Source organism: Amblyraja radiata, chromosome 12 (genome assembly GCF_010909765.2).
Source record: "Amblyraja radiata isolate CabotCenter1 chromosome 12, sAmbRad1.1.pri, whole genome shotgun sequence".
Taxonomy (NCBI): domain Eukaryota; kingdom Metazoa; phylum Chordata; class Chondrichthyes; order Rajiformes; family Rajidae; genus Amblyraja; species Amblyraja radiata.
In genome coordinates, this window is record NC_045967.1 from 16,811,740 (window position 1) to 17,388,455 (window position 576,716).

Here is a 576,716-nt window from a genome sequence, read left to right on the forward strand (position 1 = left end):
TATGGATGCTGACGGCCTTCCTGAGGCACCGTGTGTGGTAGATGCCCTCCAAGGCTGGTAGCTGTGTCCCAATAATCCTCTGCGCTCTGTGCACGACGCGCTGAAGAGCTCTCCTCTCCGCCTCCGTAGCTCTCCTCTCCGCCTCCTTTAAGAGCTTTATCTAATTATCTTGAAAGCATCCAGAGAATTGGCCTCCACTGCCTTCTGAGGCAGAGAATTCCACAGATTCACAATTCTCGTTAAAAAAGTTTTTCCTCATCTCCGTTCTAAATAGCCTCCCCCTTATTCTTAAACCGTGGTCCTTGGTTCTGGACTCCCCCAACGTCGGGAACATGTTTCCTGCCTCCAGCGTGTCCAATCCCTAAATAATCTTATATGTTTCAATAAGATCTCCTTCATTCTTCTAAATTCCAGAGTATACAAGTCCAGTCGCTCCATTCTATGAATATATGACCGTCCTGCCAACCCAAGAATTAACCTCGTGAACCTACGCTGCACCCCCTCAATAGCAAGAATGTCCTTCATCAAATTTGGTTACCAAAACTGCACAAAATACTCCAGGTGCGGTCTCACTAGGGCTCTGTACAACTGCAGAAGGACCTCCTTGTGCCTCTACTCAATTCCTCTTGTTATGAAGGCCAACATGCCATTAGCTTTCTTCACTGCCTGCTGTACCTGCATGCTTATTTTCATTGACTGATGAACAAGGACCCCCAGATCCCGTTGTACTTCCCCTTTTCCCAACTTGAACCATTTATATAATAATCTGCCTTCCTGTTTTTTCTACCAAAATGGATAACCTCACACTTACCCACATTAAACTGCATCTGCCATGCATCTGAAATGCATCTGCCCACTTACCCAACCTGTCCAAGTCACCCTGCATCCTCATAGCATCATCCTCACAGTTCATACTGCCATCCAGTTTTGTGTCATCTGCAAATTTGCTGATGTTACTTTGAATCCCTTCATCTAAATCATTGATGTATATTGTAACTGTGGTCCCAGCACCGAGCTTTGCGGTACCTCACTAATCACTGCCTGCTATTCTGAAAGGGACCCAACTCTTTGTTTCCTGTCTGCCAACCAATCAGTACCCTACTCCCAATACCATATGCTCTAATTTTGCACACTAATATTCTATGTGGGGCCTTATCAAATGCTTTCTGAAAGTCCAGGTACACTACATCCACTGGCTCGCCCTTGTCCATTTTCCTAGTTACATCTTGAAAAATGTCCAGAAGATTAGTCAAGCATGATTTCCTCTTTGTAAATCCATACTGACTCAGACCGATCCTGTTACAGCTTTCCAAATGTGATGCTATTTCATCTTTTATAATTGACTCCAGCAACTTCCCCACCATCGATGTCAGGCTAACTGGTCAATAATTCCCTGTTTTCTCTCTCCCGCCTTTCTTAAAAAGTGGGATGACATTAGCTACCCTCCAATCCACAAGAACTGATCCTGAATCTATAGAACATTGGAAAATGATCACCATTGAGTCCTTGATTTCTAGAGCCACTTACTTAAGTAACCTGGGATGCAGACGATCAGGCCATGGGGATTTATCAGCCTTCAGTCCCATCAGTCTACCCAACATCATTTCCTAGCAAGTATGAATTTCCTTCAGTTCCTCCATCACCCCAGATCCTCTGGCCGCTAGTACATCAGGGAAATTGCTTGTGTCTTCATTAGTGAAGACCGATCCAAAGTACCTGTTCAACTCTTCTGCCATTTCCTTGCTCCCCATAATAAATTGTCCATGCTGACCAAGATGCCCATCTCCATTTGTCCCATATGCCCATGGGTGGCCCATGTCTCTCTAAACCTTCCCTATCCCTGATCTTGCCCAAGTTTATTTTAAATGTTATTATAATACCACCCTCAACTACCTCCTCTGAAAGATTGTTCCATAAACACACCATTTAAAGATTGTGAGAACATCTTTTTATGTCTCCCACAAGAGCACATTTATATCTCCTGGTTTGTTTGTGAATTGTATAAATGACTATCCAACACAAATTGTCTGCATTAAATCCATCTTAGTCACTTACTGCTGTTTCTGCTACAGATGTGGTTGTCATAGAAAAGACACAGTCAGTTTCATTCTAACCATCACTATTATCACTGCATTAAAAAGCCAATTGCAATACAGTCCTAAAGATCCTATGGAAGTTATAACAAACTCCCAGATCTGCTACCACCACCTCCAAGAGCTGGTGCAACTCAATGAGTCAGGCAGCATCTGTGGAGGGAAATAGACAGGTGATGTTTCAGGTCAACCTGAAATGTCATCTGTCTATTTCAGTCCACAGATGCTGCCTGACCTGTAGAGTTGTTCCAGGAGTTTGTCTTATGCTTAAGATTCCAGCATCTGCAGTCCCTTGTTGCTCCAACACTTCCAATCTGAAGTGTTTCATCTCGAACCACAACAGATGTCAATAGAGGATTTTGAATAGACTTTAAAAGGATCTCCATAGTTTGGAAAATGTCCCAATTTCGTAAGTGCAGCAATAGAGTCCTGATGGAAAATTGTGGAAAAATAGATGTGGCACATCGATAGAGTTGCAGCCTTACAGTGACAGAGACCTGGGTTTGATCCTGACTACGAGTGCTGCCGGTACAAAGTTTGGATGTTCTCCCTGTGACCATGTGGATTTTCACCGGGTACTCTGGTTTCCTCCCACATCCACAAGACGTTCAGATTTGTAGGTTCATTGGCTTAAAATTCGGTAAAAATATGACACACCGCTGAAAATTTTGGACAATATATCTTGCCTTACTGTTCCTTGCTCAGTATCAATTAAAAGTTTTCCAACTTTCTCAAAATCCTCTGATTTGGCATGCAGATGCCCCTGAGGTTTCTAAACTCACACAGAACCTGGCAGCTCAAACCTCTGACAAGCCAGCTCAAGTGATCAGAAGAGTATGTATCTGAGGAATCCATTGGAGAATTAACCAATTGTGCCGGTCTGAAGCTTATTAAAAGCAGCCAACACGCTGCTTGGTGTCACAGGTAGAACCTCATTATCGCCACAGTTCCAGATACTTGTCACATGTCAAAACCTAGAGGAACCGAGCAGAAGTGTAGAAAGCTATAAGGTGCTTAAAGGAAAACTAATTAACAGTAGTATAACTAACTGCTCTCAATGCATGGTGAAATTAGTCCAAGAAGCTCACTGGAGTGTGAACACAAACTGAAAGAGTGTGCTGTTCTTTTGAAGTTGAGGACAGGCCATGCCAGTTCCTTGTTACATATTCCGTTTTTCCTTGTTAGCAGTCATAGTCATACTGCATGAAAACAGGCCCAGCGGCCCAATTTACCGATGTAAACTAAGATGCCCTATTTACACATCCCAAATTTGCTGATGTTACAAAAGTGGGTGGTTTTGCAGATAATGAAGATGGTTGTGAAACATTGCAGCAGGATCTTGATCGATTGGCCAGTTGCTCTGAGGAATGGTTGATGGAATTTAATACAGAGAAATGTGAGGTGTTGCATTACGGAAGTCTAACATGGTCTATACAGCGAATGGTAGGATTCTGGGGAGTATTGTAGAGCAAAGGGATCTAGGAGTGCAGGTGCCTGGTTCCTTGAAGGTGGAGTCGCAGGTAGATAAGGTGGACAAAAAGGATTTTGGCCCATTAGCCTTCATCAGTATTGAGTATAGAAGTTGGAAGGTCATCCTGCAATTGTATAAGATTTTGGTGAGGCCGCATTTAGAGTATTGTATTTGAGTTCTGGGCACCAAGTTATATGAAAGGTGTTGTTAAGCTGGAAAGGGTACAGAGAAGATTTAGAAGAGGATGTTGCCAGGCCTGGTGGGTCTGAGCTACAGGGAGAGGTTAAGTAGGCCGGAACTCCTAGGAAGAGGTGCATAAAATCATGAAGAATAAATAAATTGGGTAGATGCACAGAGTCTCTTGCCCAGAGTAGGTGAATCGAGGACCAGAAGACATAGGTTTAAGGTGAAAGGGAAAAGATTTATTAGGAATCTGAGGGGCAACTTTTTCACACAAAGTATGGTGGGTGCATGGAACAAGCCGCCAGAGGAGGTAGTTGAGGCTGGGACTATCCCAATATATAAGAAACATTTAGACAGGTGCATGGATAGGATCGGTTTGGAGGGATGTGGACCAAACGCAGGCAGGTGGGACTAGTGTAGCTGGGATATGTTGGCCGATGTGGGAAAGTTGGGTAGAAGGGACTGTTTCCATGCTGGATCATTCTACGACTCTAATTGACTCTGTTTGGCCCATTTCCCTTTCCTTTCTGTCCACGTCGTCTACAAATGTTGCTCTGGCACCTTTCTACCTCCTCTGGCAGATCTTTCCAAGTACCCTGTGAGTAAAAATGTTGCCCCTCAGGTTCCCATTAAATCTTTCTACTCTCACCTTAAATCTATCTTCTCTAGTTCCTCTTTCCCTTACTCAGGGTAAATGTTATAATATTAGTACAAAAGAAAAACCCGTCCTTAGTGAAACCAAACATATTCCATTGTTCATAGTTCAGGCTAGTGCTGTGCAGTGCTCATGAGCCTGATGGTTGTTCGGGGAAAGCTGTTCTTGAACCTGGTGGTCATGATTTTCAGACTCCTGTACCTTCTTCTCGATGGCAGGAGTGAAATGAGAATATGGCCAGGGTGGTGTGCTCAATTGAGGCAGCACCTCCTGTAGATCCTTTTGATGTTGGGGAACTCAGTACCTGTGATGTACTGGGCAGTGATTGCCACCCATAGGGTTATAGAGTCACAAAGTCATACAGCACAGAAACATGTCTTTTAGGCCCAATTCTCCCCTGCTCTGTAGACAATGGACTTTGTTCATTGGAACTGATGTGCTACAATGCTGAGAACTATATTCTGCACTCTGTATCTTCCCCTTTGCTCTATCTATTGCACTTGAGTTTGACTTGATTGTATCTATGTATGGTATATCTGATTTTTCGGACAGCAAAGCCTGTCACTGTACCTCGGTATATGTGACAATAGTAAACCTAAACCTAAAACTAAACCTCCTTCCTGATGGTCGGAGTGAAATGAGATTATGGCCAGGAAGGTGTGGGTCTTTGATGATATTGGCTGCCTTTTTGAGGCAATATTTGAAGACGTAGAAATAAGAGAAGCTGGCACCAGCATTTATGGATAACGACATAGATTTGAACAGGGGGCTCTAAAACTAAAGAGCACAGGTTTAAGGTGAGTTGGGAGAAATTTACAGGTGATCTTAGGGGAAAGTGTTCAACACAGAGAGTGGTGACTTCAGACTCTAGACTTTAGAGTCTGCGCTCTAGTGATTCTGATTACATTGAATGAGTTAACAGAGGAGATAGCTGAGGCAGACACCATTAGATGGCAGATCTCATGAAGCTGGAGAGAGTGCAGAGAAGATTTATGAGCATGTTTCCAGGACTCGAGGGCCTAAGCTGAAGTTTCTGAAGACACTGTTTCAGTGAAAAGCTCCTGTCATGGGAAATTTCTTTTAATGTTTTTTGCAGAGATAATGAATAATGCTGTTGCTTTCACACAGTTCTACACGATCTCTTTACTTGCTGATGTGAAGTTTTGACCCTCTGTTTAACTCTGTAAAATAAACAATTTGAAAAAAATACATATACAAGAAAAACCATTTTAGATTTAAATTGTGAAAGTAGCCATAATTTGTATTTAATATTGTATTATTAGTGGCACAGTGACATAGCAGATAGCACTGCTGCCTCACAGGTCCAGAGACCCAGGTTCAATCCTGATCTCTACTTCTATCTGTGTGGAGTTTGCATTTTCTCCCTGTGCTCCCATTTCCTCCCACACCCCAAAGATCTGTGTGGGGGGAATTGGCCACTGTAAAATTGCCCTGAATATGTAGGAAGTGGATGAGAATGTGGGATTACATGGAACTACTGTGAACAGGTGATCAAAGATCAGTGAGACCTCGTGGGTCAAAAGGCCTGTTTCCATGCTGTATTCTTCAGTCATAGACTCTTTGAACCAAAACACCCTTGCCTCATCAAGGTGCCCCATCTAAGCTAATCCCATTTGCCTGCATTTGGCCTAAACCCTCTAAATATTTCCTATCCATGTACCTGTTCAAATTTGTTTAAAATGTTGTTATTGTAATTGCCTCAATTGCCTCTTCTGTTAGCCCGTTCCATACACCCATCCCCCTTTGTTTGAAAATGTTGACCCCTAGGGTGTTACATTTCTCCCCTCTCACCTTAAATATCTGCCCTCTAGTTGCACCACCTCGGGTAAAAGACTCTATGAATTCACCCTATCCCCTCAAGATTGTATACACCTTTTTGCGCTCCAAAGAATAAAGTCTAAGCCTGCCCAAACTCTCTCTATAGTGCAGGCCCTCGAGTCCTGGCAACATCCTCGTAAGTCATCTCTGCACTCTTTCCACCTTAATAGGAACTGCCATCTATGGTATCTGCTCAGACATCTCCTCTGGCTGCTCATTCCATATAATCACCACCCTCTGTGTTGAAGACCTGACCTTTCACATCTCCTTCACCTTTAAACATCTCCCCTCTCATCTGAACCTGTGTCTCTTAAGTTTACAGCCCATTTAGAGCCATCTGCCAATCAATCCCCCCTCCCCCCCATCCCCACTCATTCCCACTCATCTTCTGTCTGACCCACTAAGTTACAACAGCACTTTGTGCCCTTTTGTGTAAACCAGCATTTGCACTTCCTTGTTTCTCCGTCTAACACTTGATAGGCTTTGTGTGTCAGAAGGAACCGCAGCTGCTGGTTTATACTGAAGATAGGTACAAAATGCTGGAGTAACTCAGTGGGTCAGGCAGCATCTCTGGAGAAAAGGTGATCAAAGGTCAGTGTGGACACAATGGGCTGAAAGGCCTGTTTCCACTCTGTATCTCTAAACTAAAGTTCCTCGATCATGCTGCCTGGGGTGGTGATGGAGGATGATATGATAATGGTGTTTAAGAGACTTTTAGATAAACACTTAGATATGTAGGGAATGGAGGGCTTTTTATTGCTTGCAGAAAGAACTGTGCTAACATTAGGAACGTTTTGATTGAACATATAAAAATAAACAGTAGGAAAGACTCATTATTAAATTGATATTGGTAGGTGTAGCGAGACACAGAGAGAAAACAGTGTTGCGTGCTACCCAGGTAGGTTAGCCATACCTGATTAAAATCAAACCATTCATGACTACAAAGGTGGTGCAGAACGAGAAAGGAAATGGAGTGCAGAATATAACATCGAGGTAGATTAGGAACACATTCTTAACTCGTGAGACGTCCATTCAAGAATCTGCTATTAGAGGGGAAGAAGCTGTTCTTGAATCTGATGCTTCATGCTTTCAATTTTCAGTAATTGGTAAGAATAAACAGAAATGAAATGCAGAGAGTGTGTTTTTAACATGCAGATAACTCATGCTATGAACAGATGGTGGATGCAAGATCAATAGTAACTTTGCAACGGAAAGATTTACAGATTTTTGGGCAAAGAGCGAGATGTAAAATTAATTGGTCATTCTGTCAAAGAGCCAAAACAGTCAAGTAGACATCTTCTGAGTTTCATCACTCTATGAGCCTGTGCAAGACTAGTTGATTCAGTTCTGTTGTGTTGTGTTGCAGGATAATTAAATGGTCTGTCCCACCAGCATGCGACTGCATGCGGTGAGCGCGACCAAACGTGGTGGCTTGAGGCGTACAGCCTCGCGGGGCTGGTCCCACTTCCAACCGCGGAGCCGTCTGGAGCTGGTCCCGAAATCATACTCACCAATCAGCTGGGCAGGAGGCGGGCCAACTGAATTTGGACGTCGCACGGCATCGGGCGGTTACGCCATCACGCAACGGCAAGCCCGGCGGTGACATCATCACGCAACGCCATGCGCTAGGCGTACGCCGTCAAGATGCTGCGTACGGCGTCCAGACGCTGAGTACAGCATCAAGACTGCGTACGGCGTCGAGACGCTGCGTATGCCCGTCGAGGCACTGCGTACGGCTTCAATGCGTCTGCGGGCCGACAGGCCGTTGCCGAGCGGGATTTCTGGGCAGTGTCAGTTTTTCGGAGCCCCGCACGATGTCGGGACCAGCCCCGCACAACTCCATACGGCTCCGGCGATCGAAGTGGGACCGGCCGCGCGAAGCCGTACGGCTCAAGCGACCACATTAGGTCGTGCTCTCTGCATGCAGTCGCATGCAGGTGGGACAGGCCCTTATGTCTCCTGATCAAGCAATATTTTTCAGTAGAATTATGCTTTTATGGCTCTTAGTTTGAACCATAAACACCTTTGAAATTTACATAATGCGAATTCATTCAGCAAAGCTTCATCTAAGCCTTCTAGGAATTTTAAACTGTTATCTATAGCTCTTCCTATTGGGAATCTTTATCAAGCAGAAAGTGAGAATGCTTGTCTAATGTCTAATTGAACTACAAATCTTAAGGTTCCAACACGTATAAGTCAATAAACATCTGAAGCACATTGAATAATCAAAATGTTTTTCAGGTGATGTGATTATTGGTTTATTGGTTTAGCGTTGATTATATTTTTAGCTTTACTTTCATGGAAACGTTGGACTAAATTGAAATATAATTTGGCCAGACTTAACTGGTTTCACATGTATCTGTCTTTGTATTGCTCTCAATATCTCAATGGGAGCACAGAGTCTCAACCGGTAGAGCCACCGTCTCACAGTGTCAGAGACCCAGGTTTAATGCTGACATATCAGATGCTGTTTGTGTGGAGTCTGCATGTTCTCCCTGTGATTGCATGGTTTTCTTCCAGGTTATAGACAATAGACAATAGACCATAGACAATAGACAATAGACAATAGGTGCAGGAGTAGGCCATTCGACCTTTCGAGCCAGCACCGCCATTCAATGTGATCATGGCTGATCATCGCCAATTAGTACCCCGGTTCTCTGGTTTCCTCTCATATCCCAAAGATATGTGGGTTTGTAGGTTAATTGACCTCTATAAATTTCCCCTTGTACATATGTGAGTAGTAAAATCTGGGGGGAATTGATAATTGATGGCACCCAAGCGAGGTGACTCTCAGCGTGCTTGGTCCCAGATGTTGGTCTGCAATCATACATTACAATTGTTCCACTCTTTGAAACCTCTACTCCAGCAGTAGCATTTACTGGGATTTATCTTGCACTAAAAGTTATTTCCTTTATCATGTATCTGCACATTGTGGATGGCTCGATTGTAATCATGTATAGTCTTTCTGCTGACTAGATAGCATGCAACAAAAGCTTTTCACTATACCTCAGTGCATGTGACGATAAACTAAATTAAACATAACTAAAATAAACTAAAGTAAACTAAACTAAACTAATCAATAAGTAGAGAATAAAAAAAGGATAGTGCTGAAGTACAGTAGCTCAATGGATCAGGCAACATTTTTGGAGAACAAGGATAGATGGCGTTTTGGGTTGGGACCCTTCTCCGGATACAAGAAGGAGTAAAGTTGGATTGGATTAGTGTAGGATTAGTGTAAATAGGTGGTTGACAGTCAGTGTGGACTCGATGGGCCAAAGGGCCTGTTTCCATGTTGTATCGCTCTATCTTAATCTCTTTGACACAGGCTTTAGACATCCAGAGATAGACACAAAAAGCTGGTGAAAATCAGCGGGTCAGATAGCATCTCTGGAGAAAAGGAATATTTGACGTTTCAGGACAAACCCTTCTTCAGACTCTTGCTCACTCTGCAGCAATCCAGACATTATCATCCCCCTTACCTACTCTAACCCCACCCCCTCTGAATGTATAGCTCTCTGCTCATTCTGCAGCAACTCTGACATTATCATCTCCTCCTCTTTAAACATCCATCTTCCTTTCTCATCTGCACTCCCATCTTCCTCCTCAGAGATATGCATTAATTTTGCATTCATATATAGGCATTACATGCATGTGCACATACTCACATTTATCTGAATTCATATACATACACTTCCACACAAGTGCCATCCATGCACATACAAAGATTTACCTTAGAGATACAGCGCATACTCAGGTCCTTCAGCCCGCCGAGACTGCACCGACTTCCAACAACCTGTCCACTAACATTATCCTACACACTAGGGATTTACAATTTTACCAAAGCCAAACCTACATGTCTTTGGAGTGTGGGAGAAAACCGGAGCACTCGCAGAAAACCCATGTGGTCACAGGGAGAAAGTACAAACTCCATACAGACAGCTCCCGTAGCCAGGATCAAACCCAGATCTCCTGTGCTGTAAGATAGCAACTGTACTGCTGCACCACTGTGGCCAAAGAAATAAGTGGCTTGAGTAATGTTTTCGGGATCTGATCCCAAGACTGGGAAAACGTTAATGACCTCACATATGGGGCCAAGATCAGCAAAGACAGGCACATTACTCATGACCCCATAATAAATCTGACTGTAGTAGTCCACACAAGAATAGAATGCTGCTTCTCTACCTGGCCTACTTTGGACTGGCACATGACCTTCAGAAACACAAAGCCATAAATTAATCTTGGCTGAAGCATTAGGTACATATCAACAACAGACTGGGTCTTGTGCTGTTGGATGTAATATTACAGTTTGGTGGCATCATGTCATAAGAGTCCTCTCTCAGGGAAGCCAGAATTGTTCTGTTGACCTAAATACATCATAGTTTGCATGCAGTCGGGATGTCTTATTGGCTTGTTGGAAGCTGCCTCTAAATTCTGCTTTGGAGATTGATGGGCTTTTGTTAAGGATGTAGGTCGTTGGTCAGTGTGGACTCGGTGGGCCGAAAAGCTCGTTCCCATGCTGTATCTCTAACATAGGCTGGCACAGTGGCGCAGTGATGGAATTGCTGCCTCACATTGCGAGAAAGCCGGGTTCGATCCTGACTACAGGTACTGCATATATGGAGTTTGTCCGTTCTCCCTTGACTGTGTGGGTTTTCTCCAGGTGCTCCAGTTTTCTCCCACACTCCAAAGACGAGCACGTTCCTAGGTTAATTGACTTCTGTAAATTGTAAATTGTCCCTAGTGTGTAGGATGGTGTTAGTGTACGGGGTGATCGCTGGTCGGTGTGGTCTCATTGGGCCGAAGGGCCAGTTTCATCTCTATATCTCTAAAGTCCAAAGCTAAAGGTCAGATATAAGATAAGATAAGATCAAACATGGTAAACACTACATTCAATTTTAAGAAGTCAGAATAGTTGGCATAATGGTCAGCACTACATCGTGGGCCGAAGGGCCTGTTCCCGGCCTGCACTGCTCCACGTTCAGCTAATGGGACAATTTCCATCTGTGCACATAAAGAGCAAACAGTGTCACAGCACTTTGTACTTGTGAGTTCTCTTGTTATCTTTAACTTCATGTGAGCACTGCTTTCAAAACATGTGTTGAGCTACTACTATTCCAAAGTTGAAATCATAAAGTCATTAATCTTTCCCCTTTCATGTTAAACCTCCGTCCTCTGGTTCTTGATTCCCCTACCCTGGGTAAAAGACTGTGCATTCACCCAATCTATTTGTTCTAGTTTGGCCCCCCACCGAGTACATGCCGACCAGCGATCACCTCATACCACTAGTACTATCCGACAAACTAGGGACAAAATAAGATGCCAATTAACCCAAAAATCTGCATGTCTCTGGAGTGTTTGAAGAAACCAGAGCATCTGGAGAAAACCCACGTGGTCACAGTGAGAAAGTATAAACTCCATACAGACAGCACCTGTAATTGGGATCGAACCGGGGTCTCTGGCGCTCTGTGGAGAGCTAGAAACCCGCAGAGATATACAAATTCTTGATTAGAACGGGTGCCAAGGGTTATGGGGTGAAGGCAGGAAAATGCGATTTAGAGGCAGAGATCAGCTGTGATTGAATGGCAGTGTAGACTCGATGGGCCGAATGGCCTACTTCTACTCCCATAACTTGTGAACTGGTTTAACTTCACAACTCTATGTTAGCCATTTCTCAGCCCACTCGCCCAGCTGATGAAGATTCCGCTGGAACTTTTGATTACCACTGTCTACGATACCAGCAAACTTATTAATCATGCACTTATTATTATATCCAGGCACTTATTAATTATGCCTTGTACATTCTCAGCCAAATTGTTGAAGTAATAATTAACATCACCTGAAGCAGGGTCATGGCCCAAACCTTTAGCTATTCATCCCTCCCACCCATCTACAGATATTGCCTGAGCAATGATCCTTCAGCAATTTCTTATTTGTTCCAGATTCCACCATCTGCAATCCCTTGAATCTCTGTGCTCTAGTAATTGAAGACACTGTTTTTTATTAATTGATAGGGTGTGGGTGTTGCTTTATTACTCGTGTTACTCTATAATGTGTTATCTATGTTACTAAAAGTCTGATCTTGACCACTTCCTGTTGTTCTGTATATTGATATTAGAAAAAACGCTGCCACTTACGGATGTGATTTTTGCCCATCTTACTTGGAGTCCCCCTCCGCTGTGCAGGGCAAGAGGATATTTCCCATCGTGAAAAATAAAAGAGTTATTAGTATTTTAAAAATGTTGAGATTCTCTCTCCTGAGGGCCACGCCCCTTCCGGAGGGACTATAAAACCCAGAAGTGTTGAGTGCCTCAGTCAGTCGATCGGATCTAAGTGGTTTTGCAGGTCGTCGGCAGAGTCGGCGGTCATTCATTCAGCGCCGCCGCGGGGCTCCCGTGTGGAAGGGAGAGAGGGACTAGGAGTTGGCGGTTGACATAAACTGGTTTGTGACTGGATCAAATGGCAACTCAAGTAGGATTAGAGGATGACGAAGATCAAGATGATAGGGCTTTTGGTGACTGGACGTCAGTGTCTAGTCGGAGATTAGGGAGGAATCAAGGAGAAGGAGGAATCAGGCAAAACGAGCTCGGCCAAAACAGCAAAAGGAGTTTTGAAGGGAACAGTTCAGAAGAGGATAGGAGAATGGTTCGGAAAAAGGTTGAAAGGAAGGAGGTTAAAATAATACTGAAATTTAGAAAGGAAGATGAGCATGTCAATTTAAGTCCGATAGCTTTATCCAGGGAGCTAAAGAAGAAGGTAGGAGAGGTGGAAACAGCTAAGATTTTGAGAGACGGGAACTTGTTAATAATATGTAAAACGGAGGAGCAGAAAAATAAGGCTCTGAAGATTGAAAGTGTTTGCAAGAAGATGGTTAGTGAAAGAAAGACTCTGGGTGAGAGTAGAGTGACAAGGGGAGTAATAACAGGTATTCCGGTAGATGAAGACCTGGAGAAACTCAAACGGAGCATTTTTGGTGGCCAGGTGAGTGTAGCTAAGAGATTGTTAAGGACAGTGGAGGGTAAGAGGGTAGAGAGCTTGTCTGTGCTTCTGGAGTTTCAGCAGACTGAACTACCAGAAAAAGTGAGAATCGGATGCATGATCTTTCCAGTGAGGCCTTATATCCCTCCACCGCTCCGATGTTATAAATGCCAGAGGTATGGACATATAGCAGCGGTGTGTAAGGGGAATCAGAGGTGTCCCAAGTGTGGAGGAGAGCATAGATTTGAAGAGTGCAGAGAAAATATGCAGGATAAATGCTGCAATTGCGGAGGACCGCACAGGGTAACGTATGGGGGATGTGAAGTCAGGAAGAGGGCTGTGGAGATTCAGCAAGTGAAAACAGTAAGTAACATAAGCTACTCAGAGGCAGTGAAGAAGGTGCAAGGACAAAGGGGAAGAGTGGATATTAATGGGAGAGAGAATCATCCGTTTTTGAGATCAGAGGAAAGTCAAGCAGTCAAAACTCACACAGAACTGACAGCTGATAAGCTAATTGTTTTCATTGCATATGTAATCAACTGTACTGATCAGGTTAAACACAAAACAGAAAAAATAAAAATCATTGTTAAGGGAGCAGAGAAGTTTTTGGGTTTAAAAGAAGTATCATGGGAGAGTATCAATAAAAAGCTTGAAGGAGATGGAAGGGAGGAAGGTTCTGGTGATAGGTCAAATTGATTATATTACAATGGAACGCAAGGAGCAAAATAGCAAATGGACAAGAGTTTAAAGGATTCATTAAAGAGTTAAAGAAGAAACCAGAAGTCATATGTATTCAAGAAAGCTGGCTGTCATCAAAGGTTATGATAGTATCCGTAGAGATAGGGGGGAGGGAAGTGGAGGGGGGTGTGTAATATTTATAAAGCAAGGAATACAGAATAGATTGTTGGTGAAAGGAACAGAATTAGAATATTTAGTGGTGGAAATTTGGATAAGAGAAGGTAAGGTTAAAATTGTTAATTTTTATAATCCGTGTAAAAGGCTTTCATTGGAGTTGATGGATGAACTTGCTGGGTATTTAGGGGGGAAAGTTATATGTTGTGGTGATTTTAATGCTCATAGCACGTTGTGGGATGATTCTAATGATGAAAATGGGATGGTGATTGAGGATTTAATGGAGAAGAATAACCTTGTGTGTCTTAATGATGGAAGTGGGACACGAATCAACATCAGAACAGGGTCAGAATCAGCCATAGACCTCACACTAGTGTCAGACTCATTGGCGGGTGTTTGTTCATGGGAAGTAATTCGAAGAACAACGGTAGGAAGTGACCACTACCCGATAGAAATAGTAGTAGGAGTGAGTTTAGAGGAGTATAATACAGAGAGAATACAAAAGTGGTCTTTTAGTGGTGCTGATTGGGAGAAGTTTAAGACTATTAGTGATCAAGAAATGGAAAAAATTGATATTTATGAAGATGTGGATAATTTAAATATTTCTGTTTGCGAAGCCATTTTAGAGGCAGCAACAAAGTCCATTAAGAGGAAAGGAGGTAAGCACAACAAAAAGAGTGTACCATGGTGGACTAAGGAATGTGACAAAGCAATTAAGTGTCGAAATAAAGCTTTTAAAATTTTGAAAATAAATCATAATTTTCAGAATCTTATTGAATACAAAAGGTTGCAAGCAAGTGTAAGAAGAGTAATAAAAAATGCAAAGAGGGAATTTTGGAGGACATTTTGTAACTCAGTGGGAAGGGAGACAAAAGTAGGTCAAGTTTGGGGAATGATAAGGAGAATGAAAGGAATTAAAAGAGAATACAAATATCCAATCCTAACTGACGGTGAAATTACAGCAGTGAAAGACGAAGAGAAAGCAGAGATGTTGGCAAAATCTTTTGCTAAAATTCACAGTTCAGACAATGTTAGTGAAGAAGGAAGAAAAGGAAAAGAAAATACCATAGCAGAGAATAGACAGTTAATACGACATGAGGAAGACACTAACGATGTTCTAAACAAACCATTCACAAAGACAGAATTCAACCGAGCTCTTAGAAAAACCAAGATGTCAGCACCAGGTAAAGATCAGATTTGTTACACCATGTTAAACCATCTCAGTGAAACATCCAAGGATTTTTTGTTAGAATTTTATAATAAAGTGTGGGAGGGTGGGAAATTACCGCAAAGGTGGAAGGAGGCAGTAGTAATCCCAATAGGAAAGTCAGGTAAAGATCTGACAAACCCAGGGAATTATAGGCCTATTGCATTAACATCCAACATATGTAAAGTAATGGAAAAAATGGTAAATGAAAGGTTAACATATTATGTAGAAAATAAAGGATATTTATCCAATTACCAGAGTGGTTTTAGGAAGGGGAGAAACACCATGGATCCAGCTATATGTTTAGAACATGACATTAGGAGAGCACAAATTAACAGAGAAAGTGTAGTAGCTGTATTTTTTGATATTGAGAAAGCATATGATATGATGTGGGGAGAAGGGTTATTAGTGAAACTAGGTAAATTGGGGATTAAAGGTCGTATATTTAAATGGATTAAGGATTTTTTATTTGGGAGGTCAATACAAGTACGAGTTGGAAATCAATACTCAGGTACATTACATATTGAAAATGGAACACCTCAAGGGAGCATAGTAAGTCCTTTACTATTTTTAGTAATGATAAATGATGTGTATGATGAAATTGTAAATGAAATGGGAGTTTCACTGTTTGCGGATGATGGGGCAATCTGGAAAAGGGGGAGAAATGTGAAGTTTATTGTGCAGAAACTACAGAGGGCTATAATAAAGGTACAAGAGTGGTCTTATAAATGGGGATTCAAATTTTCTGTGGAAAAGACAAAGATAATGTTTTTTACTAGGAAGGAAATTGGTAGTGAGGTTAAACTAAAATTATATAACCAGGAATTGGAGAGAGTAAAATACTATAAATTTTTAGGTTTATGGTTTGATGAGAGGATTACATGGATGGTTCATATTCAGAAAGTAGTGGACAAATGTAAGAAGATACTTAATGTAATGAGATGTTTAGTTGGATGTGATTGGGGGGCAGATAGAACAGCTTTGAAGGCTATATACAATGGGTTAATTAGATCTGTGTTAGATTATGGTTGTGTGGTGTATGGGTCCGCATCAAGTACTTCTCTTAAGAAAATAGACAACATTCAATATCAGGCATTGAGAATATGTACAGGTGCAATAAAAACAACTCCAACAGCAGCATTACAGGTTGAAATGGGAGAGATGCCTCTAGAGATGAGAAGGATACAGCTTTCATTAAATTACTGGATTAACCTACAGGGCCACAGTCAAGAACACCCAGCACAAGTTACTGTCAAACCATGCTGGGAAAAGGAGAGAAGGGAAACAAAAAGTTTTGGATGGACAGTGACCCAGAGAGCAGTACAAATCGGCATAGCACAATTAAATGTGGTTCCAACAGTTCCATTACCTTCAATTCCACCTTGGATACTTCCAGATGCAACAGTAGACTTTACAACATTAGAACAGGAAAACAAGGATAAACAACATAGGTATAATTCAGTCATCATACAGGAATACATTGACAGATACTACAGTTTTGTCCAAATTTATACAGATGCATCAAAAGATTCAGTAGATAAAGTAGGAGTAGCATTTATTGTACCAGAATTTCACATCAAAGTAGGGAAGAGGATCAATAATGAGGTCTCAGTATACACAGGTGAAATGATTGCAATATTGTTAGCGGTACAGTGGGTCGAGGATACTAGGCCTTTAAGGACAGTTATTTGCTCAGATTCAGGTTTAGCAATAAAGAGTTTACAGCACAGCCATTCAGACAGTAGACCAGACATTTTGATTGAAATACAACAAACACTATTCAGAATTCAAATGATGGGGCTTACAGTCATATTTTTATGGGTACCAGCACACATTGGCATTAGAGGAAACGAAATGGCAGATAAGGTAGCAAAAGAGGTAGCAAAAAGAAGTAAAATTGATTTAAGTATTAACATAGGTAAAACTGAAATCAAAGACATTATTAAGCAAAGACTGAAGGAAAGATGGCAAAAGCAATGGGATGAAGAGCGGAAAGGACGGTGGTTCTACAGAGTCCAGAGGAAAGTGGGAGAAATGAGATGTGCAGGAAAAAACAGAAAAGAGGAGACAGTAATCTCAAGAATTAGATTTGGACACACTGGTCTGAACAGTACACTTTTTATAATAGGCAAGCATAATACAGGTAGATGTGAATACTGTGGGCAAGAAGAGACAATAGAGCATGTCATTATACATTGTGAGAGGTATGAGGAGGAGAGAGAACGGATGAGTGAGCAGTTCAGAAAAGAAAGAATACAATTTGATTTGGTAGATATTTTGCAAGGAAGTTCATATAAGTGCTATCAAATCCTGTTGCATTTTCTTAGGGTAACCAATTTGTTCGGAAGGATATAGGTTATTAGTATATGTAATGGTGTTGTTTGATCCACACTCCATGCTAGTTGGTGGCGGTAATGCACCAAAAAAGTTGTTTGCCAACCGCCAAAAAACACCACATAGAAGAAGAAGAAGAATCCTCAGTCAGTCTCTGCAAAATGGGGGGGAGAGAGAGGGGGATCACATCTCTCAGTCTGAGCAATGAATAACACTGAACATGTCTACTAAACTGTGAGTGGTTTTACTGACCTGTCAGTGCCCTTAATATGTGTTTGAAAATATAGTTTGGAAATGCTAAAGCTGTGTTGCCTTTGGTTTGGAAATGCTAAAGCTGTGTCACCTTTGGCTTGGAAATGCTAAAGCTGTCTTCCTTTGGTTTGGAAATGCTAAAGCTGTGTTGCCTTGGTTTGGAAATGCTAAGCTGTGTTGCCTTTGGTTTGGAAATGCTAAAGCTGTGTTGTTTTTGGTTTGGAAATGCTAAAGCTGTGTTGCCTTTGGTTTGGAAATGCTAAAGCTTTTTTGCCTAATTAAAGTTGCCTTGCCTAATTAAAGTTGCCGTGCCTTCAATATAATTAAAACTCTAATCTTGACCACTTCCTGTTTGTGCTTTATATTGATTTTATAAATCTGTACAAAAGGGACGGGTTGCACTTTAATTGGAGGGAGACCATCATTCTAGCAGGCAGGTTTGCGAATGCTACACATGTGAGTATAAACTAAACAGTGGGGGTCAACAATGTGGAATCATATGCGTGCAGTTAATGGGAAAGAGAGTATTGTAAAGGTCACATTTAAACTACCAGTGCAGGGGGATGGGAACCAATACAAGGAGACAGAGGGCCATAAAAGGAGGACAGAAGCAAAAGGTATAATGGAGAAAATAAAAACAAACCTGAAAGCTTTGCGCCTTAATGTGAGGAGCATTCGTAATAAGTTGGATGAATTGAATGTGCAGTTAGTAGTTAAGGGACATGATATAGTTGGAATTATGGAGACATGGCTGCAGGGTGACCAAGGCTGGGAGCTAAACATGCAGGGGTATTCAAATTTCAGAAAAGAAGAGGAGTTATGGTAGCATTGCTGGTTAAAGAGGTGATTAATGCAATAGTAAGGAGAGACATTAGCTCTGATGCTGTAGAGTCGTATGGGTAGAACTGCAAAATAGCCAAGGGTGGAATACGCTTGTTGTAGCAATGTTACAACATTTTGAGATTTAAAAATTCAAGTCTGCAATTTATCCCATCAGATAAAGCATAAAAAGTAGTTTAATTGGACACCTAATTCACTTTCATATCTTCAGTATTAAAAAAAGTTATGGCCATTTTCATACTCGGAAATTAGCTTCTTGTTCCCTATTGCTTTTCCATTGACTTAACACAAAAGCTGTGATCGAGGACAGTCAAAAGCCCATAACTTTCTTAAAAATTAAGAGAACTGAAATAAATTTTCAGTTATTATAGATTGAAGCATTCTGAAACAAATATGAAACAATCTTACTTGGATGACCTGAATTTAAAGCATCTAATTAGTTAGTTACCTAATTGTAGCTAATTACAAAATTCAATTACTAGATCTCAGCATCTATCCATTTCTTAAGAAAAGGTTAACATTTTTAAATAGCCTGTGTCCAAATAACATTAACACGAGAATTCACAATATAACATGATTTTTAAATCTCATTGTCATGAATTTATAGGCCAAATGGAAGGAATTTAGTGTTCAATTTCTGTAAATTGATGCCTAGTTAAATCATCTTGCGAGTGGGATTTTGTGGAATGCGATCGATTGGAACGTTGCGGTTGCGGTGAATTTAAACCGCATATTGGCAGGAAAAACACTGCCGGTTTGTATGGGGCCTAAATCACCTTTTCGCAATGTAAAATTTGGATTAAGGTAATTCTAAGAAGCACGTTTATATGTAAAATAAATGGCTTACATTTAGCTGTCCCGTACGGGAAATCCGTCCCGTTGTCGGCGTTGACGGCATTAGAAGCGGATTTTTATTTTACTCCAGCGCTGAAATTGTCCCGCGGTTTAAAAAAAATATTTCACAGAACGGCAGTCAGAACAATTCTTCAGCATTAGCTAGCAGCCCGAGAAAATAAAACTCCGGCAGGCAGGAGAAAACCGCATTTTAACCCACACCCCCCTCAAAGGCGCCATAGTCGCGCACACGACCAGTGGCAGACCTGCAGCGCCGCTGAAGGTAAGTTTTGTAACATACTTACTTGTTGGAGTGGTATACAGACCACCAAACAGCAGTGGGGAGGTTGGGGATAGCATCAGGCAGGAAATTAGGGATGGGTGTAGCAAAGGTACAGCAGTTATCATGGGTGACTTTAATCTACATTGAGCCAACCAAATGGGTAACAGCGCTGAGGAGGAGAATTTCCTGGAATGTATATGGGATGGTTTTTTAAGCCAATATGTAGAGGAACTGACTAGAGGGCAGGCCATCATAGACTGGGTATTGTGTAATGAGGAAGTATTAGTTAGCGATCTTGTTGTGCAAAGCCCCTTGTGCAACAGTGACCAGAATATGGTGGATTTCTGTATTAAGTTGGAGAGTGACATGGTTAATTCAGAGACCAGGTTCCTGAACTTAAAGAAAGGAGACTTTGAAAATATGAGACAAGAATTGGCTAGGATAGACTGGCAAATTATACTTAAAGGGTTGACTGTGGGGATGCAATAGCAAAGATTTAAAGATCGCATGGATGAACGCCAAAAATTGTTCATCCCTGTCTGGCGAAAAAATAAAACCGGGAAGGCAACTCAACCATGGCTAACAAGGGAGATCGAGGATAGTGTTAAATCCAAGGAAGAGCCAGAGGAAGCAGTAAACCAGAGGACTGGGTAAATTTAGAATTCACCAGAGGAGGACAAAGGGGTTAATTAAGAGGGGGAAAAAGAGCATGAAAAAAAGCTTGCAGAGAATATAAAAACTGACTGTAAAAGCTTCTTTAGATATGTAAAAAGGAAAAGATTAGTGAAGCCAAATGTAGCTCCCTTACAATCAGAGACAGGTGAATGTATAATGGAAAACAAGGAAATGGCAGAAAAGTTAAATGAGTACATTGGTTCTGTCTTCACTAAGGAAGACACAAACAATGTCCCAGAAATACTAGGGGACCGAAAATCTAGTGGGAGGGAGGAACTGAAGGGAATCCACATTAGTCAGGAAATGGTGTTAGGTAAACTGTTGGGACTGAATACAGATAAATTCCCAAACCTATTGGTCTGCATCCCAGAGTATTCAAGGATGTGGCCCTAGAAATCGTGGATGCATTGGTGATCATTTTCCAATGTTCTGTAGACTCTGGATTAGTTGCTATGGACTGGAGGTTAGTTAATGTAACACCACTTTTTAAGAAAGGAGGGAGAGAGAAAGCGGGGAATTATACACCAGTTAGCCTTACATCGGTAGTGGGGAAGACGCTTGAGTCAATTATTAAAGATGTAATCGCAGCGCATTTGGAAAGCAGTGACAGGATAGGTCAAAGTCAACATGGATTTATGAAGATGAAATCATGCTTGACTAATCTTCTGGAATTTTTTGAGGATGTAACAAGTAGAATGGATAAGGAAGAGCCAGTGGATGTGATGTATCTGGACTTTCAAAAGGCGTTTGACAAGGCCCCTGACAAGAGATTAGAGTGCAAAATTAGAGCACATGGTATTGGGGGTAAGGTATTGACATGGATAGAGAACTGGTTGGCAGACAGGAAGAATAGGAATTAATGGGACCTTTTTAGAATGGCAGACAGTATGCCTCAAGGCTCAGTGCTGGGAGCTCAGTTATTTACAATATATATTAACGATTTAGATGAGGCAATCAAATGTAACGTCTCCAAGTTTGCAGATGACACAAAGTTGGGTGGCAGTGTGAGCTGCGATGAGGATTGTGAGGCTGCAGGGTGACTTGGATAGGTTGGGTGAGTGGGCAGGTGAATGGCAGATGCAGTATAATGTGGATAAATGTGAGGTTATCAACTTTGGTGGCAAGAACAGGAAGGCAGATTATTATCTGAGTGGTGTCCGATTAGGAAAAGGGGAGGTGCAACAAGACCTGGATGTGCTTGTACATCAGTCACTGAGGGTAAGCATGCAGGTACAGCAGGCAGTGAAGAAAGCTAATGGCATGTTGGCTTCCATTGCGAGAGGATTTCAGTTTAGGAGCAAGGAGGACCCTGGTGAGATCACACCTGGAGTATTGTGTGCAATTTTGGTCTCCTAATTTGAGGAAGGACATTATTGCTATTGAGGGAGTGCAGCATAGATTCACCAGGTTAATTCCCGGGATGGCAGGACTGAGAAATGATGAAAGAATGGGTCGACTAAGCTTGTATTCACTGGAATTTAGAAGGATGAGAGGGGTTCTTATAGAAACATCTAACATTCTGAAAGGATTGGATGGGCTAGATGCAGGTAAATGTTTCCTGATGTTGGAGAAGTCCATAACCAGGGGTCACAGTTTAAGAAAAAGCAGTCGGACATTTAGGACTGAGACGATGAAAAGCTTTTTCACCCAGAGTTGTGAATCTGTGGCATTCTCTGCCAAAGAAGGCAGTGGAGGCCAATTCACTGGATGTTTTCAAGAGGGAGTTAGATTTAGCTCTTCGGGCTAAAGGAATCAAGGAATATGGGGAAAAAGAAGGAACGGGGTACTGATTTTAGATGATCAGCTATGATCATATTGAATGGTGGTGTTAGCTCGAAGGGCCAAATGATGTACTCCTGCACTTATTTTCTATGTTTCTAATTCCTGCAGTCCAGCTGGTGAGGGTGTTCACATTATTTACATCTGCCCCATCCAGCTTCTCCGTCTGAATAAGGGTACTAAACATTGCTTGTCCATGTCCTCCAAAGATGCTATCTCCTGCCTGCGTGTTAAGGGCCTGTCCCACTTGGACGACCTAGTTGATTAGACCCTAGACGAGTTGAAAAAAATGTCAAGGTCTTGTTGACTCGCCGAAGTAAAAGACCTCCTACGACCTCCTACAACTATGTCTACAACCTCCTACGACTATGTTTACGACCTCCTTCGACTATGTCTATGACCTCCTACGACCCCCCTTGACCTCAGTCTTCCACACCTAAGACCAACCACGACCAGCTACGAATGGAAATGATCACTTGATAAAATCCTGTCATGTTTGCATTTTTTTTTCCGGGCCAGTTACCGACCTACGACTACCCACGACTATCCACGACTATCTACGACCACGTACGGCTACCATCACGACCTACTACGACATACCTACGAGTAAAAAGTATCAATTTTTTCCATGCCAACCTTTTTTTTTACTCGTGCACATTTTTTATCAGGCTGGAAAAAACGCTGCGACCTACTTGAGGCCACGAGTACGTGGAGACCACTCACGAGCATGAGGAACAGTTACGAAGACCTCCTACGATCTCGTGGCGACCATGCTGTGAGTTTGAGTCAAGGGCAAACTCGGCAGAGGTCGCCAATTAGGTTGTGAGAGTGGTACAGGGGCTTAACTCCAGCACTTACTTTTCCAGAGCTCATTATAACTACTCCATGCCTCCAGAAACTCAACAAGTTTACAATCTGTGTGGCGTAATGTAGTGATACAGCATGGAAACAGGCCCTTCGGCTTACCGAGTCCACACAGACCATCAATAACCCATTCTCATTATGTTATTCCACTTTCTTTTCCACTCCCTACACTCTAGGGATAATCTACAGAAGACTAAACTCTGCGGAACACCACTAGATACCGGCAGCCAACCTGAAAGAGCCCCCTTTACTCCCACACTCTGCCTTCTGCCAGTCAGTCAATCTTCTGTCCATGTTACTACCTTGCCTCTATTGCTCTTGTTTTGCAGCCTCACATGCGGCACCTTGTCAAAATCCTTTTGAAAATCCTCTGACTCTCCTTTGTCTATCCTGCTATTTACTTCCTCAAAGAATTTCAAATGATTTGTCAAGCAAGATCTCGCCTTTAGAAAACCATGCTGACTTTGGCCTATTTTATGATATGCCTATTGTCCCTGTCAGTGTGAGGCAGCAGCTCTACCATCTGCACCACTGTGCCACCCATTGGGTAAACAGTTTCTGTGATTGTCAGCTTTAGCTAATCATCTCTTGAGAGAGAACTGGAAAACTGCAGTGTGGTCCCGACCTGAAACATCACCTATTCTTCCCCTCCATCGATGTGCCTGACCTACTGAGTTCCTCAACACTTTGTGTGCTGCTCATTCAATGTTTTACCCCCACAGCTGCAAACCACACTGGAAGCTGAATTCCCCTTGAATGAACAAAAATGATTATGTTAGTCGAAACGAGGATTATGCAGTGAAAAAGCCAACGAGTTAAGCTGATCACTATGGAATTCTGCTGCCTTGGGGAGTAAGTTCTACTTACAATTCAGTCCTTGGAGCAAAACTTGCAATATTTATTCAGGCAAAATAATCGTGCAAAAACAAATTTTAAGAGGTTTAGTAAGCAGTTTTTATTTGGAGCTACAACCCTTCCAAGTGATACTGTAAATCTAAATGATTTACAACAAGTGTTGATCAGCAGAGTGTACACGGATCCCTTTGCATTTCTTTCTGCATTAGCTTCAATAAATATTTCACTAGCAACTCAGAAGATGATCGCATGTGTAACAATCCATGGTAAAGAAGGCATATGGTATGCTTGCCGTCGAAGAGCGCGGAATGCAATTGAGGAGAGAGGTGAGCCATCGGAAGCTCCCGGTGAGCACAGCGGATCCGTCCAAGAGAGGATCTGGCTGTGGGCAACCAAGGAAAGGCTGGTGGTGAGTGCTGGAGGTTGGACAGCATATTTGGAGAGCATGGATAGGTGATGCATTAGGTTGGGACTAGATTGATTGTAGGGAGAGGGGAGGAGACCCAGGACAGAAAGCTCAGAATGGGAAAAGACGTGGTGGGTGCTGGAGGTCGGTCGAGGAGGAGTCACTGAGAACAAAGGGGGACATAATGCGGGGGGGGAACCACCGAGAACAAAAAGCGACCATTGAACACTTTGTAACTCTGTCGGTGCCCTATGCGTAGCGACTCTTTGCATACTTTGTGTATTGTATGCAAAACAAAGAATTTCACCATGACATGTCACATGTTATAACAAAGTATCAATCAATTGAAATAGGTTGGGACATTAACTATAAGTGTCAGGAAGTTATGATGCAGCTGTAGAAGACTTTGTTTAGGCTGCATTTGGACTATTCTGTTCAGTGCTGGTCGCCCCATTACTAGAAGGATGTTTTAGGCTCTGGAAAGGGTGCAAACGGGGTTTACCAGAATGATGGCTGGTGCCTAAGGGGCTAGTAGCTATGGGGAATGGTTGGACAGACGGTTTGTTTTTTTCGGAATGCTGGAGGTTGCAGGGAAACTTGATATAACATTTTGAGAGTCATATATAGCGTAAAGAGTCAGAATATCTTTCCCAGGATGGAAAAATCAAATACTAGAGGGCACACTTTTAAGGTGAGAGAGGTAAAGTTAAAAGGAGATATGTGGGGCAGGTTTTTAACACAGAGGTTGGCAAGTGGCCGGAAGGCACTGCCGGGGATGGTGATTGAAGCAGATACATTAGTGGCATTTGAAAGACGTTTGGATAGGTATCTGAGGATACAAGATGCTGGAGGAACTCAGCAGGTCAGGCAGAATCTCTGGAGAATATGGCTGGGTGACGTTTTGGATCGGGACCATTCTTCAGACTGATTGCAGGGTGAGGAGAGGAGGCCCAGGACAGAGAGGTCAGAATGGGAAGGGGAATTAAAATGGGAATTGACCTGGAGATGCAGTAGGCCGTGGTGGACCGAGTTACTGGATGGCTTGGATAGGCACTTGGACATGTAGGGAATGAGTGATACGGTAATGTGCAAATTGATAAGTGATGGTCTTGCCATCATGTTCAGCAGAGACATTGTGGGCCTAAGGGCTTGATCCTGTGCTGCACTTGTTTTATGTTGTATGTTGTATGATGATCTGACTTCCTTATATCAGGTTTGCGGTCAACAGCCACAGTCTTACTCTTCAGTGTTTAACACAAATGCAAGAGTCACTCTCATCTTTCTTGCGCAGCTCTCACCCTAACGATATCCACATTAAATTCTCCAACTTTATGCAGTCTCTTGCAACCTCTCCCCTCCACCTCCAGTACTCCCTTCTCTTTCTGCCCCACCTGCACTCCCACCTATAACACCTCCCCCCCCCCCCCCTCCTACATTCCTTCCTCTGGCTTCACAATTCGCACCTCTTCAATCCTGACTGACATCTTCGGCTTTTATGTCTGGTCTTTGTTCCAACCATCAGCCTATCAAAACCCCTCATGCCTGTATCCTCCTATCACCTGCCAAACTTTGTCCAGCCTCTCCTCTCTTCCAGTTTTCTTACCACCCCCAACAATCAGCCTGAAGAAAGGTTCTGACCCGAAACATCGCCTATCCATGTTCTCTGGTGATGCTGCCTGACCTGCTGAATTCCTCCAGCACTTTGGGTCCTTTGGTATAAACCAGCATCTGCCATTCATTGTTTCTATACTATAATCTTAAAGATCTGTCACTTTTATGGTTGGCTGAAAGGAAAAAAACAGACAAAAAATATATATGAGTACTGATATGATTATATATGAGTACTGAGTTTGGTTGCACACTCATCCATCTCTTGGTCGAGGCAATAAAACAGATGGACATTACTGAGGCACTAACCTGAACATGAATATTCATGTTTGGCCAACATTTCTTCTACATCTAAAAACATCAGCACATTACCGATCGTTAGATCTCTTTGTATTAATTTTGTCTGTCAGTTTCACTAATTTACATCAGTATTGATACTTCAAAGTTCTACATTAGCTGTGAGAAACTTTCAAATATCCTGGGATGAGGAAAGGTGCTACTGAGAGGCAATCCCTTCTTTCTTTGCTTGGTAGAGTAACAAGGGATCCACTGACGTGTCCCACGACTTAGGGGTGGCACAGTGGTGCAGCGGTAGAGTTGCTCCCTTACAACGCCACGATCCTGACTATGTATGCTGTCTGTGTGGAGTTTGTTTATTCTCCCTGTGTTCACGTTCCATCCCACATTCCAAAGATGTGCAAGTTTGTGGGTTAATTGGCAACTCTAACATTGTTCCTCGTGTGTCGGATAGAGCTAGTTTATGGATGACCCAAAGGGTCTGTTTCCATGCTGTATCTCTAACCTAAACTTAACTAAATTAAACCAAAGGAATCCTGTGGGAGTTGGCTGGAGTTTACACGCAATCATGTCATTGACAGTCAGCTCAGAGTTAACGTGCTTTACCGTCAATACAATGTACAACATACCTTTAGAAAGGAGATGAGGCGGAATTTATTTAGTGAGGAGGTGGTAACACTGTGGAATTCATTGCCACATTCGGCTGTGGGGGATATTTGTAAGTCGGAGATTGACAGATTCTTGACAAGTACAGGTGTTAGGGGTTATTGGGAGAAGGCAGGAGAATGGGGTTGAGAGGGAAATACAGATCAGCCATGATTGAATGGCAGAGTAGACTTGATGGGTCGAATGACTTAATACAATACAACACAATACAATACAATTCAATTTATTGTCATTTGGACCCCTTGAGGTCCAAACGAAATGTCGTTTCTGCAGCCATACATTACAAAACAAAAAGACCCGAGACACAACACAGTTTACACAAGCATCCATCACATCGTTGTGATGGAAGGCAAAAACAACTTATCTCTCCACTGCACTCTCCCCCCCATATCAGAGTCAGAGTCAAAGTCAAAGCCCCCGGCTGGCGATGGCGATTGTCCCGCGGCCATTAAAGCTACGCCGGGTGATGCAAGGTCGCGCACCGGGTCTTGGTGTTAGAGCCCCCGGCGTGCGCTTGCAAAGTCCCGCGGCCATTCCAAGCCGCGCGGGGCGATGGTGTAAGGCCCCGCTCAGGTAATCTTCAACCCCGCAACTCGGGCGGGAGAAGTCGCCGTTGCGGAAGCCCCGAAAAGCGGTCACCCAGCAGGGACCCGCGGGCTCCCGGTGCCGCCGTCCGCCAAACCCGCAGTTGCAGCCTCCGAATCTCTGGGGGTCGGGTGGCAGCAGCGTCCACCACAGCTCCACCCGCTCCGGACTCGGCCAGCCCCGTGACGGTGAGTAGTCGGCAGCTCCGCAGCTGGAACCCCAGGTCGTTCCTGTTGGAGGCCGCTCCACGTTGCAGCCCCAACGACAACGGAGACCCGACAAAGAAAAGGTCGGGTCTCCCGTGCAGGGGAAAGATTTTAAAGTTACCCCCTCCCCCCCCCCACATCACCCCCACCCCCCCACACACATACCCCAACAAAAAAAATAACAAAAACTACATAAAAACGAGACAAAAAATAATAAAACACAGACGGACTGCAGAGGCCGCTGCTGTTCCTATAACATAATGAACATGAATGAAGTGAGTAAAAACATTGTAACAGGCGTATTAGAGAGGTAAAAGAAAAATCTTGTGCATGGACGATTTTATTTACAAAGATAAAATGTCACGGATTGTGGAAATCTGAAAAAAGAAAGAAAATTGAGAAGCATCTCCAGATCTAGATCTCCCCTTATCTCTGAAGAAAGGACACAATCCGAAAAATGACCACTCCATGTTCTCCACAGATGCTGCCTGATTATCGGAGTTACTCCAGCAGTTTGTGTCCTTACTCGTAAACCGTCATCTCCACTTTGGGTGGATATCTTGCATGTCTGTCTTTTCCACCCTCCCACCCCATACACTTCCACCTATGCCCCTCCCTCTAGATTTACATTTCAACCCTCTTCTATCCTTATCTATTGTCTAATTTTCATCTCTTGGCTTTGTCATTTATTCCACCCATCTTCCAATGAACCCCCCAATACCTTTACCTGTATCCACCTATCATTTCCCAGGCTTTGCCCCACCTTCTTCTCTAATCACAGTGAATGCTTTAAATTCCTCCCTCGCATTTGGCCCTGAATCTTCCACTAGATATAGTGGTCAATTTCCATATGGTATGCTTGACTTCATTGGTCAGGGCATTGAGTATAAGAGTCAGGAAATCATGACACATCTTTATAAGGCTTTGATGAGGCTGCATTTGGAGTATTCCATACAGATCTGGTCACTACATTGCAGGAAGGATGTGAAGACTTTAGAGATGGTGCACAAGGTTTACCAGAATAGTGCCTGAATTGGATAGTATTAGCTAAAAGGAAATGTTGTAAACATGTACATTGCATTCTCAGGAGTGTCAGAGGCTGAGGAGAGACCTGATGCAAGTGTATACAATTATGAGGGGCACACCCGGAACACTTTTCCCAGGGTGGACATGTCAAAGACTAAAGGCATAGCTTTAAAATGAAAGGACAAAGTTTAAAAGAGATGTGCAGGGCAAATTATTTTTAACACAGAATATACTCTGGTGGTGGTGGAGGCAGATACAAAAGCGGTGTTTCCAAGACTTGTAGATAGGCACATGGACATGCAGGGAATGGAGGGATTTGGATCATCGGCAGGCAAATGAGATTAGTTTACCTTGGAATCATGTTTACCACAGATATTGTGGGCTGAAGGGCCTGTTCGTATGCTGTACTGTTCTGTGTACTGTTGGGATGTTTTAGGGGTTTCTACCATTTAAAAAAACAGATTACAAACAACCATACAATAAAATCTATTATGGCGGCACAGTGGCACAGCAGTAGAGTTGCTGCCTCACTGTGTCAGAGACTGGGGTTTGATCCTGACTACAGGTGCTGTCTGTACGGAGTTTGTATGATCTCCCTGCGGCCACGTGGATTTTCTCTCACTATCCATAGATGTACAGGTTTGGAGGTTAATTGGCTTCTGTAAATTGTAAATTGTCCCTAGTGTGGGATAGCTATGTGCTAGTACAGGGGTTGATCGCTAGCCAGAGCAGACTTGCTGAGCCAAAGGGCCACTTTCCGTAGTGTATCTCTAAAATCTAAAGTCTATTATCAGCCTTTCATGGACCCATGGGGTTAGACATGTATCCTTGCCTTTCCTGCATTTCCCGATCCCGGAGTGATTATTATAAATTAAATGAAGGCAGAAACGAGGCAGTTGGTCACAGCTCAGCCCTGCCGGAGAGCGCTGTGTGTGAGGTGCACATTGTACCTTATAAAGGCATTAGGAACACTGTGTCTGACAGGATGGTGCCAAGCTGAATTTCACAGGTGTTCTGCAGACTTTTGATCCAAACAGTCAATCTCAGTTCAAGCAGAAGAGAAAGATGGTAGATTCTCTTTAAAACTGCCAAATATGCAAATCTTTTGGCTGCTGTTCAAAGGATTGACACATGAAGGACAGATTTTATACAGCAGATAATTCATACACAAAAATGATCTGTCTTTTTTTCCAAAGCAACGTTATAGAGCAAATTTCCACTCAAACTTGGTTTCATATCCTCCATAAAACAAGCAATTGGCAGTATAGCAAAATGTGAAAGTTTATTAAAATGTGGTGTAACATTTTAAGAGGGTTGATAATATGTGCCTTTTTATTACAGCTAAAAATGGGATTATCACAAAAACCAATCACATTTAATAAGACTGTCGAGACACAGGAACTGCAGATGCTGGAAACTTGAGCCATGCACGAAGTGATGGAGGAACCCAATGGATCAGGCAGCATCTGTGGAGGGAATGGAAAGATGCTGTTTCGAATTGCGGTCCTTCTTAAGATTCTAATAGGAACCTGCGTTTATCTTGGGTTTAAATCACATCAAATAATCTATTTAGTGCCTTGTTTTGGTTTCAATGATTCACACTAGCCTGTATTCTGGTAGAAATCTACTCTGCAATATAGCTTCGTAACTATGAAAATATTTAACTTTCAATACTGAAGAGGGTAGTAAAATGGTGCAAGGGGGATATACAGAAACTGCTGGAGTAACTCAGCCGTCATCTCTAGAGAATAGGATTCCTCTACATCTCTGGAGAAAAGGAAAATTCCTCTTCCTTTTCCCCAGAGATGCTGCCTGACCTGCTGAGTTACTCCAGCATTTTGTGTATATCTTCTGTGCAAACCAGCATCTGCAGTTCCTTCCTAAACAAGGGGATATGGACAGATTAAGTAAATGGGATCTGGTAAATGCAATATAAATTTGAAAATTATCGAAATTGAATATTTTGGCAAGGAAAATAATCTATATATATTAAAAATAGAAGCATATTATCCACATGGTGAGAGATTGTTGAGTTTTGAGATATGAAGGTATCGAGGTGTTCTGGTTAACCATTCACTGAAGGTCAGAATGATTCATCGACATGTAAATGGAAACAATAACAGATTAAGCTTAGCTTCGGAATGCAACATGGAAACAGGCCCCTTGGCCCACTGAGTCCGCACCGACCATCGATCACCTGTTCACACTAGTTCTATATTATTCCACTATCTCATCCATTCCCTACAGAGGGCGCTTAATCTACAATCTGCATGTCTTTGGGATGTGGATGGAAACCAGAGCACCAGGAGGAAACCCATGCCATCGCGGGGAGAAAGTGTAAACTCCTCACAGACAGCACCCGAAGTCAGGATCGAACACGGGTCTCTGGCGCTGTGAGGCAGTAGCTCTACCCGCTGAGCCAGTCGACAGCCCAATTTGCAGGTGGCAAAATAGGGAACATAGTTTACAGATCAGATAATGTGCAATCCTATTGAACGGTGGAGCAAGCTAGAGCTGCTCAAGTCTGTTTTCAATTTGTATGTTCATAAGCATGGTTCTCAGATAAGCGTGGATCATACATGAGCCAATGCAAATCGGGATATACCTCGTTATGCATTTTGTTCAAGGCAGTTTGCAATCAGGGGGCGGTGGGTATATGGAACGGACTATCAGAGGAGGTTAAAAAAAGGACACTGCTGGAGTAAATCCGAGGAAGAGGCAGCATCTCTGGAGAACATGGATAGGTGACGTTTTGGGTCGCAACCAGTGATTAAAGTAGAAGGCGTGAGACAAAAGATTTGAAGAGCTGCGACTTGTAAAGCCAGAGGTAGGAATGAGGGTGGAGGGAGACGGGGCGGGGGGGAAGTAGGTGCTAGTCAAGATTGGGCACATGGGTGGTGGGGGAGGAAGAAAGGGGGGTATGGAGGAGAAAGGGGAGGGGGAGAGGGACTGTTAGAGGTCACCTAAAACTGGATAATTCAATGTCCAGAGGTGGTAGTTGAGGTAGGTACTAAAACAGCATTTAAAAGACATTTGGACAGGTACATGGATAAGAAAGGTTTTGGTTGATATGGGCCAAACGCAGGCAAAAGGGATTAGCTTAGATGGGGAATCTTGGTCAACATGGACGAGTTGTGCCAAAGGGCTTGTTTTTGCGCTATATGACTCGGCATGGTGGCATGGTGGTAGAGTTATTGCCTTACAGCGCCAGAGACCTGAGTTCAATCCTGACTATGGGTGCTGTCTGTATGGAGTTTGTACATTCTCTCCGTAATCACATGGGCTTACTCCAGGTGCTTCGGTTTCCTCCCACACTACAAAGACCTGCAGGTTGTTAGGTTAGTATACTTTGGTAAAAGATGTAAAATTGTCCCTAGTCCCTCGGAAAGTGCTAGTGTATGGGGTGATCGCTGGTTGATGCGGACTCGGTGGGCTGAAGAACCTGTTTCCGCGCTGTATCGCCAAATTCTAGTCTAAATCCTTTAGGAGCCAAAGAAAGTTGATTAATCCCACCTCAAACCAGTGAGTAAAATGTTAATGGCATTGATAGAAACTTGCTAAAGCATTTATTTCAATGCTTTTTAACTGTTTTAAAGATCATAGAAATTACATAGGTGCTCATTGCAAGGTACCTAGAATTCTCCAATCTTTTCTACAGAGTTGCCTGATCCCAACCCACAGAAGCCTTTGGATGATCAACCCCATCCAAATTGCATAATTGAACTGAACATTATTTTGAAGTTGGAGACATGAATTTTGTCAAGTGACGTTCAATGTTGCCACAGTAAGTGTTCAGATACAATAGGAGCTGTCAGAACCCAGCTTCAATTTTCTTGAAAATTTGAATAATATTTGCTGACTGATATATTACTTGTAAGAAAGGTTTCCATTTCCATCAGGTGACGTCGAGGTTGAAGCTTTAAGGATTACAATGGCCAAGTCAATGGATATAAGCGAGTTTGGTATTCCGACTGCGCATGCCCAGGTTAAAGGTCACTATGCATAAACAGCCCTGGAAAGCAGTGGACCTTCATTTCTTCTGGGTTTTTTTTTCCAGCTTTGATTCTTCTAGGTAAGAAAATATTGCTTTCAAATTATGAAATAGTTATTTATTATTCCTTTGTAAAAAGCTAAGATTTTTATTTTTTTATTGCTGTATTATGCTTTGGTGAGTGAGCGAGATCGTGCTGGTCCGTGGTCGGTGTCGGGTCCGGGGCTGTTGGGCCGTCTCCTTCCCGGTCCCCTCCCGGGAGTCTCGTCCCTGTCTGGGGGTGGCCGGAGGTGGTGGGCCGGGCTGGGAGAAGGCCGAGTTCCTGCAGTGCTTTGTGTGTATCCCCGTTGATGGCTGCTGCTCAGCTTTCTCCGGTTCAGGGGGGTTTGGCCGCTGGTAGTCCCCGGCCCATCGGGGAGCAGGGTTGGGCTGGAGTTGGCGCTTCTTCTCTGCACTGGCTGTGGGCCTGGGGCCGCTGGTGCTGTCGGTCTGGGCCTGTCGATTGGCCTGCGGGAGTTGAGCTGGGGTTGCCGCTTCTTCTCCGCATTGGCTGTGACCGATGACACCAGTGGCCCCAGGCCCACAGCCAGCGCTGAGAAGAAGCACCAACTCCAACCCAACCCCGCTCCCGACATTGTGGGCCGCAGGGCCTGTTCCTTTGCTGTGCTGTTCTATGTTCTGTATATGTTTTTTTCAAAAACAGAATAACCCAGAAACTCTGAATTCAATTTACAGTTTAAGTGATGAGGTTTAGCTCAATAATTCAGTGGTTTTCTGGTTGAAAAAATATGTTAGTGGCTTGGAGGGGGTTCAAAGGGCCTCGAATGGAATAAAGGAATGAAACTGGATTGTTCTCAGAGGGGACCATGTTTGGATGAGATTTGAAACAAGGTGGCTTAGAGATAACAAGAAAAAAATCACTTCCAATGACAGAAGAATTTGTAACTGGATGACATGGACAAAGCTGATTAGTACAAGGCCCAAAGGTGAAATAAGAAAGCAGGTTTCTAAACAAAAAGTTGTTCCCATGAAAGGACAGTGAAAGCAGAATCTGTAGTAACTTTCTAAAGAGAATATTTAAAAGGAGGTAAATAATGAGGCAGGGAAAAAAGGGAAGAGTAATGACTGAAGAATGGGCCCAAAACGTTGACTAACCATGTTCTCCTGAGATGCTGCCTGACCGGCTGAGATACTCCAGCACTCTGTGCCTTTGTTGGAAACCAACATGTGCAGTTCCTTGTTTCTATAGTTATAATTGGAAAGCTCTACTTTAGAGGAGGCATCGATATGATGGGCTGTTTGGCATCTTCCTGTGCTACATTATTCCATGACTTTGTATAGCAACAAACCAATTGATTTATCAATGTTCTTGAAGCTACAGGTAGTTTGACATGTACATCAAACAGTATTGCTGATTTGATCCGTGTCTGGGGACAATTTACAATTTTTACAGAAACCAAATTAGCATAGAAACCTGTACGTCTTGGAGTGTGGGAGGAAACAGGAGCACCCAGGGATAACCCACACGGTCACAGGGAGAATGTACAAACCCTGTACAGACAGCACCTCTAGTCAGGATCGAACCCTGCAGGTTTGTAGGTTAATTGGCTTTGGTAAAATTGCAAATTCTCCTGAGTGGGACAAATGTGTAGGATAGGGTGAGTGTATGGGGTGATCGCTGGTTGCTGCGAACGCAGTGGGCTGAAGGACCTGTTTCCACGCCTTATCTCTAAACCTAACCAAAAGAGACATGGTGCCAATGATGGCCCAATAAAAGCAAGATGTGTGTCTATTTTTAGAGGACTGAGCTACATAAAGGTGTTCAAATGAACTGAACAAATCACTGATGTAACAAATCAGCTCTCTCTTAATTCTTTATCTTTTCACAGGAAAACGGTTTAAAGGTTAAAACATTTATTGTGTCAGAATGTCAAATAGCTAAACCAATTATTTCTCATTGAAGTGGCTAATTAATTTGAGGCGAATTGTAATCACCTCAGAATAAGAAGAGATGCAGCAAACCTATATCCAAGGAGGTCAAGTGTTTAAGAAAGAACTGCAGATGCTGGAAAAATCGAAGGTAGACAAAAATACTGGAGAAATTCAGCGGTCGAGGCAATTTCAGATCTTGTCCCGAAACGTCGCCTATTCCTTCTCTCCATAGATGCTGCCTCACCCGCTGAGTTTCTCCAGTATTTTTGTCTACCTTCCAAGGAGGTCAGGGTTTATTTACGAAACCACACACCATGTACTGCACAAAACAGGCCCTTCGGCCCAACTCGCCCAAGCTGACCAAGATTCCCCATCAAAGCTAATCTCATTTGTCCACGTTTGTGGCCCGGATTCCACTAAACTTTTCCTATCCATGCTTCTGTCCAATACAGTGTCTCCTCCTCGATCTCAAAGCATATAGTGGTTTATTGAGGCTCCTGCTCATTTTCCGCATGTTGACACAGCTGGCAGAGCTGCTGTCTCACGGCGCCAGAAACATGTGCCTGATCCTGACCTCGGGTTCCGTCTGTGTGGAGTTTGCATGTTCTCCCTGTAACTGCCTAGGTTTCCTTTAGGTGCACCAGTTTCCTCCAACATCCCAAAGACATGCAGATTTGTAGATTAATTGGCCTCCGTAATCATCCCTTGTGTGTTGGGAGAGGATGTGAAAGTGGGATAACATAGAACTAGTGTAAACAGGCAATCGAGGTTTTGCATGGGCTCGATGGGCCAAACGTCCTGTTGCCATGTTGGATCTCTAAATAAAAGTAAATCACCAATCCTTGACTTAACCTGACTTAATAATGATCCACCGGCTCTAACTTCAAAACCTCAACTGATCTGCCAAAGTATTGGAATCAAAGTATTGGAAGCAACACCTCAATATTTCTATTAGATCCTGCAAGTGCTTACTGCTTTAACATTTGCCTCCTCTTTTAAGATTGTGCACTTTGTTTTTGTCTGCATTTCCTTGCCAGGGGAAAGAGTTGCCCTATAAAACTGCTACCTTACAAAGCAGTTCAATAATTTCAAACATATTACTTCCCAATCTCCTGAACTCCAGAGAACATAAGCCAAGTTTATACAACCTGTTCTCTTGATTTAACACCCATTTTGTACAGTTGCCCTCAGGGTAGTTGAGTGTTTGATAAGCCTAGTGAAAACTGAGAGACAAATTTGTCGGCTTTCTGAAGATTTACGCAATGATATTATCTGTCTAATTTTCAATCCATCCGTACTTTCTGAGGAGGCTCCGCTCTTTCAACGTCTGCAGTAAGATGCTGCAGATGTTATACCAATCAGTGGTGGCCAGTGCCATTTTCTCTGTCATGTGCTGCGGTTGCAGGGCGAAGGGCGTGGACGCCAACAGAATTAACAAGCTCATTACGAAGGTTGGCTCCATCCTGGCGGTGGAGATAAATACATTGGAGATGGTCTTGGAGGGCAGGATATTATTCAAACTGCACAGCATCTTGGACAATACAGCACACCCCCTCCATGACACACTGGTCAAACTGAGGCGCACCTTCAGCAACAGACTGGTTCCACCAAGATGCAGGACAGAACGTCACAGAACGGCACTTTTTCCCTGTGGCTATCAAACTGTACAACTCCTCCCCCTTTAATCGTGGGGTAGACTGATACCTCCCCCCCCCCCCCCACACACTCTTTGCGCATCCCATCTGAGGTTATTAAAGTATCACAATTTAAAATCATTTGATTATATCTCAGCTTTGTATCTGACTGAACAAGAACAAATTGTTACAGGGAAAAGTCCAGGGGGAATGGAAATGCTTTGAGAGCCAGCAAAGACTCAGTGGGCCAAATGGCCTCCTATGTGATACGGAAAGGTGGAAATAATATTCATTTGGTTTGATATGTTGCCATGGTTATTTCACAAGCTGTTTTACCAATTTTACTTTAGACATTGGAGATACAGCGTGGAAACAAAACAGGCTCTTCGGCCCACCGAGCCATCCTCGACGAGCAATCAGCCTGTACACTTGCACTATTCTACACACTAGGAACAATTTTACCAAAACCAAATAACCTACAAACCTGTACATCTTTGTGAGAGGAAACTGGATCACCAGAAGAAAACCAACGCAGTCACAAGGAGAATGTACAAATTCCGTACAGACAGCACCTATAGACAGGATTCAACTTGGGTTTCTGCTGCTGTAAGGTGGCAACTCTACCATTGCGCCACTGCGCTGGCCTTTCTAGAACCAACGTCGAAACCATTCTATCGGGCTGCATCACAACTAGACGTGGCAACTGCTCTGTTCAAGATCACAAGAAACTGCAGAATGTTGTGGATGCAGTCGAGTCCATCAGAAACTTGAATGGTTCTCTTATATGCTAGGAATGAATCTCCAATTTTTCAAACCGCCTTGTGTAGTGAGTATGCTGGTTTATATCGATAGACACAAATTGCTGGAGTAACTAAGCAGGTCAGGCAGCATCTCTGGAGAAAAGGAATCGGTGATGTTTCAGGTCGGAACCCTTCTTCAGACTGATCGTAGGGGTGGGGGGGGGGGGGGTGAAATAAAAGGAAAGGGTCTGAAGTAGGCTGCCGACCAGAAACATCACCTATTCCTTTTCTCCAGAAGTGCTGAGTTACTCCAGCATTTTGTGTCCCAATCTACCTTGTTGAGTCTCTGAGGCGGGATGTGCTGGCATTGGAGAGGATCCAAAGGTTTCAAAGATCTTAAAGGTCTTTTGTTGTCACATGTACCAATTAATGTACAGTAATATGCGAATCACCATACAGCCTTATGGAAAAAAAGAAGCAACAAGACACACAACTACATAAAAGTTAACATAAACATCCACCACAGTGGAATCCCCACATTCCTCACTGTGATGGAAGGCAGAAAAGTCCAATCTTCTTCCACTTTGTTCTTCCGCGGTCGGGGCAGTCGAACCATCCGTCAGGGCGATCAAAGCTCCTGCAGCCGGCAGTCGAAGCTGCCGCGTCGGGGAGATCGAAATTCCCACGTCGACGCAGTCGAAACTCCTGCAGCTTGGAGTTCCCGAAGTCGGTCTCTGACCAGAGACCGCGAGCTCCATGATGTTAAAGTCCGCAAGCATCCACGGTTGGAGCTCCGGGGTCGATCCCTGGCAAAGGGATTGCGGGCTCCGCGATACTAAAGTCTCTCGTAAGCACCCGCGGTGAGGCTCTCAAAATCGGCCTCCAGCAAAGGCCACCAACTCCTGTTAGGCCACAATGCGGACAGTGATACGATAGGGGAAAAAATTGCATCTCGGTCGAGGTAAGAGATTAGAAAACATTTCCCTCACCCCTCCCCTCCCCTCCAACCCCAACATAAAACAAGCTGAAGAACACTAAAAACATACATTTAACACATACTATGAAAACACAAAGGACAGATAGACTGTTGGCGTGAGCCATTGCTGGTGTTACCCAGAGGAGGTTTACAAAAATGATCCCGGGGTTGATTGAGTTCACGTATGGTAAGTGTTTGATGGCTCAGGCCCTGTACTTGTTAACGTTTAGAAGGATGAGGGGAACCCTCATTGAAACTTACTGAATAGTGAAAGGCCTGGATAGAGTAGATGTGAATGTTTCCACTTGTCGAAGTGTCTACAACCAGAGGGCACGTCCTCAGAATAAAAGGACGTACCTTTAGAAAGGAGATGAGGAGGAATTTCTTTAGTCGGGGAGTGGTGAATCTGTGAAATTCATAGCCACAGGTGGCTGTGCAGACCGTCATTGGGTATATTAAAAAGCGGAGATTGACAGATTCTTGATTAGCGAGGGTGTCAAAGGTTATGGGTAGAAGGCAGGAGAATGAGGTTAAGAGGGAAAGATAGATCAGCCATAATTGAATGGTGGAGTAGACATGATGGACTGAATGGCTTAATTCTGCCCCTTTGACATGAACATGAAGGAGATTTGCAGGATACGTTTTTTAAACAGAGATTGGTGGGGGGGAGGGGGGGGGGGGGTGGGTGGTGGTGGAGGCAGATACGATAGTAGTGCTTAAGCGGCTTTTAAATAAACAAGTGGATATGAAGGAATTGGAGGGATATGGATCATGTGCAGGCAGAATAGATTGGTTTATCTTGGTATCATGTTCAGCACAGATGTTGTGGGCTGAAGGGCCTGTTCCTGTGCTCCACTGTTCCATGTTCTATATTTGTGAGAGCAGGCATGCAGTAAATGTGCTGAGTACTTCCTGCATTTATTCATGTCTTGTTTTCTTCCATCCTCTCCATTTCTCGTTGAAACACACTGCTGACTGTACTGGCCTGACATTTTCAGTCTTACTTAATTACTGTAAATATTTCTGAGTTATTTTCCATTTAGGACTTTCACACCGACTGACACAAATTCTCCTCCTCCTAAGGACAACTTCTAAAAGAAGAAAAGGGAAAGTGGATATTGTTGTGAGCAGACGCGGCATTACCATGGCAACAATTACACAGTGTTCATTTGAGATGACGTGGGCGCCTGTTAACTCACTACCATGGAGAGAAAGAGGTCACATTTCTTCCACATGTGGGCTGCCATTTGCAAAGCACCTATTTTCCCACTTGCGTATCATTTAGTTAGGTAGTTTGTTTAGTTTATTCTCACGTTCTCACATGTACAGTGATAAGCTTTTGTTGATTACAATCAAGCCGTCCGTGTATAGATACATAATAAAGAGAATAACGTTGAGTGCAAGATAAAAGGCGGTAAAGTCCAATTAAAGATAGTCCGAGGGTCTTCACTGAGGTAGATGGTAGCTCAGGACCACTCTCTAGTTGATGACAGGATGGTTTAGTTGCCTGATTACAGCTGGGAATAAACTGTCCCTGAATCTGGAGGATTGCGTTTTCAGACTTTTGTATCTCTTGCCTGGTGGGAGAGGGGAGACGAGCAGTGACTGGGTTGAGACTCATCCTTGATTATGCTGGTGGCCTTGCTGAGGCAGCGTGAAGTGTAGATGAAAGGAGGTTGGTTTGTGTGATGGTCTGGGCTGCATTCAGAACTCTCTGTAATTTCTTGCGGTCTTGGATGGAGCTGTTCCCAAACCATGCTGTGATGCATCCCGATAAAATGCTTTTTACGGCACATCTGTAGAAGTTGGTGAGAGTGGTTAGGGACATACTGAAATTCCTAAGCCTTCTCAGGAAGTAGAGGTGTTGGTGTGCTTTCTTGGCCATTGCTTCGATATGGTCCAGGACAAGTTGCCCGTGACATTTACTCCTCGGAATAGGGAATGTAAGTAGAAGTTAGTTAAAATGAGAATTTGACATTCATACTGCTGGGTTGTAAGCTACCCAAATGACAGACCCTAAACTTTGATGCCTTTCACCCCATCAGCCGTTGCACACCACACATCATCCTCCAACATTTTCGCCACCTCCAACGGGATCCCATCTCCACACCTTCCCATCTCCACTCCTTTCTGCTTTCCGCAGAGGCCGTTGCTTCCACAATTTCCTGATTAACATCCCTTTCCACCAAAACCACCCTCCCCGGTAATTTCCTCTGCAACCGCAGAAGATGCAACACCTGTCCCTATACCTCCTCCCTGACAGTCCTTTCAGGTGAGGCAGAGGTTCACCTCCTCCAACCTCATCTACTGTATCTGCAGTTCCAGGTGTAGACTCCTATATGGTGGCAAGACCAAGCGTAGGCTTGGCGATCGTTTGTTGAACATCTGCACTCAGTCTGCCTATGCCTATGCGATCTCTCATTTGCCAAACTCCCCTTCCCATTCCCATACTGACTTTTCTGTCCTGGGCCTCCACTGTCAGAATGAAGCCCAACACAAATTGGAGGAATAGCACCTCATATTTCACTTGGGCAACTTACAACCTAGCATTATTAAATTGATTTCTCTAACTTTAAGTAACCCTTGCTTTCCCTCTTTCTCCTTCCCTCTCCAAACCTAGTTCACTGACCAGTTTCACTGTCCTCCTGATTAATTTTACCAATTGTATGCCTCATGTCACCTTCCCCTCAGCTAACAAAGTACCATTTTAAATTTCCTTAACATCATCTGCTTTGATTTGTTGTTTTCACACCAGACACTTCCACATATCTCTAGTCTCCCTCTCCCCTGACTCGCAGTCTGAAGAAGGGCCTCAACCCAAAATGTCACCCATTCCTTCTATACAGGGATGCTGCCTGTCCTTCTGAGTTACTCCAGCATTTTGTGTCTATCTTCAATCAGTCAGTCGGTCGGTCAGTCAGTCGCTCAGTCAGTCGATCAGTCAGTCAGTTAGTCAGTCATTCAATCAGTCAGTCACTCACTGTCTTTCTGTGGGTAGAGAATTCCATCTTCCAATGACACTCCAGGTAACAGTTTTACTCGAGTTTCTTCTTGGATTTAGTACTGAAACTCTTTTATTCCTGATCCTCGTTTTGATTTCCCAAACTTGTTTTTCTCTATCTTATGAAAACTATTGACAATTTTAAAGACCTTTTCTTGTTTCCTTTATTTGCCTTCTATTTTTTTCTCTAGATAACATTTTCTGATGCATATAATCCCTCTCCTGTGCCTCATTTATATCCTGTTCCTAGTACGGTAGACAAGAGTGTACACAGTGTCCCAAGTGTGGTTTATCCAACGTTTGATACAACTATTACACAGCGTCTCTCTTCTAATGTAAATATGGTTTGGTGTTTGTTTTTTTGTATCTCGCTCTGCAAAGGAATGGAGATTTTCACCAAAGCCACACTTAACGGCAGGCTACATAATTGCAACTACAAACTTACAATTTTCCACTGGGGAAATCAAACTAGATTTTGCACGTAAATGAGGCTCTCGATTTGATTTCTCACCGGTCTAAAGATTAGATTCTCATGTGGGTTTTCAGCTGAGGAAATGAACCAGGCTTTCAGGCATTAATGGATCAGATTCGGTTTTATAAATGTCAAAGCTGTGTGGATGGCTTCAGTTGGTCCGCACTATAACAACACAAGTAGCTGAGCTTAAAAAGTATTTCTAAATCAGTGCATCGCTATGTAGTGTAACATAGATAGTTGGTCATTCCATGTCTACCATCCTGGTGCTTTGAAAGAACAGTCTGCTTAGCTGCCCTCTCTCTCTCTACCTGAGATATATCCCCTGAATTTTGCCCTTTCTGGTATTAATCCAATCAATCAATCAATCAATCAATCAATCAATCAATCAACCATTATTGTCATCTTGCAAAGCAACAGTTGTACAGTGCAAAATGAGAAGACGTTTCCCAGGGAATACCGGAGCATCGCACATAAAACTTAAACATTTCACACATAATAACAGTAAAAACAATCCTGTCCCTGATGAAACAGTATAAATAGTTAAAAGCAGGTAAAAACAGCAACATTAAAATACAGTGAAAACAGTCATTAAAATGTCCAGGGCAGCTGATTTGAGTGGCCAGTGCCAGAGTTATTAAATTGTCAGTGCAAAGCAGCAGAATCAGGTGGAGTGACTGTTTAGCAGCCTCACAGCCTGTGGCAGGAAGCTGTTTAGCAGTCTGTTAGTCCGGGCATTCATGCTATGGTATCTCTTGCCTGGTGGCAGGAGATCCAGGTGTATGTGGAGGGGGTGCAGTTTGTCCTTAGCTATTCTCAGAGCTTTTTTCAGACAGCGGCTCTGGAACAGTTCTTGTACCAAGGGTAGGGAGATGCCAATGATCCTCTCTGCTCCCCTTACTACCATCTGCAGAGCCTTCCTGTCTGAACAGTTGCAGTTGGAGTATCACGTGTTTATGCAGTACGTGAGTACAGACTCCACCGTGCCCCTGTAGAAAGTTTTGAGGATGTTGGTGGGGAGTGAGGCCTGTTTGAGTTTCCTCAGGTAGTGCAGTCGCTGATGGGCCCGTTTGGCAATCCCAGTGTTGTTCCAGGACCAGGTGAGACTGTCTGTAATTTGCACTCTGAGGAACTTTATGCTCTCCACTCTCTCCACCGTGGTGCCACTGATGTTGAGGGGTGTGTGTTTTGGCTGCGACCTCCTGAAGTCGACAATCATCTCCTTTGTTTTGTCGATGTTTAATGCTAAATTGTTGTTGCCGCACCAGTCCACTAGTTGTTTCACTTCCTCCCTGTACATTGATTCATCATCTCCGCTGATGAGTCCCACCACTGTTGTGTCATCTGTGAATTTTATGATATTATTGTCCCTGGATCTGGCAGCACAGTCATGTGTGAGCAGTGTTAACAACAGCGGGCTGAGCACACAGCCTTGAGGGGAGCCGGTGCTCAGCGTGATCGAGCCCGAGGTGTTCTTGCCAACTGACTGCGATCTCTCCAATTCCTGTTCGAGTAGTATAATTGTAGCGGCACAGTGGTGTAGTGGTAAAGTTTCTACCTTACAGCGCCAAAGACTCAGGTTCGATCCTTAAGGGCCTGTCCAACTTTCCCGAGTCCTCTGCCGAGTTGAAAGGCCTGAGGACTACGAGTGCCCCGGTCTCCGGGGAGGAGGCAGCCGCTCCAGACTTTCCAAGCCGCTGAGGAATGTTTCACCCGATGCCGGAGTTCCATCTTCACGGCAAGAGGGGCCTGAAAATTATCGGACTGGCTGCAAGGCCACAAATGGGCCCCGACCTCGGGTGTTTCACAGAGGAAGAGGACTTAACTTTCTGGTGCCTTTCCCCATAGTGGAAATTTTTGATTCTGCTGTGGGGGGACGTTTGTGTTGAACTCTATAATGTGTTGTGTCCATTTAAAAAAAAATGTTTAACCTTTTTCTATGGTTTGTATGGAAACTTATTATTTATTTTATGTAAAGCACTTTGGTGTCAATGCGAGTTGACTTAAAACGTGCTATATAAATAAAACTTACTTACTTTAAAAAAATCAAGATTTTTGTGATCTACGAACTCCTCCTCCCGACTATCTTTTTACTCGTGGACTTTTTTGTCATGCTGGAAAAAACATCCCGACTTACCTGATGCCCCGAGTACCTACGGCTGGCATAACGAGCCGCTACGATATATCTACTGACTCCTACGGACTCGCTACGGCCATTCTCATAGATTGAATCAAGGGGAAAACTTGGGAGAATTTGTGAGTAACTCGGGAAGTGGGACAGGCCCTTAACTATGGGTGCAGTCTGTATGGAGTTTGTACGTTCTCCCTGTGACCGCGTGCTCCAGTTTCCTCCCACACTCAAAAGACCTGCAGATTTGTAGATTAATTGGCTTTATAAAAAAATTGTAAATTGCCCCAGTGTCAAGGATAGTGCTAATGTATGGGGATCGCTGGTCAGTGTGGAATCGGTGCGCCGAAGGGGAATTACATCCGCAGAATCCTTTTACTATTGTACCTGCATTGAATATCTTGCAAATGACACCACACAGGTCATTCTCCGCTTGTGGCACAGTGGTGCAGTGGTAGAGTTGCCGCCTTACTGCGCCGGAGACCCAGGTTTAATCCTGACTACAGGTGCTGTCTGTATGGACTTTGTACGTTCTCCCTGTGACCACGTGGCTTTTCTCTGGGTGCTCCGGTTCCCTCTCACACTCCAAAGACTTGCAGCTTTGTAGGTTAATTGACTTCTGTAAAATTGCCTCTAGTGTGTCGGATGCAAAATTGAGGTAACATAGAGCTAAATGTGATCGATGGTCGGCATGGGCTCAGTGAGTCAAACACCCTGTTTCCATGCTGTATCTCTAAACTGAACAGAACTAAATTACATCAGCTTCCACCCTAGTTAATTCAGTCAGTTCATTCCCGATCACAAGATTAGTGTAAATGGATTGTTGATTGCTATTACAGATTTTCAGTATAGTTTCTGTCCTGTACAAATCTATGGATGGTGGGTAGATGGAACGAGCTACCAGAGGAGGTAGTTGAGGTAGATACTATAACAGCATTTAAAAGGCACTTTGACAGGTACAAGGATAGGAATGTCTTAGAGGGAATGTAGAAATATGGAACTGCAGATGCTGGTTTACACATTGTTTCAGATCATATCTGATGCATGACATATTCCTGATTCTTGACAACTCAAAATGCTGGTGTAATTCAGTGGGTTATGAAGCATTTCTAGAGAACCTGGATAGGTAACGTTGGATCAAGATCCTTCTTCAGATTCAACATGAATAGCTGATTTTTGGGTCGGGATCCTTCTTCATAACTCAACTAGCCATGTTCTCTAGAGATGATGCCTGAACCATTGAGTTGCTCCAGCACTTTGTGTCCTTCTGGGAATTGGACCAAATGCGGGCAAATGGGACTAGCTTAGATCGGGCATCTTGGACGGCATGGACGAGTTGGGTTGAAGGGCCTGTTTCTGTGCTGTGTGAATCTATTAAGTGTGTAATCTCATTAAAATAATTCAATTAAAACATATTTGCAAAACATTGAGGCTGCCTACTTCCATATTCTCTGCTTTTACAACCAACAGAAGTATCAGCCATCTTCTCAGGTATATCTATATCACCAATCAGAGAGTGGTCCTGACCTCTCATCTACCTCATTGGAGACCCTCGGACTGCCGTTAATTTGACTTTACTGGACTTAATCTTGCACTAAACATTGTTCCCTTTATCCTGTATCTCTACACTGTGGACAGCTTGATAGTAATCATGTATAGTCCTCTCATGAACAGGATAGCATGCAACAAAAAGCTTTTCTCTGTCCTTCGGTACACATGCCAATAATAAACTACATGTGCAACAGTGAGGCGAGCTGATCTCTTGCATTGCATGCACTGAGCCAATGCAGAGGTGCCACATTTCAGAAGGGGAATCAAAGTTCCCGGGATAAGCCACACACTTTACGAGCTGCATCCACGATGAACAGTTTCACCAAAAATAAATCCTTGCTCATCAGTGCAATCCCTGATCAAATATTAAGACGTTAGTGTGAATCTGTGCCACGTTTTCGGCCCTGGTGCTGGGACAGGTACTCGTTTGAGGAAGTACATGAGGGAGAAGAGTTAAGGGATTGTGAAGATTGGATGAGGTAAGGTAGAGGAATGATCATAGGTTCACAGGCCTGCATTTAACATGTTCTGCTGTTGATAAATCAGGTCAGTCCACACTCAACGAAGTACAGATATCATCAGATAGCAATCAAAGGAAGTAGATTTCAGTTAAAGCTTCTCAAGCCAAAGACTTTCTGGAGAAAAATGGTGAAGAAGTATAAATTGCTACAGGGAAATGGTATTGTCATTTTCTGTTTTTATTTCGGTTTTCCAACATCTGCAGGGTTTCCGCATTTTAATTTACATCTGGTACTTGGATTGATGAAAGCAATTGTTCAAACATTTTTAAATCAATTTCAATTAATTTGAAAGCATAATTGTATTGGATATTTGTTGTTGTCCTGTTTGAGTTTTCTTGCATTTAAAATATGCATTGTTGCATGCTTAATGAATGTGTCTCTCAGATAGACTTACCTACATAATTGGCACATCTTTTCAAGCTGATAAACTCCAGAGGGAGGTGGGAATGTTGAAGGGAGACTCCTGATCTGTTTCCTTCAGACAGCTCCTTTTGACGTTAGTCCCTACACCTCTCTATCAGACCTCTACGTCCAAGGAAATCCAAATCAAGTGAATCTTTTAGTTTAGTTTAGTTTAATTTAGAGATGCAGCACGGAAACAGGCCCTTCGGCCCACCAAGTACATGCTGCCCAGTGATCCATACACACAAGAAATATCCTACACAATTGGGACATATAATTTTTACCAGCTAAATTTACCTACAAACCTGTACATCTTGAAGTGTAGCTTGACGTCGACTAGGTGGTAGGTTGTTGTAGCTTATCGTAGACATTCTCGTTGGGGAGGGGTCCAGTCGCTGCTTTTTCAGCAACATGCTACGACTGTAACAGTCGTCGGTAGTCGCCGAAAAAATCACCTAAGTGGGACAGGCCCTTAAGGATTCTTTGTATAAATTTCTTAAAACTACTTGTTCACGTTGTGGTTGTGAGGGACAGAGGGACCCTGGGGTCCAAGCCATAGCTCCCTGAATGTGGTAACCCAGTCGATGATAGACAATAGTGGCAGGAGTAGGCTATTCAGCCCTTCGAGCCAGCACCACCATTCACTGTGATCATGGCTGATCATCCACACTCAGTACCCCGTTGCAGTCAATAGAGTGGTAAAGAAACCATATCGTATGCTTGCTTTCATCAATTGGCATATTAAGAATCAAGGACTTTTGGTCGGGCCCCATTTGGAGTTTTGAGTGCAGCTCTGATCACCCCATTTCAGGAAGGAAGTGGAGGTTTTGGAGAAGGTGCAGAAGTGGTTTATCAGAATGCTGCCTGGGTTAGTGGGAATTAGCTACAAGGGGAGGTTAGACAAAACTTGGCTTGTTTTCCCTCGGATGCCAGAGGTTGAGGGAAGACCTGATAGAAGTATATAAAGTTATGCAAGGCAAGGATAGGATAGACAGTCAGAACCTTTTTTCTCAGGTGGAAATGTCAAAAACTGGAGGGCATATGTTTAAGGCGAGAGGGGCAATGTTTAAAAGAGACTTGCGGGACAAGTTTTTCACATAGAGAGTGGTAGGTGGCTTGAATTTGCTGGTGGTGGAGGCAGATATGATTGTGGGATTTAATTTCTTAGACAAATACATGGGTATGCAGGGAATGGGAGGTGGGGGGGGGGGGGCATGGATCAAGTACAAGCAGAGGGGATTAGTTAAATTTGGCATCATGTTTGGCACAGATATTGTAGGTCGAAGGGCCTGTTCCTGTGCAGTATTATTCCATATTCTACGTTATTTGAAGCTTCCAATCACTCAGAATGTTTTTCAGTTTGAGGGGTAGTTCGGAATGCAGGAGTCAATGGAATCTTGCAATGAACTTAAACTCTTTGTCCATTTTACAATGAAGTATTTTACTGTGCCAATGTTTCACCATATGAAAGCAGCTGCTGTCTTGAACATGGTTGGTAGATTTATCTGCTTGTGAGAAAGTGACTCTTTCTCTACTTGTTTATAAATAACTTGCATACATGAGCTCTTTCCTGAAGCCATTGCTTATCCTCTTCTTTTGCCAGCTGTCCGAAAATAACTATACCTGAAGTTAAATAAAAGGAGCAAAAGTTTTTTGTTTCTAAATTTGAGTTTGCAATTCAAAACTCATTACTGATAGTGACTGACAGTGCATAGCCAATGCTAGACATTTTACCATTAGGATGGACAGTTTCCAAAGCTCTTTAAATAATGTTCCACAGTCCCGTACTGACATTTCACCGCTACTGTCTGTGGAGATTAAGAGATTTACTGCTTTTGCTAGCTGGTAGATAAGGGTTGAATTTGGAGGTGTTCTGCAGCAAGACTGTTTTAAATTAAGACAGTGATGCAAGAAAATGCAGATGCTGGAATCTTGAGCAAAATACAAATTGCTGGAGGAAATCAAATTGTCAGGCAGCATCTGTGGAGGGAATGAATGAATGATATTTCGGGTCGGGACCCTTCGTCAGACTCAATGACATTTCTAGTCTGGATCCTTCTTCAGACCTTGCCAATTGGGGGAAGGGTCCTAACCCGAAACGTTGCCTGTCCATTCCCTCCACAGATGCTGTCTGACCCTTTGAGTTCCTCCACACTTTGTCATTTGCTGTTTGATATTAAATGCCAATTCTAGACAAGGTGTAACCTACCCTTTTGTATGGGAAAGAATAGTGAGGGCTAATAACTAGTAAATAGGGATGTGGATTGTGCTCATGTGATGACAGGGAGCCGCAGAAGAAACCTTAAAGTAGAACCTTAAACATGGAATGCAGCAGTGACAAAACCCAAGATTCAGGAACGTCATTGATTATGTTATGGTGTGCACCCATCAGTGTAACAGAAAATTGGATCTACTGCCAACTACGTTAAACTTGTGGATAATCATTTTATTCTGTTTGTTACCTAATTAAGTCTTTTTGAGCTCAATTCTGTAATCAAGTCCTAGCTTTATTGTTAATCAAGCTTCTATATGATCTTGTCAGCTGAGAATATAAAAGCTGTGGCAAAGTTGCACTCAGCAGATCAGCTTTGACAGGTCTTCTGGAGCGTACCAGTTTTAATATATCGCCCGTTACTTTGAACACCAACGCCGCACGACCTTACCATATTGCACCTACACACCCCCAGTCACTCTCTGATGTTCAAGTTCAAGTGAGTTTATTGTCATGTGTCCCTGATAGGACAATGACATTCTTCCTTTGCTTCAGCACACAGAACATAGTAGGCATTTACTACAAAACAGATCAATGTGGCCATATACTATAATATAAATATATACACACATGAATAAATAAAATGATAAAGTGCAAATAACAGATGATTGGTTATTAATAATCAAGGTTTTGTCCGAGCCAGGTTTTAATAGCCTGATGGCTGTGGGGTAGTAGCTATTCCTGAACCTGGTTGTTGCAGTCTTCAGGCTCCTGTACCTTTTACCTGAAGGTAGCAGGGAGATGAGTGTGTGGCCAGGATGGTGTGGGTCTTTGATAATACTTCCAGCCTTTTTGAGGCAGCGACTGTGATAAATCCCCTCGATGGAAGGGAGGTCAGAGCCGATGATGGACTGGGCAGTGTTTACTACTTTTTGTAGTCTTTTCCTCTCCAGGGTGCTCGAGTTGCTGTACCAAGCCATGCATGCTCTCTACTGTGCACCTGTAGAAGTTAGAGAGAGTACTCCTTGACAAACCGACTCACCATAGTCTTTTCAGGAAGTAGAAGCGCTGATGCGCTTTCTTGATGATTACATTAGTGTTCTCGGACCAGGAAAGATCTTCAGAGATATGCACGCCCAGGAATTTGAAGCTCTTGACCCTTTCAACCTTCGACCCGTTGATATAAACGGGGCTGTGGGTCCCCATCCTACTCCTACCAAAGTGCACAATCAGTTCCTTGGTTTTGCTGGTGTTGAGGGCCAGGTTATTGTGCTGGCACCATATGGACAGTCGCTCGATCTCTCTTCTATGCTCTGACTCATCCCCATCAGTGATATGCCCCACAACAGTGGTGTCATCAGCGAACTTGATGATGGAGTTCGCATTGTATGGGAACGCACACATGCAATGATGATACCAGAGTGCCCCAGAGCCTCTGCTGTGATCCATCTGATTCCACTCCCAAATTTTTTCTTCTGCAGTCCTCTCCATGAACCAAAACTTTGAAAAACATTCATCTTGGGCTCCAGGTTCAACTTTGGTCTGATAATTCAGATGAAGTCTGGGAGACTGGTTTTCTATTTTGAAGATGCTATACAAATGGAAATTAATCTTGCTTGCGTAAAAAAAAGAAGAATAGGTTTCAATGTTAGTAGATACCAGCATTAATGTAAGGCCCATTGTTCATTCATTAAATTTGGAATGGTAAGCAGTAAAATGCTAACCGAGTATCAGGGGAATTATATTCGCAGAATCCTTTTACTATTGTACCTGCATTAAATATTTTGCAAATGATACCACATAGGTTATTCTCAGCTGGTGGCATAGTGGTAGAGGTAGAGTTTCTGCCTTACAGCGCCAGTGTAGATGATATGTGCATGTACCTTTAACATAGTGACCTCACCACTACTAACCACTCCCCATATCACAAGTATAACTACAACCTCCCCACCCAATGATCTCTCTCTAGTTCCCGTGACAGACCACGTACAGCTAGTGCAGTAATGTATGTTACAGTATGAATAAAGTGAAGTAAAGACACAGTGTGTTGATGACACTTCTTTACATGGTGTCATAAATCTTACCCTTGCGCCTCCTGTTTATCGGTTGTTTATTTACTTTTGACCCAGTTCCCCGTCCCCTTTCTCTGTTTCCTCGTTATGGCCACTTCTTGCCGCAAGCCCGATGTGCTTGTCTTCGATTCAGACATTGCCCATCGGTGGGATGTCTTTAGACGTGACTTCGACCACTATGTCACAATCGCTCATCCTGCCGCCACCCCTGAGGTCAAAGCTTCCCTGCTTCTCAACCTGGCTGGTCCCGATGCCCTGGAACGGTCTGACTCATTCGTCTACGCTGCGGGTGAAACTGCTCGGGACTCGGTATGTTTAATAGCTAAGTTTACCGCGATGTGCGACATCCCCTCTAACTGCATCTTAGAGCGTTTTAAAATGTTCGGGCGGCGTCAGAACCAAGGTGAATCCATTGATAATTATGTCGCTGCGCTGCGACACCTGGCCAGGCGGTGCCGCCTTGACACGCTGACCCCCGATGAACTGACCAGGGACATTCTGGATAATGGTCTACGCGATGATAAGCTGAGGGCTGAACTTTTGCGCAAGCCCGACCTGTCCTTTAACGAGGCTATGCACGCCTGCCGTATGGCCGAAGCTGTCACCTCGGCGGTTTCACCGGCTGATCATGATATTAACTTTGCCAGTGTTGTTGGCCGTCGGCGAAACACGGGCCCGCCACGACAACGGGGGCCCACTGCTCCCAGGGGAAGCAACCCGCAGCGGTGCCCCAATTGTAACTTTGCCTCTCATCAATTCAATGTGTGCCCTGCCTTGGGTAAAACTTGTAACTTCTGCAGAAAATGGAACCATTTCTCTGCTGCCTGTCGTTCCCGTGGGAATCCTGTTGCTGCTCCACGGCGTATGTTAAACAATTTGGAGCAAGCTGATAGCGCACTTGGTTCCCAGTACCAGCCTGATGAACTCCCTATGTCTGACTCGAGTTCCTCCCAGGGGGAGACCAGCATATTTTCACTGTTGGATGCACCTGCTCTGATAACGGACCCTTCAGTTCGTGTAACTGTGAACAACTCGACCTTCTCCGCGAAAATCGACACAGGGGCGGTCGCAAATTTAATGTCAACAAGCCTTTTCAGGAAGATAAGAGCTAATGAGCAAGTCACGTCTGATCGCTCCCTTTTGCATGCCTATGGGGGAGGCGTGCTTGTTCATGTGGGGAAGGCAACTCTGCACTGCAAGATACTGGCGACCTCTCGGCCCCTCACTTTTTATCTGCTCGATTCAAACTGCATCACCCTGTTGGGCATCCGAGCTTGCCAAGACCTGGGCCTGGTCTCCTTCCACCGTGACATCCACCAGGTGCAGACCCTTATGAACCCCCTGATCGAATATCCGGACCGCTTTGACGACGAGCTGGGCAAGCTGCCCTGCAACTACAAGATTGTTGTCGACCGCAATGTCGAGCCAGTGATCCGTCAGCCACACCGCGTCTCCTTCGCCATGAAGGATAAAGTTGAGTCGACGCTGCACGACATGGTTACCATGGGCATCCTGAAAGAGGTGAGCGAGCCCACCCGGTGGGTCTCCACTATGGTTGTTGCCGCGAAAAAGGACAAAAGCGAAATACGCATTTGCATCAACCCCAAGGACCTGAACCTCGTCATCAAACGCCCGCACTACCCCATGCGAACAGCAGAGGACGTCGCTGCACAGGTTGGCCCGGCCACAATCTTTTCCGTTCTCGATGCCAAGAGTTCCTTCTGGCAGATACCGCTTGACGAGCAGTCCTCCTACCTGACAACTTTCAGCACCCCTTTCGGCAGGTTCCTCCGAATGCCATTCAGGATCAACTCTGCCAGCGAGGTGTTCCAGCGGACAATGGAGCAACTGTTTGCCGCTCTACCGTGTGCCATCATCGTTGACGACATCCTGGTCTATGGTAAGGATGTTGCTGAGCATGACTTCCACCTCCGCCAAGTCCTGGACCGGGCCCGGAAGATTAACCTCAAATTAAACCCCAAGATGTGCCGATTCCGCGTCCCAGAGGTCACTTATGTGGGCCATGTTTTTACAGCCTCGGGGCTAAAGCCCGACCCGCAGAAAATGTCTGCCATCTCCGGAATCTCTTCACCTACTGACGTGCCCAGCCTGCAGCGTTTCCTGGGCATGGTTAATTACCTGGGGAAGTTCATCCCCGACCTCAGCGAGCTGAGCGCGCCCCTGAGGGAGTTGATTAAGAAGGACACTGCCTGGGCCTGGTTCCCTCAACACCAGAGAGCTTTTGACGTCCTGAAGTCCAGGCTGGTCAGCACCCCCACGCTCAAATTTTTCGACCTACAGCGTCCCATCGTCATCACCTGCGACGCCTCCCAGTTCGGTCTTGGTGCCGCTTGTCTACAGCTCCACGATGGCCTGCAGCTGCCTGTTTCCTACGCGTCCCGCACCATGACCCCTGCCGAGCAGCGCTATGCTCTGATAGAGAAGGAGTTGCTGGCTGTGGTATTTGCCTGCGCCAATGATCCTGCCCTGCAACAGCTTGCAGCCGTCATCCAGCAGGGCTGGCCAGACCATCGCTCCGCTTTGCCGGCAGGTGCCGTGCCCTACTTCCTGGTCCGTGATGAGCTTGTGCTGCACGACGGCGTGGTTGTGAAGGGACACAAGGTTGTTGTGCCTGCTGCGCTGCACGACCACTATTTTCAGGCCGCCCACCGCGGTCATCCTGGGGCCGAGGCCACTTTGTCTCACGCTCAGAGCCAGTTCTACTGGCCCGGTATGGCTCAGTACATCCGGGAGAGGGTCTCCGCCTGCTCCACCTGTAACAGTCTCGCCCCCCACCAGCAACGACAGCCGCTTCTGCAGCAGCCTGCTCCCGAACTGCCCTGGATGGCGGTTGCCACTGACATTTTCGAGTGGCGTGGCAAGCACTTCCTGGTCCTTGTCGACTCTTACTCCAGCTGGTTCGAGGTTGACCAGCTGCGCTCCCTCACGTCTTCGGCCGTTATCGGGAAGCTGCGCCGCCAATTCTCTACCTTCGGCTCCCCGGCCAGCCTGCAGTCGGACAATGGCAGCCAGTTCACGAGCGCCGAGTCTGGAAAAAAAGGATAGGTGATGTTTTGGTTTGGTACACTTCTTCAGACTGATTGTAGTAGGGCGAGTGGGGGGAAAATTGGAACAAAGCTTTTGCTTCCAATTTTCCCCCCTTTCTTCCTAGTACAATCAGTCTGAAGAAGGGTCCCAACCCAAAACATCACCTATCCTTTTTTTCCAGAGATGCTGCCTGATCCGTTATGTTACTCTAGCCCTTTGTATCTATCTCCAATAATTCTGTTCTGCTTTGCGGGTAATGTCAACAAAGTGTTTGCGAGTCCCTTCTCTCAAGTGAGACTTAAATGCAGAACCATCCGACTCAATAGAGAGGACGGCCAGTGGAATCAGAGTTGACAGAAACCAGTGCTGTTTTCAAGCATGACAATGAAATCAGTTCTGTATCTCCATATCTGATAAATACCTTCAGAACTGCCACCTGGGGACCACGCAAAGTAACTGTCTGCTGAAATCATTAAAAAAAAAAGTTGCAATCAGATACTTACAACCCTGAGGGTATCGAAGAATGAAGAAGAAATAGCAACTGACTCGTATCTGCAAAGATAATACAGCAATCCTTAAACTTCCATCAGAGGTGGCAATAGCTAGCTTGATACAGGTCTGGGTTCAAACCTGTGTAACTCTTATCATTGTGGCTTAGTTTTAAATTTGATTTACCCAGTAAATTATTGGACAGGGAATCTTTCAGCTATTTCTTAAAGCCTTAAGATTATATATGGTTAAAACTATTATCATTCTTTTGGGATAATTAAGGATAAACAATGGAGTTGTATAAGAGTTAAATCTCTTAAGTCCTAGCACATGTGCGAATGTCGGTGACCATTTATTCTTATTCCACAATTGATAAAGTCATAGAGTTTGACAGCTTGTAACCAGACTCTTTGGCCCAACCCTTCTATGCCAGCCAGGTTACCTGCCTGAACGTCCCATTTTCCTCATTGGGCCCATACTGAATTTCTCTAAATGCTTCAAATCCATGTACCACTCAAAATGTCATTAAAAAAACCCATAACTAACCATTTCCTCTGGAAGTTCATTCTATATACCCACCGCATTCTGTGTGAAAAACCTGCCCCTCAGGCCCCCTCTCACCTCAAAATTATGCCCTCTTATTTTAGATTCCCCTACTTTAGTTTAGTTTGGAGATAGAATGCGGAAACAGATCCTTCCGCCCACCAAGTCCATGCCAACCAATTTTACCAAAGCCAATTAACCTACAAACCTGTACGTCGTGGGAGTGTGGGAGGAAACCAGAGCACCTGGAGAAAACCCACGCAAGCCATGGGAAGAACATACAAACTTCATACAAACATCACCCGTAGTTAGGATCGAAACCGGATCTCTGGCACCATAAAGCAGCAACTCTACTGCTGCCCCACCATGCCGACGTGAGAAAAAAGACGGTGACCATTCACCTTATCTATGTCCCTCATGAGTTTATATACCTCTATAAGGTCACTCCTCAGCCTCCTACACTCCAGTGAATAAATGCCTCAATCTGTCCAGCTTCTTCTTTTAATTCAGCCCTCCTGTCCCAATAACCTTCTTGTAATTAATTCCTGCTTCCTTTCCAGCTTAATGACATTCTTTCTACATCTTGGCAATAAGAACTGCACACAATACCCTGTCCAGTCTTACCAATGTCTTATACAGTTATAATCTGACATCCTAACTCTTGTACTCAATACCTTGACTGATGAAGGCAAGCATGCCAGACACTGTCTTCATCATCCAGTGTGACCACTTTCAAAGAACTATTTACCTGTGAACAGAAATGGAGAGGTAACTATATCATGGATGTTTTAAGCATCCAATCAAGCTCAAATTTCACCCATGTGACATCGGTCTTGACACCAGATCAGCAGCGAACACACTGGCACACACAGTAAGGTGAACTCTCCCCATTGGCAACACATTATTTCCAACAACAAACAAGAGCATCTGGAATCATACCAATAGCCTCCTCTCTCCTCTTTCCCCTCCCATCCCTCCACCCTTTCCCCTCCCCTCCCTCCCCCTCTCCCTCCCCCTCTCCCTCCCCCTCTCTCCCCTCCTCTCCCCCCTCCTCACCCCCCTCTTTCTCCCCCCCTTTCCTCTCCTCTCCTCTCCCCTCCTCTCCCCCTTTGGCTGGACTCCTGAGTTTATAAGGACAAAGAGAAGATTAATAGGATCAATAACTATTAATCAGATCCAGCAATGGCCCGCTTGCCTGTGGCTGGAAGCAGATTCGACATTAAAGGCGACATGTCGTCACACCCGCCTTAAGATAGTGCTTTGGAAATGTATGGTTAATATCATATTCTTTTCTTTGGATTTATCAAGAGAGAGTTTGCCAAGGAAATCATAACCAGTCGATAAAATAAATGGCACTGACATTCTCCCACTGGAATAGTGTACACTACTTCCAAAATGCAATCCTATTGAAGTTAATATATTGAATGATGGACCCAGGCCATTACTTGCTCTGTTATTGCAGAGAATTGTGTACACAGCCCAGACCATCACACAAACCAACCTCCCTTTTACTTCCACTTCGTACCTTTTCATACCTCTAGTTTCCCTCGCCCCTAGGGGACTCTTAGTCTGAAGAAGGGTCTCGACCTGAAACATCACCTACAGTATTCCTTTTTTCCAGAGATGCTGCTTGACCAGCTGAGTTACTCTAGTATTTTGTGTCTGTTTCCCTTCCATTGACTCCATTTACACTTCACGCTGCCTCAGCAAGGCCACCAACATAATCAGGGATCACTCACCCTGGTCATGCCGTCCTTTCACCTCTCCCATTAGGCAAGAGGCACAGAAGTGTAAAAACGTACATCTCCAGATTCAGGGACATTTCTTCCCAGCTGTAATCAAGCAACTGAACCATGCTATCAACAACTATAGAGTAGTCCTGAGCTACTATCTACCTCATTGGAGACCCTTGGACTATCTTTAATCAAACTTTACTGACATTAAGTATTATTCCCTGTGTCTTGTATCTGTACACGATGAATGGCTCAATTGTAATCCTGTATAATCTTTCCCCTGACTGGATAGCATGCAACAAAAAGCTTTTTACTCTACCTTGTTACATGTGACAATAAACAAAACTGAACGAAGCTACCATGGAGCAATGGGATTGAGCCTCTAGATAATTATCGTTCCATGATATTACCACAGAACGCTTGCAACTGAGCCAAACAAATATTTGTTTTCTTTCTTTCCCCTTCTCCTTTCTTGTCAACTTAATAAATGAAAAAGTTGATAATGTTTTGCAAAGCTGGAAACTGCTTGTAATTGTTAGTTCAGATAGGTTTATGGATACAGCATGGAAGCAGGCCCTTCAGCCCACCTCCTCACCTTCTGCCCTTCCCTCCTCCCTCCTCACCTTTTCCCCTTCCTCCTTCCACCGACTCCACGCCGACCACCGATCACCCGTTCACACTAGTTCTACATGATCCTACTTTCTCTTCCACTCCCTACACACCAGGGGCAATTTACAGAGGGGCAATTAACCTACAAACCTGCACGTCTTTGGAATGTGGAAGGAAACCGGAGCACTCGGAGGAGACCCACACAATCACAGGGAGAACGTGCAAACTTCACACAGACAGCACCCAAAGTCAGGATCGAAACTGGTTATGAGGCAGTGGCTCTATCAGGTGCACCATTGTGCTGCCAAGTGTGAAGACACAATTTTTTGATTTTTTGGGTCAGCTATTTTGACTGGAAGATAGAACGGATAAGGGGGGGGGGGGGGGGGGGGGGGAGATGATACGGGGACATTGCACTGATTTTGAAACCCAGAGGACTTGTTGACAACATGGGATCAGCCAATGGGTTCAAGAGTCAAGTGTCAAGTGAAGAGTGTTTTATTGCCATATGTCCCAAAACAGAACAATGAAATTCTTACTTGCAGCAGCAAACAGATATTTAAGTGTAATGATGCTCCTAAATCTTAACCCCCCCCCCCCTCCCCCTTAGTCTAGTTCAGTCAAACACTGAGTCAAGCACTGGACCACTAAACTTTATTTTTTGATCGAACAACGACTCCCCTATACAATACCTAACCACCGCGGGTTCGATCCTTGTCTCTGCTTGTCCAAGCCCATCAGCCTCGTGCAAAGCAGATACCTCCAAAAGGTCACGCAGTCCCAAGCGCCCTTCCAGAAGATCCACAACGATCCTCACGGGGGTTTACTTTTATAGGTCATCGAACCCTGTGGGGCAGAACTACATGGGGGTGGCACCCCTACAAGCCAATCACACATATCGATTACATTAAAGTATTATTCACAGTTCCCCAACCCAATTACAAAGTCCCATTACAATGTTTCTACAGAAGCTTCTGGAAAGTCAGCTATCTGAATAATGCAACACTTTCCCTGGCAGTATAAACAATTCAGCCAAGGCTTCACACATCAGCCAATCATCAAACAGCAGTACAAACATCCTGCACATTATTAACAGTATTTACAATCCCTTTACAGCTGGCCAATCCTGCTTATGCATCTACAGCACCTTTGAGCTCCTCTGCAAAGTCCTCATACATTTTAACAATAGAGAGGACATCTGAACCTCACCTTATCTGATATATCAATCTAGGACCTAGATTTCCTGGCACTGGCTCGCAGCCTGTGGTTTCACCCGGAAAATGCCAACAGGCCCTGCAGATGCATAGATCCTTTATTTTATACTAACTCTGATTTGTCCAATATTTACATAAGCATAGTACAGGTGGTGTGCAGGTGGAATGGAATGGTGTCTGTTTATAGCAAACAAAGCCCATTCATTCATAAAAGAGTCAATTCAACAAACCAAGGATTATGTCCAAAAGAAGAGCAACTTCTTCCAATGTAAGCAAGGTAATTGGTCACACAGCACGGAAACAAGGATTTATAAACTCACATTGATCAATATGCCCCATCTAAGCTAATCCCAATTGCATGCATTTGCCCCATATCCATAAATGTATTTTAAATGTTGTTATTATGCCTGGCTCAACTACCTACTACAGTCATAGTCATACAGTGTGGAAACTTCAGCCCAACTTCCATATGCCAACCAATATATCCCATCTGTAGTTCCACCTGCCTGCATTTGGCCATATCTCTCTAAACCTGTCCTATCAATGTACCTGCCTAAATATTTTTTAAATGTTGTTATAGCACCTGCCTCAACTACCTCCTCTGACAGCTCGTTATATACCAACCACTGTTTGTGTAAAAAAGTTGCCCCTCCAATTCTTATTAAATGTTTCTCTGTACGTACTCCAACCCAAGGACATTTGTGCTTTTCTCTGCTTGTGTTTTTATTTAATATATACCAATTGCTCCATCATTGGTACATGAACTTTTGGCTTCAAGGTCTAAAGTTGTAGAGAGAGACCATTACTAGGTCCCTCCACCTCCCCATCTCTCCACCTCTCCATGTCCCCCTACCTCCATCTCTCCATCTTTACATCCCTTTATCTCTTCACCTCTCTACATTTCCATTACATCACCTTTCCACCGCACCACTTCTCTATCTCCTCCCACCACTGTCTCCCCACTTCTCCATGCCCATCTTTCTCTGTCTCTCCACCTTTATATCTCTCCACACCGCTCCTCATTTCCATCCACCACCCCTTCACATCTCTATCATTCTAAATCTCTCCTTCACCACCTCCCAACATCTTCCCCTCCACCTCCCTATTGCTCTACCTCTCCATCATTCTAAATCTCTACATCTCCACCCATCACCTCCAAACCCCTCTATTTCTCCATCTCTGCAATTCCTCCATCACTCTAAATTTATATTTCCCCACCTCTCCACATCTCCATCTTCCACCTCTTCACATCTCCTTGCCTACATTTATTTCTCCATCACTAAATCTTTACCTCTCCACCCACCTGCTCTCCACCCCTCTATTCCTCCATCTCGCTGTTTCTCCAGCTTTGGAAATTTATACCCCTCCACTTTTTCATTCATCTACCTCGTTCTTTTTGTAAGAATATCCTTTACAGGTATATTTTAGGTCTCTTTGTGTGGACCAATGCCAACTCTTCTTTGTTAATGACCAAACAGTGTACCTTGGAGCAATTTGGTGTTTTATAGTCACCAAATGTTGATCATGTTGAGATTAATTTGACTGTTCTAGACTACAGGCCACTATTGACATTTAGATTCTGCACAAAAGCTTTGAACTGAACAAAGAAAAACAATTTCAGGCTGACTTCACCCATTGAACCTGTTGTCAAAGTCTAGTTACATTGTGAGTTATGTTAAAGCACACTGCATTGGGGGTTCAGTATTGATGTGGATAGAGAACTGACTGGCAAACAGGAAGCAAAGAGTAGGAGTAAACGGGTCCTTTTCACAATGGCAGGCAGTGACTAGTGGGGTACCGCAAGGCTCAGTGCTGGGACCCCAGCTATTTACAATATATATTAATTATCTGGATGAGGGAATTGAAGGCAATATCTCCAAGTTTGCGGATGACACTAAGCTGGGGCGCAGTGTTAGCTGTGAGGAGGATGCTAGGAGACTGCAAGGTGACTTGGATAGGCTGGGTGAGTGGGCAAATGTTTGGCAGATGCAGTATAATGTGGATAAATGTGAGGTTATCCATTTTGGTGGCAAAAACAGGAAAGCAGACTATTATCTAAATGGTGGCCGACTAGGAAAAGGGGAGATGCAGCGAGACCTGGGTGTCATGGTACACCAGTCATTGAAAGTGGGCATGCAGGTGCAGCAGGCAGTGAAGAAAGCGAATGGTATGTTAGCTTTCATAGCAAAAGGATTTGAGTATAGGAGCAGAGAGGTTCTACTGCAGTTGTACAGGGTCTTGGTGAGACCACACCTGGAGTATTGCGTACAGTTTTGGTCTCCAAATCTGAGGAAGGACATTATTGCCATAGAGGGAGTGCAGAGAAGGTTCACCAGACTGATTACTGGGATGTCAGGACTGTCTTATGAAGAAAGACTGGATAGACTTGGTTTATACTCTCTAGAATTTAGGAGATTGAGAGGGGATCTTATAGAAACTTACAAAATTCTTAAGGGGTTGGACAGGCTAGTTGCAGGAAGATTGCTCCCGATGTTGGGGAAGTCCAGGACAAGGGGTCACAGCTTAAGGATAAGGGGGAAATCCTTTAAAACCGAGATGAGAAGAACTTTTTTCACACAGAGAGTGGTGAATCTCTGGAACTCTCTGCCACAGAGGGTAGTCGAGGCCAGTTCATTGGCTATATTTAAGAGGGAGTTAGATGTGGCCCTTGTGGCTAAGGGGATCAGAGGGTATGGAGAGAAGGCAGGTACGGGATACTGAGTTGGATGATCAGCCATGATCATATTGAATGGCGGTGCAGGCTCGAAGGGCCGAATGGCCTACTCCTGCACCTAATTTCTATGTTTCTATGTTTCTATGTTCAACAATGTCACCGGAGAAATGGCTAGTGTTGCAGTAATGATCAACTGAAACTAATTTCATGATGGGATTTATTTAAGTGTTTTCCACTACTTTATATATATTGAATAGTTCCATCTCTAATCCTGGACTGCATTTCTGTATTGTTCTAGTCACCCCCATTACAGGAAAGATGTGGATGCTTTAGAAAGGGTGCGGAAGAGGTTTACTAGCATGCTGCCGGAGTTGAAGAGTATTAGCTATAATTGTACACATTACATAGAAACATAGAAAATAGATGCAGGAGGAGGCCATTCGGCCCTTCGAGCCAGCACCGCCATTCATTGTGATCATAGCTGAGCATCCCCAATCAATAACCCATGCCAAAGGGACACAAAGTGTCCAAAATCTCCAAAGACATATAGGTTTGTAGGTTAATTGGCTTGATATAATTATAAATTTCCCCCAGTGTGTGTGTAGAATAGCGTGAATGTGCGGGGATCACTGGTCGGCACAGACTTGGTTTCCATGCTGTATTTCTAAATTAAACTAAACTAAATGGGTCAGGCAGCATTTCTGGAGAACATGGATAGGTGATGTTTTGGGTCCAGCCACTTCTTCAGACTCTGATGGGATTGTTGTCCCAGAAGCTGAAGGTAGACCTAATGAAAGCTTATCAAATGTTGAGAGACATAGACAGTGTAGACAATCAAAATCTTGTTCTTGGGATAGAAATATCAAAGACTAAAGGGCGTAGCATTAGGGCGAGAGGGACAAAGTTTAAAGGAGATGTGTCACACAAGTTTTTTTGCACAGAGAGTGGTGGGTGCTGGGAGCATGGTGGTGACAAATAATGAGATCAGTTCAGTCATGAGAAATGATCTCAAGATACAAGAGAGTCGTGAATAGTCAAGATGCCAATGGAACAATGAAATTCTTACTTGCAGAGGCTTAACAGACCTGTAGATGTAATAACACACAGATAATAAGATCAAGGTCTGATGAATATAAGAAATAGTATGGGAAAGCCATTATTGCGAGAATAGTGTATAAGGTCCCAAACCATAGTCAAACTGTAAGTACGTTATAGATCAAGTAAGTCATAGGATCTTGTAAACTAAAGGTAAAGGAATAATCATGGGAAAGGTGCTAATCATTATCATTGCCTCAGAAAGACAGCCATCATAATCACAACCCAGTCATTCTTTATTTTCCCCTCTATAGTTGGGCAGAGGTTACGAAAGCTTGGAAGCACAAACCATCAGATTCAGGAACAGTTTCTTCCCCAATCTTGAACCAGAATCTTGAACAGATCTCTCATCAACTAAGTATGTTTTTTTCCAATATTCCAATCCATCTCGTTGTGGCCCTTGCAATAAAAAATAAAAAATCTGCACTTTCTTTGTAGCCAAACACTATATTCTATCTACATGTCTATCTACACTATATTCTACACTCTGTTTCCTTTATCTTTTTGCACAATCTCTTGTACCAATGTATGCTTTGATTGTACTCATGTACGTATCTCACTGTATCTCGGAACACGTTACAATAATAAACCTATACTAATGGATGAAATTAATCTTCACACACTTTGTATAAATCAAATTAACATTGATGACTTCATAGAATATATTTGAGACAGATTCTTAGGACAATATATAATGGAACAAATCAGGAAGATTATCATAGATCTGAATGAGATCAGATTTAATAATTATATCAATAAAGGAAAAGCATTATTTTCCTGGTCAGACTTCATAAATAGTTTGAAAGTCAGAAATGTATTTCTGAAGTTGAAGACTGACAGCCCCAACTCCTTTTTTAGTTCCTGCTCATTCTTCTATAATATCAAATGCAGCTTTTTAGAAAGCTCCAATAATAAAAACAATAATACTATATATTCAGCAGCACATATAAAAGGTGGAAACGTACATCACAGAAACAGGCCCTTTTAGCCCAAAATGACAAGGCCGAACATGATGCCTAGATAAACTAATCTTCTCTGTTTGTACATGATCCATACCCCACTATTCCCTGCACTTCCATGTGTCTATCTAAAAGCCTCTTAAACGCCACTATCAAAGCTGTCAACACAACCACCACCCCTGGCATACAGCACAGGTACAGGCCCTTCGGCCCACAATGACCATGCCGAACATAATGCTAAACTAATTAATCTCCTCTGCCTGCACGTGACCTATATACCACCATTCCCTGCATGTCCAGGTGTCTATCTAAAATCCTCCTAAATGCCACTATCATATCTGCCTCCACCACCAACTCTGACAGCACGTTCCAGGGATCCACCACCCTTTGTTTAAAAAAAACTTGCCCCACACATCTCCTTAAACTTTGCTCCTCTCACCTTAAACTATGCCCTCTAATCTTTGATATTTCCATGCTGGGGAAATGGTTCTGACTCTCTTCCCTTTCCATGCTTCTCGTTATATAATATAATTCTTACGGGTCTCACATCAAGCAGAGAATTCCAGCATTCCAGAGAAAACAATCCAAGTCTTTTCCAACCTCTCCTGATAGATAATACCCTCTAAACCAGGCATCAGAGTTGAACCAAACATTCTAAAGCTCACATTGACAATCTTCAGAATACCATTTAATTAAATGGTTTAGGCAAACATCCTAAACATCTTTACTATCTGTCTATTCCATCACTAAACTGGTTATGTTCTCGTGTTAAGTCTGTAATTTCCATTCTCTGTGATAATTGACTCTTTGCCCTATGTTTGTCGTGGTAACTGGATGAAAGGTTTTAAAGCCCTTCTCCCTTGTCCCAGACATTATCAACAGAGGTTGGGAAATAAGTAAGCAGCCCATTTTATCCAAAAACAAATCTTAGGAATAATGTAGAAACAAAGAATGCCAGCTGCTGGTTAATACCAAAGATAGATACAAAGTGCTGGAGTAACCCAAAGGGTCAGGCAGCAGCTCTGGAGTAAAAGAATGAGTGATGTTTTGGGTCAGGACCCTTCTTCAGTCTGAATTCAAATTGTGGAGTCACACTTTTGAAGGTTCAGTACTTCATGAGTTGCAAATGCTTGCCTTCAGTTCAATCTGTCCCCAGTTTGACTCTCTGAAGTCTCACTCCAATAACTCCATAAACTCTGAGAATGCAAAAAGTATGAAAACTTCAGACACTCAGCAGTTCAACCAACAGCAAGAGTAGGAAAGGTTTCGGCGGGGGGAGGGGCATGGACGTGTTTGGGGCCGAGAGGCCTGTTTCAGTGTTGTATGACTATGACTCTTTTACACCATCTTGGAGAAATAAATAAAGGTTGAGATACCATGCTAATGGAGGAGCCCTTTGCTTGTTTCCAGGTCTTTGTGTGGTAATGTTGAAGATAGTGATACATTTGAAATTAGATGACACCAATTCAGACCTGCCAGTCTGAGACCAACTGAGTCAAGAAATGGATCTGCACCATACTGACCTCTCAGGCAGGATGCACGTCACATCAGGCCCCTCCACTCTATATGATCTTACAAGTGGTGACACCTTGAATGGCTGATCAACATTCATAAAACATGGAGCATTGAACAGTACAGCACAGGAATTGGCCTTTTGGCCCACAATGTCTGTACCAAACATGATATCAGGTTAAGCTAATCAAGATTCAAGAGTGTTTAATTGTCATATGTACCGGCAATGGAACAATTAAATTCTTAATGCAGCAGCAAAACAGGCCTGTAAACACAATACTCATAGATAACGTATAATAAGTTTTTTAAAATAATAAATTAATAATCTCCTCTACATCCCTTCATGCATGTGATCCATGTGATCCACGTCTATTCCCTACATTTCATGTAATCAATGTCCCTCCATTCCCTACATATGCATGTGATCCATATTCCTGATTCACTACATATCCTTGTGAGCCACATCCCCCCATTCCCTACATATCCAAGTGCAAAAGATAAGTGATATTTGCCTTTTTTCCCCTTTATTTCACTTTGCATTTATGTTCTTAGTTTAAGATATCTGACTAATTTATTTATTCCCAATTATTCTATAAAATAAATATTTAGTTGTTTTTTTTATTATCAGAAGCATTTAAAGTAATTAAAAAAAACAGCCCTGGAGATGAACCTTGGGTCAAAATGTTCATCAGGACCAAATGTCAGTGAGGGTTCAGATGTGATGCTGCTCTTTGTGCATTGTTATCAACCCTCATATCTAATTCAAGTTCCTATAAACACTCCCTTCAGACAGACCCAGTTCTGAGCTTAAAATGACACAAAGTGCTGGAGTAACTCAACGGGTCAGGCAGCATCTCTGGAGAACATGGATAAGTGATGTTTCGGGTCGAGACCCTTCTTCAGACTCATTGTACGGGCGGAGAAGGAAACGAGAAGAGGGAAGAGGCAGGACTAAGAGAGAGGAACATAACAGGAAGGGAGGGAGGAATGGGGGGAAGAGGAGAAATAGGTGGGAGTCCAGGTGGGGCATGGGGAAGAAAGGTGGAGGGGGGAAGGAAACTTGGGTGTGGGAGTTAGTGAGAAAGGGAGGGGTGATATATTCCTCCCTCTAGCTTCGCAATCCTCAACTCTTCAACCCTGTTGCATACCTTCTGCTTTATCTTTGGCTTTTAAGTTAGACCTTAAACTTTAGAAATATAGCATCAAAACAGGCCCTTCAGCCGACCAGGTCCATGCCGACCAGCGATCATCTCGTACACTAGCACTATCCTACACATTAGGGACAATTTACAGTTAGCCGAAGCCAACTAACCTACAAACCTGCATGTCTTGGGAGTGTGGGAGAAAACCCACAGGGAGAATGCACAAACTCCATATAGACACCCCTTGAAGTCAGGATCGAAGCTGGAGCCCTGGCACTACAAGGCAGTAGCTCTACCGCTCTCCGGCACTTTGTGTATTAACCAGCATTCCTTCTCTCACCAGTTCTGAACTGCGTAGGTTTTCAATCCCTGGACCAACAACAAAAGATTACAATCATGCTTCCCAAACCACAACACTGTAAACAGCTGGGATTGATTATTAAACAACAATGTCATGTTTAATAAAGTGCTGACTGATCCAGAGGTTCTACCTATGCTGTTAATCTGTTTTATGCCTGCTGCTCAGCATCTGAATGAATAAATAAACAACACATCTACAGAGCTACAATCAGCCGTTGTCGCAGGGAATAACATTTGAATTTCAAGGAAGGTAGTAACAGGTTATTCTGCCTATAACCCACTGCTGGGATTTATCTCTCCATTATACAGCGTAGCAACTGATAGAGTTGCTGCCTTGCAATGCCTGAAACCCAGGTTCGATCCTGACCTTGGGGTGCTGTCTGCATGGAGTTTGCACGTTCTTCCTGTCACCGCATGGGATTCCTCCAGATGCTCTGATTTTCTCCCACATCCCAATGACGTGTGGAATTGTAGGTTAATTGGCCCACGGTAAATTGCTCCTAGTGTGTATGGAGTGGATGAGAAAGTGGGATAACATAGATTGGTGATCGATGGTCAGTGTGGACTCAGTGGGCTGAAGGGCCAATTTCCATGTTGTATCTTTCAATCAATTAATCAATCAATCAATCTTGCCTTCTCTGGCCATTCCTCCTTTCATTGTATGTTTGCCCAGCTAAAAACCTGCTTCAGTACAACTGTATAGGAAGGAACTACAGATGCTGGTTTTCAGTGAAGATAGACGCAAAGTGCTGGTGTAACTCAGTGGGCCAGGCAACATCTCTGGAAAAAAGGAATGTGACGTTTCAGGTCAAGTCCCTTCTTCAGACTGAGAGTCCATCTGTTGCGCCATCCAATCACTATATAGCAATGTTACAACATTTTGAGATTTTAAAATTCAAGTCTGGAATTTATCCCATCAGATAAAGCATAAAAATAAGTTTAATTTGTCACCTAATTAACTTTCATATCTTCAGTATTAAAAAAGTTATGGCCATTTTCATACTCGGAAATTAGCATCTTGTTCTCTATTGCTTTTCCATTGACTTAACACAAAAGCTGTGATCGAGGACAGTCAAATGGCTATAATTTTCTTAACGATTAAGAGAACTAAAAGACATTTTCAGTTATTATAGATTGAAGCATTCTGAAACAAATATGAAACAATCTTACTTAGATGACTTGAAATTAAAGCATATAATTAGTTAGTTGCCTAATTGTAGCTAATTACAAAATTCAATTACTAGATCTAAACATCTATCAATTTCTTAAGAATAGATGAACATTTTTAAATAGCCTAAGTGTCCAAATAACATTCACACAAGAATTCACAATATAACATAATTTTTAAATCTCATTGTCATGGATTTATAGGCCAAATGGAAGGAATTTAATGTTTAATACCTGTAAATTAATGGCCATTTAAATCAACTTGCCTGTGGGTTTTTCTGGAACGCGACCATTTGGAACGTTGCGGTTTGCAGTGATTTAGATCCCCATATCTGCATGGAAAACACTGCCGGTTGGTATGGGGACTAAATCACCGTTTCGCAACATAAAATGTGAACTAAAGGTATCTTAAGGACCAATTTATACATAATAATAAACCACTTTCTTTTACCTGTCACCTACATGAAATCCGTCCCTGTTGTCGGCGTTGACGGCTTTAGAAACTGATTTTAAAATGAATCTAGCACTGAACGAGTCGGGCGATTAAAAAAAAAAAAATAGACAGAACGCCCGTCGGAACGATTCTTGAACAAAAGCTTGCACTCCAACCAAATATAATCCAGGTCAAGGTAAGAAATAAAATGCGTTTTAACCCCGCCGCCCCCCCGCCCCCCCCTCAAACGCGCCAAAATCGCGCACACGGCCAGTGGCAGAATTGCAGCGCCGCTGAAGATAAGTATTGTAACATACCTACACTATGGGAGGGTGTTCCAGATCCTCCCGAGTCTTTGGGAAAATCAGTTCCCAAATAGAATCTTCAGTGATTGTGTTGCATACAATATTGTAGCTGCATTTAAGAGGCTTTTATATAGGCACATGGATATGCAGGGAATGGAGGGATGTGGATCACGTACAGGTAGATGAGATTATTTTAACGTGACATCATATTCAGCACATGCATTATGTGCTGAAGATTCTGTTTTATGTGCTGTAAGTTTGTTCTATGGTCTATTTTGGATCCTGCCGTTGGATCACTAACAAGTGAAAATATTTTCTCTCTGTTTATTTGTTATTGTCATTGATCTGGCTTCTGAGTGCACCACCAGACTCAGGAACAGCTTCTGCCCTTTTATATGTAGGGAGGTGTAGAAATAGCGTTTACTCTTTTATATTAGGTTTCTGAACAGTCCTTCCATAAGCTAGGGTATTGTCCTGTTCACCGCTACCCCATTGCGGACATTGGACTTTGTCTATGAAACAAGTGCGCTACAATGCTGAGAACTACATTCTGCACTCTGTGAGTTCCCCTTTGCTCTATCTATTATGCTTGAATTTGACTTGATTGTTCTAAGGCTATTCCAGGTGTCAACTTCTCTACATCTGCGAGACCAAGCGCAGGCTTGGTGATCGTTTCGCTGAACACCTCCGCTCAGTCTATCTTAACCTATCTAATCCCCCGGTGGTGCAGCACTTCAACTCCCCCTCCCATTCCCAATCTGACCTTTCTGTCCTGGGCATCCTCCACTATCAGAGTGAGGCCCAGCACAAATACCTCGTATTTCGCTTGAGTAGCTTACACCCCAGCGGTATGGACATTGACTTCTCTAACTTCAAATAGCCCTTGCTTTCTCTCTCCATCACCTTCCCCTTCCCAGTTCTCCCACTAGTCTTACTATCTCCGACTACATTCTATCTTTGTCCCGCCCCCTCTCCTGACAACAGACTGAAGAAGGGTCTCGACCCGAAACATCACCCATTCCTTCTCTCCAGAGATACTTCCTGTCCCGCTGAGATACTCCAGCATTTTGTGTCTACCTTCGATTTAAACCAGCATCTGCAGTTATATCTGATTTGTTTGGATAGCATGCAAAACAAAGGTTTCACTGTACCTCATTACATGTGACAATAATAAATCTAAACCTAAAACACCTAAACTTGGCCCAGATGGAGTAGCCAAGTTGTCAGTAGATGACAACTGATATTGTTAGAAATATGGCATGGGAAAAGGCCCTTAAGCCCACTAAGCACGCTGACCAGTGATCCCTGTACACTAGCCTTATCCTACAAGCTGGGAAAAATGTACAATTTTACCGAAGCCAATTGACCTATGGAAACCCTCTTTGGAAACTAGAGCACCGGGAGAAAACCCACCCAGTCACAGGGAGAATGTACAAACTGTACTGACAGCACCTGCAGTCAAGATCGAACCTGGGTCTCTGGTGCAGTAAAGCAGCAACTCTACCACTGCGCCAATGTGTCACGACAGATATGTTCCAAAAAATCCCAAAAGCCCATCAAGTTGTGCCTCCTTGCCCCGACTCTCTACAGTTCACACCGGTTAAACTACAGATACGTGAATTATTGATCCACAGGCATGAGCTCGGATTAAATAGTTCCCTGTGGGATTGTTGTCTATTACAGCTTACCTGAGATCTTCAATTCTGACTGCTCTACCTAGAATAAAAGAGGCATTCGTAAAAGTATTCAGCACTGTGAGAACTTTTGGGACATAAACCTCTTCTGTCTCTGAAGGATCCATTGTATAATCCTATAGCACAACAATCTTACCCAAAGTCATAGAGTTGTACAGCACAGAAACAAGCCCTTCCTTGATGCCTATGTATACTAATCCCATCTGCTCTCATTAGTCTGTATCCCTCTACGACTTTCCTATCTTAAGGATCTGTCCGAATGCCTTTTAAATGCTGTAACTGTACCTGCCTTGTCACATCCTCTGGCGTAGTTGCACATAACTACCACCCTCTGTGTGTAAAGCTTACCCCTTAAATCTTGAAATTTCTCCCCTCTCACCATCTAGACTGGAAAAAATACTGTATTTTTTAGTAAACCAGCATCACCAGTTAGTCATAGAGTCATGGAGTGATACAGTGTGGAAACAGGCCCTTTGGCCAAACTTGCCCACACTGGCCAACATGTCCCAGCTACACTATTCCCACCTGCCTGCGCCTGGTCCATATCCCTCCAAAATTGTCCTATCCATGTACCTGTCTAACTGTTTCTTAAATGTTGGGAAAGTCCCTGCCTCAACTACCTCATCTGGCAACTTGTTCCATACACACACCACCATTTGTGTGAAAAAGTTACCCTTCAGATTCCTATTAAATCTTTTCCCCTTCACCTTGAACTTATGTCATCTGGTCCTCGATTCCCCAAGTCTTAGCAAGTTACTGTACATCTACCCGATCTATTCCTCTCATGATTTTATACACTTCTATAAGATCACCCCTCATCCTCCTGCGCTCCAAGGAATAGAGACCTAGCCTACTTGACTTCTCCCTATAGCTAAGACCTTCTAGTCCTGGCAACATCCTCGTAACCAGTTTTTTGATTCTATCTGACTATCTATTCTATCCATGCTCCCCCCCCCAGTCATTTTATAGACCTCTATAAGGTCACCTCTCAGGATGTTGCCAGGACTCGAAGGCCTGAGCTACAGGGAGAGGTTGAGAAGGCTATGACTTTATTCTTGGAGTGCAGGGGGAATGAGAGGTGATCTTATAGAGGAGTACAACATCATGAGAGGAATAGATTGGGTAAACCACAGTCTTTTGCTCAGAGTAGGGGAATCGAAAACCAGAGGACATAGGTTTTAAGTGAGGAGGAAAATATATAACAGGAACCTGACGGGTAACTTTTTACACAAAGGGTGGTGGATGTATGGAATGAGTTGCAGTTCACAAGGTTTTTAGATAGGTACTTGGATAGGACAGGTTTAGAGGGATATGGGCCAAACACAGGCAGGTGGGACAAATGTAGATGGGACATGTTAGTTGGCGTAGGCAAGTTGGGCCGAAGGGCTTGTTTCCAGCTGTATGATTCGACGGCTCGAATAGTCACAGAGAGAAGGAGACAGCACCTGAGGCCAGGATCAAACCTAGGTCTCCGGCACTACGAGGATGTGGCTCAACCAACTGTGCCACGGTGCTGCCATGCAGAATGGGCAGCAAAAGCTGGCATTGCCAGGGATGCCAAGATGCCTTGAAACTGAATAAATAATCTGTAATCATTTAAAAATCTGATTTTTAACATATTTACATTGTGATTTTTGCTTCAGTCTTATCATTCAGCCAAGTCTTCTTGTTCATTTCTTCAGTCAAGATTAAATCAAGACCCCAATCTAGTCAATTGTTCCATTACCTCACTGTTGAAAATAGTTACTTTCAACGTAAAACGGCTCAACGACTATGTCCTCAAGGCAACTAATGCTTGGACTATAAATTTCATTCAGCCTGAATAAGGGCCCAGACCTGAAACATAGTCTGTCCATTCTTCATAGATGTAGCAATGTTACAAAATTTTGAGATTTTAAAAATCAAGTCTGCAATTTATCCCATCAGATAAAGCATAAAAAGAAGTTTAATTTGATACCTAATTCACTTTCATATCTTCAGTATTAAAAAAAGTTATGGCCATTTTCATACTCGGAAATTAGCATCTAGTTCCCTATTGCTTTTCCATTGACTTAACACAAAAGCTGTGCTCAAGGACAGTCAAAAGCCCATAACTTTCTTAAAAATTAAGAGAACTGAAAGAAATTTTCAATTATGGATTGAAGCATTCTGAAATAAATATGAAACAATCTTACTTGGATGACCTGAAATTAAAGCATATAATTAGTTAGTTATCCAATTGTAGCTAATTGCAAAATTCAATTACTAGATCTAAACATCTATCCATTTCTTAAGAAAAGATTAACATTTTTAAATAGCCTAAGTGTCCAAATAACATTCACACAAGAATTCACAATATAACATGATTTTTAAATCTCATTGTCATGGATTTATAGGCCAAATGGAAGGAATTTAGTGTTTAATTCCCATAAATTAATGGGCATTTAAATCATCTTGCGAGTGGGTTTTTGAGGAACGCGATCATTTGGAATGTTGCGGTTGCGGTGAATTTAAACCCCATATCGGCAGGAAAAATACTGCCGGTTCATTTGGGTCCTAAATCACCGTTTCGCAACGTAAATTGTGGATTAAAGGTATCCTCAGAAGAACAGATTACAGATTTTATATGTAAAATAAACGGCTTTCCTTTACCTGTCCCGTACGTGAAATCCGTCCCCATTGTCGGCATTGACAGCTTTAGAAGCTGATTTTAAAATTACTCCAGTGCTGAAATTGTCGGGCGATTAAAAAAAAATTTAACAGAACGGCTGTCGGAACAATTCTTCAGCAAAAGCTTGCACTCCGAGAAAATATATCCAGGACAGGTAGGAGAAGAAATGCATTTTAACCCCCCCCCCCTCCTCAAAGGCGCCAATGTCGCGCACACGGCCAGTGGCAGAACTGCAGCGCCGCTGAAGGTAAGTTTTGTAACATACCTAAATTAGATGCTTAGTTTTTTGCTCGAGATTCCAGTATATGCAGTTTATTGTGTCTGAATAAATATTTTGCTTACTGAGTTTGATTCATCTCCATATGTTATGTCTTATAACAATATAGTCTCACCCTGGTTGCTCCCTCTTCCCCCCTGTCCCATCAGGCAAGAAGTACAGAAGTGTTAAAATGCATAGAAAATTCAGGGACAGTTTCTTCCCAGCTACTATCAGGCAACTGAATCACTCTATCAACAACTATAGAATGGTTCTGAGTTACTATCTATCTATTGGAGATCCTTGGATTATCTTTAATCAAATTTTATTGGGCTTTATCTTGCACTAAATGTCATTCCTTTTACCATGTCTCTGTAGACTGTGGATGGCTCGATTGTAATCATGTAGAATTCTCTGCCACAGACGGCAGTGGAGGTCAATTTACTAGATGTTTTCAAGAGAGAGTTAGATATAGCTCTTAGTGCTAATGGAATCAAAGGATATGGGAAAGCAGGAACGGGGTAGTGATTTTGGATGATCAGCCATGATCATATTGAATGCATGAATGGCCTACGCCTGCACCTATTTTCTATGTTTCTATGTTTTCTATGTGTAATCTTTCCGCTGTCGAGTCAGCACGCAACAAAAGCTCTTTACTGTACCTCGGCATACGTGACAATAAACTAAACTAACTAACTAGACTGAGACCATTCAGCCCATCAGGTCAATACTCCTCTAAACTTCAGCAGATCTAAGCCTCGTTTGTCTAATGAGCCAACTTGATGACATCAGACTGGAAGATGGCTTTGTAAAACCTGCCGCTGTCCCTAAATCAAGTATGCAGATGCAAGGAACTGCAGATGCTGGTTTACATAAGAAAAAAGACAATGTGCCAGAGTAACTCAGTGGTTCATCTCAGGAGGACATGGATAGGTGATATTTCAGATTGAGACCTGGCTGAATCCTTCTGTCTCCTTGTTCCTCCTCATTTTGTTGAAGGTAGTCTTTCTTCTTAGATAACCTTCACAACACAAGAAAATATAATCCCATTATTGAGCAAGTAAGATCAAAGATGACTTTGGCTTGTTCGAGGAATCTGTGCATTTTATACTAGTAAATCAAGGTAGACATTTAATCAACATGGACACCATTTCCTATCAAATATTGAACCCTTTTAATAAATTAGCAATTCTCAAGGTCAAACTGAATTCCTGTGCTTCTGTTATTTATTTTTTAAAAGAAGTTTCATTCTTCATAAAACCACTGGGTTTTTTCCCCAAACTAAAATAGCTTTTCCATCAATGATTTTATAATGGATATTGCTTGCTTCCTCCTAATAATCAAAGGTGATTTATATCTGCAATGGTATAGCTGAAAAACACTTAATTTAAATGTAATGAATTTATTGCACAAAGGACATTTTTATAAATGAATCTATCAGAAAAAAATATATGATTAAAAAAGGTATATTTATATAGCATAACCTTCATACCTGTCTGAGAGAGTTGGAGTATTGTTTTATTGCACCATTTGCAGCAACCCAATATTGTTTGTGATCTATGTATAAATGACTTGGACATAAAATGTAGATGGATTGGTTCGGAAAGGGCCTGTCCCACTTGTGCCATTTTTTTTGGAAAAACTGCCGACACCCGTCATAGTTCAAGTTCAAGTGAGTTTATTGTCATGTGTCCCTGTATAGGACAATGAAATTCTTGCTTTGCTTAAGCACACAGAAAAATAGTAAGGCATTTACTACAGTACAGATAAATGTGTCCATATACCATGATATAAATATATACACACATGAATAAATAAATAAGTTGCAGCAGGTCACTGAAAAAATCGCTTAAGTGGGTCGGGCCCTTAAGTTTGCAGGTGACACCAAGATTGCTGGGATCGTGGATTGTGAGGAAGACTGTCAAAGTAGACAGAGGGATATTGAGGGAGAGGTTGGACAGACTTGGATTGTTTTCTCTGAAATGCTGGAGGTTGAAGGGAGACCTATAACATTACAGGAGGCATAGATAGGGTAGACAGTCAGATCCTTTTTCCGAAGATGGAAATGTCAAACACTGGGGGGCATAGCTTTGAGGTTTGAAGGGCAAAGTTTAAATGAGATGCGCAGGGCAAGTTTTTTTATACAGAGGATGGTGGGTGTTTGTGGTAATGGTGAAGACAGATACGATATAGGCATTAAAGAAATAGACATGGTGGATAGGCACATAGGCTTGGATGGGATAATGGTATTTAAAGCAGAGCTGTATAGTCTATGAATAGGTGGGAATAGGCTGGGATTGTTTTCTTAGGATCAGAGAACATTTAGGAAAGATTATACCAATATTTACCAAGTCAGGAATGAATAGAAAAGGACTGTCCAAACCTCCTTACAACGAAGTCAATAATGGTGGTGGTGAGACAGGGGTGGGGTTGAGGTTTGGTGCAAGCAATTGATAAAGGCATTAAAAGGGAGATGTGAAGAAATATTTCCTCCCAGAATGTGTTGGAGTCTGTATAACATTGCCAGAAGGGGTGGTTATAGCTAGAAGTATTCAAAGCATTTATAATCTAATTGGATATGGTCTTGGTGCAGTAACTTCCAAGCGTACAGGCCAAGTGTAGGGATTAAGTCTCTGCAAAGATATATTCCAGAGAGAATAAAAGGCCTAACATTAAAATATCATGACTAAAGAATTTAAGGATAGCATCAAATTGAAATGAAAACCAACATTGAGAATATTAGTGGATGCTGAGAGATGTTTTTTCTCCTATTTGGTTATCCAGAACTAGAGGGCATTATTACAGATGAAATACTAACATACTTATGAAATCAAATCTGGATCATTGAATGTGGTTGGACTGGTAGAGTAATGGTTTAGGAAGCCATTAGAGAAGAGTCACGATAATTTGTTATTCTCTACGATAGAGAGATGTGAAGGCAGTCATAGAATATATTCAAGAGTAGACTGTCAAATATTTGAACTACGAGAGTCCATGACTATCAGGGGAGAACAAGAACGTAATGTTGAGACCAAGATTGAATTTGCCATGATCTCAAGGAATGGCAGGGCAAGTTTGAGAGGATTACTGGTCTACTCGAGGATGTGTATGAGGATGTTGCAAGGACTCGAGGGCCTGAGCTACAGGGAGAGGTTGAGCAAGCTAGGACTATTCGTTGGAGCTTGAGGGGTGATCTTATGGAGATGTACAAATCATGAGAGCAATAGATCGGTTAGGCGCACAGATTCAGATCGGTTAGATGCCCAGTGTACGGGCATCAAGAACCAGAGGACACAGGCTTAAGGTGAAGGGGAAAAAAAGATTTAATAGGAACCTGAGGGGTAAATTTTTACACAAAGGGTGGTGGGTATACGGAACGAGCTGCAGGAGGAGATAGTTGAAGCAGGTACTGTTGCAATGTTTAAGAAACATTTAGACAGGTACATGGACAGAACAGGTTTAGAGGGATATTGACCAAATCAGGCAGGTGGGATTAGTGTAGTTGGGACATGTTGGTCGGTGTGTACAATTTGGGTTGAAGGGCCTATTTCCACGCTATAAGACTTTGTGACTCTGACTCTACTCCTGCTTTTATTTCTTATGTCCTAATAGGCTGCGTGACCATTTTCACCTGATGCGGACAAAACGTAGTCAAATGGGACTGCAAATCTCTCTGATTCTTTCTGTGCATGAAGAAATCATTAAACATTGCCAGTGAGGTACCAAAGTAACCTCACTGGCAAACCTCATTTTCATCAACAACCGATAACTAGATTCCTCAAAGAATCACTTGAATTTTGCTGATCACTCATCATGTGTCCAATTGCCGAGAACATATATGTTTTTCCATATTCGACCTATGTTGAACAATTTCTTTGAAAAATACCATGTACTTCAAAGTCCCTCACTGCTGAGAGGTTACATAGAATAGTACAGCACAGAAACAGGCCCTTCAGCCCACAATGACCCTGTTGTGCATGTTGTATGGTTCCTACATTGCCCACAAAACTGCAACAATTGTGACGGAAGTCATTCCTGATGCTGAGTGTATTTATCACGGATTGCTACTTTTGGAAACATTGCGAGGGGTAATTAGACATAACTGGGAGAGTGTTTGGGTGAAAACCCCACAGCACAATCAGAAGCCAAACACTTACAGAAGCCAGGCTTGGTCACCAAGGGAACAAAGTTGGTGATTTCATTATACGACTGTTATCCTTCTGTGCGTTTCATGCCTGAAACTATACTCGCATTTGTACAACACTCTTGAGCCCAAACTGTGAGGAATCATTTAATTAAGTTTAAAGAAAATTCCTTCCGTGCCCGTATCTTGAGAAATAATTTTGGAATAAATTGCTTTATCTTCAGCTGCCATATTTCATCAGCGTTTGTGGCTTACTGGTGGAGCAGCTGTGGGAAGCATAGTAACGGAGTAGGCAAACTATGGAGCAGGTTGAGTGGCCAAGGCTCACATATCTTTGCAGGTTCGAAACACAACAGTGTCTCAACATTAGAACACACAGTGCTGGAGTAACTCAGTTGCTCAGGCAGCATCTTTGCATGACTTGGACAAGTGATATATCAGGTCAGAACACTTCTTCAGGCTGTTCTATGTTTCATGTAACCTCTCGGGGTGGAACAGTGGCGCAGCGGTAGAGTTGCTGCTTCACAGTGCCAGAGACCCCGGTTCGATCCTGACTACGGGTGCTGTCTGTACGGAGTTTGTACGTTCTCCCTGTGAAGGGCCTGTCCCACTGTACGAGCTAATTCAAGAATTCTCACGAGTTTCCCCTGATTCGAACTCGGAGAATTACGGTAACAGTCGCTCGTTTGTACTCGGGGCTCTTGTGGACATTTTTCAACATGTTGAAAAATCTTCACGAGTCTTCACGAGCTTACCGCATTTCCCGAGTACCTGCCGTTAGCGTTACAAACCGCTAAGAGATGTCCCGAGCTCCGACGTACCCGCTACATACATTCTACTTGCTTACCACGAGTTTGATTTTTTTTTAAACTCGGGAGAGCTCTTGAATTACCTCGTTCAGTGGGACAGGCCCTTAACTGCGTGGGTTTTCTGTGGGTGCTCCAGTTTTCTCACACACTGCAAAGGTACAGGTTTGTAGGTTAATTGACTTCTGTAAAATAAATTATAAATTGTCTCTATTGAATGGATAGTGCTAATTTCGTTATAGGCCCGTCCACGGAGCTCGGATTCAGCCACGGGACTTGCTTACCATCACACGCCGGGGTCAAAACATCGGAGGCCTGGATCGCCTCAGCGCAGAGGGAGAGCAAGGAAGGAAGAGACAAGGACTTTGGGACTTTTGCCTTCCATCACAGTGAGGAGGTGCCTGGTGGACTCACTGTGGTGGATGTTAAAACTGTGTTGAGTGTGTGTTTTGTTATTTTATTCTATGTTATGACTGCAAGGTTAAACCATTTCATACTGTAAATGTGCAATGACAATAAAGTTGAATCTAATCTAATCTAATCTAATCTATGGGATGATCACTGGTCGGCACGGATTCAGTGAGCTGAAGGCCCCGTTTCCATGCTCTATATCTAAGGTCTAAAGTCTAAAATCTAAAAGTCTTAGCTGTAATCAGATACCATTGTCTTTTAAGGACGCAATTTGGAAGGAATTTATTGAAATTGGTAATGGTTTATTATTGTCATGTGTCCGAGGTACAGTGAGAAGAATTGTTTGTGTGCTATCCAAACAATTCATAGCACATGTGACTACAATCAAGCAAACACAAGTCAACAGATAGTGTAAAAGATAAAATATTGAATTCAAAATCCAGAGTTCACAATATAGCATAACAGATGCAGAGAAAGTGCAGTTTAAAAAAAATGAAAATGTACAAGATCCTCAATGTGGTTGGTTGGAAGATTGTGACTTCACCTATAACTTATGCAACGCCCTTTCAGTCATCTGATAACAGTGGGAAAGATGTTATTTCCGAATTTGATGGTACGTGCTTTTAAGCTTTTGTATCTTCTGCCTGACGGGAAAAGGGAGAAAAGGAATGACCAGGGTGAAAATGGTCCTTGTTGTTTTTGTCGAGGTATTTCAGATATGCCTCACCCATTTGGCTGAACATAGTTACGAAAGGTTCAGTTTTGTCTTCCACTCCCACATCTCCAGAGTGAGGTTTGTACCAACTTGCACCATGACTCAGGGAGTGGATGATCTTAGAATATTTGATATGCACTTGAGAAACTTGGATTTAACATTGCATCAGAAATTAATCACCTCTGACAGTGCCACGCTACATCAGGATGCCACAGAGAGTTAGCCTAACTTAGAGTGCTCAAATTTATGGATTGAGTCTGCACCCAAAACCTTACGAAGTTTACTCTGGTCCACATATCAATGGTAAAATGAACATGAAATAGGGTCATAGCATTTTACAACATGGAAACAGGCCCTTCGGCTCAATTTCCCCATGCCATCCAATATGCCCTATCTACACGTCCCAACTGCCTGTGTTTGGCCCATATCACTCTCAACCCATCCTATCCATTTATCTGTTCAAATGTCTTTTAAACATTGCGATAGTACCTGCCTCAACTACCTCCTCTGGCATCCTGCTCCAAATATCCACTACATTTTGTGTAAAAAGGTTTCCCCTCAGGTACCTATTAAAACCTTTGGCTGCTCACTTTAAATCTATGTTCTCTGGTTCTTGATTTCTCTACTCTGGGTAAAAGATTCTTTACATCTACCTTATCTATTTTCCTCATGATCTTATACACCTCTATAAGATCACCTCACATCATCTTGTGCTCCAAGGAATAAAGTCCTAGCCTACTCGATCTCTCCCTATGGTGCAGGAACAGGCCCTTTGGCCCACGAGTCCATGCCACCATACACTAACACTATCCTATACACTAGGGGTAATTTACAATTTTTACTGGTCAATTCCATATGGTTTTGGAGTGTGGGAAGAAAATGGAGCACCTGGAGAAATCCAAAGCGGTCACATGTGAACGCACAAACCTCATGCAGACAGCACCCATAGTCAGAATTGAACCCGGGTCTCTGGCACTCAAAGGCAGTAAACCTACCACTGTGCCTCGTTGCCACCCATATTATACAATATGTTCATTAGGGAGGTAGTTTTCACTGCTGACAATACCATCAGTGGAGGCTCACAACTACCTCAGATGATTCTCGTATTCTTTCTTCAACAAAGGCATTTTGTTGCCTAAACACAAATGCATTCACATCTCAACTTGCTCCCAATTTTCTCATATGCTTTAGCAGAGATATTTGTCACTTAGAAAGTTTAGAGCATTTAGAGGTACAGCATGTTATCCGGCCCTTCGGCTCATCGAGTCCATACCTGCCACTGATTTCCCATTCACACTAGTTCTATGTTATCCCTACACACTAGGGGGAATTTTAGAGAGGACAATTAACCTTAAAACCCGCACGTTTTGGGGCGACACAGCGGTGCAGTGGTAGAGTTGCTGCCTTACAGCACCAGAGGCCCATGTTTGATCCTGACTATGGGTGCTGTCTGTACGGAGTTGTAGATACTCCCTATGACCGCATGCATTTTCTCTGGGTGCTCTGGTTTCATCCCACATTCCCAAGACATGCAGGTTTGCAGGTTAATTGGCTTTAGTAAAAATCTTGAATAGTCCCTAGTGTGTACGATAGTGCCAGTGTACGGAGTGATTGGTGGTCAGGGCGGACTTGGTGGCCTGAAGTGCCAGTTTCCACACTGTATCTCTAAAGTCTAAAGTAAAGTCTGAAGTCTTTGGGATGTGGGAGGAAGCCAGAGTTCCCACAGGAACCCCACGAGGTCAAGATCACCCAAGGTCAGGTTGGAACCTGAGTGTCTGGTGCTGTGAGGCAATGGCTCTACCAACTGAGCTGCTGAGAAAGATGTCCCAGCATCTTCAGCTTTTATTTCCCTGCCTAAAGATCAGATTTCTTTTGTATTTTGCCTTGAGGACAACAGAAGATCCCAAGGTGCAGAACGTATGCCATTGTATTTGCAAACCCAGAGAGCAACTGCAAGTTCTGTTGTGATTCATCCAAGAACAGCACCAAGCCCTTTCCATCATTAGTCATTTGGATGTTTATAGATGGGTACAACACATTTACTAATGGATTTAATTGAAGGTCAAACTGTAATGTGGTGAAGAGGCTCTCCCTTAATATTACCATCTGACACCATTTAATCTGAGTGTCAGATTAATTCAGTGAAAGTACTTATGCACAAAAATAGAAGTGCGTTTCAGAAACAAAGGACAACGTACTGCCTGTGGGATGTTATTGACTGGGTGTGAATTTGTATATCGAATCTTGTATCTTTAATGTCTTTTAATTTTTAGTGTGTTTTTTATAGTCCTTCGTTTTACGGTTTTTAATGGTTTTTAATTGTTTGTAATAGCTTTTTGTTCATGAGTTCTCATGTACAGCACTTTGTGGCAACTGCAGTTGTTTAAAGTGCTTTATAAATAAAGTTATTATTAAAGTTATTATTGTATTACATTTGCACTGTTTGTGATAGTATGGTATGGTATGGTATACAGTGGGTAGTGGGGAACATCGTGGAGCTCGCGGTAGCTTGGTTAGGGACCGACTTTGGGAGCTCCAAGCCGCAGGTACTTCGACCACCCCGATCGCGGGAGCTTCAATCGCCCTGACGCGGGAGCTTCGATCGCTGACTGCGGGAGCTTTGATCGCCCCGACTGCGGATGGTTCAACTCCCCCGACCGCGAGAGAAAAAGGAGGAAAGAAGATAAGCATTTATTGCCTTCCATTGCAGTTAGGAATGTGGAGGAGGCGCTGTGGTGGAAGTTTTATGTCAAATTTTATGTAGTTGTGTGTCATGTTGCTTTTTGGTATGACTGTATGGCAAATCAAATTCCTCGTTTGTTGCAAAACATATTTGGCTAATAAGTTACGATTATGATTATGACTATTAGTGTTGCTGTCTCACAGTTCAATGCTGCCTGTGTGGAGTTTGCACGTTCAACCCTGTGAATGTGTGGGCATCCTACTGGGGCTCCTCTTCCTTCCCTTGTGCTGGTCGGTAGTTACATTGTAAATTATCTCAAGAGTAGGTAGGCAATAGGAAAATCAAGATGGGGTTGATGGGCGTGTGAGAGAGATAGAGCACCAGAAAATAGGTTGGAAACTGAGATTGATATTGATAGGAATTCTCCTATCCAAGAACCGTAGAGATTTGATAGGATGAATGGCCTCCTTTTCTGATGTAAGAAAATATGGAAACATTCTCATATTGTTTTAGAACATAGAACATTGAACATAGGAAATAGAAGATAGAACAGTCTGAAGATGGGTCCTCCTCTCCAGATATGCTGCCAGAACCGCTGGCTCCAGCATTGTGCGTCTATCGTTGGTGTAAACCAGCATCTGCAGTTCCTTCCTACCCATAGAATGGTACAACATAGGAACGGGTCTTTCGGCCACAATCCTTGGGCCAAACATTATGCCAAGTTCAACTGATCTCATCTGATCCATCCTGTACATGATCCATATTCTTCTATTCCCTGCCCTTCCATGTGCCTATCTAAAAGCCATTTAATCACCACTTTTGTGTCTTCATCAATTTCTGTATGAAAACTTTTCCCGCATATCTCCATTAAACTTTCCCCTTCGCACATTATAGCTATGCCCTCTAGTGTTGGATATTTGCACCCAAGGGAAAAAAAAGTTCTGACTATCTACCCTATCTATGCTCTTACAATTGTATATGCTTATATCAAGTCACCCTTCAACCTCTGACATTCCAGCAAGTTTTAGAATCAACAAAATATCTTGGACTTCTTATCATTATTGTAATGTAGAAAAATGGCCACAAACTGTAAAGAAATTATGATCAGATCATTTATTTTGACTATGATAGCTTAAGGTACAAAGGTTTCATGTCCAGTCATGGTGGAAGAAGTAATGTTTCTTTTCCTAAGGTAGTGACATGTGATCTTTTATAGTCACCAGAGAGGGCAGAGGGGGCTTCAACATAACCTCATCAGCAGCACCCCTTCAGTATCTGAAGCTTTTATCCAGATGATAGGTTTACATCTCCAGAGTGAGGTTTGTACCAACTTGCATCTGATCTCAGATAACAGAACTAGCATAAAGGTTTCAAAGGTTCAATGGTCTTTTATTGTCACATGTACCAATTAAGGTACAGTGATATTCATGTTACCATACAGCCATACTAAAAAAAAGAAACAAGACACACAGCTACATAAAAGTAGTTTCAAGAGAGAGCTAGATAGGGCTCTTAAAAATAGCGGAGTCAGGGGATATGGGGAGAAGGCAGGAATGGGGTACTGATTGGGGATGATCAGCCATGATCACATTGAATGGCAGTGCTGGCTCGGAGGGCCAAATGGCCTACTCCTGCACCTATTGTCTATTGTCTATAAACATCCACCACAGCTGATTCCCCGCATTCCTCTCTGTGATGCAGCCAATAAAGTCTAATCTTCTTCCCTCATTTTCTCCCGTGGTCGGGGCAGTCGAACCATCTGTCGGGGCAATCAAGGCTCCCGCAGCCGGCGGTCAAAGCTCCCGTGTCGGGGCAGTCGAAGCTCCCGTGTCGGGGTGATCGAAGCTCCTGCGGATTGGAGCTCCCGAAGTCAGTCTCTAACCAGTCACCCCGAGCTCCATGATGTTAAAGTCCGCAGGCTCCTGTGTTTGAAGCCCCAAAGTCGATCCCATGCAAAGGGATCGCAAGCTCAACGTTGATAAGTCCCGCAGGCTCCTGCGGTTGGTGCTCCAGAGGTCGGTCTGTGGCAAAGGCTGTCAAATCCTCGATGTTAGGCCGACGGAGATACGATACAGAAATAAATTGCATCTCTGTCGAGGAAAGAGATTTTAAAAAAGTTCTGTTAAGGCATCTTTTGAATGCTGTTATGGTACCTGCCTCAACTACCTCCTCTGGCAGCTAGTTCATCTTACCACCACCTTCTGAGTCATAGCAGAAATGGAAGTAGTGTCATCACTACACAGAAGAAGCCATTCAGCTCATTGGGATCATTGGGTTTGTGTAAACAGAATCATTGTGGGTTCAAAGTTTTCCATTGTTGGAGAGTGTACAGCTTAGTTTAGTTTAGTTTATAGATACGATGCAGAAACAGGCCCTTCAGCCTAACACTAAAGCGGCCTTTTCACGGGGCGACTTGACGCAAGAGTTAACCGGAGTTTAACATCGTGGGAACCTCGTGCGATAACAGTACGGCATTCGTGGACCACCGTGGACCACCGTAGCGCTAACGGCAGGTCATCGTGTAACTTGGTCACTCGGGAGAAAATTCAAGAAAGTTTGAATTTCTCCAAGAGTGACTTGTACACTTGTGGTTGAGTATAGCAACATTATATGAACGTAGTGGCCAGTGCGATATCCGTAATAACTCTTGCGGGTACCGTGGGAACTCCTGCGAACGGTGAACCCGGAAGCTGGACAGAGGGAACGGTGAGTAAAAATTATCTTATGTGGGATTGAATTTAAAAAATAAATAAAAATAAAGATTTGCATCCGCATATGGACATCAACTTATTCATGAGTTATGTTAATGAGATTCAAGAAAATAACTATAATCTTTAAAAGGGACTTTAAAAGGGACTTTACTGAAAGGTTACGCATTTTTATGGTCCGTGAGAAATTTTTCACATGTACTTCTTTGAGAGATACAGGTCGGAGTCCTCGGGTCCAGGGGTCCGGAACGCTACTAATCAATGTTGTACAGAGACCCGTGTAAGGAGTGAACTGCACATGCTGGTTTAAACCGAAGACAGACACAAAAAGCTGGAGTAACTCAGCGAGTCAAGCAGCATCTCTGGAGAAAAAAAGCTGATGTTTCGGGACGAGACACATCTTCAGACTCAATTCCGATTAGGCTGTCTGAAGAAGGGTTCCGGTGTTGGGGGAGTCCAGAACCAGGGTCCCAGTTTTACAGTCTACCGTGGGAACTCTTTAACTCAGTAAAGTAAAGTAGCCTTTATTGTCATATCAGCGCACAGGCAGCAGTTGACTGTTGCTCTATTCAGTTTCCCAGGGGGTCGGGACGGGACTGGAGTTGGGAGAGAAAGTTGGGGGAGTCGAGGGAGAGGAGGGGGAGACAGATGGGGGTGTCTTCATTTACTGACGGCGGGTGTCTGTCACTGAAACAGGCAGGTGAGATTTCACATCCACCTTGTGTGTGCCTCTCTCTCTCTCTCCCTCCCTCTTACACAGGCTGAGAGACTCTGCCTCTGTGAGTGTACGTCTCTTTCTCCCCCTCTCCCACACACAGTAAGACCGAGGTACTGTGCTCAGTCCATCTGTGTCTCCCACATACACAGTAAAATATGTCTCCAAATAAGCCAATTCAACCAAGGGAGGATATATATAGTGTGTGAAAAAAAAAGTTACATCATTTGTGTCACGTGTAATTCACGATGTTCATTCAAGATTTAACGGGAAAGCTCGGGAAACGGACAAGTTCACTCGCACAAATAGCAGAAATGCCGAGTACCGTGGGAACTCTTTATCTACTGCCGTTATATCGTGCGAGACTCGTGCTGGACCACGACCTCTTCACTCTGGTGACATCTTGCGTCAACTCGCCCCGTGAAAAGGCCGCTTAACACTATCCCATACACTAGCGACAGTTTACAATTCTAACGGAAGCCAATTAGCCTACAAACCCGCACGTCTTTGGGGTGTGGAAGGAAAGCGGAGCACCCGAAGAAAACCCAGGCGGGCACAGGGAGAATGATCAAACCCATAGAGACAGCACCTGCAGTCAGGATGAAACCCGGGTCTCTGCGCTGTAAGGCAGCAACTCTACCACTTTGCCACTGTGCTACACCGTGAACTGTTAATCTCATTGCAGGATTGCTGCATCATTGGGAGACTTCCCCTCCAGGATGAGTCTGCAAAATATATAATAGATCAAATAAAAGCAGGGGAATTCTCCAAGTATCTAAGACACCATTCTTAACTAACAGTGTAAAAGCCAAAGCAAAGCACATTTGTGGGAGATGGTTGCCACAGTAACTACACTCTAATTAGCTGAGGATAACCTTCAGAGGTACTATGACATTGACAGCTGCTATGCAGAATCATATCCCTTCATTGTTTTTATTTTAATGCACTGTGTCAGTCTTCCTTTTTGTATTTCTCTCGGCATAAACCTCACGGGGTCGCCTTTGATGGCTGCTGAGGAAAGAAAGAGACCCAGGAGTGAATCTGACTTTCAGGCATTACAGCACAGTTCTCTCTACTTGCTACTTTTGTTAAGAAACAGTTGCTGCAGCGTATCCGCAACTTTTCCTTCCCTATACCAACTTACTGCAAAGCACCATAGCGTGGAATATTAAAATTTCTAGGTTGTTATAATTCTTAAGGCCCTTTGTACAGGCAAACACTAGAGAGTGGTGCATGAATTCTGATTGCGGTGGCCGATTCGCTGCTGTGCCAATTAACAAAATGCAAGTTAAACATTTCTATTTACAGAGTGGAAATAATTCAGCATTCTTGCATTGTACAATGAGCTGTTTATTGCCTCTTCTCTTCTTTCATTCAACCCTCAATATACAAGAGCCTTCTTTCTGATCTGTTACCCTCGAATTTACACAAATCTACTTATGACAATGAATGTTAATATATTAATTACCACAAAACAATTCAGATGCTCAATGCTCCGTGAGGAAGTCTTGAACTATGATATTGTTTTCACATAGTTTAAGAATTGTTGTCACAGCAACCGAGAGGAACAATGTTTCTTTTTGAGTACCTTGAGATCTCAGACTGAATTTAATTTCCACATTGAGCTCTTTGCCTGCAGCCCATATAATGCGTGATATATTAATGAAATGTGTTCGACTTTCAGATGCAGTCTGACAGAGTTTGGTAGGACTGATGCCAAGCAATATCAAAGGGCTTGACACATGTTGGGTAATCTGGCTTTGATTTTTATTGTGAAAGAAGATGGAGAGAGATGTTAAATGTACGCTGGACTTATTACCCCCCATTTTACAAGGTTTCCCAAGGTCAAGATCTTTTTCTGTAATTTGACCATCTGCTAATCAACACAGTCAAACTGTGAGAAGGGATAGATGTATATTAGTGTTTTTATTATTGCCGGTCACAATGGCACATTGCACACTTATAAGACATAGGAGCAGAATCAGGCCATTCAGCCCATCAAGTCTACTCTGCAATTCAATCACAGCTGATCCAATTTACCTCTCAACCTCATTCTTCTGCTTTCTCCCCATAGCCTTTCTCCCCATAGCCTTCCTAATCTGGAAAGTATCAATCTACAATTTAAAAATAACCATCGCTTTACCCCTCACAACCATCTGTGGCAATAAATTCCATAGCTTCACCACTCACTGGATAAAGAAATCTCATCTCGATCTTTTAAAGTCTGTCCTTTTATTCTGAGGCTGTGCCCTCCTGTCTCAGACACTTCCACTACTGGAAATATTTTTTTCACATCCACTCACTCTTAGGTCAGTTTAATTTTAGTTCAGCGATACAGTGTAGTAACAGGCTCATCAGCCCACCAGGTCCACTTTGACCAGTGATCACCTGGGGTGGGAGATTGCAATCTTCACATGGTCCGCCCTGTTTCGACAAATGCAATCAACCTGGCATGCACAATCAAATAAGATCACATAGAACCAGTTGTCCTGCAACATGAGACTGTGCACGCCATACGCAAGAAGAAGAAGAAGCAATCACCTCATGCACTAACACTAACCTACACACGAGAAGCAATTTACAATTTTCCAGAAGGCAATTAACCTGCAAACCTGTACACATTTAGAGGGTGGAAATCAGAGCACCAGGAGAAAATCCATGCATTCACTGGAAGAACGTGTAAACTCTGCACATAGTACCCGTAGTCAGAATTGAACCTGGGACTCTGGCGCAGACACTCAACCACTGTGGCATTGTGCCCCCTCCCCCCTCTTGGCTGCCAGAGGCATCTGTGGCAAATAATTCCCCAGCTTCACCACCCTCTGGCTGAAGAAGTTCCTGTGCATCTCCATTTTGAAGGTATATCCTTTACTTCTGAGACTATGCCCTCTGGTCCTAGATTATCCCACTACTGGAAACATCCTCTCCACATCCACTCTACCTAGTCCTTTCATTATCCGGAAATGGGTATTAATGGGTAAAGCTGCAGAACTTTAATAGGGTGCCGTCAAACATTCTCCGAGAAGCATCGTTAGGAGCTGTGGCATGACTTAAGGCTTGACATTCTTAAATGTTTTAGAGACTGCTGTCCCTGCAGCTCTCCTGGCTACATCAAGGTGTGGATGAAGCACCTCAAACCAATAAAAAATCAAGTACCTAAGATGAGTTATATTAAAAAATCAGTATCTAAGATGAGTTATATAACTTAAAATCACAATCACAATAATATTTATTAGCCAAGTATGTTTTGCAACATACGAGGAATTTCATTTGCCAAGTCAGTCATACAAATAAAAAGCAACGGAACACACAAAATACATTTTTACATAAGCATCCACCACAATGACTCATCCACATTCCTCACTGTGATGGAAGGCGAAAAAAAGTTAACATCTGTTCCCTTCTTTGCTCTCCCTCAGTCGGGGGCCTCGAGCCTTCTGTTAACGGGTTGATCTTGACTCCTACAGCCGGTGGAGTTTGGGCCCTCTGCATTAGGGCGATCAGCTCCTGGATCGGGGAGATGTCAGCTCCCCGGCGCTGGCGATCAGACCCCGGGTTGGAGCTGGTCGAGCCTCTGTGTTGTTGGAGCTTCCCGACTCAGCCTCTCCTGAGACTGCAAGCTCTTGATGATAAATCCGCAGGCCGTGGTTGGAGCGATCCCAGGCAAGGGATCAGCTCCGATGTTAGGTCCACGCCCCATGGTGGGGCTCAAGTCAGACCGAGGAGGTTCCATCGATGGAAGGCTGCAGAGCGACCAGAGATGCGACCTGGAAAAAAAACAGAGGTTGCAGGTGGTTGCCGGAGGTTGCAGTTAGTGGAAGGTAAGACCTTCCACTACCTGCAACCTCCAGCAACCACCTTCAACTAGCATCACAACTGGCTTCGACTAAAAAATTACCGATTTTTAAAACGGCAACCTATTTTTAGTCGCGGCCGGTTTTGAATTTTTTTAAATAATCCCCGGAACATAGAAGAAGCGGAAACCACTTTCGACCATTAGGGAGACTGACGGAAACCTCTGGGAACTGCACGGAAACCTAGGGTGGGGCGCAAAGTCTCCAGATGTTTCCGTTCAGGTTTCTTAAGTGGGACAGGGGCATTACTCATAAAAGTCACAGGTGTCCACACTCAGGTACTGTTTAAATGTGATGAGTATCTCTGACTCCACCACCTAGAAAAGCCTCATTCCCACTTAAATCCTTCTGTGAATGCCTTTAACTCGGAACCCCCTGCTTTTTGAGAAATAAAAATCATTATTCCCACTCATATACTTCCAAGATTATTTTAAATGTGTACCCCTCATTTAAGATCCCTGAACTAGTGAAAATTAATAATGACGAAGGTGCCCAACCCAAAACATCACCGATCCATATTTTGCAGAGATGCTGCCTGACCCATTGAGTTACACCAGTACTCAGTGTTTATTTTAGTCTAGGTCAGCCCGTTACAAACAAGGGCTTGACCCGAATTGTCACCCATTCCTTCTCTCCAGAGATGCTGCCTGTCCCGCTGAGTTATTCCAGCTTTTTGTGTCTATCTTCGGTTTAAACCAGCATCTGCAGTTCCTTCCTGCACATAAAGTAACACAACTCAAGACTATTCAATCTCTCAACATAGAAATGGGGGGAAATCCCATCTGCACTATCTCAAACTCCAACAAATCTTGTGTATAATGTGGTGACCGGATGTGTATGTAGTACTTACACTGTAACCTAATGAGTGTTGTAAACAGTTCCAGCATAACCTCCCTGCTCGTACATTATATATCTTGGCTCATAAAATAGGTATGCATCGCCACCCCACTGACCTGTCTATTAGCTTTGTGTATCCATGGACATACTCAGAAGTATCTGTGTTAACGACTCTCCATACATTCCATTTTACTCTCTTGCCCTGTCGCAACTCTCCCTTACATTTCTTCAGATTGAATTCCATTTCCACTTTTCTGCACAGCTTTTTTTTGGCTACGTGAGCAGCTTGAATTGAATGCCCATCCCTACCTCCCATGAAATAGAAACATAGAAGACATAGAAAAATAGGTGACGGAGTAGGCCATTCCCTGCCATTCAATATGATCATGGCTGATCATCTAAAATAAGTTCCTTATTTCCTGCTTTTTCCCCATATCACTTGATTCTTTAGCTCGAAGAGCTAAATCTAACTCTCTCTTGAAAACATCCAGTGAATTGGCCTCCACTGCCTACTGTGGTAGAGAATTCCACTGATTCACAACTCTCCGGGTGAAGAAGTTTTTCCTCATCTCAGTCCTAAATGGCCGACCCCTTATTCTTAAACTGTGACCCCTGGTTCTGGACTTCCCCTACATCGGGACCATTTTCCCTGCATGAGCCTGTTCAATCCTTTAAGAATGTTATATGTTACTGTAAGAATGCTCTTATCCTTCTAAATTCCAGTGAATACAAGCACAGTCAACCCATTCTTTCATGATATATCAGTCCTGCCATCCTGGGAATTAACCTGGTGAACCTATGCTGCACCCCCTCAATAGCAATAATGTCCTTCCTCAAATTAGGAGACAAAAATTGCACACAATACTCCAGGTGTGGTCTCAGCAGGGCCCCGTACAACTGCAGTAGGACCTCCGTGCTCCAAAATTGAAATCCTCTTGCAATGTAGGTCAACATGCCATTGCTTTCTTCACTGCCTGCTGCACCTGCATGCTTACTTTCAGTGACTGATATACAAGCACACACAGGTCTTGTTGCACCATTTTCCTAATCTGACACTATTCAGATAATAATCTGGCTTCCACCGAAGCGGATAACTTCACATGTATTCACATTATACTGCATCTGCCATGCATCTGCCCACTCATCCAACCTATCCAAGTCACCCTGCAGCCTCATAGCATTCTCATCGCAGCTCACACTGCCATCCAGCTTTGTGTCATCCGCAAACTTGGAGATGTTACATTTAATTCCCTTGTCTAAATTGTTAATATATATTGTAAATAACTGGGGTCCCAGTACCGAGCCTTGTGGTACCCCACTAGTCACTGCCTGCCATTTTGAAAAGGACCTGTTAATTCCTACTCTTTGCTTCCTGTCTGCCAACCAGTTCTCTATCCATGTCAATACCCTACTCCCAATACCATGTGGTCTAATTTTGCCCACTAATCTCTTGTGTGGGACTTTGTCAAATGCTCTTTGAAAGTCAAGATACACCACATCCTCTGGCTTTCCCTTATCCATTCTACTTGTTATATCCTCAAAAAATTCCAGAAGATTAGTGAAGCATGATTTCCCATTCATAAATCCATGCTGACTTTGACCGATCCTGTCACTGCTTTCCAAATGCGCTACTATAACATCTTTAACAATCGACACAAGCATGTTCCCTGCTACCGATGTAAGGCTAACTGGTCCATTATTCCCCATTTTCTCTCTCCCTCCTTTCTTAAAAAGTGGGGTTATATTGGCTACCCTCCAGTCCACAGGAACTGATTCAGAGTCGAGAGAACATTGGATAATGATCACCAATGCATTCACAATTTCTAGGGCCACCGATTTGAGTACTCTGGGATGCAGATCATCAGGCCCTGGTGGTTTATCTGCCTTCAGTCCCAACAGCCATTTCCTGACTAATGCGGAATCCTTTCAGTTCCTCCCTCCCACTAGATCCTCAGTCCCCTAGTATTTCTGGGAGATTGTTTGTGTCTTCATTGGTGAAGGCAGAACCACTCGTTAACTGTTCTGCCATTTCCTTGTTTCCCATTATAAATTTGCCTGTCTTGGATTATAAGGGACCTACATTTGTCCACCAATCTTTATCTAAATAAACTTTTAGATTCAGTTTTTATATTCCCCGCAAGTTTGATTTAATGCTCTCTCCCCCCCCCCCCCCCCCTCCCTCTTAATTAACCCCTTTGTCCTTTGACTTTAAGTTTAATGAAGATGCGTGGGGTTACACAGAGTGGACAAAGAGGGGTGGTGGAGAAAACAGATACAATAGTGACGTTTAAGATGCTTTTAGATACATGAATATGCAAGGAATGGAATGGACTCAAAGGCAGAGGTTGAGCATGCTAGTTCTTTATTCCTTGGAGCGCAGGAGGAAGAGGGGTGATCTCAAAGAGGTGTACAAAATCATGCGAGGAGTACATCGGGTAGATTCTCTTGCCCAGAGTAGAGGAATCAAGAACCAGAGGACATAGGTTTAAGGCGAGATGGGGATGATTTCATAGGAACCCGAGTAGTAACTTTTTCACACAGAGGGTGTTGGGTGTAGCTGCCATAGGAGGTAGTTGAGGCAGGTACTTTCACAACTCCTATAACTTATGGTCTCTTTCTGTGAACAGCATTGCTGAACCAAATAATTTCTACTCTGTAAGATTGCTTACAGATTCATGGTTGCTTTTATTGCTGCCAACATTTTATTTCGTTTTCTGATTCCTGGAAACTGAACCGAACATTCTCTAAAAAGCCTTATTGCAATTGGAACTCAGATTCATATTCTCAGCCTGGCTCTGTAAAGGAACAATCCATTTAATTCCTCCTTTGATATATTTCAGCAGCATTTTTCCTCGTCAGATATTTATTCAATTCCCTTTACACAGCAACAATTGAATCAGTATCCGTTGACCTTTGGAGCAGCACTTCTATAATCGATCCTACAGTGAAATCAGTGAGTTGTTTCTGCATCGAAGGAGGCCATTTGGCCTGCTAATTTCATACTAGCTATTCACAAAACAATGGCATCATTGCCATTTCCTCATTTTGTTTAATGTTTAGTGATACAGCATGGAAACGGGCCCTTCGGCCCACTAAGTCCATGCTGGCCATCAATCACACTATTTCTTTGGTTAACTCACTTTCTCATCAACTCCCACGAGTATTTTACAGAGGGCCAATTAACCTACAAACCCACATGTCTTTGGGATGTGGACAGAAAGCAGAGAACCCAGAGGAGGTCCACGTGGTCACAAGGAGAATGTGCACGGCAGCACCCGAGATCAGGATCAAAACTGGGTCTCTGGCGCTAGGTTAAGCAGTAGATCTACCAGGTGTGCCATTGTGCAAATGTGGGATAACATTAGTGGGGAAAAAAAAAGAACATTCCAAGAGTAGAGCAACTGGAAAAAAAAAAAAAAAAAAAAAAAAAAACATTAGTGGGAATGGGTGTTTATTTTTTTTTAGTTTAGAGATGCAGCATAAACAAGCCTTTCGGCCACACCAACCAGCGATACCCGCACATTAACAATATCCTATATACACTAGGGACAATTTACACTTATAGCAAGCCAATTAACCCACGAACCTGGAGGACTTTGAGTGTGGGAGGAAACCAAAGATCGCAATGAAAACCCATGAAGGTCATGGCGAGAACATACAAACTGTACAGACAGCACCCGTAGTCGGGATCGAATCCGGGTCTTTAGGGCTGCAAGCGCAGTAAAGCAGCGACTCTACCACTGCGCCACCATGCTGCCCTGATCGATGGTCGGTGTGGACTTGGTGGGCTGAAGGCCTTGTTGCCATGCTGTATCTTTCCATCAATCATTGAAGCAAGTTATTCCAAACATGTGTGCAAGAATCAAGCATGTGGCCACTTTCCTTGATGTTATTTGCTTTGCACTTGAAACATTTCCATCAATGGTTATTTCACCGTAAGGAAAGGTTTTCATTGAATCAAAGATAACCAAACATCTATACAGTTCATAAATTTTTAGGATTCATTAAAAGATGCCCTATATTCTAACTGCTGGATGTAATGGTGATAGATTAAATTTTATAGGCAGGATGCTTGTATTATCATCATTTATTAAAATGCTAATATGCCAACAGAATTAATAACCCAGTTCATTTGCAAAATTTCAAGCTTCAATTAAAGAGTTAAGATCAATTAAATAGGGCAAATTGTGAATTCAAAAATCAGGCATTATTAGCCCTAAAATACAATGTGAATGCGTGTCCTTTTGAGTCCTATTCTCATTAGATTTTAGACTTTAGAGATAGAGTGGAGAAACAGGCCCTTCAGCTCACTGAGTCAATGCCGACCAGCGATCCCCACACACTAGCACCATCCTACACACGAGAGACAATTTACCATTTTACCTGAAGCCAATTAACCTACAAATCTGTATATCCTTGGAGTGTTGGGGGAAACCAGAGCATCCAGGGAAAACCCACATGGTCACAGGGAAAATGTACAAACTCCCTACAGACAGGACCCATAATCAGAATCGAACCATGGCATTCTCTTCTGTGTGTAGTATGTTAATATTTAGAATTGGAAAGATCACGGTGAAATTGTAAACTTTCCAGTATTCAAGTCCAGAGGTTTTATTTTACAAGGATTAGACTATTTTATATTGAATGCAACTATCTTAGATACCCCTGATGTACAAACTCAGTGGGTCAGGCAGCATCAGTGGTGGCAAAGGGGTACTCAATGTTTCAGGCTAAGACTGCTTCAGAGACTCATGCAAAGCCTGAAACATTGAATATACCTTTGTTTTTACTGGTGCTGCCTGACCCACTGAGTTCCTCCAGCACTTTGATTTGTTTTTCTTTGCTTTACAGCATCTGCAGCCTCTTGTGTCTCCAAGCCTCTTGATCTATTTATCTATATGAGGCAAATCAATTTGGAGGCTTGTGAACATCTAGATCGATATCAATGTTACCATTTTAATTACACATGTGCAGTGTTTTGGTATTGAAAATGTTTAATAAATATTCCTATTGCTTCACTGAAGCCAATTATGGCTGTGTCGGCTAGAGATGTTTATTGTTGTCTGTGAGGTTATGTGCACCTAAAGCATGAACTTCAATATTGTAAGTGCTTCAGAAATATCCTGCCTCCTCACAATATTTCCTAATATTTGAAACTGAACCACTTTACAGCCTTTGAAATTAGTGCAACACGAATCAGCTCAAAAATCCACGTATTAAGCCATCGAGGACTTTGAGTAGAGTAGTTGAGGCCTGAACTATATCTCTGCTAACTGCATTCCAAAGGCTTTATTCCTTAGAACATATGAGGCTGAGGGGTGATCTTATAAGGTTGTATGATATGATGAGGGCAATAGATAGGGTGAATGCACAGAGATTTTTACCCAGGACAGGGGAATTAAAAAAACAAGAGGACAACTTTTAAGTTGAGACGGGAAATATTTAATAGGAACCTGAGGGGCAACTGCCAGGGGAGGTAGTTGAGGCAGATACAATAACAGCATTGTAAGGACACTTGGACAGGTACATGGATAGGAATGGTTTAGAGGGATAGGGGCCAAATGTGGGTAAATGAGACTAGCTTAGATGGGGCATTGGGGTTGGCGTGGACGAATTGGGCAGAAGGGCCTGTGTCTGTGATGTATGACTATAACTAGTGGCAAAATAATTTATCTGATCATTATCTCCTCATTGTCATGGTGAGTTTGTCGCGGACAAATTGGCTTCACCATTTCCACATTACAGACACAGGGCACCGTAGACTACAGCGAAGCTGCCGAGACACAGGCCGTGGCCGACCGTAAGACCCGACGGTCTGTGGCCTGAAACACAGCCGGCCTGGAAGTGGTGCTCACCTAGCCACCACTGCTGGCCTCTCATAGACCAGAGACCAGGAGGATGGAGCCAGTGATGACGATGAACACGATGGGTGGGGAACAAGGCTGGTAGAAGAGAGGGAACTGGGGTCTGGCCTGCTGCACACTCATGATCGGCTGTGGGAGACGCCCCCAGGGAGCAAAGGTTGACGGGCGAGGAGAGGACGTTGGTTTGCTGATCGATCCACTCGTCCAAAGAAGGCAACGGCTGGAGGCCCGCAGCAGCCTGGGGCTTGCCTGGAATGGACACTGTTCGCGCGCTCAATGGACTATTTCAGTACAATTGCTAATCCGGGATGTGCTTAGGTATGACAGTACTTTATTGGACTGTTTGTAAGAAAATCATTTCACTGTGCAGTTGCTCTTTGCACATGTAACAATAAAGCACCATTGAATCATTGAACCAATGAACTAACAATGCTCTAAAAGTGCTTCTCTAACTTCAGTTCACCATAGGACATTTTAACGTTGCCTTATTACAGGATGGGTGTGGATGCTTTGGAAAGGATGCAGAGGAGGTTTACCAGAATGCTGTCCGGATTAGGAGGCATTAGCTATAAGGAGAGATTGGCCAATCTTGGATTGTTTCCTCTGGAATTCAAGAAGTTGTAGGGGGACAAAACAGAGTATATAAAATTATAAGGGGCATAGATAGAATAGACAGTCAGAACAGGCAGATACGAGGATCGAACCCGCGGTGGTTAGATACAGTGGTGGGAACTGTAACTGTAATTGTGTTTTGTCAAAATAAAGATTAGTTGATCAAGTGCAGGATTCAGTGGCTTTTGACTGAAACTAGACTGGGGGGAAGCTTAGAACAAGCAATTTACAATGCGATAGTGGCATTTAAGATGCTTTTAGATAGGCACATGGATATACAGGAAATGAAGGGATATTAATCATTTTTAAGCAGAGGAGGTTAATTTAACTTGGCATCAAGTTCAGCAGAGAAAATGTGGGCTGTTGGGCCTGTTCCAGTGTTGTATTGTTCAATGTTCTATTAGTTCAAGAGTCCAGAGTGTTTTATTGTCATAGGTCCCAAACAGAACTATGAAATTTGGATAGTACAGTTTGCATGCTTCTATATCTTTCTTCCCGATGGCAGGGGTAAAATGAGAGTGTGACCAGAGTGGAGTGGGTCTTTGATGATGCTAGTTGCCTTTTTAAATTTGCAACATAAATACGAGTATTCCATAATCATTTGGCATGTTGTGCTTTACTACTGCTTATGGGAACATCATGGATTCATCAACTGCTATCATAGAACAGTACAGCACAGGAATGTGTCTTTTTGCCCACAATATCCATTAAGCTGCCAAGTTAAATTAATCTCCACTGCTTATACTGTCACAGTCTGCCCTCTCCTCATTCTCATCCACTTCACCTCCCAGTACTTTTCCACCGGTCCCTCCTTCTCCTCACCTGCCTGCCTGCCACTCCCTTCTCATCAGCCCAACTCTCCTCACCTGTTGCACTCAGTTGCCTCTGATCACCTATTAACCCGGTATATAGACTCTTCTCACCGTTCACACAGTGCCAGATTGTTCTCAGCATTCATGCAAGACTCTCCAGCGATTTCCCGACTTCCTGCCTGGCTTCGACTCTCCTTTCGTCTGTCCCTCGCTGGTTTGTTTGCATCGTGTGTTGGATCTCCTGGTTACCGGACCTTCCGCTACCCCGACTACGTCTCCTGCCTGCCCCTCTTCGGAACCCTCGCTCAATCCTGAGGCTCTGTGTGAGTACGGTGTACCCATTCCTGTGTTACTACTCTGTGTTACAGTATCGTGATAAAGTTCGTTACCAACTATACCTGCCTGATTCTGTGCTGCTATTGGGTCCAAGCTATACCCGTTACAGTACAATCTGGCCAACAATGGACTCAGCGCACACAACGTCTCCGTCAAACCGCTTCGAGAGGATTGAGCACACGTTCCTGCAGCACGAAGCTATGCTCACTGCCTCCAACTCTGAGGTTCGCCAGGCTGTGTCAAACCAGGAGCAAGCATTGGTTGCACTAGCCACCCAGGTCCAACAGCTGACGACCACCCTCTCCCAGGCTACACCCCATGCTTCGCCTCCGGCTCCGACAGCACCAGCTCCCGGTCCGCCAGCACCATCACCTGAGCCCCGGGTGGGAACCCCGGAGCGCTACGCTGGAGACCCAGAGGGCTGCAACCTATTCATCATGAACTGTTCCATTCTCTTCGCCCTACAGCCCTACACCTTCGCCCAGGAAGCGGCGAGAGTGGCGTTTACCATTAATCACCTGACTGGCAGAGCTCGGCTGTGGGGAACGGCTGAATGGAAGTGACGCACGCCAGTTTGCTCCTCTTTCCAGGCCTTCGCCGCGGAGCTTCGCAAGGTGTTCGGTGAGGTTTCGATGGGTCCGGACGCTGCGGGAGGTCTGCTGGGGTTGAGCCAGGGGAACCAGAGCTTCGCTGACTTCGCCATCGACTTTCGCACCAGGGCCCGTCAGAGTGATTGGAATGCCCCGGCCCAGTGTGATGCTTTCTTAGATTAGATTAGATTAAACTTTATTAATCCCCTTATTCAGGGGAAATTCTGATGTCCTTGCAGCACACTAATAAAAATACAACATAGCATTCAAAAAGAAGTTCAACACAAAAACATCCCCCCACAGTGATTCCCACTATGGGGGAAGGCACAAAGTCCAGTCCCCATCCTCTTGTCCACCCAAAGTCGGGCCTAATTGAGGCCTCCACAGTCGCCACCACGGCGCCCCATGTTCTTGCCGGGTGATGGTGCTCCGGCGTCGGGAGAACCCCCAGCGGCTTGGGGTGCCCGGAACGGCCGCCTTCCCACCGGAGACCGCGGCTTCCAAGCCAACAGACCGCGCCGGACGGTGCTCCACACACTGGCGATCTCAGCAAGAGATCCCAGGCTCCGGGATGTAAAGTTCAGCGTCGCAGCTGGCCGCTCCACAGAACCGCGGCTCCACGATGTTCTCATCTGCGGTCCCAGCATACTGGAGTTCCAGCGCGGCGACCCAGGAAAGGCATCGCCCGCTCCGCAATAGCGCTCCAGCGCTGCGCCGCCGCCAAGCCGATGTTCTGCGCCGCCGCCAAAGCCGATGTTCTGGCCAGGTCCCCTCAGGGAAACGTCGCTCCAGGACCCGCTGGTAGGCCGCAAGGACAGGTCGAAGACGCTGCTCGGATGAATGCAACCCCTCCGACCAGGTAGGGACTCGAAAAGCAGTTTCCCCCTTCCCCCCCACCACCCCCCACACATAAAAAGATTAGGCCCCCTGACTACACACTCAACGTACTAAAAATAATAAAAAAGAAGGGAAAAAAAACGGACAGCTGCAGGACAGGCAGCCGTTCAGGACAGCGCCTCATCCGCCTTCTTGCTGGGCTTGAATGACTACATCAAGGATGAGTTGGTGTCCCACGACCTTCCTTCTTCTCTGGATGGGCTTATCGAGCTAACGACCCGTCTGGACCGACGCATCCTGGCGAGATGTCGGGGGAGGCGACAGGGACAGGCGGACCACCAGCTATCCACCCAAGCTCGTTTTCCTCCGGAGACTGGACTACCCTCGTCGGGGCAACCGTCGAGGCAATCCGAACCCATGCAGGTGGGTCGCACCAGTCTCACCCCCGAGGAACGGGAACATCGGCGTCGGGGGAACCTCTGTCTCTACTGTGGCCTGGCGGGTCATTACATCCCCAAGTGTCCAGCAAAAGGCCAGACTCACCAGTAGCGGAGGAATTACTGGTGAGTCGAACCTCTGAACTTTCCTCTGCCCGACGCCCTCTTTGTCATGCCCGTCTGCTGTTGTCTGATGGTTCTCACACCCTTGCCACCTTCATAGACTCTGGTTGTGAAATTAATCTTATGGACAAGGAACTAGCCCACCAGCTTGGCATCAGTTGTGTTCCCCTGCCTGAACCTGTTCCTGCCAACGCCCTCGACGGCCATCTCCTGGGGACTGTTTCTCACCAGACGGTCCCAGTGCGCATGCTCCTGTCTGGTAATCACCATGAGACCATCCAGTTCCACATCCTGCTGTCTCCCCGTCTTCCCCTCATCCTGGGTTACCCCTGGCTTCGGCGACACAACCCCAACATCGACTGGAGGACGGGGGTCATCTTGGGTTGGAGCCCTTTCTGCCACCAAGTGTGCCTGAAGCAAGCCTCAGCTCCTCAACCGGCCACATGCTCCAGTTCTGCTCCAGATCTGACGGGGGTCCCAGCCGAGTACCATGACTTTGGGGAGGTTTTTAGCAAGTCTAGGGCCACCTCCCTTCCTCCTCATCAGCCCTATGACTGCGCCATAGACCTCCTGCCTGGTTCCGCTCCTCCTAGGGGTCGCCTTTACTCCCTGTCCGCCCCTGAGAGAGGCGCCATGGAGAAATACATAAACGACTCCTTGGCTGCTGGTCTCATCCGTCCCTCCTCGTCTCCTGCTGGGGCTGGGTTCTTCTTCGTGGTAGAAGAAGGACAAATCTCTGCGTCCCTGCATAGATTACCGGGGGCTCAACGGCATCACGGTGAAGAATCGCTACCCTCTCCCACTCATCTCCTCTGCTTTCGAGCTCCTGGAGGGGGCCACCATCTTTTCGAAGTTGGATCTATGCAACGCCTACCACTTGGTCCGCATCAAAGAGGGAGATGAGTGGAAGACCGCCTTCAACACTCCCATGGGACATTATGAATACCTGGTGATGCCCTTTGGCCTCACCAACGCCCCGGCCGTCTTCCAGGCTTTGGTCAATGACGTTCTCAGAGACATGTTGAACAAGTACGTGTTCGTCTATATTGATGACATCCTCATCTTTTCACGGACCAAGGAGGAACACGTACACCACGTCCAGGCAGTTCCACATCGGCTCCTGGAGAACTCGCTCTTCGTTAAAGCTGAGAAGTGCGAGTTTCACTCCCCATCAGTCTCCTTCCTAGGATACATCGTTGGCCAAGGGAACATCAAGATGGACCCCGCCAAGGTCTCTGCTGTCACCACCTGGCCTGTTCCTGAATCCCGCAAGCAGCTCCAAAGGTTCCTGGGGTTTGCCAATTTTTACCGACGGTTCATCCGTGGCTACAGTACTGTAGCCGCACCCCTCACAGCACTCACCCCCTCCAAGGCTCCGTTCCGGTGGTCTGCAGCGGCCGACGAAGTTTTTCAGACACTCAAGACACGGTTTACATCGGCCCCCATCCTCCAAGTTCCGGACTCAGAGAGACAGTTCGTGGTGGAGGTGGACGCCTCCGATGTGGGGGTGGGAGCTGTTCTGTCCCAGCGGGCTGCCAGGGGACCAGAAGCTCCATCCATGCGCCTTCTCCCGACGCCTGACCCCTGCTGAGAGGAATTATGACATTGGCAACCGAGAACTGTTGGCGTTGGAGGAATGGCGTCACTGGCTGGAGGGAACCGAGCAGCCTTTCTTGGTTTGGACTGACCACAAGAACCTTGAATACCTCCAGTCAGCCAAGAGGCACAACTCTCATCAGGCCCGCTAGTCTCTCTTCCTCACCCGCTTCAACTTCTCCCTCTCCTACCGACCTGGGTCCCGCAACGTGAAGCCCGATGCCCTCTCTCGACAGTTCTTGGCGAAGGAGGAGCCTGCCTCTGGCCCCAACACCATCCTCCCGTCCTCGCACAGGGTTGCCTCCCTCACCTGGGAAGTGGAGGAGAGGGTCAAGGCGGCCTTGGAGAACCAGCCGGGACCCAGTGCATGCCCTCCTGATCGCCTGTTTGTGGTTTCTGCCCTGCGGTCCGACGTCCTTCAGTGGGCCCACAGCTCTCGACTCGCCTGTCATCCCGGCATTCAGCGGACCAAGGAGATGGTGCTACGGAGGTTCTGGTGGGCATCGCTGGAGGGGGATACTCGGGAGTTTGTCAACGCCTGTCCCGTTTGCAACCAGCACAAGGTCTCACACCAAGCTCCTGCGGGTCATCTGCTTCCACTGCCTGTACCCCATCGACCATGGTCCCACATCTCCCTGGACTTCGTTACCGGCCTGCCCCCATCCAGTGGTCACACCACCATCCTGACCGTGGTCGATAGATTTAGCAAGATGGCTCACTTCGTGCCCCTGCCCACGCTTCCGTCAGCCAAGGAGACTGCCGAGCTCATGTTACTCCACATCTTCAGGCTCCATGGTCTCCCCGTCGATGTGGTCTCCGACCGGGGACCCCAGTTTGCCTCTGTGTTCTGGAGGGAGTTCTGCACGCTTGTGGGGGCCACCGTGAGTCTGACGTCCGGATTTCATCCCCAGTCCAACGGCCAAACTGAAAGGAAGAATCAGGAGATGGAGATGGCGCTGCGGTGTATGGTGTCCAAGCATCCCTCCTCCTGGTCCCAGCAGTTGTTGTGGATGGAGTACGCCCACAACAACCTGACAAGCTCGGCCACTGGGCTCTCCCCTTTCCAGTGTGCCTACGGGTTCCAGCCTCTACTGTTCCCGGTGCTGGAGAAAGAGGTTTCCTGCCCGTCCATCCAGGCCTTCATTCGTCGCTGCCGCAGGACGTGGACCCAAGCCAGGGCGGCACTTCTCCGCTCCGTGGACCGTTACGCCACGGCTGCCAACCATCACCGCACCCAGGCCCCCACCTACCTCGTGGGCCAGAAGGTGTGGCTGTCGACCCGGGACCTTCCCTTGAGGGTGGAGTGCAAGAAGTTGGCACCCAAGTTCATCGGTCCCTTTGAGATCCAGAAGGTCATCAACCCAGCGGCTGTGAGGCTCAAGTTGCCTCGTTCCATGCGGGTCCATCCTACGTTCCACGTGTCCAGAGTAAAGCCAGTCCAGGAGAGCTCCCTGGTCCCCGCAGTCCCTCCTCCTCCACCTCCTCGTCTCATCGACGGAGGCCCTGCCTTTACGGTGCACCGCCTCCTGCGCTCCCGCCGTCGCGGGAGGGGTCTCCAATACCTGGTCGATTGGGAGGGTTACGGTCCAGAGGAGAGGTCTTGGGTTCCTGCTCGACACATCCTGGACGCCTCCCTCATCAGGGAGTTTCACCGGCGTCATCCCGACCAGCCGTCCAAGTCCGTCACTCCTAGAGGGGTCGCCGCCCCTGAGACCCTGTCCCCTCTTCCGTCTGAGGCGCCCAGTGACGACGAGATGGAGCTTTCCTCTGATGCTATGGAGGAGGATGCGGACATGGATGTCTTGGACGAATATTAGCCCTCCGGTCTCCCTCCTCCCACCCAACTCTGCGTGGGATTGGGTTTATTTTCTTTATTGTTTTTTTGTTTTGTTTTGGGACGTCAGGAGCCGTCCCTTGAGGGGGGGGTTCTGTCACAGTCTGCCCTCTCCTCATTCTCATCCACTTCACTTCCCAGTACTTTTCCACCGGTCCCTCCTTCTCCTCACCTGCCTGCCTGCCACTCCCCTCACATCAGCCCAACTCTCCTCACCTGTTGCACTCAGTTGCCTCTGATCACCTATTAACCCGGTATATAGACTCTCCTCACCGGTCACACAGTGCCAGATTGTTCTCAGCATTCATGCAAGACTCTCCAGCGATTTCCCGACTTCCTGCCTGGCTTTGACTCTCCTTTCGTCTGTCCCTCGCTGGTTTGTTTGCATCGTGTGTTGGATCTCCTGGTTACCGGACCTTCCGCTACCCCGACTACGTCTCCTGCCTGCCCCTCTTCGGAACCCTCGCTCAATCCTGAGCCTCTGTGTGAGTACGGTGTACCCATTCCTGTGTTACTACTCTGTGTTACAGTATCGTAATAAAGTTCGTTACCAACTATACCTGCCTGATTCTGTGCTGCTATTGGGTCCAAGCTATACCCGTTACATATACGTGATCTGTATCCATCCATTCCCTGCATATCCATGTGCCTTTCTAAAAGCCTCATAAATCCCACTTTCATATCTGCCTCCACCACCACCCCTGGATGCATGTTCCAGGCATTCACCACTCTCTGAGAAAAAAACTTGCCCCACACATTTCCTTTAAACTCTATCCCTCTAACCTTAAAGCTATATTCTCTAGCCTTTGAAATTGCAACCCTGGGAAAAAAGTTCTGATTATCATCCTTATGCATGCCTCTCATAATTTTTTTAATTCCTATTAAGTCTTCCTTCAATCTTATGAAGATACCTTGAGCAAAACACAGAACTCAGCGGGTCAGGCAGCATCTGTGGAGGGAATGTTTTCAGACTGATTGTAGGAGAGGGGAGAAAGCTGTAAAAGAGTGTTGATGATGGGACAAAGCCTGACAAATGGTAGATGGATACAGGTAAAGGAGGGGGGGGGGGGGTGGCAGATGAATGGAGTAAGTGACAAAGGCTATAGATGAAGATTGCCAGATATGGAGAGAAGAGGAGGGAAATTAATAAGAAAAAAATCCTATTGTTTGTAGTTTTGTCTGTTTGCAACTCAACATTTTTTTGTATTGGAATTCATCTTGCAGTTAAGAAAGAGTTTAATAAAGGAGGGGATTAATTTGCAGAGGTGAGGGGGTTAGAATTGGAACAAGACAAACACATCCGAATAGCCAGAAGTGCTGACAGAGAGAAAGAGGAGGAGATCTTGGTATTTTCCGATGATAATGGAAGTAATTTTACAGGGTTTTCTTAACAGGGAGTCGATTATTCCCTGTTAAGTTCCTTATTCCTTTTTGTTTTAAAGGCTGGCTTTTTGTGGACTGCTCCCTGTCAAGCTTATTATTAATTGCAGCATGGCAGTAGTTAATGATGTCAGCTATTGAGGAAGGAATCAAAAGGCTGGGGTGAGGATCAGTCTGTAGACTACCCTGCCAAGGATTCACTTCTATGTTCAGTGATAAAACTATATAATTAAGACAGTGCAGTGTTTTTGCTTCTATGCCTGCACAATTACATTCTGTGACAGAGGGGAGAAAAACAACAGCTTACTGTGACTGGGTTTTGGAGCTGAGAATACGCTGGAAGATAATATGCATGGGATTGCTTTAGGCAGAGCAATCTTATGTGCGGTCAAAAATATTTTGCAGTTCTTTTTAATTTGAACTAGTTTGACACTGTTGAGCTACTGCATCTAATTTTCATCATCTATTCTTTAGAAATTAGGGGAGAGATTGACCAGAACGGTTTGAGGGATGAGGGACTTCAGCTGTAGTGTCAGACCCAAGAAGCAAGGCTGAAAGGAGATTTGATGAAGGAGGTCAAGTCTCGGAGGACAGGCCTGGCTGGAGTCATAAGGTCATAAAGAATAGTAGAATTAGGCCATTCGGCCCATCGAGTTTACTCCATTCAATCATGGCTGATCTATCTCTCCATCCTAATCCCATTCTCCTGCCTTCTCCCCATAACCTCTGACACCTGTACTAATCAATAATCTATCTATCTCTGCCTTAAAAATATCCACTGACTTGGCTTCCACAGCCTTCTGTGGCAAAGAATTCCACAGATTCACCACCCTCTGACTAAATAAATTTATCTTCATCTCATTCCTAAAAGAACATCCTTTAATTCTGAGGCTGTGACCTCTAGTTCTAGACTCCCCCAGTGTGTGAATGTGGAGAGGATGTTTCCGGTAGTGGGAGAGTCTAGGACCAGAGTGCACAGCTTCAGAATAAAAGGATGTACCTTAGAAAGGAGATGAGGAGCAATTTTTTCAGTCCGTGGGTTGTGGATCTGTGGAATTCATTGCCACAGACGGCTGTTGAGGCCAAGTCAATGGATATTTTTAAGGCGGAGATTGACAGATTCTTGATTAGTAAGTGTGTCAGGGGTTATAGGGAGAAGGCAGGAGAATGGGGTTGAAAGAGAAAGATAGATCAGCCAAGAGCGAAGTAGACTTGATGGGCCAATTGGCTTAATTCTGTTCCTATTCTTATGAAATAATTAAGATTTGTACGAATGTTTTTTTGTTTTTATTGCAGTTTTATATTTCGCCTTGTAGAAATTATATGTGTTATGTTTTTCTGTGTATTGTTTGAATCTATGTGCCTGTGATGCTGCTGCAAGCAAGATTTTCATTGTACCTTTACCTCACGGTATTTGTACATTTGACAATAAACCTGACTTGATTTGGAATTCATGGCCAGAGGGTGCTACAAACCAAGTCAAGCAATGCATTCAAAAATAATTTATAGGGCTATGGGGAAAGAATCAGAAAGAATCAGAAATGTGACTGATGGGATTGTGTTTACGCGAACCAGGTGGAAGTTTTTGATAAAGAAGATATTCAGGGATATCTCTGTCAGATATATCCCCTTTGTCCCTTAGCCCTTTTGCCCATCTTCCCTGCAACTTTAAACTAATTTGTTTACCCTCCTTCAAAGTGTAACTTGAAATGATAACAGATTCCCTCTCCACAAATGCTGCCTGACCAGTTGAGTGTTTCCAGCATTTTTAGTATTTAGTTCAGATTTCCAGTATCTGCAACATTACAGCCTCCAAATTGTTATTTTTTTTTCTATTATCGAACCTTTTTATTATTGATAGAGGTGGATGTTTTAATGAGTCAACTCATTCACTTTCAGGTAGATGAGATATTTTCTGCAAGTGGACATTATTTCCTGCAATTGGACAATTTGTCCCATCCCTTTAGATACGATGTCTTAACATAGAACATAGAACAGTACAGCAAGGGAACTGGCTCTTCAGCCCACAATGTCTGTGCTTAACATGATGCCAAGTTAAACTCCACTCCCTGCATATGATCCATTGCATGCATTTCCATGTGCCTATCTACAAGCCTCTTAAATGCCACTGTTGGCTCTATCTTTACTGGAGTTTACCGCACTAAATATCATTCCCTTTATCCTCTATCTGGACACTATGATTTGATTGTAATCATGAGTAGTCTCTCTGCTGACTGGCTAGCACGAAACTGAAGCCTTTCGCTGGACCTCGGTACACGTGACAATAAACTAAACTAAACTAAATGATTTCCACCTCTATCCCTGGAAGTGAGTTCTTCAATCGTGACTTCATTCTTCACTCTTGACTCTTCACTCTTGAAATCTATCCCCCAAATGGCAGTACATTCAAGCTCAAGGAAGACATTTGCTAACTCAATGAAGATATGGAACTTGGACAGGTGAATGTACCTGGAGGTACCGATTAGCCACTAACCAGTTAAAAAGTCCTTGAGGGTTGTTTCCACAGGTGATGGGCGTGTGAAGTGAATTCTCAAAACTTTTAAAAACTTGGATCCCGGCCACTCCCTCTTCTCCCCTCTCCCATCATGCAAGAGGTACAGAAGTGAGAAAACGCATACCATCAGATTCAAGAACAGCTTCTTCCCAGCTGTTATCAGGCAACTGAACCATCCTCTTACCAACTAGAGAGCAGTCCTGATCTCCCATCTATCCAATTGGAGACCTTTGAACTATCTTTAATCAGACTTTACTGGACATTATCTTGCACTAAACATTATACCCTTTATCTTGTATCTGTGCACTGTGGACGGCTTTGCTTTTAATCATGTATAGTCTTTCCGCTGACTGGATAGCACACAATAAAAAAGCTTTTCACTGTACGTCAGTGCAAGTGGCAATAATAATAAAGAAAAATAAACTAAATTAACCTGGCAACATAGATAATTATTTCAGGATATCTATTGAGAGGTCTAGGATAGGAATCATGGAAAGATTTAGCCTGGGTTCATGAAATGGCAACAGATAAATGTTAGGATATTTACAACAATGCTCACAGTATCATCTCATTATAGCCTAATTGAAACGTCGGCAGTTCCAGAAAAGCCCATTTGATGAAATTGCAATGAACCACCATTTTGCACATTACCGACTATCAGTGGAACAAAACGATCCAATATGTTTGACATTGACAATTAGTATCAGCAAAACTAACAGAAAACAAAGCTAATAATGCACATAATGAATCATATCTGAAATGTTTAGGACAAAGACCCATTATTTATTTATTTGCCTCTGTACTCCACAATTTGAGATTTGTAATATAAAAAAACAAAAACATGTGGTTAAACTGCACATTGTCAGATTTCAATAAAGGCCATTTTTATACATTTTGGTTTCACCATGTAGAAATTACAGCAGTATTTATGCATAGTCCCCCCATTTCAGGCAACCATAATGTTTGGGACACAGCGATGTCATATAAAAGATAACTAGACTAAGTGGAACCCGTTGGATCCCATGTTCACACCAGAGGGCTGGTCCCCCAACTTAATAAACCACCTCTCCACCAATTCCAATGTTGGTGGCCAGTGGGGGGTGGGGGGTGTGGTGGGGGGGGGGGGGGTCTTTCTGGAGCGCTAGTACGGGTATTGTGGGCTGAATGGACTGGTTTCCAGAGGGCTAGTATGGACATTGTGGGCCAAATGGATTCTTGGGCTGGCAGTTCAGTCACTCAGGCCTGGTGGGCTGGCAGCTCAGTCACTCAGGCCTGGTGGGCTGGCGGCTCAGTCACTCAGGCCTGGTAGGCTTGCAGCTCAGTCACTCAGGCCTGGTGGGCTGGCAGCTCAGGCCTGGTGGGCTGGCGGCTCAGTCACTCAGGCCTGGTGGGCTTGCAGCTCAGTCACTCAGGCCTGGTGGGCTGGCAGCTCAATCACTCAGGCCTGCTAGGCTGGCAGCTCAGTCACTCAGGCCTGCTGGACTGGCAGCTCAGTCACTCAGGCCTGGTGGGCTGGCAACTCTGTCACTCAGGCCTGGTGGGCTGGCAGATCAGTCACTCAGGCCTGGTGGGCTGGCAGCTCAGAAACTGCCAGAAACTCTGCCTAAAACAGGTGAGAGACCCTGTGACAGAGTAGAGGGAGAGGGTGGAGAATCAACTTTAGACATTTTTCATCTATTTCTGCAGATCACGGCAATGAAGGAGGAAAGTCTATCCTGGCCTGGATCTCACAGGGTGCCAATGAAGGGAAAGAGAAAGAAATACTGGGGTGAGGTTTAATAATTGCAGGGAAATACTTACTGATGGGACGAAGGGACTCCTCCTGGGCTAGCACATACCTGATGGGCTGAAGGGACACATTTAAAAAAAAATAAGTGAAATCTCAGTGAAAGACATTTTTTTCTGGACTTTTCCTGGCCTGGCATGGGCCTTCTGGACCAAAATGCTCTTCCTGTGCTAATACGGGCATTTTGGGCAAAAGCGACTGCTTTCTCGGCTAATAGGGGTCATGAGGGCCGAAATGAGTGGTTTCAGGCAGGCCGAACAACTCATTTCATTTAATTTGCATTTCCATTTCAATTTCAAGCACAGGGCTAGCCAAACAACTCATCTAATTTTCATTTCATTTCATTTCCATTTCAATTCAGTTTCAAGCACATGGCAGGTCAAACAACTAATCTCATTTTCATTTCATTTCATTTCCATTGCCATTTCAGTTTCAAGCACAGGGCAGGCCAAACAACTCATCTCATTTTCATTAAGGGCTAACAAATCATTTATTGCAAGTGTCTACACAGTTCAGTAGACTCACAGTTCAGTTGACTCACAGCAGAATCACAGTTGTGGACTCTCCCTTGCGATCTTCCAGTGACTGACTCACGTCCAGTCATCCGATGTTTTATAGTCCTGCCCCCACCCCCACTGGAAGGGGCGTAACCTTCATCATGGTGATTGACAGTTGAGAGGACCAATCAGCTGATCTCAAGATTTATTAAACATTCATAACTTTTTTAATTTTCATAAATTGGAAAAATCCTTGGGACTGCCTCAGCGGAGGAGGATTGTGAGTAAGATGGCCAAAAATCATAGCGATAAAGGGTAGCGTTTTTTCTAAAATCAATATACAGCGCATTCAGGTAGTGGTCAAGATGAGACTTTTAGTTATATAGATAGTAGTCATGTTTAATATTTTGTTACATATCCTTTGCATGCAATGACTGCTTGAAGTTTGCGATTCATGGACATCACCAGTTGATGGGTGTCTTCTCTGGTGATGCTCTGCCAGGCCTGTATTGCAGCCATCTTAAGCTTATGTTTGTTTTGGGGGCTAGTCCCCTTTAGTTTTCTCTTCAGCATATAAAAGGCATGTTCAATTGGGTTCAGATCAGGTGATTGACTTGGCCAGTCAACAATTGACCATTTTTTAGCTTTGAAAAACTCCTTTGTTGCTTTAGCAGTATGATTGGGATCATTGTCTTGCTTTAGAATGAACCGCCGGCCAATGGGTTTTGAGGCATTTGTTTGAACGAGCAGATTGGATGTGTCTAAACACTTCAGAATTCATTATGCTACTACCATCAGCAGTTGTGTCATCAATGAAAATAAGTGAGCCAGTACCTTCAGCAGCCATACACTCCCAGGCCATAACACCCCCACCACCGTGTTTCACAGATGAGGTGGTATGCTTTTGATCTTGGGCAGTTCCTTCTCTCCTCCATACTTTGCTCTTGCCATCACTCTGATATAAGTTAATCTTCGTCTCATCTGTCCACAAGACCTTTTTTCCAGAACTGTAGTAGCTGTTTTAAGTACTTCTTGGCAAACTGTAACCTGGCCATCCTATTTTTGTGGCTAACCAGTGGTTTGCATCTTGCAGTGTATCCTCTGTATTTCTGTTCATGAAGTCTTCTGCGGACAGTGGTCATTGACAAATCCACACCTGTCTCCTGAAGTGCGTTTCTGATATGTCGGACAGGTGTTTGGGGATTTTTCTTTATTATAGTGAGAATTCTTCTGTCATCAGCTGTGGAGATCTTCCTTGGCCTGCCAGTCCCTTTGCGATTAGTAAGCTCACCAGTGCTCTCTTTCTTCTTAATGATGTTCCAAACAGTTGATTTTGGTAAGCCTAAGGTATGGATGATGTCTCTTAACAGTCGTATTCTTATTTCTCAGTCTCATAATGGCTGCTTTGACTTTCATTGGCACAAATTTGATCTTCATGTTGATAAACAGCAATGAAAATGTCCAAAGGGGATGGAAAGACTGGAGGAAAGACTGGGTGCTGAGATCTCCCTGACACCTGCATTAAGGAGGCAATTAAACACACCTGAGCAATTACAAACACCAACAGTATGAAGCCATGTCCCAAACATTATGGTGACCTGAAATGGGGGGACTATGTATAAACACAGCTGTAATTTCTTCATGGTGAAACCAAAATGTATAAAAATGGCCTTTAATAAAATCTGACAATGTGCACCTTAACCACATGTGATTTTTTCTATTACAAATCTCAAATTGTGCTGTACAGAGGCAAATAAATAAATGATGGGTCTTTGTCCCAAACATTATGGAGGGCACTGTACTTGATATAATCTTCTGTAAAATATTAATAACTGTAATTTTTCATTCACTTTCTTAATCGGACGTAGAAAGATATTATACACAAAGGCTATATCTATAATTTAAATGACCAATTTTAGTGATCTAATTATGGTGTGAATGAGGATGTGCTATTAAGCTTACATTGTACTCAATGATTAGTGCCATGGAGCTTTGGCAGCTCCTCGACAACTGTGAAATGTAGAGATTTATTTGCTTATGAACGCTGCGCTTTCAATCAAACTGATCACTTCACGTTTATCAGTGTTTTTTTAAGGATCCACTCTTTCTGCCCTCCTCTGATTTTCATGCCTTTATAAACTTGAGTGGCACAGTGGTGCCACTGGCAGAGATGCTGCCTCACAGCGCCAGAGACCCGGGTTCAATCCTGACTTCAGGTGCCGTCTGTGTGGAGTTTGCACATTCTCCCTGCGACCCTGTGGGTTTCCTCCGGGTGCTCCGGTTTCCACTCCACATTCCAAAGATATGCGGATTCATAGGTTAATTGGCCACTGTAAAATTGCCCCTAGTGTGTAGGGATGCGAAATTTGAGATAACATAGAACCAGTGTGATTGGCATTGACACAGTGGACTGAAGGGCCTGTTTCCATGCTGTATCTTCCAATCAGAAAAAACTTCTTCTTGCCCACTGCATCTCTTGAGCTAAAATAATTCTACAAATGATTTTACCCCCACCTTAACTTTATGGTAACTCTGATCCGGTAGTTGTTGAAAATTAATTGTCATTGATAATCTATATAATTAAAACTCTGATCTTGACCACTTCCTGTTTGCACTGCATATTTATTTTATAAAAAACACTACCACTTACGGCTGTGATTTTGGCCACCTTACTCAGAGTCCCCCTCCACTGCGCAGGACAAGAGGATTTTTCCCATCGATTAAAAATAAAACACATTAATGTTTAAGAATTGTTGAGATTCTCTCTCCTGTCAATCACGCCATGAAGGCCAAGCCCCTTCTGGAGGGAGGGGGAGGGGCTATAAAACCCGGAAGTGTGGATGTGCCTCAGTTTTCTGCAAGATGCGGGAGGGAGAGGTCACAGCACTCTGTCTGAGCTGTGAATAATACTGAACACATGTCTACTAAACTGTGAGTGGTTTTACTGACCTGTCAGTGCCCTTAATGTGGTTTGAAAATGTAGTTTGAAAATGCAAAAGTGTTTTTTGGTTTGAAAATGCAAAAGTGTTTTTTGGTTTGAAAATGCAAAAGTGTTTTTTGGTTTGAAAATGCAAAAGGTGTTTTTTGGTATGAAAACGCATAAGCTGTTTTTTGGTTTGAAAACAGAAAAGCTGTTTTTTGGTTTGAAAACGCAACAGCTGTTTTTTGGTTTGAAAACGCAAAAGCTGATTTTGGGTTTGAAAACGCAAAAGCTGTTTTGGGTTTGAAAATGCAACAGTGGTTTTTGCCTTATTGAAATTTTTTTTTTGCCCTATTGAAAAGTGGGTGTGACCTTATTAAAAAGTGGGTGGTGCCTTATTCAAAAGTGGGTGGTGCCTTATTGAAAAGTGGGTGTTGCCTTATTGAAAAGTGGGTGCTGCCTTATTGAAAAGTGGGTGTTGCCTTATTGAAAAGTGGGTGTTGCCTTATAGAAAAGTGGGTGTTGCCTTATTGAAAAGTGGGTGTTGCCTTATTGAAAAGTGGGTGCTGCCTTATTGAAAAGTGCACTTGAGTTTGGTGGCCTCGCACCCTGCCTGAAGTGGCATGAAACTGCACTTGAGTTTGGTGGCCTTGCACCCTGCTCGAAATGGAATTTCAAGGAATAGCCGTGAGTCAACTGCCAGCCCACCAGCCATGAGTATGTGAGCTGCCAGCGCACCAGACTTGAATGACTGAGCCGCCAGCCCAAGAATCCATTTGGCAAACAATGTCCATACTGGCCCTCTGGAAACCAGTCCCTTCAGCCCACAACACCCATACTAGCACTCCAGAAAGTTCCTCCCCACTGGCCACCAATATTGGAATTGGTGGAGAAGTACAGTATTGCATTGGCGGACCAGCCCTCCTGTGTGAAGCTGGGACCCAACGGGTCGCACTTAGTCTAGTATTTAGTATAAGATTGGACATGTGCATAGATGATATTACTAAAAGCCCATTGGATACTGATAAAATCACATTTGATATTGTTAAACTCACATTTGATATCGATATTGAAATCACATTTGATATTGATAAAATCATGTTTGATATTGATGAAATCATACTTCATATTGATAAAATCACATTTGATATTGATTAAAACATGTTTGATATTGATAATGATCAAATCACATGTTGATATAATCACATTTGATATATGTGTTGATATTGATAATATCACGTTTGCCAGCACATAAACATGTCAACAGCGGGATTGACTGCAGGGTTTCCATGCAGACTGACAGACAATGAAAATGTAGGTTGCAGAAACTGAATAATGTGACCACATCTCCAGCTCAATGTTCACTGTTGAGGCTACTCCAGACCCAGATCATGAGATTTGGTAGAAGCTGGGGCTTTTTCATTTGACTCCACACATACCCAAAGCAGGGGGGGATTCAATGGTTCAATTTTGTTTTATTGTCACATGTGCAAAGTGCAAACGCACAGTGAAATTATTTTCTTACAAACAGTTCGGTAGAGTATCATTGTATCACCCTGATTAACAATTGTACAGAAATAGTCTACTGAGCTCTCATGCAAGAGGTGCTGTGTCTGCCGCCATTTTCTAAGACCTGTTCCTGCTTCAGTTGTTATGAGAAATCATGCAAGCCCCAGGCTGCTGCATGCCTCCAGCCATTGCCTTCCCTTGGTCAACCAGCATCCAATATCCCTCTCCTCACCCGTCCACCTTTGTTCCTTGGGGGAGCTAGCATTCACAAAGCATTTTGCTAATTCACAGAGGATTTTGGCAATTCAGACTCACCACTATATTGATTTTTTTAAATTAAATCCCACAGCTTATCACTGTGCAGAATACAGCCTATATCTTGTACAAATGCAAGGCAGTAGACAGGTTGCTGAGATAGTTCAAGGAATTTGGAGAAGCCAGTTGGACAAAAATGTTTACAGATGTGTACAAAATCATGCGAGGAATAGATCCAGTAAATGTCTTTTTCCCAGAGTAGGGGAATCGAGAACCAGAGGACACAGGTTTAAGGTGAGGGGAGGGGGAAGATTTAATGGGAACCTGAGGGGTAGCTTTTTTTACACAAAGGGTTGTGGATATGTGGAACGAACTGCTGGAGGAGGTAGTTGAGGCAGGTATTATCGCAACATTTAAGAAACATTTAGACGTTGTACGTGGATAGGATAGGTTTAGAGGGATATGAATCAAATGCAGGCAGGTGGGACTAGAGTAGATGGGACATGTTGGTCGGCATGAGCAAATTGGGCCGAAGCGCCTGTTTCCTTGCTGTATGCCTCTATGACTGTATGGATTGAGGTTGAGGACAATGTTAACCTTCCTGTTCTGACAGATGATGCAATGTCCTTGAGACCCACTGTCGACTGACTGGCATTAATACACCATCAACTGACTGGCATGATATACCGTCAAAAAAATCATTAATACACCATCAACTGACTGGCATAATATACCATCAAATGAATCATTAATATACCATCAATTGATGAGTATAGTACCCCATCAACTGAGTGGCATGATACCACTGGCAGATTTGCCTCTAAAGGTAAGTTTACAAATTGATATAGCTGTCACTGGCAAGGCTGGCACTAATTATGAGCCATCCTTATAATCCTCTAACCTGATAATCCCCCTACTCAGATACCCAATTTATCCTTTTAAAATTGTGCAGGTTGGCATGTTTATTTATTTATCTGCAAATCTATAATATTTCAGAAATATTCCGCAAGGGAAGAATTTTGGTTGGAAAATCTTATTTAAAAGTTACTTTTAGAATCTGTTTTTATGCCCACATTGACATGAAGTACCAGGCATATGGTTGGAATATGGATCATTATTCCTCGTGGCATTTTTTTAATGCAAATACATGAAATCCAATTTAAGGTTTTAAATCTATGAATCATATATTTAAAAAAACTTTTTCAGAGTTCATTCTATGAACAAAATGCGATCAAGGTAATCTCAGTTTTGAGTCAGGAAGGTGAGATGTTTGTGGACACGGGTCTGCACATGGCACAGCGGTAGGGTGGGTGCCTTAGAGCACCTTACACCCCATACATTAGTTCTATTTCACACACTACAGACAAATTACAGAGGCCAATGCACCTACAAACCTTCACATCTTTGGAGTTGGGAGGAAACTTGAGCACTTGGAGAAAACCCATGCAGTCACAGGGAGAACATACAAATTCTGTACAGACAGCACCCATGGTCAGGATTGAAGGCAGCAACTCTACTGCTGTGCCACTGTGCCGGCCACTATAACTACAGCCCTCCATTCCAGGCAATCCTCCCCTCTCTCTCTCTCTCTCTCCCCATCTCTCTCACCCTCTCTCTCTCTCTCTTACTCTTTCTCCCTCTCCCTCTCTATAAGTGCTGGTGGAACTTAACGGGTCAGGCAGCACCAGTGGAGGGAATAGACGGACAACATTTTCAAATGTTCAATGGTTCAATGGTGCTTTATTGTCACATGTGCAACGTGCATAGTTAAATGCACAGTGAAATTTGTTTATTGCAAATATTCTGGTAATTGTCATACCCAGGTATATCCCCAACTAGCCAAATGCACAGAATTACCCTGATCCTGTATGCAAGAGGCACCCTGTTTTTGTACTATTTTCAGAGACCAGTCCATGCTCGTGGTATTATGAGCGGTGCCAGTTCCAGGCAAGTCGCAAGCCTCCAGCCTTCGCTTTCCCTTGATCATGTGAATCGACCAGTGAACTGATGTCCCTCTCCTCACCCATCCACCTTTGTTCCCCGGGGGGCCAGACCCCGGTTCTCTCTCTTCTCCTATTGGCCTCGCTCTTCACCCTTCGTGCCTGTTTTCATCACCGGCTCCCTCCTCTGTTCTTTGGGGAACAAGCAGCTGATGGCTTGGCAGTCTCCCCCTTCCAGACAGCGGCCCGCCGGGTCCAACGAGCAGGGGCCAGCTCGACAGCTCCCCCTGTAGGTCATGGCGCACTTGGAGCTTCTCCACTTTTGGGGCTGCTACGAGTTTTTGGGTCAAGTCCCTCCAGTATTCTACCTCACCTCAAATCCCTTGTGACTTACCCTTCTGGATTGGACTGCCATGTGGAGCCTTGGCAAAAGATGTATTCCGTTTTTAAATCAATTATTCCATGTAGTAACATTATTAATATTGATCAATTTTGAGAAGCAGAATGTAATGGGCAATTAAGTCAAGATAAAATGCTAAATGCAGGGTAAGCGTTTGAACTAGGCTCTCGTTACAGTCTCAGGGGTCAGATGCCAGGTGTAGTGTCAGCTGGAACTGTGTTAAATGTGAAACAGACGGATAATAGGGCAGAAATATCAATTAAATCTGTACAGATTGCATTAATGAAGTTTAATTTTCCAAACTGGATATTAATCATTCACTCAGGATGAGCTAATGAGGGATGATTGTCAAACAAGGTGGATTTGGGGATAGAATATTGATTCAGAGAAAGAAAATGTCACATTTGAGTAAAGGGAATCGCTGGTAACCTAGAGTATGATCTTTGGATTTTATTCCTTGGAGTGCAGGAGGCTGAGGGATGATTTATCTTGGTGTATAAAATCATGAGGGGAATAGATGAGGTAAAAGCATAGGAGTCTTTTATCCAGAGTAGGGGAATTAAAAACCTGAGAACATAGGTTCAAGGTGAGAGGGGAAAGATTTAATAAGAACCTAAGGGACACTTTTTCACTCGGAGAGATGTGGGTATGTGGAACAAGCAGACAGAGGAGGTAGTTGAGGCAGGTACTGTAACAGCATTTAAAATACATTTGTACAAGTACATGGATAGGAAAGGTTTGGTAGGCCAAATGTGGGCAGGTGCGACAAGTGTAGATGGGACATCTTGGTCGGCATGGGCAAGTTGAGCCGAAGGGCCTGTTTCCATGCTGTATGATTGTACACTCTATTACTGGTGATGTGAAAACTGTAAAGTAAACATATAACTGACTGTTGTAGAGAAGAGAATAGGGTTGAATTATCAAGGGTAAGTGACAATGGGTGACTATAGCACAGATGATATAGCATCTCTCTGCCTCCACAGGTGCTGCCTGACTTGTTGAGTTTTTTTAAATGCCATGGATAGACATAGAGCTAGATCGAGGGAAAAGAAGGAAAGTCATTGCCAGCCTTTACTAGACTGAAGAGAAAAAGAAATATACCTGGCCCAAGTACAAGAAGGGAGAACAGGAGAAATATTTTTTGTGCAACAGTTATTTCTATATTACCATTTGAGAGACTTTTGGATAGGCACATGGATATACAAGGAATGGATTCTATGTTGGCAGATGAGAGATGGTCTTGGCATTATGTTCAGCACAGACATTGTGGGCTGGTGGGCCTGTTCTTGTTCAATGTTCTATATTCTAATCCAGATCCCACTGCATGGAAGTGGGGACAGTTTTGATTGTGAACTGAATAAACACACGATGAGGAGAATTTTACACAGCGATAGTGAAGGAGCAAGAGAGAAGGACAATGAATGCTTTCACCAAGAGCCAGCAGCCATTGTAAGTGTGCTTTCTGTTCAATGCACTTCAGCATGCTAAACTGAGTGAGAACAAGGTTGACATTAGATTAACGAGAGTGAAAGGAAATGTATGTGTAGATATGTGTAATGAGAGAGACTAAAAGTGAGAGACAACGTGAGGGAGAGTGAGAAAGAGCAGAGAGAGACAGGAAATAGAGAGAGACAAAGAAGGAGAGAGACTGATAGAGAAAGAGAGAAACAAAACAGACAGAAAAAGAGAAAGAGTGAACAAAAGAAAGAAAGACAGCAATAAAAAGAGAGACCCAGACAAAGATTTTTTTTGCATCCAAAGCAACCAATCTTTGGTGTCAGCTGATTCTGTCTGGGTGTTGCCTCTGTTTCATTGACAAAAAAAGGCGCTGGGAATTGTTAATAGTTACAAGATGGAGATTTAGTTTGTTGGAATTTTAAAACATGAAAAGAAAGCACAAGGGAGGCAGTGGGACAAAGAGAAACAGACACTCAAATAAAGTGCCTTTTTCAAAATGATTCTATAAAGAAAATGTCAGTACAATGAAGTTTGAAAGCACACACAAGTTTTTTGAGGGAAAAGCTGACAGGTAGAGATTAATCGGAGGGCATTGAGGATATTGGATTTTGTCCATGGAGCAGCAGAGGGTTCGATTCTGACCTCGGGTGCTGTCTGCGTGGAGCTTGCATGTTTGCCCTGTGATCACATGGTTTTCCTCCGGGTGCTCAGGTTTCCTCCCACACACCCAAAGTCAGGCAGGTTAATTGGCTCCTGTAAGTTATCCCTAGTGAGTAGGGAATGGATGAGAAAATGGGAAAACATAAAACTAATGTGAATGGTGATTGATGGTCAGCATGGACTCGGTGGGCTGAAGGGGCTGTTTTCATGCTGCATCTCTAAACAAGATAGATGTGCAATAAAGCTGAGAACTCTATTCCACACTATGTATCTTTGCTTTTGCTCTATCGTTTGTATTTGTGATGAACAAGATAAACACAAAGTGCTGGAGTAACTTAGCAGATCAGGCTGCATCTCTGGAGAAAAGGAATAGGTGAAGTTATGGGTTAGAACCCTTCTTCAGACTGAAAGTAGGCCGGAGGAACTGGAGGTAGGAAAAAGCCAGAATAAATCAGATGACCAAAGAAGGGTGGAGCCTATAATGACCTATAAATTATCGATTGTAGTTATGTATGTTATATCTGATCTGTTTGGATAACATATAAACCAAAGGTTTTCACTGTACCTTTGTACACATGGCAATAATAAACCTAAACCGGGTATGAGAGAGTGAATAAACATTTCTAATCTGATTTTGCGCAACATTTGAGCGTTCTCGCCTTTGTGCGGTGATTGGGAATCTTATCACAAGATCACTGGGTGAAGAGACTAAGATCAAGGCAAAGGAAAGGAGCAGAAGAGAAGAAGAGTTAAGACAATTTTGTAGCGATAGGCTGTGGTGAAGTAAATAGAAGTTAGGGGAGCACAGTGGAACAGCGGTAGAGTTGCTGCCTTACAGTGCCAGAGACCAGGATTCGATCCTGAGTACAGGTGCTGTCTGTACGTAATTTAATAGGATACTTGACCAAGTGGGACCCGTTGAGTCCCATCCCCTCAATGCACGGTTGTGGGGGAGGGGGTGGCCTGCGGCGTCACACACAGATACACTAACCATCCCCCACAGGCACACTCTAATCCCCCCTTGATATTACATTAATATTACTCATTTGCTACTTTTCTTCCATTACCCCACCCTATCCACTCACACATAGCCCCCCAACTGCACAGGCGTGGTTAGAGATGGAAGGGGTAGAGAGGGAGGGGGAGGGGGTAGAGAGGGAGAGGGTGAGGGGTAGGGAAGGTAATGGGAGGGGGAGGTGGGTGGCGCGCGGCATTACAGGGGAGGGCTGGGCCCGAATGCAATACTCCACCACATAGGTCTCAATACTCACCAATCCCTAGAGAGAAAGGGGGGGTAGAGAGGGTAAGGGGGGCAGAGATGAAAGAGGGGAAGAGAGGGGGAGGGTGTAGAGAGGGAGGGGTAGGACAACTTGTTCTATTTGATCTTATTTGGTTGTGCACGCCAGGTTGATTGCATTCGTGGAAACACGTGAAGGTTGCAATCTCACACCCCTGTCCCATTGTGATGTCATTGTGATTCGACTGTGAGATGGCACTGTGACATCGTCAATGGAAGGTGCTGCAAGTGTCTCCCACTGAAAAGCAGTTAATTTAAAAAAATAAACATTTAAAACTTAAACAACTTCGGAAATATAGGTTGGAATGCGACTGGAAGATGTTTATCCCGTCAAAGGAAAAAATGTGAGTAGCATGTGTGAAAATGGGAAGGTTGTGGCCAAGCGATTTGGACGAAGATAAAAATTAAGGAGATTAAAAGAAAGCCAACATGACCCTGCATACACAGGGAAATTTAGAATGTTGAGAACAAAGGGAGGAGTGATACTGGACCAAGTGGGTCTGCTAACCCGACACACCCATTCCCTATCCGCAGCCCCTATGGGAGGCGTGGTCCTCCATCTCAAGCCATTCTGAAACGTAAGATTCCAGCACACCCCTTGCCCTCCTCAGCAATGACCTTTAAAAAAAATTCCAATTGCACTTGTTCTGCATTTTGCAATAGCAATTCACCCTCCCCCTGCTAGTCGAGCCATTGTGACATCATCAGTTGTAGCTGTTCGATTTGAAATTAAAGGTATATTGATTTAAAAAAAAACTTTAATCAGTAATGTCGAGAAATAAAGCATAAAATGTTCAGATAAGGTGTTCCCGGCCTTGAGAGGAAAAATCTCAATCGGAAAATGCAAAAATGAAATTGTTACCGCATATTGTTTTTGCGAAGATGTAAAGACAACCACATCAGGCACATGCCGTGAGTAATTACTCAAGGTAGGCAGTCAGTCGGCTTTTTAAAAAAAATCTTCCGTAAAAATAAAAAATAAAATTAAGTAACCTCAATTGGTCCCTTGAGCACGCTGTCGGAATTTAAGGATTTGCGGGAAGCGACTGACATGAGCGAGGCCGGCGAGCGGCAGGAGAGGTCTTCAGAGAGCACTGCCAGAGGTGTGCGGGGACTAACAGAAGGGGCTGTCCGGTCCCGGCGGCAACTTGCAGCCATCCGAGCTAATTCACTCCCCAGCCACAATGCGGTGGCTCTGTGCCCGGAGCGTGGCAAGTGGGTTACTGGCCCCGATCCCCTCCTTCACAATGCTCCTGCCCTCCCCGCAACTTTACCCCTGGCCAGACTCCCCAAACACTGTGAAAGGAGCTCTCCCCCCCACCCCCCACCCCCCACCCCGGGAAATACGGTGTTTAAAAACATAAAGCACCAAGAAATGTATTTACCACATTATCGGTACATGAACTCCATTCTTCTCTTTATTTTCCTAAGATACATTTAACATAATGACAATCCATATTTGAAAGACCCGCCAAGAACCTTGCGCTGCGCATGCGCAGTACTGCAAAGGCAGAATTTCTGCTGCCTTCAGCTCCCCTTGAGATTGACGGCTTCAAGCAACGCCACCGGCACGTCAGCTGCACAGACCTTTGCATGTTACATGTGCTCCGGTTGAAAGCCACGGAAAATTATGCCTACCTAAGAGATCAATCTCTTAGATAGGCATAATTCTCCCATGCTTTTACTATTTATATTTAATAATTACCATTTCATAATTTTTGTCAGGGTAGGCAGTGCGTACCTTGCCCACCCTGACAGCACGTGCCTGAACCACATATACACACACATATACGCACGTACAAGATCAGAGTTTTAATAAGTATATGATATGATAGATTTGTAAATTGCAATATTTCAGCCATGGTTTTGTTCATATTTGGTCTCAATAAAAGCACAATTTCTATGGAAATCCAATCATATGCTTATGAGGATTTCACTGTACAATTTGTTGCAACATAAGGGAACTTCAGTGAGATTCTGCTTTCTTCACTGAAGAGGAATTAGATTTGGACCAGACAGGCTTGGATCTTTATCAGGGATATCCCCAAGTAAGCACACCCCAACTGAAGTCAAGGCAGGGAAAGCACTAAAAAAATTGGAATGGGTAATTTTAGACCATATGGTATTCTCTTGAGAGAGTCATTACTAACTCCTCTCTCGGCATGAAAAATAAACCACTTCACACTTCACACTGATGGCTCGTAATAAGCTTCAACAGTAAATTATTATTTTTTAGAAATTTTGGTAGATATGTCACAGTTGAAAAATTGGTTTGGAATATTGGTTTGCTTTTGTATTGGAGCACTTGGGTCAATTTTACACTCCAACATCTCTTTAGACAAGATACAGCATGGAAACAGCTCCTTCAGTCCATCCCGTACACCCACACTATCCAACACACGAGGGACAATTTACAATTTTACTGAAGCCAATTAACATATAAACCTGAGGGGGATAACTGGAGCTCCTGGAGAAAACCCACACGGTCACTGGGAGAACGTACAAACTTCGTACAGACAGCACCCGTAGTCGGATCGAACCTGGGTCTCTGCCACTGTAATGCAGCATCTCTATTGCTGCCCCACCGTGCCGCCTCTTATACCTGAAGTTCCCAAAGTGTTTATAAGTCATAGAGTCAGGGGGAGATAGAAACATAGAAACATAGAAAATAGGTGCAGGAGGAGGCCATTCGGCCCTTCGAGCCAGCACCGCCATTCATTGTGATCATGGCTGATCGTCCCCTATCAATAACCCATCCCTGCCTTCTCCCCATATCCCTTGACTCCACTAGCCCCTAGAGCTCTATCTAACTCTCTCTTAAATCCATCCAGTGACTTGGCCTCCACTGCCCTCTGTGGCAGGGAATTTACAACTCGCTGGGTAAAAAAGTTTTTTCTCACCTCAGTCTTAAATTACCTCCCCTTTATTCTAAGACTGTAGCCCCTGGTTCTGCACAGAAGTTGGCCCTTTGGCCCAATAAGTCAATTCTGAACATCAACCATATGGTGCAGCACAGTGGCATGAAAAGTAAATCAAGGCCAACACATGAGTTTAGATAATGCTAAAATATCATAGACCAATAGAGAGATACAGATGGAAATATAGTAGGCCCCTATCGTCCACAGAATCCACAGAATGCACAGTGTGGCGCGTTGGCGCAGATGGTTGTGTTGCTGCCTCACAATGGCAGAGACCCGGGTTTGATCCTGACCACGGGTGTTGTGTGTGCAAAGTTTTATGTTCTCCGTGACCACATGAGTTTTCTCCGGGTGCTCCGGTTTCCTCCCACATTTCAAAGACGTGCAAGTATGAAGGTTAATAAGCTTCTGTAAATTGTCCTAAGTGGGTATGATGCAAAAGTGGGATAACATTGAACTAATGTATGGGTGATCGCTGGTCGGCATGGACTCAGTGGGCCAAAGGACTTGTTTCTAAGTTGTATTTCTAATCTAAACTAAACTAAACTAAACTAAACTGAACTAAACTAAACAAACACATTTTCTCCAACCCTACCCTCACCCATTTTATTGTACACAGTCCCATCAACTCCTCCCAGATTCCACCACTCATTTATACCAAGGGTAAGTTACAGTGGTTAATTAACCTACAAACCCCAACATCTTGGAGATGTGGGAGGAAACTGGAGCACCCGGAGGAAACTCGTATGGTCACAGGAAGAACGTGCAAGCTCCACACAGACAGCACCCAAGGTCAGGGTTAAACCCTGGTCTCTGCAGCTGTGAGGCAGCAACTCTAGCAGCTGCACCACTGTAATCTTGAACAAACTTTGAAAATAAAATGGAAATCACCTTTTAATGTATTACGTTTCCATTAGATATTTGAGGGAATTACAAGGCACACATATAAAGTCAGTTTTATTTCAGGTCAGGAATATCGCTAAGCGGCAATTATGGCTTAGTGCCCCATTAAACCCTCCTACCCAAAACACTTTAAATAACAAAGCATAACATTTCCAGTGATTTTTACATGCAGAATGGGTTGCAAACTTTATGCTCTTGTCAGCTCATTGATTTTTGGAGGTTATCATGGAACAGTCTGCAAAATAAGATGAGTTGAGATTCGCTCGTTGTATCTGTTGGATTTACTGCATGTTTGGTAGTCAAAAAACTGTGGGAATTCTTAAATTAAATCAGTAAACAAATTCCAGGATGTTACTTGTTAATTGAACATTAGTCTGAGTGAGTTTCAAACAGCTTTGATGGTACAGTGGCGCAGCTGGTAGAATTAGAGATTGATTGCCACATGGGTGGAGTAAGTGACAAAGGCCGGAGGTGAAAAGGAAACAAAAGGCTGTCAGATAAGGAGAGAAGAGGAGTGAAATGTAAAGAGGGAGGGATATAAGGGGAAGCGGACAGGTCGGGAGGGTGGAAAGAGAGACTCATGCAAGATATCCACCCAAAACGTCCACCGTCCCTTTATCTCAACAGATGCTGCCTGGTCTGCTGAGTTGCTTCAGTACCTTATGTTTTTCTCAAGATTCTAGTATCTGCTGTTCCTTGTGACATAAGTTCATAAGTTACAAGAGCTGAATTAGGCCATTCGGACCATCAAGTCTACTCTGCCATTCAGTCATGGCTGATGTTTCTTTCCCTCTCAACCCCATTCTCTTGCCTTTATTTTATGGATTTTGATAGATAAGTAAAAAGCTTTAATAGATCGGAGGGACAGAAATAATTGGGAATTACTGTAATGTCAATGGAAAATTAAATTAAATAATTTCCATTTATACAGCACATTTAAAGAAGCAATCACTTCTGGGGACAATTTGTGAAAATTATATCGAACAGATGCATTATCACTATGACACCATGGCCCATGAGGAGATATCAGGAGGATTTGCCAAATGCTCATTCAAATAGGTCAGTTTAAGGTAGTACCTGAAAGGAGATAGGTTTAGTTTAAGTTTAGTTATAGTTTTAGTTTATTATTATTGTCACATGTACCGAGGTACAGTGAAAAGGTTTTGTTCATGTGCTATCTATAAAGAAAAGACTATACATGATTACAATCAAGCCGTCCACAGCGTACAAATAAAGGATAAAGGGTGCAACATTTAGTGCAAGATCAAATCTGATAAAGTCTGATTTAAGGTGGTTCAAAGGTCTCCATTGAGGCAGATGGGAGGTCAGGACCGCACTCTAACAGGTGAGACAATGAGTCAGTTGCCTGATAACAGCTGGTAAGAAACTGACTGTGAATCTGGAGATATGCATTCTCAAAGTTCTGTACCTCTTGCCTGAGGGGAGAAGAGGGAAGTGACTGGGGTGAGACGGGTTCTTGATTATGCTGGTGGTTTTGCCAAGGCAGCATGAAATGGAGATGGAGTCAATGGAAGGGGGAATGGTTTGGGTGATGGTCTGGCCTGTGTCCACAACTCTCTGTAATTTCAGAAAGTGAGGTCCCAATCAGCTCAGAGTGCAGTCTCGAAAACAATGCAGCATTCAAAATCGAGGATGAGCAATTAAGTGAGATGAAGAGTTGTGACAGACTATAACATTTAGATAGATAGATAGATAGATAGATAGATAGATAGATATAATTTATTGCCACACAACCAGGGTTGGTGGAAATTTGGGTTGTCAGCAGCAGTACAATAATAAAGAACACACAATAAAACTGTAACACAAACATCCACCACAGCATTCATCACTGTGGTGGAAGGCACAAAAATTTGGCCAGAGGAGATTACAGGGTGAGGGGGGACCTCATTGAAACTTACCAAATAGTGAAAGGCCTGGATAGAGTAGATGTGGGGAGGATGTTTCAACTAGTGGGAAAGTCTAGGATCAGAGGCCATAGACTCAGAATAAAAGGATGGACCTTTAGAAAGGAGTAGATGAGGTATTCCTTTAGTCAGCGGGTGGTGAATCTATGAGATTCATTGGCCCAGAAGGGTGTGGAGGCCAAGTCAATGGATATTTTTAAGGTGGAGATTGATAGGTTCTAGATTAGTACGGGTGTCAAGGGTTATGGGGAGAAGGCAGGAGAATGGGATTGAGAGGGAAAGTTGGATCTGCGATGATTGAATGGAGACTTGATGGGTCAAATGGCTTAATTCTGCTCCTGTGACATGATCTTAGGAATTTATGAATTTATGAGATTACTCAGATAGGGGGAGATAAGGCCATGGATGGATTTAAGAACAAGGTTGAGAACATAAAAATCAATATGCTATTAATCCAGGGACACAAGGACAAAGATGATGGATAGGACATAGACAATGTTGACTGATTACTCATGTACACTGACCTCTGGCACCCCTACTATTGACCATTGAGGACTTTCTTGGTCTAGGCTAAGGTATGTACCAATAGCATTGACCCTTATTTTGTATCCAGGTCCCCTTCATCGAGTCTCTTCCATTAGTGAAAGCATCTCGACAATCACCCTATCATGTCCTTTCCACCGTCCACCTGTAGAACTTTGATAAGAGTATTTGTTGACATAATGAACAGATAATTTATCTTTAGACATCCGTCTTAACACAGACTCTGGCAAAGTTTCAATATTAATGCTATAAGATCTCAGTGCTGCATTCGACACTGTTGATCACTCAATACTTTTGGACAGGTTGGAAAAATGGGTGGGGCTCTCAGGCACAGTCTTAAGTTGGTTCAGGTCATATTTACAAGATAGGAACTATTTTGTTTCCATTGGCGACTTTGTATCAGAACCAACCAACGTGACGTGTGGAGCACCGCAAGGTTCGATCTTAGGGCCCTCTTTATTCAACATCTACATGCTCCCACTAGGGCAAATCATGCAATATAATAATATTGACCACCACTGCTATGCCGATGACACTCAAATCTATGTAGCGCTATCACCAAATGACTATCGCCCCATAGATCTGTTGTGCCAGTGCATTGAGCAAGTCAAAGACTGGATGTGCCAAAATTTTCTCCAACTAAATAAGGACAAAACGGAGATAATTGTTTTTGGTGCTAAAAAAGAAAGGCTTAAAGTAACCCAACACCTTCACTCTCTGTCCCTGAAAACTTCAAACAAAGCCAGAAATCTTGGGGTCATTATGGATTCAGATTTAAATTTCGACAGTCACATCAAATCAGTAACAAAATTGGCCTACTATCACCTCAAAAACATAGCAAGATTAAGAGGACTCATGTCAGCTCAAGATTTAGAAAAACTTGTACATGCCTTTATTAATAGTAGGCTAGATTATTGCAACGGTCTCCTTGCAGGTCTTCCAAAAAAAACTGTCAGGCAGCTACAGCTTGTTCAGAACGCTGTTGCTAGAGTTCTAACAAAGACCAAAAAATTTGAGCATATTACACTGATTCTTAAATCCTTACATTGGCTCCCTGTATGTCAGAGAATTGATTTTAAAATCCTGCTGCTCACCTATAAATCACTTCATGGTTTAGGGCCAAAGTATATCACTGACATGCTTCCACTATATAAGCCTTCTAGACCGCTAAGATCTTCTGAAACCAATCTGCTAGTGATTCCCAGAGTAAATACAAAACATGGGAAAGCAGGATTTAGTTACTATGCAACAAATAGCTGGAATAAACTTCCTGAAGATTTAAGACTTGCCTCAACTTTGACCACTTTTAAAATAAGACTGAAAACTTTTATGTTTACTTTAGCTTTCAGCTAAATCTTAACTACATTGCACTTTTAACTTTTGCACTTTTTATAATGCATTTTTAATTTTGCTTTTCTTTTCTTTTAGTTCTTCTATTTTATTTCATTTTATTATTTCATTTATTGTATGACATGTTTTTATGTGAAGCACTTTGAGTCTGCCTCGTGTATGAAATGTGCTATATAAATAAAGTTGCCTTGCCTTGCCTTGCCTTTAGGCCCACGAATAGCATGGACACATGTCACTTGCTGTATCTTCCTGCTTCTTCCAAAGGTCATTAGGTTTTCTCCCTCTACCACTGGAAAAGGGCCCCATTATTCTGCTGTTCCCAAGTCAGAAATATGGAAGCAGGAGATAGATATGAAATGCTGGAGTAACTCAGCGGGTCCAGCAGCATCTCTGAAAAAAAGAGGAATAGGTGACATTTTGGGTCGAGACCCTTCTTCAGACTGAGAGTCAGGGGAGAGGGAAACCAGAGATATGAAAAGGCACAAAGAACAAATGAATGATAGGTGTGAAAAGAACAAATCAAAGGCAGCAATGAAGTTCGAAGAAATGTAGATCCCAGAATTGGCCATTGTTGGCTGCGGAAAAGGCGATAATGAGTAGATATAAACAGTGAAATTCCTCATATGTTGCAAAACTTACTTGGCGAATAAAATCTGATTCTGATACTGATTCTGAAACTAAGGAGGACGACGAGGGTGGGGGAGGGGCAGAGAGAGAGGGAATGCAGGGGTTACTAGAAAGTAGATAAGTCAATATTCATATCACTGGTTTGCAAACTGCTCAAGCAAAATATGAGGTACTGTGCCTCCAATTTGTGTTTGGCCTCACTGTGATAGTGGTGGAGGCCCAGGATGGAAAGATCAGTGTGGGAATGGGAATGGGAGTTAAAGTGTGGGAGCAGACGTCCCAGGTGAAATAACAATTGTTTAAAGGCTTGAGATTCTATGGAAGACATGTTGATCTCTCACAAGAAGAAAATAAAATCAGGGGTGGGTCACCAAGCCCTTCAAACCTTCCCTGCCTTTCAATATTATGGTGCCTGATCTAGGCTAGCTTCTGTAGCCCCTCTGTACCAGTTCCCCTTAGCACTCAACTCCCTGATCTTACCAAAAGGTGATTCACTTAAATACATCTAACTTCCACAATTCCAAAGTCTCACCGCATGAAGAAATGTCTGCATAACTCCATTTTAAATGAATGCACTCTTATTCTGCACCCAGGTGTCCTCTTTCAAGATTTAAAATTTTGAGGAATGTTTGATGGCTGACTTACAGCACCAGAGAACCGGGTTTGATTCTGACTAAGGGTGCTGTCTGTATGAAGTTTGCACGTTCTCCCTGTGACAGTGTGGGTTTTCTCCGGGTGCTCTGGTTTCCTCCCACACTACAAAGACGTGCAAGTTTATAGGATAATTGACTTCTATTAATTGGCCCTGGTGTGTAGGATAGAACTAGCGAACATAGTGTTCGTTGGGCAGCGCGGACTCAGTGGCCAAAGGGTCTGTTTCCACACTTTAGCTCCAAACTAAAATCAACTCAACTCTTCCACCATTGAAAGCATCTCAATCCATTGCCAGTGTGAGGCCCAGCGCTCCTTCATTGCCAGCGTGAGGCCCAGCACAAATTGGAGGAATAGCACCTCATGTTTCGCTTGGGTAGTTTACACCCCAGTGGTATGAACATTGACTTTTCAAATTTCAGATAGTCCTTGCTTTCTCCCTCCTTCCCCTCCCCTTCCTAGCTCTCCCACAAGCCTACTGTCTCCTCCTCTTCCTTTCTTTTTCCTGCCCCCCCCCGACATCAGTCTGAAGAAGGGTCTCGACCCGAAACGTCGCCTATTCCTTCTCTCCATAGATGATGCTTCACCTGCTGAGTTTCTCCAGCATTTTTGTCTACCTTCGATTTTTCAAGCATTTGCAATTCTTTCTTAAACATCAATCTCTATCTTATCATGCACCACTCCACTGTATTACCTGAAGGAGCTCGATTAAGTTTTTATTGACATAACAAACAGATAATTTATCTTTGTCACTATTGGGAGAGAGGTAGTTATTGACATTCATGAATTATTTATCTTATTCAGCTGAAATGTCTTCAACCAGGAATTAAAGTTCCATAATTATTTCTTATCTTCTATTGCATGGACTGGCTGAGAGATTCTGATAGAGGGTTTGGAAATATTTGAATCCCAGCATTTTTCTCAGACAGAACTGTCCAACACAACTTTCCAAATTCTTAATTATTAAATTTAAATCATTGTAAATGATCATGCCACAGGAATAGGTAACTGAACCATCGTACCACCAACTAGAGAATGGTCCTGACCTCCCATACTTCAAGTAAACCTTGCTTCCCCTCTCTCTCCATCCCTATCTCCCATGCCCAGGTCTCCTACTAGTTTCACTGTCTTCCCAATTAAAGTTACTCTTTGTATACTTCATTGTCAACTTCCCCTCAGCCAACAGTTAAACATTGTATAATTCCTTGATCATCGTCTATTTTGATCTGTCCTTTTCACACCTTGTATGCTCTCTGTATCCTTACATATCTCCAGTTTCTCTCTCCCCTGACTCTCATTGCGAAGAAAGGTCTCGACCCAAAACTTCAACCATTCCTTCTCTTCAGAGATGCTGAGTTACTCTAGCATTTTGTCTCTTTCTTCGGTGTAAACCAGCATTTGCAGGTCCTTGCTCCACACTCTCTTCTACCTCATTGGAGACCCTCGTCCTATCTTTAATCGGGTTTACTGGACTTTAACTTGCGTTAAATGTTATTCCCTTTTTCTTGTATCTGTTCACTGTGGACGGCTTCATGTACATTCTTTTCACTGACTAGATAATGCCTAACAAAATGCTTTTCGCTGTACCTTGGTACACATGACAATAAATTACTACTACCAATAGTTAAAATGGCGATTCATATTTAGTGAAAGTTTACTACATTTATCATTATCAAGAAATGCAGTCCCAGATACAACTCATGGAGTTGTAGAGGCAGATTGAAAGAAAGTAAAAGGCTCTTTGGCCCATCAAGTTAATGCTAACCATTAACACCCATTTACACTGATCCCACCATAATCCATTAGAGTCATAGAGTGATACAGTGCGGAAACAGGGCCTTCGGCCCAACTCACCCACACTGGCCAACAATGTCCTAGTCCCATTTGCCTGTGTTTGGCCCATATCCCTCCAAACCTGTCCTAGCCATGTAACTGTCTAACTGTTTCTTAAACGATGGGATAGTCCCAGCCTCAAATAGCTCATCGGGCAGCTTGTTCTACACACCCACAACCCTTTGTGTGAAAAGGTTACCCCTTGGATTGCTGTTAAATCTTTTCCCCTTCACCTTGAAGCTATGTCCTCTTGTCCTCGATTCCCATACCCTGGGCAAAAGACTCTGTGCATTTACCTGATCGATTCCTCTCATGATTTTGTACACCTCTATAAGATCTCCCCTCATCCTCCTGCGCTCCATGGAATAGAGTCCCAGCCTACTCAACATCTCCCTATAGCTCACACCCTCTAGTCCTGGCAACATCCTCATAAATCTTTTCTGAACCCTTTCAAGCTTGACAATATTTTTCCTAAAACAAGGTGCCCAGAACTGAACACAATATTCTAAATGTGGTCTCACCAATGTCTTAAGGGCCTGTCCCACTTTTGCAACTTTTTTGGCGACTGCCGGCACCCCTCATAAGTCGCCGAAAGTTTTAAACATGTTGAAAATTCAGCGGAGACCAGAAAGACACTACGACTCTTTGGGTGACTAGGTGACCTCTCACGACCATAGAGGCGATCCCTTGGCGACGTCTCACAACCATACAGGCGATACCCTGGCGACATGCCCCCGGTGACACCCCATGATGTATATAGCTCGTTCTATGTTTCCCCCCAGTCTAGTTTCAGTCAAAAACCACTGAGACAAGCACTTGCGCATCTAAACTTTACTTTGGAAAAACACAATAACAGTTCCCACTACTATACCTAACCACCGCAGGTTCGATCCTCGTATCTGCCTGGCCAAGCCCTCCTAGCCTCTTTCAAGCAGAGACACTCCAGAAGGTCGCGCAGTCCTAAGCGCTCTCCCAGAAAATCGACACAGGACCTCATGGAAGCGGCGTTTTATAGCTCCCCGAACCTTGAGGGGTCGAACCACATGGCGGTGGTCTCTATACAGTCCAATAACTGATATCGATTAACACAGTACATGATAGACATTTCCCCAACCCAATAATACAGTGACTAATACAATGTATCTGACAAAGTTTCTCGATGCAGGTTAACAGAGATGAATAATGTAACATGTGCCTAGATATTCAAGAAACCCAGACAAGGCTCAACGCTTAACCCAATCAACATCTAACAAAGTAACCCCGCTGAGTTCCTCCAGCAATTTTGTGTACCTTCTAACAAAGTAAAGCTTTGCAACAATATTTACAATGTATATGTCTGGTTTGCTTTCACCCAATCCGTTTCATGCAATTTACACCTAATTGTCAGGATCTGCAGATGTTCCATTCTCTTCCTGCAACTCTTATCTAGGCTCTAGACAAGCTGGCACCATTCTGCAGCTTGTCCTATTCCTGCAGAGGGCACTTTTAAATTGACCAAATGGCCTAGCAGCCCAGAAGCCTTTACTCAATTTTAGTGTCCTCGCCTCTCCCATTTGGCCAGAATTAACATCATATGATAAACCATAATTTATGATAACCAAATGATCAGATAATCAGATAACCAGATATACATATGTGTGACTATTACATTCTCCATCTATTAACAAAAACAAGACGATGATGTTTCTTCCCAGAATCTTATCAAGCTTCCCGAGTTTTCATGGGTGTAGATTCACAATTTCTCTGATGAGTCTTCACCTCCCGGGTTTTCGTGGGCGCGAATTCCCTCCAGCCGTGTTGTTGCCGATTCTTTCTTCCCTTTCCATAGTCGAACCTATAACCTATAATTCCTGAAAAACTTGTGACAAAGCAAGTTACCATTCATGCACTAATGCTTTCCCATACATTCATTGTATTCCTATTCTGTCAATACTATCCCTTTTCCATTTCACTATAACTATCTCTACTATATTCTGCGCTATAATATACTCTTTACTATCCTTGGATCCACACTAATCAGCCCTCTCCGTATTCACACAATGTTCCTTAATGTATATCTGATGATGGTTTCTAATATAAATTTCAGCTGGGTTCACTCCAGATTTCCCTATAGGTGTGACATTTAAAGCAAACCATAAAGAATGTTTCAATTCAACCAAATTCAGTCTCAACCTTCAAGTTAATATTTTAAATTTCAGGGTCCATCTCACCCTTCTCATTCCACAGGTTTGTGTTCGATAACACAGTTCCATTCCAATTCCTGTGGAATTCCGAGCTGTTCAAATTTAATCACCCAATTTCCATATGTGGTCAATTTCATCATAAATCGAATTAAGAATGCCGAATCTAGGGACAATTTCTTTCCACCTTGATAATAGAGGCCGCCTTACTATCAAGGGTTAAACAATTTAGATCTATCGGTCAAATACTGGTCGGGTGGGCGGCGCGACTCACGTCGCAATGGCCTCTGCAGTCCGTCTGTCTTTTTTTATTTTTTGTCTCGTTTAAATGTAGTTATAGTGGGTTTTTTAAACTGAGTACGTGTGTGGGGGGCTGGGGCTGGGGGGTGGGGGGGGGGGGGGGGGGGGGGGGGGGGTGGTGGGGGAAACTTTTAAATCTTTTTCCTGTATGGTGGACCCGACCTTTTCTTTGTCGGGTCTCCGTTGTCGTTGGGGCCTAGCTCCGTGGAGCGGCCTCCAGCCGGAACGACCTGGGGCTCCAGTCGCGGAGCCTGCGGACAAACTTACCATCGCGGAGCTGGCCGAGTTCGGAGCGGGAGGAGCTGTGGTGGCGGCGCGGCTGCGGCCTGACCCCAGAGATTCGGAGGCTCCAACCGCAGGTCTGGTGGACAATGAATTCTTGAATGGCCTAGAGTATTTCCAGCCCATCTATACTCTAGCCATGGAGCCCAGTGCCTTTACGCGATTCTTCGTCCATCACTTCAGGGAGGGATTCAGATATCTTCACACAGGCACACCTGCTTGGCACGGGGTGCCAGCACCCAGCCTCTTCGCGCTGGCAGTCGATGCCGATTTTCGGAACGCACCTTTCCAATCTGCGCTCCCAGCAATGACAGGTCAAATGTTTAACCGCTTGTAAACCAAACTTGTATTTCAATACCCCAACAAATCTGGGACAGTAGGCCACCCCTCACCCTGGAAGCGCATTTGGCTCTCGTTAAGCAGCTGCAGTCTGCCAACTACAACCAAGATTTTTGGGCAACTCCTCACCCTGTTTTATGGGCCCCTACCCTAAAAGAGTGCTATTCACCCCTCCGTGCTTGCTGGACTCTGTTCTATGATCGATCTTTCCCAAGCCCGCGAACGTCGATCTGATCCGACTAGCGAAGTGCCAAAAATCAATGCGAAAACCGCACAGTGACGCCGATTTCTGCACTCGCGATTGAGACAACTCTACACCCTTAATCGCAAACCTGTGTGTGGGGGTCCTTTAAGATCCCGGATGAGCCCCCAATGTAAATAGCTCGTTCTAAGCTTCCCCCCAGTCTAGTTTCAGTCAAAAATCACTGACTATTTCTGCTTCCTTTTATATTATAAGCTTCACCTGCAAAGCAAGGCCTGATTTCAAGAACCAGAGGACATAGGGATGGCACAGTGGCACAGCATAGAGTAGCTGCCTTACAGTGCCAGTGATCCGGGCTTGATCCTGACAATTGGAGCTGTCTGTACGCAGTTTGTACAATCTCCCTGTGACCTTGTGGGCTTTCTACGAGCACTCTGGTTTCCTTTTACATTGCAAAGATATACAGGTTTGTAGGTTAATTGGCTTCATTAAAAATTGTAAAGTGTCCCTAGTGTGTAGTATAGTGCTGGTGCACAGAGTGATGGATGGTCTGTGTGGAGTCGGTGGACCAAAGGGCCTGTTTCCTTGCTGTATCTCTCAAGTCAACTCAAGTCTGTGTCTCCTCAGATCCTGGTGAACTTCTACCGCTGCACCATCGAGAGCATCCTTACCAACTGTATCACAGTATGGTATGGCAACTGCTCTGTCTCTGACCGGAAGGCATTGCAGAGGGTGGTGAAAATTGCCCAACGCATCACCGGTTCCTCGCTCCCCTCCATTGAGTCTGTCCAAAGCAAGCGTTGTCTGCGGAGGGCGCTCAGCATCGCCAAGGACTGCTCTCACCCCAACCATGGACTGTTTACCCTCCTACCATCCGGGAGGCGCTACAGGTCTCTCCGTTGCCGGACCAGCAGGTCCAGGAACAGCTTCTTCCCGGCGGCTGTCACTCTACTCAACAACGTACCTCGGTGACTGCTAATCACCCCCCCCCCCCCCCCCCCCGGACACTCCTCCCACAGGAAAAACACTATGTCTGTATATATGCTAATGTAAATATTTATTCAAATCATATGCTATGTCGCTCTTCCAGGGAGATGCTAAATGCATTTCGTTGTCTCTGTACTGTACACGGACAATGACAATTAAAGTTGAATCTGAATCTGAATCTGAAGTCCCAAGGTCTAAGCTGAGAGAGGAAAGGTTTAATAGTAAGATTAAACGAGAACTTACCAGTTTGAAGTTTGATCTTTATTTTATGAGGAGTAACGTTGAGGGATTACGTGAAGACCCCGTCCAGTACGCATGCATGTCAATCCTCAAAGCAGCGGTGTGAAATCACAGAAAACAGTTGTTGAACTGAACATAGTAAGATAAGAGAACCATAATACCAGTTGAACTTTATGATAGAGGGCTGGGAGCGGAGGGCACGTAATCCCTCAACGTTACTCCTCATAAAATAAAGATCAAACTTCAAACTGGTAAGTTCTCGTTTAATCTTACTATTTTACTTCGGAGTCACGTGAGTGACTACGTGAAGATTTTAAAGCTCTGTGATTTCATGCCGTGGAACCGAGTCCAGGCGTCATACACTGCATCAGTAGTCCAATGATGAGTGAACATTAAGAATGCATTCAGACATGACATAGATATAGACATGTTGATGCTATTAATGAATAATAGTGGCAATAGTAACCTCCCTCAACCTGGAGGAAGTATGAACCATACCTAACATAGAGTTGGCAAATACCCCTGATCTGGCAATAGGTTTATTCTGAATATTTGGACAGATCAATAGTTTGACCATCCTGCAACCGCTAGGATGTGGTCCATCCCTGCTGCTGAGGTATAGCGGTCCTGGTGGAGTGAGACTCAATGTCAATGTACACTCCTGTATATGCCAGACCCATATAATCATCTGGAGAAGGTTCGTAGTGATTCCTTCTAACAAGATTTTATGTAACTAATAATATTGCTGTCAGTCTATAAGGCTCTTAGGAACCTTGACATACTGGTGTAAATGCGTGATCACACGCAACCCAAGGTCCATGGGGTATGCAACTCTAGTTTGGTCTTGTGTCCCTGTCTAATCTGCTTGATTAATCATAAACAAAACATGTTATTATAGCCCGCAGATATGATCATCCTATCCAGTGTTGCAATGACTGGACCCATAGTGCTGTACTCAGTGCCATGGCGTAATCACTAGTACGTGAATATGACCAGGGGCAGGGATGTTGCTGGTGCCCATCGGTGAAGTGACGTAGTACAATGTTAACAACCCATATCTCTGCGTCCCTAAACCTGGGAGGTTTTAAGCTGACGATACCTTCATTCTCTGGATATCAGAGGGTGAGACCGGACAGAGTGGTTTATGTACTCATCAGCCAAATGATTAGGTGGTACTTAAGGCACAGTAATGGAATAGTAACTTAATGTTATAATCCCATAAAACTGAATTTTAATGTGTCAGTCATCCGTGCCGAGTTAAACGTAAGGAAGCATAAACAATGCTTCCCATCTCCTATGCAGATAGCTGCTATTTGGTGCTATCCCTGCAATCTGTAGTGAGCACTCTTAACGCTCATGGTTTGACAACCCAAGCCGCAGAAACGATCTCTCAGAGTCTGTAAGTCTATGATTGATTATATCATGCAGAGGATGGTTTCAACATCACAACTGAACCAGCATCTTTTTATCCGGAATTAATCATGTAAGGTTTTATGTTCATTCTTCGCCTCAGCAGGAGCCATAGGTGTATAACCCAGGCAGGCACTATGAAAACCCGGAAGCAGGAATCTTGCTGAATTTTGCAAAACCCGTCTATTGAGGCCAAATGGAGGAAGACATAAAAGAACATTCCTTCCTAGTGTAGTGAGAATGCACCCTTCGCCACTGTATGCCTCGTTCACTGTTGATTGAAACTGGATGCAAGCAACTCAATAGTTAGTGTTCTATCAATCCACATTGTCATTAAATACTTTGTGATCACACATTCATTCTGTGTTGTCATTGATTTTGCATAATAATACACCAGTGCTAAATGTGGTTTGGTAAAACTATCACCGGATACTTTGATTTGATTGTACCTTTGTGATTAACATATACCACCACCAAAGTGTATCACCTTGGACTTGTGCATGCCGTATATGCATATCCACACACTCTTTAATGCCCAGAATGCACCTGGTGTCCATTGGCAGTTGATACCATGACTGAACACTTGATAACTCATGCTAATCCCATCTGCCTCCGTAACTAGAGATGGTATTAGTAAATTACCCATCTTTGGGCAATAGCATCAGTTTGGAAATGACTGAAGATTTACGGATAAGAGGTTTTAGTGGAGCAAAGCTGTCCATCATTGTGACTTTGATTGTTTCAGCTAAAAATAACAGAGGTCTAATTTTTTGTCTCAGAGCTGATCCCAGACCAATAAATGGATGATTGTATCCCAACAATCAATAGCTTCAGTTGGTATCAACTTAATTTAAATTTAACTCGACGAGTGAGAACCAATTCCTCAAATATAGCTATGTAGCTGATAAGGCTAATTTAGTAAAATACAGTATGTTCAATATCATCCAGATTGGCCATACTACTTATTTGTTAGCTCTGTGCAGCCGAAGCACTGATAGTAGTGATTTGGTAAATAATCTGGAAACTGGAGTTAGCCCATTTTGTAATGCACTGAGTGTATCGTTGCCTCATCCAGTTAAATTTCAAATATCTTCAACCCTGTGAGTGGAAATGATCACATGGAAGTTATTCAGAAAAGTCTATACTGCACATGCGGGTTGAGGCTGTTGACAATGATCAGTCCACATCCCATTCTTGTGAGCCTTGTCTTGAAAGGCAACTCCAACCATACCTGTGTGCAGTATAAACTAATCTAGTGTTATCCCAAACCAGTGTAAATATTCAAACCAGTTTAATATTACCAACTTGTATCCGTGACTGGAGACATCATCGATGAGGTTCCATACCTTTCTCCGAATGGGAGGACTTATGCAACCCGACCAGGAGCTGCCTCAAACATGTGTGCATGATTTTACATCTGCTCCTGGAGGTAGAGGAGCTCGCGTATGAGGTTGGCGCATCTTCAAGGAAGGCCGTTCTGGGCTGTGGCCTAAAAAAGACCTTTGTCCTGGTTGTACGGCCTTCAAGCTTTCACCAGCTTCAGTTCATCGTGGTTTGCTGGTGGGTGCGTCGGGGTGCTGCCGTCGAAGATATGAGGTCTTGTGTGATGATGTAGCCTTCCTGAACCCGACGGCCACTCATCGAGCTCCTGCTGCTGGTAGTGTTGTTCCTGCACCCCCTGCACACTTGTGGTTTCTTCAGCCAAACCCCTGTCTTCAGAGTCAGCCCAGAAGTGACTCCTAATGCACCCCTTTGTCGAGGGAGTTGCATTATGCAGCCCTCAATAAGGTGCTGCTATGGGCGTCCCAGGACCCCCTGGTGACTAGGCTCCATATACCGGAGCATGTCACATTGGAGCTTCTGATCCATCAACCGCTCCATGCGGGATATGCGATCACAGTTGCTCCCGCCGGCGTCCATTCCTGTAACATATTCTCACAAAACAGCACAAAACGACCTTCGAGTAAGGAATTTACCTGCATGTCCTTTTAAAACCTTCTGCTGCGGGGCAACACTCCTCCCGAGCCTGGTCTCGTGGTCGTGGTTTGTTACAGCTGGGGTTCCTCTGTGGACAATGTAGAAACACTCCATTGCGGGTTATTTCTCCCCCCAGCTTTTTCTCCGCGGTCCCTTATAACAGGGTTTCTCCACGGTGTTCTCCAGCTGGGGCTTTCTTTCCCCCCCCCCCCCCATCTCGGTATCCCCGCAGTAACTGCAGCCGGGATATCCCCGCGGTCACTATCAAAGGGATAGCCACGATTTCAGGGGGGGGGGGGGGGGGTTATCCTGAATCAGGGGGGGGGGGGGGGGGTATATGAAGCCGCTGGTTTAACTGCCAGGGCACAGTACTTACTGCCGTCCGCTCCTCGCATCCCGCAGTCTACGGAGCGGGTTCTCAGGTCGCTCCCCGTATTCCACGGTCTCCGGAGCGGCTGTCCCGGTGTCCCCGGCACCAATATGAAGCCGCTGGCACCACTGCCAGCGGCTCGAAGGTGAATCCACCGCCGTCCGCTCCCCGTTTCCCGTGGTCTCCGGAGCGGCTGTCCAGGTGCCCCTGGCACCAATATGAAGCCGCTGGCACCACAGCCAGCGGCTCGAGGGCGAAACCGCCGCCGTCCGCTTCCCGCGGTCTCCCGAGCGGGTTCTCCACCAATATGAAGCCACTGGTTTTACTGCCAGCGGCTCAAAGGTGAATTTACCGCCGCTCGCTACCCGCATTCTGCGGTTCCAAGCGCCTAGGTCCGTGGGCGGGATTCCTCGTGACCGGGGTTCCCTGAAGTTCGAGACTGGGGTTTCCCCTCCGTCCCGACTTAGCCCTGGACTTTTAGCAGGACCTCTAAGTCGAGGTTCCTGCAAGAAGATTTTAAAACCTGAAAGTATTTTAAAAAACATACCTCAGGTCTGTTGCTGGCAAGAGATCACGTTCAACCTACCAGTCGTCACGCAATGCGATAGTCGATATATTTAACGCATGCGTACTGGACGAGGTCTTCACGTAGTCACTAACGTGACTCCGAAGTAAAATAGGAATCTGAAGGGCAACATTTTCACACAGTAGAAGAGATGTTATGTCATATACAAAGCATTTGGTGGGCTGCAATTGTAGTATTGTCTTCAGTTCTGGTCACCACATTGCAGGAATGATGTGATAAGACTGAGGAGATTGCTGAAAAGATTCAGCCGGATGTTGCATGGAATGGAGGGCCGTAGATATAAGACAAAGTTATAAGACAAGGTTTGATTTATTCCCACTGAACCCAGGAGCCTGACATAGATGGTGACATTCATACAGAGGGTAGTAGGTATATGTAACAAGCTGCCAGAGGAGGTAGTTAATGCAGTTACTCTAACAACATTCAAAAGGCACCTGTACAGATAGGAAAGTGTTGAGTGGGATATGGGCCAAACACGAGTTGTATGGACTAGCGTAGAGGGAGCATTTTCGTTGGCATGGCCAAGTTGAGCCAAAAAAACTATTTCCATGCTGTATGATCCTCTGATTCTATGGATTACAACTTTCAGGACCTGAAATTAATAATGAATTTCGAGTCTTCTCATGTTTAATCAAGGTAATTGTTCGATGGACAATCGCTCACGGCCCAGATTTACTTTTCTCCACGTCTCAGCAAATGTCAATTCCATTTCAAGCCTCCAAAAAATTTCAAAGAGCTGCTCTGTCCCGTCGAATAAGCCTCTGCTGTTAAAAAGATGTGTCCCAAGGGGAAAAGCTGATTGAAAATGGTCAATGTTAATTCTGGGGAAGAAGAAATTATTTCAAAGCAAGGTGTCAAGGCTGTTGTTCATGGACATCACCAGTTTCAAAGAAATTCACTATTCAATAAGCCTTGGGGATATGACAACCTTCACAGCTCTGTTCTGCTCAGGCAGATAACTCCAATTAGGCTGCTGAATCAACTTATCAAGATGTTAAGCAGTAGGTCCCTCCATATTAAATTACATGGAGTATGAGTTGTATCACCTTAACTAGAAGTATTTTAACTACTGCTAGCCTGTGGCCAGTGGCATTGCATGTAATTACTGCCATGTTAACATGTTAATTGGGAAGTATAGAAAGATGCAGCATGAAAACAGGCCCTTCAGCCCACTGACCACACTGACCACCATTCTCACAAGTTCCATGTTATCCCGCATTCTCATCAACTCTCCACAACAGGGGTCGGCAACCTTTTCTGCCAAGGGGCCAGGACATATGTCTGTGAGCGGATGGCGGGACAAATCTATAACATGTACACATGGATCCCGTCCCCATCCCGCCCCGGCATCAAATCACGTGTTCACATAGATCCCGCCCCTTTGAGGATGCCACCCAGAGCACAGAGCTCAAATACCATACTCACTAATCCCCGGCCTACTGATAACCTCGATCACGACAGTGAAGCCCAGACACAGAAGGTGCGCGGCCGTGCCGGCGGCTTTGCGCAGGATGCGGTACAGCCAAATCACCTTCCAGGTACCGGATATGACGGATGTCTGTGGGCCGGATGATTGAGGAAATAAAAACGCCTGCGGGCCGGATGATTTTGGGTTACGGGCCGTAGGTTGCCGACCCCTACCCTACACACTAGGGGCAATTTTTACAGAGGCCAATTAACCTAACCCTATCTAAGTCCCATATCTTATCAGGCAACTGAACCATCGTATTACAAGTAGAGGGCAGTTCTGACCTCTCATCTCCCTCATTGGAGATCCTTGACTATCCTCAATCAGTATTTACTGAATTTTATTTTACACTGAACATTATTCCCTTTATCCTGTATCTGTACATTGTGGACGACTTGATTGTGATCTTGTACAGTCTTTTCACTGAGCTGAGTCTCACGTTGCGAGTTGACACAAGAGGTACCCCGAGTGAAAGACTCGTGGTTGTGTATGAGATTGCAAGTGTATGATCAAGAGTTTAACCGAGTTCCCACGGGTATGACAAGTTTGCCGTTTACTTGTCATTTCTGCGATGTTCCAAGTTCGTCTCCCGAGTTACTCTTGAGCCAATCCTGATTGAAGGTTTGTTTTAATAAGCAACAGTGTTATGTTTTAATGAGCAACAGTGTTAAAGAAGACCTCTCCATCCTGTGGCTTTGTTTTGAAGATAGAATTCAGCGCGGCCGCATCTATTGATGTGACCTACAAAGGTCACGGGAGATTAAATCTTTGAATGTGGACGGATGTGCACATCAGATTGTTGTGAGACGGAGCTCAGGGTTCGCCTCCTGAGCTGCTTTGGTGCCCAGGCGTGAGTTGAGGTGGAGAGAGGTTGGGGGGGGGGGGGCATCATTAATCTGTCTGGGGTGACATGGCTCTTGGGTTAGGCTGGGATCATTCTCTGCGGGATGATCTTAGTGCGGGAGACAAGTGTAGGAGAGGTGTACTGGCTGTGTGGGCAGACACTTTGGAAGTGATTGCCCACCAGTCTCAAAAGCCGCTGTGTCTTCCTGTCCCTGGGATAGCAGGCGGCGATCAAACAGCACAATACCCCCCTCCCCCTCCACACCAACATGAAGGGCAACGATCCCAAGGCTTTAGCATCAGGAACAGCGGGCAGGCGACAATCACCTGCCATAACGCGAGAGAGATCATGCACTGTTGTAGGTCTCCTTTGCACGTCGGTGTTTCTGTCTTTCTCCACTCATTGTTGGCCCTATCTGTCACCACCCCCACCTACACCCCTCTGCTTCCCGGCCATGTGTGTGACTCCTTCCCACCCCACTCCAGCTCCCCGCCCATTGCACCGGCGCGGGGGCTTTGCACTGTCTTCACGTCGGCGATGCCAGCAGGTCAGTGCCAGTCGCTCCGGGGCAGTCGCTCCCTTCAGTTTCCCAGGGGGTCGGGACGGGACTGGAGGTGGAGCGGGGCTGGGCTGGAGTTGCTGTTGGCTGTGGGTCTTTGGATTCTCCGTGCTTGCAGTGGGCCTGGTGGGCAGTGTCCAGTTGGTCCTGACGTCTCCGGCCACCCCCCTGAACAGGAGCTGAGACTGGGAACTGTACCGCCCTTGCCCCCTCCCTCTGCAACTGCAAACAACCCCACTCTCCTGCTCACCTTATTTGTAAAAAAATTTGAAAACCATGTATCATTTTCCTTCCACTTCACAATTATGCACCACTTTGTGTTGGTCTATCACATAAAATCCCAATAAAATACATTTACATTTGTGGTTGTAACGTGACAAAATGTGGAATAGTTCAAGGGGTATGAAAACTTTTGCAAGCCACAGTATATTGACTCAAAATATCACACTCACAAAAGGGCTGCCATGTGGTACAGATGGTAGAGTTGCTGCCTATTGGCTGGGTCCTGGGTTCGATACTGACCTTGTGTGCTGCCTGTTTGGAGTTTGCAAGTTCACCCTGTGACCGCGTGGGTTTCCCTCAGGGAGCTCCGGTTTCCTCTTACATCCAAAAGATGTGCAGGTTTGTAGATTAAATGGCCCTCTGTAAATTGCACCTCGTTTGTAGGGAATGGGTGAGAAAGTGGGATAACAGAACTAGTGTGAATGGGTGATTGATGGTCAGTGTGGACTCGGTTGGCCAAATTGCCTGTTTCCATGCTGTATCTCAGAAGTCAATTACCCTGCAAACCTGCACATCTTTGTGATGTGGGTGGAAACCACAGCACCCGGAGAAAACTAATGCGGTTACAGGGAAAACATGCAAACACTGTAAAGACAGCACCAATAGTTAGGATCAAACCCAGGTCTCTTGCACTGTAAGGCAGCAACTCAACCACTGCGCCACTGTGCCGCCCTGGTGTGAATAGGTGATCGATGGTCGACATGGACTCGGAGGGCCGAAGGGCCTGTTTCCATGCTGTATCTTTTAATTAGATATCCATGCCAAACATCACAACAACTTTGGTTAAGCTCCCTAACCCGGAGGTATTTCTCCTTACACCATACTCTGTGGCTTTTCTCAGCTTTTTCATATCTGCTGTGTGTATGATTTCCAAATCAAGTTGTTTGGCTTAAGAAACTCCAGTGAATGTGAACATTTCCCACCATACAGTCACTATTCCAGTGCCTCATACACATCTTAATCAAACTGCTCCCATTCTGTCACAGCCAGCAGCAACAATGCATATGCATATTGTGGAGGTTGGAACATGCCTATTTAATCAGTGTATTAAAGAATTCCAATATTCAGCTCTCGTGAAAATAGAGCCCAACCTGCACATCCACCTTCACTGCGGGATCAATATTGGGTAAGAGTTTTATAGATTTGGAAATCTTTATTTTATTCAAATGGGGTGTGAAAGTGGTGCAGTGGTAGAGTTGCTGCCTTACCGTGCCAGAGACCCGGGCTTAATCCTGACAAGGGGTATTGTCTGTACGGACTTTGTACATCCTCCCTGTGACCACGTGGGTTTTCTCCGGGTGCTCCGGATTCCTCCCACATCCCAAAGACATACAGGTTTGTAGGTTAATTGGCTTTGGTAAAATTGTAAGTTGTCCCTTATGTGCAGGATAGTACTAGTGTATAGGGTGGGGGCCTGTTTCCACGTTGTATTTCTAAAGTCTAAAGTAAAAGGTAAACTGAAAATCAAAATGCAGGAAATACTCAGTAAATCAGGCAGCATCTGTGACAAGAGAAATGGCATTTGTAGACAGAGACAGAGACAGTCTGAAGATATTCTGAAGAAGTAACCTGAACCAAAATGTCACCTATCTATGTTCTTCAGAGATGCTGCCTGACTTGTTGAGTTACTTTTTGTGTACTTAGTAGAAGACTTGTTGGTCAAACCTTCTATCATGATCTGTCAGAATCTATTAAGTCGCAGAAATATAGATAGGGTAGACAGTCAGAATCTTTTACCCAGAGTGGAAAGTGGACATTTCAAGGACGGGATGGCACAGCTTTAAGGTGAGTGGGTCAAAGTTTGAGGAAATGTGCAGGTCAAGTTTCAATTCCTAATTTGAGGAAGGACATTATTTCTATTGAGGGAATCCAGTATCGGTTCACCAGGTTAATTCCCGGGATGGCGGCACTGACATATGATGAAAGAATGGGTCGACTTGGCTTGTATTCACCGGAATATAGAAGGATGAAAGGGGTTCTTATAGAAACATATAAAACTCTTGAAGGATTGGACAGTCTAGATGCAGGAAAAATGTTCCCGATGTTGGGGGCGTCCAGAACCAAGGGTCACAGTTTAAGAATAAGGGGTAGGCCATTTAGCACTGAGATGAGGAAAAATCTTTTCACCCAGAGATTTGTGAATCTGTGGAATTCTCTGCCACAGATGGGGATGGAGGCTAATTCCCTGTATGTTTTCACGAGAGAGTTAGATTTAGCTCTTCGGGCTAAAGGAATCAAGGGATATGGGGAAATGGCAGGAACGGGGTAATGATTTAAGATGATCAGCCATGAACATAATAAATGATATTGCTGGCTCCAAGGGCTGAATGGCCTCCTCCTGCACCTATTTTTATATGTTTCTATGTTTCTATGTTAACAACAGAGGGTGGGGAGTGTCTGGAATACATTGCCATCGGTGGTTGCGGAGGCAGATACAATAGTGACATTTTAGAGGCGTTTAAATAGGTGCAGGTAGTGGAAGGATATGGATCATGTACAACTGGAAGAGACTAGTTTTGCTTGGCATGTGTTCAGCCCTGACATTGTGGGCCGAAGGACCTGCACCTATATTCAAAATGTGCAATAATAAGGGGACAGAAAGGAAAGCAAAAGCTTCCTGGAGCCTTTTTGAACATTAGTAGCAAAGACTTATTGTGTTACCCAATCATATTAAAAAGTTGGAGAAATAAACAGAGGCAGGACTGAGATAGAAAGTAAATTAGAGCCAAAATGAGCACAGTGCCATTAACAAGGCTTTAGGAAATGAAGGAGTCCGTGACCAAATGCAGAAAGACCTGGACAACATTTAGACATAGAACAGTATGGCACAGGAACAGGTTTTTAGGGAAGATGCCTGGATAAATTAATCTCCTGTGCCTGCACATGATCCATATCCTTCCATCCCTGCATATCCATGTACCTATCTAAAAGCCCCGTAAACGCCACTGTCGCATCTGTCTCCAACAACACCCCTGGCAGCGCGTCACAGGCACCCCAACATATTCTGTGTGAAAAGCTCACCCTGCACATCTGTTTGAAACTTTGTTACAATGGTACATGTACTGAGCTACAGTGAAATGCAATTCATTTGTATACAGTTCAGTACAAGTATCGCTTTACGTAAGCACTTAGATACATCTTAGATAGGCATCTCAGATACAGTACAAGTGTATAATAATCATGAACTGAGTCAGTATACAGAGTCACCAGATTTGGCATCATTTTTATTTTCAACATAGCCCCTCTCATGTTAAAATTATGCCCTGAAGAAGGGTCAAGACCTAAAACGTCACGCATCCATGTTCTCCAGCGATACTGCCTGACCTGTCGGTTACTCTGGGACTTTGTGACTTTATCTGAATGAACAGGACAGGTCTAAGGAGCTGATTAGCCTGTTCCAGTTCCAGTTGTCCATGTTCACATTCTGAATGTAGAATCACAGCTTGAAACCATCTCGGAGTTTCAGGGAGAGATGGTGTTTCTATTCAGCTGAAAGGCTTGGATAGAGTGGATGTGGAGAGGATGTTTACGCTAGTGGGAGAGTCCAGGACTGGGGTCATAGCCTCAGAATTAAAGGCCATTCTTTTAGGAAGGAGATGAGGAGAAATTTCTTTAGTCAGAGGGTGTTGAATCTGTGAAATTTATACTGCAGACAGCTGTGGAGGCCAAGTCAGTGGATATTTTTAAGGCAGAGATAGATAGATTCTTGATTAGTACGTGTGTCAGAGGTTATGGGGAGAAGGCAGGAGAATGGGGTTAGGAGGGAGAGATAGATCAGCCATGATTGAATGGCGGACTAGACGTGATGAACCGAATGGCCTAATTATATTACTATTCCTTATGACCTTATGACCCAGTCCACCTTTTTGTTCTTCTTTGCAATTTGCAGGGTTCCTCCACTTCATTCAATGTGCTGACCAGTTTGAATGTTAACAACTTAGTATGTGTTCAGCTATCATTATTTTTTAAGCCATTATGTTTTCCGTGAGAGTACATTAATTATTGGAGGGTTGTCATATTTGATTTGCTAACTGTCCTTATAATTGTGGAAAATGTAATTATTTATTCATGTTATATTATCAACTTAAAAGGTTTTGCAGAGTAATGGTCATCTAAGAAGTTTTCTGATAAAGTTTTTTTTCTATTTTCACCCCGCTGAGAATTCTGGAGTATCTGCAGTAAGCCCTGCCTCAAGAAGACAATTAATGTCATCAATGTCCCACAGCAACCTGGTTATGGTCTCATCTCACAGCTACAATCGGGAAGGAGGTACAGGAACCTGAGAACCGTGACCTCCAGGTTCAAGAACAGCTTTTTTGCATCAACCACATTGCGCGTCCTTAACTATAATCCTTCTTCTGCTCCAAACCAATCAATACCCCGTTCCTGCCTTCTCACCATATCCCCTGACTCCACTGTTTTTCAGAGCCCTATCTAGCTCTCTTTTGAAAGCATCCAGAGAACCTGCCTCCACCGCCTTCTGAGGCAGAGAATTCAACAGACTCACCACTCTCTGTGAGTAAAAGTGTTTCCTCGTCTCCGTTCTAAATGGCTTACTCCTTATTCTTAAACTGTGGCCCTGGTTCTGTCCTCCCCCAACATCGGGAACATGTGTCCTACCTTTAGCGTGTCCAAGCCCTTAACAATCTTATATGTTTCAATGAGAGTCCCTCTCATCCTTCTAAACTCCAGAGTGTACAAGCCCAGCTGCTCCATTCTCTCAGCATATGACAGTCCCGCCATCCCGGGAATTAACCTTGTAAACCTACGCTGCATTCCCTCAATAGCAAGAATGTCCTTCTTCAAATTAGGGGACCAAAACTGCACACAATACTCCATTTGTGGTCTCACTAGGGTTCTGTACAACTGCAGAAGGACCTCTTTGCTCCTATATTTGATTCCTCTTGTTATAAAGGCCAACATGCCATTCGCTTTCTTCACTGCCTGCTGTACCTGCATGCTTACTTTCATAGACTGATGTACAAGGACCCCCAGATCCCGTTGTACTTCCTCTTTTCCCAACTTGACGCCATTGAGATAGTAATCTGCCTTCCTGCTTTTGCTACCAAAGTGGATAACCTTACATTTATCCGCATTAAACTTCATCTGCCATGCATCTGCCCACTCCCCCAACCTGTCCAAGTCACCAGGCATTCTCATAGCAATGGAATTTACAATAGAATTTACACTACAATATTTCACTTCTAGAAGTAGACCCTATCTGAAATGAGCAGCCAGAATAAACTGTAAAAGCGGTTACAATTATGGGTTTTAAAAGACAGTTTATTCTCAGCTGTTATCAGGCAACTGAACCATCCTATCAACAACTGGAGAGCAGTCCTGAGCTACTACCTACCTCATTGGAGCCCCTTAGACTACCTTTAATCAGAACTTACAGATCTTGCACTAAACATTATTCTCTTTATCCTGTATCTGTACGCTGTGAATGGCTTAATTGTAATTATGCACAATCTTTCTGCTGACTGGATAGCAAGCAACAAAAGTTTTGGACAGATATGGTGCAGTGGACTGTGAGCCAAATGCAGGCAAATGGGATTAACCCAATATGGCAACATGTTCAGCATGGTGGGCTGAAGGGCTCGTTTCTGTGCTGTTCAGCTCTATGACTCTATGACTGTAGTTGAGAAAATGTTTGACACACTTAAGATTATTGGTTAGGGCATTGAGTACAAGAGTTAGGACATCATGTTATAACTGTAGAAGACATGGGCGAAATAAAAGGAACTGTAGATGCTGGTTTACAAAAAAAGTCACAAAGTGCTGGAGTAACTCAGCGGGTCAGGTAGCGTCTCTGGAAAACATGGATAGGTGACGTTTTGAGTCGGGATCTTCCATCAGTCTTCTAAACCATACAACTTATCAAAGGACCTCTTTATTCCTCACATTACAGCATTCTCCCAGCACAGTACAGATTTTGGGGCTCGAATTTAATGGGTTAAGCTCACAATTTTCTGACTCAAGCAGAGTCTGACTCAAGCAGTTCACCACTAAACTGTGACTGTTGTGTGGGAGTTATGGTTCACTGCGATAAATGAGGTTTAACTGACCCACACTTGTTAATAAGGTTGCAGCTCTCTTTAGATGAGTATCCTTGCAGCCTGCTAAAAAGTGCAGATGAAAATTGTACCTATTAACTCAAAGTCACTTGGATGAGTAAGCAATGCGACTAATTATAATTGGTTTGGATAGAGTGAGAGGTGTCAAAATCATTGCTGATGTTATCATTTGACTTCCGATCACAACACCATGGAAGTGGCACAGTGGTGCAATGGTACAACTGCTGCCTCACAGCAGCAGAGGCCCAGGCTCGATCCTGGCAGGTGCTGTCTTTGTGTGGAGTTTGCACTTTCTCCCTGTGGTCACATGGATTTTGTTTGGGTGCTCCGGTTTCCTCCCACATCCTAAAGACGTGCGGGTTTGTAGGTTAATTGGCCCTCTATAAATTGCCCCCTGTGTTTAGGAAGAGGAAGAGAAAGTGGAATAACACAGATCTAGTGTGAATGGGTGATCAATGGTCGATGTGGACGTGGTGCGCTGAAGAGTCTGTTTCCGTGCTGTATCTTTAAATAAATATTTCAGCAGACCCGCACTTTAAGAGGGCTTTAGTCATATAACATATTACATCGACCTCATGTGGATGGGTGATCGATGGTCGGCGTGGATTCGGTGGGCCGATGGGTCTGATTCCATGCTGTAACTGTAAAAAAGCATTTCAACTTGTTGAACCGCCGACCTTGCAACTCAAGGAGTTGGGGCTGCTGATGATTTTCGGACTCACTTTTTTATCGTGACAACAAACTCAATCACAGTCATATTTCTCATATCTACATTATTAAAAAAATAACATGATCCAAAGGAACAACACAAACATAAATTTACTTTAAATCACGCCTTATTGCCCATCCACTGTTCAACTGACGTGGTGCTTAACAATACGATTCTCCGTTTGGACTTGAGTGTTTGAGTGTGATTAATGTCAGGATTAAAGGAAACCAATTTACATTTGTCAATCTCATGAGGAGTCCTGTGGTAATTCAGAATAGTTCACATAAAGACTGTTATCCTACATTCAATGGGTAATTGATCAGTTGGTTACTTCTTTTTAGGAGGCATTATTGGCACTAGTTGAGCTGCTGCCTCTCAATACCAGAGACCTAGTTCAATCCTGCCCTTGGGTCCTGTCTATATGCAGTTTGCACATTCTCTCTATGATCATGTGTGTTTCCTTTGGGTGCTCCGGTTCCCTCCTTTATCCCAAAGATGTATGGATCTGTTGGTTAATTAGCCTCTGTAAATTGTCCCTAGTGTGTGAGGTTTGGATGAGAAAGTGGGATAACATAGAACTAGTATGAAGGAGTGATAGACACAAAATGCTGGAGTAACTCAGTGGGACAGGCAGCATCTCTGGAGAGAAGAATGTTTCGGGTCGAGACACTTCTTCAGTCTGGCTGAGTTACTCCAGCATTTTGTGTCTATCTTCTATCTAAACCAGCATCTGCTGTTCTTTCCTACACATGAAGGAGTGATCGATGGTCGGCGAGGTCTGGTGAGCCAAAGGACAATTACCCATGCTGTACCTCTAAACTTACACTAGTTGAGTCATTAGGTGTTTTTTAAAGTGGAGATTGTCAGATTCTTGATAAGTAAGGGTGTCAAAGGTTATGGGAAGAAGGCAGGAGAATGGGGTTGAGAGCAAAAGATAGATCAGCCATGATAGAATGACGGAGTGGACTCGATGTGCTGAATGGTTTATGAACTTAAATTAATCCTGACATTGAGAATCGGCTCCACATTGTTTCTTGGGACAGTGTGGGGTCTGTTGAGGCCAATGCAAGATCCACAGGCTTCCTGATGGAAATGATCTCCCTGACCTTGGTTTGTCACAATCAAATAAGATCAAATAGAACAAGTTGTTCGACAACTTTAGGCTGTGCACGCCATACACAAGAAGAGAGGAAGACCTTGGTTTGTAAGGTGGTGCACTCCAAATCTTTATGAAAGGCTTCTTTGGTCTCCCAACGCAATGATGCTCAACACTATGAAAATGTGCCTTGTGCACTTTGAGTCAGAGGTGGGTTAGAGAGTTCCAGGAGTCAGAAGGAATGTCGCAATTTTGCATTCATGGAAGTTTTGAAAAAATTTAAGAGTGCTTTCTTAGAACATTGAACATAGACAAGTACAGCACAGTACAGTGTTTATTTCTATTCATCCGATAATCTCTTCCCTGGACAGACCTTGGAACAGAGTATTGGTCTGGGAGTTGCCACTAACATTGGCTCACTTATCCTTCCAGTGGATTAACAGTTTGAACCTATTAACGGATGAGGACAATTGGTCCTTAGTCTCTCCAGGTCAAGGCTATGAATGATCATTAGACACAGGTGAGCTCACTCGAGACTGATGGGTGGCTATGTTTGCGTCTCTATTTAAAACTGGCTGCAAGGAAAAGTCTGTGAACTTCCAGGGAAAGCTTGAGAGTCTGAAGAAGGGTACTGACCAATAAGGGTATTTCAGTATAGATGTAGGGATGTTATATTGCAGTTGTACAAGACATTGGTGAAGCTGTATTTGGAGTATTGTGTTCAATTTTGGTCACCTTGGTATAGGAAGGATGTTGTTATGCTGGAAAAAGTGCAAAGAAGATTTATGAACTTCTTCGCTGCTAACACTCACCAGAGCCAAGGAGGCTACGCAGAAGGCTCCCGGGATGCGCCAGGAAGGAAGACTTGACTGACCCACTGAGTTACTCCAACACTTGGTGTCTTTTTTTGTATACTAGCATCTGCATTTCCCTATTTCTTCTTTTTAAACTTAACGCACCCTTCACAGTGAGATCAAATGGAGACGGGGGGCAGTTTAGGAATCCCTCAAATTAATCGACTGCAGGATTATAGTTAAAGATTTGAAACAAAATGAGTACTGTGAGTTTAGTTTGAATAAATGTTATTTGATTGGACTGGTGAATCCTCACCATTTGGAGGTCATGTCACCGGATATAATTGGCTCTTTCTACACTTTCTAATTTCCTCGAACCAAGCTGCACAAAAGCAAACTCTTCAGCGTATTACAACAGTGCTGGTTCCGTCAAAGAGGAATTGATTTAGTTCCATCTTTCTATACGTTCCTGGAAAATTTAACTTTACAGTATCTTTAATTTTCTTTGACAATGTAACAATTTTCTTTCTCATTCTCTTTTCTCTATCCTGTCAACGGTTTCCATATCAGATTTAACAAAAAAACTCATCCTTTCTTTTAATGATCATTGAAAAATTCTTTTCTGTTTCCACCCTTCTGCCGGTGATAGTCATAAGGTCATAAGTGATAGGAGCAGAATTAGGCCATTCGGCCCATCAAGTCTACTCCACTATTTAATCTTGGCTGATCTATCTCTCCCTCCAAACTCCATTCTCCTGGCTTCTCCGCATAACCCCTGACATCCATACTAATCAAGAATCTATCTATCTGCCTTAAAAATATCCATTGACTAGTCCTCCACAGCCTTCTGTGGCAAAGAGTTCCACAGATTCACCAACTTCATGATAGTACATGGAGCTGGGTTACTTAGTCAACTTCTGGCCCAGCCACATCGACCCTGTATTCAAGAAAGCACACTAATTCATCTACTTCCTCAGAAGTCAACAAATACTCAATTGAACTTCTACAGTTGTATGGCAGAGTGCTTATTGACTGGATGCACCATGGCCTGGTTCGGCAGCTCAAATGCCCAGGAACGAAGGAGATTGGAAAAATTGGTGATCACTGCCCAGTCCAACACAGGTACTGTCCTCCCTACCTTCGTAGGGATCTACAAGTCACAGCCTCAAAAAGGCAGTCAGCATCATCAGAGACCCACACTATCCTGGCCACACTCTCAGTTCACTTCTGCCATTGGGAAGAAGGTCATGGAACCTGAAAACTGTAATGTCCAGGGTCAGGTGGCAACCGGACAGCAATGGTGGCCAGATCTCCCACAATTCAAAGCGAGGAAGGAAGTGCCCAACGCCGACCAGTTGCCATGACAGTGCGCATGCACAGGGCGGCCGATGATCTGCTGGCCATGATTGTGCGCATGTGCAGAGGGGAGGATGTGCCGGCCGTAGTGGTGCGCATGTGCAAGGCAGCCTGCCGTGCCGGCGGATGAGGAGTGAGCGGAAAGCCGCGGAGGCTTGGTGGCCCGGACACTGATACGGATGGCGGGCGGAGATGGAGAGTGACAGACATAGAGAGAGATTTAGAGAGGGGGGCCCGCCCAGAGTTGAACGGCGGGTGTCCTGCCTTGGCCGGAGGCCGCCTAGATTTCGAGGCCTTGGGCTTCAGCCAATGAAGCCTAGTAGTAAATCCGGCTCTGCAAGGCCCCCCTAGATCTAGAGGCCCTAAGCTTAAGCTTGTGAAGCTTATACGTAAATCCGACCCTGGCTGTGGGGATGTTTTTCAGTGGCAGGAACCGGGAGACTAATCAGGATCGATAGATCGATGAACGGAGCAAAGTACAGAGAGATCCTTGATGAAAACCTGCTCCACAGCATTCTACACCTCAGACTAAGGCGGAGGCTCACCTTCCAATAGGACAACAACCCTTAGTACACAGCCAAAGCAATGTAGGAGTGGCTTTGTGAATGTCCTTTGGTGGCCCAGCCAGAGCGCGGACTTCAACCCGATTGAATATCTATGAAGGGACCTGAAAATAGCTGTACATCGACGCTCCCCATCCAACCTGACAGAAGAGAGGATTTGCAGAGAAGAATTGGAGAAATTAGCCAAATTCAGGTGTGTCAAGCTTGTAGCGTCATACCCAAGAAGACTTGAGACTGTAATCGCTGCCAAAGCTGCCTCAAAGGGTCTGAATACTTATGTAAATATGATATTTCAGTTATTTCTTTTCTATTACTTTGCAAAAAATTCTAAACAGGTTTTTGCTTTTTTATTATGGGGTATTATGTGTAGATTGATGATAAAACAAATGAATTTAATCATGTGTGTGTGAACATACTGACATTTTATAAGTATATATAATATTTATCTAGAATAAATATATATACTGAGGTGTTTTTTTGGTGTTTATTAAGGTGTTTAGAGTATTATATTTATACATTCTGTTGTGCTACAGCAAGCAAGAATTCCATCGTTCTATTTCAGGAAATGTGACATGTTCTTGCCTCATACCTTTTGACTCTTGACTTGAAGATGAAAGAAATGTTGCATGTCTCCAACAAGCCTTCCAAATTTCTACAGATGCACCATAGAAAACAGCGTATCAGGACGCATCACAGCTTGGTATTGCAACAGTTCTGCACAAGATCGCAAATGAAGTGCAGAGAGTTGTAAATCAGCCCTGTCCATCACAGAAACCAGTCTCCAATCCCCTCTCCCACTCTTCCCCATCGACTCCATCTGCACTTCACTCTGCCTCAGGAAAGCAGCCAACATAATCAAGGACCATTCACACCTTGGTCATTCCCTCTTCTCCATTATGTAGATACAAAATCTGGGAAGTACGTATCAGTAGATCCAGATTCTTCTCCGTTGTTCTCAGACGCTTGAATGTACCGGCCAGCATATTCCTGACCTCCCAATCTACTTTGTTGCAACTTTTTATTTACACTTCCTCTGTAACATATTTGCACTCTGTTTATTTTCTCTTTTGCACTACCTGTTGGACTCATGTGGGGTAGGATTTGCCTTGAGACCATGCAAAACAACTTTTTTTCACTAGCTTGGATCATATGTTGATAATAAACCAATAACAATAGTTTACTTTAGAGATCCAGAATGGAAACAGGCCATTTGGCCCATTGGGTCCATGTCGATCATCGATCACACATACACTAGTACAATTTATAGAGTTCAATTAACCTACAAACCATCACCTTTGGGATGTGGGAGGAAACAGGAGCGCCAGGAGGAAACCCACGTAGTTACAGGAAGAACGTGCAAACTCCGCACAGACAGCACCCGAGATCAGGATTTAACCTGGATCTCTGGGGCTGTGAGGCCGCAGTCCTGGCAGTTGCACCACTGTGCTACCCTTGTTAATGCTACTTCTTTTGTGTGTGTGGAAATGATTGATGTACAATGTCTCATTGCATTAGTTTACTGCAAGCAATTAGAAAACCTTTTGTGCTTCACACTAACTCTTCCAGTATTAATAACTCAACAATTTAACCTAACACATCGGTAAACTACAGGAAATAGACTTCTTTTTGTTGCAAGATGAAAACAAGATATCACAAGGATTAATGTGCCTTATACTCGTCCTTAAAACATGCATGCTATTGTATTCATAAACACGATGACTGTAACGGTTTAAATAGAAAACATTTCTTATCTTCATTTTTCAGCCTTTCATCATTTTCTCCCCAGCTTATCTGCCTATTGCAGTGCCTTTCATTCAGTCCCATTTTACCACAAGACTCTCATATAAAAAGAGATGATTAGTTAGATACTGCCGTAGAGCAGTGCAATTGTTACCCCTATCTGTAACAGCAACACAATTCAACCTGCAGTCAAATAGTAAATCACACAGGATAAATTTGAGCAGCTAATCGTGGGAAGAATCTGCCCGGGTTAATGAGGTTTTCGTTTACAATTTATTTCAAGAGGGAAAGTGGTAATTTCAAATCATCTCTATTTAATACAGTTTCAACAAAAACCTACAGTGAGAAACAGTCTTCCACTGATTATATATCCTAGGCTGCAGATGATAAAGTACATACAGTTCTATTTTCCCTGCAATGTGTTTTTATTAATAGCAAACCTATTTGTCACTCACTGCAACCCTGTAGAAGACCTTCAGAAAGTGTGCTGTACATATCTTGTCTAGTTTGATTGAAAATGGGACTTCAAGTACTCATCTTAACCATTTTAGCACTGGGAGATGTTGGAAATACTGAGGCAGCATCTCTGAAAGAGAATCTGAGTATAGGGCAGCACAGTGGCACAGTTGGTGGAGCTGCTGCCTCACAGCACAAGAGACCCCGGTTCGATCCTGATATTGAGTGCTACTTGTGAGGAGTTTGCATATTATCCTTGTGATCACGTGGGTTTCCTCCGGGTGTTCCGGTTTCTTCACACATCCAAAAGACTTGGGGGTTTGTAGGTTAATAAGCCTTTGTGAATTGTCCCAAGTGTGTAGGGAGTAGATGAGAAAGTGAGGTAATATATAACTTATGTGAACGGGTATTTGATAGTCAGTGTGGTGGGCCGAAGGGCCTGTTTCTTCCAATGCAATTCATTTTAATTCAGTCCTGCAATTTAACAGTTGGACTCTGTATCTCTAAATTCTCTCCTTATTTCCACCTGTATTACATTTCTAATTCACCCTGTATTGTGATGCATTAATCAACACGTCTACCGTGGAATGGAGTCACGAGAAGCACCAGATGCTGGAATCTTGATCAAAGGTCTCAGCACCAACTAAACTACGAATTACAAACTGTCTTGGTTGCACTAAGGGTTTCGGCTTAAGTTTTTTTGCTCTAATAGCGTTTTCATGTTGCAGGAGCAGAATTTGGCCATTCGACCCATCAAGTCTATTCTGCCATTCAATCATGACTGATCTATCTTTCCCTTTCAACCCCATTCTCCTGCCTTCTCTCCATAACCCCTGACACACTTACTAATCAACTTGGGATTTTTTTTTAATTGATTTTTGGGGGGGTGTTATCTGTGAGTACTGAACTTACAGACCTGTTATGCTGTAGCAAGTAAGAATTTCATTGTTCTGTTTTCAGTATATCTGCCGATTAAATACTCGTGACTCTTGACATCTTTATTCCATTGCGAGCAAAAGTGTTGCAATCGTTCAGTTTAAGGAATACAGATTCACAAATTGAAATTCTTCCATGCCTTATTTATTGCATTTTACTTTCAGAAGTTCTCATTACCCTGCAACCTCAACACTGCGGTTTTAATAAGGCCGAAGCCAACAAATCAGAGAACTAGAGGGAACAGGATGTTGCCAGGACTTAAGGGCCTGAGCTATAGGGAGAGGTTGAGCAAGCTGGAACGTTATTCCTTGGAGCGCAGAAAGATGAGGAGTGATCTTATAGAGGTGTATAAGATCATGAGAGGAATAGACAGGGTAAATGTTCAGAGTCTTTTGCCCAGAAATGAGGAATCAAAAACCAGAGGTCATAGGTTTAAGATGAGGGGTGAAAGATTTAATAGGAACCTGAGGGGCAACTTTTTCACACAAACAGTGGTAGGTATATGGAACAAGCTGCTGGAGGACGTAGTTGAGGCAGGTACTATCGCAACGTTTAAAAAACATTTTGACAGGTTCATGGATAGGATAGGTTTAGAAGGACATGGGCCTAACACAAGCAGTTGGGACTAGTGTAGATGGTGCATATTGGTCGGCATGGGCAAGGGCCGAAGGGGGTGGAGATGAATTCATGGGGGGCAGCTGCTTGTGAGAGTTGGGTCTTTGTCCAACTTTATGCTCATCAGTCCATGAAATGCATCTACCTTTCCCTCTCAGCCCCATTCTCCTGCCTTCTCCCCATAACCTTTGACAAAGGTTCTCGCTCCCCTCCATTGAGTCTGTCCAAAGCAAGCGTTGTCTGCGGACGGCGCTCAGCATCGCCAAGGACTGCTCTCACCCCAACCATGGACTGTTTACCCTCCTACCATTCGGGAGGCGCTACAGGTCTCTCCGTTGCCAGAACAGCTTCTTCCCTGCGGCTGTCACACTACTCAACAATGTACCTCGGTGACTGCCAATCACCCTCCCCCCGGACACTCCTCCCACAGATAAAAATAAGTCTATGACTGTATGCATGTAAACAGATTTATTTATTGAAATCATATTCTATGTCACTCTTCCAGGGAGATGCTAACTGCATTTCGTTGTCTCTGTATTGTACACTGACAATGACAATTAAAGTTGAATCTGAATCTGAATCTGAATCTGACACGCTTACTAATCAAGAACCTGCCAATCTCTGCTTTAAAATGACATCATAACTTGGCTTCCACTGCCATTTGTGGTAATGAATTCCACAGATTCACCACTCTCTGACGAAAGAAATTCTATAGGTACATCATGACTACTTCTTGATTAGTACGGATGTCAGAGGTTATGGGGAGAAGGCAGGAGAATGGGGTTAGGAGGGAGAGATAGATCAGCCATGATTGAATGGTGGAGTAGATGTGATGGGCCGAATGGCCTAATTCTACTCCTATCATTTAAGACCTTATTTCATCCTTTTTTTTTCTGAGGCTGTGCCCTCTGGTCCTAAACTCTTCCGCTACTGGAAACATCCTCTCCACATCCACTCTATTAGGTATTTTATTATTCGGTAGGCTCCAATGAGGTACCCCCTCATCCTAAATTCTAGTGAGTACAGGCCCAGACCCATCAAAGCTCCTCATACATGAACCAATCTTCCCCGGTATCATTCTCTTAAACCACGTCTCCAACACCTCAAAGATAATACCCTCTAATCCAGGCAACATTCTGATAAACCACTTCTGCACCTTCTCCAAAGCCTCCACATCCTTCCTGTGATGGGATGATCAGAACTGCATGCAGTACTCCAAATGCAGCATAACCAACTTGCATGGAAGGTTCATGAGCTTGAATCCTGGTATAAAGGATCTAAATGATGAAAGAGTGAGAGGGTTGGGACTAGACTCATTCAGGGTTCTAAAGAATGAGAGGTAATTTTATTGAAACTGTTCAGAATCTAAACTGAGAGGAGGTTGAGACACTATTTCACTAAGGGATGAATCTACAACGAAGGGTATCATTTCTGAATAAGGGGTCATCTATCTTAGATGGAGATAAGGAGGAATTTCTACACTCCGAAGGTCATGAATTTTTGAAATTCTCTCCCCCATAATACTGAGGCAGAGTCATTGTACATATTTAAAGCAGAGATTTACAAACATTTGACCTATAATGAAACCAAGCGGTTGATAGTCTAGTTTAGAGAAACAGCGTAGAAACAGACTGCTCGGCCCACCGAGTCTGCGTTGACCAAAGATCACTCGTTCGATTCTACCCACTAGGGGCAATTTACAAAAGTCAATTAACCTACAAAACTGCATGTCTTTGGAATGTGGGAGGAAATTGGAGCACCTGGAGAAAACCCACGCAGTCACAGGGAGAACATGCAAACTCTGTACAGACAAGCCCAAGGTCAGAATAAAACCAGGGTCTCTGGCGCTGTGAGGCAGCAACTCTACCGCCATGCTACTGTGCCAGCCAAGGACATCATTAAGAAAAATGCTGCCTCCTTGACTGGCATCAGCCGCTTGAAGCATTCCACTGCTGACACAGAGTTGTACAAAGCGAGCATTTTACAAAATGCACTGCAATGTCTCACCCAGCTTTCCCCAACACGGCAGCAGGCACTATAGAACACCACCACCTTCACATTCCCCTTCAAGTCATAGCCATCCGGATCAATATATCGGAGTCATCCCCACTGCGTTGATTCATAAATAGGGTAGGGGTCTGCCTTTACTTTCAGTGTGTATCCAGTACAAGGGTGGCACGGTGGCACAGTGGTAAAGTTGCTGCCTTCCAGCACTCTATACCCGGGTCTGACCCAGACTACGGGTGCTGTCTATACAAATAGTATGTTCTTCCTGTGACTGTGTGGGTTTTCCTCAGGTGCTCCGGTTTCCTCCCACATTTTAAAGACATACTGGTTTCTGGGCTAATTGGCTTGGTAAAATTGTAAGTTTGTCCCCAGTTTATGTGAAATAGAGTTAAGGGCCTGTCCCACTTAGGCGTTGTTTTTAGGCGACTGCCGGCGACGGTTACAGTCGTAGCGGGATGCTGAAATGGACCCACCCTATCACAATGTCCACGACAAGCTACCACCTAGTCGACGTCAAGCTCGACAAGCTACATCAACCGGCGACATAATTCCTCGCGACTTGGGACATCCATCTACGACAGTGGTTCTTAACCTGGGGATCGTGACACCCCTATGGGGGTCGTTTGGGGCTTTGCCGGGGGTCATGAAGGGGGCACAAATAACATGAATTTGTTGAGCCCATGTTTAGGAACCCAACAAAGGTACATACCACGTACAGTATTTTGTTCACGTATGCGTGTACTGGTGCCAAAAAGGTTCAGAACCACTGACCTATGACCACACCTATGACAACCACGACGACACCTACGACAACCTTCGACCACACAGGCGACAACCTACGACAAGCAAAGTCAATCTACCTCCACCCGCGACAAGCCTACGACCCTGTCGGCGACAAATGAAGACAACTGAAGACTTCTCTTGACGCTGGTACTGTCGCCAGTTGACGTAGGATGACATAGGTTGTCGCCAATGGAAATTACTGAGGTCATCACCCGGCGACAACCAATGTCACCTGGCATCATCTTGGTGACAACCTACGACAGCACCCACGACAGGAGAAGACAGGCAACATCAAGCCCACGGTCGCCGAAAGGTTTTGAACATTTCAAAATCCAGCGGCGACAAGAAAAAAGTTACGACACTTGTGTAGACAACTCATGACGTTACAGGCATCACCGCGCATCACCCCGCGACCATGTGGCGACAACCTATTTTCCGGCTGTCGCCAAAAAAATCGCTTAAGTGGGACAGGCCCTTAAATGTATGGGGATCGCTGGTCCGCATGGACTCGGTGAGCTGAAAGGCCTGTTTCCACGCAGTACCTCTAAACTAAACTAAACTAAATTAAACAGGCCAATGCCTGTGATGTCTATTGATTTCCTTTCCTCTCCACATCCTGAGAGACATCATAGTATCTAGGGCAGCACAATTTTCAGTTAAGAATAAGTTTCATACTAGGGCAGCTTGTGGATTTGACCCATTTGCGTGGGGGAGCAAAACGGTGGGTCATTAGTTTAAACTGTCAGGGAATGTCTAGCTTCATGTCACCATATCAGAAGAGGGATGTGCTGCCATTGGAGAGAGTCCAGAGGAGGTTTACAAGAATGATCACAGGGATGATTGGGTTAACATATGATGAGCGTTTGATGGTATTGGGTCTGCGTTCGCTGGAGTTTAGAAGGATGAGGGGAACTTCATTGAAATTTACCAAATAGTGAAAGGCCTGGATAGAGTAGAGAGGATGTTTCCACTAGTGGGAGTGTCTAGGAACAAATACTAGTTCCTCAGAATAAAAGGACGTAGCTTTACAAAGGAGATTGGGAGCAACTCCTTCACTCCTTCAGGTGGTGAATCTGTGGAATGCATTGTCACAGAAGATTGTGGAGACAAAGTCAATAGATATTTTTAAAGTGGAGATTGATAGGTTCTTGATTTGTACAGGTATCAGGGATTCTAGGGAGAAGGCAGCAGAATGGGGTTGAGAAGGAAAGATGGACCAGCCATGATTGAATGGCGGTGTAGACTTGATTGGCTGAATAGCCTCCTTGCTCCATTGACTTATGAATTTAAGAACCAGCAACAGTAATGAATGGTGTGTTTCAAAAAGGAGATGGGTACATTCTCCCTGTTGTGGCCAATATTTATCCCTACAGCATGCTGGCCCATCATTGCTGCACAAATTGGATATCACAGCGGTGTAGTGGTACAGCTGCTGCCGTACAGCAGCAGAGACCCGGGTTCAATCCTGACCTCGGGTGCAATCTGCACGGAATTTGAAAGTTCTCCCTGTGACCGCACGGATTTTCTCTGGGTGCTACGGTTTCCTCCCATCCTCCAAAGACATGTAGGTTGGTAGGTTAATTGGCTTGGTAAAATATTTCAAAATGTTCCTAATGTGTAGGATAGTGCTAATACATTGGGTGATCGCTGGTCGGCACAGACTGGTGAGCCGAATGGCCTGTTTCTGTTCTGTATCTCTAAAAGTCTAAAAATAAAGTTATCTGTGAGACTTTGCTGTTGGGGTCATAGGGTCATTGAGTTATAGAGCATGAAAACAGACCCTTCGACCCAAGTCATCCATGCCAACCAAAGTGCCCAGTCCAATCTGTCTGCATTGGTCCATATCCCTCCAAATGTAACTTAATTTACATTACTTCAGAGATACAGCATAGAAACAGGCCCTTTGGCAAATAAGTCTTCTAGCTTTTCTTTCTGTATTGTTTATTTCCTATCTTACATTGTTCAATTTTATTCCAGAGGTTCATACTGCACCTAAACAGGCTTCTTGTCTTGTAGATACTGTGATGAATATTAAGTTAAGTTTAGAGATACAGCATGGAAACAGGCCTTTCGGCCCATCGAGTCCATGCAACCATTGATCACCCGTTCACACTAGTTCTCATACACTCCCAACACACAGGGGCAACTTAAAGACAGACAATTAACCTTTGGGACGTGGGAGGAAACCAGAGCACCTAGAGGATATCCACACGGTCACAGGGAGAATGTGCAAAGTCCACACAGACAGTAACCAAGGTCAGGATTAAAACAGGTCTCTGGCGTTATGAGTCAGCATCTCTATCATCTGCGCAATTGTGCTGACCAAATCTTTCTTATCCATAAAGCTGTCCAAATATCTTATAAAATGTCATTTAAACCTTGTTCCACATACCCACCATCCTCTCCATGAACAGCTTGTCCCTCAGGTCCCCTTTAAATCTTTCCTTTAAACCTACGTCCTTTAATTTTAGATTCCCCAACACAAGAAAAAAGACTGTGACCATGCACATGCATCTTATCAACGCCCCTCATGATTTTATATAAGATACTCCTTAGCCTCCTATGCTCCATGAAAAACAGCCACAGCCTATCCAGTCTCATCTTGTAACTCATCAACTAATCTTAAGGGGTGGAATTATGATGCAACGGTAGAGATGCTGCCTCTCTTACTGCTCCAGAGACCTGGTTTCGATCCTGACTCCAGGTGCTGTCTGCACAGAGTTTGCACATTCCTCCTGTGACAGGGTAGGTTTCCTCACACATGCAAGTTTATTGTTTAATTGGTTTCAGTAAAATATTGTAAATTGTTCCTGGTGTGTCGGATTGTGCTAGTGTGAGGGGTGATTGATGGTTGGTGCAGACTCGGTGGGCCGAAGCACCTGTTTCTGCACTGTATCTCTAAAGTAAAGTCTGATCTCGGTAGCACCCTTGTGATTTTTTTGCACACAACAACCTTATTTTCAACCTGCACATTTTGTTTGCTACATTCGAAACTTCACTTCAAAACTGTTTCGCTGGTTGTGAAGGGGATTGAAAGAGTTTGGTTTAGAATCCACAGCCATTACTCCTAATCATTGTCTCGTAGCGAATTTGGACTTTAGACTTTAGACTTTAGAGATACAGTGCGGAAACAGGCCCTTTGGCTCATGAGGAACAATATTTTAACAAGTTTTTACCAATTAACATGCAAACCTGCACATCTTTGGGATGTGGGAGGAAACCAAAGCACCCGGAGAAAACATAAATTTCGCACAGACAGCACCTGCAGTCAGGATCAAATTTGAATATCTGGAAGGCAGCAACTCTACTGCTGAGCCATTATACCTCCCTTGGGAAAGAGATTGGAAATTAATTGAATGAAGAAACTTTTCTGCTGAAAAACAGTTGGTTTTCTACTTTTGATTTAAACCCCCACAGTGCATTCCAGGCACCTACCACCGTTCGAGTAAATAACTTGCCCTGCTCATCTCCTTTCAACTCTGCCTTTCTCACCTTAAAGTTATGTCATTTAGTATTTGTTTTTTACACCCTGGGAAAAAAGTTCAGATTATCTTCTCTATCTATGCCTCTCATAATTTTATATACTTCTATCAGGTCCCCACAACCTCCAGCACCCTTACGACATCACCCTCCTCCTTCCCCTGTATAAACACTCCCTCCCTCCTGCATCCTCTCCGCCATGACCCATCTGGATTTGACCCTACTTTTATCCTCCCCTTCCACCTAAATTCTCTCTAGCTTCATAATCCATAACTATTCAGTCCTTTTGTCTCACAACCTCTGTACTTTCATCCCTGACTTTTGTTTGCATGGGTTTTCTCTGGGTGCTCCAGTTTCCCCCAATGCTCCAAAGACATGCAGGTTTGTAAGCTAATTGGCTCTGGTAAATTTGTAAATTGTTCATAGTGCGTAGGATAGTGCTAGTGTATTGAGGAGACCTTTGGACTATCTTTAATAGGACTTTATCAGACGTTATAGAGTGTTAGACAGCGTGGAAACAGGTCCTTCAGCCCAACTTACTAACACCGACCAACATGCCCCATTTGCACTAGCCCCATTTGCCTGCATTTGGCCCATATCCCTTAAAACCTATCCTATCAATGTACCTGCCTAAATGTTCCTTCAACGTTGTGATAGTTATCTTGCACGAAGTGTTGTGGAGACCCTAGTGGCTGTGCCAAATGAAAACTGGTACACCGTTTTGGGAGCTGTTGGGGCAGACAACACCTCCAGTCCAAGCGGCGGATAGGTCGATGGCTCCAATTCTAGCAATGAGACTCGACTGGTGAGACCGACGTTGGGCAGAGCTATAGTGGTGGGTGACTCCATTGTCCGAGGTGCGGATTGGAGATTCTGTGGCGGCAGACGAGACTCGAGGATGGTCTGTTGCCTCCCTGGTGCCAGGGTTCAAGATATCACGGACCGACTTCAGAACATCCTCGAGAACGAAGGTGAACAGCTGGAAGTAGTTGTGCACATGGGCACTAACGACGTCGGGAAGAAGAGGAAGGAGGTTCTGCAATGCAAACTTAGAGAGTTAGGAAGAAGACTGAAAAGCAGGACATCTAGGGTGGTTATCTCTGGGTTGCTTCCAGTACCTCGTGCTGGTGAGGGCCGGAACAGGGAGATAGGGGATCTGAATGTGTGGCTGGGGGGCTGGTGCAGGGAGCAAGGATTTAGATTTATAGACTACTGGGATCTCCTCGGGGATAGGGATGACCTGCACAAAAGGGACGGGTTACATCTTAACTGGAGGGGGACTGATGTTCTAGCAGGCAGGTTTGCTAGTGCTACACGTGTGGTTTTAAACTAAATAGTTGGGGAGACAGGAGTATAAAGATGGAGTGCAGGAAAAGTTACAAAAGACTCCCGAATTAATGGGAAGGAAAGTTCGAGAATGAATAAGAGAGTAAGGTCAGGGCCAATAGTGTGTGGTGTGAGAGGGGAGGTGAATACCGAAGTTGAAGTGCTGTATATCAATGCGCGAAGTATAAGAAATAAAGTGGATGAGCTTGAGGCTCAGTTAGAAATTGTCAAGTATGATGTTGTGGGAATTACAGAGACATGGCTGCAAGAGGCCCAGGCCTGGGAACTGTATATTCAGATGTATACATCCTATTGAAAAGACAGACAGGTGGGCAGACGGAGTGGGGTAGCTCTTTTGGTGAGGAATGAAATTCAGGCCCTTGCGAGGGGTGACATAGAATCAGGAGATGTAGAGTCAGTATGGATAGAACTGAGGAATTGTAAGGGTAAAAATACCCTAATGAGAGTTATCTACAGGCCCCAAACAGTAGCCTGGATATAGGGTGCAAGTTGAATCAAGAATTAAAATGGGCATGTCGCAAAGGTAATGCTACGGTTGTTATGGGAGATTTCAACATGCAGGTAGACTGGGAAAATCAGGTTGGTACTGGGCCCCAAAAAAGGGAGTTTGTGGAGTGCCTCCGTGATGGATTCTTAGAGGAGCTTATATTGAAGCCTACCAGGGAGAAGGCAATTTTGGATTTAGTGTTGTGTAATGAACATGATTCGATAAGGGAATTTGAGGTAAAGGAGCCATTAGGAGGTAGTGACCACAATATGATAAGTTTTAATCTACAATGTGAGAGGGAGAAGGGTAAATCGGAGGTGTCCGTGTTACAGTTGAACAAAGTGGACTATGGAGCCATGAGGAAGGAGCTGGCCAAAGTTGACTGGAAAGATACCCTTGCAGGGATGACATGGAACAACAATGGCAGGTATTTCTAGGAATAATACAGAAGGTGCAGGATCAGTTCATTCCAAAGAAGAAGAAAGATTCCAAGGAGAGTAAGGGGCGACGGCGGCTGACAAGGGAAGTCAGGGACAGTATAAAAATAAAAGAGAAGAAGTGTAACATAGCAAAGATGAGCGGGAAGCCAGAGGATTGGGAAACCTTTAAGATAAGATAAGATAAGATAAGATAAGTGGAAGGAACGGGGCTCCCGTCGGAGTGGCCGAGCTCGGGGAGGTACGGCGTTCCCAGCCCGAGGGAGGAGCGGCGCCCAGTCGGGGCGGCCCAGCCCGAGGGAGAAGCGCCGCCCGGTCGGGGCGGCCCAGCCCGAGGGAGGAGCGGCGCCCGGTCGGGGCGGCCCAGCCCGAGGGAGGAGCGGCGCCCGGTCGGGGCGGCCCAGCCCGAGGGAGGAGCGGCGCCCGGTCGGGGCGGCCCAGCCCGAGGGAGGAGCGGCGCCCGGTCGGTTCACAAACAATCTTCCTGATGTACTGGTCGCTAGAGGATCTAGGGTGATGGAGGAACTGGAGGATATTCACATTAGGCAGGAAATGTTGCTGGGTAGACTGATGGGACTGAAGGCTGATAAATCCCCAGGGCCTGATGGTCTGGATTCCAGGGTACTTAAGGAAGTGGTTCTAGAAATCGTGAACGCATTGGTGATCATTTTCCAATGTTCTATAGATTCAGGATCAGTTCTGATTCAGCCTGACATCGGTGGTGAGGAAGATGCTGGAGTCAATTATAAAATATGAAATAGTGGCACATTTGGATGGCAGTAACAGGATCGATCTGAGTCGGCATGGATTTACGAAGGGGAAACTATGCTTAACTAATCTTCTGGAATTTTTTGAGGATGAAACTACGAACATGGACAAGGGCGAACTAGTGGATGTGGTGTATCCGGATTTTCAGAAAGCATTTGAAAAAGTCCGCACACAGGAGATTCGTAGAAAATTAGACCACATGGTATTGGGGGTAGGGTACTGACATAGATAGAAAATTGGTTGGCAGACAGGAAACAAAGAATAGGGATTAATGGGTCCCTTTCAGAATGGCAAGCAGAGATTGGTAGAGTACCGCAAGGCTCGGTGCTGGAACCGCAGCTATTTACAATATACATTAATGATTTAGATGAAGGGATTAAAAGTAACATTAGCAAATTTGCAGATGGCACAAACCTGGGTGGCAGTGTGAACTGTGAGGAGGATACTATGAGGATGCAGGATGACTTGGACAAGTCGGGTGAGTGGGCAGGTGCATGGCAGATGCAGTTTAATGTGGATAAATGTGAGGTTATCAGAAAGGCAAATTATTATCTGAATAGTGTCAAGTTGGGAAAAGGGGAAGCAGAACGAGATCTGGGGGTCCTTGTTCATCAGTCACTGAAAGGAAGCATGGAGGTACAGCTGGCAGGGAAGAAAGCGAATGGCATGTTGGCCTTTATGACAAGAAGAGTTGTTATATGGGCAAAGAGGTCTTTCTAAAGATATACAGGGCCCTAGTGAGACCACACCTGGAGTATTGTGTGCAGTTTTGGTCTCCAAATTTGAGGAAGGACATTCTTGCTATTGAGGGAGTGCAGCGTAGGTTCACCAGGTTAATTCCTGTGATGGCAGGACTGTCATATGTTCATAGAATGGAGCGGCTGGACTTGTATACTCTGGAATTTAGAGGATGAGAGGGTATCTTATTGAAACATATAGGATTATTAAGGGTTTGGACATGCTAGAGATAGGAAACATGTTCCCGATGTTGGGAGAGTCCAGAACCAGGGGCCACAGTTTACGAATAAGGGGTAAGCCATTTACAACGGAGATGAGGAAAATCATTTTCACACAGAGGGTTGTGAATCTCTGGAATTCTCTGCCTCAGAAGGCAGTGGGGGCCAATTCTCTAAATGCTCTCAAGAGAGAGTTAGATAGAGCTCTTGAAGATAGCGGAGTCAGGGGATATGGGGGGAAGGCAGATACGGAGTACTGATTGTTGACGATCGGCCATGATCACAGTGAATGGCGGTATTAGCTCAAAAGGCCGAATGGCCTACTCCAGCATCTATTGCTATTGTCTATTTTCCATTGTACACTTTATCCTTTATCTATTCATCGTAGATAGTTTTATTGTCATTATATATTGTTTTTTCTTTGACTGGGTAGCACACAATCAGAAGCTTTTGAACCTTAGTATACGTGAAAATAATAAACTAAACTAAAGAGTGATACAGTCATAGAGGGTTACAGTGCGTGAATGAACCTTTGGACACTCTGAGTCCCTATCGACCATCAAACACCCATTTTTACACTAACTTTACCCTAAGCCACTTTATTCTTCAACATTCCCATTAATTCTCCCCAGATTCTACGACTTAACTACACGCAAGGGGCAATTTACGGTGGCCAATTAGCCTACGAACCTACACATTAATGGTCGGCTCTTTTCTCGTCTCTCTTCTGCAAGTCAATGAATAATGAGATAATGTGACTTAGCTGCAGTAAGGTCTTAAATATCCATTGGCGTGTTGTTTCATTGCGAGATACAAACTCACAACCATCTAATAAAATATAGTTAGATTTATCCTGCTGCATTAGTCCAGAATGTGCTAACATACATTACCAAGAACTATCATTGTAGACAAAAGAACAATTTACGAGGGAATGGAGTTATAAATACTACAGTGTATGGGATATTTATGAATGATGTAATTCACTTGTGTCACTATATCTGACACTTGCATTAAACTGGGGCATAAAATATAAATAATTGTAATGAGTCACACGGAACTGGAATAAAATTAAATATGGTTTCTAAAGATGGGATTTAAGTGTAGTGGGAAACTAAACAAAATAACACATTGAACATAGAACATGGAACAGTACAGCACAGGAACAGGCCCTTCAGCCCACAATGTCCATGCTGAACATGATGCCGTGTTAAACTAATCTCCTCTGTCTGCAAGTGATCCATATCCCTCTATTCCCTGCTTATTTAAAGCCTCTTAAAAGCCACTATTGTATCTGCCTACGCCACCACCCCTGGCAGTGTGTTCCAGGCACCCACCACTCTCTGTGTAAAATATTTGAACCCACATCTCTCTTGAACTTTGTCCTTTTATTGCCTGCACTCCATGTGCCTATCTAAAAGCTTCTTGAACACCATTATTGTATCTGCCTCCACCATCACATCACTGTCAATATGTTCCAGGTCCCCACTAGTCTCTGTGTAAAAAACATGCACTGCACATCGGCCCACCAAGTCCGCACCAACCAGCGATCCCCACACATTAACACTAACCTACACACTAGGGACAATTTACATAAATACCATGCCAGTTAACCTACAAAACTGTATGTCTTTGGTGTGTGGAAAGACACCGAAGATCTCGGAGAAAACCCACGCAAGTCAAGGGGAGAACGTACAAACGCCGTACAGACGTCCGTAGTCAGGATAGTACCCGGGTCTCTGGCGCTATAAGGCAGTAGCTCTACTGCTACGCCACCGTGCTGCACCAGTTTTAGTTTAGTTTTGATTTGCAGCATGGAAAAGGGGCCTTCAGTCAACTGAGTCCAAGCCGACCATTCACCACCTATTAACCCACTTTTGCTTCCATTCCCAGTTCCATTCCTGACATATATTGGCATATTGGTCTAGTCCCATTTCCCTGCATTTGGCCCATAGACCTCTAGACCCTTCCTATCCAGTCTGACCCAAAACACCGTTGGCCCATTCCCTCCACATATGCTGCCCGACAAGTTGAGTTCCTCCTGCACTTTGTGTTTTGCTCCTTCATGTCCTTATACCTGTACAAATGTCTTTCACAAGCCATAATTGTATCCGCTTCCATAAATTCTTCTGGCAGTTCATTGCAGATAAGGACTACCCTCTGAGTGAAAAAGATGCACCTGAAGTTCAGCTTATATTTTCCCCGCTCATCTTAAGCTTGTGTCGTCTAGTTTTAGAATCCTCCACCTTAGGGAAAGGCTTGTGACAGTTCACTTTATCCATGCCAAATGATTTATGATTAATATTGATGTCATTTTATTTTTAAATTACGAGATAGATGAGCAGGAAAATCAAACTGCCTTGATGGAGTGCGATCTCCCTGCAGCTCTGCTGACTATGGTTTGCCTGCTGCACTCTCCAGAATCAAATGAATCTGTGAGCTGTGAATGATGAAAGCCTTCTTGTTTACACATTTGAATGCGCCTCACCAAATATGATTGATAAACCCAAATCTAAAGTCTGGCTGAATAATTTAGATAAGATCTCCCATTCATTTTCTGCAAAATATGAGAGATTGATAAAGCCACACAGATTCGAAACAGTTCCTTCAGCCCACCATGTCCATGCCAACCATCGATCACCCATTCACACTGGTTCTAAATAATCAGTCTGAAGGAGGGTCCTGACCCGAAATACCACCTGTCCGTTTTCTCCAGAGATGCTGCCTGGCCTGCTGAGTTACTCCAGCATTTCGTGTCTAACCCGCAACTGCACTTTTATCACACTAGTTCTATATATTATCCCACTTTCGCATCCACTCCCTACACACTAAGGGCAATTTGTCTTTGGGATGTGAACCGAAGGAAACCAGAGCACCTGAAGGAAATCCACGCGGTCACAGGGGGAACCTGCAAACTCCACACAGACAGCACCCGAGGTCAAGATTGAACCCAGGACTCTAAGCCTGCGAGAGGCCTGCTCTACCAGCTGTGACACTGGGCACCCAGAGAAGATGGCATTTTTGACATTTTAAGAAAAGCAACTCTTTAATTATATATTTTTTAATTGGTAAAACATTTCTACAAGTGCAACTGACCACAATTCAATTGTGTCTGCAAAATCACAAGGTTATTGATAGGGGTAGATACTTTGAAGCATTTCTACAAGCAGATAAACTAGAGAGCATAAAGTTCACGTAAAAGTTAAGGTTTATTGCTTAAAACTTCCCGGAGAGTCATAGGTGGCAGCTGACCTGGTTCGCCCACCGGGGAACCAGAAAAGGGAAGCCGCCGAGCCTGGGAAGCGGTGGATGCTGTACAAAGGGCTGGGAAGAAGGACTGGGGGAGGTCTTACCTGACCTTCTGTGCCTTCAAGGTCGGCCGAGGGAGCTGCCCCCAGGGTACGATGTTTGAAGATAGCTGGGCGAGGAGAGGGATATACGTTTGTGACTGAAAAGACCATGAAGCGATGAAGGGACCAGATCATGGAACGGAGTGTGTTCAGTTCTGGGCACCATGTAATAGGAAAGACACTGTCAAGCTTGAAAGGATTCAGAGAAGATTTACGAGAACCTTCCAGGATCTGACGGTCTGAGCTATAGGGAAAGGTTGAGTAGGCTGGGATGAGGGATGATCTTATAGTGTATAAAATCATGAGAGGAATAAATCGAGTAGATGCACAGAATCTCTTGCCCAGAGTAGGGTAATCGAGGACCAGAAGACATAGGTTCAAGGTGAGGCGCATGCAGATATCGAACCCGGCGTTCGGAAGCCGCGGTCACGTGACTCGGGAGGGGCTGCTTGTTTCACGCTTTTTTTCACTTGCATGCGTTAGTTCAGCGCTGACCACCGTTGTGTGCAGACGTGTCTGGAGAACCTGTATACTGGATATCGAACTTTTGAATAAAGATCTGTTGAAAACTCCAGTAGTCGTTTCTCAGACCACTAAATTGGTGAACCCCGACCTGTCTAGCCGTCGTTAGACAAGAAGAATTATGCAGGAAGAGAGTCTTCCCGCAGAATCGGCAAGCACGAGGCAGGGCTCACCGGCCTTCAAACTGCCAGCCTTTTGGCCTGATCTACCTCAGGTGTGGTTCGCCCATGTTGAGGCACAGTTCCACCTACATCGCATCGACGACACCGACACCATGTATTTCCATGTGGTGGACGCATTGCCACAGGACTGTGCCTCGAGGCTGTTGCCTTACATCAGAAACCTTCCCTCCAGCGGCAAGTACGAAGGGTTGAAGGCACTGTTATTCCACACTTACGGCCTTACCCGCAGAGACAGGGCGGAAAGGCTGCTACATATGGACTGTATCGGCGACCAAAGGCCATCGACGATCATGGCAAAGATGTTGGCCCTGATGGACGGGCACCGCCCTTGCCTGCTTTTCGAACAGGCGTTCTTAGAGCAGATGCCCGACGAAGTACAGCTAATGCTCGCCGGAGTTGATTTCGGCGGCCCACAGCGGCTTGCAGAGAGAGCCCAACCGATCCTGGGGGCCGATTTCTTGAGCACGTTCTCCCTGTTAGTCGATGTGCGATGCGGACGCATGGCCCCTGTGTCGGATCCATGCACTGCCAAGCCGCACAACCCGTCAACACCCCTACAGCAATTAGTCGAGGTAGCTGAGATCCAGCAACCTTTCGCAGCCCTACTCGCCGACTTTCCAGGGTTGCTCATGCCCCCAGGTTCGTCGGGGCCACGCCCCGTCATGGCGTGGTCCATCACATTCCCACCGAGGGACCACCGGCACACGCCCGCACGCGCCGTCTCCCGCCCGATAAACTGCGCATCGCACGGGATGAACTTCAGTTTCTGGAGGATCTTGGGATCGTCCGGCGGCTGAATAGCCCCTGGGCTTCCTCATTACACATGGTGCCCAAAGCGTCCGGGGGTTGGAGACCTTGCGGTGATTATAGGCGTTTGAACGCAGTAACCACCGCTGATCGGTATCCAGTCCCGAACATCCAGGATTTCTCGGCTCATCTGGAGGGTGCGACTATTTTCTCAAAGGTCGACCTTATCCGCGGGTATAATCAAATCCCGGTCCACCCCGATGACGTCCCTAAAACGGCCACCATTACCCCTTTCAGCCTCTCAGAATGCCTTTTGGCTTGAAGAACGCTGCTCAGGCGTTCCAAAGGCTAATGGATCAGGTCGGCCAGGGTTTGCCGTTTATTTTCATCTACCCGGATGATATCCTGGTGGCCAGCAGCTCACATGCGGAGCATGTCAAGCACCTCGGCCTACTTTTCGAACGGCTTCACAAACACGGGTTGGTGATCAACCCTGAGAAGTGCCAGTTCGGATTGTGCTCCATTTCTTTCTTAGGTCACAGCATCACCTCCCACAGTGCGCTGCCACTGCCCGAGAAAGTCGACGCAATCCGTCGCTTCCCCAGGCCTCTATCGGTCAAGGGTCTGCAGGAGTTTATAGGGATGGTTATCTTCTACCACCGATTCGTCCCATCAGCAGCCGCCATCATGCGGCCATTGTTTCAATGCCTGGCCTGTAAGCCGAAGGACCTGGTCTGGTCCAAGAAGGCGCAGAAGGCGTTTGAGGGTGCAATGACCACATAGGCCAACGCCACTATGCTGGAACATCCTAGGGTGTCAGCCCAAACGGCCCTCACCGTGGACGCTTCCGACGTCGCGGTAAGTGTCATCCTTGAGCAGCGTGTAGGTAGTCGCTGGGTGCCGCTGGCATTTTTCAGCAGGCAACTGTGAGCCCCCGAAGTTAAATACAGCGCTTTCGACAGGGAGCTCCTCGCACTTTACCTAGCAATCCGCCATTTTCGTTATTTCCTGGAGGGGCGCGCTTTCACCGCCCACAAGCCACTAACATTCGTTTTGACCAAGGTGTCTGACCCTTGGTCTGCCAGACAGCAATGGCACCTCGCCTACATTTCCGAATTCAGGTCTGATATTCGGCATGTGGCAGGGAAGCTGAACATTGTGGCTGATGCGTTGTCCCGTCCAGCGCTGCCCGAAGTCTCAGCGCTTAGCCTAGGCGTTGATTATGTAGAGCTGGCCGCTGCCCAACAGGAGGTTTACCGCAATGCTGAATCAGTACTGAAGCTGGTTAAAGTGCCATGTGGCGCCTCCAGCGAACAGGTCCTTTGCGATATCTCCCATTGTCCCGGTCGCTTGGCAATGTCGGATTTTCGACACCATCCGCAGCCAAGTGCACCCGTCCATTCACGCCACCTCTGCCTTGGTCGCGGCGAAGTTCGTCTGGCACGGGTTAAGGAAGCAAGTCGCTGCATGGGCTTGTTCGTGCATCCCAGACCTCCAAAGTGCAGAGACATGTGCACCCGCCGGTCCAGGACGGCAGGTTCCTGCACATCCATGTTGACTTGGTAGGTCCTTTGCCTTGTTCGCTAGGGGCTACCCACTTACTGACCATCGTGGACAGGTTTACCAGCTTTGCAGAGGCAATTCCGTTAACAGATACCTCCGCTGAAGCATGCGCAAGGGCCATTGTCTCCAATTGGATCGCTCGTTTCGGGGTCCCCTCAGATATTACTACTGATCGTGGGGCCCAGTTCACATCCTCCCTGTGGTGTGGTATGGCGCAGCTGTATGGCGCGAAGCTGCATCAGACCACCGCTATCACCCAGAGTCCATAGGCACCTTAAGTCGGCGTTAAAAGCTTGACTCACCGGCCCTGATTGGGTCGACCAGTTACCTTGGGTCCTCGGCATCAGAACAACGCCTAAGGAGGACCTCAAAGCCTCCTTGGCCAAGTTGGTTTATGGCTCCGTTTTGAGAGTTCCCGGGAATTTCTTGCCTGTCCCCCAGGACCAGGAGATTACAACCTCACAGTTGTTGGCGGACCTCCGCGAGCGGGCACGCGCTTTGGGCCCGATTCCCAATTCCCGGCATGGTTCATCTTCGGTACATGCACCTACTGTGTTACGGGATTGTGCTTATGTTTTTCTCCGTAGAGACGTTCATCGTTCGCCGTTACAGCGGATGTACGAGGGTCCTTACAGGATGCTGAGTACTGGTGCCTCGACATTCACATTGGACATGGGTGGCAGAGAGGAGTTCGTCTCCGTGAGCCGCGTTAAGCCAGCACACGTCGACGAGGATCGCCCAGTGACAGTGGCTACTCCACGGCGTAGAGGACGTCCACCTGCCATTTCACCGCCCTCTGCACCTGTTATCCCCGTTCGTGTTTCTCCGGTCCCCTTTGTTACGCCCGTCCCTCGTTCACATTTTTCGCACCCCTCCGATCCCGTTTTACTGGTCCCTAATGTTAGGCTCGCCCCGCGACCTCGGTCTACGCGTTCCGGTCGCACCGTCCGTTTACCCATGCGTTTCCGTACCGCGGATTCTGGGGAGGGGTGCCATGTAGCGGCGCCTGCTAGCGCACGCAGATATCGAACCTGGGATTCGGAAGCCGCGGTCACGTGACTCGGAAGGGGCCGCTTCTTTTGCGCGGTTTTTCACTTGCGCGCGTTAGTTCAGTGCTGACCACCGTTGTGGGCAGACATGTCTGAAGAACCTGTATACTGGATATCGAACTATTGAATAAAGATCTGTTGAAAACTCCAGTAGTCGTTTCTCAGACCACTAAAAGGTAACTTTTTCACAGATGGTGGGTGTATGGAACAAGCTGCCAGAGGAGGAAGTTGAGGCTGGGACTTTCCCAACATTTAACATAGAAACATAGAAAATAGGTGCAGGAGGAGGCCATTCAGCCCTTCGAGCCAGTACCGCCATTCATTGTGATCATGGCTGTTCGTCCCCAATCAATAACCCGTGCCTGCCTTCTCCCCATGTCCCTTGACTCCACTAGACCCTGGAGCTCTATCTAACTCTCCCTTCAATCCATCCAGTGATTTGGCCTCCACCGCCCTCTGTGGCTGAGAATTCCATAAATTCACAACTCTCTGGGTGAAAACGTTTTTTCTCACCTCAGTCTTAAATTACCTCCCTTTTATTCTAAGCCTGTGGCCCCTGGTTCTGGACTTACCCAACATTGGGAACATTTTTCCTGCATCTAGCTTGTCCAGTCCTTTTTTAATTTTATATGTTTCTATAAGATACCCCCTCATTCTTCTAAACTCCAGTGAATACAAGCCTAGGACTTAATTTAGAGGACTTAACTTTCTGGCGCCTTTCCCCACAGTGGAAAATTTTGATTCTGCTGTGGGGGGGCATTTGTGTTGAACTCTATAATGTGTTGTGTCCAATTTAAAAAAAAATTTAAACATTTTCTATTGTTTGAATGGAAACGTATTATTCATTTTATGTAAAGCACTTTGGTGTCAATGCGAGTTGACTTAAAACGTGCTATATAAATAAAACTTACTTACTTACTTACTTACTTACTTACTTACTTACTAGTCTTTTCAATCTTAAGAAACAGGTAGGCAAGTACATGGAAAGGACAGGTTTGGAAGGATATGTACCAAACGCAGATTAAAGTATCTGGGACATGTTAGCCGGTATAGGCAAGTTGGGCCGAAGGGCCTGTTTCCACATTGTATCACTCAATAACTCTATGACTCTATGAAGAAAGTGTTTCTCAGACCCAGGGGAGTCTTGAGGAGCCAAATAGCTTGCTTCTGTACTTAACAATGCTGTGATTTTTTTGTAAAGGGACCCACTTTGTTATCAGGCAAATGAACAATCCCATCACCAACTAGAGAGCTGTCCTGATCTACCATCTACCTCATTGGTGACCTTCAGACTATCATTAATCCGACTTTACTGGACTTTATCTTGCACTGATCATTATTCCCTTTGTCATGTATCTGTACTCTGTAGACTGCTTGATTGTAATCATGTATAATCTTTCTGTTGACTGGATAGCACGCAACCTCCGTACAGATTACTACAATAAACTATCCATTGTACAATGGGGATGGGTGAGGGTGATAATTACTTTCTGAAACCAATCCAACCCATTGACTTTGAACAATGTTGGAGCCTTGGATGAGTGATAAAAGCTTGCATCTTGCATCTGGAGCTAACCTCTGACAACAAAGAACAAAAAGCATAGAATGTTACTCACTTCAAAGCAACTGCCATTATCTGACCATATTTAATCATTAGTTTCTGAATTATCAATGAGGCAAAATCTTTCATACTACTTAACTTTTGAAGCCATTTAAATAAAAAGCTTTCCATTTAAAAAGGACATAGATTTTGATTTTTACCTGTTAAATTATTTAGTATCTTGCATGCTCTCATTGGGATTTTCTGATGGGTAATTTTCATTAGCCTCTGGGTTTAACAATAAGTTTACAACTTGTTTTCAGTATAAATGACAATTTCTCTGTCGATGCTAATTTTTTTTTGTTTTTTAATTTAAAACACAGTCATCCATGGATTGTTCAACTGGGTCCATCACAGAGTAAATTAAATTGAGTTTCAAAGTTAAATCTAGTTTCAGGAAATCATTAACCACAAAAACAATTCAATTTTACTTCGGAGTCACGTGAGTGACTACGTGAAGAACCCGCTCAGTGCGCAGGCGCGGCATTACGCCAGCAGTGCAACAGCGGCAGCAGCGGAAGTCAAACAGCTCCCGTTGCAATTTCAAAGACGGACCGTCAGGTAAGTGAACAGAAGTTGGCTTTCCTTACCGAAGAAGAGCCGGCTGTCTTCTCTTGCAGAATGTCCACACTCAACTGGGAAGAAAGTCTACAACGAATACACCGGTGTTCATTAAACGCCAGACATATACTGATACAATTTAAAGTATTATATAGGTTACATTATTCGAAAACTAAATTAAATAGTATTTTTCCGAATCTCTCCGCTATTTGTGATAAGTGCAAGAAAGCAGAGGCAAATTTAATACATAATTTCGTTACATGTCCTAAATTGAATTATTACTGGACAGAAATTTTTTAAGTTATTTCTGAAGTCATCAAAGTTAAATTGGACCCTAACCCAAAGCTAATAATATTTGGAATTCCGGATTTACATCTATCACTTACAGTAAATCAAAGAAATTTCTTTGATTACTGTTTGATAATTGGGAAAAAAATCATATTGAAATTTTGGAAGGGAACATTATCCCCCACAACCAAAATGTGGGCAACAGAGATGATGGAGACGTTACATCTGGAAAGAATTAGATTTGTCCTATTGGACAAGTATAATTCTTTTGAACAGATATGGTCTCCATATATACAGTATTTAGAGAAGTAGCTGTTCTTGGCAACACAGCTCGGCGTGCACCCTGCGGGATTTGGTGAGAATAATTCATTTTTATATTGGAATTAACATATATGTCTTTATTGATACTATCACTTGTAGTAGTGTTATTAATAATACATATTGTGGTTTCTCAATTTTTTTTTTTTTTTTTTTTTTTTTTTTCGTTTATATTTTGTTTGTTTTATATAATAAAATTATTATTTAATCACTCTCTTAATGATTTATAACTGTTCTATTCTTTCTCTATCATTATTTCTAAAAAAAATAGTAGATAAGTATTATTAGTGTTTTACTTAATGCAAATTGAATTAATTTGATATAAAGTTGTTTGAAGCATTGATTACCTTTAATAAAAAAATATATTAAAAAAAAAGAATGTCCACACTCAAGACAAGACTTTCGAAGAAATCTGCCCCCCGTCCAACTCCGCAAGAGGAGAAGGGGGGCAGCAACAGGCGGTAGGAGCGCTATCCGGGCGCTCCGCTATCCCCGACACCGAGCCGAGTCCAGCTCCGCTAACGCCTGAACAGCGGGCTGGAGGCAAAGCCAAACGGAAGAGCAACCGGCCGGTGGCATCCGACTCGTCGGACGGGGACGTCTCTCCACCCAGGAGGGGGAGGGACAGCCGCCTGAGCCGCATGGAGCGGCTCTTGGGGCAGGTGCTCCAGCAAGGTGCACCCCGGGAGGGGAGCTCTTGCAGAGGGAGGTCAGGCACTCCCTCTACAGTGCCTCCTGCACTGTCCATTGCATCCTCCTTTCCAGAGGATAGCTTTGGGGACCAGGACTGGGCTGGTCCAGAACAAGGGGTTATGGCTGAAGATTTCGGTAGTATGCAGGGGGTGCAGGAGCAGGAACAGCTGCTTGGTGTAGTGGGCCGCTACGTGTCAAAACCCCGTGCAGGGGAACCGCTAGAGGCCAAACTAGCGGCAAGTATCAATCACCTTTCCAACAGAGCTCTGCATGAGCAGGTGATTAATGAAGCTTTAGATACCTATACGGCGCCGGAGAACTGTGAATCTCTAAAAGTACCAGCGGTGAACAGCCAAATCTGGGGACACATTGGGGCAACCATCCGGCACCACGAGCTAAAGCTGCAGCGGATACTCCGACTATTGACAGCAGGCATCACTTCGTTTGCTCGTTCTATAAACAACACCGAGATGACCACCAATCAACAGGATATACTCGCGTTGTTGTGTAACACGCAGTTTGAAATTAATAATCTGCGGAAAGAAATCATCAAACCTGCCATCAATCCTCGAATTGCCGGGCTGTGTAAAACACCAGCCGATGAGCCAGACAGGCTGCTCTTCGGGAAAGACCTACTTAAACGCATGAAGGACATGACCGAGGCCTCAAGAACTCAAGGCCTCATGAAGGCAGGGTATAAAACGAGCAAAATGAAAACACACACCACCAAGTGGCAGCACCCCGCCACATCCACCAGTAAACATCCGCCATTCAACACTGGTGAAAGCTCGGGGTCCGCTTACTTTCATCGTAAGTCTTTTTTAGACCAGGGCCCAGAGCGGACCCCATGGAAAATGCGCCAACCGCCAACAAACACGCCACATCAGACACCTCGCAAGCCTCGTCCGACCAAAGGGAATCAGAGGAAATACCCGTAACCATGGAGGTAGGTGGGTCTGGTTCCTATCAACTTTTGGGAGGTGGAGGCTTAATACTAACAGGAGGTAGATTGCACCAGTTTAAAGCAGCATGGGAGTCTATCACGAGTGATCAGTATATACTCAATGGCATTAGTGGATACAAAATACAGTTTATATCAGGTAACTTGCCACCAGTTCAGCATTTACCCCAAAGGGTATTCTCCCTCTCAGTAAAAGAGAGACGAGAAGGACAAGTTGAACTGATGAGACTAGTTACAAAGGGTATCATTGAAAAAGCAAAACATGAACCCTTGGAATTTGAAAAAGGGTATTTCTCCCTCCGTCAAAGAGAAACGTGAGGGACAAGCTGAACTGGTGAGACTTATCACAAAGGGGGTCATCGAAAAGACCAAACATGAACCTTTGGAATTTGTATCGAATATATTCACTAAAACCAAAAAAGATGGTGGCTGTCGCATCATCATTGACTTAACATCACTAAACAAATTTGTTAAGTATATACATTTCAAAATGGAGACATATGTTACTGCCAAACAACTGAATTCCAAAGGACACTTCATGGCAAGCATTTATCTTAAAGATGCTTACTATCTAGTACCCATATACAAGGATCATCGCAGATACCTAAAATTTATCTGGATGGTACAAAGCATTGCCCTATGGGCTAACTTCAGCCCCAAGATTATTCACCAAAATATTGAACCCAGCCATGGCAATACTAAGAAAACAAAAACATATTGTCATGGCATATCTGGATGATATTCTGATAGTAGGGAAAATTATGGAATTGGCTGTGGCAGCAGTATCAGCTACAAAACAGCTCCTCGAAACTCTGGGGTTTGTCCTACATCCAGATAAATCTAAGTTGAAGCCATCCACTATCATGGACTACCTGGGCTTCACAATTAACTCAGTCCAGATGACTGTTACCTTGCCAAAGGCAAAAATGGTTGAATTAGCACAATCATGCAACAATTTAATGGTCAACGAGCGACCAACTATTCGACAAGTAGCAAGAGTAATTGGGGAAATGGTAGCAGCATTTCCGGCTACATAATTCGGACTTTTGCACTATCAAAAAATTTACAGAGAGCAAAGGTACAGGCAATAAAACGACATACAGGTCACTATGATCGTGTCATGAACTTACCCACTGGAGCAATATCAGAGCTACAGTGGTGGGCAGAAAACGTTTGGCATAGTTTCAGCCCTATCTTTATCACTAACCCTACTTTAGTTACTCAAACAGATGCCAGTGCTCAAGGCTGGGGAGCGACTAACTCCATATCCAGCACAGGTGGTAGATGGACTAACCTAGAGTCATCATTACTACTTACACTGGGCATTAACTATCTAGAGATGTTGGGAGCCTTGTATGGTTTAAAAGCATATGTATCTAATATGCAGCACTTGCATGTTCGGTTACAAATTGATAAATACTATGGTGATGGCTTATATTAACCATATGGTTGGCATAAAATCATTATCATGCGACAAATTGGTCAACATGATTTGGCAATGGTGTGTCGAAAGACATATTTGGCTATCTGCTACTTACCTACCAGGTAAGCTAAACATCCATGCCATGAGAAAATTAAACGCCTGGGTTGCAAGTTTGAACAGACCTTACCTGGAACTGGGATTGTCCAAACAAACCATCACCATGTCGGCATCCCTTCGAACATCCACCAAGAGGCAGTACTTAACCAGCATCAAAAAAGGGAGAAGTACTGCCAGGAAACAGGGACAACATACGCAACAGCTACAGCCACCAACATACTGGAGTTCCTGGCCCATCTACACCACGATGTAGGGATCAGCTACAGTGCCATCAACACAGCGCAGAGTGCTCTTTCTGCTTATCTCAAACCAGCGCCAGGACAACAGGCGATGGGATCCCATCCACTGGTGGTAAAACTGATGAAGGGCATTTACAATATCAAGCCCTAAGCCCAGGTATACCCATATTTGGGATGTCAGTGTGGTCCTGACATATCTCAGGGAATGGCCACCAGCCAGATCCCCCGGCCTCGAGCAAGCTACACTAAAGACGCTCATGTTGATGGCACTTGTATCCGCTCAGAGGGTCCAGTCACTACACCTATTGCGACTGGACAACATGATCACAGCTCCAGACCAGATCTGTCGTTATCCAGCGACTGATCAAACAGAGCAGACCAGGAACACCTAATCCAGTCGTGGCTTATCCACCAGAACCACGGTTATGTGCCATGACCCACCTACTATCCTACATAGACACAACCAAAATATTCGAGGGAGATGAAAAGCCTTGTGGGTCAGTCACAAAAACCTTATGGTCGGGTGACGAGCCAAACCATTGCGAGATGGCTCAAGCAGGTGCTAGAAACTGCTGGGATAAACACTAACATGTACAAATTTTATTCCACCAGGACAGCATCCATGTCGACGGCTAAAGAATGGACATGCCTATAGACCACATCCTGGCTACAGCAGGATGGTGGGGGGGGGGAAGACCGTTCAGAAATTTTATAATAAGCCGTTGGCAAAACCTGGTTTATTTGCAGTAAAGATTTACGAACTGCAAATATTTAATTTAAGCCCAGGGGAGCAACTTAATTCTTTGTTGTTATTGTTTAAAAAATACCATTGTGTTTTTCTACAAATAGGCTCATTGGTTGATTACGATAACACTTCCTCCCTCAAGAACTTCGGCAGTGAGTGAAATGAAACTGTTACACGGTTTGAAATCACAGAGCTTTGAAATCTTCACGTAGTCACTCACGTGACTCCGAAGTAAAATAGTAAGATTTAACGAGAACTTACCAGTTTGAAGTTTGATCTGTCTTTTATGAGGAGTTACGATGAGGGATTACGTGCCCTCCGCTCCCACCCTCAATAATATGGATCAAACTAATAAATTGATGTCTCCTTATCTTTACTATGTTTACTTCAAATAACTGTGTATATCTGTGATTCCACACCGCTGCTTGGAAGTATGCCGCGCCTGCGCACTGAGCGGGCTCTTCACGTAATCCCTCATCGTAACTCCTCATAAAATACAGATCAAACTTCAAACTGGTAAGTTCTCGTTTAATCTTACTATTTTCATTGACTGATCCAGGTGGATACAGGGGCTAGAGATTGGCTGGAATTACGTGATGGGCTCCATCAATGTTGTTTAGATGTAAAAATATTTTGAATTGACTGTTTGTTGAAGACCTGACCTTCCGTTTCTTTACAGAGACAAGAAAAACCTGTAGGAGGAATTTTGTCCTTTCATACCAGGTATTTGGACAGAATGTAGAATGGGAATGTGGATTGGAGATTCAAGAGACTGCAGATCCTGGAAATCAATCTAAAACCAAAGTGCTGGAAGAACTAAATAGGTCAGGCAGCATTTGTGGAGAGAAATGACCCTCATAGTTTTATAAACCTCCATAAGGTCACGATCAGTGTCCTACACAACAGTAAGAATAAAGTTTAAATGGCAGCACAGTGGTGCAGCGGTAGAGTTGTTGCTTTAAGGGCCTGTCCCACTTACGCAATCTTTACTGGCGACTGCCGGCACTCGTGATAGGTCACCGAAATTTCCACCATACAGCCTGCATGTTCGTGAGAGGTCTCCTATGGTCGTGAGAGGTCTCCAAAGAGTAGTAGCGTCTTTCTGGTTGCCGCTGAATTTTCAACATGTTGAAAATTTCGGCGACCTATCACGGGTGCCGGCAGTCGCCTGTAAAGGTCGCGTGAGTGGGACAGGCCCTTAATTATGCCAGAGACCCGGGTTCGATTCTGACTCTGGGTGCTATACGGAATTTGTATGTTTTCCCAATGACCACGTGGGTTTTCTACGGGTGTTGCAGTTTCTTCTCGCACCCCAAAAAAGTACTGGTTTGTAGTTTAATTGGCTTTGGTAAGAATTGTCAATTGTCCCTAGTGTGTAGGATAATGCTAGTGTAAGGGAATCGCTGGTCAGTGTGGACTCGGTGGGCCAAAGGGCCTGTTTCCGCGCGCTATCTCTAAAACTAAAACTAAAACAAAACTAAAACTAAAAGAGATGTGCTGGGCAAGTTTTTAAAACTGCGGGTGGAAGGTGCTTCGAACATGTTGCCAGGAGTAATGGTGGAGGCAGATACAATAGTGGCATTTAAATGACTATTAAATAGGCACGTAGAAATACAAGGAATGAAGAGATAAGGATCATGCGCAGGCAGATAAGATTAATTTACCTTGGCTTCATGTTCAGCACAGTCATTGGGGGTTGAATGCCCTGTTCTTGAGCTGTTCTGCTTGATATTCTATGTTCAAACTTGACGTGGAATAAATGTGGTGGATAGCAAAGATGAACAAGGAATATTTGAAGAGGTACAAGAGAGAAGAACAGGTGGAAGGATGTGCTGATAGGTTTGGGAGGAGGTGCACTGGAACTCTATGTGTGTGCGTGTTAGGAAGTGTATGGTTCAACTGGGCTGAATGGTCAGATTCTGAGTGTAATTCTCTCCATCAGATGATCGCCTTTATTGCTGGGGGATATAAAATATCACACAGGGGACACATACAGGAGTATCAGACACGCAGTTGGCAAAGCCCATCTGCGCGACGCATCCATTAATTTACAGTTCACTCACGTTGCACATCAGCAGTACAATTTCTAGAAGAAACGCTAGTTTAAAAAAAAAAAAAAAGCAATGGGACAGAGAGCAGATGAACGGAACAAAATGTACACTGGGCTTATTTTGAATATTTAGAAGTGATGATTCGCAGAGTTGATGTGTGTGTGTGCTGACAGGAGATCAAATGAGACGTTTGAACGAGGGAAATAGAGGACCCCAGTGTTTGTGAGGCTGTTTTTTGTGGCGTTTTCCTGGTGACTTTCCAACAACATTATTCCCAAGTGGTAAACAAGTTTACTTGGCAAACTATCACTGAAGGACACTTGGTTGACACACATCTCTGAGTGCCAATCCAGAAAATGCAAGCCATTCATGAAATGAGACCACCAGTGGGAAGGAGCTAGCCTTTCTACTACCAAATATATATTTTAGACGTGTACACTTATTTTTAATCATTATTTTGACCAAAAAAAAACTAAAGCCTTCTGCCCTTTGCCCTATTCAGGAATAAACTTTACACAGTGGGAAGATAATGCGCAATCAAATGTACTTAAAGGAGACTGTGCAAGATCCATTCATAAACCAGGCAGCTGGGGCATGGTATGCGTTCCTTTGAACCCTTCAACTAGACACTCATTTGCAAAATAAAGTGGTGAACAAAAAGGCTTCTGTTCTCCGCAGTGTGAAGGGAGAGTACCTCAAGAACTCTGCAGATTAGTCCGACATGTTCAGCTTCTGTGTTAAGGCGCAAACTGCGATTCATAGTCGTAAAGTCATGCAGCTCAGAAGTAGGCCCTTCAGCCCAACTCGTCAATGCTGACCAAGATGCCCCATCTAAGCTATATTCGCTTGCCCGTGTTTGGCCCATATCCCGCTGAACCTTTCCAATCCATGTACCTGTCCAAGTGTCTTTTAAATGCTGAAACAAGGAACTACAAATGCTGGATTAACAAAAAAGACACAAAGTACTGGAGTAATTCCAGTAAAACAGGCAGCATCTCTTGAGAACATGTATAGGAGACTTTTCATGTCAGGACCAGAACAAGTGTCCCGACCGGAACGGCACCTATCCATGTTGTTCAGAGATTATCTCTGACCTGCTGAGTTACTCCAGCACTTTGGGATTTCTGTGATGAACTTTACTGGACTTTATCTTGCACTGAACGTTATTCCCTTTATCATGTATCCGTACACTATTGTCTATTGTCTACACTGTGGGCGGCTTGATTGTAATCATATATAGTCTTTCTGATGGTTAGCACACAACAAAAGCTTTTAACTGTACCTTGGTACATGTGACATTAAGCAATAAACTAACCTCAACTAAAACTAAACTAAACTAAACAATTTAGCCTACACTGCCAGGTACATGGAAAGGAAAGGTTCATTGGCATATGAGCCAAATGCAGGCAAATAGAAGGAGCTTAGATGGGGCAACTTGGTGGGCATGGACGAGTTGAGTCGAAGGGCCTCCTGATGTTGCATGACTTTAAGACTTTGAATCCCAGTCTGGACATCATCTCAGAGGTTCTAAAGGCAACACTCATTGATGTAGACAACAGGAGGAGAGCTGTTTATGAACATTGGAAACTCATTGCTAAGGTGGACATTGGGAAAGTGTAAGGGAATGGTCTGGTGACGGGGAATTGTGCCCAGGGGAAACAGGTACATATTTGACCTACTCAGCCCACAGCCCAGAGACTGTCCCACCAGAATGGGACCTCGAGCTATCACCTACGTGCAAGCAATCGCTGATTCAGTTTAGTGATTCAATTCAATGATATATTATTGCCACATGCACCTACGTACAGTGAAATTCTTTGTATTTTTTTGCATACAATACAGAAATATCATACAGCAGACCTCACCTAGGCAGTACACAAAGAGTCATCATGATTCTGGCCCCATCAACGTTATAATAGGTTAATTGAATAGTCTATATTTTGCCCCAGCGGCAAACCAGGTCTGCTACTGCAGCATGTAGCAGCAGCCTGCACTCTTGTCACCCCCCCCCCCCCTCCCTCCTTGTTCTCAGCGGCCCTCCCCGCTGGGTCGCTCCCAATGGTGCAGGTCGCCCGCCCACATCTCGGGTGCCTGCTGCCACCCCTCGACATGTCTCGAGTTCCACGCCGTGCGAACCAGGCCTGCCGATAGGATGCAGCCGCTGCACGCCAGGATTATACAGAAGAAGAGAAACAGTTTCATGAGCAACTAGGGATGGACAAAAAAGCCCATTCATGCCAGAAATGTCCACATCCCCTAAATTAAATACGTTATTAATTTTGTAATTGTAATTTACATCAATTGATGTTAATTGCATTTCAATAGTGAATCATCTGGCCACTCTCCTGAAACCATTTATGAGGAAGTAGCCTTGAGATATATGCAAATTTAGTAGGTGAATGAAATGGAATACGTTTCTCGATGAATAAAGGCTTAAAAGTAAATGATGACTTGGCTCTGATATCCTGTTGTAATAACTGCAGCCAAACTGAGCAAATGAAGATCTCACAGTGGCAACATGATACTAACCAGACAACTCGGGTGTAGAGACCTGTGGGTGTGATGGCTGCAGTGCGCTGCTCAGTATGGTAGAGTTGCTATCTTACAGCTCCAGAGACCAAGGTTCGATCCTGACTACGGGTGCTGTCTGTACGGAGTTTGTATGTTCTTCCTGTGACCGCATGGGCTTTCTTTGGGTGCTTTGGTTTCCTCTCACACTCCAAAGACGTGCAGGTTTGTAGGTTAATTGGCTTGTGTAAATTGTCCATAGAATGTGTAATATACTGCTTTTCGTTGTCTCTATACTGTACACTGCACAATGACAATAAAGTTTGAATCTGAATCTGAATCTAATATAGAACTAGTATGAATGGGTAATTGCTGGTTGACTTGGACAGTGGGTGGAAGAGCCTGTTTCCCCACTGTATCTGGATTTAGCGATAATTTATTCCCGAATCATCTTACCAACAACTGGAGAGCAGTCCTGAGCTACTATCTATTGCATTGGCGACCCTTGGACTTTCTTTAATCAGACTTTACTGGATGTAATGGCAATTTCAAACCTTTCCATTGTCATTACTATGCAGGTAGGGGGGAGTGAAGCGAATTTACGCAATCGATATCTAGACAAAATAATATAATATACTAACAGTAACTAGCCTAAGCAAGAATGGCTCCTACACTGGACTTTATCTTGCACTAAACATTATTCAGTTTATCATGTATCTACAATATGGATGGTTCGATTGTAATCACGTATAGTCTTTCTGCATGCAACAAAAGCATTTCACTGTACCTCGGTACATGTGACAATGAACTAAACTAAACTAAATTCTAAACCAAACAAAAACTAAACTAGAGACAAGGTTCTGCAGATGCTGGTTCACCAAGGAAAGACACAAATTGTTCGAGTATCTCAGCGGGTCAGGCAGCATCCCTGCAGAATATGGATAGGTCACAATTCAGGTCAGGACCCTTATTCCAGGCTGCAGTCCTGATCTTCCAACCCACCTCATTGCAGCTCTATCAGTTTGTCTCTATCTATATTTGCTTAACATTGAGATAAAACTCTAAGCACTCTTTTTTTCCATCTATATTAGGCTAGACATTTTTGGCTTTACATAACGAAGTATTTAGTCAGAATTTTAACACCTCCTTTATCATACGCATCCATTAAGACATAAAATAAACATTAAACCTGTAAGCCATTTAATTAGCAATTGGGAGCAACAGAACTCAGGGATATAAATAAATGGAACTGAAATAAATAAGTCACCAGGTTTTATCACAACAACCATTAATGTGTCTCACATCTGCAATAAACACACCATAACATACAATAAGTTACATTCCATTGTCTATGACATTGGAAAATTCTGTTTGCAATACAAAGTTTCTTTCCATAATGGGACAAAAATAATAACTCATCAATAACTTGAAACCATTAGCACTGTGCTTGTGCTGTAAGTTGAGTTTTTATGTGGACTTCGTATATTAAAATTCACCAATCGCATGCTATAAACACAAAGTACTGGAGTAACTCAATAGGTCTGGGGACGGATGCACGGAATACCAATATGTTCACGCCAATGGTAGTTTCTTGAGCTATGAAACAAAGTGCTGGCGAAACTTGTGTTGGAAGGGACTGCAGATGATGGTTTACACCGAAGATAGACAGAAGATGCTGCAGTAACTCAGCAGGTCAGACAGCATCTCTGAAGAAGAGTCGGTGACGTTTTAAGACAAGGCCCTTCTTCAGAATGAAAGTCAGGGGAGTGGGAAATTAGAGGTATGTAAAGGTACCTTTTCCCTCTCCCCTGACACTCCGTCTGAAGAAGGGTCTCGAACCGAAATGCCATCTGTTCCTTTTCTCCAGAGATGTTGTCTAACCCACTGAGTTGCTGCAGCATTTTGTGTCTATTTTCTGCTGGAGGAACTTAGTGAGTCAGGCAACATTTACAAGGATGTTGCCAGGACCCGAGGACCTGAGCTACTATATCGGGAGAGGTTGAGCAGGCTATGCCTTTATTCCTTGGAGTGCAGAAGAATGAGGTGTGATGTATAAGATCATAAGGGGAATAGGTAGGGTAAATGCACAGAATCTTTTATGTAGAGTTGGGGAATTAAGAATCAAAGGATATAGGTTTAAGGTAAGTGGGGAGAGATTTAATAGGAACCTGAGGGACACCTTTCTTTACACAAAGGGTGTTAGGTATATGGAACAAGCTGCCAGAGGAGGTAGTTGGTGCAGGTACTATCACAGTGTTTATGATACATTCAGACTGGTACATGGATAGGATAAGTTTCGAGGGATATGGGCCAAACACATGCAGGTGGGACTAGTGTAGATGGGGAACCTTGGTCGGTGTGGGCACTGGGATGAAGGGCCTGTTTCCACATTGTATGACTGTAGACTCTATCTGTGGAGGGATTGGACAGGCGATGTGTTTTGCCAGGTCCCATAAAGGAACAAGCACGTGAGGCAGAATGAGATAAAGGAATACTTAGGCAACAGCGCAACAGAAGGATTACGTGGAGGATCAATACTAGTGGCAATACTAGCAGTTCATCAGAGATGCTGCCTGACCCGATGAGTTACTCCAGAATTTTGTGACTATCTTTGGTATAAACCAGTATCCGGTAGGCGGCGCGACTCTCGTCTGCAGCGGCCTCTGCAGTCCGTCTGCGTTTTTATTATTTTATGTCTATGTTTTAATGTAGTTTTTGTTATTTTTGTTGGGGTATGTGTGTGGGGGGGTGGGGGTGGTGTGGGGGGGTTGGGGGTAACTTTTAAATCTCTCCCTGCACGGGAGACCCGACCTTTTCTTTGTCGGGTCTCCGTTGTCGTTGGGGCTGCAACGAGGAGCGGCCTCCAACAGGAAAACCGGGGGCTGTGGTGCTGACTACTCACCTCACCGTCGCGGAGCTGGCCGAGTCCAGAGCGGGTGGAGCTGTGGTGGACGCTGCTGCGACCCGACCCCCGGAGATTCGGAGGCTGCAACTGCGGGTTTGGCGGACGGCACCGGGAGCCCGCGGGTCCCTGGAGGGAGACCGCTTTTCGGGGCTTCCGCAGTGGCGACTTCTCCCGCCCGAGTTGCGGGGTTGAAGAGCACCTGGAGCGGGGCCTACATCACCGCCCCGCGCGGCTTGGAATGGCCGCGGGAGTTTGCGAGCGCACGCCGGGGGCTCTACCATCAAGACCCGGTGTGCGACCTTGCATCACCCGACGTGGCTTAATGGCCACGGGACAATCGCCATCGCCCGCCGGGGGCTTTGACTTTGACTCTGACATGGGGGGGGAGAGTGCAGTGGAGAGAAAAGTTTTTTTGGCCTTCCATCACAGCAATGTGATGGATGTTTATGTAAAATATGTTGTGTCTTGGGTCTATTTGTTTGTAATGTATGGCTGCAGAAACGGCATTTCGTTTGGACCTCAAGGGGTCCAAATGACAATAAATTGAATTGAATTGAATTGAATTGAATCTGCAGTTCCTTGTAATTACATACTGGTAGTGATCAGTAGGGCCTACTATTGTAGAGTAGTTGTGAATAAACCTGGCATAATAGCAGGATACTGCAGTAAATTTACTGCACAAAGCAGCCCACATGATGGATCCGTCTGATCATAAACTTCCTTTGGACAAGACTGTTCTAGGGTGTGAGACATTGCCAGTTTAATGGGGCTGGCTGTGATGATTTACAAATTGACTCACACCCGAGGTTTCAAAAGGATTTCTCTTCCCTTACGTTTTAAAGCGTTATTTTTACAATGAACTCTGCAAGCAATCCCCAAATCTCCTTCCTTGTGTGACCAAAGGAGGTTTGCTCTGATAACTGCACCCTGAGGAATTTCATGCTTTTATTGAATTCTGTTGATCAATTTTATGATAAAATATTCAAAAAATAATTTTATGCCACTATTTACGTAGTATTTTTTCTCAACATTTCAAATACAATTTGGGAGACATTGAGCTGTGTTATCTCATGATTCTTCAAGCATTGAAGGTTACAATGAAATCACTGGAACTGAAAAATTACACATTATAGAATCACAAAGAGGGGCATCACAGTGGTGCAATGGTAGAGTTGTTTTCCTTACAGCGCCATGGTCCCAGATTCAATACTGACTATGGGTGATGTTTGTGTGGAGTTTGCACGTTCTTCTTGTGACCATGTAGATTTTCACAGGGTGCTCTGGTTTCCTCCCACATTCCAAAATCAAACAGTTTTGCAGGTTCATTGGCCTGTAAAATGTCCCGAGTGTGTGGGATAGAGCTATTAAATGATAATGGGTTGGCGTGGACTCGGCGGGCCGAAGGGTCTGTTACTATGCTGTATCTCCAAACTAAACTAGTCATATGGTCATACAATACAGAAACAGGCCCTTCAGCCTATCCCCCCCATGCCAACCGAGATGCCCTAAGATAGTCTAATTTGCCTGCATTTGTCCCATATTACTCTAAACCTTTTCTCTTGTACCCGTCCAGGTGACTTTTAAATGTTGTTATTGACCTGCCTCAACTACCTCCTCAGGCAGCACGTTCCATATTCCCGCTAACCCTCTGAGTGAAAGTGTTTCCCCTCAGGTTCCTATTAATTATTTCCCCTTTCACATTAAACCTATGTCCTCTGGTTCTTGATTCCCCTACCTTGGGTAAAAGATACTGTGAATTCATCCCATCAATGCCACATGATTGTATTCACCTCTACGTAATCACCCTTCAGCTTCCTGCTCTACAAGGAATAAAGTCCTAGCTTGCCCAATCTCTCTCTGTAGCTCAGGCCCTCGAGTCCTGGCAACATCCTCATTTCAGAAAGGACAATACTTAGGGATCTCACTTAGTATGGAAGGTGAGCTGTCAGTGGTATTTCAGTTTAAGGCCAAAAGAACATAAAAACTAGGGCATTCTTGATGTTGCTCTGCCATTTGAAAAAATCGTAGCTGATGCCCTATTTAAAAATAGGTAGAACAGTACAGCACAGAAACAGGCCATTCCCCCCCCCCCCCTCCCCCCCAATGTCTGTGCTGAACATGATGCCAAATAAGACTAATCTCCTCTGCTTTCACGTGAGCCTGATCCCCCCCATTCCCTACATATCAATGCGCATATGAAAAGCTAAGTGACCCTCTAGATGAACTAAAAAACCCTTCAGAAACACGGTTGTTTTACTTTCCTTGGATGCAGTGAATTCTATCTATCAGGAAGATAGGCGCAAAATGCTGGAATAACAGCAAGTCGGGCAGCATCACTGGAGTCAGCATCAAAGGAATAGGTGATGTTTCGGTTCGAGATCCTTCTTCAGACTGAGATTCAGGGGAAAGGAAAACGAGAGGTATGAAAAAGTAGAAAGAACGAATGAATATCTATAGGGGTTCTCTTACTAATGCAACCTTAAATTGATGGTTTGCTACTGCATTAAAAGAACCTGGAATTAATCTATTGTAATATTGCCATATTCAGCGTTCATGAAACTTCAGACTGTCACGATAATTTATTTTTAATCTTTCGGTCACTTGAGTTGGAAGAACACACAATACTCTACAAATACAATGGTTTCAAACTTTTCTGAGTTTATCCCCTTGAGATGTACACACCTCTTACACCCTTGAATGAGCCATAGTCAACACATTTTTTCTTCAATCTCTGCTCCTGACTGACTTTAGACTTAAGATTTTAGATTTTAGAGATACAGGCACACCAAGTCCAGGCTGACCAGCGATCACCCCGCACACTAACACTATCCTACAGGCTAGGGACAATTTACAATTTTACTGAAGCCAATTAACCTGATGTCTGAAGAAGGGTATTGACCCAAAACATCACCTATTCCTTTTTTCCAGAGATGCTGCCTGACCCTTTGAGTTACTCCAGCATCTTGTGTCTATCTTCAGTGAAAACCATTATCTGCAGTTCCTTCCTACACATTTAACCTACAAACCTGTACATATTTAGAGTGTGGGAGGAAACCGGAGCACCTGGAGAAAACCCACGTGGTCACAGAGAGAATGTTCAAACTCCATAAAGACAGCACCCTTAATCAGGATCAAACCTGGGTCTCTGGTGCTGTAGGGCAGCACCTCTACTGCCACACCACTGTGCCGCCCTGGCTGATGTTGTTTACAAAGTACTATGTAGAGTAATAAAATACTCTTGACTCTTAAGACCCAGAGGCTATCATTGACCTATAGTCTTGTTTGGTGAGAAGGTAGGCATTAGGGTTGAGAGGGAAAAATAGATCAGCCATAATCCGAATGGCAGAGCAGACTCAAATGGGTTGAATGGCCTAATTCTGTTCCTATGCCTATGGTCTTATGGTTACTTCCATTATCTCTATTTGGATCACCAACATCTTCTGCATTGTAGACATGTAACTGCAGATGTTGGTTTACAAATAAAAGTCACAAAGTGCTGGAGTAACGCAACAGGTCGGGCAGCATCTCTGGCGATCAATTATTGGTGACATGTGTTGAGACCTTTCTTCAGACTCGAGAAAGGCTCTCCACCCAAAACATCACCTATCCATGTTCTCCAGAGATGCTGCCTGACCTGTTGCGTTACTCCAGCACTTTGTGACTTTTTTCTGCAATGTAGTAGGTTGCTACCATTTTTAATGAGACTTCCCCTTCCTAGACCGACTTTTCTGTCTTGGACCACCTCCAGGGTAAGGCTTCACTCTGACAATGGACGAGGCCAGGACAGAAAGGTCAGTACGAGAATGGGAGGAATAGCATCTCATGTTCTGTAGCTTACAACACAACGATATGAACATTGAATTCTTCAATTTTATGCAACAACTCCCCTCCCTCTCTCTATTTCCTGTGCCGTCCTCATCTTCCACTCCCTGGTGTGTACCCATGTCTCCCACTATCCCACCCCTTTTTCCTCCCCCCACATTCCCTTCCACCTATATCCAACCCCCATTCAACTTTATATTTCACTCCGCGGCTCTCCTTATCTGACGCCCTTCTTTCTGCTGTGGAAGAAAGAACTGCAGATGCTGGTTTAAATCAAAGGTAGACACAAAATGCCAGAGTAACTCAGTGGGACAATCAGCATCTCTGGAGAGAAGGAATGGTTGACGTTTCGGGTCGAGACTCTTCTTCAGACTTCTCTACTTTTCATCGGTAGCCTTTGTCACTTACTCCACACTCCTACCAAACAAACCTCCCTCACCTGCATCCACCTATCACTAATAGACACAGAGTGCTGGAGTAACTCAGCGGGTCAGGCAGCATCTCTGGAGAAAAAGGATGAGTGATGTTTTACGTTGGGACCCTTTTTCAGATTCTTTAGAAAGGATCCCAACCCGAAACGTCACCCATCCTTTTCCTCCAGAGATGCTGCCTAAACCACTGAGTTACTCCAGCATTCTGTGTCTGTCTTTGATATAAATAATCATCATCTGTAGTTCCTTGTTTTCCCACCTATCACTTTCCAGGTATTATCCCGCACACAACTCTTCTCCAACTTTCTGCCCTCTATTTTAGTTAAGGTTAGAGATACAGTGCAAAAGCAGGCCCTTCAGCTGACCGTGTCTGTACCGCCCAGCGATCCTCGCACACTAACACAATCCTACACACACTAGGGACAATTTACAATTTTACCAAGCCAATTAGCCTACAAACCTCTATGTCTTTGTAGTGTGGGAGCAAATCGGAGCTGCCGAAGAAAACCCACGCAGGTCACTGGGAGAACGTACAAACTCCATACAGTCAGGATTGCACCCGGGTCTCTGGTGCTATGTGGCAGCCACCGTTCTGCTCCATCCCACTCTATTCCATCAGTCTGGAGAAGGGCCACCTATTCATTCCTCCACAGATGCTGCCTGACTTACTGAAGTCCACCAGCACTTTGTGTTTCAATTGTAATTCAAAATATTAACTGTTCCAGTAGAGAAACAGAATGTCAACCGAGGTCACTGATTAAACGTTTTCACCAAAAATGGGTTGAATCATTGAACTCAACTGATGACAATAATAAAAGTAGATTAGATTAATACCATCAGTATGAATCAATGGTTGTATGAAGACATTGTACAGAACCTAGATAAAACTCTTTGTATCAAACACAACAGCCTCTGACTCATGAGTATGAAACATTTGGTAGATTTGACCGTGGTCTGAATGCCACACTTTCAATAACACACAAATAAATTGCAATACTGTGCAAAAGAAAATTGTGAAAAGGAATTGAGCAAGAAAGAAGTTGACATTCAAAGAGTTAAACAGTTGCCAAATTAAGAAAGCACACAGTCCCAACATGATGTGACTTTAAACTTTAGACTTTCCAGATACAGCTTGGAAACAGGCCTTTCAGCCCACCAAGTCCTCTCTGACCAACAATCACCCCGTATACTAGCACTATTCTGCACACAAGGTACAATGTACAATTTTTACTGAAGCCACGCCTATAAACCTGTATGTCTTTGGAGTGTAGGAGGAAACCGTAGAACTCGGTCACAGGGAGAGCACTCTGTACAGACAGCACCCATAGTGCTGATCAAACCCTGATCTCTGCCGCTGTTGGGCAGCAACTCTACCGCTGCACCACTGTGCTGCCCTGTGGATACAAGGATGCTGGTTTACGAAAAAAGACACAAAAAGCTGGAGTAACTCAGCGGGTCAGATAGCACCGCTGGAGAAAAGGAATAGGTGACGTTTCAGGTTGAGACCCTTCTTCCCCAGTCTGAAGAGGGTTGTGACCCGAAACGCCGCCTATTCCTTTTCTCCAGAGATGCTGTCTGACCCGCTGAGTTACTTCAGCTTTTTGTGTCTATCATTGGTTTAAACCAGCATCTGCAGTTCCTTCCTACGAATCTCTGGAGAACATGGACAGGTGATATTTCAGGTCGGGGCCCTTATTCCAGTCTGAAGAAGGATCCCGACCCAAAATGTCACCATCATGTTCTCCAGAGATGCTGTCTGACCAGTTGAGTTACTCCAGCACTTTGTGGCAGTCACAAGAGTTAGCCTGTAGCTAAGGTCAGGTTTAACGTTGACCATGTGCCTCTGATTTACTACCGAAACATTGTAGCGATGCTCCAAACTCGAAACCAGCTCTGAGCAAACTCCCAAGATATCAACTATTGAATAATGTCACATAATGTCTGTAGTAAGACTGAAACATTGCTAAGGTGATACATTTGTAACTATCCTGTAGTTTGAAACAGGGACATGATTTGTGGATAAAGGTTGAGACACAAGGAACTGCAGATGTTAATTTACAACAAAAAAAAACACAAAGTGCTGGAGTAACACCTCAGAGTGGGCCAGGCAGCAAGGCTAATGTCCTGCACTTAGATTTCCATAAAGTCACTTCATAAGTTGCTGTATCAAAGGTCAAGAATAAAGAGTGTTTAATTGTCATGTACCGACAACAGAACAAAGAAATTCTTGCTTTTCCCAATTTAGCAACCCGTAAATGCAATACACACAGAAAATTTGTAATAATCAAAAACACAATAGATGAAGTTAATGAAGCCACATTTGGAGCATTCTGTTCAATTTTGGTAACCCTGCTATAGGAAAAAAGTTGTTAAGCTGGAAAGGTGCAGGGAAAATTTACGAGGATATTGCTTGGCCGTCAGGGCCTGAGCTATAGGGAGAGGTTGAGCAGGCTAGGAATCTATTCCTTAGAGCGCAGGTGGATGAGGCATGATCTTATAGTGCATAAAATCACGAGGGGAATGGATAGGGTAAATGCACAGTCTTTTACCCAGATTATAGGAATCAAGAACCAAAGGTCATAGGTTTAAGGTGCGAGAGGAAAGATTTAATCGGAATCTGAGGAGCAACTTTATCACACAGAGGGTGGTAATTATATGGAATGATCTGCCAGAGGCGGGAGATGAGGCAGGTACTATAACAGCATGTAAAATACATTTGGACAGGTACACATCAGTTCTCCAGAGATGCTGCCTTATCCGTTGAGTTACCCTAACTTTTTGTGTCTACCTTTGGTGTAAATCAGCATTTGCAGCTCCTTCCTTAATAGGTAAATGGATAGGACAGGTTTAGAGGGATATGGGCCAAAAGCGGGCAGGTGGAACTAGTGTAGATGGGGCATCTTGTTTGGCATGGGAAAGTGGGGCCAAAGGGCCGTTTTCCATGCTGTATGGTTCTAATTGAAAAATTAGGAAGATAAGAAATGTAAGTTTATAAGTAATTCTGGATTATTTGAGAGATGAGTTCCTAGTGCCACCATGCACAAAATATTCTTCCCAGATCTTTATAGCATTTCTATCTCGCTCTGCAACACTGCCTACCAAAGATCTTATAGCGGATCTTTGCTGCCTACATGATGCACCTACGTCAGCCTTGTGGATCAAACAGGTTTCTAAGCACTGCTGTCTCTTTGTTACTGTCTGCAAATTAAACAATGGCGGTAATAAGTTGTTGCATTAGGCAGACAGTTAGCCCTGTGGATCTACCTGTCACTTTGTCAACCCTCTTATGCCTTTCTTGCTGTAGGCAGCCGGCAACATCCTCTGTCACCTAGCAGCTGACCTAGCAGTGAAATTATATTACTCTCCGCATATGGGCTTGTCTGTCATGCTCCCTACCATATTTGCTTTGTCAAAAAGATGCTTTATGATGCATTTTAAAACAAAAATAATGCACTTTAAATTGCAGTGGTCACTTTGCACTGAAAATAATTGACATTTTAAATGTGAGCGTAGTTTGATTTTCCATTTAGATCAGTCCAATTTCTGTAGATATGTGCAATTACCATTTGTCTTGTTATATACGAAAAATTGACACAAAATGCCAGAGCAACTCAGAGGATCAGGCAGCATCTCTGAAAAAAAGGAATAGGTGACGTTTCGGGTCGAGACCCTTCTTCAGTTGAGATGGTGTCATGTAGCAAAGCCGACAGGTTAAAAGGATTTTGATACAAGGTCTTCAGGGACACAATCCAGAGTGACTTTTAGTTTACTTTACTTTAGAGATACAGCATGGAAACAAGCCCTCACCCACCAAGTACAGAGCAACTATCAATCATTTGTTCACACTAGTTCTATGTTATCCCACTTTCTTATCCACTCCCTACACTCCAGGCGTAATTTACAGTGTTAAGCTTCAAACCCACATGTCTTTGGGATGTGGGAAGAAACATTGAGTTTGGTGGAGTTATGAGCAATGGCAATGTTACCTACCTCTTAACTATCCGCACCAGTGTTGTCCCGTTCTATCCTACACACTAGTGACAATTTACAGAAATGAATTAACCTACAAACCTTCACGTCTTTGGGGTGTGGAAGAATACTAGAGCATCCAGAAGAAACCCACATGATCACAGGGAGAACGTGTAAACCAGGTACAGACAACAGTCATAGTCAGGACTGAACCTGCTTCTTTGACGCTGTAAGGCAGCAACTCTACCACTGCGCTACTGTGCTGCTCACTGGACATATGGACATATTATCTTAAGCCTCTGATCTTCAACTGGTACAAAGCAAATAGCACCCCCAGACATATTGCATCACATAATCACTGCCATTATCAACCATCCTCTTCCAGCAGATCAGTCTATCATCACGAGTTACAATCCAATTAGAAAATTAGAGTGAAAATTAATTTTATATTTTACGAAAATATGTACTTGTTAATAAAGTAGCTCACGGTCATTTGAACCGCCATCTAATGGCTGTGATCCCCCTGTTCTGGGTGAATATAATGCAGACTTAGATACAATTAGAACAATTAGAATTACTGAAGCATCCAGTGTGGAATCCATCCGTCAGATATATGGGGAGTAACAGCGGAGAAGAATTCTCTCAAATCTAATTTGTGTTTAATGAAGCAGCACAAACCATTTCTCGAGAGCAATGTAGCTCAAAACACATTGTTTCGATTAATTAAAAAGGATTCTTCCATGTGTCTTGGATGCCACACTTAACATAGCTTGAAATTCACATAGAGGACAAATTCACCTCGGAGATTGACACAAAATGCTGGAGTAACTCAGCGGGTCAGGCAGCATCTCTGAAGAAAAGAAATAGGTGGCGTTTCAGGTCAGAAGCCTTCTTCAGACTGAAATATATAGGTTAGGAGCAATGGGGGGGAGGGGAACTGGAGGCATGAAAAGATCAGAACAAATCAGGGCCAGCAACAGATGACCTCAGGAAGCGTGGAGTCCATGATGACCCATTGTTGGCTGAGGAAGGTGAGTTAACGACAGGGATACAAGGATATAAACAATGGAACTAGTGGGACGACTAGGGTGAGGGTTGGGGGGAGAGAGGGGGCAGGAGTTACTTGAAATGAGAGAATTCAACATTCATACCGTTAGCTTGTAAACTGCCCGCTACCAAAATCACCTCTACATTTTTCTGCCATGTGAGTGAGGCTAAACTAGTCCCAAACCCGAAAGCCACAAAACGCAGGTCAATGATCAACTTCCAATGGCCACGTTCTTTACTGCCTTGAATTCTAACAGGAATTTTATATCAAAGTCATGTGAGTGACTACGTGAAGAGCTCACCAGCCCGCATGTGCATCAATATGTTAATGCATGGCGCGGGATTCAGAACAGTTCGAAACTGCTCCGGCGGGTAAGGATTTTTTAATTCCAGGAATGGCCCACTTCTCCGTTAATTAGGTGCAGCGGGCTTGGAGAAGTGACGGCCGCGGCCAGTGCAGCTACTCGAGAAGCGGCTGCAGAGCTATCACCATGGAGCCAAAAAGGCAGAAGGACCGCAGGAGCAGCCTGTCAAGGCAAGCTCGGAGTAATGGCAGACGCGGCCGTTCAGTGAGCTTCGCTAAGGCTCCGGAGGAGCAGAAGGGGCTGAAAGAGCGGCCTGTCAAACCAGGCTGGGAGTAACTAGTAGCGTGACCTGCACAGTAAAGCTCCAGCAAGGCTCCAAAGAGGCTGTAGGCCGAAGAAGTAGTCTGTCCCATTGGGCTCAGAAATGCTGGCAGGCGTGTCTTGCACAGCAATGTCGCTTTTGAGCTCTGAGGAAGAGCTGTTTGGCAAGCATGGGGTTGACGATGTGGTCAGACAGGGTCTGCAATGGAACTTCGCTGAAGCTCCAACAAGGGGGTCGACCTGGGCTCAGAGACACTGGCAGGTAAGGTCTCTTTACTAACCTCCGCAAAACTCTGAAATGGAGCAGTCTGTCGCCCTGGGTTTGGATTTACTGGCAGCATGGGCTATCTAGTACCTTTCACTGTCTCTGGAGAAGAGCAGGTTGATGCAGAAACATAGGCAGGGTGCCTTGCATAGCAACCTCTGTAAGTTCCAAGTAGGAACAGTTTGGCTACCCTGGTTCAGGGTGGACCAACTTGGAACTGGCTGGCCATATGGAACATATTGACCAGGGAAGCACTGCCTCAACATCTGTGATTGAGGTTATCAGGCTGCTCAGTAGAGTGAGGTAGTTTGAGGTTTCCCTCAACACATGCTTAATTCTTTCAGCTCAGCTAGTAGAGTTGTCAGTTCATTGGAAACATCATTGCCATCCTCTCTGGGATAGGTAGCAACCAGCAGAAAGCCGGTCTGGCATGTAGCATTTTTTATCTGACCTGCAGGTTCGTCTTGTGAATAGAAAATATATATATAATAATCCGTAGACTCTCAATACCAGAATTCCCAATTGAGTGGCTGGTCGAAGAGAGTGTGGTGCGCACACTGGCGACTGAGACAGGTGGTTTCAGTCAGAGGACTGCGGAACAATTCCTGGTTCAGGGTTGCATTATGCTATTTTCCACTCTGAGGATTCGTGGTGACTCTGACGGTGAAGAGTTGACAGGGAACTCGTATTCCCACATCGTGGATGTTGCGCAACTGCTCTAGTCATAAGGATCTGATTATGTTATGAGCAAAAAAAAATATATATATATATATATATATATATAAATACATCCTCCGTGGCAAGAGAAGCCAAAATTTCTGTCCATATGGTCAATAGAGGAAACGATGGTTATCCAAGTGGAAACAGAGACATCTCACAAAGGATGAGTAGTCTGCCCAAGAACAAGAGGGGTATATTTCTAATATTTTCTTAAGGTTGAAGAAAAGTGTAGCATGCCAAATCAGGTTAGGATTTGGCTAAGGTACACAAAAATGCTGGAGAAACTCAGCGGGTGCAGCAGCATCTATGGAGCGAAGGAAATAGGCAACGTTTCGGGCCGAAACCCTTCTTCAGACTGATAGGGGGTGGCGGGGAGAAGGAAGGAAAAAGGATGAGGAGGAGCCCGAGGGCTGAGGGATGGGAGACAGCCCGAGGGCTGAGGAAGGGGAGGAGACCACAAGGGCTAACAAAATTGGGAGAATTCAATGTTCATGCCCGCAGGATGCAGACTCCCCAAGCGGAATATGAGGTGCTGTTCCTCCAATTTCCGGTGTTGCTCACTCTGGCCATGGAGGAGACCCAGGACAGGGGCATGGGAGGGGGAGTTGAAGTGCTGAGCTACCGGGAGGTCAGATAGGTTCTTGCGGACCGAGCGGAGGTTAAACGATCGCCCAACCACCGCTTAGTCTCATCGATGTAGATCAGCTGACATCTAGAGCAGCGGATGCAGTAGATGAGGTTGGAGGAGATACAGGTGAACCTCTGTCGCACCTGGAACGACTGCTTGGGTCCTTGAATGGAGTCGAGGGGGGAGGTAAAGGGACAGGTGTTGCATTTCTTGCGGTTGCAACGGAAAGTGCCCGGGGAGGGGGTGGTACGGGAGGGAAGGGAAGAATTGACAAGGGAGTTGCGGAGGGAGCGGTCTTTGCGGAAGGCAGACATGGGGGGAGATGGGAAGATGTGGCGAGTGGTGGGGTCACGTTGGAGGTGGCAAAAATGACGGAGGATTATTTGTTGTATGCGACGGCTGGTGGGGTGAAAGGTGAGGACTAGGGGGACTCTGCCCTTGTTGCGAGTGGGGGGATGGGAGAGAGAGCAGTGTTGCGGGGTATGGAAGAGACCCTGGTGCGAGTCTCATCTATGGTGGAGGAGGGGAACCCCCGTTCCCTGAAGAATGAGGACATTTCAGATGCCCTGGTGTGGAACACCTCATCCTGTGAGCAGATGCGGCGTAGGCGGAGGATTTGGGAGTAGGGGATGGAGTCCTTACAGGAAGCAAGGTGGGAAAAAGTGTAGTCCAGATAGCCATGGGAGTCAGTGGGTTTGTAGTGGATGTCGGTCAGAAGTCTATCACCTGCGATGGAGATAGTGAGGTCAAGGAATGGTAGGGAAGTGTCGGAAATAGTCCAGGTGTATTTGAGTGCCGGATGGAAGTTGGTGGTGAAGTGGATGAAGTCAGTCAGTTGTGTGTGGGTGCAGGAGGTGGCCCCAAAGCAGTCGTTGATGTAACGGAGGTAGAGGTCGGGGATGGGGCCCTGGTATGTATTGAACAAGGATTTGGCTAGTCTGATCATGTGTTTGGTTAACCAGTTTAAGATGGATAATTGTCTTTCAGCAATTTAGCTGATTCATTGGATTTAGGCCCTCAATCGATCTTGAAGATGCATACTTTTCCATATCTATACACGAGAGGCACAGAGATATCCGGTGTTTTTAATGACGAAGCCAGTGGTGGAAAGTTTAGGTTCTACCTAGGGGTTGGCTTCAGGCTGAGGCTATTTACAAAGGTTCTAAAGCTAATGCTGCCCTACTCAGATCAAAAGGGCATTGTGTCATTGAGTTTATAGATGCCATGCTTTTGTAGCTGATAAGACTCAGGGGTTTTATCAGTAGATGCCTCTTACGATATTAAGATGAGGCGACATGAATTTTAATAGTGCCAATTTTGCCTACTCATTCAGGGTGTCCATTGTAAAAGGTGGCTCCAAGAAGCACCTATTTACTAGTTCAGCCTATTTCTCGTGCAGCTAGCCCTGCACGGTTGTATGGGAAGTTTGTGAAGAAGACACATGAGCTACTTTTAAACAGAAGTAGCAGAGGTTTGTGTTTCTTTCTGTTTGGGCTTAGAGAGGCGATTAAGTTATAGCACGATTGACACTGCTTGTCCTGCTTTGTCATTCTCTCTAGTACCATAAGTGGGACAATAAATGATTGGTTATTCACCCACTGTTGACTAACGTTATGCAAGGTGTATTATATATGAACACTCTAAAGCCTAGACTCATAGTAGTGTGGAATGTGTATCAGTAAATTATTATGCAGATATTCATCTATTGTATTCCTAATGGGAGCAGTATCTTTTAAGTCGATTGAGCTTTAGCAACTGATTTCAGCACAAACTTTACTGTCTTTACACAATCTCCGGCTCGGTCTCTGGGTCATAACTGACATGAGGGTAGCTTGTTATGGGAATGATCTCATAAAGCAAAATGGGCACGGTTGGGTATAATTTGGAGTTGACAGCATACCCACCAGATCGGAGATTGGGGGGTGTTATTATGTATACAGGTACACTGAGCTTGCTAGCACCTATGAGATGAAGGATAGTTTCTTAATCGTTATTTAATAATTTTCTCTGGAGATTGCTGGTGCAGACTATCTCAACATGAATAGAGTGCAAGCAGCTAATAGCGGGTGTGATTTCAAATAATATCAAGTCTCACTCTTCCAAGGGGGCTGGCTCATTACCAGCCTATAGAATGGATCATCTTCTTGTAACAGCAGGAGACTTACATAGTGCACTTTCTGAAGTTATAAAATTTGGTTGAATATGCCTGGATGATTGCAGATAGAATTCTGAACAGTGTTGGATGAGTTATTGTCTAACTCAAAGCCAATTGGGACTGTGGTCCGATTAAGGGCAATGGACATGTATGAAAGTTAGCATAATGTTGTTCATAATCCATGTCTTTTCTACCATTTATGGTTTATCTGTTTAAGTGTTTCACACACAGATTGGTTTACTGCATGAAACCACAGAGCTTCGAAGGCATCACGAAGTCACTCACGTGACTTCGATATAAACTAGAAAGATTAAACGAGAACTTATCGTTTGAAGTTTGATCTTTATTTTATGAGAAGTTGAAGTGAAGGACTACGTGCCCTCCACTCCCAACCCTGAATCTCATAAAGAACATTCGGTAAGTCAAGGGTTATTAATCTCTCTATAGTTTAAGTTCGTGCAAGTGGTCTGTGGTTTCATACAGTTACTCTGAAGATTGACGCGCATGTGGGCTGGCAGGCTATTCACTTAGTCCCTCACTTGAACTTCTCATAAAATAAAGATCAAACTTCAAACAGTAAGTTCTCGTTTAATCTTTCTATTAACATCCACAGGTCCTCAAATCTAAATTAGTTATAGTATTGATTCCATTATATCTTTATATTTGTTCTTTGTTTTATTTACTCTGTCTCTTGATACTCCTATCTCAACAATGTTTGCAATGAACAGCTTAGGTCATCTGTCTTGCCAAGTTTACAACTCCCACGTCCTGTGGTTCAATAGAGTTATCCAACCTTAATATATCAAGTAGAAAGTGGACGCGAAAAACTGCAGACACTGAGAACATGCGCCAAATACACAGTGCTGGAGTATCTCAGTGGGTCAGGCAGTATCACTGGAAAAAAGGATGGGTGATGTTTCAAGTTGACAAACTTGTTCAAGAAGAAAATGAAGAAGAATTGCCTATTGTCTATTGTCTACTGACTCAAACCTAATGCAAAATGCAAGCTATTATTTAAAAGTTATGTCCCTGGACTATATAATGGAGCATGTGACTAGTTGGGGTCAGCATGGGCAAGTTGGGCCAAAGGGCCTGTTTCCATGCTGCATGACTCTATGACTCAAACCTAATGGCAAAATGCATTGTATTTATGAAGTTATGCCCCCAGAGTATATAATTGACATGTCATGATTAATAAGTCATTAAATTTGTTAATTATTTGAATGACACATGACAATAATAAACTAAACTTATAACTAAACTTAAAATATCAGTGTTATTCTCCTCTTATGCATATATTGGTCACGATTAATTGATCTAATTGTTGAATAAACAAACAAGTTTAGAATCCATAAAGGACCCACTGATGCATGTCTCCAGTATCCATGCCAATAGTGTTGCAGAAATTTCAGTTGTACCTGCAGAAATTTCAGTTGTACCTGCAGAAATGTTGATGTGTTTTCTCCTGGGACTTGCCATATCTGGAGTTGTACAAAATGAAATAATAATCCACCATCTGTTTGAACTTTTTTCCTTTATTTCAACACACTATGAACATAAACAAGATGGAATCATGGTTTATTTCACAGCTTGCGTTCTGATAACCAATATTTTCCGCTGTTATTTTCCTGCATTTGGCCCATATCTCACACAGGGCAGCACAATGGTAGAGTGGCTGTCTTACAGCACCAGAGACCCGGGTTCGATCCTAACTACAGCTTCTGTCTGTAAGATGTTTGTACATTCTCCCTGTGACCACGTCAGGTGCTCTGGATTTTTCCCATATTCCAAAGCATGAAGGTTTGCAGGTTAATTGACTTGGCATCATTGTAAATTCTCCCTAGTGTGTAGATAAGGAGAGAAGAGGAGCGAAATGTAAAGTCAGCAGGAGGGATATAGGTGGAAGGGAACAGGGGTTGGGGAAGGAAGGGGTGGGACAATGGGGGAAATGTGTGCACTCTGAGATGGGGAGCACAGGAAAGACAAAGGGGGAAGGGGAACTAGTCAGGAGATTCCCTTCCGCAGGGAGGATGTTGTACAGGCAAAAGGCATCAGCTGTGATCACACAAGTCTTTCGAGCGTTCAACAAACACGAAGATCTTTGTGATTCAGACAGTTTGCATCAAGGCAGTTAAATCAATTATGATAACAAGACCTTATTAGTTCACTTTTTCACCCGTACATAACAACTCCTTGGAGACTGTTCCTTCCATCAATAAAGACAGGCAATTTTGAATGTGGATCATTGGGGCATTAAATTTAGTGTTATCTACCTACTAACGATGAATCTGTAACTAAGCGTTTAAAGATAATGGTGGGCGATCTAAATTTTAGACAGCGGTGAGATGCAGGTGCTGTTAGACGAATATGCTTCTCTTCTGAAGCATTTAATGGAAGTACAATTTGGAAATAACGTATAATGTTTGACTGATTCAATATTATGTGCTCTGTACCACTGTGCAAGGCTAAATTGCCCCATTGCTTTAAGTATTTCCTCTACTTTTAGTGTCACTGTGTTACAGTTGGAATACAGAGGAAGTACTAAGAATGGATATTATCTATCAAAATGAATAACAAAACATTTAATTTAGTTTGAATGACTTTTGTGTGTGGATTCAAATCTCTCTGTTCCCTGAATATCCATGTGCCTATCTAAAATCCTCATAAATACCACTATCTGCTTCCACCATCTTCTCTGTCAGCATGTTCCAGATGCCTACCAAGCTCTATGTTAAAAACTAGCCCCCTCCCACATTTCTTTTAAACTTTGATGGAATAATCTCCTTCTGTGCTGTAAATTCCATGACTCTGTGAACCGTACTCCAGAGGAGGAAGTGATGAAGTTTAAAAGACATTTGGACAGATCTATAGATAGGAAGGGATTAGTGCGCCTATGTGCTAAACACGGACAAACGGGACTAGTCCAGTATGTCAACTTGATCGGCATGGACAAGGTGGGCCAAAGGGCCTGTTTCCATGCTGTATCAATGACACTAAAATATTAACGTTACTGCCCATTGGAGCATATATTGGCAGTGAGATAGGCAGGGTGGTTGAGAAATGGTTCCATTGATGAGACATTCCATTGTTCCAGGTTCTATTGATGTAACTTGGTAGCCAGTTAGCTGAAAGTTACCAAGTAAGATGTATATACATTTATCTGTCACTCCATATGTTTTGTGGAGAAGTGGTTGGCAAAGTAATGTTGATTATCTAATTATTTAATTATGAAGATACAGCGTGGAAACAGGTCTTTTGGCCCACCGAGTCAATGCTGACCATTGATCATCCCTTCACACTAATTCAAAGTTATCCCACTTTCTCATCCACTCCCTACACGCTAGAGCCAATTAATCTACAAACCTGCATGTCTTTGGGATCTGGGAGGAAACTGGAGCACCTGAAGAAAACCCATGTGGTCACAGGGAGAACGTGCAAACTCCACACACAGACAGCACCTGAGGTCAGGATCGAACCCAGGTCTCTGGCGCTGTGAGAATGCTGCACTGCTGTGCCACCCTTTAGATGTTAATAGCTCATTACAGAAAATGGATTCGGGCTGATGATTTCCAAAGTCTTTGCGGCAATATCTCACCTTGACTTAGCTGATGTTAGCTGACATGAGAACTTCAAACAGTTTGTGAAATTATTTTAGAAGTTGCTACGATCAAGATACTAGGATGAAGGTGAAAGGCCTTTCATTTATTTAGCATAATAGACACATGAGTAACTCATAAGAAGGAGATCATGCTCTAACGAGTATTCTTAACGGGCTTGGTCCAGCTTTCACATCTTATGCTATTACCTTCAATGAATTTGACTGCCCACTTTTAGTTTAGTTTAGTTTAGTTTAGAGTAATAGTGCAGAAACAGCCCCTTCGGCTCACCGAGTCTGCACCAACCAGCAATCCTCATACATTAGAACTATCATGCACACTAGGGATTTTGTCAAGAAGAAAGGTTGGGTGTGGGGTGGGGGGGGGGGGGGGGGGGGGGGGGGGGCCACCAGTTGCTGGAAAATCAGCGGTGGACCTGTAATTGAATGAAGTTAACTAATTTTCCCCTCAGCTTTATAAATCTGCATGCTTTGAAATCCATACGGTCTTGGAGCCCGCTCTGACTTGGTAAATGATTTGACAGTTGATTCTCCGGCGTAGAAGGTGGGAGACATCAACAACTCCATCTATATTTCATCCTGCCTTGGAAAAACAACCAAAGGCATCCCCCACATCAGTCATTCCTTCTTCTCCCTGCTCCCATCAGGCAAAAGATATAGAAGCTTGAAAGCGCTCACCACAATTAACTCAGGAACATCTTCTTCCCCTCTGTTCTCAGGCTTCTGAACTGTCCTTCCATAAGTTAGGGTACTGGCTGATGTACCTCTACCCCATTGCAGACATTGGACTTTGGAACTTTTGTGCTGCAATGTAAAATGTTATATTCTGCTCTCTGAATCTTTCCCTGTGCTCGACCTATTGTGCTTGAGTTTGTTTTGATTGTATGTATGTATTATCCTTGTATTATGAATGGATAGCATGCAGAACTTCAATAACACACGCCCCATCCCAGGGGAGTCCTTCAACTAAGGAAGGGGTTGTGCTTTCTCAGTTTGGTGGTCGGCCACAGACTTCTGCGCTTGACGGGGCATGTTTGGTAGTCAAGGACGTATCCCAGATTCAACGGCTGAATGCTGACAACTCCAATCAGACAATCGACAGTAAAATTGGGTCCATTATTTTTAGATATAGTGCAGTGGAGTGGTAATGCAAGGAATGTAATATAAACTGTCTTTAGTTAGATCGGGTTTTCAGCTCAGTATATCTTCTTTTTTATCAAGTTGCTGAAAGTAGGAGACATAAATTGTGCAAAGTGTAAAAGTGTTCCTCAGTCTTGAGAGATCATATTGGATATATCTCAAGTAAATTACATGGCTGTAAAATGCTGTGGAGTTATCAAGTCGTATAGCACGGAAACAGGCCCTTCAGCCCAACTTGCCCATGCCGACCTACATTCCCCACCTACACTAGTCCCACCTGCCCGTGTTTCGCCTATATCCCTCTAAACCATTCCTATCCATGTACCTGTCCAAATGTCATTTAAATGTTGTTATAATCCCTGCCTCAACTAACTCCTCTGGCAACTTGTTCCATATACCCACATTGTAAATAAGCTGCCACTTTGAAGCAGCAGCTGCAGTTCCTTCCTGCACATTAAACCTATGTTCTCTGGATCTTGACTCCCCTACTGGAATTCACTAGAAGGAGAGGTTGGACAAACTTGGATTGTTTTCCCTGGAACATCAGAAATTGAGGGAGACCTAATGGAAGTAAATAAATCTCAGAGCATAATTCTGCACCCGTCTCTCTTTTTCTGCCCTTTCTTCAGAATTATGGCATTTGTTCCCTGCTATTAGGGATATAGCTCACTGTTGTTTAGATTTAGTTTAGAGATACAGCATGGTACCAGGCCCTTCAGCCCACTGAGTCCTTGCTGACCATCAACCACCCATTCACATTGGTTTTATATTATCCCACTTTCTCATCCACTCCCTACACATTAGAGGCAAGTTACAGTGGGCCTATTAACCTAAAAACCCGCACCTTTTTAGATGTGGAAGGTAACCAGAGCATCCGGAGGAAACCCATGCAAAACCCTAGTGAGAATGCGCAAAGTCCACACAGACAGCACCCAAGCTGTGGAGTGAACCCGGGTCTCTGGCGCTGTGAGGCAGTGGCTTTACCAGCTGTGCCACTGCTGTCTAAATAGTTTGTATTTACATTGAAGCCAATTTTATTAACTTCAAATTGGGACTGAATAAATATTCCCTTTTAAATGATCAAATCCGGCACCAATACTTCTGAATAACAAATCATAATTATCTGCAGGGAATTTGAATTCTCAGAAGTTAAACCCAAAAACCAGGGGCAGGAATTGGGCTCCATTCTAATGGCTGCTTTGAAGCAACTGTGTGATCATGATGAAACATGCAACAGATTAAAGGTATGTTTTAATCAGCACTGGATCAGTCGCTGTGATCTCCCATGCAAGTTTTGAAAAACAGAAGCTAACACTGCCAACAAAATAATCACTTTCAGAAGAATATTAACCAGCCTTGGGAATCGTAAAAAGTGCTCTTTTTAGAGAGACTTTGAAGAAAATAGGGCAGTACAGTGGTACAGCAGTAGAGTTGCTGCCTTACAGCGCCAGTGACCTCGGTTTGATCCTGACTGTAGACAAAAGTGCTGGAGAAACTCAGCAGGTACAGCAGCATCTATGGAGCGAAGGAAATAGGCAATATTTCGGGCCAAAACCCTTCTTCGGACTGACTACTGACTACTGTACAGTATGATCCTGACTACTGTATGGAGTTTGTATGCTCTCCCTATCTCTGCATGGATTTTATCTAGGTGCTCCGGTTTCCTATCACATTCCAAAGAAGTGGCGTTTTGTAGGTTAATTGCTAACTATAAATTGTAAACTGCTAATATTGTGTAGAATAATGCGAGTGTACGGGGTGATCGCTGGTTGGCGCGGATTTGGTGGGCCGAAGGGCCAGCTTTCATGCTGCATCTCTAAACTAAACTAAAGCTGGCATGGGGCTATTAAACCCTATTAAATGTTTGATTTTTTTAACTCAGTGTTACGTTACTGAACACTTTGCAAGAAAAACAGTTCATTAGCTTTTTTACAAAGGTCATTTTTTAACAATTTAAATCGTTCCCAGAAGGTGGGTTAAATAACCTGTTTTATCTGACAAGTTAATTTTCAGTTGAAAGCTTCATCAGTGTGCCAGCATCAAATGTTTCAAGACATATTTTGAAAACAAGGTTGGAAAATGCTGCTTTTTTAAAATTTGTGATTTGCTGGTCCCTTGCCAAATCTTTGTTTTAGGTTATTTTAGGTTTATTATCGTCACAGTAATGCACAATAAAGTAATTCATGATCATTAAATTGTTATACCACATTCCATCTTATACACTTCCATAAAAATTGAGCTTCCATGTTTCAAAGAAAATTCTTCGGAAATCTACAATAACAAGCAAAGCATGTTGGAAATACCCAACAGTTCAGGCAGTGTCTGTAGAGGAAGAATCTGAGTTACTGTTCTGGTTAGATTTTCTATCCTCAGAAATGGAATAAGATGGACATTAAAAAAAAAATCTGAGATATGTGAAGGAAAGAAGCAGAATAAAGGGTTATGGTAACAAGAAAGGTGAGCAGGATTCAATAGCTAATGGTAATCTTATTTCGAAGTCACGCGAGTGACTACGTGAAGAGCCCGCCAGCCCGCATGCGCATCAATACGTCAGCACATGTTCCGCGTGTCGGAGCAGTTCGAAACTGCTCTGGCAGGTAAGTTAATTTTATTCTTCAGCGGGCCGCTGCGGGCTCCGAACGGGAGCAGGTACAGCGGGCCGGGAGTAGCTGACGGGTGCAGCCTGTGCGGCTGCCGCCATTGGAGCTCCGAACGGGAGCAAGCGGCCGAATTTGCAGGCCGCTGTGGAGGCTCCATAAGGAGCTGGGATTCCAAATTGCGGCCTTTGCTGTTGGAGCTCTGAACGGGAGCAGGCGGCCAGATTGAAGGCCGCCGTGGGGCTCTGTAGGAGCTAGGACATGTTATACGGCTGCTGGCACAGCCAGGTCAGCGATCGCTGCTTAAAATAGCAGCAGCCGGTAAGATTTCCGTTCAGTAGAGGGGACTGATGGAGATTCTTTCATAAGAGACTCCAACCATGTGGGTATCGATAAAGCAGTCGAATCTTTGATCTAATGGGGCTATGCTTTTTAATCATATTAACAAACTATGTTCCGTATACCGGAGGCATTATAGATGGCTCCAGCTATTTGCCTGTGACAACACCTGGCAGGTTTGCAGTATTTCTCCCACTCTGTCTAGGGGAGTATCGGAAAGAGGTGACTCCAATTATAATGCCGGCTCATCCAGGTCATATGGGGGCCAGAGGCCCTGAGGAAGCAACACCTAGTGCAGGGTTGCGCTCTATGTCCTCCCTAAAATACTCCGTTGAGGCTCCAGAAGCTAGCAAGGACTCAGAGTCACTAGCAGGTGCAACCTATCTGATAAGTACAATAAATAATGATGTGTTATACCAACAGCACAGTGCAGAAAGCCAAAGGCCACTTCGGAATCGCTGGCAGCACCAATCTGCACAGCTAGTCCCGATTCGGCTCCTAGAGGGAGCAGCTTGGCAACCCCGAGTCGGGGCAAAGTCAAAGCCAAGTCTGTGAGACAAGTCCTGTCGGACGATTTGGGTCAAGGGGATTTTTTGTCCCCTCATCTATGGCAGATGTGATTGACCGTTTGTCTCAATTGGAACATCTGCTGAATCAGATGGTGGCACGTAATATGCTCCGTATTACGGAGGCATGTACAAGCAGATCGAGTCATACGCCTGTGGCAACCCCCGCTTCGGGGTTGTAATATTCCTCCCACTCGGATGAAGGAGTGTTGGAGATGGTGCCAAAGAATATGCTCCGTGTTACGGAGGCATGCACAGTCAGTTCAAGTATAATGCCTGTAGCAACTCCTGGTTCAGGGTTGCAATATTCCTCACACTCGGATAAAGAGAGTGTCGGAGATTGTGGCCCAAAATATGCTCCGTGTTACGGAGGCAAACACAGGCAGTTTGAATCAAACGCTTGTGGCAACTCCTGGTTCAGGGTTGCAGTATTTCCCCCACCATGTCGAGGGGAGTGTCAGAGATCAGTATGCAGCTGACTCCGAACATGAGGATGTGCCGGAATCCCATGCTTTAATGCATGATGTTCGAGAGTCGCATAAGGAAGAGCTGCCTGCTCTTGCCTCTAAATTTGCTCTTCCCTCGGGGACGGGCAAGCCACTACAAGAGGAGTTGGCCAGCGACATCAGCTACCTAACATTACACCAGCTGAAGAAGATGTGGTCAGACAGGGTCTGAAAATGAATCTTCGGTGAAGCTCCAACAAGCAGATCGACCCGGGTTCAGAGACACCGGCAGGTAAGATCTCTTTATTAACCTCCATAAAAATCCGAAATGGAGCAGTCTGTCGACCCTGCTTTGGATTTACTGGCAGCATGGGCTGTCTAGGATATTTAGGACATGTTTAAATTTCTGCTCAGTTAGTGTAGTTGCCAGTTCATTGGAAACATCATTGCCACCCTCTCTGGGATAGGTAGTTACCAGCAGGAAGCTTGTCAGGCATATAATATTTTTATCTGACCTGCAGGTTTATGTTGTGAATCAAAAAATGTATTTATCCTGATTCAGGTTTGCATTATGCTAAATTCCACTCTGAGTAAGAACGCTGAGAATTCGTGGTGACTCTTATAGTCAAGAGTTGACAGGGAACTCGTGCTCCCACATCAAGGGGAGACTGTGTTTTCAGCTCTAGTCATAAGGTTCTGATTATATGTTATCAGCAAAATGTATGAATAACTAGATAATGCATCTTCCGCGACATGAGAAGCCAAAAGATTTTCCGTCCGTATGGTCAATAGAGGAATGGTGGTTCCAAGTGGAATTAATGACATCTCACGGAGGATGAGTGGTCTGCCCATGAACAAGAGGGCTATATTTCTGAAACTTCTCAAGAATACAGAAACATGGAGCATGCCGAATCAGGTTTGGATTTGGCTAATCTGATCATGTGTTTAGTTATCCAGTTTAAGATGGATGATTGGCTTTCAGCAATTTAACTGATTCAGAGAATCGATCTTCAAGATACATCCTTTGCCATTATCTATACACATGAGGCACCGATTATCTGGTGTTTTGATAACAAAGCCAGTGGTGGAAGCTAATGCTGCCCTACTCAGATCTAAGGGCATTGTGTCATCAAGGTTCAGATAATATGCAAAATTTGCAGCTGATAAAACTTAGGGGTTATCAGTAGATACCTCTTGCGATATTAAGAATGAGGCAACATGAAAATTAATAGTGCCAATTTTGCCTATTAATTCTGGCCATGGTAAGGCAGACTGTCTTCTCGGGCAGCTAGCTCTGCACGATTGTATGGGAAGCTTGTGAACAAAATATGTGAGTTACTTTTAAACTGAAGTAACAGAGGTTTTTGTGGCTTTCAGTTTGAGCCTAGAGAAGCGTTTATGTGATAGCACAATTGACACTGCTTGTGCTGCTTTGTCATGCTCTATAGTAACATAATTGGGGCAATAAATGAATGGTTATTCACTCGCTGTTCACTAATGTTATGCAGGGTGTCGTTTATATGACCACTCTAAGCCTACACTCATTGTAGTGTGCGATGTATATCAATAAATTATTATGCAAATATTCTTTCTACTGTATCCTGAATGGGAGCAGTATTTTTAAGATGAATATGGTTTCAGCAACTGATCTCAGCACTAAGAACACAGTCTTTAATCTCTGGCTCGGTCTCTGGGTCATAACTGACATTAGGGTAGCTTGTTATGGGAATGATCTCATAAGCAAAATGGGCATGATTGCGTACATTTGAAGTTGACAGCATACCCACCAGAGCAGAGATTGGGGGTGTCATTAGGTATACAAGTGCACTGAGCTTGCTAGTACCTATGAGATGAAAGATAGTTCTTATTGTTATTCAATAGTCTCAAGTTATGGCTGATGGCTCATTAGCAGCCAATAGAACGGATAGTTCCCTTTCATCATACAGCAAGAGGCTTACATAGTGCATGTTAATAAATTATAAAATTTGGTTCAATATATCTGGATATTTGCACATAGAACTCTACACAGTGTTGCATGAGTTATTGTCCAACTCAAAGTCAATTGGGACTATGGTCCGGTTAAGAACAATGGTCATGTATGCACATTAGCATCATGATATTAATAACCCATGCTTTACCTGTTTAAGTGTTTCACACACAGAGTGGGTTACTGCATGAAACCACAGAGCTTTGAAGACTTCACGTAGTCACTCACGTGACTTCGAAGATAAAATAGAAAGATTAAACGAGAACACCGTATGAAGTTTGATCTTTATTTAATGAGAAGTTGAAGTGAGGGAATACATGCCCTCCACTCCCAACCCTACTTCTCATGAAGATCATTCGGTAGTTCTAAGGTCGTTAATCTTTCTATAGCTTAAGTTCGGCAACTAGTATGTGGTTTCATACAGCTGCTCTGAAGATTGACACACATGCGGGCTGGCAGGCTCTTCACGTATTCCCTCACTTCAAATTCTCATAAAATAAAGATCAAACTTCAAACGGTAAGTTCTCGTTTAATCTTTCTATTTTGGTTCATTAACAGGGGTATGAAAGGTTCAATGGCTCAATGGTACTTTGTTTATCCAATGTACCGAGGTACAGTGTACAGGTACTGAGGAAAAAAATCCACGTGTTTGCAGGGAGAATATACAAACTCCGTACAGACAGCACCCGTGCTCAGGATTGAACCGGGGTCTCTGGCGCTCTCTGGCAGACAATCTACCACTGCACCTCCATGCCATCCAGACCTTTACATTTCAACCCTCTTCAGTCTGAAGAAGTGTCTCGACCCGAAACGTCACCAATCCATATTTTCTAGAGATGCTGCCTGATCCATTGAGTTACTCCGGCACTTTGTGTCCTTTAGTGCAGTGATTCCCAAACTGGGGCCCCATGGCAAATCTCAGGGGGGCCACGGGAAAAAATGGGGAATTAGGGGGCCACAGGTTCAATGAAGGGGGCCACCTTTTTTCCGCTAATAATGTCAGGGGGGGCCACAGAAAAATTAAAGAGCCCAAGGGTGCCATAAAAAAGTTTGGGAACCACTGCTTTAGTGCATTAACTAGCATCTGCAGCATCTACTGATAGCTGCGCACTCGATCTGAAGATGTACTCCCTCGACAATAGTTTTGTATCCATTTTCCCCGGCACTTGACAAAATAATTGTTAATTTAACAGCTTCCATTCTCGTGGGCAGCGCAGAGACTGTATTTTGTTGAGTACGGAAACATTAAGTGTGGGGAAGCACTGTTTGCCGCTGTCACTTGTTAAATTGTAAAAAAAAACAATACTTATCATTAAGTCTTATTCCCATGCACAATAACTCTGTCATCACATTCATATTAATTATGAGTTGATCATATAATTTAAATTAACACAAAGAGACCTTCTTTTTGCAAACTGGCAATATAAAATGATTAATGGTGGGACCAGCCACCAGTTAAAGTGCTTCATAAGCCATTCCTTTTGTCAACTCTTCACATTTTTGAATACCTCCATTGCTATTTTTAGTAAATCCCACACTTTCTTATATATGTCATTATAAAAGCATTTTAAAATAAATAAAATGTGTCAACTTATCTCAGGACGTCAGTGTGTAAACTTGGCAGATTTCTTACTGTTGAAGCAGGTAGTTTAATCCCAGACCAAGCATCTCAAGCCTTGGTTCCCAAACTAAGCATCACAGGCTGATTTGGGAACAGCTAACTGCCTAATAGAAAGATTGAGCAGGAATATTCTGAAAAGACCGTCCATAAGTTAGGGTTCTATCTGATTCACCTTTACCCCATTGGGGACATTGTGTACAGGGAGTTGTGGATATAGCCCACTCGATCACACAGACGAGCTTCCCCACCATTGACTCCATCTACACTTCACGCTGTCTTAGAAAAACTGCAGAACCCAAAGAAAACCTACGCGGTCACAGGGAGAATGATAAACTCCTTACAGACAGCACCCCTAGTCAGGATCGAACCTGGATCTCTGGGGTTGTAAGGGAGCAACTCTACCATTGTGCCTCAATGCAACAACATATGCAGCTCTCCTTCACTTACTGCATTTAGAGTCACAGAGCCATGGAGCTGTACTGCATGGAAACAGGCCCAACTTGTCCACGCCGATCAAGTTGGAATATTGGGCAAGTCCAATTTGCTTGCATTTAGCCCATCTCTCTCGAAACATTGGAAAAATCACCCAGTTTGCATTGGCTGAAGTTGCTATCCTTCAGTTCCCTTTGATTATTGAATAGATTCTGAATTCTAAAGAAGTGTTCTGAACCAAAACATCAACTATCCATATTCTCCAGCGATGCTGAGTTACTCCATCACTTTCTGTCTTTTTCTGAATTGAGTAAACTGATTTATACTCATATCTCTGGACTAAAGGGCCTGTTTCTGCATTGTACATCTAAATCCTAAAGTCTAAAATTTTGCGCAAGTTAAAATCCAGTAGACTCCGATTAAAGATAGTCAAAGATAGTCCGAATGTCTCCAATGAGGGAGATGGTAGGCCAGGACCGCTCTCTGGTTGGTAATAGGATGATTCAATTCCCCTATAACAGCTGATAAGAAACTGTCTTTGAATCTGAACTTGATCACAGAAGATTTTTATCGGAATTTTAAAATCAGATTCTGGTTTCAATCTGAAGAAAAATCCCGAAATGAAGCGTTACTTGCCCATTCCCTCAACAGGTGCTGTTTGACCTGCTGAATTCCTCAAACACTTTGTATTTTGCTCAAGATTCCAGCGTCTACAGTTCATTGTGTCTCTGTTTTCTAAGTAATCTGACTTGGCTGTTGCACAATGGCGCTTCTGTTAATTCTGGCCAAATTGGAGAGGCCAGGACATTAAAATTGAGTAAAGGCTTCTGGGCTGCTAGGTCATTTGGTCAATTTAAATGTGCCTTCTGCAGAAATGGGACAAGCTGCAGAAAGGTGCCAGTTTGTCTAGAGCCTAGATTAGAGCTGCAGGAAGAGAATGGAACATCTGCATAATCTGACAATTAGGTGCAAATTGCATGGAATGGATTGGATGAATGCAAATGCTTTACTTTGCTAGATGTTGATTGGATTAAGTATTGAGCCTTGTCTGGGTTTCTTGAATATTAAGGCACATGGTGCGATGTTTGCTTCCTTTCAGAAGCATTGTTTGAATGCAATGTATTGGTCACTGGATTACTGGGATGAGGAAATGTCTATCATGTACTGGGTTAATCGTTATCTGTTATTGGACTGTAAAGAGACCACCCCCATGTGTTCGACCCCTCAAGGTTTGGGAACCTATAAAAGGCCACTCCCTCGAGGTCCTGTGTCGATCTTCTGGGAGAACGCTTGGGACTGTGTGACCTTCTGGAATTTCTCTGTTTGAACGAGGCTAAGAAGGCTTGGCTAGGCAGATACGAGGATCGAACCCGCGGTGGTTAGGTATAGTAGTGGGAACTATTATTGTAATTTTTCCAAAATAAAGTTTAGATACGCAAGTGCTTGGCTCAGTATTTTATTGACTGAAACTAGACTGGGGGGAAGCTTAGAACAAGCTATTTACATTTCTGTGGCGAATCCATTATATTGTGCCTCCTACTCATTGACAGATGCAGCTTTGCAGATAAATACACTCTAGAAATAAAAATGGGTGAAGGTGATTTTACAAATATGAGACAAAAGAATGTTATATTTTGTCCATTATTCCTGTAAAAGGTAATATTTCGCCGATGTAATGACGTGACTATCTTTTATATACGGGTATGACAAATATTATCGATTTTGCGATCTGTTGCCATCCTTGAGTCTATATTCTCTTCCCAAGCAATTTTATCTTTCTTTAAGATGTACCTTGAGGCCTATCTCTGAGTAGGTTTTTTTTTAAAGAATTCTGATTAAAAAATCTTCTGTGATCATCCCAAAGACTATAGGTTTGAAGGCTAAATGGCTTGGTAAAATTGTAAATTGGCCCCAGTGTTTATCTGATAATATTATTGTACAGGGATTCCTGGTCGGCACAGACTCGGTGTGCCGAAGGGCCTGTTTCCATGCTGTATCTATAAACTAAACTAAACTAAACTAAACTAAACTAAACTAAACTAAACTAACCTTCTGCGCATAACAGCTGTAACAAGCATGTTGCTAAGTTAAACTCATCTCCTCTGCCTGCACATGATCCATTTCCTTCCATTCCTTGCACACCCATATGCCAATGTATGCTTGTTAAATACCACTATTGTATCTGCCTCCATCACCACCCCTGGCAGCGCATTCCAGACATTTATGGTTAAAATAAGGATTTTCCATTGCCCAAAACATTCCCCAATCCAGATACAGTATAAAACTTGGTGATAGATACATATTGTGTCCATATTTCCTTCAAATAAATGTAAATGATCCCACAACATTTTATGGAAGAAATAGCCACGAAATACTCTTTGGTATACCTGCCAATATTAAGTCCTCAACCCCCACCACCTACAATTGGTGATTGTTACATTGCTGGTTCAGAGAGCTTGCTGTTCACAGAATTGGCTGAGAATATATAAATAACATATTCATAACAAGAAAGCAGTCATTAGCCTCTTTGACAGTTCCCGACAACGGGAAATCTCACACTTTTATTCTCATCTGCCTCTCAAACACTCATTTTCTCTCAGACTTGAGACACACAAGAATGGAAATTGAGCCTTAATGCACCAGGAAGTGACAATACACATCAACCTGACAACCATCTGAAACTATTAATGTGCTTAAGCAAATGTTTTTACATGCCAACAATGTCACACTAATGATATATTGCTGCATAAATATGATACGAGGTTTGTTGCAATGTTTAAAAGGAGAATATTACCACAGGAGGCAAAACTAACTTCATTTATAATAGTTTAGTTTAGTTTAGTTTATTGTAACGTGTAACGAGGCACAGTGAAAAGCTTTTGCTGTGTGCTATCCAGTCAGTAGAAAGACAATACATGATTACATTTGAGCCATTTACAGTGTACAGATACATGATAAGGGAATAACGTTTTGTGCAAGGTAAAGCCAGCAAAGTCTGATCAAGGGTAGTCCTAGGTCCATCAAGGAGGTAGATGGTAGTCTAGCACTGCTCTCTGATTGTGGTAGGATGATTCAGTTTCCTGATAACAGCTGGGAAGAAACTGCCCTGAATCTGGAGGCATACGTTTTCACACTTCTATACCTTTGGCCTGATGGGAGAGGGGATAAGAAGGAGTGGCCAGGGTACAACGTCCTTGATTATGCTGCTGGCCTTGCCGAGGCAGTGTGAAGTGTAAAGGTACACAAAAATGCTGGAGAAACTCAGCGGGTGCAGCAGCATATATGGAGCGAAGGAAATAGGTGACGTTTCGGGCCGAAACCCTTCTTCAGACTGATGGGGGGACAGTGTAAATGTGAGTCAATGGAAGTGTAAATGGAGTCAATGGAAGGGAGATTGGTTTGTGGGAAGAGGTTTGTTTTTCGATTTTACCAAGCCAATTTTACCAAGCCAATAAATTGTATGAATATTGAATTATCCAATCTTATGTACCCCACCCCCCTTTCTCCCCCTCTCTTTCCTGTGCTCCTTCCACCCTTACACCATACACTCTTTTTCTCATTATCCCACCCCTCCCTTTTCTTACCCGCGTTCCCTTCCTACATAAATTCCTCCCTCACTTTCACTCTTCCTCCCCTTATCTGAAACCCTTTATCCCCTTTTTGCCACCAGCCTTTGTCACTTACTCCACCCATGGGCTAATGAGCCCCCCCCCCCACCTGTATCCACCCATCACTTGCCAGATTTGTCCTGTCCCCAACCCCTCTTTTCCAGCTTCCTCCCCCCCCACTACAATCAATCTGAAGAAGGGTTCCGACTTGAAATGTCACTGATCCATGTCTTCCAGAGATGCTGCCTGCTCCGCAGAGTTACTCCAGTAATTTGCGTTTCACTCAAGGTTCCAGTACCTGCAGTTCATTATGTCTTTAAGAAGGAACTGCAGATGCTGGAAAATCGAAGGTACACAAAAATGCTGGAGAAACTCAGTTGGTGCAGCAGCATCTATGGAGCGAAGGAGATAGGCAACGTGGCTATCTCCTTCGCTCCATAGATGCTGCTGCACCCGCTGAGTTTCTCCAGCATTTTTGTGTACGTTCATTATGTCTTCCTTTTGCATGTCACATTTGTGAAATATTCCCCATTGAATTATTCATATCTATGTCTTATAATAGATATGTAACCATTCGTTAAAATTTAACCAAAGCATGAAGCACTCCACAGCTTCAAATTACTTATAATTTTTATGCAAGAGTTTGTCAGTATTTCATGAGATAAACTGTGCTTGAGTAATTTTTTTGCTAATTTAGCTGATGTACATTTGTATTAACTAAACCCTTCTCTCAATAACGCTCAAGAAATAAACCCACCAAAGTGGGAATAGATACGGTGAATTCAAAATAGTCTAGAAGAGATTGGGTGAATGCAGAGACTTTTACCCAGGGTAGGGGAATCAAGAACCAGAGGACATTGGTTTAAGATGAAAGGGTCAAGATTCAATAGGAACCTGAGGGGGGACTTTATCACACAGAGAGTGGTAACCAACTGCAAATTTAATAAATTGAGGTATTTGAGGCATATACTTTAACAGAGACACTATAATAATAATTAAGAATAATTACAAATAATGGGTAGGCCATTTAGGACTGAGATGAGGAAAAACATTTCACCCAGAGAATTGTAAATCTGTGGAATTCTATGCCACGGAAGGCAGTGGTGGCCAATCCACTGGATGTTTTCAAGAGAGTTAGATATAGCTCTTTGGGCCAACAGAATCAAGGGATATGGAAATAAAGCAGGAACGGGGCACTGATTTTGGATGATCAGCCATGATCATATTGAATGGCGATGCTGGCTCGAAGGGCCGAATGACCTACTCCTGCACCTATTTTCTACGTTTCTACTATAATAAGAGATACTTGGACAGGTACATGGATAGAAAAGGTTTATTAGTTCATATGTTCATAAGTCATAGGAGCAGAATTAGATCATTCGGCCCATTAAGTCGTGGCTGATCTATCCTTTCCACTCAACTCCATTCTTCTGCCTTCTCCCCATAACCCCTGACACCCTTACTAATCAAGAATTTGTCAATCTCCACCTTAAAAATATCCAGTGACATGGCCTCCACAGCCCTTTGAGGCAATGAATTCCATGAGTATATGAAAGGTGAGTCAGAAAAACCAGTGGCAAGGCTGTGAAACCTCATCGCTGATGAAGCATTTTCCTAATATTACAAATTAATTTCTTTCAGTGTTAACTTAGATGTCAACTGTGGTTTGGCTCGCGGGTGGAATTTTCCTCTCCAGGGCAACAGGCTTACAGAGTCAGAACTCTTTCAAGAGCCTTGAGCTCAAACCTCAAGCTAAAACTTCAGTACAGTTGAGGCAACTCTTCCCTGTCAAGGTTGCTCTGCAGTCATTCAGGCGGAACATTACACCTTGCTTCTCTCAGGCAACCCAAGTGGATATCGGAGATGGCACAGGACTGAATGAAATCGAGCAGCAGACATATCCTGATGTCACAGCCACTGCTTATCCTTCAACCAATAGATAACCTGGCCATCGCATCTGCCACTTGCTGTGTTCAAACTGAATGCTGCTTTACCCACAGTGGGAGTTCCACTTCAATAGTACCGGCAACAAAGCCTTTTGGAACATTTTGAAGTCCTGAAGCACAGTGCAGAATTACAAATTATTTTATCTCAGTGCATCCATTGGTTAAACCTTTTCTTCTCAGACAGAATTTATACGATGAAACGGCAACGACTTATAGTGGTGATCTTATAGAGGTATGGAAAATCATGAAGGGGAATAGATAGGGTGAATGCCCAATCTTTTACCCAGGGTAGGGGAATCATGAACCAGAGGACTGAGGGTTAAGGTGAGGGGGAAAGTTTGAGGAGAAACCAGAGTGTCAACTTTTCTCATAGAGGATGGTGGGTTTGTGGAACAATGTGCCAGAGGAGGGGCTTGAGGCAGGTAGAATAACAGCATTTAAAAGACACTTGGATAGGTACATGGATAGAAAAAGTTTAGAAGGATATGGGCCTAGTTTACATTAGTTTAGAGATACAGCATGGAAACAGGCTCTTTGGCCTACGGTGTTCACACCGACCACCGATCACTCATTCACTCTAGTATTATGTAATCCCACTTTCTCATCCACTCCCAACACACTTGGGGCAATTTGCAGAGGGCCAATTAACCTGCATGTCTGGAATGTGGGGGGAAACCGGAGCACCCGGAGGAAACCCATGTGGTCTCAGGGAGAACATGCAAACTACACACATACAGCACCCAAGGTCAGGATTCAACATTGGTCTCTAGTGCTGTGAGGCAACAGCTCTACCAGCTGCACCACTGTGCTGCTCATATGGATTAAATTGACAAGCTTAGATGGGGCATCTTGATTGGCATGGAGGAGTTGGGCATGAAGAGTCTGTTTCCGTGCTATATGACTTTATGACTATCACCTGTGCTCATTACTGAGGTCTGAGGTTTCCACCTGCTTTAAGAGGGCATCAATAATACCGGTGCCCAAGAAAGGTAAGGTGACGTGCCTCAACAACTATCAACCAGTGGCACTAACATCCGTGGTGATGAAGTGCTATGAGAGGTTGGTTATGGCGCATATCAACTCCTACCTCAACAAGAACCTCGACCCACTACAGTTCGCCTACCGTCACAACAGGTCAATGGAGGATGCAATCTCACTGGCTCTCCACTCTGCACTGGACCATTTGGACAATAAAAAAACATACCTCAGCCTGTGTTTATAGACTACAGCTTGGCATTCAATACCATCATCCCCTCCAAACTGGTTACCAAGCTCACAGAATTGGGTCTCTGCGCATCCCTCTTCAATTGGATCCTCAATGGGCAGAAACACTTCTTCCTCAATAACAATTAGTACAGAAGCACCTCAAGGCTGTGTGCTCAGACCCCTGATCTCTATACTCACTCTATACTCATGACTGTGTAGCCGGACATAGTGCGAAATCCATCTTCATGTTCGCCGATGACACCACCGTTGTTGGATGAATTGCAGATGGTGATGAGTCAGAGTGTAGAAGTAAGATTGATCGATTGACCAAATTGATCGATTGACCAAATGGTGCCAGCACACAACCTGGCTCTCAATATCAGTAAGACCAATTAAATGATTGTGGACTTGGGAAGAAGAAGGATGAGGACCCACAATCCTGTATATATCAACAGGACGTGGAGTCAAAAATGTCAAATTCCTGGGCGATCATATTTCCGAAGATCTTTCCCGGCTGCCTGTGTGCCCGGGGACTGGCTGCAGTTCCCAGGTTGGCTTGCTTACCCAGATCTGGCTGTAGCGCTCAGGTTGCCTGTGTGCCCCAGGTCTGGCTGCATTTCCCTGGTCGCAAAAACGAATTAAAAAGAAATACGCCTGCGGGCCAGATGATTTTGGGTTACAGGCCGAATCCGGCCCATGGGCCGTTGGTTGCCGACCTCTGTCCTAGATGTTTGGCCTCATTGTGTCCCCCCCATTGTTTAAAAGCGATATCCGCCCCTGTAAGAGGAAAACATAATTTAAGCACAATAATGGTGGGCCAAGGCTTGCTTCAGCAAAAGATGAAACATTGAAATAACATAGTCTGTCGAAAGAGCAAGTGAAAAAATAGCGGTGTAACTCGTAACACTGCTGCCTCACAGCGCCAGAGACCTGGGTTAGATCCCTACCTCGGGTGCTGTCTGCGTGCAGTTTGCAACTTCTACCCGTGACCACATGGGTTTTGTCCGGCTGCTCCAGTTTCCTCCCACATCCTAAAGATGTGTGAGTTTGTAAGCTAATTGGTCTGTGATCATTGTCCCTAGTGTAGAGGGAGTGGATGTGAAATTGGGATAACATAGAGCAAGCGTGACCAGGTGATCGATTGTCAATGGTGCCATCTTTTGGAATTGGTGGGCTGAAGGGCCCGATTCCATGCTTGACTAGATTAAATTAATATACAGTATATTCTTAGCATCTGGTATCTATGGGGAATCGAGGGTACAAGATTGCATGAGGATTGCTCAAGAAAAACATGACTCATCACACACTGGTATTCAATGCAAAAACCTTTCAATAAATCACCAAACTATATATCTCTTTACCTTTTAAATAACACCATTCTACACTGCAATTCTATATTTTAAGAATGAACAGTATCAATGTAATATTTTGTGAAGTTGGTCAATATTCTCAGAAAATTTTACTACTTGCATAATAAATCCACATGAATAAAAACAGATAAACAATTGTATTATTCTCAATTTTGATTCTGGATGGAATGGAATATTTAATTTACACAGAGGCAGATAAATTGATTACCATTACTTCAAGGGAGATGCAAAAACTTAGTATCATGGAATTTTGGCGATTTTTCAGTGAGTTACAAACACTGATCTTCTCAGTCACCCATGGATATTCCATGGTAGACCCTCCTAGTCTGTTCTGAGTTAGCCAGGCGAGGGACTGATTGGGCTGGTGGAAAAGGGGTTACAATTTGCTCAACTGCACCGTGGAGAGCAGTTTATCAGGATGTATCACAGCATGTTTTGGGAACTGCTCCATCCAGGACCGCAAGAAATCGTAGAGAATTGTGGCTGTAGCCCAGAATCTCGAAGCCCTACTACTATGCACATGTATTATATCTGAGATGCTTATCTAAGATGTATCTTAGAGCTTATGTATAGTGACACTTGTACTGAACTGTATACAAAAATAAATATCATTGTACCTTGGTGCATGTGACAAATACAGTGCCATTGAACCATTGACCATTGTAGTATACATACTCTGCTACATTCCAGCTCAGAACATCTTGTTTAGTTGTGGTTTTAGAGATAGAATGTAGAAACAGTCCTTCGGCCCACCGAGTCCATGCCGACTTGCGATCCCCGTATATTAGCACTATCCGACACACTAAGGACAATTTACAATTTTTTACTGAAGCCAATTAACCTACAAACTGTGCTTCGTTGGAGAATGGGAGGAACCGGAGCAGCTAATGAAAACCCACATGGTCACAGGAAGAATGTACAAACTCTAGCACCCGTAGTCAGGATTAAACTCGGGTCTCTGGCGCTGTGAGGCAACAACTCTACCACTGCGCCACTGTACCGTCCCTATCAACTGGGTTTGAACCCAAAACCTTTTCACCAAGGACCAGTCATGACCACTAGATGGAAGTCCAACTCGTAAACCATTTTGGATCCAATTTAACCATCGAGGTGTCCTCTGAGGACAAAGCTATCCGATATTTATTGCCCATTCTAATTGCCAATGAACTGAATAACTTGGTTGGTCATTTGAAAGACAATTAAGAGACAACTACATTGGTTGTTCCGCAATCATGTAGTCACGAGGGCAGGTAAGGATAGAAAATCTTGGAATGATCATCAAAGAGCAAATGAACATTATGAAATCTCAACTGTTTTCTCAACACCTTTAATTAAGTCAGTAACAGGGCCTGTTCCCGTGCTGTACTGTTCCATAGAAACTCAGCGGGTAAGGCAGTATCTCTGGAGAAAAAGGATGGGTGATGTTGCGGGTCGGTACCCTTCATCGACCCGAAACATCACCCATCCTTATTCTCCAGAAATCTTGCCTGACCTGCTGATTTATCCAGCACTTTGTGCCTATCTTTGGTATAAACTAATATCTGCAATTCCTTGTTTCTACTGTACTGTTCCATGTTCTATATGTTCCATGATTTATGATGGTTAATATAATTTCACCGTCAGCATGATTTTGAATAGATTTATTTGTCATGAGCAAACTGCTGTTTGTGGACACTTACTTTGTGCACAAATTATTGTCATGTTCTCTGCTTTAAAACAGTGACTACAATGCACAAAGTACTTCCAGCCAAGCGAGGCTTGATTCGGGATTGACTAAACTCTGCAAAGCTGCACTCTTATATATACATAGACATATTATTTATTAGAATGGTCATCGGGAGATCTTGATTTATGAAACGTCTTGTAGAAATTAAATTATTAATTTCCTGCATTCATTGCCAACCTAAAGCTTTGTTCTGATCATTTTAAGTATATAGTTCAGAGGTCATGTTGTAATTGTATAAGAAATTGGTGAGGCCACGTTTAGAATATTGCATTAGTTGTTGGGCACCATGTTACAGGAAAGATGTTGTCAAGCTGGAAAGGATGAAGAGACGATTTATGAGGATGTAGCCAAGACTCGAGAGCCTAGACAATAGGGAGAGATTGAGTAGACTAGGGTGTAATTCCTTGGAGCACAGGAGGATGCGGGTGATCTTATGCACAGTCTTTTGTCCGAAGTAGAGGAATCAAGGACTAGAGGATATAGTTTTAAAGTGATGTGGGGTGGGGAAGGGGGTTTAATAGGAAGCTGAGGGGTAACTTTTCTACACAAAGGGTGATGGATGTATGGAACAAGCTGCCGGAGGAGATAGTTAAAGCAGGTATTATCGCAACGATTAAGAAACATTTAGACAGATACGAGAATAGGATAGGTTTTGAGGGATATGGGCCAAATGCAGGCAGGTGGGACTAGTAGATGGGGCATGTTGGTCGGCATAGGCAAGTTGAGCCAAAGGGCCTGTTTCCATGCTTTATGACCCTATGACTATAGAGAGAGACATAAACACAAGGAACTGCAGAGCTGTTTCTCAAAAATAGACACGATGTGCTGAAGTAACTCAGCGGGTCAGGCAGCATATCTGGAGAATATGGATAGGTGATGTTTCAGGTCGGTCCCCTTTTTTAAAAAGCAAAGTTTACATTATTGAATCCTTGAGTTTATGAAAATGTAGGTTGTGTATTGAAACTAAATGAACACTCCAAAAGCCAGATTAATTTAGGAATTCAAATGCAAGAGGAAGGTGCATAGTATATAGCAAGACCCAGGGGAGCATGAATGTACAGAGAGATCTTTGGGTTGCAAGACCATTCATCTGCTGGATAAGAAGTGGGATGAAATTGTTTGATGTGAAGATCCTTCGGAAAAGTTGAGCTCTACTGTTCCCATCATGAATCCATTGATAGGAAGAATCACAAAGACAATAATGTTTTGCTTCAAAGCGATTGATGGTGTAACTTAATAAATGACTTGTCAGAGAATGATTCCATAAAAAGATTTTACAGGTATGAAATTTTGCAGCTGGTACAGCTGGACCGTAGCTTTTGTGGACACTTAAAATACACATATATTTGTAATTGCTCAAATTTACAAAAGACATACCAAGAACAACTGGCTTTTAACTAGTGCAAGCATCACAAAGCATCTTAGTGGAGTAAGCCAACTGAAATATTGATTCTGCTTGATGTGATGGCACTGGGCCAGTACTCGTTGGAGTTCACAAAGACAAGGGGGGACCTCTGAAACTTACCAAATAATGAAAGGCCTGGGTAGAGGGGATGTGGAGAGGATCTGCTGGTGGGAGAGTCTAGAACAAGTGGGCACAGTCTCAGAAAAAAAGGTTGTTTCATTCGAAAGGAGATGAGGACCATTTTCTTTAGTCAGAAGGTGGTGAACCCGTGGAATTCATTGCCACAGATGGCTGTGGAGGCTAAATCATTGTGTATTTTTAAGTTAGAGATGATTCTTGATTAGTACGGGTGTCAAGGATTATGAGGAAAAGGCATAAGAATGGTGTTGAGAGGGAAAGATAGATTGGACCGAAGCTACAGGAAGAGATTGAACAGGCTAGGAATCTATTCTTTGGAACACATGAGGATGAGGGGTGATCTTATGAGGAATACAAAATCACGAGAGGAATAGATGCACTAATCTTGCCCTAAGTAGGAGAATCGAGAACCAGAGGACACAGGTTTCAGGTGAGAGGGGAAAGATTTAATAGGAACCTGAAGGGTAACCTTTTCACACAAAGGGTGGTTGGTGTATGGAATGAACTGCAGGAGAAGGCAATTGAGGCAGGTACTATCACAATGTTTAAGAAACATTTAGACAGGAATATGGATACAATAGGTTTAGAGGGATATGGGGCAAAGGCAGGCAGGTGGGACTTGTGTAGGTGGGAACATGTTGGCCGGTGTGGACATGTTGGGCCAAAAGGGCCTGTTTTCACTGTGTTTGCACGGTGTTTTCAAGACTCTATGACTCTTGCCAGAGCTGTGTGAGAGAAACCCAGTGAGACTAGGTGGATGAATGAGCAGAGATTAGCTGAGTTAATGGGATTCCTGCCTTTATTCTCTGCTTGTCAGCAGCCCACAATGTATTTGTGTTTTGGCTTCTGATCGAAAGAATGCATGCTTAGATGAAACTCAGTGAAATCTTTGGACAGATATCTCTCGCTGTTCCTGTTACACAATTAATCCATTGTGACTGCAGTGAGCAGTACACTTCAAACACTCAGTACACTCAGAGAATTATAAAACCTTCAAAAACCTGCAAAATAAATGTCAACTGTCCTGCCAGCTGTTCATCAGTATTGAACTGAAGCCATTGTTTTATGTTATCTTCTTAAACTTATTCCATACCACTGGCACTGAACAACCAGTCTTGAATATAGACACAATGGTATAGACCATTCTTTGGTTATCACCTGAAATGTCACCCGTTCATTTTCTCTAGAGATGATCTCTGACCCATTGTGTTACACCAGCACTCTGTGTCTATCTTTGGTATATAACATCTGCAGTTCCTTTCTACACAGTCTTTGAGTATAGTGTTGCTTAATCTACTTCATTTAAACTGCTCCATTCATGTAGAACATCTTCACATTAATTTAGCTTCAGGTAGCAGTGCGAAACAAGGATGCTTACCTGACATTTTTGGAGCTCCCATCCAACTGGTGGAGTTACTGCCTCACTACTCTACTTCTCTTCTTCTTAAGTCCTTTGCTCCTAGGCTATTAACAAATGTCCTCCACCTCACTCGGTTGTTGGCAGTTCTTTTGAGATCTCCCCAGTAGAGCCCACTCTCAGACATTTCTGTCTGGACACCTCTTCCCCAGCTGTTCCTGGGGCGACCTCTTTTCCTTTTTCCTTGGGTGTTCCATTTCAGGGCTTGCCAGGTTGATGTTTGTGGCAGGTTTCCTGAGCATGTGTCCAATCCAACTCCATTTTCTATGCTTTGCTCCCTCATCTTCCTGTCCGGAGTAGATAATGGACTGCCTGCTGACCAATTTGATCTCCCCTGACTGGTCCATCTTGTTTCAGCCAAGCCCAGGATTAACAGATTGTAGCTCACCATTTTGGTGGCAATTGTGGCAGCCTTGCCAGCCTGGAACATGGTTTGGATGTTCCATGTCACCACAAGGATGTATTTATTTGGTTTTCATTCATCAATGTTTCTGTAACTCATACTTTTTTCCAGGGTGGGGTAGTTAACCCTACGCCCAACCTGGAGGACCAGGGACTGCTTTGTCTGCCTCCTCACCCGAGACCTGTCCGGTTTGGTTGAACCTGCCAGAGATATTAAACCCTATCCCACATAGATCTCAGGATTACTGGAGTACACAAGCCTCTTCTCCACGTCAAGGTTGCAGTTCAGGAGAGGCCTCACTACTCTAAGCAGTGGACTAATATGGGAACCAGAAACCTGGGTTTGATCCTGACCTCAGCTCCTGTCTGTGTGGATTTTGCGAGTTCTCCCTGTGACTGCATGTGTTTCATCCGGGTGCTCCGGTTTCCACCAACATCCCAAAGACTTGCTAGTTTGTAGATTAAATGGGCTCTGTAAACTGCCCTTAGTGTGTCAAGAGTTGATGAGAATGTGGGATAACATAGAACTAGTATGAACGGAAGGTCATTGGTCGGCATGGACTCAGTAGACCGAAGGGCCTTGTTCCATGATATACCTTTCAATTTTAAAACATTCAATTGCTGGCTCTACTGTCCTGTAAACACACTTGCAGATCTAGCTGGCACTGTTGGTCGTGCAGAGATACTTAAAACCCTCAAGTTGTTTTCTCCAATCTCCTTTCCAGGGACTTCAGCACTGTATGAGTGAATGGAGTCCTCTGGGAAATGGATTGGAAGTTAAAACTAGACACAAAGTACTGGAGCAACACAACAGGTCAGGCAGCATCTCTGGAAAAGGAATAGGTGACATTTTGGGTCGGGATCCATGTGGTGATGGGGAGATGGGAAAGCTGGAAGAAAGGTGGGGACTGGGCAAAGTCTGAAGAGTGATAGGTGGATGCAGGTGTGTGGGATTTGAATGCCAGATGGGGGAACAAAGGCCAGAGATGAGAAGAAAACCAAAGGCTGTGAGAAAATGATAGAAGAGGTGTGAAGCCAGAGCGAGGGCCATTTCTGAAAGTGGATGGGAGAAGGGGAAGTTTGGGTGGGATTGTAGGAGAAATGGATTGCACTTCCAGGTGAGACACAGGAAAGAGGGGGGGAATAAAGAGGAGGGGAGGGTGTTGATTTGTTACTTAAAATGGGAGAATTCTATGTTCATATTTTTGGGTATTAAGCCACCCGGGTGGAATAGGGGCTGCTGTTCCTCCAGTTTGTGTGTGGCCTCCCTCTGGAAATAGAGGAAACCCTGGACAGAAAGGTCAGTGTGGGAATGGAAAGGGGAATTAAAATGATTAGACAGAAGTGAAGAGTATGTAATTGTCATTATGTACCGAAATGGAACAATTAGATGTTTACTTGCAGCAACATAACAGGTCTGTTGACACAGGACATAATAGATAACACAATAAACAAAATAAGTGTTCATTAAATTAAAAAAAAACTCAATATAGTGCAAAACTATATAAGGTCCTAAATCTCTAGTGCATCCAAGACAGTTCGTAGTTCAAAGTTTAGTTGGAGTGCTTAGTAGCCTTTTTATGAAAAGGTGCAGGTTTGTCGGTTAATTGGCTTCTGTAAATTATCCATAGTGTGTAGGATAGAACTAGTGTATGGGTGAGGTTTGAAGGCACCCACCACCAGATTCAGGAACAGCTTTGACGTTTCCATTATCAGACTTCTAAATGATCCTTCTATAAGTTAGGGTACTGTCTGATTCATCACTACCCCATTGAGGACATTGGACTTTGTCTCTGGAACTGATGTGCTACAATGCTGAGAACTATATTCTGTACTCTGTGCCTTCCACTTTGCTCTATGTAATGCATGTGAGTTTGAACTGATTGTATTTATGTGTGGTACATCTGATCTATTCGGATAACATGCAAAACAAAGCTTTTCACTGTACCTCAGTACACTTGACAATAATAAACCTAAACCACAAAATGGCACTTGTGGAACAACAGCGCAGGGAGGTTTTGTTTTCAACAGAACTGTGAAATATTATTAAGCACTGCCGCACCAACACTATAAATAGGCACTGTCAGAGCCACTAGCTTTACACTATTCCACCGTCAGACTTATCTAACAAGCACGCACTTATTCTTTCTTAATCAGATTTGTGTTCTACTCCTTTTGGTAAGTCAATCATTCTCCTCATTGCTGTAAAACTTGAAAAAGGGTGGTTTTATATCAGATGCACTAATCTATATTTCTCATTAGTCTGAAATAAATATTCTACCTTGGTTGTTGGCTGGTTGCCAAGAATAAATCTTAATGTCACAAATGCAAACAAGCCTAATAGTCATTGCAAAAAGCTCATTGCTCCTCCTCCTGCCATTTTTATTCAGTATATATATAGGCATTTTGAATGATTATCAGATTGAGAAGGCTCCCTCCTTTTCCTTCCCTCTTCTGATTTGCAAGTGCTTTTTATTTGAGACACTTAGCTTAAAGCCGAGAGAGGGATTAGCTTCAAAGGCATCTGCATTACAGTACATCGCAGCGATAACATACAGCGGGGCACACAGATACCTATCTCCCTTAACTCTTTGAGAACCACAGCTGCAGTACCGCACCAAAATAAACCACGCAGCAAGATCACAATCTTATCTGGATTGCATGATAATCCGCGTGATAACTGATGTATCTCTGGCAATGCAAATCTTCAGAGAGCAGAACTTGGGATTCAAGCTTGCTGCTGCATGCTAGATTTTATTCAAAGCTCCCACAGCAAACAACACACATTCCCACATCCAAGAATATTACTGAATTACTGTTGAAACAGTACTTGTGCTATAACACCAGGATAAGTGCTCAACCAGGAAAACCAAGCCCAATGCCGTAGTATCTAAACTATCTATACACATTCATGCTATAGGACAATAACTAATTTCATATTCAGTAATATGAAGCTTATTTACATGCTCCAAACACACAAGTAAAATGTGTAACCAAGTAACCCAATCCCAATGCCACATGAGAATCTAAAACGCAGTTAAGCTATTTGACAACAAAAACCAGGTGTGTAGATGTCAATATATCATGGGCACCTATGTCAATCCATGGAGCATTTACAGAGTTCAGAGTATTTAGTTGAGGAGCAGTCTCGTAATTAAACCTATTCGACTTGCCTGACGTCACTGTTATATTGTACACTGCTCCGTGATTTACAAAAGGGATGGACCCCTGGAAAAGATTTTCCCAGATGAAATACTGTCAATCTAAAATGGCTCGGCAAAATGTATCAAGGCAATTTAGCAACAGCTTATTTCTAAGCAAGGAGAATGGCACGCTATTGAGATGTAAATCAAAGGCACCAGCCTCAGAGAGTCAAAGAATGAACACCATTCGAGTGAAAATCCATAAATTGAACATTTGTTTTATGAGTTCATAAAAAATTCATTAATAATCAGCAGAGCTTAATTTATCTGGGAAAGTAAATTCTGCTCCTTTTCCTTGTTCTTAAAAGATAAAGATATTTTCTATAAAATGAATAAGAAAGTATTATGATTTGTACATATGAAAAATATACTACTCTTCACTTAATCCAGTTTCTATTTAAAATACCATTTCAATATTTTAAAAGCACTTAATTGTGATGCGTGTTTGGACCCATGGAGATTGGGGAGTCTTTTGCAGAAATGCAAGTCCTGCTTTCTCATTAACTAGCAAATCCTTTGCATTTAAGATCAAGAATTTCCTCAAACCTACTGCAAAACTAGATAGCAAGGTATTTAAACTAGTGTACACTTGACATTGCAGTATGTTCCACTTAGCTTCATGGACACCTTTAACAAACTAAAGCTGACGCTGAGCCACAACAACATTTTAGAGCTGGTGCCCAAAACCTTGGTCACATCGTTGATTTTATAGGGGTAAAGCGGTGAATAGCTTTAAGGCAGGACATTCACAGCTTAACTGCTTAGAGCATATAACATAGAACAGTACAGCACAGGAACAGGCCCTTTGGCCCACAATAGCTGTGTCAGAAATGATGCCAAGTTAAACTAATCTCGTCTGCCACTATATGACCCACATCCCTCCAATCTTACATATCCATGTACCTATCTGAGAGCCTAGTAAATGGCACTATCGCATCTGCTTCTACCACGACCCCTGGAAACCTGTTCCAGGCGCTCACCACATTCTGTTTAAACAATTTGCTCCGCACATCTCCTTTAAACTTTGCCCCTCTCACAAAGTAATATCTTCTGCTCTTTGACATAACCTCCTTGAAAAAAGGTTCTGACTGTCTACCCTATCTATGCCTCTCATAAATGTATACACTTCTATCAGCTGGGAGGGGTAAAAGTCAAAGGCGATGTGCAGAGCACGTTCTTTTACACAGACAGTGGTGGGTGCGTGGAACACACCCAACAATCCAAATTTGTCCAACCTTACCCTATAGCTAATACCAGATAACCCAGGAAGAATATTGGTAAAGGGAGGAGAATGTGGCTTATAAGGACCAGACGGATTCAACAATGGTGTGAGGGAAGTTAGGAGAGAAACCAAAAATACAAGTGAAAGTTCAGTGATGGATGGGGATCATCAAAGATTTAGACCAGTGGTTGAGGAAAAAAGAGCGAGCCATCAGAAGGAACAGACTAATGATATTATCACGAGGCAAAATCAAAGAAAATCAAAGCTTTTATGCAAGATCTAAAATGTACAAACGGTTCCACAAGGCAGATTGCATTTAAAATTCCAATAACGAAATACAATAGTTTTTCAATATGCTCTTGGAAACCTAATAATCACTTAGAAAAGATTAATCTCAAGGTCACGAGCTCCTCTAATAAGCAATTAAAAGCTTCAGTTAAACCTCAAAAATGATCACAGCATTTAAAAAAATATAATAATGACAGAAATTATTAGAAACAGACTGAGGAAATGATTCTAATTGCATTACGGTTTTGGATAGCTTGCTAAGCGAAGTTTGTGTGTTATTTTGTCAACATTAACATGTTTATATATCAGCATTTCAAAGACACATAAAATGCCTTGAAATGTCCTGAGGATGTAAAATATGTTAAGGATACAAAAAAAATATTTTTAAAATAAATAACTGGATTAATAATATCCCATTTTCTAGGCAAGGCCACTAGGCATTTTTATTTTCCAAGCAAAAATACTAATTTTACAACTGTTAATGAAAATATTGCGATGATTTATTCTGGACATGCCACACTCTGAGTATTTGGAGCAGTTAACATTATGCCCACAGGTATCTGCACAAAAACAATAACTAAAGCTAATTTCCTCATAAATAGTTAATAATGCATGAATATGATGCCAAATTCATCAAACCATCAATAAAAAATGCAACCATATAAAAGACAATTTAATTGGAAATTGTTGAAAATTGTTACCCATTTGATAATGTTATATTTTGAACAATTAACTCAAAATCTAACCCATTTGATAATGTTATATTTTGAACATCATATGGAAAAATACTTGTTTAAATATAGTGAAGCAGCGCTAGGGTTGCTGCCTTACAGAGCCAGAGACCCAGGTTCAATCCTGACTATGGCTGCTGTCTGTACGTGCATTTGTACGTTCTCCCTGCGATCTTGTGGGTTTTCTCTGGGTGGTCTGGTTTTCTCCCACACACCAAAGATGTACAGTTTATAGGTTAATTGGTTTGTGTAAATTGTCCCGAGTGTGTAGGATAGAACTAGTGTATGGGGATCACTGGTCGCTGCGAACTCGGTGGGCGGAAGGACCTGTTTCCACACTGTATCTCTAAATTAGATTAATACTAAACTAAATACATTCATTAGTGATTCTGGATCACTTGGCGCAGTGTTCCAGTTGATAATTCAGTCAAACAATTGACAAAAACATTTCATTCAAAAAGTGACAAAAAAGACATTCAGCGGATGTTACATGGGATTTAGTTTAGTTTAGTTTAGAGATACAGCATAGAAACAGGCCCTACGGCCCATTGAGTCCGCGCAGATCAGCGTTCCCGCACACTAACATTATCCTACACAGACTGGGGACAATTTACAATTTTACCAAAGCCAATTGACTTATGAACCTGTACTTCTTTGGAGTGTGGGAGGAAACCGGAGCTCCTGAAGAAAACCCATGCAGGTCACAGGGAGAACGCACTCATAGTCAGGATTGAACCTGGGTCTCTGGCGCTGTGAGGCAACAACTCTACCGTTGCGCCACCGTGCCGTCCAATGTGGCAATTAAAGAGGGATGTGAGGTTCTTTCTGTTGGAAGGTCTAAGAGGTAATCTTTTACTGTTACTGTAAGCCAATGGGAAGAAGAAAAAATCAAATTAATGGGAAAGTGCATGTCCTCTTTGCCAATCATTGCATTTACATCAGAGATGCAAGAATATGCTGCCTGACCCGTTGAGCTACTCCAGCACAATATTAATATATAAGAAACAAGGAACTGCATATGTGTTTAAAACGGAACTGCAGATGCTGGAAAATCGAAGGTACTGCATATGCTGGTTTTCACATAAGGAGTAACTAAGCAGGTCAGGCAATAAACTTGGAGAACATGGACAGGTAACATTTCGGTTTGGGACCCTCCTTCAGTAATAACATACACTGTTAGTCAGCACTGGTAAACATTGTTCAAGAGATAAACACCACCAGCTGGAAGGATGAGGAGTGCAGGCACCTGGTAGGTCATCACCCGCAGAGTCACACCATCCTGACCAAAAGATACGTTCGCATTCATTTAGAACACAGAAAAATACTGAAGGGTCTAGACCCAAAACGTCACCTATCCATCTCACCCACAAATGCTTCCTAGCCCACTAACTTCCTCCAGCACTTAGTGTTTATTTTGTATAACTTGCATCTGCAGTTCCTTGTAACTGCGGAGAACAGTACAGCACAGGAACAGACCCTCTGGTCCACAGTGTCTGTGCCAAACATTATACCAAGCCAAACTAATTTCCACCGCCTGCATGTGATCCATACCCCTCCATTCCCTATATATCCGTATGCCTATCTAAATTTATCTCTCAAGACTTACTATCATAGTCATAGAGGTATACAGCGTGGATACAGGCCCTATGGCCCAACTAGCCCCATCTACACTCATCCCATCAGCCTGTGTTTGACCCATATCCCTATAATCTTATCCTATCCATGTACCTGTCCAAATATTTCTTAAACGTTGTGACAGTACCTGCCTCCACAACCACCTCCACGCCAGTGTGTTCCATGCACCCACCACTTTCAGTGTAAAAGAATATGCTCTACACATCTCCTTTGATTTTTACTCCTCCCAACTTAAAGCTCTCTCCTTTCCACACTGTTCCCTCCATAACTCCCTGGTCAATTTGTCCCTTCCCACCCAAACCACCCCCTCCCCGGGTACTTTCCCCTGCAACCGCAGGAAATGCAACACCTGTCCCTTTACCACCCCTCTCGACTCCATCCAAGGACCCAATCAGTCTTTCCAGGTGAGGCAGAGGTTTACTTGCACCTCGTCCAACCTCATCTACTGTATCCACTGTTCCAGGTTTTAACTTCTCTACATTGGTGAGGCCAAGTGCAGGCTCGGCCATCGTTTCGCTGAACACCTCCGCTCAGTCGGTCGTAACCTACCTGATCCCCCCTCCCATTCCCAATTTGACCTTGCTGTCATGGGCCTCCTCCATTGTCAGAGTGAGGCCCAGCGCAAATTGGAGGAAGAGCACCTCATATTTCGCTTGGGTAGTTTACACTCCAGCTGTATGAACATTGACTTTACTAATTTTAGATAACCCTTGCTTTCTCTCTCCCTCACCTCCCCCTTCCTAGTTCCCCGACTAGTCTTACTGTCTCTGACTATGTTCTATCTTTGCCCCAACCCCTCCGCTGATATCAGCCTGAAGAAGGGTCTCAACCCAAAACGTCGCCCATTCCTTTTCTCCATAGATGCTGCCTCACTCGCTGAGTTACTCCAGCATGCTGTGTCTACCTTAATGCTATGCACTCTAGTCTTTGTTATTTCTATTCTGGGTCCAAATCCAAACAGCCTTCCCCAACAGTACTGTGGGGGCACCTTCACCATGCAGGCTGCAGAAGTTCATGAAGGCAGGTCACGATTATTTTCCCAAGGACAATTAGGGATAAGCAATAAATGCTGGCTTTCACAGCAATGGCTGGATCTAGATAAATGAACATATAATTTTATCAACATCCCGACACCAAATTTAATCCTTAAACATTATTTTATCCCATAATAAAATATATATATATCTCGTGCTGGAACAGACGCCATATTCAGGTATCAGATGTTTGATTGGTAACACAAAATAATAAGCAATTTTAATATACAAACCCAACACACCAATCTAACTCACATTTGTTGTATTTTAATACAATATATGTACAGCCACTTGGAAACATTTGGTTCCCCAGATACAATGTTGAAGAACAGCGAAGATTTTGCAGTACAAATGCACCCCAAACTTCAGAAGGGAAATGTTCAGTAACTTGAATGGGGAAAATAATCAGTGTCTCCAGTCAAAAAATTACACCCTTTCTTGCTATATATTGATTCTACATATATAGCTTACTGTTATTTTAAAGTCAGGTCTTTGGAAATTTTAAACATGAAACTTATACAATAGGATGGATATGTTACGGTCGATAATAAACTAAAACCAGCAAGAGGATAGTGTGCGTCAGAGAGAGTGTGTGTGTGTGTGTGTGTCAGTGTCAGATTGTGTGTGTGTGTCTCAGTGTGTGTGTGTGTGTGTGTGTGTGGGGGTATGTGTATGTCACAATGTGTGCGTGTGTGTGAATGTGAATCGGTGAGTGTGTGTGCCGGTGTGTGTGTGTTGGGTGCGTGTGTGGCGATTAAGAGATCCATACATGTACAGAAGCCACATCCAATAAAGTATTGTTTTTTCCCCCAGAAACAGGTAATTCAGTTGGATTTTGGAGAAAGAATATTGGTCTTTGAAGTTCACCAGACATGTGAAGGTGCGGGGGAATAGGTCGTTAGAATAACGCATCCTGTACGTGTTTGTCTAGTGGTTAGATTTACATCTCGTGGTTCTATAATTGACTGGTAACAGTCTGCATGGCCAAAACTTCGAGGTAGTCTGGTTCTATGTGGGACTTCCCTTGGAGAGATAGGTTGTCGCTTTTCACCGGTTGTTTCCTCGGAGTGCCATACAATACCGTTTTGTTTAGCTTGTCCTGCTCTTGGTGTCGGCTCGCTTGGGAGGAGCTGGCGAGTTGGCGTTTGGGCAAAGTGCAGAAGGTGTAATGGGCTCCCAGACCGCTGGGCAGCACCTTGCGCCGCTCGCCCAGGTTCTGGTACAGGGACTCGGAAGGTCGGGACGCCTGTTGCTCCAGTAGTTCCACAGTGCTGACTGAGTACGGAGCACTGCCCAAAGGGCGAGACTTCTTTGCCTGCGCACCGCTGGAATTCTGGTCGGGTAGGTCTCGGTAGTAGCTGACCTTTTCTCCTTCTCGTTGGATGTAGATAGGGTTCTTGCACATTTGCCCAACGGCGTGAGGGATGTAATTGTACACGTGTGCCTCGGTCTTTTCCCTCGTTTCGGGGGAGTACGGTCCACGTTGCAACTGGTAGGAGTTAAGGTCCAAGTTGTTGGGGGCGCCGCTTTGGCCACTTGCACCGTTTTTGCGCCGTTTCAACACGAAGACGAACAAACCGGCTCCGAAACATACGCTCAGGATGAAGACCACCAGCAAACCCAAGATGAGGACCGAGAGGGGCACCGGGTTAGCCCGCGCCGTCCCGGGACTGGGAGGTTCTTCCCCTCGGGGAAGCTTGGCCACCGGGGTGGTGGGAAGAGGCAAGTCCGAGCAGATGTCCTCGTCCTCCAGGAATCTCAGCGCCTGGCCCGCAAACTTGGCAGGGGAATCGCAAGTCACCTCGTTGACCACCAACTCGGCCCGAGACTGTTCCAACCAAGTCTTCAAGGCCAATATGCGACATCCGCACTCCCATGGGTTCTCCTGGAGATCGATCTGCACCGTGGCAGGCAGCTGGTCCAACACCCCTCTCACCGGGAGCTGGGGGAAGTAGTTATTCCTCAAGTTCAGCCTGGTTAGGTTGGAGCCCGCGAACACGTCGCGGGGCAAGGTCCGCAGAAGGTTATTGTTGAGGTAGAGCAGGCTTAGCCTGCCCAGGGAGTGGAAGGTGAAGGGAAGAATATCCTTGATGACATTGGACTCCAGGTAGAGATACTGCAGCCTCTGTAGCCCCACGAAGAGAGAGGGCGACAGCCTCTCGATGTGATTGCCGTTGAGGTAAAGCTTTCGGAGGTTGCTGAGGTTACGGAAGGCGCCCTCTTGGATGGTTGAGATCCGGTTGTTGCCCAGATGCAACAACTCCAAGGCCAAGTAGTCCCCAAAATCGCTGACTTGCACCAAGTGCAGCAGGTTTCCAGTAAGATAGAGTTTCTTTGGGTTCGATGGTCTGGGCTGGAGGTCCGTGATGTTCTTGATTCTTCTCTCGTGGCAATGAACGTTCAACGCTTTGTCCGAATTTTGCTGGCTGCAGGAGCAAATGGATGGGCAAACGGTTGGCACCGGAGATCTGGTCTGGTAGACCATTATGGGACCGAATATCTGGCGTCCATTAGGGGTAGGCGTGACCCGGCCCCGGCCCTTGGGCTGCCGGTGAGCCTTACCCCCTCTCGGGGTGGGTTTGGTCGGGTTGGTCGAAGGAGACAGGTGGGAGCCGACGGAAGACGGTCGCATGATCCTCAGGCTGGAGTCCACGGCGCCCTTGCGGGGACAGAGGTCCTGCTTGTTCAGGTGCGTGACATCCTTGCCGTGGAGCCTGAACGGTGTCTCGCACACCATCTCGCCCACGAAGAAGGAGATTGTATCCAGCCACGCCTTCAAAGGGACCAGGTCACACGTACAGTTCCAAGGGTTCTCTTCCAACTGAATCTCCACGATGCCACCAATGTGCTCCAGAACCCCAGCGAAGGGCAACCTCTTCAACCGGTTCCCCCTCAGGTCGAGATGGGTCAGCAGCACGAAGCGGAAAATGTTGTTCGGGAGACTGGGGATCAAGTTGTCGTTTAAGATGAGAACCTTGAGTTTGTTGAGCTTGCTAAAGGTCCCGGACTCGATGACACTAATGTAGTTATAATCTGCTTGCAGGTATTCCAAACTCTCCAAACCCAGGAAGGTGTGCTCTCTCAGTACCTCCAGCTTGTTGTTGTTCAGGTGCAACCTCTTCAGCGTGGCCAGACCCTGGAAGGCGCCGTTGCGGATCTCCAGCAGTCCATTGCTGCTGAGGTGGAGGGTCACGGTGTTGGTAAAATTGATGAAGCCTTTAGGAGGCAGCTTGCTGAGAGAGTTCCCGTTCAGGAAGAGTTGGTAAAGGCGATTCTGAGGCGGCTGCAGCGAGGTAATCCTGGTGAACCCTTTGTTCTCGCAATTAATATTCAACATCGTCTCCTTCTCCTCGCACACACATCGATACTTGCAAATGTCTTTGGCAGGTTTACGGCTCTCTGGCGGGGTCTTGGGGGAGATGCCGCTCACGGCTAGCGCAGTTAGAACCAGGACGGCACTCAGCATCTTTATCTCACCGCCTTCCCACCCGCGTTGGGGCGAGCGAAGTTACAGGGCACCTTATATCTTAAATTCAAAAAGAGAGAAACACACGCCTTTACAGTCAAGACTGCATTAACTCCTGTTTGCAAGGGGGTGCAAGGACCTCTGCCCACTTCTTCCAATCGATCTTGCATGTTAGTGCAAGAAGCAACGGATATCTACATTCCCAGCCTAGCCTCTCACCTCGTTCCGTCTGCAGCAGTACATCGCTCCGCAGTTTGCATTGGGTAGCGGGATCAAGGCGCTCCGCTTCACTCCGGCCGAACAATTCCGGGAGATTGCAGCGGGTGAATAAATAGCAATGTCCCTCGCTTCCAAAAACAAAACCCCTCCGCAAGACACCCCCCAGCCGAGTTGATAGCCAGCGAGCCGTTGCGCGTCCCCTCCAAACTGACTTGAGTTTGCCTGTAGGATGAATCCCGGGGATAAAACTGGGAGGTGATCGCTCTCTGTCGGTGGAGACTTTGCGCCTGAACCTTCCCTCTTCCCTTCGCCTGCCAGAGGCTCACGTCATGCGCGCTGAAACCTCCCATTAACTCTGCGAAGGGCGAAGCGAGGTGGAATTTCACGTACTGTCACCACGCTCGCTCACTCACTCACTCACTCACTCACTCACTCACTCACTCACTCACTCACTTACTCACTCACACCCATACACGCACTCGCACAGTCTCACTCATACACACACATACACAATAAACACACACTCACGCACTGTTACGCAGCATACTTTCTGTTACAGAAGGTAGTGGGGGCCAATTCACTGGATGCTTTCAAGAGAGAGTTAGATTTAGCTCGTAGGGCTAAAGGAATCAAGGGATATGGAGATATGGGGCTAAAGGAATCAAGGGACATGGGGTAATGATGTTAGATGATCAGCAATGATCATATTGAATGGTAGTGCTGGCTGGAAGGGCAGAATGGCATCCTACTGCACCTATGTTTCTGTTTCTTTGTATATTTCTATAGACACACTCACACACAGACATACAGACTCATATACACAACACACACTCATACTCACTCACATACACACTCACTCACACGCATACGCATATACACTCACACACACTCATTCACTCACACACACATACACATACACTCACACATCACACACACACACACAGATACTTGCACAAGGAATGAAGGATGGTACCAAATGGGACTAGTGCAGATGGGGCATCTAGATCAGCATGGAAGAGTTGGGTCGAAGGGCTTGTTTCTGTGCTGTATGATGCATTGACGACAGAAGCCATCTGGTGTGTGCAGGGGAGGGTCTCCTGTACTTGCAGGGGAGGAGCAGGGTCTACAGAGGGTGTGAAGGGATGGAGGGTTGGGGTAAGTCTGGTCTCTACATGGGGCATTTATATCCACAGGTGGTATCCGGTAACAGTAGAGCTGGAATCCAATATCTACAGGGAAATTTCTCTAATGTACAGCGGTGTGTCCAAGATGTCCAAGGAGCGCCTAGGTGATAAATGGGATATCACTGAAATACAGGAGGGTGTTCTGGAAACATAGGAGTGCATCCAGGGTCCACAGAGGGGGTGATTATGGGTTACTGGGGCATTCAGGGGTTTCAAGGGGTGTTCAAATGTATGGGGGCTGTGTAGAGGAAGCGGAGGCGTTCAGTAGATACGGGTGTAACCATGTAACCATCCGGGGTACAGAGGGCACAGAAGGTACAGGACGTATTCAAGCTATCGATGGGATACACAGGGTCATTCATGTAGTAGAGGGAGTGTCCAGGGGTAGAGGGAGTGTTCAGGGGTAGAAAGAGTGTAGAAAGGGGTAGAGAAGGCATTTGGTGGATACGGGGCTAAGCAGAGATACAGACAGTGTCCAGGGGGTTATTAGAGGTGCTCATGGTGTCCAGGGAATGTTCAGTGGTACAGGATATATTTAGTGCATCCATGGGATACAGGGTGTGACAGGGAATATAGTGGGTAGTCAATGGTACAGGGGATGCCCTGGTGTACAAGATGTATTCGGGGAGTATTCAGGGTATTCAGGGGTATAGTGGGTGCAGGGGGTAACCAGGGATGTGGTTGGTTCAGAGGGTACACGGTGCATTTTGGGTATATAGAGGTACTGAGGGGTGCAGGGAATGTTCAGGGGTATGTGGTGTATTCAGGGGGTATTCAATGTAATTCATGGGGTACAGGGGTATTCAGGGTGCACAGGGGGATTTCACAGGGCACGGGGAATGCTCAGTGGTGTAGGGTGTATTCAGGGTTATTCAGTATATGTTCTGGGGTACAGGAGGTAATTCATGGGGTACAATGGGGTGTTTTTAGGGTACAGAGGTGTCCAGGTATAACAGGGAATGTGCAGGGATACAGGATGTATTCAGGGTTTTTTCAAGGGATGTACTGGGATATTCTGGAGTTACAGGGGAACGTCTTGAACCTTGGTTTTCAGACTCCTGTGCTTTCTTTTCGATGGTAGGAGTGAATGAAACATTTCATCATGCGTTTGCACATGTGAAAATAAGGCACCATCAACCATTGACCATTGAGAGCATGGCCAGGGTGGTCAACCGGACCACTATGCTGTCAAATCATGCTGCAGCCTTGCAAACTCCACATTATGGCTGTGGATCCAGGACTTGCCAAGACAGAGATGTTTCCCTGTGATCGAAAGCCAACTAATCCTGGAGTTCTGATGGAATTCCTGACTTGGAGATAGGGAAGAGAAAGAGATGTGTAGGAAGGAACTGAAGGTGGTGGTTTAGCTGGAGTAACTCAACGGGTCAGGCAGCATCTCTGGAGAACAGGAATACTCAGTCTGAAGAAAGGTCCTGACCCAAAATGTCATCTATACATGTTCTCCAGAGATGCTGCCTGACCCACTAAGTTACGCCAGCACTTTGTGTCTATCTTCAAAACGAAAGCTAAGGTGTATTATGTATTTCACTTTATTTTATTGATTTTAAATATTTATTAAAGTTTTAATGATTTTCAAACAGATTTTATTTTTCATTTTATTTGAAGGAATTAATTAATTTTATTTATTAAGTAATTTCAAGTGATTTCAGTTGATTTTAGCTGTTGTGGTAGATTTGTTACAAAGCCTTTGGGAGGTTGGGCTTACTCCCAGTCTTATCTCCCCCCAGTGGCTGGCTGAGTGGTCTCCAGGTCGCACCTCACCAGAGGATTGGTAATTAGTGAAGCCTTGTTACTCTTAGGAGGATGATCCCAATCTAAAACAGTGCCTGTCCATTTCCCCCACAGATGCTGCTTGACCCACTGAGTTCCTCCAGCAAAAAAAGATACAAAATGCTGGAGTAACTCAGTGGTGGGCCAGGCAGCATCTGTGGAGAACATGGATAATGACATTTCGGGTCCATTAACATCCTGTTATTTCCCTGCCATCTATTCTCTCAGTCTTTGCATCAACTCCCCCCACCCAACGACATTTCCTGATCGTGGATAGGCACAGCTTTGGGTCTGGACCCTTCTTGAGATTACTTTGTCTTTCTCCAGCACTTGTTCAGGGCGGCAGAGAGAAAACAGGGAATTATAGACCAGTTAGCCTGACATCAGTGGTGGAAAAGATGCTGGAGTCAATAATAAAAGATGAAATAGTGGCACATTTGGATAGCAGGAGCAGGATAGGTCCAAGTCAGCATGGATTTACGAAGGGGAAATCATGCTTGACTAATATTCTGGAATTGTTTGAGGATGTAACCAGGATAATGCACAAGGGAGAGCCAGTGGATGTAGTGTACCTGGACTTTCAGAAAGCCTTTGATAAGGTCCCACATATGAGATTAGTCAGCAAAATTAGAGCACATGTCATTGGGGGTAGTGTGCTGACATGGATAGAAAATTAGTTGGCAGACAGGAAACAAAGGGTAGGAATTAACGGGTCCCTTTCAGAATGCCAGGCAGTGACAAGTGGGGTACCGCAAGGCTCATTGCTGAGACCACAGCTATTTACCATATTTATTAATGATTTGGGTGAAGGGATTAAAAATAACATTAGCAAATTTGCAGATGACACAATGCTGGGTGGCAGTGTGAACTATGAGGAGGATGCAATGATAATGCAGGGTGACTTGGACAGGTTGGGTTAGTGGGCAGATGCATGGCAGATGCAAATGTGGATAAATGTGAGGTCATCCGCTTTGGTGCCAAAAACAGGAAGGCAGATTATTATGTAAATGGTGTCAAGTTGGGAAAAGGAGAAGTACAAAGGGATCTGGGAGTCCTTGTTCATCAGTCACTGAAAATAAGCATGCAGGTATAGCAGGCAGTGAAGAGAGCGAATGGCATGTTGGCCTTCATAACAAGAGGAGTTGAGTATAGGAGCAAAGAGGTCCTCCTGCATTTGTTCAGGGCCCTAGCGAGACCACACCTGGAGTATTGTGTGCAGTTTTGTTCTCCAAACTTGAGGAAGGACATTCTTGTTATTAAGGGAATGCAGCATAGGTTCACAAGGTTAATTCCTGGAATGGCGGGACTGTCATATGTTGATAGACTGGAGTGGCTGGGCTTGTATACTCTGGAATTTAGATGGATGAGAGGGGATCTTATTGAAACATATAAGATTATTAAGGGTTTGGACAAGCTTGAGGCAGGAAACTTGTTCCCAATGTTGGGGGAAGTCCAGAACCTTAGAACTATTAGCTACTTAGAACAGAGATGAGGAAAAGCTTTTTCACACAGAGAGTTGTGAGTTTGTGGAATTCTCTGCCTCAGAGGGCTGTGGAAGCTGGTTCTCTGGATACTTTCAAGAGAGAGTTAGATAGAGCCCTTAGGGATAGCGGAGTTAAGGGATATGGAGACAAGGCAGGAACGGGGGCACTGATTGTGGATGATCAGCCATGATCACATTGAATGGCTTGAAGGGCTGAATGGCCTACTCCTGCACCTGTTGTCTATTGTCTATTATTCTAGCTTCTGCTATCTCTCGTCCATCTCCAAAGCCAAACCTCCTCAAAGTGTTATTGCTTTGAATAAGTTTTCTTCCTCTCTCAGAGTTCACATTGTTGTTAGGAATACGGGTCAAGCGTGGGAAAATGGGACTAGTGTAGATGGGCATCTAGGTTGGCATAGATGAGTTTGGCCAAAGAGCCTATTCCTGCGCCGTTTGACTATATGAATCTACAGATGGAGTTTTTTTGACCAATTAAGTCTGAACCAGTTCAACGTAAGAACAATCTAGTTAGTCCTGCTCGCGCTGCTCTCTCTTCATAGATCTACACTTCCCTCTTTTCAGATCCAGATTCCTTTTAAATAACAATATGAAATCTAAAGAAAGGTCCCAACTGTGTATCATCAGCAAATGTAGATTATTCATTTCCCTTCACGGATTACTTCAAAGATTCACTTGATGGTGTCAAGCTGGAATATGAGGATGTTGCCAGGTTTCGAAGGACTGAGCTGAAGGGAGTGTATGAACAGGCTAAAACTCTATTCTGTGGAACGTCAGAGGATGAGGGGTGATCTTATAGAGGTATACAAAATCGTGAGAGGAATAGATGAGGTAGACACACAGTCTCGTGCCCAGAGTAGGGTAATCGAGAACCAGAAGACATAGGTTTAAGGTGAAGGAGGGAAAGATATAATAGGAATCCGAGGGGTAACTTTTTCACACAAAGAGTGGCGTGGGTGTGGAATGAGCTGCCGGAGGAGGTTGTTGAGGCAGGTATTATCGCAACGTTTATGAAACATTTAGACAGGTACATGGATAGGACACATGGGCCAAATGCAGGCAGGTAGGACTAGTGCAGATGTGGCATGTTGGCCGGTGTGGGAAAGTGGGTCGAAGGACCTGTTTCCATGCTGTAAGGCTATGATTCAAGGTTCAAGGTTTCATGGTCAGTTTATAGTCATGTGTAGTAATTAAGGTACAGTGAAATTCATGACTCACCACCCTCTAGAAGAAGATATTTCTTCACCTCTAGGTGGCCTGCTCCTTATTCTGATACTAACCCTAGATTTACACTTCTCAGGCAATGGAAGCACCTCTGCCTTGTCAAGGCCTATAAGAACTTTCTAAATTACAATGTTATCACCTCTCATTTTTTATCAAGATTACTGGACAAATGTACTCATTCTCCTCTTATATGGCAAAACCATCACCTTCAATCCTTTGTGCATTCCCTTTTTCAGTATTCCAGGTGCAGTCTTATCACAGCCCTAAACACTGATAATGAAAGAACTGTGTTTAAATCCTTTCAATGAAGGCCATTTCTAATTGCTTGATGCAACTACATGTGCACAACATCGAGATTCCTTTGAACATCTACATAATACCCAAATTATCACCTTAAAAATGTTTCTGCTTCATCAAAGATGCACATCAACCATGCCATACTCTTATTCCAGTCCTACCATCAGGCAGAAGGTACTGAAGCCTGAAAACCATGACCACTAGGTTCAAGAATAGCTTCTACCCAACCACAGGCTCTTGCACACTACACAACACTAAACTCAACTATGAACTGCTATGGACTTTGGAGACTTTTTCTTTACTAGTATCGGGCCTGGCTGCCGGTGCGGATCTGACCAGGACCAGGCTCGGCTGCCGGCTGAGAGAGGAAGGCCATCAGTGATTGAGGGGCACATTGGCGAACGAACAGAGCCATTGGCAAGCGAGAGGGACTTCGGTGAGAGTGGAGGGCTGATGCAGAGCTATCGCTCGTGTGAGTGCCGCCGGTCGAAGACGCGCCACCGAGAACAAAGAAGGACTCAGCGTGGGGGGCGTGGGGGTGGAGGGAGTGAATCACCCTGATGTGTGCGTCAGGGTCCGGGGGGAGGTGGTAAATCACCCCATGTGGTGGTGGGAGTCCGGGGGTTGGAGGAAGAATCACTCCGGTGTGAGGGTCGGGGGGTGAATCGCCCCGATGTGGGGGGTCAAGGTCCGGTGCCGGTGCTGCGCAGTCGGCGGACGGACCAGACTGTCACCAACACTGCTGCAGCTGACAGGACGTGGCCGGGTTTATGGCCCCGTGTGTCCGCTACCGGAGCTGTGGTCCTGCTCCACCCGGCCCTATTTGCATGGGCGCTGCCGACCCACAGCCCGTCACAGTGCGGCCACAGAGAGGGAGACGGGGTGGCCGTGGCTGGACAGCGCTGACCCCGGGGAGAGAATGGGGGCTGTCCCGAGGGATGCGCTCCTTCGGCCGCTTACACCTTGGTGCTCAGGTTCAGACTGGAGGGTGACACCAGCCCTGGGCGGTCGTGGGCTGGTACTTGCCCTCAATTCATGCCGCTGCATGCATGCAAGAGCATGCTGCTCTTTCGCAAGTCAGTGAGCAGCAATGATTTTGGCGGTATTCTCTCACAGTTAATCCTATTTACACAATTTTTTACAGCGCAGAAATTGACAATTTTGGCGATTTTTAACAGGTAAGAAAGTACGCATTTCATGTGTACCAGTGTCTGCCGGACACTGCCTTGTACTCCGGAAGGATTGAGCTGCTCCGTGTGCAACCCCCCTATAGTGAATACTTTTGTAACTTTGTCTGCACCCTTCATGTGGTGATCTTTGCATACTTGTGCACTGTATGCAAACCTAAGAATTTCACTGTACCAAGTACAGTATTAAGTAGCAATCAATCAATCAATCAACAATCAATCAATCAATCAATCATTCGGTCGATGGTCGATCAATCAATCCACCAATCGATTGATCGATCAATTGAGCAATCAATCGATCAAACAAATGATCAATCATCAATAAATATTGGGATATTTCATTTATTGATTTACAGGACCAAGTGGGACCTTTTGGGCCCCATCCCCAACGCCTGTGGGAGGGGGGGCTCGGCATCACATAAGAGGTCTGGTCCCCGAACACGGCGTCGGCTTTCACCCCTGGAGACAGGCGCCCCCTGGAGCCAATCACCCCATCATGCGTTTCCCCCAATGTAATCCGTTCGCCCAACGCAATATTCCACCACTCACCCACAGCCCCAACTGCGCAGGTGCGGCTCATTTTCCCCCATCCCCTAACACTCCCACCCCTCCTCTTTCCTCTTCACCCTCCCTCTTCTCTCCCCTCACCTACGCCACTCCCTCCTTCACCTCTCTCTCCCTCTCCTTTCCCTACCCTCAGTCACTCCCTACACTCCGTCACTCCCTCCCACATTCCATTCCCCTCTCCCCTGCCTACCCCCCTGACCCATTGGGCCCTGTTTCCCCAACGCAATATTCCACCACTCACTCGTTTCCCCAACGCAACCCGTTTCCACCACTCACCCGTTCCCCCAACGCAACCCGTTCCCCCAATGCAATCAATCCTTCCTCCTGGGGGGCAGTTGGTGATTCCCGGAGTCAATGAATGGTCTCGACTTTTGGGACCACGTCAGCGCTACCTTGAGCCAGCTTGTGCATTGGCAGAGAGATCACATTGTCATTTTTGGTTGTCTGAATGTTCACGGCTTGTGTAAATGAGATTCCATTGTGATTGGAAGAGTTTGAGATGCCATTGCGACATCATCACTGGAAGCTGATAGAAAAGTCTCACTCTCACAGTCAGTTTTTATTCTCAAAGTTGGCTTTTTTTAAACTTTAAATATCAATAACTTGTGAAATATAACATCAAATGTGAAGAAACATGATACGAATGACCACAGGACAAAGCTGAGTAAGATTCTGCAAATAATTTTTGCGCTATTGTGTGCCATTTTGCCATTGATCCTGAGATCACAGACAGCCAAACAAGACAAGACTTTTAACAGTATATAGATAGATAGGTGGTTTATTATATATTTATGTGCATTTGTGGTTACAGTCTGTTGTAAGTAAAACTTTCATTTTCTGTTGTCAGTATATATGTCAATTAAACACTCTTGATTCTTGCTTTGTGCATCAAAGTGGATAATCTCACATTTTTTCCGAAGTGTGTTTCCTCTACGACATTGTCACCCACTCAGTTGGTTTGCCCAAATCCTCTTGAAACCTCTTTACAACCTCCTCCCTTCTTACAATCCCACCTGTTGTGTGTCATCAGCAAATTAAAAAAAATATTAATATTTGATCCCCACAGGCCAAATTGTTAATATAGATTGTGAATAGTCATGATCTAAGTACACATCCCTATGGTGCCACAATATAGATTGTGAATAGTCATGATCTAAGTACACATCTCTATGGTACTACAATAGTCACAGCCTGCCTACAGGAGAAAGATCTGTTTATTTCCAATCTTTTCTTTATGCCATTTCTTGATATCTCCAAATCATGTTTTATAATAGACACAAGAAACTGCAGATGCTGGAATCTTGAGCAAAACACAAAGTGCTGGAGGAACTCAATGGGTCAGGCAGCATCTGTGGAAGATATGGATAGACACCATTTTGGATTAGGACTTTTCTTCGGACTAACACACTTTTGTCTCCTTTTCAACTCCAGACTTTGTCACCTATGCCTCCCATCTACTAATCAAACCCCCTCACCTGTATCCACCTAATTAGCTAGCACAGTGTTGCAGCGGTTGGGTTGCTGCTTTACAGCTCCAAAGAACCATGTTTGATCCTAAAGACGGGTGCTGTCTGTACGGAGTTTGTACGTTCTCTCTGTGACCACGTGCTGCAGTTTCCTCCCACTCTCCAAAGACGTACAGGTTTGTAGGTTAATTGGCTTTGGTAAAAATTGTAAATTTTATCCTAGTGTGTAGGATAGTGCTAGTGTAGGGGGTGATCATAGATCAACAGGGCCAAAGGGCCTGTTTGCATGCTGTATCTTTAAACTCTGAAGTCTAATAATTTGCCAGGATCATAAATGTGGCTGCAGTAGTGAGTCATGGACAGAACATGGTCGAAGAGCAGGAGACCAAGGGGAGTTGCAGAAGGGGAGCAGTGAGAGAGGGTCTCACAATACTCCCATCGGAGAGAAGTGGAGAACTTCTTCAAAGTAGTTTTCACAGTGGTGCAGGAAACTAGAGAAACATGGAGCAGCAAATGCTGGAATCATGTGTTAAGCACAAAGAGGAAAGACATGAGGTTCTGCTGTTCCTTGGGTCTCCATATCACATGCCAGGCTTTGTCCTACCCCCACTTTTCTTTACCAATTTTCTCCACCCTTCTCCCATGTCTGAAGAAGGATCCTGACCCAAAATGCGGTCTGTCCATTTCCTCCACAGATCCTGTCTGACCCGTTGAGTTCCTCCAGCATTTATGTTTTGCTATGCTATAACATTCAACATAGGTATAGAACTTTCGTTCAATAATTGAATTACCCACACCCTCTGCTTCCACTTTTACCTATTCTACCAGGCACATCCTCAGAGAACTGCCCTAGTCTAACGTTATGTCAAGATAAACTAATCTCATCTGATTGAACAAGATCTGCATCCCTCCATTCACTGTATTTCAATGTGCCTGTCCAAAAGCATCTTAAACACCACTATTGTATTTGCCTCCACCACTACCCCCGACAGCATGCTTTAGGCACCCAACACTGTGTAAAAAACTTTGCCCTGCACATCTTCTTGAAACTTTGCTTCTATGACCTTCAAAACATGCCCTCTAGCCTTTGACATTTCCACCCTGGGAAAAAGGTTCTGACTGTCTACCCTATCTTTACCTCTCATAATTTTATATCCAAGTTTGTCCAACCCCTCCTTGTACCTAGTGTTTTCGTCCAATGCAGGGGCGGGAATACCCGGGGGGCCAGAGGGGACACGCCCCCCCCCCATGTTTTGAGAGGTGGGGGACATCCCCCGCAAGTTTTCGTCATCCGGATTTTAAAATCTCCGCCTTCCGCGAGACATTGGGGGTGGGACTGCTGATCGAGGGCGCCGATTGGACGAGAGAGACATCGGTCAGCAGGCAATGGGGGCGGGACATGATGATTCAGCTCGGTGATTGGAGGAGTGGGGAGGGGGTGGGACTGAGGGTAGAGCATGGTGATTGGAGGAGGGCGACGTGGCACAGACCTTCGCCTTATCCACAGCCAGGATCAAAGATTATAGAGCAGAGCTCCTCTAGTATCTTTCGTCAGGATCGATTCCGGCCGGGTCTCTGGCGCTGTCCCATCCCCACCCGAGTGCCCCCCCCTCCCCTCCCACGGATGGCCAGAGAGGTCAGGAGTCAGGCGGGAGCGGTGCCCCCAGGCCCACAGCCAGCGCAGAGAAGCAGCGCTAAACCCAGCTCAACTTTGCCTGTCCCACCAGGTTAACCTGCCTGGGCTTGCGGGAAATATGGCCAGCGCGGAGAAGCAGCGCTGGTATCCCGTCAGTCCAGGCAAGGCTGTAGTTAACCCGGCGAGACAGGCAGAGTTGAGCTGCATTTAGTGCTGGATTGAGCCTGCGAAGCCTCGCGCGTGTGTGTATGATTGTGCGCTTGCGTGCCCGGCCGGCAAAAAATGGTGTACCCCCTGTCCCCCGGTCCCCTCCATATTTTGATAGCGAGTTCCATGCCTGGTCCCCAATGACAGTAACTATCCACCCCTTTGTTCAATACATTCCCTGATTTTGCATCATTTGCGGATTTGGAAATTGCATCCTGTAAATCCAGGTATATCCATTACTATACATCAAAAACAAAATGATCTAGTAATGAACTCTAGGGAACTCAATGGTGCACTTCCCTTCAATCTGAATATCTTCTATTTCTTGTAACTCAGCCAATTTTATACTCAATTTGCTACAGACTCTTTCATTTCCTCTTCATAAGTTCATGTTATAGGAACAGAAGTAGGCTATTCAGCCCATTGAGTCTACTCTGTCATTCAATCGTTACTGATCTATCTTTCCTCTCAACCCATTCTCCTGCCTTCTCATAAACCCTGATACCCTTACCAATCAAGAATTTGTCAATCTGCACTTTAAAAATACCCAATGATTGGGCTCCACTGCCATCTGTGGCAATGAATTGTACAGATTTATCTCCCTCTGACAAAATAAATTCTCCATCTCCTTTCTAAAGTTATGTCATTTTATTTTGAGGCTATGCCCTCCAGTCCTAGACTCTTCCACTAGTGGAAACATGGCTCCACATCCACTCCATCCAGGCCTTTCACTATTCGGTAAGTTTCAATGCGGTCCCTCCTCATTATTCTATACTCCAATGAGTACAGTCCCAGTGCCCTCAAATGCTCATCATATGTTAACCCAATCTTCCGTAGGATTATTCTTATAAACCTCCTCTTATATGATGTGTTTAAAGGTTTAAAGGATGTGTTGGATGTAATGCCAACACATCCTTCCACAGATATGGGACCCAAAACTGGATCCACTTTTGTCTTAATCTTAATTCTTTAATTTTCCCTCTTATTTCCTTTATAACTTTTCTGAATGTTCTGTATTGAGTCTGGATTTTACTTGTGTGACAACTTGGCACCTGTATTCAGCTGTCTTTTTCTCTGCTCTATTTTTTTCTGTATCTTATATGAAGCTCTGCCTTCAATGTCCCTCCTCACTAAGGCAGAAACATTTCCACTTCCCAAGCCCCCTGTTGTTCAAATACAGTTCTGTTTGACAAGCTTTGATTCTGCTTTAGAGTTCTCTGTTCTCATCTCTTTTTGGATTAACTATTTTTACCCTGGAGTGGATTGTAACCTATTCTATAGTAGTTCTAAACTTTATCATATAATAATAGCTGGGAATTTTTTTTGATGTCGCTCCACTGAAGCTCTCTCTATTTGTCATAACTTCTCTTCTTGAGACAAGTCCAGCTATCATCATCGAACCATAGGAAGTAGGAAGAGTAACCAAAAGTGGTTAAGAAAGTTCTTCAGAACTATATTTCCAAAAGTTCTCCCCCCTTTTCAGGTAAAGTTTCTTTATTTAATCAGACTTTTTTTAACCCAACTTTAATGGACTTTATCTTGCATTAACCATTATTCCCTTTCTCCTGTATCTGTACACTGTTGATGGATTATAATCATGTGTAGGAAAGAACTGCTGGTTTAAATTGAAGGTAGACACAAAATGCTGGAAGAACTCAGCGGGCAAGCAGTCTGAAGAAGGGTCTCGATCGGAAACGTCATCATTCCATATCTCCAAAGATGCTGCCTGTCCCGCTGAGTTACTCCAGCATTTTGTGTCTATCTTCGATTGTAATCATGTAATTCCACTGACTGGATAGCACACAACAAAATACTTTTCACTATACATTGATACACATGACAATAAACTAAACTAAACTAAATTAAAGTGAACTAAACTAAACTAATTTAAATTAACTAAACTAAACTAATGTTTAGATGGTTGAAATCCCTTGTTATGAGATTTCCAGAACTGCAATATCATAGGATCATAATTAACCCATTCAAACATGGTTATTCTGTCTTTCCCTCTCAACACCATTCTCATGTGCGGGGTAAGGTTTTTATACAGAGATTGGTGGGTGCCTGGAACGTGGTGGTGGTGGAAGCAGATATGAAGGTGTGGTGTTTAAGTGCTTTTAGATACGCGCATGGATATGCAGGGAATGGAGGGATATTGGTCACATGCAGGAAGAGGAGATTACTTGTTCATCATCATGTTCAGCATTTACATTGTAGGCAGAAGGGCCTGTTCCTGTGCTGTATCTTCTATGTTATTGTTCCAAGTGTAAGTAGTGGCTAGAGGACTGGTGTGGCTCAGTGGACCTAAGAGTCTGTATCCATGTTATATGACTCTTTATTTCAACCTTTATGTCAACGAGAGCAGCCAGTGGTGCAGCGGTAGAGTTACTGCCATACAACGCTAGTGACCTGGGTTTGATCCTGACTACAGGTGCTGTCTGTATGGAGTTTGTACGTTCTTCCTGTGACTATGGGTTTTCTCCAGGTGCTCTAGTTTCCTCACACATTTAAAAAATGTGCAGGCTTGTATGTTAAATACCAAGGATAGACACAAAGTACTGGAGTAACTCAGCGGGTCAGGCAGCATCTCAAGAGCATCGTTGGTATAAACCAGCATCTGCAGTTCTTTGCTTCTATATATTGTGAATATTTCCATCCTTGCGACACCGATGCAAAGGAGATGCATCATGCAATGCTAATAGCATGGGCACTATATTAGTGAGGCTCAGCAAAGTATAATGCAAGGAAATTAATAATCCATTGGCTCTAATGTATACTTTCAACCCATTGTATCCTGGGCATATTGATCCATCAACCACCACCGCTGAAATAATAGCTGGCCATTATCGAGCTGCTGTTTGTGGAGATTTCTTTGCACTTTTTGGGGACAGGATTTCCTGTGTCTCAAAAACTATGCTTCAAAAATACTTAATTCCCGTAAAGGACTTGGCAACTCAAAGGTTTGTGAAAGGTACCAATTTTATTTCATGTAACCTCAGCAGATGTCTGTGTTAGGATTAAACCCAGCTTCCCTCTGTCTTTGATGAATTGAAGAAAATAATGTAGATGAAGAAAAGCAGAGATGTTTTAGGATCCCAGCCAGTATTTAACTGTCGAACGCCAGAGGGTCTGATTCAGAGCAAAACGTAAAGTTCTGAAGCAACTCAGCAGCTCAGGAAATGTCTGCGGAGGGGAATAGGCAGACAATGTTTCGAGTTGGGACCTTTCGTCAGACTGATAGTAGTATGGGGGAGGCGAAGGAAGCAGGAAAAGGGCGAGAGCAGGACAGAGCATGGCAAGGGAAAGCTCCATCCAAGTCCGCAAGAATTTGCAGAGGGTTGTGGATGTAGCCCAGTCCATCACACAAACCAACCTCCCTTCCATTGACTCCTGGGCAAGACCACCAGCATAATCAAGGGCCAGTCTCACCACGGTCACTCCCCGCTCCCATCAGGCAAGAGGTACAGAAGTGTGAAAATGCACACCTCCACATCAGATAGAGTGCAGTCCTGAACCATCGTCTTCATTGGAGACCTTTGAACTATCTTTAATCAGACTTTATTGGACTTTAGCTTCCACTAAATATTGTATCCTTTATCCGTTATCTGTGCACTGTGAATTTAGACACAAAATGCTGGAGTAACTCAGCAGGACAAGCAGCATCTCTGGATAGAAGGAATGGGTGATGTTTTGGATTAAGACAACGAAGCATACAAAGTAAAAATTTAAGCAGGAGGACAGTTAAATTGGTCAGGGAACTAGGATGGGGGAGGGATGGAGAGAGATGGAAAGCAAGAATTAGAGAAGTCAATCTTCATACTGTTGGGTTTTAAACTGCCCAAGGAAAATATGAGGTGCTGCAGGAACACTTTACCTGATTTGTCCAATGGCAGATTATTTAATCATTGGGCAGCACAGTGGGGCAGTGGTAATGCTGCTGCCTTACAGCACTAGAGCCCCAGGTTAAATCCTTACTACAGGTGCTGTCAGCACGGAGTTAGTACATTCTTCCTGTGACGGCATGGATTTTCTCTGGGTGCTCTGTTTTCCTCTCAGACTCCAAAGACGTAAGATTCGTAGGTTAATTGTCATCTGCAAATTGGCCCAGTGTGCAGGATAGTGCTAGTGTACGGGGTGATTGCTGGTCGGCGTGGACTTGGTGGACCGAAGGCCCTGTTTTCACACTGTATCTCTAAAATGAACTAAGTTAAACTAAACAAACTCATTCCCATACTGACCTTTCTGACCCGGATCTCTGGCACTGTGAGGCAGCAACTCTACCGCTGTGCCACTGTATACTTTTTTGTAAACCAGCATCTGCAGTTCCTTGTTTCAACTTTTGTTACTGGCTGTACTCGCTCTAGACTTTCAGTCCAGATGCAGAATCACGATCCAAAACATTTATCCACCATTGACAGGTTCTTGATTCGTACAGATGTCAGGGGTTATGGGGAGAAGGCAGGAGAATGGGGTTGAGAGGGAAGGAGATCAGCCATAATTGAATGGTCAAATGGGCCATATGGCCTAATTCTGCTCCTGTAATTTATGAACTCATGAACTATCTCTTTGCCTCCATAGACACTACTTGACCTGTGGAGCTTCTCCAGCACTTTGTTTTTTGCTCTTGTGCTTTTGATACTCTTGCTAATCAAGAACCCATCATAAGAAAATACCAGCTAGAGAGATCATAATGTCATAAGTGATAGGAGCAGAATTAATCCATTTGGCTCATCAAGTCTACTCAGCCATTCCAATCATGGCTGATCTATCTCTCCCTCCTAACCCCATTCTCCTGCCTTCTCTCCATAGCCCCTGACACTCCAACTAATCAAAAATCTATCTATCTCTGCCTTACAAATATCCACTGACTCGGAATCCACAGCCATGGTGATTCACCTTCTGACTAAAGAAATTTCTCCTCATCTCCATTGTAAAGGTGTTCTTTTATTCCTTGGGTGCAGTAGACAGCTTTTCTATACTGCTTATCCTCATTATATAACCTAACTATTACGATGGTTTGTCCTTTTGTGTACCTTTCATTAATTTGTTCTATGTACCTTTTCACATCTCTTGTTTCCCTTTCCCCTGACTCTGTCTGAAGAGGTGTCTCAACCTGAAATGTCACCTATTCATTTTCTCTGGAGATGCTGCCTGACCCGCTGAGTTACTCTAGCTTTTTGTGTCTATCTTGGGTGTAAACCAGCGCCTGCAGTTCCTACATATTATGATTTTTTTCCCCAACAAACTGCAGATTCAGCTTTTCACTGAGCTTCGAGCTGTTCATGTGTAATGGGAAAACAACTGTTTGCCTGTATTGCATTTCAAGCGCAGGTTTGTAAATATTTCTCTAGGGTCTGTAGTAGCTCCAAGCACTTCATCCTGTGCAGCTAAACCCATCGGATCAGTGCAATATGCTTCTGACCCAACCTCCCTGAGACATAGGGTGTATAAAATCAAGGAGAGATTCAGTTAACACTCGCCGGCAGCTCGAACCGTCACAGATAACTACAGTTTGAGAAGAATTAATTAATTAGTTGTATTTTCTAAGTCACACAGCATGGAAACAGCCCTTTCCCCCAATTTGCCCACCGACTAAAAAGCCGCATCTACACTTGTCCCACCTATCTAGGTTTGGCCCCCATATCCCTCTAAACCTATACCTGTCCACAAACCTGTCCAAATGTTTCTTAAACATTGCGATAATACCTGCCTCAACTACCTCCTCAGGCAGCTCGCTCCATATATCAATTACACTATTAAATCTTTCTCCCTCACCTTAATTTTTTTGTTAAGAGGATGTGGGTGTCACTGTCAATGCCAGCAATTCCTGGTCTGCTCTAATTGCCCTTGAGTGAGTGGCGATGAGTCACCTTCTGCAGTCAGTAAGGCGAAGGTTCTCCTGCGATGCAGTTGAAAAAAGACTTCCAGGATTCGGCAAAGATAAAGAAACAATATTTGTCTAAGTCCGAATGATAGATGATTTGGGAAGCTCGCAAGTTAACTCATGTTATAGTATCTGTATTTCTAGGTTTTGTTTTTTCTAGACAGAGGCACCACAGTGGCGCAGCAGTAGGCTCACAGTCATAGTCATAAGGTCATCGTATCATAGTTTCATAGTCAGAGAGCCATAGAGTTATACAGCCGCTTAAAACAGGCCCTTCAGCCCAACATGCCCACACCGACCAACATGTCTGTGCCTGTGTTTGACCCACATCCCTAGTCTAAACCTATTCACCCATGTACTTGTCTAAAGGTTTCTTAAACGGTACCTGGACACGGCATCGACGGGTGAGAAGCCAAAGCAAAGAAGTCGAAGCCAAAGAACCGAATGGAAACGAGGCCGAAACGCCAATAAACTGAAAGAGTACGAAGACGAAACGCCTACTAACCGAAAGGATTGGACGTCTAAATGCACACTCACCGAAAGGGCGGAACGCCTAAAAGCTAACGAACTGAAAAGCTGCGTCGCCTAAAAGCAAACTTACCGAATGGCTGCTCTGTCGAAACGCCACCTACCCGAAAAGCGGCGTCGCCTGCAGGCCAGAGGACCGACTGCCACTCAACAGAAAAGTCCAATAACGGACATGACATTGCCGGGGGGAGGGACTTGTCGGCAGTCGGTCCTTTGGCTTGTAGACGACGCCGCCTTTCGGGTAGGTGGCGTTTCGACAGAGCGTCCCATCCTTTCAGTTAGTAGGCATTTCATCTTCATACTCTTTCGGTTTATTGGCGTTTCGGCCTCGTTTCCATTCGGTTCTTTGACTTCGACTTCTTTGCCTCGGCTTCCCGTCTGTCGGCGCCACATCCGCACATGTTCTTAAACATTGCGATTGTATCTGCCTCAACTACCTCCTCTGGCCGCTCATTCAATACACCCACCACCCTTATGTGTGATAAAGTTACCTCTCAGGTCCCTATTAAATCTCTCCCCCCCCCCTGACCTTAAACCTATGCCCTCTGGTTCTCTATTCCCCCTGTCTGTGCCTCTACTTGATCTATTTCTCTCATAATTTTGTAATGAAATTGAAGGAGGCCATGAAAGGCGTAGAGAGCTGTTAGAATATTCCCTTTTAATTCCAATCCGTTCCCAAAGAACTGCAGATGCTAGTTTATATCAAAGAAATACACAGAGTGCTGAAATAACTCAGGGGATCAAGTCAAGTCAAGTCAAGTTTATTTGTCACATACACATACGAGATGTGCAGTGAAATGAAAAGTGGCATGCAGCATGCAGCATCTCTGGATAGGTGACTTTTTGGGTTGAGGCTATTCTTAGTTTATTAGTTAAGTTTATTGTCACGTGTACCAAGGTACAGTGTAAGGCTTTTGTTGCATTCTAACCAGTCAGCGGAAAGACTACGCATGATTATAAATACTGATCAATCCACCTACAGTGCACAAATACATGATCAAGGGAATAATGTTTAGTACAAGATAAAGTCCAGTAAAGTCCAATTAAAGGTAGTCCAATGGTCTCCAATGTGGTGGAGAGTAGATCAGGACCACTTTCTGGTTTTTGATAGAATGGTTCAGTTGCCTGTTAACAGCTGGGAGAAACTGTCTCTGAATCTGGAGGTATCCCTTTTTTTTCCATTTCTGTACCTCTTGACTGATGGGAGAGGGGAGAAGAGGGAGTGATCGTGATAAGACTCATCCTTGATTGTGCTGGTGGCCTTGCCGAGACAGCGTGAGGTGTGTTTGGAGTCAATGGAAGGGAGGTTGGTTTGTGTGATAGTCAGGGCTGTGTTCACAATTCTCTTCGGACTTTCATTAACCTCCTCTTATTTTCCAGTATAAAATTTAGACAATAGAAAGTGTTGATCTGTACAGTTTAGAAATCAGAAAATAGAGAGTAGTGTAGGTGGAAGTGCAGAAAGGTATAAATACATAATGTATGAATACAAAGGAAGAAGATGTGATGACTGGATGGCAGGAAACAGTTCAAGAGACAGTGGATGATGTATTGCATTGTGATGTGGTCAAATAAATTATGAAGGTTGCTTCATTCACCTTGTTAAATTAATCTTAAACTGAAGCACTTAGGGTCATCACTAATTTCAATGTTTCGTAATCCTTCACGATACCTGTTATTAAAGGAGAGAACTCAAGGTCAACTGGGTGCTGCACATCAGGTAGCTGCTCTCTAGACTATTCACCTAGAGAAATCGTCATCTGTTGCCAGCCCTGATTTGTCCTGGCCTTTTCCGACCTCCAGTTGCCTCTGACACCACTGCCCTCTACGTTCAGTCTGAAGAAGGGTCCCGGCCCGAAACGTCACTCATCTATTTTCTCCAGAGATGCTGCCTGATCCGATGAGTTACTTGAGCATCTTGCCTGTGGTGTTTTGTACAGCTTTGTAGCAGCTTTAGGCACAAGGAGTTTCTTGAGGATGCATCTGTACAGAAGCAGATGTCAGGATGTCAAAAGCAGTACATTTCTCGGGCACTAGCACAGGTCTATCATCTTTTAGTCATGCTCTCCCCTGAGGGAACATACAGGGCAACTGAGGAGCAATCAATCCATGGGTAAAACAGCAAATGAGGCCACGCACAGCACAAGTGACTGACTAACCCAGGAAAGAGACAACGTCAATGATTCAATGCTTTCAACAGTTAAATGGTTCTTTATTGTCACGTATGCACTGCACAGTGAAATTCTTTATGCACAGCTTACACCTGCATGAGGCACCATATTTTGGTGCCATTTACACAAAAAATGTAAAAAGTCCAAAGTACGCATGCTGGATGCACTGGAGCGCCCCTGGTCCAGGTCAGCCCCAGGCTGCTCCATAGCTTGCTCTGTCGCTCTTGACCAGCTCGGCCCACCAACCGACCTCACTCTTCTTGCCCGACTGCCTTTGTGTCCCAGGGTGCATCTCCTGCAGCCGACCTTGAAGACGCTGGTGGCAATACCCCCTTCACTCTCCTACCGGCCCACTCCTCGCGTCCATTGTCACCAGCGGCTCCCTCCTCCTCGGCTCTCTGTTATTTGGGGCCGAGTCAGGCGCGTTAGAGCTTCCCCTTACCAGCAGTGGCCTGCCAAGCCCTTCTTCACGGCGAGAACCAGGTCTGCCTGGTTTGTCTACATTCACGGTGGCCCGCTGGGTCCCATGACAGTGAAGGACACAAAGTGCTGGAGTAACTCGGCATGTCAACCAGCATGTCTGGAGATCATGGATAGTTGATATTTGGGTCAAGACCCTTCTTCAGAAACACCACCCATCCATGTTCTCCAGAGATTGCTGCCTGACCTGCTGAGCTACTCCAGCACTTTGCTTCCTTCTGTGTATTAACCAGCATCTACATTTGTATGTTTCCGCAACATGGCAATGAAGGTTGGCGAAAGCTACATGGTGAAACTTAGTGTTCTATAAAGAACATTAAATACAATTGTATTCTTTGTAAAGATAAAATGAAGAACTCTAAGGACAAATAAAAAAAATCATTGCACATTACCATATACATTATTTATCGCTCTGTTATACACTCAGGGATTTAAGAATAAAGGCCTGGAATAGCCTTGGAAAATGTATTTTGATTTCCTTTCTAATCTTCTCTGCTGCCAAGGCCGTTTTTGATCAGACAGTGAACCAGTGACAGAGAGTCTTTTCAACTTCACGTGGTCAGTATGTAAATCAGATCAACTAGAATTATTGCTTTGTGCAATATTTCAGAATCTGCTCTGCGATTCATCTTTGCTCCAACGTAGATTAAAGGGGTGAGTAGAAGGGAGACATTGGCCTTTGGGCTTGGTTTGTTTGTGTCCGTGTTAATGCCTCAGATGAATCTCACATCACCCACCTGGTCACACCCTCTTCTCCCCTTTCTAATCAGGCAAGAGGTACAGAATTTTGAAAATGCATAATCTACACTAATCTAAACTAAACTAAACTGAACTAAACTGAACTGAACTGTACTGAACTGAACTAAACTAAACAATCTCACCCAGTTGAAATCTCTCAATCCTAGTGCACTCATGCTTTCCTTAATAGAGGTAAATGTTAACAATTTTCTCTCAATACATAACAACTTCAAGTTTTATATGTGCCTATCTCTGAAGATCTGTCCTGGACACAGCACATTGATACAATCATAAAGAAAGCATCTCTGCTTCCTTAGAAGATTGAGGAGATTTAGTTTGTCTAGTTTAGATTTTTGCAGCATGGTCACAGTCCCTTCGGCCCACCAAGTCCGCACCGACCAACAATCGACCTGTACACTAGCACTACCCTGCACACTAGGGACAAGTTTTAATTTAGAGAAGCCAATTAACCTACAATCTATTATGTCTTTGGAGTGAGGATAGAAATTGGAGCACCCGGAGAAAGCCCATGGTGGTCACAGGGATAACATGCAAACTCTGTGCTGACATCACCTGTAGTGAGGATCGAACCCGGGACTCTGGCGCTGTGAGGCAGCAACTCTGCCATGTACCACTGCTTGAACTTCTTAAACTTCCACCTCTTGAACTTCTACAGGTGGAATGGACTGGAAAGGAATACTTTATTGTCACATGTAACAAGGCACGGTGAAATTCTTTGCTTGCATACCCTATGTATGCAAATAGTGGCCACCTATGGTGCCGACAAAGTTGCAATGTACGCTGGCTCCTCCTTTGTTCTCCCCCTCCCCACAGTGGGCTCCCCCTTTGTTCTCCTAACCCCCTCTCCCACACGACAGTCCCCCCAAGCTGGGTCCTTCATTCTCCATTGTTCTTACTCCCCCCCCCCCCGGTGATTCCCCCACGCTCTCATCGACAGCCGACCACGGGTCGACCCATGAGGCTTCACCGCCACTGCAAGTCTTCACTACCGCCGAAGCTCCACTGCCGCTGAGGCTCCACTGCCATTGCCGAGGCTTCACCATCGCCGATGTGTATGGTGGAGAGCATATTGACTGGTTGCATCATGACCAGATTCAGCTGCTCGAACCTCAGAAAAAAAGTGGTGGACGGTCCACCACGGGTACTGACCATCCCACCATCCGATGGATCTATAGGGTGCATTGCCTCAAAAATTTCTCCTTAACAGCCATCAGGCTATTGAACGCTACAAACATCAACTGGACTTTAAACTACGAACAATCTTGGTTGCAGTAGGAACTTTTGTGCATTTGGTTTGTTTTGTACTTATTTTTCATTTATTGGACTTTATTTTGTTTGCTCATTATGTTATCAATTGACTACTGTGTTTACAGACTTGTTATGTCGCTGCAAGTTCGAATTTCATTGTTCTCTTCAGCACATATGACAATTAAACACTATTGATTCTTCTTGCTGAATCTCCCTAGGATTTATTTGTGACAATGTACATTTTTTATTGACTCCACTTTTGCATTCCCCAACAAAGGAGAATTTTAAAATCCTACTTTTACTCTATCAAACCAAATATTGGGATACACATGATGGTACCCGGACGTGGCGCCGACAGACGAGAAGCCGAAGCAAGGAAGTAGAAGCCAAATAATCGAATGGAAACAAAGCCGAAACGCCAAATAACTGAATGGAAACGAAGCCAAAACACCAACTAACCTAAAGGATGCGACACCTAAATGCTAACTAACCAAAAGGGCGGGACGTCTAAAAGCCAACTAACCGAAAGGGTGCATCGGTTAAAAGCAAACTCACCGAATGGCCACTCTGCCGAAACGGCACCTACCCGAAAGGCGCCATCGCCTGCAAGCCAACGGACCAAATGCCGCTCAACAGAAGAGTCAAATAATGGACAGGACGGTGCCGGGGGGCAGGATCAATCAGCGATGGGACCAGACCCCCGCGTCCATCACATCACAGTGGAGGGATGAATATTGTTCCACACCTCCGCTCCTCCCGGCCCACAGCCCGCGGAGGGTGGCCGTGGGAGATTGGCGGCTGTCCTGAGGAATGCACACCTTCGGCCGCTTACAACTTGGTGCTTGGGTTCAGATTTAGGCACCCCACCCTTTCTGTTAGTTGGCATTTCGGCTTCTTTTCCATTCGGTTATTTGGCTTCCACTTCTTTGCTTCGGCTTCTCGTCCGTCGGCACCACGTCCGCACACGACGCATGCTAGAGATTTTGAGTTTAGTTTAGTGTTTCGAGATATAGTGTGGTAAAATGCCCTTCTGCCCACCGAGTCCAGCCATCCATCAATCACCCATTCACATTAGTTCTATGTTATACCATTTGCTCATTCACTCCCTACACATTCAGGGATAATTTGCAGAGGCCAATTGACTTACACACGCGCACGTCTTTGGAACATGGGAGGAAACCGAAGTACCCAGAGGAATCCCATGTGTTCACAGGGAGAACGTGCAAACTCAGCATAGACATCACCCGTAGTCAGGATCAAATCTGGGTCTCTGACGCCGTGAGGCAGTAGCTCTGCTACAGCGCCATTGTGACTTGGCTCCCGTGACCTCTAGGCATATTGATGCAATAATAAAGAAAGCCCATCAACACCTCTAATTCCTTAAAAGATTTAGGAGATTTGGTATCTCAAGGAATACTCTCTTGAAATTCTGCAGGTGTACAGTAGAGAGCATATTGACTGATTATATCACGGCCTGGTTCAGTAACTCAAATGCCCACGAACAAAGGAGATTACAAAAGCTTTCCTGTTTTCATTATATATTTCATTCAGTTTTTGGTACATATGACAATAAAACACTCTGGTCTCTTGGCTCTCTAACTCCTTCTTTGTTTCACATGCTTAGATACAATATAATTCATACTCCTTTAATGTATTTTTAATTGCACGCAATCCTTCTCTCTCATTGACGGGAACCTGATTCTTTTATATACCCCAATATAGATGTTAATACTACAGATTAGGCCACTTTAGTGGCAAGAAATGAATTAAAGATTAAGAGTAACAGAACAAGGGTCATTAAATCAAACCCAGTCACAATTTTATAGACCTCCTTTATGTTCTCTACCATTCCTTCCTTTTCAAGACAAACGAGTTACAGCCATTTCAATCTCTTTTTGATAGATGTAACAATTCAGAGGGAATTTGCCACAGTCTGACTGAGGCACTGGAAGCATTTCCCGAGTAATCTTGGGAATGCCAGTACTGGTGTGAATATTTTATGATGGTTATAAATACAGAAGCACAAGAACAGTTGGAACAGGTGATTGAAAGCATAATCAGGCAGGATCGTTTTGTCATGGAGATGCCGTATACTGACCACCACAAGAACTATGTGGGTCATTTTGCTCCACCATGCAACAAATGGGCAGCACGGTGGTGCAGTGGTAGAGTTGGTCCCTCACAGCCCTTACGACTCCAGAGACCCGGGTTTGATCCCGACTACGGGTGCTATCTGAAAGGAATCTGTACATTCTCCACGTGACCGCGTGGGTTTTCTCCGAGATCTTCGGTTTCCTCACACACTCCAAAGATGTACAGGTTTGTCGGTTAATTAGCCCTTATAAATTGCCCCCAGTGTGTAGGGAGTGGATGCGAAAGTGGGATAACATAGCGTTAGTGTGAATGAGTGATCGATGGTTGTCATAGAATCAGTGATATGTTTCCATGCTGCATCTTCCAATCAAACAATTCAATCAATCATAGCAAGTCTTTCACAAAGCGGTTACACTATTTTAACTCTTCAACTCTGTTTAACATCCTCTAGCCTAGCAACACTTTAGAATGTGTTCTTTCCACTCTTTCTTGTGCAATGCATCACTTGCAACCGTCCAGCCCTGGAGCGTCAGAATTTTCTCCTTAACCATCTCCCGATCGCTGCCCTCTGTGTATTTGTGACAACCCTTAAAACATTCTTATTTGAATGAATGAATGAATACGTTTATTGTCATTGCACAATACTGTGCAACAAAATTCCATTGCATCTCCTCCGGTTAAAAAATACAAACACGACAACCATTGACACATATGTACACTTATTAGTAAAAATAATAAATAAGTATTTAAAAAGAATATTTAAAAAATGATGCATTTCTTGGAATTACATTTTGCTTCCCCAGTGTTCTCTGTTGGAATTAAGTTATTTTATTGCACATGGGTAGAAACTATGTTTTTAGTCTTCAGAGACCTGAATCGCCTCCCAGAGGGTAGCAGAGTGAAAAGGTGGTTGGCAGGGTGGGATGTGTCCTGCTTGATGTTTGTGGCCTGGCGCAAGCATCGGGCCCTATATATATCATCCAAGGAGGGGAGTTGAGCGTTTGTAATGCTCTGTGCAGTTTTTATAACTCTCTGCAGCGCCCTCCTCTCAGCCACAGTGCAGTTAGCAAACCACACCAGGATGCCATAGGAGAGGATACTTTCCATGGCGCATCGGTAGAAGGACAGCAGCAGCGGCTGTGAGACGTTTGCTCTCCGCAGAGACCTCAGGAAATACAGCCGCTGCTGTGACTTCTTCACGAGAGTGACGGTGTTCATTTGCCATTTGAGGTCCTGGGAGATGTTTATTCCCAGGAACTTAAAGCCAGTGACTCTCTCCACCATGTCTCCTTTGATGTATAAAGGAGCAGGTTCCTCTCTCCTCTTCCTCCTGGTCAACGACCAGTTCTTTTGTCTTTGATGGGTTGAGTACCAGGTTGTTTTTGGTACACCAGACAGTCAGTTTTTGGACTTCATCTCTGTAGGCAGACTCGTCGTTGTTGTTTACCAGTCCCACCACAGTCGTGTCGTCCGCAAACTTGATGATCCTGTTTGTACTGTGTGTTGGTATACAGTCATAAGTGTATATTGTATACAAGATGGGACTCAGCACACAACCTTGTGGCGCTCCTGTGCTGAGCGTCAGGACTGGGGAATAATTGGACCCCATCCTGACAGTCTGTGGGCGGTCTGTTAAGAAGTCCTTAATCCATCTGCATGTGTTTGCATTAACACCCAGATCAGACAGTTTGTCCACCATTCTGCCGGGGATGATGGCATTAAATGCAGAACTAAAATCTACAAATAACATCCTCACATATGAGCCAGGGCGCTCCAGATGTGTCAGTGCAGAAGTAGCGCTATGTTGATGGCATCCTCCGTTGATCTATTTGATTACGCTTCCAATCACCTCTGCCAAGATTTCCTCTGCAGTACAGTGTTAATCCACTGCCTCACAGCACCAGAGACCCGGGTTCTATCCAGACCTTGGGTGTTCCCCGTGTGTGGAGCTTGCATGTTCTCCTTGTGACTGTGGGTTTCCTCTGGGTGTTCCAGTTTCCTCCCACAACCCAAAGATGTTTATCAGTGATCCATAACAATACACACATGGTGAAATCAATCTTTATTCCATTAAGCAAACAGGAACATGCAAACTGCCAGCTGCTCATGCCTGGCTCCGCTGACTTGTGAGTGAGCGAGAAAGAGAGAGAGAGAGAGTCTTTGTGTTGTACCGTAATACCATGTGATAGACACAGGAGCGAGGTGTAATGTGATTTATCTGGCAGACTTCCAAAGAATTCACAACAACGAAACTGTTCTGAAAACAAACTCGAAGTTGCATCCATTTGGTGGGGGGGAGTTGCAACCAGTTCCGGTTATATTACAATGCCATCTAGCATCTCAAGTTTACAACTTGGAATTTTTCATCGTTAGAAGCAAGTGTCCCTCCTTCTGGGCAATGATGCATGCCGTAATATGAACCTAGTTTTCTTCGGCAAAACTGTACCAGCTGTCGACCTCTCAAAGTCCTACTCAACAACTACTCGAATAATACAAAGACCTTTTTGACAACCAGCTGGGCAGGCTTCCCACAGATTACAGCATTGTAACCGACAAGGAAGTCATACCTGTCATTCGTTCTCTTCACCGAATCCCACACGCAATGAAGGACCGCATCAAAGCTGAACTAGACAGAATGGAATTGCTGGGTGTAATTGCCCAAGTCAACGACCCTCCTCCTGGGTCTCCACCATGGTTGCAGCAGTCAAGAAGAACAATGACGAAAGAAGGATCTGCAATAACCCTAAGGATTTAAATACTGCCATCAAACGGCCATACCACCCGATGCGGACGGTAGAAAAAGTCGCAGCCAACCTGGGTAAAGCCACAGTCTTCTCTGTCCTTGATGCAAAGAACTAATTTTGGCAAATACCACTGGACCATGCATCCTCCATGTTAACCACATTTGCGATGCCCTTTGGACGCTACCGATTTTTACGAATGCCATTTGGCATCAATTCAGCCAGTGAGGTTTTCCAGCGTACTATGGAACAACTCTTTGCTGGGTACCCATGTTACATGATTTAAATCTTTTTATTTGAATTTCACAGCAATTTGCATACATACAATGATAACAGACAGTGACAGTCAAGGCATAATTGTGCAACAGTATGTAAGCGACCCTCAAAGCCCTTACCCTTACCCACCTTCAACCCACCCGAATCAGGTCGGAACCAAACGGGGACAAACAACACTCACATACATACATAATCGTGGATGACATCCTGTCACCGGGCGCAACGCACAAGAACATGACTCAAACCTGAAGCGGGTTCTGGATCGTGTCTCAGAGGTAAATCTCAAACTCAACCCTCTCAAGTGCAGGTTTCGGGTCGACAAAGTGACTTATGTGGGCCACGTGTTCACCAACAACGGACTTAAACCTGACCCGTCTAAAACCAATGCCATCAATGAAATGCCAGCACCTATGCACGTGGCTGCTCTACAACGATTCTTAGGCATGGTAAACTACTTGGGAAAATGTATCCCACTCCTGACACCATGTTTATCAGCGATCCATAACAATAAACATATGGTGAAATCAATCTTTATTGCATTAAGCAAACAGGAACATTCAAACAGCCAGCTGCTCATGTCTGGCTCCGCCGGCTTGTGAGTGAGAGAGAAAGAGAGAGAGAGAGAGAATTTGTGTGTAGTACTGTAATACCATGTGAAGGGTGGCATGCACATATTTGTGATTAAGTTTATAAATGACATGAATTAATAAGAGTTAATCTACAAAAGATGTGTGGGTTTGTTGGCTAATTGGCCTCTGTAAATTGCCCCGAGTTTGTAGGGAGTGGATGCGAAAGTAAGACAACATAGAACTAGTGTGAACGGGTGCTGATGGTCGATGCAGACTCGCGCCGAAGGGTATCTTCCATTTCAATTCAAAACTTCTGTTTAATGATGCTTCTTATCTTACTTTGTTAAATATAGTGTATTAGATGCAATTTTACATTGTAAGGCATTCTATTTTCTGATTATATATGTAATTGTTCTTTTAACACTGCAATTTGAAAGTACACAGTTGATTTGCGCATTGATTATTAAAGTCTAAAAGCTCTGTTTGCATGATTACAAATTGTTCTTTATCCCAAAAGCCAGTTGGATCTCAGCACTTAGAGATAGAACTGTTTGTCTATGGTGGCTTTGTCCCATCAAGTTTCAGATATTGTAGCGTTTGAAAACTAGAAAGACGTGTTTGGGATTGGAAGCTGTCAATAATGACACAGAAAGTGCTGGGCTGGTTTACAACATTATCTCTATCTCATTCTCTCAAGCGCTGATTGTGGGATCATGATGTTCTTTGATAATGGTGTTAGAAACAATAAACACGTAAGAAATGGATCCATCCATAACAGTGAATCTGTCTGGCAATGGAATCAGACCCACTTTACAAGGTGGAACAATTGTTGCTTACATTCAGCACTGGTAACTGAAGAATACAAAGAAACAAGTAATAGGAACAGGTAAAGGCACAAAGTGTCCTATTTACAGAGTAACTCAGAAAGTCAGGCAACATCTGTGGAAGGCATGGATAGGTGACGTTGTGGGTTGGGACCCTTCTTCAGACTGATTGTACTTCCCATTTCTAATTCCCCTGGAGGCAGGGAGTGGACCTTTCCTTTGAGTAGTTGCTGTCCTTATATTACCCATCAAAGTAATTACTGAAGTATTTGAACATCAACCATGGTTAACGTCTGAGTATGGGCTCCATAGGTTCAAGTTTAGATTTAGCTTTATGTTTCAGTTTAATATTATCACATGTACAGAGGTGCAGTGAAAAGCTTTGTTTTGCATGCTATTCAAACAGATCAAATAAAGTCTGAAGAAGGGTCTTGACCTGAAACTTCACCCTTTCCTTCTCTCCGGAGATGCTTGCCTGTCCCGCTGAATTATTCCAGCTTTTTGTGTCTATCTTCAATGTAATACTTAAATCCATTCGTCAAACTCAAATCCGATAGGTAGAGCAAGGGGGAAGATGCAGAGTGTGGAATATAGTTCTCAGCATCTTAGCGAGACAAAGACAATGTCCGTAATGGGTTAGGGGTGAAACAAACAGTACCTTGTTAATAGAAGGACCATTCAGAAGCCCTGGTAACAAAGGGAGAGAAGCAGTTCCTGAGTCTGGTGGTGCACGCTTTTAAGCATCAGGATCTTCTGTGGGATGGGAGCGTGGAATAGAAGGGTGGGACAAGCAAAACTACAATAAGGAAGGGTAGTAAACTTATTTGATTTCAAGCACATAAATGCATTAGTTTAGATTAATTTGGAGATACAGCGTGGAAACCAGCCCTTTGGCACACCGACTCTGCGCCGACCAGCGAGTCACATACACTAGCACTATCCTACACACTAGGGACCATTTACAAAATTTGGAGAAGCCAATGAATCTTTAAACCTGTACGTCTTTGGAGTGTGGGAGGAAACCAGAGCACTGAGAATGTACAAACTCCGTACAAACAAGTCTCAGTCAAGTCTGAAGAAGGGACATGACTAGAAACGTCACCTATCCATATCCTCCAGAGATGGTGCCTGACCCGTTTTTACTCCAGCACTTTGTGATCTTCGGTTTCCTCCCACATTCCAAAGGCATGCAGGTAAGTAGGTTAATTGGCTTCTGTAAATTGTCCCTAATGTCTAGGTTAGAACTAGTTTACAGTGATCATTGGTCAGCACGGACTCGGTGTCCCAAAAGGCCTGTTTTCACGCTAAACTAAACTAAACTAAACTAAACTAAACTAAACTAAACTAAACTAAACTAAACTAAACTAAACTAAACTAAACTAAACCAAAACTAAACTGAACTAAACTAAACTAAACTAAACTAAACTGAACTAAACTAAACTAAACTAAACTAAACATGAGTAAAATCAAGTCTAATATAAATACAACAGGTAGTGGAAAGACGAAAATAACCAACAGGCAAAATATATTGCTATAATGTTAAAATGTTACAGTTACAGATAAATTGCAGATAATGTAAAATGGTAGGATGATAAGGGTGGGTTAAGGGGGAATGAGGGAATACAAGGATACTTGACATTGGAGAAACCAACGTTCATATGAAGTGCGGTTTCTCCAATTTGTGTGCAGCCTCACTCTAACACTAGAGGAGGCCCAGGACAGAAAGGTCAGTATGGAAATGGGTAGGAGAGGCAATCTGCACTGCTCTATGTTTTATGTGAATGGACATTTCTCAATTCAGAAGCAAGTGTGCAGAGAGCTCTCCTCTGTTCAGTAAACAGGTCATACTTCAATGTTTTCAGATAGCATCGCACTTGGAAATGAAATGAATCGTCAGGAAGACAGCAACGGATTTATAAAGAGACAAAGATATACCTGTTAACTAATACTATAAAAACAAATGATCCAGCTGTTATCTCCTGCTGTTTGTGGCACCTTACTGTGCAGAAATTGATTATTGCATTTCCTACATTCCTAAACGCTGAACAAGAACAAATCGTTTGTTTTTGAGTCTAATATATTCTTTTAATTTCAGATGTTTAGCATCTACAGATAACCTGGTTATTATGGACCATAGGGGTGGGATTGGGGGGGTTGGGGGGGGGGGGGCAGGAATTGGTGTCCGTCATTGCCGATTGTCTGTGATAAACGAGTAAGGGGGGTAAATATGCACCCCATCATTCTTCAGCTCTCTCTCTGTCCTCAGGACGGAGTTGAACCCTGCCATTCTCAGCTCTCTCTTTGTCCCCAGTACGGAGCTGCAACAAACTTGGTCCTTGGTTCCTAATAGGAATGGACGCCTTGGTTACAACAGATTTTATCCGCTCTAAGCAAAATCCAAGATAACAAGGTCGTAATAATGATGGTAGATTGTACTTTATTTTAATTTTTTAATTTCTGCTGAAGTACTTTATTGACTACAATATGCTTTTCCAGTATGGAAATCATGGAAGTTGCACTTCTTTTAAAGTTGTGGCCATGTTTGGCAAGGCCAACATTTATTGCCACAATTTAAGGTGAGGGGGGAATGATTTAATAGGATCATGAGGGGCAACTATTTTCACACAAAGGGTGGTAGGTACAGTATACGGGATGAGCTGCCGGAGGAGGTGGTTGAGGCAGGTACTATCACAATGTTCTAAAACCATTTGGACAGGTACATGAACAGGATAGGTTTAGAGGGATATGGGCCAAACGCAGGCAGGTGGAACTAGTGAAGATAGGACATGTTGGTCAGTGTGGGCAAGGTGGGCCGATGGATCTGTTTCAACACTGAATTACTTTATGACTCTATGACGTGCCATGTCAAATTCAGAACACAGTTAAGAGTCAATAACTTTGCTCTGGAGGTTTGCATCCATATATAGATTCAAAGAGTCATAGATTCATAGTATCATAGAATCCTACAGCACATAAATAGACCCTTCGGAACCACCACATCCCCCTCTACACCAATCCCATTTGCCCACATTAGGATTGTCACCTTCTATTCCTTACATATTTAAGTGACTGTCTAAATGCCTCTTAAACATAGAAGAAAAAAAATAACAAGGTGCTGGTGTAACTCAGCAGATCAGGCAGCATCTCTGGAGAACATGGATCAATTACCTTTCGGGTTGGGACCTTTCTTCAGAATGCTGATTACATCTCCTCTGACAGCATGTTCCAGATATCAACCTCACTGTGTGGAAATAATCTACCCCCCAGATATGCTTCAACACTCTTTCCTCTCACTTTAAACCAATGAACCCTTGTTTTTGTTTTAAGGCAACCAAAGCAGATGGAGTCATAGCACTGGAGTAGGCCCTACAGTCCAACTTGCCCATGCAGATCAAGATGCCCTATCTACATCAGTCCCATCTGCCTGTGTTTGGTCCATACCCCTCTAAAGCTTTCCTATGCATGTATCTGTCCAAAGCTCCATCACATGTTATAGTACCTGTCTAGACTACCTCTTTTGGCACCTCGTTCAATATACCCACTAATATGTGTAAAAAGGTTGCCCCCTCAGGTTCCTATAACATCTTTCATCCTCACTTTAAATGTATATCCCCTGGTTCTTGATTCCCCTGCTCTGGGTAATGGTCTCCCTATCTATTCCTCTCATGGTCCATAAGGGCAGCAAATGTCCTTCTCTGGTGAAAGAAAGTGGAGTTTTACCATAATGCAGTGGTTTTAGGTTCAACAAAATAACTCGATGTTATTTAATAAATGGGAGCTAAATTACCAAGCATGTATCATGTGTCATGTACCTGTATCTGTACACTGTGGATGGCTTGACTGCAATCATGTATAGTCCTTCCGCTGACTGGATTGCATGTAACAAAAAGCTTTTCACTGTACCTCGGATCACGTGACAATAAACTAAACTAAACTAAACTAAACATTGACACAAAATGCTGGAGTAACTCAGTGGGTCAGGCCACATCTCTGGAGAAAAAAAGATGCCTGACGTTTCGGGTCGGGGCCCTTCTTCAGACTGAATTAAAACTCAACTTCTTCCAACTAAACTAAACTGTCTTGGAGAAATGTGATATTTCAACTGCAGATTATTAGTCCATGCCCCAGTAATCTAACCACCAAACTTCGAAAAAGCAACTGCTTTCTCATTGTTCCACAATCCTTTGGCCTCCGGCTGAAGTTTCTCGCAGAATCGTTAAGCTTCTTGTCCTGTAACCTCCTGTCACAGTGCACTTATCTCTCATTTTTCACAAAGGCTCATGGCTGTTCTTTGCCTTCATACAGCTAAGATAAGTTTTTGGCCTAAACTTTTCATTATTCCCAGGATGTGCTCAATGTCACAATAAAGTGTAGTTTAGAGATAAAGCGTGGAGAAATGCCCTTCGGTCCACCGAGTCCACGGTCACCATCGATCACCCCTTCACACTAATTCAAAGTTATCTCACATTATCATCCACTTTCTAAACACTAGGGGCAATTTACACAGGACAATTAACCTACAAACCTGCTTGTCTTTAGGATGTGCTAGGAAACCCCCTACTTTTGCTCAGACTAACAGAATCAAAAGCCAGAGGAATTAGGTTTAAGATGAGGGGGGAAAGATTTGAAAGGAATCTGAGGGGTGACTTTTTCACACACACAGTGGTGGGTGTATGGGACGAGCTGCCGGAGGAGGTATTTGAGGCAGGGACTATTGCAACATTTAAGAAACAATTAGATATGTACATGGATGGGACAGATTTGGAGGGATATGGGCCAAACGCAGGCATGTGGGACAAGTATAGATGGGACATGTTGGTCGGCCTGGGCAAGTTGGGCCAAAGGGCCTGTTATAATGCTGTCTGACTCTATGATAATATGAAACCAGAGCACCCAGGACGAAATTCACATTGGGTCACAGGGAGAACATGCAAGCACCACAGAGACAGCACCTGAGGTCAGGATCAAATCTGGGTCTCTGGCGCTCTGCGGCAGCAGCTCTACCAGCTGCGCCATTGTGTCATCATTAAACATTCTTTAACCATATAAACCTGCTGCAGCTTAACACTGCAACACCTTAAGATGGTTTTTATTCTGTACGTAACATTTAACAAACTCATGGCTTCATTTCTCAGCATGTAGTCAGTTGACTGTAATGGTCTCTGAGTTGCTACACATTGCTTGCAGAGATATTTTCCCTGTATTCATCTTGCCCGTGGCTATTCACTGTAGGTGTTTGTCACTCCAGGTTGTCACACTGATTGCCTGCGACATTTCCTGCTTCCAGAGAGATGCTGCTAGTTCCTTACTTTCCAACCTTAATTCAGCTAAGTTTAGTTTAGTTTAGTTTAGTTTGTAAGTTCATAAATTCATAAGGTATAAGAGCAGAATTAGGACATTCAGCCCATCAAGTCTACTCCGCCATTCAATCATGGATGATCTATTTGTCCCTCTCAACCCCATTCTCCTGCCTTCTCTTCGTAACCCCTGACAAGCATGCAGGTACAGCAGGCAGTGAGGAAAGTGAATGGCATGTTGGCCTTCATAACAAGAGGAGTTGAGTATAGGAGCAAAGAGGTCCTTCTGCAGTTGTACAGGGCCCTAATGAGACCACACCTGGAGTATTGTGTGTAGTTTTGGTCTCCAAATTTGAGGAATTACATTCTTGCTATTGAGGGAGTCCAGCGTAGGTTCACGAGGTTAATTCCCGGGATGGCAGGACTGTCATATGTTGATGGAATGGAGTGGCTAGGCTTGTATACTCTGGAATTTAGAAGGATGAGAGGGTATAATTGAAACATATAAGATTATTAAGGGTTTGGACAAGCTAGAGGCAGGAAACATGTTCCCGATGTTGGGGGAGTCCAGAACCAGAGGCCACAGTTTAAGAATAAGGGGTAAGCCATTTACGGAGATGAGGAAAAACATTTTCACAGAGAGGGTTGTGAATCTGTGGAATTCTCTGCCTCAGAAGGCAGCAGAGGCCAATTCTCTGAATGCTTTCAAGAGAGAGTTAGATAGAGCTCTTAAAGATGGCGGGGTCAGGGGATATGGGGTGAAGGCAGGAACGGGGTACTGATTGTGGATGATCAGCCATGATCACAGTGAATGGCGGTGCTGACTCGAAGGACCGAGTGGCCTGCTCCTGCTCATATTGTCTATTGTCTATAACCGTACTAATCAAGAATCTGTCAATCTCCACCTAAAAAAAAATCTATTGATTTGGCCTCCACAGCTGTCTGTGGCAATCAATTCCACAGATTCACGACTCTCTGACGAAACACATTCTCATCTCCTTTCTAAAGGAATGTCTTTTTATTCTAAGGCTATGGCCTCTGGTGCTAGACTCTCCCACTAGTGGAAAAATCCTCTCCACATCAACTTTTTCCAGTTTAGCTCAATTTAGTTTAGTTTAGTTTGTTTTAGAAATATAGTATGAAAACAATACCTTCGGCCCACCGTGTCACTACCAACAAGCTATTACCCATACACTGGTCCTATCCTACACGCTAGGGACAATTTATAGATTACAGAGGCCAATTAACCTACAAACTTGCACGTCTTTGGAATGTGGGGGAAACCAGAGCACCTGGGGATAACCCACACGATTACAAGGGGAACATACAAACTCCACACATACAGCCCCCATAGTCAGGATCGTACGCAGATCTCTGGCGCTGTGAGGCACTACCACTGCCCCACTGTACCACTAAGGTCCAGGCTACATGAAAATTGTGGAGACGCTACGAACTGTTGATGATGGCATCTTGTGGGAAACAAGGTGTTGGAGTAATTCAGTGGATCAGATAGCATCGGTGGAGGGATTGGAGAGGTGACGTTTTTGGAAGGGATCCTCAGGCTGAAGAAGGATCCTGACCTGAAATATTGCCTGACCATGTTTGCCAGATATGATGACCAATGCGTGAAGTTATCCTGCACTTTGTGTTCACTATCTGGATATTCTGGTTGGTCTGCCCTTGTTTCCAAGGGCATTGTACACATTTCTAGGAAGTCACTCGCCCCAATATTGCTGTGCCAATGATCACCCGGTACACTGGCACTGTCCTACACACTAGGGACAATTTAACATTTTTACCAAAGCAATTAGACTACAAATCTGCACGTACTTGGAACATGGGACGAAACTGGAGCACCTGGAGAAAACCCACGTGGTCACAGGGAGGACGTACACGTTATATATTGTCTGTACCCGTGGTCAGGATTATACCCAGGCCTCTGGCTCTGTAAGGCAGCAACTCTACTACTGCGCCACTGTGCCGCTCCATGTTCTATGTTTTATTCCCAACTGTAAGATCCTCATTACACTCAGTTAGTTCTCTTGCCTGTCTATATTACGATAGACACAAAATGCTGGAGTAACTCCGTAAAAGCCCTGTCCCACTGTGCGAGCTCATTCAGATTCAGATTCAGATTCAGATTCAGATTCAATTTTAATTGTCATTGTCAGTGTACAGTACAGAGACAACGAAATGCATTTAGCATCTCCCTGGAAGAGCGACATAGCAAATGATTTGAATAAATAATAATAAGTGATAATAAGTGTCCGGGGGGTGGGGGGGTGATTGGCAGTCACCGAGGTACGTTGTTGAGTAGAGTGACAGCCACCGGGAAGAAGCTGTTCCTGGACCTGCTGGTTCGGCAACGGAGAGACCTGTAGCGCCTCCCGGATGGTAGGAGGGTAAACAGTCCATGGTTGGGGTGAGAGCAGTCCTTGGCGATGCTGAGCGCCCTCCGCAGACCACGCTTGCTTTGGACAGACTCAATGGAGGGGAGCGAGGAACCGGTGATGCGTTGGGCAATTTTCACCACCCTCTGCAATGCCTTCCGGTCGGAGACAGAGCAGTTGCCATACCATACTGTGATGCAGTTGGTAAGGATGCTCTCGATGGTGCAGCGGTAGAAGTTCACCAGGATCTGAGGAGACAGATGGACCTTCTTCAGTCTCCTCAGGAAGAAGAGACGCTGGTGAGCCTTCCATTCAAGAGCTCTCCCGAGTTTAAAAAAAAATCAAACTCGTGGTAAGCATGTAGAATGTACGTAGCAGGTATGTCGGAGCTTGGGGACGTCTCTTAGCGGCTCATAACGCTAACGGCAGGTACTCGGGAAATGTGGTGAGCTCAGGAAGACTCGTGAAGATTTTTCAACATGTTGAAAAATGTCCACGAGAGCCCCGAGTACCTACGAGCAGCCATTACCATAAATCTCCGAGTTCGAATCAGGGCAAACTCGGGAGAACTCTTGAATTAACTTGTACAGTGGGACAGGGTTTTAGTCAGGCAGCATCTCTGGAGAAAAGGAATAGGTGACCTTTTGGGAGAAAACCCTTCTTCTCAGTCCAAGTTCAAGTTCAATGCATGAATTTTGTGTGGTGCTGGTACAATGTACAATAAAACTCATCATTAATTCACTGGCTGAGAGTTCGGGTATTGGCGAGGGAGTCCCGCATTTTTGGACTACATTGAATGAACACATCATTCTTCATGGTTTTTCAATAATTTCTCAAACTCTTGTTGTGAAGAATGGTGAAGAAATGATCTGTAGTTAGATGAAACATTGGAATCAAACATTTGCCACAGCCTGGGAACTGTATCAATGTGATTAATCTAGGTGAAGATGAAATACTTTGTTCACTTGCTGGTTTTCAAAGGGCAATGGAATAGATTTGTCATTCTGAAACTCAATGCTGGTGTGTGCTCCTGAATAGATAGATTCTTCACACTTGCATTCTCTTCACTGGAGATCCAGGAGTAAAACTCTATTACACATGAGGGCCATTGCTGCACTAATAGGCAGCCACTTGCCCCAAGTATAGGTAAATGGTCAGGGAATCAGACGACTGATTCACACTAGTTCTCAGATGGCTACTGAACAGTCTTGCAGTTATAGAGTCATTAAGCCATAGAGCATGGAAACACACCCTTCGACCCAATTTGCCCACACCGACCAACATGCCTCAACTACACTATGCCACCTGCCTGAATTTGGCCCATATCCCTCTCTACCTATCCTATCCATGTACATTTAGACAGGTACACGGATAGGATAGGTATTAAACACTCTTAAACATTATGATAGTATCTGCCTCAACTACCTCTCCAAGGTGTTGTAATTAGTCATACCGCACGGAAATAGGCCCTTCGACGCAGCTTGCCATGCTGACCAAGATGTTCCATCTACAAGTAAGAATGGCTTGATTGTATTCATGTATAGTATGGTCTGATTTAATTAATTAACACCCAAACAATGTTTTTCACTGTACCTCAGTACACATGACAATAATAAAAAGATATCAAAATCAAAACCTCTCACATCTTAGAAACCTCTTTTTCCAGATCAACAATCATGTGCACTCTCTTAAGGCAAATACCCTCATAACTTATCTAGCCACCTTGCCATCAGGCCTACCAAATAATTAGTGTATCTAGAATATAGAACATGGAACAGGACTGCACAGGAACAGGCCCTTCGGGCCACAGTGTCCATGGTGAACAAGATGGTATTTTTAAACTGCACACGATCCATATCCCTCTATTCCCCGCATATCCATGTCCCAATATAAAAACTTCCTAAATCCCACGATTCTATCGGTCTCCACCACCAACCCTTGGCAGGGCATTCCAGGCACCCATCACCCCTGTATGAATAACTTGCCCTGCACATCTCCTTTAAACTGCCCCTCTCACCTTAAAACTATGCCTTCTAGTATTTGGTATTTCTGAGGTAACATCCTTTAGAACCTCTTTATATGAGAATAAAGCCTGTCCTGGATTGTATAACCTCAGGATATCCCAAGTAATCCATCACTAATGAAGCACTGCTATGATTGCAAGAGTGTAACTCACTTACGCACTGAAGGAGTCCACAAATGTGAAATGGTTGGATTGTCATTCATATTGTTTGAACAATAAATAGTTGGCAGGTTGGTGGTAAGAACCCCACAGCTCTCCTTTGTAGCAACATCACGGGGCAAGAATACAGTTGTGCGAAAATGCGTTCCGCACACAAACCAACCATTGACTCCCCATTGACAACATCAGCAAAGCCATCAGCATAATCAAGGACCAATATCACCCCAGTCACTCTCTCTCTTTCCCCCTCTCCCATCAAGCAAGAGGTACAGAAATGTGAAAAAGCATACCTCCAGATTCAAGGGCAGTTTCTTCCCAGTTGTTATCAGCCAACTGAACCATCCTAGCACTAACCAGATAGGTGTCCTGACTTAACATTTACCTCATTGTAGACTATCGGACTATTTGTAATCTGATATTACTGGACTTTATCGTGCTAAATATGATTCCCTTTATCCTGTATCTGTACACTGTGGATGACTCGATTGTAATCATGTATAGTCTTTCCGTAGACTGGTTAACAGGCAACAAAAAACATATTTTCATTGTACCTCGGCACACATGACAATAATCTAAACGAAACTAAACACATGGACAATGTGGCTTTCTATCTGGTCAGAATGGCACAAATATCCTGCATCCCTGTGGAATTAATTTGTGAATGTGTGCTACTTCATTTATTCAGTTGATTGACAGAATACTGTCTCTCACTATTTTACCAGCATTGAGTTATATCACATTTCACAGTAATTTAGCTCATCAGAGAGAAAAATACCATCAGGGGAAAGTGCTATATTGCACTTCAGAATCATTCAATATTTATACAGGAGGGCTTTGTTTAAAATCTATGGGTTAATGACTGTTTGTGTAGCATGCATTTTCAAAGCAGAAACTAATTAAAATCATAAATAAACATTTTATTTCGGCTGAGCAAACAGAGATCTACTGCAAGCGAAGTGAAGATATACACCTAGCAAACATGGGAGCAGAAAACAACACTATGCAATTCTCCTTGTATACGAAAGATGAACACAAAGTTCTGGAGTAACTCAGCGGGTCAGGCAGCATCCCTGGTGAAAAAGGATAGATTACCTCTATCCATTCATGTAGAATGGTCTCGACCCCAAAACGTCACTAATCAGTCTGAAGAAGGGTCCCGGCACTCTATTTTGAGGTAACTTCTACATACACTCCCCTCCCCCCTCCCCATACTTCCCTTGTCCCCACTTCCTCCACTAAAGGTTATTCAACCAGTTCAACAGTTCACAACGATGTATCACACAGTTCTAGCCAACACTTGGTCCATCAGGTAACATCCCTGCCTGAGGTCATCTGTTGCCGACCCTGATTTGCCCTGGTCTTTTCTCAGTTCCAAAACATGAAACTTTATTAAAGATTAAAACGTAGAAGTTATTTCAATCCTGCATTATGATCTGAGAATATAGAAGAATGTTGTACAATTATATAGAGGGGAAGAGGCTTCCAGGTTACGAATTAATAACCTTGTGGAAATCCGCCATAAACAAATTCTCCCACATGTTTAAAAATGATAATAATAATAATAAGAAAACATGGACCTCTCACCAACTTGAGAGGTCACACGGTCATAGGGTCATTAGTGATAGGAGCAGAATTAGTCCATTTGGCTCATCAAGTCTACTCCGCCATTCAATCATGGCCGATGTTTCTCTCCCTCCAAATCCCATTCTCCTGCCTTCTCCACATAGCCCCTGACACAACGACTAATCAAGAATCTTTCGATTTCTGCCTTAAAAAAATATCCACAGCCTTCTGTGGCAAAGAATTCCACAGATTCACCACCACAAGAGTGGTCCTGACCTCCCATCTACCCCATTGGAGACATTTGAACTATCTTTAATCAGACTTCGTCTACATTAAATGTCGTGCCATTTATCCTTTATCTGTACACAGTGGACGGCTTGATTGTAATCATGTATAGTCTTTTAATTGACTGGGTAGCACGCAAACTAAAGCTTTTCAGAGTAACTCGGTACATGTGACAAAAATAAAAGAAATCAAACTAAAATAAAACTAAACTAATAAGAATATTAAAATGCTTCATGGCATCCCAAAGACGTGCAGGTTTTCAGGTTAATTGGCCCTCTGTAAATTCTCGCTATTGTGCAGGGAATGGATGAGAAAGTGGGACAACATAGAACTAGTGTGAATGGGTAGGTCGAAGGGCCTGTTTTCATGCTGCATCTCTAAAACTAAACTAAAGGCTGGATGTAAAATATAGTTCATCTGTTTCATTAAGGATAGTGTTAGGATACTAATTCAATAAAATGTAAGAATGAAAGTGTATGAAGAGTGATAAGATAGGCCTTCCTGAGGTGCCGCAGCAGTCTGACGACTCTGCCGACCGTGGTACCCGGAGGGAGCCTCTGGGGATGTGACCAGCAACGGTGGTGAGAGAGTGAAAAGGGATAATGCCTCCAGCACCTTCATGGTCGACTGCAGGAGGCGCCTCTGGGACACAGAGACAGCCGGGCGAGGAGAGGAGAGGGACGTCGATCCGCGGGCCGATCCGGTCGAGGGCGATAGAGGAAGGCTGCAGGAGCCTGGGGCTTATCTAGATCGGGAACTGCTCCAGTAGACCATGCCTGTGGGTGGACCGGACTTTGGACTTTGGAAATGGCCCCAACACATGGAGGGGCCTGCATGTGTAAATATGCAAAGAGAATTTCACTGTGCAGTTGCACATGTAACAAATAACGCACTATTGAACCATTGAGTACCTGTAGAAAATGGGCGCTTCTGACTTACTGGGAAAGAAATCCTTACATCTCCTTGGTACTCCCTGTGTATTGAAGGTGCCGTAGCATGTTGCAGTGTTGAGAAAGTAAAACCGATTTGGACACAGATGCTCCTGTAATGAGATAAACACAAGATAATCTTTCATCGTGATGCGGGTTGTGGGTAAAATATTCACCCTGATCCTTGTGAAACAGTGTGTTCACACATTTTATTGCACCTGAAGTCTAACAGACTGTCAGGAAGGCAGCACCTCCCACAGTGCAGCAATCAGGTGTCAGCCTGGATTTTTGTGTTTACTTTTCTGGAATGGGATTCAACATCACTGTCATCTGACTCAAAGCTGAGAACACGACCTGCTGTGTTATAACTGAGCCAAAACAGTCCATAACCACATACGCTTTGGAGCTGTTTAATCAATAGAGTGCTTGCTATTCATCACTGGCTTTCTATGTGCAGCTACAGAGCTGAAGTTAAGCTGAACTTATATGGTTAATAGAAATTCTTGATGCCTCTCAAAACCTGCACTGTAATGAGTGTCCCTGTGTGTAAAATAAATAAACAAGATCGGTAAACAATCAGAGAGAAACAAGGAACTGTACATGTTAAGGGTCTGTCCCACTGCGGAGACCTAATTGGCGAATTTAGAAGAGTTTGCCCTCGACTCATACTCGCAGCATGGTCGACACGAGGTCCTAGGAGGTCTTTGTAACTTCATGCTCGAGAGTGGTCCCCGCGTACTCGAGGCCTCAGCTAGGTCGCGGCGTATTTTTCAACGCTGAAAAATGCCGAGTAAAAAAAGGTCGCCATGGAAAAAATTGATATTTTTTTTACTCGTAGGTTTAGTCGAAGTAGGTCGTAGTAGGTCGGCATGTTATTCGTAGGTAATCGAGGGTAGTCAAAGGTAATCAAAGGTAGTCATAGATAGTCTCCAACATAGTCGAAGGGAGGTCGAAGGAAATCGAAGGAGGTCATCTTCATTCTCCACTATTCAGTGTCCAATTTTCCCGAAGCTAGTCGTAGCTAGTCGAATCTAGTTTTCCACATAGTCGAAGGAGGTGTTCAACAGGACACTTTTTCAAACTCTCCTTGGAGAGTTTCCTTTGGAGGGAGGTAGTTGACGCAGGTACTATTGCAACGTTAAAGACAGGTACATGGATAGGACAGGTTTAGAGGGATATGGGCCAAAAGCAGGCCTAGTATAGATGGGACATGTTGGTCAGTGTCGGCAAGTTGGTCTGAAGAGCCTGTTTCCACACTGTATGACAACTATGACTATCTATAACAGGAATTTTCTGGAGCCAATGGGATTGGTGAGAAAGTATCTGCAAAATAAACTATCATCTTTTGGATTGATTACCAGAGCAAGGAGAATTTATGCAGGCACAAGGAACTGTGATGCTTGTTCACAGAAAAAGACACCAAGTGCTGGAGTAACTCAGTTGGGTCAGGCAGCATCTCTGGAGATCATATGTCTGGAGATGAGTACAAACGAGAGTCCACTGCCTTTGTTGAAGGCAAAGTAAACTGCACATAACTGAAGCTGAATCAATAGCTGATGATTAGATCAATTCGTGGTGAGATTGTGCTCAAGACAACTGGAGAAATTGAATACTGTGGACTACCTCACAGTGCAGTAGAGCTGTCACATGAAAGGTCAGACTTAGACATACAACTCATTAGATCACATTAGGAAATCAAAATGCCACATCTTAATAATCATTAGAAGATCTCGTAAATTGAGATTTCCGGAGATTTACAAGTCTTCATTAAATCTGGCTGAGATATGCGAGTATAGACATAAAATGCTGGAGTAACCCAGCGGGACAGGCAGCATCTCTGGAGAAAAGCAGCAGGTGATTTTTCTGGCCGAGACCCTTATTCAGACAGATTCAGGGGAGAGGGAAACTAGAGGTATGAAAAGGTACAGAACAAGTCAGAGCCGGCACCGGCTGGAGCCCACAATGGTCCATTGTTGGCTATAGAAGAGGTGATTATGAAGGCACAAGAACAGTGAAAATAGTACGAAGACAAGGGTGGGGGATGGACGGAAAGAAAGGGAATGCAAGGATTACTTGAAATTAGAAAAATAAATATTCATATCGCTGGGTTGTAAACTGCCCAAGATTTGCGAGTCTTCGTTGAATGCAGGTGAGGTGCCGGAATACTGGTGGGTAATGAATGTTGGGCTTCTATTCAAGAAGGGCTGCAGGGAAAAGCATGGGATTTACAGGCCAGTGAGCCTGACATCTGTGGTCGAAAGGCTACAGATATAGTCATATACGTGAAGATTATTCTAAGGGATAAAATATACATGCATTTAGATGGACAATGGCTGATTAGGATTTCAGATAACATAATTAACATTTCAGATCTAGACTGGTGTGTATGATAGTCTGGGCTACATCTGCAATCTCTCTAATGGGCCTGTCCCACTTAAGCAACTTTTTAGGCAAGTGCAGGAGACTCTGCGCTCACCACATGGTCGCAACATGTTCGCTGGTGGTCTCTGGTGAATGTCCTTCATGGTCGCGAGGAGTTCCCGCATTCTGGGAACTAGTCGCGGCCTCAGTATGGTCACTGCAAATTTTTCGCCATGGAGAAAATCGATAATCCTGCAGTCGTCATGTGGGGTCGCCATGTGGTTATTCTTCAGTCTGTAGTCAAGGTAGTCAAGGTAGTCGTAGGTAGTTTTAGTTAATCTCCTTTGCTGACCGGTCATTTTCAATGGCTCATTGGGGAAAAAAAACGTAAGTACGAGTTTTCAGAACCAAGGATAACCAACCGATAATGCTAAATGTCCACCGAACTTCACAGCCATGTATCTCTGACTTATTAAAAGTTCTCTGGCTTCTTAAAAGTGTCTCCATTCCTTCTCCCCCCTTCTCCTCCTACCTCCCTTCCCCCCTACCCCCTCTTTTAAAGGACTCACCGTACACTGTGCTAGCCATCTTAACCTTCCTGTTCATCGCGGTGTGTGTCTGTATCACCTTGGCTTTGCACCGTATGAACTTCAGACAGCGCTCCTCCCGCTTGCCCTGGCCCCCTTTGCAATGTGTTTGTGTGTGTGTTCCACTCTGACAGTCGCCGTTCCAGTTCCCAGTTTTTCAGCTGAAAAATCGCCTAAGTGGGACAGGCCCATTAGTCTGTCTCAGAGGGTGATGGGTGTATGGAACGAGCAGCCAGAGAAAGTAGTTGAAGTAGGTACAATAACAACTGTAGAAGATATTTGGGCAGGTACATGGATAGGAATGGGTAAGAGGAATATGAGCCAAGATGGTGCCCAACCCAAGCCACTCTCTGTGTCCTGGTCCCAGAAGTGGATTTGCAATCACTCATTACAATCTACTCCAAAAGCAGCTTTTCTTACTTTAACTATGAAACGTTATTCCCCTTATCCTGTATCTTCACATTGTGGATGGCTCAATTACAATCATGTATAGAGCTATCTGCTGGATAGCATTTAACAAAAGCTTTTCAATGTATCTCAGTACACATGACACTAAACTAAACTAAACTAATGCGTGTAAATGGACATTCTTCGATGGGACACCTTGGTCATGGTAGGCCGAAGGACCTGTTTCACTGCTGCATGACACTATGACTATTTTCTGTCCTACACCAGTGACAACACTTCAAAAACAAAATGCATCATAAATTCAAGATTATTAGTGTATTAATAAAGCCTTGTCTTCCTTTCTTATTCAGATCTATTTTAACATAGCTCAAAAGCACAGTTCATACCAGGTTAATAAGCGGATATTACCACTGTTGTTTGTGTATGTGGCAGGCAGTAGCTGAGTTATACTATTAATTAGAGCTTGCATCCTGCCCACTCATGCATGCAAACACCTCTGCTCCAGTGGCAAATAGTTTGCCGTATTATGAAGGACAAGCACCACCTGCTTGCAGCATTGATATTTCCTCGCTTGAGATTCGCAGGAAGATCCTCTTCCTGGAACAGCTTGTTTCTAAATTTAAGGCATACCTGGGGTGGCACAGTGGTGCAGCGGTAGAGTTGCTGCCTTACAGCGCCAGGGACCCTGGTTAGATCCTGACTATGGGTGCTGTCTGTATGGAGTTTGTACAGCATGTTTTTTGTCCGGGTGCTCCGGTTTCCTCCCACACTCCAAAGATGTACAGGTTTGCAGGATAATTGACTGTGGTACAAAAATTTTGAATTGTCCCTGCTGTGCACAATAGTGCTAGTGTACGTGGTGACGCTGGTCGGCGTTGACTTGGTGGGCCTGTTTCTGAAGCTGTATCTCTAAAAGTCTAAAGTCTAAAGAATATCAGGAATGGAGGCTTCGCTTAAACGTTTTATTGCATCTAAATATACCGACTGTGTGTCGGGAAACGCGAGGAGTAGGAAAGAAAGATGATATCAGAGCAACGGGGAATAAGAGTGGGTTGGACTAATTGGATCTTTCATTCAACGACCCAGCAGAAGATTGATGGGTTGAAGAACACTATGCTATATTACTCAATAACCATTATATGCCCCGTCATCAGTTCGACCTGGGAATGTTCATTAAAATCCCAGCCTGTGCCATCTACATTAACTGTACTTTCCCACTCAAGGGGGAAAAAAAAGTTTATGCAGAAGCATTAGCACTAATCAAAGTTTGAACTTTAAAATCTAATCTATATTTATATAATTTTTACAACAGTAGAATATGTTCTAACCAAATCGTTGCTAATTGTATTGGTTCTTGGTAATTGTTATGATAATTAATTTGCTCGATTTACATTATCTCTCACAGTGCCGTGTGTAAAGGGATTGAGATTAATTTAGCGTGCGTGCCCTTTAATAGCAACTGCTCGAAATTCATTAGTAAACTTTGTTCTCATTCTTATTTCTCCGCCCCTGAGGACCACTAACCCCACTTCATCCTCGCTCACATGACACGGGGGGCTAATTTGTGCAACACATTGCCTTTGTTTTCCATCAGCAAATGATGGCTGGTAGAGTGGCGACTGGAAGACAGTTCTGGTGGCAATTTATTTTTAACTGACAGCGACATAAAACATACAATACAATACAATACAATTCAATTTATTGTCATTTGGACCCCTTGAGGTCCAAACGAAATGTCATTTCTGCAGCCATACATTACAAACAAATAGACCCAAGACACAACATAATTTACATAAACATCCATCACATTGCTGTGATGGAAGGCCAAAAAAACTTATCTCTCCACTGCACTCTCCCTCCCGATGTCAGAGTCAAAGTCAAAGTCAAAGCCCCCGGCGGGCGATGGCGATTGTCCCGTGGCCATTAAAGCCACGCCGGGTGATGCAAGGCCGCACACCGGGTCTTGGTGTTAGAGCCCCCGGCGTGCGCTCGCAGAGTCCCGCGGCCATTCCAAGCCGCGCGGGGCGGTGCTGTAAGGCCCCGCTCCAGGTGCTCTTCAACCCCGCAACTCGGGCGGGAGAAGTCGCCGTTGCGGAAGCCCTGAAAAGCGGTCTCCCCCTCCAGGGACCCGCGGGCTCCCGGTGCCGCCGCCCGCCAAACCCGCAGTTGCAGCCACCGAATCTCCGGGGGTCGGGTCGCAGCAGCGTCCACCACAGCTCCACCCGCTCTGGACTCGGCCAGCTCTGCGATGGTGAGGTGAGTAGTCGGCACCACAGCTCCCGGTCTTCCTGTTGGAGGCCGCTCCTCGTTGCAGCCCCAACGACAACGGAGACCCGACAAAGAAAAGGTCGGGTCTCCCGTGCAGGGAGAGATTTAAAAGTTACCCCCCCCCCCCCCCCCCCCCACACCACCCCCACCCCCCCCACACACATACCCCAACAAAAATAACAAAAACTACATAAAAACATAAGACATAGAATAATAAAAACGCAGACGGACTGCAGAGGCCGCTGCTGACGAAAGTGGCGCCGCCCACCAAACATCCAACTGAGTGAGTGGCTCTAGATAGCGTGGAGCCTCATAGAGAACTTCAACTACCTCTGACTAGGGGCATCATAGTCAGCAATGCTTGCGGCTATGATCACCATGGTAATTGTGTTCAAAGATTAGTGTTAGTTTGGAGACACAGCGTGGAAACTGGCCCTTCAGCCCACCGAGTCAATGCCGTCCAACAATCACCCTGTGCACTAGCACTTTCCTACACAGTAGGGACCATTTATAATTTACAATGAACTGGTGGCGACATGTTCACCACCACTGAACTCGTGGTTCACTCATGTGTGACCCACTAGTTCACACAGAACAAGTGTGAACACCCATTCACATGAGCTCTATGTTATCCCACTTTCTCATCCACTCCCTATCGCTAGGGGACAATTTACAGAGACCAATTAGCCTACAAACCTGCCCGTCTTTAGGATGTGGGTAGACAGCAGAGCACATAGAGAAAACCCACGCGGTCACAAGGAGAACGTACAAACTCCAGACAGTCAGCACCCCCCCAGTCAGGATCGAACCTGCGTCTCTGGCGCGGTGAGGCAGCTGGTCTCTCGCTGCGTCACTATGCCGCTGTGTGTTGGAGAGTGCACAAAGGAGGCTGACACGGATTCAGGTTCAGACTGCAGTCAGCCAAGAACTCAGAGCCAGACTCTGTGAGAGCGACTATGTGAATCACTTCCACAAGCAATGAGCGGCAGAAGTTTACAACTTCACTGCAAACAGCTGGGGAAGTGAAATCTGTTTTCAATTGTTGCAGAAACACATGCAAGAAATGTCAGCAGCCATGTCCTCACACCCATTCTCTTGACTTGGAAGTAAGTACAACAGTCAATGTTTCCACATGCTTAGTTTTAGTCACAAACATTTCCCATGACAACACAGGAGATTATAAATTAAATAGCTGAAATAAAGATTAAAGATTGAATCAGTGCTACACTTGGCCGCACAGTTTAATTTATAATTTAGTTCAGTTTAATTTAGTTTAGTTTATTTTAGTTTAATTTAGTTTAGTTTAGTTTATTATCATGTGAAACGCTTTTGTGTGTTTTCCAGTCAGCAGAAAGACAATACATGGTCACTTCCCCAGCTGTTTGCAGTGAAGTTGTAAACTTCTGCAGCTTGCTTATTTATGTATTGTATTTATTTACCTTTCTTGTACATCAGTGGAGCTGCACACTAAATCTCGTTGCACTGACGTGCAATGACAATAAAAGATATTATTATTATTATTATTATTATTATTATTATTATTATTATTATTATTATTATTATTATTATTATTATTATTATTATTATTATTATTATTATTATTATTATTCAAGCCGACTACAGTGTACAGATACAGGATAAAGGGAATAATGTTTAGTGCAAGATATAGTCCAATTGAAGATAGTCCGACGGTCTCCAATGAGGTAGATGATAGGTCAGGTCCACTTGCTAGTTGGTGAGAGGACAGTTCAGTTGCCTGATAACAGCTGGGAAGAAATTATCCCTGAATCTGGAAGTATGCGCTTTCGCACTTCTGCACCTCTTGCCTGGAGTTTAGAAGGGTGAGGGGGGATCTTATAGAAACATACAAAATTATAAAAGGACTGGACAAGCTAGATGCAGGAAAAATGTTCCCAATGTTGGGCGAGTCCAGAACCAGGAGCCACAGTCTTAGAATAAAGGGGAGGCCATGTAAGACTGAGGTGAGAAAAAAACGTTTTCACCCAGAGAGTTGTGAATTTGTGGAATTCCCTGCCACAGAGGGCAGTGGAGGCCAAATCGCTGGATGGATTTAAGAGAGACTTAGATAGAGCTCTAGGGGCCAGTAATCAAGGGATATGGGGAGAAGGCAGGCATAGGTTATTGATTGGAGACGATCAGCCATGATCACAATGAATGGCGGTGCTGGCTCGAAGGGCCGAATGGCCTCCTCCAGCACCTATTTTCTATGATGGAAGAGGGGAGAAGAGCTAGTGGCCATGGTGCGACTCATCCTTGAATAAACGCAGCATTGTCGAGGGAGTGTGAAGTGCAGATGGAGTCAGTGGAAGGGAGGTTGGTTTATGTGATGGTCTGAGCTGCATCCACAATTCTCTGCAATTTCTTGTTGTCTTGGGTGGAGCTGTTGTGATGCACCCCAATAAAATGCTTACTACGGCACATCTGTCGAGGATGTAGATGTACAGGGAGTAGAGCAGGGGACTCAGTACACAAACCTGAGGAACATTAACGTTGGCATGAAATTTCTGCTTACTCTTTCTCCTTTACCCACCGCCTGTACTTTGAATTGTCAACTCAAGTCACAGGAAAAACGTACAAACTCTGTACAAACAGCACCCTTAGTCTGGATCGAACTGGGTCTTTGGTGCTGTAAGGCAGCAGTCAATGTATTGAGTATAGAAGTTGGGAGGTCATGTTGCAGTTATATAAGAAGTTAGTGAGGCCGCATTTACAGTATTGTGTTCAGCTCTGCCACCATGTTATAGGAAAGATGTCGTTAAGCTGGATAGGGTGCAGAGAAGATTTATGAGGATGTTGCCAGGACTCGAGGGCCTGAGTTATAGAGAGAGGATGAGCAGGATAGGATTCTATTCCTTGGAGTGCAGGAGGATGAGTGGGTGATCTTATCGAGCTGTGCAAATTCATGAGTGGAATAGAACGAGTAAATGCACAATGTCTCTTGCCCAGAGAAGGGGAATCGAGAACCAGATAACCTATGTTTACAATAAGGGGGGAGGAACCTGCGAGGTAACCTTTTCACACACAGGGTGGTGGGTATATCGAATGAGCTGCTGGAGGAGGTAGTTGAGGCAGGTACTATCGCAACATTTAAGAAACTTTTAGACAGGTACATGGGTGAGATAGGTTTAGAGGGATGTGGGTCAAAAGCAGACGTGGGACTAGTGTAGTTGGGACATGTTGGTCAGTGTGGGCAAGTTGGGCTGAAGGGCCTGTTTCAAGGGGCTGTATGACTCTATGACTCGAAGACACTATGACTATGACTCTATGACACTATGACTCTATGACACTATGACACTATGACACTATGACACTATGACGCTATGACGCTATGACATTATGACACTATGACACTATGACGCTATGACGCTATGACGCTATGACACTATGACACTATGACACTATGACACTATGACATTATGACACTATGACACTATGACACTATGACACTATGACATTATGACACTATGACGCTATGACGCTATGACGCTATGACGCTATGACACTATGACACTATGACGCTATGACGCTATGACGCTATGACGCTATGACGCTATGACGCTATGACGCTATGACGCTATGACGCTATGACGCTATGACGCTATGACGCTATGACACTATGACACTATGACACTATGACACTATGACACTATGACACTATGACACAATGACACAATGACGCTATGACACTATGACACTATGACACTATGACATTATGACACTATGACTCAATGACACTATGACACTATGACACTATGACACTATGACACTATGACACTATGACACTATGACGCTATGACACTATGACTGCTGCTGCGCCAGTGCTGCCTCTGTCTAGAAACACTAAATCTAGAAAGACAGATACTCTAACATGAGTTACCACAACATGCGAGCTTTCTAAATCACCTATCATCCAGACTCAGACAAATATTGTTTCTTTTTCTTTGCCGGATCATGGAACTCTTTCTTCAACTGCATCGCAGGAGAACTTTTGCCTTACTGACTGCAGAAGGTGACTCATCGCCGCTCTCTCAAAGGCAATTAGTGCAGAACAGGAGTTGCTGGCATTGACAGTGACACCCACATCCTCTCAACAAAAAGAGATACATTTACTCAGGTAGATATGATCTCGCAAAAGTGAATAAGAAGTTCTATGGTGATTTTTCAGGTGGATAAGACCAAACAAGGTCAATAATTCATTGCTGTCCTTACACAAGTACAAATGTAATCTAAAATCTGGAAACAACCTTTATTCTTTTATTCTTTTTAAGTGTCCACCAGTCCATTGTCGTCTATTGACGGGCTATGATCTCGGATTCAATGAATCATTTCCTATCTTTGCCGAATGATTGAAACAGGTCCAAATAACCTTGGTAAGTTAATTATTTAATTGATTAACCCTTTGAAATAATTAGTTTGCAGATTTGTTCTTAGGAGAATGAATAAGCAAGGATTTACAGCCCAATTTCTTCCTTTGCTAATTGAAAATAATGCATAATGATGCTGGTGAGAGGTTGAAATTGTTAAAGTTATTACTATTAAAGCCAAATGTAATTTCCGGTTGGCATGTTGGCGCAGTGAAAGAGTTGCTGCCTTATAGCACCAGAGACCTGGGTTCGATCCTGACTACAGGTGCAGTCTTTACGGACTTTTTGTTTAAGAAAGAACTGCAGATGCTGGAAAAATCGAAGGTAGACAAAAATGCTGGAGAAACTCAGCGGGTGAAGCAGCATCTATGGAGCGAAGGAATAGGTGACGTTTCGGGTTTTTACGGACTTTATACCTTCTCCCTGTGATTGAGTGGGTTTTCTCCGGGTGCTCTGATTTCCTCCCACACTCCAAAGACATGCAAGTTTGCAAGTTAATTGGCATCTATACATTGTAAACTGTCTAGGTACGTCTAGGTAGTTCCCTGGCAAGATAATCGGAGGAAGAAGTTAGACTTGTCTGGTGCTTTGATGCGGATTACTTCCATTGCGTTAATCTCGGTGTTATCCTTCATTCCATAGACAGACCACACATGGATTTTACACCACCATTCCCGTGTGAAAGCACTAGATGCGCTCTTGTTCCTAAAACTAATTAAGTGAACTCCCAAATATTTGGCACCCCTGGGTCTCCTGGTCTGAATTGCTACCTTTCACTAGTAGCATGAGAGCAGCCATCACACGCTACAGAGGATTCAATTGCTTTTATGACTTCTAACTGTTTCAAAACTACATGCATTCGGACACGTTTCCATTAAAGGAGAATGTTGGTTTCACAAGTGTTGCATGAAATTGTTTTGATTTAAATTCCATGTCTCCTGAAACTAAAAGTTCAAGGTCTACCAGCTTAATTCCATCCACACCATCTACAGTTGTCAGAATTCTGATCTCTTTTGTACATTTTTAAAATGTATCTTTTCTGTTAGGGGCGGCACTGTGGTGCAGCGGTAGAGTTGCGGCCTTACAGCGCCAGAGACCCGGGTTCGATCCTGATTACAGGTACACAAAATTGCTGGAGGAACTCAGCGGGTGCAGCAGCATCTATGGAGCGAAGGAAATAGGCGACGTTTCGGGCCGAAACCCTTCTTCAGACTGGCGACGTTTCGGGCCGAAACCCTTCTTCAGGTGCTATCTGAACGATCTCCCTGTGACCGTGTGGGTTTGCTCCGCGTGCTCCGGTTTCTTCCCACACTCCAAAGATGTGCAGTTCTGCAGGTTAATTGGGTACTGTGAATTGTCCCGAGTGTGTAGGATAGAACTAGTGTAAGGGTGATCATTGGTCGCTGTGCACTTGATGGGCAGAAAGACCTGTTTCCACGCTGTATTTCTAAACTAAACTAAATTAAACTCAACTTTTGGATTGACTCTTTACTGACAAGGCCACCATTTAAGGTTTCTAATCTGAAACATCACCCATCCATGTTCCGCAGAGGTGCTGACTAACCCACTGAGTTACTCCAGCACTTTGTGTTTTTTATTCACCATTTATTGCCTCTAGAGTAATTGAGTCATTACTGGAAGAGAGAAGTGGTAATGACACCATGGGGTGGCACAATGGCGCAGCCTTACAGCACCAGAAGCCTGGGTTCCTTCCTGACTTCTCCCTGTGACCACGTGCGCTTCCTCTGGGTGCCCCCGTTTCCTCCCATACCCTAAAGATGTACAGGTTAGTAGGTTAATTAGCTTCTGCAAATTATCCCAAGTGTAGAAGAGTGTTAGTGGCTTGGACTCGATGGGCCGATGGGCCTGTTTCCGCGCTGTATCTCTGAACTGAACTAAACTAAATTAATAGATGGGTACAGTACATAAGTACATGGTGCAGATGTGAGTAATTTGTTCTTTTCAGTAAATAAGAAGTGCAAAACACGAATGATCGTGTTCAATTAAATTGATCATCAGAGAAAAATAGACACATAATATAAATGAAGAACTTACAATGAATTTCAAGCCACTGCATACAACAAATAACAAGCTATATAATTCCCCTATCTGATGTAATACATATCAAAAGACATGAGAATTTATAATTGATATCATGAGATGAGTAAAGAATAAAGAAACATTTTGCGTATGGTGAATATTTTTACAGTGTTTAGTAATAGAAATGTGATGTGACAGATGCAAAAATTGCTCCACTTTATTCTAAGGTTAAAGAGTAAAGGGTGATTGACTTTGCCAAAATGCTTTTGTATGTGGCATCACATAGATAATAGTGACTTCAAATCACTTGCAATTCAAGTAATGGTGACATTTGTAATTCATGGAGGTTATTTGCAAAACCATTTTAGCCTGTTGCCATCGGTCATTACGTTACAATTGATAAAACGGAGAATCTTGCATCTAGTGAATATCTGTTACACAGAAACATCAAGGTTTCTGTTAGTTACTTAGCAGAACAGCAAATTCGCAGCAGACTGGGACTGGTAAACATGTCGAGAGACAAAAGTGTTTAATTGACAATGGAAAAATGAAATTCTTGCACGCTGCAGCTTGACAGGCCCATAAATGCAATAACAGATTGAAAAAATATGCAATAATCATCATACAATCAATTAATAATTGTAATACTAGGTAGCCATAACAGTGCAAAAAGAGTGTCGTCAAAGATACAATTAAAGACAAAAACAAAGTTGCTGAAGTTAGTGTTGTGTAGTGTTCAAGAGTCTGAAGGTTGCAGGGAAGAGGTTGTTCTTGATTCTGGAGGTCAGCCTCAGAATTAAAGGACGTTCTTTTAGGAATTAGATGAGGAAGAATTTCTTTAGTCAGAAGGTGTGAATCTGTGGAATTCTTTGCCACAGAAGACAGTGGAGGCAAAGTCAGTGGATATATGTAAGGCAGAGATAGATATATTCTTGATCAGTACGGGTGTCAGAGATTATGGGGAAGAAGACAAGAGAATGGGATTAGGAAGGAGAGATAGATCAACTATGATTGAATGGCGGTGTAGCCTTGATGGGCCGAATGGTCTAATTCTACTCTCATTTATGATCTCATGAGCATGGTTTTCAGGCTCCTGTACCTTCTTCCTGATGGTAGGAGTGAAAAGAGAGCATGGCCAGGGTGGTATATGTCTTTGATGATGCTGACTGCCTTTTAAGGCAGCGCCTCTTATAGATTCCTTCAATGGTGGGGATTTCACTACCTGTGATGGATCAGGCAGTCTTTGTAATTTCCACTCTTACCACCACTCTCTGTAATCTCTCGTTCTTGGTCATTTGAATTGCCGAATCAGGTGAAAGACATTCTGGTTGCCAAACATTTTAACACCCCTTCCATTCCAATACTGACCTTTCTGGCCTGAGTCTCTTCTGCAGTCAGAGTGAAGCCACAAGCAAATTGGAGGAGCAGTATTTACAACCCAGCAGTGTGAATATTGATTTCTCTAATTTCAAGTAACACATGTATTCCCTCTCTTTCCCCATTCCTCCCCCACCCTAGTTGTTCTGCCAGTTTCACTATTCAATTCATATAGCCCTGTTATCACCTCTCCCACAGCCAACAATGAACCATTGTGGGCTCCACCTTTCATCGGTCATTGATGCCGGCTCTGATTTGTTCTGAACCTTTTCATACCTCTAGTTACCCTTCCCCCTGACGCTCAATCTGAATAAGGATCCCAACCCGGGATGTTACCTATTCCTTTTCTGCAGAGATGCTTCCTGACACGAGGAGTTACTCCTGCAATTTGTGTCTATCTTTGAAATATATTGGCTTTTTTGTCTTCTGTGATATTTCCCCGTTTGTTCAAGATTAATCTCTCCGGAACCTGCTGTTTGACAATAAAGTGTCAATATAGTGCGATTAGTCAAATTGTGAGTTACATAGGATTCTGAAAGTTGTGATTGCTCTTTCAAGATGGTGGTGATGGCAAATGTAGGTGAGGATCAGTGCGGGTGAGTGGGCTGTGGGCTCACCTCCTGTGCCCTAAGGTGCACTAGTGTTCCAAGCTCGGCTGCGGGAGGTAAGGGGATGGTGCATCCACAGGTCAAGGTGTGGGCCGCTGGAGGCCCTGCAGAAACCAGGGGGGGTCACGTAGATTGGGCGTCGCTGGAGGTCCCACAGGTCAGACAAGTGCACGGCTCAGTCATGACCTATAATGGCACGGAGTGACGGAGCAGCAGTGGAGGACACTGACAGCATCACCAGGCCACGCCAACCCCTGCAACTTCGACCCAGTTCTGTCGCCAGGACAACGTGCCTTTATGGCCAAGATAAGACTCTATCTTAAGAACTGGAATCTTGAAGGACACATGTTGGTGCAGAAAACATGGCGACTCTTTGTGTACTGCCTCAGTGAAGTCTACGATCTTTAGACTCAAAAGATACAGTGTGGAAACAGGCCTTTCAGCTCACCAAGTCCGCACTGACCAGCGATCACCCCATACACTAGCACTATCCTACACATTAGACAATAGACAATAGACAATAGGTGCAGGAGTAGGCCATTCGGCCCTTCGAGCCAGCACCGCCATTCAATGTGATCATGGCTGATCATCCCCAATCAGTACCCCGTTCCTGCCTTCTGCCCATATCTCCTGACTCCGCTATTTTTAAGAGCCCTATCTAGCTCTCTCTTGAAAGCATCTGGAGAACCCGCCTCCACCGCCCTCTGAGGCAGAGAATTCCACAGACTCACCACTCTCTGTGAGAAAAAGTGTTTCCTCATCTCCATTCTAAATGGCTTATTCCTTATTCTAAAACTGTGGCCCCTGGTTCTGGACTCCCCCAACATCGGGAACATGTTTCCTGCATCTAGCTTGTCCAAACCCTTAACAATCTTATATGTTTCAATGAGATGCCCTCTCATCCTTCTAAACTCCAGAGTGTACAAGCCCAGCTGCTCCATTCTCTCAGCATATGACCGTCCCGCCATCCCAGGAATTAACCTTGTAAACCTACGCTGCACTCCCTCAATACCAAGAATGTCCTTCTTCAAATTAGGGGACCAAAACTGCACACAATACTCCAGGTGTGGTCTCACTAGGGCTCTGTACAACTGCAGAAGGACCTCTTTGCTCCTATATCCGATTCCTCTTGTTATAACGGCCAACATGCCATTCGCTTTCTTCACTGCCTGCTGTACCTGCATGCTTACTTTCATAGACTGACGTACAAGGACCCCCCAGATCCCGTTGTACTTCCCCTTTTCCCAACTTGACGCCATTTAGATAGTAATCTGCCTTCCTGTTTTTGCTACCAAAGTGGATAAACTCACATTTATCCACATTAAACTGCATCTGCCATGCATCTGCCCACTCCCCCAACCTGTCCAAGTCACCCTGCATTCTCATAGCATCCTCCTCACAGTTCACACTGCCACCCAGCTTTGTGTCATCTGCAAATTTGCTAATGTTACTTAGAACAGGAACAATTTACAATTTACAGAAGCCAATTAACCTACAAACCTGCACATCATTGGAGCGTGGGAGGAAACTGGAGCACCTGGAGTAAACCCACGGGGTCACAGGGAGAATGAACAAACTCCGTGCAGACAGGACTCATAGTCAGGATTGAACCTGTGTCTGGCGCGGTGAGGCAGCAGTTCTACTGCTACACCACTGTGCCGCCCATATCCTTACACTACAATCACTGCACTTTTATACTTATTTATGATAGCGCTTATGTATAGTATGATTTTCCTGAATTGTATGCAAAACAAATTTCACTGTGATATGCACATGTGACAGTAAAGTACCATTGAATCATTGGACCATTGAGTCCTTTAAATTGTGTTCAATTTTTAGTCATTAGTAGATTGGTTGTTAAAGTACTTCATGTCTGCAAGTATTTAATTAGCTAAAAAAAACTGATTAGTATATCTCAAACAAGTGAATGGTTCAGTGGAGACTTTTAAAGTTATTCTCAGTGATGAAAGATTAGATTACTCATGGGTTCTGAAGTGGAATCTCACAACAAAGCCATTTTCAGTTCATTAGTAAAATGCCCCAGGTTATTACATTCAAATAAATCAAGGGATACCATTTAACAGGAAGGAGAAAAGATTGCACCTTTGTAATGCTGTCCAATGCACAGGAACAAAGACTGCAAAGTGTGGTGGACCCTGCCCAGTCCAGCACAGGTACTGACCACCCCACCATCGAAGGGATGTATAGGAGGCGCTGTCTCAAAAAGGCAGCCAGCATCATCGAAGACCCACACCACCCTGGCCATGCTCTCATTTCACTCCTGCCATCGAGATAAATGTACAAGAGTCTGAAAACCATTACCTCTGGGTTCAGCGTCTTCCCAACATCCATCAGGCTCTCGAATACAGCAAACACCAACTAAACTACAAACAACAAACTGTCACCCCCAACATCTACAGGTTTATAGGGTAATTGATGACAATTGGGGAGAGAATTAAAAAAAATATAGGACTATTGTATCATTAATACAAATGGGTAGCTGAAAGTCCGTGCTGACTCGGTGGGCCGAAGGGCCTGTTTCCGTGCTGTAGGTCGCAATGGCTCTATGACTCACAATGGACTTTGAGCTGTTGTTTTGCACTAATATGTTCAAATATGAGCTATTAATTTGTTGGTTTACGGCACTATCCATGAACACTGTTTTTATAGACCTGTTATGCTGCTGCAAGTAGCATGACATTGTTCTGTTTTTGTTACATATGACAATTAAGGACTGGACTCTTGACAATTCTCTTGATTCGGCAATTAAATTTTAACAAAAACTTGCAAGCTTACATGTTCTAAATTGGTCGGTCTTTCATCTGGAGCCTAGGGTTTGAGTTGATGTTTTCTGTGAAGGCATAGCCACGGGACTTGGCTTGAATCCAAGAGCTACTAAGTCAGAGGAAGTCTTTGCCTCTTTCACCCCGTTGATCTTTATTGCTGTTCCTTTTGTTGGCTGAGGCTGTGACTCTTGCTAAAACTCCACGATGCAGCCCTCTGCTTCTTGTCAACACTTGCCTTCAACCATACCTCTCCCCACATGCATCCCAGCAGGTTCTAATGAATATGCACACCTAACTTGTCAGAGCCTATCCTTCTTCTATCCAGGTACAGAAAAACCTACTGTGCCTCTCAAATATTTCCTACTTCATTTTAATGAAATCTAGAGTAACTTCATCTTTCCTTAGGACTGAACTGTAACATATCATAATTAAAATTTCTCTCTGTGGAAAGTTGTACCACACACTCAAGTAAGTTGTATTATTAACTGGTCAAAAGATTGGATCACTACAAAACTTAAACAAATACAAGGGCATCACACTGGTGCAGTTGGTTGAGCCACTGCCTCACAGTACCAGACACCTGTGTTTGATCCTGCTCTCTGTGTGGAGATTTCATGTTTTGTTTTCACAGTGACCACGTGAGTTTCCTCTGGGTGCACCGGTTTCCTCCCACATCCCAAACACGTGTGGATTTGTAGGTTAATTGGGTCATCTGTAAATTGTCCCTAGTGTGTAGGAAATGGACAAGAATGTGTCGTGAACATAAAACTGGTGTAAACGGGTTATCGATGGTTGGCATTGACTCAATGTGCCTAAGGACCTGTTTCCATGATGTATCTTTAAAATTAAAACTAAAAAAGTACTAGAGGAACACGATGGGTCATGCAGCATCTAAGGAGCAATGGACAGATGACCTTTCAGGTCAGGATCCCCACTGATCCAACAGTTACCTAATACTTATTAACTGAAGGCTGTACTTCTTTAGCCTTCAACGGTCAAAGATTATAAGACCATAAGACATAGAAGCAGAATTAGGCCATTTTGCCCATTGAGTCTGCTCCGCCATTCAATCATGGCTTATCTATTTTTCCCTCTCAAATCCATTCTCCAACCTTCTTCCCATAACATTTGACATCCTTACTAATCAAGAACCTATCAATCTACGATTTAATCAAATCTACGATTTTAAAATACCCAATGACTACAGTCTGTAGTAATAAATGCTACAGATTCACCACCCTAGACTAAAGAAATTGCTCCTCATCTCCATTCTAAAAGTACGTCCTTGTATTCTGAAGCTGTGCCCTCTGGTCCTAGACTCTCCCACTCGTGAAACATCTTCTCCACATCCAAATTAAACATTCGCCCTATGACTGCGTGGGTTTCCTCTGGGTGCTCCGGTTTCTTCCCACATCCTAAAAAGTGCAAGTTTGTATGTTAATTGTCCATTGTAAATTACTAATTTAATTTTGTCTCACACATTAAAGCTTTTCTGTTAGAACATAGAACCTAGAGCAGTACAGCACAGGAACATGCCCTTCGGCCCACAATGTCTGTGCCGAACATAATACCAAGTTAAACTAATCTCCTGGTGGGTATGGTGTGGATATGGAAGTGGGATAATATAGCGCGTATGAACGGGTGATCGATGGTCAGCGTGGACTCGGTGGGCCATAGACTGTTCCCATGCTATATCTCTAAACTAATAAAGAGAAAATGCTGGAAATGTTCATTGAGCTGAAGTGCTCCCTCTGTTCTTCTCTCTCCACGAATATTGCTGCGTGTTTGCAGTTGCTGATCACTCTGCATCCTCTTTTGATCTTTCCCAAGATGTAGTGGCCCAGGAGCAAATTCTGGGCTCCAGGTGGATCAGAACCTGAGTTTACCTTGCCAGGTTTTTAACAACCTTGGAATGAAAATGAGAAGACAGAGGGAGATGATTAGAAAGATATCTGAATGTGTCACTCAGTGTGAAATGAAATATTTATTAAAGAAAGACCCAGTCAGCCTGGAGCTTCCTGTGACCTGTTGTAAGGTTAAGTGCCGGATATTTCCTGGTACCAACTTCAATTTGTCTCACACATCAAAGCTTTTCCTTTAGAACATAGAACATACAGTACTGCATAGGAACAGGCCCTTCGGCCCACAATGCCTGTGCTGAACATGATGTCAAGATAAACTAATCTCCACTGTCTATACATGATCCCCATCCCAAAATTTCCTGCACTTCATAAATTATAGGAGCAGAATTAGTCCATACAGCCCATCAAGTATACTTGCCATTCAATCATGGCCGATCTATCTTTCCCTCTCAATCCCATTCTCCTGCCTTCTCCCCGTAACCACTGTCACCTGCACAAATCAAGAATCTGTCAATCTCGACCAAATAAATATCCAATGACTTAGCTTCCTCAGATTCACCACCCTCTGACTAAAGAAATTCCTTGTGCCTTCCATCTGCCTATTTAAGAGCCTCTTAAATGCCACTACGGGGATCATGACAGAAGCCTCCTCATGGCGATCCCTGGAAACGACAATACGATGTACTCTGTGATGCATTGGTGACCAATTCTGTCAACATGTGGACAACGACAGTAGCCAACAGCGAGCTACACATTGTCTGACAAGTGAGTGAACGAATGCCACTATCATATGTGCCTCACCTCTACCCCAGGCAGTGCGTTATTGGCACCCACCAGTCTGTGTTAAAAAAACCTGCCCTGCACATCTTCACACCTCTCCCTTTAAAGCTACACCCCCCTAGTCTTTGATGTTTCCACCCTGGGAAAAAGATTCTGAATGTCCACCCTATCTATGCTGCTCTTAATTTTATATATCAGATCTCCCCTCAACCTCTGAAATTCTGGAGAAAACAATCCAAATCTGTCCAACCACTGTTTGTAGCCAATTCCCCCCTAATCCAGGCAGAATTCTAGATTAAAAAAATCGTTGTTTTTGTTACCTTGTGTAAAGTTCTCATGATTTAGCAATCTGCGCCAGTTGCATCATTTATTTCAATATTTACAGAAACTAAAAAGCTTGCATCCAGATTACTTGGAAACAATTGTATACCCCAATAACATGGTTACCTTCAATGAGTTTAATTTCATGCTTCACTGGATAAAGATATTTAAATATGAAGGTCATGGTGTCATCTGCTTTATACACCATTCCTGGTTAGTTTGAAATATAAGGATGATTTCCTTTAAATAAAGCATAGTAAAATGAATAACCTCTTTTTACTTCTTAGATGGTCCCTTGGGATGAAAGAAGACTTGTGTTATGAATTCTGAAGCTGCTGATGAGGTTAATGTGCAAATTCCGCATATAACAGGTAAAGGAGAAAGTTTCATGCATGAGTTGTGTGAAAGGCTCTCCGCTCCTTCTACCCTAAAGCAGCCAACATCATCAAAGACTGGTTCCACCCCAATCATTCCTTTTTCTCCCTGCTCCCACCTGGCAGAAGTCTGTACCTTCCCCTTTACCCTACCTATTATACTTGAGTTTGACTAAATTGTATTTATGTATAGTATTATCTAATCTGATTGGATTGCATGCAAAATAAATCTTTTCACTGTACCTCAGTGAAGATTAAAGATTGAGTTAGTGCAACACTTGCCCACACAGTTTAGATTTAGTTTAGTTTATTGTTACGTATACCGAGGTGCAGTGAAATGTTTTTTTGGTGCATGCTATCCATTCAGTGGAAAGATTTTACTTCGGAGTCACGTGAGTGACTGCGTGAAGAACCCGTCCTGCACGCATGTGCGTCATGAGCGTTCACGCAGATGCAACAGCGACGAACGGGAGCACGGGCGCTCCCGCTACAAGCCTGAAGGAACGGACCGTTAGGTAAGTACTTACCCACAGGTTCGAGTTTACAACTTTGCTCCTCTTTGTGTACCAGGGGAAACTGGAGCAAAGCAGCAGAGGGAAGCGGCCCCCGTTCGACTCCAGGGAAGGAGCGTTCCGTCAGTGGAGGGGGGAGAGCACCTGGACCGCATACGCTGCGGACCACAGTCGGGGTACTGAGCCGATGCCCAGTCCGCTAACAGCTGTCTGACCAACAGCAGCGGACTGGAGGGAAATTCAAAAACCGGCCGGTAATCCCTGCATACTCCTGACAAGGAGACTCGCCGCCCGAGAACCGCAGATGCAGCCCAAAAACGGCAGGCAGCCTCTAGAGCAAAGTCAGCAACCAAACCTCGGGCTGGAGACAGACACGGAAGATGGAACCGGCACTTCAAACTACCACCGAGAGCGAGTAAGTGTCTGTTTTCCAAGCCTAGAAAAGGTCATGGAGTAAAAACTCCAGCGAGACTTGCCTCAGGAGCTGGGGCAAGCTCGCCAAGGGAGCATAACACTCCCGCTGCAGTGCACTAATAGCACTGGCCATCTCCCTTATCGAGGGATCGATGGCGACCAGGGCTGGGCTGGTCAAGAAGAGGGGTCACTGGCTGAACAACATCGGGAGTATGCTTGAGGTACAGGATCAGGAAGAGCTGCTGGGTGTGAGATACCGCTACGTGGCTTCACCACGAGCGAGATGGCCTTTTCAGTCTAAACTGACGGCCAGCTTACTACCTGTCTTTCAAAAAAAAAAAAAAAAAAAAAAAAAAAAAAATCTCTCCAAGACAGTTAGCCATGAGGCATTGGATTTTTATCACGCCTCCCCAAAATTGCATTTACTCAAAGTGCCTACCATTATTGGGGGTACATTGAGCAGCGCATTTAAAAACCCAAATATCTTAAATTTATATTTTGATACCCCTGAAGTCGGCTATCATTTTTGCATGCTCATTCCAGAGGGGCAGGGTAGTATGGCAAAACACCTGACCCTACTGTTCAACACAGTATGCTCTGCAACTTCTCTAAGGAAGTCATAAAACCTGCCCTCAACCTAACAAATTCACAGGACTGTGAGAACGCCGACCTCACAACCACAGATCCTGCTATCTGGCAAAGTTACCAAACCAAGCCTAAAAACTGGACGAAGTGTCCAAGATATTCGGCATCATGAGGTCAGGGCCTGGAATGAGCAAACCACACAAAACCAGACAGCAGTACCTCCACACGTCCACCAGTAGCCGTCCACTTAATGGTACTGGTGAAAGCTCGGGGCCCGCATGCCAGCCCCCGTAAGCCTTTTCAGGCCAGGGTCCAGAGCGGGCCCCATGGAAAATGCGCCACCCCCCAACAACACCATCCCGACAGACAAGGAACCAGAAACCGAAGAAATGAACACCACTAAACAACAGTGAAGGCAGATGAGTATGATTCCTACCATCACATAAAAGGTGATGGGTTTGTACTAACCTGAATCACACCTGGGTTGGAAGCATGAAGAACTATCACACTTGGTAGTTATATACCAAAAGTATTCAAGGATAAAAATTGAATTAAGAAACTTGCCACCAGTTCAGCATGCACCCCAAAGGGGTTTACCCTCCCACTAAAAAACAACATGAGGGACTAGCTAACTGGAGAAGATATACAAAGGGGTCATAAAGAAGTCTAATATGAACCTTTGGTACCAAAAAAAACAAAGATGGTGAATGTCGCACCATCATTGATTTAACCACTTGAATACTTTCACCAGGTATACACACTTTATGGAAACTTGTAACTGCTAACCGTGGATTTCCTAGGATACTTTATGGTAGACATCGACTTAAAAGATGCATACTATTCAGTACCCATTCATAAAAGATCTTCGGAGATACCACAATTTACCTGGATGGGGTAACTATGGCAGTATAAATTATTGACAATGGCTAAATATGAGCCAAAACTGTTTTCCAAGATATTCAAACCAGCCCTGACACTATTAAGGAACATATCGTCATGGCATGTCTCTATGATATTAACGACAGACAAAACCATGGATATAGCTAAATCAGCAGCATTAGCTACTAAAACCTATTTAGCCTGGGCTCTGTCATACAATCCACATAAATCTACGTTGACACCATTCACAACTATGGATTATCTGGTATTCAATTAACTCTATCCACTTATCTATAACATTGCCAAAAGGAGAGTCAGCGTATGGCACAACCTGTAACAATTAATGGTAACAATCAACCAACCATTCAACAAAGTGGCAAGAGTAATTGGGAATTAGTAGCAGCATTACCAGCTACTTAACTTGAACCTTTCCATTAGAGCTAAGGTGCTAGTGTTTAAACAAAATAACCCATACCCAGAACAGGTGGCAAATGGACTAATATGGAGTCGTCATCACTACAGACACTGGGCATAAAACCTAGTTGGAAATATTGAGTACGTTCTATGGGTAAAAGCATATTGTTCAGTAGTGCACCATTTTGCATGTTCGTTTATAAATTAACAACATCACAGTGGTGGCATATACCAAACCACTTGGGCGAAATAAAATCGATATCATGTGACAATTTATTTAACAATTGGTATCCATATGTCGTCAAACATATTTGACCATCAGCAACTTACCTACCAGGTGAGCTAAATACTGTAAATAGACATATTAAACCAAAGTATTTGCTGAAATTACAAAGCAATATGGAACACCAGATATCGATTTCCTTGTATTCCAATTGGATCACCACGTACCGATGTATGTCGCATGAAACCAGACTTTGAGGCAGCGGCAATGGATACATTCCCGCTGAACTGGGGGGGGGGGGGGGGGGGGAATCTAATCTCTATGTTCTCCCATTTTCTACCTCATCAGTCAGGTACTACTGCCTCATCAGTCGGGTACTACGCAAAATACAGATGGACTCTGCTTCAGGGATTTTGATAGTACCCGACTAAACCTACACAGTCATGGTTGCCAGTGGTCCTCGACATGGTCATTAAAACCCTAATGATTCCCAGTAGCCCAGACTTATCAACTCACCCAGTATCAGGCATAAGCCACCCATGCCACGATAAATTAAACTACTGGGTTGCAGATTTGAAAGACCACTGCTGGGCCTGGGTTGCAGAATTGGGAAGACCACTGCTGGGCCTGGATTTGTCAGACAGCACTATCGACACGATGACAGCATGCCATCGCATATCCACAAGGGAACATACTTGGCGAACATCAAGAAGTGGGAAGATACTGTTCAAATACAGGAACTACATATTCAACTACAACAAAACCTGTACTTGAGTTCCTGGCAGGAAGGACTCAGCTACAGCGCCATTAATACAGCCAGTAGTGCTCTGTCAGCCTACTTAACTCAGGCACCAGGACAACAGGCCATAGGGTACCACCCTCTGGTGATCAAATACAGGAGAGGCACATTCAACTTTAATCCCCCAGAGCTAGGTACACCCAAATCTGGGATGTCAGTGTGGTCCTGACGTACCTTAGGGGATGGTCACCAGCCAGGTCCCTCACCCTGGAACAGCCTACCCTGAAGACGGTCATGCTGATGGCCTTGTCACAGCACAAAGAGTCCAGTTCCTCCATCTACTGCGATTGGACAATATGGTTATAACACCAGACCGTGTCACATTTACCATTCAGGAGCTGGTCAAACAGAGCAGACCAGGAACATCAGGTTCAGTCATGGAATTCCGGGCATATCCACCTGAACCACGGTTATGTGTCATGTCCCACTTATTGAATTACATCGACACAATAAGAAATCCCCGATGGAGAGAAAAAGCCTTATGGGTTAGCCACAAGAAACCTCATGGTCGGGTGACGAGCCAAACTATCTCAAGTGGCTCACGCAGGTACTGGGAGTTGCTGGAGTAAATACTAACGTGTATAAATCTTATTCCACCAGGGCAGCATCCACATCGGTGACAAGAGGATGGACGTGCCTATGAACCACATCCTGGCTACAGCGGGGTGGTCTAGGGAGTATACATTCCAAACTTTATAACAAGCCGCTGGCAGAACCTATATCGTTTGCAGAAAAAGTATTAGAATCTGCAAATATATAATTTAAGCCCGGGGGAGCATTTTGATCTTGTTATCGTTAATAACACCATTATTGTTTTACAAACAGATTCATGGTTGATTACGATAACATACTTCCTCCCTCGAATGACTTCGGCAGCGAGTGAAGTATGAACTGTTACACGGTTTGAAATCACAGAGCTTTAAAATCTTCACGTAGTCACTCACGTGACTCCGAAGTAAAATAGTAAGATTAAACGAGAACTTACCAGTTTGAAGTTTGATCTGTATTTTATGAGGAGTTACGATGAGGGATTACGTGCCCTCCGCTCCCACCCTCAATTATAGAGATCAACTGGTATTTAAGTTCTCCTTTTCTTTACTATGTTTATTTCAATTATTGTGTCTTCTGTGATTCCACACCGCCGCTTTGAAGTATGTCGCGCATGCGTGCTGGACGGGTTCTTCACGTAATCCCTCATCGTAACTCCTCATAAAGTACAGATCAAACTTTGAACTGGTAAGTTCTTGTTTAATCTTACTATTATACATGATTACAGTTAAGCCGTTCACAGTGTACAGATACTGGATAAAGGGAATAACGACTAGTGTAATATAAAGTCCAGTGAACTCCAATTAAATAGTCCAAGGTTCTCCAATGAGGGTATGGTCGCTCTCTAGTTGGTGATAGGATGGTTCACTTGCCTGATAACAGCTGGGAAGAAACTATTCCTGAATCTGATGGTGTGTGTTTTCACACTTCTGTACCTCTTGCCTGACGGGAGAGGGGAGAAGAGGGAGTGACCAGGATGAGACCCGTCCTTGTTTATGCTGGTGGCCTTGCCGAGGCAGCGTCAAGTGTACATGGAGTTCATAGAAGGGAGGTTGGGTGATGGTTCGTGCTTTGTCCACAATGAATGCAGGGTGATTTGGACAGGTTGGGTAAGTGGACAGTTGCATGGCAGATGTAGTTTAATGTGGATAAATATGAGGTTATCCACTTTGGTGGCAAAAACAGGAAGGCAGATTATTATCTAAATGATGTCAAGTTGGGAAAAGGGGAAGTACAACGGGATCTGGGGGTCCTTGTTTATGTCAATGAAAGTAAGCATGCAGGTACAGCAGGCAGTGAAAAATGGCATGTTGGCCTTCATAACAAGAGGAGTTGAGTATAGGAGAAAAGAGGTCCTTCTGCAGTTGTATAGGGCTGTAGTGAGACCACACCTGGAGTATTGTGTGCAGTTTTGGTCTCCAAATTTGAGGAAGGACATTCTTGCTATTGAGAGAGTGCAGCGTAGTTTCACCAGGTTAATTCCCGGAATGGCGGGACTCTCATATGGTGAGTGAATGGAGCATCTGGGCTTGTATACTCTGGAGTTTAGAAGGATGAGAGGGCATCTTATTGAAACATATAAGATTATTAAGGGTTTGGACACGCTAGAGGCAGGAAACATGTTCCCGATGTTGGGGGAGTCCAGAAGCAGGGGCCATAGTTTAAGAATAAGGGGTAAGCCATTTAGAATGGAGATGAGGAAACACTTTTTCACACAGAGAGTTGTGAGTCTGTGGAATTCTCTGCCTCAGAGGGCGATGGAGGCTGGTTCTCTGGATACTTTCAAGAGTGAGTTAAATAGGGCTCTTAAAGGTAGCTGAGTCAGGCGATATGGGGAGAAGGCAGGAATGGGGAACTGATTGTAGATGATCAGCCATGATCACATTGAATGGCGGGGCTGGCTCGAAGGTCCAAATGGCCTACTCCTGCACCTATTGTCTATTGCCTATAATTCTCTGCAATTTCTTGCGGTCATTCTGAAATTATCCATTTCTTTAGAGGTGCTATTCCATTGTGGGAACACTGCATTTAAATACCAACCACAGTGATATCCATTCTCTCCAGTTTTAGAACAAGCCATCGCAAGAAATTAAAAATGACACATTTTAAAATATGTTCAAATAAGGAACAAGGTTGCTGGTTCACAAAAATGGACTCAAAGTGCTGGAGTAACTCAATGGGTCAGGCAGCATCTCTGGAGAACATGGATAGCTGATGTTTCAGGTCAGGACCTTTCAAAAATATGTTGGCCTTTATTAAGAGGAACTCAGCAACTAAGTGAAAAATATATCTATGGCTAATAATTGATTGTGAAGTGTTCCGAGACATAGCAGTTTCAGGAGAGAACTTCCAGAGGCAGTGGAAGAGTAGGAAACTTTTACTCCATCCTGAAGGCACAAATATAAAAACTGGTTTGAGGCTTGTTTTGTCGACAATCTCGACAGATATATTTCTATTGCATTTTTCATGAGATTGGAATGTGTAAAAGCATTTCATAGGCAATTTGGAATGTCATTGAAGTGTAATCACCATTGTAATTTTGGAAACAGAGCAATTAATTTACACACAAGATCCCAGAAGAAGTAATCAATCTCATTGTTCATGGTAGAAAAAGGAATTGCAGATGCTGGCCACAAGATCGAACACCAAACATTTTCTCAGATCTCATCCACATCAGGAGATTCAACAGCTCCAGCCTGATAGAACCTCAAACTCCCCACCTCTATCTCTTATCAAGATCCACAAACAGGGCTGTCTGGGTTGACCCGTTGGGTATAACCCCCACCAAACTTACAAATTCATATCTTGATAGTGTTTTGCCTTCCCTTGTCCATTCCCTCCAAATGAGATGCCCTACGTCTTGTGTCTTCCACCATCTTGACTACATTCAATTACCTGTTCCCAACCACCTTATCTTTACCATGGACCGGTTGCTATCCACCTCCACCCCCCCCCCCCCCCCATCAGGAAGGTCACAGAGATCTTCACTTGTTTCTGGAACAAAAACTCAACCAGGTCCCCTCCACTTCTGGCTTCTGCAGCAGAGCACGTTTAGAACACACTAGCTTACCATAAAATAAAAATGAAATGAACATAAAAGCATATGGAATGACAGACATAGCTGATATTTCAGGTCAGAGACTCTTCATCAGAGGCAATAGAAACAGACAGTTCCACAGATACTGCCTGACCCACTGAGTTCCTCCAGCACTTAGCGTTTTGGAGTGCTGAGGAGAAGGTCTTCAGGTTAGGTATTCCTGGAGGCTATGTGTCAGATTTTCTGCTGAGGATTTGCCCCTATGATTCCAGAGGTGCACTCGAACCTACAACCTTTGACTCAGAAGTAAGCGAGCACTACCCACTGAGATACAGTTGAAACTCTAATCGCTGCAGCTACAGGCCTTGCCGAAGGCAACATTATTCATTCAATGTCAAACTGATTTCACTGCAGTTTGTGCAAGGCAAAATATGTTATGTTCAGCTCAGAGATACAGAGCGGAAACAGGCCCTTCAGCCTAATGAATCCACACCGACCATCGATCATCCGTTCACTCGTTCAATGTGATCCCCACTTTCGTATCCACTCCTTAAACATTGGATGCAATTTTACGGAGGCCAGTTAACCTACAAATGGAACACCCAGAGGAAACCCACGCAGTCACAGGGAGAACGTGCAAATTCTGTACAGTCAGCACCTGAGACTTTAAGCTCTAGATGTTAGAAATGTTACTTTAGACTTTGGCGAGGAAACAAACCCTTCCGCCCATCGAGTTTGCACTGACCAGCGATCACCCTGTAAACTAGCACAATCGTACACACTTGGGACAATTTATAATTTTACCAAAGCCAATTGACCTACAAATCTGTATGTCGTTGGAGTGTGGGAGGAAAACGCCTGGAGAAAACCCATGCAGTCACAGGGAGAAACTCTGTACAGACCGCACTCGTATAATTGTGAATGGCATGTCAACACCTGTAAGCTTAAATTTTGCTTGTATGTATGTTTCATTGATTGGTTAAGGTCAGTTAAAGTAAAACAGAAGTTAAAAAATATATAATTATTTAATGGAGACACAAGAAACTGCAGATCTTGTGCTAAACACGAAGTGCTGGAGGAACTCAGTGGGTCAAACAGCATCTGTGGAGGGAATGGACAAATGACGTTTCGGATCAGCTGAATCCATCTAAAGAAGGGTCCTTCCCTGAAATGCTATCTGTCCATTCTCTCCACAGATGCTGCCTGACCCCTCGAGTTCCTTCTGAATTATTTTATAGCCGTTCAGTCAATTATTATGCCTGCGGCATAAATTAAGCACTCAATTTTCAAAGCATACCCCAATTGAAACACTTGACTAGCTAATCTACTTTGGGACACAAAGTGCTGGAGCAACTCAGCTGGTCAGGCAGCATTTTTGGAGGACATGGATAGGAGATGTTTTGTGTTGGGTCGCCTACTTTGACCCAAAACCTCACCTATTGATGTCCGATTCTGCAGAAGGGTCCTGACCTGAATAATTACCCATCCATGTTCTCCAGATATGCTGCCTGACCCACTGAGTTACTCAAGGACTTTGTGTTCTACACAAGTTTCCAGAATCTGCAAATCCTTGTGTCTAGCTAATCTGCCTTGTGACTTGATTGGATTGGGGAATGAATGATGCCTCGGATGTTAGAAGAGGTTTAAGATCTTTTTTCAATGTGTACCTTGGCATTTGTAACAACCACCTAAATAGGCTTTAAATAATCTGCTGGAGGAATGCAGCAATCAACTATCATCTCCGGGGCAAGAAATGAATTGTGTAATTCAAGGTTGAGACCTTGAATTACTGAGTTTCTCCAACAGTTTGTATTTTGCTCTGGATCCCAGTCCCATCAGTCCATTGTGTCTCATTGTTAACAGGCCCATTGGCCCACCGAGTCCACGCTGACCATTGATCACCCATTCACACTGGTTCTATGTTATCCCATTTTCTCAGGTACTCCCTATCCACTGGGGACAGTATACAAAGGGCCAATTGACCTACAAACCCGCACGTCTTTGGGATGTGAGGGAGGAAACAGGAACACCGGGAGTAAACCCCATGCAGTCACGGGGAGAATGTGCAAACTCCACACACAGGCAGCACCCGAGGTCAGGATCGAACCCCAGTCTCAAATGCTATGAAGCCGCGGCTCTAAAGCTGCGCCACCGTGCTGATTATCTTTTCCTCTTTACATTCTTTTCGTAAGGGATAACCTTTTCCACTTACATGGAGTTACATGAAGGAAAGTCATTCAAGCAGAAAAAAAATTTGAATGGTGTTGACAAAAATAAATATTATTGTATCATTTATTGCTTTACTGTTCAGCCTGCAGTTTACCATCTGTTCATTTAGAAGGATGGCGTGGAACTACAATCGACAGCTCCTTACAGCAAATATAATGTAGTTTGTATTTCCCACCGGGTCAATAGCAACTTTGTTCACAACTCATTAATTAGTTCCAGACAAATATTGCAGCCAGAATTTCAGTCAGTTTCTTATAGCGAACAGTGCTATAACAGATTGCTTTGTAACGAGAATAATGGAGGCATAGGTTGTAAAGCACGGAAACAGGCCCGTTGACCCAACCCGTCCATGCCGACTAAGATGTCCCACCGAAGCTAGTTTCACATGCCAATGTTTGGCCCATATCCCTCTCAACCTTTCCTATCCATCTAAAATAACAATATTATAAAAGCCAGATTACTTTAGTCAATGTTTATTGACAAACAGTTGGTTTAAAGTTATTGGCAGATGTAAGGACATCTGATCAATGAAGATTAAACATTAACATAGGTACACAAAATTGCTGGGGAAACTCAGCGGGTGCAGCAGCATCTATGGAGCGAAGGAAATAGGCGACGTTTCGGGCCGAAACCCTTCTTCAGACTGATGGGGGGTGGGGAAAGAAAGAAGGAAAAGGGGAGGAGGAGGAGGAGCCCGAGGGCGGGCGGATGGGAGGGTGGGAGGAGACAGCTGGAGGGTTGAGGAAGGGGAAGAGACAGCACGGGCTAGCCAAATTGGGAGAATTCAATGTTAATGCCATAAGGACGCAAGGACCCCAGACGGAATATGAGGTGCTGTTCCTCCAATTTCCGCTATTGCTCACTCTGGCAATGGACATTAACATTGTCGTTCCCAAATGAGAGGTCAATTATAGGGATCCTTAAGGTGAAATCTCTTGCTTCAAAGATACTTCTCCAGATTTGCTTGAATTACATAATGTACTGAGATAATTCTGACATCGAGTCAAAGAGCCAAATGGTCAATTTCTCTCCTGTAACACTCTATAACTATTATTTCTAAACTCCAAGCCACCAACATTTCTTAGTCTCCAGGCTAATGCACACATTCTCTTCCTAACTGTCACCAAAACCTTCTCCTTTAGAAATCTTTGTTACTCTATCCTTGCAAACTATCATTCCATTTCCCTTTCCCCTTCCACAACCCCCCCCCCCCCTCTATCCCAATCCACCTATATTCCTTATTCTAGTTTCACATTTCACATCTCGTCTATCCTTACCATCTAATCTCATGATTGTTGTCTTTACATCTCTGGCCTTTGTCCAAACATTTGCCTCTCAAACCCCTCCATCACCGGCATCCACACATCACTTGCCAGACTTTGTTCTGTTCCCATCTCTCTTCCAACTTTCTCCCCTTTCCCTCCCTCCTCCAACAAAATTAGTCCAAAGAAGTGTCCCGATCTGAAATGTTTCCCATCCATGTCCTGCAGAGATGCTGCCTGACCCACTGAGTTACTCCAGTACTTTGTGTGTTACCTTCACTCTACTCCAGAGTACAGTTAGCCAGCTTTAGACACTCTTTAGTCCTTGAATGATTCACTTTCTTTTGTCAGTTTGTTTCTCCTTTACGTAAATGAATAGTTTGGCAGCACATTCATGTTTTATTCCCTGAACTTTTGCTGCATCCAATTCAGTTTCATCACTTTCACTCCTCCAACGCAGTGAAAGAATAGAGGTGTATTTATGTAACAAGAGAACATCTGTTAACTTTAATGACTACATTGAAATGACTTGTGAATAGATCTGTCAGAATTTACAGATGGCTTTAGACATTGCTCAAATAATAATTATTCAGGCTTCGATTTAAGTAAATAGTAAAGTTACAAGAAACTTCAGAAGTTCATGGGCACCAAAATCAGGGAGAGCCTTGGATTTAATGATATACCGTGCGGTTGAGCGACATAGTGGCGCAGAGTTACAGTTGCTGCCTTAAGAGCCTGTCCCACTATGGCGACCTAATTCGCGACTATAGAAGAGTTTGCCTTCGACTGATACTCACAGAATGGTCGACACAAGATCCTAGGAGATCATTGTAACTCTCCTTCATGCTTGAGAGTAGTCCTCATGTACTCGAGGCCCCAGCTAGGTTGCGGCGCATTTTTCAACGCTGAAAAATGTACGCCTGTAAATAAAGGTCGCCATGGAAAAAAATCAATATTTTTTTACTTGTAGGTTTAGTCGAGGTAGGTCATAGTAGGTTGTCATGTTATTCATAGGTAATCGAAGGCAATCGAAGGTAGTCGAAGGTAAAGCTTGTGAGATAAAATAGGTAAGTAAACCAACCGGTAATGTTAAATGCCCGTCAAACTTTATTAAAAGTTGTCTGGCTTCTTAAAAGTGTCTCCACTCCTTCTCAGCCCCCCCCTTCTCTCCCCTTCTCTCCCCCCCTTCTCTCCCCACCCCCCCCACCCCCTCCCCCCCCACCCCCTCCCCCCCCCACCCCCTCCCCCCCCCACCCCCTCCCCCCCCCCCACCCCCTCCCCCCCCCCACCCCCTCCCCCCCCCCCCACCCCCTCCCCCCCCCCTCCCCCCCTCCACGCTCTCTAAAGGACTTACCATAACTGTGCCAACCATCTTTTGCCTTCCTGTTTATCGCGGGTGTGAATTTCAGGCAGTGCTTCCCCGCTTTCCCTGGCCTCCGCCTTTGCGATGTGTTTGTGTGTGTGTGCGTGCAGACGGTCGATCTGGCTCGCGGTTTCATCACTGACGGTTGATCCAGCTCTAGGTTTTTCAGGCGAATGTCCTCGAGATTGAAGGTCGAAGACAGTCGCTGAAAAGACGCGTTAGTGGGACAGGCCCTTTACAGCGCCGGAGTCCCGGGTTCAATCCTGACCATGGGGGATGTCTGTACGTTCTTCCTGTGACGGCGTGGGTTTTCTCCGGGTGCTTTGGTTTCCTCCCACATCCCAAAGACATGCAGGTTTTCAGGTTAATTGGCTGCTGTAAATTGTCTCTAATGTGTTGGAAATAACTAGTGTGAATGGGTGATCGCTGGTCGGCGCATGGGCATAGGGGGCTGTTTCCATGCTGTATCTCTAAACTTAACTAAACAAACTAAACTAAACTAAACTAAACTGAACGGCTGATAGCCTCCTGAAAGAAATACAACATCACTACTGGTTCCTGGGAATCTCCAGCCCATGAACGGTCAAAGTGGAGAAAGCATATGGATTGGAATTGAGAACTTTGAGACCGTGCACGGGGAGCACGCAAGAGTCCCAAGTAAGCAATGGAAGGTGTGCATCATCAAACAACACACCAACCTGTCCCTTCACACATCTCCTGTCCCATCTGTGGAATGATCCTCAGTTCCAACTCTGGCCTCGTTGCCCACCGCAGGACTGCAGAGGAAATATAAAACCTATTGGAATATCATAGAGAGATAGAGCCATACAGCACAGAAATAGGCCCTTCAGCCCAATTCATCCGTGCCACACAAGATGCCCCATATAAGTCTAGTCACATTTCCTTGCCTTTGGCCCATATCCCTCTTAACCTTTCCTATAAGAGTACCTGTCCAAAACACCGTACAGACAGTACCCATAGTCAGGATTGAACCTGGGTCTCTGGTGCTCGAAGGCAGCAACTTCACCACTGTGTCGCCCTATTGATTTTATGTTGATTTCAATTGAGAATTAACAAGGATATTGCACCAAATATAGATTTTTATGATTTAAAAAATATATATTTTTGGACCAATGGAGATCTTTGAACTATAATTAATTGGACTTTATCTTGCACTAAATGTTACATACTTTATCTTGTATCTGTACACTGAGGATGGCTTGGTTGTAATTATGTACAATCTTTTTTTAGACTGGATAGCATGCAACAAAAACCTTTTCACTGTAACTAGATACGCATGACAATAAAGTAAATAAGTAAACTAAACTAAATGCAGACTCGTTTGCTCATCTAATCTAATCCTGTTTGCCCACATTAAGTTAATATCCTTCTATGCCTTGCTTCTTTAAGTGCCTGAGAATTGGGTAGCACAATGACCTATGTGTGTGTGTAGTGTTGTTCCCTCACAGCTTCAGTGACAAGGGTTCAATCCCCTCCTTGCTTGCTATCCATATGGAGTTGCATTTTCTCCCAGTGTGTTTTTTCTGGGGACTCTGGCTTCTTCCTACATCTCAAGTAGGGTTGGTTAGTAAATTGATAAATGTAAGTTAGAATCATACAGCATAGAACCAGGCCCTTCTGCACAACTTGACCATGCTGTCCAAGATAAACCGGCTAAATTAATACGATTTTTCCACTTTTGGCCCAAATCCCTGTAAACCTTAGATAGACACAAAGTGCTGGAGTAACTCATCGGGTCAGGCAGCGTCTCTGGAGAAAAACCCTGTGGGTTCTGCCCTGAAACATCACCCATCTCTTCAAAGACGTTGCCTGACCTGCTGAGTTGCTACAGCACTTTGTGCCTATCTTTGGTATGAACCAGCATCTGCAGTTCCTATGTGCACATTCCCTCTAAAGCTTTCCTGTCCATGTGTCTGTCCAAGCATCTTTTAAATGTTGTTACTGTGCATGACTTAACTACCTCCTCTGACAGATCATTCTATGTAACCACCAGCCACTGAGTGAAAATGTTGCCCCTTGGGTTTCAACAATAAGTTGGAGAATCTGGGAGATTCGATGGAAGTGTGGTGGAGAAGGTTACAGCAGAAATTACAGTGGGAAAGGTATGTCTCCATGAGCCAGCATAGAGTTGATGGACCAAAATAGAGAATATGGAAATGTGTATGCTTGCAAGCAGCTGTAGATTTGCATTGCGGGCACCCATCCAATAAGATTCATGAATTCATTGTCACCTTTCTGTAACAAACTTTATCTGCATTGATATCTGTTATCTGTTTTTGTTTCCTATGCAAAAAAAACCCTCATAGATAGGAGCACAGGAAAATTGTTAAAGATGTGACCAAAAGCCTGATTATTTTAATACAAAAAAAATATTCAGAGGAGGCACATTAAGAACCAGGGGACATAGGTTTAAGGTGAGCGGGGAAAGATTTAATGGGAAATTTAGAGGCAATTTGTTTGCACAGAGGGTGGTGGGCATATGGAATGAGCTGCCAGAGGAGGTAGTTAAGCCAGGTACTATAAGAACATTTAAAATACACTTGAACAGGTACATGGATAGGAAAGGTTCAGAGGGATATGGGCCAAATCCGGGCAGGTAAGACTAGCGTAGTTGGGCGACTTGATTAGCAGAAGCAAGTTGGGCCGAAGGGACTTTTTCCGTGCTGTATGACTTTATGACCCTATGTCGCTGTGACTTTATGACTGTAAACGAATGGGGGAATAAGTGTTAATTTTGGATAAGGAACGCAGGTAATTAGAACCAAGCTTTCAACATTTGTGCAGAACTGTAGCAGATTCAGAGAATGACATGGGTTTTATTAATATGGAATTCACGGGTATATCACTGAGGCGGTAACATGGATGAATGTAGAGAGAGTTTTTATTAACACCAAAAAAAAATTAAGTGCTGGAGTATCTCAGCGGGTCAGGCACCATCTTTGGAGTACATGGACTGGCGATGATTTGTGCCCCTTCTACAGACTGATTGTAATGGGTGGAAAATGCGTGGGGGTGGGGAGAGGGTTTTCTTCTCTTAATTTTAATTCTAACTGAACCAGTGGCCTTTTTACAATCTATCCTCTGAGTTCTGTTAGTTGAATTGCAGCACGGTTACTTAGTAATTGGATATATTTGGTGCCTCACAGAAAATTGGGGATGTGCATTGAGGTAGAATTGAAGCAACGTTAAGTGAGTTTTGTGATATTAATATAGAATGCAATTAGCAAACGATGGAAATCTGTAACAATAAAAATGAAAATGCTGGAAATATTCAGCAGGTCGGGTAGTAACTGTGAAAAGCTGCAAGTCAAAGCATGTAAGGAGATATGTGGGAAGTAACTGCAGATACTGATTTATACCAAAGATAGACACAAAGTGCTGGAATAGCTCAATGGGTCAGTCAGTATCTCTGGAGAAAAGTAATAGGTGACGTTTCGGCTCGGAAACCTTCTTCACATGATACACAGTTGATGGCAAGACCCTTAGCAGCATTTGTTAATATTGACCAAATTAAAGACACTATAAAATGGAGAATCCCTGCATTTGTCAGAATTGCTTAACCTTTGTCAGTGGAAAATTACAGGCTGTGGATGGCGCCGACCAGTCTGAGCCTCAGATTGATATGCATGATGGTGAAAGATCCAGGCGTTCTCCTCATTTTCCCTTAATTGATAATCTATATAATTAAAAGTCTCATCTTGACCACTTCCTGTCTGCGCTATGTATTGATTTTAGAAAAAACGCTACCATGTATTGCAGTGATTTTTGGCCATTTTACTCACAGTCCTCCTCCGCTGAGCCAGCCCTGAGGATTTTCCCCATCGATCAAGAATAAGAAAGTAATAAATGTTTAAAAAACCCTGAGATTAGCTCATTGGTCCTCTCGCCTGTCAATCAACGTGATGAAGGTAATGCCCCTTCCTGGGGGGGGGGGGGGGGGGGGGGGGGGGGGGGGGGGGGGGGCAGGACTATAAACCCTGGATGTCTGGACATGTCAGTCACTCTGCAAAATCGCGAGGGAGAGGTCACGACTGTCAATTTAAGCTGTGAATCAACTGAACTGTGAGTCTGCAATGTACTTGCAATAAATGATTTGTTAGCCATTAATGACAATGCCATGAGTTGTTTGGCCTGCTGCCCTGCCTGTGCTTGAAAGTGCAATGCCTAATTGGAAATGAAATGACGATGCCATGAGTTGTTTGGCCTGCTACCCCACCTGTGCTTGAAACTACAATGCTTTATTAGGTCCGACTGCGTTTTGAAGGAATAAATGCTTTATTAGGTCTGACAGTGTTTGGAAGGAATAAATGCTTTATCAGTCCGACTGTGTTTGGAATGAATAAATGCTTTATTTGGTCTGACTGTGTTTAGTCCAAAAGTCCCACTCATTTTGTGATTTCCGCATAGTGGACAGGTCGCGCTGATTGCGTAATTTCCGGTGAGTGCAGTGATCGTGCTGATTGCGTAATTTCTGGTAAGTGCGGAGGTCATGCTGATTGCGGAAGAGCTCTGACTGCGGAAGCCCCACAGTGGAGAGGCCACGCTCAGCCCTGTGAGTAGATTCAAGAAAGTTTACTGTCATATATATGGTGTGTGAGTGTGAGTGTGTGCGTGTGTGTGTGTATGTTCGCGCGTGCGTGTGCGTGTGTGTGCGTGTGTGCGTGTGTGTGTGTGCGCGTGCGTGCGTGCGTGTGTGTGTGTGTGTGTGTGTCTGTGTCTTCTTATCGAGTCAACACACAAGATTAGAAATTGTTCTTCTCTGCATCTGCACAATGGTGGCTGTCTTGTGCTTCTTGTGCTTCTTGTGCATGGTGGTGGAAAGATTGGTGGAAACAGGGCCGCGACGTGAACGGTCTTTTGTTGACCCCAATGTATGTGTGTGTATGAGAGTATATGTGTGTGTGCAAGTTTATATATGTGTGTGTAAGTGCATGTGTGTGTGTGTGAGTCTGTGTGTGAGTCTGTGTGTGCATAAGTGTGTGTGTGTGTGTGAGTGTATGTGCGTGTGTAAGTGTATGTGCATATGTGAGTGTGTATGTGTGTGTATAAGTGTATGTGTGTGTGAGTCTGTGTGGGTGTGTGTGAGTTTGTGTGTGTATGAGTCTGTGTGTGTGTGTGAGTGTGTGTGAGTGTGAGTCTGTGTGTGAGTCTGTGTGTGAGTGTGTATGTGTGTGTGAGTTTGTGTGAGTGTGCGAGTCTGTGTGAGTGTGTGAGTGTGTGCAAGTCTGTGTGTGTGTGTGTGTGTGGTGTGGTTAGATAGACAGACAGACAGACAGACAGACAGACAGACAGACAGACAGACAGACAGACAGACAGACAGACAGACAGACAGATAGACAGATATTGCATTGGTGGACCAGCACTCCCATGTGAAGCTGGGAACCAACGGTTCCCACTCCGTCTAGTATGTATTAAAACTCTGTAAATAAACTTAAATGTGTTTATATGATTGGATTGCTGCAAATGAATTATAAATAATGGCAATAATGTTGCAAGCCAATTACCCTGCTGTTTGGTGATTGGCCAAAGTGTTAAGCCCTTGCACAATAGTTTTGTGTTGCAGGGTTAATGTTGCATTATTCAAATGATTAGCTTCCTTCCAGAAGCTTCTGAAAGAAACATTGTTTTAGATGCTCTGTAATTAGTTTGGGGAACTGTCAATAATGTATCGATGTAATTAATATGTTTCATTGGATTGTAAGGGGACCACCCCTATGTAGTTCAGCCCCTCAAGGTTCATGGACCTATAAAAGGTAGCCCCATTTTAGATCGGTGTCGATCTTCTGGAAGAGCACTAGGGACTGAATGACCTTTTGGGCAGTGTCTGCTTACACAAGGCTGAAGGGCTTGGCCAGGCAGAGACAAGGATCGAACCCGTAGTGGTTTAGGTATCGTATAGTTGAATTTGCTGTTCACAAAGAGTAGGGATTAACGGGTCCCTTTCAGAATGGCAGGCAGTGACTAGTCAGGTACCGCAAGGCTCGGTGCTGGGACCGCAGCTATTTACAATATGCATCAATGATTTGGATGAAGGGATTCAAAGTAACATTAACAAATTTGCAGATGACACAATGCTGGGTGGCAGTATGAACTGTGAGGACGATGCTATGAGAGTACAGGGTGACTTGGACAGGTTGGGGGAGTGGGCAGATGCATGGGAGATGAAGTTTAATGCGGATAAATGTGAGGTTATCCACTTTGGTAGCAAAAACAGGAAGGCAGATTGCTATCTAAATGGTGTCAAGTTGGGAAAAGGGGAAGTACAACGGGATCTGGGGCTCCTTGTACATCAGTCCATGAAAGCAAGCATGCAGGTACAGCAGGCATTGAAGAAAGCGAATGGCATGGTGGCCTTTATAATGAAGGAATCGAATATAGGAGCAAATAGGTCCTTCTGCAGTTGTACAGAGCCCTAGTGAGATCACACCTGGAGTTTTGTGTACAGTTTTGGTTCCCTAATTTGAGGAAGGACATTCTTTCTATTGAGGGAGTACAACGTAGGTTTACAAGGTTAATTCCCGGGATGGCGGGACTGTCATATGATGAGAGAATGGAGCAGCTATACACTCTGGAGTTTAAAAGGATGAGAGCGGATCTCATCGAAACATATAAGATTGTTACGGGTTTGGACACGCTAGAGGCAGGAAACATGTTCCCGATGTTGGGGCAGTCCAGAACCAGGGGCCACAGTTTAAGAATAAGGAGTAGCCATTTAGAACGGAGACGAGGAAACACTTTTTCTCACAGAGAGTGGTGAGTCTGTGGAATTCTCTGCCTCAGAGGCGGGTTCACTGGATGCTTTCAAGAGAGAGCTAGATAGGGCTCTTAAAAATAGCGGAGTCGGGGGATATGGGGAGAAGGCAAGAACAGGGTACTGATTGGGGATGATCAGCCATGATCACATTGAATGGCGGTGCTGGCCCGAAGGGCCGAATGGCCTACTTCTTCACCTATTGTCTATTGTCTATTCTAAAAATAAAGTTTAGTTGGTCCAGTGCTTGAGTCAGTGTTTTTCACTGAACTAGACTAGGGAGCTAAGCTTGAGAAGAGCATATTTACACATTTTACTTCGGAGTCACGTGAGTGACTACGTGAAGAACACAGCCAGGACGCATGCGTGTTATCGCTACACGCATTGCAACGAGTCACAGCAGGGGGAACGACGTTCCCCTTAGCGGCAGAATTTGAAAGCCGGGAACAGCAGGTAAGGAGACTCTGCGTTCCTTCCACTTACCTTACAGGTGGAGGCATGGACCAGATCCACGAAGGCTGCGAAAAAGCTGGCGGGGGAGAACCGCGGAGTTGCGGGCAGCCAGCAGCAGCAGCCAACGGCACGCCAATCTCCCGTAATGGGAACAGCTGTGCCCGACTTCGCTCCCGCACCGGCCACGGCCGGGCGGTATAGCGAAGCAAAAAACTAACAGAGTCGTTGACTCTGAATAGCCGCGAGAGGCCAGTGCCCGTGAGCATTGGGGCCGGTTGGAGCGACTTCAGGAGCAGCCGCGAGCGGCCAGTGCCCGTGAGCATTGGAGCCGGTTGGAGCGGCTGGGAGCGGGGAACTAGAGCAGCCGCGAGCGGCCAGTGCCCGTGAGCATTGGAGCCGGTTGGAGCGGCTTCAGGAGCAGCCGCGAGCGGCCAGTGCCCGAGAGCATTGGAGCCGGTTGGAGCGGCTTGAGAACAGGAGCAGCCGCGAGTGGCCAGTGCCCGAGAGCATTGGAGCCAGTTGGAGCGGCTGTTGGAGCAAATACTCCAAAGTGACAGGCTCCGGGAGATGGAGACTAGTCACAGTGGGCAGCTAGTAAGTCCTACAGCAGTACCTCTTGTAGGGCTGCACAGTGTTTCTCCCTCATCAGAGGGGAGTACAGGGGGTCAATTCTGGGCTGACCCTGAAGAGGTGTGTGCAGAACATACCCCTAGTGCACATGGGGTGCAAGAAAACCTATTGGATATGGTGTCCCAGTTTATTCAACCCGACCAAACTGGCCAAAACCTGGAACCTAAAATAGCTGCAAGTATCGACTACTTGTCATTCAACCAGCTATAAGGACAGGCATTATTGGACACCATAGCAAGACACTTACCACCAGGGAACTGCAAATCACTGAATGTTCCCAGTGTCAACCAGCGTATTTGAAAACATGTCGGAGCCTCAATCAGAGCCAGGGACTTGAAACTACAGAAAGTTCTGAAAGTCCTAACGCAGGAATTACTGTTTTCGCCCGCACAATAAACGAAAAAGACATGACACAAGATCACCAGGGTGCACTGGCTTTATTTTGCAACTACCAATATGAGTAAACAGCATTAGGAAGAGTGCCATCCAACCGGCTTTAGACCCTAATTTGCAAGCCTATGCAAACCTGGAACCTCCAAACCACCAATATTACTATTTGGAGGCAACTTATCAAAACAGGCAAAAGAACTTGACGAAGAGGGTAAAACCCTGGGGCTCATTAAAGCAACGTCTAAAAACTACTTCGGCCAGAAACAGCACCCCTACGCACCACCAGTCGGCCAAGACAAACTGGTGAAAGCTCGAAGGCCAGGAACACTCAACATCGGTCTTTTTTAGGACATGGCCCAGACCGGCCTTCCTGGGAAATGCGCTAACCCTCAACACCGACCCAACTACAGATCCAGACACCGGCGCCTCAACGTCCACGGAGGATGCCTAAAAAGTAACAAACCTACCAATAGTAACCATGGGTGTAGGTGGGTCTGGTTCCTTACGAGGTTGGTGGGAGATTACAATTTTACCTGGATGCATGGAATAAATTAACTATCGATACTTATATTTTCAGAAGTATAGGGTTATACCATAGAATTTATACAAAAACATAACCCTCCAGTTCAGCATGTACCGAACCGAATGTTCGTGCTTACAGGCAAAGAAAAATCAAAAGCGCATGCTGAACTACAGTGGCCATATAAAAAAGGAGTAATGGAGGAAACCCAACATGAACCACAGGAATTCGTGTCCAAAATCTTTATCATAAACAAGATGGTGGTTGCCGCATCATCATAGATTTGACTAATTTGAATACTTTCGTACTATATATTCATTACTAGATGGAAACCTTTGTTACTGCTATGCAATTGATTTCCTAAGGTTACTACATGGCAAGCATCGATTTAAAAGATGTTTACTATACAGTACCCATTAGAGGTTACCACAGATGTGATTTAACACAATGGATCATCTGGGGTTCACCCTTAACTCAGTTCACATGTCAGTGACTTTGCCGAAAGAAAAGGTTACAGCCTTAATGGAGGCTTGCAGCAAAATCATTGACATCACTAAACCATCCATCAGACTAGTAGCAAGAATAATTGGCATTATAGTGGCTGCGTTTCCAGCCACACAAATCGGACCTTTACATTATCAATAATTACAGAGGGCAAAATACGAGCACACAAAAATTATGGTGGTCATTTTGACAGACCAATGAAGCTACCAACAGAGGCCATAATGGAACTAAAATGGTGGAAAGATAACATTAGGCATTGTTCCAATCCAAACATTATCATCAACCTGTCTATGGTACTACAAACTGATGCCAGTGCACTTGGTTGGGGTGCTACCAATTCCATCTCCAGCTGTGGGGGAGATGGAATGCACAGGAGGCATCATTATTACAAACACTGGGCATAAACTACCTGGGAATGTTAAGTGCATTCCATGGCCTTAAGTCATATTGTTCTGGGTAATATCACCAGCATGTTAGACTACATATCGACAACACCACTGTGGTAGCATATATCAACCATATGGGTGGAAACAAATCGACATCATGTGACAATCTGGCCAACACAATTTGGCAAAAGTGTATCCAGAGAGATTTTGGATATCAGCTACCTACTTACCAGGTAAACTAAATTTAGTGGCAGACACCAGGTCACGCAAATGCAATGAAAACACTGAATGGATGTTGGATAAAAATGTATTTGTTGAAATTACAGCACGGTATGGAACACCAGATATCGACCTATTCGCATCCAGGCTCACACCAGTTATCGAATTATGTTCATGGGAACTAGAACCTGGGGCAGCGGCAACAGATACATTTTCGCTGCATTGGGGGATATTGTTTATTTATGCATTCCCTCCTTTCTGCCTCATCAGTAGGGCATTAAGGAAAATACAGCAAGACTCCGCGTCTGGTATTTTGATAGTACCTGATTGGCCTACTCAACCATGGGTCCCGGTGATACTCGACATGGTATTAGAATCATGCTTCACCATCCATCATAGACCAAATTTACTGGTTCATCCCGCAACAAGGGGTAGTTACCCATGTCATAATTATATAAACCTATTAATTTGTAGAGTTTGAAAGCACCTCTACTACACCTGGGACTGACGGACCGAACAGTGTATATTATTTCAGCGGCCCACAGACAGTCCACCAAAAAAAAACAAAAACAAAAAACAAAAAAAACAGTACTTGGTGTCATCAAGAAATGGGAAAAGTACTGTCACAACAACAACATCACCCACAGATCTATGAACATCCCGTCTGTTCTGGAATTCCTGGCTAGCCTCCATTACAATGAGAGGCTCAGTCATAGTGCCATCAACTGCGCCAGAAGTGCTCTGTCAACATACCTGTGGCAAGGAACAGAGCGGCATTCTGTTGGGACACACCCTGGTAACCAAACTCATGAGGGGCATTTTTAATGTTAATCCCCCAAGAACCAGGTACTCCCAAATATGGGATGAGAGCACTGTACTGACCATGTTAAGAAACTGGTCTCCCGCTACAGCTCTGTCCCTACAGAAACTGACTATGAAAACAGTCATGTTGATGGCCTTGGTCACGGCACAAAGGGTGCAGTCGCTACAGAAACTAAGGCTGGGCAACATGACTATTTCATCTGGAAATTTAACTTTTCACATCAATGAATTAGTCAAACAGAACAGACAGGGGTCAGCAGGCCTAAAAACAGAATTCAGGGCCTACACGACAGATGATCGTCTCTGTATTGTAACACACTTACTATTATATATGGAGTATACTAAGATCATCAGAGGCAAAGAAATGTCACTTTTAATCAGCTACAAACAGCCACTTAAAAAAGTGACAGTCCAGATCATCTCTAGATGGCTAAAACAGGTCCTAATAAAGGCTGAAGTAGACACTAGCAATTTTAAATCTCACTCCACCAGGGCTGCAGCTACATCGGCAGCTATGAAGTTGGATGTTCCTATGGACCAAATCCTCAAGACAGCAGGATGGTCAACGGAGAAAACTTTCCAATGATTTTATAACAAACCAGTCATTGAACCTGGAACATTTGCAGAAACAATTTTAAGTTCTGTAATATAATTTTACCCCATAAACAGGGGTTATAATTTGGTGTTAATATATTTATCGTTGGGTTTTCAATATCGTATTGAAGTCTAATGATGTTAACACTATTCTCCCCATAATCAAGGCAGATGTGATGCATGGACTCGTTTCCACGGCATGAAATCACAGAGCTTTAAAATCTTCACGTAGTCACTCACGTGACTCCGAAGTAAAATAGTAAGATTAAACGAGAACTTACCAGTTTGAAGTTTGATCGTTATTTTATGAGGAGTAACGTTGAGGGATTACGTGCCCTCCGCTCCCGCCCTTGATCATATACTCAACTGGTATCTCTTCTCTAATCTTACTATGTTTAGTCATTACAGTTATCTGTGATTTCACACCGCTGCTTTGAAGAATGACACGCATGCGTCCTGGCGGGGTTCTTCACGTAATCCCTCAACGTTACTCCTCATAAAATAACGATCAAACTTCAAACTGGTAAGTTCTCGTTTAATCTTACTATTGATGTGCAGATGGATCTTGGGCTCCAGGCCCAAAGCATTCTGAGAGTGGCAAGATAAATAGGTAGAGTGATAGTGAAGGCATAAGGTTTTGCTTGTCTTCATTGTTTAGGCAAATGAGTATAGAATCTGGAAGTCATGATGCAACTCTATAAGGATTTGGTTAGGCCACATTATAAACATTGCATGTAGTCATGGTCGCCCATTACAGGAAGGATGTGTAGGCTTCGGATAGGGTGCAGAAGAGGTTTGTCAGAAAGGTGCCTGGATAATAGGTTATTAGCTTCACGAAGAGGTTGGACAAACTTGGAATGTTTTCTCTTGAAGGCTGAGGGGAGACCCGATAGATAGGTTTGGGTAAATTTTGCCAACATTTAGCAACTTGTTCATGTGTAAGCAATGCAAAAGGAATTTCACTGTACAGTGCATACATGACAATAAAGAACCATTGAGGCAAACAGTGCATTCAGAAAGTATTCAGACTCCTTCACTTTTTCCACGTTTTGTTACTTTACAGCCTTATTTTAAAATGGATTAAATTCTTTTTTTTAATCATCAATCTACACATGCCCCAGAATGAAGAAGCAAAAACAGGTGTTAAGAATTTTTTATAAAGTAATTAAAAAGAAAATACTGAAATATCACATTTAAATAAGTATTCAGACCCTTTGCTATGATATTCAAAATTGAGCTTAGGTTCATCCTGTTTCTATTGATTATCCTAGAGATGTTTCAACAACTTAATTGGAGTCCACCAGTGGTAAATTTAATTGATTGGACATGATTTGGAAAGGTATACACCTGTCTATCTAAGGTCCCACAGTTGACCGTGCATGTCAGAGCAAAAACCAAGCCATGAAGGCAGGATTGTGTCGAGAAGGGTGTAAAACAATTTCTGCAGCATTGCAGGTTCCGAAGAGCACAATGGCCTCTGTCATTCTTAAATGGAAGAACTTTGGAAACACCAGCACTCTTCATAGAGCTGACCGCCCGGCCAAACTGAACAATCGGGAGAGAAGGGCCATGGTCAGGGGGGTGAACAAGAGCTGACAGAGCTCCAGAGTTCCTCTGTGGAGATGGGAGAACCTTCCAGAAGGACGACTATATCTGCAGCACTCCACCAATCAGGCCTTTATGGAAGATTGGCCAGATGGAAGCCACTCCTCAGTAATAGGCACATGACGGCCCACTTGGAGTTTGCCAAATGGCACAAGAAACAAGATTCTCTGGTCTGTTGAAACCAAAATTGAACACTTTGGCCAATATCTGCCAAAGCGTCACGTCTGGAAGAAACTAGGCACCGCTCATCACCTGGCCAATACCATACCTAGGGTGAAGCATGATGGTGGCAGCATCATGCTGTGGGTATGTTTTTTCTGCGGCATGAACTGGGACACTAGTCAGCATTGAGGGAAAGATGAATGGAGCAAAGTACAGCGAGATCCTTGATGAAAACCTGCTCCAACAGGACAATGATCCTAAGCCCACAGCCAAACAACACAGGAGTGTCTTTGTGACAAGTCTGTGAATGTCCTTGAGTGGCCTAGCCAGAACCCGGACTTGAACCCGATCGAACATCTCTGGAGGGACCTGAAAATAACTGTGCATCGAAGCTCCCCATCCAGCCTGATGGAACTTGAGAGGATCTGCAGAGAAGAATGGGAGAATATACCCAAATATAGATGTGCCAAGCTTGTAGCGTCATACCCAAGATGACTTGAGGCTGTAATCGCTACCAAAGGTGCCTCAACAAAGTACTAAGTAATGGGTCTGAATACTTATGTAAAGGTGATTCTTCAGTTATTTCTTTTTAATTACTTTGCAAAAATTTCTAAACGCATGTTTTTGCATTTTTATTATGGGTATTGTGTGTAGATTGATGGTAAAAAATGAATTTTAATCAATTTTATAATAAGGTTGTAACGTACAAAATGTGGAAAAAGTGAAGGAGTCTGAATACTTTCTGAATGCACTGTAGATAGGATAGCCAGTCAGAACCTTTTCCCAGGGTGAAAGGTCAACGACTGGAGAGCATATCTTTAAGATGAGAAGGGAAAAGTTTGAAGGAGATGTGTAGAGCAAGTTTTTTATATAAAGGGAGGTGGGTGCCTGGATATGCTGCCATGAGTGTTGACGGAGATATGACAAGGGTATTTAAGAGGTGTTTAGATGGGCATATAGTTATGCAAGAAATGGAAGGATATAGATTGTGTGCAGGCAGAGGAGATTAGTTCAGCTTTGCGTCAATTCTGACTCGGACATTGTGGGCTAAAGGGCCTTTTCCTGCGCTGTACTGTTCTATAGAAATAAGGAATTTCAGGTGATGGTTTATACCAAAGTTAGACACAAAGTGCTTGAGAAACTCAGCAGGTCTGGTAGCATCTCTGGAGAAAAAAGATGGGTGACATTTTGGGTCAGAACCTCCATACTTGTATCAGGTGAGGACCCTTCTTCAGACTCAAGAAGTATCGTGACCCAAAACATCATCCATCCTTTTCCTCCAGAGATGCTACCTGATCTGCTGAGTTACTTCAGCACTTTGTGTCGATCTATTGTACTGTTCTATGTTGACCCTTTGTCAGCCCCTTCAAAGTTCATTCTGTTGAAGAGTCTTTAACTTGAGCCTTTGAGTCATCGTTCATCGATGCTGCCAGACCTGCTTTGTGTTTCCAGCACTTTATAGTTCAAAGTTAGTAAAGTTGGCCTCAAACCTTGGATTAATTTGTGCTGTATGCCAGTACTTAGTTGAGGATGTTCATGTTAATTTCCCCTGTGACTCTTAAGGGTGTTCAGCTGGAGAGATTTTTATTCCATCAGCTTTGTCAAATTTGAACACAGGTTAAAATAAATGGATCTTTCCAACCCTATGTATCGCTTAATCCCCTTTAGTAGCTAATTTTATTTTGAAGGGCAAAGGATCCCTATTAGTTCTATCCCTATCTGAGACAGGATTATCCAACAACACATTGCAGGAAATCATCTGGAATTATTCTCTAACAAGATTTTGTTGCTTTTCAAAAGAAATAGACGGTACGGTGATATAGCCTGAACAACCTTCCTTTTGATTTATCTTATATCCTAAAAATCAAAATTACAGAGGTGGACACTTGCTTGTCCCCCAGCTATGCCTGTCTTTTCACTATCTATGTGGAACGATCCTTGTTCCAAACCACTCTAATACAACTCTTTCCCCACAACATCCCAGTTGCAAGCCATTTTGAGACCGCTTTTCTATTCCCACACTGACTTGTATGTCTTTGGTATTCTCCACTGCCAAAGTGAGGTCAAGCACAAACTATGCGACACGATATGATTTGATACGATGCGATAAAACTTTATTCATCCCTGGAGGGAAATTGGTCTGCCGACAGTCACAACACACAAGGTGCATAAAAACTTGAAATTAAACGTGAAAAGAAAAAGAAAAAGGCAAGCGACTATTGGCTGGCTGCCAGGTGCACAGCACCTTCACCGGAACAAATAAACAAACAAACACACACACACAGACATGTCTCCTGGGCTGAGAATTCTAAACTAGAGTGCACTCTTCCATCCCCACACCAGGTCCCCCTTTGTTCTCCCACCATCCCACATAGTGGTCCCCCATTGTGTTCCCCCCCCCCCCCCTCATGTTCATCGACTGCAAGGCCCCACTGCCACCAAGGCTCCCGCTGCTGCCAAAGCCAACGTTGCCACCGTGGCTCCCATTGCCAAGGCACCTACCGTTGCCGAGGCCCTAATGCCGCCGCCGAGTCTCCCGCTGCTGCCACTGAGATACCCATCATTCGCCACCGCTGAGGCTCCTTTGGCCCAGACAGGCCTCACCGCCCGGCTTCACTGCAGTCCCCTGGGAAGCCTATCGGCCGAGTTGTGCCTACCGGGGGGCATTCTGGTCTTCAGTCATCGTTCTGGTCATCGGCAGCGCGGTTGTTCGGCGGCTGATGGGCTGTATGGCGGCACAGTGGTAGAGCTGGTAGAGCAGTGGCTTCGCAACACCAGAGACCTAGATTCGATCCTGACCTCATGTGCTCTCTGTGCAGAGATTTCCCCGTGACCACGTGGGTTTCCTATGGGTGCTCCTGTTTCCTCCCACATTCCAAAGATGTGTGGATCTGTAGTGAATTGGGAGAATTCAATGTTCATACCATTGGGTTGTAAGCTATCCAGTGGAATATGAGGTGCTGGCCTTCCAGTTTGCGTGTGTCCTCACTCTGGCAATGCAGGAGGCCATGGGAATGAGAAGAATGGTTAGCAACCAGGAGATTCGGTAGGCCTTGGTGAACCAAGCACAAGTGCTTGGTCGAGTAGTCTACATCACAGAGATCCAACATGGACCAGACGATTGAACACTTGCGCTCGACCTGCTGGATTTCTCAGTTGCTAACCATTTTGATTCCCCTTTTCATTCCCATACTGATCTTTCTCTCCTGGGCCTCCTTCATTAGCAGAGTGAGGCCACACGCAAACTGGAGGAACAGCACCCCATATCCAACTTGGATAGCCTACAAGCTCACGGTATGAACAATGCACCTCATATTTCATATAGGCAGCTTTCGACCCAGCGGTATGAAAGTTGATTTATCTTTTTCATGTAACCCCAGCATTCCCTGTCTCCCACCCCTCCCTCATCCTTGTATTCCGACTATTTCCACCGTTCACATCCTTTTTTGTCATCACCTATTCTCAAGCCAACAATGGGCCACTATGAGGTCTACCCTTGCTTGGTCATCTCTTACCGGCCCTGCTTTATTCTGGCCTTTTCATACCTCCAGTTCCTTCTCCTCTACTTTCAGTATGAAGAAGGGTTCCAACCTGAAATGTCACTCATCATTTTTCTCTGGAGATGCTGCCTGACCTGCTGAGTTACTCCAGCACTTTGTTTCTATCTTCGGTATGAATAATGGATTCTCCAATTTTAGTTACCACCCCTTCAAGCTTCTTCTGATCTACCTATGTGCTCTAAGGTACACCTTTCCTTCCACTTCCCCTTCACCCCACTCTCCCTCATCATCCAGTTCCTTTCCCCACCTCCACCTCCACCTTCTGGTCGATACCTACTCCATGATAATGGGCAGGTATTGGAAGGACGAGAGAATGCAGAGGAGATTCACAATAATGTTACCTGGATCAGAAGACTTCAATTATGGAGAGAGCCTGGGGAGTAAAGATTGGTTACTCTGGAGCCAAGAAGTTCAAAGAGAAGGCAAAGTGTTTTAAAACATATTGGAGGGGTATGGTTTGTTTACATAGAGCGTGGCTGATATCTGGATCGTGCTTATTCCTGTTTTGCTTAGACTTTTGTGTAAATGAGAAACAATTTATATTATTTTATTTGATTCTTTAAAAAAATATACATTGGAAATTCTGTTAAAATGAAGATCGGATGATGTACAAAGTGTTTTCTTTGTGTGATTGTGACCATGGGAGTGAGTTGTGTGTTCCTGTGCTAAAAGGATTCAGTTTCACATTGTATATCAGTAATAACACATCTTGGAACAGAGACTCAACAGTGTAACTAACGGGCCGACAAATATTCAAGGACATTGACATCGAGCGTTAAATTCAGCTTTGTAGCAGATTTGTTTTAATTTTCACTGAAGGTTGATGAAGCAATCTCATATCTGGAACGTAGCAACACTGATCAACGTCTACAGATACACTGTAGAGAGTGAATGTCAGGGATCTGAGTAGTGTTGTCGATCAGAGGGATCTAGGAGTGCAGCTACATAGTTCCTTGAAAGTAGCATCACAGTTATATAGGGTGGTCAATAAGGCTTTTAGCACATTGGCCTTCATCAGTCAGGATATTGATTTGAAATGTTAGGTTACAAAGTGTTGAAGTTGGGATTTTATGTTACAAAGTGCTGGAATAACCATAGATCAGCCATGATGGAATGGCGGAGTAGACTTGATGGGCCGAATGGCCTAATTCTACTCATATTCCTTATGACCTTGTGAGTAACTCAACAGGTCAGGCAGCATCTCTGGAGATCACAGATGGGTAACGTTTCGGGTCGAGAACCTTCTTCATTTCCGAAACGTCACTTATCGTCACCAGAAATGCTGCCAGACCTGCTGAGTCACTCCACAATCTGGGTCCTTTCGTACATTAACCAACATCTGCAGTTCCTTCTTTCTAGATGATATGTTACAGTTGTATGGGACATTTGTGAGGCATTTGGAGTATTTTGTTTAGTTTTGGTCACCCTACCATAGGAAAGATGCTGTTAACCTGGAAAGAATGCAAGCAAGATTTACAAAGATGCTGCCAACCTTCAATGACAATTAGGACCTGAGCTATAGGGAGAGGTTGGGCAGGCTAGGACTTTATTCCTTTGAATGCAGGAGGATACCGGGTGATCTTATAGAGGTTTATAAAATCAGTGGAACAGATGGATGAATGCCCATGGGTCCTTTATCCAGAGTAGGGGAATCAAGAACCCGAGGATATTGGCTTAAGGTGAGAGGGGAAAGATTTAATAGGAACCTGAGGGGCAAATTTTTCACCCAGAGGGTGGAGGGTATATGGAGTGAGCTACCAGAGGAGGTAGTTGAGGCAGGTACAATAACAATATTTAAAAGGCATTTGGACAGGTACATGGATAGGAAAGGTTCTGCCCATCGGGCAGAATATGTAAATGACTGAACACGTACCATCAGATTCAGGAACAGTTTCTTCCCCTCTGTTTTCTGACTATTGAACAGGCCTCTCATAAGCTAAGGCTACATTCTTGATCTTCCATCCTATCTCATGGTGGACCTTGGACTTTTGGTTATCTGCATTTTCTCAGTAGCTACAGTATATGCTGAATGCACTCCGGTTATTTTTCTGTGAACTGTTGAACTTATGTACGTTAGTTTGTACTTATGCGTGGCGTGATTTGAATGGATGGGACACAAGACAGCTTTTTACTTTATCTTGGTACGCACGACAATAGTAATAGACCAGATAAATGCATGGATTACAAGTGAAATTAATTTGGACGGGTGTCCGAGCTGCTAATAATCTGCTGTGAAAGTTTCCTAATCCGACCGTGTACATTGACAGTTCCTTTCTGTAAAAGGAGACAAACAGGTGTCAGATAAGGAGAGACGAGGAGTGAAATGTAAAGCCTGAGAGAGGGATATGGGTGGAAGGGGACAGGTTGGACAGTAGGGGGGGGGGGGGGGGGGGGGGTGGTGGATTGTGGGCGACATGTGTGCACAGCAGGGTTGAGGAGATGCAAAGGAAAGAGAGGGTGTTACTTCATGAGAGAACCTGGGTAGATCAGAAGGGGGAGTGTGGGGGAAACTAAAATTGAAAAATTCAATGTTCATACCATTGGATTGTAAACTGCCCAAGCGGAATATGAGGTGCTGTTCCTCCAGTTTGCGTGTGGCCTCCCTGGCAATGGAGGAGGCCCAGGACAGAAAGCTCAGTGTGGGAATGGGAAGGGGAGTCAAAAAAGGTTCACAACCGGGAGATAATATACAATAGACAATAGATGCAGGAGTAGGCCATTCGGCCCTTCGAGCCAGCACTGCCATTCAATGTGATCATGGCTGATCAGCCACAATCAGTACCCCATTCCTGCCTTCTCCCCATTCCCCTTGACTACGCTATCTTTAAGAGCTCTATCTAACTCTCTCTTTTTAAAACATCCAGAGAATCGGCCTCCACCGCCCTCTGATCCAGCAGGCCTTTTGCAGACTGAGAGCAAGTGTTCGACGAAACGATTGCCGAGTCTACGCTTGGTCGCGCCGATGTACAGGAGGCAACATCAGGAGCACCATCTGGGAATAACAACATGACTGACCTCTTTCGTGAAAATGTAAAGGTTGATACAAGGAATTGATGGTCTTTGTGGGTCTCTGAGAATATGGAACACATTAGGGCGGCTCAGTGGTGCAGTGGCAGAGACCCGAGTTCAATCCAACACCAGAGACCCGGGTTTGATCCTGACTATGGGTGCTGTCTGAACGTAGTTTGCACGTTCTCCCTGTGACCGAGTGCATTTTCGCTGGGTGCTCCAATTTCCTCCCACACTCCAAAGACGTACAGGTTTGTAGGTAAATTGGTTTCAGTAAAATTGTAAATTGCCCTTAGGTGTTGTGTGTATGATAGAGCTAGTGTATGGGGTGATTGCTGTCGGCACGGACTCGGTGGGCCAAAGGGCCTGTTTCCATGCTGTATCTCTAAAGTCTTAGTCTTTAGTTCCAGGCAGTTGTTATTAGTGATGATGCATTATCTGAGCTGGGAACATTTGATACTCGCTCATAGTGCCAATTTTATATCTTGTGAAAACAGTTCACCTCTCAGAACTGAGATCCCTCAAAGTGATGAATGTAAAAATCTGAATTTAAAAAAAAATGCTCTCAGATAATGTTCTGGCAAATATTGAAGATTATGGGAGACTTTTTTTCTAATTGATCGGTGTACAAAATATATACTTCAGGTAAATGAGGTAAATTGTTATTGTACCTGTGTCAACTACCTCCTCTGGTAGCTCACTCCATATACCCATGTGAAAAATTTGCCCCTCAGGTTCCTATTAAATCTTTCCCCTCTCACCTTAAACCAATGTCCTCGTTTCTTGATTTCAACTCAAGTCACACATCACCTCTTTTCTGATTCAAATATATGTAATCATCTACACTCCAGAACACCACATCAAATGAACTATGTCTGCTATGAAGGCTCTCTTTAGTCACTATACAGATCATAGAATAATTGTGCACAGAAAGAGACTATTTGGCCCATTGAGCGTCTGCCAGGTTCTTGATAGAACTATCCTGCTGGTTCCATTCATCCACACTGTTGCCATTCCTTTACTCATTATTTTCTGTTAGGTATCTTAGTTTAGTTTAGTGATACAGCGTGGAAACAGGTCCTTCGGGCCACTGAGTCCGCGCTGACCAGTGATCCCCGTACACTAGGGTGTCAAAAAAGGAGAGAAAAGGATTGTAATGTAAAGCCAGAGGGAGAAATATACAGTAGGTGAAGAGGATGCAGGATAGTGGGGGAAATGTGTGTACCTCTGGCTGTAGAGAGGATGGGGGGTTACAAGAAATTGAGAGGGTAGACGGGGTATCCAGGATGCCATAGGCTTCATTGAAGTATCCCTCTATGTCCCTTGACACTTTCAAGGACCACTTGCATGCACACCCAGATATCTCTGTTGCGTTATGTCCTTCACTAAATTTTTTTAAAGATAGAGATAATGTGGAATACGCACCTATCGGCCCACCGAGTTTCACATTGACCATCTATCATCCCAAGAGAGTACGTTTGAAGCTGTAGAATCGAATCTCACCTCAGCCCTAGATGAGCTACACCTCTACTACGAGCGCAACCACCTACACGCAAACCCTGCGAAGACCCAAACCTGCTCGTTCCATCTCAGGAACCGGGAAGCAAACAGACCCCTTAACATCACATGGTCTGGAACACCTCTTGGGCACTGCACTAACCCTGTCTACCTCGGTGTAACACTGGATCGCATTCTCTCCTATAAGGAACACGTCAAAAACACCAAACTGAAAGTTAACTCCCGAAATAACATCCTCCGGAAGCTGACCAACTCCAAATGGGGAGCCACAGCACACACATTAAGATCTACTGCTCTGGCCCTGTGCTACTCCTCTGCGGAGTATGCGTGTCCTGTTTGGGAGAGATCATCCCATGCCAAGAAATTAGACCCAGCGTTGAATAACACCTGCCGCTCAATCACTGGCTGCTTGAAGCCCACCAACATAAACAACCTGCACTTCCTCGCTGGCATTGACCCTGCTGATGTGAGACGGGAAGTCGACAGCCGAGTAGAGATGACCAAGGCCACCAGTGATGAACGCCACCTCCTCTATGGACGTGTACCCCCGGCCCAACGGCTGAAGTCCAGGAGAACCTTTCTCAGCCATGTCCAGCCCCTAATAACATCACGGGAAGAAACCAGACTCCAACTATGGACAAAAAGGCTTGAGGACAACCCCCCTCCTACTGACATGGGTATCCCTCCTTCTGAAGCCCTCCCTCCGGGCTCAGAAGCACCATGGGTCCAGTGGAAGACGCTCAACCGCCTGAGAACAGGAACAGGGCGATCAAAAGCTGCCATGGCCAGATGGGGCTATGAAACTGGCCAAACCACCTGTGAATGTGGAGAAGAAGACCATACAATGCAGCACTGCCTTGTCTGCCCCCTACTACCCAACCAGTGCAGCTCAAAGGATCTTGCAGTGTTCAACAAAAACGCAAAGGACTGTGTGAAGGAATGGGAAACTGTCATATAGTCAACCAGCTTCAAAGACTCGAAAAGAAAGAAAGACCTGTTCACATTAGTTCTATGTTTTCCCACTTTCTCATCCACTCAAGACACACTAAGGGCAATTTACAGATGGACAATTAACCTGTAATCATGTACATATTTGGGATGTGAGAGGAAACTGAAGCACCCAGATTAAACCCATGCAGTCACAGGGAGAATGTGAAAACTCCACACAGACTGCACCCGAGGTCAGGATCGAATCTGGGTCTCTGGTGTTGTAAGGCTGTTGGTCTATCAGCTGCACTACTATAACTTGAGGCTAGATGATAGACATTTGACAATCGCAACTATCTTCAATTGTGTGACATTGAAACCTATCCCCCTTAGACTCGATCTAACAAGGAGGCTTGAGGCCTCTCTTAGCCAAATGCTGTCTTCCACATTGGACTTTGCCTTTGGAACTGATGCACTACAATGCTGAGAACTATATTCTGCACTCTGTGACTTCCCCTTTGCTCTACCTATTGCCTGTGAGTTTGATTTGATTGTACAGTATAGTATTATCTGATTATTGTATTGTAGTATCATTGTATAGTATTATCTGACAAACCTACCAAAAAAGAAACCAACAATAAACCTAAATCTAATCCTTTTCAATTCGCCGCTTACCTGCTCCAAACAATGAACTTCTCAATGTCTTTTAGCTGGCTCCTTCTCCATCTTGAGTAGTATGAATCAAGGATTCGCTTGTCAATGAGGATGTTGCATATTTGTATTAATTTAGATTATTGTCATGTACATCGAGGTAGAGTGAAAAGCTTTTTTGGTGCATGCTATCCAGTTAGTGGAAAAGCTATACATGTATATAATCAAGCAGTATACAGATACAGGATAATGGGAATAACATTTAGTGCATGATAAAGTTCTGTAAAGTCCCATTAAAAATAGTCTGAGGATCTCCAATGAGGTAGATGGTTGGTCAGGACCACTCTCTAGTTGGTGATAGTGGTGATTGGAGAGGGGCGAAGATGGAGTGACCGGGGTGAGACTCATCCTTGATTATGTTGGTGGCCTCGCCAAGGCAGCATGAAAGCAAGGACAATGTGAGAACATGCTGATGGTATTTATGTATAGTCTTTATGGATCTGATTGAATCTCGTGCAAAACAAAGGTTTTCCCTGTAGCTTGGTTCACATTAGAATAATCAACCTGAACCTAAACCTGAAAGACAGTCACGTTAAAAAACAGTTCATTTGTCCTTGTTTAGACCAAGGTTGTGATGACATTTTGAACTGACTGCATCTGATGAAACACAAATTGAGCATCATTCAATTTTTTATTGCTGAATATTGCCTGATAACACTGTCACAAACACTTTTATCATCTTGCTCTAGGTTGATAGTAGACTGATTGGGCTGTAAGTAATCTTGCAGGAGCAATCAGAAATTGGACTTCCTGCCAGGTGCTGAAAGGCCAGAAAATGTTGCAATTTCTCTTCGCTCTTGCATCTATTTTCAACAGCACAATACTTTTATCACCATTGTGAGAATACATTTCTCAGCCTTTCTTCCCTGCTTAGTGATTTATCCAGAGACAGAAATAGCATCTGCTTATAAAATCCTTTTAAATATTTTAAATGGCTTGCTCAGATCATCGCACTATCGTACATTCTCTAAGGAACATGAGCCATGGTTATGAAACATGTTCTAATAATTTAGGCCTCCGCTTTCCAATGTGATGGTGAATCCAGGCAGCAACTCCTCCTGTGGACACAAGGAGCTGCAGCTGCTGGTTTACAAAGAAAAACATAAAGTGCTGGAGTAACTCAGCAGGTCAGCGAGCGTCTCTGGAAGACAGGAATAGGTGGTGAGACAGTGGTGCAGTGGTGGAATTATAGCGCCAGAGACCTTGGTTCGATCCTGTATGTGCTGTCTGTATGGCGTTTGTACATTCTCCCTATGACCGTGTGGGTTTTCGCCACGTGCTCCGGTTTCTTTCTATATTCCAAGGGTGTACAGATTTGTGGGTTAATTGGCTTCTGCGAGTTGTAAATAGTCCGTAACGTGTAGGATACTGCTAGTGTTCGGAGTGCTCGCTCGTCGGCATGGGCACGATGGTCCGAAGGGCCTGGTTCCACACTGTACCTCTCTAAAACTTCTAATCTGCACATGCAAGAACTTGAAGTTGTCGACTCTCGCCACCACCAACCCATCGTTGAGGACAGTAATGGAGGGACAAAATCTGAACCAAAGTCATGGATGGATGATATGATAGTCATGGCAATTTGCCTTAAATTGGAATATTGAATATGGAGTGCAGCAACTCACCCAGATGGAAGATGCTGTTCCCTATGTAGCAAATTAAGTTGAGGGGGTTGTGTTCAAAATTATGAAAGTATGGATGGATTAAATGAGTAGAAAATTATTCCAGCAGCTGAAGTGTGGTAACCAAGGGAACAAATTTAAGCTAAATTGGCCATAGAACTGAGGTGACATGAGAAGATGAGCAATGAGCTGATGTGGCCTGGAATGCAGTTCAGGGGCGGCACAGCGTTAGGATTATCTTATAATTAAAAGCACAACGGCGCAATGGTAGAGCTGCTGCCTTACAGCTCCAGAGACCCGGATTCGGTCCTGAATAAGGGTGCAGTCTGTACAGAGTTTGTACGTTCTCCCTGTGACCTTGTGTGTTTTCTCCAGGTGCTCCAGTTTCCTCCCACACTCCAAAGACGTACAGGTTTGGCTTTGGTAAAATAATTCTAAATTGTCCCTAGTGTGTAGGATAGTGCTAGTGTACGGGGTGATTGCTTTGTCAGAACAGACTCGGTGAGATAAAGGGCCTATATCCGTGCTGTATCTCTAAAGTCTAAAGTATATTTGGGTAAAAGGGCAGCAGAAGAAGATTCAGTTAAATCTTCGCATGATGCAGCCAAGGAGGAAGCCATATGACCCCTCTATTCTCTCGCTAGCTATTTTCCTGCTTTTTCCATCGTTCAATGGGCACAGCCTCAGAATAAAAGGATGTACCTTTAGAGAGGAAATGAGGAGGAATATCTTGAGTCAGAGGTTGGTGAATCTGTGGAATTCATTGCCACAGACGGCCGCAGATGGCAAGTCTGTGGATATTTTTAAGGAGGAGATTGACAGATTATTGATTAGTAATGGCGTGAGGGGTTATGGGGAGAAGGCAAGTGAATGGGGTTAAGACGGAAAGATTGATCAGCCATGATTAAATGGTGGAGTAGACTTGATGGGCAGAATGGCCTAATTTTAATACTATAATTTATGAACAAAGCATCACCATGTTTCCGGCACCATTATATGCCCTTCAAGTTTCAAGTTCAGAGCCGGCAGCACTGGATCGGAGTTGCAGGGGTCGACCTGGCCAGGCGATGTTGTTGGTGTCCTCCACCGCTGCTCCACTGCTCCGTTCCGTTGCATACTGCGTCTGATCAGCGTGCGTGGCAGACCTCTGTGGGGCTTCCAGTGGCGCCCGATCCACGCAATCCTTCAGCTGCTGCAGGGTCTCCAGCATCCCACTCCACTCCACCCACATTTAGTAGCAATGTTACAACATTTTGAGATTTAAAAAATCAAGTCTTTAATTTATCCCATCAGATAAAGCATAAAAATAAGTTTAATTTGACACCTAATTCACTTTCATATCTTCAGTATTAAAAAAGTTATGGCCATTTTCATACTCGGAAATTGGCATCTTGTTCCATATTGCTTTTTCATTGACTTAACACAAAAGCTGTGATCGAGAACATTTAAAAGCCGATAACTTTCTTAAAATTTAAGAGAACTGAAAGAAATGTTCAGTTATTATAGATTGAAGCATTCTGAAACAAATATGAAACAATCTTACTTAGATGACTTGAACTTAAAGCATATAATTAGTTAGTTACCTAATTGTAGCTAATTACAAAATTCAATTACTAGATCTAAACATCTATCCATTTCTTAAGAATAGATTAACATTTTTAAATAGCCTAAGTGTCCAAATAACATTCACACAATAATTCAGAATATAACATAATTTTTAAATCTCATTGTCATGGGTTTATAGGCCAAATGGAAGGAATTTAATGTTTAATACCTGTAAATTAATGGCCATTTAAATCAGCTTGTGAGTGGGATTTTCTGGAACGGGACCATTTGGAACTTTGAGGTTGCGGTGATTTTAGTCCCCCATATCTGCAGCAAATACACCGTTTCGCAACTTAAAATGTGAATTAAATACATCTTAAGAAACACTTTTATACATAAAAATAAACGACTTTCTTTTACCTGGTCCGCCATAACATCCGTCCCCGTTGTCGGCATTGACGGCTTCAGAAGCTGATATTAAAATCATTCCAGCGATTAACTTGTCGGGTGAATTTTTTTTAAAAACACACATAACGGCCGTAGGAACAATTCTTTAGCAACATCTTGCACTCCAACAAATATAATTCAGGACCAGGTCGGGAAAAAAAACCCGTTTTAACCCCCCCCCCTCCCCTCAAATGCGCCAAAATCGCTCACACAGCCAGTGGCAGAATTGCAGCACTGCTGAAGGTAAGTTTTGTAACATACCTACATTTAGACCCACGAGCGCACCCCTCACCTCCCGTAGCCAACCTTGGAATTACCAGGGCACTTCCTAGGGTGCGGGAGGTGAACTCACAGCCCGCTCACCAGCACTACTCCTCTCCACAGTGCCCAAACCCAACATTTTCCACTTCAAGTGGATATTTATGAATAATTGTTTTGTTATTTTACATTGTTTTATTTTTAATAGACAGCAAGTATTAATGTCGAACCCTTCCACCTGCACCTATTGAACTTACTGCTCAATTTGCTGCTATAATTCAGCAGTTCCACTCTGCATTTGCGAACTCATCTCTCATTATTACCAGCATGATAATTCACTAACTCTGCAAATTTGCATGGGTTAGGAAGTTTATGTAACTGGTTTAACTCCACATATTTGATATAATCTCAATGTGTTTAATTACAATGTTTTATTTTTGATGCAACGGCAGACAGAAAAGCAAGTCGGTAAAAGGTTCACGGCAAGACCAGGTTTGTATGACTCCAGCTGTGGAGCCACTGTTAATTTCAACACTGAAAACAGGATCCACCATTGAATTCCAAACAATCAGCAGAAAGTAAAACAAAACACAAAGTGCCGGAGTAACTCAGAGGGTCAGGCAACATTTCAGGAGAACATGGATAGGTGAGGTTTTGGGGTGGACCCTTCCTCAGACCAGGTTTGGGATGAAAGCTGAAGAAGAGGTGGTGGTGGAACAAAGCCTGTCAGGTGGTGAATGACCCCACACCACCCTGGCCAAGCTCTCGATCACCAGGTTCAAGAACAGCTTCTTCCCAACAACCATCAGGTTCTTGAACACTGCACAACACTAATCTCAGCTATAAAGTTCTGTAGACTGTCTTTGGTTGCACTTAGAACATTGCCATTTTTGAACGTATTGTGGTTATTAGTCAGTGGAATTTTTGTTTAGTAAATATTACCTGTGAGTACTGTGTTTACAGGCCCGTCATGCTGCTGCAAGCATTGTCCCTTTGTCAGTACTTATGACAATTAAACTCTCTTGACTGTTGTGAATGTGCCTGCTTAGAGGGTACAGGTACGCTCTTTACAGCAGATACAGCACAGAGAGAGCCCCTTCAGCCCACCGAGTCCACGCCAAACAGCCATCATCCTGTACACTAGCACTATCCTGCACACTACAGACCACTTACAATTTTTGCCAAAGCCAAATTAACCTACAAACCTGTCTGTCTTTGCAGTGTAGGAGGAAACCGGTGCACCCGGAGAAAACCCACACGGTCACGGGGAGAACCAACAAACTCCATACTGACAACACCCATAGTCAGGATTAAACCTGGGCCTCTGGCGCTGTAAGCCTTCAACTCCACCGCTGAGCCAATGTGCCGCCCTTTAAAGTTTGTAACTTGATTTTCTTCAGGAAGTTGTAAAATTGGTCCTGATGTGTGTAGGTTAGTGTATGGGATGATTGTTGATCGGCACAGACTCGGTGGGCCGAAAGGCCTGTTTCCACACTGCAACTGATGTCTGCAGTCTGAAGTAACAATAATAAACAAAATTAAACTAAACAGGGAGATTTGGTGAAGGTTCAAAAATAGCATTTAAAAACATTTGCACAGGTACATAGATAGGAAAGGTTTAGAAGGACATGGGCCAAACCCGGGCAAGTGGGACTCGCGTAAATTGGGGAATATCGGTCAGCATGGACAAGTTAGACCAAAGGGCCTGCTTTCCAGGTGAATGACTCTATGACTCTATGATGCTTGATCAGGTAGCATTCGTGGATGAAGAATTAGGTTCCGCAGATGCTACCGAGCTTGCTGAGTTCTTCCAGAATTTTCTGTTTATATTTTACCTTTTTGTTTATACAGGTCCATCAACAATTTTTTTGGTCACTTTGGTTCCAGAGCCTTTCTGGGTGATCTGTTTTGCTAGACCAGCAAAGGTCACGGCTTCCGAGAAGAATCCATTGGTACTGGAACAGTCCGTCTAGGCCACCGAGAGGCTGAGATACCGTCTGCAAAGTCGGCTTTGGGAACGGATCTGCCGACTCCGGCCTGGCCGGAGTACCAGGGCCCCGGCTACAGGGGACAAATTCGACCCGCCGATCGGTGTGGAAGTCCCAATGAGGTCGTGATTGGCCGTAGGTCACCCAGCCTAGGTTTCGAGGTGAACTTCTGGGGGGAATTTCAAGTGCGCTCTCGTAATTTTGTCTAGATTCAAAGAGGTGCTGGACAAGTTGCCGGTAAATCAAAACTGTACCTGCAGTTTGTTTTTTGATTTTCGCCTGTAATTTGTGTTTGGCCCTGCAAGCAAGTGGGACTACAGAGCTACAGCAAAACACCTTAAAAAAAAACCCCCAAACAACAGCAATGTCACCTTTTAATAGAGACTCCACAGAAAGGTCTTGAGGTCAGCAGAACAATCGGGAACTTCATAAATACAGGCCTTTTTTCAAAAGACCTCATTACTGTACACTGATCCTTTTACTGCTGTTAATTCATTTAAAATTAAAGACTTACTTCATTATTCTGTTTTGTTTTGTTATGAAAAGTCATTCCAATCTGCAGCGAAATTTCAGATGGCGCCGCAGTAGCTTGGCACATTTATTCTATTAGCCTTTGACCCATGGGAGAAAGTAAAGTGAAAAATTGAAAATAGATTTTCTGCAGCCATTAGATGGAGTGAGAGGGTTGATAATTTCCTCAGCAAAAATGCAAGATGGTGCAGAACAACCATTAGTCATTCTGCCTCGTAAATAAGACCAATGAATTTGAGTGATGGAGTGACTGATTCAAGTAAACAAGCCTGAAATAGAAGCTGACGTAATTGCTTGCAAAGCATACCATGTGGTTTCTCCCAATATCTTACACATTTACATTAATTTAAAATTTAGTTTAATTTAGTTTATGTTTAAAAATATAGCATGGTCATAGGCCTTTCACCCACCGAGCCCACACTGCCCGTTCACACTAGTTCTATGTTATCCCACTTTTTCATCCACTCCCTAAATGCTAGCGGCTATTTTTACAGAGCCCAATTAACCTACCAGCTCGGATGTCTTTAGGATGTGGGAAGAAAGTGGAGACCCGGAGGAAATCCACGCACACAGGAAGGACATGCAAACTCCCTGCACACCAGGGACAATTTACACAGAAGCCAATTAACCTACAAATCTTCATGTCATTGAGTTTAGTTTAGAGATACAGCACCAAAACAGACTCTTAGGCTCATCAAGCCCCTAACTTCAACTGAAAGACACCAATGATAGTGAACTGGTGCCTAACAGGTTTTGAAAACAGTTTCACTATAAAGCTGGTTTATTACAGAAGACATTTTCTTCATTAGAAATCAGAGTAATATCACTTCGGTAATTCAACTTGACCTTAATTTAATTTGTATTCACTGCATGTGTTTAGGCCATATTTGGGGTGTGCTAATTTTTAATAGAGCCATCACTCAATACTGGGCCACATCTCTGGGGAAATGTCTGCATCATTGCAGGACATGTCATACCTCTATGCTATGTGCAGGGATATTTCAGTGAAGTACAATCAAGTGGTTTAAGGCAATAGATTCTTTAGAATGTGGTCATGATGGGAAAGTGGGGTTCAGAGAACAATGGATCTGCCCAATTTACCAGCACATGATCATAGGACATAGAACAGTACAGCATTAGAACAGGCCCTCTGGCCCACACTATCTTTGCCGAACATGATGCCAAGCTAAACTGATCTCATCCTTCTGCGCGTGATCCACATCCCTCCATCCCTACATATCCTTGTGCCCATCAAAAAGCCTCCATCATCACTCCCCTCGGCCTGTTCAAGTCACCCACCACCCTCTGTGTAAAAAAACTTGTCCCGCACATGCCCTTTACACTTTTCCCCTCTCACCTTAAAGCTATACCCTCTGGTGTTTGACATTTCCACCGTGGGGAAATGATTCTGTCTACCATATCTATGCCTCTCAGAATTTTATACACTTCTACCAGGTCTCTCCACTCAACATCTCATGTTCCAGGGAAAAAGATCTAATTCTGTCCAACCTCTCGTTGTAGCGAATGCCACCGAATCCCGGCCGCAATCTGGTAAACTATAAAGGATGAGTTTTACCTCAGCTCTGCAAACCAATGGTCATGGTTTCTCAAGGTGGTATTCTGGCTTTATCTTACTAAAGAAAAATAATTTTCAATCAGTGGAGTTCTCCGCTCTAATTTCGCTCGGGGGGGTTTCTCTCTAATCACAGATAGTTGACTTCTAAAGAGGAAGAAGAAATGTGCATTCAAAAGGTACTTTTCATGGACTAAAGATTTTCCCATCCAATTTAATTATTTATTGAGGGTCCAGAGGTGGTCACAGAGCAATACAGTGTCCCAGCCACTCAAGTCCCAACTGCCTGCATTTGGTCCATATACCTCCAAACCTGTCCTATACATGTACCCATCTAATGCCCCTGTCCCACTTAGGAAACCTGAACGGAAACCTCTGGAGACTTTGCGCCCCACCCAAGGTTTCCGTGCAGTTTGGAGGTTGCAGGTGGTTGCCGGAGGTTGCAGGTAGTGGAAGCAGGTAGGGAGACTGACAAAAACCTCCGGGAACCGCACGGAAACCTTGGGTGGGGTGCAAAGTCTCCAGAGGTTTCTGTTCGGGTTTCCTAAGTGGAACAGGGACATAACTGTTTCTTAAATGGTGGGATAGTCCCAGCCTCAACTACGTCCTCTGGCAGCTTGTTCCATACAGCCACCACCCTTTGTGTGAAAAGGTTACCACTCGGTTTTCTATTAAATGTTATCCCCTTCATCTTAAACCTATGCCTAGTTTTACAATAATGATCCCGGGGATGATTGGGTTAACATATGATGAGCGTTTGACAATACTGGGCCTGCAATTGCTGGAATTTAGGGTGGATCTCATTGTAAGCTACTGAATACTGAAAAGTCTGGAAAGAGTGAATGTAGAGAGGATGTTTCCACTAGTTTCCACTAGCTGACTGGACTTTCACTGAGTCTAGGACCAGATGACATGGCTTCAGAATAGAAGCACATGGCTTTAGAAAGGGGATGAGGAGGAATTTATTTTATAAGAGGGTGGTGAATCTGTGGAATTCATTGTCACAGATGGCTATGGAGGCCAAGACATTGGGTATTTTTAATGCAGAGATGGACTGATTCTTGATTAATGAGGGTGTCAAGGGTCAAGGCAGAAGAATGTGGTTGAGAGGGAAAGGTAGATTAAGCATGATTGAATGGCAGAGTAGACGCGATGGGCCGAATGGCCTAATCCTTCTCCTATGATTTATGAATTTATAAAACTAATTGTAGCAATGTTACAAAATTTTGAGATTTTAAAAATCAAGTCTGTAATTTATCCCATCAGATAAAGCATAAAAAGAAGTTTAATTTGTCACCTAATTCACTTTCATATCTTCAGTATTAAAAAGATTATGGCCATTTTCATACTCGGAAATTAGCATCTTGTTTTGTTCTCTATTGCTTTTCCATTGACTTAACACAAAAGCTGTGATCGAGGACAGTCAAATGGCCATAATTTTCTTAAAAATTAAGAAAACCTAAATAAATTTTCAGTTATTATAGATTGAAGCATTCTGAAACAAATATGAAACAATCTTACTTAGATAACTTTAAATTAAAGCATATAATTAGTTAGTTACCTAATTGTAGCTAATTACAAAATTCAATTACTAGATCTAAACATCTATCAATTTCTTAAGAATAGATTAACATTTTTAAATAGCCTAAGTGTCCAAATAACATTCACACAATAATTCACAATATAACATAATTTTTAAATCTCATTGTCTTGGATTTATAGGCAAAATGGACGGAATTTAATGTTTAATACCTGTAAATTAATGGCCATTTAAATCAACTTGCCTGTGGGTTTTTCTGGAACGCGACCATTTGGAACGTTGCGGATTGCAGTGATTTAGATCCCCATAACTGCATGGAAAACACTGCCGGTTGGTATGGGGACTAAATCACCGTTTCGCAACTTAAAATGTGAACTAAAGGTATCTTAAGGACCACTTTTATACATAAAAATGAACCGCTTTCTTTTATCTGTCACCTACATGAAATCCGTCCCCATTGTCGGCGTTGACGGCTTTAGAAGCTGATTTTAAAATGACTCCAGCGCTGAACGAGTCGGGAGATTTAAAACAAAAATAGACAGAACGCCCGTTGGAACGATTCTTCAACAAAAGCTTGCACTCCAACCAAATATAATCCAGGACAAGGTAAGAAAAAAAAACGCATTTTAACCCCGCCCCCCCCCCCCCCCCCCCTCAACCGTGCCGAAATCACGCACACAGCCAATGGCAGAATTGCAGCTCTGCTGAAGGTAAGTATTGTAACATACCTACTAATTGTAGTCACTTTTATGGTGAAGCGAAGTCCCACACCTAAATGCACAGGGAGATTGAATGAAGAGTTGAACTAATAAATCACTTAACCTCAACGTATGTAGATGTTGAAGAGCCATCAGTTATTACTCCAAGTGGAGTGTGATTGTCCTCCTGTTGAGTCCTGTCTGTGGGAGTTGAGATGGCTGAAGAAGCCAGTCCTGGAGGCACAGACTTTATGTCTCTCCAAATGGACGCGCGTTGGTGGCGTCTTTTCCCATGGGGAGACTGGTGCATGTACAGCCACCACACGGTCCATGACAGAGGCAGACCCAGGTCAAACGGCATGGACTCCACCATGGTGGGGATTCTCTCCCTACTGCAGCTTCTTCCACCGTTGTGATCTCCACCCGCCAGCCAGACACCATCCTCCGCCTGTTCCACCATCAAGGTCTTCCTCTTGGGTCGTGCTTTGTCAGGGACCTCCCCCTCGACCTGCCCACCCTGGGTGATCCTGCCAGGAGTACAGCTCTTGTTAACTTTAACTTAGTTTATAGGTTCAGCGTGGAAACAGGCCTTTCGGCCCACCGAGTCTGTGCTGACCAACCATCACCTCTACACTAGTTCTATCCTACACACTACGGACAATTTACAGAAGCCAATTAACCTACAAACCTGCACATCTTTGGAATGTGGGAGGAAACCGGAGCACCGGACAAAAAACCCACTTGGTCGCAGGGGGAAAGAGAAAACTCCCTACAGACAGCACCCATAGTGAGGACCGAACCCACAACTCTGGCGCTGCAAGACAGTATCTCTACCTCTGTGCCACTATCCCGCTGTAGATGGTTTAGCTCTCATGACCTATGTTCTATGTTCAAAATGTATGGCAGGTTTTAATGTCTTCTTCTTAAGGGAATATCTAATGTAACAGACTCACAGTTCTGTCATTATTGATTATTGTTCAATTCTCAGGTGTGGATCTGGATTCGCAAATGTCAGTGGTGAAATATCACACCACTTAGCCCATGCTAACACCATCTAACATTGAACCAAGTGGAAGTGTTGTGAGCTGAATTAGTTGCTACCTGTGTCGGAAGATTAGCAAAAGGGCGGCATGGTGGTGCAGTGGTGGTGCAATGGTGGTGCAGTGGTGGTGCAGTGGTGCTGCAGTGATGGTGCAGTGATGGTGCAGTGGTGGTGCAGTGGTGGTGCAGTGATGGTGCAGTGGTGCAGTGGTGCAGTGGTGCAGTGGTGCAGTGGTGCAGTGGTGCTGCAGTGCTGCAGTGCTGCAGTGGTGCAGTGGTGCAGTGGTGGTGCAGTGGTGGTGCAGTGGTGGTGCAGTGATGGTGCAGTGGTGGTGCAGTGGTGGTGCAGTGGTGCTGCAGTGGTGGTGCAGCATGCTATTTTGGACTGAGATGAGTAAAAACTTTATCAGCCAGAGCTGTGACTGTGGAATTCCCTGCGGCAGAAGGCAGTGGAGGCCAATTCACTGAATGTATTCAAGAGAGAGTTAGATATAGTTCAGGGGTAATGGAATTAAGGGATAGGGGGAGAAAGGAACAGGGTACTGATTCTGGATGATCAGCCATAATCATGTTGGGTGATGGTGCTAGCTCGAATGGCAGAATGGGTTACTTCTGCACCAATTTTCCATATTTCTATGTTTTTAAAGCTGCTGCCGGGTTCAATCCTGACTATGGGTGTTGGTTGCATTAAGTTTGTCTGCATGGAGTTTGTACGTCCTCCCCGTGACTGCGTGACTTTTCCCCACACACACGAACATGGACATACATTGGACCTTGTTCTCTCTTATGGCTTGCCTGTGTTAAACTTGTGGGTTGTTGGTTTTTCCAGTGCTGCAGTTAGACCTGTAGCGTCTGCTCGGCGCTGTTGGTCCTTTAACCCTTCTGCTGCTGGCCAATTCTCTGCTGCTTTCGATCAGCTCTGTGCCCCCTCTGCGTCCACTTCCCTTGGTACGGAGGAGATTAGTTCTTGGTTCCACTCCTCCTGCAGAACTATACTGGACTCTGTGGCTCCGTTAAAAACTTTGCAGCCCAGAGCTAAACCCGAGTCCTGGTTCAGTGACGCAACTCGTACAGCTCGACGGGAGTGTCGCAGAGCTGAACGAAAGTGGAAGAAGGACAGGCTGCAGGTTTCATCGCAAATTCTAAAGGACAGCTGGCGAAATTACCAAAATACTGTTAAAGAGGCCAAAAGATATTACCTGTCTAATATAATAGTGTCTAAGTGTCACGACCCACGTGTGTTATTCAAAACCATTGATTCTGTTTTAAATGCCCCACAGCCTGTCTGCCTGGAAGCATCGTCCGAATTGTGCAATGACTTCCTGCACTTCTTTATCAATAAGGTTGTTTCTATAAGGGCTCTCATCTCAGCTCCTGCCTCTGACCCGGCCCCATGCCTGGTGGCATTCGATAAGTTTGTGCCTCTGACATTGTCGGGTCTAGAGGATGTGGTTAGCCATATTAAGCCGTCGGGTTCCCCTTGTGATGCTGTCCCTCCTCTTCTTTTTAAAGAGGTTTTCCCGAGTATAGGGCAGTCGGTTCTCGCCATCATAAACAGTAGCTTGTGTTCTGGGGTTGTCCCCGTAAATTTTAAACATGCAGTAGTGCAACCACTACTTAAGAAACCCGGCCTGGACCAAACTGTTCTGGCCAATTTTAGGCCGATCTCCAAGTTGCCATTTATCTCTAAAATCATGGAGAAAGTAGTTTATGCTCAGCTGAAACTCTTCCTGGATGAGCACAATATTCAGGAGGTTTTCCAGTCTGGATTCAAAGCTATGCATAGCACAGAGTCGGCTCTGCTAAGGGTTTTTAACGACATCCCCCTGGCAAACGACTCCGGTAATTATGTGGTTCTTGTCTTGCTGGACTTATCTGCCGCCTTCGATACAGTGGACCATGGAATTTAAATTTCCCGATTACAGCGCCAAGTGGGCATTTGTGGCAGTGCCCTGGGATGGTTCAGGTCCTATCTGGCAGACAGAACCATGCGTGTAAGCCTTGCTGGCTTTGAATCCTCCTCCACTCCCTTTGCATATTGGGTTCCACAGGGCTCAATTTTAGGGCCCCTGCTCTTCTCTCTATACCTACTTCCTCTGGGCTCAATTTTACGAAGGCATGGCATCTCCTTTCACTTTTACGCAGATGATAGCCAGTTATATAAGCCACTCAGGAAAGAAGACGACTATTCTCTAAAATCACTTCTGTCTTGTCTTGAGGACATTAAGTCCTGGATGGCCTTAAACTTTCTGGGACTTAATGAAAAAAAGACAGAGGTGATTTTGTTTGGCCCCAATGGCTGCCGTGAACCTCCCTTTGTTGACATGGGTCCACTGGCATTGTCCGTAAAGCCAACAGTTTTAAACCTGGGTTTTAGGATGGACGGTGATTTTAAACTAGATAAACAAGTAGGCGCGGTGGTTAAGTCCAGCTTCTTTCACCTAAGGAAGCTGGCAAAGGTGAAGCCCATCCTCAAGCGGCAGCATTTTGAAACAGTAATCCATGCCTTTATTACATCTAGGCTGGATTACTGTAACGCGCTCTACTCTGGAGTCGCACGAGCTTCATTGGCTCTTCTCCAGCTGGTTCAAAATGCTGCCACTCGCCATTTAACCGGAACTCGAAAGAGGGAGCACATTACGCCAATTTTGGCCTCCCTTCACTGGCTCCCAGTGCACTTTCGAGTTCATTTTAAAATTCTGTTATTTGTTTTCAAATCGTTGAATGGGCTCACCCCGCCTTGCCACTCTGAGCTGCTCCACCTATATGCTCCTGCCCGGTGCCTCAGGTCAGCTGATCAGCTGCTCCTTGAGGTACCAAGGTCTAAGCGGAAGCTCAGAGGGGATAGAGCCTTTTCTGTTGCTGCTCCGGCACTCTGGAACACCTTGCCGTTGCACATCAGACAGGCCCCCTCACTGTCCATCTTCAAATCCTCCCTAAATACTCATTTTTATTCTCTGGCTTTCGACACTGGCTGAGACATTGCTCCTGTTCTTAGTGCTTTTAATGTCTTTTAATTTTTACTGTTTTACGGTTTTTAATGGTTTGTAATAACTTTTTGTCCATGAGTCCTCATGTACAGCACTTTGTGGCAACTGCGGTTGTTTAAAGTGCTTTATAAATAAAGTTATTATTATTATTATTATTATTTTCCTCCCGCACGCCAAAGATGTCAGGTCTGTAGGTTAATTGGCTTTGTAAATTGTCCCTAGTGTGCTAGTGTACGCGGTGATCGCTGGTCGGCGCAGACTCAGTAGGCTGAATGGCCTGTTATCACGCTGTATCTCTAAACTGAAATAAACTAAACTTGGGTTCCAGGAGCTGTTCATATAATCTAGAAGGATAATTCAATCCTAGCCTGAACAAGTACTGCATGATCTAATGCATCATTTCTTTCTCCTAATAAGTTATTAAATCAAAGGCCTGCCTGCTATCTAGAGAGATGCAAAATATGCCAGCTGCTAATTATAGAATGGTGGAGAATTCTCCCTGCTGTCGTGGCCAACTTTATCAAAAACTCCTCTGGAGCTGTAATTAGTCCTGTTTTGTTATTTGCTTAATGCTTGACATAGTAATGCATGCATATTGATCTCTGTGTTTGAGAGCTCATTCCACCGACTGGATTATAGAACAGCAGAAGCCTTGTCATACTAAAAATACATCAAAATAATCACCCCTTAGTAAATAAGAGCACACCTTAGTAAACCAAAAGAGATGGGTGGTCTAGCGCTCCATAACTTTATGTACTATAATTGGGCAGTAAATATTAAAAATATGATTCACCTGCTGGACAACTCTGCCCAGCAGGTGGACTGGGTTGTAATGGAGAGAGAGGACTGCTCTCCGTGTAATACAGGAGCGACTCTCCTCTCACCAATGAATCTGAATAACAAAAATTATAATAAAAATCCAATGATACATAGCACAATTAGAACTTGGAAACAAATAAAACAGAATCTAAATTTAATGCCAATAGTCAATAACCCGTCGTTTAAACCTTCAATTATAGATAAATCATTTACACAATGGAAAAGAATGGGAATCAAAACGCTCGGAGACTTGTATGAATTAGGAAAATTATTATCATTTCAACAATTACAACTGAAATATAATTTGAAAAATAATCAATATTTTAAATATCTTCAAATCCGTGACTATCTGAAAAAATACACAAAAGACTATCATAACATGTCCCCAGACTTATTGGATGAAGCCATGAAGACAAAGGCTGAATCAGCAAATCTAATATCATACTTATACAACATTATTTTAAATATAGAAATACCTACATCCGATGGTATTAGAAGAGACTGGGAACAAGAACTAGCTATAAAAATTTCAAAAGAGAGCTGGGATAAACACTTACTATATGTGCATAAATGCTCGATCAACGTACGACATACTCTAATTCAATATAAAACATTACATAGACTTTATTATTCAAAAACTAAAATAAATAAACTTTTCCCCAATGTCTCACCCATTTGTGATAAATGTCAGTCACAAGAAGCTAACATAACGCACTCTTTTGTTTTTTGTATAAAAATTCAAAAATTCTGGAACGAAATATTTCAAATCTTCACAAAATTATTTAAAATAAAACTTGTACCAAAAGCAGAATGGATCATTTTTGGAATAACGGAAGGTAACCCCGAATTAAACGTGTTTCAAAAGAACTTACTTAATTACGGGCTAATAATGGGAAAAAAGCTTATACTCAAATTTTGGAAAAATGCTCCAATACCAACAATAAAAATGTGGATTTCAAACATGTTCGAAACACTACACTTGGAAGAGATGAGACTCCTCCTAGCAGGCAAAGCAGACCACTTCCAAAAGACGTGATCTGCATTTATGGAACTATTACAAGTATAAGGTGCAATAGTAATTTAAAATATAAATGGTACCAGGATCTGGTAACGGGGGGTATAAAATAAAGTTAAAAAATAAATAAAAATACTGATGGTATATCCTTGTTTGCGGAGTTTTGTGTTACAATAGAGCGATTGTTTTTCCTTTTTTTTCTTTTCTTTCTAGCGTCTAATTTCCTTTCTTTACTTCCTTCTCTAACTTCTTCCCTAAGGGGCTTTCTTTTCCCAACACTTTCCTCCACCTTCATGATTCTTGCTCACTTTCCTTACTTCTTTTATTTCTATCTTTTTTTAAAGCTCGAAAAACGAAGTGGTACAACAAATGTAATAAGATATATGTGATGTGTATTATTGTAATTTACTGTACTTCTAATAAAAATAAAAATAAATAAATAAATAAATAAAATCACTCAAAGGATGTATCACGGGTGGAAGCTGATATCTGTACCGAATAGTCCTAAATAGCTAATTATTCATAGAGGGTGGGAACAGGCCTTTCGGCCAACTTGTCCATTACAGCCAAAATGTCTATCTGAGCTCCGTTTGGCCCATCAGCCTGCCTTTGGCCCATATCACTCTCAACCTTTTCGATCTATGTATCTGACCAAATCTCCTTTGAGGGTGGCACAGTGGCGCAGCTGGTAAAGATGCTGCCTCACAGATCCTGACCTGGGGTATTGTCTGTGTGGAGTTTGTCCGTTCTCCCAGTGACCCTGTGGGTTTACACTGGCTGCTCTGGTTTCCTCCCACATCCCAAAGACATGTGGGTTAGTAGGTTAATTGGCTCTCTGTAAATTATCCATAGTGTGCAGGGAGCGGATGTTAATGTGGGATAATAGAACTAGTATGAACGAATGATCAATGGTCAACGTGGGCTCGATGAGCAAATGTTTCTAATGCTGTATCTTTCAATTCAATTCCATTTAACATTGTAATTGTACCCACTTTAGAGAGTCCTTAGAGTGGGGGTTTCATGGGTGGATGGTTGGAACTAAGGCTAGAGATAAGAAAGGAGGGACGGTGTGAGACAGGTTAGAAGTGATGCAAATTGTAAACCCAGAGGGAGGAGACTGGTGGAAGGAAGGGAGAAAGGGACAGAGAGGGAGGGGGAGTGAGTGGAAGGGGAAATATGTGGGAGTCCAGGTGAGGCATAGGGGAAGGAAGGAATGGAGAAGATCAGAGGTTGTTGGGGAGAAAGGAAGGCTAGCTGAGCTGAGGGGTTTCCTAAAATTGGATAATGCAATGTTCATACTGTTAAGTTGAAAGCTACCCAAGCAGAATATGAGATGCTGTTCCTCCATTTTGAGTGCGGCTTCACTCTGGCAATGGACTCGATCTTCTCATCTCATACTTCTATTTTGACCGCTTTTCTACCACCCGCATTCAGCCCCACTCGCTCATTTTCAACACCCCCCCCCCCCCCAATGCACACCACTTGTGACTCCATCCATCCAGTGCACACTCACATTTCACCCTCAATCTCCCCTCTCTTTACTCTGCCTGGTTCTTGTTCCATCTACGCTTCATCTCTCCCCTAATGGTTCCCCATTATCATCACCTCCTCTACTTGTCTGATTCTACCACTGGTAGTCTTTGATTCTACCACTGGTACAACCCTCCTGCCCCCGCCTCCACTTCACCCTCCCTTCCCCTCCCCTGGGTCCATCTGCCCCTTGATTTTTCTTCAGCCTGATTCCATCCAGTTTCGAAAAGGACATCAAGTGCTGGAATAACTCAGTAGGTCAGGCAGTTTCCCTCTCCCCTGACTCTCACTCTGAAGAAGGGTTTCTACCCGAAATGTCACCTATTCCTTTTCTCCAGAGATGCTGCCTAACCCATAATGTTACTCCAGCACTTTATGTCTATCTCTGGAGAATATGGATAGGCGGCGTTTTGGGTCGAGACCGTTCTTCAGACGTCTCAACCTGAAATTTTGCCTAACCTTGTGAGATTTCAACGTTTCCTCCTTAGACCTGGTCAATATCAGTTTTAACAAGGAGCTTTGATGCCTCATTTAGCCAAATGCTGTCTTCCACATTGGACATTGTCTTTGGAACTGATGTACTGCAATGCTGAAAACTATATTCCGCACCCTGTATCTTCCCCTTTGCTCTACCTATTGTACTTGAGTTTGATGATTGTATTTATGTATAGTATTACCTGATTACACATAGGGCCTCCACCTATTTTCCACCAATGGGTGGTCCGGCCCTTCCATTCACCTGAACAAAATCCCCCCCGAAAATCCCTCTGAAAATAGGCCAGGTGAGACGGCCAATCTCAACCTCTTCAGGACTTCTGCGGGCAATCGGCGGGTCGAATTTGCCCGCTGTGGTCGGAGCTCCATAACTCCAGCCCGTCCAGAGCCGGCAGATCCATTCCCGTAGCCATCTTCTGAGGCCGACTTTGCGGGAGATTGTTGAGCACCAGAGGGCATTTTGTCTCACTGTCCAAAAAATGATAGCCTAACCCTAAACATACATGATGTTTTAGGTAGAACCATTCTTCAGACTGGTAGGTCAACTACATTGTAGAATCAACCACAGTGATAAATGTTTAAAGTAAGGACTCAAAGAGGGCACTATTGGGAGAAGCCAGAGTTTACTCAGAACATTGTGAGGCTGGAGTTTGTTACAAATTGGGACGCTCTTCAGAGCCAGGTTGTAAATCTCAGCACTTGAACTCCTGAGAGGATTTGTGCTGCACGATGCCAGGCAGTGGGAGCCCCGTTTGTCTGAAAGATAAATTTATTACAAATTACCTGGTTGGACCACAATTGTATTTGTTCGGTTTAGGAGTGTATGGAACCATGAGACAAAGAAACTGCCATAAAGGCTGCAGCTTTTCTGTCAAATTGTCAGCAAAGGTAATGTGTCCTTTGAATTTATATACTAGGAAACAGTTTGAATGGAACAAAAAAAAAATCCCATTTCAGCCTTTCATCTTTTTTACATTGTACTATGGTGTGATGCCCTTCAAAGGAAGATTAAACCCCAAACTACTAAAAAAAAATAGGAGATGATATACAGATTCTACATGGAGGCAGAGTGAAGATCTCTTGAGAAAAATTGGATTTTTGGACATTGCTTTCCTGCACAAAATCATTGCAATAAATTTTAGACCCATAGACTTTGGAGAAAAGGATGGATACGATGTCATCGGAGGCAGAAAAGGCAAATCCGGAGAAGACTTTTCAGTGGGTTTTGTGTTTTACTAATTGATTGATTGAACGATGTAACAGGGAAACTGGCCTTTCATCTCATCTTGCTCATGCTGACGAATGATTACCTGATAACACCTGTTCTATGTTATCCCAGTTCGCATCCACTCCCTACCATAAGGGGAAATCTTTGGAGGCAAATTAACCTACATAACTGCACGTTTTTGAAATGTGAGAGTAAACCAGTGCACCCAGAGGAAACCCATGTGGTCACAAGGAGAACATGCAAACTCCACACAGAGAGTGCCCAAACTCTGGTACTGTGAAGCATCCACTTTACCAGCTGTGCCATTCAGGCACCCTACTGTTCTTGCCAAAGATTAGACAGTGGGTAGGGTTATAGTTCCAGTCCTATGGAAATAGTCTATCCTGAAAGGTTCCGTAACATCATTCTCAACTAACTCGAGCACGTTATAGTCTTGGACTCCACATGAAGTCCATATATGTTGATCAATATTTGTGTATGGAAGAATTTCCAAGAAAATGAATATTATTATGGGCTGTGAATTGTAATCCAATAGGTTTGATCAGTAATTATTTCATGAATTACAGTGATTATGATTATATTAATCATAAATGAACATAAATTTACTGAAAACTTCTCCAATGCATCACACTAATCATTTTAAGCAGACACACGCAGAGAAAAGTATTGCATTTGCACCACCATTTTCTTCTGAATTCATAATTAGGTTCATTAGTTAGAGACACAATAAACTGCAGATTCTGGTTTACAAAAGTGACGCAAAGTGCTGGAGTAACTCAGACAGCATTGGGGTAATGTGAAAGAGTAACTTCACCCCTTCCATCCCCTACACACAAGTAGGAGAATGCTATAAATGTGTGTCCTATTTCACCTTTTCATAATCTAAAAATCTTGTAAAAGAGAGGAGGGGATAGAAGGGAGAGGATCAAGGAGAGAATTCTGGGGATTCGGTCATCAGGTCGGGGAAGGTCAACGCTGCTTGACCAGTGGTAGTGATTATTCCAATTCAAGGGGAGTTGAGATGATTTTTCCATCAAATAATCTTATTACTGCCAACTTAATGTAATTTTAATTGCAATTTTACAAATAAATATACATCGAAATAACATTTCTGGGTAAATTTGATTTGGGGATCGTTTGATGGCTGTTCAATTTTACATGTCTCCTCTGTAGGGTTTGAAACATCTTATCCTAAATTTCTAGTTTGCATAATTTAATTTACCTAAATCAATGCAATTTAACTATTGGAGCCCTTCTTGACGATAGACAATAGACAATAGGTGCAGGAGTAGGCTATTTGGCCCTTCGAGCCAGCACCGCCATTCAATGTGATAATGGCTGATCATCCCCAATCAGTACCCCCGTTCCTGCCTTCTCCCCATATCCCCTGACTCTGCTATTTTTAAGAGCACTATCTAGCTCTCTCTTGAAAGCATCCAGAGAACCTGCCACCACCACCCTCTTGATCTGATTAACTCCTTGTATTCATTTAATTCGGGTTTCAGTGGAAAAATTCAAGTGCAGGACTTGAATTGAGGTGTCAATTGGTGACCTTGCAGAATACAAGAGGAGGCTTTGTAATATTGGAATCTAATAACATTAAGGAGTCTATTACTATTAGCAATAATAACAGAGGATGCACCAGGAACTGCAGATGCTGGAATTTTAGTTTAGAGAGTTTAGTTTAGAGATACAGTGTGGAAACAGGCCCTTCAGCCCACCATGTCTGTTCCGACCATTGATCACCCATACACTAGTTCTATCCTAAACACACACTATATACAATTTGGAGAAGCCAATTTACCTACGCACCCGCACGTCATTGGAATACGGGAGGAAGGAAATCTGGAGGAAATCTGCGCATTTGGAGGTAATCTGCGCAGTCACAGGGAGAACGTGCAAACTCCGCACAGACATCACCTGTAATAGTAAGATTAAACGAGAACTTACCAGTTTGAAGTTTGATCTTTATTTTATGAGGAGTAACGTTGAGGGATTATGTGAAGAACCCCGCCAGGACGCATGCGTGTCATTCTTCAAAGCAGCGGTGTGAAATCACAGATAACTGTAATGACTAAACATAGTAAGATTAGAGAAGAAATACCAGTTGAGTATATGATCAAGGGTGGGAGTGGAGGGCACGTAATCCCTCAACGTTACTCCTCATAAAATAACGATCAAACTTCAAACTGGTAAGTTCTCGTTTAATCTTACTATTTTACTTCGGAGTCACGTGAGTGACTACGTGAAGATTTTAAAGCTCTGTGATTTCATGCCGTGAAACGAGTCATTGCATCACATCTGCCTTGATTATGGGGAGAATTGAGTTAACATCATTAGACATCAATACGATATTGAAACCCAACAGTAAAAATATTAACACCAATTATAGCCCCTATTTATGGGGTAAATTATTTTACAGAACTTAAAGTTGTTTCTGCAAATGTTCCAGGTTCAATGACTGGTTTGTTATAAAGTCGTTGGAAAGTTTCCTCCGTTGACCATCCTGCTGTCTTGAGGATTAGGTCCATAGGTACGTCCAACTTCATAGCTGCCGATGTAGCTGCAGCCCTGGTGGAGTGAGATTTAAAATGCTAGTGTCCACTCCAGCCTTTGTTAGGACCTGTTTTAGCCATCTAGAGATGGTCTGGTCTGTCACTGTTTTGAGTGGCTGTTAGTAGCTGATTAAAGTGACATTTCTTCCCTCTGATGAACTTAGTATTCTTCATATATGACAGTAAGTGTGTTACAATACAGAGACGACCATCTGTAGGGTAGGCCCCGAATTCTGTTTTTTTAGGCCTGCTGACCCCTGTCTGTTCTGTATGACTATTACATTGATGTGAAAAGTTAAATTTCCAGATGAAATAATCATGTTGTCCAACCTTATTTTCTGTAGTGACTGGACCCTTTGTGCCGTGACCAAGGCCATCAGCATGACTGTTTTCATAGTCAGTTTCTGTAGGGACAGAGCTGTAGCTGAAGACCAGTTTCTTAACATGGTCAGTACAATGCTCACATCCCATATTTGGGAGTACCTGGTTCTTGGGGATTAATATTAAAATGCCCCTCATGAGTTTGGTTACCAGGGTGTGTCCCAACAGAATGCCGCTCTGTTCCTTGCGACAGGTATGTTGACAGAGCACTTCTGGCGCAGTTGATGGTACTATGACTGAGCCTCTCATCGTAATGGAGGCTTGCCAGGAATTCCAGAACAGACGGGATGTTCATAGATCTGTGGGTGATGATTATTGTTGTGACAGTACTTCCCAATCTTGATGACACCAAGTACTGATGTTTAGGTGGGCTGTCTGTGGCCTGCTGAAATAATACCGCATTCGGTCCATCAGTCACAGGTGTAGAAGAGGTGCTTTCAACTCTAAAAATTAATAGGTTTATATATAATTGTGACATGGGTAACTCCCCTTGTAGCGGGAAGAACCAGTAAGTTAGGTCTATGATGGATGGTGATGTATGGTTCTAAAATCATGTTGATATCACCAGGACCCATGGTTGAGTAGGCCAATCAGGTATTATCAAAATACGAGACGCGGAGTCTATAGATTCTTCCTAAATACCTGACTGATGAGGCAGAAGGAGGGATGCATAAATGATCCCCCAAGCAGCGAAGATACATCTGAACCATTTCCCCAGGTTCTGGTTCCCAAGAACATAATTTGATAACTGGTAAGAGTATGGATGTGAATAGGTCGTTATCTGGTGTTCCATACCGTGCTGTTCCAGCAATACATATTTTATCCAACATCCATACAGTGTTTCTAAACTTAGCGTGACCTGTTGTCTGCCACTAAATTCAGTTCCCTGGTAAGTTGGTAGCTGATATCCAAATATCTTCTGGTTACACTATTGCCAAATAGTGTTGGCCAGATAGTCACATGATGTCGATATGATTCTACCCATATGGTTGACATATGCTACCCCGGTGGTGTAGTCAATTAGTAGTCTAACATACTAGTGATATAACCCAGAACAATATGACTTAAGCCATGGCATGCACTCACTTCCCCAGGTATTTATGCCCAACGTTAGTAATGATGCCTCCTGTGCATTCCATCACCCCCACAGCTGGAGATGGAATTAGTAGCATCCCAATCTAAGGCCCATCAGTATGTGGTTCCATAGACGGGTAACTGTTAATGTTTGGATTGGAACAATGCCTAATGTTATGTTTCCACCATTTTAGTACCATAGTGGCCTCTGTTGGTAGCTTCATTGGTCTGTCAGAATGACCCCCCCCCCCCCCTTCCCTTTGAGTGACGCATGTTTGCGCTCAGTAATTTGATTATGTAAAGGTCCGATTTATGTGGCTGGCACACAGCCACTAATGCCTATTATTCTACTACCAGTCTGATGGATGGTTTAGTTTCCTGCAAGCCTCCATTAAGGCTGTTCCCTTCTTATGGCAAAGTCACTGCCATGTGAACTGTGTTAAGGGTGAACCGCAGATGATCCGTTGTGTTAAATACATCTGTGGGCACCTCCAATGAGTACTATATAGCAAGCATATATTAATACGATGCTTGCCATGTAGTACCCTTGGATCAATACCTTTGCAGCTACAAAGGTTCCCATCTAGTAATGAATATAAAGTACGAAAGTATTCAAATTAGTCAAATCTATGATGAAGTGGCAACCACCTCTATATTATGATAAGGAATTTTTAGGACACAAATTCCTGTGATTCGTGTTGGATGTCCTCCATCACTCCTTTTTTATTTGGGCACTGTAGTTCAGTATGCGCTTTTGTTTCTTTTCCTGTAAGCATGAACATTCAGTTCGGTACATGCTGAACTGGAGGATAATGTTATGAATAATTCTAAGGTATACCCCTATACTTCTGAAATGTAAGTGTCGGTAGTAATAATTCTATGCATCCAGATAGAACTGTTATCTCCCACCAACCTCGTAAGGAGCCAAACCCACCTTCCTCCATGGTTACTATTAGTAGGTTTGTTACTATTTCGGCATCCTCCGTGGTCGTTGAGGTGCCGGTGTCTGTGATGAGGGTTAGCCCATTTCCCAGGAAGTAGTTTTTAGACGTTGCTTAATGTGCCCCAGAGTTTCCCTCTATGTGAAGTTCTTACCTGTTAAGATAAGATGCCTCCAAATTTTAATATTGGAGGTTTGGAGGTTCCAGTTTGCATATAAGGCCAGTGCATCCTGGTGATCTAGTGTCATGTCTTTTTGTTTATAGTGCGGCCGACCCCGTCCCGCTGTTTAGGACTTTAGAACTTTCTTTCGTTTCAATTCCCTGCCCTACCATGTTTTCAAATACACTGGTTGATACTGGGAACATTCAGTGTTTTGCAGTTCCCTGATGGTAAGTGTCTTCCAATAGGTTATCTGCACCCTATGTGTACTAGGGGTATGTTCTGCTCCCCTGTTCAAGTGCAGCGCAGAATTGACCCCCTATACTCCCCTCTGATGAGGGAGAACACTGTGCAGCCCTACAAGAGGTACTGCTGTAGGACTTACTAGCTGTCCCTCTGTGACTAGTCTCCATGTCATGGAGCCTGCCACTTACCTGCTCCAACAGCCGCTCCAGCTGGCTCCGATGCTCTCGGGCACCCAACCGGCTCCAATGCACATGGTCACTGGCCATCGCGGCTGCTCCTCAAGCCGCTACTCCTGAGGCCGCTCCTGCTCCAGTTCCTGCAGCCACTCCATCCGGCTCCAATGCTAACGGGCACTGGCCGTCACGGCTGCTCCTGAAGCCGCTCCTTCTCCAGCTCTTGCAGCCAGCCCAGGATTGACCCTTGGTGTTCCCCTTTAATGAGGGAGAAACACTGTGCAGCCCTACACGAGGTACTGCTGTGGGGCTTACTATCTGCCCACTGTGGCTAGCCTCCATCTCCTGCCACTTTGGGGTATTTCCTCCAGCAGCCGTTCCAACTGGCTCTTATGCTCTCGGGCATAGGCAACTCCCGGCTGCTGTTGACCCATCCTGCAGCCGCTCCAACCGGCTCCCGTGCTCACGGGCACTGGCTGCTCGTGGATGCTTTGTTTCTCCTGCAGCCACTCCAACCGACCCCCATGCACACGGGCACTGGTCGCTCGCGGCTGCTTTGTTTCTCCTGCAGACACTCAAACCGACCCCCATGCACACGGGCACTGGTCGCTCGCGGCTGCTTTGTTCCTCCTGCCGCCGCTCAAACCGACCCCCATGCACACGGGCACTGGTCGCTCGCGGCTGCTTTGTTCCTCCTGCCGCCGCTCAAACCGACCCCCATGCACACGGGCACTGGCTGCTCGCGGCTGCTTTGTTCCTCCTGCAGCCGCTCAAACTGGCTCCCGTGCGCACGGGCATTGGCCGCTCGCGGCTGCTCCTAAAGCCGCTCAAACCGACCCCCATGCACACAGGCACTGGTCGCTCGCGGCTATTCAGAGTCGGACTCCTTGGAGTCAATGACTCTGTTAGTTGCTTACCTCTCCCGACCGGCCGGGGCCGGCGCGGGAGCGAAGTCGGGAGCGAAGTCGGGCACAGCTGTTCCCATTATGGGACATTAGCGTGCCTTTGGCTGCTGCTGCCGGCTGCCCGCAACTCCGCGGTTCTCCCCCGCCAGCTTTCCCGCAGCCTTCGTGGATCCGGTCCATGTCTCCACCTAAAAGGTAAGTGGAAGGAACGCAGAGTCTTCTTACCTGCTGTTCCCGACTTTCAAATTCTGGAACGCAGAGTCTCCTTACCTGCTGTTCCCGGCTTTCAAATTTTGCCGCTAAGGGAACGTCGTTCCCCCTGCTGTGACTCGTTGCAATGCGTGTAGCGATATGGCACGCATGCGTCCTGGCGGGGTTCTTCACGTAGTCACTCACGTGACTCCGAAGTAAAATCAGGATTTAACCTGGATCTCTTGCGCTGAAAGGCAGCAGCAGAGCTGCTGAAACAGTGCTGCCCCTATGTTTCTCTCTCTATGGGTTCCACAGGTCTGTGGAGAGTTTACAACGCTCTCTGTTTATTTTTCCAGTTTTCTAGCATCTGTAATATTTTACTCAGCTGCAGCTGCTGCTGATTGACATACTAATTAGGATTTTATTGGGTGATGTCTGGTTACTGAAAGAAGTTTGCAGCTTGGTGTGACAGTGACATAAATAACAGGTGATCTTGTTGATTGCCTGCGTAATTTAGTTTTATGCAGCGGCATGAATAGAAAAATAAATTATGGCATGGGGGATAATTGGAAAATTAATTTCAGTGAGGGTAAGTGCTTGTTGATGTGTTTTGTTGGGGAGAAAAGGAAGGTCACAAACTACTGGGTAGTATGTACAAATATAACAGGAAATCAATGGGTACAAAATAGGTGAAACAATATTTTTGGAGCTGTAGATGAAAGGAAATGCAGATGCTGCTTTACACAAAAGGACACAAAGGACGAAGGGAGAGCCTGTCGAGGGACCACCGAGAACAAAGTGGGCCCTGGCGAAGGGTCACTGAGAACAATGGGGGGACCTGACGGGGGGCTGCCTACTGCCACTGCGCCAGCAGTGCGCAGATTGTTCTCCTCTCCGTAAGCTGTCAGTCGACTTTTAATAAAGTACCGTATTTCCCGGCAATGAAGAGGCACCCCCATTTTGAGTTGCTAAATTTTGAAAGAAGGCTGGTGGGACATAGAATTTCCCATGCTCAAAAAAAAAAAAAAGAAAGAAAGTAACAATTCAATTTGCCCAAATCGCCTTCATTCTGAATTACTGAATGGGTGGGGGGATGGAGGGTGACGGCATATGGCGAGATGGTGGTAAAACAGGAGCACACCAGGGCGTTGAATCAGTTGTGATCTTATTGAATGACAATACTAGTTCATGGAACCAATTGGGGGGAGAGTTCCTTTCACAGTTTGTGGAGAGTCTGGCAAGAGGTAAAGTTGCAGGGAGGGAGGAGCATTGAGAAGGAGGGGGTCGGGGATACATTCCGACAGACGAATAACCTCAGTTGGTCCCTTGGTCGCGATGTCAGAATTTAAGGATTTGCGGGAAGCGGCTGACATGAGTGAGGCTGGCGAGCGGCAGGAGAGAGGTTTTCAGCCGGAGAGTACTGCCAGAGGTGAGCGGGCCGACAGAAGGCGCTGAGGTGGCGGCCGGTTCCGCTGTCCTATCCCAGGGGCCGCTTGCAGTCACCCGAGCTACTTCCCTCCACGACAACAATGCGGTGGCTCCACGTCCAGAGCGTCGCGACAAGTGAGTTGCTGGCATGATCCCCGACCACCTCATTCTCAACGCTCCTGCTCTCCCCACAACTTTACCGTGGGCCAGACTCCCGACACACTGTGAAAGGAACTCTCCCCCCACCCCAGCGGCGCTGTCCTTTTACAGCCGCTTCCCATCAGCTGCCAGCAATGAGGGATAGGCTTGGCTATCCTTCAGTACAGCAACATTGTTCTTGAAATAGCGTCTTCATTGCCGGTAAATACGGTATTTAAAAACATATAGCTCAAATAAATTTATTTATCATATTATTTGTACCTGAACCCCATTCTTCTCTCTTTGTTTCCTAAGATACTGTTAAGATGAGGACAATCCATTTTTGAAAAACCCGCCAAGAAACTTGCACTGCACATGCGCAGTAGGCTGCTGTGCATACGCAGTCCACACTGCAAAGGCAGAATTTCACTGCCTTCAGCTCCCCTTGAAATTGACGGCTTCAAGCAGCGTCGACGGCACGTCAGCTGCACAGACTTTCGCGTGTTACAAGCATTGCGGATGAAAGGCACGGGAGAATTATGCCTACCTAAGAGATCGATCTCTTGGGTAGGCATCATTCTCCCATGCCTTTACTATTTATATTTAATAATTATCTTTTAATAATTTTAGTCAGGGTAGGCAGTGCCTACCTTGCCTAACCTGGCGGCATGTGCCTGCAACACGTGTATTGCCTACGTCAGGTGTGGTATATGATTTTATCGGGTTCTATACAAAACAAAGCATTTCACTGTACCTTCATACATGTCATGATAACGTACCATTGAATACTTGAAGTGCTGGAGTAATTCAGTGGGTCAGACACCATTTCTGATGTACATGAATTTGGGGTTGGCACCCTTCTTCAAAATTCAGCTTGCATAGCCCTACTGATGCGCTGCAATGCTGAGAACTATATTCTGCACTCTGTATCTTCCCCTTTGCTCGATCTATTGCATTTGAGTTTGACTTGATTGTATATATTTATGGTATTATCTGATCTGTTTGGAGAGTATGCCAAACCAAGCATTTCACTATACGTTTGTACACATGACAATAATAAACCTAAATCTAAACCCAAACCTACAGGGCAGAGACAGGGTCTGTAAAATAATGTTTCCAAGCCAATCTTCAAGTTTCCATCTCAATTATGGCACTTGGTCCACAGCCTTAAATAGCTTGGTGATTCAAGTACTTGTCTGAATACTTCTCAAATGTAACAAGGGTCCCTCCCCTCCACCAACACTTGCTCTTGACATTAAAGGCCATTGTCATTGGCAAATCACCCACCATCAATATCTTTGGCCCAATTCCATCAAAACCTTTCCTATCCAAGTACCTGTCCAAATGTATTTTAAATACTGTTATTGTGCCTGCTGCACTACCTTCTCTGGCAGCTCATTCGATATACCCACCACCTTCGTACTTGAGAACATAGTGACGATGCATTTCCCTGATCAGTCTCATTGGTGGGAGATATGCTCTTGTATCCATGGTATACACCAGGCTTATCCAGTTAAGTTTCTAGTGAATGGTGACCCCATAGTTATTGATGGTGGGTGGTTTGCTAATGACAATGCCCTTGAATGTCGAGAGTGAGTGATTAGACTCTCACACGTGTCACTCAAAGAACTGTCCCAAAGTAATTAGGTCACCAAAATGACCTTTTTGAAGACACTTTCATTCAAATGGACTACATGGCAGTTAGGAGGTGGCAGAGCAGCGCAGTGGTAGAGTTGCTGCCTCACAGCCCCAGAGACCCGGGTTTGATCCTCACTGTCTGTACAGAGTTTGTACTTTCTCCCTGTGGGTTTCCCCCTGATGCTCCGGTTTCCTCTCACACTCCAAAGACATAGAGGATTGTAGGTTAAATGACTTTGGTAAGATTGTAAAATTGTTCCTTGTTTATCGGATAGTGCTAGTGTGCGGTGAACGCTGGTCGGCGTGGTCTCGATAGGCCCGATGTGCCTGTTTCTAAACTGTCAAGGTAATATCATACCCTGGTTAGAAAAACATGCATGTTGACCATAGTTCACACTAGTTATATGTTATATGTTATCCCACTTTCTCATTCACTCCCTACACATTGGGAGAAATTTTTACAGAGGGCCATTTAACCAACAAACCCGCATGTCTGGGCGGAAATTGGAGCACCCATAGAAAACCCGCGATGTCACAGGGAGCAAGTGCAAACTCCGTACAGATAGTGCCCGGCATCAGGATCGAACCTGGGTCTCTGGAGCTGTGTGGCAGTGGCACTACCAGCTGCGCCACTGTGCCTTTTCTCAGATGCCCATGTAATTCAGCCCAATGATCAGTGGCTGGGCACTGCAATGAAGACAGTGGGGTGGAAGTATAGACATTACATGGATCTCACGTCATGAATGGGTTAATCACGCATCACCATCCCAGCATACATCCTCCAGAACTACCTATCCTCTCCCTCGTGTGCATTTCTATCAGTCAGCACTGTATAAAAGTAATGAAAACATGATACACAACACCAAGAACGGCCTCTTCAATCTTCCCCGACATTTACACATTAACTCCCTTGAGGAATTATTTCTTGAAGAAGTTGGGTTGTTCTTTTATTAAAAAAATCAATAGCACAGAAAGTCGTCCAGAGTTACAGCAGATTAAATAAATCACCGCGCTTGGGGGAGACTGCAATCACCTTCTTCGATATAATTATTCTCATGCTGCTATAATGAAGGATAACATTCACCACCAAAGCACACTGAGCCATCGGATAATACACCTTATATGCAATGAGTATCTTCGAACACTGAGAAGTGGAAAGCTGGAACGAGTGCAGGGAAGATTTCCGAGGATGTTGCTGGGTCTCGAGAATTGGATTTGTTGGGAGAGGTTGGACAGGTAGGCACGGTGGTGAACAGACTATTGGTACAATACCCTTCATCAGTCAGGAAATTGAGTACAGAAATTGAGTTGTTGTTTCAGTTGCACACGACGTTGGTGAGGCTGGATTTATTGAATTCAGTTTTAGTCATCTTGTTAGAGGAAGGATGCCGTTAAGTGGGAATAAGTGCAGAGCAGATTTATGAGAATGTTGTCAGGACTCGAAGGCCTGAGCTAGAGGGTGAGGTTTGGCAGGCTAGGACGTCATTCCTTGGAGCGCAGGAGGCTGAGAGGTGATTTTATAGAGTTGTAGACTCTAGACCTAAGGCAATTAGGCAATAGACCTAAGACTTTTGCCTCCATCACAGTGAGAAGATGCTGGGTGGACTCACTGTGGTGGATGTTAATATGTGTTTATTATTGTTTTTATTGTATTATATGTATGACTGCTGCAATTTCGTTCAGACTTCGGTCTGAATGACAATAAAGGCATATCTATCTATCTATCTATCTATCTATGAGGGGAATTGCATGCACAGGATCTTTTACCCAGGGTAGTGGAATCAACAAAGATTGTTTTACGGTGAGAGGGAAAATATTTAATAGAAACCTGAGGTGCAAATTTTTTACACAAAGGGTAGTGGGTGTATGGAACGAGCTGCCCGAAGAGGTAGTTGAGGCAGGTATAATAACACCATTTAATGGAGAGGTACATGGATAAGAAAGATTCAGAGATATAAGCCCAATGCTGGTGAGTGGGACTAGCTTAGATGGGGCATTTTGGTCGGCATGGAGGAGTTGGGCCGAAGTTCCTGTTTATGTGCTGTATGACTCTCTGACTGTGACTGAATCATGCTTGGCGACTCCGACCCAGCCTCTCTGAATTCTTCTCCCCCATCTCTGGAGCAGTGACTGAAATTTTGCTGTACATTGTTGATGATAAAGTATTTATATTAATTTCATATGAAGGAGCAATATTACATTAATGCATTAAAGTGGTATAAAGTATTGCAGAATGTTAAATTAATGCCAGTATATAATGCCATTTGCAGGCCATAAATAGAATTATACATTAAGAAATCATTAAAATTGGAAAGTGTTGAATATTTAATGTATCTGACCTGACCTCGCCAATTTTGCTGATGCCATCTGTCTTGCATTGCATTTTTTTCTCCAATCTAGTTTCAACCCATTGATAAATTGGGATTTGATGGCAAATTCCACCCCATTTCAAGCGGAAAAGTGTACAGAGAAGATTTACCAAAATGTTGTCAAGACTCAAGGGTCTGAGCTACAGGAAGAGGTTGCGCAGGCTAGGATTTTATTCCTTGGATCACAGGAGGGAGGGGGTAATCTTTTGAGGTGTATAAATTCATGAGAGCTATAGATTGGATGAATGCACGGAGTCTTCTACCAGAGGTAGGGGAATCAAGAACCAGAGGACATAGGTTCAAGGTGATAGGGGAAAGTTTTAATAGGAATCTGAAGGGTAACTTTTTCACACAAAGGGTGGTGGGTATGTGGAATGGAGGAGGTAGTTGAGGCAGGTACTATCGCAACGTTTAAGAAACCTTTTCGTTTAAAAGCCGAGTACTTTGATAGGATAGGTTTAGTGGGATATAGGCCAAATGCAGACAGTGGGACTAGGGTAGATGGGGCATGTTGGTCGGCGTGGGTAAATTGTGCCAAAGGGCCTGTTTTCACACTGTATGACTATGACTCTATAATGGCATTGATTTTGAACAAAAAGCAAAGCGCTGGAGGTACTTGTTAGGTCAGCCAACATCTGTGGAAGGAATGGAGAGACAGTATTTCAGTTTGGGAACCTTCTTCAGACTCCACCAGAGCTTTGTCCATTGATATCCTTGAAAAATCAACTTACTTCTAATTCTATGAAATAAACAAGTCTGGTGCAGCAACCTGCTTCTGGTGAGGTCTAGATTGCTTTGCTGCATTTACTGACTGTATTAGCAGTCTTTCCATGTGTTATAATGCAGGTCCATCACTACACCGGCACTCTCTGACCCAGCTCCTTCAGTATCCTCATTTCCTCCACTGCCATGGGAATCAAGATTCAAGAGAATTTATTGTCGTGTGTCCCTGATAGGACAATGAAATTCTTGCTTTGTTTCAGCACAACAGAACATAAAGTATAAAGTATAAAGTATCCTTTATTGTCATTCAGACTTTTCAGTCTGAACAAAATGTTGTGCCTTGCAGTCATAACATAGAATAAAATAACAAAACACACAATAAACACAGATTTAACATCCACCACAGTGAGTCTACCAGGCCCTCCTCACTGTGATGGAAGGCAAAAGTCTTAAAGTCCTTGACTCTTCCATCCTTGTTCTCCCTCTGCGTTGAGGCGATCCAGGCTTCCGATGTTGTGACCCTGCCGGGTGATGGTAAGTCCCGCGGCCGAATCCGAGCTCCGCGAACGGGCCGGTTCAAACACCGCGGCTCAGGGCGGATGAAGCTGCCACCCTCCAGTCCAGCTGACAAAGCAGTCGTTGCGGGAGCTCCGGAGAACTGGGACCTGAGAGCTCCCGACGTTGTCATCCACTGGGCCCGTGGCCGAGCCTCCGAGGCTCTGAAGTCGGGTCGCCGCCACCACAACGCCACCACAGCCCTGAAGGCGGCCAGCATTGGTAAGTCTTGGCTCTGCCCCCGGAGCCTCGAGGTCGGTCCCAGTTGGAGGCCGCCAGCTCCGTCATTAGGCCTCAGCGCAGACGGAGACGGAGACGGGGGATACGACAAGAAAAGGTCGCATCCCCCCCCGAAGGAAGAGACTAAAAACAAGTTTCACCCATCCCCCCCGCACATACACAACTAAAATAAACTGAAATAAACTGAAAACAACAGGACAAAAGAAATCAAAAAAAGAAAAGACAAACGGACTACAGGCGAGCTGCAGCTGCAGGGCAGCGATGCCACTAGTAGGCATGACTACAGAACAGATCAGTGTGTCCATATACCATTATATAAATATATACACACATGAATAGATAAACTGCAAATAAACAGATAATGGGCTATTAATGTTCAGAGTTTTGTCCGAGCCAAGTTTAATAGCCTGATGGCTTTGGGGAAGTAGCTTTTCATGAACCTGGTCGTTGTAGTCTTCAGGCTCCTGTACCTTCTACCTGAAGGTAGCAGGGAGATGAGTGTGTGGCCAGGATGGTGTGGGTCCTTGATGATACTGCCAGCCTTTTTGAGGCAGCGACTGCGATAGATCCCCTTGATGGAAGGGAGGTCAGAGCCAATGATGAACTGGGCAGTGTTTACTACTTTTTGTAGTATTTTTCGGTCCACGTCGCTCATGTTGTCGAACCAAGCCACGATGCAACCAGTCAGCATGCTCTCTACTGTGCACCAATAGAAGTTAGAGAGAATCCTCCTTGACATACTGAGCTTTCTTAATAATTGCATCCATGTTCTCGGACCAGGAAAGATCTTCAGAGATGTGCACGCCCAGGAATTTGAAGCTCTTGACCCTTTCAACCATCGACCCATTGATGTAAATGGGACTGTGGGTCCCCATCCTACTCCTTCCAAAGTCCACAATCATTTCCTTGGTTGTGCTGGTGTTGAGGGCCAGGTTATTGTGCTGGCACCATATGGACAGTCGCTCGATCTCTCTTCTATACTCTGACTCATTCCCATCAGTGATATGTCCCACGACAGTGGTGTCATCAGCGAACTTGATGATGCAGTTCGCACTATGTCCGGCTACACAGTCATGAATATAGAGTGAGTACAGCAGGGGGCTGAGCATGCAGCCTTGAGGTGCTCCTGTGCTGATTGTTATCGAGACTGACACATTTCCACCAATACGAACAGACTGTGGTCTGTGAATGAGGAAGTCGAGGATCCAATTGCCGAGGGATGCGCAGACCCAGTTATGCAAGTTTGGTAACCAGCTTGGAGGGGATGATTGTATTAAATGCCGAGCTGTAATCAATGAATAACAGCCTGACATATGAGTTTTTGTTGTCTAAGTGGTCCAGAGTGGAGTGGAGAGCCAGCGAGATCGCATCCACCTTTGTGGCGGTCAGCGAACTGCAGTGGGTCCAGGTTTTGGTTGAGGTAGGAGTTGATTTGCATCATGATCAATCTCTCAAAGAACTTCATCACCACAGACGTTAGTGCCACTGGTCGATAGTCATTGAGGCAGGTCACCTTGCTCTTCTTGGGCACCGGTATAATTGATGCCCTTTTAAAGCAGGTGGGAACCTCAGACCTCAGAAGTGAGAGGTTGAAAATGTCCATAAAAACTCCAGCCAGTTAGTCCGCACAGGTTTTTAGAACACGACTGGGTATACCATCAGGTCCAGGCGCTTTTCGAGGGTCACCCCTCTGAAGGATTTCATGATGTCGGCCTCTGTGACTGTGACTGTGACTGAAATACCATCACAGCGAATGGGGGCTCGGGAAGGCATATCAGTATTCTCCCTATCAAAGCATGCGTAAAACGCATTGAGCTCGTCATGGAGTGATGTTTTGCCGCCATTCAAGCTGCCTCCTGATTTCGCCTTGTAGGAGGTGATTGCATTCAGGCCCTGCCACAGCTGCCGAACAGCTGTGTCATCCTCCAGTTTGGAGCAGGTCCCTTTTGGCCTTTTTGATGGCCTTACCAAGGTCGTATCTGGACTTCTTGTAGACCACTGTATCATCAGACATGAATGCCCAGTATCTGGTCTTCAGAAGAGGATTGGGAAACACTCGGAAGGTTTTTGTGGGGATGCAGTCCTCCACACATCACTCAGGAAACATTAAAAAATACTTGAAAAGCCTAACTATCAATTTGTTAATTTTATATCGAAGTCACATGAGTGACTACGTGAAGAGACCGCCAGCCCGCATGCACGTCAATACGTTGATGCATGGAGCGGGATTTGGAGCAGTTCAAAACTGCTCCGGCGGGTAAGCAATTTTTATTCCAGGAACGGCCGTTAATTGCTCCGTTAATTGGGTGCAATGAGCCATTTTGGGAATTATCTCATGCCATAGTCCGTGCATTCACCGTATCTATTCTTCTCATGATTTTATACACCGCTATATGATCACCCCTCAGCCTCCTGCGCTCCAAGGAATAAAGTCCTGAGGTCTTAAAGTCCAAAGGGATAAATAATTGAAATGGAATGAGTAATTGATTGATGGATTTTCAAGGAGAGATGAGGGAATCATAAGGACCAAGCACAAAACATGAGTTTGTCAACATTTACAACACCTTTATAGTCACACGGCGTGTTTCTTTAGAATTACAGTAACTGTCTGATGTCCTGAAACATTAATGAGAGTGATAACTTCTATAAGCTCACCCCTCAGTCTCCTGTACTCCAAGTCCTAACCTGCCCAAACTCTCCTTGCAGCCTTACAAAGAGGACCAGCTTTGGGGTGGCATAATGGTGCAGCAGAAGAGTTGCTGCCTTACAGTACCAAAGACCCAGGTTCAATCCTGACTATGGGTGTTATCTGTACAGAGTTTATACGTTATCCCTGTGACCGCATTGGTTTTCTCCGGGTGCTCCGGTTTCCTTCCACATTCCAAAGATGTCCAGGTTTATAGATTAATTGGCATCAGTAAAATTTGTCCCTAGTGTGTAGAATAGTGCTTGTGTATGGGGATAGCTGGTCAGCGAGGACTTGGTGGGCTGAAGGGCTTGTTTCTACGCTCCAAAAAAACCTCAAGTCCTGGCAACATCATTGTAAATCTTTTCTGCGCTCTATGAGGCTTAATGACAGTGAGCTGTGGAGTCTGTTTCCGTGTTGTATGACTCAATGGTCTGGCACTGTAGAAATGGAGGTCTTCCTTCGTTGAGACTAATGGACAGTGAATAACACATATTGCATATTATTCATCACCACAGTTACATTTATAAGCAGCGAGTAGCTGACAAAATTGTCAGTTCATTTCAATTATTAAAAGGAAACTTGCATTTAGATTCAAACTTATTACGTCTTCTAAAATGTCCCCAAACCCTTCATTCAAAGCACATCAGAAATGCGATTGAGCTTTTATATGTTAGTTTAACCGAAAGATCAGACCACTTCAGACCCTGGCTTAACTTTAAAAACCTACCTTTGAATTAAGGACTTGCTCACTGCTTTTATATTGCAATCAGTGTTCATGGATTGGGTGTTGCAAAATGTTGAAATGTTGAAATCTTGAAAAATGTCCACGAGTAAACAAAAATAGCCCCGAGTACCTACGGCTGGCTATTACCGTAATTCTCCGAGTTTGAATCAAGGGGAAAAAAACTCGGGAGAATTTGTGAGTTACTTGGGAAAGTGTGACAGGCCCTTAAATCTTCTTTGCGCCCTTTTCAGCTTGACAACATGATCTTTGATTAGTAAGGGCATCAAAGTTTACGGGGAGAAGGCATAAAAATGTGGTTGAGAGGGAAAAATAGATCAGTCATAATTGAATGGTGGGGAAGACTCGATGGGCCAAATGGCCTGATTCTGCTCCTATGTCTTATGATCTTATCATTCAGCAACAGTAGGACAGCACACCTAGATTAAAATGAAGACAACACTCTTGAACATACTGTAACAAAAGCAAAAAGTGTTGGAAGCATTCAGCAGGCATATCGCCACTCATAAAATAGAAAAAAGTTAACTTTTCAAGTCAAAAGTTTTTTCTCAAACCCTTCCTGAATTGTGGAGAGTCTCCAGTATTTTCTACTTTGTTTCCGATTTACAGCAGCTGCAGTGCTTTGTTTCTCACTCTTGCATGTCTTGAGTGATGGACATTGATTGTTCCTTATGATAGTTTACATTTAAGGCAGCATCTGGTAGAGTTGCAACCTCACAGCGCCAGAGACCCTGGATTGATCCTGACCTTGCGTCCTGTCTGTGAACGTTCTCCCTGTAACAGCATGGGTTTCCTCTGGGTGCTCCAATTTCTTCCCACATCCCAAGGACGTGCAGGTTTTAGAGGTTAATTGGCCTCTGTAACTTCCCTCTATTGTGTAGGGAGTGGATAAGAAACTGAGGTAATATAGAACTAGTGTGAATGGGTGATCGATGGTCCGCATGGACTCGGTGGGCCGAAGGGTCTGTTTCCATGCTGTATCTCAAAACTAAACTGAACTTCTGTAAGCCAGAGCACTTATTGTTGACTCCAAATGAATATCACTTGTAATTTTAATGCAGACCCTATGCTGCTTTACCAAGGGACAGCTGAAGCAGATGAGTGGAAGGAAGAGATGGTTGAGCCAAGTGTTATAACAGCATTTAAAAAACACTGGGATGGATACATGGATAGGAAATTGTTAGAGGGATATTGGCCAAATGCAGGCAAATGTGATTAGCTGAGATGGTGCATCTTGGTCAGCATGGATGAGTTGGGTCAAATGGCCTGTTTCTGTGCTATATAACTCTATGACTCGACAGAGGCAGTCCTGGTGCACAGAGTCAATATATAGATCATTCATTATCCATTAGCTTGAGGGCCGATTTGGCACTTCTAACCACTGTGAACATCCATAAAAGAACCAAAGGAAATAAAAACAGGAAATAGCTTAGTTTAGTTTATTATTATTGTCATGTATAATGAGGTATGGTAAACGTCTTTCACGTGTGCTATCCAGTTAAAAAGACTGTACATGATTACAATCAAGCCATCCACAGTGCACAGATAAAGGATTAAAGGTACAACATTCAGTGAAATATAGAAACAGAAACATAGAAAATAGGTGCAGGAGTAGGCTGTTCGGCCCTTCGAGCCTGCACCGCCATTCAATATGATCATGGCTGATCATCCAACTCAGTATCCTGTACCTGCCTTCTCTCCATACCCCCTGATCCCTTTAGCCACAAGGGTCACATCTAACTCCCTCTTAAATATAGCCAATGAACTGGCCTCAACTACCTTCTGTGGCAGAGAATTCCAGAGATTCACCACTCTCTGTGTGAAAAATGTTTTCTTCATCTCGGTCCTAAAAAATTTCCCCCTTATCCTTAAACTGTGACCCCTTGTTCTGGACTTCCCCAACATTGGGAACAATCTTCCTGCATCTAGCCTGTCCAACCCCTTAAGAATTGTGTAAGTTTCTATAAGATCCCCCCTCAATCTTCTAAATTCTAGCGAGTACAAAACCGAGTCTATCCAGTCTTTCTTCATATGAAAGTCCTGACATCCCAGGAATCAGTCTGGTGAACCTTCTCTGTACTCCCTCTATGGCAAGAATGTCCTTCCTCAGATTAGGAGACCAAAACTGTACACAATACTCCAGGTGTGGTCTCACCAAGACCCTGTACAACTGCAGTAGAACCTCCCTGCTCCTATACTCAAATCCTTTTCCTATGAATGCTAACATACCATTTGCCTTCTTCACTGCCTGCTGCACCTGCATGCCCACTTTTAATGACTGGTGTACCATGACACCCAGGTCTCGTTGCATCTCCCCCTTTCCTAATCGGCCACCATTCAGATAACAGTCTACTTTCCTGTTTTTGCCACCAAAGTGGACATTGAAATCCAACTAAGTCATATTAAAGATTAAAAATAGGTGACAGGACTCCAATGAGGTAGATGGGAGGTTGGGGAGGTAGATGTACAGGAAAAGAGGAGGAGAATGAGATTGTCCAGACTGCTTTAGTAGAATTCTATTGGAGTTACAATACAATGAATGACTATCTGTACTACATTGGGGAAACTTTCCCATGCAAGTATCACACTGTGTTTGTTTGAATGAGAAAAGACTATTCCACTCAGCTGGCAATCACTGCTCCCCCTCCCCTCCCCCTCCCCTCCCCTCCCCCTCCCCCTCCCCCTCCACACCCCCACCTCCATCACCTGTAACGACCTATCATTTCTGGAGGACATGGTAGGCGATATTTCAGGCTGGGGTGAAGAAAGGTTCTGACCCAAATCATTACATATTCATGTCCTTGAGAGATGCTGCTGCCTGACCTGCTGAGTTACTCCAGCACTTTGTGTTTATTTTTGGTAAACAATAGATAATAGACAATAGACGATAGATGCAGGAGTAAACCATTCGGCCCTTTGAGCCAGCACCGCCATTCAATGTGATCATGGCTGATCATCCACAATCAATACCCCATTACTGCCTTCTCCACATATCCCTTGACTCCGTTATCTTTAAGAGCTCTTTCTAACTCTCTCTTGAAAGCATCCAGAGAATTGGCCTCCACTGCCATCTGAGGCAGAGAAGTCCACAGATTCACAACTCTCTGGGTTAAAAAGTGTTTCCTCATCTCTGTTCTAAATGGCTTTCCCCTTATTCTTAAACTGTGGCCCCTGTTTCTGGACTCCCCCAGCATCTGCAATTCCTTGTTTCTCCAGCAATCCCATTCCAGGCTTTGTTCCTCCCCCCCTCCCCCCCCTCACCTCTCTTTTCCAGCTTGCTGCCATCCAGGCGGAGGCGGAGACAGAGAGGAGAGCTCTTCAGCGTGTCGTCCAAAGAGCGCAGAAGATCATTGGGACACCGCTACCAGCCTCTGAGGGCATCTACCACACACGGTGCCTCAGGAAGGCCATCAGCATCCACAAAGACTCCTCACACCCTTGTAATGGACTGTTCGAACTACTTCCCTCCGACAGACGTTACAAGGCCTTCTACGCCCGAACCTCCAGAATCAGGAACAGCTTCATTCCCAGAGCTATAGCGGCTCTGAACCGGCCCTGCTGAGTGCCCCCCACCCCCCATGGACTGTCTCCCTCGGATGGCCACGTCGCACAGACACATCTGCACTTTAGTCTGTTTGAACTGTTTTACTGTTGTAATGTTCTTTTTACAAACCATGTTTCTCGGGCTATCTAAATCTAAATGTTATTAGTTATTTAAGTTATGACATCGGATGGAAGCTGCAAACCCAAATCTCATTGCACTTATGTGCAATGACAATAAGAGATATTATTATTATTATTATTATTATTTGAACGGAGCTCAAAAGATTTTTGCTCCGTATTGCAGGCTATTAAATGAACTGCCAGTGAATGCGTGAAATGCTGACCTAGCGGAATGACTTCAAGATTAAAACACAGAAGTTTCCGATTCAGAGGAATTTGAAGGCATTGCCAAGAGAGGAAGGAGATGGAAGTAGTTTCGACAGGTCTGAAAGAGGATCTTAAATGATTGGGAGAACCAGGCAAGTTGACGGCAAATCTTGCTCCTAGTTTCCAACGTTGTCAAAGTGTTGTGCTTGTTATACAGCAAATAAAGATGCTGCATTGAATTCCATCAGATCCTGGGCGGCACGGTGGCCTAGTGGTAGATTTGCTGCCTTACAGCGGCAGAGGCCCGGGTTCGATCCTGACCTCGGGTGCTGTAAATACGGAGTTTGTACATTCTCCGTGTGAACGCATGTGTTCTCTCAGGGTGCTCTGGTTTCTTCCCACACTCTAAAGACGTTCAGGCTTGTAGGCTAATTGGTTTGACATAATTTGTCCCTAGTATGTGTAGAATTGTGCTAGAGCACAGGGATCACTAGTCGGCGTGGACTCAGTGGGGTGAAGGGCTGTATCTCAAATCTGGATTAAACTAAACTAATAAAAACTGAGGAAAGTGTTACGTTCAAGGGAACCTAGACACAGAGAGAGAAAAATTAATACAATCATACAACAGTACAGTACAGGAACAGGACATTTGGCCCACAATGTCTGTGCCGAACATAATGCCAGGACCAACCGTTATCTGCCTGCACATAATCCACATCCCTCCATTCCCTGGAAAAAGTCCTGCAGATGTTGGAAATTTGAAATAAAACCATTGAATTGCCCTGTAGGTAGGGCAGTATCTGTGGAAAGGTAAACAGATTTAAACTCTAGGCTGATACCCATTAATTTGTATTGCAGCCATTTTAGTAATGGTATGGTGCACTGGCACCTCTAAAAAATCAAACATCATTATTTCATTTTCCAGTCACCTAACTCGTATGTTTATTAAAGGTGGGTAAGGCTGGAAAGTAAAACTGGAAAGGGTACAGAGAACATTTACAAACATGTTGCTAGGACTCGAGGGCTTGAGCTATGGGGAGAGGTTAACAAGACCTTATTCCTTGGAGCGCAACAGGACGAGGGGTGATGTTACACAGGTGTACAAAATCATAAGAAAAATAGATGTACAGAGACTCGTGCCCAGTGTAGGGGAATGGAGAACCAGAAGACATAGGTTTCAGGGGAGAGGGAAAAGTTTTAATAGGAACCTGAGGAACCTGACCTCTTTACTGAAATGATTAATTTAATTCTCCAATTGCCATGGTGTAATCTGGATCGTTAGCTGTATGTCCAGATTACTAATCTAGTAACATAACCACTAATAGACACTAAGTGCTGAAGTAACTCAGTGGATCAGGCAGCATCTCTGGAGAAAAAGGATGGGTGGAATCCTTCTTCAGACTGGGAGACATTTCGGGTGGGACCCCTTCTTCAGACACTGTGTTCATCTTTGGTATAAACCAGCATCTGCAGTTCCTTTCTAAACATAATTATTAATGTACCATTAAATGTCAGAATTATAGATGCTAGAAGGTCATTTAGCCCACCACGATTGTGCCTGCAATTTGCCGCATCCATTCAACTAATCCCTCTGTCCTGTTCTTGCCCTGAAACTATTTTCCAAAATGCGGAGGAATTTTTTCTTCAAATTATCCCCATAAGCATCCTACAATTCATAAATATTCTGTCTAATGAACATTTAGTGCTCTTACCAATGAGCTTTTGACTCATTTATTATCTGAGATATTGCACATATCTATACATGAGGTCTTACAGAACTAATTACAGGTCTGCCTTTCATATGTTAATTCCAACCCTTCTAGCTGAAGAAAGCGGCAAGTATAAACAGAATTAATTTTTATCTACAAAGAGAACTACTTCCAAAGTGTAATTTACTTTGCTTGAAAGTGCTGCTAAATTCATAGTTTATGGGCAAAAGTTGATGTGGCGCATTGTTGATCAGCCTTCAGTTATATGCCTCAGTCCTAGTGTTGTTGCTGGTTTAGAAGACATGCAGCGTGCACTAATGACTTGGTGACATTTTTTAATTTGACAATCAGGTCAATTAATTTCAATTCATTTAAGAAAGGAATATTAAAATAATCTGCATCAATAATACTGAAGTGGAGATGATCGAGAGTTTCAAGTTTCTAGGTGTAAATATCCCAAGCAATTTGGCCTGGTCTATTCACAGTCATACAGCATGGAAACAGACCCTTCAGCCCAACTCCGTAGAGGCAATAGCGGAGGCATCAATAGGCCTGACTTTGGGAGAACTGGGGATGGGGACTGGACATTGTGCCTTCCCCCACAGTGGTATCCATTGTGGGGGGATGATTTTTTGTGTGTAATGTGAATATGTTAGTTTGTGTCCAAGATGGCTGTCGGAAGGGAGAGTGGACGCTGGCGCGCTTTAGCTGCCGCTGCTCTCTCTTCACATTGTGTTTTTGATTTTTTTGTCTTTGGAGCGAATTCTGTCTTTAATTTGTGTATTGGTGATGTCCTTATTATTTATTTTACTCCGACTATATGTTTTTACTCTCTTGTTAATTTTCTGTAAGGTGTTCTTGAGAATTTGAAAGGCGCGCGCAAATAAAATTTATTATTATTATTATTAACTTACCCACACTGACAAATATATCCCATCCACACTAGTCCCACCTGCCTGTGGTTGGCACCATATCCCTCTAAACCAGTCCTATCCATGTACTTGTGTAGGAAAGAACTGCAAATGCTGGTTCACACTGAAGATAGTCACAAAAAGCTAGAGTAACTCAACAGGTCAGGCAGAATTTCTGGAGAAAACGAAAAGGTGATTTTTGGGTCGAGACGCTTCTTTCGACTGAGAGTCAGGGGAGAGGGAAACTAGAGATATAGAAGGCACATAGAACAAATGAATGATAGAAATACAAAAAGCAACATTGATCAAGGAAGGGAAGTTAAAGTGTTTGGCATCTGGGAGTTTGTGTTGGCCAAGACAGACTGAGCAAAGGTAGTCCTATATATCAGCAAGATCAAGCACAGATTAGGTGATTGTTTTGCTTTACACGTTCTCCCAGTACACCTTGGACCATGCGACCACCCGGTTGCCAAACACTTTAACTCCCCTTCCCATTCCTATACTGACCTTTCTGTCCTATGCCTCCTCCATTTTTGGAGTGAGGCCAAACACAAATTGTAGGAACAGCACATCATATTTTGGTTGGGCAGCTTACAACCCAGTGGTTTGAATATTGATTTCTCTAACTTCAACTAACCCTCTCTCTCCGTCCTTCCCCCACCATAGTCATTGTACTAGTTCCAATGTCGTCCTGCAGAGTTTCACCGTTTATTACACTCGTTATCACCTTCCCCACAACCAACAATGGACTATTGTGGTCTCCACATTTCCTTGATCATCATTGCTTTTTGCATATCTTTTATTCATTTGTTCTATGTACCTTCTATATCTCTCAATCTCTCTCTCCCGACTCTCAGCTTTTTGTATCTATCCATGTACCTCACTAATTTTTTTCTTAAACATTGCGATAATCCCTGCCTCAACCACCTCCTCTGGCAACTCGTTCCACACACGCATCATCCATTGTGTGAAAAAGTTACCCCTCAGTTTCCTATTAAATCTTTTTTACTTCACCTTAAACCTATGTCCTCTGGTTCTCGAATCCCTTATTCAGGGCAAGGGACTCTACGTCTACCCGATCTAATCCTCTCATGATTTTTTACACCTCTATAAGAAAACCTCATACTCCTGTGCTCCAAGGAATAGAGTCCCAACCTGCTCAACTTCTCCCTGTAGCTCAGACCCTGGAGTCCTGACAATGTCCTTATAAATATTTTCTGTACCCTTTCCAACTTGAAAACATCTTTCCTATAACATGGTGTCCAAAACTGAACACAATACTCTAAATACGGCATGACCTCACAAATACTATACTCAATACTCTGACTGATGACCATATTGACTCTACATCCAAGAAAACACACCAACGCTTCAGAACACAAAGGAAATGCAACATGTCTCCAATAACACTTCCCGATTTTTACTCATGCACCATAGAAAGTATCCTATCCAGATGCATCACACCTTAGAGTCATAGTCATACAGCATGGAAAAAGGTCCTTTGGCCCACCTTGCCCATGCTAAGCAATATGTCCCATCTACACAAGTCCCACCTGCATGTGCTTGGCCCATATCCCTATAACCATTCCTATCTGTGTACCAGGCCAAATGTGTCTAAAACATTGTGATAGTACCTGCAAATACCTGCTTGCTTGAAATGGAAACCTCTCTGCTGAAGTCCACAACATTTTTTTTTGAGTATTGTGGACATAGCCAAGTCCATCAAACAGTCCAACCTCCTCTCCATCGACTCCATCTATGGTTCATGATGACTCAAGAGAGCAGCCAACATAATCAAGGACCACAAACACCCCCGTCAATTTCACTTTGCACTTCCTATCGAGTAGAAGATACAAAAACTTGAAAGCATACATCACCAGATTCCCGATCAGCTTCTTCACTCTGTTATTTTAACTCTTGTACGGACATTGTAGAGAACAAGGGTGAGAGAAGCGACTGCAACAACTACAGAGACATCTACCTGCTCAACATCGTCGGCAAGGTCTTTCCTCTGGTCATCTTGATCCGGCTGAAGAAGCTGGCAGAACGTGTCTACCCAGAGTCACAGTGCGGTTTCTGCGCTGGAAGGTCAACAGTGTACATGGTCTTCTCCCTTCGCCAGCTCCAGGAGAAGTGCAGAGAACAGCAGATGCCCCTGTATGATGCTTTCATTGACCTCATCAAGGCGTTTGACCTCATTGGCAAAGATGGCCTATTTAAGGCTCTGCCAAAGATCGGCTGCCCACCAAAACCGCAGAGCATGATAGAATCCTTCCACATCAACACAAAGGGGACAGTGCAGTGCAATGGCAGCTTCTCTGAGCCCTTCGACATCTGCAGTGGCGTCAAACAAGGCTGCATCCTCGCTCCCACACTCTTTGGGATTTTCTTCGCTCTGCTCCTGAACCATGCCTTCGGCACTGCAACCGAGGGGATCTACCTGCCTACTAGATGGGCGGCCGACCGAGATCAACGACTACAGACCGGTGGCCCTTACATCCCATATCATGAAAACAATGGAGCGGCTACTCATTCGTCTCCTGAGACCACAAGTCCAGCACGCACTCGACCCACTACAGTTTGCATACCAGGAGAACATTGGGGTGGATGACGCAGTCCTCTACATGCTGCACCGGATCTACTCCTTTTTGGACAAACCCGGTGGCTATGTGAGGATTATGTTCTTCAACTTCTCAAGTGCGTTCAACACCATCCAACCCCTGATTCTGAATGACAAGCTTAAGAAGATGGGGGTGGATTCCACATTTATCTCCTGGATATACGACTACCTGACGGGTCGACCACAGTTTGTCAAGCTGGGGGACAGTGTCTCTGGCACAGTGGTGTGCAATGTTGGAGCCCCACAGGGAACGGTTCTGGCCCCGTTCCTCTTCACCCTGTATACAGCAGACTTTAACTATAAGTCTGACACATGCCACGTACAGAAATATTCAGATGATACTGCGATTGTGGCATGTGTAAGGAACGGGCAGGAGGTGGAATACAGGAACTTGACCAGTTCCTTTTGTGCCTGGAGTGAAGAGAACTGTCTCATCCTGAACACAACTAAGACTAAAGAGATGGTGGTTAACTTTGGCAGGTCCAATCTCCCCTTCAGCCGGTCAACGCTGCAGGGGCTGACATTGAGGTGGTGCAGACATATAAATACCTTGGGGTGCACCTTGATAACAAACTGGACTGGTCTGTCAACTCTGACTCCCTCTACAAAAAAGGCCAGAGCAGACTCTTTTTCCTCAGAAGGCTCAAATCCTTCAATGTGTGTAATGATATGCTGCACATGTTTTACAACACGGTGGTTGCAAGTGTTATTTTCTACGCTGTTGTCTGCTGGGGCAACAGCATTAGTGCAAAAAACAACAAGAAGCTGGTCAAACTGGTTAAACGAGCTAGCTCAGTGCTGGAGGGGAGAGTAGACTCTGGGATGGATGTGCTTGAGAGGCGTATGAGGCACAAGGTGCAGGTCATCCTGAAAAACCCCGGGCATCCCCTCCATGTAATTCTGGAGAGTCAAAAGAGCACTCGGAACAACAACCAGCTCCTCTCCCTGCCCTGTAGAATGGAGCGGTTCAGGAGATCCTTCACCCCTGCAGCCATTAGATTTTATAATTCGGACCGCTAGGCTGTAGGGGGATGCATTTTGCAATTTTTAATTTTTAACTGTTAATTATTGGTCTTTTTAAGTATTTATTGCTCTCAGGTTGTGTCCACATTGTATTCTATGTATTTTCTGTCTGCGTTCGTTTTGAATCTGTGGGTTTGTTGGGGGCTTCTGGACATCTGAATTTCCCTGAGGGGATCAATAAAGTATTTATTATTATTATTATTATTATTATTATTATTATTATTATTATTATTATTATTATTATTATTATTATTATTATTATTATTATTATTATTATTATTATTATTATTAGATCAGATGGCAGGCTCTTCAACCTCACCCGCCTCAGAGCAAAGATAAAAGTAGGTGAAGCTCTCATCAGAGACATGTTGTTTGCTGATGACGCTGCAGTTGTGTTCCACACTCAGCAGGAACTACAATCACTGATGGACCACTTCTATTGGGCATGCAAGGACTTCGGGCTGAACATCAGCCTGAAGAAGATGAACGTCTTGGGGCAGGATACAGAGGCGCCGCCTGTCATCACCATCGACCACGACTACGAACTTGATGCCGTCCATCAGTTCACGTACCTCAGCGCCACCATCACCGACAACCTCTCATTGGACACAGAGATTGATAAAAGGATCGGGAAGGCAGCTACAACTCTCGCCCGCCTCACAACTCGAGTGTGGACTAACCCAAAGCTGACAGTGAAGACAAAGATAGCAGTCTACAACACCTGTGTCTACAGCACGCTGCTGTATGGCAGTGAGACATGGACTACATATGCCAGGCAGGAGAGAAGACTGAACACCTTCCACCTGAGAAACATCTGCCGTATCCTGGGCATATTCTGGCAAGACAGAGTGTCCAACGCCAAGATCCTGCCTCACGCTTGCCTTCCCAGTATGTACTCTCTACTCAGGCAGCGCAGACTGCGGTGGCTGGGCCATGCCCACCGCATGGAGGATGGCCGTTTTCCAAAAGCCATCCTCTATGGAGAGCTGACATCTGGGAGGAGAACCATCGCCGCCCCCAGCTACGTTACAAGGATGTCTGGAAGAGAAATATTAAGACGCTCGACATCGATGTGGAGTCCTGGGAGAGCCTTGCAGCTGATGGCATGAGGTGGAGAGGGACCCTGAACCAACATCTCGAAACGGGGGAAGAGAAACTGTTGAACAGTTGTAACACTAGATTCTGCACTGCATATTTCCTCTTTTGCAGCACCAAATATCCTTACATACAACATAATTTGCTCAGACAATGCACAAAACAAAGCAGCGTCTCACTGTATCTTCAGACACATGACTACAATAAATCAATATCAATACTAATAATAACAGTAATATTGACTTCATCTCAAGGACCCGTATAACTGATCTCTCATTTGGGAACGATAATGTTAATGTTTAATCTTCATTGATCAGGTCCTTACATCTGCAAATAACTTTAAACCAACTGCATGTCAATAAACAGTAAATAAAGTAATACAGCTTTAAAAACATTATTGTTTTATATGGATAGGAAAAGTATCGAGGGATATGGGCCAAACACAGGCAAGTTGGACTAGCTTAGAAGTAGCATCTTAGTCAGCATCGACCAGTTGGGCCAAAGGGCCTTTCATGTTGTATGACTACAATAATTCAATTCAATGATAATTTGTTCAATTATATTTTATTGTCACATGTTCCTAGGTACACTGAAATTCTTTGTTTCTCCATACAATCTGGTAAAATCATACAGCAGACCTTACCCAGGCAATATACAAAGTCGCCACATTTCTGGCACGTACGAGTATTGCATAGTACAGTATTATCTGATTAATAATTAATTAATAACAATTATGTTTAGTTATGCATTTTATTCAACCTCAAATTGCAGGACTTACTTCTAGAGAGCATGCTAAGATTTTGCACTGACTCATTACTAACTTCTGAGCATAAACTATTGGAATGTCTGAGAAACCAACTGGTTCATTCATGTCTGTCCCAGAGAGTGTTAAGTGTCCAATAAAAGATTTTGAGGCAGAAATAACTTATTATGTTTAAAATTCTCTATGGATGACAGCCATATACTGTGATCTAGAAGGTAGCTGATCAATGCTAAGATATAAGGACAAAGACAAATATTTACAATAAGGGCGGCAAGATGGCGCAGCGGTAGAGTTGCTGCCTTAAAGTGCTTGCAGCGGCAGAGACCCAGGTTTGATCCCGATTAAGGGATTCGCTGTCTGTATGGAGATTGTACGTTCTTCCCGTGACCATCTTCAGTTTCCATCCACACTCCAAAGACATACATGTTTGTAGGTTAATTGGCTCGGTAGAAATGTATATTGTCTTATGTGTCAGGTAGTGTTAATGTGTGGGGATCGCTGGTCGGCGTGGACTCGGTAGGCCGAAGGGCCTGTTCCAACACTGCATCTCTAAGAAAAAATAACCCTCATTCACTCTAATGAAGATAACTCAGCTTGTCGGCCATTTCCAATTCCTTTTCGATGGGATCCCTGATGACCATGTTGACTCTGAAAATAGGGTGATGTCTCTCCATGTGCTTGGGCTCTCTCTTCCCTGGGACAAGAGATAGGCACAGAGGGTAGAACTGCCTCCTCACAATGCCAGAGACCCGAGTTCTATGCTGACATCGGGTACTGTCTGTGTGTGGAGTTTGTACGTTCTCCCCGTGACCGAGTGGGTTTCACCCTGGTCCTCCTTTCCCCCCCCACATTCCAAAGATGTGCAGGTTTGTAGGTTAATTGGCCTCTGTAAATTGTCTAATGTGTAGAGAGTGGATGAGAAAGTGGGCTAACATAGAACTAGTATGAATGGATGATCGATGGTCGACATGGAAGGCCCTTTTCCATACTGTACTTTTCTACCAATCAATCAATCAATCAATCAATAAATGGCCCTCTCTCTAAAGGCACAGACCAGTGAATCCCACCTCCTCCATCAAATCGTCACAGAGACACCCCTTTGCCACGCAAGCCCAAGAGCTGTTCTGCACAAGACAGGCTGATGCTTCTAAGGCCGCCTGGGTCAAGACAAGATGGAGAGACCAGTGGAAGTCAGCGGAACCATCTAGACTACACCAGTACATCAATGACCCCATGGACGTCCCTGGCCAGGACCTGCCCCGAAAGCAGTGGACAACCCTCAACCGCTTGAGGACAGGCATCGGACGCTCTGGGGTAGCGATGAAGAGGTGGGGCCCCGTGGGACAGCGTCTACTGCGAGTGTGGGCACCCAACACAGACAGTGGAGCACATAGTCACCAGTTGCCCCAAACACCGGCCACAGAATGGTGAACAAGGTCTGGTTGACCTGGACGATGACACGTTGGCCTGGCTCGCCTCAACGGAGCTGCAGGTCTAAAAGACATACGATAGAAGAAGAAGTAAAACTAGTGTGAGCGGGTAATCCCGCTATGGCGGTATGAATGTTGATTTCTCTAATTTCAAGTAGCCCATGTGTTCCCCCTCTCTCTGCCCCTTTCATACCCTAGTCGTCCTGCCAGTTCCACTGTTCAGAATCAGAATCAGAATCAGATTTTATTCGCCAAGTATGTGTTGCAACATACGAGGAATTTCACGGGCCAGGTCAGTCATACAATTAAAAGCAACAGACTCAAAAACACATTTAACATGAACATCCACCACAGTAACTCCTACACATTCCTCATTGTGATGGAAGGCGAAATAAAGTTCAAGTCTCTTCCTTTGTTATTCCTTGGTCGGGGGCCTCGAGCCCTCCGTTGACGGGACGGTCTTGACTACCGTAGCCAGCGGTGTTCGGGGCCCTCCGCGTCGAGGCGTTCAGCTTCTGCATCGGGGGATTGTCAGCTCCCCCGCGCCGGGCGATCGAACCTCGCGTCAGAGCTGGACAAAACTTCTGCGGCATTGGAGCTCCCGACTAGCCTCTCCCGAGACTGTGAGCCCTTGATGTTCCATTCTGTTTGTAGTTTGTTTGTTTGTTTGTTTCTTTTTTTGCACAAAGTCTGCGAGCATTGCCACTTTTCATTTCACTGCACATCTCGTATGTGTATGTAACGAATAAACTTGACTTGAACTTGACTTGATGGTAAGTCCACGGTGGTCGCGGTGGGAGCGATCGCAGGCAAGGGATCAGCTCCGATATTAAGTCCACGCCCCGAGTCCCCCCGCCCCCCCCACATTAAACAAACCGAAGAACATAAAAACAAACTTTATACAGATGCTAAAAACAAACTTTAAACAGATGCTTAAACAGATGCTAAAAATAAATGAAAACGAACAGACTGCCGGCAGGGCTGGCCATCTCCCCGGACCCCCTGGTGGTCATATCCCTTTCTTACCTCTTCCACACCCAATAATGTACCATTGTGGGTTCCATCTCTCCTTGGTCATCGGTGCCGGTTCGGATTTGTTCTTAATCCTTTTCACACCTCTCATTTCCCTCCCCCTTGACTCTCAGTGTGCAGAAGAGTTTCAACCCAAAACGTCACCAATTCCTTTTCTTCAAAGATGCTGTCTGACCCGTTGAGTTACTTCATTATTTTGTCCTTATCTTCTGCTGCCTGATCTGCTGAGTTACTCCAGCACTTTGTGTCTATCTATGAGTGGGTGATCGATGGTCAGTTTGGACTCGGTGGGCAAAGAACCTGTTTGCACGCTGTATCTCCAGACTTTAAACAGTGATCATTCTTATTCAATGTAGCTAGGCACTTCTTATGAGACCATAACTGTCTTAAATAAATTTTGTTTGAAAAGGTTTCTGGAATTTTTATATGAAGAGGAAATGCCAGACAAATTGATCTTTTGCCCTATTTGCTGCTTTGATTTTGGTCAGGATATTTCTCTAAGGTCAATTACAATTTATAACACTGCCTCAATGTAATACTTCAGAAGCACCTTTCCCAACACTTTGATGATGTCCTTCAGCTATTTGCATCCATTAACTATTTTCAAAGTCTAGTCACTGTTGTAATGTAGGGAGTATCGCAGTCAATTTATGTGGTATAAGCTTCCATAAAAATTTGTAAAGTTGGGCAAAAATTATTGGTTAAGTTGTTTATTTATTGATATTTTTATGGCAGAGAAAGACAAATTCTTGATTAGAACGGGTGTCAAGTGTTATGGGGAGAAGGCAGGAAAATGGAATTAGGAGGCAAAGATCAGCCATGATTGAATGGCGGAGTAGACGCGATGGGCCGGACTTGTGAACTTGTGTTTACGTTCCTTCAAAGTAGTACCTTGAGATCTTCAAATTGACTTGGCCTCCACAGCTGTCTCTGGCAATGAATTCCGCAGATTCACCACGCTGTGACTAATGAAATTCCTTCTCATCTCCTTTCTAAAGGTAATTGTCATATGTAATGGCACTGTAACAATTATATTCTTACTTGCTGCATCTTGACAGACTTGTCAGTGCAACACACATATACATGTAAAATAATAATTAGTAGAACAAATTAATAATCATAATACTAGGTAATCATCATCATGCAAACACCAAAGTGCACAGTGCAACCAAAAATACCATACCTAGAACATCATAGTTGCTGAGATTAGTGTTGTGTAGTGTTCAAAAGCCTGAGGTTGCTGGGAAGAATGGGAGTGGCGGCGCCTAACGGCAGCAGCTCGACTACAGTCGTCTGTCTTTTTTTATTTTTTTCTTGTTAAATGTATGTCTTGAGTTAGTTTTTATTATTTTTTTATAGCTGTGTATATGTGGGGGGTGGTGGGGGGGCTGTGGGGGAAACCGTTTATATCTCTTCCCTGTGCGGGGACCCGCCTATTCCCTGTAGGCTCTCGGATGTCGTTGGGCCTAACATCGTGGAGCCAGCGGCGACCTCCGGCCGGGACTAACCTGAGGGCTCCAGTTGCAGAGCCTGCAGAACTGAGATCGCGGAGCTGGCCAACTTCGGAGCGGGAAGAGCTGTGGTGGCGTGCGGCTGCGACCCGACTTTGGAGTTCGGAGGCACCAGCCGCAGACCCGGTGGACGGGAACATCGGGAGCTCCAAGTCCCTGGTGGGAGACCGCTTTTCCGAGCTCCGCAACGGCGACTTCTCCCGCTGGAATCGCGGGTTTAAAGGACATGGAGCCGGGGCCTAACATCGCCCGGCGTGGCTTAAACGGCCTCAGGACTTACCATCGCCTGCCGGGGGCTTTAACATCGGAGCCCCAGTTCGCCTCGACACTGCATTTGGACTGCTGGACCACGGGAGAAGGAACAAAGGGAAGAGATAAAGACTTTGCCTTCCATCACAGTGAGGAGATGTTGGAGACACACTGTGATGGATGTTTATGTAAACTGTGTTAAGTGTGGGTCTTGGATTGTTTTGTAATGTAAAAAACTGTAGAAATGATATTTCGTTCAAACCTAGGTTTGAATGACAATAAATCTTATCAAATCAAATCAAATCAAAGAAGCTGTTCTTGAACCTGGTGGTCACGGTTTTCAACTTTAACATCTGCCTGCGATGTCTAGGTTTATTATTGTCATGTGTACCGAGGTACAATGAAAAGGTTTGTATTGTATTCTATACAAACAGATCAGATACTACTATACAGTAAAGTCAAACTCAAGTACAATAAATAGAGCAAAAGGGAAGATACTGAGTGCAGAATATAGTTCTCAACATTGTAGCGCACTAGTTCCAGAGACATAGACCAATGATCGCAATGGGGTGGAAGTGAATTAGAAAGTACCCTAGCTTATGGAAGGACCATTCAGAAGCCTGATAAGGAAACTTCTGATAAGGAAGGAAGCTGTTCCTGAGTCTGGTGGTCTGCACTTTCAAGCTTCTGTACATTCTGCAGAGCAGGGAAACGAAGGAATGACCGGGGTGGGACACGTCTTTGATTATGTTGGTTGCTTTTCTGTGGCAGCATGAAATGTGGATGCATTCAATGGTGTAGGGTCTGGTCTGTGTGATGGACTGGGCTACATCCACAGCTCTCTGCAATTTCTTCCGATCTTGGGCAGAGTTGTTCTCAAACTACATATTCTGTCATCCTATGACTTAAAAATAATAACTCTTTGAAGATAAGTGTCAAGGTTACTGCAGTAAATCCATGCTCTTAAAAATTCCCCAGGCTAGTAACGATTGCTTGATAATAATTGCTGGATGAATAATATACTACTGCAGTCGATAATACTGCAAACATTACCAGCTATTCAAATCTTCCTATGACTGAAGCATAGAACTGATCATAAGATACTATTTTCTCTAGAATACTTGAGGGTGAGGGGAGACCCGATGGAAGTATATACAATTATGAGAGGCATCGATAGGAGAGATAGTCAGAACCTTTTTCCCAAGTCGAAATGTCAAAGAACAGTGGGCATAGCTTTAAGTTGAGAGGGGCAAGGTTTAACAGAGATGTATGGGGTAAGTTTTTTTTCACATAGAGATTGGTGGGTGCCTGGAATGCACTGCCAGGGTGGCGGTGAAGGCAAATACAGCAGTGGTGTTTATGAAGCTTTTGAATAGGCACATGTATATGCATGAAATGGAGGATTGTGGATCATGTGCAGGGAGGTGAGACTAGTATAACTTGGCATCATGTTTGGCAAAGACATTATAAGCTAGTTCTGTTCTTTTCATTACTCTGATGAAGGATCTCGCCCCAAAATATCACCTATTCCTTTTCTCCCGAGATACTACCTGACCCGCTGAGTAAAGGGGTTGTCCCACTGCGGCGACCTAATCTGCGAGTTTAGAAGAGTTTGCACTCGACTGAAACTTACAGCATGGCCGACACTTAGTCCTAAAAGGTCCTCTGAGGTCACTGGAACTCTCCTTTATGCTTGAGAGAAGTTCTCGCATACTCGCGGCCTCAGCAGGGTCACGGAAAAATTTTCAGCATGTTGAAAAATTTTCCACAAGTAAAATTTGGTCAGCATGGTTCTATTTAACTCGTAGTGCAATGGAGTGGGGTCGAAATTTAGTTACAGGCAGTCAAGAGCAGCTGTAGGCAATCTCCTTCGCTGACCGGGCATTTTAATTGGCTCATTGGAGTTTTCAGGACCCAGGAAAATCGACCGGTAGGTTAAATGCCCGCTACACTTTATTATACTGAAAGATCCTATAGCAAGCAAGATAGATCACTTGACGAAACAGACGTAGTACGGGCATGGGCAGATTCATGGATAATTTTAGGTCCCATTTCTGTAACTGGCTTCCGTCTCCACACCAAAGATCCCATAGATAAATCCCAAAGATAACTAGTGTGTAGACGGAAGCCGATTACGGAAACATCCTCGTAAGAATAAAAGTTATTTGGTAAAAATCTTCTCCTCATTTTCAGAATTTTAATTTATTAACACAAATTCCCCCACAACGTTGATTACACTGCGAGTCGGGTCGGGTCGGGTCGGGTTATGGAAATGGATGAAAAAAAGGCCCACATTCCGTTCCGTTGCGTACTACACGTCAGCCATTGCATTTAGCAGGAGTGGTCTATCTTGCTCCGCTATAGGATCTTTGATTATACTTCTTAATAGTTGTCTCCACTCCTTCTCCCCCCCCCCCTTCTCCCCCCTTCTCTCCCCTTCTCTCCCCTTCTCTTCCCTTCTCTCCTCTTCTCTCCCCCTCTCTCCCCTTCTCCCCCTCTCTCCCCGGGTGTGAATTTCAGACAGTGCTCCCTCGCTTTCCCTGGCCCCCGCCATTGTGATGTGTTTCTGTGTGTGTGTGTGTGTGTGCGGTCGGTCGATCCAGCTCGTGGTTTCAACGCGGACGGTCGATCCAGCTCGAGGTTTTCCAGGCGAGTGCCCTCGAGCTTGAAGTTCGAAGATACTCTTCTTAACTCCCGGATTAGGTTACCGCTGTGGGACAGTCCCTTTACTCCAGAATTTTCTGTCTATCTTCTGTACTTTTCGATGTTCTATTTTATTTCGGAGTCACGTGAGTGACTACGTGAAGACCCCGCCAGCACGCGTGCGCGACATAGCGTCTCACGCTGTGCAACAGCGACAGGGTGGGGGTGGAGCGCTCCCGCGGGAAAAATACAAACGGACCTAAACAGGTAAGGAGAAATTGACGTTGTATTCTTCCCCTTACTGTACTTTATGTTACAGCACGTTGGACAAAGGGAAGAAAAAACGGACCTGGACCGCAGGCTGCCGCGGGGAACCAGGTAGATCCCGGCAGCCGACAGCCACGGGCTACCAGCAGCTCCACGACCGCAGGCTACGAGGAACAAGGTAGGTCCGGATAGCCGACACCACGGACGTCCAGCGGCTCACGGACGCCCAGCGGTTCCAGGACCGCAGGCTGCGGGGAATCAGGAAAGTTCCGGCAGCCCACAGCCATGGGCAAACAGCGGCTCCGTGACTGCAGGCTGCGGGGAACTAGGGAAAGTGCCGGCAGCCCACAGCCATGGGCAAACAGCCGTTCTAGGACCGCAGGCTGTGAGGAACTAGGAAGGTTCCGGCAGCCGGCAGCCGGCAGCCGACAGCCGGTTACAACTGGCGCAGGCTGAGTCCAGCTGTATACCTGGAAACAACACAACGGGCTGCAGACAGGCAGGAGTCGATACGGCCGATAGACTAAGGGAGGACTCACTGCCCAAGGGCAGTGAAAGTGACCATTGGCGTGGTTACTAAGGTCCACTTACCGACTCCAAGCTGATTCCAGCGCCATGAGTCGTACAGCTCAAAGCAGCGCAGCAGGCTGGAGACAAAGCCCAGCGAGATTCAGCCCGGCCGATCATACTCATCTGAGTCTTGCCGAAGGGGCGTGCTGCCCGAGTGCAGCAGAGGTCCGCCCGTGACTTGCTCCGGGAGATGGAGCAAGCTCACCATGGGAGTCTTCGCACTCCCACAACAGCACCTTATCGAGGGCTGTAAAACAATGCATCTCCCTCGATAGAGGAATGCGTTGTGGACCAGGGCTGGGCTGGTCCGGAAGAAGGGGACGTGGCTGAAGAAAACGGCAGTGTGCAGGGGGCGCAGAATCCTAAGGAGCTACTGGGGGTGATCACTAAAATTACGGATCAACGAAAAGTACCATTACAGACCAGGCTGGTGGCCAGCATCGACTACCTGTACTTCTATCTTCTGCAGGAACAGGCAACAAAATTACGCAGAAGTATAGGCCTCCTGTGAACTTTACTTCGTTAATAATGCCTGCAGCAAACAATGCGATCTGGGGGTACAGTGGGACTGGCACAAAAACCCAGGAGGTCAAACTACAGAAGATTTCAAAACTTCTGACAGCGGGCATATCTTTGGTTGCTCACCCAGACGATGGTACAGAGATGACAGCAGGATTGACATTGCTCCGCAATACCCACTATGAGATCAATTGCTTGCGAGAGCACAGTAAACCTGCACTAAACCCCAAATTTGCAAGGTTGTGCGAAATAGCTGCAACATAACCAGGTAAAAAAGCTCGACAAAGCGATTAAAGCCATCGGGCTCATAACAGCATCATCAGCAACGACAGCACCCCTATGCAACCACCAGCAGGTATCAACACCAGGACGCTGGTGAAAGCATGAGGGCCGCGCAGCACCATGAAGGTCCTTTATAGGCCAAGGCCCAGAGCGACCCTCACGGAAAATGTGCCAACCCTGCACTCTGGCGCCTCTTCCACGGAAGAGGCAGAAATTGAAGAAAGGGATGTACCACCAGCAACCAGGTAAGTAGGTGAATCTGGTTCCTTCCAGAACACAAAGGTGTACGACCTGTACTAACAGTGGGGAATATTACACTTGTTTTGGGAGACATGGAGGGATCATTGTCGATACCAAAAATTTAACTGGATGGGGCAACAATGGCAGGGTATAGCGTTGCCTAATGATCTAACTCCAGCCCCAAGACTTTTCACCAAGATTTTAAAATGGGCCTTGGCAATATTAGAAACAAAAACATATTGTCATGGCATATCTTGATGATATATCAATTATGGGGAAAAAACCCTGGATCTAGCTAAATCAGCAGTTTTAGCTACCAAACATTGGGTGAAACTCTGGGGTCATCTCCGTCCAGATGAATCTAAGTTGACGGCATCCACAACTGGACTTTCTGGACTTCCACTGGGATTTACAAATTACATTCTCCATATGTCTGTAACATTGCCAAAGAGTAAAGCAGACTTGGTGGAAGCCTACAACAAAATTAATTACTAAAAACACTGGTGTTGGGTGCGTTTTATGGGCTAAAAGCCTACTGCTAACAACGCACCATCTGCATGTCCGCCTACGAATTGATAATATCACAGTGGTGGCATATATTAATAATATGGGAGAAAAGAGCGATATCATGTGTCAATCTGGCCAATATATTTGGCTATGGTTTGTTAACATACATATTTGGCTATCAGCAAACTTACCTACCAGATAAGATCAATACGGAGGTCATGAAAATTCAATGACAGCACCGAATGGCTGTTGGACCACAAAAAAGTTGCTGATATTACCAAAAGAGGGACACCAGATATCGATCCATTTGCATCTAGACCCAATCACCAGTTACCAACATATGCCGCTTGTGAACCACACTTGGGGCAGCAGCAATGGATGTTACTCACTGAATGAGGAATAATTGTTTACAATGTTTTTCCCTCCTGCCTCATCAGTCGGATCCTAAGCAAAAACACATATGGACTCAACATCAAGTGTCGTAAAAGTACCTGATTGGCCTACACAGCCATGGATCCCTGTGGTCTCGGACATAGTCTTTGAACCATAGTCCACCTTGCTAGATCCGGGCTGGCGGACAGGACCATGAGCATGATCACGGCGGCCTATCAAGAATCAACAAGGACTGGTGTAGCGTATAATACAGCTAAAACCACCAACGTCCTGGGAATTCTTATCCAGCCTTCATGTAGATGAAGGACTGAGCTGCAGTACTATAATTATGCAGGAGTGCCCTGTCAGCTTGCTGGTGGCAGGCGCCATGACAACTCTCCATGGGATCTCACCCTCTAGTTGTCAAACTTATGAGGATTATTTTAACACCAACCCTCCTAGAGCGAAGTACTCCCAGATCTGGGACGTCAGTGTTGTACTAACATTGCTAGGGGCACCAGCAATGTCCCTGTCCCTGGGGGGGGTGGGGGACTGACATTTTAAAAACAGTGTGCTGATAGTACTGGTCTCAGCTCTAGGGGTCCAGTTTCTACATAAACTGAGACTGGGATAAATGATGGCATCTCCAGAAAAGATAACTTCACATATTAGAGCTTGTTAAACGAGATAGACCATGAACATCAGGTCAAAATTTGGAATTCCAGATATACCCAACTGACACCTGACCATGTGTAATGACACACCTTCTATTATACCTTAAAACTACTAAAACTTAAGAGGAAGTAAATTAGCACTATGGGCAGCCATAAACACCCTAATGGCCGGGTATCAGCACTAACCATCGCTAGATGGCTCAGACAGGCTTGGGAGCTGCTGGGGTGGATACTGACATCATAAGTTTCTATCCACAAGGGCAACAGCAACACCGGCAGCTAGAGACAAGGAAGTGCCTATGGACCATATCCTGGCAACAGCAGGATGGTCCAGAGAAAGACCATCCAATTCTTTATAATAAGCCAATAACCAAACCTGCGGTATTGCAGAATCAAGTTTAAATTCTGCAATATATATAGCCCTAGGGAGGATTATTTTGTTAAAATAAATTGTTATTGCCTGAATTGGATGCATGTCTGAATACAATAACATACTTCCTCCCTTGAGTGACTTCGGCAGTGAGTGAAGCATGGACTGTTCCTCGGCTTGAAATCACAGAACTTTAAAATCTTCACGTAATCACTCACGTGACTCCGAAGTAAAATAGTAAGATTAAACGAGAACTTACCAGTTTGAAGTTTGATCTTTATTTTATGAGGAGTTACGATGAGGGATTACGTACCCTCCGCTCCCGCCCTCTATTATAAAGGTCAACTGGTATATTAGTTCTTCTTATCTTACTATGTTTATTTCAATTACTATTACTGTGATTCCACACCGCTGCTTTGAAGAATGTCGCGCACGCGTGCTGGCGGGGTCTTCACGTAATCCCTCATCGTAACTCCTCATAAAATAAAGATCAAACTTCAAACTGGTAAGTTCTCGTTTAATCTTACTATTTTCTGCCCTTTTTTTGAGCATTGACTACGTTTATGCATAATCTAAAAATATGCAAGTGACGGGTAAAATCGAGATAAAGGCAAGCAGTTAGATAGCGGGTTAATTGGCTCCCTTAAGTTCTATGCTGTTTTCTTGCAAAATCATCAGTTTATGTCACTGACTTTGGTGCCTTCCCACACAGTGGGAAACTTTGATTCTGCTGTGTGGGGATGTTTTATGTCAAATTCTATAGTGTGTTGTGTTCTTTATTTTTATTGTATGGCTGTATGGGAATTTCATTTCACTGTGCCATCTGGCACATGTGACAATTAAATGTATCTTGTATCTTGTAAAAATCAAACCACTCTTGTTTGAGTGATGAAGGTTTGCTTCTGTCAGTGAGGGAGTTGGGGGATTTGTGATGTTTCACATTGTCCCTGCAACGTGCATCCAATTTTTTTATTTCCTATTGATTTTTACTTTCTCCCTTGTAATAGAACGGTGGCCCTGCCCTAGGTCATGTCCAATAGCATGGTTAGGATTCATACTCATACAAACTCCTGCCTTTTGCCGTGTTTTCTGATCAATCTGATTTTGGCTTGAGGTTTTGCACATTTGAAATTAAATTTAATTGACAGCAATTTGTAAGATACAACAACCTTACAATAAGTAGAATTTTTTTACATATGTACTGGGCAGGTCAGCAAAACACCTGATGGAGTCCTAATTTGACACACCTGCCTTTATCATCTGGTTGGCATTGATTTGTTCTTTTCACCTTTCATTCATTTGTTCTTTGTACCTTTTCACATTTCAACCCTTTCTCCTATCTCTGTCTAAAGAAGGGTCTCGCCCAAAATGTACCTATTGCTGTTCTCCAGAGATACTGCATGAGCCACTCCAGCATTTTGTCTCTATCTTCTTTACAAAGGAGCTTCCAGACATACAGACACCAGATTGTCTGCAAAAACAAAGAATTTCAGTGTACCCAGGTACATGTGACAATAAAGTATAATTGAATAAAGCAACATTTAATTGAATTATCATAGAGTTATACAGCATGAAAGCAGGACCTTTGGATCATATTATCCATGCTGCCCAAAATCCCAGATCTAAGTGAGTTCCATTTGCCTACATTTTGCCTATAAAAATACAGACATAGGATAAAGGAAATAACGTTTAGTGCAAGGTAAAACCCGAGTAAAGATAGTTCTTGGGTCTCCAATGAGGCAGATGGTAGCTCAGGACTGCTCCCTATTTGAGAGAATGTTTCAGTTGTCTGATAATAGCTGGGAAGAAACTATCTGTACTTCTTGCCTGATGGGAGTGGGGAGAAGTGGAAGTGACCAGGGTGAGCTTGGTTCTTGATTATGCTGGTGTCTTTGCCGAGGCAGCGAGAAGTGTAGATGGAGTCATTGAGAAGGAAGATGGTTTGTGTGATGGTCTGGGCTGTGTCCACAATTCTTCAAAATTTCTTGCGGTCTTTGATGAGGCTGTTCGCAAACCATGCTGTGATGCATCTCGAAAAAATGCTTCCTACGGCACATCTGTAGACGTTGGTGAGAGTTGTTGGGGACATACCGAACATCCTAAGCCTACTAAGGAAGAAGATGCATTGGTGTGCTTTCTTGGCCATCTGATTATTGGCCATCCATTTTAATGCATCCTGATAAAAATGCTTTCTATGGCACACTAAACTCTGGGTGAAAGACTTGGGCTTCAGATCTCCTTTAACTCTTTCCCCCTCAAAATTAGCATCTAGATTTAGACTCCACCACTCTAGGATAATGACTGTGACTAACTTTTCTCTCTATGACCCCCATAATTGAAATCCACAGCAATCCTGGAACTGATAGGGTGAATGCACAGAGTCTTTTACCCAGGGTATGGAATCAAGAACCAGAGGACATAGATTTAAGGTGAGGGGAGAAGGATTTGGTTCGTCAAGTCTACTCTGTCACTCAATTCCCTCTCAACCCAATTCTCCTAGCTTCTCCCCATATCCCTTGACATCCTTACTAATCAAAACTAGGTCAATCCCCGTCTTAAAAATGTCTATTGACTTGGCTTCCACAGCCTTATGTGGCAATTAATTCCACAGATTCCCCACCCTCTGTCGAAAGAGGGCGACTAATGAGAGAAAGTATTAACTGCAGAAATACAAGATGATATCTGTGCCTGCATGAAATATGTGCATTCTTATTTTCTAGAGAAATGTTTCCTTCCAAATAAAGTATTTTACAAAATAAAACAAAAAATCTGATGTTTCTCTGTGGCTATAATTAGACAATGAATAAAAGCATAAACATTGGCAGTGATCCTTTGTTGACTAGCAATAATGTTAAATGGAAGTGGAATCTCTCCTTAAATATAAATATGTGTGGGCTGACAGCAGCCTCGGCTAAAAGAGTCTATAAATAGTAATTTGACTGTGGGTATTTAAGGAACACAATGCTGCTTTCTCAACTGAAACGGATAGGAATCCATCCTTGGCATTACTGCTTGAATTTGGATGGTCTTGAAATTCTGAAGATATCCATCTGTCCCATCTCTGTACCTTCATCAATCCCACTTAGCACTGACCAGTAGAAGGTGTGAGATATCAAACCTCAGCTAAACCATCAGCTAGTCAGCCAGCACTCCTCCACTGCTTAAATGTAAGCTGGTAACAAATTGAGTGGGTGTATAAGGTGTCAGTCATGACTCATGCATGCTCCTCATCCAGGAAGCGTAGTTTAGTTTAGTTTAGTTTAGAGATACTGCATGAAAACAGACCCTTCAACCCACAGAGTTGGTGACGACTAGTGATCACCCGTACACTAGTTCTGTCCTACACACTAGGGACAATTTGCAGAAGCCAAATACAAACCTGCACATCTTTGGAATGTGGGAGGAAACTGGAGCACCCGGAGAAAGCCCACACGGTCACAAGGAAAACATGCAAACACTGTACAGACAACACCCATATTCTGGATCGAACCTGAGTCTCTGGGAGTTTAGTCTTTAGAGATACAGTGTGGAAAGAGGCCCTTTGGCCGATCAGTGATCACCCCGTACACTAGCACTATTCTACACACTAGGCGCAAATTACAATTTTAACTGAAGCCAATTAGCCTACAAACTAGGATGTGGTTTTCAATGTTAATGCCATAAGGACGCAAGGTCCCCAGACGGAATATGAGGTGCTGTTCCTCCAATTTCCGCTGTTGCTCACTCTGGCAATGGAGGAGACCCAGGACAGAGAGGTCGGATTGGGAATGGGAGGGGGAGTTGAAGTGCTGAGCCACCGGGAGTTCAGGTAGGTTTTTGCGGACTGAGCGGAGGTGTTCGGCGAAACGATCGCCCAAGTCTGAAGAAGGGTTTCGGCCCGAAACGTCGCCTATTTCCTTCGCTCCATAGATGCTGCTGCACCCGCTGAGTTTCCCCAGCAATTTTGTGAGCCTACAAACTAGGATGTCTTTGTTGTGTGGGAGAAAACCAGAGCACCTGAAAAAACCCAACACAGTCACAGGGAGAACGTACAAACTCCGTACAGACAGCACCCATAGTCAAGATCGAACCCGGGTCTCTGGCAGTATAGGCAGCAATTCTACCACTGCGCTACGGTGCTGCCCAACAGTGCAACTATACATCACATCTCAGCACATAATCTGATGCAGCATCAGAGGGAATCTGCGATTAAATAAACAAGCTGAATTAGCTCAGGATTAGATATTTGGAAGTGCGGATAATGTTCAAACAGAAGAGTTTGGAATCAAGATGTTAGATCGTATTTTGGAACGTCTCTTTCCAAATGTGGGCTATATACAAATAATAATAAAATGTTATTTTCATCACATCACTTCTCCCTACGCACTGGGAGCAATTCACCCTTGTGACCGCGTTGGTTTGCCTCTGTTTTCCTCCCACATCCCAGAGACATGCAGGTTTGAAGGTTAATTGGCCTCTGTAAAATTGCCCTTATTATGTAAGGAGTGGATGAGAAAGTGGGATAACATAAAGCGAATGGGTGATCGCTGGCCGGCGAGGACTCAATGGGCCGAAGGGCCTGTTTCCATGCTGTACCTCTCACCCCAAAACCCCACCCAACACAAAGCAAATCAGTCCCGCTCTTCTCCTTTAAATTTTGCCTCTCTCAACTTAAAGCTATGCCCTCTAAATTCCATTAACATTTTAAGTCTTTCGGAATATGCAGTGACTGAGGCGACAATATAAAAATGGCAGATTTTTCTATATTTTTATCTGTCATTTTCTGGATACATGATTAAATAAAACTATATGTCATGTTCGCATCAGATATTATGGAAACCAATGCAGTTAAGATTTAAACATGATCACACTGAAAGTTTAAGATTTCAGGAATAAAGTTTTTTAAATATTTCGATAAATATTTCGGTGCAGACTTTTACTAGGAAGGTGTTTGGCCATTTTGTTGGTGAAAGAGCTTGTTCTAGCCCAGACATTGGCAGGCACAAATACTTGTTTAAGATGCTGTTCATATCGGTGTCAGCTCATCCATCACTCACCCTGATTCTCCTGAACGTAGGTATTTGATCGATTGTCCCATGTTACACACATCACTCACTGAATTTCAAGATGCAACATTCAAGCTGTTTTACCAAAACAGTCCCTTTTACCGCAGTGGTGCCACTCACTGAAATAGCCTGTCTGTAATCTACAACTTGCATTAGTTGCTAACTAACAATTCTACTCCCTTCACAGTAGTCACTTTGGTTAAATTTAAGTTTAGGCTTATTACCACAGTACCGAACCGGAGGGGTGACGCCTGTATGGTCGTGAGTAGTTGCTCAAAGAGTCGTACCTTTTTCTGGTCGCTGCTGGATTTTCAACGTTGAAATTCTTCAACGGCCTGTTGCGACTCTGATGGGTGCCGGCAGTCGCCAAAAAAATTGCGTATATGGGACAGGTCCATTACTAATCTATGGGGTGGAAAGATGTAATAGGAACCTAAGGAGAAGTGCTTTTACACAAAGTATTGTAGATATATGGAGCAAGCTGTCAGAGGAGGTATTAAGGCAGGTGGTGTCGCAATGTTTAAGAAACATTTAGACAGGTACATGGATATGAAAGGATTGGAGAGATATGGGCCAAACGCAGGCAGGTGGGAGCAGTATAGATGGAACATGTTGATCGGTGTGGACAAGTAAGTCCGAAGGGGCTATTTCCATGCTGTATGACTGCATGACTCTAAATCAGATAATACTATACATAAATACAATCAATATGTAAAACAAGGAACTGCAGAGGGACGAAGGGACACAAAGCGCTGGAGTAACTCAGCAAGTTCAAGCAGCATCTCTGGAGAAAAAGGAAGGGTGACATGGATAAGTGATGTTTCAGGTCGAGACCTTTCTTCAAAGATCTTGTTACCAAACAAAAAATGCAGCAGCTATTAGCACAGATGATCATAGATTTCATTATTAAACAATTTCTCGTTTTTTCTGTAGACACAAGAACTCTTCATGTCTTTCCATTTTATTTTAGTTTACTAGCTGCCACGAGCCACATTTTCCCATCTCCAACGCTTTCCGCCTTCCGCATAGACTGCTCCCTCCGCAACTCCCTGGTCAACTCATCCCCTCCCACCCAAACCACCCCCTCCCAGGTACTTTCCCCTGCAACCATAGAAAATGCAACACCTGTCGCTATATCTCCTCCCTCAACTCTGTCCAGGGACCCCGACAGTCCTTTCAGGTTCAGCAGAGGTTCACTTGCACCTCCTCCAACCTCATCTACTGTATCCATTGTACAAGATGTGGACTCGTATACACCGGCGGAACCAAACGCAGACTGGGCGATCATTTTGCGAAATACCTTCGCTCAGCCCACGTGAACCAACCTGATCTCGCGGTTGCTGGACACTTTAATTCTTCTTCCCATTCATACACAGACCTTTCTGCCCTCGGTCTCTTCCATTGTCAGAGTGAGGCTAAACGGAAATTGGAGGAACAGCATCACATATTTCGATTGGGCAGCTTACAGCCCAGTGGTATGAATATTGATACTTCAGGTAGCCCCGGCATTCCCTCTTTCTCTAGCCCCCCGCGGAACCGGGTACATGCCCAGAGAGGGAGGCTGTGGAGAGGAGGATGGAGGGAAAAGGTGGTGGGCACTGGACAAAGGCCCCAGTAAGAAGAACTAGGGGAGAGGAGGGGGGATCTTACCTTCTGTGCCCTCAAGGTTGGAAGGCTGCGGGAGACACCCCCCGGGGAACAAGGGCTGAAGTGGGCCATGCAAGGAGAGGGACGACGGTTTGCAGGACAAGCGGAATGGAAGTGACAGCTGCAATGGGCCTTTGCGGCCGGCTGCAGCTGGGACTGTAAATTGGTGTCAAAATGGCGCCTTTTCCATATGGATTCAGTGCGCTGTTCTGTACATTATGTACGAACAGGGGGTTTGTCCTTATCTATAGTGAAAGCCTTGCTAAATGTGTATTGATAAAAAGTATTTCACAGTACCTTGGTACATATGATAATAAAGATGTAATTGAACCAGTGAACCATTGAAAAACACAACAAAAACAAGAAATAAATTATTTCTGAGAGCAAACCAAAGTGTGTAGTATGACCATAATGATGAAAATTGGTGGTAGTTTGGTTCTGAGGTAGGATTGTGGTTAGGGTTGTGCAAAATGGTTCAAGAACCTGATGGTTGCTGGGTTAGAAACTTTTCTTGAACCTGGATTTCAGTCTCCATTAGGAGTCAACGTAGTGTCGCCCTCCAGGGTGGGACTTGAATTGATACGTTTTTCGATTTAGATAGAAGTTCTGGACTCTCTTGAAGCAAGTAAATGCAGAACATAAGCATTGGTGGAAATTTGAAATAAACAAAATAGGCCAAATGGCCTAATTCGCCTCCTATCACTAATGATCTTATGAAAAGAGAATGTCTGGCCATTTGAAGCTCATCTCCCTACAACATTAACTCAGTTTCTTCTCTCTCCATGTAGGGTGATTAACCTGCTGGACATATCAACAATTGACTTGGTCCCATTGACATGGTTTTGTGACTTCATGGGTTCAGCTGATGATTGATCTGCCCCATTCTTTAACTGATGAGGCAGAGTCCGACTGTTGTCCGCATCATTGTGGTAGTAATCTCCATGGTGACAAGGCACAGTGCCGCAGGATGTCATGGTAGAACATGATAGTGGAATTCATTACCACAGATGGCTGTGGAGGCCAAGTCAATCAATATTTTAAAGGCAGAAATTGACAAATTCTTCATTAGTACGGGTATCATGGGTTATGGGGAGAAAGCAGGAGAATGTGGTTGAGAGGGAAAGATAGATCAGCCATGATTGAATGGTGGGGTAGACTTCATGGGCTGAATGGCCAAATTCTGGTCCTATAAATTATGAACTTATGAACTAAGGCACAGGTGATCATGAATTGAGGGAAGAGGGGTGTATTGGGTTGGGAATGAGGTAAGGATAGGTGTGAGTAAGGACAGGAGAGGTAAGGACAGGTGTCCCTGTCCATACCTGAAATAGCAGTGAGGAAATATAATATTGTTTTATCTAATGTTATTTGTGGGTGACTGTTGGCCAAAAAACACATCAACTCTTGTATGAAATTGTCCACCTGATCCTCCACAAATACCTATGACTGGGAATGGGACTTCCATTATATCTTTCGTTGGCCAGTGCTGTACCCTTTCAACATTGCAGAGTGTTAGCCCCTGTGATAGAGCTTCTGCCGCACAGCGCCAGAGACCCAGGTTCAATCCGACCTTGGTTGCTGTCCATGCAGAGTTTGCATGTTCTCCCTTGGGGTTTCTCCGGGTGCTCTGGTTTCCTCCCACATCCCAAAGACGAGCTTGTTTGCAGGTTAATTGGCCCTCTGTACATTACCCCTATTAGGATGGGAAGGTGAGATAGCATGGAACTAGTGTGTGGGCGATCAATGATCAACATCGACTTGGTGGGCCGAGGGATTGACTTGGCCTCTGCAACCTTCTGTGGCAACGAATTCCACAGATTCACTACCCTCTGACCAAAGAAATTCCTCCTCACCTCCTTGCTAAAGGTACGTCCTTTTATTCTAATGCTAAAGGCTAAAGGCTAAAATCACGCCTTCCCAGTGAGAGATTGGAATCATCTTGACCACACAACCATCATATACCCTTATGTAACACGGTCACATATTTCCTGATAATACATCCGTGAAACACCTTGTATAAAAGTTTAAATAAAAGTGGTTGCCAAAAATAGAATGAGCTGTATTTGGCTGGCTGATCTTGGTAGGCATGACTGTGCTTTTATCTGCTGTAAATAGCTGCCAAAACATCACAAATAATCAATTTGACATTTTGCAGCAAAAGCTTATTATGATTTCATAATATACATTTGCAGACTAAATGAAGGTTTTGTTTTAATTTTATAGATTTCTGTTCACTGAAAAATGACTCTAATACCTTTCTAATTGATGTATGTATTTTTTCTCTCTAGAGTGACATCATTGAGACTTATAATTACCGACTAAGTTGAAAGAGGAGAATTATCCTTGACATAATTACAGTAATTGAACAAATCACAGCATTGATAACACTAGCTAAACTAAGCCTGACAACTGCAGAATTTCAAAGAGCATCATTGTCCTGAATCATTTGCTCTGCACAGGCAATCTTTATTCAATCCTTATCCTGTAATGTTTAAACCAAAGCAGCAAGCAGAAGATATGTGCAAGTATTAATGGATTGATAGACACAGTACCACAGCAGTCAAAACCTTTTTTCCAAGGGTGGATTGACCAACACTAGAGGGCATGGCTGTAAGGTGAGAGGAGGAAAGTGTAATGGTGATGTGCAGGGCAAATCTTTTACAAGAGAGTGGTGGGGGCCTGATAGAAAGGATGCATGAGTTGCACAGTGCAAAGCAGAAATCCTGCCTCACAGGCTGGAAATGTCCTCCATTTCTAAAGAAGAAAAACATTGTTTCACTCCTCTCCAACCTCAGCCATCAACTCTTCTTCCGATATATCAGCGACTCCAGTGTGTGTGTATCTCAGTGTGCGTGTGTCTGTGTTTGTGTGTGTGCATGTATGCGTGTGTGCATGCATGTGTTTGTTCGTGTGCATGTGTCTGGGTCAGATTCGGTGCGTGTGCACTTGTGCGTGTTTGAATGTGAGGGCATGTGTGTTCATGTGCATGAGTGTGTCTGTTTTGTGTCTGTGTCTGTTTGCTTGTGCTTGTATGTGTGTGTGTGTGTGTGTGTGTGTGTGTGTGTGTGTGTGTGTGTGTGTGTGTGTGTGTGTGTGTGTGCATGTGCATGTGTGAGTGCCGGTGCGTGTGTGTTTATGTTTGTGTCTGTCTGCCTGTACTTGTGTTTGTGTGTGCGTTTGTGTTTTTGTGTGTGTGTGTGTGTGTGTGTGTGTGTGTGTGTGTGTGTGTGTGTGTGTGTGTGTGTGTGTGTGCGTTTGTGTATTTGTGTGTATTTGTGTGAGTGCCAGTATGCGTGTGTGTCTGTGCTTGTCTCTGTCTGTGTGTGTTTGTGCGTTTGTGTATTTGTGTGTATTTGTGTGAGTGCCAGTATGCGTGTGTGTCTGTGCTTGTCTCTGTCTGCCTGTACTTGTGTTTGTGTGTGTGCACGTGTGAGTACCAGTGTGTGTGTGTGTTTGTGCTTGTGTCTGTCTGCCTGTACTTGTGTTTGTGTGTGTGTTTGTGTCTGTGTTTGAGTTTGTGTCTGTCTTGTGTATATTTGTACTTATACTTGTCTCATACTTGTGTATGTGTGAGTGCCCATGTATGTGTGTGTTTGTGTTTGTGTCTGCCTGCCTGTACTTGTGTGTGTGTGTGTGTGTATGTGGGTGCGGATGTGTGTCTGAGTGACTCATACTGTGAATGTGTATGCAGCCGTGTGAGTGCTTCTGTCCATGTACTTATACAAATATATTATTCTCCATCTCCCCAAGACAGTCTCATCAGTACTCATATCCTGGTAATTCAGTTGGGTTATATTGTTTATTCATATAATTATGTAGTTTATCTCATAAATATTCATACATAACATCCATTATAGGGAAACCAAAGAGAGAAATAGTTCTATATAGGAAAGAGCTCTGCTCACTGGGCTGAATTTATATGTAACAGGATCTGCAAATTTTTTTTGCTATCAAATTAATATAAATTTTCAAAGACATAAATGACATAAAAGACAATAAAAAAACTAGTAACAAATTCTATCTATTGAAAACATCCATATTACTTTAAAATAAGAAAATCCAAAAAAAGGCTTAAATATATTTATACAATCTAAAAGGATGTCGCCAGGAATCGAGGGGTCTAAGCTACAAAGAGAGGTTGGGCAGGCTAGGACTTTATTCCTTGATGCTCAGGAGGCTGAGGTGTGATCTTGTAGAAGTGTTTAAAATCATGAGGGGAATAGATAGGTTAACTGCACATAATCTTTTACTCAAGTATTCAAGAACCAGAGGACATCGGTTTACGTTGAGAAAGGAACGATTTAATAAGGTCCTGAGAGGCAAATTTTCCACTCTGGTGGTCATATGGAACGAGCTGTCAGTGGAGTTAATTAAGGCAAGTACTATAACAACATTCAAAAGACACATGGATGGGTACATGGATAGGAACGGTTAAGGGGCTTACGGGACAAAGGCGGGGAATGGGAATAGCATGGATGTGGCATCTTGGTTGGCACGGATAGACAATAGACAATAGACAATAAGTGCAGTAGTAGGCCATTTGGCCCTTCGAGCCAGCACCGCCATTCAATGTGATCATGGCTGATCATCCACAATCAGTACCCCGTTCCTGCCTTCTCCCCATATCCCCTGACTCCGCTATTTTTAAGAGCCCTATCTAGCTCTCTCTTGAAAGCATCCAGAGAACCAGCCTCCACCGCCCTCTGAAGCAGAGAATTCCACAGATTCACAACTCTCTGTGTGAAAAAGTTATTTCTCATCTGCGTTCTAAATGGCTTTCTCCTTATTCTTAAACTGTGGCCGCTGGTTCTGGACTCCCCCAACATCGGGAACATGTTTGCTGCCTCTAGCGTGTCCAAACCCTTAATAATCTTATATGTTTCAATAAGATACACTCTCATCCTTCTAAATTCCAGAGTATACAAGCTCAGCCGCGCCATTCTCTCAGCATATGACAGTCCCGCCATCCCGGGAATTAACCTTGTAAACCTACGCTGCACTCCCTCAATACTAAGAAAGTCCTTCCTCAAATTAGAGGGACCAATACTGCACACAATACTCCAGGTGTGGTCTCACTATGGCCCTGTACAACTTGCTCCTATACTCAACTCCTCTTGTTATGAAGGCCAACATGCCATTCACTTTCTTCACTGCCTGCTGTTTCTGCATGCTTACTTTCATTGACTGATGAACAAGGACCCCTGGATCCCGTTGTACTTCTCCTTTTCCCAACTTGACACAATTTAGATAATAATCTGCCTTCCTGTTTTTGCTACCAAAATGGATAACCTCACATTTATCCACATTAAACTGCATCTGCCATGCATCTGCACACTCATCCAACCTATCCAAGTCACTCTGCAAATTTGCTCATGTTATTTTGAATCCCTTCATCTAAACCATTGATGTATATTGTAAATAGCTGCGGTCCCAACACCGAGCCTTGCGGTACTCCACTAGTCACTGCCTGCCATTCAGAAAGGGACCCGTTAATCCCTACTCTTTGTTTCCTGTCTGCCAACCAATTTTCTATCCATGTCAGCACTCTACTCCCAATAACAAGAGCCCTAATTTTGCCCACTAATCTCCTACGTGGGACCTTATCAAATGCTTTCTGAAAGTGCAGGTACACTACATTCACTGGCTCTCCCTTGTCCATTTTCCTTGTTACATCCTCAAAAAATTCTGGAAGACTAGTCAAGCATGATGCCACCCCTGACTTGGACTGATCCTGTTACTGCTATCCAAATTTGCTGCTATTTCATCTTCCCCACCACTGATGGCAGGCTAACTGGTCTATAATTCCCTGTTTTCTCTCTCCTGCCTTTCTTAAAAAGTGGGATAACAAAGTGGCTCTCCTCCAATCCACAGGAGCTAATGCTGAATCTATAGAACATTGGAAAATTATCACCACGATTTCTAGAGCCTCTTCCTTAAGTACCCAGGTATGCAGACCACCAGGCCCTTCAGTCTTATCAGTCTACCCAACACCATTTCATGCCTAATGTGGATTTCCGTCTGTTCCTCCATCACCCCAGATCCTCTGTACATCATCCTCTGAATAGATCCAATACATCTGGAAGATTGTTTGTGTCCTCGTTAGTGAAGATGGATTCAAAGTACCTGTTCAACTCATCTCCCTGTTCCCCATAATAAATTCACTTTTTTCAGTCTTCAAGGGTCCAACTTTGCTCTTGACTAATTTTTTTCCTCTTTGCATACCTAAAGGACAAATAGGGCTGAAGGGCCTTTTCTGTGCTGTATGTCTCTATGACTCTAAAAGCCACAGTTTGAGAATCTAGGTCCATCACAACAGCAGTGCTCTTCTATCACCAGATTTTATAATGGATCAGCAGAATGACCAGGACATGTGCCCAGGAGTTACTGTCACCCAACGTCACTGCTGTTGGACTTGGTGTGCAGTCCATGAGGAATAATGAAACGCCTACACAGAGTGCACATGAAAAGGATGTTTCCAGTGGTGGGAGAGTCCAAAATGAGAAGGCACAGCCTCTGATTATAAGGACGTATGGTACCTTAAGTATAGAAATGTAGAGGAATTCCTTTAGCCAAAGGGTGGTGAATCTGTGGAATTCATTGCCACAAACGGCAGCAGAGGCCAAGGCATTGGGTATATTTAAAGGTTTGACAGATTCTTGATTTATAAGGATGTCATAACTTGTGGGGAGAGAGTCAAGATCCAAAAATGTTTTATTGCCATATGTCCCGAAACGGAAAAATAAATTTTGTGGTTGTAGTGTTTAATAGCCTGATGGTTGTAAGGAAGAAGCTGCTCCTAAACATGGATGTTACAGCTTTCAGGCTCCTATACCTTCTTCCCAATGGCAGGTGTGAAATGGGAGCATGGCCAGGATGGTGTGGGTCTCTGCTGTTGCTGGCTGCCAGCAGCTTCTATAGATCCCTTCGATGGTGGGGAGGTCAGTATCTGTGGTGGACCAGGCTGTGTTCAACATTTTTTGCAATCTTCTTCGATCCTGGGCAGTGAAAGGCAGGAGAATGGGGTTGAGTGAAAAAATAGATCAGTCATGATCGAATGGTGGAGCAGACTTGATGGGCCAAATGGCTTGATTCTGCTCCGATGTCTTATGGCCTTACCGGCTAACTCCATCAGCAGAATATAATCAAAGATGCTGGTTGAAAATTCATACTACCATGTCCATGAACACATAATGGGACTCTCCAAAGCACTTGTATTTGAAAGCACGAACAGTTCTCCATAAAATCTAGGCTGTTACAATTCTATTCAGGCATGATAAATTGGCTTTACTTCTAAAGGGACTCTTCAAACCACTCAGTTTCATCAGTATATAACTTGAATAACTCTGAATAAGGCTCATTGGCATATTCCTAGGACAACCAGGGATGGAACATAGAAAAGTACGTGATATTTATGGTGTGTACCTTCACTGCAGAGCCTCAATCAATGGGTAGGTGGGGACCCAGCATGTCCCCTGTGTTCAGAGGTGGCAACTTTGAGGCATATTTTGTCATGATGTAGGACGAGTCTTTCTCAGGGTCGGTATACTTGGCAGCATAACCAGATCTTGAAGTGTTTTGTTGCAGCAATTGAGAGTAGAAGAGCATGTGAATTCAGTAGGCATCAGGACTGAGAGTGCAGTGATTTATTTTGTCCGTGAAAGAGAGAAAGGTAGAGGAGGGAAGTTTTCAGATGGTAACGAGTTAGGCCAATTACCGGGAGCCAATGATTGTGAAATGCAGGTTGAATTGGAAGGAAGCTTGTTGTTCCACAGGAAATAATTAGTACTAATTTGAGGCCTGATATAGTGTTATGGTCACTTAAGGGCCTGTCCCACTTGGCAATTTTTTCGGCGACTGCCGGCATTGTCACCGAAAAATATGTGGCGTGGTGCAGCATGACGCGGCGTGATGACGTCAGTGGACAGTGGCGGGACAGGTCAGTGGATATTGTATTTTATAGAACTGGCTAATTATTGGGATCTATATTACTAAAAGTCGGATCTTGACCACTTCCTGTTGTTCTTTATATTGATTTTAGAAAAAACGCTGCCACTTACTGCTGTGATTTTTTACCATCTTACTCAGAGACCCCCTCCACTGCGCCAGACAAAAGGAATTTTCCCATCGATGAAAAATAAAAGAGTTATTAGTGTTTAAATAATGTTGATATTCTCTCTCCTGAAGGCCACGCCACTTCCGGAGAGACTATGGTTGGTGGTGGTTGGTTTGAAATATATCACAGCAAATGGTTGGTGGTGGTTAGTTTGAAATAAATCACAGCAAATGGTTGGTGGTGGTTAGTTCGATGTAAAGCACAGCAAATGGTAAACACCATTTACACTAATCTCATTTTAAAATAATTCCCGCATTCCCATCAGCTCCCCCCACTCGCTTCCACATCACTCATCCATACACTTGAGGCAATGTAGGATTAGGAATAGTTTTATTATTGTCATGTGTACCAAGGTACATTGAAAAGCTTTATTGTGCATGCCATCCAATCAAATCAGATAATATTGTACATAAATACATTCCATCCAAACTCAGGTACAATAGGTACAGTGGAGGAAAAGATACAGAGTGCAGAATATAGTTCTCAGCATTGTAGCACATCAGTTCCAGAGACAAAGTCCAAAGTCTGCAATGGGATAGAGTTGAATCAGACTTATGTAACTAGCTTATGGAAGGATCATGCAGAATCCTGATTACAGAGGGGAAGAAGCTGTTCCTGAGTCTGGTAGTGAGTGCTTTCAAGCTTCTGTACCATCTGTCGGATCGGAGTTGGTAGAAGAAGGAAATGACTGATGTGTGAAAGTTTTTGATTATATCAGCTTGTTTCCTGAGGCAATGTGAAGTGTAGATTGAGTGGTGGGGAGTCTTGTCTGTGTGATAGACAACTCTTCCACAACTACATCCACAACTCTTGCAGAAATTTCTTGCAGAAACTTTGTGGAACTAACCATGGGAAAGATCACTTGATTCTCATGTTTTAGAGGGTTTTTAAAAAAAGTTTTGGAGATTCAGCGTGGAAACAGGCCCTTCAGCCCATTGAGTTCACGTGGGCCATTCACCTACACAGTAGTTCTATCCTACACACTAGGGACAATTTACAGAAGACAATTAACCTACAAAGCTGCACATCTTTGGAATGTGGGAAGAAACTGGAGCATCTGGTGAAAACCCACGCAGTCACAGGGAGAATATACAAGCTTTCTACAGATGTAAGGCAGCAATTCTACCGCTGTGCCACTGTGCTGTTGTGTAATGATAAAGGTTTAATTAATAATAACCTTGGAAAGAAACTCTCAGCTAGAATCAAGTATGATAGAATGATACATTGTTGGAAAGTTTTATGTACCACTTGGAAAAATAGGATCTGAGATTTGAACAAAGGCACAAAGGAAAGTTTGCTGTGATCAATTGGGAATGAGTGGTATGACAGTTGTCAGGCAATGGCTAACATTTAAAGAGATAATGTATAATTTGCAGAAAAACAATGTGTTATTTGAGGAAATGAATTCCCAACGGGAAAAGTGATGTATCGGTGACTGACAGGAGAAATTAAAGAGTTTGTGAAAACCATGATAAAAGGTAGAGAAAGTTGCCAGAAATAACACTAGGCATGAGGATAGGGAGAATTTTGGAACTCGGTGCAATAAAAAGTACAAGAAATTGATGGCAAGATGTAAAATTAGAATAAAACTTTCAAGAAGCATTGAAAAAAAAAAACATTTTAGCTTTTAGAAGTGCATGACAGCTAAAAAAACAATAAAGAATTAAAAAAAGTACAAGTAAATTGTTAAGAATTAAGCAAATGCTTTTTCTGTTTCAATGGAAGCCTCAGAAATCTGCCGGAGAACAAAGAATGAACGATGAAGGAATAATTATTTGTAAAAAGAAACGCTCTAAGTATTGATGAGAATAAAAGCAATGAGATGCTAAAGACACTATGATCTACATCCCAGAGTTTTGAAAGAGGTGGACAAAGATGTGCTGGAGTAACTCAGCAGGTTAGGCAGCATTTCGGGAGTACATGGACAGGTGACATTTTGGATCGAGACACTTCTTCAGACAGTGTTGAAAGAGGTGGCTCCAGAGATAGTGAATGGTCTAGTCATCATTTTCCAAGATTCTGGAATTATTTCTGGCGAATAGAGGGCTGCAAGTGTGCTCCCACCGTTAAAATAAGGAGCAGGAGTCAATGTGGACGTCTGTTAACACGTTAGCTTAATTTAAGGGCAGCACAGTTTTGCAGCTGGTAGAGTTATTGCCTCACGGTGCCTGAGGTTTGATCCTGACTCAGGTGCTGGCTGTGTGGAGTTTGCACGTTCACCCTGTGACCGCATGAGTTTCCTTTGGATGCACCATTTTCCTCCCACATCCCAAAGACGAGTGGGTTTGTCGGTAAATTAGCCTTTGTAAATTGTCCCTTGTGTGCAGGGAGTGGATGAGAAATTGGGATAACATCGAACTAGTGTGAACGGATTGATGGTTGGCAGGGACTCGGTGGGCCAAAGGGCCTGTTTCCATGCTGTATCTCTAAACTAATCAATGATAGGGAAACTGCTGAAGTTGGAGATTGAGGAGAGATGATAGTAGTATATAAAATTATGAAATGCATGGATGGTCAGAACCTTTCTCCCAGGATAGGAATGTCCAACCTTAGAGGGCATAGTTATAAAATGAGAGGGAGAACGTTTAAAGGCGATATGCGGGGCAAGTATTTTACACAGGGTTTGGTGGTTGCCTGGAACGCGCTGACAGGGGTGTGTGTGGAAGCCGATATGATGGTGGCATTACAGAGGCTTTAGGATTGGCACATGGAAGTGCAGGGAATAGAGGAATATGGATCGTGTACAGACAGATGAGACTTGGCACAAAGATTGTGGTCCGAAGGGCCCGTTCCTGTGCTGTATTTTTCTATGTTCTATTTAAGGAACATGATATTTAATTGATCTACCAGAGTTCTTTGAGGATAGAACTACTCTTGGGAACAGTGTTTGTAGTGTCTATGCATATTTAGAAGATTTTAAATAGGTCGCACATAAGATGTTAGTGAACAAAGTTAGAACATATCGAATTAGAGTTAATACTATATTGTGGTAGATTCTTAAAAATAAGGGGAGGTCATTTAAGACTGAGGTGAGAAAAAACGTTTTCACCCAGAGAGTTGTGAATTTATGGAATTCCCTGCCACAGGGGGCAGTGGAGGCCAATTCACTGGATGGATTTAAGAGAGAGTTAGATAGAGCTCTAGGGGCTAGTGGAGTCAAGGGATATGGGGAGAAGGCAGGCACGGGTTATTGATTGGGGACGATCAGCTATGATCACAATGAATGGTGGTGCTGGCTCGAAGGGCCGAATGGCATCCTCCTGCACCTGGTTTCTATGTTTCTATTTTTCTATGTTTCTATTCATATTCTGAAATATAGATTCAGAATTTGTCATCGAGATTGGTTATTCATATATCGTTGCTAAGTGTGGAAACGCATACCTTCAGATTCAGGGACAGTTTATTTCCAGCTATTATCAGGCAACTGAACCAACCAGAGGGTGGGCCAGACCTATCATCTACCTCATTGTAAACTCTCAAACTATCTTTAATCAGACTTTACTGGACGTTATCTTGCACTAAAAGCTGTTCCCTTTACCCTGTATTTGTACACAGTGGACGGCTTAATTGTAATCATGCACTTACGGCCGACTGGATAGCACGCAACAAAAAAGCTTTTCATTGTATCTTGGTACAGGTGATAATAATAAATTAACTAAACTAAACTAATAATAATATAATAATTTATTTGTCATTCTAACATATAAGTATACGTTTGAACGAAATGGCGTTCCTCACGGGGCTGAGGTGCAAGGTGGATAATGGTTGATATTGATGTAAGGTGCCAGTGCAGCGCTTGTGTGTTTTAGGTGGGGTGTGTATGTGTGCGTTGGGGGGCAACAGTCAAACTTATCTTCCTCTCAGATTCAATAGTTTCTTGCAGACTCAGGAACAGCTTTCTTCTCTGTTATCAGGCTTCTGAATGATCCTTCCGCAAGATAGGGTACTGTCCAATTCATCACTACCCCATTTTGTGCAAGAATATATTAATTTTGTCTCTGGCACTGGTGCGCTACAATGCTACTATACTCTGCACTGTATCCTTCCGTTTGCGCTATCTATTGTACTTGAGCTTGACGATTGTATTTATGTGTAGCATTATTTACTACTGTGACAATAATAAACCAAAACTTAAACTTCTCTCACTAATATATTCAACAGGCTTGTCAGGTCTACTGTTAGCTTGTGGTTTTTCTGCTTTGAGGAGCTCCATGTGTTAGTCCTGAGGTCCCAAAATTATATCTTGATGCACTTTGAATCCAACAAGTGGAATACATTGGTTATCATCTTAAAGGTTCAATGGTTCAATGATACTTAATTGTCACATGAACCTAGATGCAGCAAAATGTTTTGCATACAATTGATTAAAATTATACTATTCATAAACACAATCATAAATAAGTGCAATATTGCAATGATTGTCGTGCAAGTATAGTAGACTTCACTGAGGCAGTACACAATTAATCGCACTTGTGCCATCTTGTTATTAAAATGGAGTCATATCTTGGCGGTGGCACTGGGTTGGAGTTGCAGGGTTCATTGCTGGCGATGTTGTCAGTGTTCACCACCACTGCTCCACTGCTCCGTTACGCAGCAGGCCATGTCCGATCCGTGAGCTTGTCTATTGATATCTGTGGGGCCTCCAGCGATGCCCGATTCACGCGATCCTCCAACTGCTGCATGGCCTCCAGCTGCCCACTCCATTCCGTTCACACAAATCACGAACGCACCATCTCCTCACCTGTCCTTATCCAATCCTAAAGATTTGAAATGTTAACACTACAATAAACCCTCATTTTTACGGACCTCTATGCAACAGATTTCGGCTATAGCTGTAGGACCTACTGACCTTCACCGCCAGGCCGGGCTGCCTCCGCATTCCGGGCCCGTCCCGCTACCCTGGCTGCTTCCAGGCTGCGTCTGTCGCTGCCGCACCACCACCGACCCTTGCCTGCATTCCAGACACCTACACACCATGACCATTCACTTCACCGATCATCGTCACTCATCGTCAACTCACCTGGATTCCAGGCCTAGTTCCGGACCAGGAGTCTGACTAAGGCTCTCGACCAGAAACGCTACTTATCCATGTTTTCCATCACCTGGAGTTTAGATGGAAACTACAACAGTCTCTTTGTCTTTCAGGCAGAAGGTCTGCTTGGATTAAGTGCTGAATTATCTGAAGAGACATGATCAGTTTTGTGTTCTAAGGCCCAGAAGAATTCTCCTTGATGAGGCTTGTTAATCTGGGAAGTATATAAATCTAAGTTCAGGCATTTAATTATTCATCTGGAAATTTAATAAGTCTCCATAGCTTCTTTACTTGCCTGGGTGACCTCGTCTGGTCTTAATTCTTGAATCTTGACATGAATATTTCAGTAATTGAGCTTAGATATAAAATATTCAACAGTGCCAGAACACTTCAGCGCCAAATTCAGTGTTTTCAAAAGGACATCTGAAGGTCCAAAGGATTCATCCAAATGTAAATGAACGAACTTCAACCCAGTGAATCAGGAGACATCATCTTTTCATTGGGGATTTATTTTATTCTGAAATACCCTCCAAATAACAATGGTAATCAAATTGTGTCAAAGACACAAGGGCGGCACAGTGGTACAGTGGTAGAGTTGCTGCCTAACAGTGCCAGAAATCCAGGTTTGATCCTGACTGTGGGTGCGGAGTTTGAACGTTCTCCCTGTGACCATGTGGGGTTTCTCCTGGTGCTTTGGTTTCCTCCCACACTCCAAAGTTGTCCAGGTCTGTAGGTTAATTGGCTTTGGTAAAAATTGGAAATTGGCCCTTGTGTGTTGGATAGTGCTAGTGTACGCAGTTTAGGTTAGTTCATCTTGGCATCATGTTCAGCAGGGACTTAGCTGGCCATAGAGCCTGCTCCTCTGCTGTGTCGTTCTGCATTCTATGTTCAAAGAATAAATGGGGAGAATGTAGCGGCGCCTGCTAGCGCACGCAGATAACGAACCCGGCGTTCGGAAGCCGCGGTCACGTGACTCGGGAGGAGCTGTTGTTTCGCGCGGTTTTTCCCTTGCGCACGTTAGTTCAACGCTGACCACCGTCGTGTGCAGATGTGTCTGATAAGTCTGTATGCTGCAATTTGAACTTTCGAATAAAGATCTGTTGAAAACTCCAGTAGTCGTTTCTCAGACCACTAAAAGAATGTGATTTGAATATTAATTTATCTCTTATCTCTATCCCTTCTTCAGTCTCACGCCTCATACACCCTTCATCTGCTTAATGACATCTGTTTTCCAGGCCCCCATTCCCTCATCTTTACTATGGAAATTCAATCACTCTATACCTGAATCCCCCACCAGGACTGCCTTAATCCGTTTCTTCCTCAACTGCCGAAACAGCCAATTTCCCTCTATGAACACATCCCTATACCTAGCCGAGCTGATCCTCAGCCTGAAGATGGGTCTTGATCTGAAATGTCACCTGTTCCTTTTCTCCAGCGATGCTGTCTGATCCGCTGAGGTACTCCAGCATTTTGTGAATATCATCGGTGTAAACCAGCACCTGCAGTTCCTTCCTGCACAGTACTGTAACACACAAATGCCTATTTTAGAAAACATGCAACTTGTTGTGTTTTGAATGCTTGCCTGAAACCAAGAAGATAATCATTCTTTTAAGAGTTATAAACTTTTCTCATTACTTCTGAAGACATCACTATCACCCTCTTCATTCGAAAAAAGCAAGCCTTGGTAAAATGCAGAAGTTTAGGAAAATCTTAAAATGGAATGATAAAAGAGCCAGAGGGGACATAAGCTGAATCCTTTTTGCAATGATCAAATTGTATTATTTGATAGGGTGGCAAAGTAAATTCAACACCTTTCAATAGGAATTGCCAATGTAGGCATTGCAGGAGTGTGGACTAAGAGAACAGCATGAGATCAGGACATTTCGGGATTCTTTTCTGCTAAGTAGGGTTGGAACAGAGGATTTCAAAGTTAAGGTTTAGTTTTTGTTTAATAATTTAGAGATACTGCATGAAAACAGGTCCACTGGCCCACCAAATTCATGCTGACTATCAATCACCCGTTTACACTATTTCTATGTTATTCCACTTTCTCATCCACTCCCTCCACTTTACAGGCAATTTACCCAGAGGATAGCTAAGGGGTCACATGGGGAATGTGCAAACCCCATGCAGGGAACACCTGAGGTCAGAATCGAACCCGGGTCTCAGGCGCTGTGAGGTAGCAGCTCTACCAGCTCTACCAGCTGAGCCACTGTGCCACCCATAATTTGAATGATTTCTGACAAGCAACAGGCTGAAAGATAACTAAAATAGACCAAAATGCAGAGTTGACATTTCAGTCAGATCAGCCATGTTTATCTTAAAATATTGCAGTCTTTATGTACAAACTGGTCCACCTCTGTTTCTTAAAGTATGTTTGTTTGTTAGTATCACCAGGCCTGTCTCTGTTTTTCCATTTAGGGTTAGGATTAGATTTAGTGGGTTCTAAGGTACAGTGAAAAGTTTTGTTTTGCATGCTATCCAATCAGATCAGATAATATTACACAAACATATACCGGTAATCCAGTTAAACTTAAGTACAATAGATAGAGCAAAAAGGAAGCTACAGAGTGCAATATATCGTGTGCGAATGCGGCGCCGAGAGACAAGAGGCCGAAGTAAAGAAGCCGAAGCCAAAGAACCGAATAGAAACGAAGCCGAAACACCAATGAACCGAAAGGGCCCGAAGACGAAACGCCTACTAACCGAAAGGATAGGACGCCTAAATGCAAACTAACCGAAAGGGCGGGACGCCTAGACACCTACGAACTGAAAGGCTGCGTCACCTAAAAGCAAAATTACCGAATGGCCGCTCAGTCGAAACGCCACCTACCCGAAAGGCGGCGTCGCTTACAGGCCAAAGGACCGACTGCCGCTCAACAGAAAAGTCCAATAATGGACTTGACGTTGCTGGGGGGGCGGGACTTGTCAGCGATTGTTCCAGACCCCCGCGTCCATCACATCATTGTGAAGCCATGAACATTGTCCCAAACCTCCGCTCCACCCGACCCGCAGGGTGACCGTGGGAGAGTGGGGGCTGTCCCGAGGGATGCACACCTTCAGCCATTTTCAATGGTGCTTGGGTTCAGATTGCCCAGTCACCTATGGCTTGTGTGGGAAAATGAACCGCACGCTCCCGTCTCCCCCTTCTCTCTCCCCTCTTCTCTCTCCCTCCCTTCTCTCTCTTCCTTCTCTCTCTTCCTTTTCTCTCTCCCTTCTCTCTCTCCCATCTCTCTCTCTCCCTTCTCTCTCTCCCCCTTCTCTCTCTCTCCCCTCTCTCTCCCCTCTTCTCTCTCTCCTCTCTTTTCTCTCACCCCCTCTCTCTCCCTTCTCTCTCCCTCTTCTCTCTGGACAGCTGGAGAATGATGCAGAAGAACTGATAATGGGGAATAAAGAAATGGCAGAGGAGTTGAATAACTTTTTGGCAACAGTCTACACTGTGGAATACACCAGCAACATGCCTGAAATTCAAGAGTCAGGTGGTGGAAGTTAGTGGAGTGGCTATTATCAGGGAGAATGTGCTTGGGAAGCTGAAAGTCACCTGGGCCGGATGGACTGCACCATGGGGTTCTGAAAGAGGTGGCTTTAGAGATTGTGGAGGCATTGATAGTGATATTTCAGAAATCATTAGAGTCAGGAGTGGTCCCAGATGATTGCCAATATTACCCCACTGCACTAAAATGGAGCAAGGCAGAATAGTGGGAACTAATGGCTGTTTCATCTGACTTCGGTGGTTGGTAAGATTTTAGAGTCCATTGTAAACGATGAGGTTACGGAGTACTTAGTAGTTCACGATAAAGTTGGCCGAAATCTACATGGCTTTGTGAAGGGAGGTCTTGCTTGAAAATTTTGCTGGAATTCTTTGAAGAAATAAAGAGCAGGACAGACAAAGGAGAGGCAGTTTACTTAGATTTTCAGAAAGCCTTTGAGAAGATTCCACACATTAAGCTGCTGAGGAAGATGAGAGCCCACGGTATCGAAGGGCAGATACAAGCATGGATAGCAGGTTGTCTGGATGGCAGATGACAAAGAGTGGCAATAAAGGGGGCTTTTTCTGGTTGGCCCCTTCCGTTGTATATGAATGATTTGTGTGAGGGGATTGAAGGCTTTATGGCCATGTTTGCGGATGATACCAAAATAGGTGGAGGGGCAGGTAGTGTAGAGAAAGCAGGGACTCTGCAGAAGGACTTGGACAGATTGGGAGAGTGGGCAGAGAAGAGGCAGATGGAATATAGTGTAGCAAAGTGTGGAGTCATGCATATTGGTTGTAGGAATAAAGGCATAGACTATTTTCTAAATGGGGTGAGACAAAGGGACTTAGGAGTGCTGGAGCAGGATTCCCAAAAGGTTAATTTGCAAGTCGAATCAGTAGTAAAGAAAGCAAACTCAATGCTAGCATTTATTTCAAGAAGGCTTATATACAAAACAGGGATATAATGTTGAAGCTCATTAAGGCGATGGTAAGGCCGCATTTGGAGTATTGTGAACAATTATGGGCAATACATCTGAGGAAAGATGTGCTGGCTCTGGAGAGGATCCAGAGGAGGTTTACAAGATTGGTCCCAGGAATGAGTAGGTTAACCCACTGTATGATGAGCGTTTGTTGGCCCTAGGCCTGTACTCACTGGAGTTTTGAAAAATGACGGGAACCTCATTGAAACATACAGAATAGTGAAAGACTTCGATGAAGTGGATATGGAGGGGATGCTTCCTCTAGTGGAAGAGTCTCGGACTAAATGTCAAAGCCTTAGAATTAAAGGACGTTCTTTTAGGAAGGAGATGATGAGACATTTATTTCATCAGATGGTGGTGAATCTGTGGAATTCTTTGCCACAGAAGGCTGTGGAGGCCAAGTCAGTGGATATTTTTAATGCAGACATAGATAGATTCGTGATTAGTACAGGTGTTGGAGGTTATGGGGAGAAGGCAGGAGAATGGAGTTAGGAGGGAGAGATAAATCAGCCACAATTGAATGGCAGAGTAGACTTGATGGGCCAAGTGGCCTAATTCTACTGCTATTCCTTGTGACCTTATTTCTTTATGATTATAAACCTACAAGATTCATTCTGTGAAACACGAGGAAATGCAGATGTTGGAATCCTCAGAGAAAATCAAACTACTGGAGAGGATCCCAACAGGCCAGGCAGCATCTGTTGAGGGAATGGACAGATATTTTATAATATCCCAACTCTCATACTCAATGCCCCTGACCAATGAAGGCAATTGAGTAGCCTATAGTAATGAAACAATCAAACTTGAGAGTGCAACAAGCAGGAATGGCTTGGTTTGTGATCGTGCGATGTGTTTAAAATATGCAAGGCTCGATAAGTGAGGTAGTATCTGTGGAAGGAATAGATGAGCGACATTTAAAATATGGTTTAATTATTTACTAAAATATTGGTTTCAAATATTTAAGGCCACGAACACAAACACATGATACTCAGAAGTATTTAGTTTAGTTTAGTTAGAGGTACAGCACGGAAACAGGCTCTTTGACCCACCAAGTTCACGTCGACTTACGATCACTCCTATCTTGCACACTAAGCACAATTTACAGAATCCAATTAACCTACAAACCTGCATGTCTTTGGTGTGTGGGTGGAATACGTGGCACCCGGCAGAAACCCACAGGGTCACAGGAAGAATGTACCATCTCCAAATAGACAGCATCCAGTCAGGATCAAACCCAGATGTCTGGCATTGTAAGGCAGCAATTCTACCGCCCTAGTCTGAAGAAAGGTCTCGACTTAAAAAGTCATCTGTTTATTCCTTCTACAAAGCTGCTTCACCCATTAATTTCCTCTAGCACTTTGTGCCTCATCCAGATCTCGCTGGGTCTGAGGTCTGTAATATCTCACTATTTTGATAATATGCTTCTTTTTATTACCCACATCATTTTCCACTTTACAAATCTTTCTCTATTCCCTTAACTATCCCTTTGAAACTTCCTTATGTCCTCTTCACACTCCTCCCTGTCTCTGTGTAAGCCACAGATTTAATAACCAGTCCTTCAATGTGTTCATTCAAGTAATTAATATAACTGAATTCGCCCCTGTGGCACATCACTCATTGCATTTTGCCAACTAGAAAAATACCCTTTGATGTTGACTCTCAGTCCTTTCAGTTATAATCTGGTCACTAATTTGTTGTTTTTGTATAGTTTCAAAAGAGTTGTACTGATACAAAGGGTCCAGCTCAAGAAATATAGATTTCCAATGTAATTGTAGGCTGCCCACTCGACGTTTACAGCTCAAAGAACCTGTTTAAACTAGTAGTCGGTGTTTTGTGGCATTCCTAAGCCCAATCCCCAATTAACAAATAGAACAGAAGTAGTCCACAGAATCCGCATGCAAGAGTCGCCATGTTTAGGCGCCATTTTCAAAGTCTAGTCCACGCTCTAGGTCATATGGAATGGAGCCCGATCTAGATGAAGGTTAGCTGTGAAAAAAAACTAGACTTGACACAAAGTCCTGGAGTAACTCAATGGTTCAGGCAGCATCTCTGGAGAACATAGATACAACTGAAAAAGGGTCCCAACTAGAAACATCACCTATCCATATTCTCCAGAGATGTCACCTGACCAGCTGTATTACTCCAGTTTGGTGTGCCTTTTTTTGTCAACCAGCATCTGCAGTTCCTTGTATCCAACTAGTCTGCACAGTCACTGATCCATGTTCTCCAGAGATACTGCCTGACCCATTGAGTTACTCCAGCACTTGATGTCCTATTTTGTAAACCAACCTCTGCAGTTCCTTGTTTCTACACTTTGATGTTGCCCAGCAAGTATTTTCATTGGAAACTAAGAGATGGAGAATATGTTCATAAGTTCTAGGAGCAGAATTAGGCCATTCAACCCATCAAGCCTACTCCGTCATTCAATCATAGCTGATCTATCTTTCCCGCAAAAACCCAATCTCCTGCCGTCATCCCATAACTCCTGATGCCCGAACTAATCAAGGATCTGTCAATCTCCATCTGCAAAATATCCATTGACTTGGCCTCCACAGCCGTCTGTGGCAATGAATCCCACAAATTCACCGCCCTCTGACGTTCCTTCTCATCGCTTTTCTTAAGGTATGTCCTTTTATTCTGAGGCTATGGCCTCTCATCCTAGACTCTCCCAAGAGTTTTTAGTTACAAGTTAGGAATTAGTTACTGATTTTAATTGCTTACTTTATTCCGCTTGGGTATCTTACAACCCAATGAGTGTTTAAGAAGGAACTGCAGATGCTGGAAAATCGAAGGTACTCAAAAATGCTGGAGAAACTCAGCGGGTGCAGGAGTGAAGGAAATAGGAGTGAAGAAATAAGGAGTGAAGGAAATAGGCAACGTTTCGTCCCGAAACGTTTCTCCAGCATTTTTGTGTACCAATTAGTATGAACATTGAATTCTCCAATCTCAGATAATAAAGTAACTTTTCCCCTCTTCCTTCTCCCCCATATAACTCTCCCCTTTAACCCCACCCCACCACACCACCACTCCCCTGTGCTCAAATTAAACTTCCATAAGGTTGCCCCTCAGCCATCTACACTTCAAAGAAAAAATGCCCAACCTATCCAGCCACTCTTTATAACTCAAAGCCAACAGACATGGTAACATTCTTGCAAACCTTTTCTCCACTCCTTCCAGTTTAATAATACCAATTTATTATTTAACTGGCTGAAAGCCCAGGATAATAAAAAAGCAAGTGAGCATTAATTGGCCTCAAATAATGCAAAGGAAAACCTTGGTCCTCTTGAGTAATGACTGCATTGAACAAAGCCATCAGAAGCTATTGATGTTGCCCTGGTGAACTCTTTTAAAATGACTTGCATCAATATCTGAATTAAAGGTAGCAAGTGCAGTTGTACAATCAGAAAAACTCATTCCTCTGAGCACTACATCTTCACTTCTGTCAATCATGGACATCAAGGTTAAATGCTGTGAATGCTAAGGTTAAATGCTATCTTGAAACTAAATCATTGTTCCAAAACTGAGAGAGAGCAACTCTTCATTGATCAAAGTGCCTGGTGCTAAGTGCGTTCAGCAATGTTCTGCCTGTGTATAAAAGCAAATGGTTGTGGATTGGGTGCTGTTGAGATTAGGAGTCTATAGTGTTTAATTGTTATATGTACTGAAAAAAGGAGCAATTAAATGTTTCACTTGCAACAGCATAACATGACTGCGAACACAGTGCTTGTAAATAACATAATAAACAAAAAAAACTCAAAGAATTTTAGAAAAGCAAGTTTAGTGCAAACGTTTTTATTGCAGTGCAACGTTCATAGATAGTTTGTGTTTGCAGAGTTCAAGAGCCTGATGGTTGTTGGGAAGTAGCTATTCCTGAACCCAGATGTCAGGGTGTTCAGACTTCTGTACCTTCTTCCCGATGGCAGGAGTCAAGTGAAAGCGTGGGAAGGATGGTGTGAGTCCTTGTTAATGCTAGCTGCATTTTTGGTTATAGTATGACATACCAATAACTATGTTTGGTCTTAAGTTTGAAAATTCAGTACATCTGAGACATAAAGTCAAAGACTAGAGGTCATAGCTTTAAAGTGGGAGGGACAAAATTTAGAGTAGGTATGGGGGGCATTTTTTACACAGAGAGTAGTGACTTCCTGGAACACACTCCCACGGGTGGTGGAAATGTTAATTCTGGCCAAATTGGGGATGCCAGGACACTAAAATTGAGTAAAGGCTTCTGGGCTTTAAATGTGCCTTCCGCAGAAATGGGACAAGCTGCAGAATGGTGCCAGCTTGTCTTGAGCCTAGATAAGAGTTGCAGGTAAGGAATGGGACAATTGCAGAATCTTACAATTAAGTGTAAATTGCATGAAACGGATTGGGTGAATGCAAACCAGCCATACACATTGTAAATATTGTTGCAAAGCTTTACTTTGCTAGATGTTGATTGGATTAAGTGTTGAGCCTTGTCTGGGTTTCTTGAATATCTGGGCAAATGTTGCTATGTATGCTTCCTTCCAGAAGCTCCGTTTGAATACAATGTATTGGTTACTGTATTATTAATTGGGTTAGGGAAATGTCTATCATGTACTGTGTTAATCGATATCTGTTATTGAACTGTATAGAGACCACCCCCATATGGTCCGGCCTCTCAAGGTTCGGGGACCTGTAAAAGGTAGCTCCCACGAGGTCCTGTGTCGATCTTCTGGGAGAACGCTTAGGACTGCATGACCTTTTGGAGTGTCTCTGCTTGCACGAGGCTAGGAGGGCTTGGCCAAGCAGATACAATGATCGAACCTGCAGTGGTTAGGTATAGTAGTGGGGAACTGTTATTGTGTTTTTCCAAAATAAAGTTTAGATGTGCTAAGTGCTTGACTCAGTATCTTATTGACTGAAACTGGACTGGGGGGAAGCTTAGAATGAGCTATTTACAGAGGCAGATATGATAGTGACGTTTAAGAGGCTTTTGAATGGGCACATGGATATGCAGAATATGGAGGGATATGGATCACATACAGGTAGATAAAAGATGGTCTTGAAATCATGTTCGATGGTGGTGGAGGCAGACACGATAGTGGCCTTTAAGAATTTTTTTATAGGCACATAATTATGCAAGGAATGGACAGATATGGATCAGGAGTATGCATATGAAATCAGTTTAACTTGGCATCATGTTTGGCACATTGTAGGCTGAAGGGCCTGTTCCTGTGCTATACTGTCCTATGTTGGGTGATGTTTTGTTTAACAACCTCACCCAGGAATGCATTGCAGCGGGGAAATTATGTCTTTCCTCAGGCATCTGGTCTAGGTGAGGATGTTCTCTGGTGGTATTGTCAACAACCTACACATAGTCAGCCTTAAATCTCATTGGTTGTGGGAATAACATGAATTGGCATGGACATTGTGGGCCAAAGGGCATTTTTCTATGCTGTAGGGCACATAGTATCTGCCTCCACCACCACCCCTGGCAGCACGTTCCAGGGACCCACCACTCTTTGTGTAAAAAAACGTTCCCCCCAACACCTCTTTAAAGGAGCATGGGTGGCACGGTGGCACAGTGCTAGAGTTGTTGCCTCACAGCGCCAGAGACCCGAGTTCGACTACAGATGCTGCCTGTATGGAATTTGTACGTTCTCCTTGTGACTGCATGGATTTTCCCCTGGTGCTCTTCCCCGGGTGCCCTTCCCACACTCCAAAAATGTGCAAGTTTGTAGGATAAATGGCTTTGGCAAAGATTGTCCATTGTCCCTAATATGTAGGATAGTGCTAGTGTAGAGGGATCACTGGTTGGCATGGACTCGAATGGGCCAAAGGTCCCGAAATTTCCACACTGTATCTCTAAACTAAACCAAACTTTGCTATAAGAGCCCCTGCAACAGCTGACATGACTAATTATTTTACCGATCTGCGATTAAGTTAACAAAGATTGTATTGTAAGTTCAGACAACCATTTCCGATATTGTAGTATGAGTAAACTGATCTTGACATCTGTCTAGAAACAGTTGGTGCTATGAATTGCATCCAAGGGTTTGTGTGATTCACCTGTGTTGGTGAATTGTAGCATAGAGCACTGATTATAAATTGATCAACAGATCTTTAGGCACAGGTCAACTACCGATTTTCCAGAAACGTTGGTTCCAGAACCGTTCTGTATTATCCGTTTTGCCAGACCAACAGAGGTCACGGCCTCTGAGAGGAGTCGAACAGTACAGAAACACTCCGCCAAGGCCACCAAGGGTACGCCCGCAAAGTCGGCCTCGGAAGTTGTCTTTGGGAACAGATCTGCCGGCTCTGGCCAGGCCGGAGTTCCAGAGTCCCGGCCGCAGGATGCAAATTCGACATGCCGTTCAGCACGGATGTCCCAATGAGGTCAGGATTGGCCACCTCTGCTGACCTGGGCGCTACAATTTCGGGGGGATTTCTGTGGGTGATTTACAGTGCTCTCTCACACAATTTTATACGGATTAAAGGAGGTACGGGACCACCAGTTTCTTTGAAATCGATGGGAGACGTATATTAAGGGAATTAAGAGGTATGATTTCGTGCAGGAATAAGGTGCTGAGGTAAAAGATCAGCCATGATCTTATTAAAAGGGGCAGCTGGCATGAGGGACTAAATGGTCTCATCCTAGTTCCATTTTATACATCTGAAGAAGGAGCCTGATGAAGAGTCCCGACCCAAACATCACCTTTCCATGTTCTGTGTAGATGCTGCCTGACCCGCTGAGTTGCTCCTGCACTTTGTATCTTTTTTCTGTCAACCAGCATTTGCAGTTCCTTATTTCTATCTCGTATATTTCTATGGTTTGCTGGGGGAAACTTACTTGTAATTAGTTAGGCACATGGATTTGTAGGCAATAGAGGGATATGGACCACGTGCAGGCAGAGGGAATTAGATTAGCTTGGCATCATGTTCAGCACGGACATTGCCTGTTTCTATGCTGTTCCATGTTCTATGTTCTATCGCCGTTGTGTGACAGTACACCACAGAACAATTGAATAATTTTGCTTAAGAAAGAACTGCAGATGCTGTTGAATTGAATCATATTGTACTTTGTCAGCAATTTTATTAGTGGTATCTTCTGTATTTCAGTTTAGTTTAGAGATACAACATGGAAATAGATCCTTCGGCCCACTGAGTCCACACTGCCCAATGATCACCCATTCATACTAGTTCTATGTTATCCCACTTTCTCATCCACTCCATACACACTCGGGTAATTTACAGAGGGCCAATTATGATAGTGGCATTTACGTGTGTGTTTTTAGGCACATGGATATGCAGGGAATGGTGAGATATGGATCACATGTAATTTACCTAGGCACCATATTTAACACAGACATTGTGGGCCGCAGGGCCTGTTTCCACGCTGAATCTCTCTACATGGAACAGTACAGCGTGACTCGAATCGAGTCTACGCCGACCATCGATCACCCATCCATTTCACCACTAACTTCCATCCGGCACTCAAATACACCTGGACCATTTCCGACATTTCCCTACCATTTCTAGTGCTCACTATCTCCATCGCAGGTGATAGACTACTGACCGACATCCACTATAAACCCACCGACTCCCATGGCTATCTGGACTACACTTCTTCCCACCCTGCTTCCTGTAAGAACTCCATCCCCTACTCCAAATTCCTCCATTTATGCTGCATCTCTATGATGAGGTGTTCCACACGAGGGTATCGGAGATGTCCTCATTCTTCAGGGAAAGGGGGTTCCCTTCTTCTACTACAGATGAAGCTCTCACCAGGGTCTCTTCTATACCCCGTAACTCTGCTCTAACTCCCCATCCCCCTACTCATAACAAGGGCAGAGTCCCCCGTGTCCTCACCTTCCACCCTACAGCCGTCACATACAACAAATAATCCTCCGACATTTTCGCCACCTCCAACGGGATCCTACCACTGGCCACATCTTCCCATCGCCTCCCCTGTCTGCTTTCCGCAGAGACCGCTCTCTCCATAACTCCCTGGTCAATTTGTCCCTTCCCACCCAAACCACCCCCTCTCCTGGCACTTTCCCTTGCAACCGCAGGAAATGCTACACTTGTCGCTTTGCCTCCCCCATTGACTCTATTCAAGGATTTAAGCAGTCTTTCCAGGTGCGACAGAGGTTCACCTGCACCTCCTCCAACCTCGTCTATTGCATCCGCTGCTTTAGATGTCAGCTGCTCTACATCGGTGAGACCAAGCATAGGCTTGGCGATCGCTTCGCCCAACACCTCCGCTCGGTTCGCAATAACCAACCTGATCTCCCGGTGGCTCAGCACTTCAAATCCCCCTCCCATTCCGAATCCGGCCTTTCTGTCCTGGGTCTCCTTCATGGCCAGAGTGAGGACCACCGTAAATTGGAGAAGCAGCACCTCATATTTTGCTTGGGCAGTTTGCACCCCAGTGGTATGAACATTGACTTCTCTATTTCAGGTAGTCCCTGCTTTCTCCTCCCCTTCTCAGCTTTCCCTCAGTCCACCATCTCCGTCTCTTCCTTTCATCTTCCTGCCCCCACCCTCACATCAGTCTGAAGAAGGGTCTCAACCTGAAAAGTTGCATATTTCCTTCGCTCCATAGATGCTGCCTCACCCGCTAATTTCTCCAGCTTTTTTGTCAACTGATTTTCCAGCATCTGCAGTTCTTTCTTAAACACCCATACAGTAATTCTCTGTTATCGCACTTTCACATCCTACAAACTCGAGGCAATTGATGGAATCTAATTAACCTACAAACTTACAAACCTGCACGTCTTTGTGATGTGAGAGGAAACCAGGGAACCGGGAGGAAAAAGGGAAAACATGTAAATTCCACACAGACAGCATCCGAAGTCAGGATCAAACCTGAGTCATTAGAAACATAGAAACATAGAAAATAGGTGCAGGAGTCGGCCATTCGGCCCGAGCCTGCACCGCCACTCAATATGATCATGGCTGATCATCCAAATCAATATCCCACACCTGCCTTCTCTCCATACCCCGTGATCCCTTTAGTCACAAGGGCCACATCGAACTCCCTCTTAAGTATAGCCAATGAACTGGCCTCAACTACCTTCTGTGGCAGAGAATTCCACAGATTCACCACTCTCTGTGTAAAAAGGTCTCAGGTCTCTGGTGCTGTGAGACTGTGCCACCCAACAATGGCAGGTAGGACAGTGGTCAATGTAATCTTGTGTAGATTTGATTTTCTTTCAATGCAATGTAATGTTCACAATATATATGCCCATAAAAATGGAAGACTGTCAGTCTGTGTAAAGTGTCTTCTGTTTGGATCAGAGTAAACAACAAGGTTGAGTAGAAGTATGGTTATTGTAATGCACAACACGTTGAACAAACAAGGTTCTAAAAGATACCTGAGTTCGATCCCGACCTCGGATGCTGTCTGGGCGGAGTTTGTATGTTTGCTTGGGTTTTCTCCGGGTGCACCGGTTTCCTTCCACACTCCAAAGATGCACAGGTTTGTAGGTTAATTGACTTCTGTATATTGTCTCTAGTGTGTAGGATGGAACTAGGAATGGTGATTGCTGGTCAGTGTGGACTTAATGGGCTGAAGGGCCTGTTTCCACGCTGTATTCTAAAACTAAAACTAAAAATAAAAAGTAAAATGAACGGAAGGTACTGACCGGTAATCTATACTTCTGATCTTGATTGAGGGGCACATTTTTATGTACAGCTCCTTGCAATTTCTTGTGGCCTTGGGCAGAGTTGTTGCCAACTAAACTGTGATGCTTATATTTTGCTGATATATCAAAATTATGAACTGGGGCATGGGGAAGAGAGAAAAAAAACTTTCCACACCAGTGGCAAGTTTGTGAGATTATTTCTGCTGAACAGCATTTTGGTGGGAATAAGATTGAACATTGTTGTGTACTTTAGTGGAGGGGGGTTCTTTGGGGACAAGTGGTGCTTTTTGCTGTATAATGACTATTAAGAACAATTACAGCTTGAGATGTTATGCTCCTGCACACAATTTTGAGTTTCACGCTTCTTTTGTCCTGTTTCTAAAAGATGCAACTTGATTGGTCTTCGAGGACAGGAGTGAGTTAACATGCATGTCCGACGTCAAACCAGCCTTCAGACGGATTCCCCATTCCACAGTAAAAGTTCCTATCAACTGCATTGTGACTTCCTGACTCTTAAATTCAATGCCCTAACCAATGAAGTCAAGCTTACCATAGGTCTTCTTCTCCACACTGTCTATTTCTGTTGCCACTTTTAGGAAATTATGGACTTAAACCACAAGATCCTTCTGTACGATATGTTACGATATGATATAACTTTACTTATCCTAGAAGGGAAATTCCATCAATGCTGTTAAGGGTAATGCCATTAATTGTATATTTTCCCCTACATTTGACTTCCCAAAGTGCAGCACCTTCACACTTGCTCAGATTAAACTCCACCTGTTATTATTTTGCCCATTTCGATATCAGATCTATATCCTGCTGTATACTTTGACAGCCTTCCTCACAGTCTGCAATCCCAGCAATCCAGGTGTCATCTACAAGCTTACTAACCAACCCGTCTACATTTACACTTACACTGGGTCCAAGTCATTTATACTTATCACAACAGCAGAGGTCCCAGCATAGATCCCTGCAGAACTCTACAGGTCACAGACATCCAGCCTGAATATTGTTCTTGAAGGGAATTGTGAGAAAGGATAGGTTACAGGAACACAAATGAGGAAATGGAATTGACAGGAACCCGAGAGATAGCATGGACCGAATGACCACTTTCCATGTTGTAAGCAAATATAGTACTAAGAATGAAATCAGCCTCTCTTGTTTCATCTGGACTATTTGTGGTTGCAGAATGTAGGCAAAGGTCTTAACTGTGTAGAAAGGAACTGAAGATGCTGGTTTACACCGAAGATAGACACAAAGTTATCGAGTAACTCAGCGGGTCAGGCTGCATCTCTGGAGAATGTAAGTTTTGGGTTAAGATCTTTCTTCAGACCCGAAGGAGAGTCTCGACCCGAAACATCACGTATACCCTTTCTCCAAAGATGCTGCCTGACCTGCTGAGTTACTCCAGCATTTTGTGTCTATCAAAGATCTTAACTGTCTTGGTAAACCATGGCCAAAGATACTTCTCATGTAGGGTTAGACATGCGGAAATAATGTGAAAAAAAACGTATGCAAAAATCATTAGGTTACCCTATCACAATTTGCCATTGTACATATATGTCAGGAATGCTATGTAAATGTCACACTCTTATTCCAGCTACACTGCTGTCTCTGGTGACAAGGTGTAATTACAGCAAAGCCTGCAAACAGAGGTTGCTTCTAATGAAATGTGGACAGAAGAATATATAATGTAAAATAAGCCATAATTGAGCATTGCTCGAGATTTTTAATGGGTTATAGATTACGATAAGCTCAACGGGTTTGATACACAGCAGAAATTAAAATAGTGTTGTACATTTTAATGAACCATTATTTTTAATATAAATGGTAGCATGTAGCTACCTTGAATGGTTTTGTCAGATTCTCTTTCACAAGAATTTAATTTCACAGGCACGATTTGCCCAATTACTGTAATTAAATAATGGAAAATGGGAGTATTGATGTAATAATGATAAGGCAACATTAGGAGCCTCAGGAAAATAGTTACACTCACAGTGTAGACATTAACATTCAAATTAAAATCAAGCTTGACTTCTAAACTAAAATAGATGACCTTAATTTACTTACAAATACGCTCATTATTCCTTTGATGCTTGGAGGAGATGTGATTTAGTGCCAGAAAAATGAATAGGAAGATTAGTTAATTTCCATGCATCGAAAATGTCAAAATGACATTGACTTAATCACTAGTTTCCAAGACGTTTACCAGACCATGATAGGCTTGGAGATGTAACCACAATGAGACAATCAGCAGTGGCTTTCCACTGTGTAAATCCACGCCATCGACATCATGCAGAAGATGACGTCACCAATGGCCTATTACCATGACAACCACTAGCCTCACCCTTTCAGAAATATTCCTTTTGCCCTATTGACCCCACCCCTACCCTTCCCCACAATATCAGACTAATTTGCATTAAATGTAGAAACAAGGAACTGCAGATGCAGGTTTACAAAAAAAAGCATACAAATGGTTGGAGTAACTCAACGGGTCAGGCAGTATCTCTGGAGAACATGGATCGGTGACATTTTAGGTCTGAGTCAATCTGTAAAAGACTCCTGACCGACTCAGCCTGAAGAAAGGTCCCAACCCAAAGCAACTTTTCAGTGTTCTCACTTGGGCAGCACATGGCACAGCAGGTGAGTTGCTGCCTTACAGCACTTGAGACCGTGACCTGCATGGATTTTCTTTGGATTCTGCGGTTTCCAGGCTAAGTGGCTTGGCCTAGTTGTGTGTAGGATAGTGTTAGTGGGCTGGGATCACTGGTCGATGTGGACTCTGTGGGCCAAAGAGCCTGTTTCCGTGCTGTATCTCTAAACTAAACTAAAGATGCTGCCTGACTCGCTGAGTTACTCCAGTATTTTATGTCTTAATATTTTTTAAATATTTATTTCCCAGTTCTAATGAACATTTTCCTAACCTGAAAGTTTAACTCTCTCTGCAGATGCTGCCTGACATGCAGAGTATTTCCTACATTGTCAGTGTGTGTTCCATGTCACATAATATTGGGTTCCAAAGTTGATTTACTTTAGGAATAGGAAAAGCTATTAATTAGAACATACAAAACATACAACAGTGCAGCACTGGAACAAGCCCTTACAAAGTCCATGCCAAACCCAATGCTGAGATAAACTATTACCTTAGTATAATTCAGAGGTGCAGCTTGGAAACTGCCCCACCTAGTTCACTCTGACCAGCGATCAGCCATACACTAATTCTATCCTACATATTAGGGACAATTTACAGAAGCTAATTCACCTACAAACCTGCACGTCTTTGGAATGTGGGAGAAATTGATTCATTGATTACAGCTCGGCATTTAACACAATCATCCCCTCCAAACTGGTTACCAAACTCGCAGAACTGGGTCTCTGCACATCCCTCTGCAACTGGATCCTCGACTTCCTCGTCCACAGACCACAGTCTGTTCGTATTGGTGGAAATGTGTCAGCCTCAATAACAATCAGCACGGGAGCACCTCAAGGCTGCGTGCTCAGCCCCCTGCTGTACTCACTCTATAACCATGACTGCGTAGCGAACCACAGTGCGAACTCCATCATCAAGTTCGCTGATGACACCACTATTGTGGGGCGTATCACTGATGGGGATGAGTCAGAGTACAGAAGAGAGATCGAGCAACTGTCCATATGGTGCCAGCGCAATAACCTGGCCCTGAACACCAGCAAAACCAAGGAACTGATTGTGGACTTTGGAAGGAGTAGGAGGGGGACCCACAGCCCCATTTATATCAACGGGTCGATGGTTGAAAGGGTCAAGAACTTCAAATTCCTGGGGGTGCACATCTCTGAAGATCTTTCCTGGTCCGAGAACACGAACGCAATTATCAAAAAAGCTCATCAGCGCCTCTACTTCCTGAGAAGATTACGGAGAGTCGGTTTGTCAAGGAAGACTCTCTCTAACTTCTACAGGTGCACAGTCGAGAGCATACTGACCGGTTGCATCGTGGCTTGGTTCGGAAATTTGAGCGCCCTGGAGAGGAAAAGATTACAAAAAGTAGTAAACACTGCCCAGTCCATCATCGGCTCTGACCTTCCTTCCATCGAGGGGATTTATCGCAGTCGCTGCCTCAAAAAGGCTGGCAGTATCATCAAAGACCCACACCATCCTGGCCACACACTGATCTCCCTGCTACCTTCAGGTAGAAGGTACAGGAGCCTGAAGACTGCAACAACCAGGTTCAGGAATAGCTACTTCCCCTCAGCCATCAGGTTATTAAACCTGGCTCGGACAAAACTCTGATTATTAGCAACCACTTTCTGTTATTTGCACTACCAGTTTATTTATTCATGTGTGTATATATTTATATCATGGTATATGGACACATTTATCTGTTTTGTAGTAAATGCCTACTATTTTCTGTGTGCTTAAGCAAAGCAAGAATTTCATTGTCCTATACAGGGACACATGACAATAAACTCACTTGAACTTGAAATTGGTATAGTAGGCATGACAGGTGTTATGACAGATTGTATTTCTGTTTCTTCTGTCCTTGGGAGAGGTTGGTTAGACTTGGATTGTTTTCTCTGAAAAACTGGAGATAGATATCTGATGTTTATAAAATTATGAGAGATATAGATAAGATAGACAGTCGTATCGCTTTTCCCTGGAGAGGAAATGTCAAAGACTAAAGGGCATAACTTTAAGGTGAAAGGGGCAATGTTTAAAGGAGATGTGCAGGGCAAGTTCTTTACACAGAGGGTGGAGAGTGCATGGAATGCGCTGATGGGGGAGATGGTGGAGGCAGGTAATATAGTGGTGCTTACAAGGCTTTTAGATAGGCAAATGTATATGCAGGAAATGGAGTGATATGGATAAGTGCAGGCAAAGCAGATTAGTTTAACTTGGTATCCTGCTTGGCATGAATATTGTGGGATGAATGGCTTCCACCTGTGCGTTACTGTTTGTTTTTTTAATTTATGTACTATATTCTATGTTCTGCTCTCATTAGAACAATCTTTCCAAATTCATCAGTATCATTTGCCATAATTATTTTCTTTCCAGCTACACTATTATATATCTCACTGGAATCTGGATAGGAAAGGTTTAGAAATTTACGGGCCAAATACTAGCAGGTGGTACTAGAATAGATGGGGCGGCATGAACAAATTGGGCCGAAGGGCCTGTTGCCTATGGTATGATTCTATGACTCTCTCACTTTACCTTGAATATATACACTGAACTAAACCTGCTCGGCCCTCTTAGGTAGAAAATTCTAAAGATTCAAAACTCTCTGGGTGAAGAAATTCACTCTTATCACCATTCTGAATGTCTACATTTTATTGTGAGACTGGATTCTGCAGAATTACGGTGACAGCGGAAATTCCACATCACACTCTCAAGCCCCTTACAAATTTTGCATCTGTTTAGAGTGTTGGGACTAGTATAGTGGCATGTTTGGTCGGCATGGACATGTTGGGGCAATGAGTCTGTTTCCGTGCTGAATGAATCTATAACTTTATCTATGACATTTCTTCTCAAGTCTATTCCTCTAGCTCAATGTCTATTTTCTCCTTACCCTTTTGGTAACCAGCTTTAGACTTCAGAGCTTGGAGATTCAGTATGTACACAGGGCCTTCAGCCCACCGAGACTGCACCGACCAGCAATCACCTCGTACACTAACATTATCCAACACACTAGGGACAATTTACAATTTTATCGAAGTCAACTAACCAACAAACCTGTACGTCTGGAGCGTGGGAGGAAACCGGAGCACCCAGAGAAAGCCCATGCAGTCACAGAGAGAACGTACAAATTCCATACAGACAGTACCCGTGGTCAGGATTAAACTCGGGTCTCTGGTGCTGCAAGGCAACAACTCTACCGCAGCGCCACTGTGCCGTCAGCTGGGAACATACATTAAATAATGTATTACTATATAATAATGTATCCCCATCTACTGATACTCTCCTCCACCTAGCGGAGCTGGTCCTTACTCTTAACAACTTTTCGTTTGACTCCTCCCATTTCCTCCAATTACAAGGCGTAGCTATGGGCACGCGCATGGGCCCAAGCTATGCCTGTCTCTTTATAGGATACGTTGAACAATCTGACTTCATCCATTTCACCACTAACTTCCATCCGGCATGGAGAAATTGACATATTCCTTGAGAGTCAAGGAGAATTCATTTGAGAAGATCTGGGAAAAATGGACTGTTTATTTGAGCCATGACACCAATTAGATAAATGCCGAGCTAGATATGGGAAGATTGCGTTATATAGAACTAGATGGTATGTTTGTATGAATATTAATTATCTCCAGATAACTAATCAATGTAATGTTTTTTCTTTTTTTAATTTGGTAAGTGAACCACACGGTCTTATTCCAATTTTTTTTATTTATTCACTTCTTTTTTTTCACCCCTATCTACTTATTTTTTTATTTTGATTGCTGTTTTTCTTACTTTGTTTTATTTATGGTGATGGTGTCCTCATTCTTCAGGGAACGGGGGTTCCCCTCTCCTACCATAGATGCGGCTCTCACCGGCGTTTCTTCGATACCCCATAACACTGCTCTCCCTCCCCATCCCCCCACTCATAACAAGGGCAGAGTCCCCCTAGTCCTCACCTTCCAACCTACCAGCCGTCACATTCAACAAATAATCCTCCGACATTTTTGCCACCTCTAACGGGATCCCACCACTGGCCATATCTTCCCATCTTCTCCCCGTCTGCTTTTCGCAGAGACCACTCCCTCCATAACTCACTGGTCAATTCGTCCCTTCCCACCCAAACCACCCTCTCTCCTGGCACTTTCTCTTGCAACCGCAGGAAATGCTACACTTGTCGCTTTACCTCCCCCCTTGACTCCATTCAAGGACCTAAGCAGTCTTTCCAGGTGCGGCAGGAGTTCACCTGCACCTCCTCCAACCTCATCTATTGCATCCGCTGCTCTAGGTGTCAGCTGCTCTACGTCGGTGTGAACAAGCATAGGCTTGGTGATCGCTTCGCCCAACACCTCCACTCGGTTCGCAATAACCAACCTGATCTCCCGGTGGCTCAGCACTTTAACTTCCCCTCCCATTCCTAATCCGACCTTTCTGCCCTGGGCCTCCTCCATGGCCAGAGTGAGGCCCACCATAAACTGGAGGAGCAGCACCTCATATTTTGCTTGGGCAGTTTACACCCCAACAGTATGAACATTGACTTCTCTAATTTCAGGTAGTCCCGGCTTTCTCCTCCCTGTCCCAGTTCTCCCTCAGCCCACTGTCTCTTCCTCTTCCTTTCTTCTACCCGCCCCCTCCCCCCACCCTCACAGCAGTCTGAAGAAGGGTCTTGACCCGAAACGTTGCCTATTTCCTTCGCTCCATAGATGCTGCCTTACCTGCTGAGTTTCTCCAGCATTTTTGTCTCCCTTAAATAATTAACAGTTGCTTTTGTGTATTGGGGGACAGTAACAATTAAATCATTGCTGTCCTCTGTTTTTACCTTGCAGTTTTGATCCAGGTATCAAGAGATTTTGTATTTGATGTTATTAGCCATTCCAGTGTGTCCATTTGCATTCATCCAATGATTGATGAGCCACTTGAAGAACTGACAGCTTCATTATATTTTTTTCTCAAGGAGCACAATGGATCGGTTTAGTCATCCAGTGAATGCTTTACCTGGGTGAGATAAGAGTGTCATAAGTCAATTAAAGCATAGAAAATCCACAGAGCACTTTGTCCCATGAATGCTTTCATGGTTCAGACATAATCTGCTCAACAGCCATGGCATGCATGGCTCAGCATACACCACACAACAATTAATTCACCCGTCCTTCACACCCTGGTTGTGCCGAGCATAAGGATGTAAGACATAATTTAAACCAAGGAGAGACACAAAATGCTGGAGTAACTCAGCGGGTCAGGCAGCAACTATGGAGAAAAGGAATAGGTGACATTTCGGCATCAGACCTTTTATCAGAGTGAGAGTCTAAACTAAAGACATAGTTTAGCTTAGCTAAATTTATTGTCACATGTACCGATGGTACAGTGAAAAGCTTGTTGTTGCTTGATATCCAGTCAGCGAACAGACTATACGTGATTATAAACAAGCCATCCAGGGAATACAGATACAGAATAAAGGGAATAATGTTTATCGCAAAATAGCGTCCAGTAAAAACGATTAAAGATAGTCCGAGGATCTCCAATGATGGATATGGTAACTCAAGACCATTGTTTGTTGATAGGATGGTGCATTTGCCTGATAACAGCTGGGGAGAAAGTGTTTCTATATCTGGAGAAATGCTTTTTCGCATTTCTGTACCTCTTGACTGCTGGGAGAGGGGAGAAGAGGAAGTGACCGGGGTGAGACTCGTCCTTGATTATGCTGGTGGCCTTGCCAAGGCAGTGTGAAGGGACTGGATGAGACCATATTGGCCTTTAATCCTGCACAAGAATAGATAGAAGGTAAAAACAAGGAACTTCAGATGCTGGTTTACAAACAAAAAAGGCACAATGTGCTGGAGTAACTCAGTGGATTAGGCAGCATCCCTGGAGAACATAGATAGGTGAATCTTCAGACAGATTGAAGAATAGATAGGTTACAAGATGTACAAAATGTTGATGAAGCTGCATTTGGAGGAATGCATTCCATTTCGGTCACTTTGCTATAGATCATGAAGCTAAAACGAGTGCAAAGAAGATTTAAAAGGACATTGCCAGGATACGAGGATCGGAGCTATAGTTTGGGTAGGTTTGGACTTTATTCCTTGGTGCTCAAGAGGTTGAGGGGTGATGTTATGTAAGTGTATACAATCCTGAAGGGAATAGGTAGAGTGAATGCATAAACTCTTTTACCCACAGCAGGGGAACCAAGAGCCAGAGGGCACTGGTTTAAGGTACGAAGGGAAACCTTTAATAGGAACCTGAGGGGCAGCCTTTTCACAAAGACATTGATAACATGGAACTAGTGCGATTGGATAAATCGATGGTTAGCATGGACTCGGTGGGCAGAAGGGCCTGTTTCCATGCTGTATCTCTAAACTAAATTAAAGCAGGCATATAAGATTTGGTCTTGGCAACATGTTCAGCACCGACATTGTGGGCAGCAGGGCCTGTTCCTGTGCTATTCTGCGATCTATGTTCTTATAGTTTGATTGATTGATCGGAAGATACTGCTTGGAAACATGTCACTGAGATGCTTTTAAGTCTTCGGATTGACAAGTTCAAGAGTAACAGAGAAATAATGAGCAATCTAACATTAACATATCCCTGTTCCCTGAAGACCAGGAGATTTGCTGATTTCCATGTAAAATGTAAGGCAATGATTTGATTTACCTTACATTTCCACCGAGTCCACACCGCCCATCGATCACTCGTTGAGACTGGTTCAATGTTATCCCACTTTTCCATTAACTCCGACACACAAAGGACACTTTACAAAGGGCATTTTGCATGTCTTTGGGATGTAAGACGAAACGGGAACACCCAGAGGAAACCCACACAGTCACAGGGAGAACGTGCAAACTCCATGTGGGTAACACCCGAGATCAGGATCAAACCCACGTCTCTGGCGCCTTGAGGAAGCTGCGCCACTGTGCCGCCCTATATTTAAAGAGCAGTTACAATCTTGTTAAATGGTGGGGGAGGATTGAGAGGCCAACTTTTGATGCTTTTATTTATTCTTTTAAATCAACAAAATGTGGGTGTTATGTTGTGGCACGGGAAATATGTAAAATTGTTTACTGCTCTTACATGCAATTATACAAGCGATTAAGTAATGTAAGTGATTTTATAGTTCTGCTGCTGCTAAGTCTGAAGCCTTGAGCTAGATTATATTTCTGAACATTACAGTGACTTTGTCCTTTGACAATTTTCTGAAATCTTAGTAATTTAAATTTGATTCAATTACTCACAAAATATGCTGCGTGCTCTTGAGTGCTTGTGGCTGCAAATCAAAACATTGCCTTACATTTCACATGGAAATCAGCAAATCTCTCCTCTTCAGGGAACAGGGATGTTAATGTTAGATTGCTCAATATTTCTCTGCTGCTCTTGAACTTGTCATTCGGAAGATTTAAAAGCATCTCCGTGACATTTTACTGGATTTGCTGCCTTTCTCTGCTAGCTCAATTTCATAGAGTCATAGAGTCATACAGCACAGAAACAGGCCTTTCAACCCAACTTGTGCACGCCGACCAAGGTGCCCCATCTAAGCCAATCCCATTCGCCGACATTTGGCCCATGTCTATCCACACCTTTCTTATCTTGTTGTACCAGTCCAAGCATCTTTTAAATGCTGTTATAGTAGCTGCCTCACCTATCTCTTCTGGCAGCTCATTTCATATACCCATCGCTTTGTGTGTGACAAAGTTGTCCCAATTAAATGTGGTGTTACAGTGGTAGTGCTGCTGCCTCACTGCGCCAGATAACTGGTTTTGATCCTGACCTCTAGTGCTGGCTGTGCTGAGTTTGCGCATTCTCCCTATGACTGTGTGGGTTTTCTCCAGGTGCAGTGGTTCCCTCCTACTTCCCAAAGATATGCGGGTTGGAGACTAATTGGTCTCAGTATATTGTCCACAGTGTATATGGAGTGGTTGCAAATGTGGGTAACATGGAACTATGTGTGAACGGGTGGTCGATGTTCGACATGGACTTGGTGGGCCGAGGGGCCTGATTCCATGTCATATCTCTAAATTAAAACAAAACAAAATGTTTCACCTCACCTGAAGTCTCTGGTTCTTGACTGAAACATGCAACCTCCACATAAACAGCACCTGGAGATCAGGATCAAACCTCATTCTCTGGCGCTGTGGGGCAGCTACTCTACAGCTGCACCATTGTGCCGCCCCTACATATGTGAATCTCCCCGTTGGATTGCAACCTTGTCGTGGTCGGGGAGCTTGTGTGTCTCAGTGACCCCTAGAGCAATGCCAGCGGGAGATTCGTCTCCTGTTAGGGTCTTCCATGCTGGACAGGTCGAAGGGTAGAGACGAGACGAAGAGCAATCCACTGGTCCAACAGGTTGGGGGTTGAGCACAGGGCTAACAACCCTGTCTTGTAAAACAAATATGTTACGGAAACAGCATCTGAAGGAATCAACACTACTGGCCGTGATGGACTTCCAGGGAAATGAAAACAATGGACCTGACCTGGGCCAGTGTCCAGAAGCTAGCCCAGACCAGACAGGAGTGCAGGACCTTCATTGCTGCCCTACATGCCAGGAGGCATAATAGGCAGTAAGTAAGTAAGTACGTATGTGAATGAATGTATGCATGTGTGAGCATGCGTAAGGTTGAATACGTGTGCGTACATTTCATGTTCCACCTAAATATAGCGAATAGTTAAATATTTGCATAACCAAATTATCGTCCCTACAGTATAGACTATAGTACTGTACAGCATAGGAATGGGCCCTTCAGCCCACAATGCCGGAGCCAAACATGATGCTAAGCTAAACTAATCTCCTCTGACTGCACGTGATGCATATCACACCATTCCCTGCATATCCATGTTCCAATCTAAATGCCTCTTAAATGTTGTTACCGTATCTGGCTCCATTACCACCCCTGGCAGCAGGATCCAGGCACCCACCACCATCAGTGTAAAAAACTTACCCCACACATCTCTTTTAAACTTTGTCCCTCTCAATGTAAAAATATGCCCTTTTTATGTTTGAAGTTTCTACACAGGGAGAAAGGTTCTGTCTACCCTATCCAGGCCTCTTATAATTTCACAGGGCACTGAAATAAGGTTGATTCATTCTGAATAGATCAGGAAAGAGAGGTCAGTGATTACAGCACTTGAAGAGAATATATTATGTTTTGTTTCTGTGTTTCCATCTAATTTGTGGTTCTTAATCCGTGCATCTCTGAGGGATTCCGCTGGCTTTGAGTCAAGTCATTAAAGTTTCTCACTTTCCCTTCCTCTTTCCCTGCGCTGCCCTTCCATCCCACTCCATCCATGATCTGTGGAGAAACATTTCAGGTGGGCAGACCCTAGATACGGTATGTTGAAACACAAACTCCACGTTTGGTATATGAGCGTGTGTAGGGGTTTGGTATGGAGCGTGTCATCGACCTCCCCGTGGTGAACCCTGTCAACCGACCTCAGTCAGGCAAACGACAACAAACAGAGACAGCAGCAGCACCGCAGCTTGACGATAACCGGAGCATGCGCTCTTTTGAGGGCGGGCACCTACGGATGTGGAACTGGATGGCATCACCCTGCTGCAGTCTGCTGCTGCCTCAAACACAAGAAGAAGAAGCGTGTGTAGGATCACTGAATTCTCAATTATTTGCCGACTCCTAAAGTAACATTTAAAACTATTTATTCAGGCACAATGGTTATATGGCATCAGAGCAAAACATAAAAAAATCTGCAGACCGTAACAATTTATTTTAGACTTTGGTGAGGCTTCATTTATAGAGTATTAGATGAAGTGGGAGCCATTGGGTCCCTGCTTCACACATGAGGGCTGGCTGGAATATTGCATTGAAATGCAATATTCCACCTCTCCACCAATTCCAATATTGGTGGCCAGTGGGGGGGGGGGGGGGGGGGGCTTTTAGCGCGCTAATATGGGTGTTGTGGGCTGAAGGGACAGGTTTCCAGAGGGCTAGTATGGATATTGTGGGCCGAATGGATTCTTGGGCTGGCAGCTCAATCACTCAAGCCTGGTGTGCTGGCAGCAGTTGACTCACGGATATTCCTTGAAATGCCACTTAAGGAAGGGTGCAAGGCCACCAAACGCAAGTGCCGTTTCATGCCACTTCAGGCAGGCTGCAAGGCAACCTCATTTTTAAAGCAACCACCATTTTCATTTTCAATGCAACCACCATTTTCATTTACAAAGCAACCATCATTTTCATTTTCAAAGCAGAATCTCAACATTTTTTAAACATTAATACATCTTTTATTTTTTATCTGTGGGAAAAAGCCTCTTTTCCTGCGCAGCAGAGGGAGGCTCTGAGAAAGATGGCCAAAAATCACAGCCGTACGTGGTAGCGTTTTTTCTAAAATCAATATGCAGTGTAAACAGGAAGTAATCAAGATCAGAGTTTTAATTATATAGATTGTGCTCAGATTTGGGCACTCTGTTAGAGGAAAGATGTCGTCAAGCTGGAAAGGGTGCAGAGAAGATTTACGAGGATGTTGCCAGTACTCGAGGGCCTGTTATAGAGAGAGGATGAGCAGGCTAGGATTCTATTCCTTGGAGTGCAGGAGGATGGGGTTGATCTTATAGAGGTGTACAAAATCATGAGAGGAATAGATTGGGTAAATGCACAGTCTCGCCCACAGGAAAGGAATCGAGAACCAGAGGACATACATTTCAGGTGAGGGGAGAAAGATTTAATAGGAACCTGAGGGGTAACTTTTTTTCACAAAGGGTGGTGGATGTATGGAACAAGCTGCCAGAGGTGGTAGTTGAGGCAGGTACTATCACAACATTTAAGGAACATTTAGACAGGTACATGGATAGAACAGGTTTAGAGGGATATGGGCCAAATGCAGATGGGTGGGACTAGTATAGATGGGGCATGTTGGTCAGTGTTGGGCCGAAGGGCCTGTTTACACACTGTATGACTCGATTACTCTATAATGACATTGATGGTGAACAAAACACATAGCGCTGGAGGTACTCTGCTGGTCAGGCAGCATTTGTGAAATGAATGCACAGACAATATTTCAGGTTGGGTCCCTTCTTCAGACTCCTCCAGAGCTTGGTTTTATAGGACAGATGCTGCCTGACCCATTGAGTTCCTTGAGCGCTTAATGTATTGTCCAAGAAAGTCTGAAGAGGGTCCCGACCTGAAACGCCGCCTGTCCATTCCCTCCACGCCCACTGAGTTACTCCAGCATTTTGTGTTTGCTCAAGATTCCAGCATCTGCAGTTCTTTGTGCCTCCATCTTTGTTATAGTGTGTCATCTAGAACCACACAGTGTAATCTACGGCCTGACCTGCATTTGGCATAAAATTGCAGCATAATCCCTTTTATTCTATGTCCCGAACTATGAAGGCAAGAATGCCATCTTGCCCACTCCTTCAAGCTGTGCTACCACTCTTACTAATGTTTCCGGAGATCTGACAGGTAACTATAACATCAGACTGTGCTGTTACTGATCAATCTGGAGACTCACCCTGTTAATATAAGGTTGTTTTAAATCTTGATAAACTCATGTTTTGTGTTTGGTCTTTATGATTCCCTCATCTCTCCTTGACAATCCACCAACCAATCACTAATTCTATTACAATTATTTATTCCTTTGGACTTTAGGACCTTTGGACTTCATACCTTGGAGCACAGGAGGGGTGATCATATAGAGGTTCATAATATCATGACAGGAATAGATAGGGTGAATATACAGAGTCTTTTACCTAGAGTAGGGGAATCAAGAGCCAAAGGGCAAAGGTTTAAGGTGAGAGGGGAAAGATTTAACAGGAACCTGAGGGTCAACTTTTTCACACAATGGATATGGAATGAGCTGCCGGAGGAAGTAGTTGAGGCAGGTACTATAACAGCATTTAAAAGTCTCTCGGACAGGTACATGGATAGGAAAGGATGAGAGGGATATTGGGCAAATGCGACTATTGTAGATGAGGCATCTTGGTTGACATGGACAAGCTGGGCCGAAGGGCCTGTTTGTGTGCTGTGACTCTATAACTCTATAACTACCTGCTTTTGTTCTTCCACGCTATGACAATCACAGCACTTCCTCGCACCCATGAGCTGAAAATAGACAGGCTTAGTGAACAGTACCTGAATGATTTACCATGCTAAACAGCACTTCAGCACACTATTGAAAAATCACAGAGAATAATATTTAAGGCTGTGAAGCACCTTCTGATAAGAGATGTTTCTCCGACTGAGAAACTCCACTCTAATTGATATTTTTACATCATTTTTTTCCTTGCATTTTCCTAATGCCTCATCATAGCCCATGAAACAGCCATTCTACTGAAGTGCATTCAAAAGTCGAGGATGCATAATGTGCTCTTTGTTTGCAGATTATACAGAATGTCGCTTTCATTACGGAAAGAAAGGGCCAGAAATGAATGACGGTGCTTCAGCAGCTGCACCAACCCTTTACGTACAGATTTGGATCGAATGAACTACGTTTGTCAGCTTGGTAATGCTTCCATGAAGACCACGATTAGTTCACCATTCCTGTTTCCTGATGCGGAAAAGGGGCAAAGACAGGCAACGAAATGGAGGTTAAGGGACACACTGCTCAGTACTCAAGGGCCTGAGCTACAGGGAGAGGTTGAGCAGGCTAAGACCATGTTCTTTGAAGTGCAGGAGGATGAGGGTTTACCTTATAAAGGTGAACAAAACCATGTGAAAAGATTGGGTAGGTGCACAGAAACCTTTGCCCAGAGTAGGGGAATCGAGAACCAGGGGACATACGTTTAAGGTGAGGAGGAAAATTTAATCGGAATCTGAGGGGTGACTTTTTGTGTACAGTTTGGGTCTCCAAATCTGAGGAAGGACATTATTGCCATAGAGGGAGTGCAGAGAAGGTTCACCGGACTGATTCCTGGGATGTCAGGACTGTCTTATGAAGAAAGACTGGATAGACTTGGTTTATACTCTCTAGAATTTAGGAGATTGAGAGGGGATCTTATAGAAACTTATAAAATTCTTAAGGGGTTGGACAGGCTAGATGCAGGAAGATTGCTGCCGATGTTGGGGAAGTCCAGGACAAGGGGTCACAGCTGAAGGATAAGGGGGAAATCCTTTAAAACCGAGATGAGAAGAACTTTTTTCACACAGAGAGTGGTGAATCTCTGGAACTCTCTGCCACAGAGGGTAGTTGAGGCCAGTTCATTGGCTATATTTAAGAGGGAGTTAGATGTGGCCCTTGTGGCTAAGGGGATCAGAGGGTATGGAGAGAAGGCAGGTACTGGATACTGAGTTGGATGATCAGCCATGATCATATTGAATGGCGGTGCAGGCTCAAAGGGCCGAATGGCCTACTCCTGCACCTAATTTCTATGTTTCTATGTTTTTCATACAAAAGAGTGGTGGGTGTATGTTACGAGCTGCCAGAAGAGGTAGTTGAGGCAGGTACTATCATAACATTTAATAGACATTTGGACAGGTACCTGGCGAGGATAGGGTTAGTGGGTTATGAGCCAAGCACAGACAGGTGGGATTAGTGTAGGTGGGGCATGTTGGTAAGCATGGCATGTTGGCTGGAAGAGCCTGTTTCCATGCTCCATGACTCCATGATTCTATGGGAGCATGCTTTGAATTAACACACCACTCCCTGAACCCTATAACAAAGATGTACATTGAAGTTTTCTTCTCAAATTGAAACTAGGGGCAAGGCAGTCGCTGGGTGTGTAGGCACATGCATGTTCAGGGAATGGAGGGACATGGATCACGTATAAACAGAGGACTTGTTTTCTTTATTGAAATGTTTTGTTTGTTTTTATTATATTATCTATTGTGTGTACTGTGTTTACATCACAGTGGCACAGGTGGTAGAGCTGCTGCTTTACAGGGCCAGGGACCCGGGTTTGATCATGAACTTGGGTTCTGTCTTTGTGCAGTTTGCACATTCTCCGTGTGACTGAGTGGTTTTCCTCTGGGTGCTTCAGCTTCCTCCCACATCCAAAAAATGTACAAGTTTGGAGGTTAATTGGTATACAGGTTTGAGGGTAAATTGTCTCTCGTGTGTAGGGAGTGTATGAGAAAGTGGGATAACAGAGCACTAGTGCAAACTAATGATCAGTGGTCAGCGTGGACATGATGGGTTGTTTCCATGCTGTATCTCTAAACTAAGATTGTTGTGTTAGAACTAGTGCAGAAGAACAAAGCACAAAAAACAGCAGAGCCACAAGGAGCATCAGATGTTGAAATTCTGAGCAAAATTCAAAGTACTGGAGGAACTTAGTGTGTCTGGCAGTATCAGTGGAGGGAATGTTTCAGGTTCGGACCCTTCTTTCGGATGAAGTTTGAAATTTGGACTGAAAATAACAGATCCTGGAAGCACACAGAAGATCAAGCGGCATCTGTGGTGAGAAAAACTGAATCAGTGTTTCAGACCTGAATCATTAACTTAACCCAATTTATCTCGATGTAATACGCAAAAGGATACAAAGTGATGGAGTTACTCAACGGGTCAGGTAGCATCTCTGGAGAACATGGATAGGTGACGTTTCGGTTTGGGATCCTTCTTCACACAGAATCAGTCTAAAGAAAGGTCCCGATCCAAAAGGTCAGCTATCCATGTTCTCCAGAGATGCTGCCTGACCTGCTGAGTTACAAGAAAGGTTCCGACAGGAAACATCACGCATCCTTTTTCTCCAGAGATGCTGCTTGAGTTACTCCAACGTTTTGTGTCTATCTTTGGTATAAGCCATACCTTCCTCCACTAGTTACCCCAGCACTTTGTGTCTTTTTTCTCAAAACTCAATTTCTCTCCCCACTGATGCTCTCAGCGTTGTCTGTTTTTTGATTAGTTTACAGATACAGCGTGGAAACAGGCCCATCAGCCCACTGAGTCTGCGCTGACAAGCGATCTCCCTGCACATTAGCACTATCCTACATAGTAGGGACAATTTACAATTTTTAAAAGTCAAAATCAATTAACCTACTAACCTGTATGTCTTTGGAGTGTGTGAGGAAACTGGAGAAAACCCAAGCGGTGATGGGGAGAATGTGCAAACTCTGTACAGACAGCACCCGGAATCAGGATCGAACCCAGGTCTGTGGTGCTGTGAGGCAGCAACTCTGCCTCCGCACCACTGTGGGCAGGTACAGTTCTTAGGGACAAATGCATTGGCAAGCACCTCATGTTGGATTATTTTCAAGTAAGGTTCCAACCTGCAGTCAAATCACTGTTCTATTTAATCAATTTATCTTCATTAAGATATTTTACCACTCATCCTCTGACTCATTAGCTTCCACTTGACATCCATATTACTGCACGATTTGCATTTAATCTCCTTGAGTTTATTCTGTGAGTACCCTTGCCCATCGGGCAAGGAAAGAGGCAATTCATTAGCAGGCTTCTTTTAAGTGTCAAGCTAGTCCTTCCCACTTAGTGGTAATAATCGACAGGTTTATTTGAGAAGATGAAGAGAAGAGAAAATAATATTTGATCTGGAAGTTGCTTCAACTGATTGCCACCATTGGAAAAAGTGTATAGCTGGTATTAACACAACTGATAATTACATTATTGAATTCTGTTTATTTCTCTATTGCTTATCTTTGTGATAGATTATGTGCTGAGGATTTATGATATGGGCTGTGATGTGTAAGTCTGTCTCAACTAGTAGAACACAGAACAGGTACACAAAAATGCTGAAGAAACTCAGCGGGTGCAGCAGCATCTATGGAGCGAAGGAAATAGGCAACGTTTCGGGCCGAAACCCTTCTTCAGACTCATGTATACCTTCCATTTTCCAGCATCTGCAGTTCCTTCTTAAACACTCTAGAACACAGAACAGTACAGCAGAGGAACAGACCCTTCGGCCCACAATGTCCGTGCGAACATACATCAAACCATGTGAACCTAATCTCCTCTGCCTACGAGTGATCCATATGCCTCTATTCCCTGCATGTCCATGTGCATAACTAAAGTTATCTTACGATAGTATCAGCCTCACCCATCATTGGAAGTGCAATTTTTTTGTCTCAGTGCAAACCTGCCCCGCATGTCTCCTTTAAATTTTGTCCCTCTCACCTTAAAACTATCCCCTCTAGTATTTGAGTTTTCCACTCTGTGAAAAAAGTTCTGACTGCCTATCCTATCCATGCCTCTCATAATTTTATATACTTCTATCCTGTTTCCCTCAGCGTTCATGCACCAAAGGAAACAATCCAATGTTTTCCAATCTCTCAATAACTTCTAATTCCAGCGGTATTCTGGTAAAAGAAAAATACACAAAATCCTGGAGTCTGTAGAAGGGTGTTTAGAAAGTCCTGAAACGTTACCCATCCATGTTCTCCAGAGATGCCGCCTGACTTGCTAAGTTACTCCGTCACTTTGTGCCTTTTTTTTGTAAACCAGCATCTGCTGTTCTTTGTGTCAGCATTCTGGTAAACCTCCTCTGCACCCTCTCTAAAGCCTCCACATCCTGTAATGGGGCGACCAGAACTGCACGCAATACTCCAAATACAACCTAACCAAAGTCCTATAAAGCTGCAACACAACTTCTTCACTCTTATACTCAATGTCCTGACTAATGAAAGCAAATGTAGCACTGGCCATATGCAGGTTACTAGAAAATTTTGTCAACTTAGGTGAATTTCTCAGACTAGGCCTTGATCTGGTCCACGATTTATAAGAACAGTCTCGACCCAAAACTTTGTCTATCCATGCTCTGCAGAGATGCTACCTGACCCACTGAGTTATCCTAGTATTTGTGTCAATGCAGGATTTATAGCTCTTTGCATTTATATGTAAAAAAGGTCTTGGTTTTCTATTGCATCTTTAAGATCACTTTGCACCAAGCTTTTCACAAAGCAGATTTTCTTAACTTCCATGTTCGACTTGTTGGCAACCATCTCAAATTTACGACCCCTAATTTTGGTCGCTCTCTTCCAACCTTTCATCCACATCCACACGGTCAAATACTTTTAACGCATGGGTGATCTCTTAGAATGATGAAGCAAGTAGCTGTCTCAGCCGTCAGAATTTGTCTTGTTCACTTTTTAACCAATCTGTTCTTTAGCCAGCCATTAAAACTGCTAACAATCTGCTCACAGGGTTGATTCACCTCTCTGAATCATTAACTCTGACTGATCATACTATTTATGAGAAAAATGAATTAAACACATGGACATACATAGAGGTGCAAGACTGGGGGAATCGTCAGAATGCAAGAAAGACTACAATAAAATTATGTCTGCACCCAGCTCTGAGGAACCTCTAAGTAATTCTTAGTTAAATACTATTTCAAGGCTCCTTGGAAAAGGGGGGGGGGGGAGAGGTAGATAAAGGTAGAGAGAGAGAGAGAGAAAGAGAGAGAGAGAGGTGGAGAGGAGGCAGTGCCACCTTCTCATTGCTTTTGCTGGGCAGGAGATACAGAAACCTGACATCCTATACCACCAGGTTCCACGGTTCAATTATTTTTTATTGCCACATTTACCGAGGTAAAGTGAAATTATTTTTCTTGCATACAATTCAAGTAAAGTATTATTTTACCTAGGCACAATCTTAGATTAAGTACAAAGTGTATAGAAATAGTCCACTGAGACGATATACAAGATTGGCACCATTTTGAAAGGCCAAGTTGCACTAAGTGCAGTTTGCCATAAAGGCCCGTTGTCTTGGGGTTGGCCTGGCCAAGCAAAGTTGTAGTAGGGTTTTCCACTGCTGCTTAGAAACAGCTACTTTTCTATAAAGGCTCTGGAACAAAGTGCTGGAATAACTCAGCGGGTCAGGCAGCATCTCTGGAGAAAAGGATGGGTGACATTTTGGTTTGGACCCTTCTTCAGACTGCATATTTCTAATCCAATTTCAGCACAGAACATTAAACCACCTATTGCACTAAGATGGGACTTGTTTCTAATTGTGTATTTTTGCACTATTATTTTTTAGTTTAGTTTAGAGATACATTGTGGAAACAGGCCCTTCAGCCTACTGAGTCCAGGCCAGCCACCGAATCCCCATACACTGCACTATCCTTCACACTAGGGACAATTTACAATTTTACCAAAGCCAAATTAACCTACATCTTTGGAGACTAATGTCATTTTTTGCACATTCCTTTTCAGTTTTGTAGAATTATTGTGTTTTTTGATATATAATTCATGTATTTTGTGCATCGTCTGTGTGCCCGTGATGCTGCTGCAAGCAAGATTTTCATTGTACCTGTACCTCACCGTGCTTGTGCAGATGACAATAAACTCGACTTGGTTAGACCAGCTCAAGGGGTTAAATGGTCCACCCTTTCCCTCGTTTTCTGCTCAAAATTAACACTTAGAAAGGACAAAGGACAAGTCAAATGGAAGGATATTTCTTCATTAATGTCTGGAGAATTGAATCCCCAGCAAAGGGATTTGAGCAGTGTTTTGTGATTTGGATGTGCTGATGTAGTAAGTGTGCAGTGGAAGTGATTTATGGATGCCTGGTAATTGAAGCTGCTTATGATAAATCCTGGGCATCAAGACCACTTCCTCAGGGGAGTTTCGGAACTGCAGACCTCCTGTTAATAACAAATTAAAGTCAATTACCGCAAATTGTCTTCTCATTCATATTTTATCATGGAGGTAAATATGTACATCTCAATAAATCAGTTCTGCCCCAGAATAATAGAATGTGTGCAACGTCACTAACAGATTTGGAATTATCGTTTTCTTCATATGGAGATTTGACTGAAATATATGTAGCATCAAAACAGGCCATTCGGCCCACCGAGTTTATGCCGACCCGTTTACACGTTCAATGTATTCCTACTTTCCATCCACTCAGTATACATGGTTTACAGAGGGTAATTAAACTTAAAAACCTACACTGTACTAGCTTTCGGTTTAGGTTCAATTATTGTCATGTTTACCGAGGTGCAATGAAAAGGTTTGTTTTGCATGCTATCCAATCAGAACAGATAATAAAATAATGGTGGCATGGTGGCGCAACAGTAGAGCTGCTGCCTTACTGCGCAGAGACCGTGGTTCGATCCTGATCTCAGGTGCTGCCTGTGTGGAGTTTGCACGTTCTCCCTGTGACCACTTAAGTTTCCATAAGGTGCTCTGGTTTCCTCCCATCTCAAAGACTACAATACTGAGAACTATATCCTGCACTCTGTAGCTTCCCCATGGCTCTACCCATTGCACTTGAGTTTGGCTTGATTTATATTTGTGCATTAGTTTAGGTTAGGTTAGTTTAGTTAAGGCCCACCGAGTCTGCGCCAACCAGTGATCCCCGTACACTGGCATTATCCTACACACTAGGGACAAGTTACAATTTTACCAAATCCAATTAACATACAAACCTGGAATGTGAGAGGAAACCAGAGCTCCCAGAGAAAACCCACGCAGTCACAGGGAGAACGTACAAACTCCATATAGCATCCATAGTCAGTATTGGACTCGAATCTGCGCTGTAAGGCAGCAACTCTACCGCTGCACCACTGTGCCGCCCCTGGCAGACAAGAGATGGTCGGCATCATGTTCAGCACAGATATTGTGAACAAAACTGCCTGTTGTTTTGCTACACTGTTCTATGCTCTATGTCAATTAGTCATTGATCTGAAGGATGAACTGTTTCTCTTCCTGCAGTCACCGCTTGATATGTTACGAACCTCCAACATTTTTGTTTTTCATTCTTTTGATCTAATGCAAATTTAGAAAATTAGGAAGAACAGTTTTTTGTATGACTGGCAAAGTATCCTCTTCTGGCTTTTTAAAATCAGGTAACCCATTGTAACATGAAGGGAATAAGGCTGACAGGGAAGAATAGCTTCTCTACACATGTTTTATTGTCTTGCCAAAGGAAAATAAAGAGTTGCCATTAAAACGTCAGAAGGTTACTGGAGAACTCATTAATATTTCTCACAGCCACTTCAATGCTTCCTGACAGATCGGTTGACTGCAGTGATATTCAGCACTCTGCTAGGTATTTTCCGTTAGGATGATTTAGTCAGGGCTTTAAATTTAGCAGAGCAGTTTAGCACAGAAGGTTTAACTTTATTATTGTAATATGTGCCGAGGTGTAGTGAAAAGCAGTTTTGCATTGAAAAGCTGTTTTCCAGAGAAAGAGTCCAATGTCCACAATAGGGTAGAGGTGAATTGGACAGTACCTTAGTTTGCAGTTGCCTCGTTTGCAAAAATTGGAATTTTGCTAGTTTAGTTTAGTTTAGTTTAGAGATACAATGGGGAAACAGGCCCTTCGGCCTACCAAGTCTGCACTGACCAGCGATCACCCCCTACACTGACACTATCCTACACACTAGGGACAATTTACAATGTTTACGGAAACTAATTACTACAAACCCGCACGTCTTTGGAGTGTGGGAGGAAACCAGAGCACCCAGAGAAAACCCACGCAGTCGCAGGGAGAACGTACAAACTCCATACAGACAGCACCCATAGTCAGGATCAAACCCGGGTCTCTGGCGCTGTAGGGCAGCAACTCTACCGCTGCACCACTGTGCCACATTTGAGGAAACAGATTAGAAATACAGCTTTAGCCTTGGCCTCTGCTGGAGTACTTTGTGCAGTTCTGGTCATCGCACTGGAAAAAGGTTCACTGGAGAGGGTGCAGAGAAGTTTCACCGGGATGTAGCCTTCGATGGAGTGTTAGAAAAACTAAAGAAGCTAGGTCTGTTCCCCCTGGAGTGGAAGAGGTTAGGTGGGATATGATAAAGGTGTATAAAATCATGAGGGGTACAGATAGGGCAGAATGCAGGAATCTTTTCCCCTTCATGATGGATAGAACTAGTGGATATAGATCTAAATTAAGGGGTGTGGGGGGAAGAGATTTTGAGCCGAAGATTATGGTGGAAACAAAGTAACTGATAGGTGTTGAGATTAGTGTAGTTTAGTTTTTAGTTTAAAGATACAGTGAGGAAACAGGCCCTTCAGCCCATCGCGTCTGCGCCGACCAGTGACCAGTTACACTAAACTATCGTACACACAAGGAACAATTTACAATTTTTACTGAAGCCAATTAGCCTACAAACTGGTACTTCTTTGGAGTGTGGGAGAACGTACAAACTCCATACAGACAGCAGCCTTAATCAAGATTGAACCTCATGTATTGTAAGGTAGCAGCTCTACTGCTGCGCCACTGTGCTGCCCTATATTAAAGAGATTATCGCCCAACGCGGGACATGAACCGATGGCCCTGAGATGAAGAGTCTCCTGCTCTACTGGCTGAGCTAGCCGGTTGTGGAGAGAGAAACTGAGTTAATGTTTCAGGTCAATGCCTCTTTGACCTGAAACTTTAACTCAATAATTTTTCGGCTTGACCTTTGAGTCATTTTTTTGTCTTTTTTTAGTACTCCAGCACTTTTGTAGTAAAGAGATGCTGCCTGACCCACTGAGTTACTTCAGCGCTTTGTGTCTTTTTTTGTAAGCAGAATTGGCAGTTCATTCTGTTCACACTGAACTCATTGTGTAGAATGAACTGCAAATGCAGGTTTATATCAAAGATAGACACAAAGTGCTGGAATAACTCAGCAGGTCAGGCAGCATATCTGGAGAACATGGTGAGTGATGTTTCGGCTCGGGACCCTTCTTTGGACTGAAGTTACGTCAGCACGTTGTGTCTAGCTCTGGCTTTGATTTGGTCTTTTCATACATTTCATTCATTTGTTCTTTGTACCTTTTCATTCCTCTAGTTTCCCTCTCACCTGACTCTCAATCCGAAACATCACATATTCCTTTTCTCCAGAGATGCTGCCTGACCTGCTGAATTACTCCAGCATGTTATGTCTACCTTCAGTGTAAACTGCAGTTCCTTCTTACATATCTGAATTTATAATGTCCTGCCCACAAACTGATGATTCAGTCCTCACAAGATTGTTTTTTGATGAAAAATGTTGGATATTGATTTATAAAAAAACATTCCAAACTTGTTGATAAAGGTGAATGATATTTTTTACTGTCATTCCAGTTTCATTTAAAGTAGGATCCATAATTAATGGATCTGGATCAAAAGCCCTGACCTTAACAACGAGACGACCATATCCGCAATGTCCAGATAATTAGATATTCATGTTTGTGTACACTAATATAAGCAGAAGAGAGATACAAAATGCAGGAGTAACTCAGAGAAACTCAGCAGGTCAGGCAGCATTTCTGGAGAAATAGGATGGGTGATGTTTCGAGTCGGAACCCTCCTTCAGACTAAAGGTGGGGGGGGGGGGGGAGTGGTGGTGGATGTAACTGGAGGTAGGAAAAGGCCGGAACAAATACAAATCAGGGCTGGCAATAGATGACCAAGGAAGGGTGGAGCCCATAATGGCCCATTGTTGGCTGGGGAAGAAGTGATAACAAAAGGATAAAGGGATACAAACACTAAAATATGAAGTTGCACCAAATGGACTCTTTCTTTGCTTTAGATTCTCTGCATGTGCCTTGGACATCTGGAGCCACTATTATTTTAATTAAAAATTGTAATTAAACATGCTTCAAATCTGTCATATGTTGATGGTTAGAGGATGCTTTGTACATAATCTTAATGTGTTTATTTGTTGAACGGTGTGACAGAGAATCTTACTGAATTGAGCCTGCTGGTTGAAATATCTGTTTCCTCAGTGAAGACCTTGCTCCTGAAAATCTCTGGAGAGCATGTGCAGGTGACATAGAAACATAGAAACATGGACAATAGGTGCAGGAATAGGCCATTCGGCCCTTCGAGCCAACACTGCCATTCAATATGATCATGGCTGATCCTTCAAAATTAGTACCCTGCTCCTGCTTTCTCCCCATATCCCTTGATTCCATTAGCCATAAGAGCTATATATAACTCTCTCTTGAATATATCAAGAGAGTTTTTTTTTCCGAAGTAACATTTTGGGTCGGGGACCTTTTTCAAAGTCTGAGCTCAGTCTGAAGAAGGGTCCCAACCCGAAACGTCACCTGTCCATGTTTTCCAGAGATGCTCCCTGACCCACTGAGTTACTCCAGCACTTTGTGTCTTTTTTAGGTAAAGCAACATCTACAGTTCCTTGTTTCTACGTCCTGATAGCCTGGTGGTTCCTCATCCATAAGCCAGGCCTGAAACTTTACATTCAACTTTAGAGTTTTGAGATACAGCATGGATTCAGGTCCTTCAGACCCATGAGTCCATGCTGATGAGCGATCACCCCATACACAAGAGCAACCCGACGCATGAGGGACAATTTACAGGTCAATTAACTTACAAATCTGTACATCTTTGTAGTGTGTGAGGAAACTAGAGCACAGAGAAAACCCACACAGTCACAGAGAGAACATACAAACTCAGTACAGACAGCACCCGTGGTCAGGATCAAACCTAGGTCTCTGGCGCTATTGGTGTGCCATCTTACCATTTGGCCGGGAACTCACCGAAAGAGTGAAGAAAAAATCGCGTCCAAATCATAATGAACAACAATGAATGTTTTCCTGAAAAATAACTCTTCTTGGATTTATGTTACTCTCCCTGCTTTATATTTTTTGTGTTTAACTTTATCATCTGGTGATTCATTATACATACTAAAGGATAATGGTCTGTGATGAATTAAGAACACTTAGCAGGGCATAATTTAAATTGCAGTCTCAGGGAGTTTATGAATTCTTGCCTGAGAGTGAGCTTTTATGTTCTGAACTGATGGCAGTACGGCACAGAGTGAACACAGAGCAGTTTGGCACGAGATGACCATAGAACAGAATGAATATAGGGATGAATATAGAACAGCATAACATGGGATGAATATAGAATAATTGTGAATAATTGTGGGAACCATATCTGAGGAAGGATGCGCTGGCCCTCGAGAAGGTCCAGAGGAGGTTTATAAGAATGATCCCAGGAATGAGTGGGTTAATACATGATGAGCGTTTGACGGCACTGGCTCTGTACTTGCTGGAGTTTAGAAGAATGAAGGGGGGGGACCTCATTGAAACATACAGAAAAGTAAAAGGCTTGGATAGACTTGATGTGGAGAGGATGTTTTCACTCGTGGGAGAGTCTAGGATTAGGGGCCATAGCCTCAGAATTAAAGGATGTTCTTTAGGAATATGAGGAGGAATTTCTTTAGTCAGAGGGTGGTGAATCTGTGGATTCTTTGCCACAGAAGGCAATGGAGGCTAAGTCAATGGATATTTTTAAGGCAGAGATAAGATGGATTCTTGATTAGTGTGGGTGTCAGGAGTTATGTGGAGAAGGCAGAAGAATGGGTTAGGAGGGAGAGATAGATCAGCCATGATTGAATGGCTGAGTAGACTTGTTGGGCCAAATGGCCTAATTCTGCTCCTATCACTTATGGCCTTATGTGTACAGCTTGGGATGGGCATAGAGCAGTGTGGATAGAATGAATGTGGAGAAAATGTTTCCACTTAGTGGGAGAGTCTAGGACCAGAGGTCATAACCTCAAAATTAAAGGATTTTCCTTTGGGAAGGTGCTGAGGAGGAGGGTATGGGGGCAAAGAAGAGAGTGTGGGTATGGGGCGCAATTGTTCGCTTCAAATTGCCCTTCATGTTTAGACCAAAGAACCCAACCCAAAACAAAGAGTCATGCAGCATAGAAACGGGTCCTCCAGCTCAACTTGCCCACACCAACCATCATGTCCCATCTACACTATTCCCACCTGCCTGTGCTTTGCCCGTATCCCTCTAAACTTGTCACATCCATGTACCAGTATAAATGTTTCTTAAATGTTGCGATAATACCTGCATCAATTACCTCCTCCGGCAGCTCATTCCATACACCCACCACCGTTTGTGTAAAATAATTGCCTCTGAGGTTCCTATTATATCTATCCCCCTAATCTTAAATGTATCTCCTCTGGTTCTCAATTCCACTACTCTGGGCAAGAGGGTCCATGCATTTACCCAATCTATTCCTCTCATGATTTTGTACATCACCTCTCCATGTTCTCCAGAGAAGCTGCCTGACCCGTTGAGTTACTCCAACACTATTTGTCTTCTTTTGAAAACCAGCATCTCTAGTTCCTTGTTTCTACATGAGTACAATAGATCCTCTTCTGGAACAGCACGCAGAGAGCCGCCATATTCCAGTGCCATCTTACAACTTCTGGTCCGATCTTGTCATATTTGTATATCAATCTGCAATGTCTTATATTTGTATCTGTATATCTGTATCTGTATATCTGTATATCAATCTGCAATGTCTTATAATGGATATAAAATGCTATGCACTTGTACTGTATCTAAGATGTTCAGCATAGAGATACAGCGTGGAAACAGGCCCTTCAGCCCACTGAGTTCGCACCGACCAGTCATCCACGTTAACACTATCCTACACCAGGGACAATTTAAAAAAAAAATGTTGTTTAATAAACCAAGCCAATTAAACTACAAACCTGCATGTCTTTGGAGTGTGGGAGGAAACCGAAGTTCTCAGAGAAAACCCATGTAGGTCACGGAGAGAATATACAAACTCCGTACAGACAAGCAGCCGTATCCAGGATCGAACCCGGGTCTCTGGCGCTGAAAGCGCTGTAAGGCAACAACTCTACCGCTGCACCACCGTGTCGCCCTTAGAGATTCTTCTCTAAGAGATACCTAAGTGCTTATGTATAGTGATACTTGTACAGAACTGTGTACAAACATGAATTTCACTGTACCTTGGCACATGTGACAAATAAAATACCATACCCCATATATTCTCACTTTAAGGAGCGGTGTCCTGGTGGCACTAGATCAATAAAGTAAGGGTCGGCACGTCCCAGCGTGATGCCGTTGGCTCCTTCCACCACTTCTCCGTGCAGATGCCGCAGACTGCGCTCGATCTGCTCGATTACCCGGCTGTTGTTGGGCTTCTGCGCCTCCTCTGCCAATTTTGCTATGGATTTATAATGTGGAAGTGTATATAAAAAGAAGCCTTTTTTGATTGTTATATTTCAAGGAGAGATTTGATAGAGCACCCTTCACTTCAGTATAAAACTGTGAGTTATATCACTGTTATCAATCAAAACACAAAAAGTATCTGATAACTACGGAACACAGATGCATGTGATGAAAAGTATCCACTACACCGAGAAAAATGTAATTGTTCATTCCAGAAACTGACAATTATTCAGAGATTCTGCTCCAAACCATTTGTCTCAATAGCAGAAAGGATGTTAAATGAATTTACCTGCATCATTCTTCAAAATTATCTTCCGTCATTTCCTAAAAGCATTTGGCAGGAAATTCTTCAACTATATGCAGAAAAAGTTGAAACCTAAGGGAAATTTGTTTTGGAAACAGCACATTAACTTAATTCCCATATCGTTCCCCAAAACTGTACCATGATATTGGTCAAAAGATTCACGAGTCAAGTCAAAAGTGTTTTATTATCATGTGTCCCGAAACGGAACAATTAATTTCTCGCTTGCAAAAGCACAACAGATATGAATGAATGAATGAATGAATGAATGAATGAATGAAAACTTTATTGTCATTCAGATATACACCTAGACACAGTGCACCTTGAACAAAATTTTGTTGCATTTGACTCTCCAATCAGGTAAATAGTAAAAGTAAAACTGCTAGGTGCGTCCATAAAAATGCCTCATGTGCATGGTTCTGTAAAATAAATATATATAAAAAAAATTTTTTATTTTTTTTTTTAATTTTTTTTTTTTAAAGTGTCGATATTTAAAAAGTTCTAGCCTCGGTTTTGTTGATTGTTCAGTAATCTTATGGCCTGGGGGATGAAGCTGTTGCAGAACCTGGTTGTCCCAGTACAGTACAGTAAACATAGTACTCTGTAAAACTTGTAATAAACAACAACAAAAGTTCAGTGCATATAGATTTAACAAATCAGACAAATAAATAGACAATAATAGTGCATTGTCAAAATTAATGTCCCCATGTCTATATGGTTCAGAGCCTATTTATGAGGTTGGAGCCTGATGGTTAGGGAAGAAGCTGCTCCTGAACCTGGACGTTACCGTTTTTAGGCTCCTGTACCTTCTTCATGAAGGCAGTGAAATGAGAGCGTGACCAGGGTGGTGTGGGTCTCTGATGATGCTGGCTGCCTTTTTGAGGCAGCAACTCTTGTAGATCCCTTCCATGGTGGGGAGGTCAACACCCGCGATCATATTTCAATTTATTTTTAGTTATTTGAAGTATTGCGTGCGTTTCTGATCACACCATTACAGGAAGGATGTGAAGGCTAAGGAAAGGGTGCTGAGGACATTTACCAGAATGATGCCTGCATTGGAGGGTATTAGCTACAGGGAGATGTGGAAAAGACTTGGATTATTTTCTCTGTAATGCCGGAGATTGTGGGGAGGCCTGATAGAAGTATATGCAATTATTAGATTAGATTAGATATAATTTATTGCCACACAGCCAGGCTGGTGGAAATTTGGGTTGTCTGCAGCGATACAATAATAAAGAACACACAACCACAATAAAACTGTAACACAAACATCCACCACAGCATTCATCACTGTGGTGGAAGGCACAAAATTTGGCCAGTCCTCCTCCATTTCCCCCCCCCGTGGTCAGGACCAGAGTCCAGAGTCAGTCCAGGATCGGCTCTTCCTCACCGGAGACCGCGGCTTTAAGCTGTTGTAGGCCGCAGGCCGGCGGTCAAGATTTAAAGTCCCTGCCGCAGCCAGAAGCACCATAGACTGCAGGGCCGGCGGTCGAAGCTCCCCTCCAGGGGTGATGGTAAGTCCATGCCGGACCCGCGGTAGAAGTCGGCCGCGGGCCGGCAGTGATGGCTTCTTATTCCCCCGGGTCCCCAACGTGAGATCCCGGGCTGTAGACGCCGCACCAGCTGGAGCTCTGCAGACCGCGGCTTCAGGCTGCGACTTCAGGCTGCCGGCTGCGCTGGGTCAGCGAAACGGAGCGCTCCCCTCCAGCGAGCCCCAGCGAGGGCTCACCCGCTCCACGCCGAGAGTCCACGCTGCGCCCGCCGCTGAAGCCCCGGGCGCGTCTCCGGGAAAGGCCGCGTCGATCCTTGATGTTAGGCCACGGGGGAGGCGACCTGGAAAAACTCGCCTCTCCGTGGAGGAGGCGACCAAAGCGGTTTCCCCCTCACCCCCCACACCACCCCCCACATAAAACACACAAAGAAACATTAAATACAGACTTTAAAACATACTAAAAAAATAAAAAAAGTTGAAAAACCGACGAGCTGCATGACATGGCTGCTGCCAGAGCAGCGCCCCCTACATATGAGAGGCATAGATAGGGTAGACAGTCGGAACCTTTTCCCAGGATGGAAAAAATCAAATACTAGAGGGCATAGCTTTAAGATGAAGGTTTAATGGAGATGTATGGGGCAAGATATTTTCACAGAGTTGCTAGGCACTGCAGTACACTGCCGTGGGAGGAGGTTGTGGCAGATACGATAGTGGTGATTAACAGACTTTTGGATAGGCACATGGAGGAAATGGAGGGATATGGAATCTGTACAGGCAGATAAGTTATGGACTTGGCATCATGTTCAATACAGATATTGTAGGACAAAGGGTCTGTTCCTGTGCTGTTCTATAATGTTTGTAGTCAAGTTGATTGACAGATAAATATGCACCTAAATATTGGATATTAAAATATCTGTGTATGTGTGTGTGTGCTTGTATATGTGTGCGCGTGTGTGTCTGTATGTGTCTGTGTCCATATGTGTCTGTACATGCTCGCTCATGTGTATGTACGTGTGTGTGTGTGTGTTTCTGTGCCTCTGTATGTATATCTGTGTCCGTGTGTGTGCATTCAAATGTGTATTTGTGTGTGTCTGCCTGTTTCTGTGTGTGTGTGTTTATGTGTTTACGTGTGTGTATTTGTGTGTGTATCTCTGTCTGTTTCTGTGCGTGAGAGAGTGCATGAGAGAGAGAGAGAGACAGAGAGGGGGAGAGAGAGAGCGAGATATTTGTAGATGTGCTATGCAATGCCTAAAGGGACATGTCAGAACTCTCAGAAAGAGATGGATGTTATTGTTCGTAGAAAGATTTCCATGAAACAAATATTTATCGTGGAATAATCTATCACAGACCATAAACGTTGTATTCTAAAATTACAATTTTGACTGTGGAGTGATGATTGGACAATGAGCGGAGCATCTCTGCGACTGATATATGTGCCATCCTGTCACGGTAATGAATATGTCAGCGCTTAATTAAATGTTGGTCGCTACGAGACAGCTGTGCTGTCACAAGTTTGATAATTTTATGAGCTTCTATTGCATTTGCAATGATTCCCATGTATCCTCCTGAGGATTTGGGTGTCATATTGTCAAGGTTGTTAATCTTTTGCATTTATAGAAATTCACTGAGACAGGGAAAAACCATGGCATTTGTGTACACTGGAGATCATCCTAAATCCTTCCCTAGTCCCAGAAGTACAAACCGCCGTATTCAGCCAGGCTACGTAATGCCGTCTGAACAAGGGTATCGACGTGGTGGCACGGTGGCGCAGTGGTAGAGTTGCTGCCTTACAGCGCCAGTTCTTCCTGCGACCATGTGGGTTTTCTCTGGGTGCTCCGGTTTCCTATCACAGTCCAAAGACATGCAGGTTTGTAGGTTAATTGACTTCTGCAAATTGTTCCTAGTCTGTAGGATGGAAACAGCTTATGGGTTATTGATGGTCAGCATGGATTCGGTGGGCTGAATGGCCTGTTTCCATGTGGTATCTCTAAACTAAACCACACTAACCATAACTGTGGCAGATTTTTTATTAATTAAATAAAACATTGGCAGCTGATTTAAAAAAAAAATCATATGGACGTCCTCAGCAAAGTCAACATTTATTTCTCAATAAAAAGACACAACGTGCTGGAGTAACTCAGGCAGCAGATAAGTGACATTTCAGGTCAGGGCACTTCTTCAGACTCAGGCAGCATCTTTGGAGAACATGGATGGGTGATGTTTTGGATCGGTCCATTCATTAGTCTGAAGAAGGGCCCTGACCCAAAGCATCACCAAAATGCTGTTGACTTGCTGAGTTACTCCAACACTTAGTGTCTTATTTTTGTAAACCAGCATCTTCAGTTCCTTGTTTCTACATTTATTTCTCAGTCCTGTATCCCCTTGAGGCCACAAGAGTGCTGGTCATCCCCAATCCTCTTCACCCACACTCCGCCAACCAAACTACAAGCTACCCTTGCTGCTGCTCTCCAAGAGCTCGCTTGCCAAAGTTTAATTAATCTGTGTCCAGCAGGGATGCCAGTAATTGGTCTTGTCTGAGAAATCTTTCTTGCTTTTGCAAGTGTTGATAGTGGCACAGGATCAAAGGGCTAATAATGTGTGGGGAATGGAAAAGTCATCAGTCGATGCCACTGGCAACGTTTCATTTACACTTGAAAGACATCCTGTGTGATGGTGTGGTGTGGTGTGGCGGCGCCTATCGGCAGTGGCTTGACTACAGTCCGTCTGTCTTTTTTTAAATTTTTGTCTTGTTAAATGTATGTCTTGACTTTAGTTTTTATTATTTTTCCTTAGCTGTGTGTATGTGGGGGTTGGGGGGACCGTTAATCTCTTCCCTGTACGGGGACCCGACTTTTTCCCTGTCGGGTCTCCGGTGTCGTTGGGCCTAACATCATGGAGCCGGTGGTGGCCTCCAGCCAGGACCTACCTGAGGGCTCCTGTCGCAGAGCCTGCGGACCTGACATCGCGGAGCTGGCCGACTTCGGAGCGGGGAGAGGTGTGGTGGCACACGGCTGCGACCTGACTTCGGAGCTTCGGAGCTTCCGGCCGCAGGCCCGGTGGACAGGAACATCGGGAGCTCGCAGGTCCCTGGTGGGAGACCGGTTTTCGGAGCTCCTGCAATGGCAACTTATCCTGCTGGAATCGCGGGATTTAAAGGACTCGGAGCGGGGCCTAACATCGCCCGGCATGGCTTAAACGGCCATAGGACTTAACATCGCTCACCGGGGGCTTTAACATCAGGAGCCCAAGTTCGCCTCGACGCTGCAGTTGGACTGCTGGACCGCGGGAGAAGAACAAAGGGAAGATATAAGACTTTGTCTTCCATCACAGTGAGGAGATGTTGGAGATTCACTGTGATGGATGTTTATGTAAACTGTGTTAAGTGTGGGTCTTGGGTTTTTTTGTAATGTAAGACTGTAGAAAATGCAAGCTGTTTGAATGACAATAAAAGGCATTCTATTCAATTCATTCTATTCCATTCTGTTTATATTTTCAGGACAGTGATCAGCTGCCAACTCTATCAAGCAACTGAGAAACAAGGAACTGCAGATGCTGGTTTATTTAAAAAAGTCACAAAGTGCTGGATTAACTCAGCGGGTCAGGTGGCATGTCCGGAGAACATGGATAGATGATGTTTTGGGTTTGGTACCTTCCTCAGTCTAAAGACCCAAAACATTACCTTTTCATGTTCTCCAGAGATGCTGTCTGACCCACTGAGTTACTCCAGCACTTTGTGTCTATTTCTGTCAAACAACTTTTTGTTTGGATGGAAAGCAAAGTGATAAACTTGCTTTAATGGCCTGAGATGATAGTGGCAGCTGTGGTAGAAGATTCAAAAGATAGGGACAATGTTTTAATAGTACTTTATTGACACCTGCACCTAGATACAGTGAAATACTTCACTTTGCCAAAAATCTAGTAACATCATTTTATAACACAATCATACATCAGTACAGGAGTGCAATAACCAAATAGCAGAGATAGACACAAAATGCCGGAGTAACTCAACAAATCAGGTAGCATCTCTGGAGAAAATGGATCGGTAATGCTTGGGTCCTGTAGTTTCACTTAGCTCATGTTAAAATAAAATATCTAATAAAGTAGCAACTCCAGTGGTGGAAGATGTATTGTTGCAGCATTAGCAATTTACAAAAGGTTGTGATGTGCAATAAAGGCAGAGAAATGGCAGCGAAAAGGCAGCAGTTAATCCTGAGAGAGTAAGAGGCTCAAAGCGCTTCAGTTATTAAGAGATATAAAGGCCAGTTGTTCTCTGAGATTCAGGTAGAGACGTAACCCTGTATCAACAATGGAACCACTGTGTACCACTGTGAACCCTGTACTACTGTGCTCAATGGCAATCCTGAGGGGCAACTTTTTCACTCAGATGGTGGTGGGTATATGGAACAAGCTACCAGAGGAGGTAGTTGAGGCGGGTTCTTTAAGACGCTTGGACAGGTACATGGATAACCTAGGGCCCAATTCACAGTGAATGTTCGTACAGGGGAATGCTATAAAGCAGAGAGATCCAACAATATAGGGACAGAGTTCCTTGAAAATGGTGCAAATGTAGATAGGCTTTTGGTACATTGACCTTCATCAGTCACAGTACTGAGTAGAGAGATTAGGACAATATATTGCAGTTGTACAAGACAATGATGAGGTCACATTTGGAGTACTGTTTGATCATTAAGCTGGAAAGAATGCAGAGAAGATTTACAAGGATGGTTCCAGTATTATTGACCCTGAGCTATTGGGAGAGGTTGGGCAGGCTTGGAATATATTCCCTGCACCTCAGAATTCTCTGGAGCTAAGGGTAGAAGTGTATCAAAACATGAGGAGAATTGATAGTCTTTTACCCAGTGCAGGGGAATCAAGAACCAGAGGACATTGTTTTAAGATGAGAGGGGAAAGATTTCACACAAAGACAAGGGACAACTTTTTCATTCAGAGTAGATGGACTGAACTGCCAGAGGAGCATTTAAAATACGCTTGGACATGTATATGGATAGGAAAGGTTTAGAGAGATATGGGCCAAATACAGGTAAATGGGCTGAGCTTAAATGGGGGCATTTTGGATGGCATGGATGAGTTGGGCTGAAGGGCCTGTTTCATGTTGTACAACTCTGTGACTCTAAACCTCTTCAGCACACTGCACTAGTGTTAAACAGTTGTTTCACAATATAATTAATTATATTTTTCAGGAGTCGGTTTATCTTAATAAGACAGAGTTTGCAACGTGAATGACTAGGGAGTGATTGAGGATGAGCAAAGAGACAAGTGTTGAGAGAATGAAAGGAAGAAGGGAATCATGTATTCATTACTTGACACGTTATGAACTGTGCTACATTCATTACAATGGTGCCTTGTCTAATTTATAAAGAAACAGGCTAGAATGACCAATGAACGAGATGTCACTTTAATAAATATATCCAACCTTTTGATATTTAAAAGTCACTTAAGTGTCCATATTGTGGACACTTTTTATTGCAGGTCTGCAAAATGCTATCAATCTCCAGAAAGAATAGAAGTTGGAAGGTCATGTTGCAGTTATACAATATGTTGGTGAGGCTGCATTTGGAGAATTCTGTTCATTTTTGGGCATCATGTTATAAGAAAGATATTAAGCTGGAAAGGGTGCATTTAGGGAGCTTTGGGGAGGGGTTGAGCAGACTAGGACTTTATTCCTTGGAGTGCAGGAGAATGAGGTGTGATCCTAGAGGTATACAAAATCAAATCGAGTAGATGCACAGAGTGTCTTGCCCAGATTAGGGGAATCGAGAACCAGAGGACAAAGGTTTAACGTGAAGGGGGGGAAAGATTTAGTATGAATATGAGGGGTAACTTTTTCACACAAAGGGTGGTGGGTGTATGGAATGAGCTGCCGGAGTTACTATCACAATGTTTGAGAAACATTTAGACAGTCACATGGATAGGACAGGTTTAGAGGGATGTGGGCCAAATACAGGCAGGTGGCACTAGTGTGGATGGGGCACGTTAGGTGTTGTTGTCAAGTTGGGCCGAAGGGGCCTTTTCCACGCTGTAAGACTCTATGACTGTGATTCTATTGAGTAGAAAGATATTCATAAAAAAAGTGTTATTAAACTCATGGCACAATAGAATGGTGTAAAGTCATTGAAATTATTTTTGAATTGTGGTCACTCATGGAAAGAAAATTGTAAATTTGCAGATAACAAGCTGCCACAATTCAGTAGAATTAATAAACCAGTAAACTTGTTATTTGTATCGATTGAGGAATAAATATGTGTCCAGACACCAGGAAAAAAATTCCTCTTCGAGTTAAAACGGGGAGCCGTTGGGAGGCCCGGGGAGCCGTTGGTGAGAGGAGGAGTTACCTGGGCTGTGAGTATAAAATCCAGCGCGGGGCTTGCTTTTACAGAGGCCCGGGGAGCCGTTGGTGAGAGGAGGAGTTACCTGGGCTGTGAGTATAAAATCCAGCGCGGGACTTGCTTTTACAGAGGCCCGGGGAGCCGTTGGTGAGAGGAGGAGTTACCAAAATCCGCAACGTTCCATCTCACTTCCAGAGAAGGAGTCTGGTGGAAGCCTCTGATTGGTGGAAGAGGACCAGAAGAAGCAGCTGATTGGGTGCAACCCCAGGTTTACATTTCTGCTTTCAGGTTAAGGATTCTGGGAGTTAAGGGTACAGTATTTAGAATAGAATAGAATAGAATAGAATAGAATAGAATAGAATAGAATAGAATAGAATAGAATGCAATTTATTGTCATTCAAACCTAGGTTTGAACGAAATATCATTTCTACAGTTTTTTACATTACAAAACAATCCAAGACCCACACTTAACACAGTTTACATAAACATCCATCACAGTGAGTCTCCAACATCTCCTCACTGTGATGGAAGGCAAAGTCTTTATCTCTTCCCTTTGTTCCTTCTCCCGTGGTCCAGCAGTCCAACTGCAGTGTCGAGGCGAACTGGGGCTCCGATGTTAAAGCCCCCGGTGGGCGATGGTAAGTCCTGAGGCCGTTTAAGCCACGCCGGGCGATGTTAGGCCCCGGCTCCATGTCCTTAAACCCGCGATTCCAGCGGGAGAAGTCGCGGTTGCAGAGCTCGGAAAAGCGGTCTCCCACCAGGGACCTGCGAGTTTCCGATGTTCCCGTCCACCGGGTCTGCGGCCGGTGCCTCCGAACTCCAAAGTCGGGTCGCAGCCGCACGCCACCACAGCTCTTCCCGCTCCGAAGTTGGCCAGCTCCGCGATGTCAGTTCCGCAGGCTCTGCAACTGGAGCCCTCAGGTTAGTCCCGGCCGGAGGTCGCCGCCGGCTCCACGATGTTAGGCCCAACGACATCCGAGACCCGACAGGGAATAGTCAGGTCCCCGCACAGGGAAGAGATTTAAAACGGTTTCCCGCACAGCACCCCCACCACCCCCCACATATACACAGCTAAAAAAAATAATAAAAACTAACTCAAGACATACATTTAACAAGACAAAATAAAAAAAGACAGACGACTGTAGTCGAGCCACTGTCGTTAGGCGCCGCCACTAAATTTATTAGTAAAGGTACAGTTTAAAGGATAACGTTTAAACATTTTTTTTTAATATAGAGTTAATTTGGGAGTAAGCTATGTCAGTGGAGATTGGCCCCGTGGTTTGCTCAGCCTGCAACATGTGGGAGATCAGGGATATTGTCAGTGTCCCTGGTGACTACGTTTGCAGGAAGTGTGTCCAGCTGCAGCTCCTGGCAGACCGCATTGAACGATTGGAGCTGCGGCTGGATTCATACTGGAGCATCCACGATGCTGAGAAAGTCGTGAATAGCACGTACAGCGAGTTGGTCACACCGCAGGTAAAAGGTAAGAGGACAGAAAGGGAACGGGTGGCCAATAGCCAGCAAAGCAGTTGGCAGGTAGTGCAGGAGTCCCCTGCGGTCATCTCCCTCCTAAACAGGTATACCATTTTGGATACTGTTGGGGGAGATGGCTCATCAGGGGAAGGCAGCAGCAGCCAGGTTCATGGCACCATGGGTGGCTCTGTGGCACAGGAGGGGGGAAAAAAGAGTGGAAGGGCAATAGTAATAGGGGATTCAATTGTAAGGGGAATAGATAGGCATTTCTGCGGCCGCAAACGAGACTCCAGGATGGTATGTTGCCTCCCTGGTGCAAGGGTCAGGGATGTCACTGAACGGCTGCAGAACATTCTGGAGGAGGAGGGTGAACAGTCTGTTGTCGTGGTGCATATTGGCACCAACGATATAGGTAAAAAAAGGGATGAGGTCCTACAAGGTGAATTTAGGGAGCTAGGAGATAAACATAAAAGTAGGACCTCAAAGGTAATAATCTCTGGATTACTACCAGTACCACGGGCCAGTCAGAGTAGAAATAGGAGGCTATTTCAGATGAATATGTGGCTTGAAAAATGGTGCAAGGGGGAGGGATTCAAATTTTTAGGGCATTGAAACCAGTTCTGGGGGAGGTGGGACCAGTACAAACAGGACGGTCTGCACCTGGGCTGGAATGGAACCAATGTCCTTGGGGGAGTATTTGCTAGTGCTGTCGGGGAGGATTTAAACTAATGTGGCAGGGGGATGGGTGCAAGAGCAGAGAGGCGGGGAGGGGGGGGGGGGGGGGGGGGGGGGGGGGGGTAAAATGAGGGTAGAAGCAATAGGTAGCAAGGTGAAAAGTAAAAATGGCAGGCAGACAAAACCAGGGCAAAAATCAAAAAGGGCCACTTTTCAACATAATTGTATAAGGGTTAAGAATGTTGTTAAGACAAGCCTGCAGGCTTAGTATCATAATGCAAGGAGCATTCGTAATAAGGTGGATGAGTTGAATGTGCAGATAGTTATTAATGAATATGATATAGTTGGGATCACGGAGACATGGCTCCAGGGTGACCAAGGCTGGGAGCTGAACATCCAGGGATATTCAATATTCAGGAGGGATAGACAGAAAGGAAAAGGAGGCAGGGTAGCGTTGCTGGTTAGAGAGGAGATTAATGCAATAGAAAGGAAGAACATTAGCTTGGAGGATGTGGAATCGATATGGGTAGAGCTGCAAAACACTAAGGGGCAGAAAACGCTAGTGGGAGTGGTGTACCGGCCACCTAACAGTAGTAGTGGAGTTGGGGATGGCATCAAACAGGAAATTAGAAACGCATGCAACAAAGGTAAAACCATTATAATGGGTGACTTCAATCTACATATAGATTGGGTGAATCAAATTGGCAGGGGTGCTGAGGAAGAGGATTTCTTGGAATGTATGCAGGATAGTTTTCTAAACCAACATGTAGTAGAACCAACGAGAGAGCAGGCTATTTTAGACTGGGTAATGATTAATGAGGAAGGGTTAGTTAGCAGTCTTGTTGTGCGTGGCCCCTTGGGCAAGAGTGACCATAATATGGTTGAGTTCTTCATTAGGATGGAGAGTGACATTGTGAATTCAGAAACAAGGGTCCTGTACTTAAAGAAAGGTGACTTTGAGGGTATGAGACGTGAATTGGCCAAGATAGACTGGCCAATGATTCTTAAAGGGTTGACGGTGGATATGCAATGGAAGGCATTTAAAAACTGCATGGATGAACTTCAACAAGTGTTCATCCCAGTTTGGCAAAATACTAAATCAGGGAAGGTAGTGCATCCGTGGATAACAAGGGAAATCAGGGATAGTATCAAAACAAAAGAGGAAGCCTACAATTTAGCCAGAACAAGCAGCCTACCAGAGGACTGGGAGAAATTCAGATTCCAACAGAGGAGGACAAAAGGCTTAATTAGAAAAGGGAAAATAGATTATGAAAGAAAACAGGCAGGGAACATAAAAACTGACTGCAAAAGGTTTTATAGATATGTCAAGAGGAAAATATTAGTTAAAACAAATGTAGGTCCCTTGCAATCAGAAACAGGCGAATAGATCATGGAGAACAAGGACATGGCAGACCAATTGAATAATTACTTTGGTTCTGTCTTCACTAAGGAAGACATAAATAATCTGCCGGAAATAGCAAGGGACCGGGGGTTAAATAAGATGGAGGAACTGAGTGAAATCCAGGTTAGCCGGGAAGTGGTGTTAGGTAAATTGAATGGATTAAAGGCCGATAAATCCCCAGGGCCGGATAAGTTGCATCCCAGAGTACTTAAGGAAGTAGCCGCAGAAATTGTGGTTGCATTAGTGATAATTTTTCAAAACTCTTTAGATTCTGGAGTAGTTCCTGAGGACTGGAGGGTAGCTAATGTAACCCCACTTTTTAAAAAGTGAGGGAGAGAGAAAACGGGGAATTATAGACCAGTTAGTCTAACATCGGTGGTGGAGAAAATTCTGGAGTCAGTTATTAAAGATGGGATAGCAGCACATTTGGAAAGTGGTGAGTTCATTGAACAAAGTCAGCATGGATTTATGAAAGGTAAATCATGTCTGACGAATCTTATAGAATTTTTCGAGGATGTAACTAGTAGAGTGGATAAGGGAGAACCAGTGGATGTGCTATATCTGGACTTTCAGAAGGCTTTCGACAAGGTCCCACATAAGAGATTAGCATACAAATTTAAAGCACATGGTATTGGGGTTTCAGTATTGATGTGGATAGAGAACTGGCTGGCAGACAGGAAGCAAAGAGTAGGAGTAAACGGGTCCTTTTCACAATGGCAGGCAGTGACTAGTGGGTACCGCAAGGCTCAGTGCTGGGACCCCAGCTATTTACAATATATATTAATGATCTGTATGAGGGAATTGAATGCAACATCTCCAAGTTTGCAGATGACACGAAGCTGGGGGGCAGTGTTAGCTGTGAGGAGGATGCTAGGAGGTTGCAAGGTGACTTGGATAGGTTGGGTGAGTGGGCAAAGGCATGGCAGATGCAGTATAATGTGGATAAATGTGAGGTTATCCACTTTGGTGGCAAAAACAGGAAAGTAGACTATTATCTGAATGGTGGCCGATTAGGAAAAGGGGAGATGCAACGAGACCTGGGTGTCATGGTACACCAGTCATTGAAAGTAGGAATGCAGGGGCAGCAGGCAGTGAAGAAAGCAAATGGTATGTTAGCATTCATAGCAAAAGGATTTGAGTATAAGAGCAGGGAGGTTCTACTGCAGTTGTACAGGGTCTTGGTGAGACCACACCTGGAGTATTGCGTACAGTTTTGGTCTCCTAATCTGAGGAAAGACATTCTTGCCATAGAGGGAGTACAGAGAAGGTTCACCAGACTGATTCCTGGGATGGCAGGACTTTCATATGAGGAAAGACTGGATAGACTCGGCTTGTACACGTTGGAATTCAGAAGACTGAGGGGGGATCTTATAGAAACTTACAAAATTCTTAAGGGGTTGGACAGGCTAGATGCAGGAAGATTATTCCCGATGTTGGGGAAGTCCAGAACTAGGGGTCACAGTTTAAGGATAAGAGGGAAGACTTTTAGGACCGAGATGAGGAAATCATTTTTTACACAGAGAGTGGTGAATCTGTGGAATTCTCTGCCACAGAAGGTAGTTGAGGCCAGTTCATTGGCTATATGTAAGAGGGAGTTAGATGTGGCCCTTGTGGCTAAAGGGATCAGGGTGTATGGAGAGAAGGCAGGGATGGAATACTGAGTTGGATGATCAGCCATGATCATATCAAATGGCGGTGCAGGCTCGAAGGGCCGAATGGCCTACTCCTGCACCTATTTTCTATGTTTCTATGTTTCTATGTTAAGAGTTTAGAGTTTAGAGATACAGCATGGAAACGGGCACTTCGGCCCACTGAGTCCATGTCAACCATCCATCATCCATTCACATTAAGTCAATGTTATCCCACTTTCTCATCCACTCCCTGTACATCAACTTGACTCTTGATATCCCAACACAGACTTCTGAATTATATCACTATCTATTGAAAGCTTAAATGTGTAATGTAATAGAAAATTTGTGAATCGCAAAGTAACTCTGTATTCCCGAACTAAATCATGATGAAAAATGCCTGCAAGTAATTGTAAAACCTTTTACGATTATACCACTGTCCAGTGCAAATAACTTTCCTATTATGAATTAAAAAGTAAGAATGTGACATTTAAAATGCAAGCTGGCAAGCATTTTGAGTATTCAAAAGGGAACTGCAGATGCTGGAATATCGAAGGTACACAAAATTGCTGGAGGAACTCAGCGGGTGCAGCAGCATCTATGGAGCGAAGGAAATAGGCGACGTTTCGGGCCGAAACCCTTCTTCAGACTGATGGGGGGTGGGGAAAGAAAGAAGGAAAAAGGGAGGAGGAGGAGCCCGAGGGCGGGCGGATGGGAGGGTGGGAGGAGACAGCTAGAGGGTGAAGGAAGGGGAGGGGACAGCACAGGCTAGCCAAATTGGGGGAATTCAATGTTGATGCCATAAGGGCGCAAGGACCCCAGACGGAATATGAGGTGCTGTTCCTCCAATTTCCGCTGTTGCTCACTCTGGCAATGGAGGAGACCCAGGACAGAGAGGTCGGATTGGGAATGGGAGGGGGAGTTGAAGTGCTGAGCCACCGGGAGGTCAAGTAGGTTAAGGCGGACTGAGCGGAGGTGTTCGGCGAAACGGTCGCCCAACCTACGCGTAGATGATTCATTGATTTGGAAAGGGGACAGACAGAAAGTTCATTTCATCTTAAGTTCAACTGAGGACCGATGATAAGGTATCCTCACGTCTAAAGTGACATTTTAAATGCAGAGAGAAAGGTAGGAAAGATTACTTTAAATGGAGCAGGTTACAGGAGGACACAGAACACAATATGTTGAACATGTATCACATCAACAGTCCAAGCAACAGTCCAAACAATAATTCTACCTCCATCTACCGTCACCTGCCTCTCTCAGTATGACGTTTACCAGATTGGTGCCTGGAATTGAGAGTATTAGCTGTAAGGAGAGATTGGACAAACTTGGATTGTTTTTTCTGGAGCATCGGAAGTTGAGGGAAGACCTGATAGAAGGGTTCTTTAGGGCGGCGTAGTGGTGCCATAGTAGAGTTGCTGCCTCACAATGCCAGAGAACCAGGTTTGATCCTGATTGCCGGTACTGCTGTATAGGGGTTTATACGATCTCCCTGTGACTGTGTGGGTTTTCTCCAGGTGCTCCAGATTTCTCCTATACACCAAAGATGTGCAGGTTTGTAGGGTACTTTGCTTTCATAAATTGTCCCCAGTGTGTAGGATAGAACTAATGTACAGAGAGCATTGGATTCGGTAGGCCAAAGGGCCTGTTTCCACACTGTATCTCTAAAATAAACCAAACCAAACCAAACCAAACCAAACTAAACTAAACTCTGGAATTTTACTTCGGAGTCACGTGAGTCACTACGTGAAGACCCCATCCAGCACGCATGCGCGACATAGTGTCTCACGCGGTGCAACAGTGACGAACGGGAGTACAGGCGCTCCCGCTAGAAGTTTAAAAATGGGATCTTCAGGTAAGTAACTTACTCTGAGGTCGTGTTTGTCGTATACCTTGTTCTCGTTTGTGCACTCACAGGATGAACAAGGCAAAACAAGGAAAAAAGGTCGTTCCCCGTTCGACTCCGACGGAACAGTAGAGTTCCATTAGTGGAGGGCGACCGGCGCACCTGGACCGCACACGTTGCATTCCACAGTCACCGACAGCAATTCCGAGCCGAGCCCAGCGCCGCTAGCACAGCCTGAACAACAGCAGCGGGATGGAGGCAAGGCAAAAAGGAAGTCGGACCGGCCGGTTTACTCGGACGAGTCCGCACGGAAGACTCGCCGCCCAAGAGCGGCAAAGGTGGCCGTTTGAGCCGGATGGAGAGGCTCATGGAGCAAATGCTCCAGCGAGATTTGCTCCGGGAGATGGGGCAAGCTTGCCAAGGGAGCACAGGCACTCCCGCTCCAGTGCAATACCATGCACTGGCCATCGCATCTCCCTCAGCAGAGGGGAGCGTTGGCGACCAGGACTGGGCTGGTCAGGAACAGGGGTCATTGGCCGAAGATATCGGGAGTATGCACGGGGTACAGGAACAGGAAGAGCTGCTGGGAGGAGTGAACCGCTACGTGGCTTCACCACGAGCAGGGCGGCCGTTGCAGACCAAACCAGCGGCCAGCATTGACTACCTGTCGTTTAAACCACTGCAAGAACAGGTAGTCAATGAGGCGTTGGACCTCTACTCGCCTCCAGAGAACTGCGTTTCGCTCAATGTACCTGCCGTCAACAGTCAAATCTGGAGGTACATTGGGCAGGGTATCAGAACCCAAGAATTGAAACTGCAGCGTATACTGAAGCTCCTGACGTCAGCAATTACCTCCTATGCCTGTTCCTTGGACGGGGTAGACATGACTACTAATCAGCAAGATACCCTGGCTCTACAGTGTAACACACAGTACAAGATCAATAACCTCTGCAAGGAAGCAATAAGGCCTGCTCTCAATCCGAAATTTGCAGGACTGTGCAGAACACCGGCCTCAGAACCGCAGATCCTGCTATTTGGCAAGGACTTGCCCAAACAAGTCAAAGACCTGGATGAGGAATCAAAAGCATTTGGCCTCATGAGGGCAGGTCCCGGGACGAGCAGAACCACTCAACCCAGACGGCAGTACCCCATCGCATCCACCAGTCGACGTTATTTCCATAGAAAGCTCGGGGCCCGCACACCATCCCCGGAAGCCTTTTTTAGGCCAGGGCCCAGAGCGCGCCCCATGGAAAATGCGCCACCCCCACCCAGCACCACCCCGACAGACGAAGAACCAGAAACACAAGAAATGAATACACCAATAACAATGGAGGTAGGTGGGTCTGGTTCCTACCAGCATATAAAAAGTGGGGGAACTATATTAACAGGGGGGAGACTGCACCTGTTCATGGAAGCATGGTGGACTATCACACTTGATAGTTATATACTTAACAGTATTCGAGGATACAAAATTGAATTTATTCAAGAAAACATGCCACCAGTTCAGCATGCACCCCAAAGGGGCTTTACCCTCTCACTAAAAGAAAAACTGGAGGGACAAGCAGAACTGGTGAGGTTACTTACAAAAGGTATCATTGAAAAATCTGAACATGAACCTTTGGAATTTGTCTCAAATATATTCACTAAAACCAAAAAAGATGGTGGATGTCGCATCATCATTGACTTAACTACATTGAATACTTTCGTTAAGTATATACACTTTAAAATGGAAACATTTGTGACTGCCAAACAACTGATTTCCAAAGGATACTTTATGGCAAGCATCGATTTAAAAGATGCCTACTATTCAGTACCTATTCATAAGGATCATCGTAGATACCTAAAATTTACCTGGATGGGGCAACTGTGGCTGTTCAAATCGTTGCCTAATGGATAACATCAACCCCAAGACTGTTTACCAAGATATTAAAACAAGCCTTGGCAATATTAATAAAACAAAAACATATTGTCATGGCATATCTTGATGATATTTTGATAATTGGCAAAACCATGGAATTAGCTTCTTCTTCTTCTTATCGAGTCCACACACAAGATTAGAAGTTGTTCAGCCAGAGCTGAACACACTTCTCGGCATCTGCACAATGGTGTCTGTCTTGCGCTTCTTGTGCTTCTTGTGCGTGGTGGTGGAAAGATCAGTTGAAACAGGGCCGCGACGTGAACGCTCTTTCCTTGGCCCCATGGAATTAGCTAAATCAGCTGTATTAGCTACTAAACATTTATTTGAAACCTTGGGATTTGTCTTACATCCAGATAAATCTAAGTTGACGCCATCCACAACTATGGACTATCTGGGATTCACAATTAACTCAGTCCACATGTCTGTAACGTTGCCAAAAGAGAAATCAGCAGAATTGGCACAGACGTGTAACAAATTAATGGTTAACAATCGACCAACCATCCGACAAGTGGCAAGAGTAATTGGCAAAATAGTATTTGCATTTCCAGCTACCCAGTTTGGACGTTTGCACTATCAAAATTTACAAAGAGCAAAGGTGCAAACATTAAAACGACATACTGGTCATTTTGACCGAACCATGAAATTGCCCATTGAAGCAATATCAGAGTTACAATGGTGGATAGAGAACGTTTGGCATAGTTCCAGTCCTATCATCATCAATAACCCAACGTTAACTATGCAAACAGATGCCAGTGCTCAAGGCTGGGGAGCAACTAATACCATATCCAGCACAAATGGTAGATGGACTAACCTAGAATCATCACTACTACAGACACTGGGCATAAACTATTTGGAAATGTTGGGTGCGTTCTATGGTTTAAAAGCATATTGTACAAATATGCACCATTTGCATGTTCGTTTGCAGATTGATAATACCACAGTGGTGGCCTATATTAACCATATGGGCGGGATAAAATCGATATCATGTGACAATTTGGCCAACACAATCTGGCAATGGTGTGTCGATAAACATATTTGGCTATCAGCAACTTACCTACCAGGTAAGCTAAATACAATGGCAGACACCAGGTCACGCAAGTTTAATGATAACACCGAATGGATGTTAAACCCCAAAGTATTTGCTGAAATCACAAAGCAATATGGCACAACAGATATCGATCTCTTTGCATCCCAACTGAATCACCAGGTACCAATGTATGTCGCTTGGGAACCAGACCCTGAGGCAGCGGCGATGGATGCATTCGCGCTGGACTGGGGGAACTATTTTTTCTATGCCTTTCCGCCTCATCAGTCGGGTACTACGCAAAATACAGATGGACTCTGCTTCAGGCATTTTGGTAGTACTCGACTGGCCTACACAGCCATGGTTCCCAGTGGTCCTTGACAGGGTCATTGAAACACCAATGACCATTCCCAGTGGCCCAGACCTATTGATTCACCCGGTGTCAGGCAAAAGTCATCCATGCCATGACAGAATTAACCTACTGGATTGCAGATTCTGAAAAGACCTTTACTGGACCTGGGATTGTCTAGCAGGACCATGGACACGATGACAGCATCTCACCGTATTTCCACCAGAAATCAATACCTCTCGAGCATAAGAAAATGGGAAACATACTGCTTGAGAACTGGGACAATCTATACAACAACCACCGTAACAAACGTACTGGAGTTCCTGGCCGGCCTTCACCATGATGAAGGACTGAGCTATAGCGCTTTCAATTGTGCTAGGAGTGCACTGTCAACCTACCTAAGACAGGCACCAGGACAACAGGCCATAGGGTCTCATCCGCTGGTGATCAAATTAATGAGAGGGATCTTCAATACAAACCCCCCAAGACCAAGGTATACTAAGATCTGGGATGTCAGTGTTGCCTGACATACCTAAGGGGATGGTCACCAGCCAGATCCCTCACTCTGGAACAGCTAACCCTGAAAACGGTCATGCTGATGGCGCTAGTCTCAGCACAAAGGGTCCAGTCCCTCCATTTACTCAGACTGGACAACATGGTCATAACACCAGACCAAATAACTTTCACTATTCAGGAGCTGGTAAAACAGAGCAGACCAGGAACTTCAGGTCTTGTTATGGAATTCCGGGCGTACCCACCTGACCCCCGGTTATGTGTCATGACTCATTTGCTGTTATACATCAACACAACTAAAGATTCCAGAGGGAGGGAGAAAGCTTTATGGGTCAGCCACAAAAAACCACATGGTCGGGTGTTGAGCCAAACCATCTCCAGATGGCTCAAACAGGTACTGGGAGCTGCGGGAGTGGATACTGACATTTACACATCTCACTCCACCAGGGCAGCATCCAGGTCGGCGGCTAAAAAATGGACGTGCCATTAGACCACATCCTGGCAACAGCGGGATGGTCCATGGAGAGAACATTCCAAACGTTCTACGACAAGCCGTTAGCAGAACCTGTTTTATTTGCAGAAATAATTTTGGATTCTGCAAACATATAATTTAAGCCCGGGGGAGCATTATTTTTATTTGTTATTGTTTCAAATAAATACTATTATTGTTTTACAAACAGATTCATGGTTGATTACGATAACATACTTCCTCCCTTGGATGACTTCGGCAGCGAGTGAAGTATGAACTGTTACACGGTTTGAAATCACAGAGCTTTAAAATCTTCATGTAGTCACTCACGTAAAATAGTCACTCAAGTAAAATAGTAAGATTAAACGAGAATTTACCAGTTTGAAGTTTGATCTGTATTTTATGAGGAATTACGATGAGGGATTACGTGCCCTCCGCTCCCACCCTCAATTATAGAGATCAACTGGTAACTTAGTTCTCCTTATCTTTACTATGTTTATTTCAATTATTGTGTTGTTCCTGTGATTCCACACCGCTGTTTTGAAGTATGTCGCGCATGCGTGCTGGACGGGGTCTTCACGTAATCCCTCATCGTAACTCCTCCTAAAATACAGATCAAACTTCAAACTGGTAAGTTCCCATTTAATCTTACTATTATCTGCCCTCCAGGCTGGTGGAATTCAGATCATTAGAAATATTTGAGGTGGAGAAAGATAAATAGATAGAAATATTTGAAAGATCAAGGAATTGAAGGTTACAGGGAACTGGCACAAAATATAGGTGGCAAATGTTGAGGCTAACAGACCAGCCATGATCACATTGCACAGTAGAGCAGGCTAGAGGGGGCAGAGTAGCCACCTCCTGCTACTATCTTTTCCACACAGACAGCACCCGAGCTGTGGTCGGGTCTCTGGTGCGGTGAGGTAGCAACTCTACCAGCTGCACCGCTGTGGTGAAAGATTAATAAGGATCCTTATCATTGATGAGGGAATGAGTGGCTTTCATGATAATCTTAGAGGAAATTGGGTTATACTTTTCTTATCTCAATGGAGATTCGAGGATTCTCCAAACTGATTCGTAAACATCCACTCCACTGGTGAAACAAAGCAGGCCAGGAACAGCTAATTTGCACATTCAAATAATTTTTCAATCAAAGGCAAAATTATTAAATGTTGGGCTGGAATCAATTTGGTGGAGCTTGAAAGGAAACAGTCCCAATTGGTAATGTTGCATTAGCGTGCTGTCATAATGCTTGAAGCCTCAAGAGTCTGGAATGAGAAATATAGTGGCAATGTCTGCTAGTTATACAGCAAACAATTACTTCCTCTCTGTTTTAAAATGCTACGCTCTTAGGCATCTTGTTTTTAGCTTCGATCAAGATGTTTCCCGAGGCCTGTGCTGAGGGATCTCTGACTAACTATAATGAAAGCAGAAAAAGCATTGTGTTAATTCAATTTGAATAAGAGTTTACAGCTGTTCTGTCAATGGAGGCTGCTCAAAACATTCAGTCAATTTATAAGCAAATAACGCAATGTTAACTTTCACATTGAACATAGTGTAGAATAGTAAGATTAAACGCGAACTTACCAGTTTGAAGTTTGATCTGTATTTTATGAGGAGTTACGATGAGGGATTACGTGAAGAACCCACTCAGCGCGCATGCGCGGCATACTTCCAAGCAGCGGTGTGGAATCACAGATAGACACAGTTATTTGAAGTAAACATAGTAAAGAAAAGGAGACATCAGTTATTAGTTTGATCCATACAATGAGGGTGGGAGCGGAGGGCACGTAATCCCTCATCGTAACTCCTCATAAAATACAGATCAAACTTCAAACTGGTAAGTTCTCGTTTAATCTTACTATTTTACTTCGGAGTCACGTGAGTGACTACGTGAAGACTTCAAAGCTCTGTGATTTCAAACCGTGTAACAGTTTTATTTCACTCACTGCCGAAGTTCTTGAGGGAGGAAGTGTTATCGTAATCAACCAATGAATCTGTTTGTCGAGAAACAAAAAAGGTATTTTTTTAACAATAACAAAATAAATTGCTCCTCCGGGCTTAAATTAAATATTTGCAGCTTGTAATATTTCCTCTGCAAATAAATCAGGTTTCGTCAACGGCTTGTTATAAAAGTTCTGAATGTCATTTCCCTCGACCATCCTGCTGTATTCAGAATATGGTCAACCGGTACGTCCATTCTCTCGGCCGTTGATGTAGATGCTGCCCTAGTGGAATGAGATTTTAAATGTATTAGTATCTATTCCGGCAGCCTTCAGTACCTGTTTGAGCCATCTTGAAATGGTTTGGCTCGTTACCTGGCCATAAGGTTTCTTGTGGCTGACCCATAAGGCTTTTTCACTCCCTCTGATATTGTGGGTTGTGTCTATGTAATGTTGTAGATGGGTCACGACACACAACCGTGGCTCTGGTGGGTAGGCCCGGAATACCACTACTGGATTAGCTGTTCCTGGCCTGCTTTGTTTCACCAGACACTGTATGATGAATGTGATCTGATCTGGGGTGGTCACCATGTTGTCCAGCCTCAACTTGTGTAGTGACTGGACCCTCTGGGCGGATACAAGTGCCATCAACATGAGCGTCTTTAGTGTAGCTTGCTCGAGGCTGAGGGATCTGGCTGGTGGCCATTCCCTGAGGTATGTCAGGACCACACTGATATCCCAAATATGGGTATACCTGGGCTTAGGGGGCTTGATATTGTAAATGCCCTTCATCAGTTTTACCACCAGTGGATGGGATCCCATCGCCTGTTGTCCTGGCGCTGGTTGTTGCATACGTTGTCCCTGTTTCCTGGCAGTACTTCTCCCATTTTTTGATGCTGGTTAAGTACTGCCTCTTGTTGGATGTTCGAAGGGATGCCGACATGGTGGTGATGGTTTGTTCGGACAATCCTAGTTCCAGGTAAGGTCTGTTCAAAACCTCCATGGTTATTGGGGTTTCTTCTGTTTTCTCATGTTCTTGAAGGCTTTGCTTGTCTGACGTGCTGGCGATGTTGGGGGGTGGCGCATTTTCCATGGGGTCCGCTCTGGGCCCTGATCTAAAAAAGATCTTTGGGGATAAATGCGGTCCCCGAGCTTTCACCAGTCCCATATTGAGGACGTCGACTGGTGGATGCCGTGGAGTGCTGCCGCTTGGGTATTGTAGGTCTTGGTTTGCTTGTCCCGGGGCCTGCCCTCATGAGGCTGAAAGTATTCGATGCCTCTTCCATGTCCCTTACCTATTTGGTGAGGTCCATCCCGAATAACAGAGCGTCCGTCTCTGCAGCTGGGGCTTTGCATAACCCAGCGAATTTGGGATTGAGGGCAGGTCTTATGATTTCCCGCCGGAAGTTTCAAACTGAATGTTGCACATCAATGCCAGTACATCCTGCTGGCAGGTATCCATGTCCGTGCTGTCCACAGAACGAGCAAAGGCTGTGATGGCCAATGTCAGGAGCCTTAGGATCCGCTGTAGCTTGAGTTCATGGTTACGAATGTGTGACCCCACATGCCCCCAGATTTGGCTGTTCACAGCCAGCACTCTGAGGCCTCACAGTTCTCTGTCTGGTGCCTCAGAAAGCACCTTCCTGCAAGGGCTTATTCGAAAGATGATTTATGCTGGCCGTGCCGAATTCGGGAAAACACCTGCCTCGAAACGGGGGAGAGTTTTGTTCCAGAGCCTTTTTCTCTGCCTGTAAAACACAAGCAGAAAAGGCTCCCCTGTAATCGAAACCCGACCTCAGGGTACTCACCTGACGGTCCGTTTCATTCTGTAGTGGGAGCGCCTAACTCCCGTTGCAGCCGCTGTTGCACTGCTGGCGTTAATGCCGCGCATGCGCGCTGAGCGGGTTCTTCACGTAGTCACTCACGTGACTCCGAAGTAAAATGGTATATCACAGGTGGCACAGCGGTAGAGTTGCTGCTTTACATCGCCGGAGACCAGGGTTCAACCCCGACTGTGGGTGATATCTGTGTGGAGAAAATAATAGCAGAAGGAGACCACTGACGGCCCCTCAAGCCTGACCATGGGTGCCGTCTATACGGAGGTTATATGTTCTCTCTTTGACCACATGGGTTTTCTCCGGTGGCTCCAGTTTCCTCCCACACACCAAAGACCTACTGGTTTATAGATTAAATGGCTTCTGTAAATTGTAAATTGTCTCTAATGTATAGGATAGCAATGTTACAACATTTTGAGATTTTAAAAATCAAGTCTGCAATTTATCCCATCAGATAAAGCATAAAAATAAGTTTAATTTGACACCTAATTCACTTTCATATCTCAAGTATTTAAAATGTTATGGCCATTTTCATACTCGGAAATTAGCAACTTGTTCCCTATTGATTTTCTATGGACATAACAAAAAAGCTGTGATCGTGGACAGTCAAAAGCACATAACTTTCTTAAAAATTAAGAGAACTGAATGAAATTTTCAGTTATCATAGATTGAAGCATTCTGAAACAAATATAAAATAATCTTACTTGGATGACCTGAAATTAAAGCATATAATTAGTTAGTTACCCAATTGTAGCTAATTTCAAACTTCAATTACTAGATCTAAACATCTATCCATTTCTTAATAAATGAATGTCCAAATAATATTCACAAATAATTCACAATAAAACATGATTTTTAAATCTCATTTACATTAATTTATAGGCCAAATGGAAGGAATTTAGTGTTCAATTGCTGTAAATTAAAGTCCAATTAAATCAGCTTTCTAGTGGGATCCTGTGAACGCGCTGGTTTAGAACGTTCACATTGCGGTAGATTTGTGCCCTCAAATGCCCAGAAAAATACTGCTGGATATAATGGGGCCCAAATTAGCTACTCGCAACATTAAACTGTATAAAGGGATCTTAAGAAGCCCTTTTTAACGTAAAAATAAACAGCCTACCTTCCGTTTTCCCCTGTATGAGATCCGACCCGTTGTCGGCGGTCGCGGGTTTAGAGGTTAATTTTTAACCGACTATAACAAGTAAAGAAAGCCCTTAAAACTAAAAATAGCTCCAGCTACGGAATCATCCAGCGATTTTTCATTAATAATTAACTAGGCTGAAAAACCTTGATTTGAACAGCATAGGGAAAATCGCGTTTTAAACCCGCCCCACTCTAAACGGCGCCAAAATCGCGCACACGGGCTGGGTCAGATTTTCAGCGATCTTCAGGTAGGCTTTGCAACATACCTATATAGGATAGTGCTGATGTATGGGTGATCGTTGGTCAGTGTGGACTCAGTGGGCTGAACGCCCACTTTCCACGCTGTGTCTCTAAAGTCTAAAGTAAAGGAACAGGCCCTTCGGCCCTAAATATCTGTGCCGAACATGATGCCAAGTCCAAATCTTATTTCCCTGCATGTGATCTATATTCCTCCATTCCCTGCATATCCATGTGCCTATCCAAAGGTCTTTTAAACACCACTATCATATCTGCCTCCACCACCACCCCTGGTAGCACAAGCACCCACCATTCTCTATGTAAAAACCGTGCCACGCACATCTCCTACTAGCATTTACTCCACAAGGTCAGGATTTATTCCACAAGCAGCGAAGGTCAGATCGAGTTCAGGTTCCTGACACAGTGAGGCAGCGGCTGTACTCACTGTGCCGCTGTTGTGAAAGATTGACTTGAACAGTAGTACAGGTCCACCAACGATTTTCTGGCAATTCGTTGTCCGACAACTCCTCTAATCCAGACAAAATTATGAGAGCACATTTGAAATCCCCCCTGGAAGTCCCCTCTGAAAATGTCGCATCTAGGCTGTGGTAGGTGGCCAGTCTGGACTTCATTTGGATCTCCGTGCCGATTGGGGGGTCAAATTTGTCTCCTGTGGCTGGGACTCTGGAACTCCGGCCTGGGCGGAGGCGGAGAATCCATTCCCATAGCTGACTTCCGTGTCCAACTGGAAGTATCTAGGCCCCCCATGGTCGTGACCTCTGTTTGTCCGGAAAAATGGATATTACAGCAAGGCTCTGGAACCAAGGGTGCTGGAAAATCGATGGTAGACCTGTATTTATTTCAGCTAGTATTTACTTCATCTTTCTCATTACAATAATTATATATCATGCTCATATACAGTATGTAAAAAATTCAGTGCACTGGGTTTAGTTTAACCATTGACTGAAATGTAGATTTGAGATCAAGATTATGTTTTGATTGAAATACATGGTAAAGCTTCTGGAGCAAGTCACGAGAGAGAAATTGAACTGCAAAGCATTACGAGAAAATAATTTCATAAATTTCTAGCTTCTCTGGAGAACCTTCTGATGTTTCCCTCCAACCACATCTTGGGCTGGTGAGGTCCATATTCCACCAAACCTCGATAAATCTGTTCCCCTTGAATTTCCTTTTTTAATTTTGAACCCAAGGTTCAGTCTCTTAAACCTTCTCAGCATATCAGATACCTCTCAGATCATTTATGCGTTCCTAAGTTATGCTGGTCGGCTTTGGATTAAACTCTCGTGGTTCGATATCAGACTTGTGAAGCATTTTTTCAGACTTCCTGAATGCACTATATCTTTATGACAAAATATTCTCAATCTATTTGTTAAACATGTCAGGGATTACGGGGAGAAGGCAGGAGAATGGGATTGAGAAGGAAAGATAGATCAGCCATGATTGAATGGCGGAGTACACTTGATGGGCCGGATGGCCTAATTCTGGTTCTAGAACTTATGAACTTATTTATGAACAAATAGTCTAAACAAAATGTGGACAGATCCATGGTTAGGATAGATTTAGAGGGATATGAGCCAAATGCAGGCAGATGGGTCTAGTACAGATGGGGCCTGTTGGTTGGTGTGGGTCCAAGGGCCTATTGAATGCTTTATGACTCTATGACTCTATAATTAAAATGGTGTACACTGAATCAACATTTTTTTCCCTCTCAGTCCTTGAAACATTATTCCTATAAATCTTTAATTGTAGGTTTTTGAAAGTTGAAGAGATATCAAGGTATTTGGAACAATTTTGTTACAGAGCGTGGTGGATACCCAGAACATGATGCTGGGGTTTGGTGTTGGAAGCAGATACAATAGTGACATTTAATTGGCATCTTTATCTTTGCACTGTGGATGGCGTGAATGTATTCATTATCTGGATAGCATGCAAACAAAAGCCTTTCAGTGTACCTTGGTACACACGACAATAATGAAGTAAACTAGTTTAACGTCCTCCTGCACTTCTCCTTATCATTGATGGGGTAGACAGTCAAAATCTTTTCCTCAGGCTGGAAATGTCAAATTCTAGAGCGGCAGAGCTTTAAGGTGAAAGCGGAATGTTTGTGATGGGGCAAGTGTTGGGTACCAGGAACCCAACAATGGTTCAATGGTGCTTTGATTGTCACATATGTGAAGTGTTAACACAGTGAAATTCTTTACTTACAAACAGTCCAGTAGAGTATTGCCATACTCCCAATCCCACTCCTAATTGTCTACTGACCTCCCGTGCAAGAGGCACCATGTTTTGGCACCATTTTCACACACCACGCTCTAGACCCATGGTGGTGGTGGAAGAAGATGCAATAACAGTGCTTAAGAGGCTTTTAGATAAGCACATGGATCTTCAAGGAATGAAGGGATATGTATCACATTATGACTGAGAAGATTAGTTTAAATTGGCATCATATTCAGCAGATATTGTGGGTCATAGGGCCTGTTCCTGTGCTGTACTGTTCTATTTTCTATGCACATCATCTTCACTTCTATCCCATAAAGCTCTGTAAAGAATTTGCATGTTTCAATTAATACTCCATTTACAATTTACGCTGCCTCGGCAAGGCCACCAGCATAATTACAGACCAGTCTCACCTCGGTCACTCCCTCTTCTCTCCTCTCCCATCAGGCAAGAGGTACAGAAGTGTGACACCCCCATATTTAGAGGCAGTTTCTTCCCAGCTGTTAACAGCCAACTGAACCATCCTATCAACAACAAGAGAGCGGTCCTGACCTGCCATTCACCACATTGAAGACCCTCGGGCTACATTACTAGACTTTATCTTGCACTAAATATTATTCCCTTGATCCTGTATGTGTACACTGTAGATGACCTGATTGTAATCATGTATGGTCTTTCCACTGACTGGATAACATGCAACAAAAAGCTTTTCATTGGACCTTGGTACATGTGGCAATAAACTAAACTAAACTAAACTAAAAAAATCACCTCTTATTCTTCTAAACTCCAGAGAGTTTAGACCAATTCTGCTTAACCTTTCCACAGAGGACAAGCTTACCATCATCGGAATCCCTCTGCTGAAAGCTCGTTAGACAGAGGGCCTCTGAGCCTGTGCACTCTATTCCAGATTCAGTCTCAAAAGAGCTCTTTGTAATTGAAGAAAATTGTCTCTCTTCTTGTACTCAAATCCTCTTGCAGTAAAGATCAATAATCTGATTGCCTTCCTAATTACCTGCTGTACCAGCGCATTAACTTTCAGTGATTCCTACTCAAGGACATTTAGGCCCCTGGTGTTCAACCAATGCATTCAATTCCCATCTTTATTAGAAATACTCTACTTTCTACTTAACTCTATAGAACATAGAACAGTACAGCATAGGAACGGACTCTTTGGCCCATAATGTTTGTGCCGAACATGATGCCACGTAATACTAATCTTATCTCCCTGCATATGATCCATATCCTTCTTTCTGAAAAGAGGGAGAGTAAAATGATGGAGCTCCCCACTCCCTATAAAACAAGGAAGAGTGAAAAGAGGGAACTGTGGGTCTGCTAGTCTGATATCAGTAATGGGAAATATTCTGGAATCTATAATTAACAAAGTCGAAACAGGGCTTTTAGACAATAACAATAGGATTGGACGGAACCAACATGGATTTAAGAAAGGGGATCAATAACTTATCAATCTCCGCTTGAAAAATACCCAATGACGGCCTCCACCACTGTTTGTGGCAATGAATTTCACAGATTCACCACCCTCAGGTTAAAGAAATTCCTCCTCAACTGTATTCTAAATGTACGTCCTTTTATTCTGAGGCTGTACTCTCTTGATCCAGATTCTCCCACCACTGGAAACATCCTCTCCACATCCACTCTATCGAGGCCTTTCATTATTCAACTATCTTCCATAAAGGATTTTTACTTTTGATGTACAAGTGGAGATATATTGAAGAGATATAAGACTTGGAAAGATGTTGCCGCAGCTGATGGTGTTCACAAAGTACACAGGAGGTGACAGTAAATGAATACCACAGCTTAAATCTAGTGATCCAATTCAATCATCTCTCTTTGCATTTTTGTGGACAGACCCAGGAGACTGCCTTGACACAAACCCATGAACAATTTTTAAGTTATATCATCATTGATCGCCCCCCAAGCCTTGTGACATTTAGAAGGTCTACTCCCCCAACGCACCCGTTCCCTACCCGTAGCCCCCACGGGAGGTGTGGTCCTCCAACTCAAGCCGTTCCTGAACGTAAGATTCCAGCACTCCCCTTGCCCTCCTCAGTAGTGATCTTTAAAAAAAATTCCAATTGCATTTGCCCTGTGTGTTGCAGTAGCAATTTGCCCTTCCCCTTCTAGTCGAGCCATTGTGACGTCATCATTTGAAGCTAGTTGGTTTGAAATTCAAAAACGTCATAATCTGAAGCTAGACAGAAATGCTGGAGAAACTCAGCGGAGCAGCATTTATGGAGCGAAGGAATACGTGATGTTTCGGGTCGAGTCCCTTCTTCAGACTGATGTGGGGGGGGGGGGGGGGGAAGAAGAAAGGAAGAGGCAGAGACTGGGCTGTGGAAGAGCTGGGAAGGGGAGGGCAATGTTCATACCGCTGGGGTGTAAACTACCCAAGAGAGATATGAGGTGTTGCTCTTACAGTTCGTAAGTTCCAGCTCTGGCCATGGAGGAGGCCTAGGACAGAAAGGTCGGATTCGGAATGGGAGGGGTAGTTGTGCTGAGCCACCATGAGATCAAGTTGGTTATTGCCACCTTACTCACTTTAATTTATGGCCATCTTACTCAGTCCCCCTCCGCTCATCAGGTGAAGAGGATTCTTCCCATCAATGAAAAATAAAAGTGTTATTAGTGTTTACAAAATGTTGAAAATCTCTCCCCTTTCAATCACGCCATGAAGGCCACACACCTTCCAGTGGGAGGGGGAGGGATTATAAAACCCAGAAGTGTGGGTGTGGTTCAGTCTCTGCAAGATGGGGGAGGGAGAGGTCACGACTCTGTCTGAGCTGTGAATCAACTGAACACACTGAATGTCTACTCAATTATGAGTGTGGCGTTTATGTGGTGTTTTGTGTGGTTTTATGGTGGTTTTATGGTGGTTTCAACCTGCTTGAAATGGTATCAAACTGCATTTGAATGTGGTGTCCTTGCACCCTGCATGAAATGGTATGAAACTGCACTTGAATTTAGTGGCCTTGCACCCTGCTTGAAGTGATATGAAACTGTACTTGAATTTGGTCTGCTTGAAGTGGTAGGAAACTGCATTTGAATTTGCTGGCCTTGCACCCTGCTTGAAATGGAATTTCAAGAAACAGCCGCGAGTCAACTGCCAGCCCACCAGCCGTGAGTGAGCTGCCAGCACATCAGACTTGAGTGACTGAGCTGCCACCCCAAGAATCCATTTGGCCCACAATGCCCATACTAGCCCTCTGGAAACCAGTCCCTTCAGCCCACAACACCCATACTAGTGCTCCAGAACCCCCCCCCCCCCCCCCCCCCCCCCCACTGGCCACCAATATTGTAATTGGTGGTGAGGTGGAATATTGCGTTGGGGGACAAGCTCTCCCGTGTGAACATGGGACCCAATGGATCCCACTTAGTCTAGTATTTACTATTTACAACATGAACCTGCAAGTCAGATAAAAAATGCTACGTGCCAGATCGGCCTTCTGCTGGTAGCTACCTATCTCCGAGAGGATGGCAAATGATGTTCCAGCGAGCTGGCAACTCTACTAGCCGTGCTGAAAGAATTAAGCATGTGCTGAGGGATACCTCAAACTACCTCACTCTACTGAGCAGCCTAATAACCTCGATCACAGATGTTGAGGCAGTGCTTCCCTGGCCAATATGTTCCATATGGACAGCCAGTTTCAAGTTGGTCTACCCTGAACCAGGGTAGTCAAACTGTTCGTACTTGAAACCTGCAGAGATTGTTATGCAAGGCACCCTGCTCTTCTCTAGAGACAGTGAAAGGTATTAGACAGACTATGCTGCCAGTAACTCCAAACCCGGGTCGACAGACTGCTCCATTTCGGAGTTTTTATGGAGGTTAGTAAACAGACTTTACCTGCCAACGTCTCTGAGCTCAGGTCGACCTCCTTGTTGGAATTCAGCGAAGTTCCATGGCAGACCATGTCTGACCACATCTTCAGCCCACCCTTGCCAAACAGTTCCCAAAATCGACATTGCTGTGCAAAACACGCCTGCCAGCATTTCTGAGCCCAACGGGACAGACTGCTCCTTTGGCCTACAGCCTCTTTGAAGCCTTCCTGGAGCTTACTGTGCAGGGCACGCTACCAGTTACTCCCTCCAGGCCGCCCCTTCTTCTCCTTTAACAGGCGCACCTGCCATTACTCCAAGCCTAATTCGACAGGCTGCTCCTGTGACCCTTCTGCTCCTTCGGAGCCTTAGTGAAGCTCACAGAACAGGCCGCGCCTGCCAATGCTCCGAGCTTAATTTGACAGGCTGCCCCTGAGGCCTTCTGCCTATTTTGGAGTCTTTGCTGGAGCATACTGTGCAGATCCCGATGCCAGTTTCTCCCAGCCTGGATCGACAGGCTGCTCCTTTGGCCAGCTGCTCCTTTAGAGCCTCAGCGGGGCTCACAGGTCACGCCTGCCAGTACTACAAGCCTGGTTCAACAGGCTGCTTTTGCGGGGCCAGCTAGTGACTCCCGATTGCTCCTTTCCGGAGCTTCAATGGAGGTAGCTGTACGGGTCGCGCCCTTCAGCTTCACCACATATTGCTGTTTGATCCCTTCTGTAACCTCCACGGAGGTGGCTGAATGGGTCGCGCCTGTCAACTTCTCCGCGGTCAACCGCCTGCTCTCTTCCGGAGCCTACTACGGCGGTAGCTGCACGGGTCACGCCCGTCAGCTTCTCCAATTCCAGCCACCTGCTCCCATCCAGAGCCTTATTGGCGGTGGCTGCACGGGTCACTCCCATTAGCTTTTCTAATTCCAGCCGCCTGCTGCCGTTCGGAGTCTCAAAGCGGTAGCTGTATGGGTCGCGCCCGACATTTTTACCAAGACCAGCCGCCTGCTCCCATCCGGAGCCTCACTGGCGGCCACACCAAGTTCGGCCGCCTGCTCCCATCACCAGCTTCACCGGCGACTTCACCATGTCCGGCCGCCTGCTCCCGTTCAGAGCTCCAACGGCGGTAGCTGCACAGGCTGCGCCCGTCAGCTTCTCTGGGCCCGCTGCACCTATTTTCGGAGCAGCGGCCCATTCCTGAAACAAAATTGTCTTACCTGCCGGAGCAGTTTCGAACTGCTCTGAATCCCGCGCCATGCATCAACGTATTGACGAGCAAGCGGGCTGGCGCATTCTTCATGTAGTCACATTACGAGATTTACGATATAAAATCTTCATTCAGGCTGGTCTCTGCTAACTGAGCTATTGTGATGTCAGCATTTGAAGCTGGTGGTTTTAATATCAAAGTATTTTGATGATTTAAAACTTTAATTAGTAATGTCGAGAAATAAAGCATTGAGTGTTCAGATAAGGTGCTCCCGGCCTCGACGGGAAAAATGTCAACCGGAATATGTAAAAATGTAATCATTACCGCGTAGTGTTTTCGTAAAGATGTAAAGACAACCACATATACACACACATATACACACTAACAAGATCAGAGTTTTAATGTATATGATTTGGACAGATGTAGGATTAGCAAGGGTACAGAGGGCTATGGGGCCAAATGAAGCCAAATGGGATCAGCCCAAAATGTCAACTTGCTTGGCATGGATAAGATGGGCTGGAGGTCCTGTTTCCTTGCAGAACTGCTCCTTGAATATATGACTGGTGGATGAATGCAGCAAAAGACTGCTGAGTGCCTGGAATTTAATGTAGGGATGTGCTCAAAAGGTTCAAGCAAGTGAATCTTAGGCCTCAGATATCTGCTAGATTGTCTTAAGAGAATTAGACAGTCAAGGACATAGATTCAGTTGGTCATAGAGGCCAACTTTGAACAAAATCCTTTTGTGGTTTTGTTTCATCTTTTATATTATATTATTATCTCTGAAGAAAAAAAACATTTGTGTGAATTATTTCAGCATGCTTTGTGCAATTATTTTTCTCTGAACTAGCCCTGGTTTGCTGATTAAATACTAAGTAGATGAGGACTTGTGCCTAATTAACAAATGTTAGACTATCATGTTAGCCTTAATACAAAGCTAAGAGACAAGGAACAGCAGATGACAGCGTGCAAAAAAAAAGATACAAAGTGATGAAGTAACTCAGCAGGTCAGGCAGCATCTCTGGAGAGCATGGACCTACTACCTATCCATCTTCTCCCGAGATGCTGCCTGACTGGTTGAGTTACTCCAGCATCTTGTGTCTCGTTTTTTAATACAAACCTTGTCTGTAGCTATGGGACACAAAGCAGCACAGTAATTAGTGGGGTGTGCACAGGGAGAACATAGAAACTCTATACAGACAGCATCCAAGGTCTGAATTGAACTTGGGACTCGGGCACTACAGGACAATGGCTCTACTAGCTGCTCCACTGTGCAGGAATGCCTGAACTACTATGGGATGCACTCTCCTGACTTTGAAACACATGGACTGGCATCAGTGGTGTTGGTGGTGGGCAAGTCAAAGAATAAAAGATTCTCCACTGAAAATGTTCTGTCTCTTTTAGCTCATCAAAACTGCCAATTCCTGTGGGTATTGATGACACACTGGAATTCTGGCTTATGTGCCAAATATTGCTTGAAATGTTCTTGGAATTAAAGTGTCTTGGGATGTTTAATGGGCTTAATGCTTCAATATTCAAGTAAAATGTTGCTGTGTTTTTGGCAACTGCAAAGCATAAATGTAATGGACTGAGGCCATTCACTAGATTCTTCCAAAACATGACTTTCGCAATGTGGAAGTACAAAGGCAGCCAGGCAAGAAGGCACCATCACCTGGAAGTCAAACACCATACTGACTTAGAGATGTAGAGTCATAGAGTCGTAGAGCCATACAGCGTGGAAACGCACTTAGGCCAAACTTACCCACACTGACCAACATGTCCCATGTGCAGTAGTCCACTGTGAGCCTTCAATTTATCCATGACCCTCATGATCCTATACACCTCAATCAGGTCATGTATGCAATTACGTTCTCAGTGAGCGCCGATTGTAAAGTTAATCAGCTAATTACACGAGCGAGACTCCTGGCCAAAGATGGGGACTGTACAGATACTGTCTCATCTGTAAACCAAATAATGAGTTACAGATTCATACAGCATGAAAATAGCCCCTTCGGTCCAACTTGCCCACATCAACCAACATGCCTCATCTACACTAATCTCACCTGCCCACGTTTAGCCCCATATCCCTCTAAACATATCCTATCCATGCACCTGTCTAAATGTTTCTTAAACATTGTGATAGTACCTGCCTCAACACCTCCTCCAGCAGCTCGCTCCATACACCTACCATCCTTTGTGCAAAAAAGTTGCCTGCCGGGTTCCTATTAAATCTTTCTCCCCTCACTTTAAACCTATGTCCTCTGGTTTTTGATTCTCCTACTCAAGGTAAAATACTCTGTGCATTTACCCTAACTATTCATTTCATGATATTGTACACCTCTATAAGATCACCCCTCATCCTCCTGCACTCCAATGAATAAAGTAATAGTCTGCTCAACCTCTCCCTATAGCTCAGGCCCTCGAGTCCTGGCAACATCCTCGTCAACCTTTTCTGCAACCATTCAAGCTTCTTCTTCTGCAAAATAGGCACCGCGTAAAATTACTGATTTCCTCAGCAAAATACTGATTTTCAGGTACTAGAATACTGAAATGCTCTGACAAAACTTGGCAGCTCTGAATATATCGTGATATCAGCAAACTACTAAAAAAAGCCTTAAAATCCAGGAGCTAAGGCGGGCCCCTGGACCCCACGCGTAATGGCGCTCGCACACTCCGTCAACCCGCGCACTCAGAGTAAGATTTTTCATTTTCAAATGTTGGCAGGTATGCATTCTATATCTGTCCTGTCTACTCCCCTGACATCAGTTTGAAGAAGGATCTCAACTTGAAACGTCACCCATTCCTTCTCTCCAAAGATGTTGCCTGTCCCGCTGAGTTACTCCAGCATTTTGTGTCTACCTTCCATTTAAACCAGCATCTGCGGTTCTTTCCAACACATTTTGGCCTAAGCTATGCTAAGATCAGCCATGATTGAATGGTGGAGTAGACTCGATGGGCTGAATGGCCAAATTCTGCTCCTATGCCTTATAAACTTTATGGGCCTGTCCCACTTAAACAATTTTTCAGGTGACTGCCGGCGACTGTCAAGTTGCCGACAGTCGCCTGAAAAACCGGCAAGTGGAACGGCGACTGTCAGAGTGGAACGCACACACACATACACATATCGCTTCCTTCACCAGCCCGTTATGCAGGCGAAGGACATGGCAAGCGGAGGGAGCGCTGTCTGAGTGAAATTCACACGGTGCAAAATCAATGTGATGCAGACACACACAGCGATGAACAGGAAGGTTGGGGCTAAAGCACAATGTACGGTAAGTCCTTTCAAAGAGGGGTAGAGTGGGGGGGGGGGGGAGAGGGGGGAGAAGTGGGGAGAAGGAGGGAGAATGAGTGGAGACAACTTTTAAGAAGCCAGAGATACACGGCTGTGAAATTTGACGGACATTAGCATTACAGGTCGGTTATCCTTGGTTCTGAAAACTACTGCTTACGTTTTTTTTCCCAATGAGCCAATGAAATTCACCGGTCAGCACCGGCTACAACCTACGAGAACCTTCAACCTCCTGGCAACCCACTCGGACCTCCTGACAACCCACCTACGGTACGAGAATTCTCGCTACTCTCCATGGCGGCTTCATTCTGGTCGCCACTGATTTTTCAACACGTTGAAACATTTGCGGCAGCCGTAATGAGGCGGCGACTTTTTCCCAGAATGCGGGAACTCCTCACGACCATGAAAGCGACTCCCGGGCAACCACCTGGGAACATGTGGCGGCCATGTGGCAACCACTGAGGCTCCTGCAGTCGCCTAAAAAGTCACCTCAGTGGGACAGGCCCATTATGCACATTCCTGTCATGCACAATCACTGAGTTATTAACTCCTTGGGAGAAGAATTGCATTTCTCCTGGAATCCCTTTTGGATTTGTTTGCGACCATTTCCAATTTACTGTTCCTAGCTTTAGACTTTCAAGTGGAAAAGCTAATATTGATGAGGAGCAATGCTAAACTAATAATGTTATTTTAGTGAATAATACTTAGCTGCAAGTGAAATATTGTGGTGGCAGGGCGAACAAGAAAGCTACCAGAAGCTAGAGCAGCAGTAAGCAGTTACTGCTCCATCAGCGTTATATTGCAGAGTTGTGGTGAAACCATGTCTTGTGGTCTAACTTAGCATGAAACTTGTTCTTGTACAATAATTCGACATAAAAAAGACACAACAAACTGTGTGTCTACTCAGCGGGCCAAAGACGATCCATGGATAGAATAGTTGTTTATGTTTCACATTGAAAAACGTTCATCATCATTTATAATGATACACAACTTGTCAAACGAAACATGTTTGCTTACACCCAGGCTGAAGAAGGGTCCCGACCCAAAACCTCACCCATCCTTTATCTCCAGAGATGCTTCCTGACCCATTGAGTTACTCAGGTACTTTGTGTCCATTTTTGGTATAAACTAGCATCTGCAGTTGTTTGTTCTACAAGTTTGTTTATTGATTGGTTGATTAATTGAAACATACAACAGGCTCTTCAGCCCACCCACACTAGTTTGTTGTTATCAAACTTTAGCATCCACTCCCTACACACTGGGGAACATTTGCAAAGGCCAATTATCCATCAAACCTGCATGTCTTTGATATGTGGGTGGAAACCAGAGCACCCAGAGGAAACCCACGTGGTGAAAGGGAGAACGTACTACCTCCACACAGACAGTACCTGAGGTCAGGATTGGATCAGGGTCTTTGGCGCTGTGAGGTGGGAGCTTTACCAGCTGTGCCACTGTGCAACCTATAATGATGCACAATTTATGAAAAGAAAGAAGTTTGTTTACTTTTAGTCACTTCGATATCAATACTGACCATCTTGCACACGTATATGTAATGAGCTGCCAGAGGAGGTAGCTGAGGCAGGTACTATAACAACATTTAAAAGGCATTTGGAAAGACTCAAATGAAACATATGGCATTTCAATTGGTGGATGTGAAGAGGGTATTAATTTTTGTGGGAGAATAGAGATAGAGGTATCACTGATCAAAAATGAGGGTTTCACATTAAATATAATGTTAAAACAAGGAACTGCTGATGCTGGTTAATACACAAAGGGACGCAAAACTCCGAAGTAACTTGGCAGGTCAGCCAGCATCTCTGGATAACATCATTTGAGATGTTTTTGGTCAAGACTCTTCAAGAAGGGTCTTGACCTGAAATGTCACTTATCCATGTCCTCTAGAGATGCTGCCTGACCCGCTGAGTTGCTCCAGCATTTTGCGTCCTGTGATGAAAATGGTTGTGAGTCTTTGAAGCTCACTTACTCAAAATATGATGAAAGCAGGGCCTTTGGACATTTTTGAATCACTGGCAGCCAGATTCTTGTGTAAAGGTTGTCAGAATAGACCAGGATGTTAAGAACAAAAAATCAAGAATGTTGAATTGCCTAAGCGCTGAAAACAATACAATGAAATTCTTACCTGTGTCATCACTTTCAGAGAGCTATGTTCTTGCACCCCAAAGTTCCTACGTACATGAACGCTCTACAGGACCCTGTCATTTACACTAGATTTCCCACCAGAATTTGTTTCATCAGTAGCATTTGGAAAAGACCAGGATTAGTTTAGAAAAAATTAAATTTGACTGAAATTGAAAGACGACTAGAGGGCATATCTTTAAGATTAAAGGGGCGAGGTTTAAAATAGAAGTGTGGGGCAAATTGTTTACACGGAATGTGCTCGATGTTTGGAACCCACTGCTATGCATGGTGGTGGAGGCAAATATGATTGTGGTACTTAAGAGGCTTTTAGATAGGCACATGGATGTCCAGGATTTGGCGGGATATGGATCATGTGCAGGCAGAGATTAATTTAACTTGGCATCATGTTTGCATGGACTTGGGGGCCAAAGGGCCTGTTCCTGTTCTGTACTGTTCTAGATTCTATGTTACAAGATTGGGGAAATGTGAAAAAGAAATGTACTTACTTGGAAAAATAATTTTCTTAGTTAATCAACAAAGACTGTTCAACTCAATGAAATTGAGTTTTACAATGGATAATTAGCTCGTTACGGAGACTCAGATTACATTTCAATTAGTTGCCCTTTGCCAGATATTGAACTGCTGTCAAAGTCAGAAAACCAATTATGTTTCAAAGTTGCTTGTGACTTCCGATTACTGACCCAATAAATTACCCATAAATATACCCCTGCTTTTCGATACGTACGTTCCATTATGGCAGTGAAATCCGCATTCAATCCATTCCCCAAATAAAGTACTTTCCCCTACACTCATTACTGAGCTGATACCCGACAATTAACAATTAGTGTTCATCACCCTTCAATCTCCGAAAGTTAATATGGATCTGGGTCACCGATTGTTGGGCACAGTAGATTCTGCTTCAGTATAAATGTGTAGGAAGGAACTGCAGATGCTGGTTTTCTTCGAAGATAGACACAAAATGCTGGAGTAACTCAGCGGGACAGGCAGCACCTCTGGATCAAAGGAATCCTTTGCTAAAGTAAATGAGTTACACCAGAATTTTGTGTCTATCTGCTTCAGTATAAAGCAGCAACTATAGGATACGTTGTGCTTTATACTGAAGCAGATAGCATAAAGGCTCCTGAATAGGATCTCACAGTGGCGCAGCTTGTAGAACTGCTGCCTCACAGCGCCATAGACCCAGTTTCAATCCTGACCTCAGGTGCTGTGTGTGGTGTTTGCACGTTCTCCCTGTAATACGTGTGAATTTCATCCTATTGCTCTGATTTCCTCCCGCATCCCAAAGACGTGCAGGTTTGTAGATTAATTGGCCCTCTGTAAATTGCCCCTAATGTGCAGTGGATGGAAAAGTGAGATAACGTAAAACTAGTGCAGGGGTGTCAAGCCCCTTTTAGGTCACGGGCCGGATTGGGCAAAATGCGACTTCATGTGGGCCAGATCAGTTGTGCATGTGCGCGTGCTCCCACAGCTTTCGTTGCCTTCGTTTATTCAACCTGCTCACATGTGTCTCCATCTCTGCTATAACTACAAAGTGTTTCACTTTACAAATTTAATTTCTTATGAAGAAGATTGCCTAGCAAGCATTATTTTTATGATTGATATTAACTTACAGTCGTAGGCTACAAGAAAGTTGTGATGAGAGAGGAAAAAAAGCTATTTTGGCTAAGATTGTTTTGGGAGCCACACCCTTTCCATAAGTAAACAATTTGAAATTGAACATTAGCAGACACAAATGTAGACCTACCACGAAACAAATTTCCCCTCTGAATATGAATTCAACACAGCAGCTATTTTGTTGGCAATAATATAGCTAGCCTTGACAGCTCCGTCTTGAGTCTCTCGACTTTTGGTGAACACTGATTGCTGTTTTTTCAAAGCTGCTTCAAGGTCGTTTACCTTTTGCGTTCTGAGTCGTCCTGCGTACTTGTCATATTTTTCTCCGTGTGACGTCTCATAGTGTTGTTTGATATTGTACTCATTTGCCACAGCCACTTGTTGCAATCATATCAGACACACAGGTTTGCCGTTGACCTCACAGAAGAAAAAACGATCTTTCCAATTATGGTTGAATATCCGTCCTTCGATGTCAACTTTTCCTTTCTTGGAAAGCATTTTGAACCACCCACAGCAGCATGCAGTGTCAGCCTTGCTACAGGTGTTACTTACCTGAGTACTGTGTGTTCATACTGTGTCTGACGACATAAGTGGGGCCCTAGTGGTCTTCAGTGCAGGGTGGTAGGTGCATAAGCACAGCGGGTGGTTAAATGCTGCCTATCGTTTTCTAAGTACACACAACAAGTTGCCGGTGAAGCAGGCGACACAGACAGCGGTGGGACAGAGAGCGGTGAGAGAGTGAGAGGGGCGAGAGAGAAAGAGCGGCAAGAGAGAGCGGCTGCCGTACAGATACATAATAAATGGTCGTGAATATACTTTTTTTTTTCCCATACCATCCCGCGGGCCGGTAGTTTGATATCCCAGAACTAGTGTGAACGGGTGGAATGGATAGACAAGATTTTGGGTCTGGAAACTTTCTTCAGGTTCATGGACATTCAGGTCTACACAATAAATATTAAGCAGATTTTAGAAACATACCCCTACATTATCTTAGACTACAGTACTTTTCAGAAAAAGCAATAACCTCAACTGTGAACTTCCAATGACTGTCTTTATTTGCACCAAGGGTTTTAACACACTAATATTATGGTTATTAACATTGCCGTTTTTTAGACCCAAATGGGACTGGACAGGGCATTTCAGTCGGCATGGATGAGTTATGCTGAGCGGCCTGTTTTCGTGCTGTATAGCTCTATGACTATGATAAGACACTGAAGATGCTGGTTTACAAAATAATACACAAAGTGCAGAATATAGTTTTCAGCATTGTAGCGCATCAGTTCCAAAGACAAAGTCCAATGTTGAAGAGATCATTTGGCTGTGAGGCATAGAGGCTCCTTATTAAAACTGATATTGACCGGGTTTAATGGAGAATGGTTTGAATCTCACAAGGATAGGCGATGTTTCGGGTTGCTTATCCATGTTCTCCAGAGATCCTGCCTGACCTGATGAGTTACTCCATTACATTGTGTCTGATGTATATTATGTGTGTGTATTGCATTAACAGGCCCGTTGTGCTATTTAGATTTTGGAGATACTGTGTGGAACAGGCCCTTCGGCCCACCGAGTTCGTGCCAACCAGTGATCACCCCCTACACAAGCACTGTCCTACACACTAGGGTCAATTTACAATTTTACTGAAGCCAATTAACCTACAAACCTGTAACAGCTCCACTTTGGAGTGTGGGAGGAAATCGGAGCACCGGGAGAAAACCCACACAGTCACAGGGAGAATGTTAAAACTCAATACATACAGTACCTCTGTACAGGATCGAACCCGGGTCTCTGACGCAGAAAGGCAGCAACTCTACCGCTGCAACAGTGTGCTGCCCTGTGGCTGCTATTAGAATTTCATTGTTCCGTTGTCAGTACAGATGAGAATTAAACTGCTCTTGGCTCTTGAATGAGCTACATTTGTTCCTTCGGTGCTCAGATATGCAGCACCATAGACCATAAGAGTCAGCAGTATTGGTTAAAGTCTGGGCAGACCAATAACCCTTACATATACTTAGTTCAATCAATCACTCTCCTTCCCTCATTAGCAGCTCCAACGTGTTAGGTTAGAAGCTGGAATGAATTAAAAGCTAAAGGTGAATCCATTAGGTAAACATAAACACATTCACAGAAAACAATTCATGCCCAGAATTGTCGATCAACTATATTAATTTGAGGTGAGACGTTAAGAAACAGGAGCTGCCTCTGAAACCTTGCCAACAGGGATCGAACTGAAATAAATATAGACATGAGGAACTGCAGATGCTCGTTTACAAAAAAAAGACACAAGATGTTGGAAGTAACTAAGCTTGTCAGGCAACATGTTTGCAGAACATGGGCAGATGACCTTTCAGGATTAAGGGCATCCCATATGCCAAATATCCCTCCTTCCTGATGAGAAATGCAAAACCCTGAAATGGACCTTGTGTATTACCGGAATATAATTAATGTTCTTATACTCATCCCTCTCTTTAACAATTATTTTGTGGGATTAAAACCTTACACAATCCTTCCTTTTGGCAGAAACTAATTAGTCGAACCATCTTGAAAGAGCAGGGTGGATCTTGAGATATCCGCCCGTAATTACTCCTGAGAAAATGGCAGGGTTTACTATTGTGATCAGCAGGCTCCATCCTGAAATAAGTTTTTACATGATGCCACACAAAATGGATTTGGACTATTGGAAATCTTGTAAATCCATTCAGGAGATATAATTATATCTGCAGAGAGCTATCATTTATTTTGAATGAGTTCAATGGATAAAGCACAGTGACTTCTCCATGAGGGATTTGAACTGCTTGCTTGTTAGGGTATTTCAGGGATCTGTCTGACGGTTGAACATTGAACATAGAACATCAAACATACCACATAGAACATAGAACATAGAACACATAACATAGAACATAGAACATAGAACATAGAATATATGACATAGAACATAGAATTTGGAACATAAGACATAGAACTTACGCGAGGGGCTGTGGCACTCCCGTCGGAGTGGCCCAGCCCGAGGAAGAACGGCACTCCCGTCGGAGTGGCCCAGCCCGAGGGAGGAACGGCACTCCCGTCGGAGTGGCCCAGCCCGAGGGAGAATCGCACTCCCGTCGGAGTGGCCCAGCTCGAGGGAGGAACGGCACTTACGTCGGAGTGGCCCAGCCCGAGGGTGGAACGGCACTCCCGTCGGAGTGGCCCAGCTCGAGGGAAGAACGGCACTCACGTGAGGGCGATCCGGCTCGGGGCTGGAACGGTGCTCCGGTGGCTGTGACGGCGTTCTGGCGGCGGTGACCTGAGTCCTGGGTTCAGCCGCGGGCCAGCGGCTGCGTATGCTGGACTGGAGGGCGGCAGCTTCGACCACCCCCGGGCCGCGGTGTTTGAGCCAGCCCGTTGCGGGGTTCAGTGAGCCGCGGGACTGTTGTGCCATCGCCCGGTGGGGAATCGCCTCAGCGCAGAGGGAGAAGAGGAGGGAAGAGACAGTAACCCTAAGATTTTTTGCCTCCACCACAGTGAGGAGGTGCTTGGTGGATACACTGTGGTGGACGTTAATTTGTGTTTACTGCTGTTTATTATTGTATGATGTATGTATGACTGCAGGCACGAAATTTTGTTCAGACCGTAAGGTCTGAATGACAATAAAGGGATTCAATTAAATTCAATTCAATTCAACTTAGAATGTATAGAACGTTCTTAATTCAATGCTTTTTTTGTGTAGGAAAGAACTGCAGATGCTGGTTTACACCGAAGGTAGACACAAAATGCTGGAGTAACTCAGCAGGACAGGCAGCATCTCCAGAGAGAAAGAATAGGTGACGTTTTGGGTCGAGAGGTTTCAGGTCTGAAGAAGGGTCTCGACCCAAACAATCACCCATTCTTTCTCTCCAGGGATGCTGCCTGTACCCCTGAGTTACTACAGCATTTTGTGTCTATCTTTTATGCTTTCTATGTCCTATGTTTAGCAATGTTACAAATGTTTGAGATTTTAAAAATCAAGTCTGTAATTTATCCCATCAGATAAAGCATAAAAAGAAGTTTAATTTGACACCTAATTCACTTTCATATCCTCAGTATTAAAAGGTTTATGGCCATTTTCATACTCGGAAATTAGCATCTTGTTCCCTATTGCTTTTCCATTGACTTAACACAAAAGCTGTGATCGAGGACAGTCCATAACTTTCTTAAAAATCAAGAGAACTGAATGAAAATTTCAGTTATAATAGATTGGAGCATTCTGAAACAAATATAAAATATCTTACTTGGATGACCTGAGATTAAAGCATATAATTAGCTAGTTACCTAATTGTAGTTAATTACAAAATTGACCGTTGTGACGGAAACAGTAATAAACACCCAGACTGCCTTGAAAATTCAAAAATGTGATATTCTCAAGATCAGAACTTTTATATTATTGTATTATATGCTGTAAGTCCATAACAGATAGGTAAATAAATTACAATTTCTAGCAAAAGACCAAGCCTTTATGGAAAAGATCAGTTGCTAGCTGGTACATTGGCATATCATAATCAGTAGCATCATCATACTCCTCAGATTGTAACCAATAAAAAACTCTGTACACCTTGTTTTTCCTCAACTTCTCAATTTTGGCATTGTAAACTACAAGGTTTTGCTCTTCAAACCATGCATGACATGCCTTTCTGCCCACTACTTTCCCATTAAATATGTCCTGTAGATTCCATTTCTTAAGAAAATGATTTTTTTTTAAATAGCCTCAATATTGAAATAACAAACTAATCCCATTCACACAAGAATTCACAATATAATATGATTTTTAAATCTCACTGTCATGAATTTTTATGCCAGATGGAAGGAATTTAATGTTTAATTCCCATAAATTAATCTAGAAACATCCATTCAATATAATTGAAATTATTATTTTTTTGCACAATACATGAGACTAAAACTGATATTGAGTATAAAAATATTGACTATGGATAGACAATAACACAAAATATAGACAATTTAGATGCTCCTATGACATGATTGTCCAAAAAAAAGAGCATTTAAATCATCTTGAGTGGGTTTTTCTGGAACGCGATCGATTGGAACGTTGCATTTGTGATGAATTTGAACCCCATATCGGCAGGAAAAACACTGCCATTCGTATGGGGCCCAAATCACATTTTCGCATCGTAAAATTTGATTAAATTCATCCCAAGAAACAAGATTATATGTAAAATATACCGTTCATGCGATCTGTCACGTTGTAGGCGTTGAGGGCGTTAGAAGTCGCTTTTTATTTTAATGTAATTATTAAATTCTCGCGATTTAAAAAAAAAAATGGGAATGGAAGTCAGATCGATTTTTCTTCAGCAGCTAGCAGCCCGAGGAAGTCCGCCTCCGATAAGCAGGAGAAAACGGCATTTTGACCCCCCCCACTCAAAGGCACCAAAGTTGCGCACACGGCCAGTGGCAGAACTGCAGCGCCGCTGAAGGTAAGTTTTGTAACATTGCTTCTATGTTCTTTGTTCTATGTTCTATGCCATACGTTGAATGTTGTATGTCCTATGTTCTGTTCTATGTCACATGTACTATTATTTGAATTATATATTATTTCTATGGTATATGTCCATTACTATGTGTTCTAAATTTAGAATAGAACACGTGAGACTACGGCAGAGCAACAGGCCCTTCGGCCCACAATGTTGGTGCTGAAAATGATCCCAAGTTAAACTAATCTCCTCTGCCTGCACCTGATCCACATTCTTTCATTCCCTATATCTATTTATCTATCTAAATACTTATAAAACTCTCATCTAGTCCTCTTCCAGTTTGCATTGTTTTTAAATTTGCGCAAAAATGGTACCTGATAGTGCTACGATTTTTCGCCACCTTACTCGCCATTCTCCTATGCTGCAAGTGCATCAAGTTTTATTCTGATTGGTGAAATTTTACAAAAGTCATTGGGCTGTTATTTGCCAGGACGGTGACGCCCCTTCCTGCACCCGCTGTCAATCACCAGTGGTGAGAATAAAGCTGAAAGAGTGGAGTGAGCAGTGTGTTCCGCGGGCGGCGGCTGTGTTCCGCGGGCGGTGCCTGTGTTCCGTATGCGGCGGCTGTTTTGCGTGAGCGCTGGCTGTTGTCATGGGCGGCGGTGGTGGCAACCACCAACACGAGCCAGGAACCGGTGAGCCCACACCCCCCGTCCCACACATCCTCCTCCCCCTCCTACACCCCCCTCCCCACTCACATCGCCCCCACACCCACTCCCCCATACTCCCCCTACCACACACATTCCTCCCCTCCCACATACACCCCTCCCCTACCCCCACAACCCCCCCCTACTCCCACAACCCCCTACCCCCGCAAGCCACCCTACCCCCACAACCCCCCTATACCAACAACCCCCACAACCACTCGGCACAACACCTGCTTTGCTCTGTTATTTAAGCACGCTGAATAATGTTCATTGACATGAAGGGTTTGCTTTCCCTGTGTGCAGTCATTAGTTGGGCAGGTTTAATGCTGGTGCCTTAATGATCTCAGAATACTTAATGGAACAAGTGGCACCGCTGGCAGAGGCAGATGCATCATTTCAGCCTGAAGCTATTGTCCTCTCTGGATGTGCTGATAGTCAGCAGTTTTTATTTTTAGTATGTTCTGCTAAAGACAAGTTCCATCTCCACAAAGGGAGTACCGACAGTGTTGGAGGTATTTTTAAGACAATAGACAATAGACAATAGACAAAAGAACAATATGTGAAGCATAAACAGAAGATGCTGGAAACACAAAGCAGGACAGAGTTATTGGAAAAGGACACAAAGTGCTGGAGTAATCTAGCTGCTCAGGCAGCATCTCTGAAGAACATGGATCGGCGACGTTTCAGATAGGGACTCTTCTTCAGACTGATTGTAGTATGGGTGAGAAAGCTGACAACAGTCAGTAGAAGTGCAGGATTTGATTTTAGTTTAGTTTAGTTTACAAATACAGCGGAAACAGGTCCTTTGGCCCACTGAGCCCGCGCTGACCAGCGACCTCTGTACACTTGTATTATCCTACACGCTAGGGACAATTTACAATTCTTATCGAGGCAAATTGGCCTATAAACCTGTAAGTCTTTGGAGTGTGGGAGGAAACCGGAGCTCCTGGAGAAAACCCATGCAGGTCACGGGGAGAACCTACAAACTCTGTACGGACAGCACCTGTAGTCTGGTACGAACCCAGGTTACTGGCGCTGTTAGGCAACAACTCTACCGACTCCCCACCGGTTAGAGGGGAGAATATATTAATTTGAGACATATGGATGCAAGATGATGTCCCATCACTGGGAAATGCTGAGAATTACACAGTTAGAAGGAGAGAGAGAACCACTTGTCAAGGTTGCCCCAGTAAATGATGGCTGTAGAGGCCTTGGAGAGGGTGCCAGAGGTTTACCAGAATGCTGCCTGAATTAGAGGGTATTAGCTACATGGAGAGGTTAGACAAACTTGGATTAGTTTCTCTAGAATGCAAGAGGTTGAGGGGAGACCTGATAGAAGCATATAATATGATGAGATGCATAGATAAAGTAGGCAGTCAAAATATTTTTCCCAGATTGGTAATGTCAAAGACAAGATAGCATGGGTTTATGGTGCGAGGGTGAAAGTTTAAAGGAGATGTACGGGACAAGTTTTTTATAAAGAGGATGGTGGGTGATTAGAACACGCTGCCAGATGGTGGTGGAGGCAGATGTGGTAGAGGCTTTTAGATAAGCATATGAATATGCAGGGTATAGAGGGATGTGTATCATATGAAGGCAGAGTAGAATAGCTTATCAATACATCGTGTTTGGCACAGACATTGTGGGCCAAAATGCTTGACATCTGCTATATTGTTCTATGCTTTATTTAAGGAAGCAAAAGGTCCAGTCTCTTTGTATGAAAATCTCCACAATTGTATAGCACAATGGTTGCGGGAATAAATGTTGAGAATACCATGGCGACAGAAACTGTTATTGTTTCTGCATGGTGATTTTCCATCAAGAAGACATTACAATTCCATTACTGATTTTCCAGCACATTTGGTTCCAGAGCCTTGTCTTGTTATCCGTTTTGCCTGAACAACGGAGATCATGGCATCGGGAGGGCCTAGATGCCGGCCCGCAAAGTCAACCTCGGAAGTCGGCTACGGGAACGAATCTGCCGGCTCTGGCTGGGCTGGAGGTCCAGAGCCCCAACCGCAGGGGTCATATTCGACCCACCGATCAGTGTGGAAGCCCCGATGAGGTTGAGATTGGCCTAGGCGCCACATTTTTGGTGGGATTTCAAGTTCACTCTTGTTTTTGTTTTTTGTTTTTGCATAATTGTGGCAAGTGCTTCCATGATTTTCCAATGGTGGTCCTACCAAGACAGCAAGACTAGTCTAGACGTTAGTGGGCTTAATTCATCATGCATGATTTGTTTCAGCGACTGGCATTTCTCAATCATTCATCTTTCACAAACTTGTTTGCAGTCCATATTCAAATGGCTTTGTGTCCCATTGCACGATTGACATCTCTTCTTTTTTGCTTTGTGGTAGAGTTGTGCAGTAAAATAAGTGATACAGAAATGCAATGGAACAAGTAAAATAAGAGTCAAATCATAAAAGATATAAAAGGACACTGGTGAAAATAAATGGCCTGTCCCACTGCGGGGACCTAACTTGCGAGTTTAGAAGAGTTTAGGAGAGTTTAAAAAAGTGTCATGGTCTTGTTGTATCGTCGAAGTAGAACACCTCCTATGACCTTACACAAAAATGCTGGAGAGACTCAGCGGGTGCAGCAGCATCTATGGAGAGATGGAAATAGGCAACGTTTCGGGCCGAAACCCTTCTTCAGGCCCAAAACGTTGCCTATTTCCTTCGCTCCATAGATGCTGCTGCACCCGCTGAGTTTTTCCAGCATTTTTGTGTACCTTTGATTTTCCAGCATCTGCAGTTTCTTCTTAAACCCTCTTATGACTTTCTTCGACTATGTAGAGAACCTCCTACGAATATGTAGAAGGCCTCTTTTGACTATGTAGAAAACCTCCTTTGATCTCCTTCGACCTCCTTCCACTATGTTGAAGACTAGTTTCTGGAAAATTGGACACCGAATAGTGGAGAGTGAAGACGACCACCTTGAACAACCTTCCACCATACTAATACTACCTTTGACTACCTTTGACTACCTTTGACTACCTTCTATTGCCTTCGATTGCCTTTGATTACCTACAAATAACATGCCGACCTACTACGACCTACTTCGACTAAACCTACGAGTAAAAAAAATATCGATTTTTTACATGCCGACCAATTTTTACTCATGGACAATTTTCAGCATGCTATGCTAAAAAATACTCCTCGACCAAACTGAGGCCTCGAGTATGCGAGAATTTCTCTCGAGCATGAAGGAGAGTTACATAGACCTCCTAGGACCACGTGTCAACCATGCTGCAAGTTTGAGTCGAGCGCAAACTCTTCTAAACTCGCAAATTAGGGTCCCGTAGTGGGACAGGCCCTTAAGATGCAATCGTCTTTAGAACAGCCAATATTCCCAAGTGTTTCACAGTTAGAAAGATACACTGAACATGCGTTTCCTGTATGTTCTGTTTAGAAATAAGTAACTGCAGGTGCTGGTTAATACCAAAGATAGACACAAAGATTTGGAGTAATAAAACGGGTCAGGCAGCATCTCTGGAGAAAAAGGATGGGTGATGTTTCGTGTCTGACGAAGTGACCTTTCTTTAGACATGACTTTTTTAGTCAGGACCCTTCAGATTTAGGATGGGTGATTTAGCTTAGAGATGGACCAGCATGACCACCAATGCTACACCATTTCCTTCACTGAATCATATTATGGGTATATGTAAATTGAGTAACTTCATAGAACGCAAAGTGCTGGGGTATCTCAATGGGTCAGGCAGATTCCTGGGAATATGATGAGCAACATTTTGGATAAAGACCCTTCTTCAGACCCAAGATTTCACCTCTTCCTGTCCTCCAGAGATGCTGCCTGATACCCTGAGTATTCCCGCACTATGTGTTAAAAGCAAAATTCAATCATCTGCAGTTCCTTGTGTCTCGGTAACTTCATAGTTAATAGAACTGATGGGGAAGGGGAGGCTGAAGGAGCTAAATGAACCAAGATGGAAGAAACCTTGTGTGGAACATAAGCATCAGAATTGGACCAAATTGTCTATATTATGTTCCAAATGCTATCCAACCTCGTTTGAATGCAATGTAACTCAATAACATCATTCATAGAGATATGATTTGAAACAAGTCCTATGGCCCATGGAGCCCATGACGACCATTGATAACATGTAAGTAGTTCTATGTTATGTCCTCTTTTGCATCCTACACACTAGGGGCAATTTACTGAGACTAATTACCCTACAGACCTGCAAATGTGTGGGAGGAAACTGAGTCAACAGTGGGAAACCCACGTGGTCACAGGGAGAACGTACACACTCTGCACAGACAGCACCTGAGGTCAAGATCAAACCAGTGTCTCTGCCACTTTATAGCAGCAACGCTACTGCTCTAAATGCTACTTAAACCTCATTTGAATGCATTGTGACTTAATGATGTAACATCAGTATTCAGAGGAAAGTTTTATGAAACCAAAAAAGCTGTCACAAAACCAATAAACCTTGGTGATTTATCTTCTTATAAGTATCCCAGGGCTCTAGGTGTGAGACTGGAAGTAAAGAAAGAATTGCAGTGATAATGCTTTGCAGTGAAAATGAGTTTTAGATGAAACTCAAGGATAATGTTTAAATCTTGAATATCATCATATTTAGGATATGGGTGGCCACAAGTCCATGGATTTAATATAATCGCAAAATAATTTTGTGATTCAATTCAATATTCAGATCCTGGGAAATTTGGAGAAAATTAATTTTGGTGATTTTACACTTCATAATCAACATTTTTGAATATGAAAATATATTTCTTGTCATGATTAAAACATGCTTAAAGTTGACAATTATGACACCTGTTCCAAGTTGTCCAGCAAGCATTTTGATGAGGTTGCAACATGGAGCATTTTAGTCATGGAAACACGAGGAAACCGTTTGTGGATCAGGCATCAACCGTGAAGAGGATGGACAGGCGACATTTTGGGTTGGGACCCTTCTTAAGACTGGTGGGGTAATGAGAAGAAAGATGGGAAAGAGAGGTAGGTGGGAAAGAATGCTGTCCATCGTACAATCTTTTATTATCAAAAGGATCAATAGGAGAAAAACTAATTCAGTTCTGCTTCCATCATTAATGATCCCTACAATTTGAGAATGATCTCTGACTTATCTGGTGAGTGTAGTTAACCGAGGATTGTATTTGTTGTAGGGGAAAGAATAGTGTGGGATAATAACTAGTAAATTGGGATGTGGATAATGCAGTGACAGGGAACCGCAGACAAAGCCTAAAAGTTGTGACATGGAATGCAGCAGTGGCAACAACGAAATTTCATGTTTTGCTCTTCCCAAAATCACAGATGTTTCCACTCAAACGCATTGTCATGGAGTCATACAGCATGGAAACACACCCTTTGGCTCAACCTATCCTTGCCAACCAAGATGCCCTATCTTGGTTGAGTTTGATGATTCTAGAATCTGCACAGCTGGAGATGTGAGAAGTAAGGTTGTACAAATATGTATCAATCTCAGAGAGATTCATAAATTCATAAGTTCATAATTTATAGAAGCAGATTAGGCTATGCGGCCCATCGAGTCTACGCCATTCAATCATGACTGATCTATCTTTCCCTCTCAACCACAATCTCCTACCTTCCCCCCATGACCTTTGACACCCTTACTAATCAAGGGTCTGTCAGTTACCATTTAAAAAATACCCAATGACCCGGCCTCCACAGCCGTCTGTGGCAATGAATTCCACAGATTCACCACCCTCTGGGTAAACAAATTCCTCCTAGTCTCCTTTCTGACATTGTTGATGCTGATTTTCCCAGGAGGTGTGGTTAGATTCAGGAGGGCCACTCTGGCCACCCTCTCATTTCACTCCGACCACAGAATAAATGCTAAATTATTCATGGCTGATATAAAGAGATGCGTCTTGCTCAGAGTGTTGTGAATGTTGTCTGCTGACAGAACCATCCGTACTCAGTCATGAGTAAACACAAGATTGGGATGAATATATTTTTGAAATTCTAACAAAATTGACAATGGTGCAAGTTCAGCAGGAGATGAATGACCTCCAAGGATGGATCTGATTTTATTCACAAGCAGAACAAGCCCTCGATGTTATGGTATTACCGCACCAACAATTCTCAGCAGGCCAGGCAGCATCTGGAGAAGATGAAACAGAGTCAGCTATTCATTAAGAAAATCTTTCATCAAAATCATTGAAATATCATCAACCTGAAACATTGACTCTGTTTCTCCCTCCATAGATACTGTTTGACCTGCTGAGTGTTTCCAAAAGTCGTCCTTTATATTTCAGATTCCTGGCTTCTGTGATTTGGCTTTTGTGTTGCACTGCTGCTGAAATTAGGGTCATTGAGTCACAGAGTCATACTGCATGGAAACAGGCCCCTCAGCCAACTTGCCCACACAGACCAACATGTCCCATCTACACTAGTCCTAACTGCCTGTATTAGGCCCCCATCTCCCTCTAAACCTATCCTATCCATGTACCTGTCTAAATGTTTTTAAATGTTCTGATAGTACCTGCCTCAACTACCTATTCCGGCAGCTCGTTCCAGACACCCACCACCCTTAGTGTAAAAAGGTTACACGTCAGGTTCCTATTAAGACGTACAGTAGAGACCATATTGACTGGTTGCACCATGGCCTGGTTTGGCAACTCGAACACCCAGGAATGAAGGAGAATACAGAGACCTGACTACAAGACACTGCCCAGTCCATCACAGGTACTGACCTCCACACCATTGAAGAGATCTATAGGAGGCACTGCCTCAAAAAGGCAGCCAGCTTCATCAAAGACCCACACCTCTCTGGCCACGCTCTCATTTCACTTCGACCACGGGGAAGAAGGTACAGGAGCCTGAAAACTGTGACCTCCAGGTTTAGAAACAGCTACCTCCCAACAATATGAACTTCTATAGACTATCATTAGTTGTGCTAAAGATTGTTTTTTACACTAGTATTACACTTATCAATTAATTGGATTGTTAATACTATGATGTTATCTGTGTGTATTGTGCTTACAGGACTATTATGCTGCTGCAAGCAGGAATCTCATTGTTCAGTTGTCAATACATATGACAAACATTATTGACTCTCTTATATCCTATGCCTCAAAATTCCAATATATCCCTTGGGTGGAATAGGAAATGTAGTATTTAGAAATTAATGGGCACAAATGATGGGCAGATATTATTGTGCTTGTTTACTACATACAGTATCTCTGTGTTTACCATGCTTACAGGCCTGTTATACTTCTTCAAGTAAGGACTTCATTGTTCTGTTGTCAGTACCTATGACAATCAAACACTTTTGACTCTTCCAAACATTCATGAAGCTATTTATGAACCGAGCAATATCTGAATGTAAATCCATTTCGCACAGTACCTGACACCACGGTGCTTATTATGAATTTCATTTTGGTAGGATTGGTGAATAGGGGGCATGGTTACTAACTAATTATGAATCAGAATGGAACAACTCTTTGGAAAACACATCACATAACCTGACCCTCACTGCGGCAATTAACCAACCTAGAATAGAATAGATCACTTGCAGATTTCAATAATATAAAGTGACAGGTTGCCAGGGTATCACAGTGAGGAGATTTTTAAAAAGCATACACCTGTGTCTCTGCAATAATACTGGATAACACTCTTAGAGATTGAAAAGAACCCCACACTATTGCAGCAGTAGAGTTGCTGCCTCACAGCGCCAAAGACCCAGGTTTGATCCTGACTACGGGTGATGTCTACATGGATTTTGTACATTTTCCCTGTGACCACGTTGGTTTTCTTCAGGTGCTCCGATTTCCTCCCACTTTCCAAAAACATACAGGTTGGTAGGTTAATTGGCTTATATAAAATGTCCCGAGTGTGTAAGATAGAACTAGTTTGAAGGGGGTGATCGCTCGTCAGCACGTACTCGGTGGGCCGAAGCGCCTGCTTCCACGCTGAATCTCTAAACTAAAACCACTTGACAGTCGACACTTAATTCATGACAGTACACAGCACACAATTACAAGTTGGAATTGTATTCTTTGGAGATTTGGAGAAAGAGTGTTAATCTTATTAAGACAATCCTTATTCTTTGAAGAAGGCTCCCAACCCAAAATGTCACCTATCCATGTTCTCCAGAGAGGCTGCCTGACCTGTTGAGTTACTCCAGCACTTATTCTTTTAAATGTTGTTTACTAGCACTACTTAAAAGAATTTGGACTGGCACATGGACAGGAAGGGTAGAGAGGGATATGCAAATAAATGGGGCAATTTCCCTATGATTTAATATGAACTTTAGAGAAACAGTGTGAAAACAGACACTTCCTCCCATTGAGTCTGTGCCGACCAGAGATCTATGCACTAGCACTATCCTACACACTAGGGACAATTTATAATTTACAGGTCAATTAACCTACAAACCTGTATGTCTTTGGGATGTGGGAGGAAACCGAAGCACCCAGAGAACACCCATGCGATCACAGGGAGAAGATACAAATACCATGCAGACAGCATTCGTAATTAGTTGTGAACCTGGGTCTCCAGGGCTGTAAGGCAGCAACTGTACTGCTGCGCCACTGTGCTGATTCTCTGACTCGATTAAGTGGGTTTATATGAGGGCATTGCAGGATAAATGTTCAAATGTTTCTCCCAGTGAGAGAGCTTGTAACCAAGGGACATCGTTGTAAGACAAGGGGGCAGTCAATTTAAGCTGAGGTACATATGATTTTCTTCTTGCAGAGGTAGTGAATCACTGGAATTCTTTACCATGGAGGCTGTCAGAATAAAGGGATTTATTTAGAAAAGAGGTAGAAAAAATTGTGAAGGATTGGGAAATGAAGTGCCATTGGGATCTGGTGTATAGATGACTTTGCAGCCTATAATGGTGAATCTGTCAACTTCTTTGCCATAGAAGGCTGTGGAGGCAAAGTCAGCAGATATATTTAAGGCAAAGATACAGTAGATACATTCTTGATTAGTGCAGTTGTTAGAGGTTACGGGGAGAAGGCAGGAGAATGGGGTAAGGAGGGAGAGATAGATCAGCCATGATTGAATGGCAGATTAGACTTGATGGGCCAAATGGCCTAATTCTACTCCTATCACTTATGATCTTATGATAGAATTGAATGGCAGAGCAGGTTCGAGGAACAGTGTGGCCTGCCTTGAAAGTACTTTTGTTGCTCCTTTACTAGGATCACAAGGTTTAAAAATAACATGGTTTACAAGAATACAATGTAATAAATGCAAATTCACAGAGAAGCAGAGCTTAATTCTTTAAAGCAAAATCAATTATTCCAAGGATTGGACCTCCGGTGGCGCTATGGCGACCTAAGACGTGCACCATTTAGCTCCGCTCCGCTAAAATCGGGAAAACTGCCGATAATACATAAAACGGACAGAAGAAAACCGCTTGTCGGCAGATGCTTTATGTCGCGTAAGTGACGTAATCAGAAATCAACTACGGTATTTTAAATGACCAGTAGACGTTACCCCAGAATACTTCCTATAGTTCCTAAAGGATCTAAATCACCTTGGAAGAAATGCCCTGTAGAAACTGTGGAAAGTGAGGAAGCCTCTGAAGAAGAAGCCTCGACTGAGTATGGAAGTAGCTAGACAACCTTTGGTGGAAGAAATCAAAGCTTTATTGGGTGAGCAACTTGCGGTTGTAAAGTCGGAGATCGCTGCTGGGAGAGCAGAAATCTGTGATAAGATCGATAAGATAGATATCTGCATAGAGGAGGTGAATGCCTCTCTGAATGGGGGAAATTCAAAAGCTCAAAATTGATATCAGCTGTAAGTTGGAACCCATTCTCGTTACTTCAAAACAACATAGCGAAGCCATTCGAGAATTGGAAGCTGCTACTACTGAAAATGCTCAGACAACACACAGACTGATGGCTGAATTGGAGCGTATTTCTGGGCAACTTGCCAAGGTGACTGAAAAATGTCTTGATCTGGAACGGCGTTCTAAACGCCAGAACTTAAGAATTGTTGGGGTGAAAGAAGGAAAAGAACAGGGTAAAAACCCTTGTGATTATTCGGCTCAATTACTCCAAGATGTACTTAACCTGCATGAAAAACCCAAACTGGATTGGGCGCACGGAGCTCTGAGTGCCCGGCCAGGACCCACAGCTCAACCAAGGCAGCTGATTCAGAAGATACATCATTCCTACGTTTTAGAAGACATCATGAAGAAAGTTGCCAACAACAGAAATCTGATCTTTGAAGGGGATAACATCCGAATCTTGAGAGATTATCCAGCTGAAGTCATCAAGAAAAGAGCACTCTTTACCAACTAGGAGACAATTCCAATTAGGAGAAATTTTTATTTCATGGGTAAAGCTGTTATATAACAATCCGACAGCCAGAATATTGACTAATCAAATTCTGTCACCTAAATCTCAATTATCCAGGGGTAATAGACAAGGATGTGCCCTTTCACCAATGTTATTTGCCTTAGCCATAGAACCTTTAGCAGAAACCATAAGAGTACATTCGGGTATTCATGGATACAATACTAAACATACCAATAACAAAATGTTGTTATATGCAGACGATGTACTCTTATACATCACCAATTCCCAAGTTATTATCCCAAATATATTAAACCTTATAAAACAATTTGGTTACTTTTCAGGGTATAGAATAAACTGGAATAAAAGTGAAATTATGCCAATAAAAGCTCAAGACCCTTCACAACTCCAAAAATATCCTTTTAGAATTGTTATTGAAAAATTTAGATACTTTGGAGTCTATGTGACTCAAAAATACACCTCTCTATTTCAAAGAAATTTCCCACCATTAATTACTAAATTAAATGCCCTCATTCAATTTTGGAAAACACTCCCTATTTCCCTTATAGGTAGAGTAAATGACATAAAGATGATTTTCCTTCCACAACTCCTATACCTATTTCAATAAATACCGATATATCTCCCCAAAAGTTTAAAAAAAGACTTGACCTCTGTTATCACAAATCTCATTTGGGACTATAAAACCCATAGAATACATGTAAATAAAAAAATGGAGGATTAGCACTCCCTAATTTCCTTTTCTACTACTGGGCGACTAATATTAAAAACTTAATCTACTGGATGGATGATACATGTCAACATGCAAATTGGTTAAAAATGGAGAGGGAAGATTGTTTGCCTTTTAATATAGGCGCGATTCTTCTTTCTCCATCAGAATAAATCAACGTATGAGCAAAATCCGATGATACACAGTACCCTACGCATTTGGAAACAGTTAAAATTAAGTCTCAAACTGAGAAATTTCTCTCTCCTTTTACCAATCGCTAACATTCCCTTGTTTAAACTGTCTACTTTAGATAAGGCATTTGTACAATGGAAAAACTCAGGAATTAAAACGCTGGGAGATCTTTACGAGAAGGGAAATTTCCTCTCGTTTCAAGAACTACAGGAGAAATATCATTTGAAAGCAAGCAATCTTTTTAGATATCTTCAAATCCGAGACTATGTGAAAACATATACACAAGACTGTCAATTTATGGGTTCAGATATACTAGATAAAAGTATGAATAGACATGTTGATACAAGCAAGTTAATATCCTACATTTACAACACTCTTTTAATTGCACATATCCCATCTTCTGAGATGCATAGGCGAGCATGGGAAGACGAATTGGGTTCATTAATTTCAAAGGATAGCTGGGAGGAAAGATTACTATACATACACTACTGCACTCTCAATGTCAGGCACTCCCTGATACAATTTAAAATACTGCATAGACTCTACTATTCAAAGACCAAATTGAACAAGATCTTCCCAAACGTCTCTCCTATTTGTAATAAATGTCACCTCCAAGAAGCGACTATAACCCATTCCTTCGCTTCCTGTATAAAGTTCCAAAACATCTGGAGGGGAATATTTGATATATTCTCTAAAATACTTAAAATTAAATGGGAACCAGATATAAAACTGATCACATTAGGTATGTCAGAGGCCTGTTCTAAGCTAATGATATTTCAAAGATGTTTCCTCAATTACGGCCTAATAACGGCGAAAAAACTAATATTCAAATTTTGGCAAAAGACAATAGTTCCCACAGTGAAGATGTGGGTTACTGATATGTCCGAGACACAACATTTAGAAAACATTAGGTTTGCCTTGGCTGAAAAAGCAGATCAATTTCTCAAGACATGGTTGCCTTTCACTGAATTTCTGCAACAACAGAATGGTTAAACACAAATTTAAACCTGATGCTAGGGATGGGTGAGAGGAGGGGGGGAAGGGGGGAAGGTATATCTCCATCTTTTCTTATTTCTTTTCTTTCCTCTCGCACTTCTTTGGTAGCTTAGGGATCTTTTTCTTGCTTTCTTTTATTTTACTTCTCTTTCTTCATTCTCTTCTTTTTTCCTTTTTTTCCTTTTTTTTAAATTTAGGTTTCAATGTTAAAATTGAAGCTGTACAACAATTCTATAACTGTTATGTCGATTGCCATATCCCTGTACAATTGCTTCTAATAAAATAAAAAAAAAAAAAAAAAATAATTCAAAGGGCAGGATGTGATTCTCGTTTTACCCGGTGAAGTAGATGATGCTGTTGTTTGCAAGGACACTCTCTTGTAGTGTGGTCCTTGCTGCTTTAGCTTATTACAAAGAAAACCTACAAAATAGTCATACAGCATGGAAAAAGGCCCTTCGGCCCAACTAATCCATACCGACCAAGTTCCCCATCTAAGCTTGTTCTATTTCTTCATGTTTGGTCCATAGATTCGGTCGCAATTTATTCCCAACTGTTATCAGGCAACTGAATCATCTTACTACAACCAGAGAGCAGTGCTGAACTACTATCTACCTCTTTGATGAACCTCAGACTATCCTTGATCAGACTTTGCTGGCTTTACATAGCACTAAATGTTATTCCCTTATCATGTATCTATACACTGTAAATGGATTGATTGTAATCATGTATTGTCTTTCTGCTAACTGGTGAGCATGCAACAAAAGCTCTTTGCTGCCCAACCTTTCCCTGTAGCTCAGACCCTTGAGTGCTGGCAATAACCACGTAAATCTTTGTTGCCTTGCCAGCTTAATGGCATTCTTCCTTATCATTAGCTTAAAAGAATAAAGGGAGAAGTATAGATGAGGTAGATGATCAGATCTTTTGCCTAGGGTGAATATGTTTAAGACGATAGGGCGTAGCTTTAAGGTGAGAGGGGCAAAGTTTAAAAGAGAATGACCTGGCAGGTTTTTTTACACAGAGCAGCCTGGAATGTGCTGCTATGGGTGGTGGTAGAGGCAGATGCGACAGTGGTGTTTAAGAGGCTTGTGGATAGGTACATGGATATGCAGGGAATGGAGCCTATGGATCACTTGCAGGGATAGGAGACAAGTTTATTTTGATAAAGTCACATATCTGTTGTGCTGTTACAAGCAAGAGTTTCATTGTTCTGTTTTAGGACATATGACAATAAAATACTCTTGACCCTATTGACTCTTGTTGACATGGACATTATGGGCCGAATGGTCTGTTCCTGTGCTGCACTGTATGTTCTATGTACTGATGGAAGATTTGCCATCAGTAGACCAGTAACTCAGTAACTGAAGTTAGACACAAAGTGCTGGAGTAATTCAGTAGGACACGCAGCATCACTGGGGAACAAGGATGGGTGACTCATTTGGGACCATTCTTCAGGCCTCTAATTGCTGTAATGCATTGGTGTGCAACACACAAAGTGATTATTATAGAGAGCCAGAAAGTTTGGGAAAATACCTCAATAGCTGCAGAGAATAGACATACACTGCAGAGTGTATAGTTTAGGCTGCTGAAGCAGTCAGTCAGAGGCAAATCCAGATGAATGCAACTAATTATGTACTACTAGACTAAGTGGGACCCGTTGGGCCCTGTTCCCCCAACGCAATTTTCCACCACTCACCCATAGCCCCCAACTGCGCAGGCTCGACTCATTTCCCCTCATCCCCCAACACTCCCCCCCCCCTTCACCCTGCCTCTTCTCTCCCCTCCTCCACCTCTCCCTCCCTCTCCTTTCCTCTCCTTGTCACTCCCTACCATCAGTCACTCTCTCCCTCCTTCCATAACCACTCTCCCCTCCCTACCCCCTGACCCATTGGGCCCAGTTCCCCCAACACAATATTCCACCACTCACCCATTCCCCCAACGCAATGGGTTTCCACCACTCACCTGTTATCTCAACGCAACCCGTTCCCCCAACGCAATATTCCAGCACTCACCCATAGCCCCCAACTGCGCGGGTGTGGCTCATTTCCACTCATCCCTGACACACCCTACCCCTCCTCTTCACCCTCCCTCTTCTCTCCCCTCTCTTCTTCCGCTCCTCCATTCCCCCTCACTCTCCCTCCCTCCATTCCCCCTCACTCTCCCTCCCTCTCCATTCCGCTACCCTTAGTCACTCCCTCCCTCCCTCCATAACCCCTCTCCCCTACCCAATCCCTCTCCTCTCCCTCTATCTGTTTAAATAACATTATACAACAATCCTCTCCTCGTCCCCTCCCCCACTGCTGCCTTTTAAAAAAATGTAAATTAGATCCTATTGTGATGTCATTATCGGGTGGAGCACTGCTGATGGGCAGTTTATGTAAATGTGATTCCATTGTGACATCATAGCTGTAACTACCATTGCAACTTCAAGTGATTTTTCTCAAAGTGGGGTTTTGTAAAGTTGGAAATGTGAATAACTTGTAAAATATAATATCAATCTGAACGAAATGTGATACACTACACACCAGGACATTGGTGAGTAAGCTGGGCCAAAAATTGTAGCGATATCATGTACCATTTTGGCGGAATTTCAGGAGCACAGCCCTCACCCCTCATATGCAGACATAGAAACAAACAAGATGAGAGTTTTACTAATATACTAGACCGTGAGATCCGTTGGGTCCCTGTCACATGGGAGGCCTGGTCCCCCAATGCAACCCATTCCCCCAAAGCAATATTCAACCACTCACCCATAGCCCACATGGGAGCCCTGGTTCCCCAATTTAACCCATTCCCCAACGCAATATTACACCACTCACCCGTTCCCCCAGTGCAACCTGTTCTCCCAACACAATTTTCCACCACTCACCCATAGCCCCTAACTGTGCAGGGGTGACTCAATTCCCCTTATTCAACCTCCCTCATTTTAAACTTGCAATTTGCCTTGCTAGGGCTGCCAGGACTCAGTGTCCTGGGATTGCAACTGAAGCAGACAGGGCTAATGTCACATTGTGAAATCTTAGCTGTAACTGCCAGTGCAGATGGAAGACATTTTTATCAAAGTGGGATTTTGTAAAGTTAAAAATGTGAATAACTTGAAAAATATAACATCAATCTGAATGAAACTTGATACACCACACCACAGGACAATTGTTAGTAAGGTGGTGCAAAATGTGTTGCGCTATCCTCTACCATTTTGGCGTAGTTCCAGGATCACATGGCCAGACATGCACACACAGACAGACGCACACACATAGAAACAGACAAGATGAGAGTTTTAGTAAAATAAAGATAGATGAGTCTTACCTGACCTACATGCTATAAAACTGAATGATCCTGTGTGACCTACAATACACACATTCATGAGTTCTTAAAGGAAAAATGGGTCAAAACAATGTTCGTTCTCACGATTTGAAAGGGCTCTTTGAAATTTGAGGAAGGTCAGTTGCATGTTACTGAGTAATGGGCCTGTCCCACGAGCATGCGACAGCATGCGGCAAGCACGGCCAAACCGGGAGCGGGGGCCGCGCGGATGTCGAGTGATCCCCGTACAGGGCCTGTCCCTCCAGCATGCAACTGCATGCGGCGAGTGCGACCAAACCGGAAGCGGGGGCCGTGCGGAGGTCCAGTGATCCCGTACGAGTTGACGTGAAGTTCCAGCGAAGTCCGCGGGAAGTTTGCGCGTGACGTATGGCGTTAAGATGCTGCGTACGGCGTTGAGACGCTGCGCACGCCCGTCGAGGCGATGCATACGGCCTCAATGCGGTTGCGGGCCGGCAGGCCGTTGCCGCACGGAATTTTTGGGCAGTGCCCCGTGCGATGTCGGGACCAGCTCCGCACAACTCCATACGGCTCCGGCGATCGAAGTGGGACCAGCCCCGCGAGGCCGTACGGCTCAAGCGACCACGTTAGGTCACGCTTGCCGCATGCAGTCACATGCTCGTGGGACAGGCTCTTTAGACCCAAAGTACTGGAGTTACTCAGTGGATCAGGCAGCATCTCTGGAGAAAAGGGTTGTGTGACGTTTCGGGTTGAGACCTTTCTTCAAACTGAGAGTCAGTGGAGAAGGAAACCAGAGGTATGAAAATGTACAGAACAAATCTAAGCCAGCAATGACGGACAAGGAGCCCATAATTGTCCATTGTTGGCTGTTGTGATGGTAATAACGAAGCGATACAGTGAAAGCAGCAGGATAGCTATGGCGGGGAAGGGACGGAATGCAAGGGTTAGTTGAAATTAGAGAAATCATTATTCATACCACTGGGGTGTAAGCTGCCCAAGCAAATATATGGTGCTGTTCCTCCAACTTGCGTGTGGCCTCACTCAGACAGTGGAGGAGACCCTGGACAGAAAGGAAAGTATAGGAATGGAAAGGGGAGTTAAAATGTTTTATAAACAGGAGATCATGTAGGCCAAGTCTGACTGAACTAAGTGAGTGTTACTGAGTTGTCCATTTCTGTGTTGTAGGCTTAGACAGTTAGCAGACACAGCAGAAGTCAGCAGTCTGTGTAGAGGATGCAATAACATCTCAGGCTGACTTGCTTTTCCAAAGTTGAGGAAGGTACGAATGATAACTTGTCTGTAGTCACTTCACCGGTCCTCATTGACATGTGGCACAGAGGTAGAGTTGCTGCCTTACATCACAAGAGACCCGGGTTTGATCCTGACTACGGATGCTGTCTGTACGGAGTTCGTATGTTCTACCTGTGATCGCATGGGTTTTCTCCAGGTGCTCCTGTTTACTCCCACACTCCAAACACATAGAGGTTTGTAGGTTAATTGGCTTCTGTAAACTGTCCCCAGTGTGTAAGGTGCAAAAAGGGGAAAACATAGAACTAGAGTACGGGTCATTGGTGGGCACGGATATGGTGGGCCGAAGCGTCTGTGCCCACACTGTATCTCTAAACTAAACTAAAGGAGAGAAGCAAAACTCCAGATGATGGTAAACTTGAAGAACCGATGTGTGCTGGCAAGATTCAGCAGGGCCCATGGAGAGAAGAACAGCATTTCCCACCTGTTCCATTTCAAGGCGCCACAGTCACAAGGCTTTAAGGAAACACAGAAGCAGACTGGATGTGAGCTAAAAGGTCCAATAATAAATGAAAGGAACTGGTGTTTTGAAATTAATTGCATTGTACCTCTTTCAGTATTACCCAATTGAAAATTGATTTTTTACCAGAGTAAACAATGGTGAGTTATTTCCGATTACCTCATATTGATTGGAAAATTGATTGAATTGATTAATTGAAAAGATACAGCATGGAAACAGGCCCTTCTGCCCACTAGGAATAATTTTACAATTTACAAAAGAAAACAAATCTGCAAACCCACATGTCTTTGGGATGTGGGAGGAAACCGGAGCACCGAGAGAAAACCCACGGGGTCACAAGGAGAGTGTACAGACTGCACCCGAGGTCAGGATTGAACCCGGGTCTCTGGTGCTGTGAGGCAGCAAATCTACCACTGCAACACTGGGCAGCCCTGGATCCTGTATCTGTACACTGTGGATGGGTCGATTGTAATCATGTATAGTCTTTTTGCTGACAGGTTAGCATGCACCAAAAAGCTGTGCATTGTACCTCAGAACACGTAACAATAAACTAAGCAAAATTAAACTAAATATCAACAAGCAGCAGGAACTGAGCAAATGTTTAGTGGCAGTGAAGAGTGAATCTATATTGCCCTCCAGTGGTAAATCCTGGCTAAGCAGTCTTTTCAATTTAAGAATCAAGAATCAAGAGTGTTTTATTGTTGGGCCCTGTCCCGCAACATAGCGGGGGGGGGGGGGGGGGGGGGCGGCATCGGCGCTCACCACGGAGACAGGTACCCCCGGAGCAAATCAGCTACACAAGGAAAATCATGTAATTTATGGAGGGGGCAGGGAGGTGGGTAGGGGGTGGGTGCGGGGGTGGTGTACAGGGAGGCAGGGGCGGGGTGCGGGCAGGGGGTGGAGAGGGAGCCGAGAGGGGGCGGGAGGGGGGCATGGGAGGGAGAGGGGGCGTGTGGCAGGTGGGAGTGGAGGGGGCGGGGGGAGGATGTGGGAGCGGTGTGTGGGTAGGGGGGGGTGTGGGGGCGAGTGGGGTTTGCGTGTGAGGGGGGCGTGGGAGGGAAGGGGGGTGTGTGTAGGTGGGGAGGGGGGTGTGGGGGGGGGCGGTTTGTGAGGTGTGGGAGGAGGAGAGAGCTCAGAGAAAAGACTGGGGAAGGGCCATGGGGGAGTGGGGAGTATCACGTGGGAGGGGGATAGGAGTTAGCGAATGGGACCAGAGGGGAAGGGGCTGGAGCTGAGTGGCAGTATGATGGTGGTGCAGTCAGGACTCACAGTGGGCGGCAGAGCAGCAAAGGCCATGGGCGCAGACCCGAGGGAGGCCGCGGGCGGTTGTGGACCCGAGCAAAGCCGTGGGCGGGTGTGGACCCAAGCGAAGTGGCGAGCTGGCGCCGACCCGAGCGAGGCCGCATCTTCAGGCCAGTCAAAAGGGGGGAGGGATTTCCAAAAATTCCAGTGGCGATCCCCCCTTGCAAAGAATCAGTGGCTTATGAAGTAAAAACTGTTGGGGTAGTGGAAAGGACGGCGACCCCCTCCCATTGCAGGGACATTGTGACGTCAATCGAAGCTGCTTGAAGAATCTGTGAGTGTCTTGGAATGACGCTTTGGCTTTTTTTAAACTTTAATGATCAATCATTTTGAAATATAGCATGAAATGTGAAGGGAACATGTTTATTGCGTCGACCCGGTTAATGTGAGTAATAATTTGTAAAATTGTCAACTCTTGCGCGTAGCGTTTTGACGAAGGTAGAAAATCACAAACTGAAACACACACGCACACACGCACACACACGTATACATACATACATATAAGATTTTTATAGGTATATAGATGAAACAGGACAATGGAATTCTTACTTGCAGCAGCACAACAGATATGTAAACATAGACACAAACTGCTGGAGTAACTAGGCGGGCCAGGCTGCATCTCTGGAATAAAGGGATGCATGATGTTTTGGGTCTGGACACTTCTTCAGGTTTTCATACGCTTCTTCAAGAACTGCATCTTCGGTTGGGAGATTGCAACCCTCCTGTTTCGACGAGTGCAATCAATCTGGTGTGCACAATCAAATAAGATCAAATTGAACAAGTTGTCCTACAACTTTAGGCTGTGTACGCCATACACAAGAAGAGAAAGAACAACATCTGCAGTTCCTTGCTTGGTTTGGGAACAGCTCCATCCAAGACTGCAAGAAATTGGAGCAAATTGTGGACGCAGCCCAGATCATCACACAAACCAACCTCCCTTCTAATTACTCCATTTATACCTCACGCTGCCTCAGCAAGGCCAGCAGCATAATCAAGGATGAGTCGCACCCTGGCCACTCCCTCTTCTCCCCTCTCCCATCAGGCAAAAGGTATAGAAGTGTGAAAACGCACACCACCAGATTCAGGGACAGTTTCTTCCCAGGTGTTATCGGGTAATTGAATCCTACCACAACCAGAGAGCAGCGCTGAACTACTTCTTTGGTGACCCTCGGACTATCCTTTAATGGAATTTGTTGGCTTTACCTTGCACTAAACGTTATTCCGTAATCATGTATCTATGCGCCGTAAATGGGTCAATTGTAATCATGTATTGCCTTTCTACTGACTGGTTAGCATGCAACAAAAAGCTGTTCACTGTACCTCGGTACACGTGACCATAAACTAAACTGAACTTTCTACACAGTACTCTGTAAAACCTATAAAATTAATCAAATTCGCATGCAATTCGTTACACGGTTTGCATCCGTGATAATTGCTTGCACAATGGATCCTGATAGAAAATAAATAGCTCAACCTTTCAGACACAAAGTGCTGGAGTAACTCAGCAGATCAGGTAGCATCTCTAGAGAAATGGAATAGGTGAAGTTCCAGGTTGGGACTCCTCTTCAGACTGGTAAAATCAGCTCAACCTTTTAGCAAGCCAAGAAATCAGAGCCAGGCATTTTGATTACTTCCACGCACTTTACTTCTTGTACTTTGCACAATCATATACATATTTTTAAATCCTTACGCATCTCACCTTTCACATCGATCCCTATTACACTTGGCCATACTCTCCTATCCCTTTGTGAGCTTTCTTTCCCATTAATTCTGGGGTAATTAATTATCCCTTTACTCCCTTTCCCTTTAACTCTGTCCTTGACAATCCCATTTGACCCCACCCCCACCCCCCCCTTTATTTAGTTTAAAACACCTGTGTAGCAGTGGCAAACCTGCTTGCCAGAATGCCGGTCCCCCACCTGTTAAGGTGCAATCCGTCCCTTTTGTACAGTTCCCCCTTACTCCAAAACAGATCCCAGTGGTCTAAGAATCGAAATCCCTGCCCCCTGCACCAGTTCCTCAGCCACACATTCAGGTCCTGTATCTCCCTGTTCCTGCTCCAGCCAGCACGAGGAACTGGAAGCAAACCGGAGATAACCACCTTGGAGGTCCTGCTTTTCAGCACTTTTCCGAGCTCTCTAAAGTCACGCCTCAGAATATTCATCCCCTTCTTTCCGACATCATTTGTGCCAACATGCACTACCACTCCCGTCTGTCTACCTTCGTCCTTGAGGATTTTGTGCACTCTGTCCATGACATCCTGGATCCTGGCACCAGGGAGGCAGCACACCATCCAGGAGAAGGATATTGAATGATGTGAGGTAAGGGAAACGAGTAGAGTAGTTATGGATACTATGAGTTTCAAAGTAAAAGAAGTACTGACACTTTTGAAAAATATAAAAGTGGATAAGTCTCCAGGTCCTGACAGGATATTCCCTAGGACATTGAGGGAAGTTAGTGTAGAAATAGCCGGGGCTATGACAGAAATATTTCAAATGTCATTAGAAACGGGCATAGTCCCCGAGGATTGGCGTACTGCGCATGTTGTTCCATTGTTTAAAAAGGGTTCTAAGAGTAAACCTAGCAATTATAGACCTGTTAGTTTGACTTCAGTGGTGGGCAAATTAATGGAAAAGATACTTAGAGATAATATATATAAGCATCTGGATAAACAGGGTCTGATTAGGAACAGTCAACATGGATTTGTACCTGGAAGGTCATGTTTGACTAATCTTCTTGAATTTTTTGAAGAGGTTACTAGGGAAATTGACGAGGGTAAAGCAGTGGATGTTGTCTATATGGACTTTAGTAAGGCCTTTGACAAGGTTCCTCATGGAAGGTTGGTTAAGAAGGTTAAACTGTTGGGTATAAATGCAGGAATAGCAAGATGGATTCAGCAGTGGCTGAATGGGAGAAGCCAGAGGGTAATGGTGGATGGCTGTTTGTCGGGTTGGAGGCAGGTGACTAGTGGGGTGCCTCAGGGATCTGTGTTGGGTCCTTTGTTGTTTGTCATGTACATCAATGATCTGGATGAAGGGGTGGTAAATTGGATTAGTAAGTATGCAGATGATACCAAGATAGGGGGTGTTGTGGATAATGAAGAGGATTTCCAAAGTCTACAGAGTGATTTAGGCCATTTGGAAAAATGGGCTGAAAGATGGCAGATGGAGTTTAATGCTGATAAATGTGAGGTGTTACACCTTGGCAGGACAAATCAAAATAGGACATACATGATAAATGGTAGGGAATTGAAGAATACAGTTGAACAGAGGGATCTGGGAATAACCGTGCATAGTTCCTTGAAGGTGGAATCTCATATAGATAGGGTGGTAAAGAAAGCTTTTGGTATGCTAGCCTTTATAAATCAGAGCATTGAGTATAGAAGCTGGGATGTAATGTTAAAATTGTACAAGGCATTGGTGAGACCAAATCTGGAGTATGGTGTACAATTTTGGTCGCCCAATTATAGGAAGGATGTCAACAAAATAGAGAGAGTACAGAGGAGATTTACTAGAATGTTGCCAGGGTTTCAACAACTAAGTTACAGAGATAGGTTGAATAAGTTAGGTCTTTATTCTCTGGAGCGCAGAAGGTTAAGGGGGGACTTGATAGAGGTCTTTAAAATGATGAGGGATAGACAGAGTTGATGTGGACAAGCTTTTCCCTTTGAGAATAGGGAAGATTCAAACAAGAGGACATGACTTCAGAATTAAGGGACAGAAGTTTAGGGGTAACATGAGGGGGAACTTCTTTACTCAGAGAGTGGTAGCGGTGTGGAATGAGCTTCCAGTGGAAGTGGTGGCGGCAGGTTCGTTGGTATCATTTAAGAATAAATTGGATAGGCATATGGATGAGAAGGGAATGGAGGGTTATGGTATGAGTGCAGGCAGGTGGGACTAAGGGAAAAAAAAATTGTTCGGCGCGGACTTGTAGGGCCGAGATGGCCTGTTTCCGTGCTGTAATTGTTATATGGTCTTCTTCTTATCGAGTCCACACACAAGATTAGAAGTTGTTCAGCCAGAGCTGAACACACTTCTCGGCATCTGCACAATGGTGTCTGTCTTGCGCTTCTTGTGCGTGGTGGTGGAAAGATTGGTTGAAACAGGGCCGCGACGTGAACGCTCTTTCCTTGGCCCCTGTTATATGGTTATATGGTTATATGGTTACACCATCCTCGAATCCCGTCTGTTGCTGCAGAAACCCCTGTCTGCACCTCTCACAATGGAGTCTCCAACTACCACGGCATTGCCTGATGTCAGACTCTTTGGTTTTGGCTCAACAGCACTTTTTGCTTCTCAAGCCAGTGCACCGCTCAGTGTGTTAATGTCATCGGAGTCTGTGATGAATTGTTCTGTACCTGTTCATACCTTTAGTTTCCCTCTCCACTGACTCTCAGTCTGAAGAAGGGTCTCACCCCAAACAGCACCTATTCCTTTTCTCCTGAGATGCTGCCTGACCCATTGAGTTCCTCCTACATTTTGTGCCTACCTTTGGTGTAAGCCAGCATCTGCAGTTTCTTCCTACACATCCTGTGGCAGAGTTAAATTGGAGATGTCAATCTGTTCTATGAGTTTATTCTGCTGTAGGGGAGCTCAAATTTTGAGCTGAAATATCGTCAAAATAAACAAATATTTCTATTACTCTAGAGTGGCTACAAATTAAAATAAAATAAAACATTGGGATCAGTGAGGAAATGGAAAATGAATGGTACAAGATCAGGCGAGGAATAGATCGGGTAAATGCACAGTCTTTTTCCCAGAGTAGAGGAATTGAGAATGTGAGGCCATAGGTTTAAGGTGAGGGGGGAAAGATTTAATAGGTGCCCGAGGGGCAAATTTTTTACACAAAGGTTAGCGGGTGTATGGAACAAGATGCCAGTAGGGGAGTTGAGGCACGTACCATCACAACATTTAACAGACATTTTGACAGGTACGTGGAGAGGATAGGCTGTGAAGATTACAGGCCAAATGCAGTCAGGTGGAACTAGTGTAGATGTGGCATGTTGGTTGGCAAGGGCAAATTGGGCCAAAGAGCTTGTTTGCACACTGTATGACTCTGGAACTCTATGATTGTGACATCTGTGTTGCACATTACCTTTAGCTCTTAACTCTAACCAATGAAGCAAGTTGCTGCAAAGACACTAGTGTTGCATAACAGTAATTTGTGACTGAGAATTTTCTGCACGGGTTTTAATTTATTTAATTAATTTCCAAATCACATGATTAGAACTATGTCTATTTTTAAGGTACAATTGGTGTAAAATCTCCCAAGTGGTTCAGAGAAGCAACCTCAAACAAAATTGAGAATGAGTCACCAAGCGAGGCAATGGATGGCCAGGCACTGACAAATGGGCAGCCAATCTCACTTCAGTTTAATTTCATTTATAGATGCAGCACGGAAACAAGCCCTTCGCCGCACTGAGTCCACGTCAGCCAGCAATCACCTGTGACTTGTCTATCCCACACACTAGGGACAATTGATAATTTTACCAAAGCCAATTTACCTACAAACCTGTATGTCTTTGGAGTGTGGGAGAATACCACAAAGAAAACCCATGTGGTCTGCGGGAGGACGTACAAACTCCGTACAGACCACAGCCATAGTCAGGATCAAATCCAGGTCTATGGCGGTACACGGTAGCAACTGTGTTAATTCTGGCCAAATTGGAGAGGCCAGGACACTAAAATTGAGTAACAGCTTCTGGGCTGCTAGGCCATTCGGTCAATTTAAATGTGCCTTCCGCAGAAATGGGACAAGCTGCAGAATGATGCCAGTTGTCGAGAGCCTAGATAAGAGCTGCAGGAAGAGAATGGAACATCTGCAGATTCTGGCAATTAGTTGTAGATTACATGGAACGGATTGGATGAATGCAAACCAGACATACACATTGTAAATAATGTTGCAAAGCTTTACTTTGCTAGACGTTGATTGGATTAAGTGTTGAGCTTTGTCTGGGCTCCATGACTATCAAGGCACATGTTGCATAATTTATCTCTGTTAAGTTGCATCTAGAAACTTTGTCAGATACATTGTATTAGTCACTGTATTATTGGATTGGGGAAACGTCTATCATGTACTGTGTTAATCGCTATCTGTTATTGGACTGTATAGAGACCACCCCCATGTGGTTCGGCCCCTCAAGGTTCGGGGACCTATAAAAGGCCGCTCCCACAAGGTCCTGTGTCGATCTTCTGGGAGAACGCTTGGCACTGGGTGACGTTCTGGAGTGTCTCTGCTTGAACGAGGTTAGGACGGCTTGGCCAGACAGATACGAGGATCGAACCCGCGGTGGTTAGGTATAGTAGTGGGAACTGTTATTGTGTTTTTTCCTAAATAAAGTTTAGTTCTGCAAATGCTTGACTCAGTGATTTTTGACTGAAACTAAACTGGGGGGAAGCTTAGAATGAGCTATTTACAAGTGCACTGTGGCACCACCATGCCGCCGCTGTGGAGAACTGGGAGTGTGCTCCAGAACTAATGGTGGTGTATTACAGACTTCCACTCCAGCACATCGCAATGCCCCTGGACAGACCCATTGGACAGTTTGTGTTAATGCTATAGCAATGTTTAGTTTAGTTTTAGTTTACTTTAGAGATGCAGTGTGAAAACAGGCCCTTCGGGCCCACTATCCCCGTGCATTAACACTATCCTACATGCTTTAGGGACAATTTTACACATATACCAAGCCATTTAACCTACAAATCTGTACGTCTTTGGAGTGTGGAGAAAAATGAAGATCTCGGAGAAAAGCCATGTGGTCATGGGGTGAACATACAAAATCCGTACAGACAGCACCCGTAGTCGGGATCAAACCTAGGCCTCTGGTGCTGGAATCATTGTAAGGCAGCAACTTTACCGCTGCACCACCATGACCGCTAATGATTCAATGGGGGCATTCTGTCTGGCTCAGATACATCAGCTACATCGACCACTGAAGTCTGAGGGACAGTCTCGACACAAAGTGTCACATTTTCAATCCTTCTGTGTTTACCAACTCATTATGTTGCTGCAAGTAAGAAATTCATTGTCCTGTTTTTGGTACACATTATACTTAATCTCGAATATTGATATTTGATTTTTGAATCCTTCCACAGATGCTGCCTGGGGCACCCTTGCTCCCCCTCCTCCCAGTTGCAACAGACAGTCCCCCTAGTCCTTACCTTCCACCCCATCAGCCGTCGCATACAACACATAATCCTTTGAAATTTCCGCCACCTCCAACAGGATCCCATCACTAGCCACATTTTCCCATCTCCACCCCTTTCCGCCTTCCGCAGAGACCGTTCCCTCCGCAACTCCCTGGTTAACTCATCCCTTCCCACCCAAACCAACCCCAACTGCAGAAGTTGCAACACCTGCCGTTATACCTCCTCTCTCGTCTCTGCCCAGGGACCCCGACAGTCCTTTCAGGTTAGGCAGAGGTTCACTTGCACCTCCTCCAACCTCATCTACTGTGCTCGTTGTTCAAGATGTGGACTCTTATACATCAGCGAGACCAAACGCAGACTGGGCGATCGTTTCACGGAACATCGTCGCTCAGCCCGCCTGAACCAACCTGATCTACCGGTTGCTTGACACTTTAATTCTCCTCCCCATTCCTACACAGGCTTTTCTGTCCTCGGTCTCCTCCATTGTCAGAGTGAGACAAACGCAAATTGAAGGAACAGCATATCATATTTCACTTGGGCAGCTTGCAGCCCAGTGGTATGAATATTGATTTCTCTCATTTCAGGTATCCCCGGCATTCCCTCTCTCTCTATCCCAAGTCGCACTAGTTTCTCATTTTCACCCCACAAACAGCTAACAATGGCCTGTTTCTGGCAATGTTACACAATTTATATATAACGATGGGATACGGAGATGGGAACCATGGAACTGGTCGGATGATGAGGGTTGGAATTGGAAAGGTGAGGCAAGTGGTATGTTTTACGTTACGGTGATGGAATAGTATTGAGGTTCGGGGAGCAGGGGGAGCCATTGTCACTGATCAACTTCCTTTCTTAAGGATGCCCCAAAATACCTTATGCCCCTTGGATAACATAGATACATAGAATACTGTAGGAGTAGGTCAGCAGTAGAATAGCTGCCTTACAGCGCCAGAGACCTGGGTTTGATCCTGACTACGGGTGCTGCCAGTACGGAGTTTGTACGTTCTCCCTGTGACTGTGTGGGTTTTCTCTGGGTGCTCTGGTTTCCTCCCACACTCTAAAGGCATGCAGGCTTGTCGGTTAATTGGCATCGGTAAGGTGTGAAATTGTCCTTAAGATGTAGGATAGTGTATGGGGTGGTCGCTGGTCGGCGTGGACTCGGTAGACCGAAGGTTCTGTTCCTATGCTGTATCTCTAAAGTCTAAAGACAGGCATCACTGCCCCCCAGCAGACCATCGACGGTTTGCTGTCTTTAACGCTGATATCACAGTGTGCACAACCCTACAATTGTACTTTAAAAAGCACTGTAATTAACATTGCAGCGTTAAACATAACTATAATTTGTTCTTTAATCACACCCGATTTCATTAAGCTCAGAAAGTTGAAATGTCAAGTACTAGTTAAACAACGCAAATCAACATCCACTGCAGCAGAGTCCATTGCTAATTGGTGTGTTGTGAGAAATTTGGGAAGAAAATTGTCGATTTCTACGTCACCCAGAGATAGTAACTTATCTTACTGAAGGGTGGTTGCAAAAGTGCATTTACATGGTTGAATTAAACTGCAGCTCCAAACACTATACTTCCTCAGTAGAGATAGGAGCCTTCTACAATGTATTGCATTGAAGTGAGAGCATTCGACCCATTGACTCCACGCAGGAATCCAATTAGTCCCATTCTCCCATCTACTTTGCAATAACCTATTCTCTCACAAATGCCCTTTAATAAAATGGCCAAGAAAGCCCATTAACGCCTCTACTTCCTTAGAAGGTTTAAGAAGTCTGGCATGTCCGCAACAACTGCTATAGAAGCGCCTTATGGTGTATTTTATCAGAATGTAATACAGCATGGTTTGGGAACAGCTCCATCCAAGATCACAAGAAATTGCAGAGAGTTTTGGACGTAGCTCAGATCATCACACAAACCATTGACTCCATCTACACTTCAAGCAAAATATTTCAGTGGCACCTAAGTAGAAGGTAAGGTTAAGGTTTGGGTTTAGGTTTATCATTAGGTTTAGGTCAAATGCACTGAGGTCCAGTGAAAAGGGAGAGTGGAAGGACTGGGGGGAGGGGGGTCTTACCTTCTGTACCCTCAAGGTTGGCTGTGGGGGACACTCACAGGATGCAATGATTGAAGATGGACAGGGGCAAGGCGAGGGACGACGGTTCTCGGGACAACCGGATGGAGGCGACGGCTGAACCGGGCCTTTTTGACGGTAATACCTGGCGGCTCTTGTACAGTATATAGACTCAGTAGGCTGTTTCTATGCAGTATATGCTTAACCAATGATTGTATTTACACTGCCTCGGCAAGGCCACCAGCATAAGCAAGTACGAGTCTCACCCCCGGTAACTCCTTCATCTCCCCTCTCACTTTAATCAGACTTTACTGGATTTTATCTTGTGCTAAACATTATTCTCTTTATTCTGTACCTGTACACTGTGAACGGCTTGATGATAGTCATGTATAGTTTTTTTTTTATGACTGGATTGGACGCAACAATATGTTTTTCACTGTATCTTAGTTGAACTATCTTACCCACAACTAGAGAGCAGCCCTGAGCTACTATCTACCTCATTGGAGACCCTCGGACTAACTTTGGTCGGACTTTACTGCACTTTATCTGGCATTAAACGCTATTCATGTTATTCCCTTTATCATGTATTTGTACATTGTGGGTGGCTAAATTGTAATCATGTATTGTCTTTCTATTCATTCGTTCGCATGCAACAAAAGCTTTTCAAAAACTTAAATATCAGTTGGGAAGACAGAAGAACCAATGTCAGCTTGCTGAATGAAGCAAACACATCTAGCATCGAAGCCTTCATCAAGAACCAACTAAGATGGGTCGGTCATGTTATTCTGATGGAAGACGAGCGTCTACCAAAGCAAACCTTCTACTCCCAGCTTAAAGAAGGCAAATGGAAAAGAGGCGGACAAAGAAGAGATTCAAAGACGTCTTAAAAGCCAGCATGAAAAAATGTGCAATCGACATCGACAATTGGGAAACCAATGCCAAGGACAGGAAACTCTGGCGAACCATCATCCAAGAAGGAACAGTGACCTTCAAAGCCAAGAGATGCGCAGAATTAGAAGAAAAGAGAAGAAAACGGAAAGAGAGGTAATAATAATAATAATAAATTTTATTTATGGGCGCCTTTCAAGAGTCTCAAGGACACCTTACAAAAATTTAGCAATTAGAGGAAAAACATGTAAGGGGAATGAAATAAATAATAGAGACATGACTAGTACACAAATTAAAGACAGAATTCAATTCAAAACACAATATGAGGCAATTCAAGCACAGATGAAAAGGGAGGGGGACGTGGGGCTAAGGATAGGCAGAGGTGAAGAGATGAGTCTTGAGGCGGGACTGGAAGATGTTGAGGGACACGGAATTGCGGATCAGTTGGGGGAGGGAGTTCCAGAGCCTGGGAGCTGCCCTGGAGAAGGCTCTGTCCCCAAAACTGCGGAGGTTGGACTTGTGGATGGAGAGGAGACCGGCTGATGTGGATCTGAGGGACCGTGAGGGTTGGTAACAACAACCAAAGCCTGATCTGCCATCTGGAATTAGCTGTCCTGAATGTTGAAGAACTTTCAAAGCCAGGATTAGACTCATAAGCCACCTGGGAGTCCATAAATATAACGGAACGTAGACCATCATCCTCGACCTCGAGGGATAGCCATGACGACACTGTGGGTGGCTCGATTGTAATCATGTATTGTCTTTCTGTTAATTAGTTTGCACGCAACAAAAACTTTTCACTGTACCTTGGTACACGTGACAATATGCTAAACCCAAAGAAATTCCATGTGACAATAAATAAACTAAGACTAAAAACTAAAGTTGCAGTGACAGACAGATGCCAGCAGAGAGCAGCAGTGATCTGCGATGCATTGGTCGAGAGGCAGGAGCTGAGGCAGGCAGAGGGCGATACAGAGGCGCGTGGATTACTGGCACATGGTACCTAGTCAAGGAAACTGTCCCCTGGGTACTCTAATAGACCTGTCCCACGTACGAGTTCATTCCAAGAGCTCTCCTGAGTTAAAAAAAAATCAAACTCGTGGTAAGCACGGAGAATGAACGTAGCGGGTACGTCGGAGCTCGGGGACGTCTCTTAGCGCTAACGGCAGGTACTCGGGAAAATTCGCTAATGGCAGATAAGCACGGGAAGACTCGTGAAGATTTTTCAACAAGATGAAAAATGTCCACGAGAGCCCCGAGTACCGATGAGTGGCCATTACCATAAATCTCCCAGTTCGAATCAGGGCAAACTCGGGAGAACTCTTGGAATGAACTCGTACCGTGGTACAGGGGTTTTAAGCTCCCGCCCCCTCACTGCTCTGCTCAGCTGAGATTTCTGAATCATTCGACCAAATTCTGGATATCAGCTGGAGGTCAGTAAGAGTCAACGAGTCAACAGGCCCTTCGGCCCAACGTGCCCATGCCGACCAAGATGCCCCATCTACACTCGTCTCACCTGCCTGCATTTGGCCTATATCGCTCAAGGTTCAAGGTTCAAGGTTCAAGTTTATTTGTCACATGTAACTATTAAGGTAGAGCGAAATGAATTACCATGCAGCCATACAATCAAAAAGAGCACAATACACAATATACATAATTATGTAAAACCTTTCCTATCCATGTACCTGTCCAAATGTTTCTTAAATGTTGTTTTACTTCGGAGTCACGTGAGTGACTACGTGAAGAAGGCCGTCAGCCTGCATGCGCGTCATTACGTCTACGCATGGCACCTCGACTGGCTGGTAGGCGCGTCGCTCCTCCAGCGGTAAGTTTAAAGACCTCCAGGTAAGTTTTCGAACTTAGTCTGCGGTCGTTTTTTTTTTCTGTGTTTCGGCTTGAGAAACGAACCACAATGGACAAGACTAGGGTGAAGTCCAAGCAGGCCGTGGGGCGAACCGCTACTGAAGACCGCGGTAGTGCGGTTAGTGGGTGGCCGTTGGTCTCACCATCTCGGTCGCTGGCAGTACAGCCAGCAACTTCATAGTACCTATCAAAGGCACCTTGGGTACCCTGAGAGTCGGGAAGGCCAAGCAGAAAACCAATAGGCCGGTTGACTCAGATGAGTCCGGCCGGGAGGATTCACCTCCCCCAACAGGGAACGTCTTCGGATGTATTTCCTGAATAGAGCAGCTTATGGATAAAATGCTTCAGCATGATATCCTCCAGGAGGCATATCAGCACGGGTTTCGGGGACCCGTGGCAGCGCCTGGTGCAGGGCTGCGTTATATCTCCCTGTCCGAGGAAGGGAGTGCAGGTCATCAGTCCTGGGCTGACTCACACTTCGGTGGCATATTGGAATGTCCCACGACACTAGACCTACATGAAGCAAAAGTGCCCAAGCCAACAGACATCTAAGATGCACAATTGGCGCACACCAGTAAACACCGCATATCAACCAGCAACCATGGAGGTAGGTGGATCTGGTTCTCTAAAGGAACATGCGGTGTGTGGGTCAATCACATGTTGGTGGGAGATTACGTTTCTTTTTGAATAAATGGCGTTGGATAAAATTGGATGAATCTCACCATCGCAAGTCAGTGAGCTGTTGAATACAGAATTGGCGGCCAGTATCAATTACCTGACCTCTCACCAGCTACAGGAGCAGGTAATGCTGGAAACGGTTATGAAATATCAGACACCCAGCAACTGCGCCTCGCTCAGAGTCCCGACCGTCAATAGCTCCATTTGGAGTTACATGGGAGGAGGCATCAAGACTCCGGAGGTCAAACTCCAAAGAATCCTGAGCCTGCTAGCTTCTGGAGTCACTGCCTTTGCCAGGTCAGTATATGCAAGCCCCCTGTCGGAGGTTCAACAGGACGCATTGGCTCTGATGTGCAATGCACATTTTCAGATAAATTGTTTTTGGAAGAACGCCATTCGTCCAGTACTCAATCCCAGATTTGCTGGATTATGTAAATCAACAAATGTGCAGCTTCCCAATTATATATATGGGGAGGACTTGTCCAAACAAGTTAAAGATTTGGACGATGAGTCAAAGGCAGTGGGGCTACTCAGAGCTCCACCAGCAGACAGACCCTCATCGTTCCGACGGCAGCACCCATATGCCTCTGCTAGCAGCACACGGTCTGCAGGAGCCAGCACCAGCTCAAGGACCGACAGAACCAGCCAAAGGCCTTTTCCAGGACAAAGCCCAAGCCAACAGACATCTAAGATGCACAATTGGCGCACACCAGTAAACACCGCATATCAACCAGCAACCATGGAGGTAGGTGAGTCTGGTTCTCTAAAGGAACATGCGGTGTGTGGGTCAATCACATGTTGATGGGAGATTACGTTTCTTTTTGAATAAATGGCGTTGGATAAAATTGGATGAATCTCAACAATTTGTGTCTAATTTCCAAAGGGTGTTACATGGCATGCATCGATCTCAAAGATGCATACTATTTGGTACCTATTCATAAGGATCACCGGGAATACTTAAAATTCAACTGGATAAGGCAGCAATGGCAGTTTAAAGCTTTGCCTAATTGTTTAACTTCAGCCCCCAGATCACTCACCAAATTATTAAAACCGGTACTTGCGATATTACGAGCTCAAAAACACATAGTAATGGCCAGTGCTTTGGGCGCTACTGACATCATCTCTAGCTGCGGAAGCAGATTGAACATGCATTAACTAGTATTTCTGTAGTTATATGGTGTTAAGTATTTAGAATTACTGGCAGCCCTCTATGGACTAAGGGCTTATTATTGGGAATATGCATCATTTGCATGTTCAGTTACAGTTTGATAAACACCACAGAGGTGGCATACATTAATCACATGGGTGGAATCAAGTCAGTAACCTGTGCTAGATTGGCACTGGTGCTTTTCAAGGAATACTTGGGTTTCAGCTATCTACCTGCCAGGTAGATTCAATACGGTAGCGGACACCAGGTCACGCAAATTCAATGACAACAGAATGGATGTTGAATCAGAGAATGTTTAATGATATTATCTCTAGGTATGCAACACCGGATATAGATTTGTTTGCATCCAGACTTAATCATCAATTACCAAACTATATTGCTTGGGAACCAGATCCAGGGGCAGTAGCGATAGATGCATACTCGCTGCATTGGGGATGACTGTTTTCTATGCTTTCACCCATTCTGCCATGTCAGTCGATGTCTGCTTAAAATTAAGCAAGACTTTGCCTCAGGCTTTTTCTAATAGCCCCTGACTGGCCCACTCAGCCATGGTATCCACTCATTCTGGGTATGATCATAGAACCCTTCAAATGCAAGAATCTGCTAACCCATCCCATCACTGGGGAAGCACATCCTCTACATGATCAGATAAACTTATTGATTGCAGATTCTAAGAAGACCTTTTCTCGGGATTGGACTAGCTGACCGTACAGTGGATGTACTAACTACGGCCTGGAGAGACAGCACTAAGAAACAATATATCTCGTACATAAAGGGCATTTTTAACTTAAACCCTCCCAGGCCCAGATATATCGAAATATGGGATGTAGGTGTGGTTCTAACACTACTTCGCCAATGGGCTCCAGCTTCCTCCCTGTCCTTTCTCCGGCTGGGAAGAGTTCTGTTTGCAAGCTAATATCACGTATGAGACAGCGCACATAACCGATGCTTTGGAATTTCTCTCAAAACGTCATTTTGACGAGAGGTTGAGCTACAGTGCTCTGAGTTGTTCCAGAAGTACGTTGTCATCATACTTGTTGCCAAGCTCAGGTCAACACTCCGTTGGGTCTCATCCATTAATATCCAGATTCATGAGGGGCATTTTTAACTTAAACCTTCCCAGGCCCAGATATATCGAAATATGGGATGTAGGTGTGGTTCTAACACTACTTCGCCAATGGGCTCCAGCTTCCTCCCTGTCCTTTCTCCGGCTCACTTACAAAGTAGTGATGCTTGTGGCACTAGTATCAGCTCAACGGGTCCAGTCACTACAGAAGCTGCGTCTAGATAGGATGATCGCTTCTGCCAGTGATATAACATTTTTTGTATATGATCCAATTAAACAGAGCAGACCTGGTGTTTGCGGTCTTAAGCTACAATTTATGGCATACCCCTTGGGCCCCCGATTATGTGTGGTCACACACCTCCAGCAATATATTAAGGTCACCAAGGGGCTTTGGGGGCCAGAACTAACATTATTTATTAGTCACACGAAACCGCATAAAAAGGTTTCAGCTCAGACCATTTCCAGGTGGTTGACATGTTCCGGCTGATGCTGGTGTAAACACTGAAATATGCAAATCTCATTCCACCAGGGCTGCAGATACATCTGCAGCAAGGTTCCTGGACGTCCCGTTGGACCAAATCCCAGCGGCCGCAGGATGGTCCTCAGAACGCACGTTCCAGGCGTTTTATAATAAACCTGTAACCAGATCGAGTGATTTCGCAAACTCTATTTTAAGTTCCTTTTTGAAATCTCCTCTCGGGTAAGAGAAGTTTCCATTATTATTTTGTCCATTAAATATTTTTCAGAATGTTCAAAATTTATGTCATGTCTGAATACTTGGTTTCCACTCCTCCTTGGTCAGTGTGTGACGCATGGACTCGTTTCCACGGCATGAAGTCACAGAGCTTCAAAATCTTCACGTAGTCACTCACGTGACTCCGAAGTAAAATAGTGAGATTAAACGAGAACTTACCAGTTCGAAGTTTGATCTTTATTTTATGAGGAGGTACGATGAGGGATTACGTGCCCTCCGCTCCCAACCCTCCTCATAAAATACAGCTGGTAGTTCTAGTTCTCGAATCTTACTATCATCAGTTCAACAACTGTTTATCTGTGACTTCACACCACTGCTTTGAAGATTGACGCGCGTGCGGGCTGACGGCCTTCACGTAATCCTTCATCGTAACTCCTCATAAAATAAAGATCAAACTTCAAACTGGTAAGTTCTCGTTTAATCTTACTATTATAATCTACTTCCTCTGGCAGCTCATTCAATATACCCACCATCCTCTGAGTGACAAAGTTGCTCCTCAAGTTGCTATACATTTTTTCCCTTAAACCTATATCTTTTGGTTTTGATTCCCCCATTCAGGGCAAAAGAATCTGTCCATCAGCAGATTTCCGGTCTTCAAGAAATCAGAAATTTCATCTCCTGACCTGAAGGGAATTATCCCGCCTGACGAAGGGTCTAGACCCAAAACTTCATCTATTCATTTTCTCCAGAGATGCTGCCTGACTCGCTGAGTTACTCCAGCATTTTGTGTCTATCGTTGGGAATTATTTCTCCGTTCATTACTCATTTAGGTATATTATTGTCACGTGTACCAAGGTACAGTGAAAAACTTTATTTTGCATATTATCCAAACAGCTCACTGTGCAGGGGGTGGCATAGTGGTGCAGCTGGTAGAGGTGCTGCCTCACCGCGCCAAATACCTGAGTTTGTTCCTGACCTCGGGTGCTGTCTGTGTGGAGTTTACACGTTGGGTTTCCTCCGGGTGGTCCGGTTTCCATCCACATACCAAAGACGTGCAGATTTGGAGGTCAATTGGCCTCTGTAAATAGCGCTAATGTGTAGAGGGTGGATGAGCAAATGGGATAACATAGAACTAGTGCACATTGACTCAGTGGGCCAATGGGCCTGTTTCAATGCTGCATTTCTAAATTAAACTTAACTAAACTAAGATCAGGTATACCACACATAGATACAATCCTTTAAATATCAAGTACAACAGGTAGAACAGAGGGGAAGATACAGTGCAGAATATGGTTCTCAGCATTGTAGCGCATCAGTTCCAGAGACTATGAAGCATTGTTCTATGATGGAGAGCTCATAAACCTGTCCAAACACACACACACACTGTCACATACACACATTTGCACTCACACACTTAAACGCACACGTGCACGCACGCACGCACACACACACACTCACTCACTCACATGCACTCATGCACACACACTCATGCACACATGCGTGCACTCACATACACATAGTCATAAACACACACAAACACCGATACATATACTCATATTCACACACACACATACTCACACACATACTCATATACACACATGCATGCACTCATACTCATACACAATAAAACACACATGCACAGGCACACAAAGGCACACACAGGCATACACACAATACTGCTCTAATGCACTTTTCCATGTGTAGTGCAATCTCTATCTCCAGTTCCTTCCCCCGGCGTTTCTCCACTGTAGTCATTCCTCTCACACCTCCCCACGTGCTCTAAAACCATCCAGGCAATACCCCATTTGACAAATATGACAAATTGGTTTTACCTGAGCCAGCATGTTAGCTAATTAAAAACATGATTATCGAACTGGCAGGGGGATTTTTATCCGGGGAAGGCAAATAAAACAAGCCAAAGTAAAACACTTCAACCATAAAGCAGGGGAATTACAGTTGTAAAACTTTCTTGATGAATTAGGTAAGAAAGAATACTGATAGAAGTGCCCTGTGGGAGCTGTTCTTTTTATCTTTTGAAATTGCTTTATGCTTTGTTGTTCAAAGTTGCTTGGCTTACAGTTCAGCTGCAAACAGGAAGGAAGGTCTGTCCCTGGGTAGCTATCCTACATTCCTTTGCTGTTCCACAAGATGTTTTGGCAAGCAAAAAGAAGATTTTGTCCTCTCCAGTTCTGGCAATGTTTAGCGGGCCTGGAATGAAGAGTCAGGTAACATCGCTATCTACCATCCATGCATACTTGGGAGCTCAAGACAGTTTGACAGAGCACAAAGTGCTGGAATAACTCAACGGGTCGGACAGCATCTCTGGAGAACATGGATGACAGGGATGCTGACCGACCCATTGTGTTCCTTCAGGACTTTGCCTTCCATGCAAGATTTCAGCATCTGCAGTTCCTTGTGACTTCACGGTTGGACTGTTAACGTTTTTAATCAAAAGGAACGTCGGAGGATGAAGGGAAAACTGATAGAAGGAAATAAAGTTATGAGTGGTGTAGGTAGGGCAGGTAGTCAGAAATGTTTTCCCTGGGTGGAAATGTCACAGACCAGATAGCAGTCTGTAAGAAAAAAAGTGCAAAGTTTAAAGAAATATAAAAATGCTGGAGTAACTCAGCTGGTCAGGCAGCATCTCTCGAAAAAAGGAACCAAGTGTGAAGAAGGGTTTTGACCAGAAACATTACCTATTCCTTTTCTCCAGAGATTCTGGGTGACCCGCTGAGTTACTCCAGCATTTTGTGTCTATCTGTGGTATAAACCAGCATCTGGAGGTCCTTCCTATTCCAAGTTTAAAGGAGATGTGCGTAGCAGGCTTTTTTACACATTGAGTGGTGGGTGCCTGGAATGTGCTGTTAGTGATGGTGGTGGAGGCAGATATGACAATGGTGCTTAAGAGATATTTAGATAGGCCCATGGATATGCAGGTAATGGAGAGATATGGATCATGCAGATGGAGGAGATTAGTCAAACATGGCATCATGTTTGACACTGACATTGTGGGCTGAATGGTCTGATACTGTGCTGAACTGCTCAATATTCCATGTTCTTTCCGGATAGACTTCGAATGTCTTCCTTACTTATGCTCCGTCAGATATTAATCCTTTTTTAATTAATCGTGTTTATGGGGTGTTTGGAACTTGGGAAAGAGCACATGGGGAGATGCTCTGATAGCGGCCTCTTTAAGTTATCAATGGGATTATTTTCACTTGTGGGAAGATGAAAAATTCACGGCCGTAACTACACAATAATTAATGGGGTGGGAGATAGCAACCTTCACCTGCTCCACCCTGTTTCAATGAATGCAATCAACCTGGTGTGCACAATCAAATAAGATCAAATAGAACAAGTTGTCCAACAACTTTAGGATGTGCACGCCATACGCAAGAAGAAGAAGGATAATTAATAATGAATCCGATAAAGAATGGATGAAGAATTTCATTTTCATAAAATATTAGATTGTGCAATATGCTGCCACAGAAAGCTGTCTGAAGTAGTCATATGGTTAGATAGGGAATTGCAAGAATCAAAATATACAGCAATAAATATCTAATTTAGGATAGTACCTGACTCAGAAGAGGAAAAGGGATAATTGTCATTGGAGTTAGAGTCAAAGAGTCATACCAAATGGAAACAGGCCCTTCGGCCCACTGAATCCACGCCGACCATCGGGCGCCCGTTCACTATGCTATTTCACTTTCTTATTCACTCCCTACACACTGGGGGCATTTTCCAGAGGCCAATTAATCTACAAACCTGCATGTCTTTAGGTTGTGGGTGGAAAACAGAGCACCCGGAGGAAACCCACACGGTCACAGGAAGAATGTGCAAACTCTACACAGGCAGTGCCCGAGGTCAGGATCGAACCTGGGTCTCTGGCGCTGTGAGGCAGCAACTCTATCGCTGCGCCACTGTGCTGCCTCATGGTGTTGGACACCGAGCTGCAGTCAATGAACTACAGCCTGACATATGTGCTTCTGTGGCCCAAGTGAGGTTCGCAGAGTGGAGATCGCATCCATTGTTGTTCCGTTGGTCACTGTTGGTTAGCTATTCTGAACTTGAATCAACTAGTTGCACTGATTAATTGTGTAAGTAGTTTTTTCAACCATCAAACACAAGTAAAAGCTAAAAAATAAATTAAAACCTTCAACATTGGAATCTTATATGCAGAAACCAGTGTAGCTTAGAGATGTGCAATGTTTTCTTGTTATCCACTTCAGTGACTGTGATCATCTACACTAAAAACCCTTGTTACTTGAGTTGATGTTATTCTATGCTTTTCTCACATAAAGTATTGCAAGTATGCATTTCAGTAGTTTCTGTCATACGGAGAATTCACTGCTCAAGAACCAATAGAGTCAAAGGTGTTTATTTGTAAGATGCCTAGGATATGAACTGGAACAAATTCTTACTTACTGCAGGTTTTACAGATGCATCAGATGCAACAATGATGATATAAATAAATTAACCATTATTCTAAGTAATCTCGACCATGAATGTGCAAAATCAATGTACCGAGAGCAGCCATAAAGGTGAAATATCTGTAATGGCTTGGTTCCGAGATAGGGTTGGGGTTAGGGTTGTGCAGGTTGGTTCAAGATGCTGATGGTTGCTGGGAAGAAGCAGTTCTTGAACCTGGAGGTCACGGTTCTCAGGCTCCTGTACCTTCTTCCCGATGGTAGCAGAGAGATGAGAGTGCGGCCAAGGTGGTGTGGGTCTTCGATGATATTATTGAGCTTCCGGTGGTGTTTTCTCTAGATTGCTTTGATGGTGGGGCAGTCTTTATACTTTAGGCTTTAGAGATACAGCGCGGAAACAGGCCCTTCGGCCCATCGAGCCCTTGCCAACCAGAGATCACCCCGTACACTACCGCTATCCGACACACTAAGGACAGTTTACAATTAACAGATGCCAATTAACCTGGGAACACGTGCATTTTTGGAATGTGGGACAAAGTCGGAACAGCCCTAGAAAACCCACTTGGTCACAGAAAGAACTTACAAAAGCCCTACAGACAGCACCCATAGTCAGGTCTCTGGCTGTTAGGCAGCTGCTCTACCCGCTGTGACACTATGCTGCCCCATGGTGTTGAATACCGAGCTGTAGTTGGTGAACAACAGCCTGGCCTATATGCTTATTTTTTCCAAGTGGCCTAGCGCAGAGTGGAGAGCCCGTGACATCCACTGTCAGTCTGTTGTGGAAGTGGGTGAAGTGGAGTAGGTGCAATTCAGTGCGGAGGCAGGAGTTGATTTTGGGTCATAACCAACCTCTATTCTATTTCTGAAGAGAATAAGGAACTAAAAACAAAAATGCTGTAAATACTCAAGTTTATAAAATAGAGTATACAACATAGTTTAGTTTAGACACAAAGTGCTGGAGTAACTCAGCAAGTCAGTCAGCATCTCCGGAGAAAAAGAATGGGTGATGTTTCGGGTCGGGATCTAACCCAAAACTTCACCCATCCTTTTACTCCAGAGATGTTGCTTCACCTGCTGAATTAATCCAGCACTTATTGTCTATCTTTGGTATAAACCAGCATCTGCACTTATTTTTGTCTATAGTTTAGTTTTGTTTATTGTCAGGTTTACCGAGGTACAGTGAAAAACTTTTGTTGCGTGCTATCCAGTCAGAGAAAAATGATACATAATTATAATCAGCCATCCACAGTGTACAGATAAAGGATAAAGGGTACGACATTTTATGCAAGATAAATTCTGATACAGTCGAATTAAAGATCATTCATAGGTCTCCAATGAGGTAGATGGGAGGTCAGGAACGCTCTCTAGTTGGTGATAGAATGGTTCAGTTGCCTGATAACAGCTGGGAAGAAACTGTCCCTGAATCTGGAGGTGTGCATTTTCACACTTCTGTACCTTGCATGCTGGGAGAGGGGAGAAGAGGGAGTGACCGGGGTGAAACTGGTGCTTTATTATGCTGACGGCCTTGCCGAGGCAGTGTAAAGTGTAGATGGAAGGGAGGTTGGTTTATATGATTGTCTGGGCTGCACCCACAATTCTCTGCAATTTCTTGCGGTCTTGGGTGGAGCTGTTCCTAAATCATGCTGTGACAGTCATTATTTGATATCAAAATATCTTCTGCTTTTTCCTTCAGCCATCATTGGCTAATGTCAGATCTACTGCTCATCCTAGGTTGCCCTAGAGAAGATGATGGCAAAGTGCCTTCATAAACTACTGCACTCTGTAAGCTACGACTGGAAGGAGATGAGAACGAATGGGCGATATGCTTCATCATGGGAAAGGACATGACTTGAAGGGTAAAGGGCCTGTCCCACTTTCATGACTTAATTCATGACCTCTGCCGAGTTTGCCTTTGATTCATACTCGCAGCATGGTCGTCACGAGGCTGTAGCAGGTCATAGGATGTCGTAGGAAGTCGTAGGTAGGTCGTAGCAGGCCGTGATGCTAGTCGTAGGCACTCGTGGCATCAAGTAGGTTGGGGCGTTTTCCTAGCATGATGAAAAATGTCCACGAGTAAAAAAGGGCATGAATTAGGTCGTGAAAGTGGGACAGGCCCTCAAGGGTTAAGGTTAAGGTTTAAGGTGAAGGGTTAAGGTGAAGGGTTAAGGTGAAGGGTTAAGGTTAAGGGTTAAGGTTAAGGGTTAAGGTTAAGGGTTAAGGTTAAGGGTTAAGGTTAAGGGTTAAGGTTAAGGGTTAAGGTGAACGGTTAAGGTTAAGGGTTAAGGGTTAAGGGTTAGGGTTAAGGTTAAGGGTTAAGGTTAAAGGTTAAGGTTAAGGGTTAGGGTTAAGGTTAAGTGTTAAGGTTAAGGGTTAAGGTTAAGGGTTAAGGTTAAGGGTTAAGGTTAAGGGTTAAGGATAAGGGTTAAGGACGACAGATGGCACAATGGGCTAAGTGTCCGGCTGGCAACCGGAAGGTAGCTGGTTCGAATCCCGCTTGGAGTGCATACTGTCGTTGTGTCCTTGGGCAAGACACTTCACCCACCTTTGCCTGTGTGTGTCCTTGGGCAAGACACTTCACTCACCTTTGCCTGTGTGTGTGGATGTAATTATGTGAAGCACTTTGGGGTCAATGCAAGTTGACTAAAAATGTGCTATATAAATAAAGAAATTTAATTTTAATTTAATTTAAGGTTATGGGTTAAGGTAAAGGTTAAGGTTAAGGGTTAAGGTCAAGGGTTAAGGTCAAGGGTTAAGGTCAAGGGTTAAGGTTAAGGGTTAAGGGTTAAGGGTTAAGTTTAAGGGTTAAGGTTAAGGGTAAAGGGCCTGTCCCACTTTCACGACCTAATTCACGACCTTTTTTACTCGTGGACATTTTTCATCAGGCTAGAAAAACGCCCCAACCTACTTGATGCCACGAGAACCTACGACTAGCATCAAGGCATGTTACGACCTATCTACGACTTCCTACGACCTCGTGACGACCATGCTGCAAGTATGAGTCAAGGGCAAACTTGGCAGAGGTCGTGAATTAGGTTGTGAAAGTGGGACAGGCCCTTAAGCATGCTACCAACAACTAGAGAGCAGTCCTGAGCTACTATCTACCTCATTGGAAACCATCGGACTATCTTTGATTGGATTTTACTGGACTTTATCTTGCATTAAACATTATTCATGTTATTCTCTTTAGCATGTTTCTGTACACTGTGAATGCCACAATTGTAATCATGTATTGTTTTTCTGTTCATTAGTTTGCACGTAAACTAATATGTATTTACCGCTGACTGGTTAGCGTGCAACAAAATCTCAACTCAAGCTCAAATTGGAGGAGACAATGCTCGCCTGAAATGTGGGAGAAACCTTTTAGGTTTGGGATGTGAGCTGATCGATGCCCCGATCGAAAGGAACAATTTTATCCCTGACTTGGCACGACAGACACCTCAATTTCTACTGCTGATAGATGAATGCTGGTGATTGCTGACTAATTGACTGCTTATCTCTTCAGTCTTGCGCACAGCTAATCTTCATGCTGCTGCATCAAAGTATGTCTTCCATGATAGGATTTTTCTGGCGATGTCCAAAGATATTCAGTGCGGAGTCCTACTGCATTCTGCCACGTGAGGCTCAACAACAAAACAAGTACTGAAGCATTGAAATTGGGCTAGCAAGCTGGCAACCGATCAATTAGCATCGAGCCACATAGTGGTGATTGGGAATCAAAATGGAGCATACGTTTTTATGATTAGTTTGGTTAAGAGATATAGCATGCAAACAGGCACTTCAGCCCATCGAGTCTCCACTAACCATCAACACTAGTTCTGTGTTATCCTACTATATTTTAGTTTAATTTAGTTTAGTTGTTATTTGTTTGTTGCTTAATATTCAATTCACACAAACATCCATCCCAGTGAATCTCCTCCTCATTGTGATGGAAGGCAAAGTCTTTTCTCTCCCCTGTGTTTTCTCCTGATGTTAAAGCCCCAAGCGGGCGATGGTAAGTCCCACGGCCGTTAAGGCCGTGCCGGGCGATGTACGGCCCCGCTCCAGGTCTTAATGTCTCAATGTGGGAGCCCCCAGCGGGCGTTGGCATGTCCCGCGGCCGTTAAAGCCGCGCCGGGTAATGTAAGGCCCCGCTCCGGGTCGTTCCAAACCCGCGACACGGGCGGGAGAAGTTGCGTTGCGGGAGCTCCGAAAAGCGGTCTCCCACTAGGGACCCGCGAGCTCCCGATGTCACCGTCCACCGGACCTGCGGCTGGAGCCTCCGAGCTCCGGAGACGGGCCGCAGCAGCGAGCCACCACCGCTCCCCACGCTCCGAGGCCGGCCAGCCCCACGATGGTGAGTCGTCCGCAGGCTCCGCGACTGGAGCCCCCAGGTCGTTCCGGCTGGAAGCCGCTCCACGGTACCAGGCCCCAACGGCAACGGAGACCCGACAGGAAAAAGGTTGGGTCTCCCGTGCAAGGAAGAGATTTAAAAGTTTCCCGCCCCCCACGTATACACAGCCAAAAACAATATAAAAAGAACACGACAAACTACATTCAACTGGACAAAAAAAAAAGACAGCCAGGCTGCAGGGGCCACTGCAATGTCGGTCGTGCCGCCCACCGCCCACCGCCCACTTTTCACTGTACCGAGGTACAGTGAAAAGCTTTTTGTTGCATGCTATGCAGTCAGCGAAAAAACTATACAAGTTTACAATCAAGGCTTAGTTTAGTTTAGTTTAGTTTAGTTTAGAGATACATCATGTAAACAGGCCCTTTGGCCCAGTGAGTCCACATCAACCATTGATCACCTGTTTACACTAGTTCTTTGTTATCCTACTTTAGTTTAGTTTAGTTTAGATTTATTTGGTGATACAGCATGGAAACAGGCCCACCAAGTACACTGACCATCGATCACCCATTCACTAGTTCTATTTTATCCCACTTTCCTATCCACTCCCTACACATTAGAAACACTCAGATTTTTTTCTGAGGCTAATTAATTTACAAATCTGCACGTCTTTGGGATGTGGGAGGAAAGGGGAGCACTTGGAGGAAACCTACGCGGTGACAGATAGAATGTGAAAACCACTCAGAGAGCACCAGAGGTCAAGTTCGAACCTGAGTCACTGGTGCTGTAAGCCACAGGTCTACCAGCTGCGCCATTGTGCCATCCCTCAGTGTCTATAGTGCAAGTAAACGTCTATCCCCTTTATATATCAGGTGGTGAGTCTAAAGGCTCAGTGTTATACTTCCATGGCTATCGATAAACAGGACATTCTCATGACATAAATGAGCACAAGTTGATTGCGTGCAAGTTATTTTCCGCAAAAATTCGAGAAAGAACATGCACTCTGTTAAAATGGTGTTCCCATAGCAACAACCTGGCTAGTTGTGGATTGTGATTGGACAGTACTGGTCTACTCAAGGGCTGTCTCCGTGCGGATCTAATACATTCAGATTGTACAATGTACTATTTATAAATTATTCCTTAACCAAGAGGCGATTAATATGGCTGTTATATAATTGGAAATCTAGGAGACCCTCACAAGAGATTCCATGACAGCTAAAGTGGAAATTCATGGAAATTAGGTTAAATTATTGATTTTGAATTGAGGTTTCCCAATAGCACATTTTGGAAGAAAATTTTAATTTATAAAGAGATATTAATAAATTGATTGCAAGCCAAAACTATGGCAAATCAATTATATTATTAACAAATAGAGCCATAGAGGCAGAGAGTCATACGGTACAGAAACAGGCCCTTCGGCCCAACTTGCCCACACCGATCAATATGTCCCATCTACACTAGTTCCATCTACCCATGTTTGGCCCACATCCCTCTAAACCTTTCTGATCCTGTCTATATGTATTTTACATGTTGTTATAGTACCTGCCCCAACTACCTTATCTGGCAACTCTTTTCATATACCCACCATCCTCTGTGTGAAAATGTTGCTCCTTTGATTTCTATTACATTTTTCCCCTCTCATCTTTAAGCAATGTCCTTTGGTTCTTGATTCCCCTACTCTGGGTAAAAGACTGTGCATCTACTCTATCAATTCCTTTCGTGATCTTATACACCTCTATTAGATCACTGCTCATCCCCCTGTTATCAATGGTATAAAGTCCTAACCTGCCCAACGCTCCCTACCACTCAGGCTCTCAAGTCCTGGCAACATCCTCGTAAAATATCTCTGCACTCTTTCCAGCTTAACAATGTCTTTCCTGTAGCAGAGTGACCAAAATTGAACACAATACTCTAAATATGTCCTCACCAACGTCTTGTGCAACTGTAGCATAACATTTCAACTTTGATATTGAATACCCTGACTGATGAAGCCCAATGTGAGATCATCAATTTGGGTAGAATATTTTCTAAATGGCAAATTACACATGGAAGTGACACTTCAATGGAACGTAATGGTCGAAAAATCAGTGCTGGCCTGGTCAAGGCCAGGTCTCTTGAGATGTTTTGGGCACCATGTTATAAGAAAGATGTTGTGAAGTTTGAAAGGGTGCAGAGAAGATTTATGTGGCTGTTGAGTGGACGTGAGGGCAAGGGGCTATAGGGAGAGGTTGAGTAGGGTAGGACTTTATACCTTGGAGCGCAGGAGGATGAGGAGTGATCTTATAGAGTGATCTTTTACACAAAAGGTGGACGATGTACAGAACAAGCAGCTGGAGGTGGTAGTGGAGGCAGGAGCTATCACAATGTTTAAGAAGCATTTAGACAAGTACATGGATAGGGTGGATTTAGAGGGATACGGGCCAAATTCAGACATGTTAGTATAGATGGGCATGTTGGTTGGCATGGGCAATTTGGGCCGAAGAGCCTGTTTCTGCACTGTCTGACTATGACTCTATCGGATGTGAAGCCACAGCACTACCTGGCCAGCACTCACCCGGCGTGGCTTTAATGGCCACAGGACAATCGCCATCGCCCGCCGGGGGCTTTGACTTTGACTCTGACATCGGGGGGGGGAGAGTGCAGTGGAGAGAGAAGTTTTTTTGGCCTTCCATCACAGCAATGTGATGGATGTTTATGTAAACTGTGTTGTGTCTTGGGTCTATTTGTTTGTAATGTATGGCTGCAGAAACGGCATTTCGTTTGGACCTCAAGGGGTCCAAATGACAATAAATTGAATTGTATTGTATTGTATTGTAAAACAATAAGGATTAAAAACAAACAAGTTTGTCGTAATGCAAGAGGCAGTAGTGTTCCATTGTCGAAGTACAACATAGAAAATAGAGCAGTACAGCACAGGAACAGGCTCTTCAGGTATGCCTGTGCCGAGCATGATGCCAAATTAAACTAACCCTCTCTGCATGTACCTAATCCACGTCCTTCAATTCCTTGCCTGTTCATGTGCCTTTTTAAATGCCTCTTAGAATTCACTTTTGTATCTGTTTCCACCAAAAACCATGGGAGCACATTACAGGCACCCACCTCCCTTTCCTTAAAAAACTTGCCCCATGCATCTCCTTTAAGTATGCATGTGGGCATGTGTGTGTGTGTGCGTGCGTCCTTGTGTGTGTGTATATGTTTAGTTTAGAGATACAGCGCAGAAACAGGCCCTTCAGCCCACCGAGTCTGCACTGACCAGCGATCTCCACACATTAACACTATCCTACACACACTAGGGACAATGTTACATTGTTACATTGTTACAATGTTACATTTATACCAAGCCAATTAACCTATAAACCTGTACGTCTTTGGAGTGTGGGAGGATACTGAAGATCTTGGAGAAAGCCCACGCAGTCATGGGGAACAAAGTCATGGGGAACAGTCATGGATACAAACTCCATACAGGCAGCACCCTGAGTCAGATTGAACCCGTGTCTGTAAGGTAGCAACTCTACCGTTGTTCCGCCCTGCTGCCCTACCGTGTGTATGAGATCAACTTTTTTTCATTCATTATGTTGTTTACAGAGTGGTATGTTTAGATAAGGAATAGGTGATGTTTCGGGCCAAGACACTCCAGCACTTTGTGTTTTACTCAAGGTTCCAGCATCTGCAGTTTCAACTGTCTCCATTTTGTCTTCTTGAATTGAATATGGTTATAATATCCAGCACCAGCTCCCTCATGGTGGATATACACAAAAAACTGGAGTAACTCAGTGGGTCAGACATGGGGCCTGACAGTCAGTCTGAAGAAGTGTCTTGGCCCGAATGCTGCCTGTCCCACTGAGTAACTCCAACATTTGGTGTCTACCTTCACAAGAACTTAATTGTTCTGTTTGGGGAAAATATGACAATAAAACACTCTTGACTCTTAAACTTTGCCCTTCTCACCTTAAAGTTATTCCCTCCAATGTTTGATATTTATACTCTAGGAAAAAGATCATCAAAAGCTCCCATAATTTTATGCATTAATACTGAGTAACGTGTTGAACTAGACTGCTAACAGAATTGTCAGTAAATATTTAAAAGACTTTTGATGGGAATAAGGTGGTTTCCTCAATCAATGTATGCATCAGCCCTAGTTGAAGGAGTTGGCAATGATTATGTTGCAATTATGTTATCTTGACAGATGGATAATTGTCATACCCAGATGGCCACTCTTATAATTTCAAAGATTTCAGTAATTTCAAAAAGCTGAGATATTGTAGCAAGGTTCTGCCAGGCACAGTCTGTTAATTTATATTCATTTAAAATCTTTTAATTTGATAAGCAATACGTTCCAAGAAAACTGGAAGATCTACATACTAATGTGCATAGGTGTAAATATTTATAATGTTAGTTGACCCACAGATTAAATATTAAACTAATTGGAGCCTCTTTATCCTCTAAACAACTCTCTTTCATTTCCATGTGCATATTAATCATCCTTCCACTACTTCACTCGCTCCTGTTTCAATTTACAAGCCACTTCACAACTAACATCAGCAGAATGTTAAATTCCACCATCTTAGACCAACGCTTCAATCATTATTTTATTCTTTCTTTATTGAAAGGATTTTGATTTGAAAAATACAGCATGGAATCAGGCCCTTCAGCTCACTGAATGCATTCTGACCATTGATCACCAGTTCACACTAGTTCTATGTTATCCCAGTTTCTCATCCACTCACTACATGTTAGGGGCAATTTACGGAGGCCAATTAGCCTACAAAACTACTCACATCTTTGGGAAGTAATAGGAAACTGAAGCACCTGGGGAAACCCATGTGGTCACAGAGAGAACATGCAAACACCACACAAACTCCAAAAGGTCAGGATTGAACCCAGGTTTCTGGCACTGTGAGGTAGCAGCTGCACCACTGTGCTATATTCAAGCGACATCTGTGGAGGGAACAGAAACAATTCCCAACCCAAAACGTCGCCCGTCCATTCCCGCTAGAGATGCTGCCTGATCCATTAAGTTCCTCCTGCACTTTGTGTTTTGTTGATTCCCTGTTGCTTTGCCCAGTTACACTAATTATCTTACAAGTTTGTAGGATCGCACAGTTAGCAAATTGTCACACACTAAAGTAAACCTTAAACATGATTAATTAAATCAGAACCCTTCAAAGGCAAATTCTGCTTTTGCTATCATTAAGCACAAAGTTCTTAAATCTTTCAATCATTTCGAGTGCATAACATTTCAGTTTTCCACATGAAATATCAAACCTTAGATGTCTCAGAGCTCATTTTAAAATTGTTTATCGGCGTATTACTCTAACATTGTTGGTTGCTTTTCGCTGTGCAAATTATATAAAGAGTTCATTAGCGAATCATCAACTTACTAATTGATCTCAAGAGGATTTAGATTTTTTTTCAATGGAATAGTGTCTTTTGAATGCCAAGGAGACTGGTTTGTGCTGTACCTAATGAGAACAGTAGCGATTGGCTTTGAAGAGATGATTTGGAATGGCCAAACACATGGAGGTGAAAGATAATGTAGAAAAGTGCCAAATAATCAAATTGATAGATTGATTCAAATATATGGTATGGAAATGGGCCCTTTGAGCCCCTGAGACCATTGATTCACACTAGTTTGGTATACCACTTTATCATCCACTCCCTGCACACTAGTGGGAATTGACAGAGGCCAATTAACCTGCAAACCCAAACGTCTTTGGGATGTGGGAAGAAACCGGATCACCTGGAGGAAGCATCTATGCAATTCAATCAATTAGTTTTTTATTTGTCAGGAATTTGTTTTTTGAAATTACTTATTTTCTGGTTCATCATTCCTGATATTCAAGGTTAAAATGTGTGACAGTGATTCAAACCAAGTGGCCAACTTTCATATCCAAGGAATAACTAACTGTCTTCCATTATTGTCTCAGGTGTTGCTATTGATAGCTGGCTTAGAACTTAGACCATAAACCAGTACAGCACAGCAGGGACAGGCCCTTCGGCCCACAATGTCCGTGCTGATCATGATGCCTAATTAAACTAATCTCCTCTGCCTGCATGTGATCCATATCCCTCCATTCCCTGTGTTTCTTATTAAAAGCCTTTGAAATGCCTCTCGGAGGAGGACTGACTGAAGTTTATTGCCTTTTACCACAGTGAAGAATGCTGTGGTGGATGTTTGTGTTAAATTCTATTGTGTACTGTGTGTTCTTTTTTTAGGTGTATTGCTGCTGGCAAATTTATTTCACTGCACCTTCTGGTGCATGTGACGAATAAATTTGACTTTGACTTTGATTTTGACTTTGACTTAGGGTGTCTGCCTCCACCACGACTCCTGGTAGCTCCTTCCAGGCACCCACCACTCTCTGCGTAAATAATTGCTCGGCACATCTCATAAATTCGTAACTTCATAAGTAATACGAGCAGAAGTAGGCCATTCGGCCCATCAAGTCTACTCCGCCATTCAATCATGGCTGATCCATCTTTCCTTCTCAGCCCCATTTTTCTGACTTCTCCCCATAACACCATTACGCCCTTACCATTCAAGTATCTGTCAATTTCCACTTTAAAAACACCCTATGGTGGCATCTACAGCTGTTGGTGACAATGAATTCCACAGATTCACCACTCTCTGACTAAAGAAACTCTTCCTTTCTAAAGGCGCATCCCTTTATTCTGAGGCTGAGGATGTTTCCAGTGGAAATTTAGTCCCTCTAATCTTAAAGCCATGCCCTCTACTCCATGACATCTCTACCCTTGGAGATTTCCACCATGGGAAAATGGTTCTGTTTAGCCTTAAAGATCTGCATGTAATTCTCACTGGATTATAGTGTTTCTCCCGAATAATAGTGAATTCAGTTTCTATAAAAATGTTTTCTTTGCTTCCTAAATATATTTAGCTTTTTACCTCTGCGCCTCAGGTCAAGAATGATAAAAAAATATTACTTTCCAAAACTGTTTTGATTAAATTAATGTTGTACTGTGTTGTTATATAATTCCATTGCTTCAAGTTTAGAGAAAACTTAGAAATCTTAGAAAAATGGGTGAGAAGTAAATGAGATATTCTACCGTCAAATTGTATCAGGCCACCAGACCACTGCATAAATCACTTTTTTTTATCAGAAGAGCAATTGTCTTCCTCTGGTGTATGTTGTTACTTTTTCCAGCCCTACACTGAAATATCAAGAAAATCGTCTTAAAACACCTACCAATCGTGGAAATTAGCAAAGAGAACCAGATAATATTTTAATCTGAAGACTCAGGACTGCAGTCTGAAGAAGGGTCTCATCCCGAAACGTCACCCATTCCTTCTCTCCAGAGATGCCACCTGTCTTGCTGAGTTACTCCAGCTTTCTGTGTCGATCTTCAGAGAATATTTGAGATGTTTTTCTAAGTACCAAATTGCGGTGATCAGAATCTATAGGCTGGAATTACTATGGAGACATAGGGCACTGCAGAAGCTGGAATCATGAGCAAAACAAAGTGCTGGATTAATTGGATTAGTGCTGTACGGCACAGTGGTGCAGTGGTAGAGTTGCTGTCTTATGGGCAGCAACTCTGCACTCGTCTCATAATCACCACATGGTCACCACATGTTCGCTGGTGGTCTCTGGTGAGTCTCCTTCATGGTCACGAGGAGTTCCCGCATTCTGGGTGTGTATATATATATATATATATATATATATATATGCACACACACATATGTATACATAAACAACAAATAAACAATAATAGTGCAAAAGGACAAAACCATGCCCCCAAGTCTATGTAGTGCACAGCTTATTGGAGGTTTTGGGTTTACCTGCTGAGTTACTCCAGCACCTTGTGTCTTTTTTTATAAACCAACATCTGCAGTTTTTCATTTCTACATTTTGGGTCGGGACCTTTCAGGCTGAATAGGGCCCGACCCGAAACGTCACCTGTTCATTCCCTCCATAGATGCTGCCTGACCCGCTGAGTTACTTCAGCACTTTACATTTTGACTAGAAAAACTGATTCAGTTCAGTTCAAAGATAAGGCTTCAAAAGAGAATTTGATTTATGTTTAGCAAACAGAGAGTTACAGCAGAGGAGTGATTCAATGATTCAATGATAATAGCCACCTTTACCTAGGTACGGTGGAATTCCACGATTTTGTATAAAATCCGGACAAATCATACAGCAGACCTCACCTAGGCAATGCACAAAGGGTCACTATGTTAATGGTGCCGACAAAGTTACAAAAGTTCAGCGAATAGTCCTATCTTCTCTCAGCGACGAACCAGGCCTGTCGCCACACATTGCAGCAGACGGCCCCCCGTTGTGCCCTCCTTCGTTCCCGGCGCCCCCCCCCCCCCCCCTCACTCTCAGTCGGCAGTGATAAGTCATTGCGAAGAGGCAGCACAGGTTTGTTGGACTGTAAAGCCAAACTTACCCGCTAACGTGAATAAGTCTCACTTTACTTCAGACTTTAGAGATACAGCGTGGAAACATGCTCTCCGGCCCACTGAGTCCACGCTGACCAATGATCACTCAATACACTATCCTACACACTCAGGACAATTTAGGATTTACAGTAGCCATTTATCTTACAAACCTGCACATCTTTGGAGTGTGGGAGGAAACCGGAGCATTTGGAGAATACCCATGTGGACACGGGGCAAATGTACAAACTCTGTACAGGCAGCACCTGAGGTTAGGATCGAACCTGGTCCTCTGACGCTGTTTGACAGCAACTCCACTGCTGTGCCACTGCATCGCCCTTGTTATGAATCTTAAGTGTTTTTTGCTTCGTGGCAATGCAGTTGTGAGTCAATGGAACTGATTGGCCTGTAACTGAATAATATTCATTGAAATTGTTTCCGAAGACACTGATTAATGCTAATCATTATATTTCTGCTGCTATAATATTACATGCTCAATTATACTCTGGCAATTTCCTCAGCCATCTCATTTGAATTGTATCTACAATTCTCTGTTTCTCTGATTCGTCAAGCTACTTGTTTGTATGTAAATTTATCCATAATTGCCTATAAAATTTGGCAATAAACATTGTGGATTCATTTGAATGCATTAGCATCTGATGTTTAATCTGAAATATTAAGCTGCATTGTTATCGTTCCAACTCATTAATACATTTTTGATACATCTGTGCATTTTTTATTCGAGCTTGGTTGCACAGACCAACGACGCATACCATTTGTGCAGTTCTGGGGCAGTATTTGCTGTGGTACGCAAACTTACCGAGGACGGGGCATGTAACTAAGGTTTTGTCAGCCCTTTTAAAAGACGATAAAGATCCTGCTAACATTTTCTTGGGAGAGGACAGTGGGTTCTTATTGCGTGTGCTGCCTAACAAGGGCGGCACAGTAGTGCAGCAGTAGAGTTTCTGCCAGGAACCCGGGTTTGATCCTGACAACTGGTGCTGTCTTTACAGAATTTGTACATTCTCCCTGTGACCATGTGGGTTTTCCCTGGGAGCTCCGGTTTCTTCTCACACTCCAAAGACGTACAGGTTTGTAGGCTAATTGGCTTAATAAAATTGTAAATTGTCCCGAACGTATATAGGATATTTTTAATGTACGGGTATCGCTGGCCGGCGCGGACTTGTTAGGCTGAATGGTTGTATTTCTAAACTAAACTAAAACTAAAATTTAATCTCTTAAGGAGATAGATACAAAATCCTGGAGTAACTCAGCTGATCAGACAGCATCTCTGAAGAACATGGATAGGTGATGTTTTGGAATGGGTCCTTACTTCAAACTGATTGTAAGAGGGTGGCGGGGTGGGGGGTGGAACTGGAAGCAAGATAGGATCGGGACAAAATCAACATCTCAAAACAACAGGTAGACAAAAATGCTGGAGGAACTCAGCGGGTGAGGCAGCATCTATGGAGAGACGGAATAGGAGACATTTCGGGTCGAAACCCTTCTTCAGACTGATGTGGTGGGGGGGGGGGGCGGGAAAAATAAAGGCAGAGGAGGAGACCGTAGGTTAGTGGGAGAGCCAGGAAAGGGGAGGGGAAGGAGGGAGAAGGCAAGGACTATCTGAAATTATAGAAGTCAATGTTCTTACCGCTGGGGTGTAAACTACCCAAGCAAAATATGAGGTGCTGTTCCTCCAATTTGCGCTGGGCCTCACTCTGGCAATGGAGGAGGCCCAAGACAGAAAGGTCAGATTTGGAATGGGAGGGGGAGTTGGTGCTGAGCTACCGGGAGATCAGGTTGGTTAGTGCGATCTGAGTGGAGGTGTTGGGCGAAGCGATCGCCGAGCCTTCACTTGGTCTCACCGATGTAGAGAAGTTGAGACCTGGAACAGTAGATGTAATAGATGAGGTTGTAGGAGGTGCAGGTGAACCTGCGCCTCACCTAGAAAGACTGCTTAGGTCCTGGGATGGAGTCGAGGGGGGAGGTAAAGCGACAAGTGTAGCATTTCCTGCGGTTGCAAGGGAAAGTACCCAGGGAGGGGGTGGTTTGGGTGGGAAGGGACAAATTGACCAGGGAGTTACGGAGGGAATGGTCTCTGCGGAAACCAGAAAGGGGAGGGGACGGGAAGATGTGGATAGTGGTAGGATCCCGTTGGAGGTGGCGAAAATGTTGGATGATTATATGTTGTATGCGACAGCTGATGGGGCAGAAGGTGAGGACAAGGGGGACTCTGTCCTTGTTACGAGTGGGGTGATGGGGAGTGAGAGCGGAGCTATGGGATATAGAGGAGACCCTAGTAAGAGCCTCATCTATAATTAAAGAGTGGAACCCCCATTCCCTAAAGAATGAGGACATCTCCGATGACCTGGTCTGGAACATCTCATCCTGGGTGCAGATGCGGCATAGACGGAAGAATTGGGAGTAGGGGATAGAGTCCTTACAGGGAGCAGGGTGGGACAAAGTGTAGTCAGATTCAGATTCAGATTCAGATTCAATTTTAATTGTCATTGTCAGTGTACAATACAGAGACAACGAAATGCATTTAGCATCTCCCTGGAAGAGCGACATAGCAAATGAGATTTTGTCCAGATAGCTATGGGAGTCAGTCGGTTTGTAGTAGATGTCGGTGAGTAGTCTGTTGCCTGCGATGGAGATGGTGAAATCAACATGTTGATCTACTTGGATGAATTGTACTGAGGGGCCTGTTTCCGGCAAGGACTAGGTGGGCCAAAGGGTTTGTTTCCCTGCTATTGGTCTATAAGTGTATGACTGTACGTCATAGTTTTTAATTTGCAAGAGAGTAGTTTTTACTTTGTAAAAGTAGTAAAATGCGCCAGGGTGTTTTCGAGTTTTGAAAGGTACCATAGCAATCAAAATCTCAACTGATATGTACACAATAAAGTGAGACCACACTTAGAGTCATGGTCATAACGTCATACAGCGTGAAAACATATCATTTGACCTAGCTTGTCCACGACGACCAACATGTCCAATCTACACTAGCCACACCTGCCAGCATTTGGCCCATATCCCTCTAAACCTGTCCTATCCATGTACCTGTCCAAATATTTCTTAAATGTTGCGATAGTACCTGCCTCAATAACCTCCTCCAGCAGTTCGTTTCCGAAATCCAGCACCCTTTGTGTAATAAAGTTACCCTCTCAGGTTCTAATAAATATTGCCCCCTCACCTTAAACCTATGTCCTCTGGTTCTTGATTCCCCTAGTCTGGGAAAGAAACTATTTGTGTTTACATGGAGTACTCTGTGCAGTTCTTATTGCCCAACCAGAGGAAGGATCTTAGGTTGGAAAGAGTACAAAGGAGATTTTCCAGGATGTCACCTGGACTTGTGGGCTTAAGTTATAGGGAGAGGGTGGAATAGCTGGGACTTATTTTCTAGAGAGTTGGAGACTGAGAGATGACCTTATTGTAGTGTCCAAGTTCACGAGGAGCATGGATAAAGTGAACATGCATGGTTTTCCCTGGGTAGAGGAATTAAAAACTGGAAGACACAGGCTTATACTGAAAAGGGAGAAATTTAAGAGGGGCCTCTGGGAAAAGTTTTTCACTCAGAGGGTAATTCATATCTCGAATGAGCTTCCAGAGGAAACCAAAGAAGCGGATACAGTTACCACTTTTAAAAGGCATTCAGCCAGGATAAGTGGATAGGAACGGTTTAGAGAGCTGTGGGCTAAATGCAGGCCATTGGGACTAGCCCGATATGCATCTGGTTGACATAGACGAGGCGGGATGAAGTGCCTGTTTCCAGGCTGTTCAGCTCAATGTTTCTTTGACTCTGTGTGTTACAGATCCAACTTTGCAAACTGTGTCTTTGCTTAATAAAAACTTGTAAAAAGCACTAGAATGTTTTGAGGTTTGAAAGATACCATAGCAATGAAATTTGTTCTAAATTCATTTGGTTATATATCACATTCTTGAACCTGTATATAAGAATGTGTCATTATGTTTAATATATTTGTATTCTATTTTTGGCTACTGCACATCAGGAGGCCTGAATTATTAATCTGGTTTTATGATTTTAAATCTAGTCACAGAAGATACAAATTCAAATAATTAAATAGAAATCTAGAATCAAAAGGATGGGATAAAAGTTCTACATTGTTGCATATTGGGTGGCACAGTTAAGGGCCTGTCCCACTTAGGCGATTTTTTAGGCGAGTGCAGGAAACTCTGCGCTCGCCACATGATCACCACATGGTCGCCACATGTTCGCTGGTGGTCTCTGGTGAGTCTCCTTCATGGTCGTGAGTTCCCACATTCTGCAAACTAGTCGCAGCCTCAGTATGGTAGCCACACATTTTTCAACATGTTGGTCGCAATTTTTCAACCAATTTTTGGTCGCAATGGAGAAAATCAATACTTTTGTAGTCGTAGGTACAGTTGTAGTGGGGTCACCATGTAGTTATAGGTAGTCGAGCTAGACGTAGGTAGTTATAATTAATCGCCTTTGCTGACCGGGCATTTTCATTGGCTCATTGGGGGAAAAAAATTGTAAGCACAGGGGCCAGGCAGCAGCTCTGGAGAGAAGGAATAGGTGACGTTTTGGGTCGAGACCCTTCTTGTCCTTTTCTCCAGAGATGCTGTCTGTCCCGCTGAGTTACTCCAGGTTTTTCCCTCTCCTTGTGGGTTTAAACCAGCATCTGCAGTTCCTTCCCACACGCTTCAACACTACAGGACAGCCTGGTGTGGGGACTCGACCCAGTCGAGGGACGGCCGCTTCTTGCTCAGGCTTCAGGAAGCCGGTACAATGGAGAGGTACCAGGCTGCCATGGTCCTTGGAGCACTCGGGAATGCCATGGGCTATTATAACGTTACGGGTCACGGGTGCAACAAAGCTGGATTCAAGCTGACCGAAGGTACACAAAATTGCTGGAGAAATTCAGCGGGTGCAGCAGCATCTATGGAGCGAAGGAAATAGGCGACGTTTCGGGCCGAAACCCTTCCGACCAAGTGTCCCATTTCCGACACTTCCCTACCATTCCTTGATAACCATTTCCGACACTTCCCTACCATTCCTTGATAACCATTTCCGACACTTCCCTACCATTCCTTGATAACCATTTCCGACACTTCCCTACCATTCCTTGATAACCATTTCCGACATTTCCCTACCATTCCTTGATAATCCCCCCTGCCCTTCAAGCTGACCGAGTCTGATTTATCAGCAGAGATAGACATAATGGTTTTAAAACCATTTCAGTGGAGGGCTACATTCAATACACTCATGCACATGGTGACCGCCGAAGCTTTGGTTAGTGGTGAGTTTTCTATTCTCGAATCCTATTCTTTATTGTTTATGTATGACTCCAGTTTGTCCCATGGTATTGTTATCCATCTTGCTTGCCTTTTACACACTGCCCGCCCACCAACACGCTTTAATCACACAAATACATGACACACATAACCCTCGGATGTTGTGAACTAATGCTGCCTGCCCGCTGAGTTAAAGAGTTCCCACGGTAGACTCACGATACACTAAGGTAAACGCACGGGCCACTACGTTCTTACAACGAGTTAAAATGTTTCAATTCTTAACCACAAGAGTAAATTTGACTTGTGGAAAACTTTAAACATGTTTGTTTTTTTCAAGAGTTGACAAGTTTCACGGGTACCTGCCGTTCGCGCCACGAGTCTCTAAGTTGCGTCCACGAGTTCCGACGTTACAGCTATGTTAATCGTACGTTATTACCACGAGTTTTAACTCGGGGTACCTCGTGTGTCAACTCGCACCGTGAGACAGGGGTTTAAATCTGGCATTTTCACACTTCTTTCCCTCTTACGTGATGGCAGAAGGGAGAAGATGGAGTGGCCGGGTTGCGATTCGTCCTTGATTATGCTGTTGGCCTAGCCGAGACAGTGTGAGGTATAAATGGAGTCAATGGAAAGGAGGTTGAGTGATAGTCTGGGCTACGTGCACAATTCACTGCTATTTCTTGATGTCTTGGATAGAGCTGTTCCCAAACCATGTTGTGATGCACCCCGATTAAATTATTTCTACAGCAGAGGGATATGGATCATGCGCAGGCAGAGGAGGCTCGTTGTTCTGCACAGACATTGCGGGCTGAAGGGCCTGTTAATGTGCTGCGTTGTTCTATGTTCTATTTTCAAAATACTGCAATGGTGTTTTTGACTGACGAGATCATTAATGTCATCATGAGTTAATGTATCACTTCAAACTGATTTTTGCAGTTATACATGACTTTAATGAATTGAAAATGAGCCACTTGACCTTTTCAAACCAGATTGTCATTGTTGATACTGATTACAAAGTTCAGGTAATGAAGGTAAAAATAAAAGGAAGCAAGAAAAAAAACACTTCAAACAGCTTGAGATTACTCGCGCGACAGAAATAACCTTCAGATAGCACCAGGCAATGTCAGGTACTTCAAGTCATTCTTCTTCTCCCTAGACTTCTCCGCAGAAGTCACACTTGCTAAATGGCCCCATAGCAGAAGCGTCCACGTCACGGGGCTGGAGACTGGAAGTATCCTGAGCTAATTCTGCTACCACCATCATCTATTGCGACAAGTGATGGCTTCCACTGATTGTCGCCGGAAGCTTGCGTCCTTTTCAGGACGGACGATGACAGCGAGGCCAACATTTGTAACAAGATGGACACAAAAAGAAGACACTTCTTAAATTAAAAAGTTATTATGGCCTTATCTAGCTCAGAACAAAAGATGTATTTAGAAGGATAAAGGGGGACACCTCATTGAAGCTAATCAATAGTGAAAGGCTTGGATAGAGTGGATGTGGAGAGGGTGTTTCCACCAGTGGGAGAGTCTAGGACCAGAGAATACAGCCTCAGAATAAAAGGATGTACCTTTAGAGAGAAGATGAAGAGGAACTTCTTTATTCCAGAGTGGTAAATCTGTGTAATTCATTGCCACAGACAGCTGTGGGGGCCAAGTCATTCAGTATTTTTAAAGCAGAGATTGATAGATTCTTGATTACTAAGGGTGTCAATGGTTATGGGGATAAGGCAGGAGAATAGAGTCAGGAGGGAACGATAGATCAGCCATGATTGGATGGTGGAGTAGACTTACTGGGTCGAATGGCATAATTCTGCTCCTATGATGTAAACATGTGGGCAACCGGCCACAATGTCAGGCACAGTATTGCAGTCCCTAAAAATGTCCTGTTGCCTGGGGAGAAGTGCAGGGATGATGGAGGTCACACACGACACACACAATGATCACAAAGTGCTGGAGAAACTCGACGGTCAGGCAGTATCTGCGGAAAGAAATGAACAGACGACTTTTCAAGTTGGGACCTTTCTTCAGACTGAGAAGAAAGGTCCCGACCCGATACATCGTCTGTTCATTTCTCTCCACAGATGTTGCCTGGCCCATCGAGTTCATCCAGCACTGATTTTTTTTGCTGAATACTCCAGCATCTGCAATCTTCATGCCACTACAATGATCATCCATCTTTGAAGAGGATGGTCTTACCTCTACACTATATCCCAGGTGGCTTTATCAGTAGAACTCTGTCTAATTTCAGTAGGACAAATTCAGGACTCATGCTCAAATCTTCTAGCAATCAATAGAGTATAGACAATAGAAAATAGGTGCGGGAATAGGCCAATCGTCCCTTCGAGCCAGCACCACCATTCAATTTGATCATGGTTGATCATCCCTAATCAGTACCCCGTTCCTGCCTTCTCCCCATATCCCCTGACTCCGCTATCTTTAAGAGCCCTATCTAGCTCTCTCTTGAAAGTATCCAGAGAACTGGCCTCCACCGCCCTCTGAGGCAGAGAATTCCACACTCACAACTCTCTGTGTGAAGAAGTGTTTCCTTGTCTCCGTTCTAAAAGGCTTACCCCTTATTCTTAAACTGTAGCCCCTGGTTCTAGACTCTCCCCAACATCGGAACCATGTTTCCTGATGCTAGTGTGTCCAAACCCTTAATAATCTTATATGTTTCGATAAGATGCGCTCTCATCCTTCTAAACCCCAGAGTATACAAGCCCAGGCGCTCCATTCTCTCAGCATATGACAGTCCCGCCATCTCGAGACTGCCATCAACTCCAGCTCGCTGTTTGACTTCCCAAAAGCTTGCTGTGCTTGCATGTTAACTCTCAGAGATTCTTGAGTAAGGAGACCTAGCACCAGAGACCAGGGCTTAATCCTGACCTTGGCTGTTAAATGTGGCATTTGTACGTTCTCCCATGGGTTTCCTCCAGGTGCTCCGTTTCCTCCCACATCCCAAAGACATACAAGCTTGTAGGTTAATTGGCCTCTGTAGATTGCCCATCGTAGGTAGGGAGTGGATGAGAAAGTGGGATGACATAGACCTAGTGTGAATGGGTAATTGATGGTCAGCGTGGACTCGGTGGACCAAAGGGCCTGTTTTCATGCTGCATCTCAAAATTAAACTGTAAACCTAAACTGAAAAACTAAACTGAAAATGAAACTAAAAATGAAACTAAAAAACAGATTGAGTAAAAAACACAAAGTGCTGGAGAAACTCAGCAGGTCAGGCAGCATCTCTGGAGAACATGGATAGGTTATGTTTCTTGTCAGGATCCTTCTTCAGACTGATTCACAAATGCTAGATTATCCCTTTTTTTGTATTCTCCCACATTCTCATTAACTCCCCAGTTTCTACCACACCTACAATCTAGTGGCTATTGACAGAGGTCAATTAACCCAGTCTTTGGGACTTGGGATGGGACTAGAGTGGCTGGTATAATCTTGCTTTACTGCTTCATCTGGTTGACTCCTTTTTGGAAGGTACTTTGGGTGTTTCTCCTGACTGCATGCATCCCGTGGGTCTGCGTATGTTCCTGAAGAGCCCAGCAGACATAATCCTACTGCACGATGTGACATAATTTCCCTGGCCTGATCCCACCATGCTGCTCAAAGATGCTGAGTGTGGTTCTGGGCCATTGATTATGGGGCCACGGGATGGTTGAAGATTGATGAACACTGAAAAGTGCTGCTCATGAAGACACAATGGGCAAGAAATTAGCAAGATTGCTGCACTGTAGGCGATTTAAATTGTGAGCAGATACATTCCAATGTTGAAGATGGAATGTGGGAGGATGTGGATGAAAGAAACTAAGTTCAGCTTTGTTGATCACAGAGTTGACAGATCAGAGAGTAAACTGACAAATAATTTGTATGGGTTGTAACTGGATAGGTATAAGAACAGAAATGTATTTGTATAGTGTGACTTACAGCCCACCATCGACTTCATCTACAATTCATGATACGTCAGTAAAGCAGCCACCATCATCAAAGACTTGTCCCACCTCGGCCATTCCTCCTTCTCGCTGCTCCTGTCAATCAGCTTTGTTTGGAAACAGCTCTGCCCAAGACCATGAAAAGTTGCAGAGAGTCATGGATGTGGCCCAGTCAATCACACGGACCAGACTCCCCACCATCTACACCACGCTGCCTCGGGAAAGCAGCCAACATAATCAGAGAGTTGTCCCACTTCGGTCACTCCTTCTTTTCGCCAATCCTGTTGGGCATAAGTTACAGAAGCTTGAAAATGAACACCACCAGATGCAGGAACAGCTTCTTACCCACTTATCAGCCTTCCAAACGGTCCTTCCATTGGCTAGGATAGTGTCCGATTCACATCTACCCCATTGCAGGCATTGGACTTTGTCCATGGAACTTATGTGCTACAATGCTGATAACTATATTCTACACTCTGTATCTTCCTCTTTGCTCTACCTGTTGTACTTTCGTTTGATTTGATTGTACTTGTGTGTAATATTATCTGATCATTGGATGGCAGACAAAACAAAGCTTTTCACTGTACCTCGGTACGTGACAATAATAAACGTAAACCTAAACAGCCAAAAAGCAATGGTTAAAGCATTGTCATAATGTCAGAAAAATGGGAACTTAGTCTGCAGAGGCCAGGATTATTATCCCAGCATCATGAAATCAAATCTCACACCCTCGGGAATTAAAATTCACTGGTTTATATGTAATTCAAAAAAGATATAAACTTTAATATTTGTAGTGTTGATTGTAGAACTGTTGGGTTGTCATAATTGATTAACTATCATCCTTTACTGCTGACACTTTACAAGGAACTGGTCAAACCTCACTTGGAGCATTGTGAGCAACTTTGGGCTCCATATCTGAGGAAGGATGTGCTAGCATTGGAGAGGGTCTTGAGGAGGTTTACAAGAATGATCCCAGAGATGATTGGGTTCATGAATGAGGAGCGTTTGACGGTTCTGGGCCTGTACTCGCTGGAGTTTAGAAGGATGAGGGCGGATTTCACTAAAACCTACAAAATAATGAAAGGCCTGGTTAGAGTGGATGTGGAGAGGATGTTTCCAGGTGTGGGAGAGTCCAGGGCAAGAGGGCACAACGTCAGAACAAAAGGAGAATATAGATGAGGAAGAATTTCTTTAGTCAGTGGAATTCATTGATTCAATGATTCCATGATTCAATTATACTTTATTGTCACATGTGCCCAGGTATAGTGAAATAATTTGTTTTTGCATGCAATCCAGTAAAATCTTACAGCAGACTTCACCTAGGCAGTGTATAAAGAGTTGTCAGGTTTCTGCCATCGACAAAGTTTCAAATGTTCACAGATTATTGTGGAGGCCAAGACATTGGGTATTTTTAAAGTAGAGATTGACAGATCCTTGATTAGTCAGGGTGTCAAATGTTATGGAGAGAAGGCAGAAGAATGGGGTTGAGAGGGAAAAATAGATCAGCCATGATTGAATGGAAGAGTTGACTCAATGGGCTGAATGGCCTAATTCTGGTCCTATGTCTTATGAGCTTATGACCTTCAGGAAGGTAATATGTGGGAAAGAACTGCAGATGCTGGTTTAAATCGAAGGTAGACACAAAATGCTGGAGTAACTCAGCGGGACAGGCAGCATCTCTGGAGAGAAGGAATGGGTGACATTTCGGGTCGACATCCTTCTTCAGACTGATGTCAGGGGAGTGGGCTGGACAAAGATAGAATGTAGTCGGAGACAGTAAGACTGGTGAGAGGACTGGGTAGGAGGAGAGGATGGAGAGAGAGAAAGCAAGGACTATTTGAAGTCAGAGAAGTCAATCAGTGGCGGACTGCGTCTAAAAATATTGGTTGCCAGGAGACAAAGGGGGCCCACCCACAACTACAATGCGATCATTTAACAGGGGCCCACTTGCCATCACTTGCTATCACTTCATCAGGGGCCCACTTGCCATTGGGCAAGCTGACACCCTGGCCAGTCCGCCACTGAAGTCAATGTTCATACCGCTGGGGTGTAAACAACCCAAGCAAAATAGGAGGTGCTGTTCCTACAATTTGCCCTGGACCTCACTCTGACAATGGAGGAGGTCCAGGACAGAAAGGTCAGATTGGGAATGGGAGGGGGAGTTAAAGTGCTGAGCAAACGGGAGATCAGGTAGGTTGAGGTGGACTGAGCAGCAGTGGGATCCGTTGGCGGTGGCAAAAATGTCGAAGGATTATATGCGGTATGCGATGCCTGATGGGGTGGAAGGTGAGGACAAGGGGGACTCTATCCTTGTTGCGAATGGGGGAAGGGGGAGCAAGAGCGGAGCTGCGGGATATCGAGGAGACTCTAGTGAGAGCCTTCCCTATAATGGAAGAGGGAAACCCCCATTCCCTAAAGAATGAGAACACCTCCGATGACCTGGTATGGAAAACCTCATCCTGGGCGCAGATGCGGCGTCGATCAAGAAATTGGGAGTAGGGGATAGAGTCCTTACAGGAAGCAGGGTGGGAAGAAGTGTAGTCTAGATTGCTCTGGGAGTCAGTGGGTTTGCAATAGATGTCACCCAATAATCTGTCTCCTGTGATGGAGACAGGAAGGTATTCTGCAGCCACCCATGTCTACGTCCCATGAAGAAGTAAGTAAAAAAAGCTTGTTTGAAGTCTGAAGAAGGGTCCCGACCTGAAATATCACCTCTCCATGTTCTCCAGGGATGCTGCCTGACTTGCTGAGTTACACCAGCACATTGTGTCTTTTTATGTTAATATTACAGTGCAGGTTACCACAGTGATGTGATAATGGGCAATAAACGGCTCTCTATAAAGGGCTTGGTGATAAAAACTCTGCAGAATTCAAAGAGCCTTCTTTAAAGTCAAGTGAACTCCCCAGACTTCCCAGACAGAACAAGATGGGGCATCTTGATCGTCATTTATGAGTTGGGTCGATGGGTCTGTTTCCATGCTGTAGGACCACAGATAAAGGCATCATTAACATTCTCACTTTTGCTCGGTAATGTTAGTCTCCATCTTTATGCTCAGGCCTGTGGATGCAACCTCGACATTCTGAGCAACAGACAAAGTGCTTCACCGAGTCTGCGACAAACAATGAACCTGAAAAGAAATATAATTAAGTTTCAGAAACACCAGGACCTGCGGATGTGTGAATCTTCCATCAGCACAAAGTGTTGGAGTAACTGAGCAGGGCAGGCAGCATCTCTAAAGGACACGGATAGGCGATGTTTTGGGTCACGACCTTTCTTCAGACTTGTATAATGTAATTAAAAGTATAACAGAAAAATAATTAAACAGTTCTTGTGTTTAAGCCCATAAATATCCAATTAAGAAGCTCATTACACAAGAGTCGTTTTTGTGCAGGTTAAAGTTGCGGTTAGGTCAGTTGAATCTTACATTTTTAACGTTTCGATGTCTACTTGCTGGTGATAGTTTTCACTTGGCAATTATACGATACATTCATCACACACCCTATATTGTTCCAAACCTGAATGTTTCTGATGGATGTCGGTACTGAGCACTTCATTATCTGAAGACAGTAAAACAAGAAATGCCTAAAATACTCAGTAGGTCAGGCAGCAACTCAGGAAAGAGCTGCCTCACTGTACCCGAGTCCCAACTATCATCAGTTGGACAAACCTTGACTCCAATCATGCAAGGCCATATTAGGACAGATAAGCGGATGATTTGTCAAAGTGGTAGACTCTATAGAGCATCTCAAAGTGTGCAGTTTAACGATGAAATTTCAGATCTTGCAGCTTAGACACTGGTAATGGTGCAGATTTAAATCAGAGAGATAATGTTTGTAAGTCATTGGAGCAGAATTAGGCCTTTTGGTGCATCAAATCTACTCCACCATTCAATCATGGCTGATCTATCTTTCCCTCTATACAATGCCTCAGCCTATGAAAGCAAGCTTACCATCCACCTTCTTCAAGACCCTATCTACCTGTGTTGCCTCTTTCAATATGCCATCACCTTGAACCCCCTTGCACAACATCATACTGTTCCTTCGATCCTGCCTTTCACTCCTGCCAGACTTTGGCTTCGCAAATAGCATTATCTCGCTCTTGTCTGGATTATATGGAAATAAATTTTATTAGTGTGTTGAAGGGCTAATAACTGTTAACATGGAATCATTTGTGCATTGATACTGAGGCCCTTTCAATTATAGGTTTCAGCATTTATTCATAATTTCCTGGCCCATGATCTTACACTGTGAACCAGATAACTGATTACATTTTGTTAAATGCTCGTAAACTGATTCAATCTCCCTCTCTGCCTTAGATTGCAAACCTATTGAACATTTCCAGCATTTTCAGTTGTTATTTATTTCTGTTTAAGGGTCATGTCCAGAGATTTCTGATGAATGTGGTATTTTTTCAGTGCTAAGGAATGAGGGAGCCTGAAAACATTAAAAAATATTTAGCATTTTTCAGCCCAGTCAGCACAAAAACGATCTACTATTGCTCAGCCTAATGTGCAAACACAATATTAACGACTTCTCAATTTGTTAAAGCTTCATTAAACTCTAATTCTACACAGAAGTGTAAGGGTGACTCTCATGATAATTTGCACTGTTGATATGAAGTAATGAGGGACAGGCAAGGATTAGTAGAGGTATGATTGTGAAAAGCACTGACATGACTCTTATTAATGGCACAGTGGCTGCATAATTTTCTACTTTAAGAGTGATATTATCGAGCTTTAAGGTGAGGTGGGGACATTTTGAAGAAGATGTACAGGGCAAGATTTTTTTAATACACATAATGATAATGGGTGCCTGGAATGTACTGCCAGTGTTGGTGGAGGTAAATTGTAGCAGCAGAATTAGACCATTCGGCCATCAAGTCCCCTCCGCCAATCAATCATGGCCGATCCATCTTTCCCTCCTAACACAATTTTCCTGCCTTCTCCCCATAACCTCTGACACCCTTATTAATCAAGAATCTGTCAATCTCCACCTTCAAAATAATTTTGGTATATAATGCTGAGGCTTTATTAGGCATTAGTCAGACCACAGACCACATGAGCGGTTTTGGGCCCCGTGACTGAGGAAGAATGTGCTGCCGTTGATATGGGTCCAGAGGAGGTTTACGAGAATGATCATAGGAATGAGTAGGTTAATATACGATGAGCATTTGATGGCATTGGGCCTGTTCGGTGGGCGGCGCGACTTTCGTCAGCAGCGGCCTCTGCAGTCCGTCTGCGTTTTTATTATTTTATGTCTATGTTTTTATGTAGTTTTTGTTATTTTTTGTTGGGGTATGTGTGTGGGGGGGGGGGGGGGGGGTGGGGGTGGTGTGGGGGGGTGGGGGTGGGGGGGGGGGGAGGGGGTAACTTTTAAATCTCTCCCTGCACGGGAGACCCGACCTTTTCTTTGTCGGGTCTCCGTTGTCGTTGGGGCTGCAACGAGGAGCGGCCTCCAACAGGAAGACCGGGGGCTGTGGTGCCGACTACTCACCTCACCGTCGCGGAGCTGGCCGAGTCCAGAGCGGGTGGAGCTGTGGTGGACGCTGCTGCGGCCCGACCTCCGGAGATTCGGTGGCTGCAACTGCGGGTCTGGCGGACGGCGGCACCGGGAGCCCGCGGGTCCCTGGAGGGAGACCGCTTTTCGGGGCTTCCGCAACGGCGACTTCTCCCGCCCGAGTTGCGGGGTTGAAGAGCTCCTGGAGCGGGGCCTACATCACCGCCCCGCGCGGCTTGGAATGGCCGCGGGACTGCGGGCGCACGCCGGGGGCTCTAACATCTAGAACCCGGTGTGCGACCTTGCATCACCCGGCGTGGCTTTAATGGCCGCGGGACAATTCGCCATCGCCCGCCGGGGGCTTTGACTTTGACTCTGACATCGGGGGGGAGAGTGCAGTGGAGAGATAAGTTTTTTTGGCCTTCCATCACAGCAATGTGATGGATGTTTATGTAAATTATGTTGTGTCTTGGGTCTATTTGTTTGTAATGTATGGCTGCAGAAACGACATTTCGTTTGGACCTCAAGGGGTCCAAATGACAATAAATTGAATTGTATTGTATTGTATTGTATTGTATTGTACTCGCTGGAGTTTAGAAGAATGAGGGAAAAACCGCATTGAAACTTACCGAATAGTGAAAAGCCTGGATAGAGTGAATGCAGAGAGGATGTTTTCACTAGCGGGAGCGTCTAGGACTGGAGGCCATAGCTTCAGAATAAAAGAACGTCCCTTTATAAAGGAGACGAGGAAGAATTTGATTAGTCAGAGGGTGGTGAATCTGTGGAATTCCTTGCTGTGGAGGCCAAGTCATTGGATATTTTAAAGGCAGAGATTGACAGATTCTTGATTAGTAAGGGTGTCAGGGGTTATAGAGAAAAGGCAGGAGAATGCTGGAAAAGAGGAAAAGATGGATCGGCCATGATTGAATGGCAGAGTAGACTCGATAGGCCGAATGGCCTAATTTTGCTCTATTGACTTATGAAGGTCATATCCACTGCAAAAGATCTCTTGCCAAACTGGCAAGAGAGAGACTCTCATTAAAATACTAGTCTGCCATCTACTGGATTAAGAACATTAAACCAGTTTTTTGGAATGTCTTACTTTTTATGCAGTTATTTGACATATTTTAAGATGATTTAATTAATCGGGTAGGACAAATAAAATCAGTCACCGTCCAATATTTTCACCGATTTAATACCACCCGGAGGATTTTCATCTCTTCATGTGGAGATTGATAAATAACAGTAAGAAATGAAACTTTTTATTTAACTTTGTTTTTCATTTTGAGAAGGCTTGGGGCAAGTTTATTGCAGAAACCAATATTGACCAATATCGGGAAATATAATGAGCTGTGTGGGTACCTGATGCCATGGCTTCTTCAACTTCAAAATGCTGAACAAGAAGGTTGTTGATTTGTTTAGAGATACAGCAAGGAAACAGGCCCTTCGGCCCATCGAGTCCACATGGATCAATGATCACCCTGTACTCTAGTTCTATCCTATACACTAGGGTCAATTTACAGAAGCCCATTAACCTGCATGTCTTTGGAATGTGGGAGGAAACCGGAGCACCTGGATAAAACCCACCCTGATGGTTGTTGGGAAGTTGCTATTCCTGCACCTGGAGGTCACAGTTTTCAGACTCCTGTACTTTCTTCCTGATGGGAGGAGTGAAATGAAAGTGTGGCCAGGATGGTGTGAGCTCTTGACGATGCTGGCTGCCTTTTTGAAGCTGCATCTCATAGATCCTTTTGATGGCGGGAAGGTCAGTACCCGTGATGGACTGGTCAGTCCACCACAAATACATGCAAGTACCCACTAATATTTCCTTTGATCCCAGACCTATCTCCCACATAATCACTAGACTGAATCAAGCCTGGAGACACAAGGAAGTGCAAACGCTGGAACCTTGCGTAAAATACAAAGTGCTGGAGGGACTCAGCTGGTCTGGCAGCATATGTGGAGGGAAGGGACAGACAATGTTTCACATCAGGTCCCTTCTTTAAAATAAGAAGTCTTTTTCAGCTTGATTCCTTCCCTGATCAGAATTCTCCTCCAGCTAATTTGTGCATTGCAAGCATTCAGCTGGTTTATCACCAAATACTAACCCACAGACTGAAAATTCTTTGGAACTGATGCATTATAATTTGAAACTATATTCTGTGCTCTGTTTCTTGCACTTTGCTCTAACTATTGTACTAGAGTGTGACTTGATTGTACTTATGTGTTATGTTATCTGATCTAACTCAGCGGGACAGGCAGCATCTCTGGAGAAAAGGAATGGGTGACGTTTTGGGTCGAGACCCGTCTGAAAGGTCTCGACCTGAAACGTCACCCATGCCTTCCCTCCAGAGATGCTGCCTGTCCTGCTGAGTTACTCCAGCATTTTGCCACTACCTTCGATTTAAACCAGCATTTGCGGTTCTTTCCTACACATGTTATCTGATCTGCTTGGATAGCATGCAAAACACAGCTTTTCATTGTACATTAGTACTCATGGCAATAATAAACCTAAATGTAAAGGAAACTATAAAACAGCTGTTAAAGTTGAAAAATTGCAGCAAATAAATGATTTGGCAAACCTTGAGCTAGTCCTTCATCAGGTCATAGAGTTTGCTCCCAATTCTAACATTTCCAAAATCATCAATAAATAAATTATTACAGTGAACCTTAAATCAAGGTCAGTGTAATATTGTGGAATAACCCAAAGATATGAATTATGCTTCATGGACATGGCATGAATTATAAAGGGCATTTCAGATCCCTCATTAATTTCTCAACGGCAAGTTTGTGCGGGGAATGTGTGGGCATTGGAACACGACAAGTAGGCTGTCAAATGCTCACAATTTAAATGCCTTGTTAGTAGTTTAAGTCACATTAAGGGATCATTATGTTATATTTCCAACTTAATCATTCTATTGCTGAGCTTTTCATGCGGATGGAATGCATCAGGAGTTTCAGGAAAACACAACAGCAATCAGTGGCGCCGCTGCCTCACAGCGCCAGAGAACCGGGTTTGATTCTATCCTCGGCTGCTGTCTGTGTGTGGAGTTCAGTTTAGCCTATTGTCACGTGTACTGAGGTACATGAAAAGCTTTTGTTGCATGCTAACCAGTCAGTAGAAAGTCAATACATGATTACAATCGAGCCATTCACAGTGTACATTTTCCCTGTAAACTCACGGGTTTCCTCCGGGTGCTCCTGTTTTCTCCCACATCCCAAAGACGTGCGGGTTTGCGGGTGAAATGGCCTAGTTACATTTTCACTAGTGTGCGAAAGGAGTGGATCCAAAAGTGAGATAACATAGAGCTAGTGTGATGGGGCGATCAATAGTCAGGGTGGGCCAAAGGGCCTGTTTCCATGCCATATCTTTCAATCAAACAATACACAAATTTTACCTGTTTTCATCCACTGGAATTATTAGCCAGCCTGTTTCTCAAGACTGAGAGACTCTCTCCCAGTGCCTTAATTAATCATGGAGTCCAGTGCAAGAGTCAGCAAGTCATCTTGTAACTGTGTAAAAGTTTGGTTTCACCAAATTTGGACTATTAATTCCACATTACATGTGATCATCCACATTGAATCTATAGTTGCTGGCAGTTGAAGGAGAGAGAGAAAGAGAGAGAAAGAGAGAGAAAGAGAGAGAAAGAGAGAGAAAGAGAGAAAAGACGAGATAAAGAGATGAAAGAGAGATAACACAGCGACATAAATCGATAAGCAGATCTAGAGATAGTCCTGGCTCTCTCTCGCTCCTGCTCTCTCTGCGCGCTCTCTACTCGCTCTCGCTCTCCCTTCTCTGCTCCTCGCTCGCTCTCTCTCTCTCTCTCTCTCTCCTCTTCCCATCTCTCTCTCTCTCGCTCTCTCTCCTGCCTCCCTCTCTCCCTCTTCCCTCTCCCCTCTCTCCCTCTCTCCCTCTCTCCCTCTCTCCCTCTCACCCCTCTCTCCCTTCTCTCCCCTTCGTCTCTCTCTCTCATCTCCCTCTCTCTCGCTCTCTCCTCTCTACGTCTATCGCCTCTCTTTTTTTGTTTTCACTTGGCAAGGATTAATTGGCGTTTTACAAAAAAAGATTCAAGAAATGTCCTCCTCCAACGCCCGCTCCCCCCCCTCACTGTTCTCCTCTGCTCCAAGCGCACCAAGTTTTGTTCCGATAGGTTAAATATTACAAAATGTATTGGTCTGCTATTCGCCGGGACGACAAAGCCACTTCTGGCACCCGCTGTCAATCACCGGTGCCGAGAATAAAGCTGAAGGAGCGGAGTGTGGGCTGTGTTCTGTGGGCGGGGTCTGGCTGTGTTCGCTGGTGGGGGCTGGCTGTGTTTGCGGGCGGGCGGGGGCGGTCTGTGTTTGCGGGCGGGGGCGATCTGTGTTCGCGGGTGGGAGCGGTCTGTGTTCACGGGTGGGTGGGGGCTGTGAGCGTGACAGGTGCTGGGGATGGGGGCTGCTGATTGAGTCCGGAGCCGGGTCCCGGAGCCGGTAAATGCAGTCGGAGCCCGGGCCGGGAACTGGTGAGCCCACTCACGCCCCAACACCCCCCCTACCCTACAGCCCCCTCCGCTGCACCACCCTCCCATACACACCCCTCCCCTACCCATTCCTCTCCTACAGCCCTCCCCTACTCGACACCCCTCTACCCTAACACCACCTTTCCCCGACACACACCCCTCCCCTACACCCTCCTCCCTCCACTACAACACCCTTCTCTGCACCCCCACATCCCCCTCCCCGAAACATCCCACACACGGACCCTAACCCCATAAACCCCCTATCCCCACAACCACAACAAACCACCTCCCCCACACACACCCCTCCACCACATCACTGCCCCCCCCCCCACCCCGCACACCGCCCTCCCCCCCACACACACCCCCTCCCCACACACTGCCCACTCCCCACACCCCCCTCCCTACACCCTCCTGCCCCACACGCACCCCTTCCCCCACACACCCCATGGGGAATGGGTTGCGTTGGGGGACCAGGCCTCCCGTTTCACTGGGACCCAACGGGTCCCACTTAGTCTAGTTGTATATAACATTTAAAGAAATTATAGTTTTTATTTTTAGTTGCATTTTAAAAAATGATCGTGATTTTTATCAAACATTGATTTTATTTGAATCCTTTCGTTTTCATTGACAACTAACAGTGTGATTAGGTTCATTGACTACCAACATTGTGTTTTGCTTATTTAAAAAAAAATATATTCTATTGTGGCGGTCCCTGGTGGTGGGCCACAGACTGTATATAACCTTTGGCTCGGGGGGGGGGGGGGGGAGGGGGGGTGTCACGTGCCCCGGTGATGAGAAGTAGGGGTCACGTTGTGGTCACGGGTGCCCCTGGGAGTTTTTAAGATGATAATCTCTTGGGTACGGGGTATGAGTTTGGAGACTTGTAGTAGCAATAAAGAATCTCGTTTTTGGACAAACTTTGTGTCCTCACTTGTTCTATGACGGCCAGCTCCGTGTCCACGACACTATTTAAAAAAGGCATCACAATTTTTATTTACATTGATTTTATTCAGTTAGAAAAAAAGCTTTTTGATCCAATTATTCCATGGTTCATTGACAACTGACTTTGTGTTTAGCTTATTTTAAGGTTTGATTTTATTATCAGACAAAAAATCCATTTAAATAAGATTTTTCCATGTTCATTGACTACTGAAATTGTGCTTACCTTATTCTAACAAACTTTCATTGAGATTGATTTCATTCCACAGGAAAGACTCAATTTTGATCAAATTATTCCGTGTTCATTAACAACTGAGATTGTGTTTAGGTCTTTTATTAACATCAGGCCACAAAGAGGGAGGAAAAGAATAGGAAAGTGGTTTCATTTCCAAAACTTTTCTTGTGGGGGGTGGGATAGGGGGTGGGGGTGGGGGTTTTCACGTGGGAAGGACTGATTGGCGTTTTACAAAAAAATATTCCAGAACTTTCCTCCGATGCCGCCCTCACCCCACCCCCCACGTGGGAAGGATTGATTGGTTCTGTGGATCCAAGTTGAGTCCATTCATTGGAGCCAGGGAGCACAGACGCTGCCCCGCAACGTTTTACAAAACAATATTCCAGAATTTCCCTCCGACACCGCCCCCGGGTGAGTTGTGGATTATTGCGTTTGGGGAACAGGGCCCAACGGGTCCCACTTGTGCTACTCCCTCTAAACCTATCCCATCCATGTACCTGCTTTAATGTTTCTTAAACATTGCAATAGCACCTACTCCAACTACCTCCTCCAACAGCTCATTCCATACACCTACCACCCTTTGTGTAAAAAAAGTTGCCCCTCAGGTGTGTTTATTAAATCATCCCCCTCCTCACCTTAAATCTATGTAGTCTGGTTCTCAATTCCCCTTCTCTTGGCAAGAGACTCTTTTCCCACCCTATTCCTTTCATGATTTGGTACACCTAAATGTGATCACCCCTCATCCTCCTGCTCTCCAAGGAATAGTGCCCTAGTTTTCTCAACCTCTGCACTATATTCTGCACTCTTGTATTTTACTTTGTAATTGCAACAATGTGGAGAGATGAGTGAACCCAACCACAGAGAAGTTAAACTCAAAAAGTAATTTACTAGAGTCCTGCAAGACCAGAACACTGGGCTTAGCATGGGGGGGGGGGGAATCCATGACTGGCAAAGACAGAGGCAAACATCAGCACTTAAATCGGGAACTCAAGAGGGAACACAAATGATGATGATACACTGGTGATAATACTTGAATATACTTGAACATAACACAAAACAACACAATCTACACTTCATGTTAGATGTTTCAACAAGTTCTATAACCTGTAAGTATTTATTTTTTTGATTACTTATCTGATTCTCTTTTCAAAGATCATGTTGAATCTCTTCCCTCCGCCCTTTCAGGCAGTGTGTTCCAAATCACAGCAACCCAGAGTAGAAAGAAAATATTCTTCTCACTTTGCCTTCATACAGAGAGTGGTGAATCTGTGGAATTCTCTCCCGCAGAAGGTAGTTGAGGCCAGTTCATTGGCTATATTTAAGAGGGAGTTAGATGTGGCCCTTGTGGCTAAAGGGATCAGGGGGTATGGAGAGAAGGCAGGTACAGGATACTGAGTTGGATGATCAGCCATGATCATATTGAATGGCGGTGCAGGCTCGAAGGGCCGAATGGCCTACTCCTGCACCTATTTTCTATCTTTCTATGTTTCATCAAAGAGCTGAAACAATAGCATGATCCCATCCTCAGTCATAGATCAGGCCAAAGTCTGGTCATTGTGCACTGAACTGAACCGTTGCAATTTATGATCGGAAATATGAATCATGTTTCACATTGGGGCAGGTGCCGTATTTGGCAGAAAGAGCAAGCAAAGGGGCGGAAGTGTGGCGCAGCAGGTGGAGCCGCTGCCTCTGGATGACAGAGACCTGGGTTAGATCCTCTCCTCATCTGCTGTCTGTGTGGAGTTTGCACATTCTTCCTCTGACTGCGAGCAATTCCCCCTCGGGTGCTGTCTGTGTGGAGTTTGCACGTTCCACCTGTATCCTCGTGGGTTTCCTCCGGGTACACTGGTTTCCTCCCACATCCTAAGGACATGCAGATCTGTAGGTTAATTGGATTCTGTAAATCTCCCCTAGTGTGTAGGGAGTGAATGCGAAAGTGGGATAACACAGAACTAGTGTGAATGGGTGATTGATGGTCAGTGTGGACTCGGTGGGTGGAGGGCTTGTTTCCATGCAGCATCTGTCAATCAATAAAACATCACCAGAGTACATTTGTGCACTGCCCTAGTTGCCTACTCTTCACACTCACCGTACAGCTTGAAGTTACCAGATACAGAATTCAAAATAATTGGATCGATTTTGTTTTGGTCACCATGTTATAGGAAAAATGTTGTCAAGCTTGACAAGGTTCAGATAAGTTTTGCCAGGATTTTGACAGGACTCAAGGGACTGAGCTATTGGGAGAGGTTGTGCAGGCTAAGGATTTATTCCTTGGAGCGCAGGACGATGAGGGGTGATCTTATATGACAAAATCATGAGAGGAATAGATTGGGTAAACATACAGAGTGTTTTGCCTATAGTAGAGGAATTACGAACTGGAGGACTTAATCAAGGAGGGAAAGATTTAATGGGAACCTGAGGGATAACATTTTTACACGATGGGTGGTGGGTGTAAAGGAACAAGTTTCCAGAGGAGGTAGTTGAGGCAGGAATTAACGTAACATTTAAGAAACATTTAGACAGGTACATGGATAGGGTAGGTTTAGAGAGATATGGGCCAAATGCAGGCAGGTTTGACTTGTGTCGATTGGGCATGTTGGTCGGCATGGGCAAGTTGAGTCGAAGGGCCTGTTTCCGTGCTGTATGAT

General features: G+C 44.1%; 1 protein-coding gene across 1 annotated transcript; it reads right to left on the reverse strand.

Moving 5' to 3' along the window:
* Positions 1 to 235,974: 235,974 nt before the first annotated feature.
* slitrk2 (SLIT and NTRK like family member 2) lies at positions 235,975 to 239,766 on the reverse strand. Its single transcript, XM_033030294.1, has one exon. The coding sequence runs from the start codon at positions 239,235 to 239,237 to the stop codon at positions 236,727 to 236,729; it is 2,511 nt and encodes an 836-aa protein (XP_032886185.1). The 5' UTR covers positions 239,238 to 239,766; the 3' UTR covers positions 235,975 to 236,726.
* Between the last annotated feature and the right edge of the window lie 336,950 nt (positions 239,767 to 576,716).

Bases quoted from the DNA above. Each gene is read 5' to 3' on its own strand.
- slitrk2 (XM_033030294.1), bottom strand. From the start codon at position 239,237: ATGCTGAGTGCCGTCCTGGTTCTAACTGCGCTAGCCGTGAGCGGCATC.